Source organism: Sturnira hondurensis, unplaced genomic scaffold, assembly GCF_014824575.4.
Source record: "Sturnira hondurensis isolate 20B ecotype Veracruz unplaced genomic scaffold, ASM1482457v3 Scaffold0004152, whole genome shotgun sequence".
NCBI classification, from domain to species: domain Eukaryota; kingdom Metazoa; phylum Chordata; class Mammalia; order Chiroptera; family Phyllostomidae; genus Sturnira; species Sturnira hondurensis.
This window is the reverse complement of record NW_028076783.1, coordinates 1,732,085-2,308,800: the sequence shown is the minus strand read 5'-3', so window position 1 is coordinate 2,308,800 and position 576,716 is coordinate 1,732,085. Positions and strand designations below refer to the sequence as shown.

The window sequence follows — 576,716 nt, the reverse complement described above, 5'->3', positions numbered from 1 at the left end:
TATATTTCTGTTGGACAGCTTCAACTCAGTTAATGTCTTCCAAGTACCTAATTTCCTGCAGAAAGTGCAGTCAAAACGCCCTTCAACCAGTTGATACATATCCTTTTCAAAGTTAGAAATCCTGTAGCTCTGCTTTTTTCCTTCTGCGGTCACCCCAAATATGTCAGGACATAGCCCTCTCTGAGACAGAAGATGATCTTGGTAGGTTTTGATTAGCAAAAGTGTGGAAGGAAAATGGTATAACCTCCATTTTCCAGAGAGGAGGGGTCTCACTTGGTGTAAACACAACTGTTTGTATCAGTTAGTTATTCCTGGGTGATCGTCGCTGAGTGACTATACTGTCTTGCTCAGGTGTTTTGAGCTCTGTCCTGGTAGCTCTTGCTGGACTCTGGCAACTGACATGTTTTGTTCTTGCCACAGTCATACCTCAGTAACTTCTCAAAGGAATGGATACAGTCAAGTGAGTCAAACCCTACTATTTTTTTCTGGCAAAAGCAGGACATCAGTTCCCTTACCAACAGGACTGTGGATGGGAACTGAGTCTTCTCTGTGGACCTAGGTTCGACATAGCTCTTTTAAAACTGCATTTGCATTTTCTTTTACTGTCCCTGCAAAGGAAAGTAATTAGAAACTCAGTCTTTAGGCAAATAAGTAAAGGACACCACTGTGTTCTTTAATGATCCGAACGCTCCTTGTTCTGCTCCTATGGATCCGAATTTTTTATTTCCTTATGCTTCATGGCATCTTTGTGTTGAATACACCAAAGGCAGACTAGTGGATGACCTTGACCTTGTCTTGGCTGATGTTTTCAGCGGCCACCTCAAAGGAGAGGCCTTTGTGCGTCTGGAGGCCCAGGCTGCACCTACGGCCATGTGAACGTGTTTCTGAGCTAAGCCCCATGCCTCAGCATTTTCTTAGCTCCTTGGAGTGAGTCCAGTGTACAGTCAAGTAGGAGAAACACCACTTCTCAGATTATCCAGCCTCATTGTTTCAAACACTTGGGAAACAGCGAAACACGTTTTCCACGTGAAGTGTTACGTGCAACTTCAGTAAAAGCTGTGCTGCTCTCTAAAGCAAGGCTGGATCTGAGCCACCCATTGGCCTGCCCCTGAGAGGCCCTTGTGGGGCTTCTCTGAAATCACAGCGCTCCTTGAAGCACCGACAGGAAGCCACTGCGCCGATCTCAAGTCCTCACTTGCTAGGCTCACACCTGTTCAGTGACTTGCCTAAGGACACTTTCTTTTGCCTCCTTATTCTCCCTCTTCCGCCTCCACACTGGTTTTTTTGCCTCAGAATTGTAGCTAGTTTAGGTGCAGATATGTCTTGAATTGGAGTGGTTTGCCTCTCCTCACCTTTTTCCCCATAGATCCCACACCCCTTCCAAAGCCCTTGGAGGCAGCGAGAACACAGAACTCCCTAAGCACCAAGTATTGTTGGGGACTGAATAAATAATGTCTGACAAATATGTATGTGCTGCTGTTTTTCATATGCACGCAGATGCCACTGTGATTAATGGGAAATAAATTCAATTCAATGTGGATAATGTATACATACCAGCTTTTTGTCTTTATGCATTTTATCAATCAATACCAGCAATAGTAGCAGCCCTTACTGAGCATTTACTAGGTACCAGATGCTGCATTTAGTGCTTTATGTGAGTGTTTTATTCAAGTGTCATAAGCACTCTAAGACGCAAGGATCATTAATCATCTCCATGTGAGAAATAGAGAAGCAAAAGTGTTAAGTAACTGGGTTGTTTTTACATAACTAAGGCCGTTCTGGGTCTAAAACTTTACCCTTAACCACCCCACATGGCTGCCTCTCAACAGATAACTGACAGAAATATTTCTTTCCAACAATCACGTTTTCTTTGTTAAGGGATCTTCATTTCACGAGGGCTGAACGTCACCGCTCTGCAACGTGCTGCTCCTTAATGCTGTTCCCTGCTTAGCCCGTGAGCTCTGGGCTCAGTGCAGCCCTCCTGTTAGTGCAGGAGTTACAGATCCAGTGTCTGCAAGGACAGGAGGTTGTGGGGAGAGGTGCGACGCTAAGGAGTGAAATGGCTCAGTTTGCACTGTCAGCGTTAGTGGAAGATCTGTATCATCATCTTATCTTTCTGATACCAGCCTGTCAACCTCCAGCCCTTTTAGTAGAAATGCAGCTACCAGAGCCCTTCCCTACTATGTAAACACAGCAAAAGAAAGATCCCAAGAGCAAGGTATTAAGTGGTCACAGGTCATAGACATCAGACATCATTGTCAGCGGGACTGTAGGGAGCGGTGGGGTCTGGGGTAGCCTGAGGTTTACACATTTCCTCTAAATGGGGCGGCCAGTAATTCAGCTCCCAAAGATCTTGGTGGTCCTGTGTTTCTAGACTTTTACTGTTTCCCAGGAGAATCTATAAAACTGGATTTTTATGTGAAATATTTTGATTTTTCCAAGTTGACTTAAATGATAGGAAAACACTGCCGAGGCCAAATTATGTTTTCAATCTAGTTCTGGCTTGGGGCCTCCCAGTCACAACCTTTGGGAGAAACAAACAAAAACAAAATTGTGGGGGTCAGGACAAACCTTAGTAATGTTGTAAGCGAGGACTCGAACCAAAGGCACACAGGTTTTATTCAGGAATAATTGCTCTAATTTCCAGTGTATCAGCTTGTCGGTTGTTCTGTGTCAGTGACAACAGGTAGTGATGGAGCCAGGTAGCTCTAGTTCATTTTTGAAAACTGGCTTGTGCTCTCCTGCCATTGACCAGGAGAGCTGAGGTAGCAGCGGACTTCCTGCCACGGCTCAGTTTCCCATGAACTTGAACTGGATGAGCACTTCAGTATGCAGAGAGAGGTTCACCGTAGAGACAGCACATCTCCCAGATAAGAGGAACGGAGGCTGTGGGTAATATTTTTGCTTCATATGGTGGGAAAGCCTTCCAAGGAGCTATCAAAAAAATTAGTTGGCCTGCCAAAATTCCATCTGAATGGCCAAATTCAAACTGATCTTTTCTACATTTACCAGGATATTTCCTCTTTCTAGCGATTTCAAGTGACTTTTAGCACTGACTTTAACAGACTCCAGAAGAGATCTTAAAGATACTTGTAATGCAACTCTTTTGCAGGAGAGAAAATTTGCAAAGGAACAGTGCAAAGTTAGCCAGAGGAGAACTGAGTCTTCCTTATTCATATTCATTTTCTAGCAATTCCCACATATGTCTGTGCAACAGAATATCGTGAGTAGCATTAGATTTCCATGTCTGGCTGTGCAGCTCACCCAGGCCTACTGAATTAGATTCTGGGGAAGAGGACGAGGAATGTGTAATTTTTCAGGCCCCCAGATCACTCCAACGTGATATTTCCAAGGACAAGTAGTTGGGAGTCACTGACTTCTACCTGTGAGTCCACACCCAGGGGGACCACTGAATTCTAATGTAGACATTCTTAGGAAAATTCCTGTCATATTTCTCGGTAATATTTGATTCGAAGGCAAAATGGCTTACTTTGGCCTTGGAGACAAACTCAAGAAAGTAGAAGTTGTTACACTCTGGGTAGAAATGGTGTGTTGTCATGGCTCCCTGATGCTTGAAAAATTTTAGATAAAGCGTGCTCAAGGATTCATTGCACTTGAGATTCCAAACGCTTATGTGAGTAGTATTCCCAGGATCTCTCTCTAAGGCAAGCAGGATATGAGCTATCCAGACTCACTGGAAAGCTGGGTTTTGATAAGATGCTGAACTGGAGCCGCTGAGATATTCAGTGTTTTCTCTGGCCAGGAATGAATGGCTGTTGTCAACATAGTGTAAGGGAGAAAAACCTCTCTCTCTTCTCCCTTCCAGGATCTTGGGTTTGCCTCATAATGAAACTGACATGAAATGCATTAATAGAAAAACAAACGTAATTTCATATATATGGGAGCCTGTTAAAATGTTAGAATCAAAAAGTAGTGACCAAAGCAGGCAGATTTTATACCTTTTATACCTTTTAGGCAAAGACATTTTAAATTTGTGAAAAATGAACAATACAAAGCCATTTGGGATGGTAAGTTAGTAAAGAAATAACCAAGTTTGTTTATACAGCCTTTTCAGCCCTAAAGTCCTTTTCTCTTGTAATAAAGATGTCTCCTTGCCTCCTGATGTAGGGAGGGAACCTGTCACATGCAAGACTTATGTCTTGGTGTCTGGGGCACAGAGGAGGTCACAGTGTCCTTCTTGTACAGGCTGTTTCTTAGCTAATTTAATCCAAAAGCATCAAAGTGGCATATTTTGATGTGGCGTATTCTGTTCCCCTTCAACAGTAGTAATCAAATAGTCAGTATGATTCAACAAGTCCTGAGTGAATCATATGGACTAAATGCTTTTACAAATATTATCTCTTAGTTCCACATGTACTATGGGGTGTCAGTATTGTTTTCGCCATTTTATAGATAAGAAGACTAAGACTTGGATGATAAAATTTGCCCTGTGAAACACGGGTCAGAATAAGCAGAGCCAGGAGTGAAAGTCGAAAGCAGGCGCCTCAGTCTTATGCATAGGTCTGGTGGGTCGCTGGCCCATTCAGCTTCCTCTAAAAAGACCTTCAATCTCAGCTGCTTGGAAGCTCCATCTATCCCTATTCCCTCACCTTTACTTGGCCCTGGACTCTGAAAGCACTAGAATACAGGGTTTGGTCAGGGGAAAACATTGTCCCACGTGTACACGATCAGAAAGACAAACTGCTGTGTCTTCTCTCCGGGGAGCGGAGCGTTGCTCCACAGCTTGGTTTCACCAGCATAGCCCTAACGCTGATTGTTCACACTGCAACACAGTAGATTTTGAAAATGGGACTTTTTATTAAGGATATATTAAAAGGAGCTGACTTAGTATTGCCTCGATATACCAGTTAAATGCTTTGATGGGTTTGGTTGTGTAACCTCCTATTTGATGGAAATTTGAATGTGGGGATCTTAAAACAATGTAAAGTCAAAGCATTCACTTCATGAATATATATTCAAATTTTAAAATGATGTGAATCACCAAAATTAATATTCTTCAAGAAATGGATAATTTCAAAGTTGGTTATTCAAATGAACAGGGACCTGGGGTATTATTTCTGCATCATGGTGTTGGTTTAACCGGTAACCCCCTCCCCCCCCAAAAAAAGTCTTGTCATTATTTGTGAAGGTTGGCATTTAGTCATTTGAATTTGATTACTTGCATGTTCCAGGTGGGCATTTTTCTTTGAGCACTTCATTCTATATAGAACCTCTGAGTTGATTTAGGTCAACTATACATTGGGTACTAGAGTCTCAGACACTAAAACTACTGTGTTTTACTGAGTTACACGCTAGCCCGCCACTTTCACATATGTAGAACACGGGTGTTGTATTTTTATTGGGTACTCTCTGTCAGTATTCCTTTCTCTGTCTACCCACAAATCCCCACAGATACTGGATAGTGTTTGCGCATGCCCCATTTGGGTAAGAATGACATTTTTTTTTCCTGTAGAGAAAATTGGCCAGAGAAAGAAGATTCCTTATATTTTTCATATTTCCAATCAGGACACAGAAGGAAGCTACAACTGCTTCCAGTCTGAAGGAGCAAGGGGAGGGAGCCAGGGGAATCAGTAACTTACCCCCTCTCCTCCAGGCCCCCTGATCTCCTGCTGTGGCCCTTACTGACCAAATCTATCCAGTAGCTTTGGGGACCAGGGAGTGCATGGAAGAAGCCCATGCAGACCAGTTCCCTTGGGCACCAGACCCAGTAGAGAAGGCAAGAGTCCATCTCCAAAGGCAAACGGAATAAATTTGTTATTCTATGTACTTAACATAAATTTATTTAGCAGGCACTTGGAATCAGGAATCTGGAGGGCATTGCACAAACCTAGCCTTAGAACATTGTCAAAATCACACAGCATGGAATGATGAGAAGGACTGGAGTCGAGGTCTCCTAGCTTAATCTGCACGGCAGCAGCTGCTGCTGGACTTCCCATCATCTTTATTAAATGCGTGGATATGGGGGACGCATTAGCCATTCTTCAACGCGGAATACTTCTCATTAGCATTTCCAGAATGAGCATGCCGTCTCAGAAAGGGAGGGGGGTTGGGAGGTTCCATCCCGGTTCTGCAGTTTCTATTGGCTCATGAGACGAGCGCTCTGAGCCTCTTTCCCGCCGTCGCAGAACGGCGCCGTCAGTCCTCCTGGTTCACCAGATTATTTGGAAGATCAAATGAAATCATCAAAGAGCTATATTAGACATCGTGCACTACAAAAATTTACGGTTGTTAATCATCAGAATAGAGTCCTTAGTAAAGAATAAAAAAATCCTCTCTGTTAAAGAATAAAATATGTACATTTCACTCATTTTTGATGCTTTAAATACCTATTCAGTACTTGAGTTATTTAAACTTTAAATTTAAAAAAGATGATCAATTTTTAATGCCCAATTCTTTTAGATTAGATTTCAGGCAAAAAAAAAAAAAAAACCAAAAAACTAGCCACAAACAATTAGAATCCCAACCACTATGTATGCTTCTGTTAATTTCAGATGAAATGAACATTAAATAAATAAAATTTATAAAGTACATAGAGTATAGAAAGGAAAGTAGAAGTCACTAGTAATCTCCAAATTCCAGGAAGAATCACTCTGTGTGGTTAATTATGAACAGAAATGTTTTTCTTAAACAAATGGAAATCCATTGTTGTAACATTCTCGCATAATATACTATAAACATATTTTCCATGTCATTAAATATTTAAATATTTGTAATGAGTATATGAGAATAACTTAATTTCACACAAGTTTTATATTGCTAAATATGTAAAGTTCAAAAAGTGTTTTTGATTAGCAAAACAGGGGCATTTTTTCTTTATTAAGTATCATGGAAGACTGGAGTTTGGGAGACAATAGGAAATTGTATTTTTTTGACAAAGAAATGTATTCTTTATCAAATGAATCTTCAGTAAATATTTGAATCAGTGTGATTCATTGCATTAAATCAGTTTACACATTTTTAAATCATTAAGTCCAATTTCTCACCATTACTTCAAAATAAGGTACAACAATTACATAATGTGTAAACCTACCTCAAAAAAGGAAATGAATCAGTAACTCAAATAAGCTAAATTTTTTAAAAATGGCAAGATAATAAAATCTCTTTTTAACTAGTGTTGTATTGATGTTCAGATAAAGATTATTCCTGTATCCATCTTCCATCTTCTAACTTGAAATTCTTAAATAATTGATCTATTATTTTTAGTTAGAAAAGCTTTTCCTCTGGTTTTCATTTCTGTCAACATCTTGATGAACAATAAGGTAAAAATGTCATAGAATTACATTTATTTGACAATGTTCTTTATGGTCTCAAAGATGTTTGTATAATAATCATATAAATCAACAACCATAACAAATCGAATTACTGTTGCCTTCAGTTCATACAAGAGGCTCTCTCCTGACTCTGTGTACTTTCTTTAACTCCATTTTCTGAGATGATACACTTTAATTAACATCCTTGGGGAGAAATACATGAGCATTCTTGGTTCCGTCATTTAGGGTTAAGTAGCAGGTATGTCCTTCGCCTTACTTTATACCAACACTGAACTTGATTTAAGGTTATTATTTCTTTGCCTTGTCTCCATTTGTACCCATCCTCATAGAACACATAATGTCTCACCATCTGTGAGATGGTGGGGGGGAGCCCCACCCCCACACTTGCTAGTGTCTAAATCTGCCCTTCCATCGGTCTCTCCTAGTCTTCCTTCTTCCCTCCGTTTCTTCTCTGAGGCCAGAGGTCAGCAAACTTTTCCCTACAGAGCCAGAGGGTAAATATTTTGGACTTTGTGTGGACCATAAGCTTTCTTTGCACGTGAGAGAACAGCCACGGGAAATATGTGCACCAATGGGTGGGGCTGTGTTCCAATAAAACTTTATTTGCAAAGACAGAAAGCCCATTGGATTTACCCATGGTCTTTGCCTTAGATGTTGGCAAAATACATTTCTTCAACATGTGTACTTTTATTTAGGAATATTTATGTCTTTCTTTCCAGATGAATATTTTTGAAACTACAGGGAATCAATGATCAAACATGTCAAAAATTGGAGTTTCTATTTTATCTTGAAAACATCCTCCTGAGTATTTCACCACAGGGAAGATTGAAAAGCGCATAAGAAGGCTAGAGAATGATACAAACTTGATTTTTGCTTCTAATTCTCTAATGAATATCCGCCTGTGTATCACTGAGAGTTGTTCTTTTTGATAAGTTAGTTGGTGGATTTCTCAAATTCCACTCAACCAACACCTTGATAATAATGATAGCACACTTTCATTAAGTGTTTACTGTTTTCCAGACACAGTGGTAGGAAGGGTAAGTTTGCACTCCGGCAATCTCGGAGGCATGGCTTCTGTCTTTGTTTTATGGGTCAGGAGACTGAGCGATCACTCAGTTGCCGAGGGCATAAAGCTGATGAATTGAAGAAATGATACTGAGACACGATATCTTTGACACAAACCCATGCTATTCTACGTTCCCTTGTTAGGCATGCAGGGATTATTCTTCCCACGGTATTGGACCTCAAGGCATGAGTGACGCGGAAGAGGCAGGGAAGCCCCCTTTATACGTGTGTAGCAGACAGGAATACTTCCTTCTTTTCCTTTTTCCTCAATGCTTTTTAATTTTGAATCACAACTGTGAGTTTCAAGCCCTTAGGCAAAGGATTTTTTCATGAAGTTTGAATTTTTTGGATGTTTCTGAATATAGCAACTATTTAATTCATAAGCTGTAAAGTCAGAAGCAGGGAGCTGTGACTCGTAAAAATTATTATTTCAGTCTAGTACTGCTTGCTAAATTCTGTCAATCTCCCCATTTGTTGTTAATTTCAGGTTAAGTTTAGTGTTTTCCCCTTTCTTTTATTCCTCCCTGGAATTAGTTTTAAGTGCCTGATGCTTTTGTCTACATCCTCCAGGAAATGTTCGTGATTAGCCCAGTAGGTGGTCCCAGGGTGGTAAGAGTGAGGGGAAAAGAAAAGTGAGCCAAGGAGGGAGGTAATCGAATAAAAGTTGGCAGAGTACAGAAGTGGGTGCAATCTGGCAAATACACACAGATGGCTCCCTCCTCGTACCACAGGTCTGTCCGTCCTCCTGTGTGTTGTCAGATAGCCCCTCTGGGCAACTCCAGGGAAGCTACAGTCACGTCCAATGAGCAGCGTTTCACTGGAAGCAGAGCCTCTGTGGTCTGATGGCATTAGGCCTGAGAGGCAGGGAGGTGGAGCTGCCTTTGATGGGGATGTGATGGAGGCTGGGCTTTGGTCTTGCCTCCTGGGGGGGGCGGAGGGGTGGGAGTCAGCAGAGGAGCTGTGAAGCCAATGGCTGCAGCAGGGCTCCACGGAGCAAATGGCCAAGGACCAGGGACGCAGGTGGGGCTGAATACACCTTATCAGGAGCATACATCAAGTCCAACAGATAGGACTTTCAATATATCTTAGCATTTGCAGGGAAGTGGCCAGACTGTTTCTGAAGTTGACTCTTTTTAAATTCTGGTTCCTGCTGAGATGTACCATCATCCTCTCAAGTCCTGCCGGTGGTCTCTGAAGAATTGCCCATGACCCATTTCCATTCTCTCTGCATTTTGAGGACCACATGGCCCTGCAGCTCATTCTCTTAGCCAATGCTCTCTCCCTGCTGAGGGGATGGGATGGGATGGGATGATGCCCTCACTCTTCCTCTAGCTGCCCTGGGTCTCTGGGATGTGATTCAAATGCACACCAAAACACTGGCTTGGGCAGATCTAAGCCATTCTGCCTGCCGAATTCCGCGAAGAGTGTGGACCAGTTGCTTTCTACTCTGAAATCCTTAAAACTAAATTTGGTTCTCTAAGCTCCACACACAGAGTCTGGGGGGAGGAGGCAAGGCAGTTTGTCATCTCATCAGCATCTGATTGTCTTAGACTTTTCTCAAACTTCCCTCCTCTCCTCAGGAAAGTTCCCCCTTCTAGGTTTGGACGGTGGGGTTTGGGGCGAGAATGTAACTAAGCCTCTCCATATGGTTTTTCTGCCATAAGGTAGATTTTAGAGACTTTTAAACTTAGCCCATCATTTTAATGCCCTTTTTCTCCCTCTGATTGTGCTTGCTCCCCCTCACCTGGAAAATGCTGGGTTCCACTTTCCTGAATGAAAGTCCTGAGGAAGTGCTAAGTGCTAAGGAAGTGCTATTAGTTCAGGGAGCTAATAGATGGTTAGGATCATCGTGTCATCCCCCCACCTGTGTACGTGAATTGCGTGGTGAGGTAAGTGGGAGTGGAAGGCACTCCTCTGGAGAATCAAGTCTTGAGGAGCCAGGCCGGGGCTGCTGCTCTTCTCAGGATCCCTGTCAGACCTCCATGACCGTGGCAGTGTCCTTGACTTCCTCTTTCTCAAAGACCATAACGGACACTCTCATTAACCGCAACGACTGTCTCCAAAGGGAGCTGTGTTCACTCGTCACTGGCACTCACTGTGCTTTCTCCACCCAGCGCACAAGGTCTGTCGGGTCTGAGGCACCATACGGTTTCAGTGTAAAGGCTTTTTTTCCTCCTTATCTTACCTCAGGTCCTACTTGCTATTGGCTCCTTGTGCTGAAATTACTTCTTTCACATCACTCAACAAGCTCTCCGAAGTCAGCAGGAACTGATTTCCGAGTTGGGAATCTACCCATGCAGTTATCAAAAGAAATCATTTACATTTTCTGCACGTATGAACATTTTCTGCCTCGGAGAAAGGCAAGGAAGGAAAGCTAATAGAATTTGATAAAATAGGTAAAAATGAGTCTATTTAAAGTCCTGCTGCTTTTAGAGCTGAGATTTAAATATAGCCACACTGTCACCCATAAATGTAAATGTATGTGTATTTGAGCAGAGAATGGGGGCTGAGAGTTGTTTTTGGACTTGAGGTTCAATTTTCCTGTTGGAGTAAATATTGGAGCTCAGACTGACTGTCTTGAGAATTCTTTCCGCTGTTGGACTGGCTTCTTACTCTCCTTCCGTTGGATTTTTAATCCACAGGATGTGAATGTCTGGGATAGTTTTCCCTCTGCCTTTTCAGTGTCGTCCCCCACTCCTGCCCTTGCAGCTTCCTCCTAGAAACGGTGCCGAACCCCAGTGTCCGTGGCACCGTTTCACTGGGGAGGTGGAGGGGCGGGGGCTGCTGTTCTGGGGGGTCCCCACCCTGCTCGTGCTGGAAATACCAAAAGACGGGCAGGCACGGAAATGCCTCCCATTTATATTCACTTGCTATTTGGTTCCAGTGCCGAATATAAATGGGTCTTGAATTTTATTTCCAAGTCAATATTGAACTCAAATGTCATTTATAGGGGGTACATTTTTAAGCAAGCATTCCCTTCCTGGTCTTTTCAATATCAAACCGGAACACATTGGCGTATGCCAGAACGAGTGTGTGTTGTGTACAGACAGTGGCTAGGCTTTCTGAGCGACGCACACCCCCCTGGGCCCCAGCTCTCCAAGTTCTCATAAACTATTCTCATAAACTAAAGACAACTTGTACAGTTGTCTTTACAAGTGCATAAAAATCTCAAAGATCGGAATGACTGATAAATTCCTTTCCTCAGTTTTGTTCTCTGGAAAATAGACATGATAATGTTTTCTGTTAGAGTTGCTGTGTTAAGCAAATGAATTAGAATAGGTAAGGATATTTTGTCATATAGTAATTGCTCAATATATTTTATGTGTGTGTTATATATGTGCTTGTGTACATGTATATACACATACATGTATAAAATGTTTTATGATGGTAAAATGTAAATTTATAATTTGTATAATTATAATGTGTGCATAGCTCTGTGTGTTAACATATATGTTTATTTATTTTATTTTATTTACTTTTAGAGAGAGGAGAAAAGAGAGGGAAAGAGTGGGAAAGAAACATCAGTGTGAGAGACAAACATCAATTGGTTGCCTCTCACCAAATGGCACCATGTGCCAAATGTGCCCCGATTGGGGCACACATGCCCCAATCGGGAACCAAACCTGCAGCCCAGGCCTGTGCCCTGACCGGGAATCGAACCGGTGACCTTTCGCTTTGCGGGAATCACACACACCCATCTGAGCCACAGCAATCAGGGCTACACAGATGTGTTTAATTCAAGAGACCTCGCTAGACAGGATATGCTAGACAGGATATGCTGACGAGTGAAACTGTAATGATTGCAAGAGGTTCAGGAGTTCATGAGCACAGGAGTCTTGAAGGCTCAACTTTTTCCGTGTTCATGGTGGCAACAGGAATTGAGCTGGGCCATCGAGAATGATTGTAATGAGGGGCAGAAGACACACTTGCCTCGGACTTCCTAAGTGGTACTGCAGCGTCCCTTCGGATCACCTCTGCCCTTCGTTCTCGTTTTCAACATGGTGTGAAACAAAAACTCTTTGAAAAGAAAAGGACTAAGATGGAATCTTTTTCAGAGGTACCTGTGTTAGCAAAGAAACTGTTCAGCCTAGATCCTTCAAGAAAGGTAGAGGAATCTGATTAGTGTAACACTCCGTTTAAATGTTAGGATGCTATTTTTCGTGTCGCCGCATGTGCACGTAGATGGAGATGTGCGCCAGGTGCCTCTCTGGCATGCTGCCTGGAGGCCTGCTGGCCTCTCTGGCCGGACACTCAAGCTCTGGGCGAACACCCTTTTAAGAGCCCCCTGAACCTGGGGGACAGTGACAGCTGCCCTTGGCTTATGTGCCGGTTTAGATGCCTCTCCCGTACTGGTCCCCGAGTGTAAATGCTTCCAACTGGAAGCTGCAGATAGGCTTCTTTAGGGGGTGCCATTATTTTGTCTGGTTTACATGCTGTTTTTGTCATAAGTATCTCATGACTGTGAACATTTAGAAACAGACATTTTTAATTTTTAGACTTTTAAAAATTGTATTCTTTCCATGACCATTTATCCCCCCTATAACATCTTCCACCTTCTCCAGCCCCCCGCCCCCCGCAGTCACCACACTGTTGTCCGTGTCCATGAGTTCAATCCCCGCTTCTTCCGCCCAGTCTCTCCCTGAGTGGTCAGTCTGCTCTCATCCAAGCCAGTCAGAGAAAGACAAGTACCTATGATTTCACTCATGTGGAATCCAGTGAACAAACCCAACTAACAAGAGAAACATTGAAAAGAAGCAAAAAGTAAAAAATATTCGCTGTCTGAAGAATTTTAGACCAGTGCACCTTGCAACGATTTTCTAGAAGATTTTAGGAAATAATCAAACATTTTTGAGAGAGATGCTTAAAGTATGACAAGACAGTGTTTTGTTCCTCTTGGACTTAGTTTTGTGTGAAATACATTTCCCTAGCAATGTACCCTCAGCAGTTTCTGACTTTCTGAGATTCTAACTTCTTTCTCTTTCTGTGTGTGTTGTTTCTGTTGCCTTTTTGGGATTATCAGAGGGCTTTTGAGTTTAATTGGTGTTTTCTTATTACATGCCCTTAGTTTCCATTACTATGTCAGTGCAGTGTATCACCTTCATGTTCCATTAAGAATAATGCTAACATTGCTTTATAGGGACACAACTTAAACCATTCAGGAGAGACCTCAGTGCCTGTAGCTTCCAGGGTGTGGTGATGAGCCTGTGTTCACCCAAGGCCAAGTTACAGCAGAGCTCTGTCACACTCACCTGAGTGGGCCAAGGACCAGTGTGGCTCCTGAGGCAGGACGCAAGGCCTCGGTGAAGTTTCGGGGAGGAATTTTTGGACAACTTTGGATTCTCTCTGCACTTAATGCTGCCGTAATCCTTTCCACTGAATCCTTTCCACCTTGCTCAAATCCTTTGCATTGAAAAGCAAACTCAGCCAGACCCACACAACAGCGTTCTTCCTTGTCGTGGCACCTGTCTTCCTGACAAGTGAGCTTTTCTCACACCTGCACGATGAAGACAACCACGCCCCACAGTGATGCAGCAGTGTTTAAGATTTTCTTTAGCAGTCTCTCTCTCTCTGTCTCTCTGTCTCTCTGTCTCTCTCTCTGTCATTCTCAGGCCCAGTTCTTTCTCCCACTCAGCATCTCTGTAGACACATGGCTCTAACCAAACACACAGTCTTTGCCCCAATGGTCCAGCCGCCCTCACTGCTTCGTTTTCTCTGTGTTCTCACCGCAGATCCATCTCAGAGGACCCTCCCTGATGTCCTCTCCCCAGCTGACCACCTGTCTTTGCTCCCCTGCCTCTCTCTGTGGTGTTCAGTATACTTCCTTCCCTGTAGGCTTCCTCCTTCCCATGACTTACAGTAATTTTAATTCTGTGCATATTTGTTTGATTACTTGTTTAATGTTATTCTTCTACACTGGACTTCAAGCTCCATGATGGCAGAACTGTCCATTTTCTCCTTGTCGTATCCCCAGCAACTGCACTTCTCTGTGGCAGGTGCTCGTGAACCTTTGTGGACTTCGTGGAGAGACTGATGCATGGACGGATGGGCGGCTGCGTGGATGGGTAGGTGTGGGTAGTGCGTGTTGGTTGCTGTCAGGGAGGCAGTGTGGTGGCGTGCTTGTCACAGTGTGGGGGCTTCATTACCAGCTCCATTTCCTACCTGTGTGACCTGGAGCAAGCGGCTTCGGCACTGTCTCAGAAAACTGGAGGAAACATACCTGATGGGGTGACTTCTGAGGAACAAGTGAGATCATCCATATAAAGCATTTAACCAAGTGCATTGCACAAAGTAAAGTATCAGATAGTAACTCGGGTAAAATAAAACCATTGATATGTCCTGATGATCTGGTTAGAACAAGTGAATACTCCTACCTATTAGACTACCGCAGGGCAACTTTGTTATTCCATTTTCAATATAATGGGGGGGAGCTTAGATTGAGCAAATTAGAATATTTATTAATTCCCTCCTTCATTAAGCTTTGCCACCCTGAATGAATAACGCAGCTCCCGTTCCGCCCTGAACTTTTCCCTCACTACAACTGCATCCCGTGGCGTGTGCGGTGCCGCCATACCTCCTACAGGGCCCACAACACACTTGTGTCACTGTTTAAAGTTAAAACCAATACATGCCGTCTGTGTGCTAAGAAAAAAATCCGCTTGATTTTATTTGTTCAACCTAATGATCCCGGTAGGGAGCTTCAGTCTCCCCATTTGACAGCTAAGAAAACCAGGCCTGGGCTAATTAAATGAACTGCCAATTGACTACAACAAATGCATGGAACACTTGCTCTGTGCCAGGTGCCCTGGGAGCTAAGAAGAAAAGCAAGGGGATGGGCTCTCACATAGTCGGGTTCAGCAGGAAGAAAGCAATACAGACGAGCCAAGCCCCCAGCAGGCACGGGGAGCCTTTCCCACCAGCTTCTGCAGTTCCAGAGGTTGATGGAGGAAGTGAGGCTAGGACTTCTGTCCTCGTAAGTAGGAATCGAAACAGCTGACCAGAGAGACACCTGACCTCGAGGCCCAATAAAGATCTTCCCACGCCTGACAGTGTTCCTGAAATGCCGAGGCTTTCCCACTTGTTCACTGTCACAAGAGGAAAACTAATTGCCCCCAGGCTCCTTGATTATCTGCAGCCCAGCTACCACTTCGACCACTTGAAAAATGAACAGGCCTCCTCACAGGAGGTTTGTTTGCAGGAATCGGTGGAATTATTGCCACGTAGCTGCCGGCCAACTGCCTGCACTGGGCTGTCCTCTCCTGGGCCCCTGGTGCTGTGGGGTCGTAGGTATTGCTACTGATCTTCTTGTCTCATTTCCTCCTTTATGTAACCACCATACACTTTGTGTACTTTTGTTCTTCGTTCGGGTAGAAAGGCAACACTTCTCATTATTTAAGCTTCTGCAGATCAAATTCACTGAACTTAATTTCTTCATCTGCAAAACAGAAGTGAAAGCCATCTTAAAACCTACCTTAAAGGGTTGTTAGCAATTAGTTGAAAATGGGGAACTGCTTAATTTTTTCTCTCTCAATTTATATTGTAATTGGAGGGGGACAAACTATACACAAGCAAATAACTATAAAATGTCAGGTGGCAGAAAGAGCTGTGGAGAGAAACAAAGCACAGGCTGGCAAGAACAGGAGTGGGGAGCTAGCTCCCGAAAACAGAAGGCTGCCTGACATAGCAAGCAGTCAGCATGTGAGTTCCGGAGGGAGATGTGCAATGTGGACTCAATGGCATGAGACCTGTGCAAAGGCCCTGAGGCCGGACCACGTTTGGCTTGTTGGAAGAGTAAAAAGGAACCCAATGACCAAAAGGGAGCTGAGTGAGCAAAGGGGAGTTGGTGCATTAGTCATCAAGGGAGGTCAGGAGGGTGGTGGTGTTTCCGACCTTATAGAGGCTTCTGGCCACAGCAAGAACTGTGGGATTTCTTCTGAGTGAAGTGGACAGCCACAGAGGCCTGTGGGCAGCAGTGCGGCATTGTGATCTGATTGATGCTCTGGAAGAAGCTCTCTGCCTGCTGAGGGGCAAGCATGCTGAGAGGAGGCAGAGCAGAATCACAGAATCGGGAGAGTGGTTGGGAGCTGTGGGTCTGAGCAGTGGTGGGCATGCTGCTTCTGAGATGCTAGACTGTGAGGGCTGGTGGGATCTGGAGTTCCCAAGGGTCTCAGAGAGCCGAGGTGGACACAGGGATTGGCTAGTAAGCTCCCCCAAGGTGGATGGTCAGGACATCCCCCCACTGCCCCCGCCCAGGGCAGCTAATGCAAATGAGGACCTAAAGGAGGTGGAGTTGCTCAGGAGAGGTCACCAGGCCCTAAGCCTGTGAGTGAGCCATCCGTGCATTGACCCTGTCACAGACACTGGGGGTCCAAGGAGACCCCGAAAGCTGGCAGCCTCCTCTTGGCCATGATATCAAGTAAGGGTTTCTTTCGGGGCCAGTGCACAAGTAAGGAAAGTCACTGAAGTATGGTATAATTGCTTGCAGAAAATGAAGTCAAGTCTCAGACTGGAAGAGAGACGAACTTCTCTCACAAAATAAAGATATTATACCGTTCTTGGGGATGGGGACTGAATCCAGGATCATAGAAAATCAAGACTAGAATTTTCTTTTGCCCGCCTGAGCTGTAGTGGGTACACGTCGACCCTGGCACACATCACAAGCCTTCGGCAGTGTTCATAATGCAGTAAGGACTCGGTAAGCGTCACCACATGGGTTCACGGTGCAGGAGTGACAGAATGGGATGGCAGCGAGACAGCACCACTTCTCAGCACTTCCCCCCACAGCCAGGTCTCTGTCGGAGTCAGAACTTCCAGAATTAGGCCTCATCAGTGTCCTCTCTCTGACAGGTGGGGCCAGGAAGCCTGTTCAGAAGCCTCCTTGCTCGTCTGCAGCTACAACGCTGTGCCGGGTAAAACAAATTAGGAGGAGGGGCGCTGGAACATCAGTCACACCAGGACAGTCATTCGTTAAGACGGACAGGACCATCACCTCGTCATCCTCCTGGCCTGGCTGAGCTCCAGGCTGTAATCACACTCCATCGCCCCATAAATCCCCACGTGGCTTTTTCAGAAGAAACTGCTGCTTTCCCATAGTTCTCCACAATAGCTTTTTCTTTGCCGTGCTTGGAATTAGTGTGGGAAGGAAGTGGACATTTGTAAGATGTTGCCAGACATCATCTATTAGGTGTGCTCTTAGGTCGTTTCCAAGCTGGGGAATAACCTTCTACTTCTCTGTGAATGAGAGGCGTGTCTTAGGACCTGTCTGATTTCTGCTGGCAGGACTTTTTTCCCAACTTGAAGGTTATGTGTTTGTGGCTTGGTCATCAGGGACAGAAATGTGTAATTCTCCAAGGTGGAAAATAGGAAAGCCAAAGCATGTTAATCCAAGGTGCCCATATCTGCTGTTTCTCGCTTGTTCCTTCAGGATTTAACTTAGAAACAGACAGAGCATAACGCCTGTGCCTTGCTGAGTGGGTCCGCGAAGAACTGCAGGGGTTTCGGTCTCCATGGCTGCTGGGCTGGTGGGTGCCAGGCTGTGGCACCGACTGTAATGTGCAAAGTGGATCCGTCTAACGTGTACTCTGCTCACTTGCCAGGCCCTTGATTCTGATGAATAGATCTACACAGTACATTCTTAATCGGATTAAGAGAAGGTGTAATTTAAGGCCCAGGATGTACTAAATACAGTGTGGTATCCTGAACTGAATAATGGAAAAGAGGAAGGATGATAGTAGGTACATTGAGGAAATCCAAATAAATTCTGTACTTAATGGTAACATTCCAAATAAGAAGTATTGTGCCAATGTTAATTTCGTAGTTTTATGGATTGTCATAGGGTCATGTAAGATGTATTAGAAAAAGCTGTGTGACAGGTATAGAGAACACACTCTATTATCTACACAACTCTACCATAAATATAAAATTATTTCAAAATAAAAAGTTAAATGAAAGCCTGCTTACTGTAGAGGGAGATGATCTGTGGGGGTTTCCTGAGCCTTTGCGATCCTTCCCTGGAGGCACTGACCCAGCATGCACAGGAGTGCAGCTCAGTGAGGAACATCTACGGGAGGCCAAGGCTGAGGCCGCTGTCCGAGCGGTGAGCGGTCAGTAGCCCATGAGGTGGGTGCAGGATGGCCTGCACCATGCGAGTGAGGACACAAAGGCCCAGCATGGGGAGAGAACTGCTCCAACATCAGTGGTTAGCCACAGTGCACTCAGAACGCCTTCCCTCATCCAGGGAGCGGGGCTCATTGCTTTCAGTCCAGGCAGGCTGTTCGGTTGCTCTGATCTCAGAACATTTCCTATGCTTCCCTGGTTCCCTGGTTCTCTGCTTTCTCGTTTATACAATAAGAAGAAAGTTGGATTTTATGGATTTGTGACCCTTGAGGCTTCTTCCAGTTCCAAAATTCTCTGACTTGCTGCCCTACCTATGAAGTACTTTTCAAAAAATTGTTGTTCAAGTACAGTTTTCTGCCCTTTACCCCAGCCCAGCCCACACCTGCAGCCCTCCCCACCTCCCTCCCGTCTCAGCCTCCACCCCTTGTTACTGTCCACGTGTCCTTTATACTAGTTCCTTCAAACCCTTCCCTGCTTCCCCTGAAATGCCCTCTCCTCTCCCCTCTGGTCACTGTCAGTTTATTCTCAATTTCAGTGTCTTTGGTTATATTTTGCTTGTTTTATTGATTAGATTCATGTTAAAGGTGAGATCATATAAATAACATATAAAGTACTTTTTAATTCAGCCCTGGCTGGTGTAGCTCAGTGGATTGAGCGTGGGCCTATGGACCAGACGATCGCGGTTTGATTCCCAGTCGGGGCACATGCCTGGGTTGCAGGCCAGTTCCAGGCAGGGGACACACCAGAGGCAACCATACATTGATATTTCTCTCCCTCTCTCCTTCCCTTCCCCTCTAAAGATAAATAAATAAAATATTTTTTAAAAAAGTATTTTTTAATTCAAATGTTACCATTTACTTTCTCTATCTGGTGGAATCCTTCCAAGACTTATGGAAATAACCTTTTGATTTTGGGCTTACATGATGTTTGAGTTCTCATCCCAATTCATTTCTTGTCCTGAATAATCCTGCCAATTCCTTGTTTCTGGTGCAACATTTACCAATTCCACAAAGTATGAGTGGTAGTAAGAGAAATTCTATTATAAACAATTTATTATATATTTCTCAGCAGTGAGTTTAGCATGTATTTATATATATTTATTTATAAATTTTCATCCTGGTAGTATAGGAATGAAGAGAGATCGACAAAGACAAGCTCTTGTAGAAGTTGTTACACATCATTGGTTTGTAAGTGAAAAATGGTATCTTACCAAATTTTCTGTAATCATCAGAAAAAAACCTTTCTAATTCATGGATGAACATGAATTTGATTCAGTTAAAGTTCAAGTATCACTATGATGCCTAACTAGCTATTTTTAAAACCTGTGACAGGAAAACATTAGAAAGCTAAATAAAATAGAGGAAAATATATTAGCACACAAAATAGAATAGACTAGTGATAAAAATTGAAATTTATGAATCCTGAAAGAAATTGAGCTAACATGAATAGATTCTTAAAATGTTGATGCTGTTTGATTATAACCCACTTTATTATATAAAACCAAATAAAGGACAAAAAGAGAATGGGACACTTGCCAAAAAGATCATTTCCTGGTATGGGGTCTAAAACTATTTTTAAGTGGTTTTTGCCAAACTTCTTTACAAGGTCTTGATGATAGCTATAGTGTGTCCATGCATTGGTGCATACACACAAATATCCAAATACCCAAATTAATGCCGCTTCGTTCTAGACAAAAATAAACCAGAGAGGCAAATGAGCAGTTATTTGAATATTTTTATTCCTTTCAGCAGCAGCTGAAGAGAATAAAATTGAAAGGGAAGATAATTGTCAGTGCTGTTATATCCAGAAAAAAGAGGGTGCGTCTACTCAGTAAATACATAGGCATTTGCCTTTGTTTCAGCAAACAGATTAAATTGATGTCTTTATACATTATTGCCTTCATGCATAGAATCAGTTTGGTTTCCCCCATTCCAATGCCCTTTTAACTAATCTCGAGCTGAAAAATCTTAGTGAAATCCTAAAATTCCCCAAAGTATATTAAATATCTGAATTCATTTCCTTTTCTTTAAAATAATGAAGCAATAACTTTGTTTAGAGATAACTTGACCTCTCATTGTTATTCCTTTGATAGTAAATTAAAAACAACACTAGTTTTTTACTGATGATCAATCATACAAAAAATTAAGTTCATTTTATTGCACCTGCTATCACTAGTTATGTGACTTTACAAGGCCAGGAGCCTTGCAAGTCCCAGTTTTCTCATGCATAAAAGGAGCCTAATTACTCATGTTGAATTTACATCCGGGGTGTAATTGAGTGCTTACTGTAAGCAGGGCACTGCATTCACAGTGCCACTGTGAGCAAGGCCAAAAAAAAAAGGTACCTATAGCCAGAGGTCAAAATTCTAATTATGGGAGACAACCAGTGGGAAATCAATAACATACTTGCAAATAGAGATCCAAATTATAAAGTAAATCGTAGAGGGTAGCGGGTTGACAGAGGTGAGGCTCGCTTCAGATGAGTGTTACAGAAAGCCCCTGAGAAGATAACCTTTGAGTTAAGAGCTGGTGGTCAGGGAATGTGAGGAAAGGGCATTCCAGTGGAGGGACCAGCTGAGGCGGAGGAACCAGCAGGAGGTCAGTGCACCTGGACCCCGGTGAGCTATGGGGAAGAGGGACCCAAGACACAGCAGGGGCCGTACTGTATTTCCTCTATTTTGACCGGGCCATTTATGCCATGTTCTTCCGGAGTCCTGGGTAAACTTTGTGATTGTTTTAAGAATTAAAGGTATTCCTTACAAGTTTCCAAGAGCCAAGTACAGAGGCAGCTGGCGCTCTTGGTTTGTTCAAGAATTATTCTTATTATAACACCGTCTTTCACAACAACCCCAAAGTTAGAGAATCTGAAGATGAAAGCAGAATATTGCAAGATAAACATTTGTTCTCTTCCTAGGTTCCTCCTTCATAACTCATCGTCATTCGATGGTCTCAATCATTACTTCTACCTCCTAAATAGCTCTTTTGTCTATTCCATTGTCTTTCTTCCTTCTGCCAGTATTGTGGTTCAGGACATCATCATTTATCTTTTGGACTAGGAGAGAAAACTCCATTGTTGCCCTGTGAAATCTGTCTTCCAAACAGCTTCTGAAAGTGCTTGGTTCTGGAGTCAAATCCGATCCTACTTTTGCCTTCCTTTTCATCCATGTCCACCCCAGCCCCAGCTGCGTGGAACCCTTCTGTGTTTTCCCCTCACTCATCAACGTCCAAATGTCTTTGCGGGGGGGGGGCATGAGACACTCCCCTTTTTTCATCTTAGCTCTCATCACCACCCAGGCGTTCCTCGTGGGATCTCTCTGTGTGCTTCACTAAGCTTCCCCTGCCCCCACTGCACCTCTGCAAGGTCTCTTCTAGCTCTAGCACATAGCGGCTTTGGGAGGGTGACTGCTTACCTCTCCACACTCGGCTCCTCTGTGCGTCCATAACATCAGCCATCTCATGTGACAGAAGTCAAAATACTGTCATTATTGGGTTGAATTTCATGTTGCCAACTAACACCATAAACCTCTCAAGGTCAGGGACTATGTCCTACCACTCTCTATAGCTGCAGTACCTGCACCATGCTGTCATGGAACAGGCTATTTAAAAATGCTTGGCAATGCCTTGCAGACCATGCTAGTACGTCTTTGGCTCTGGCTAGGCTGTAGAACTAAATTTTAAAAGCATGCAAGCACCTGTTCTGTACACCCCTTTCTGTTTTATGACCCATTCTGCTTTTGTCTTCTTACCTTTAAAGGGAAAGCATTACCTCCCATAGTGTTTGCCTGTATAAACAACTGACTAGTAACATGTATTAAAAACAAGACTCACAGTGCCTAATGTAAACAAAGTGGTCATTAAAGAAATGGTGAAAGTGTTGTTACTAACAACACTAAAATATAATTATTAGGAGGAAGAACAAAAAACTGAAGATGCAGTGTGTGCCCTTAAAATTTTGACTCTAACTGGCAAAGCAAGAGCTGTACACAAAAATTAACCAGCAGCCCCCTAATTTTAGAAATGGATATCAGGACATTTTGAAATTTTGACGTATCACAGCAATTCATAGAAGTAAAGTGGCAACAGCAACAACAGCACTCAGGGACGGGGAGGGGAGCAACAGTGCTGGTGACAGTGGGTGATGCGTATGAACTCATATTCTGTGCCAGGCTGAGTGCTCAGCTTGTCACATGGACCATCTCCTTGAATGCCTAGAGTGATCCTATGGGTCGAGTGCTTCTTGGGACCCTCTTTTGTAGATGAAGCTCGGAAGCTCAGAGAGGTTCAATAATCTGCCCAACACCACAGTGTAGGATGGAGGGGAGCCAAGTTTGGAACTCAGGCATCTGGCGGCACAATCCCAGTTTATCACCTTTTTGATACTTTCGTTGCTTTTGGGAAAGTTAAGGTTAACTCAGAGGAAGTTAAGGTTTAACAAAGGCCATGAGAAGATGTAAGAACAAAGTTCATTCAATAAACCACCCCAAAAAAGCTGGAAAGGCTTTCCACGTAGGTAGGGGAACCAATAAAGGTAGGTGACTGGGCTGGCAGCATCGGAGATCAATCTGAGTTGGGAAAAGCAATAAAGAAATAATGAAAACAAGAGTATTGAACACTGTCGCCCAGAACCTTCCCACACTCCACCTAGATTCCTCTAGTAGTCTGGCTTTTCATTAAACCCAGAAAGCTCAATTTTCCAGTGATATCCTTCTCAAAATATTGAAGTCTTGCAAAAACCCAAAACAAAACAAAACCCAAAACCTAAAGCCTATTGCCACAATGGTTTTCTCCTGCCTTTCTCATCAAGTCACAGGCTTTACTCCATGATTGGACTGTAGTGCCTATTTGATCCACCCATATTTTGCTATTGGTTTTGTTAGGCATGACATTTGTGACAATTTAGGCATGAGATACAAACAGACATAGAATGCAAAGTCTGAAATTTCTGAATTTCTAGAGTATTTTTAGTTTCGGAGAGCCATACAGTATAGCTTATGGTGCATAACGTGGGGGGCGGGGCATGGGAAGAGCAGGATCACATCAGTGTTTGGAAGGACCCACCAAGGGCACTCTGTAATACAAGCCTGAGTAGTTGGGAGAAAATGTGGAAAACCTCATGGTTCCTCCTCTGAAGTTCCAAGAAGGACATGGATAAGGGTGGAGGCTGTAAGACCAGAATTGCTTTCATAGAGCGTGAATGTAGACAGAGGGTGAGTCGTGGCAGAAAATCGACTCAGGAGATGCCTATTGTCAGGGGTTTGGAGTAAGGCTCTGGAAGGTGAAAAAGTGTTGCGGTGAGCAAGAACAATAAACCTGCTGGGAAGGATAAATTAGTGAAGGAAAAGAATCAGGTTTAGTTATGAGAGGACGTACAATTCAACGTGAAGCAACAGTATAAAACCAGTTTAAGAGGCTAGTACCTTTCCGTAATGTTAACGTGATCGGTAGCTTACAAGAACTTCTGGGGGTGAGCAGAAGAAAGACACTGTGAAAATAACTAAGAATCCTTAAGGTAAACTGTAATTAGGTCTAATGACTAAGTGTTTATTAGGCATATAATCCTGAATTTCCCTAAACTATAGGCACACTTTTATGGATTTGCTATGCATGTCAGTCACTGTCGAATGTGGAGAAAAACAGTAATACGGTAAGTACATAGTATAAAATCAACCGAAGAACAGAAGAATTACAAATGCATATAGCCTTTACTTTTCAAGGGCTTTCAATTCAGAAAAAATTTCCTGTGCATATTAATGTCTACCAAATCATCAACTCGATTTTTACCTCCAAGACAGTCCCGTTTCTGTCCTCCACACAGAGCCAGCGCTCAGTCATCTCCCTGTCCCCCTGCACAGATGGCCCAGAGACGGAAGAAGTAACCTGGGAAGATGCATCATTTCAGGGGAGTGTGACTCGGGGGAATGTAGGATGCAACAAGGAGTTTCTGGTTTTAATTTATCTTTCAAAAAAATTAAAAGGGAGTCAAGTAACTACTTGCGCATGGAAGAAAAATGAAAATATGCTCCAAATAAATTCACTAGGAAGTCATGGGCTCAGAAAGATACGCCATTATTTAGGCTTCCTGTGAGGATCAATTAATATAATTTTAATGGTATTTTAATGGTCACTAATCAATAACGAAGGAGGTAAATTATGTTATAGTTTAAGGATACAAAATTACTGTGCTTGCATTTGGAAGAGTAAAATATACTTTAAGTATATGAAATTACTGTGCTGTCAGTCGAAACTGTAAAGATTTGTGCTCATCTCAAATGAACACATTCTTACCTAAACAAGCATTTTGTGGCTATTTTTCAGTGGATCATTTGTGTTATTTTTGAAGTAAAAGAACTTACTTGACTAGAATCAAATAAATAGAATTACTGGCACACGCCAAATTAACCACTTAGAGAAAGTTGGTTGCAGACTTTGATTTCTCTTGGTTTTACTTAGAGGGATGGACTGTGGAATTCATTGGAATTCAGTTAATAGCATTCCTTTTGGAGGCAGCACGGCCAAATGTACTGAATTTACAGATGTGGAATGTCACCGTGCACACTCCTGTTTTATTACCTCCGACTAGTACTTCTATTTTAATATGCTAGAGTCAGTGCCAAGGAAAAAGCACACAGTTACTTACATAGAGGCTTTGTTCAAGTAGCAATATATATACTATAGATATGAGGAAGAGAGAGAAACACAGGTTAGGGACATTTCTAAGGGAACCTTACGCCATTTTTTTCATATGCCAGGAGACAGAATCTTAAAGAAAATGTATGTATTTTTTCCCAGTCCATGTCAACCTGTGCTCCACTTTGAAATCTTAAATTCAATCGAGGCCTAGTGTTTTAGTCATTTGTGAGTACTTTTTAAAGGTATTATGTGTTCTATTCTGTTCCCTTTGTGGGAGAGGTGAAGTGCTCCAGGTTGATTATTCTCTGAGACTCAGGACAACTTACCTACAATGTGAAGTCATGATTATTCTGACTGATGCACAGGCCTGTAGGAGCCTGAGGGCTGGCTTTATCCTGTGTGAGAGGCCACGAAACATTCTAGCAACATCTTTCCTAATTTTATGTGACAAAATATGTTAAGTGTGGTTTTTTTTTTCAGTCTAAATATGTCAGCCTCCAGAAAACACTTTCTCCTTCAATACTTACTCCCTTTTTTCTTTATTTGCCTTTAGCTTGGCATAATTATAAGGTGATAAATAGTCAATGATGAGGCTTAAAACAAAAGACACTGGAACTCCTTGTATTTTCTCTACACAATGGTATATACATACAACAAGCAGATGTTCGAATGCCAGCTCAAAAACAAGCCAAAACGAGTAAATTCTAGATAATCTTTTGTAAATGCAGGAGGTGTTTAAAATGGAATACACCTTGAGAGTTTGGAAAGGGGCTTTTGGGTCTGTCTTCCTGGGCCAGAGAAATTGTACTTCTCAGCTTCAGAAACCACGGAAAGAGAGTTACTGCTTGGTCATTGAACTCCCCTGACGATGTGATACACCAGTTATGGAGGGAGTTTATTTCATCACCTTTGTTAAGTACAGGTTAGGTACAATACCCTGCTTCCCTTTCAGTGTGTAAATTCAGTTTTCACAGGTGTATACATGCACGAAATTCCCACCACCACCAGCAAGAGAAGGAATGTTTCCATCACCCGGGAAAGAACCCTTTGGCAGTCCAACTCCCCTCCCCTACACCCCTCTAGTCGGGTCGCCTTTTTGTCAGAGCCGTCTTTGAAATGCACAATATTTGTTCAGTGCCGGACACTGGCAACTTTGACAAGAGACAGAGAAAAGCTATGGCTTTAAGGGTGAGGAGGGCTTAATGTGAATTATATTCCTTTCTCTAAATAGCAGCTACAGCAAATGCTATTTTGATAATGCTTCCAGGACCAACATGGAGAGAGAAGACTTGGAATGGAGTACTATAATGTGAGTTCACCACTGGCATGTCAAAAGCATACTTCTTTGAGTATACTTTCAAAACAATGCACAAATTGAAGGCAGTCTCAGCAACCTCCTTTTACAAATTAGAGAGGTTGTGTCTCTTTATACATACGCATTTCAGGTTAACGTTCTTGTACTTGCTATATACATACCACAAATGCTATCAGTGAATTTATTAGTGTACTTTTATCTGTTTGGTAAGTAGTTGATGTTGCCCATCAGAATTTTAGTTTTCCTCTCGTACAGAATGCTGGGGACAGTTGATATGTCCAAATGGTTATCGAATGTCATGACCGCGACAGTTTGGTGATGTAACGGAAGTCAGAGTCCACACTTACTTGTTGAATGTGTTAACAATTGTCAGTATATGTTCGAGTTTTTATCAGTGTGTAAAAATTTAAAACTACTAACATTTTCCCAAGGGTCCAATGCCCAATCACTGTTTTTAAAAAAGGGAAAAGGACTCATGGACATGGATGACAGTGTGGTGATTTCTTGGAGGTGAGGGGTGTAAGGGGACTAAATAGGAATGGAAAAAATGCAGTAAAGATTAAATAAAAAATGAATACTTTAATCAAGGGCAAAGCTCAACCTTAGGCTAATAAAGGATAATTTTAAAATCAAAGTAGAAAGTCTGTTAAAGTGAATGACAATATTGTTTCTTCCTATCACCATCATTTCCTGTTGGTGCTATTTTTAACACATGTATAATAAGCATGTACTATAGTCATCGCAGTTTATTAGCAGTTAACTCCTAACATTTTATATGTTTTTTTACACTTTAAATGTACCTGTATATACAAATAGATTTTTAACAAAAATTATTTTATACCATATGTAGAGTCTTGTATTTAATATACTAATGCCATATTTAGAGATAAATATGGTAGTTGTATTTATTCATTCCTCTATTGTTAGGTATTTGAATTATTTCTATTGATTATAACCAGTGCAATAAAGCAATAGTGCAAAATAGAAAACATAAGAATTACAAAAAAATGCATTTGTCACTAATCATAGGATGATTATAGATATTAAAAATAAAAAGTAACCCATAGCCCTGGCTGGTATAGCTCAGTGGATTGAGCGTGGACCTGCGAACCACACGATTGTGGTTCGATTCCCAGTCAGGGCACATGCCTGGGTTGCAGGCCAGTTCCCGGCAGGGGACTCACGAGAGGCAACCATACATTGATGTTTCTCTCCTTCTTTCCTTCCCTTCCCCTCTAAAAGATAAATAAATAAAATCTTTTTTAAAAAAGTAACCTATAGACCAATTCTTATAATTAATAAATGATTTTAGGCTACTAGATTCCTGATCAATATATACTTTAACCATAAACATTTACAAAATGAATTTTTAAAAGTGCCATTTACAGTAGTATCAGAAAACATCTCCTAATTAGGAATGCACCTAAGGAAAGAGGTGTGCTCTCAAAGTGGAAATGTGCCCAACATTGCTGGGGAATAAAGGAGGACTTAAACAGGAAGGCTATACCATGTTCATGGACTAGAAAACTTGATGTTCTAGGGATACTAATTCTCCTCAGTGCAACCCACAGGTTCGTCAAGAGAAAACAAATCCATGTTTAGGCAAGGAGAGACTTTATTCAAAGACTTTATTAAATAAGGAAAGGAAACAATTGCAATAGGGCAAGAGGTACTATTGCAATGGGGGGTGTCACCTCAAACAGACCATCTGTAAGCAGCTCAAAGCTCAGACAGAAAGGCTTTTTTTTGTAGTGAGGAGTAAAGGAGAGAAGAAAGGCCCGGATGTCAGGGAGGAGGCCAGGCCACTAATGTAAACAAAGGTCAGGTAGTTGTTCTGGCAGTGTGTTTCAGTGAGGTCAGTTGAATCTTGGGAGGGCTTCTTTGTTTTACATTTAAGTGTTTGCTTAAGCTTAGGGGCAAAACAAAGTTCAGGAGCCCCAAGGGGAGGGAGGAGTGCAGAGATACCAGGTAGGGAATAGGAGGGTGTGTGTCTGGATTCATCCTAGGTAAACAGGGTAGGGTTCAGTTCTCTGCCCTCAACTCTTCCCTGGAACACAAAAGGATGGGGAGATTGCTGCTTTCCAGTAGCACAGTGCTCAGGTCAAGTTCAACATTGCCAGTTCATTGCAATCCCAACTAAAATCCCAACAGATATTTCTTGTGGAAATTGACAAACTGATTCTAAAATTTATATGGGAATGCAAAAAGCCAAAAATATTGAAGGTAATCATGAACAACAACAAACTGGAAGATTTAATGTTACAGAATATCAAGACCAATAGGCTTTGTTCAATAATAATATAATATAGAACTAAGATAGTAGAATATTGGCACAAGAGTAGAACAAATGGAACAAGCTAAGAGAATCCAGAAGCAGATCCATTCATTCTCATATATGGTAACATGATTATTGACTGTGGTGAACTAATTAAATGAAGGTTGCTGATTCTTCATCCCTTCCTATATCTGTACCTATCTGCAATGTGACTTGGCAGTTTCTTCTCCCATAGGTTAGAGTGTATTTCCTTGTACCTTGGTTTTGGGTTTGGCTATATGACTTGCCTTAGTCAATAAGATGTTAATAAATGTAATATATGCACAGACTAGAAGAATCTCTTGCATGAGGCTGCTTCTGCTTTTTTCTCTGAGCCAGTGCAGTGAGGACATATCCAGGCCAGTCTGTGGAAGGCAGGTGGGGCAGGTGGAGCATGTGGCCTTAATCCTGTTGTCCCAGCTGAGGCCGTCCTCCTGGAGGTGGAGAACTGAAGTGTCTGGAAAGAGCCCAGTTTCAGAAAAGGGAAATATCTGAAGAATAAAAGAGGCAATTAAGGCCAGGAAAAAAAGAAGACTTGAAATAGGATGAAATTGCAGTAACTCTTGCCTTAGCGGTGATCCGTGTTTAGAGGCACGAGAGTGATTCTGAAAAGCATGTGTGGGTTTCATTAAAATTGTGATGAAGCTGCATCAGGAGGAGGAGGAAGTAGGAGTGGGGGCGGGGACTATTAGCGTTAAACCCTCATCTTCTGTAGTAGCGACTCACTGGTGGTTGACCAGCTATAAAAAAATCAATACCTGTGCTGTAATCAAGTTAATTAGAAACATGAAGGTGAATTCTAACAGAAACAAGTAAAAGAGTCGAAAGTACTGTCTCTGGCATCTGAGGAGCTGGGAGGCTGATGAGGGGACCTATGTCTTTCATTTTAAGGCATCTGGCTAGTTGTTTGATTTTTAAATGATATACAAATAGTACTTTGATAAAATATTCCTTCTGAAGTTTGGATGCAAAGCTAGTTCAGTCTACCCTCCCCTGGAGCCCCTGGAAATTACCGTGTACCCCTCACATTGTTACTGGTTTCCCTTGCCCTCCCCCACCTAAAGTTTATGGGGTTTTCCCAAACACCCCAAATGTGAAGTGTCTTGTTAGTGAGGCTCGGATTGGTTCAATTCAAGTAAAAAGAAGATCGCACCCCCTCACCTAATTTCTTGAGTCCTCCTACCCCTGCTGATTTACTACAGCGGAGCATTCATTTGTGATGTCTGCAAGCAGAGGACAGGGACCACCAGCAAGGACAAAGCTGATGGAGGGCCACTGGCACATACTGGGGCCACTTGTGCCCAACACAGCAGTGATCTGGAGCTGCCTCAGTTGCTCGGAGGCTGAGACGAGGCTCTAAATCTTTTTTTTTTCCAGAAAGACTAATTATAAAAATAAATTTGCAAAGTAAACTGGGTTTCAGATGAATGTTCCAGTATTTTTATGTCCTATTATAAACCTTCAAACACCTATTCAAGAAACAACTATTCCTCATGGATACCCACTTTTTTGTATCTTATTTCAAAAAATGATTCTGAATTTACTCAATTGTAAAATAATTGAACTCTAAGTCTCTGGGTTTAAGATGCTTCTGTAGGAGCAGTTTTCAGATAGTAAAATGATCTTCCTTTCACGCAGTCTTCAGCTCCGTATTCCCATTTTTCAAAAAATTATGCATTGATCTTCTTTTTTGCCCTTGATCAAAAATGAAGGCCTGCAGTTGTCTGATATGTGCAAATTAACTTGAAGTTAAGGATAACCCAGCATCTGAATTTCCCCAAGGAAAACTTGCCAGAAAGAGTGATTCATTTTTTATTCAATAACAAATTCACAAAGGCCCTCTCTGGCAGGACCTCAACAAATGTCACCTCTTTTGTGAGTCTTTTAAGAGCTTGGTGGACTATGATTTTTACAAACCAAAGTAAAACAGCCGTATTTCCCATGTACTTTTTTTTATTGCGTTCATTATACTATGTTCCAGAACTCACTCAGGACTTGGGATGTTTTGATCTGCACCCAGTATCTGTGATTAGACAGGGAATAATGAGCTATGATAGCAACACCCGCTTCTAAAGTCTTCTAATTGGCCACTCTGTTGAGTACGAGGGTTGGAAGGTTTTCCTGGCAAAAATATCCATTTCCAGATTTGTGAGATTTACTCTACTTTTTTCATTCATTTACAAATACTTACTGAGCACTTCCTATGCCAGGCCTTGATCTGAGGAGTGGATCGGAACCAAGGGGAACGTTCTGGTGCGGGGTGGGGAAGGGAAGATACATACATGGGTAACCGAGAGTTCTAAGGTATCGGGATCATGGCTGCTGGGGGGTGAAAATGGACTGCTCATGATGGGTCCGTGCTGATACATGCATGATGCCCCTGAGGCCATGTGGTCTGTTGTCCATTCAGGACACTGCTGGGCCACACTTGATCCCATCAGTTGCAGTACAGCTTTCTCTTAGCTCTTCCCAAAGTGCTTTGGGGCGTGTGAGACCATCCTGCAGCTCAAATGCAGTATTCATCTGAGAAAGCAGCCGCGCTACTCTTTACCATGCTCTCTGGCTTTCTGTCATTTGGGGGCAAATTGGTGGTTTGTTGCCCCGGAGTCATTCTCTGACTGGCTGCGTAATGCCTTCTCTGCCTGCATTTTTTTTCTCCAGCCACCAGTTTTTCTTCAGAGTTCTCCTGCTTTCTTGTGGTCTAGCCTGGGATTGTTATACACCTACTCTCATCTCTCCCGTGTCTCCCAGAACTAACATGCATTTGTCACGTCCGCATATGTTGCACGGCTCCCCCTTTACATGAAACTAAAATCTCTATTCACTCCTTGTCTCCCCTCTGGTCCTCATCCCAGTTGGGGATTTTTATCCAACTTGGTATAAATTGGAATTGATAGGCGGAATGGGGAGTTAACCAGATATCTTTGACCTTCAATCATTTGAAGTTTTCCCAAACCAAACAGCCTTTGTCCATGAGTAATCTCTGTTGTCTCCTAGGACGATGTGCTAGACTTTTGAAACTCAAAAGCTAAAAATTAACTTCTTTTTTTCTCCTCAGAAGCAATGAGTATAGAATGGCATGGCGAGGCCAGTGCCTTAATGAGGGAAAGGGACAATGGGTAAAAGGAAGTAAGGCTTAATAAGGGTTAGTATTTCAAAATATGCAATCAGACCTGCTTAGTTCTCCACCCAAACCTAATGTAGACAGAGCCCTAGAGACACCAAGTTAAATGAACCCAAGAGAGGGCAGGGCGCCTCACAGTGGGGTGTTTGAAGAAGGCTTCATGGGAGGTAGAACTCTGCTTGGACACTGAAGCGTGAGTGTGATTTCAGTAGGAAGGTTTTTGCTAGAGAAGTGACTGGAAAAGGTTTCTCAGTAAAGAGAATAGCCAATTAAAGGGCAAGGAGAAACCTGGGAGGATCTGGGACTTGGATGGAAACAGTTTCCTTTTTGCTAGTGTTACCGAACAGAAGTCCAAGGTTGGGGGGCAATATTTGGCCCACCCAGGGATGCCAAAAACTGCTACAGAACAACAGAGCCTCTCCCAAGGACGGTATACTAGTATCTACTGGGCTCGTCTGTCTGCTGCTAGTTGGAAAGACATCTCTCAATGCCAGAGATTTGTGAAAAGGAAAGGAAATGTTTATTTAATGCTATTCAGGCCTAACGCCTCCATTAAAATATCAAAGTCCTTTAGGGTATACACCTACACACACACACACACACACACACACACACACACACATATATATATATAATAGGCATTTCATATATATATATATATATATATATATACATACACACACAGCGCTCCCTTCTCCCCCTGTTCTATCTCTGGATACTGTAAATCAGGAAAGGAGCACACGTCTGTTTTTCCAGGCTGCTGGCACCGTCAGCTGTGTTGACCGTCCAGACAGGATCTCCAGTTAATCCAAAGTCATGCGGCACCTTACACTGGCAAGAGTTCTTTGTACCAAGTTCCAGTCAAATTCTCTCCTGCTTTCCAGGCCACACGTCCAAAGGGAGCACCCCAAAGCCATGTGGGCCTCTTCTACCAAAGCTGCAGGGGTCCGCACTCCACCAAAAGCACGTGGCTTTCTTCTTCACCTGGCTGCAGGGGTTCCCACTCTGCTGAAACCGCGTGGCTCTCTCTTTCTGGCTGCAGGGTTCTGCACTCTTCCAAAACAGTGTGGCTCTCTTCTCCCTAATGGCTGCCGTGTCTGGGTTTAAATCTCTGTGCTGGTCTTCTTCTGTACCCCTATTTCCGACTCCTCCCACGATCGGTTACACCTGCCAGTATTTCTGTATTATTACAAGTTTACTGGGCTGCCATCCTTAGTCTGGGCAGGTATGGACCCATGGTGGGGAGCCAGTCAATGCCAAGCTCTCACGCAGGCACTATAACTTGGGGGACCTGCCCCCTAGTTAGTCTTGGGGGACCTGCCCCCTAGTTAGTCTTGGGTAGAAGCCACTCCCTTCTCCCTGGCTCAAAGTATGGCCACAGCTATTTAATATATCTATGAAACCAGTTAAAGGTTGTAGATATGTTAAATGACCATTCCAGAAGTTAGCTGCAAAGCTCTTGCTATGCAAAACAACTCTCAATGGCCCTGCTCCATTTGTCCCTACCCCCAACTGACACCTGGGGTGGGGGGAGGACATCTTAATATTTCCTGGACACCCTGAGCTCTGGACCCCATCCTAAATCCTTTTCTGCCCCCCCTCTTTGCTGCACCCTGTTACACTAGCAAGTTGAGAGCATTCTGTTTAGAGCATAAGCTGTGTTGGTTCGAATCCCGAGTCTGCCCTTTACTTGCTGTGTGATTGTAGACGAAACACGGAACCTGTGCCAGTCTCCTGGTTTGTAAATGGAATTAATGAAGGTGCCTGTCACATGGCGATGAAGGGCAATTAGGTGTGTTTCACACAGTGAGTTTGTTTGAGCAGTGCCTGGAGCATAGAAAGCAATGTGTATATGAAATATAATAGTGACCATTAGAATTTTGTTAGGGAAGAGAGGGGAACGATAAGTTCTAGAAAGGCCAGGAAGGGACTTAAATGAGATGAAGAAGGAACTGTCCAGAGATGGAAAAATTCATCTTGGCAATGCTACTGAATTCAAAGCAATGCTTCTCAAATAAACCTGTGCGTTGTAATGACCAAGTAGCTCATTAGAAACAGAATTCCCAGGCCACTACCCACCTGCCTGCCCCAGTAACCATGCTTCAGTAGGTTATAGGGTGTGATGAGAAACCTGTATTTTTAACAATGATGACACTCAGAGCTGGGGTTGGGATGGGCAGAGGAGGTGCCCAGGGTGCACAGTTTAAGGAGGCCTTCTCCCCTCCTTGTGGATGTTCTAGTGCTGTGTTGCCCCTGAGAGTCGGTGCCTCCTTAAACTGTCCATCCTAGTTTCCTGACTTCACCCTGACCTGCCCCCTGAGATTCTGATGCTAGCAGAGGCAGAAATCATTCATCCCTTCATTAGACATAGTTGGTGGGCACCTGCCCCGTGTCCGGAATTATTCTGGATGCTTGGCATACATCAGTGAACACAACAGATGAGGATTCCTGCCCTTGTGAAGCTTCCATTTAGCAGAAGAGACAAAAATGAGAAACAGAAGAACCAAGTTGTAGATTGTGTTAGAATGCGGCATGTTCCATAAAGCAGGGTACAGGGCATCGACCACACATGTAGATGGTCTGTGTTAAAGTGGGAGCCAGGCTAGTTCTCAGGTTCCATTTCCAGGACCCTGCTCAGAGCTGTCAGAAGAAGTTTCCAGAACCTCCGCTTGGTAAAAGGATTCTGCAAGAAGCGTGTTCTCCGAGCCACTGACACTGTCTGCCATGGAGTCAGGCAGGGAGAGGGGCCGTCGTTTCCACCATTTGCCTCCTTTAAGACACAACGCACCAAAAGCTTGGGCTCTTTCAGCGCCTGCCATTAAGGTGGTTATGCCGTGAACTTGCCAGCGACACAGATGTTCCGTTTGGGGGACTGAAAAACCTTCAGTCCTTGGAAACAATTCTATGAGGAAGATCTAAAGACAAATTGACTGTAAAATGCCACTGAAATGAACAAGCAGGCTGTGATGCTAAAAAATTTAGAGCAGAGTGATGAGTTCTATGATCCTCTTAGTGTTCGCCATTGCACAAGCGTCACAGAATTTAGGCACTGGAAGGGGACCTAGGGGATCATCTAGTAAAGCAGAGGTGAAATGGGGAGTTTGGAAATGAGCGCAAAGATCATTTAATGAAGAACATCTCCTTTGTAAAAAGAGTGATGAAGGGAGAGAGCCTCTATTGCTTAATACAGGAGACCACGACCAAGGGCTTATCCACCAGAACACATGGCAGTTAGATCTTTGAGGACAAAACAGATGAGACTAAGAGCAGAAAGGACAAAAATAAATCAGAAAAGTAAGTGAGCCCCTGCCCCCAAAACACGAAGCACTGAAGTTTGAAAATGTGTTGGATTCCATTTTATGCCATTGCCCAATGTACAAACAGGAGAGCGTGGTATTGGGTGCCGGGTTTCTTAAAGCTCCTTACGGCAGCAATTTCTTTGAACACTACCTTAAGTGAATGGGCTGTAAGTAAAGGCCGCAGAGTCTGTGGTCAGGAGCTTTGGGGAAAAGCAGTAGAAGAGGGTTCTCATTCGTTCCATGGTTATTCATTGGGCAGCAGCTAGGTTTCCTTTGAAAGACAAAGTAACAAACTATAGAACCATCTCTGCACTCTGGGTTAGGTCCAGGGAGAGTTGGTTTCACTCTGGTTGTTACGAGAGACCTGCATGCGGGCATTTCGCTGCACTCCCTCACCAGGAGTGGAACTGGGCTTGGGCAGCATTATGTGGTCTGACTAATTATCTTATCCAGATGGTCTTGTGGATCTGGGAGGTTTTGTTTGATTACGTAAATCTGTTCCGTCAGTAGCAGCAGCCCATGATTCTGTAGTTAGACCCAGGCAGAGATGCCATCAAGGAAATCATCTAGAAGTGCGCTTAGCACATAATAGATGCTTAATAAATATTTGACAAATAATTAAAGAACTAGTGATCCATATAGTATGTATTTCAGAAAGATCCGCCCCCCCCCCCAATAGTCTGCCTGGAAATAACTTTTTAAAAGGAAATAGGATTATGGGGGCCTTGAATGAAGGGGAATGTTCATGTGTTGCCTTATGTAACTTATTGGTATATCTACTTGGGATAGATAAAAATTGTCCAGATCAATAATATCTGCCGTTATACCTGTTTTATGCCTGGCGTTATTCTAGGGACTTGGCTTATCAGTGAACACAGTTGGTATCTACCCTTGTGCAGCTTAACAGAAAGAGCAAAGATAATAAACATAACTGCTAGGTAAATTGTATATGTCAGAAGGCGATGTGCATTGTGTGGGGAAAGGTAGCACAGGGTAAAGGTGGTAGTTCACACTTCCCTGTTTTAAAGGAGGAGCCGGCCAGCTCTAAGAATTTACTGACTCAAATTCATCAGGTGTTATCGAGTCATGAAAGGTGAGTTAATAGGAGTGACAACTCATTAGTTCATAATATGAATCTGTATCTGCAGTTTCCAAAATGTATGTATTTAGAATCCTGGACATCTTCTTCCTGTGATTCTAAGTTGTAATGCACAATATGTTACATATGTTATTGGGTTGGGTCTAACGCTCGAAGTTTGCAGGCCATTAATTTCCTTTGCTGAGAGTTTTGTTTGGCATGTCTAGTTCCCTCCTTGTTGCCAGGAGTTCCCTTGCTCCTTGTACTTATTTCTTTGAGGGAACACAGAAGAAACGCAACTTGGAGATGTGGCTGATGGCTCTTTCTCTTCCACTCTAAAGTCTATACAGGTGCGTTACTAAAGGCAAGAAATCAAAGGCAGCTCAAAGACAGAGGCCATGAAGCTGTCCGTCAGGACCCCGCTCAGTGGGAAGCAACCAGTGGGTCTTGGGGCTCGATGGGAACCAGCCGGTCACTGTCACAGCTCAGCAGTGGGAGAGCCTGGGTGGCTCTGTGCAGCCAACAGGCGTCTAGGGTTTCCTGGCTGAGTCTCATCTGTCTCTCTCTGAGGAAACTGGAAGTGGACAACATGATAGACTTGAATCCAATTGAAAAGTGAAACACAATGATTGAGGAAGTTGTCAGATTACATAAACTATAGAAAGTGACTTGTAAGATCCAAGGAGGAGAGTAACCATTCCCTTTTCCTTTGTTTCCAGTGAGTTTCTATCATGTTAGAAAGTGGAACATAAGAGAGACAGTAAGGGTCTGTACTTGATCACTTTGGGGCTGTTCTTGCAAAGCAGAATGACCTTATAATCCATTGGTGACACATTTGTATGCTGAGCAGAAGTCCCAGCAGTGTTATATTTGTGGAAATCTATATTTGTGTTATTTATTTATTAGGAAGTCTATTTATTGGAATTTAAGCTGAACCACAGATGAAGTAACAAAAATGAACCACAGATGAAGTAACTCCAATGACAAATCATTGGAATTCAAAATAATATATTACCTTGAAATGGTTAATATCCTAATAGATTTAAATGTGTTAGTACTATAACACCTTAAACTGATTAATATTAAATATTATAGTAATGTATTACCTTGAAGAAATTAAGCTCATCTGGACTCCTGGCTTTGTTTTTATTACCTGCATGATCTTGGGAAAGATAGTGAAAACCATCTGTGGCTCTACTCCCTGATTTCAAAAACGAAAATGGCGGCACGCAGTGTCATTTTCATTGAGGCTACTCACAGTGCTGCTGTGAGGAGTAGAATCAGGAACCGCACAGCACACAGCGAGTGTATAGTAAGTGCTCAATAAGCAGTAGCTGTGGGGGAGGGGGAGTAATACCAAGTACTGCAATCACCAGGTCACAGGGGAAACTGAGCCGCGCTGCCGAGGGAGCCTGAGATAGCGTCCATGAACTTGAATGGTCTGCGGGGAATGCTTCTTTCTAGAATAATTATGTTACCTTATTTTCATTGTAAATAGTGCTGCCAGAATTATTAACCAGTTGATTAATACTTGGTTTTCATCTAGTAACCTCATGTACACTCCGTGCTAGCCTATTTCAAAAATACCATTACCATGTTTAAACAGAGAAAACTATTCATTAGTCTTACCATTCGCTTCCATATGCTTAGCATTAATCATTGTTTAGCTGGGTAAACAGGAGCTTGCATTTCATTCCTGATGCCATTAGGGAAATTAGTCTAAATGAGAAATGTCATTCTAAAAAGCCCCCACATGTATCAGACACTTCATATCCAAATGTTACATGGTAACAAACACTGAATGATCTTTAAGGGTTATCAGAAGTCAGCTTTCTTGTATAATTTTAGAACCTTGTTATGACTTATTTTTTGTAGTAGAATTAGAAAATAAAGCATCAAGACAATTAAATCATTCATAATTTTTTTACTTTCTCATAACTACTTTTAACATGTTGATATATATATTTTTCTGTGAAAGTACATGCATGTATGTGTATGCAATGTATGTGGGTATATGAGCTGAGGTAACAAAGGATTGAAGGTGCAGTTATCAAAAATTGTCTCTCTCTCTGTAGATATATAGCTTTTAATATGCTAGTCTCACCCAACCCCCAAACCTGCTCTTCTGCGCCTGCTTTGCGAAGCCGTGGCTGGGACTGGGCAAGCCATACTCATTCTTGGGTTCCCTGGGAGGTCTTGCCAACTGAGAGAGGAAAGGAAAACTGGGAAATGGCAGGCTGGCAAAGGGAATCGGTGGATCATCTTTTCTTGTCTCGCCCAAGGCTCTGGTAGCAGAGGCAGTGGTGGATTCCTGTCTGTTGGTGTCAGAGCCCGTGTTCTTCCCACACTCCCAGGAAGAAATTCACATACCCTCTCCTGAGGGCTGTGAGTTTCAGCTCCGTGGACTCTAAGTCCAGATCCCTGGGGCATCCTGGGAGCATCTCCATTCTGAAAATTACAGTTTCACTTCTTTGCTACCCCAGCCCCAAGGGCCGCAGCTGCTTGGTGTAGTCGTTAGCATTGTAATGACGGGATGCTGCTTTCAGTCTCTCTGGTGCTCCCTGAATTTCCAAACTAGTTCCATATATTAAATTCTGTCTGTTCAAAACACTGATGGACACTGACTGGTGTGCTCAATGTAGACATGATTCTGTGCTTTCTCCTTCAACTTGAGCTGTCTGTGTGAAGGGACATCATTCACAAGTCCCCACACCGCCTCTCACACAGCAGGTGCAGACTGGGTGTCTGTGCTGAAGCACGGGCCATTGAGTCCGTGGTTTCAGGACGCTGCCTGCCAGCCCTCCAGTCAGCTCACCAGGGTTGCAGTCTTTATAGATTACGTACTTTTATAGATACCTGTTCTTCATTTTATAAAAAAGTAGGAAAGAAGGAAAGGTAAAAGTGTGAATGTTGACCATACACCTTGTTGATTATGAATTTAATACAACTTGGGAGAAAACTTGAAGCTCTGAAAAATTTAAGGAGATGTATTAATATATTCACCACTGACGGATGTTCAGCCCTAAGCCAGTCGATGCTTGTGTTATATTAGGAGGGAAAATAACAAGTATTAGTAATGTGTCCCAAATGCCAAAAATACACTTTAAAAGATTTTGTCGGAAGGACTAGATAGAGTTAGAAATGGAATATGTCCTGGCTGGTGTAGCTCAGTGGATTGAGCTCAGTCCTGTGAACCACACAATCACTGTTCGATTTCCAGTCAGGGCACATTCCTGGGTTGCAGGCCAGTTTCCAGCAGGGGACTCACGAGAGGCAACCATACATTGATGTTTCTCTCCTTCTCTCCTTCCCTTCCTCTCTAAAGATTAATAAATAAATTTTTAAAAAGTGTATTAAAAAAAGAAATGGAATATGTATTTCAGCTCTCTGGGAATAAAACCTGCCTTAGCACACCTAACTGTGGCCGTACCGGGCTCTCATGCTAAGACTTACATACATGTTGCACTTATCAAAGAAGGAGCCTTCCACAGCGTTTTCGTTAAAAGACCATGTGGACTGTGCGGTGCTTCATAATCTGCCCATTAACCACTCTCCTAATAAACGGTCCTCAGGAATAATCTTTCTTTGTCAGATATTTATTTATGTTGTTTCTAATTTTCCAATATAAAAATAAAAGCCTTTCAAACCTTCTTGTAGATAAATAATTGCATAAATTCTTTATGATTCCACTAGTAAAGTTTACCCTAAAAGATGAATTGAGGGGCCAAAGGGTAGAGACCTTTGCCAAGCCCTGGGTCCACTCAGCACAGTTGCCCTCAGAGACGGGGGCGGGGTGGGGGGGGCTGACATTCACTCCGGCAACAGTGAGGGGCTGTACCTCACAGGCCACACCGGGTAGCTTGTCACCGCAACATAAAGGGTTTAAAACATTTTATCACCTAATTTATAGCACTAGCTGGGCTAATATTTTTTAATCATCTGTTGAATTACTGTTTGTTCCCACATTAAAAATTCTATTCATTATTTAGAATCAAGCGAAGTCATTTTCACTTCCTTTTTTTTTTTTTTTTTGTAAATTGCTTGGCTGTTGGCTGTGGTAGGGTTGAAGGAGAGCCGAAGGAATACGAGTGATGTGATTGATCAGAAAGGGAAAGTAGAAAATAAGGGCCGAGTGAAGCATGAAGTACCATATCGTTCAATGAATTTTAAGACAACAGCTATGAGAAGTTGTGGCTTATATTTTTTTCCATTGCTTGCAAATGTTAATTATGTACATTTTTTGTGTCCATTTACTTGTGCATGTTGATTATCATCTCTCTTGGGTTCTCTTTCTCTTTGATTCATTCCGAAATAGTCGTCCTAGATTTCCCCCAGCCTCAGTCAAGAACGAAGAAGGAGGGGGTGTCATAGTCCCAGTCCATTTAAACTGCCATAGTAAGTTACCATAGGCTGAGTAGCTTATAAACAACAAAAATTTATACCTCACATTTCTGGAAGCTGGAAGTCCAAGATCAGGGCACCAGCATGGTTGTGTTCTCCGGTGAGAGCCCTCTCCCTGGTCCATAGCCAGATGATTTTCAACCAAGGTACCCAGGCTACACAATGGGGAAGGGCAGTCTGTTCAACATATGGTGCTGGGGTAATTGGGGGCCTGTGTGCAGAAAAATGAAACTGGGCCCTTACCTTATACCGTATACAAATATTAAGTCAAGTGTATTCAAGGCCTAGGCATAACATTTAAAACTATAAACTCCTAGAAGAAGACCTAGGAAACATTTTTATGACATTGGATTTGGCAGTGATTTCCTGGAGATGATGTCAAAAGCACTGGCAACAAAAGCAAAAATAAACAAATGGAACTGCACGAAACTTAAAACTTTGGTGCATCAAAGGAAATATCGGGAGAGTCAAGGCAACCTGTATAGTGCGATAAAATTGGCAAATTACATATCTCATAAGATTTAACATCCATAATATATAAACAGCATCTACAACTCAAGAACAAAAAATGCTGATTAAAAAATGGGCAAATAGACTTAAATAGAAACTTCTCCAAAGAAATACATAAATGACCCAAAAGCATGTTAAAAGTTGTTCAATGTATCTAATCATAAGAAACATGAAAATCGAAAGCACAGTGAGATAGGACCTCACAGCCATTAGGATGTTCACACTTGAGACCGGAAAATGAGGATGCACAGGTAATGAGGTATACTGTGCACTGTGGGTAGGGGTGTCGAATGGTGCAGTCATTGAAAACAGGATGAAGTGTCCTCAAAATCTAAACATAGAAGTACCATATGATCTAGCAATGTCACGTCTGGGGGTGTGTGTGTCTGTATCTAGAAGAATCCAAAGTAGGGTCTTGAAGAGATATTTGCACAATTATTTTCATTGAAGCACTGTTCATAGTAGCTTCAAGGTGGGAACAACTCAATAGTATATATGTATGTATGTACATATGGAAGATTTATGCAAAAGGAAACCATGATATATACATACAAAAAATAGTTTGCAGTCTTTAAAAAGAAGGAAATTCTGTCACATTCTACAACAGACATGAATGTCAAGGACAATATGCCAAGTGAAATAAGGCAGTCACAAAAGGCCAAATACTGTGTTAGTCCATTCAGATGACATATCTGAAGTCACCAAAGTTATAGAAACAAAAAGTAAAAGGTGGTTGCCAAGGGCTGGGCATGGCAGGAGAGATAATTAGTGATGAATGGGAGTAGATCAAGTTTTTCGAGATTAAAATGTTACAGAGATCTGTCGAATAACAATGTGAATACGCTATATTACTGAGTCATGCACGAAAGTGTTTTTGTTAAGATAGTAGATGTGATGTTGTGGGTTTTTTTACCACAATGGAAGAGCGATATGATGGAGCATGGCACACAGGTACAGTAGATTTCAGCTGTTAACAGTTATTTTTGAAGTGGCAGGTTTGAAAACCTGGAAAACCCAAAGTGTCATCTTGGTGCTGGCCATAGCCCGGATCGTGGTTTCAGTAAACATGGTGGTACGCCTTCTCTCACCGTGGCAATGGGCAGGGCTAGGAAACAATGCACAATGCCAAGGTGCCTCACGTTGACCTTGCAGAATAAGCACAGGAGGTCTGGGTTGGAGGGCTACTGTTTACCAAGGAAGCTGCTGACTATTGGCCTGTTTGCCAACATCATGGGGCCACGGTGATTACAAATGAGTCCAGTTTGGGAGGTAATGCAATGAGCGTTTTCTAAGTGGAAAATCATCAAAATCCCGTAAATGCCTTGTGCTCCAGGAGGGAGAAGGATAAACCCGTAATTCCCCATTTTTTTTTTTTCTCTAATGCCTGCTTTATCACTTCCGTTTTCTTAGCTCAAGCCCGGGCTGTTTGGGAGTTATGATGAGATTTGAAAGAATGTGGAGTTTTTGATCTTGGCAGTGCTGAAAGCGCTTGATAAATGTCAGAGTTGGCGTGTGGGAATCTAGGCCACCGCTCCAGTGTGTGCCTTGTGAGAGTCCGCTAATAAGGCCACAGGAGAGCAGCCCTCTGAGCCAGTCCTGGAGTGGTCCTGACTTGGCAGACAGCCCTTGGGGTTTGCTCAGGGAAAGAATTTCACATCCGTGCACTGTTGTTGTCTTGCAAACAAGTATCCAGGTTGAAATTTAATTCATCCTGAGCACCACCCATTTACGACCTTAAACACATGGCTGGTACTCTGCCACCTCCTGGTGTCAGGGAAGGCATCTCATAGAGCTTTTTTGACCCTTACCTTTCAAATCACCTCTTGATCCAGTGTGGCTGCACTCCATATTGATCTCCTTCTCCGGAGTTTCCTTGTACTGGATGATGTATGATTCTGTGACTCCCTGGAACTTAGTGCTACTGTTCTCACTTTAATTCCCAGCACAAAGTAGGGTTAAAACAAACACTGGCTCAGTGGACGAATGAAAGCCAAACTGGCTTGCAGTTTGAAGTTACCACAATTATTCGCTTGTTTATATGCCATCTGATTTTTGAATGCCTCTGAGCTTTATTGTGGCCCTTGAGTTAGTTGAAAGAGGCGCAAGGGTAATGATAAACTGTTGCAGTTGTAGTTTGTCTTTGGTGTTGAGACCCCTTGGCCCTCGATGACCACACTAAGACCACAGAGAAGCATTCAAATCGGAAGAGTCCTTCAAAGTCTCTTCTAAAGCATTTCATTGAGAGGAGAGGCTTGTGATTCCAAATAGCGAGGTCACAGCTCCCAGGTTTTGAAGATGCTGATCCCCTGGCTGCTTCCCGAAGGGTGTCTTGGGGTGTCGGGATAGAGTCTCGGTGGGGAGCACTGATGCATCCATGGCTACTTCAGTGGGACAGCAGGGCTTCTGTTGCTTGTTGTGTCAAGTGTGGGAACAAACCGAGAGTGAGGTTCTCATCCTAGCTTTTTTTTGCAGGCGAGCTCAGTGAACAAGGGCATGTGTTTAAACTTCTTTGGACATCTGTCTCCTCATTTGTTCTGGGAAGGTGACCTGTCCTGCCCTATTTTCTTGAGTTTTTGTGGGTCTCACAAAAGGCCATGCATGAAACTTCCTCAAACACCATAAAGACCTGTGTATGTGTGTGTATATACACGTGTGTAGATACAGTGCCAGACAGAGAGTATAATGATAAGGTAATTATGATAAATGTTTTAGAATTTCTCAGTGTGGTTGACTTATCTTAGAACATTTAATCACGTGACTCAGAAACTACAGAATGTGCTATGTTATTCAAATACTTAATTCCATTTTTTAACCAGAGTAAAACAACAGAACAGTAGCAACAAAACATCTGCCATTCAGTTAGTGCTCACAACCTGTGAGATGTGTGGTGATTTGTATTTTCAAATTAAATTATGCCTTCTATGACAGAAATGATGTGTGCGTACTTTTTGTCTGAAACGTCTTATTTTAGAGTAATTTTAGGTGTACAGAATTTTGAAGATAGTACAGAGGATTTCCACATACCCCACATCCAGTTTTTCTCAAACCAAGTCTGTGAGGCGGGTATTGTGATCTTGTTAAAGATATATACTAAGTGAAGTGGAAGATATTTTTGCAGTTCTTTTTGTCTTTCGAATCTTTTTCACCAAGAGAGTTACTGTGTTATCAATTTGGTACAGCATTCAGTTTCTTTCCTCTTTGTCTTTTGTATTAAGTTTGGCTTTTTATTCTTTTTAATTTAACTTTTGGAAAATATAAAATATTTATATGTTTGAAATTAAAACTATCAAAAGTTGACTCAGAAAAATCTGAATTTCATCTTTATTTTTCTACCTTGAACCTAAATTCCCATAGGTAACCATTTTATTATTTTCTGATTTACCAGTCATGTTGATTTTAAAACACACATGCTATATATAAACACACATCATGTACAGGTATTTCTGTACATATATACACATAAATACCTACCTATATGTATGTACATTAATTTGTATATTTACCCTTATATTTTACTCAGATGATAGACATGGTAGATATTCTTTCACACCTTAATATTTTCACACCTTAGTATTTCTTGGAAATCACTCTATATTTGTTTATAAAGATTTTACTTTGTATAGCTGTATAGTACTTCACTGTGTGTAGGTATTACAGTGTATTCAATTACTCTTCTATGGCTAGACATTTCCATTTTCCTAATACTTCGCTGTCACAATTAACATGAACATTGCACAAACTGTTGTGTATATGTTGCTGAACTCTTGTGGAAGTATATTCTTCAGATACGTTTCTAGACTGTGGGGTCAGAAGGTGAATGAATTCACATGCAGTCTGTTAGACATTCAAAAACTCCTCTCCACAGAGGCTTCGTCGCTGTGCACTCTGACAGTGCGTGAGACCACCGGTGTCCCTGTAGCCTCGGCAACATAGTTTTGGGGTAGGCTCTTAAATGTAGCCAGTCTGATACATAAGAAATATAAAGTGTGTTTTTAATGAATACAAGGTGAGGGTGGCCAAACGGTTTTATGCAGCATTGTAGAAATTAAGTTTTGCCGAGCCAAATTCAGGACGACTTTGCATTTCACCAGAAGACCCTAATAGTTACTGTGTGCTGCAGCTTTGAAAATGTAAAATACTGTTCACTACAAGAAAGACTTTTCCTCTGCATCTCACTTTTTTCTCTTAGAGTACTGGTGCAGCGGGTAGCATGTAGATAGATGTCCACAGAGAGCAAGTAATTTTTTATACGAAAATGCATCGTGGTGTTCAGAGGCAACTCCCCAGGCTCTTGAAAAGACTAATATCTTTTCCACACACTCTGCCACACATTTACAGGCTCCATTATCAGGTTGATTGAATGATAAGACCTAAACTGAAATATCAAAATATTTTAATAAAATACACTTTTCTTGGTGAACATATCCCCTGGAGCTTGCCAGCTGTGTTTCACTTGACATATTTTTAGAAAGGAAGATTTAGATCAGAACAGCACCTGCCTGCGGATGTCCCTGGGGGGATTTAGTTCCCACTGTTTTGATAAAGGCAGAAACCCACTCGGTGGGTGGGTGGGTGTGAGCCCTTGCTCTTCATCAGAGGTCGTTGCACCCATACTCCGGCGTTTTAGATGCCTGTGACTCAGTCCATACGTATGCATTTTAACATGTATTTTATATATGTTATGGCAACACATTCTAATAGGACAAAAGACCTATTGAGGTAACACATTCTAACAGGACAAAAGTCAGTAAAATAGCAAGGAGGGTGCGTGATTTTTGGTTCTAGCACTGTTTTTAACAACCAAAAGCAAATCATTTAATATTTCTGGATCTCAGTTTTTCCCACTTCCAATTGTGAGCTGTTTGGACAAGTTGCTCTTTAATGTATTATATTTTTTAAAAATGTCTTCTTGAGAAACTTCCAGTCCAGATGTCAGCACAGGTAAACATGACTCACCTCCTTGCACAGGCACATCAAAATTACAACTAAATTATGGAACAACCGTCACTTAGAACCATCAGAAAGCAAGTTGCATGGAAGTCTGGCTGCTATGGAATTAGAGAAACCACACCCATCCTGACCGGTAGGAGGGGCTGTGAAACAGGCTAGTCCTGTGTCCACATGTGCTCCATAAAAACTTGGGAGGGGTGCCTCGGGAGCGGGGAGTCCCAGCCACACACAGGGAGTGGGAGGGGCTGGGTGGAGGGGGCACAGGAGGACAAACTGGGACAACTTAATGCATAATAAAACATGTTTGAAAAAATAAACATAAAAATGTNACCACACCCATCCTGACCGGTAGGAGGGGCTGTGAAACAGGCTAGTCCTGTGTCCACATGTGCTCCATAAAAACTTGGGAGGGGTGCCTCGGGAGCGGGGAGTCCCAGCCACACACAGGGAGTGGGAGGGACTGGGTGGAGGGGGCACAGGAGGACAAACTGGGACAACTTAATGCATAATAAAACATGTTTGAAAAAATAAACATAAAAATGTCTTTTGATTCTACTTGTCATTAATCTTTCCTGTCTAAATTTATCCCATGGCACTTCCATAGGAAACATATAGATCTATGTTAATGGGGTTATTCTTGAGCTTTTTAAATCTTTCCTACAATTTTATTTTAATCCCAATTGCTTATACAAGACCTCAGTGTCATTGATAGGTTTTACAACTTTAAGTGAAACAATGGATAATGAAATCAACTTAATCATAGGCTAATTGATATGAGTCAAGTTCCTACAGTATATTATCAACAGTATAATGGAAGGATGTATCTTTTTTAAAAAAAGATTTTATTCACTTATTTTTAGAGAGAGGGGAAGGGAGGGAGAAAGAGAGGGAGAGAAACATCAGTATGTGGCTGCCTCTCATGCACCCCCTACTGGGGACCTGTTCCACAACCCAGGCATGTGCCCTGCCTGGGAATCAAACCAGTAACCCTGTGGTTTGCAGGCTGGCACTCAACCCACTGAGCTACACCAGCCAGGGAAAATGAAACGATGTTGCACAAAACGTTACTTGAGGACCTATTGATTTTTAGGTACTATAGAAGATTGAGAATTGTGAGTCAGAGAGGTGACCATTTACCTAAAATTACAGACAGAAACCAGATATAGGGACAGAAAAAAAACTGTGTATTGATCTATTTGCATTTGTGGTTGTGCTTATCACTATAGCAGTTGGTCACCTTGATAGACTTGTTTTGTCCATTAGAAAAGTCAAAAAGTGAGGTGAGAGGCAGAAGTAACTGGGGGGTTTATGCTTATATATATATATATATATATATATATATATATATACACACACACACACACATATATATGTATGGTTTTATATATTAAAGCATTATTTTGAGAATGCTGTATGTAAGACCATGTTTTTAGATATTAAAAATTAGACACAAGTCTTGACAATATCAATAAGCATGGATTTAACGTGGCAGAAATACAATATAAATACATGACAGAAATTACCAGCACAAATTCTAAAAATATGTGCTATCGTTACTGTGTAAGAGAATATTTAGAATTGATGGAATTCACCTAAGAAGGCTTCTTGCGTGAGAACAGCTTTGTTGCGAGAGTTGAGGAGAATCAGTCTGCTTTGCCCTGCAGACTGAAGCTCTTTCCTCTCTTTGAGATTCTGCCTATAATAGAAAGGAAGTGCCATACACCTCAGGCCTGTTCTAGATTTTTGTTATTATATGTGGACAAGATACTCAAAATAAGGTCATCTGTGGTAGGTGACTCGCAGGCCCTGTAATTTTCTGTTTTTGGCATTCAGGAGTTGATTGACAGACATCGATCACTCTGGCTAGTTTCTGGAGTGATTAGGACTTACATTTCAGAACCTTGGAAAGCTACCAGGGGATGTAGGCTTATCTCTCACTCCTTCACAGGATTCGGGGCAGCTTAGTTTCATTGACATGTTCCCCCCACCCAGAAATCTGTTTTGGAAAGTTAAAACATCTTTTATTGTTTATGCTATTACAGTTGTCCCAATATTCCCCCTTTGTCCTTCTTCCCATGCCCTGCCCTTCATTCCCATGGTCAATATCCACACTGTTGTTCATGTCCATGGGTTAAGCACATAAGTTCTTTGTTCAATGCCTTCACTTCTTTCAACCAGTCCACACCTAACTCCTTTCCTACAACAGCTGTCCGTCTGTTCCACATTTTTGTGCCTCTGGTTCTATTTTGTTCATTAGTTAATTTTGTTCATTACATTCCAATTATAAGTGAGATTGTATGGTGTTTATCTTTCATTGACTGGCTTATTTCACTTAGCACAGTAGTCTCCAGTTCCATCCATGCTGTCTGAAAAAGTAAGAATTCCTTCTTTTTTACTGCTGCATAGTATTCCACTGTGTAAATGTACCACAGCTTTTTTATCCACCCATTTACTTAGGCTGTTTCCAAATCTTGGTTAATATAAATAATGCCATTGTGAGCAACGGAGTGCATATATTCTTTTGAATTAGTGTTTCAGGATTCCTTGGATATATTCCCAGAAGTGGAATCACTGGGTCAGAAAGGAGTTCCATTTTTCATTTTTCAGGAAACTCCGTATTGTTTTCCAGAGTGGTTGCACCAATCTGCATTCCCACCCACAGTGTACTAGGGTTGACTAGACTATTTAAGAGGGCAGTCTTTTTTGACTCTTCCCAACAGCTATAGGTGTGCCTTAAAATATCTACCTTCTCTCCATTGATAAATATGCTGATTCCTTGGGCTCTTACAATTACAGTGCTAGTCATTTTTGTAAAAACAGTCTTCTGTCCTGATGCTTGTACTTTTATATAGATAAACTTCTAAGTCTGAAATACTGGATTAGTTTGTTTATGTAAGCCTTTTTACAAAAGAAAGGTAATAGTTAATTTATTCCCAGCTGTCTCCTGTGCCACCACCCATGAGTCCCCTGTGTCATATGTAGCACCTCTGAAATGTAATATGAGCTTTTTCGAAAGATGGTGGAGGCATGGATTTAATAGACTTTTGTAATTTGTATTCTGTTTTACTAATCTAGGCATCTTACAAACATTTTGTCTTGGAGATGAGGTGAAAACATTTTGAGTAATTTTAGGAAGAAATACTTCAGTAGCATTTGTTTTGAAAAATACTGGAGTATAAGAAAATGAACAAAATATATTAATATTAAGGGTTCTGTGGCCAAAAAAGTAATAGCATGTTTGGAAACATGTTGCATGGCTCTTTAAACAATGGCACATATGAAAATAGCATGCTGCTGTAGGTGTACTTCTGTTAAGTGACTTGATGTCAGCCTTTACCCAATCACAAAAAATGTAATTTGATTCTCAACACTGGTGGGAAGCATATTTTGGTTTTAAGGATTACCTTAAAATCAAATTTTAATAATTTAAAAACCATAATACTACTATAACATTNACTGGAGTATAAGAAAATGAACAAAATATATTAATATTAAGGGTTCTGTGGCCAAAAAAGTAATAGCATGTTTGGAAACATGTTGCATGGCTCTTTAAACAATGGCACATATGAAAATAGCATGCTGCTGTAGGTATACTTCTGTTAAGTGACTTGATGTCAGCCTTTACCCAATCACAAAAAATGTAATTTGATTCTCAACACTGGTGTGAAGCATATTTTGGTTTTAAGGATTACCTTAAAATCAAATTTTAATAATTTAAAAACCATAATACTACTATAACATTTTCCAGGATAGATCATAGGGTAAACGACAAAACAAACCTCAATATATTTAAGAAGTTTGAAATTATAACAAGTATCTTCTCAGACTATAAAGGTATCAAACTGGTAATCAATCTCAAAAAGGGAAACCGGATGAATCACGAATATGTAAAGACTAAAAAAAACCATGCTACTCAGCAGCCAATGTGTTGACAAGGAAATCAAGGGGTGAAATCAAAACGCATCTCAAGATGATGAAAACACAGTTATAACATTCCGAGGTCTGTGGGATGAAGCAGACACTGTTAGGAAGGTCATAGTGATACAGGACTGTCTAGAGAGACAAGAAAAATCTCAAATAAATAATTTAACATTGCTCCTGAAAGAAGTAGAGAAGGAACAAGCAATGCCCAGAGATAGCGAAAGAAAGGAAATAATAAAGATTGAGACTGAAAAACAATGGAATCTTTGATCAATGAAACCAAGAGTTGGTTCTTTGAAAAGATAAGCAAAATTGAAAACCTTTCAGCTACATTTGCCAAGGAAAAAAAGAGGTCTCCACAAATAAAATCAGGGATAAAAGAGAACTTAAAACTGATATTACTGAAATACAGACAATTGTAAAGACTGCTACTGCACCCTAACACATTGAGCAGCCTACAGAAAATGGTTAAATTCCTAGAAACACACGATCTTCTGAGAATGAACCGTGATGAACAAAGTAATGATAAATGTCAATAGTCCAATTACTATGAAGCAAAATCAATCAGTAATGCAAAAAGTGCACCCAGCAAACAAAAGCCCAGTACCACATGGCTTCATGGGGGGATTCTACCAAACATTCACAGAAAATTTAATATCTGTCTTTCTCAAACTCTTCCAAAAACCTGAAAAACAGAATTTTCCAAACTCATTTTACAAGGCCAGAATTACCCTTATGCCAGAACCAGACAAGGATAGCACAGCACAAGAAAATTATACAGGCCAATGTAGCTGATGAACATAGATGCAAACACCCTGAAAAAGATTAGCAAACCAAACTCAACAATACGTTAAAAGATCATACATCATAATTAAATGGGATTTATTTCAGAACTGCAAGAATGGTTCAGCATTCACAAGTCAGTCCATGCAATGACCACATTAGCAGAATGAATGATAAAAATCATATTTTCTTCTCATAGATGCAGAAAAAGTAACTTCTTATGATTAGAAACACTCAACAAAGAGTATATGGAGGGAACAGTTCTTAACAAAGGTCATATGTGACAAACCCTCAGCTAACATGATCTAAAAGTAGGGAAATGCGGGAAGCTTTACATCTAAGATCTGGAAAAAGGTGACCATGCCCACTCTCCCCCTTGTGATTCACCATAGTGTTGGAAGTCCTAGCCAGAGCAACTGGGGAAGAAAATGAAACCAAAGGCATCCACATTGGGAGGGAAGAAGTAAAACTATCACTGTTTGCTGATGATATAAGGATATGAAAAACCCTGAAGATACTATAAAATGTTGGGACTCATAAGTAAATTTAGTTTAAAAACTCCATATTTTACCCATATTGCCTATACTAGTTGGTCATTTAAAAAAAAGAGGTCTTGCTATTTGCAACAGCATGACTTCATGAGGGTATTATGCTAAGTGAAATAAATCACATGGAAAAAGACAACCTCTGGATGCAGAAAACAGAGAACCACCGGGAGGAAGGGGCTTGGGGGAGGGCGAAAGCACTGAAGGGGATCAGTTGTGTGGTGAGGAATGGTAACTAGACTTCACGCAGCGACAGCTGGGGAGGGTACACAAATACCGAGTTACGTTACCTCTCAGTACATCTGAGATGTATGTAACCTCGTGTACCAGTTTTAACACAATGAAATAAAGGGATTCTAGATAAAAACTAAGGCAATGTGAATAAAGTGTGGGCTTTAAATAATAAAAATAAAGTATAATGTTACCATACTTCCACAGATCAGCAAGGAGTAATGCTAGCCAGGGGGTTTCTAAGCTAACATGAAATCTTTTTTTTCTTCATTTTTTCTTTTGGCTTTCTTATACTATTGAATTTAAATATAAATTATATTATTTTTACACAGAGATTAGTTTTTAGTTTTCTTTTTGCTTAGGTAAACAGCTTAGATAAACAGCTCAGAGAGCTGTTAAACAATCATTAACCCAGAGATCCTTGACCTGCTGCACTCTAAAAAATTTTTTAACAGGCTCAAATTTGTTTTTAATGAGGCAGGACATAAATCAATTCAAAAGTAAAGGTGTTAATTTTTTGACCCATATGTATTAAGCCCCAGAGAGAATAGTAGCTACCTTAAGAAAGGAAGAATAATTGAGTGTATATCTCTGTGTATATGTTAGAATTTTAATTAATTATTTAAATATTTTATTAATTTGATTTATTCATCATAAAAATAATGCCTGAAATCTTAATTACTAGCTAAGTGAAAGAAAGGACCTGTTTAATAGAGGTTAGCATTAATAATATCACAGTTTTAAAATGATGTTTTGATATTGTTTTTGAAGCCAAATGAAAGATATTACATAAATCACCCCTTCAAACATAGAGACAAGATGATTCACATTTAGTTAAAGATTGGTCACAAAGAAAATCGTCATAGATTTGCTAGCAACTGATTATTTTATAAGAAGGTAACAGCTTATAGAATTAACCCATCAACCTTAATGTAACCAACTGCAATTCCCTAAATTTGGGTTTTGCTGGCATGGCTGTTGTTTCCTGAACCCTTCCCTGAGGCCTTGGGGAGGTCGGTCTGAATGAATCCTTTGTGAGCAAGGCCAGTCATGGGTTGGATCCCGGTCTTACTGTATTTCTTGGTCATTTTTGTACAGCCACCCACAACCATTTCTTTGCAATCCTTAAAACTCTGTCTACTAACAGAGGGGGCGAAAAGGCTTAATTTCTCTTTGCTGTATGTGTGGTTGTGTGCCTGCATCCTGACTATACAAATAGTAAGTGCAGCGGCATAGTTTACATGGTTTTCATTGTATCTGTCAGTAAATTTCCCCCCAAATAGAACTATGCCCTGTTTTTCTCCAGCTCTGTCAAGACTTAATGGACACATAACATTGTATGAATTTAAGGTGCACAACATGTTGATTGAAATCAGCATGTGTTTGCAACATATATTGCAAAAAAATGACCACCACAATGTTAGCTTATGCTATAGTCACATCGCATCTTCTCATTTGTGGTAGGAACCATGAAGATCTATTCTTCCAGAAACTTTTCAGGGAGATAATAGAGTATTATTAAGTACAACCACCCTGCTGCACATTAGATCCCCCGAAGTCATTTATCTGCACTGAGAGCTGATACCCTTTGACCGATATCCCCGACTTGCCCATCTCCTGGTCCCTGGTACCTGGCAATCTACTCCGTTTTATGAATTCAGCCTGTTTTAGCTTTTACATAGAAATGATATGATACTTTGTCTTTCTCTGACTTATTTCACCTAGCATAGTGCCCTTAAGGAATTTACATCCATGTCGCCACAAATGCTATGCATTCTTTATGTTTACCTGTCTCCGATTTCCATCCTCATTCCACAGAACCTAGCAGATGTTTTGCATGTGGCCAGTCAGTCTATCCATGCACTGGTACACTTTCTCACTGCCCTACCCTGAGATTTAGCCTAATGGTGGATGTTGCATCAAAACGGACGAGCAGGTCATAAGGAAAAAATGTATTTTAATCATGTAAGTTTTCCAGAGTACTATTTGACTCTATTTTTTGTAGCACTATGTAGTTGAGATTTCCAAAGCCAAAGGTCAAGAGACCTGCATTTTCCCTTCATAAACTCATGAAATTCATTGGTCCTTATTTTCCTCAGTTTCTCCATCTTTCCTATCATTTCTCCACAATAATCCTCATACACGTTTAATTTTTCCTATAAGAGCATTGTAAGGATAAAATTAGGAAAAAGTTGTGAAATAATGGGAAAAAAGGATTTTTATAAATGTGTATTTAATTTGATATAATTTAAAAAACACATTGATCATTGACATATAACACAATTATACATGTGTATGTGTTTGTGTATATGTGTGTGTATATTCATAGCAATGCATGCAGCATGTTTTAATTAAAAATTGTTCATTCTTGCAAGTTATATTAATTCACTGTGTTACAAAAGTATTTGAAGTATTTTTTTATATAACTTCAGCGTTAAGAAAAAAATATTTTCACTTTAAGATGCTAAGTCTGTTAAAATGAAACCTTGTGATTTGCATAGCTCAACCTTCACTGAGAAGTTGCTGTAATTCTGTAATACTTTATTGAGGTCAGACTAAAAATAGAAGCCAAAATCTTATTTATATTGTTATCTCCTAGTGACGTAGCTACTAGGAACTGTTTCTGCCGTCTAGGCCCTGGTTCATTGAGTGACACCAGAGGCCAGCCATAAGATGTAGTGGTGGTGGAAGTAGCTGATAATCTGGTCTGCATCTGTAGCTTCCAAAGTTTTAACCCTATGCGGGAGAAGTGTTTTAGATTAAAGCATACAGAGGTACAATTCACAGAAGCACCAAGGCAACAAATGCACGTTTTGCAGTGGTGGCAACAGTGCCAATTTAGAATGTGATTTGTGTATTCAAATTCCCAGGGGTAAGCTTACCATGTCTGAGGTCTTAGACTGGTTCAGCCTCTCTCTAGATTTTCATAAATGCTGGAGGCAGAATATAGGGGAAATAAATGTGCGCGTATTGCTACTCTCAGTTAAAATCTAGTATCGTTTTTGTCAGTATTTGAGAATTCACACATACTGAAGCTGTCATGGTGATTCAAGATAGGGGGAAGAAACATTTCCAGTTTTATTTGTTATTTGCTTTGCAAAGCTCGGTCTTTATGAGCACACACTTCTGGAGTTTTATTGCTATAGAACTGCTACTCCTTGGGTTTTCAATTCACACTTCAGAGTCCTGGTAAGGTATGGGGGTTGTTGCATTTTGATATTGTGTGTGCATGCCTGCACTTAAATCTGAACATGTCCTGATGCTATGAAGAATTCACTCGTGTATCCAGCAGTCAATTAAGTAGACCAGTGTTTTCTAACTTTTACCCTTTTAAATCAACAGCTTCAGGCACAGGCATGAAATACCTATTGAAAATAATGAGAAAACAGAATTTTATCTTCAAGGAAAGCACTAATAAGTGCTGGTGTGCGTGGCAGTTAGGAATGCACCAGTCGTGTCCATGAGCACTGACAGTTAGTGTAGAGAGTTAGCATAACCATCACCATGATGATGGTAATCTCACCATGTTCATTATCTCTTTCTTACTTTGGAAGATTTGTCAGATTATTGGGAATGGCATCCCTAGAGATAATGGTAAAACACATCTATTGTGGTAACAGGAAATCTTTTAAAAAATTTTTATGTGAACTTTCAGCAATTTACGTACAGTATCTACTGATCCTTAAAACAAAATTGTGAATTAATCAGCATTATTCACATGTGAAAAGTTAAGTTTCATAGAGGTTATGCAGCTTGCCCAAGGACCTGCAGCCTGGTGCAGGGCACAGCAGGCACTGTGCACTAGATCAGTCTGACTCCCAAGCTCAGGGGTTTAACTCCCCTCAGTGGTCTAAAAAGAATGGTCAGAACGACTGGCAGCCTAGGAATGGAAGACTTGGAAGTCTGTGCCAACAGGAAAAATTTGAGTACCTATCTCATTGAAATGGTTAAGCTTTTTCCATGTGGCTCCATCAGTCATAAGTAGGACCAGTTTGTAGATGTTGCAACCAGGAAACTTTCAGTTCTACTCTTTTTATTAAAAAAAAAAATCAGAAGCTTTTTCTAGAAGGAATGAGCTTCCTGTCTCAAGACCACAGATGAAAGTCAAAGAGAAAAGGTGCTCATGAGGGTTCAGATATTGGGCTAGAGGACTGCTAAATTTTTATCCACTGCTAAGATTCCATAGGTTAGATTTCAGTTATTTTGCAAGTGTTGATTGGGGGAGGCAAAGTGGAAATCCCTAATAATTCCTACCATTTGGGATTCTTACATATGGAAATTCCACTTTATGCCAGTTACTGTATTGAATTTGTTAATATTTTCTTTTGGAGGGAGGGTAGGGCAAGTATTGACAAATTCCTATACTCAACATCTTCCATGAGTTCTTATTGGACATTGCAATGTGGTTAAAGAGGTTCATTTGCTCTTTTTGGTGATGAAAAATTTTAGATAAAAGTTAATATTTTAAAGAGCCCTTGAGTGCAGTAAAGTAGTTAACTTTTGGGATGGAATTCATTCTAGACTTGTTCTTCTGAAAGTTTTACAAGTCCCACATCTTCTTGGGGAGTGTAAAAGTTGAATGCTCTCCTTTTACATTATTTGAAATTTCAAAGTAAATAACATATTTTAAAATACATACTAAAATCAAGAAGTAGATATAGATCTTTTACTTTTAAGGATGTGTAATTTTTAAAAATTTTAGATCATTGGAAATTGTTAGGTCCATCTTGTTGCCTAAAATATTTTTTCTACATAGAATGAATAGTGTGAAAGATGAAGTGCCATTCAGGTTATGTTTCTTATGAATCATATTTTACTCTTTTTAATGGGCTTCCTCCACCTTGATGACTCTAATATGTCTCCCTGGTCTACACCCCTCCCCCCATACACTGCTGTTGAGTTTCACTGCTTTCGATGTAAATAATCAAATAATTATGATACATACAAACATAGACCTTACATTTGGAAGAATGTAAAGGAGAGTGAGTGGTTGGCAATGGGCAGTTTCTCCCCTACCTTGATTGTATTAACTTATCAGATAAGGGAGAAAGAGTTGATACATTTCATAATAAGGAACTGTGACTCTTTGAATGAATTGAAAGTAATAGAATTCATGGTACAGGATTGTGAACACTCAGTTGAGTAGATTGACTAAAGAACTTGAAATCTCTCAAATGATCAGTGGAGAGACTGATGGGTAGTCAGAGTGACTTTGAGAGTATCTAGACACTAGGTGCTGTGATAGACCTATGATATAGTGTAGAAAACACCCTCTTTAAATTAAAAAAAAAACCTTCTATGATATAAGCAAACCGAGCAATGCCTGGCATGACAAGGAAGCATGGCACAGAGAATTCCCAAATGAGACTGTTAAGGGACATGAGTGCACGTTTTCTATTGCTGGTGGTTTGGGTCGGAAGTGATTGGGGTGGGATTCTAGGAATTGGACATGATATGTGACGTGCTGATTTCTTAAGAAAACAATGGGCACAAATGAGGTAGAATGATAGGAAGTAGGCCAGAATGATCTTGGATGTGTGCTGACAAGGGCTGGAATGCCATTTACAGGAATGGAGAGCCTGGGGCTGGCGTTGGGGGTGCCGTTGAAGAGTAAAGAGTAAGCAGCAGGATGTGGTGACAGATTGAATGCAGAGGGGAAACCTGAATGACATGACTGGCTTGTGGCTAATGTGACAACAAAACAGCAGGATGTGGATTGTGTGACAATTGCTTTCTGTTCAAAGACAACCAAAAATGGAACAGCAGTTGCAACCAGGCGTGTCTCTCTAAATAAATCAGTATGTGTGATAGATAAGGTATGCATCTGATGATGGTAAAATTAAAATTGTCCCCTAAATTAAGGAATCCAATTGTGATCTCGATCTTCTCTTACTTATGCATAGCTTTTGCAGCAAACATTAGCATAAAGAAATTCTGGATTTGTGTTAATAGGTCTAATTGATTGATGGCTCATTTACTGCCTAACAGGCACTGTGGTGTTTCATATGCATAATTTTATCCACCATACTGGTCCAGTTCTCACCGCCTGGTGTATAGGTGGTGACATTGAGGTCTGTAAAGGCGGGGACCCTTGCCCCCAGGCTCATGAGCACAAGTGGTAGACCAGGACTCAGTCTTCGTCTCTCAGACCCAGGCCCATTCTCTTCAGAGTCCAGCAGCCAACCTCATAGTCAACTTTCCGATCATGAAAAGTTTACTTAGCCAACTGTAAAGGCAAAAGCATTGTTCCTCAGTTAGCCTTTTTTAAAAAATTGATTATGCTATTATGATTGTCCCATTTCCTCTCCTTAGTTCCCCTCCACCCTGCACACCCTCTCCCACCCACATTCCCCCCCTTTAGTTCATGTCCATGTGTCATAAGTTCTTTAGCTTCTACATTTCCCATACTATTCTTGCCCTCCCCCTGTCTATTTTCTACCTACCATCTATGCTACTTATTCTCTGTACCTTCTCCCCCTCTCTCCTCCTCCCACTCCCCTGTTGCTAACCCTCCATGTGATCTCCATTTCTGTGGTTCTGTTCCCGTTCTAGTTGTTTGCTTAGTTTGTTTCTGTTTTAAGTGTGGTTGGTAGTAATTGTGAGTTTGCTGTCATTTTACTATGCATGTTTTTTATCTTCTTTTTCTTAGATAAGTCCCTTTAACATTTCATATAGTAAGGGCTTGGTGATGATGAACTCCTTGAACTTGACCTTATCGGGGAAGCACATTATCTGCCCTTCTCTTCTAAATGAAAGCTTTGGTGGATAGAGTAATCTTGGATGTATGTCCTTGCCTTTCATGACTTGGAATACTTCTTTCCAGGCTCTTCTTGCCTGTAAGGTCTCTTTTAAGAAATCAGCTGACAGTCTGATGGGAACTCCTTTGTAGGTAACTGCCTCCTTATCTCTTATGGCTTCTAGGATTCTCTCCTTCATTTTAATCTTGGGTAATGTAATCATGATGTGCATTGGTGTGTTCCTCCTTGGGTCCAACTTCTTTGGGACTCTGAGCTTCCTGAACTTCCTGGAAGTCTATTTCCTTTGCCAGATTGGGAAAATTCTCCTTTATTGTTTGTTCAAATAAGTTCTCCACTTGTTGTTCTTCCTCTTTCCTTTCTGGTACCCCTATAACTTGGATGTTGGAATGTTTAAAGACATCTTGGAGGTTCCTAAGCCTCTCCTCATTTTTGGAATTCTTGCTTCTTCATTCTTTTCTATTTGGTTGTTTCTTTCTTCCTTCTGGTTCACTCAATTGATTTGAGTCCCAGTTTTCTTCCCATCACCATTGGTTCCCTGTGCATTTTCCTTCATTTCACTTAGTGTAGCCTTCATTTTTTCATCTAATTTGCGACCAAATTCAACCAGTCCTGTGAGCATCCTGATCACCAGTGCTTTGAACTGTGCATCTGATAGGTTGGCTATCTGTTTATCGCTTAGTTGTATTTGCTGTGAAGCTTTGACCTGTTCTTCTGTTTGGGTCATTTTTGTCTTGTCATGTATGAGGGGTGGAGCCTTAGGTGTTCACCAGGGTGGGGCAAACCAGTCTGTGTTGTGAGGCTGTATGTGGGGGCAGGGTCCAAGAGGGAACAGTGGCACTTGGTCCACTCTCTGTCGGATTTCAGTCCCTTACGCCACTTCCTCCAAGCAAACTGGGCCCTTCTGGTGCTGGTTCCCATGTGGGTGGGATTGTGTACATTCTAGAACCCTGTGGGTCTCTCCAGTGAACTCTCTCATGAGGCTTGGAGTCTCTCCTTGTGCCTCAACCCCCACAGGTGTTTTCAATCAGTGTTTTAAGGCTTTATTCCCTATCTCTGGGGCCCAGAGTTACTCCATCTGTCTCACACCCCAGTTTTGCTTGGTTTATCTGTGTGCAAATGTGGGGCCACTTGCTCAGCTGCCTTGCGTTCAGTGCCTCACTTCACAGTCGACGCCTCACTGGGTCTGCCCATTGCCACCCTGTGCCTGGGGTCTGCCAGCCGCCACCTGTGGGCCCAGGGTCCACCTGCTGCTGTCTTGCATAACCAGGGTGCTTTTTATGCTGCGGCCCCTCTCTTTCCAGCTGTCTGACTCCACCCCACTTACCGGTCTGGATGAATGTGTCTATTTTATCTCCTTGGTTGTCTGACTTCCATACAGTTCAATTTTCTGTCAGTTCTGGCTGTTATTTTGTTTCTAAATTTTTGTTGTCCTTATTTTACTTGTGCCAGGAGGCACAGTGTGTCTACCTATGCCTCCATCTTGTCTGGAAGTCCCTCAGTTAACCTTTGAAGTGGGCCAAGCATGAAGTGGGATAGACCAGCTAAAAGGGGAAGGATGTTTGAACCTAAAACCAAGCATACAGACAAAGAAAAAAATAGTGTTTTGTGTGTCCAACCTAGCATCATCATAGTCACTATTAATAACCATCGTATTCCAATGAGATTTATTTGCAAATTATGTTTTAGTTCTGATTGGCTACACTTTCATTTTATGGAATGGCAGTTTTATAAGAACCAGGAGGTCATGATGTAATTAGTCCGTCTCCCATGAACCAGAGAACTCTGGGGAAATGGTTATGAAGGAAACACAATATGAAAAGCAAAATAGCATCCTTACTCCAGCCCTTTGCAGAAATCTCTTAATGAATTATCACTCATCGAAGAACAGAAGGATAGTAAGAATCAGGTATATTTTGTGTTAAATGTTTTCATTTATTATGGGAGAGGCACCTCATCTCTTTGCACCCATGTTACCATCTCTGAGTTAGGAACTAAACGTTTTCATCACTGGCCACCTTTGGAGAACCTCCAATGCAAGCCTATTAAAGCCACCAGCAACCAGGGCATCCTACCCAGGTGAAAGGAGGGCCTTTAGTGGGAAAATTTTCTTTTTTCCCTTGGTGTTTCAGAGTTCACAGTTAGTAAAACTTCAGTATCCATTACAAGACCTGCTTCTTAAATACAACCTTTCCTTGGTGATAAAAAAAAAAAAATCTAGCTTTTGAGCTACCTTGCTATATTAATTTCTTAATGTACATAAAAACAATTGGTGTGCTGTGAAGATTAATAGGATATTTGCCAGACATATGAAACTACTTACAGAGAATCTTTTATGAGAACAATCTGTTGAAAAGACTGATTATTATTTTTATTATTATTATTATAACTCTAATCATTTATCCCAGTGAGATATGAAAGAATGCACACTGCCATTTGAAGAATATGCAGTACGATGAAATGACATTTTGTGTCTTCCTCAATTCTGTCTTTAGGACATTTATTCACCATCCTAAGTACTCACTGCTGTTGCTAGTTCAGAAACAAACAACTGTTAAGAGAATGAATGCCATATCTGTCTGTGATCGTAGAGCCACAATTTGACTTTTGACCCTTACAACAGTATCCTTAAAATGTCTAGTGAATGAAGGGGTTGAGTGTAATCAGTATTTACAGAAGTAGTTATTGGAATTGACAGAAGAGAATTTTTTATTTAGGCTCAAAAACAGGAAGATAAGCACATGGGACATAAGGAAAGCCACAAGGCTGGGAGAGCCCCCCCCCCCCAACCCTCATTGTTTTACTCAGGAGTTTGCCCCAGTTTTGCAGAAGAGCAACAGCGTTTATACCAAATAATGATTTACACGGTTGCGTGATTTCTGTCTTTATGAGAGAAAGAAATGAAAAGCTGTTGAACATACAGAACTTGTATTTGAAGTCATTTTGTGTACAAGTACTGGAATCAGAATATAAGCAATAACATTCACTTTTTTTTTTACCTCCACTGCCTTGCACAGTTCTGTGCATACATTGTGTGCTTAGTAAATGTTTATTGGTCACACAAATGAGTTCTGTAAGCCCAGCACAAATATCGTCACCTGTATCATCAGTGTTCCTAATGACCATACAAGATATTTGGATATGCAAGCGTACACTAAAGTGTATGTGTCATCTTCTCAGTATCTATTACAGAAAAATAATCAGTTGTGTACAGTTTTTCCCATCTCAACAAGGGATAAGAAAAACAAAAGTTAAGCTAAATTTGAGTTTGAGTGGGATTGAAATAAGAGGGTTGTTTTAATAAGGAAAGAAAGCATAATTAAAAATTAAGAGAAAGAAGGAAGATACATTTGCTGTGGGGCATACAGGATTTGAGATGCTACCATGATATCCAAAGAGAAGGTGGTTGTCGATGGTCATAATTAGCAATAGCTTCTGTATCCTGGTGTCCTTCCATGGCAACGCCCTCACATGCCTTGCTGAAAGGTGGGTCCTGGCAACCTGTTGTTATAGTTGAACACAAGGTAACCCTGGAAAAGTTTACTGAACCAGAGCATTTACTCTATGACCCAAGGAAAGCCTCTCAGGTTATCTTGATAATTTAGACTAAGAGTTAAAAACTGGAGCCATAGGATAGAATACTGGGATTATAGATTGATAGAATTAGGGAGAAGGTTGGTACCATGATAACACAAACTAGAGGCTGACTTCTGTTGGGTGGGAACAGGATTCCTATAGCATGTAGAGGTGCCAGTCAGAAGGATGGAAATGTGGCTTTAGAAGTTGACTCTTCTCCTCTTCCCAGTTCCAGTTCTCGTGAATTCCCTGCCTCATGCCCTGCCCCCCACACCTCCATCCAACACACATGCATCCTGAAGTTTCTGTCCTTGTGGTCCCTGAGGTATTCCTGTCCTTTCTTGACACAGATTGATTGAGACAGTGTGAGGTATAACTTCAGTAAGGCTCCTCAGAGGCACTATTGGGAGCTTTAAGAATGTTCCTGAGAGGCAATATCAGTAGCCATTAGAGCATTAGATTGGGTAATGGGAAAAGTAAGTCCCCCAATCTTGGCTAATAAAAATGGGCTAAGTAATTCAAGAGATTCTATCAAGGAGAATAAAAACCACCAATGGAGACAATGCAGTCTACATCTAAAGTAGTTGGATGTGCCCAGAAATCTCCTTTAAAACCCCCATAAGCTTCCATTTAACCCACTCTTGCCTTTGCCACAGTTAGCCTAAGTGTTTATGACATTTTAAAGTGAATAGTAACATGGGTTGGAACTCTCTTGGAAAAAACACCCATCTAATGAGTGAAAAACTTCACTTAGACACTTCTAATACCTGCTTCTAACATCTATTTTACCCTCGGTGCCAACTGTTGTACAGCCGCCTAATACTGAGGCAAAACCCATTGTTGTGAAAATACCCAGGGGTTCTTTCTCCCTGTCTCGGGGCCACAGTCAGTCTAAAAGCTCATTTTGTATTGGTGAGACTGGTGAACCTTTCACATTGCATCTTATGATGTAATGCCATTAACTCTGCTTCCCTGAGAAATTAGTGGCAACAGACTATTTCTTGAATTTACACAAGCTGTGTTATGCCTGACATATACAACATGTATCATTAATACTCTCCTTACTTCCAACTTGCAGTGATTTGGCCAACCACAGAGTCTCAGTGGAACTGTGGCCCCTCCTGAGTGCGTTAGCATGCCTATTACTATGCCCTGTGATGAACACATCACCTCTCCTTTCAGGCAGGTTAGGACTCTGCATACCCTTAACCACCATGCGCTCCACATATATTCCCTGAGCAGTATTGTCTGGAATCCATCCTGTACATTCCCCTTGCTCTCCAGTGTTTTCCCTCCCATTAAAAGGACCATTTATCCCATCAGAAAAGAACGCAGACAAAGCTACAGAAATTCTGTTTTTATAGAAACAAAACAAGTGCCTTTTAACTCATCTCAGATGCGTGGTTGCTGGAGATAAAGATCAGATGTGGGGTTGGCTGAAAGGACTTTTCGATGTCTAGTTTTCCCTCTTTGGAGGATAATATGTCTATTTTCTTGACAAGAGGAAACCGGAGAAAGCTTGTTAAATTACAATTTATTTTACCTATCCTAATAGAACCATGATAAAATGTGTAGCAAATAGAAAAATACAACATGAGAGAAATGAATATAAGCTCTACCTGCTGCCTGTGTGAAATGCCAGCTTTTCTCCAGAGAAAGGCAGTGCCTTTGCAGTGAAGTGTAATAAAACTGAGTCATAACTGTGCTGTTTGAAAGCTCCTGTACCTTCCTGTAATTAAACATCACGATGGAGAGGCCTGCCTCTCTGTTATTCTGCACGTGGACTTCCACTCACTCGGGCTAGGCCAGTTGATGGCCAAAGTTGTCTTCTAGAGGCAATCACAGACACGGCATCTCAGTCTGTGGGAAGACTGAGATGAGTCTGCCTTGGTGAGTGGCCCCTGAGGAACACTGCCTCAGTGAGTGGCCCCCAGATGGGTATATGGTGAGTCACAGACAATCACGAGATTCTTGCTAGAGAACTGATAAGAACTCGCACTTTGCTGCTGCATTTAGATCTGGGCAAATACTACTGTGGTGCTTCTGGAAGCCACGATGCTATCACGTGGAACTGGAGCATCATGCCATTTGGAAAGAAACAATGTGCAGAGGTGGAGGAACAGGTAGGGCTATCATTATATGATCCCCTTGGGTCAACACCTGTCCCTGGGCTTTATGTCACTTGCAACCAAGAGAGCCCTTAGACCCTAGTAGATGGGTATGTTCTGCCTGTGTGTAATTCATCTCTGGTAAAGGAGATTTACGCATCTGGAGAGATTTTCCTATAATGCCAGTGAAAATTATTTGTAAATCGAAGCGTATAACCTGGTAACATAGGGCCTTTCCCCTTCCTTCCCTCTCCCTGTTGGGATTTACTTAGAGAAGAAAACACAGTGACAGTGAGGAAGAGGAGCTATCAACAGCAATGATGAAAGCATGCGGCATGGACAAATAATGTAGGCCCGTTACTGCAGGTCAGATTTGGGTAACCTTGAGTGGCCTCGTTGACCTGGGCTTTATCATTACGTTTGGTGCTCAGCTCCGTGCTCGGGTGGGTGATCAGTCACTGCACCACAGGACTTTTATAAATTGGATAATTTATATCCGAACAACAAAAACAAAAATGAACAAGCACTGGCTGGCGTAGCTCAGTGGATTGAGCGCGGGCCTGCGAACCAGACGATTGCGGTTCGATTCCCAGTCAGGGCACATGTCTGGGTTGCAAACCGGTTCCTTGCAGGCTAACTACCAGCAGGGGATGCACAAAAGGCAACCATACATTGATGTTTCTCTCCCTCTCTCCTTCCCCTCTAAAAATAAATAAATAAAATCTTAAAAAAAAAATGAACAAGCAAGGGAACTTTCTTGTCCATCCTTAGAAAATGTGTTTTAGCCCTTTGGTTTGACTGGTCGCCTCTACGGGCTACTTGCCAGCAGGATAGTCAGGAAATGGGATCAGGGAAATATGCAGACCTCAGTGAGTTTGCAGAGGCCAAGGGTAAACGTGCATCTGCCGAGCGCAAATGTAGCTCAGAGCCTTGTCAGAGACAGGATTGTTCTTCTATTGATTATGAATTAACTTCCTTTCTTAATGAAAAAGGCAGCTCTTTTCTTCTTGTTTCCTCCAAGGGGCAATTTAGGTTCAAAACACAACATGGTCCGTCTTCTAGTTAAAACCACTATAATTAAATAATTTAGTCTTAAGGATTTTGGTTAACATGAATCTATTAAGTAAAAGTTCATTAGAAAGCTGGATGACTTCAAATAACAAGGTTGTAATTGAATACTATTTTATTTTATGTGAGGTATTTTGTTTTCCTATTTTTCCCCTCAAAATGCACTAGGGAATGAGACAAGATTGCAGTGAGTCCACTATTGTACCCTGAAGACAAACTTTATGTAGTTTGTAGTACCATCCCCTTTGGGTTCAGTGAAGGCACAGGAATTGGACCTCTAGTGAGTTTTCAGTCTGCGGCTCTTAGCTTGGGTACCACCTAAAGTTAGTAAGATCGGCTGATTATTTCACACACACTTCAATTTCAAGTGTGTATTGCAAATTTTACATGCATTTGTTTTTAATGCTCCCAGTTTCAACACCAGAAAGACAAGGGCAGAACCAGTAGGGCCATGCAAACCTATGCCAGAATTTTAAACACAAATGTTTCTTTTTAATAAAATCTGGACATTTTCTCTCTAAAGGGAGCACCTGAACTGTTAGAGCAAGTGTCAGACATACGAGGTCTATACAGAAAGTATCCAGCCAGATACTATGAAAAGGAGAGACACTTATTGAAGAAGATACAAGAAACATTCTACACAGGACAATGTTGCCTCAGTCCCTTCAAAGTAGACACCATGGGACCTCACATAGTTTACCAATTGCCTTCACCTGCCCCATCATATTTTCTTGAATCTCATCTATGGTCTGAAATCTCTTCCCTTTCAAAGGTGATTTTAGTTTGGGGGGAAAAAAGAAGCCAAAGGGTACAAAATCTGGGCTGTTAGGGAGTGCTGAGTCACCTGAGTGATTTGATGTTTTGCCAAAAAATTCTGCACTAGATGTGATCGGTTAGTGGGTGTGTTGTGATAAAGCTGCAGGCCACCCGTTGTCCATGGCTGCGACCTTCTGAGTCATCCAAATAGTTTCAAGCTTGATGCAAAATTTGGTGCAGGTTCGTCACTCACTCAGTCATTTTGAATGCAATGGCCACACAGTGCACATGCTCACTTAATGGCGTCTGCCATCCCCACTGACTAGTACAATGTAGTTGTCATTGTTCACACATGCGCATTCCAGTCCATTCTCATTGGCTGCCAGGTTACATAGATGTCATGAAACCTGTTCTTGTTATATTAATAATGGCTGGACTTTTTTTTTGGACGGGTCTTGTATGTGTATGCTGAAGGAGCTCACTGAAGTAGCTATTAAAGTCACTTAACCATTTTTTATTTTTCCCCTGGTACCTTGACTATATATATGTCCTTTAAGCTAGAGTGACCATATCACTTATAAAACAAATTGGGACACTTTTGAAAGGAAGAGAGAATTCTATTAATATGTTAGAGCAACTGGCATAAACTAGAATAAAGGTGGCAAAACAGGATCTTTGTTCACCTAAATTATAACACTTAAAAGTAATTGTTACAGTCAACACTCATTTCATACTCACTGAACACCTAGTAAGTGCCAGACAGTAGAGATGCAATGTACAAAAAGAGTCATAGCTTTGGCCAGGTGGCTCACTTGGTTGGAGCATCGTCCCATGCACCAGAAAGCTATTGATTTGATTCCCAGTCAAGGCACCTACCTAGGTTGCAAGTCAAGGTGCAACTAATGTTTCTCTCTCTTTCTCTTCCTCCCTCCTCCTTTGTCTCTCTAAAATCAGTAAACATGTCCTTGGTGAGAATTTTTTTTAAAAGTCCTAGCTTAGGCAGGTGAGAACCAATTGACTTCTCAAAGGTACAAGGAAAGGCTAATAAAGAATAAGATGAATGGTTTTATCTGGTCAATTTTGGATTTGTCATTTGAGTTTTTGTTGGGTTATTTGGTGAGGTAATACAACCCACAGCCTTCTGAAGTGGATAGTACTGAAGCCTACATTCTCTTCATCAGTTGGCCATCCATCTCCCAGCCATGCCAGCAATTCCTGGCTCACGGCTGCCCCAGGCTCTGCACAGCTATCTTTGACCCTTGGGCTTGCACCCTACCTCCCCTGGGGTTACATACAGCTGGCTTCTGCGACTCAGGCCCTCTTCTGTGCGTCAGGCCAAGCTAGACTTCATGGGATATTACCTGGCAGCTACTGAGTGTTTACAATGCGGCTTGGAATTGAATTTTGTAAACTTACCTAATTTTAATCAATTTAAACTTAAATAGCCACATGTGGCTACTGTATTGAACGGCACACTTCTATCTTTAAAAAAGAAAAATTGTGTTTGTGTAGAGCTAGCTGTCTCCTCAGCTAGAATGACCTTCCGGGTCACAGAAAGCCAACAGCCCTCCCGTGGGTTTGCTCGTCTGTGCGTTGTGATCCCAGGGCACAGTGTCCTACAGTCTGTTCTGAAGGGTCATTAAAGGGAGTTTGGACTTGCTTCTTTTGCTATGACTTCAGGCTTACGGACGAATTGCTAGTCAGTCTTCTCCTGGCGCTTCTGAGGGAGGTACTGGAGTTCGGCTTGTAAGGAAGCTGACGTTTGTCCAGCTTCTGAATGGTCTAGAAATGAAAATGTGAGGCCTCCATTCCTGGAACCATTTCAGTTTGGGTCTTGGCTCATTGGAGCATCTTTGATTTGGAAATAAAGGGTCAGGTTTGGTCAGTGCAGAGGGGGACAGCACAGAACAAACCAGTACATGAGGAAAACATAAAAAGACTCCATTAATGTGAACCTTAAAAAAAAAACTCTCCTATCAAAAATGCACTGTGAAGTGTAAGCAAAGGCATATGAAAACATATTTTTTCATGAAAGAAAATAAATGTTGGTTTTCATTGTCTTGTGTGTAGGAAATGCTTAGGAAAGAAGCCCATTGAAACTAGTGGGTGGGTGTGCCGTGTCCTGTTGCAGAGGGTTGCCGGCTTTGAATCTGGACTCTACTGCTTACTTCAGGTGGAGTCTGAAGAAAGTTATCCTGTGAGCCTCAGTTTTCTCGCCTATAAATGGGAATTCTGAGATTTACATGGGGTAACAAAATGTCTTGGCTCTAGCCTTGGTGGGGAGCCTCAGCTGGTTAGAGCATTGTCTTGTACACCAAAAGTTTGAAGGTTTGATTCCCTGCCGGGGCTCATATGGGAGGAAACTGAAACTGCTGGATGTTTCTCTCTTAGGTTGATGTCTCTGTCTGTCTTTCTCGCTCCTTTTCTTTCTTTCTCTCTCCCACTTCCCTCTTCCTCCCTCCTCCCTCCCTCCCTCCCTCCCTCCCTCCCTTCCTCTCTAAAAAAAAAATAATCGATAAACATTCCTTAAGTGAGGATTTAAAAAAATGTTTTGGACCTGTACATTGTTAGAGAAACATAGGCATACGCTCCTGTGATAGTGTGTTGGGCTCCTTTGTCTTCTCTGGGGTTTATTGACCTTGATTATGTCAATCTAGATTAGTGCTTGTAATTTTCAAAGTCTAAATGTTCCAAGCAGGTAATTTAAACCGCAAATCAACTAGATAAAGACTGTGGGGAACTGAGAGCTCACCTATCTGGAGGGGCAGCCCTACTCAGTGCTGTGCTATTGCTGCACGTAAACGTGGGCCCGGCGTTGCTACTTTTGTAAAATAAGTGAAAGGCGGACTTTTAATAGAGTCTGTGGAACAAACAAATCTCATTTGTTGTCCGCATCCAGCCTGCAGGCCGCTCGTTTGCAACTTACATCTCCTTCCCAAAAGGATGTAAAATGAATTATGTTCAAATATAGTATTGAGTAGGGGAGAAAAACAGGAAAGAATGAAAGGAATAGAAGAAGCTGTTTTCTGTTGATCAATAAGAATTTATTATACTCTGTCAGGCTGAATGCTGTAGGAAATGCTAACAAAATAGAAAACACTCTTACCTCCAAGAGCATGGAAGATCCCTAGAGAGAGGTACAAATGTATGGAGTCTTAGGGAACGAGGAAGAGTCAAGACATAATTTGCGTGAGATCAGTGTAGATCAGTGCCCCTCAGAGTGTAGTCTATCCGCAGGCCGGTACCTCGGGCTGCACTGCTTGTCAGTCATCTGTGATGTGCTAAGGACCGAAATTGACGGTTCATGCTTAGGAACTTCCAGACCAGTTGGACAGAGTGCTTTTGTTTGTTTCAATGTACTGAAAAATTGAGGCTCCTATTGTATAGGTCTTTATTTTGTCTTACCTTGAAATTTTTATTTTTTTAATCATGTATATTTATTATTTCTTACAAAATATTAATCAGCAGCAGGTTGGCTAAACAAAAACCAAACAAACAATAAATCACTCTTTCTTCGCCACAGATACGTTGAGAAGCACTGGAAAAGTTGGCGAGCAAATAATTTGCTATTAGATGCTGGTTATTAGCTCTGGATTACTTAACTCTGTGATTGATTCTATAAAAACCGTCAGGAAGATCATCTTAAAATGAGTTTATGACAGTTCACCAAAGCTGTTTTCATTTTTTAGTTGAATTTACTGGGGTGACACTGGTTCACAAAATCATACAGATCTGAAGTGGGCAAGTCAATAAAACATCATCCGTGCTCTGCATCGTGTGCCCTTGTCCCAGGCAAAGCTGTTTCGTTGTGAGAAGCAAGGCAGATGCGGGGTGGGGCAAAGTAGGTTTACACTTGTTCATGTGGAACATCACACAATCATTAATCAATAATAATGTAAGGATGAACTCCATTTTGTATACTCACAACTATAAACTTACTTTGGCCCCACCCTGTATAGAGAAGACAGGCAACTGTATTTAAGGGAAAACTTAACCAATTACTTATAAAGTATTGGGAAATTGAGATTGGCTGAAATTTGGAAATTGGAAACATGAAAACTTGACATTCAGCTCAGCCACTCTGATAATTCACAACTAACTGACCCTTGCAGATTCAGAGTGAAATCAGAGCATTGCAGAGGTGGGGGGAGTCCTTAATTATTTAGCTAATAGATTGATTGAAAAGTTAATCACTCAGCAACGTGATATCCACTGATTCGACTTCATTCCAGGACTGAAGAAAACTTTGTTGAGGAGGTAAGGTGGGTAGGTCACATGTTTCTCTCCTTACCGTGTTGGCAGGAAGGGTAGACAACTATGAGCTAAGAGGGCTCGCATAGGCATAGAACGTGAGGCAGACAGAGGGGAAGCAGTACTTGGGGTAGAACCATGGGTTGGGTCCCTGTTGCTGGCCATTCCAACCTTTTCTTCTTTGAGGACTTTGCTAATATTTTCTTCTGTCCCTTTCTCTTTCATGGCATCATTTTTTCCTCTAAGGACTTACCACTCATCAGTGACTAAATTAATAAGTATCATCTTTGTCTGTGGAGGAAGCAAATTCTCAAATGTGCCTTTCCTCTTCCACACACGTTCACTAAGTGATTTGGTGCCAGTCACTGTACTAGTAGATGCTGGAGATCTGTTCTCTGAAGTCATCTTCCAGGGGTGTCCATCCCACAGGTCGCATGAGGCCCGGGATGGTTAAGAATACGGCCCAACACAAAGTCACAAATTTACTTAAAAACTTTTTTTGGCTCATGAGTTCTCATTAGTGTTTGTGTGTTTAATGTGTGGTCCCAAACAACTAACACTTTTTCTTCCAGTGTGGCCCAGGGATGCCAGGAGTTCGGGCACCCCTACAGGTGCCTCATTCAAAATAATTGAGGTCCACACATTGCATTTAGTTGGTGTATGACTTAGTTATAATTTAATCTATAACATTTTCCTCCTTTTTTTTCTATTAAAAATTAGTATTGTGTTTTAGAGGGTCTCACCTCTTGAATTTTTATGGTTTGCATTCCCATTGTGTTTCTTAATGTGCTCAGTTATCTTCTTTATTTCCTATAAACTGTCGTTTAAACTAAAGGCTTTATCAGATTGAGGTTCAGGATTTTGGCTTATTTTGAAGGTGACTCATGTATTTCTTATTGTTCTACATTAGAGAATGCATCATGTCTGGTGACTGTCTTTTTGTTAAGATTGATCATCATACTTTTATGTTATCAGTTCATCCATTATAAAATGCCCCACAAGGTTTTCTTACCTCATGGTATTATAAGCACTTGATTATTGTTGCCTGGATCCATTCGTCCAATAGAGGATGCACAATGGTGTTATTCATGCTCTTATCATTCTTCATTCATTTATTAGCTGGGGTTATTTTTCCTAAAGAATAGCTTTCCCTAAACAACTATTTGATTACCCCAAGGTGCTATTCAAACAGGAAAGAATACATGTTTGACTTTCCCTTTATGTATCATTACCAAAAATTTTAAAGGTAAGAGGATGATAGGAAAATTGTTTAGATTGATGAAAATACACAAGAGGAAGCCAATGTCAGAAGTAAATGAAGTAAATGTCAGAGGACTGTGAGAGGCTGCTCAATGTCTTTGTTAATGCAGTCCTTATTATCTCACTAGCTAGTAAGACATATCCCTCCCACTGTCCCCACCCCTGATGTCAGCAACTGGCTGTCATTCTCTGTGGGGATATAGTAGTGAACCAAATGTGTATTTCCCATCAGTCTTTAAGAAAAGAGTTCCTACACGTATTCTCTAAGTTAAATGTTTAGAGGTTTTGTTAATATGAGACAAAATGGATATTGATCCATTGGGTTTGGGGAAAAATGCAAACCACGGTGACAGGATTCAGAATTATGTTATGTTATGTTATGTTATATTATCAATCTGATATTTAAATTATGGCTGACTTTCCAACATGCCTAATTTCTACATTTTTATTCTGAACTGTGGTTTATTTCTGTTGCCTGTAAGAGCACTGGAGATTATTAGCTCCTTGCTGTTACATAGATAATCCACCCTCTAAACATAATTTATGCCTATCACCAAAGTTGCTCTTAATGTCCCCGCAATCTAAATACTTTATGTTTATGTTTGTTTGCTTTACTTCTGTGCAACACTCTCTAGTCAGCTTGTATTCAATCAACACCTTTTCATCCCTGCCACACAGATCATGGCAAGAGACTGATGTTTTAGAGTGAAAACAACTCTTAAGACAGTTTAAAAAACCCATAGTTTGTCTTCTGTTTGGAAACAATAGAATTATAGATGCCCCCAACACACAATATTGATGAGTTCCATTTAAAGCCCACGAGAAATTTAATTTTTAATGAAGTTGTTCTTTCACATATGCTGAGCAGATTGATTTAGTAAGTTGTTATTCATACCACTTGAAGGCAAATGTAGAAACTGCTTCATAGACACAAAGATAAATAGTGATGAGAAGGGACTTGACTTCCTAGGGTGGTGAACACACAGTACAGTGTACAGATGCTGTGTTGTGAAACTGTATACCTGAAACCTGTATAATTTTGTTAACTAGCATTACACCAGTACATTCAATAAAATGCTTTACATAAATAATAAGGATGTGTTAAAGCTAAAGGGAGTTTCTCAAACCCACGGGCAAAGGATGGAGTTTCACTGTATTCCAATACATTGAAATACATACAAATAAATTTAAAAGAGTTTTATTTTAAAAATGTCCTTTTTATTGCTCCGTTTAAACCAGTAGGTAGCGAATCACCACAATTTGATTTCCAATTTGATTTGATCACCCATCTTTCTATAAATGGCTTTGCACGTTCCAAGAGTCTTATCATGCCAGACCCCAGAAACACTAATAATAGCGTGCAATCCATGGATATCGTCTGCTCACATCTTCATAATGACCATTTTAGGCCTAAAACATATAATTAAGCTCCCAGCACTGAGCATTTCAATGAAGAATATTGCTAAGTAACCAGTCTCCAACCTACTTAATTAGCATAAGCAAAAACCACCACTTAGACTTGCCATCCCGGGCACCAGTGGGCCCTTTACATTCCAAGTGTCCGGTGAGGGATTTTGAAAAGAGGAAGAGATAATGAAGATTATGACCCTGTTGCCCTGTTAGCCACACTTACCGTTAGGACTGGAAAGAGTAAGATATGAGAGGATCACATTAGGCTTCTTTCATAAGAATTCTCCAAGTCCTGAATTGTGAAGTAGGTTTTATTCAAGCTGTCATAAACATTCTGTGGGGACCTAATCATTAGAAAACATTTCTTGTCTGCTCCTTGTGTTTTCTCTGGTTCGGAAGTTCAGGGAAAAAGGAGGCCCCGACTTTATTCAACAAGTCAGCTCTCCAAAATGTTTCTGAAAGAGGGCTTTGGCAAAATAGCCTGCAGTCACCGTGCCTTCAGTAATTGCACAACGGCTTTAGCCCTGTCTGCGTGCCTGGTGTGGTGGGGTCTGCACAGCCCTTGCTGCCTTCGCATAGTTCTCATCCTCGTCCGTCAGAGCTGGGAAGAATTAATCAGATGCTGCCCCGTGATCATGAGGAATAAAACGGTGACGCGCTGGAGAGTAATGGTGTCAAAAGAGATTTTTTAAAATAGTAAAGCTTTTTAATCAGGGAATTGATTTGATGTACTCATTTTCCATAATCATTCTAACTTCTGAGTGAAGAAATCATTTTAGGAGAACAAAGAGGGGAAAGGGGAAAGACTAAAGGTCATTGCAATCATCCCAGCAAAACATGTAGTACCTTAGAGTGGGCGATTTCAGTGATGCTAGAAAGGAGGAACCCTGAGTGGGGACTGGAGATCAGTGCAGCAGCATCAGCTCGCACAGAGAAAGAGAGAAATTGCAATGATTTTTAGGCTTCTGACATAGACAACTGGTAGATACAATACTATTAGTGTGATAAAAATACCCAAAGGGAGGTTAGTTATTTAAAATTATAGTTTTGGAAGCAGTTAACCTTTTCATTTTTAGCGCTGTATTTTCTTTCACGTTCTTGTATTGGGTAACTTTTTAAAGCAGAAGTTGATTCATTCATTTATATTTATGAGTACTTACTATATGCCATGTGCTTCAGCAGGCCCTGGGGATCCAGCCCCTGGTTCATGAAGGGAATGGATATTAAACAAATAGCCACACTAATGAAACTGTAATTATGAACTGAAGTAAGTTTCTGGTAGTAGAAAACCAGTGAACCCGCCAGAGGCAGGGATGGGATGGGGGTGTTGGAAAACGTTTCCCTGAACGCTCTCTTGAGATCAGTTTTAAAGTGTAAGAGTTAAGGAGAATCAAGTGTGTGTAGTTTGTGTGTGTGTGCATGTAGAGAGAAGGAAGTTTGGAGGGAGAGAGGGAGGAGAGAGAGTTATCAAAACAAAGAGGAAGGGAGGGAGAAAGAAAATGAATTTGAGTGAATGTGATGGGAAGGAATGGGATATTCCAAGAAGAGGGAACAGAATCTGCTAAAACCCTTTGGCCAAAAGGAAGGAAGCCTGGCTTCTAGAAATCAAAACCCAGGTCAGTGGAATGCAGAGAGCAAGAGGAGAGAAGTACAAGAGAAACTTCAACAGGCAAATAGAAGCTAGCTCATGCTGAGCTTTGTAATACGAGAATAAGGATTTGGGACCTAAGATAAGAAGAGCAAGCCACTGGAGTCTGAAGAACTGACTGATGGAGGTGTGGGGAGTGATTGGGGATGTTGTTGAAAGATCAGTTAGGAGGCAACAGAAGTCCCTGAGCAAGAGATAGGATAGATGAGGATGGCAGCAGGGAGGAGAGCAGCTATTTTTGATGGTGGTTGGTGTGGATAGGATTTTAGGGCTGGGGGCTTGGCAAGCTGGCCTTCAAAGTGATTCCGGGATTCTGTGTAACCGAGTGGGGTGCAGTTGCTGCTTACCAAATTTGTTAAGCCTGGAAAGAGATTGGTTTTGGAGAGATAGTGGTATGTTTTGAGACATCCTGAACTTCGGGGTATCTTTGAGACATGAAATTGAAGATTTAAAGGTGCCTTTGAATCTGTATGTTCGAGTCTAAGAGCTCCTGGATGTTGACAGACAGAAGTCAAAGTTTCAGGTGTGAGCGGTCAAGTATGGAGTGGCAGGCGGTACTAGGACTCAGCCTCAAGGGGCCTTAACAATCAGGACTTGATGAAGAAATGGGAACTGAATGGGAGTGAGATGTCAGGGAGCAGGGAGCAGGGAGATGGGTGTTTCAATGAGCAGAGGAGGCGGGTGTAAAAGAGAGGACTACTGAGAGGTCAGGTCAGGTGAGGACTGAAAGATATGTTAGACTAGCAACAAATAAGTGGCCGTTTTGATAGGAGCAGATGCCAAGTTGGAGTGCAATACTAATCCCACTGAATTTTGTAGTCAGCATTGTGCAACTTTCTAGAACCTTCGATCTTTGAATGTTCTGAGACAAGCTCCAAGATAAGGAAATGATACCAGGCAAAAAGCTTTGGACCTGAGATTAGAAGACTTAAATTCAAGTCCTGGTGTCTCTGCTAATCAGTCGTGTGATCTTACACAAGTCATTACCCCATCTCAGCCTCAATTCTGCAGTTCTGCAGGAATTCAGTGAGGTTCCTGTGACTAATGAAGGAATGTATGTGTATTACCCAATTATCTGTGCCTGGAACATACAAAGAACACATCTCAATTGTGTGTGTTGTTACATATGTATACACATACATACATATATACTCCATTTTCCCAAACTTTGTAAAAAGCATATTCTTCTTCTTTAGAGAATAGCCAAAATCATAAACTATTTTAAATAAGGAAATGTTTAAAAATATATCTTTGAAAGTGTATTTGGTAAGAAAAATCCCCTAGCCCAGTGCTCATGCAGGTTTTAAACTACATGTCTGTAGATCTTACATATTAAAAAAATGATAAGATTAAGAATTGTTTTGTGTGATGTGGCTGTCTCCAGGCTCTCCTAGAATTTTATAACTGTAATGAATGTTGAAACTTTGATGCATTCTCCTCGTGGGATATTCTTCCTTGTCCATGAAAATCAACACTGTCAATTTTGATTTCCTCCTTTTTGGCATTTACTATAAAGTCAGACATAATTTATAAAGAAACACTGGGCTGCCCTTGTCACCGCTGCCATTTCCCAGAGATAGTGAGGTGCCTTTATAAAACTGAAATTTGATGTTCATACAAAGGAGAAGTGGTAGTTACTCTTCACACGGTTAATTCGGGAAAGGGGTGAGACCCACAAGGACCTCTGAGAAAATTAACGAGGCTTAAGCTTACAAATGTCAGAAGCCAACATGTAAAATACCAAATAATTTTCTTTACCTGGAGGCAGGGGAGCGTAGAAAGAACATTCTAGATTGGGAATTGGTGGCAAGATCTTGCCCTACCTCTCAGGGTGCTGTGAGACCCTGAGCTAGGCTCTTGGTTTCCTCTGCAAATGGAGAGATAAATAAGGTAAATGAAAAAGAAGAAGAAAGAGGTTAAACCAGTGTTCATTTTGTCTGTGAAATCCACCAACTCTACGATTCTCCAGCAGAATGCGGAAATCCCTCCAGGGAAGACTGGGGTGGTATGTTTTAGTGTTTGTTTGAAGATTATTTACTGTTTGACACAAAATCAGAGGTTGGGAGTTAGTGAGCAGAGGACATTAAAACTTTTCTTTGGAGTCAGTGCCAATAGAAAATGATTCCAGAATGAAAATAAAGCATATCTGAAATTACCAAGTAAATCAACAAGAAAGGAATGGTAATAAAGAGACAACTAAATATCTTGTTGGTCTTTTTATAGAAATTTAACCAGGAGCTTGAAAACAGTCATTGCTCTGGAGACAGTTTAATGATATCTTTTCCTTTAGTTTATTGAATTTAGCTCAGTTTTATGGTTTACCAAATTACTTTTATCTTAGGAAACTTAGGCTAAAACATTATTAAAATATAAGCATATTTTACACTAATAAACTTTTAGTGGAAATTGGAAAATCAAATCATTAAAGGATCTATTCATGTTTGTAAAAAGCAACCAAATAATCACATCTTTTTTGTGTGTGTGTTTTCACTTGTGCGTTATAGGTAGCGACACTAGAGATTTCTCTCTCTCCTTCCCCTCCTCCCTCCCTCCCTCTCTGTCTCTCGAGTACCCCAAGCAGATTGCAAACACTGTGACTGAACGAGATTTGCTTTTAGAAGGAAAAATCATGTTTGCATGCAAAAGAATGTGAATACAATGTTAAAAGATCCTCTGATTTTCCCCTTGACAAGTTCTCTCAACGATAAGTGTTCTTACTAGTTTGCAGTGGGTCTTTCCAGACCTTTTGCTGTGGATTTAACACTCATGAGTAAATACTTGTGGAAACTGTATAGAATCAGTTAGTGTTTTGTGTGTATTTGTTTTGAAATTGATTTTGCACGACTTACACTGTGACTTTATTTCTCGATTTTTAAACTCGGTGCTATGTATAGGACCTATACCATTAACATTTACCTTATTTTATTAAACCATAGTTATTTGACCTCCTGTGTAAGTAAAATCTTCATTGGAAAATGCCTTCAAGTTTTGATATAAAATTAATGACTTTGTTTTTCGACTTCAAAATTCTAGTTTGAATGGTTTAGATCCATTAGTGTTATATTCATTTTGATGTTAATATCTTCGACCCAGTAATATGGGAAATGGGAGTGGACCAAATAATGCTGGACTTTGCCCAGAAGCTACCATGGACTTCCAGATAATTTGTCTTTTTTCTTTAATGATAATGGGAAGAAAATGAGAGGTTTAATTGTGTAGATGATCAGAGACTACATTATACATGCTGGCAAATGGAATTAATTGTTCTTCGGGCTGCTCTGACGCTTGGTGTTATGGTGCATGTGCATTGTTCAAACTGGTCTTCTCAAGAACCCCTGGTGGCTGGGCAAAGCAGTGGGGGACCCCAGGAGGCTCCAACTTAGCCTCAAGCAGTCTGCCAACAAGCAGGAAACTTCTTTGAAGTCTGATATTTTTATCTTAAATATTCATGCAAAGTCTTACTTTAATTTTTTAAGCACTTTACATTACATAATACCTAGTAAATCTGAATTGCAGGAAGACGTGGCATGTCTCTCCCGTGTCTTCGCCCGCCCTCTGGTGTGCTGGTGGACATCCTTGGAGTCCCCAGGGCCCTAGGCAGACAAAGACACAAAAGATGGCCTTGCAAGGTGCTGCTGTTGGGAAGTATCCATCGAAGTCAATGATCTTTAAAATAGAGTATGTCTTTAATGCATCGAGACCTTGATTGTTCTACCTGTGTCTTTGTCAGACTCTGTGCTTTAAAGGCCCATACCACTACTTGAATTGCTAATGCTGCGTGTGCTGCGATGAGGGTGTCTGTTCTGTGGAGACAAGGGTTGGCGTCATGTGGCACAAAAAGCTGAAGCTGGGACCAGGAAAGGGGACAGGGCCCAGATGACTGGGTTCTTTGTCCCTCTGGGCCTGATTCCTCTCTTCTCCTGACTCTCCAGTGAGCACATGAGCCATGCTTCGTAGCCCATGACCCTCCTGGTGGGGCTGCCCCGCAGTGCTGGCAGGAACGTACTGTCTGCTCCAATGATGCAAGAGACAAACTAGCACTTTTCACTTCCAACTCCATATTCTCAAGAAAGGGACTGTGTGCTCCAGGCAGTCCCCCAACTGGATATTCTTTAGTTGGGATGAGAATTTAAGACTAAGGAAGAAAATCATCAAGATGAGAAGTGTATTAGGGGCATATTCCTGTTTTCTTGCCATTGATCCCCTTGCCTTTAAGTTGTCAGGAGGGGCTTTGAGTTGCTGTATGACTTTCACTCAAAACACTTATTTTGAGCACCTTATAATGTATGTCACCTGGTAAATCAGTTCATCAAAAATATGCCTGGTCTGTGTGCTATTTACTCAAGTACCTCAGGTAACAAGAACTAAAGTTAAAGTCAGGTAACCTCAGTGAAAGAAGGGACAATGGCATAATTTAACTGTCCTCTAGTTGAAAGTCAGGTTCAGGGTGGTGCACTAAACACAGTTCTGCAATAATTTCCATTTCCACTTGAACAGCTTACTTCAGGGAGACGAGCAATGGTTTCCCTAACTGCAAGAGAATCTAGATTTGTTTTGAATGGTCAATCTGAGTATAGCAGTATCAGTGAAGTCACAGTGAGGAAAATAATAAGCCATCTCACTGAACTCTTCTGTCATTTTTATCGTGTTGTTTATGTGGTTCGGGGATGAGAGGTCTGCGTAAACTATTATATCATCTGCAAATAATGCCAGCTTTAATGTTCCTTTTCTTTCTCTCATATCTGCTTCTATTGTGATGGTACAACATTGTTTCGTTGAGATATAATCAACCTACAGTAAAATGCACAAACCTTAAACATTCCATTTATTAAGGCTTGAAAATTGTATATACCCAAAATGAGATGTAGAACGTTTCCCCCCCCCAGAAATCTCCCTTCAGGCCCTTTCCAGTCCCCAGACACTGTGGTTTCTACCTCATAGACCAATTTTCCCTGTATTCACATTTTATGCGAATGAAACCAGGCAGCAGATTTTCATTTGTGTGTTGCTTCTCTCACATAACGCAGTGTTTTAGACAAAAACATCCCATCGTTAGGTCGATCAGCTCCTTTCTCTCCATTGTTTAATATTATTCATTTCTAAAGAGATACAATTTGTTTCTCCTCTTTTGTTGATAGATATTTGGTATGTTTACAGTTCTGAGTGAGTTTGAATGAGGTGATATAAACTTCCTTGACAGTATTTTGGTCAACATACATTTTCATTTCTTTTGTGTAGATATGTAGGAATGAAGTGACTGGGTCGTAGGGTAAGATATATGTTTAAATTTTAAACAGTGGTTCTCAGAATGTGGTCCATGGACCCGTGGGGACCATAAGACCATTGTAGGGGTTTCACAAGGTCAAAACCAATTTCATCATAATATGAATTCGGTATTTCCCTTTTCACTGAGTTGACATTTACAGTAATGGTGCAGAAGCAATGTTGGGTAAAAGAATGAATGAGGCCTTACGAGCAGTGATGGTATTACTATATTGTTCACCACCACACACCTCCACTGCACTGCGTTAAATGCAGAGTGTCCCGGATGAAATCAGTAGCAATTATTAATTCTGTGAAATATTGACTCTTGAGTACTCATTTTTCCTATGATCCATATGGAGAGAGGGGAGGTACACACAGCACTTCGGCCGCACACGGAAGCATGCTGCTTGCCCCCAAGAAAAGCCGGTGTGCAATTCTGTGAGTTACAAGCTGAACTAGCTGATCTTTTGCACGGGGCACCAGTCTTTATTGACAGGCAGAGTGATTTTTCAGACTTGTGTGTTTCCCAGACACTTTCTTGTAAGTAAACAAAGTGAGCCTGTCACTTCCAGGGACATGACTCACGTTATCCATTGTCAGTGATCAAATTTGAACTTTGAAGCAGAAGTTAGAATTTCAGCAAACATGCATTAGCTACGATGAGCTCAACAGCTTTTCAGCGTTGATGCTCTTTTCTGCTGAGATGGTTGATGATATCAGCAAAGGTGATAGCAATTATTATGTCATGAAATGGGCCGCTGTTTGGATGACGCACATAAGTCAGAGAACCAGTACTTTTGAGAATCTACCACTGAGTTTTGGTTCAGTGTCAACAAAAGTACCCATAATTACCAGGAAAAGGCAAGATTTTCTTCATCTGCTTCAATGTAAACAATATTAAGAGTGAATGCAGAGAAAGATGTAAGAATCCAGCTGTCTTTTTTAAAGCCCGATTTTAAAGGGATTTATAATAATGACTCTTCGTTTTGGCAAATGTTTCTCATTACAATATTATAGTGTCATTTTATAGTGTATTATGGAAATATTTAAAATTTTCTCAATTTCAACCTCAAGTATGTTAAATATTGATAGATAATAACCATATAGACAAAAGCTTCTCAGGTTCCTTAATAAGTAAAAGAATTAAAGGTGTTCATTTGAGAACCACTGTTTTATAAGAAATTGCCAAATAAATCTTCAGTGGAATTATAGCATTTTGCATTCTTACCAGCCATCTGTAAGCGTTTCAGTTTCTCTATACTTTCTCCAACATTTGCTGTTTTTTAATTTTTTTTTAATGTAACCATTCTAGTGGTATGAGGTCATAGCTAATTGTAGTTTCAGTTTTCTTTTCTCAAATAGCTAACGATGCTGAATATCTTTTCAGGCCTCTAATGGCCATTCCTATACCTTTTGTGATTTGTGTGCTTGAGTTTGTGCCCTTGTTTTATTGGATTATTTATTATTTTATTGGTTTATAGAGTTCTGTGTCTATTCTGTATACAAATTTTTGTTATATAGATATCCTACAATTTTTTCCTACTCTGGAGCTTGTCTACTTATTTTCTTAATGTTTCTTGTGTGATGAGAAAATTTAAATTGGAATGAAAATTTAAATTAGAATGAAAAGTCTACTTTATCATTCTTTTGCTTTTTGGTGCATTTGTTTGCCTAGACATTGTAAAGGTATTCTTTCTTATGTTTCCTAAAAGCTTTATTGTTCTGAATTTTAACTTTGTATTTCAATATCAAATTAATTTGGGGGTATGGAATAAAAAAGGATTATTTTTTATATGGCTGTACAGTTCTAGTAAAAGATTTAGAAAATACAACTTTTCTCACTGGATTGACAGCAGTTCCTGTGGCGTACCTCCGTTTTCCGTTTTTATGTGCATCTCGTGTCTCTAATGCTTTCAGTAGACTCTGTTTCATTGTTTGCGTTTCTGTGCTTACATTTCTCCTCTCTTCAGATATTCATCTTTTTCATTATACCTTTTGATGATTTTAACATAGTAATTTTAAAGTTCCTGTTTGATAATTTCAACATCTTGGGCCTGAAGGAAAACATCTTTAAAACTACCAGAGAGAAAAGACAGACTGCATGGGAATTAAACTGTGGGTTAACTTCAGCACATTCTCTGGAAAGCATAGAAATTGCCTTTGCTGGGGGGAATATCAACAAAGTTTTCAGAGCAGTCTTGGAATACAGCTATCATTTTTTCAAAGTCCTTGGAATTAGGCCCCTGGGTTTAAATTCCAGTGTTGTCTCTCCCTATCTGCTGAGACCTTGAACGAGTTATTCTCTGTTGTAAGCATTCCCTTTTTTCTCTTTGGAAAAAATAGGCAAATTAATAGTGTCCTGCTCAGAGTTTCTGTGAGATTTACTAGATAAGATGTAAAAAGTATAACGTGTCAACTGGGAATCGTTGAAATGCTTCCACTACAGAGACTAAGCCTTGGAGACCACAGGACCAAGCAGTTATTCAAGCTCAGAGAGCAGCCCAGGCTTCTGAACTCCATAAGGCAGGGAATTTTGTTAGTTTTGTTCATTATTTCCCCCTGCACTTAGAATAGTGCCTGGAATACAATAGATATCAAGTAAACATTTGGTGAATGAATGAATATATTCTGTATGTGAGCCTGCAGTTGGAGAGCTGGAGGGGAACAGAGAACATTAGAATGGAGATTACTTGCTGTTAGTGTCTGATCGCCACCGTTGTTTGGGGGATTAGACAGTGGGGAGAAGTGAGCAACTCAATAACAGCCACAGAGCTAGAGAACCCAAAGAGGATTAGAACCCAAGTGTTTTCAGGCTTGGTTGACAAACTTTATACTTTATCACAGAAGGCAAATAGATTAAAAAAAAAAACTTTGCACCAATCTGCAAATTCCAGCCTCAGCCCTCATTCATTGTAATGACTGGCATTTCTTTACTTCTTTTAAATATATGGGTTAATCTGTTTCTAAAGCTTATACTCCAAATAGCTGAGCTAGACTCTTAGTCTTCGTGGAGGACAAACAACAATAAAAAGGTCCCCGAATGAAATCAGTGCATAGTATCAGTGATGGGTATGAAGAAGTCGTAAGCAATTTTGCTTCCTAATCACTGAATGAGGAAGGGTAGATGTGTGGATTTTTGAGAAGCTGACTACGTTAAGTGTGATCCATCCTGTTCACATGTTCTGCCAGAAACATGCAAACGGTTTATGTAGGCCAGAAATGTAAAGTGTGCGATTGCTTCTTTAGGTCGTCAGCTGACTCTTTGAACCAAAATAAACTGGTATTTGAGCTCAATCCCTAATGAAAAAAATTCTAGACAGTTAAATATATTTCTTTCTCCCTTTCATTAAAGTTAAGAAATTGCTTATTGCTTATTACGTATTTCTCAAAAACAGTGTAGGTGACCTTCATGTTTTTATCCCAGCGTTTTTTCCTTTCCTTCACAAATCACTGACCGCGCAGGCACAGTGGTTTCAGAAGTACACGGTAGAGCAGGATAAGGGATCCAAAAGATTACGTCTTGACAATAGCGAAATCTTGGGTTGTCCAAAGATAACTGCTTGCAATCCTCTCATAAATCAGCTAGTACATAAAAGCAAACCCTCAGGCATTTATCTATGAACCAATGAGTATCATTGATAGGTACAATTATCCAGGAGTAGAATTGACCAAGACTCCCTAGTGTGAGATAACATTTAGATCTACAAAATTTTCACCCAGGAAAACTGTATTTGAGAGAAACATTGGAAATCAAAAGAAAACTCAAAGTTAATGTTTGCTGTGGTCAAAATGTTTAATAAACTCCTTCATGAAGTTTACACACAAAAGGCTGGATCCCAATGAAAATATGTTTGACAGCAAGAAAAGAAATTACAAAAATAACTTTTATAGTGTTGGGTAGAATATTGCTTGACAAATTAAATTGGCCTAATGTAGTTCTCTCCAAAACATTTTCTCAATAGAATATCCATTGATGTTGGTATGATGCTAATGGTATTTTCATAAGTGCAGAGTTGCAACATCCTCAGAACCAAATGGCAGGGCCCAAATAGGGGGGTCACGTTGTCCTGGACTTGTGTGGAATGTTCTAATAGGCAACACGAACTGTAAAATTACGTTGTCATGAAACACTGCATACCATGTCTCTCTGACATTTTAAAATGTTATTGGAAGTATTAATCCTCTTTGGGTGCCCGCTCTGTTCCTTTCGGTGCAACTTTTGCAAATCAGTCATGGACTCTCTCAAGCTCCATCTCCTCCTGAGTAAGATGAGAACATCAAATCTCACTGATTTATTGTGCAGAGCGAGTTTGGTCGCAGGTAACTTGGCACTTTTGTCACTTAATAAGTGATTATTTCCTTAATAACGGTAACTTCGTCCCATGTAAGCCTTCCTGTTATTGAGGTGGTGGCATTCTTACGGTTCTTCCATTTCATACCATCTCTTAAAAATCCCTTCATCACTTGATTTTATCCCTTATCATATGTTTCAAAATTGTTTCTCTACATCTTTCATCCCTATCCTAATTATCTGAAGGAACATATAAAGTTACTCCCAGAAATGGGCAAACCAAGACAACAACTCACTACCAGATGGATTGACCCCTGTGCTGAATACTTCTTACCCACCCTGTTGCCAGGTTTTCCAGCAGGTTGGCAGAGGCTGTTGGAGGCAATGCCCTGGTTCCCCTCCCTGGGCACAAAGAGGGGCACCTGCACAGTGAGCCTGGGCGATTCCATACCTCTTCCCCCCACCTTCTCCAGCCCCATTGAGACCACCAGCTGCAGACATTACACCTGATACAAACCTGTGCAAGAATGAAACTAAGGTTTGGGTCCACTGACAGATACCGTCTTTACCCAATAGATTGAGAAACCCTAATGACAAGTGATAAAATTTAGATCTGAAAAATTTGACCAATGCAAATTTGAAAGTCAGATTAGCATTCCATCCTTAATCTGTCTTTTCTTTGTTGGTGGTTTTTACTTGTGAATTATTGAAATAGACAATAATATGAAAAGAAAGCTAAGGCAATAGTGCTATTAAGGTAATCAAAGTTATATTTATGAGTTAGCTGATAAGTACAGTTAGGTTGTCTACTCCCAACTTTTTTAATTTATTTTTTTTAATTTAAGCATAGTTGGTATATAGTCNACCCAATAGATTGAGAAACCCTAATGACAAGTGATAAAATTTAGATCTGAAAAATTTGACCAATGCAAATTTGAAAGTCAGATTAGCATTCCATCCTTAATCTGTCTTTTCTTTGTTGGTGGTTTTTACTTGTGAATTATTGAAATAGACAATAATATGAAAAGAAAGCTAAGGCAATAGTGCTATTAAGGTAATCAAAGTTATATTTATGATTTAGCTGATAAGTACAGTTAGGTTGTCTACTCCCAACTTTTTTAATTTATTTTTTTTAATTTAAGCATAGTTGGTATATAGCCTTGTATTGGTTATATTTATTTCAGGTGTACAATACAGTGATTTGACGCGTTTGTACCTTACAATGTGATTACCCCACTAATCTTGGTAATCATTCATCTTTGTGTGAATTTATCACAGTATTACTATATTCTTCTTCCCAATTTTGTCTACCTCTTCACCCCCTCCCTTCTGGTAACCATTGCTTTGATCTCTGTTTCTTTGACTGTTTTTGTTTTGTTTGTTTGTTTGTTGAGATTCCACATATAAGCGAAACCACATAATATTTGTCTTTCTCTGACTTATTTCACTTAGCACAATACCCTCTAGATCCATCTGTATTGTTACAGATGCCCAGGGTGCATTCTTTAGTTATTCTGTTCTGTGTTCTGTTCAACTTTTAATTTAAGAGTTGAACCTCCCCAAATTGAGGGACCTCTCCATGGCTACTCAGTATTATGGCCAGGGAGATGGAGTCAGGGTGTGACTTCGAAAGCCCTGGCCCACGGGGCTGGCCTTCCCAGGGTGGGAAAAGGGCCTGCAGGCTGCCTCCTGCCTGGAGGGATCCTGGAGCTTCTGGGAAAAAGTGGATTGGCCTAGACCTTGGCCCTGTTCTTGCCTGAGGCTAGGCAAACCCCTAATTCCTCTGAGGTAGGAGTTTCTAATCCTGGACTGTAGGATTAGGCCTGTGTGTATATTTGTGTGTATATGGGGGAGGGAGGTATTTTAAGCTCTTCAAAATTATATATAAACATGTACGTATTTGTTTTTTACTAACATAGCATATAGGTTTCATCAAATACTCGAAGTAATCCCAGATCCCCAGATGTTAAAGACTATTACTTTGGAGTATCTTTTAGCTGAAGAATAAAAGAGGGGAATGTGTGGCTTTTCTTTTGCCAAGGAGAGCAGTCCTTAGAAGCTATTTCTGTAGAGAGACGTGATCCACGGGTCATGTCCCAGAGAACATCGTGGACTCCTCTCCCCCTTTGCTCACAGTCTAAAGTTAGCTTGCTAAGCACTGCAGTTGCCCAGGCAAATTTTCCAACAGGTGCAGTGAGTAAGCCCACGAGTTGCAGTTTTTTTCCAGACGGCTGATGCCTAGCAAGAACACCATCACTGTGGTAACGGAGCACAACATCTGGCAACTTTTGACTTGAAGCTTCTGTCTCAAAGAGGAAGGATGAAGTCCAGTGGAAGAGGCTTGCTTTCCTTTCTGCGCAGGCGCAGAACTCCACTTGTCTTTGAATTTTCCGTTCAGTCAGAGTCCCATGGAGATCCGAAGATAAATTCCCAGTATAACAACCTCTGTAAGAAAAGCACATGCAGTGTCATTCCAAAGCTTAGGGACGCATGTTGTTCTTGCCGAGGAATAAGCCTTCTTGCTTTCTGCTAAAGACTGTCTGTTTCTGTTTATTGGCAGTAGGGTGCTTTCTTGTTTGCTTGCTTGTTTGTTTTCAATGTTCAAGAGTCAAGGGAGATTTCATGACAGTTACCATTCAGAACATGGGAAGGCCAGCCGTGGCTCACGGTTTTTATACAGTTTTGTTTTGTTTTAAGCCCAGCCACACTCCTTTGTTCACGTATCTAGGGTCTCTGGCTGCTTTTGATTGCTGCGTAGCAAACTTCAGTAGTTGCAAAGAGATGATATGGCCTGCAAAGCCCAATTTTAACATGTGACCCTTTAGAGAAAAAGGTCTGCTGGCCTCTGCTTTTCAGAGGGTGAAAATTGCCCTAGAGAAATTTGACACTTTCTTTCTTTACACTTCTTCTAGGATGAGTTTCTCCACCTAGAAGAGGGAAAGAGTAGAGCTGGGATCAGTGAGGAGGGTGGGGGTGGGGTTGGGGCAGGAAGCCAGGGAGGACAGCAAGACACATTGAGGATAATTCCCTTCTTTCTACCCGCATGCCGTCATCCAGGGTGACAAGTCCCAGACTTCCTTCTTTTCTCAGAATTCCCTTGCAAGAAGCAAATCCAAAATAATTGCTATGCTTGTATTTATTTATAGTATGTCTTTTCTCACATACAGAGGAAAAAAACTGAAGCCCCAACGGGCTGATTTGAACTCATTTTTCTTGCAAGTCAATGGGAAGCAATGCCAAGAGGAGCAAAAGGGAAAGGTTTTGACAACAGGGGAATCTCGCTCACAGCGCACTGTCAGCCCTGAGCTGCCTTCGGATTGAGAGAGCAGTCCTGCCGCCAACACAGCACTTTCGCTGGCTCTGGTCTCACTCGATGGGGTCTCTCCGCGCTACTGCCTGTGCTAACTCCATTTATCCTCTGACCTTTCAAAGACTTGAACTTTTTAGTGCCCTGTCTGCCATGGGAGAAGAGGAGTCATGGTTATATGCCATGTAGGATACTTGGAAAACTTGGCTTTGGAGTGTTTTAAAAATGGGGAAGTAGTCACAGCTGATGAATAGAGATGTGTCCCTTGGGGGTTATCACTGGGTCTCGGAAAAGTGAGAGAAATTGACGAAAACTTTTGAAAAATACCCAAAGGTCCCTGCAGTTATAATTAGTAGCTTGAACGCTGCTGCTGCTGCTGCGTTTGTAAGGTGGTCATGTTCTTGTTGGGAGCACAGAAAAATGAGGAGACCCAGTTCTGTCTGCAGGGCAGGTGGAACTGAATTCCAAGGTGACCGATGACAGGGCCCAGTCCTGTCATGCTGCCCTTCCTGGGAGATTTCAAGGGCCTGGGCGTGGGCTGAAGCTGCGGGCTGGCCTTGGGTGAAATGGAAAACCCAGCCTCAGCCCTGGGCCCCCTAACATGAGCAGGAGGTGTGGTCCCAGGGCCAGGCTAGGGCTGCAGGCAGGGCATGAGGCGCTCGATGCAGGCACACCATTTCAGGGAATGCCAAAAACCTCAGCAATCCAAATACATCCTCTTTTAATGCTGTTTTTTAAAATCAAAATTAATGCAAAAACTATGATTAAGCAGTATATCACCATTTTAAGTAATTACAGGTTGCTGCTGTTTGATTTTGTGTCACAGGGGGAGCAGTCCTTCTACAGTCCTCAGCCTGGGTGGCCGTCATCCCCCAACACACAGGTGCACCAACGGTTGTCACAAGGTCAGGCAGCACCAGATTTTACATGCAGTCATGCTGTTTGCTTCTTTTGGATTAGAGAGCATTTATTAACTTTTTGCACGTGGATCAAAACATGCTAGGTTAGCAGTTTAGAGAGTTGTTCATGTTGCCAGTTGGGTTCTTGGTCAGAGCACAGGCCTGGGTTGTGGGTTTGAGGGCACGTGCAGGAGGCAACCAGTCAATGTCTCCCTCTCTCTCTCCCTCCCTACTTTCTCCCTCCATCCCTCTCTTCCATCCTTTCTCTCTCTCCAAAAATCAGTGGAAACATGTCCTAAGGTGAGAATTTCACACACACACACACACACACACACACACAAATGAATGGATGAGTGAATGAATGAATGAATGACAGGGTTTGTCCAGAAAGTATCCAGCCATGCATTATGAAAAATAGAGGCATTTATTGAAGAAGTACAAGATGCAAGAAACATTCAATGTAGGACAATGATGCCTCGGTCCCCTTCAAAGTAGGCACCTTAGGACCTCATACTTTCCTGAATGTCATACTTTCCTGAATCTTATCGACAGTCTGAAGTCTCTTCTCTTTCAAAGGTGATTTTAGTGTTGGGAAAAGCCAGAAGTTGCAGGGCACCAAATCTGCACTGTAGTTGTAGTGGGAAGGAAGGTTGAGTCATCTGGGTGATTTGGTGTTTCCCCAAGAAACTGCACCAGATGTGATGCATGAGCAGGTACCTCGTTGTGATGAAGTTGCCAATCACCTGTTGCCCATAGCTGCAACCTTCTGAATCATTCCAATAGTTTCCATGGAGGAATGTTCAAGCTTAATGCAAAATTTGATGCAGATTCATTTGATGCTCTACTCAATAATTTTGAAAGCAGCATCCTTAGAGTAAACATGCTCACTCAACGGCATCTAGGGCCCCCACTGACTCGTACAGTGAAGTCACCATTCTTCATGCATGTGCATTCCAGTCCACTCTCCTTGGTTGCCAGGTTACATTGATGTTGCACAAACCGCTCTCATTATATTAATAATGGCTCAACTTTTCCTGGACAGACCTCATTAAATTGGTAAGTGCTTAGAGGAATGCACAATTGCTTCTGAGTACTTACTGTATACTGCTATTCTAACAAACTGGTCTTGCTCTTAGTTGGACAAAGACAAACATTCGATTTAAAAAATTCAAATAATCTTTTCTTGTGAGTTTCAGTGGGAGAGTAAAATTTACAGAAATTGCACTGTTGGTGACCCAGGATAGCTTCTACGCTCTTCAGCTCCGTTGTGTGTCTGCTGCTTCAGCGCACTCGGGGTCTTGGTGGTCCAGGGATTGCTCCCATTAGAAACTCACCCATCCAGTTTTCTTGTGTCCCTGGGGCCCTGCAGTCTAGGAGGCATTGAAAACTCAAATAGCCCCAGAGTTAGAGCTGGTTTTGCAAAAGAGAGAAGCAAGTTTGGGAAGGACCGTTTGTAAGGATAGTGTATGATTGCCTCTAAGGCTCAACAAAGTGGAAGTGGACATAGGGACCTGGTATTTTTGAACTTGTTAAACCATTTAGGCAGAAGAAATGTCCTGAGTAGAATGTTGACACTAAAGCGAACAAACAGAAAAAACTTAAGCCAAATAAAAACACGGAAGGGCAGACTTGACATCTTGTTCTAACCCCTTGCTCCCCTAGCTCAGGCCCCCACTGGTTAGGCAAGGATGGGGAAAGAGAGATGCTCTTTGTCGAGGGTGGAAGAAGACCTCAGAGAGGACGACACCAAACAGTGTTCATTACCGTGGGACTCTCAGGTCCCAGGATATGCACAAGACACCGTTGTTACAAAAAAAAAACACAAGCAAACAAAAAGCCAGGCTTTGTGTTTGATTCTTCTTCTCATCCCTTTAAAGTGTCTACTTTAAAAGCCTGCAGTGGACATATGATATTATTACAGAGCCCATGTGTATAATGAGCACATATCCATGCAGCAGAGACACAGGCTTAAAACACCTTTCAGAGCGATGCACATAAAACCAGTGCAGAGAGTGGTAAACGTGAAGGAAGTCAGGTCTTCACAGTGCCTGCCCGTGCCTGCTGCCCACACCCTCCGCGCCCATCAGGATGCTTTCAAGGTGTCTGTCTCCCTTTCTCCACGGGCACCGTTACCAGAGGCCCTGTTCTGTTGTTCTAGGTTCAGCACGTGCCAAGTTCCAGGGTGGAAAGGAGATGAGGATTAGGAGGTACAAAATACTCGATCCTAGGTGGCATGCTTTGAATTACTTTTCAAAGTAATTCAATGAATTACTGGAATGAGAACCAGTGTGTAAGAATCATGCCAGCCCTCACTCGTGTTGGCCCTTCTGTGTGAACTGTGTCATTACTGAGGTCCCGTGTTGCTTTGGTAGATGGCTTGAAAATGTAACAATACTAGGTGAACCCTCAGAATATAAAAGTCCTTATGTAAACCTCAGAGAAAACCACATAACTATCATTTGTTCGGCATCAGCCATGTGCTGGCTGTCCTAGATTCCTTATGCAGATAGTCATTTCTTAAAATGATTTTGTGTCAGTTTGAGGTATTATGCCCATTCTTTAAGGTGGTGGCACTGAGCCTCAGAAGGAATAAGTGATTTGCCCAAGGTCCTTGTGTTCCGGCAAGTGGTTTCAATCCATGTTGATCAGAATGTCAAGCCTACTCTCAGAACCATTTCATTCTGGAATCTTCTATGTCCCAACCCCAGCCCAGAGCACCGAGCATACTCACATACTTCCCCTCTCCCTCCCTCTCTCCCTCTCTCCCTCACCACGCTCCTCCCGCAAGTTAACATGGAGTCTTTCTGTTTATAGGACGCTCAACACCTACTAAATGTGTCCATTTTATTCCAAAACATATTGTGTTGTCATTACCAGGAAACAAACAGCTCACTCAGATGCAAGTCAAAATTATGAAAGGATACTATGACAATATTTACTTGATTTTATAAAAGGCTTTGAATATCAAAACTTCCTCCAAGGGTTTTGGCTTTCCATCAGGCTAAATCAGCATCTGCTTTGAAGGATGTGGTAGGTTGGCACTTGGCATCAATCCCCCCTTTCTAGTACGCCCAACAGTGCCGCAGGGGTGGGGGAGTTAAAAATTGTGGGTCCCGGATCCTCATGTACAACACATGCCCTGTATTTTTTGAAGCAAATAAGAGCAGTTTTTAAGTTGTCTCTGTGTTTGTTCATGTGCATGTACTGTACTTTGTGAATAGTGACCAACTTTGTGCATTCAACAAACATTTGTCATGTAACTATTATGCGCCCCATGTCGTTTGGGGTACAAGGTCTCTGCCTCATGGGCTTACATTTTGGCATTGAAAATAGAAGATAAGTCCACTTGAAATGTATAATAGATATGTATAAATAATAATAAAATGTATGCAATGTCAGGAAGCAATCATTGATGTGTAAAATTAATCATAGTGAGGTAGTATCGTTCCAGGGGCTAACTTGCCAAAAATCCACAGGGCATTCCTCTGTGGTAAGCATTTAGATTGTTTCCAGATTTTATTACTAATCCATAAAGCTGCATATCCTTACGGATGCCTCTCTTCCCCCATTTGCAACTACTTTGTTGTAGAAGAACTTGGTAAAATTGCAGAATAATGGGTTATATTATTTTAAAGAAGTAAACCCGTTACAGCTCTTTGGCCTAAAGAAATGTACGGCCCTGCCCGGCTGTGAGAATTCTCTAATTCTAAGAGTTACTGTGTTGAAGGTTTTCAGAGGGTAAGGGGATGGAGAGCGAGGCAGGTCCTGGTGCTGGGCGGGCCAGGTAACCTTACCTGACCAGCTCCCCCAGGACAGCGTTTTGACTGGGTTCCAAGGAGCATCTGTTCCCTCCTGACACCCTTCCCTGACCCTCCCTCACTCCCTCTTCCTGCTGTTATTAATGGCAAGCTGGCTGCAGTACAAGCAGTGCTATTGTTACCTCAGTTGGCCCTTGTCGTATTTTATTCCAAGCCTGAGGTTTTGCCAATTGTCAGCAGCTAACAGGTATAAAAATAGCCCACTTGTTGTAATGAAGGACATAAAAATGCAAAGAGGGTCGTGGAAGCCTCTCTGAGCAGGCCTGTTTACCTTTGCAGGATTGCTGCTGAGTATTGATTGACCACAGCATAATAAAACTTTGGTGAGTAACTGGAGGACAGGAGAGAATACTTGGGTGACAAATGACAGATCAGTTTCACCCTTTGAAGAGGCGGGGGATACCCTGAGTGGTTTTGCAATCAAGCCCTCCTTTATTCCCCTGCCTCTTCCTTGAGAAATAGCATGCTGGATTTTTTTTTCTTTTCTTTTGGGTAATTAGGTTGCTTCACCCTCAACGAGGGATGTTTAGATTTCTTGGCAAGCCAGCTTTTTCTATTGTGCTGAAGAGATGTGAGGACGACTGCGGAGCCATTGATCATTCATATCCCCAGTCCTCTGCTTCTCACCTGGGCTGTGGGAGGGGCACTGTGCTGTCAGCAGACACAAGCAAGACCCATGTGTCCCCCGCCCCATGGGACTTAGAGTCAGAGCTGAGAACTAGACATTATGTGTGTGGTTGTTTAAGCAGTAGATGAAGCACTGGACTGGGATATGTGACCTGAAGGAAGATCGCAGATTGGTGTAAGAGAGTTGAAAGAAAGCGAGGAAATATCAGATTAAAATATCAGGGGCGGTGATGTTGGAGCTGAAACTTGAAGATGAGCAACTAGTCATGCGAAGAGTAGACATGAAAATGTTTGGCAGAGGGGAAAAGCATATGTCCCGGGCCTGAGATGGGAGAGGAACTTAAAGAAGTTCCGAGGCTTAGTGAGCAAGGAACGAATGTGGTAGGAAATAACACAGCTGGGTGAGGTGGGTAACTCATTCTGTAGGGTCTTGGACCTGAAGTGAGAGCCGTGGGCTCATTCAGAAGCACTGGGGTGTTCCAGAGGAGTTTTAGGCAGGGACAGGCCCACCGTGGCTGAAACAAAATGGTTTCAAGGCTGCTCTTGCTTGTGTTGACCGGGATGGGACGAAGGGCAGGCATGAGGAAGCCACTTGGGAAGCCCCACCACATGCTGGATGGCCAGGGATCAGTGTGGTAGGGTGCTGAAGGGCGTGGAACACCAACGGTCAACATAAGTTCCAACATAAGAATGAACTTTTGCATACTCACAACTGTAAACCTGTTTTTCCCCAGCCCTGAATAAATAAAAATTACATCTAGGAAATCAAATATAGAGTTGTAGACTCTATTAATGAAAATGTAAATATTCAATGGATAGCTTCTGTTTCAAAATTAGGTCATGTTTTTAGCAGACCTAATGGTTAGAGCGTGTACACAACGTATTTCTTCAAGCTTCTCCCAAGTTAAATCTCTGCTTCTTCCATACTTATTAACAGGACATAACAGATACTTTCCCAAATAACTCAATGATTAAATGGACAAAATATATAGACAGTTCGTAAAAGAAGAAATGAAAAAACCAACACCATGAAAAATTTATTCAAGAGCTTTAATAATACATGCAAAATCAACCAGTTTTGCATATCAAATTTACCTACATTTTTTTTTATAAAAACGAAAGTATCTGGGGAGTTGTGCAGGATACTGAGGGGGTTGCTTCTCAGAACCACCAGAATTCATCCATCTTTGTTTGAAGAACAGTGGTTGTGGAAAGTGTTGGAAAAGCACAAGTATCCTCAAGCTTTTTCATGAAGAAAGACTATTCCACATTATTTCAATTCATCCTCTTACTGGGAAGAAACAGAGACAGAGTGGTAAGGGTGGAGAGGGACCCTTCCTGTATTACTTCCCCTACAGGTGGAGATCTCCAAGAAGTTGCAAAGAGGAGGGTGTGGCTACACATTTGGGCAAAAAGGATGTCCCTGGATGTGACTAAGTCATCATGGCCATTCCAGGAATGATCCACATAGGAACCCCCTGCCCTGTGACATGGTTGGAGCCTGGGTTACATTCTAACGAGCACTATTGAATAGCGTGCGTAAGAAGGATTTCTTCTTCTTAAAAAAAATATTTTAGTGCTGGAGTATTCTCTAATGCATCATTTAGTCTTTCCTATCTCCCAGAAACCATGAAATGCCACACTGACCAGTATGTACCAACATCAGCATTATGCATTTTTGTTCCTGCTTTTAATGAGAAAGGGAGGGGAAGCACATTGGCTAACAACTGGCGACAGCGTTGTGCCCCCAGTTTGTGATTCTGAGAACTGCTCTTCTAGCAGATTGGTTTTCCCACAGCATTGTATTAATAGGCATCTGATGCCATTATCGTGGAAACCCACAGAGTGTGTTTGATTTGGGAATGAGAGCACACGCATAGCAATGTGCAATTAGAATAGAAACTCTTACAACATTCATTTGCAGGCTCAAGCTGGAAAGTCCTAGGCAGTTTCAGGAGTTCTTCCTGAGCTGCAGGGATTTCTGAATATTTTATATTTCAGAAGACCTCATAATGGCATTTTTTTTGTTTCCTGGTTTTCGAGTTGACATTTATTCGATCTAATGGGAAGCCGGATTTGGGGAACCGGCCCTTCTCTCTGGGTTGTGCAGTTTCGTAGGGCAGAGAAGAGACAGTTGTAATGCTCCACCGGATATTTACAGTTGGGTGATATTTTTCTTGTTCGGAGGCTGAATATGCCCTGGTGTGCTGTTTTAAAAATCAATCACAGATACATTTACATAGTTAGTACAAGCGCAGGCAATCCACAGAGGGGGCACACTCTACCGCTGGGGAAGATGAATTAAGAATGCAGTTGCTGCCAGTCGCGTTTTGGACACCATCTGCTCCACCCTTTTTTCCTTTAACGCAGAGAAATTTTTACAGTGAACGGTTCCCGGCTGCATTGTATTAATTGAAATCAAGCGTCATTATTAGAGCAAACCCACAGAGCGAGGTTGTTTAATTAGGAGGCAGTGCCCAGAATTAAAGACATGGGCGTTAGTGAAAAACTCAATATAGTGTTACAAAGTGAAATTTTAACCAATTAAGTTACGTCTACTCAACATTCAGCGGAAAGATGGTGCGTACGTACAGAAGACAGTCTGTCCGGACGTGAGGAGCTGCTGATGGCAGTACAACTGCCGGGGGAAGGAGAGTAGCTGACATGTTGGTATTTTGGAGAGTGCTACCTCAAGACAGAAATGTTGAGGTCTGATTCCAGCACATCCATTTAGGGAATGGTTTGTTTTTTCATTTATTTTTAAAATTTATTTTTCAATTACAGTTGGTGTTCAATATTATGTTAATTTTGGGTATACAGCATAGTGTATAGTGACCTGATAATTCTAGTGCCCACCTGGCTCCATATATAATTGTTACAATTATTGATCACATTGTCTATGCTGCACTTCACATCCCTGTGACTATTTCGTATCTACCATTTTGTAATTAACCCCTTCAACTTTTTCACCCAGCCCTCCAGTCCCCTCCCATCTGGAAACCCCCAGTTTGTTCTCTGTATCTGTAAGTCTGTTTCTATTTTGTTCGTTCATTTATTTTGTTCCTTATATTTCATATATAAGTAAAATCACATAGTATTTGTCTTTGTCTGACTTATTTCAGTTAGGATAATAGCCTTAAATCCATCCATGTTGTCACAGATGGTTAAGACATCATTCTTTTTCATGGCTGAGTAATATTCCAGTGAATACATGTACCACTTCTTTTTCAATTACTCATCTATTGATGGCACTTGGGTTGCTCCCATAGCATGGCTACTGTAAATAATGCTGTAGTGGACATAGGATGCATATATCTTTTTTTAAAATAGTTTTTATTTATTTATCTTTAGAAGGGAAGGGAAGGAGAGAAGGAGAGAAATATCAATGTATGGTTGCCTCTCGTGAGTCCCCTGCTGGGAACTGGCCTGCAACCCAGGCATGTGCCCTAGCTGGGAATCGAACCTCGATCATGTGGTTCGCAGGCCCATGCTCAATCCACTGAGCTACACCAGCCAGGACAAATGCATATATCTTTTTAAGTAAATGTTCTAGATTTCTTTGACTATATACCCCAAAGTGGAATTGCTGGGTCATGAGGTAATTCTGTTTTTTTTTTTAATTTTTTGAGGAGCCTTCATAGTGTTTTCCATAGTGGCTGCACCAATTTGCAGTCCCACCAACAGTGCACATCCTGGTCCACACTTCTTTGTTGATTTATTGATGACAGCCATTCTGAGAGGTGTGAGGTGATATCTTATTATGGTTTTAATTTGCAGTTCTCTGAGGATTAGCGACATTGAGCATCTTTTCATATGTCTATTGGCCATTTGTATGTCTTTTTTGGAGAAGTGTCTTTTCAGGTCCTCTGCCCATTTTTTAATTACACTGAATTTTTCTTATGTAATTATATGAGTTCTTTATAAATTTTGGATATCAACCCCTTATCAGATGTCTCATTGACCAATATCTTCTTCTGGGAATTGGTTTTATTGTAACTATAATAAACCTGTTTTTTCTGATATTATGCCCCCCCCAAATCTGGCAACTTTTCATATCTCTTTGTGATTATTAAGGTCAAGAAAAATGTGAAAATTTTATACATGAGTGCCAGGAAGGATGACCCTGGGATGGTTCAGGGCACTGTCGCAGGGTCAGAGAGTGTGAACCCGCATGCGAAGGGGGTGGTGACAGCAGTGAGTGGTGACAGCAGTGGGTGGGGGGGAACCAAGTGGCTCCCACTTACTCTCTGAGAAGTAAGTACTGAGTGACTGCATGTGTTAGCTCCTGTTCTCCATACAGAGATGAGAGAGTGAGCAACACAGACCTTCCCTGGAGAGTAAAAGATCTCCATGGACTCATATTCTGTGGGCGTGGAGGAGAAGGGTCCCAACAGGAAATACATATGTAAAGCAGGTACACAGATAAAAAGACAGTAAGGCAGGAAGAATGATTTGGAATGTGTATATGTACCTTCTAATTTAAAGCTTGAGGTTAGTTCTAGATTCAGGCATGGCTAGATCCAAGAAAATGATCAAGTGACGTCATCCACACTTCCGACTTTTCTGTCTCATACTTGATTTCTTCCTTCTCCCATAGACTCTCTCACCATGGTAACTCCAAGGGGTCCGAGCTTGCATCTTCAAAAAACTAGCAACTTTGGCAGATAAAGCTTGTTTCTCAGTACTTCTAATAAGAATTCTACACATATGCCTTATTAGCACGGTTCAGGTCAGATCCCCAATATGAACCAGTCTTTTAGGAAGAGAATGGGCTGATAGACTCCCGGGATCATGTGACCATTTCTGGAACTAAGGGGTGGAGTCAGCCCCAAGTAAATTGGAAACACAGAAGGGCTGGGTCTGCAAGCACAATGAAGGATTCAAGGAATGCTTGGAAGGCAAAAGCAACAGGCATCCACTTTGACTTTCCTGTCATGACTTTGCTTTCTGAACAATGCAAAACACAGCTGTGGTGGTGTTTGTACTGTCTGTGGGGGAAGGGCTGCGCATGTTCTTGTGGCAGTTTGTATCCCTCCTTGTCCCTGGGTAGAGTGGGGACTCAAAACTTTTGCTAAGTGAACAACTGAAAAAGTGAATGGCTTAGATACATGGTTATGGCTGCCCTAGTTAAGTAAAATTCTCTACCACTGCGAGCACAAGGAAAATTGTAAAGCTGTTGTGTGTATTTAAGTGCCTCAATAGAATGAGCAAAGAAAAGTGACTCAATTAGTTGTAATATGGTTGGGTACTATTAGCTAAGTAATTGAATAATTACTGGCTTGGGCCAAGGGATGTTTTTATCCTTTGCTATAGTCCTCTATGTCTGGTTTGTATGCACTCTTTAAAAATCCCCTTCTCCCTGGCTGGTGTAGCTCAGTGGATTGAGCACGGGCCTGTGAACCAGAGTATTACGGTTCAATTCCCAGCCAGGGCACATGCCTGGGTTGCAGGCTGGTTCCCAGCAGGGGACGCACTAGAGGCAACCATACATTGATATTTCTCTCCCTCTCTCCTTCCCTTTGCCTCTTATCTTATCTTGTCTTATTAAAGATAAATAAGTAAAAATCCCCTTCTTTTGAAGAGGGAAATAGGTACACTTTGTATCTGTCCACCCAGAGACACTCAGTTGAATATTTACAATTAAAAATACATACTGTTAATAAAAGGATAGTATCCAACTGGTAAATATCTTAAGGGAAATAGATTATTTTTGAAGATTTCTGTATAGGATATTATTGTCTGAAATTCCTAGCCCACTCAGTGCACTTTAAAGATTATTCTGGGTGATTAAATTAATGTTGCTAGAAAGATTAAAAAGGAGCACTTTACATTATGCCCACAACAGACTCTGCGGACTTATGTTCCTTAAGTTATTCCCAAGAGAACATTGTCTATAACAGGGATATTGTACTAATTAGCATATTCACACGTGGCGGCTGCAGGGGGCGGGGGCAGGCACTGTGTGTCCTTGACGATATGACCCATTGGAGAGAAGGCGGACAGTATTGCTCCTGAGGAAAGAGCCACACAAGCATTTTATTCCTAAATGGTATTTGGAACTGAGAAACTGAGTCCTATTTCTTGGCCCCAAATTGTCCTCTACTCTGGCGCAGCATAATGGACAGATCAGTCTCAGCTTCTCCATGCTTCCCCTGTGTTCCTCTTTAACATGTGTTGATACTCTCTTGTTCTGTTATCCATTCTTCCTGGTTTATTTTTCCATTGCTGTTAGAGAGAAAGGGAGAGAGAGAAACCTCGATCTGTTGCCTCCCATCCGTGCTGGCCCCTGAGATTGTTCACACCCAGACCAGGGGTCAAGCACGCAGCCTAGGTGTTTGCCCTGACTGGGAATCAAGCCCACAGCTTTTGGTTATGAGGTGATGCTCCAACTCACTGGGCCACCCAGCCAGGGCCCTCGTGGGATTTTTTTTTAAGCACTTACCATGACACAGAAATTGTCCAAGCGTTTTAGTACATCATGTCCTACTACCGTGATATCTGCCAGTCCTGTGAAGTTCTTTTCTTGTGCTGATTATTAATAACAATTGCTTGGTGCATTTTTCCTTAGAAGTGACTTTTCCATTTTAGCAGTGGTTTATTGTCCTAGCTTAGTGATTCTCAAACTTGAACATGCACCAGAATCGTGTGGAGGGCTGGTTAAAACGAGTTGTGTGTCCCTCCCTAGAGTTTCTGACTCTGTAGGTCCAGGGTCCTGTCCAAATATTTAGATTCCTAACACATTTCTGAAGTGATGCTGCTGATGGAGAACCACACTGGAAAAATACAGCTGAGCCTCAAAGGACTTAGTTATAGTGAAAATCTGTTTGGTGTTGTGAGGACAGAGTTAGATGTGGAATGAATTCCACCCCAGTTCTCTCACTTAGGGGAGAGATTGTTCATTTAACTATTATGAGCTTTGGTTTCCTGAATTGCTAATTTGTGTGTATGCGTGCGTAACTTCTTAGGGCGTTTTGCAAGGATGAAAGTCAAGAAAGGGTGTGAAATACTTTTGAGCTGATAGTATTTCAGTTCAAAGGACTGAATGAGCATTAGGTTGGTGACCAGACCAGCCAGTGGGTGTCAGTTGGGCGAGGTGAAACATAGAATGCTCCTCTGTCTTTGATTTATTCATTCAACACATAGTTACTGATCTCTCAATAGGTGCTAGTGGAGAGAGACAGCAGTGAAAAAAAAAGGTAAAATCCAGGCTTTTGTGGAGTTTGCATTCTAGAAGGAAAATATAGCAGAGAAAGTAAACACAGCACACTCTGTGAGATAAAAAAGAAACATAAGATAGGAGGGGTGTGTGTGGTCATAGGTATATGAAGAAAAGCAATTTTAATTTCTATATAGTATTTTGGCTTTTATAGCAACCATAGTAGCAGTTTTAGAACTTTGCTGTGCAAAACAGTCTTTTGGGGAGCTTGATCAAAATACAGATTTTACACTTCACCCCAGATACTCCTGCTCCTCAGGCTGGGCTGGAGTCCACACATCCCCAATGTGACCGGAAGGGGGTTCTAATGCAAATGAACATCCGGGTCTCACTAAGAATCAGTGAACTAGAGGGCAGTAAGAAGGTTCAGACATATTGCTGGGAGTTAGAAAGGAGTGTGGGAAAGGGCTGACAGACATAGAAATGGAGGAAGGTGAAGAGGTAGAGAAAAGCTGAGGCACACTGGCGGGTGGGAAGACTGTAGGTGATGGGGCCCAGGGTTCCTGGGTGTGATTGCGAATTGTGTTTTTCTTACCAGCGAGGTGACCTTGAGCATGTTATTTAGCTTCTTGGGCCCTTGGTTGCGCATTTGGATAATGAATGTACACACCAGCGAAGAGGGTCTGTGTACGTGTGCGTGTGCGTGTGCATCCTCTTTGGTGGTATTCTTTTAAAGGGTAAAGGTTATGTATGCTAAGCTCCAAGCACTGTGTGCCCCTGGACCATATGTGGTGTTGGTGGTCTTGATTTGCAGGCCTATGACATTCAGTTAGAATACATTCTCAAAACATCACATGAGGATTAAGAAAACCCAAAAGCGTAAAGTCTATGCAAGGTGCATCTTGACACTCCGTTGTGTGCCTCAGAACGTCTTTCCAACACAGACATATGGCAGGGAAGTTGGCACAACAGGAGACAGTTTGGGCACAGTCAGTGGGTTAGAGCTCCGGGGAGTTTTGACCCCTCGGTTCCCTTTCTTTAAGTTTTCTGAGTAGCTGTCAAAGACCTAAGGAAACCAATGGCTCTGAGTCCATTACTCGGCACATAAAATATCTAACACAGTGGAACTGAAAGTTTTTACAGGGTTCCATTTCTACCATCAGGTTTGCTTTCTGTTCCCAACCGAATCCCAGGACATTAAGGAACCATTTCTTTGCCTGCCTGAAATTAACTTCACTCGGCAGCCTCACTGCTTTCTGTTGCCTATTCTGAGTGTTTATTTTTCACAGGAAGTGGTATGTGGTACCCTGAAGGGTGTTGTCGTGTTCTCCTTTGTCCAAAGGAGGACCAACAAGGCCTGCTATTCCCCAGCCTCACTGCATCTCCAATGTAGTGAAAGACAGAGAACAGTCATCTCCGTGTGCTAGTGATTTCGTGGGACTGAGGAGCAAGAGAAGCGCTCTTCACTTTCCCACAGATAAGGGAAGATACATTTGGGTTTGAAAATAAACATGTCTTTAGCCTCCTTTTTTTTTCTTGGCATTTTTCAGATATCTAGCATTTGCTTGGATTCTAACTATAAGAATGTCACTCCCTGATTAAGTCTGTTAAATCTAGAAACTAGCCCCTTGGATTCCACTTTCTGATCATACACTGTATTTCCTTTACATGTAGGTTCCTATTCTTTTTCTCCTGTATTGGAAGCCTTGCAGGAAGGCATGGCCAACTAGCACAGGATTGGACGCATGATAGGTGTTAGGTAATTACTTCATTAGATTGCACAAATTAAAGCAAGGAGTTAGAGTTCTCATTAACTCACCTTATTTCCTCTGCAGTAGAGATTTCCACAATATGTTTTATAGAACATTAGTCCTATGCAATGATCTGTTATGAAAGAGTCTATGACCGTAGAGGCTTAGGAAATGCTATGTTTGGTAGTCCCATTTTGGAGATTTGCAATGCACATTGGATATGAATCAGAAAAATCCAGCACTGAGGGTCCTACTTAACACCTCAGACTTACTTAGCTTCAGAAAAGATTTTGACTAAGGACCCCCTTCCTGTTGCATCATTCTTTTTGCTGTGAGAACTCTTTGGCAAACCCAACTCCACTACTCCTTCAAAGAGTCTTTGCCTGCATTCAAACTTTTCAACATCAGCTCACACAAATGATTGAAGAACACGAGCCCTGGCTGGTGTAGCTCAGTGAATTGAGCGCGGGCCTGCGAACCAAACAACCGCGGTTCAATTCCCAGTCAGGGCACATGCCTGGGTTGCAGGCCAGTTCCCAGCAGGGAACGTACAAAAGGCAACCATACATTGATATTTCTCTCCCTCTCTCCTTCTCTATCCCTCTAAAAATAAATAAATAAATAAATCTTATAAGAAGAACACTGGCCTAATTCCACTGTTGGACTCAGCAGTTTGTTAGAACCAGCTCGTACTCAGCAACACATCTCTTCTCATCTCTGTGGTGGCTTCGCACACAAAGCACCGCCCCCTTCTTCCCAGCCACTCAATCAACGTGTGGCTGCAAATGGATGTCACGTTTCAGTACCGTGTCACAGCTGGCTAAGGGCATGGTTCAGAGCCCAGATCTCTGAACTCTGATTCAGGGTGTCTTCCTCCAGCTTTATTGACGCATCATTGACAGTGAATTTTGTATCTCTTTCACATGTACAACATGATGATTGGATATGCCTTTGCCCAGAGGTTTTGCTGGGGCATCCGGTGTTATAGGCAGATAAAGGAAGTTTGTATTTGTTGCACCCCTATGCACCAAAGGCACTCATGTAGGGTAAATACATTTATGGTGGGAAAGACCTGAAAATTCCATCCATATTTTTCAGATGTAGACACAGGAGTCAGCAAGCGTTTGCTTGTGCAAAAACTTTCATTTAGAACCTGCAGAGTTCCCAGATAAAGAGAGAGAGCCAGCTCTGTCCCTTTGACCACATCAACATTTTCCAGCCCTGTGACCTTGAACAAGTCACTTCTTTAAATACAAATTTCCTCGCTGATATACTTAGAAGATAATCCTAAACTACGATGCAGAGATGATGCGGAGTTCTAGTGAAACGTGTGCATGAATGCATTTTATAAATTACAAAGTGCTATTAAATTACATTAGTCTATTACTCATATAAAATATTAAATTGTGACACCACTCTAATTTCATATTCATTAATAGGAATGAGAAGCAGTTTAGCATAGCAATTAAGGACAGTCTTCATCATTAGGCAGGCCTGAGTTAATCCTATCCACTACGTGATTTGGGGGAGTTACTAAACTTATCTGTACCTCAGTTTCCCCATTTCTAGAATGGAGGCAGTTCCAGCACCTAACTCGTAGAGATCCTCCTGAAGATAACCATAGTTTTCAGCAATCTTTTCAGGCAGGGGAAGTGCACCTTATAGCACTTCCCCCCCAAATTTGGGAGGAATAATGGTTGTTAATGCTGCTGTTGAGTTCTGTTTACATGTACATTGGTGAAATACTATGTTATTTATATCATTAAATATTTTACCACATTTTTGCTTTAAAATCTTTTTTTTTATTTTCCTCCTCTAAAACCTAGGTGCATCTTATGGTCTGAAAAATGCGGGTACATTATGTAGGACAAACACTTGACAAACTACCAAGTGAAGATTTAACTCTTAACGAAATTAACTGAGATCGTCATTATCTTATTCAGCTCCACTGGTCCTGTAAGAGAAATGTCTGAGCTCCCCTTTGCCACAGACTCTGGTTAGAGGGCTGCTCTTTTATTGTCTAACCCACTTCAAGCTTGATTACTTTTTTTGTTAAGTAGAGGTATAATTGACGTAACATTTCATTAGTTTCAGGTATACAATGGAACAGTTTGATATTTGTATATCAAAATAAGTCTAAATTACCCCCTGAAATTACCACCACAATAAGTGTAGTTAACATCCATTACCATACATAGTTACAAAATTTTCTTTCCCAAGCTTTACAAGGTGAGCTACTATTGAAAGCCCCTGGTAGCGCCTCTCTCCCAGCCCAGACTGTTTGCATATTTCTGACTTCCTTTTTCCTCTCACCTCGTCAAAGCAGCGTGTTCCCGATCCCCCACCCCCATGTAGCTAAGTTTGCCAGTGGTGGCTGAGGCATCTTTTTCCTCTTCTCCTCCTCCTTCACTTGTCCTCTTTTTCTTGCCTCTGATTTCATACCCATTTAACAAATAATGATTAATTATTGATCTCTGATGCTTGAAGTTTCTGATTAAAATAAAACCATAGCTTTTATTATGAAAGCTGTAAATACATTGCTCTTAAATTTTTAAAGACCCAAAATTAAAAGTGAATTTTAAAATGGAACATAATTTAGAGTTGACTTCTCACGTCTTTTCTTCTTTATTTCCCCTCTCTTTCTCTAGAAGTAGACTTCAACGTTTTCTTGAGCTTTTAACCAATAAAAAAAAAGTTGTTTACAATTCTAGAATATATAAATTAAATCTATAGTAGTCAGGAAACTAACTTGGTTTTATTGTAAGGACTGATGAGCAAATGCAAGCATGATTTACTGGTTCTGACTTGCCAGAACCACTTCTGTTCCAGATGAGCTCCACTGAAGACAATAGTCTTCGGCTGATTTCATCACTCGAAGAAGAAGCGTCTCAACTCACTTGCCAGTCACTTGAAGAGCTTGGCTAGAGGAAGAGTTTAGCCTTTGTGTTGCATATACACCATGACACAGACCAGAGAGGTGCAGGAATCGAAAGGAGAAGGGCCTTCGAGTTAGAATCATCTCTGTGTGTGCTTCTCACTGGTAGCTCTGTCTCTCTCAGCATCAGTTTCCAGCCCTGAAGCTTTTAGATAGCACAGAGCTTGGCAACCCGTGTCTCCCTGGGCCAAATCTGGCCCACCACCTGTTTTTACAAGGTTCATGAGCTAAGAATGGGTTTTATGTTTTTAAATAATCCAAAGAAAAGTCACGTTTCAGGACATACAAAAAATGTATGAAATTGAAATACCCGTGTTCATAAAAAGATGAACTGGAATGAGACACGCCCATTCATTTCTTCGTTGTCTGTGGCTCCTTTCACGCTGTCACCGCAGAGCTGAGAAAGTACAACACGGAGGGCAAAGCCTGACATATTCACCATCTGGCCCTTTACGGGAAAGGTCTGCCTACCCCTGAGACTGTACTGATCACGCAGGGTCTCTGTGCTGTGAAGAGAGAAACTAATTAAAGCACCTGGCACATGGTAGGCATTCAATGAATTAGCATATTATATTTAAATATTATGTTAATAAAAGAGCCTGTGCATCTTCTCCAATCCTAGTTACAAAACATACTGTCTAGTAAGGTCAAATTTTCTGAAATAAGTCCAAGTACCTCGGAACGGCTGTGAGAAATCAGGTTTGAGTTAGAGAAGCTGAGTCTTTGAGGCCAGTGGGTGTTGTTATTTAAATAGTTGATACAATCTTGAAATCTTAGTTGAAGAGTTCCTGAAACGCTTTGGAAACTGCAGTTGTATAAGCATTGAATTGATGATGAGATGTCTCAAGTTCCTGATAATTGGGTACAACCAAGGGCTCTTAGGAGAAAATCCAGTTTAGTGAAAACTAGGAAAATTAAACATAAACAATAGGCTACATCTAGAGAAGGATCACTGTGTTGGTGAGGAGTTTATTCCAGCTGGACTTCAAGGATGTGGCGTTCAAGGTGTTCATTAATGTAGCAGTTTAAACGTGTTTGTTCTGTGCTTTGAAACTTAGTCTATAAAGACTGCGTCGGAGAATAAAGTTTAGATGGAACTTGCACCGGGTCAGTAAGCACTTTAGGTGTACAGGCCGAGCACAGAGTAAATCAGCATTTTAAGATTAACCTTTATGAATAAAAACTAGCTACATTATAACTATCATTTGGTATTAAGCTCTCCAATCTGTCAGGACTCTTTCTACCACGCCACCTCTCTGGGCACAGTTTTCAGCTCCTCCCTTTTACCTCCCTTTTTCCTTCATCCAACAATTACTGTAGCGTCTCCTCCAGCCCAGACAGTGTGGTGGCGGCCATGGTGACAACTGATGAACAAGACAGCTATAATACACGTCCTCATGAGCTGACAATCTAGTTGAAGCTTTAGATAATTAACTGGACAGTAACAATAAATAAATGGCAGATAGTATGACAGGAAGAATTCAAGGAATTTTGCGGGACATATAACTGAGGACTTAAGATATGGTTGGTTGTAGGGGGAGGAGGAGAAGAGGAAGGGCTTCCTACAAGAAGTGACCTGTCAGCTGTTGTTTACTGAACGTCACCCGGGAGGTGCAAGGTCCAGGTCATCCAGTGCCTTGTAATCTATGATAGGACATTCACACTGTATCCTAAGAGAAACAAGAAGCTTTGAACTGTTGGTGCTAAGAGTGAGACTAGCAATGTCTACTAAACATTAAAGAATGCATTGGAAAGGGCTAATGAATGCGAGAGACTGAAGACCACGGCCAACGCTCAGATGAGTGATGTTGGAGGTCTGGGTCCAGTGGCACTAAGGGAGGATCTGTGGATGAATTGGTATTGGATACTGTCTTCCTGATAAGTAAAATAGTTATGCTTTGTATAGTTAGAACAGTAAGCTTACACCTGAAAAGGTACCTGCTAAATCATGATCAAATGAAATTATAATAATTAAGTCACTAGGAAATCAGCCAAAATAATGTTAGACTGGTTCACTTTGAAGGCAGTCTTTTGCTACCAAAGCATACCTATGTTTTGAACATATTTAAATATCAAATAATGAAGTGGTTCAAAAAATCCTGTAGAATGTATCCATATCTGCTCATGTAAGAGCACCGTAAGCACTCAATTCATGTTAGTTATTGCTGTGTATGTTAAAGCCACTTTCACTGGGATTATTTTGTTAAGTCCTTGTGTAGTTTTGTGAGGTAGCTGCTATTATTCCCACTGCACACACAAGGGCTCAAGGATTAGAGAGTTTAAGTAATTTACCATCTTTTCCTGGCTAAGAGATAACAGCACCAGGATGATAACTGAAGTCTGTCTAATTCTATCCCCAGAGCAAAGAAATTCTAACTCCTGCAAATCACAAGCATGACAGCAGGTATGAAAATTTCCCCTCGTTCACTTTCACATACCTGTTCACTTTCACATACGTAAAGAATACTTTCGGGTTCATGGCATTAAAATTAAAAGGCTCTTATTTCAAAATCAAGTGAAGTACTCATGTCAAGTCTTGAAATGCCAATTTAAAATCTTTCCAGAACTCCAAATACATTTATTCAATGTGGAAATATTTTATATTTTGACTTAAGGTCCTAAAAAGTGGAGATTTTATTATACTAATTATTTCACTGCAAACGCAAGTTTTACTTCACCCTTTACACTGAGCTATTGCTGTAGTTCATCTAATAATAGAATCTTTAAGTGTTTCTTTAAAATAAAATATTGATATATGGTAATATCTTAGTGAGAGAGAATTAAATGAAGTGGCTCAGCTCCCAAGATCTCTTATAAATTTGTTAAATGAAGTGGTTAAAGAATTGACCCATTTCTCTAGCTATAAACCCTTGCCAATTCATTATTCTACATCCTCAGCCTGGAAATTGATGGATATTGTAGTGATTATTTATGGGCCAGTCTCTTTCCATGGAGTCATCACAGAGTGTCTTTCTTCACTTCAGTCTCAGAAAGCTGATTCTATCAGTTCAATAGCGTTTCACTCTCCATGGCGGACTCACACCAACCAACCTCATAAGGTTGATATCTATGTTAGCAATATTAGTTTTTTTTATTTACAATGAAAAATAAGTGTTGCATGGACAGAGATAGCTGCATCTTCTCTCTCTCTAGAAAGATCTACATAAGAAGAAGGTACATAATATGAAAGATAATTCATGTACTTGAAATTAAAGCAAAAGGACTTAAAGGCCTGTCCAACCTTCAGGTGCCTCTGGGCCACACTGGAAGAAGAAAAGCTGTGTTGGGCTACACATTAAATACATTACGGCATGTAATCACACATACAAAAATCTCAGGTTTTGAGTAAATTACGATTTTTAGTGGGGCTGCATTCACAGCCATCCTGGGCTGGATGTGGCCCGTGGGCTGTGGGTTGGACACCCCTGAAAGGATCCCTTAGTTATCGTTAAGGTAGCACGCTAAGTCAGCCCCCCAGGGACAATCTTGTAGGTGGTCACAAAGGACACTTGAAGTCATCCCAACAAAGACCATAAACACCTTAAGGCTAAGGACCCCATCTGTCCTATATGTAGCAAATTTCCAGTGCCTGGCATAGAACAGCTTGCTACTCATTAAGTAGGCATGTAGAGCTCTTTGGCTAAGGCTCTACTTCAGTGCTTGAATGAGTTTTGCCTACTCTTTCCCTTTTGTGGTTCTTCTTTCTTCTACACCTCCGTGGATGATCGTTGAAAGCCACACTCTTTCATTAGCTATGCCGGCATAGTATAGTCAGAGGTCAATCTGCTGGTCAGGTAGCCGGTCTGTCTTTTTTATGCTGATTTTGCATTTCTGTTCTCATCCTGTTGGTGTCTGTGCTTATTCCTGCAACCTGCTCTTGGGAGAGGAGCAAGGTATGTCACTGTGGCCACTTAGTACCTTTTACAAGAAGTTTATTTCTGTGAGCCGGTATGACATCACTCCATGCTCTTCTCTAAGATGGGATAGTAATGCCGTTCGGCCATATTGGGCCAGTCTGTTGCTTCTAATAGTTTCCGCAATTTATGAGATGTGGCTCAGGATATTAAAGGATTGTTGACATTCGTAAAGATGGAAGCCTTGAGGAAAATCACCTTGCCATTGAACCCTGCAGTTCACTCAAGTTTCAGAAGTGTCTTATTTTCATCCATTCCACAAGAAATTTAATAAGCCCTCCCTTTTTTTGATAGTATGTTTTTGTATATGTAAATACAACTGATTTTGTATATCGAGTTAGTACACTGCAATTGTGCTGAATTACTAGCTCTAAAAATTTTTGTTGGAATTCTTTGTGTTCATAAGATCATGTCTTTTTTACACAGACAACTTGTTTCTTTTCAGTTTGGCTGTGCTTTATTCCACTTTCTTAATTAATTACTCCAGCTAGGGCTTTCAGTAGTATGTTAAATCATGTTTAATAGGAGTAGGTATGTAGTAGGAGGCAGCATCCTTGTCTTGTTCCTGATCCTTGTTCCTGTTCCTTGTTGAGTGTGATGCTGGCTGTGGGCTTGTCATATACAACCTTTATCATGTGGCGGCATGTTTCTTTTGTGTGTGATTTGTTGAGAATTTTTATTATGAAAACATGTTAAATTTTTATCAAATGCTTTTCCTACATCTATTGAGATGATCACATGAGTTATGAGATACTCACATAAACTCATATGATATACTAGATTTATTTTGTTAATGTAGTATTTCACATTCATTTTTTTGTGTGTATTGAACCATCCTTGAATCTCAGGGGTGAATTCCATTTGATTATAGTGCATGATATTTTTAGATACTATTTTGTTGAGGATTTTTGCATATGTGTTTATCAGGGATATTGGCCTGTAAATTTCTTTTCTTTTTATGCCTTACCTGTCTTTTGTATGAGGGTAATGTTGGCATTGTAAATGAGCTTGTAAGTGTTTCCTCTTCTTCAATGTTTTTGGAAAAGCTTGAAAAGAATTGTCATTAATTCTTCTTTAAATGTTTGGTTCACCTGCGATGCCACCTGGTCCTGGGCTTTTTTGTTGTTGATGGTTTTTGATTGCTGCTTCAGTCTCCTTACTAGCAGTTACTCTGCTCAGATTGTCTCTTTCTTCAAGCTTCAGTCTTGGTAGGTTATACAAGTTTCTTGGTAGAAACTTACCTGTTTCTTCTAGATTGTCCAATTTGTTGGTGCCTAATTGTTCATAATAGTATCTTATATTCCTTCATGTTTCTGTACAACTGATGTAGTTGTAATGTTTTCTCTTTCATTTATAGTTTTATTCAAGTCCTCTCTATTTTGTTTGTCAGTCTAACTAAAGGTTTGTTTGTTTTTATTAACATTTTCAAAAAACGAAGCCTTAGTTTTGTTCTTTTGTATTGTTTCTCTGGTCTCTTATTTCTGTTCTAATCTTCATTGTTCCTTCCTTCTGCTAAGTTTGGGCTTAGTTTGTTCTCTTATCTAGTCTCTTGAGATGTAAAGTAAGGTTGTTTATTTGAGGTGTTTTTTCTTCTAATATAAACATTTGTCACTATAAACTTCCCTTTTGAAACTGCTTTGCTCCACCTTCTAAGTTTCAGTGTGCCCTGTTGCCATTTTTGTTTGTCTCAAGATACTTTTTGGTTTCCCTTTTGATTTCTTCTTTGACCTGTTGGTTCAGGAGCGTACTGTTCAAAAAAGTCACATTTGTGACCTTTTTAGCGTTTCTCCTATTATTGATTTCTAGTTTAATGCCCTTATGGCCAGAAAAGATACTTGGTATGATTTCATTTTCTTAAGTTTGTTAAGATTTGTCTGTGGCCCAGCATATGGTCTGTCCTGAGAATGTTCTGTGTGCGCTTGAATGTTGAACTTGAAGAGAATGTTTATTCTGCTGCCGTTGGATGGAAAGCTCCGTATACTTCTGTCAGGTCCGTTTTGTCTATCATGTTTTTCAAAACTGCTGTTTCCTTATTGATTTTCTGTCTGAATGATTTATCCAGTGTTGAAGGTGAGGTATTGAAGTCCCCTATCATTATTGTATTGCTGTCTTCTTCTCCTTTTGGTTCTGTTAATACTAGCTTTATGTTTTAGGTGCTTCAGTATTGGGTGCATATGTATTTACCACTGTTATATCTGGTTGAAGAACAGACCTGTTTTTCATTATATATCAACCTACTTTGTCTCCTGTGACAGATTTCGACTGAAAGTCTATTTTGTCTGATATGAGTATAGCTACTCCTTCTGTCTTTGGCTATTTTTACATGAAATATCTTTCACCATCTCTTCCTCTCTAGCCAGAGTGTGTCCTTAAGACTATAATGAGTTTCTTATATGCAACGTATTGTTGAATCTTCTTTTCTGTTTAATCACTGTGTGCCTTCTGATTGGAATATTTAATTCATGGGCTTTTCAAGGGACTTCTGATAGGTAATGACTTACTATTACCTTTTTCTTCATTGTTTTCTGTTTATAGTTTTTATGTTATTTTCTTTCTTTTTTATGATCTGTTGGTTTTTGAGGGTAGTATCATGCTTTGATTTTTTTCTCTTCATCTTTTGCATGTGTACTGGAGGTTTTTTCCTGTTATCATAAAACCTACATTAAATATTTTATAACAGTCTGTTTTAAGCTGATACCTACTCAACTTTAATTACATACAAAATCACTCTACATTTTTACTTTGTCACTCCTATTGTATGCTTTTGATGTCACTGTACACTGTATTATCCATTGTTTGTTAACAAATTCTTGTAGTTCTAGTTGTTTGTTTTTAGTTTTTTCTTTTTTTAAATATTTTATTTATTTATCTTTAGAGGGGAAGTGAAGGAGAGAGGAAGGAAACATCAATGTATGGTTGCTTCTTGTGCATTCCCTGCAGGGAACTGGCCCCTGTGGGGAACTGGCCCCTGTGGGGAATTGGCCTGCAACCCAGGCATGTGCCCTGACTGGGAATCGAACCGCAATCGTCTGGTTCGCAGGCCCGTGCTCAATCCATTGAGCAATGGTTTTTTCTTGAATTTATTGAACAAATGGTGATGGAAGGAGATTTGACTTAGGGTAATTGTAGTTCAATAGTTGATCTTTAATTTTGAAACTACAGTTAAAAGGTATTTACATACCACCATTATAATATTAGAGTATTCTGAATTTGAGTATATATTTACTTTACCAATGGTATTTTTTATGCTTTTGTATTTCATGTCATTACTTAGTATCCTTTTGTTTGAACTTGAATCACTCTGTCATTTGTTCTAAGGCAGATCTGGTGGTGATAATTTCCTTCAGCTTTTGTTTGGCAGTGTCAGAATATTTTTATTACTAGCAATTTTTATTAAACACTAGACATTTATTAAGCAACTATTCTGTGTCAGACACCGTGCTAGTTGTGGATTTGCTCAACTATATTTCTGTCAAATATATAAATGAATTATATGTCAAGATCAAATAATTTAAAATGTATAACATTAAATGTTCTCTCCTTGGCAGCTTTTGCTATTTTTCGGTCTATGAGTGCTGGGTGTGGGTGCGGAATGGGCAGCACTGGCCTTGGTTTCCAGCAGCGCTCCTCACACAGGGGCTTAAATTGTCTGAGAATCCCCGCACCCAACAGTCTGATTTCATACCACTGAGCACTGAGTGGTGCTGTCGCATTCAAATCCAGGTCTCGTTTATTTCCACCTGGCGTGGAGTCCCTGTAGTGGAGTCTGGCCCATTTTTATTGATCAATAAATTTTATTTCCAAATAAAAATGTGATATTTCAGGAGTTTTACCTTCAGCGAGATCCAATACAATAAGAAATTATGGACAGAAAAAATTTTAAAAGAAGTGTTTTACGCTGAAAAGAAAAAAAGAATGCATGTAACCATCTATGTAACTGTACCAGTGTTTGCTTTACATGGTTTAATGAATTTTTTATAAAAGATATATTTGCAGTGTATTTCGTTACTAGTCACACTGATGATCAAATGTATCAGTTCTTTCTCAAAATCATGACTTGTTTGACAACCCTTCATTGGCATCATGCATGTATGTGAATTTCCAAAACAGAAAGTGACTCCAGCCTAGACACTGTGTTTGGCCAGTGGAGATACTCTCAAAACTAGGAGTCATTGATTTATCATTGAGCCAACTTCCTGGTCCAGATTTCCTCCAAAAAAAAAAGTCTTTTCAAAGTCAAGCAGATAATTTTGCCCTTGGCCATTGAAAAGTAGGCTTGGATTTGCTCCGTCTGTTTGGAAGAGCCAGAGCGGGGCAAGTGTCATTTCCCATCAGGTATTATTTGTGAGATGAACCCGTAAATGAAAGGCTGGCAATATGTTACTGTTCTGAGTATCTGCTGTTAGTTTAACTCCAACTCAACTCTTCTGGCCATGTATATGGTAAACCCTCTTTCTATCATTTGATTATATATCCCTGTAATATCCCTTACTGAGCCTTCCCTGGGCAGAATCAGGAGTGTGTCCTGAGGGCCCTGTCATCCGTGGCTCTGTGGGAGCTCTGTCTGCCCATGATTTCTCAGTCCCTTCATCAGCCTAGTCAGTTGTGTGGTGCAGGTGGCGCTGGTTGTCTCTTCAGTCTCCAGGGCTGTCATACAAGCCACATATGGCCAATGCAGGGTCCCATTCCCTCATCATAGAAATCTGTTAAGGAATAATCATGTGGCTCAATCGGGCAATCCAGAGTCCTTCCCAGAAAAGATTCTTTAGTTTCCCTGTGACAGTGAGTTTGGGAACACCTATGGGTGCCTCGCTACCCAACAGATAGAGAACCATGGAGGATGAAGCCCAGGGAAACCTAGAGAAGAAGGAGGTTGAGCCTTGATTGTGTTTTAACTGCTACGGTACATCTCACCTTAAAACCCACCACTTGCATTCGAGCTGTATGACTTAGACCTCCACTCCCTCCCTTTCCTTTTCCTTAGGCTAACTTGAATGCATTCCAATTGCCATGACCAAAAGGGTCATGACAAACGCCTTTTTTCAAGTTGGTGCCATAAATACTTTGGCCCCCATGTGACCCCACAGTATTGTCTCAGCTTAGCCTGCCCACCCAGGTGAGTGGTACACCAAACATCCTTCTCTAGAACCTACCTACCTCATGTCTCAGGCCTTGAGCACTTTGCCCAGTACCTGACTTGGTCATTTTGCACCAAGTTGCTTAGATAAACATGTAAAATGGTTTACTGGTTTTTGAGAATATTTACAACTTATAAGAGAACTCAATGTCTTACATAATACCATATTTTAACATGCAAGAAAGATTAAATAATCTCAAAATAAAGAAAGTGGGGTTATTGGTATGTTCCTATAAGTAGGTTTAAAAAGATGAGAAAAAGTACATTCACTCACTTAAAAATACCTAATGTTGCTTCCTTTGAACCAGACAAGGAGTGAGTATACAATAGCAAGCAGGCCTGATTTCTGTCCTCAAGGAAAATATTCCTTTTCTATCAGGCAAGAGCGATAGGAGTCAAATAAAACTACAATTAAACATAGAGTGAGGACGAAGACAACTCTTCACCCTCACTCTAGGAAGAAGAGAATTCTTTCCAGAAGGAGAGGACGGCCTTTTTGAAAGTTCTCAAGTGGACAGATACATGATGTCTTTGAAGGACTGGACAGAAGTAGTATGGCAGCAGATGAGACTGGAGAGGTAGATGAGGGACCAGATCAGCCAGGCCTTTGAAGTCACAGCGAGGGTGATTACGTTTATGTTCTAAAGGGCCCAGTTATCACTGTGACTTGGCCATTCTTAGGTCCGGCTCCTGTTACCACGAATCACTGAGGCAGTGGGTCTGAACACAAGATGGGGTTCTCTGGCTCCTACTCGGGTCCAGCGGAGTCATAACCGCTGGGGTCGGCCCTGGCTCCGATCATCTTTCAAGTGCCCTCCAGGATCTAACAGAAAGCTAGGCCTGAGAACCCCAGATGTGAACCATGAATGAGATGCACCTTAATAAGATCACCTGTGACATAGCTGCTGGAGCTGGCTTCCCTGTGGGAGTCAAGGTCACTGCCCCCAAGGCCAGTATTATCAAGAACCACATGAATAGAAGCAAGCGGCCTGCAGGATAGAGGGAGGTGTTCCGCTGCCCCCGAGTCAGACCCTGCACACCTGAAGAGTCTGTTCACCTCTCAGCACCAAGTTTTATGAGGAAGTTTGCCGGACTGAAACATTCCTAGAAGAAAGCAAAGCAGATGACAAAAGGAGTCTGAGCCATAATGAGAAGAAATGACCCAATAGAACCAGACATGTTTAAACTGTAAGACAAAATAATTTTTAAACAGAATGCGTTAGACCCCCGTTTTTAAGTAAGTCAAAAGCTGTTATTTATTGAAATGGTAAATATGAAGGCCAACTGCGTACCAGTCCTAAACAGTGGGAATATGGCAGGAGATGAGGCAGACAAAAATCCTTGTCCTCATGGAGTTTTGTTCTAGTTTTGAATGATATTTTGTCATCCACGTGCCCCTTAACGTCAGAAATTTTCATTGAACTTTATGCTTAGCAGCTATAGAGTCTGTTTGTGTTACAGGGAGATCTATTTCAGGGATTAATTTTAGAACATTAAATGTAGAAATCTCTGAAAAGCAAAGTTAGCATCTGTGGAAAAATTCCAGTAGGAGTGGTCACCACAGAGGATGCTCAGAATCCAGGGGCAGGAACTGAAAGTCATGGTAGGAAAGAGACCAATGAGTGATCCAGCCCAGTGAGCTCCAGAGGCCTTTGCAGAAATGCACCCCAGATGCTAGAGTATTAAATAATGGAAGCATTTCCATAGTTTCAGCATTTGCTATGTGCTGTACACTTCGCTAAGTGCTTTATGATGCATTATGTCACATAAGGCTTCTAACACTTAACACCCAGATGTGGACAATGAAACTGGATCCAGCCACAATTTTTGGAAATTAAAAACACTACTCCTACAAATATGAACTAAAATACATCAAAGATTTGATTTGATGCATCCATTGATGAGGGAGTAACTATGATGGTGAGGCTGGTGCCTGTATCGTTTGAGGGGCTCGTTGTTTTAGGTGCGTCAGTAAATGACTGTTAGCATAGACTGCTAGATTAGATACGAAACTGGTTAGTGCCTCACAGTGCAATACACCATCACATGTGGCATTGTTTTTTTTCTGCTGGAGAGAAATAATTTGAATCTTTAACAGACAGAAGTCTCCAAGGTAACATGTAGCTTTACTAACTTTGGGATCTTTATTCAGTGGTAAATTGAATTTTACTTTGAACAAAAGCACATTTCCCTTAAGTAATGCTTGAAATGGACTGTTAAACCATGGCCTGGGGTGCCTTTGAATGAACATGAGAACCCTTTGGTATTATTTTCAAGTTTTGGATAATTTTTCTGAACATTAGAAGAGGTAAGTAACTTTGGGGGATTTTCCAGCTAGTCAGTCATATTGAAGCTGAATCTCAAGCTGGGTCTCAAACACCCACACTGAATGAGCCACGTAGCAAGTATTTGGGGAGCTGCCGGGGCAGTGTCTGATGGACTACCTCACCATTGTTCTGCCCTTCGGTAAGCCTGGGCTGAGTTTTTCCAGTTGTATGTTTGCTTGTTTTAATTGATCACAGAGATCATTCTGTAAACCATTCAAAACTAATCATCCTCTTTGGTTTTCCGCAAAGTAGCCGGGCACACCAAACATGATTAAGAAGAAGTGAGTGGTTCTTTAAGCACTTGCTGGTTTCAACTCTGAGACGAAGGCTCTGGAATCTGGAACTCCAGATGGAAATGTGATTCGTTAGAATTGGTAGCAGCTACCTCCTCAGTAAGATTTCTTCCTCAGCTTACAGGAGATTGCATTGTTGTTGTTGTTCGTGTAGGACGTTGCAATGACCAAATGCAGGCATTGCAATTGTTAATGGCCTCCAATTGTTAGAATGGTGACCTTGAGCTCCTAGGGTTTGGAGACAGAGTCCAGTTCTCTGCAAGTGGCCCTTTGTTCTGCCTCCTGCCCTGGACTGCAAGCCAGATATACTCTTTTCTCTCCCTGTGAGTTAGTCTTGAGGAAAAGCTTCAGTGTTAGATTTAGGGAATGAATGAGAAGTGTAGCTGTGTGGTCAGCTCCATGTTCCCCTGAGGCATTAGGACTCATGCGTGTGTCTAAGGTGATAGGCCCCTGTTATGTTAAGGTGGCAGAAAACCAGCCAATTCAATCGTTTATTCTAGAAGCTCAAACTAGGTATAAGAGGACAGCTTAGCTTTTAGGTAAGAGAAAGGGTCTGTTTTTTTGCTCCATTAAAAGGAAACTAAACTGAAATTTATTTATAGGCACTGTAGTAACTGCTTTATATGGATTATTTCTCCATATCCGTAACAATTCCTTGAGTTAGATCCTATTATTGTCCCCATTTTGCAGACAAAGATACTAAGTCCAGAAGGCTAAGCAAGCCGCCCAGAATTCACAGACAAAGCTAAAATTCAACCTAGGCCGACTAATTATAAGCCTGCTCTCGTGAAGGTGACATGATACCTCCTCTCCCAAATGCTTTCAGGATAATGAAAGCACATCAAAAATTAGCCCCAGTCCCGTGTTCTGGCCTCAGCTCTGCCAGTAACTGTCTTTGCAACCCCGGACGAGCCCTCGAATCTGGCAGGGCCTCCATTTCCCTCTGTAACATGAGGGTAGAAACAATTTGGGTTGGACGCTCTCTGGGGTTCCTTCCAGCTCTAAAGTTCTTTGAGTCTGTAATTGCATTCTGACCTTAGAGTTGTACAGGGTCTCTCTCCACCACACCCACACACCCCCACCCCCCACCCCCACACCCACACCCACCCCACCCCTACACACAGTTTGTGGCAAAGTTTCCCAAGGCAAAGATCTAATCTGCTGCAAGTGCCCATTGCAACTGGATGCTAAACTCAAAGCCCCACCAAANCACCGACAACCACCCCCCACCCCCACACCCACACCCACCCCACCCCACCCCTACACACAGTTTGTGGCAAAGTTTCCCAAGGCAAAGATCTAATCTGCTGCAAGTGCCCATTGCAACTGGATGCTAAACTCAAAGCCCCACCAAAACCTATTAACTCCAACAGCCCCTCAGGAACACACAGCACTGTGACGATCCAGCAAGCCAGTCCTTTAAAATAAATTGCTAATGGGGTATAATACTAGGAAGTAAAATGTTAATACCAAAAAAAACCCCTCAAAACAGAGGAGGCTCTCTCTTTAAATCATCTCTTTTCTACAGTGTTACCTTGACAACTTAGCTTTGGCTCTTAAGGTGCTGGGTTTCGGTGTGGGAAAAGGAGAAGAGGGTGTCCTCTTCGTATCTTTATAGATTTGCTCTTGTTCCATGGAAAAGAGAAATGTCGAAGGTAGACCACAAAACCCAGCCGAATGTACACGGGACATCTGATGGAATGTCATCCAGAAATAATCACAGGTGCATTGAATGAGGGCGCGTGCTGATTAAAGGCGCATCCGTCTCGCCTTTCTGTTCCCTATAACCATAACACGCACGGCCAGAGCCTGTCAAATGTTCCGTGGTTGGACCCGCACAGCTATGGAGCGGAGAGCCGCAAAAGTGCCTAAGAGGTAATTGCACAGGACGAAGGCACAGCTCTGAAGTATTGAACCAGTCTGGAAATGCTAAAAATATTGTTCCCCCTCCAGCAGCTGGGATGTGGAGTGAAGACTGAGGCAAGGCAGGTAAGGAGATCAAATTAGGATTCACGTCTCTCAGCTGTAATGGGCTTGTTATCAGGGCAGGGGAGAGCTGGGCTGGGGGGCTCCCAGGGGTCAGCCAGGAATGTGAATAGGAGCAGCAAGTTAAAAGGGGGCAATCTTGAGCAGAAGAAAGAGAAAGCGTATCTCCAGCATCTAGCACGACAGCGCAGAGCCCGTGTGGAGAGTGGCTGCGAAATCCGAATTGGTTCTAGAGGCCGTTTCCTTTGTGGTCGTGAATGGGAGCCCAGCAGGCGCCGTGGGTGCTGTGGCCGGGGAGCGGGTCCGCACTCGCACATGTGTTTCCCATTGATAGCTGGAGACAGCCCAGTAGCTCCGAGCTGGCCTGACAAAGCCGTATTGAAGCACAGACAGAGTACGGTTTCAAAGCAGTCAGAAAAAGAACGGGAATGCTGTTCAGGAAATTCTTCAGGCATGGGCAGGGACTTGGCTGCAGTTCCACTTTTGGAAAATCTGACTGGGGCGGCTTCTGAGCACAGGCTGGGCCTGCTCCTGCTCCGCGGGCCCCGAGGCCGCCTCCTTCCCAGCCTCTCAGCACACTCCCAGGACAGAGGGCGATTTTCATCAGCTGCTTGGGGAAGCAGACGAGAGAGGTAGGGGACTGTGGCGTTCTTCTGTTTCCACACTTCTCTTCACTTTCTAAGCCTGCTGTTTGCTTGCATGAACTCTGAGTGTCCAGGGTGTGTGTGTGTGTATAAGTCAGAACTCCATCACTTAAACATTTGGTGTATACTTGTAATCTCTCTGTCTCCCACTCCCTTCAAGATCTGACTTTCAGCAGTGCAGAGACACTTTGGAAAGCTAGGATTTAGCTGGCAGCACAATGTGAAAAAAGTAGACAAATTCATGCGTTGTCACCCAGTTCCAACCTTCTGGAACTTTTCTGTGAGGAAGGACAATTCATTGGCAGGAAAGATCACTTTAAGTGAAACTGTCTGTGTTCTTTGCTTCAGGAGAGTTTTGAGAGGAGTGTTTGCAGCAGAAAATGGCTCTCATTTCGGGAGAGAATTAGTTCGAAGTTTCTAGTCTGGATTGCACTTTCTACATGTAGGAGCAGATGTGTGTGTGTGCCAGTTCCTGGCACCTTTTATTATTCTATGATATTATGGTGGTCCTTAAAGGAGCCCAGTGATATATTTGCATAGAAATATGCTGGATCAACATTTGTAATTCAGTTTCTGTAATAATTAAAAGTTTTTCTGAGTTGAAGAAATAACGGGCAGCTATACTCTCAAAAATATGAAATATAGAGGACTAAATAGTAACAGAAAACAGTAATTTACTCAAAGTCACCGTTAAAAGATAGAGACATAATGGCGTGAATTTTATTTGATTGATTGATTGATTTGACTTTACACCTTACTGAAGAGTGCATTTTTCAAAAACGCAAATTTTAAATAATCTTTCTCACACATATCAGCTGTAATGCAACATAGATTTTTCCTCCCCATAGGAGAGCTATACCTTTTTCTCTGCTTAGTGATTATAAAATACACAAAATATTGCGGTTACATTTAAGAAACTGGGGTAGCTCAGAAAGGGGTAAACTAAATATCACTGCAACTTTGTGGTTTCTGGCAGAGCAACCGGTGATGGTAATGGTGTTTTCCAAGGGGGGTTGGCCAGGAGTCCAGTTGAGGAAATAGATGAATGAATAGATTCTTGGATGCTTCTTGAATAGCAGCAGAGTGGTAGCTAGTCCTCTTAGGGTGGACTGCTATAAACACAGGTGTGTTTACTTTGGTTCTAAACTCTCTCAACAAGTAGCTGATAGTGGAGAGTAAGATTAATGGATGAATGAAGTGTGGGGGGCTGTAATTTCCCCATCTTTGTCTGTGTACCAGCTGGGATGAGTGGACAGACACCATGTCCTACTGGTGGAATTTGGTTTCTAGCCAGTGGTTTTATGTTGTCCACAGTTTTGTACTCAGAGGAGGGAATGAGGCAACAGGATTTCTTGCTCCTCGTCAACCTCCCACTTGTGGTGTTGGGTAGGGGCGGGGAGGCTCTGAACCTGGGACGCAGAACAAGGAGGGGTGCGGTGGGAAGTCGGGGCAGACAGTGACTGCACTATGTTTCTCTGAAGTGCCTCCTGAGTGAGCAAAATGCCAAGACAGATTAGGAGGCGACACGCACCGTGGCCCAGCCCACTGCCGGTGAAAAAGGAGCCTCCAGTGAGCTCTAATGTCATCCTCTTCTAAATTTAGTCCGCGTCAAGGGCTGAGCAGAACAGGCGTGAAATAGCAACTCCGGGCTGCAGGATTACGAGCAGCAGTGCCTGAAACTTGGAAGAAGCTCTGTAGCTTCCCTCTACTAGAAGTATAAGAGGGAAGGAAATGAAGCTCCCCTGACCTCTGGAAAGAAATTAATAGGGCAGAGGGCAGAGAAGAAATCCAGGGCAGAGGTGCAGGCACAAGGAGAGAGGAGTGACCACAGCCTGGCCTTGGTCACAAGGCAGGCGGAGGACGTCTGTGCCCAGGGACCAAACACGTTCTGGAAACGGCGAGAAGCCGCAGGCACTGATTTGCTTGACTTGAAGTGTGTGAATCAGCCACGGCCTCCGTGGGGAAAATTGTTTTACCCTCTTCACAACAGGAGACCCCATGGGCAGTCTGCCCTGCCGTGCCTTCTGGAATCAATCAGAGAGCACGATTTGTAAGACTGGCATCGTCCGAGGGCTCAGATTTCCTAAGCAGGGCGGGGCCAGGCTCCCCAGGCCTTGCTTTTAACCCATGTGTGTTCCATCAGTGATATCCCTGCTGGGGTGTCAAGTGAAGGGACCAGCTGGAGGCAGGTGAACGGCTGCAGTGGTCAGAGCTTGCTCAGGGCACCGCTCATGGGGATGTTAGTGTCCAGGCTGACTCCTGAGAGGAAATGCAGAAGGTTGTATGTGCCTTATTGTGGGGGTGACTTTGCCCTCAAGTCCCCCCGTCCACCATGGATGAAAGTAAACACTACCAAGACATGATCTGCATGGGGAGGAGAGGTGGCCAGTTTTCTCAGGGGAAAAAGGCCTTGAGCCCCTTCCTCCAGGGGCTTTTATTGGGTTGTAATACACAGGAATACAGGGCGGCAAGGATCAAACAGTAAATAACATTTCAAAGAAATCAGAGGGCTTAGTCTGAGTCAGAGTCTGTCAGGAAGGGGGTTTGCAGAAACTTTGGGAGACATACTCATTTCCTCTCAGACCCTTAACATATGAGTGAAAGCACTCTTAGCAAAGCACAGGATTTTTAGGAATTCGTTCTTATGCCTGATCACCCCGGTTCCCGCTCTAGCTGCCAAGGAGCTGCACTGCCTCCCCCATCACAGGTTTTCAGGCTTAAGGGGATTAGAGCCAGGAAGCACTTCTCCCAGAGGACATGGGGACTCGGGTTATGTCACATAGTGGGGGGGGGGCAAGGGTCCATCACTTCTTCTTTGTCGCAGCCCCCCAAGTCCTTCCATCATGGCCTCCCAAGTGATGGCGTCTGGCTTAGGTTGCCCCTCGCTGTGAGGAGTCTTACCTGTCATGGACATCAACCATGCTTTGGGGGTAGGGGAGGAAGCTGAGGCAGCGTTTGCTACCAGAGACAAGCTTTTGTCTCCTGTGGCTTGCATTCCAGAGGTTGCTCACTCATCCTTAGCTGTGGTGGGCAGTTACAATTCCTGAAACCAGGCAGGGCAGTTCCTAACACCTTATTTTCAATACAGTTCTTTAAATTTAATTTCATTTGAAAAACCACCTCAAAGGGCCTGTACAACACTGTTTGTGAAAGTGTATTTGTTTCATCAGATAAGGAAGTTCCTGGAGTCATGGATTTCACCATCGGGAAGGGGTTTGGCTACTATGTGGTTCAGAATTTCTTGAATTTGAGTGATAGAGCAACCCCTTATCACAGGACAAGAAAAAAGATCTCTTCCTCCATTGTTGATTTAATTATTTTCATGATACTGTTATTTAAGTATGTACAAACCCCAAATATCCACCTGGATATTATCTCTCAATGTAGAAATATGTACCTGTTTTAATCATTGTTGAACACATATGTGAAAAAAATTTATGAATTAAATACAGAGAAAGCTATGCATGTAATATTCAGATTATCAAAATGGGTGCTTTTCCTAGAGAATTTTACCAAAATTTAATGAGGCTGGCATCACAAGCAGGAAACCAGCAGCTGTCTAGAGACTGTTTAGATTTCAGTGCATTCAGGCTCCTTCATTCTGGGTAGACTCTTGATTCCTCCGTAACTTTTTCTCTTCACATCTCCTTTCACATGCACACCCTGGTGGCCTTTGACCTGCTCCTGCAGGGAGCGTCCCATGTGGTGTCCCATCACACTCGGCGCCTCCCTCGTCGTTCACGGCAGCATGGACCTGCTCGTCGCCAACATGATCCTACAGCGAATACAAACTCAGACACCAAACCTGTGCAGTGGGAGCCACTGGCCGTGAATCAGATCGACATCTTCTAGATCAGAATTTGCATAAACAAAAGAAGCAGGTAAAAAGCAAAGAAAAACAGACCCAAGAACAAATGTGGTCGAGAGCTCTCAGATACCTGAGGAGATCTGAAGATCCCCGGTGACTAGAGGTCTCAACCTTGAACAATGCTGATCGTGGCCAGTTGGCTCCATGGATGGACCCCTGCAGGGATGTAGAGAGAAACAGCCCTGGAAACACCCGATCTGTGTTTCCGATGTAACCCAGCCACTTCGTTTGTTTCCTGCTTTGGGGTTTTGCGAAAGACTTCATCTGAAAGAGTTTCGATGCTGTGTGAGTGAAGTTTACATTGGACTGCAAGTAACAGAAAGCTCGCCCCCTGTAGCCCGCGTGCAAAGGGCTTACTTTGTGCGCATGTAGACACGGGACACTGCCAGACACTCCAGGGTAGGAGCCGGAGTTAAGCAGTTTCTCCAAGGACTGGAACTTTCTTTCTGCTCCACCATCGACGCTTCACGCTCATCTCTATGTGCCACATTTAAGTCAGGACAATGGTGGCAGGACATGAAGGTGATAAGTATTTCTCCTCGTGAGCTTTTCCTCATTTAGTCACAGAGGGATCACCACCCCATCCCTGCCGTAGACTTTGCGTAGAGTCTCAGAACGCACAGCCCAAATTGGTCGCAGGCCTGCTGGCCCCCTGGAATGATGTTACCATGATAGTACAAAGGGGGTTTTGCCCTCTAGGTGTGAGCAGGAGCCCACACATTGAGATCAAGGGCTTTCGGCCTCATAAGGAGCACAGCAGTGACCAGCAGGAGGATGTCTGTGGATAGGCAGGATAGCTTTGGGCACAGATGCTTAATGAAAAAAATGCATAAGCAAATCCATTTTCTCCTTTATGTTTTTCAGCTTTGTTAGGTATTATTGATATATTGTGGAATTCACCCATAAGCATATAATGCTTTTTTAGTGCATTTGTACAGTGGTGCAGTGGGCAGTTTTAGAACACTTTCGTCAGCTCAGCAAGTTTCCTTGTGCCCACGGAGTCAGCTCTTGTTCACACTCCCAGCCTCAGATAACCGCTGATCTGCCTTCTGACTCCATAGTGTTTCCCATTCTAGCAATTGTATGAAGGCGACATCACAAGTCCAGAATGTCGTTTGTCGTTGCAACGGTTCTGAGTGCTCTGGAAAACAGTATGTTTCTCCCATTTTCAAGTGGACTCTGGTCCTAACTGGTGTGGCTCAGTGGGTTGACCATTGTCCTGCAAACCAAAAGGTTGCTGGTTCAATTCCCATTTAGGGCACATGCTTGGGTTGCAGGCCGGGTCCCCGGTTGGGGGGCAGGCAAAAGGCAACCGATCAGTGTTTCCCTAGTACATTGATGTTCCCATCCTCTCTCTCTTCCTCCGTTCCCTTATCTCTAAAAAGAATTAAATAAAATATTTTTTAAAATCACTAAAAAACAGAGTGAACACTGAGAGCAGAAAAGACGTGTTACCCTCCTGAGAATCACAGGTGGTCTGAGGCAGCATTGCCTCCCATTCCTCGCCTCCAGATCTGCTGTGGACTACACGCCCCACGTGTCGGCTCAGTGCTGGCTGAAGCCACGCTAGAGAAAGTAACGTGGCAGTGGAATCTTACTGACAGGAGGTCCCTCAGAAGTTACCTGGTTCCATGGTTTCTCAAAACCTCCTGAGTCGGACTTTCTGAGATCGGAGTTGGGGAATCCCTATCTTCTTAAGAGCTGCTGAGAGATTCTTTTGAAGCCAGCCAGCCAGGGGTCCACAGAATGGAGTTTGTTTAACACCATCCCGGCTAAATCATCATTCACTGCAGGGACGCCACGGGTAGCACTGCTAACAGATGCCAGCCAGATGGGATTACGGAGACCCTCCCTACACTGTGAGGCAGCCTGGGGCCTTGCTTCTGAAACCAGGCCTCCTTGGGTGGAGGCAAATGTGCATCTCTGTGCTTTCCCTGTAACCCATAGCCATTGTCCTAGTCTCTTCAGCCACACGTGGGGGTGGTAGTGGTCTCTGGTGCAGAATTGGGGTGAAGAGAAGGGAGTCAAGTTAGAGGTCAGAAGCATTGGGCTGGGTCCTGATTCCACACAAAGCTGGACCTCAGTTTTCTCATCTGTGAAATGGGGTCACGTGCTTCTAATGTATTTTCTGTTTCTCACAATGTATGGTTTTTGTAATGCTAAAACTCTTTCATTTCTCTGTCTTAGTCACCCATTCCCGAGGCTGGGCATCTTGAATTATTTTATCCACTCTCATCTTTTTTTGCACTTTCCTCTTCTCTGAACGCATTCCAGTTAACCTCTTCCTGAGAAAGAAGTAGTTCTCTGAACTCAGTTTCCGTCATCTGACAAGCACATATTCCATGAGGAAGACGCCGTACATCTGTTAACCTAAGGCGAAGGGGGTGATCGTGAGGGAGAGAACAGAGCGAAAACGAAGAACAGAGTGCTCTTGTCGCAGAGGGCACGGGGTTCCACTGTGAGCTGAGCCTGGGCACTGAGGCCGTGATCCTGGCCACGTGGCCTTGGGCAAGTCCCTTCCTCTCCATGCGCCGCAGCCACATCTTCCTAAAAACGGACATGGCAGTGTGTGCCCCCGAGGGCGTTGTGAGAGAGTGTGTGCAACACTCATCGCACGGTGCCCTGCGCACAGCAAGCACTTAAGGAGTTCAGCTTTCCGTACTTAAATATTAACAGGGATGGCATGAGGCAAACCGGCAAAGAATGAAATAGGCAGATAAGATCAAAGGAAGAGCTGAGACAATCAGCGGAGGAGAGGAGGTTTAATATGGCATCACCAGGGCTGCTGCTGCTTTCTGTGCTGCCTGGATTTCTCCGCAGCTTCCCTTCTTCTCTTCCTGTCACCTTTGCTGCTACACAGAAAGGTGATGCTCTTCATTATTGCTTCAGATTCCTGTGGCCAAGTGTGAGCCGCCTGATATAAAGGAAGCCATGTAAGTGGCGGCCCCTGGCCTGCCTGTCAGACAGGTCTGCAGGACCGGGGGAGGAATGTGTCACCACGGTTCACTAAGTGTATAAATCCTGGGAGATTGGTTTGCTTGGAAATCTTCTCTGCTGGCTGTCCTAATGGAGCTCCGGGTGTGTGGGTGGATGTGGAGGCGATGGCTTTATTCTTGTTTTTAACCTATCATGCAATGGCACCTATTAAAGCAAGCACAGTTTCCTGATAAGAGACTATATTGTCAGGGATTAGAAACTCTCCCCTTGTTCGAACCACTTTCCCTGGCCAGGGTGATAGGATCAGACTGTTTTGCAAGGACCCTGGCTTCCAAATAATACATTTCTGAATTCTTGGAAACCCTGCAGTCACTTGCTGGGGTCAAAGTATTCAGCCACTGCAATTGCTCTCATTGAGCTCGAGCAAATAAATATCAGGGTTAGCCCCTTCTACAGGCACACGGCTCAGAAGCATTCCATTCCCCCTGCTCAGACTGGGCTCGCAGTCCTGGGTGTGGCCTGGGCAATGAGGGCCAGCTGCTTAAAGCCTACAGACAGGCAAGGAGCGACGAACAGCCCACTGCATTCCTTCCTTTCTTGCCTCCTATCATCCCTCTCGTTCTATACTCTTTCTAGCTCTCCTCCTTTTATTTATTTTCTATTCTGCTCTCGCTTCCTGTTGCCAGCTTTTCTCTCTGGTGTTTGTTTGGTAAGTGTGTACAGCAGGTGTCTGCTTGTCTCAGTGATCAGGAGTGTTGGTCACAGACCTGAGTCTGGACTTTGTAACTTTTGCTATGTAATGACAAACATTTGCCCCTAAAGTCGGCTGTGACTGTCAAAGGTTCATGGCCTCACTTCTGTCTCTGAGGAAGCCGTTCCTGGTGTTTCACAGGCTGAGAAGCCCACAGCCAGTCACAAACTATCAATCCGGGGACCGGCCTCTTTGTGTTTATAATGTGTCTTTTTATGGGACTTAGTTGCAAAGCATTTAAACTTGCTGAGATATTATGTTCAAATCTAGCTTATGTAGAAAAAGCCGAGGACAAGCATCCCTGGTCCGATTTCTGGCGGCGCACAGTCGATGGGAATGGGCAGCTCCTTTCCCTTTGAGAGTTGTATCCACGGCACTGACGCCCACCTTCCCTGTCTGTGGGCGTTTACCTTAGTGAGCTCACAGTGGGCTCACTTGTCTGAACCACAGAATGTGCAACGTGATCTCCATGACTGGTTTTCCATTCCTCCGAGGGCGGTGCGTATAGCACCACTGTCCACGCGTGAGAGAGAAGGCAGGCCATCATGGCCCGGTCCTCTCAGAGGGCCCTGCCGAGGTGAGCCGAGTGTCTGTCAAGAGGAGACACAGTAGGGCCGCATGGCAGCCAAGAGTGCAGGTGCCGGAGTTAGGTACTTATTGCAACAATCCCATCGTACAATTGTACGCACAGTCCAAAAATTTAAATGTGATAGAATCCAGAAGAGTCACTGCCTCTGGGGGAGGGGATCGATTGGGATGGGGCATGAGGGAACTTCCTGGGGTGATGGAAATGCACCCTGTCTTGACTGGGTATTGCTCACTCAGGTGTACCCCTTTGGAAACCTCCCGCAGGATGGTTTGTGTCTGTGTATGTCACAGGAAGTTCTACCTAGGTAGGTACAATACGTGTGTGTGTGTGTGTGTACATATACACGTGCACATATGTATGTGTATAACTACAGATGTATGTGAAGGCATACTAGGTGCTCAGCAGAGTGCATCCTAACTTTTAGGAATCATGATTATCATGCTTGTTTCCAGACACTTTCATTTAAAGAAAAAACCAAATAACGTGACGAAAAATGAGATGAAGAACACTTCCTTTCTGCCTGCGGATTTCTTTGCAAGTATTTGAGAGCTTAGATAATAGCTAAAGATCCTTACCAAACATAGTTGTCACAGGAGAATCTAGGGATCGATGCTAATTTTATGGAACTATTGAGTCCGTATAAAAGGATGTGTCTAATTTGTTGTAGCCATTTTTCATGATGTTGTAAAAGCTTATGGGTTTTAGAGACACATCAGGGGTAGTTTATTGTGTGGGGGAAATTGGCTGTGGAGTGCCATGCACCCTGGCTGGAATTCAGTGGTTGCTCAGTCAGTGTTTGATGAATCTACTGAAAATGAATACTCATGGTGAGAAATTTTAGCTAACAGCGTTACAAAAACATGTTGAAATTAGCAATCGTACTGTTCTGACCAAGTACACACATACATCTATATCTGGAAGCGTTGAACAGGAGAATTGAGAGAACGGATTCTCTAGCTAAGCACTCTGGACTCAACTGCGTTATCGGGCTGAGTTCGTTCAGGCAGGTTACTTAATCTCTCTGTTCCTCAGTTCCCTCCCCTGTAAAACGCGGGTAGTGGTAATACCCAGCTCATCACTGTATGTCGGTGAAGGCTAATAGACAAGTTCAGTGAAGCGTTTAGACCAGTGTCTGGCACACAGCAGCCCTTACCCAAGTGTTTGTCGTCGGTTTCACACGCTGTCTTTGTTTTAGGAAACGGATGGTTTTGTTGTGCTTTGCCGTTGGGTATTGTTCATCTGTGTGGCGGTGGATGGCGGCAATGTCTAATAGGAGTAGGAGTTGAAGTTGGAAAGATGGCAGCCTGGGGTTTGTGGGGAACGGGCTGGTTTTCAGTTGAGCTGACGTTGGTCTTGTCGCTGATGGACTAGGTGACTTTGATTGTCACTTCACCTTCCTGAACCTGGCTTTCTCAACTGTTAAATAATGTTTAACAGTTGAAAATGGATTTGAACTTCGTATTGTCCATGCTTCCTTCAAGCTGCGGGTCTCATTCCCTGATCATAAGTGTTTGAGTCATGCTTGTTATTATTTTATTACCCAGCTTGGTCCCCAGATCGCAGAAGGGCTGTGGTGGCTTGTCTGTGATTTTCATTACCTGCTCCTGGACAGGATCATTTGTGGGGATGAAAGAAGCTCGGGCCTTGACAACACAGGGTAGCCAGTTAGTTGAAAGGATCCGTCACTCCTGTTCGGAAAGCTGACCGTCGACGAGGCCACGATGGGTGGACGTGGTGTCCTTTGCATGTGAAAATGACACTGTTAACTTTGCAGTTGGGTGTTGGGATTTTTACTTCCTTTTCAGGGGTGTTTAGCGTATACATTCTCTTCTGGTCCTCAACTTGCAACATCAAGCCTATGTTTAGAATGATGTCTGAGTTTTATGCACAGTGTAATCTTCAACAACTCTAAGATTCCTTCAAGTCTTGGCTCAAAAATTACTGTCTCTGTGAGCTCAGTCTTTCTCATGCTTTTAAATTTTGATCCTGCTCTGCTCCTTAACCCACCACACTACTCTGCCTATTTACTCCCCTCCCTCCCTCCCTCCCTCCCTCTCTCCCTCCCGTTTTTGCTTTTTTCCCCACAGCACTCATTCTCTGTAACCTAAGTTCCAAGCATGGTTTTCTTTTTCTTCGTCTGTCTCTGCCATCCCTGCCTCCACCACTGCCAATGGACTGGGAGTCTGGGTTTTTCTCATTGATACCTCCCAAATGCCCAGGACAGAGCCACAGGTGGGCCTGAAGGAAAATGAGGATTTGTCAGGTGGGGGCAATGTTCACACGTTCCACACTAAATACACATCTAGATGGTAATTCTGTGTACCCAGTGTCTTATCTGGGGGAGTCCAAACAGTTGCCTCATTCTGAGTTCAGACCCTAACCAACTTACTGGTTCGGAGTCCTTCAGAACATTCTTTCATTTTTGAGGACCTCAGTATCTTAATTGATGAAATAATATTAATCATATTCATCTCCTAGAATGTTGTCAGAATGTATGAGCTCATATATCTGATAATTTCTAGTACAAATATGTATCTGTGTTTCATACTGCATTTCTATCTGAAACTACTTCAGCTGACACCCCAAAGATCTAAATCTCTAGAACAGTAAGAATTAATGGTCATAATTATACCAAAACAGCTTCTAATTCACCCAAGATAAATATTATAAATTTAAGTGGAAGGGATATTGTACTTTGGAAAGGAATCCTGACAATAGCACCTATAACATAGTATATGTGCACACCACACACACACACATCTGGCTAGCAGTTCTCTTTCTCAGGGCATCTCTGAGGTTTACATGGACATTTGTGAAAGACGCATGTTCCATCCCTGTGGCTCCAAGTGATACTACATAGGAGACCTAGGCATTTAACTTTGGAGCCCAGTCTTTCCCCTGAATTCCAGATGCATTTGGAAGTGGCTCTGTGACACTACCCCTTTCAAAGTTAATGTGTAGAAACCCAGCTCTTTGTCTTCCCTGTGCACACTCTGTTTGCTTCCTTCCCCGAGAGTCCGCTGTTCTAATGTTCCCCATCCTGATGAAGGGCCCCATCCTCATGGCAGAGCCTTAGCATTCTCCTTGACTCCTTTCCTTCACACCCATGCTATGTCAGAAAGCAGCAATGCCTGTTAGCTCTGCCTTCCAGATAGATTTCAAATACAGCCGCTTGACACCTTACTCACCTCTAATCAGGTCTGGGCTATGCTCTCTGGGCAAGAGTAGTACCCACAGGTGCCTGGGTTCTCCACATGCCTTCTTGTCTGTGCCTCTCAGAGCAGTTGGAGTGGTCCCAGAGTGGAGATCCAGGCATCTCACTCCTGCGCCCAAGTCCTGGGAATGTCACTGTCACAGTCAGTGCCATGCCCAAGGTTCTTACTGCAGCTTATGAGATCAAATGTGCAGCCCTCCTGCCTGTGCTTCCCAGCCTATTTCCATGCACGGCCCCCCTGTTCACTCCAATCTGGCCACAATGTCCTTTAAAGTTGCCCTTGAACCCCCACCTCAGGGCCTTTGCACTTGCTAGTACTGTTTCTTCCAACTGGCCTGCTCTCTCTGGATGTCCTGCTTTTCTCTCTTGCCTGTTTATGTTTTGTTCTGTTTTTCCTCAAATCTCTCGACTGCAGAGAGACCTCCCTGACAGCCCTATGGGCGGGAGCCTCTCAGGCACTCACTGTCTGTCTCTCTTTCTGGCTTTACTTTTTTTTTTCATAAAAGTTACTCCTGCACATAACTATGAAAAGTTACACATGTTCTTGTTTATCTGGTTTTCATTTCCTCCGCTTGAATATAAGGTCCAAGAGTTTTTTAATGCTGCCTTTTCTTACTGTCTTTCATCTTCTAACTGCTGAACACCAAGTGCCAGCACATGGTGAAACCCTGTAAGTATCGATTTGTTTGGCTGAACATTGGCAACAGAAAATGACTGGAAACAAATCAATATGCATCACTAAGGAGTTGGTTAAGTTGTATATTGTGGATCCACACAATTTCAAACCAACTTAAAAATATATCTCTGTATATTTTTATGGGATTACCACTGAACTATGTTATTGAGGGAACCGAGTGTGTATGAATTAAGTGTATATATTGAATAAAGCCTGTATATGTATTCAACTTTCTCTAAGAATAAGAAAAAATGTGGCAATAGTTCCCTGCAAGGAGGAAGGCTGGACATATGAATGGAAAAGAAACGTTCTTAACTGTGTGTTCTTTGGTTCTTTTAAATACATGCACTGTCTAATTATTTTTTAGTAAAACTGCTCAATGCCTGTAACAAGTCCTAGGAAACTAAAACATGGAATACCTAACTTTTAAATTTAAATATTTGTGTAGATAGAACATGCCATTTCTGGATTATTTCACATAAACTGGCATTTATTTTTCTGTATGACTTTTACAAGAAAAAAAAGGTTGATTATCATATCTCAGCTGAAAGTGATGAGTCTGTTGCAATTGTATAAATTGGGCCAAACATTAGCGATCCACGACTAACGGCTTATATGGGCGGCTAAAGGAAAACAGCCCTTGAAAGCAGATCCTTTTGAATCAAGGACCTCACAGTTAACATGGCTAGTGGAAAACTATTTACATGCCGGGATCTTCCAAAATGACTCAGATTCCACAACCCACTCTAGAAACTGTAATGAGCCAGCGAGGGAACTTAGGCTTGCTGTTTATGCGAACTGGTGACAGTCCTAAGCAGTGACCTAAGTCATGTTTACTCTTCGATGCACTGGAAATTGTAACATACAGCATCGTCATCAACAAACCCTAGCTTACTTGATTGGCATCGCGTGTCTTGTTTCTAAATAAAATCATGTAATTATTAGTCTGGCTGCACTAATTCTTTACTCCGTACCGTAACCTACACGGTTGAGTTTGACTGGTGTGGAGCCTGTCTCTGCAGACCCATCCCCTCCCCTTTCCTCTGAGCTCATTCAAAGTCAGCTCCACCAGCCATTCTGCTTCACCTGCGCGTGTCTGTGAGGCCAGATGCTCGCTGTGCCTGTCCTCTGCTGGGAAGCTTCTTCCACCTCCAGGCCTCACCTTAATTGTCACTTGGTCAGAATGGCCTTCCGTGAGCAGAGTGGGTCACCCTCCATTCTCTGTCACAGAGCTTTGATTCTTTCCTCCCGGACACCTAACTTTAGTTCTGATAGTTTCCTCCATTTATGTATTTGTGTTCATGTCCCCGTAAAGCACGGGCTTGAGGAAAGTAGAAACATCACATTCATCCACGAGAAGACTGGTATATCTCCAGGACTTACTCTGGTCCCTGCACATGGCAGATGTCAAAAATACCTTCTTTCTGTTGAAAAAAATAGACTGGAAATTTCCTTGAAGGGCAGGCCTGGGCTCAGCCATATTTCTTTCCTCACAATATGTAACTGTACATAGAATTACACTCATTGGCACTCCCATTAATTTCTCTTAAGGAATAAAATTATGGTGCCTAGTGGGTAGCAGAGTCCAGCAAGCATTAGAGAAATGCCCGTCAATGCTTCCTTATTCTCCACTCCACCCTATTAGAAGAGCAGACCATGGCCCCTAAAATTTTACAGGCCCCAAAGAAAAATCATCCGGAAACTTAAGGGCATTCTTGTGTCCTTAGAAGTTTACTGGCTGTTTTTTAATTATCCCTCAAAACATAATGCATTCTTACAGAGCAGGCTGGTAAAGTGGGAATGGTACGGTTTTCCAGGTATCTCTTATTTAGGAGGAAGGAAAGGAAAGCAGTAGTTCTTCTCCTGGAGAAGAACCCTGCTGAAGGTAACACTGCATGAAGCCCTGGCTTCTAACACGACTATTCCAGCATGTGTGCCCGGCCCCACAGTCTGCCAGCTGCCTCCGTTTCTGGCCCAAGACCTTCCCTCATTCCCTCATTCCATCATTCTGGTACTAGCTGATGAAACGTAGGAAATAAAACAAGACAAGATTTTCTAGTAGCTATTTGGCACTGACCAGATTTAGGAAGGGAAGTCAACACGGTATAAAAATCGACTCTTGCTTGAGTATGACCAGGGCAGTTTCTGCGTGAAGATTTCAAAGGCTCATCAGAGGAGTGGTACTGGTCGCTTTGGAGCTCCATGTAGGTGAGCTTCCAGCTAGACATGTGGTGCAGTTTCCTGAATCAGACCAGCAGCAGTCCCAGGGTCGAGGAACCACTTAGGCTGTCCTGACCCGAAGATTCTTGTGATGACATGATCATGAGATTTGTGTGGGTCCCTCCTGTGGCTCCTGTGACTGATGTGGGGCATTTGTGCAAACACTGGGAAAACCTGCCCTAGCATCGGAGAGTCACTGGGGGCTTGGCGGTGGCTGCAGGGGTAGAAGTGAAACAAAGTCACACAGCCTAAGAGGAGGTTCTTCATAAGTCCACTGCTTAAAATGGATCTTTTCTTTCAGACTGTCACATTAAATCAGCATTAGGCCTTGACTCCGTAATGTGATCACAGGAATAAATGTTTGAATGAGTTTACAACTCTCAAAATCATGTTTTAGTAACATGCAACCCCAGAATGGCTTCCTTTGGAAACCCCATGTCTATTCTATTGGACGTTATTTAATTAGCCCATTGTTACGAGTGGTTATTATATCATGACATTGCCTTGACTGTTGATAGTTCCTCACTACCTAAGGGCAAAGCAACAGGAAGTTTCACTACCTTATTGCAGTGTGTGTGTGAGAAACAGATTATCTTGATGTCACCCTTATTTGTTTCTAAACAGGTGAATACTGAAAATAGCCTCATGAAAGTGTAGAGTAATGCTTTGAATTTAAGGCTACTTAACATCATTACAATTGCAATGTGCCTTTGCAATTCCAGTGCAATTGGAATGTGCCTTTGTGTTAGTTTGCATTCTTTGTCTCTGATTTTACAGCTGTTGACTTGTTGCTGGAGTATATGCATTGCTATTTCGCATTGGCTTGATTTTTATTCATTCATTGGACAAATGTATGCTTAGGTAGGTAGGTAGGTAGATAGAAAAATAGATAGATAGATAGATAGATAGATAGATAGATAGATAGAAAGAAAGAAAGGAGGGAAGGAAGGAAGGAGGGATTACATCAACTACAAATGTGTATACATCATTGTTTAGGTGCTCCTGGAGTTTGGACAAGTTTTAAAAACTTAGACGTTTGAATATATCCAGGGAGCTTCCTATATGACTATAAAACATGTTGTGTAACAATGTAAAATTGTTCCCAAAGTCTGATAGAACACACTTCTCTCCTATAATTCTCAAGAAGAGGGTATATTTAGATAGAAGGGCTCCTTTGGAGAATTCACATGTCTGGTGTACTCCCACAGATACATGTAAGCCTCCTAGAAGGACACGCTGTAGTGGTTGAGGTTGACTTTGCCGAAGTTCTCAACTTTTGAGAGTGTTTTGATGTATGATTGGTGTAGAGGAAGGGGAAAAAGTTTGTTAAGCACCATGATTCACATGGAAGTGTCTGCAAACCAGATCTAATAAATACATACCACCACATCCAAACTATGAACTTCCAATTTAACTTCTGGTAGACAGACCTCCAAAATGCATGTAATTCCTCGAAAGCCACCCAACTTAAAGGGACATTGAATAAGACAGGACCTTAGCTAGTTGCAATGAAAACGTCTTTCTTAAGCCAATCTTATAAAAATGGATGATGCTGGTAATGCATTGCTGTGGTCCCTCCCAGGGCCAAGGGGTGGGCTTGGGCAAGGGAGGACCTGCAACTTCAACTTCATTCCCTGGACAACAAATTTCGTTTGGGAAGAATCAAAGAGAAACACAGATTGGAGATTGTCTTTCCTCTTTTGTTTTTATAATTCCAACATGTTTTGATGTTTTACTAGAAACATTAATGGACTCAGCATTATCTAAATTTTCCCTTTCCAGGCAGGGTTATTGACCACAGATGTATCCATCCCACTACGTCTGGCTGACAAGCCTTCCTATTTCAGTCATCTGGAGAAAATGGCTCACTCTCTTCTCTGTTCCTTACTTATCATCTATGGATCAGTCTGTTGATCTATCAATCTACCTTTCTTTATGACCATGTTTCAGATTCAAGTATGCTGTTTCCTGTGGCTCATGACATTAGGTGGGGACATAGGAACCCTCATGACATATAGAAAAGGCCACTACACCAAGCATCTGGGCTCTGATCCCTGCTCAGCTTCTAATTTACTGTGTGCCTTGAAAGGGAGCTATTCTCCCTTCTGGGCTTTGAGTAACTCCCTCAGGTAGTTAGTACACGGGTCGGGCCGAGTCGGTGCTTTCTAGGAGTCCACGGGTTCTGCAGAGGTGCCGTAGGAGTGGTTAACCCCTCATTCTTGCTTTGAGCAGAGGACCGCTGCTTTCTTGCTGTATTATATGCTACATTAGAGTTTGTTTCAGGGTTGTTGTCTTGGAATGGTTATACTGTGAAAAAAAATGAAGGCAATTTTTAAATAAAAGTTGTCCCAAATCTTGTGGAATATTTTGCGATGACCTGGGAATTTTTTTAATAGTTCTGTTGCGTTGGCCAAAAAGTTCATTACTTTTTTTTCCCGTGAGAAGGCTCTAATAGTGCTTAGTTGTCTTTAACTCCATTCAAAACAATTTTGCTGGATCCTGTTGTGACAGCTGTCATACTAGCATGCATTTAAAAAAACATCAAAATTGGTGAATTTGAGGGTAACCGTTATAATATTGAAATGGAAGAAAATATGCAGCATTTTTGGTATATGTGTGACTATATCAAGGAAGGTAAAAACATAGTAAAAAAAGATTTGGGCAATGTGTGCAGAAGGCACTGTAACTGATGAAAATTGTCAGAAGTGGTTTGTGAAGTTCGTGGTGTTAAAGATTTCTTGCTGGATGATGTTCCACAGTTGGGTAGAACGGTTTAAATCAATAGCATTGAAATGGAGACCTGAATTGAGAACAATCAATGTTCTGCCACACGGGAGGTAGCCGACATATTCAAAATATCCAAATCAATAAAGATATTGGCAAAAATGAAAAAAATATGTCTTATTTTATGGAAAAAACCTAAACAGACTTTTTGGCCACCCAATAATTTCATCACAGAGCTCAGAATTTGAATTTGTATTTGTTCAAAGTTTGTTTTGAATTTGCTGTGTTGGGAGACATTATTCTACACCAGTGGTATGCAACCTTGTCTATACTTTAAGGTCATCTGGGGAACTTTAAAAATGCTGACGCCTGGGTGCTAGCCTTGTGACTGTTATTTCAGGAACCTGAGTGGAGGTGTTTTGCATAGCTCCACAGGTGCCTCTGAGGGCGTCAGGGTTGAGAACACCCAGCAGAAGTAATCACTGAATTCTGGCAAGTTCTAACAATCTGTGTAGGAAAACAAATCACACACGTGATACCCATCTCCCCGGTCCCATGGTGATGTTGATTGGACCTGGCGTTTCTGTTTTACAGCTGAGTAATTGTAAGTCTCCCATTAGTCGGGATGACATCGTAGGAAAGACAGTTGGTGTGACAGCCTTATCTGTAGCTTCCACGCACTCACGTGGGAGGAATTCCCTGTGGTTTGACCTACCTGCAAGAGCCAAAGACTGTTATGCTTGTCCTTACCCTGCAGCCACACACAAAGGGTCAAGTTCACTCATCTTAAATCAGGTCATTCATAAAATTAGTTGGTTGGAATCAAAGAACATTTCAGATATGATTATAAGACTCTGGGATCATTTCCTTATTTTAGAGAATATGATTTAATAGAAAATTAAGGCCTAATTTCCTTCAGATTTATAAGGCATTTTTCCCTTCTGATTAATCTTTGTAAAAAGGCCAGTGAGCAATGACTTTGTAATGTTCCCATGTTGTTACAGCTCTGACCTACAGAATTATAAGGAGCTGAGTAATAAAATAGAGATTTTCTTATACCATAAACCTCACCGCTTCGTTGAGGACCCAGTGCTTTGGAAGCCTCAAAAGGAAATTTGCAAAGATTCAAATAGAACTTGCCATGGTGTTTGGCTTGAACTTTTGTACATCTCCAGACAGCAGCTGATTTCATAGTGGATGGGGAACTATTCATCCATTCATCACTTAACTTACACATGCATTTCTTCACTTACTCATTCCATACACATGTATTGAAACATACACTAGGGCCTGGTTTCAGGGCCAGGGTTGTGTTCAAGATGAGACAGATGTTGTGGAGGCCTCTTCCTGAGCATTTCTGTTGACGACAACTAACAGTTCACTTGGTTTCTCAAGTGGAATTTCACTGATGCCTAAAGGCAATGAGCTCTCTGGGGAGATCTTTAGAGTTTAGGCATACATTTTAACGATTACCTAAAAACCATAAAATAATATTCTGAGCTATCTGGAAGACAACCCAATAGTCAAGGATGTGATTTTGGGGCCCACATTTTTTTCTCACCCTGGTCACTTTGGCACCACATGCCACCGATTTGCTTGCTATTGAATAAAATGAGAACAAACAGAAGCAGGTGTTATTCTCAGGGAATGACGTGTGCCTCTGTGAGGACCACATGGAGGAGAAAGCCTCACAGAAAGGTCGTGCAGCACTTTGAATGGAGAAAAGCAGTCGGGGCCCTGTTGCCTTGTGGCCTGTGGCAGAATAGGGATGACATACACAGCAGAGGCTGTGCCAAAGCCCTTGCTACCACGGCATGCAGTTTAGTTTTAGCAGGTCATCTCCCTTCGTACTTAGTCAGTGACTCCCCATTTTGAATGATTCGTGTGGGTAGCTTTGTTTGCATTTAATTTTTACATTTGGCATGGTTTTATAATTTTCTGGAAGTGGTAAGTTTACTTACCTTTGTGTTGGTACCTAATTAGTAGTGCTGTTATAAAGATAATTTGTGTCAACAGGGGGGATTTGGGAAAGCAGTCTTACTTTAAAGGGCAGAGGCATATTAGTGAACATTGACAAACATTTTTCTGACATATCTTACTCTACGAAATCACTGTTTAACTACCTCACTCCTCCCCTTAGCCTGCAAGCCCCTGAAAGGCCTGTGTGTACCCTACTTGACTTTGGGGCTCCTTTATGTTTATTAAATAGATGAGCTGACTGATACCAATCAGAATTGTCTGATACATAAGGAATAACTTTAAGGGTAGTGACTTCTCTGTCGAGGGAACCATATAAGCACAGTCTGTGTGCCATCAGCTCCCCCTGTGAACTTGGGAATAGAGAGAAGATCAAAATTGTTACTTTTGCCACTAAACTTTCTAGAAATTAAGAATGATTGCACTTGAGGTCATTATCCCTCCCTCCCCCCCAAAAATTGTCTGAATAGTATTACAACACCAGTGAACTATCGGGCTGATTTTATTTTCCCCGACGAATTCCACATTTTACCCTCAGGACTTTGACAGATTGAGAGTGCCTCCCTCACACAGGTGTGGGGGTCTGCAAGACATTTGGAAAGTGGCCTCCTAGGCATCCCATGACGTGTGTGTATGTGGCTGTCCCGACACACGTGATGAGACATGGCCGTGTAAACAGAGAGGACTAAAGCAGGCATCCAGAGGGGCCCCTTTGTCCAGAGGAAACAGGTTTTCAGAGGCTTCAGGAGGGTGGGAACGTGCAGACGGCAGCCGGCCATGTCTCTCCATCAGCCGAATTGTTTCCTTCCTTTCTTCCCGCCCCCTCTCAGCAGTTTTATGTGAGCGCCTCTCTCTCACCTCATGTATTTCAGATGCCCCAGGAACAGTACGCTCACCACCGGAGCGCCATGCCCGGCTCCGAGGGGCCGCAGGTGTACAAAGTGGGGATTTATGGCTGGCGGAAAAGATGTCTGTATTTCTTTGTCCTGCTCCTGATGATTTTAATCCTGGTGAACTTGGCCATGACCATCTGGATTCTCAAAGTCATGAACTTCACAATTGTAAGTAAAACCACCCAACTTTCTGTAGCTCTCCTTGGGGGAAGGAGATGTGTGGAAAGACCACTGCGAAAAGGAATATAGAAAAGCCATGGTCGTGAGATTCAAAATATCCTGCAATCTGGTGTTCTGGTTAAAAAAATTCTGCTCACATTACACATGAGGATGGACTTCTATCTGATCTCAATTCCTCAGAGGCTGGTTACCCAGTTTAGAGCCAATTTCTCCCTACACTATCTCATGCATGCGTCCCCTCCATCGTGACAATAGTGGTCTGTATCCTGTAGTTTGCAAGCACTTCGGGTAAATAATGCAGGAGGAAATAGGGGAGAAATCAAAGTATTGAGTGTTCCCAAATTTTAGTAGTGATTATGAAAGGTTTTGTGAAATGTTGGGAATTATCTAAGAATTTTAATTGTCTACTTGTACCTGGTAGCCCTTTGCCATGATTAATGGGCGTCTCCATGATTAGGGTGCAGGCGCTGTCTTTGCCATCATGACCTGGGTGAGATGCAAGTAAGGGGTGTGGGGCCGTGCTTCTTTATTAAAGAATTTGTGTTTGTGCGGCTTTGACAAAATTTTTGCTATTGGTGCCACTATACTGTTTGAATATTTACTTATTGAAGTTCAAATGAAAAGAAAATCTTGAGAAAATTATTTCTGGAGTTACTCTGAGGTTTGTCCGCACCCCCCGCCCTGAGATTTCTAGCAATTTTAGCAAGATAAGTGATTTTAGCTATTAGTGAGTTCATAGAGGGTACTGATCAGCTGCCCTTGGAATGCAGTGTGTTCTTGGGATGTCAAAAGTAAGTAGTTACAATGTCAGAAGTAACTAGTTACATTATCAAAAATACATCTTGTTTGATAAAGAAAAGTGACCATGACACAATGAACAGAAAGGTTTTCTTGTGACACTCCCAAACAGGGTACGGATATTTACCTTTTCTGAATTATAACATTCATTTCTTATCCTTAACACTCTCTGCATCATCTCACCCCCTTGCCGGGGTAGTATCATCTACTTCGTCTGCCCTGCCTGGCAGAAACTCTCCTGATACACCTTTAGCTCCTTTTGTGTAGCGCTTATGATGCATATCTCTCCCGGCAATAGTTTTTACACGTGCTTCCCAGGCAGACAGGACTGAGCAAGGGCTGCGTCTTTTCTCTGTGCACCTTCATTTGTCACTGATGGGAGGAGCTACTGGTGCTTCATTAGGACTTAACCTGGACTCCGAAGCCCAGGTTAGCCCATCCGTAGCCCATCGCCTACGGCAATGGCGTCAGAATGGCTCATTTGTTGATGCTTCTAGTTAGAGGTAGGGAACTAATCCAAAAATAACCTTAATTTTACAGATTTTTTTTCTTGAGGAGAAAAAATAGTTCCATTCTTAGGAAAATATAGACAGTCTTTGGAATTACAACATTAAGTTTGGAAGAGGATGCAGGTCGATCTCCAGGGGAGTGTAGGGGTTCAAGGTGAAATGCTCTCTCCCCACCAGTGACTTTCAACCTCTTTTATCTTGTGGCACGCACAAGCTAATTGCTGAAATTCTGCAACTTACCAAAGAATATATTTTTATGGATATAGTAAAAAATATACTTCTTACTGATATGATGACAAATATAATTTTGATTCATTCACAACAGACAGATACTGTTGTGTTGCCTATTGTCATTATTTTTACTTGACAGTCTAAGGGGAAAGAGGTTAGTGCCCCTGACTAAATAGTCAGGTACTGCATGTTTTAAAAAGTTCTTGCAACACACAGGTTGGAAATTGTTACTCTAAACTAGTAGAACACATTAGCTTATTTCTGAGTTAGACTCAGTAGACACTTTTTGGACTTTGGACTTCTTTTTTTACAGACAGACTTCAGGGAAGTGTTTGAAGCAGGCGAGAGAGATGTAATCACGTTTGTGGTCTAAATGCTTGCTCAGGTGAGGATGCAGTATAAAGGGAAAACTTTCTCAGCGTTTAGGGCTCTAATGGGTATCCTGAGTCCAAGTGCCCCCAGTCGCCATTTGTTAATGTCCATGTTCTGTGATGTTTTTATTCTGTGTTTTACAAACTTGGAAAGTGGAAAACTTCTGCACTGCAATATTTAATAAGGGAAGACTGAGGTGGGGTGATAGAATAGAGAATAAAGATTCAAAAGACTTTCAAAAGATGGAATAGGCACATCTAACCACCTACTGGTTGGAGGTGGCAGCTGAGGTGTTAGAAGACACCCTGGAGCTCTGGTGCCCAGGTTCTGGATGGCGAGATGGTTGGAGCATGGGGCCCAGGAAGCAAGACAGAATTTCTTATCTTCCTACTGGAGCTGCACCAAAACTCCTGTATTCCCCTGAACCCCCTGTTTGGGGCATTTTTGTTGCTTTTACCTAGTTTGGGATGAAGTTAATGTATAGAACCTGAAAGATTTATGAGTGTGATGAATATGAACTCAAACATTGACAACTGTGATATAATACAAAGGCGGCTTCCGGAGTGTGTTTAATCTGGCACTTAATATTGCGAGGTATATTTAAATGTATACTGAGTGACAATTCATTCTGAGTGTGTGTAGTTTAGGGAGCAACACAGCATTAAAGTAATAATCTATGTGAAATAGGCTATTTCCCATTGTTAACTCAATTGATTGCCAAAGTTGAAAGTCCTTAAGGCTTTACCGAACCAAGCACTTACTGAGGTGAGAATAATGCCATTATTAGCCATAATTGGTGCTTTAGAACAGTAAATGCATTTGAGCAAATAGGGCTGAAGCGTCAGAAAATTGGTCTTTCCCTGTAAGTTCAGAGCATATTTTTCCATCAGTCACAGTGTAAAACATATTCTTTTAGAATTATAATTCTCTTCCACAAAAAAATAACTTACAGTGAAGATCTTGAAAGTGAGTGTGGTATTAACCAGCCTTTTATTGGAGAAAGTTGGGATGAAAGTGCAAAGGAAATCAACGAGATGACAGTTGAGCATTTTCCGCAAGGATTCAGAAAGACTGCCAGCAGGAAAGAGGGGTTATTTTGTACCCCTGGAATATTCAATAATTTTGGCATTGGGAAAGCTCACACTATAATCCAACCCTCTGAGTAATCACCAACCAAGAGAACGACGTCGTCGAGGGTGTTTCTGAGGACTTGGCGGTTTATCCAAGAGTCGATATCCAGCATCTGCAGTCGTCGGCTTGCGTTCTGTGCCCTCCCCAGGGATGGTTGCTGGAAGAGCACGTCCATTACAACTGTCTGCGCAAACGTCCAACCAAGTTTTCTGTGTCCCAGATGTAAATCAGAAGAAAAATGACTTTGTTCTCCTGCGCTCTTACCAGAATATTCATGTGTTCATGACTAGGCAGGGCAGCAAGTTCCCACCTCTCCCCGCAGCTTCCCCCTGAGTGGAGGAGTGTGTGGTTTATTATACTGCAAAGACCCATGAGTCAACCTGCCCTAGATTATTGCTCACAGTGCTGTGCAAAGCAACTAATATTCATCACACATCTGTTGTGTGCTAGTCCCAGTGCTAGGCACTTAAAACATCTCACTTAATTTTTAAAACAACTCTACTGTATTTTAGATAAAGAAAACCCAAGGATCAGAGAAGTGGAGTGACTTCCTGAAAGATGCACAGCTAGTATGTAAAACAGTGCTTACCTCCTAAGCCCAATGCCTTCCACTACACCGTGCCTCCTCCCCGAATTGCCACAATGATCCAGCTCTTCAATAAAACTCCGAAGCTGGCAAAACAGTGCCTTGGCTTTGTTGCTCACCTGAATCATCCTGTCACAAATTTCTCTCCCACCTGAGGTGTCCACTGACATTGTCTGCCTAGAGCACTTTCCTGGTGGTGCTGAATGCTCAGCCCTCGTCCATAGCTGATGGCTCTGCCCCTCCACGCTCCCCACCCTGTGTTTTAGCTCCTTGTTGTGTTCATGGAAACATTAAATGTAAACTTATTGATAATATCTGTGTCATAGGCTGGTGTGAAAACTCAGCATGTTAATTGATGTTAAGCATTTGCAGCGGTGTCCAATCCATACAAAGACTCGATCTTGGCCATGGAAAGTCACAAGTGACCCCACACCGCAGTGTAGAAGTTAAGGGCTCAGACTCCGGAGATGGTGGCTCTAGGGACAGATTTGCGTTTTGTTACTTACTTTGGCAAAGTTTCTCAGTCTCTCTGTGCTGCAGTTTCCTGGGAGTAACAGTGATACCCACCTACTCACAGGGTGGTTGTGAAGAGCAAATGAGGTGATAAGTGTAAGGTGCTGAGAATGGAGCTTGGTGGATAGTAGGTGCTTCATGTGAGTGTTTGCAACCACCATTATCGTCATTCATTGGGTTCATTTTGTGCCAGACACTCTGCTGTTGTGATTAGTGTTACCTAACTGAACCCTTCAGCCGGTCGGTGCTGTGATGATAGCAGCTTCACAAGGGAGGAGGCAGGCTCAGTACCTTGATCTCATGGCTCTACCGCGGGAGAGCAGAACTGGAATCCAGGCGGTCTGACTATGCAGCCTGGTCTGTTAGCTGGTTCGATGCCATGTGGGCAGAGCAGAAAGCCCCAGCATAAGGGTCAGGGGACTGGATGCCTAGCCAGCCAGGGACTGTGTCACCTTGTTCCTGGGGCTCAGCCTAGAGGTGAATGTGCTGATGTAGGTGTCCCTGAAGTCTGTAGGGTACCATCCTATTTAGACACTTGGGTTTTGTCTTCCAGGCTTCACCTTGACTGGGTGAGACCTCGCTCTGTAAAGGGTTTCTGCTTCTGCCAATGCATTCTAGGAGCCAGTCTAAAGAACTTGGCCTCAGAGACCTCCCAAAATACTTTAGTATTGATCATCTACATGACCATTTAGCACAGGTGGTTAAGAAGTGGCAAAACTTAGAAGGCATGGGAATTATCAATAGTTGGCCTGATCTTTTAGCCTGCTGTGACTGTGAAATCATTCATTGTTAGATGAAATAGGGACTTGAAAGTCACCTCATTGGATGTGCTCATTTGGCCAATGATTGAACCAAAGTAGACAGCAAGGCTGCCTGACACAGCCTCAGTGCCCCAACCATGCTGGAACTTCTCAGAGGCAGGGTTTGTGTTCTCTTCACGTGCGGCCTCTATCTAGTATACAGTTGGCTTTCAATATGTGTGTGTTCATGGTCAGCTGCTTTGATGCATACCACTGACAAAATAACGGGCGTCAAGTTCATGGTCAGTGTTGGGCACATGGTAGCTCCTCAATGAAGTATAACTTTCTCTACCTGTGTTTAGTAGATCTCCTAACTTCTATTTTTCTTCCTATCATCAAAATTACATAATTCAAACCATTGAATTTGGGATTGTGTAAGAAATGAATGTCCCCCCATTTAATAAAAACTTCTACAGAACTTACTTTATAATTTCCCCAGAGAATCCTCATAAAAACCCTACAAGGCAGGCACTCCGGTGACCCACATTTTACAGGTGGGGAAGCAGAGGCTCAGAGAAGTGCAGTTGCTTACACAAGGCTGCGCTGTCAGTGAGCGCAAAGGTGGAATCCAGTCAACAGGAGTCTGACTCGTGAGCCCAGGTCCTCGATCGGGACACTGTGCTGCCCACTTTCCAAGTGCTGCTTTTTATGAAGACAAATTGAATTTGTTCAGTGCAGTGTCTACAGCATGGTTGATTTGCCCTACAGTGAGATAAAGGCCCACAGAGGGTCAGAGGAAGGCTTTCTAATGCTTGTGAATTGGACGCCTTGCAACACAGTAAAAGCCAGAGAGAATGTCCGGTGTGTTCCATCTCTCAGGACACTGACACACCATCTGTTTGGGGGAGATTCTGGGAATTGTGACCCAGTCCCACTAACTCAGGTGGAGAGGAGTGAGGGCACCCATGCCATGGACAGGGAGAGGGGTCCCTTGGGACCCTGAGGGCACAGAAGCATGGGCGAGCCCCACAGCAGTGGGACCTGGAGCATGTCAGCAACCAAGGCTCCTCTGGGGATGACCATCCTCTGGCTTTCCTGGACCACATGGCATTAATCTTGTCCTGGAACATTCTCTTGTCTTTGCTGGCCTGGTCCCTATACCCTTGCTGTGCTACTGATTAGCTCCCTGTGTTTGTCTGGGTCTTCTTCCTCTCAGCCTGAGTGTGACTGTCTCTGCCTTTGACCTTCCCTGTACCATGGCCTCTCTATTTCAGCTCTCCCCTCTGCCAGCCCCAGTGTCTTATTACCCAGGTGAAAGCCTGGAGAGGGAACTGCCTTGGCTCAGCAGACTTTCCACATCACACTGGCACTCCCTTGCTGGCCCGCAGACCCAGTGAGATGTCCTGGCAGCTGTGGCCATGGCCATGGCCATGGCTGGGAGGACATAGCTGCGCACTCTCAGAGGCCAGCTCCTTGAGTGGCCAGGCCAGGTTCTCCCTCCCATTAACGAGGTCAGGATTCATACACAAATAGCATCCACATTTCATCTTCTTTGTTCTTAAGCTTTTCTCCTTTATTCTCCAAAGTCCTCCAATTTAGCTCACATTTTGTGTTTCATGGGCGGGGGTGGCAGGGGAGAGAAGGGGCATGGGCAGCCAGTACTTAGTATTTTCCTGGCTGCTTCTAGTCAGCTGTGAGCTCCAGAAGACACTAACCTTATATTACTCATCTCTGTATCTATAGCTTTAAGCACCTTGCTTATTAGCACATATCAGATACTTAGAATGTTTACTGAATAAATGAGTGACAAAAATACGAATAGGCAATCAGTTTAAATTAAAATATATGAAGATGTGTTAATAGAGCCTTATATTGCTTTTAAAATGAAGTATTAGTAGATTTATTAAGGAAAGACAGGTTATAAATGAGATGAGTGCTTGAATTTAATTATGAAAAGGTATTTTCTTTTTAAAAAAATATTTATTTATCTTTAGAGGGGAAGGGAAGGAGAGAAGGAGAGAAATATCAATGTGTGGTTGCCTCTCATGAGTCCCCTGCTGGGAACTGGCCTGCAACCCAGGCATGTGCCCTGACTGGGAATCAAACCTCAATCGTGTGGTTCTCAGGCCCATGCTCAATCCACTGAGCTACACCAGCCAGGGCTGAAAAGGTATTTTCAATATAGACACTCCCTCCTCTGTATCAGCTACCAGCTACATTTTAATTACATGGGAAGAAAAAAGTAATAATAGAGTGTGAAACAGCATGGAAGCGGGAGACATCATCCTAATTAACCCAGATTTGCTTAGCCAATGAGAGAAAGTGATATGACTGACTGGCTGTAGGGTACTTTCCCTTCCATGCTGTTCATGAATGGATCGCATGTGAGAGTAGCGCCCCCTTCAGTGCAGATGCCAGCTTCACTTGGGGGCTTGGAAAGGCTTCCACATGGAGAACGTCACGCTTCCATCCCTCCCTGCTTAGACTCCTGTGGTCTCTTCCAACCCATTAGCTCTACTACATCAACCTGAACAATGGCCACGGTGTTATTTTTCGAGGCAGCATGAAAATTGCAGGAAAACAAAAAACAAAAATTGATTCTGACCCATGAGCAATCCTGGGATATGGCTCCGCCATGTCCTGTTTTGTTTGAGGCTCCCTGTATTTTATACCTTTGCATAAAAGCAAATCATGTGGGTCATTATAATTGCTGCAAAATGCTATAAACCAAGCTTGCTACAGATGTATACAATTTATTCGGCAAATTGGTTTCAGTTCAGTCAGTAGTTCTCAAGCACACTATTTGTGCAGGACACTGTTCTGTGTGGACACGAAAGATTATAATCAAGAAAATCTTGTACTTTAATAGATCATAACTACTGGGAAGAAAAACGTGTAAATTTAATGCATTCCAAAAAGTGACATATATTTTAAGGGAGTATGGAGAAGAAATCAGCTAAAGCTAGACGGCCCTGGAAGACTCCTTCAGTGTGGAAGGGTGGTGAGGCCTTTTGCCTGCTGTTCAGTGCAGAGGAAGCACCATGATTGTGGCCTAAAAGTGGGATTCAAACTTGGTCGTGAAGCCTCAGCTGCTGTGCTTCCAGGATCGAGAGCTCAGGGCTCTGGGGAGAACATGAGGGGGCGGAGGGGAGGGTGACACCAGTCAAGTCCAACAGGATGCAGATTATACTCTGGAGAGGTCACACTGAGAAGCTGAAGAGCCAATTATAAATGAATTGCTGTGCAACACTAGCCTGTTATTTGGATCCTATCTGTGACCCCTGCCACTGTTAAAGTTTTCATACACCCAAAATTTGTCTTTATGCATCTAGAACTGAAAAAAATAAAGTCAGAAAATCTCCCTGGAAATACTGCTGTCTTCAGGGTATCACACATAGCCACTCACATGTGGAATTGTTAGGTATACTCAGCGACATGGCTGTGAACTCTGAATAACTCTCAAGAAGTGGATGTTGTGACCATGTCTAGTGAATCTCATCCCTCTTACTGAGGCATTAAGCAATTGTAGGAGAGAATGTCCAAATTTCCAGGGTTGTGTTACCATGAGGGTCAGTTTTTCCACAGCAGATGGGATTTCTTCAGGCTGTAAAAAGAAACCCAGTAACTATGAGGAGACTTCAGGCCAGTTGGGTTGCTTGCGAGTCATTAGTTAGGATTTCTACACCAAGGTGGCTCTGCATGAGCACCCAAATACATAAAGAAAATCTTAGAGGACTTCAAGAAAGATATTGATGGCAATACAATTATAGTAGGGGATTTTAACACCCCACTGTCAAAAATGGACAGATCTTCCAAACAAAATATCAACAAAGATATTGCAGCATTGAACAAAGCCCTAGATGAAATGGACTTTACTGATATATATAGAGCTCTTCATCCCAAAGAAGCTAAATACACATTCTTTTCAAATGTGCATGGAACATTTTCAAAGATAGACCACATGATAGGACACAAAACAAGCCTCAACAAATTCAAGAAAATGAGAATCATATCAAGCATTTTCTCTGATCACAAGGGACTGAAACTAGAAACCAACTCCAAGGAAGAAAAAACTCGAAACACTCAAAATCATGGAGATTGAATAGCATACTATTCAACAATGAATGGGTCAAGAATGAGAATAGGGAAGAAATCAAGAAGTTTCTGGAAACAAAAGAAAATGACCCCACAACAGTCCAAAACTTATGGGACACAGCAAAGGCAGTCCTGAGAGGGAAGTTCATGGTGATACAGGCCTACCTAAAAAGGATAGAAATATTTCAAATAAACAACCTAACCCTACACCTACAAGAACTCGAGGAACAACAACAAAGAAAACCCAAAGCAAGTACAAAGAAGGAAATGGCCAAGATCAGAGCAGAATTAAATGACACAGAGATGAAAAGCACAATTCTAAGGATCAATAAATTCAGGGCTGGCTCTTTGAAAAGATAAACAAAATCAACAAGCCTTTAAGCAGGCTCATCAAGGAAAAAAGAGAGAGGACCCAAATAAACACAATCAGAAATGAAAGAGGAGAGATTACACCTGACACCACAGAAATAGAAGGGATTGTTAGAAATTACTATGAAAAACTGTATGCCAATAAATTTCAAAACCTAGGTGAAATGGACAAATTTCTAGAAAAATATAATCTTCCAAAACTCAATGAAGAAGAGCAGAAAGCCTGAACAGACCAATAACAGCAGATGAAACTGAAGCAGTAATCAAAAAATTCCTGACACACAGAAGCCCTGGACCAAATGCTTTCACAGGAGAATTCTACAAAGCATTTAAGGAAGAGCTAACCCCTGTCCTTCTCAGACTATTCCAAAAAATCCAAAATGATGGAAGACTCCCAAACTCTTTTTATAAAGCCAGGGTCATCCTAATCCCAAAACCAGATAAAGATAAAACAACAAAAAAAGAAAACTTTCAGGCCAATGTCACTGATGAGCATAGATGCTAAAATCCTCAAAAAATACTGGCAAATCACATCCAACAATACATTAAAAAGATCATGCACCATGACCAAGTGGGATTCATCCCAGGGATGCAAGGATGGTTCAGTATTCGCAAATCAGTAAACGTAATACATCACATAAACAAAAGCAAAGACAAAAAGCACATGATCATTCAGTAGATGCAGAAAAAGCATTTGATAAGGTACAGCACCCATTTATGATAAAAACACTCAGCAAAGTGGTAATAGTTGGAGCATTCCTCAACATAATAAAGGCCGTATATGAGAGACCTACAGCCAACATCATACTCAATGGGCAAAAACTAAAATCTTTTCCACTAAGATCAAGAACAAGACAAGGCTGTCCACTTTCACCACTTCTATTCAATATAGTATTGGAAGTTTTAGCCATAGTGATCAGAAAAGAAAAGGAAATAAAAGGCATCCAAATTGGAAAGGAGGAAGCAAAACTGTCATTGTTTGCAGATGACATGATATTGTACATGGAAAATCCTATAGGCTCTACCAAAAAACTGCTCGAACCAATAAATAAATTTGGCAAAAAAAGTCAGTATCCAGGAATCAAAGGCATTTTTGTATACCAACAATGAAACAGCAGAAGCAGAAATCAAGAAAAAAAATCCTATTTGATATAGCAAAAAAAAAAAAGAAAATACCTAGGAATAAACCTAACCAAAGAGGTAAAAGACCTGTATGCAAAAAAGTATACAACACTGAAGAAATAAATCAAGAAAGACACAAACAAATGGAAACATATACCGTATTCATGGATTAGAAGAATTAACATCATCAAAATGTCCATACTACCCAAAGCAATTTACAGATTCAATGCAATACCTATTAAAGTACCAAGGGTATATTTCACAGACATAGAACAAACACTTCAAAAATTTATACAGAACCATAAGTGACCCCGAATAGCAGCCACAATTTTGAGAAAGAAGAACAAAGTAGGAGGGATCACAATACCTGATATCAAACTGTATTATAAGGCCACTGTAGTCAAAACAGCCTGGTACGGGCATAAAAACAAGCACATGGACCAGTGGAACAGAACAGAAAGCCCAGAAATAAACCCAACTCTCTACAGTCAATTAATATTTGACAAAGGGGGCAACAACATAAAATGGAGTAAAGATAGCCTCTTCAACAAATGGTGTTAGGAGAAGTGGACAACTACATGCAAAAAAGTGAAACTCTAGCACCAACTTACACCATACACCGAAATAATTTAAGGTGGATAAAAGACTTAAATATAAGCCATGACACCATTAAAGTCCTAGAGGAGAACATAGGCAGGAGAATCTCAGATATTTTATACAGCAATATTTTTAATGATATGTCCCCTAGAGCAAGGAATATAAAGGAAAGAATAAACAAATGGCATCTCATCAAAATAAAAAGCTCTGCAAATCTAAAGAAAACAGTATTAAAATAGAAAGAGAACCAACCATATGGGAAAACGTATTTGCCAATGATACCTCACACAAGGGGTTAATTTCCAAAATATATAAAGAACTCACACGACTTCACTCTAAGAAGACAACTAACCCAATTAGAAAATGGGAAAAGGACTTGAACAGACACTTCTCCAAGGAGGACATTACAGAGGATCCAGAGACACATGGAAAGATGCTCAGTATCGGTAGCTATCAGAGAAATGCAAATTAAAACTACAATGAGATACGATTTCACACCACTCAGAATGGCCATCATAAAGCAACAAACAACAAGTGTTGGAGAGGTTGTGGGAAAAAGGGGACTCTGGTCCACTGTTGGTGGGATTGCAGACTGATACAACCATTATGGAAAACAGTATGGAATTTTCTCAGAAATCTAAAAATGGATCTGCCTTTTGACCCAGCAATTCAACTGTTAGGAGCATATCCTAAGAACCCTGAAACACCAATCCAAAAGAATTTATGCACCCTAATGTTCATAGCAGCACAATTTACAATAGCCAAGTGTTGAAGGCAACCTAGGTGCCCATTAGTAAATGAATGGATCCAAAAACTATAGTACATTTTCACAATGGAATTCTATGCAGCAGAAAGAAAGGAGCTCCTACCTTTCGCAACAGCATGGATGGAACTAGAAAGTGTTATGCTGAGTGAAATAAGCCAGGCGGTGAAAGACAAATACCATATGATCTCACCTTTAACAGAAAGCTAAACAACAAAACAAACAAGCAAGCAAAATATAACCAAAGACACTGAAATAGAGAACAGGTTGACACGGACCAGAGGGGAGAGGGAAAAGAACTTCAGGGGAAAAGGGGGAAGGGTTTACAGGAACAAGTATAAAGGACACATGGACAAAAACTAGAGGGAGTGGAAATGGGAGGGAGGTGAGGAGAGCTGGGTGGGTGGGCTGGGATGGGAGTAAAAGACAGAAACTGTACTTGAACAACAATTAAAATAAAAAAATAAAAATAAGGTGGCTTTGCTTATCATTGGCCTAGAACTGTGCTGTCCAGTGTGGGGATGAAAGTAAATAAGACAAAGACACAGCACCTCAGTGGTATCCACTGCACCACCAACATTCAACAGCCCCTGGTGTTACTAGTATCATTAATGGCAGAGCAGATATAAAATATTTCCATTACTGCAGAGAGTTCTTGGTTATAAAACAGGTCTGCAGTTGACTGGCCTGTCTCTTAGAGAGGCCTTGAAGGGTGAGCTAAAACCTTGAACAAGGAAGTTTTCCATTCCTCTCCTTATAACAGTGTTTGCCTTTCCTCTGTCTGCCCTAGGCAGTGTGTAAGACCTGGAGCCATGGAAATGAGGTAGGAAAGAAAAGATGCAAAAGAACTCAATTTAACAGAAAGAGGAGAAAGTCTCTCATAATCTGGTGAACATTTGGCCCAAAATAACTGTGTGAGACTGGGAAAGATTTTTCATCTTGCCTGTGAGGAGGAAGGCAGAACTTTGTTGGGTGAGGACCTGTGTGGAGGGGGAGACTCAGGGGCCATTTCTGAGTCTTACTCTCCAAATATGTAAAATACGCGGTTGGGAACAGGTGGTGCATGATGTCCTCCATAGCTCAAATAGTTTCTGTGTCGACTTGTTGTGCCCTTCCATCACTCTGACGCCCACTGAGAGAAATCAAATCACTTTTTCATTTAGAATTGTGTTTGTTTGCTTGCACTATATTTAGTTAGACAATCCAAGATGGTAAATGCCAGGAAATACATCTCATGTGCCTTTCTTAATTTTTAATTTTAATCTATTCAATTATTTAATGAATCATTGGTCTCATTATCTATTGCTACACAACAAACCACCCCAGAAGTTAGTGGCTTAGTAGAAAAGTGATGCTTTCTTTGTCTTGCTCAGGAATCTCCAGTTGGGGCAGAGCTCAGTGGGAATAGCTTCTCTGAGCTCCCTAATATCCATCAAGCACTTGAGCTGGGGAGGCTCCAAGGCTGAGGTTGCCTCACCAGCTGGAGCTGGAGTCATCTGGAGGCCTGTTTACTTACCTGCATGGGTGGTTGGTGGTGGCTGTGAGCTGGGACCTCAGCCAGCCAGAACACCTGCACACGGCCCCTCCTCCGTGGGCCAATTGGGGCTTCCTGTCCACATGGGAGCCGGGTTCAAGAATGTGTTCCTCTTAAATGGTGGGAGCATATCACCCTATTAGGGACCAGACTCCAAAGTCAGGTAGCCCCCCTTCCTCTTTACTCTGCCAGTCTAGGCAGACCCAGGATCCTGTCAAGATTCACAGGGATGACACATAGACTCCCTCTGAACAGGGGACATTGCAATAGTGGGTTGAATGGTAGCTGCCCTCTGCCCCAAAAGAAGATAAGTCCTTGGCTTAATCCCTGGGACCTATGAAAATTAACCTTATATACATTAAGGATCTTGAAGTGAAGAGATCATCCTGGATTATCTTGTCGTGACTCCAGTGGCCACTGTTTTTATGAGTCAGGTGCAGGAAGATATGACAAGGTGGGGAGCAGGCAGTATGACTGTAGAGGCAGAAGTTGGAGAAGTGCCACCCCGAGGACTGCCGGCTGCCCCGGAAGGCAGGAGGCAGAGAGTGGACTCTCCTCTAGAGTCTGCCAAGGAGGCGTGGCTCCGCTGACACCTTCAGTTTGGACCTCTGGCTTCCAGAACTGGGAGAGAATGAGATCTGTTGTCTCAAGCTATCAGCTTTGTAGTGATTTGTTATGGAAGCCACAGGGAACTAAGACAGAGACAGTGTTAGTGATCTTTGGAAAGTACAATCTACCCCAACAATCCAACAGCTGCTATGAACCATACAAATGCCACACCTTATGTTGAGCACAGTGCCACGTCCCTACCTGTGTTTGCTCTCTTGTCCCTCACAATGGCACTGTGAGGGGCAGGCTGTCATTGCCCCTTTATCTATGAGGAGACTAAAGCACAGAGAATGTACTCAACCTCCCCCACTTCTTCAGCTAGTAAGTGAAGGAATCAGTAGATCCAGAAATGTCTAACTTGAACGTTCATGCTTTTAATGGAAATGCTTACTCTCAAAATATGTCGTAACCAGTAATAGGTTTATTGCGTAACATTCAATGGCAGTGATTGGCAGGCTGCAGCTAGGAGTCATAAGGAATGGGCATTTTATTTTATTTTTTTAATTTATTTATTTAACTTTTGTTCAAGTACAGTTTTCTTTCTTGTATTCCCAGCCCTGCACCCCCCCAGTACTCCCCACCCCCCTCCCATCTCCGCCCCCCATCTTAGTTATTGTCCATGTGTCCTTCATACTTATTCATGTGAGTCCATCCCCTTTTACTCTGTGCTTCTCTCCCCTCTACCCTCTGGACCCTGTCAGCACGTTCTGTATTTCAGTGTCTTTGGTTACATTTTGCTTGCTTGTTTGTTTTGTTGTTTACATTCCTGTTAAAGGTGATATCATATGGTATTTGTCTTTCACTGCCTGGCTTATTTCGCTCAGCATAATGCTTTCCAGCTCCATCCATGATGTTGCAAAGGGTAGGAGCTCCTTCTTCCTTTCTGCAGCATAGAATTCCATTGTGTAAATGTACCATAGTTTTTTGATCCAGTCATCGACCGATGGGCATTTAGGTTGCTTCCAACTCTTGGCTATTGTAAATTGTGCTGCTATGAACATCGGGGTGCATAGGTTCTTTTGGATTGGTGTTTCAGGGTTCTTAGGATATACTCCTAGCAGTGGAATGGGCATTTTAAAACGACTTCAGTACTGGGGACCCTCGAGCAGTTTCAGCCTTATGAACAGTCTAAGGAGCCATGCTAACTAAATGACTGGCACCCGTGTTATCAAAGTCAGGCTTTGGTTGCCTTTTGAATTTCTTTTCTGCCTCTTCCAAGCCGTGGTGAATGGTCTACTTATTGCTTTGATAGGTGAGTTAAAGAATAGGAAGAAATTCCTAGGCAGAAGCTTAGCCTTCCTATTCAGGGAGATATCTCCTAACTATAATGCTTGTGTAGATGAAATTATGGATTTTGGTCAGCTTTTAGTTATCAACCAAATTTATTACGTGGGGGAACTTAGCATCTCTGAAAACTTTATTTACTCACAGTAGATGCTTTGTAAGTAAGTGCTTGTTCATAAAGAATGAATAAGAAAGAGCACAGGTCGACCGGAGCCTCTCTAGTAGGAAATAATCCTGTGCCATGGAACCCGGCTCACTTCGTACCACCTGTCAGCTACCTGGAACCGCAGGACGCCACGCTGCGGCCCTGAAGGGCGATTCCCTCCTCGAACACTAACAGTGAGAAGCTCCACAAAATCATTATCACCATGTTGACATAATCACTACATATGGTATTTTTAGGTGCCTGCCATATTCCAAGAAACACGCTTAAAAAACAAACAAACCTCCATTCTACCCTCCTAAAACATCCTTACATTTGCAATGGTTCTTCACACCTTAGAAAGCCCGTTCACATCTATTGCGTTATGTGACTCTTCACAAACATCCCAGCAGCAGACATAAGACAGGGATAATTTAATTTCACCCTTTTGATTGAAGGAGCCACTGAGGCTCAGAGATCAACTTCAGGTCTCCTGCCTAGTAAGTACCACTGTTGACCTCCCAACTCTAGGATAAACAAGAGTGCATAACAAGCAGTAGATCTTTGAAACAATTGCGTTTTGCAGACTCAAGCAAGTTAGGAAGCCAGCGTGTATCATGTATAGGGTGACCTCAGTACATTCTTGTCCCTTACTTGGCCACCAAATCTGAGTGGACCAGTATCAGGGAGTTTTGACCATAAATACACAAGACTGTTCAGCCAGGTTAATAAGCAAGCATCTTTTCTCTCTTTGAAAAATCTTGTAATTCCAAGATAAGAAAGGAAATACTATATCTAAATCCCAAAGATAGAGAAAAATGATCATTTGGGACATTCATTCTCTGACTGAATTAAACCATCTTCACGCTATACATAGTTAGTTGCTGTTTTAGAAATGAGAAATGTCTGATACTGCTCACTAAAGCCTGCCCTGCATTTCTTGGTGAAGAGGTTGCACGAGAGAGGGGATAACATGTGCCTTGCTCTTCCCTGGTGGACACCTTGTGCTTCTTTCTGACTTTTGTGGTTTTCTTTGATAAATAATTTTCTGGTCCCAAGTAGGTGGAGAGTTCCTATGTGGAAGTCTCAACTCATCAAATCTTCCATTACCCTCTTACTATCTGGTGGCAACCTAGTGAATGAATTTGTTGTTGGCTCAACAGATGTTTGTCTCGCTCTCCCTGTGAGCCAAGTGCTGCTAGGTACTGGAGGCACAGTGGTGAGCAAAATGCACTCCCAGCCTGGTGGAGCTTGCTGTACAGGTGGGAGGCAGAAGATATTCACACGATGAAACTGATAAATGTACAATTGCCACTAGAACAAGTGGAGGCTGTAAGAGTGTATGAAGGGGCGATTTGGCACAATCAGAATGGAGACGCGCAAGACAAAATGATTGCGTAGATACAGAAAGTGAAACTGAACAGAGGAAGACACAGGAAAAAGAGATAATAGCAGTCTAGAAAACACTGTATATGAATTCCCAGAAACTCTGGTAATGATTTCCTCTGGGGGTGCAGTTAGATGTTCTGGGAGTGAGGCTGGGGAGGCAAGTGGAGGGTGGCTTCCCCTTGTTACCATGTTCTAGAGACCATTTTGTGACGAGAATGTACTTATGCAATACTCGTGGGACTCAAAAATTAAAAATCAAAAAGGTAAAAGGAAAAAGAGAAGGAAAATCACAGGCAGAAAAGAAGTAAGGATGTGTCATGATAGTTGGACCATTTAGCTACCTGTGGCTAAGGGACTCCACCTATATTAAGTACAAATTATAATTCCCCACACTTAATGAAATACTTTCTGCATTAGAAAAAGGAAGCTTGTTCAAAGTAAGCCTTTTGCATTCTTCATTGGCATGAAACAGTACGTGGCCACTTTCAGGTACATTAACCGCGGGATTTTCAAGATTGTCATTAGTAGGATGATAAGTATTGAGAGCTTATTCTGTGCCGGGCATGGTACTGAGCACCTAACATCAGGTATGGTATTTAATCCCTATAACCGCCCTCGGGGATGGGTCCTGTAATTATCCCCTTTTTCCAAATGAGGAAATTGAGGCTTAGAAGAGAAGTTGAGTCCCTTTCCCAGGGCTGCAGTCCGTGACGGAGCTGGGACCGGACGCCTATTTGAACCCAGAACTTTTAACAAGTGCACCATCATCCTCCCATGATACTCTGCAGGCTGAAACGTCACTGTCTGTATTCCTGAGAGCCCCTGATCCTCGTGCTTATGACATTGTTGGGATGGTTCCAATAGTCGACAGCGGGGATCACGGAGAATGCTGAGAGTCTGTAGTATCCCTACAATGTGGTGATTTCCAGAACTTTTGAAATGCCCACGTATTAGGATGAATACTTCTCAACCCCAGCTGGTGGTATGCCTCCCACACAACTTATTGAGAAATTGTCTTTGTATTTTCTAATGGCCCTTATTGATTCTCTTATAGAGGGCAAAATACTTATTGAACTTAGAGAGGTTAAGAGAACGCACAACCAGCAGACTTAATTATGTTGGAGCAGATCCTCTCAGTCCAGGCTTTCCAGCTTCTTGGCTCATTTTTCATCACACTCTCATTGTCTGGAGTTGTTTTGTAGCCGTGATTCAACTGATGCTTTGGAAGGATTCTGATGTGTGAGAGAACGTGATGCTAGAGGGGGGCAGGGTGCTCTAATGGGCTTTGTAGATAACAGAACGGGTTCAGACCTCAGCTCTGCTTGTGATGAGCCAGACCACGCTGGCAAAGTAGCTTAACTTTCCTGAGCCTTGCTTACTCATTTGTAATAAAGGGATTCGTAATACCTGCTTTGCTGAGCCATGATGGAGATTGGAGATAACCAGAAAGTACAGCGTGGCAGACACCCAGTAAATGCCTGTGATTATTATTGTCAACTTGAGCACTTGGAGAGTTGCCTTACAAAGAAGGGAAGATGATTTACTTGCTGAAATTCAGCATGAAGTCATAAGCTCACTTTTAAAGAATGACTAATGGAGACTTTATCATGTGGGTGTGGCTGAAAAATCGTCATTGCTCCCAGGAGTACACTCACTGGTGTACTCCATTACACATGTTATTGCTGATTCAACTTAAAACAGTGTGAAACAGAGGAAACCATGTATAACTATTCTGGTGAAAGAGATGGCCCATACAGACACAAACTACCAAATAAACAAATAATTCTGTACTATTTCGTGTCCTCTGAAGGAAATAGTGACATGGCAATGGCTTGCTTTAGACGTAGATCAGCATGTGCATCACTGGAGAGGCAAATTTTAGTAGAAGCTAGAAGAACGAGACAGAGAGAACCAAGCGAAGAGCGGAAGGAGATTCCAGCAGAGGGAGAAACAAGTTCGAAGGCCCCAATGGGGAAAAGCATGGAGTAGGCAGCCTCTGTAGAGTGGGAAGAAGAGGGGCTTGCCATTCAGTCCTCGCTGTGGAAAGGCACACCCCTGCTAAGAGGGAGTGAAGGAACAACACGCTTGCACTGGGTCCCTGATGTGTACTGCGTCCTTTATGAGAGGCTATTTGACCTCTGATGGCATGTTCCTGATTTGTGTCATGTGATGCTTACATAGGTTTTTAGAATATCTTACCTTCTTGGAAGCCCTGTGCCTGTAGCTGGTCTAGTCAAAGTCGTCAATATCGCTATCTGTCGAGGGAGATTGATTGTCTAAACGTCCTAGATGTAGTGGTGATGGTGTGATGGCTGCTAATCTCGTGGCTGGCCTCTGAGATGGCACCGTTGTGAAAGCTTTCAGGAATGAATACATTGCAGACAAGTTCGTGAATAGGTGCTCCTTTGGGTTTTTCAGAGTCCACAGCAGCCCGAAGTATTATAAATGGACTCCACTATCTAATCAGGGAATTTTAGCAATTTATTAATTGCTATTCCTGATTATTTCCATTTAATTAAGGGACACTCTTGAGAAAATGAAGGACAGCATAACCCCCAAATATGGCTTTACATCTTGGATAATTGACTATCATTTCTTTCTTTGCAGTCTTCTTAAACTGTTTATCTCTCTAGATGGTTCTTGAAAGCTATGACTTTACCTCTTTCCTTTCAGCGGGTGAGCAGGGTTTTCTCACAAAAGCATGTACGGTTTAGTTTTCTAAACTAAATTAAAGCTTAATTAGTCCAAAATCCAGATCTGTGCTATGTTTATAAACTTTATACAGCATAATTAATTTTAGTTAATTGCATACATAGCTTTTTCATGCAAATGGTAATCTTTTCTCTGATGACCTCTAAACATCATACTTTAGGTTATCTCCATTTCTAGCTCTCCCTGGCAATGCTAAATCAACTCACACAATTCTACAAGTATTACTCTTTCCTTTGATTTATGACTTTTATCATGGAAGTCAGTGATTACCTTGGCAACCCATGTTTCATGTTTTGAAAATGCAATGAAAAAGTATACTAGAATAGCATTGCTTTTGTTTTGATGGAAGCCAACGAAAAAATAGAAATATGATTTTGATATATTCTCCTAAGCCCACTACTTCTCATAAAGTTACCTAGAGTTTTTTAGTCGATTTGAATGACAGTTCAAATTACATTGATCAGCTAAATGTCAAAAAGAATAGCTATTATTTTTTAAACCTCCTGATAGTTCTAGGATTTCTCTTCCTGAGAAGAATGATAACTTTGCCATACGCTGAGCCCAATTCACATGCTGTGGGAGCTGATTCCTTTGCAGAAGTCTTTAGAACACCATATTTAATCCTAAGAAATTGTTCTCCAAAAACCTGCCGCCTTGCTTGATTGGCAATTCAACTTTATTATTAGTTCCCTCATCATTTCTCTAATAAGTCTTGCATATAAAATAAGGGTGGTGAAATCTTCCCTTTTTCTCTCCTCCTTGTTCATTTTCTGGAAGGAGGTGAGTGTTGCTTTTCCCAAGAGCACCCAGCAAAAGTCACCACCTGTCTTGCTGACCTGAAGGGTGAGTCATGACCATCTGTGGACCAGTCAGTGTGGCCAGGAGTGAGGTTATGAACTTTGGCCTGGGCATGAGTCACAAGTGCCCCCCTGGTACTCAAGACCCATGGGCTTTGTGGGGGTGGGGGTATGGGAGCAGAATGAAAATGAGGGTCATCCTAAGGGAAGCGATGGGGATGCTGGGGAGACCATCACAGGTGCATCACACAGAGCTAATGTGCTGTGCTTTCCCAGGGTTGTAATAGCTGGCGCCTCTTGACTTTACAGTGACTTCTGCTCAAGATGGTCAGCGTATGCGAATTTTGAATCTGGAAAGTGCTCTTCCTTGTTATATTTCTCCAAGGTTCATTAACAACCAGTATTATAGAATCAATTCAAAAGGAATGTGTTTTCAGTGCCTATCTTTTAGCTTCGGGGCTACATTTTTCAAAATGCATAATGAAATCCATGGAATATTTAGAAAGAATCTGGCACTTTGCAAAATTGGCTCTGGGGGCTGTGCATGGCTTGTATTTGAAAAGAAAAGTTTCTGGCCATTGCAGGAATTGAAAAACCTTTGGTCCATCTCTCGGTTGCAGTTAGCCGTAAGCAGTTGAAAAAAAGAGAAATCGGGTATGTGCATGACTTTCAAAGACTCTGTAGAGGTTCACTACCTTTTTAGTCTTGCACACACACGATAGGAAGGTCGTTTTTCCCTGTGTATATGAAGTCAGCCTCCCCGCTCTTGTGGGGTTTTCACTCATTTCAGAAGATAGGAAATTGGAACTGACTATTGTTAGTGACAGGACAGTGCTTCCAGAATAATGAGAGTGACTCCTCCTCTCTCCCTGGATTGGCAAAGTAAAACTGCACACAGACTTGGTAGCTTTTTCTAAACAGCCCTCATTACCATTTTCTCTCCAGGACCACATGGAGTCCTACCATCATTTAAGTCAGGACACTGAGTTATGGGCTGGGCTTTGTCCCGAGCTCTGGGACCTGGGACGCACCGCTTGTCCCCTCTGGACACCATGGTTCATGTTGATAAACGGAGAGTCAGAGGCATGAAGAACCGAGTTATATCTCTGGCGGCCTTTATCTCTCAAGCTGTAAACACCTGGGACAAGGAGATGTGAGAAAGGGACTCTGCGCTTTAAAATGGCATCTTACTTACCTTCTCTTCCCATCTACTGAAATGTCTAAGGTACACAAAGAACGAGGAGTTATTTCATTATCAAAAACTGGGATGGAAGTCAGTCTCTAAGCAAACTCTTGGGGGAATTTTCATAGACTTTCAAGGTTTGTGAAATTGCATTGAAGGACACAATTAAAGCTACTACACACTATGGCATTGGAGATAGAGAATTCCTCCCCTTACCAGTAGTTCCCTAAGTGGTACTTTATCTTTGGGCCCATATTTATGCACTAGATGCAAAATCCAGCATCAGTAGCAACTGGGAAGACAAACGTGTCCATTTCTTTTTTTCTTCATGGGATCTGTTTTTGAGTCAATCTGCTCTTCAATTCACACATGCGTATATATACAGACACACAAATGTACACATGTGCACAAATTAACACATTTATAGACATACGCACAGAAATACACACACATATACACATATGCCTATATGTGCCAACACACATGCATGCCCACACACTCATGTGCATGCATCCACATGCACATAAATGTGTGTCCATATGTACATGTACACAAACTAGTGAGGGGCTCCAATCCCCAAAATACAATAGCCAGAGATAGAACAGAGCCGAGAAATGTTGTATCTTGGTAGATGCAGATCCTTATGCAAGAGAAGCTACAGGGGACCTGAGTAGCCATGCAAACTGGAAGATGTGACCCTTCGTAATTTCCTGTGCAGACCGGGAGAAACAAGAGCCTCTTGACACCTGGAGGAAGCCTGGAGCCACAGGCACGAGAAGGGGCTCCAGCCAGAGCCCGGGGGACAGGCTGTGCACCTGAGAGCAGGTAGGTCTTTCTCCTCGTGGGAATGGGGGCAGCACAGAGCCTCTGAACAAAACTACAAGGAACAGGGACGTCATCCTGAAGATGTGGAGGAAAAGCACGCAGCGGACATGATTTAATGTACAAACCAGCAGGAAGATTTAGAAAACTTCAGAGCACACAGGGGCAGAAAAGGGAACGGCCATTACGGTTTCTCCCTGGAGGAAGAGCAGAACCTCATAGGGACAGTACGGGCAGAGACAGGAAGGCCGTAGGGTCAGGGGAGGTGACACGGGAAGCATTGTAAGGCACTAAAAAGGCAGCAGCAGAATGAAAAACTGACTTTGGTGTTAGCAGAGAATCCATACTGAGGAAAAGTAAGTCAGCTAAGTGGAGAATTAAAATGAAGCACTTTTTCGAGAATGCATAACAGAGAAAATCAGAAAGCAGAAGAACTGAGACCATCTCTTCAAAGACACCACTGAACATTTTTCTGAGCTGGACACACACATTATAAGGTTTTGTTGAGAAAGCACCAGACGAAAGAGATGGCAACCCCACCCAGATATCTCCAAACACAATGAATGTCGCCATGTAAAAACAGCAAAGTCGTACAAAAGTGGTGCCCATCCGAGGGCCCTTCTTCAGAGGAGAGCAGTAAACGGTGGGAGTCTAGACGCTTCTGGAGAGAGCAACGCGCCCCAGGGATGTTGCTGTTGGAGAAGTTGTTCACCTTGTAAGACAGAAACTGAGATGCTTTTCGTGTATCCCAAACCTCACAAAGCCCACGTTCCCTGTTTGCTTCAGCCAAGTGAAAACTAAATACAAATTAAAAGTCCCAACATGAGAGGGTTGTGATATAAAATGGCTGGTGGGTAAACTTTGGAACCATTTATGTATGAAAGATTTTTAAACCTCTTCTGAAAGTTATGAAATGCAATTATAAATGTGTGAAAAAAGATGTAATATGTAAAATATTCTGAACTATGAAGCCCCGGGAGGGGTCTAGAGGGGATGCAGGGAGGGAAGCGTGAAGACGTAAAGTCGTGCAAAAGTCTATGTGTGCCCCAGGAGCCATTTAAAAACTGCAGTTCTGTCTTCACTTTCGTAGTTAGTGAAATGTGAACTAGAGAACTGAAAACATTAAGACCCTATTTCTTCAAGTCCTGGGGGCGGGGAGGAAGAAATTGTGATTCAAAGGCAGCAGAGAGAAAGCACTACACAGACATGTAAGAGGGGCATTCAGATTCATTTCAAAGACTCAATCTAATTATTTGCTGACTCTAACATGGAAACAATCATGTAGCCCCATGGCATCTCTGAAGATGCACAACCCCCTTTAGTCATCGGTCTTTGAGGAGGAAGAGATACTAAGACATCTCTCACTGCTCCCTCATAGCATTGGTGCAGAAGGTCTCCACCGGACTGGGCTCCCCGGCAGCTGTGGTGACTGGTCCTAACCACAGCCAAGCAGGGCGCCGAGGGGCAGGCTCTGCTGGGGTGGAGCCACCCTGGCGTTTTCCCCTCCACTGGGGTTGCTGCTGTAAACAAAACAGCTTCTGGTGGTGCCATCTGGGCTCAGTGACGCAGCAGGAATGTTGTGCCGGGATAAATAGCACGACTTATTGAAGCTAAGTTTGACCTTCAGAAATGGTGTGGAATCTGTATCCTTCTGTGAAAACCATTGTTCATAGTTCTTTGGCACTTCAGACACTTTCTTCCCCCTCAAGCGAGTAGCTTCCCGAGAAGCAGGAAGACCCGTTTCAGCTTCTGCTGACCAGAAACTGGGACTTCTCTTCGATGCGTTTAGCGTGGATGCAGTCTGTACTGCATCCTTCGGCACATCATTATCTTATTATTATTTCATCTTACAATACAAAATGTCTCCTCCAAAGAAAACCTTTATTCTAAAAAGCCAGAAGACAGGCTTCTTTGCTACATAGTGAATTTATTTTTTAAATGCTTCATTTTTTTTAAGTGGCAGTAACATTTTATCTGCCTGCAGGTGGTGGAGTAGACCAGATGACTGCCTGAGATTCCTTCCCAGTCAGAGATCTTTATGTGTTTGTGGGTGACTGTGTATGAGAGAGGGTTTAGGTCTGACAGAAGCAGTAACAGAGTATTAACTTCTTCAGGAGAAGTGCTGCCAATAGATGATTTCTTTACCTGCCACAGCACTTAGAACTCAGCTCTGAACGTAGTTGATACGCCGTGGAGACTTGGGTTTATGGTGCTACATTTCCTCATGTCACCAGAGGATACAGGAGTAAGTTTAAAAGGAAGTTGGGAGTTTTGGATTATATGCCAAGTAATCCCACTGGCAGATCTGCACCTAACAGGGCCTGAGATAATCCACTTAGAGTTCTCTAGGTTAAATTTCCATTTCTGAAATGAAAGGTTTGGATTTGATGGGGAATTATGGACTAGTAGTTGGCCAAAACTGGCTGGCAGAGTGTGTCATTGGGCCTTCAGGGTGTTGACAATTTTTACTGCAGTTGTTAATATGGAAAACCTTTAGAGGAAATGCATGTGCCCTGCCTTTTACCACAGTCCTTACCACTCTCTATTGCCTACTCTATCCATACCACTCATTTATGTTTACCTCATTAGCTTTTATCAGCATGTAATAGAAATCTAAGAAAGGGAAGGAAATTAGGTTGTCAGTTTCGAACATTAGCTTTTCTGCTCTGCAAACTCTGGACCGTCAATGTGCACAGCTATTTTTAAAAAGACTTTGGAGGTTAAAAAGTATTTGACTAATTAGAATGAATTGATGTGGAAAAAAATGTCAACCTAGGAAGACACACCAGAGAAATTCCAAATGGGTTTGAAAATGGCAATAGAAGAGCCGAATCAGTCTGCTTGTTTTCAGGTGCCTGCTTTTCGCAGTCATTAGTTTGGTCTGAACTACACCCAAATGGTCCTCCTGGCCCCGGTCACACAAGCTATTACAGGTTGTCTAACTTGGTTAAGTTCTTTTCTGCTTTAGATTGTTAACGATTCAGCCTTTCACAGCTTGAGTCAGGTGTTCTCGGAGGGTGCCTTCCTCAAAGGTCAGTCCCTCTCCAGAAATCATCCAAGATTAAGACTGCAGATTCTGCTCAGTGACCTTGGGAACAATCGTTAGACCAGAACTTTGGAGGCACAGCTGTACAGCAGCAGAGCCCTGCTTGGCGACAAGGAGCCAAGCAGCTGGTGAGACCAAGAGCTCCGGGAGGGTGGGGTCTGTGGGGCTGAGGGTAGCTCTCTCACAGGGAGGTGCATGTGGCTAAGGACGGGGGTGGGGCATTTTTTCTGAGTCAAAGACAGTAAGAGCTTCATGTTCCTTACCTCATTCCAGCCTCACAAGAGCCTCAGGAAGGCAACACAATTATTACAAGGTAACAGATGAGGAAACTGAGGCTTGGAGAGGTGAGGTCACCTGCCTGTGTAAGGGTGCTTTCAGAGTTAGTACAATATTTCACAAAGGGCATATAACTCTGCACTTCAGTGCCTGGTGAATAATGTATGCATTTTATTCACTTACAGTGATGTTATTGTGTCTGAAAATAAGTTTCCAGTAAATAAATGTCAACATGTGAACCCCTCTGTCACCTGATGGGATTGTCACTGTGAAATCTATTGTACAAGGCTGCTGCGTACGTATTTTCAAAACAGTGCAGATGAACGCATGGTACTTTGGGGGAGATTTTTTTGAAGGGAGATGGTTTTATGATATTAGTTGAAACTAAAAAAAGGGGGGCAGGAATGACGTTGTGAGCCAACAGAACAAAAGTGATGAGAAGTGGAATATTAATGTAGTCAGCAAAGCAGTATGCATTTAAAAATAACTGGACCCTAATTACTAACATTCTGTGGGAGGCCAGTAGAGGGTTTATTGTATTTCTCCCCCCACTTGCTAAACAGCAAGTAGATGATTCATGCACTGGAGGAGGAGGGAAGAAAAAAGAAAAACAGTGATTTTTTTAATCATATGCAGTTGCCAGCTTAGGTTTCTATTTTTACCCTACCCTACTCCCTGAGCGTGTTTTTCCCTTATTTAGGAAACCTGCAACTACAAATATGTTAATTCACTTTTTTTTACCTTTCTGCTTAACACAGAGAACATCGCCTGTATGGCCATGCCTGGAGATTATTTTCAGCAGGGTTGAGAGCAAGTCAGGCAGGCAGTCCTCTGCTGTTAGCATCATGCAAAAACAGATTTTTTTCCTTGCCCTTGAAGGTGTTTATTTTTAGGAGTAATTGTTTATATTGTAAATTGAGGGGGAAGTAATCTTTAGGATTATTCATACTGAGACCAATAGTTTTAGGATTGAGGCAGGGAACACTGCTAATTCTTTCAGAATACTATAAGGAGTGCAATACAAGGAGGAAAGAACATGAAGGACATGAGTTTAGGTTTCCTCTTGGAGGCCATGTGTAAACGGGATGAGAGTCACAGACAGGAGAGAGGAGGTGGGTGGCATTCCTGACGCTGGAATTGTTCCTTCAGAGAAGTAGGGAGAGAATCCTGGGTCCAAAATGCGAGTCTCCTCCTCGGTCTCTCTCACAAGCGGCCAGGCAAACCCAAGGTTTGCGTCTCCGACTGTGAGTTAGCATTTTGTCTCTCAGAGCCCCAGGTAAATTCAGCTCCTTGTGAATGTTTCCTGGTCCTCCTTGCCTTCCTCTTCCACGTTCACAGCCTGCTTTATCTCATCTCACTCCTCCTGGCTGCTGCAGGCCTGGCCCCGCTATCTGTCACTTCCATCCTCAAAGTGGTCATCAGCTCCCAGTTGCCCTCACTGTGAAGACAGAATTCCTCTCACTTAGAAGTGCCCTGAGTCAGGCAACCCCGCTGACTGTCCACTGGACTTTTTGTATGCTTTTCAGGGAATGTCCTCCCATTGTGCTTTGGTGATGGGTTCACTGCCCCATGAATGTGCTCCCTTGATCTCCGTGCCTTTGGGACTCCTACTCATAGTACAGTTTTGAACATTACACATGTAAACATTACAGTACATATACAGGACATGCCAACTACACTCACTGGCTTTTTATAGGTTGAATTTTAACTTTTGTGTGGCATCTAACATTTCCAGCTGGACATGGCTGCCACTTCCATGTCCCCATCAATCAGTGTAAAAATACACCAAGTTTTCCTCAATTCTCTTAACATTTAGAAATTGTTGAACATTAGAAAACATTAGAAAACAGAAAACATTATTTAATAATAAAGAAACAAATCAGAAGACATTATTAATAATGCAGAGTAGAGGTCCTCAAGACAGTTGAGGCAAAACTGGTCATGTTTAGGGGGNTCCATGTCCCCATCAATCAGTGTAAAAATACACCAAGTTTTCCTCAATTCTCTTAACATTTAGAAATTGTTGAACATTAGAAAACATTAGAAAACAGAAAACATTATTTAATAATAAAGAAACAAATCAGAAGATATTATTAATAATGCAGAGTAGAGATCCTCAAGACAGTTGAGGCAAAACTGGTCATGTTTAGGGGGGACTGACACTGGTGAATTTGTAATCTCACCTGGGGCTCCTTTGAACAGATGCTCTCTGTGAAATTATAACAGGAAAGAGCAAAATTAAAGAATGTGGTGAAATGTAGGAAAGGTATCACTGAACACTGTTCAAAAGGTATAGCATAATGGGATTTATGTTTTGTAGTATCTTCCTCCTGTGTCACTCTATTACTTTAATTGCATGATTTACTTTGGCATACCTTTCAACAGATATGTGATGCTATAAGAAGAGATGGTTGAAGTGTCAACAATGAATAGCTTCCACTTTTGTTCTCACCTCTAATCTCTCAGCTCCCTTCCCTTCAACCAGGCTCATTTCATTTACCTTCCCCAAGAGGTGATCTTCGATTGCATTCATTCATTCATTCATTCATTCATTTGCTTTATTAAATTTCTTGGTGGGAATGCACCGATAAATTAGTACAGCCACTATGGAAAACAATATGGAGGTTCCTCAAAAAATTAGGACTAGAGCTACCATTATGACCCAGCAACCCCTCTTCTAAGTACCCCCAAATTTGAAAACAACTATTCATAAATACATGTTACCCCTGTGTTCATTGCAGCATTATTCACAAAAGCCAAGGCATAGAAACCACCTAAGAGTTATTTTTTAAAAATGTATTGTTGTTCAAGTACAGTTGTCTACACTTACGCCCCACCTCTGCCCCCAACACCAGCCATCCCCACCTCCCTTCCCTGCTTCCACCCTCCTTGGTTTTGTCCATGTGTCCTTTAGAGTTGTTACTGAAAACCCTTCGTCCCTTCCCCCCACCCCATTGTCCCCTCCCACCTTCCTTCTGGTTACTGTCAGATTATTCTTAATTTCAGTGTCTCTGGTTATATTTTGCTTGATTGTTTGCTTTGTTGATTAGGTTCCACTCATAGGTGAGATCATATGGTATTTGTCTTTCACTGCCTGGCTTATTTCACTTAGCATAATGCTCTCCAGTTCCATCCTTGCTGTCACAAAAGGTAAGAGCTCCTTTTTTTTTTTTTTTCCTTCTGCTGCCTAGTATTCTATTGTGTAAATGTACCACAGTCTTTTGATCCACTCATTTACTGATGGGCCCTCAACCTAAGTATTCTTTGACAGATGATTAAATAAAGAAGATGTGGTACATACATACAATAGAATACATTTAATGGCTTTTAGATTTCACTACCTTCTCTCTTTGGGCTGCTCATAAGTTAAAAAAATATACATCACCACAATTAATCTTCATTTGTAGACTATGTTGTATATATTTCTTGGCAACCATGTATACACATCAACCAGTATATGATTCCTTGAAGGCAAGAGTGACAGTTTCCCAGGAAAAGATGCGTGCTTTGAGGGAACAAGGCTATTTTAGCTAGTTCCCTTAGAACTGTGGGGCTTAACTTTCCCTCCTACGAATTATATATTTTGAAGCTTTTAAAACAGTGTTCCGTGTTTTGTCAGGGTACTGAATACCTGCAGTTTACTACCCATTGGATATTAAAATTTACTTTCTTCCTTCTAAATGCATCTCTTTTGAGTGTAAAGAGCTTTGAATGGGAATTTTGCATTTCCCTATTCTATTGTCTTTCTAGAATTCAATCATGTATCACTCTTCTGCCCTTGTATTTTTAGCCTGAGATACCCTAGTCCTAATAAAGGTGGCATTTTTTAAAATGCAGAGAAATGTAGTGATTTGCATCTCCTTTTGTGCCATCCCACAGGGATGAAATAGAGGCTCTTGATCATTTGATGTATTTGGTGTTTAAATACACAGTAAACAGTCATAATTAGCTGTCCAGATCTTAGAGAAGGTCTCATTTACGTTGGTGTTAGTGTTCATATCCTTTAGATAATTTAACAGAGAAGAGTATAATTTCCTCTAAAAGATATCTGTAAGGGAAGACACTTGCCAATCCAATTACATTTCCAGTTTTTTATTCCTTTTTCTTTAATCTTCAATAATTTTGCTGGAACTTTAAAGAAAACTTGATCTCATATCTTTTTAATATCTATCCTCCATCAGTGCTGATTTTAGTATATCTTCTATTGATTTGGTAGAAATAATCTTTAATCACTTAAAAAGTAAGTAATGCATTAAGACTGCCCAAGGCTAGCCTATATTTAGAAAATTCACTCCATTTAAGAATTAATTTAACAAGAGCCTATTATACATTTTACTTTGGAAATTCACCAGGATTCTTTCCATCTCTGTGAAAGCATTTATTATCCAAAAGAAATTAGGCCTAATTTTAGAGAATGCCACAGTGAGCAAAACTTAAATTTCTAGAAATTGCCATGACTCCGACTATAACGATAATGTTTAATCTCCACTGAATTTTAGCAGCACATGAAATTGAATGAATAGCACTTATAATTGGAATACTTTCGCCTTCAGATATCTTAAAGCCATTTACACAGTAAAATGAGGCATAGTAGTGGGGGTGCTATTGTTAACTCAGACTGAAAGGTGTTGTCATCTGTTTGTGAGTGTTTTCGTTGGGATTTGTGTGATGCTTGTGGGTGGCAGGAGCAGCATGCTGCCCGCTGTTCATCATGGGAGGATGGTTGTTGGAAGCATGGTCAGCCTGTGTTGTATCAGTAAAGGGGTAGCAACCAAGACCTTCCCATCTCTTGGAAGACAGTTTGCTGAGAAGGGGACTAGAGAAATTGAATAGAAGCTGGAGAGGAAGGTGTGGCAGGGATGGACATTTTATTTTTATTTTTGAGAGGCATTAACTACAGGGAAAATAGGCAGAGATTTGGACCATGTGGAAAGAGAGAGAGAGCCATGATGCAAGAGAAAGTGGGAACAAATACCAGAGGTGGGAGGAAAGTGTGCAATCTGTGTCCTTGGTATTCAGATTATTCATTTAACAACCTAGCCTAAAATGTGTTCTTGACCCCAAGAGGCTTCCTTACCAGAAACTGCATCACCGATGTCTGTTTAAAAGTCCATCCATGCCTGCCCTGATGGCAGGATCTGGCATTTGGGGATCTTCAGGGTTACGGAGAAAGGAACAAACGACCAACTACAGCGCAACACAAAAATAGTCGATGGGTAATTACTGCCAGTCAGGTTGACTTGGTGGCAAAATAGCAGTAGTTTTCCTGATCAGCAGCTGCTGAGTTTGCAGTTATTCTCCTCCAAGAACATACCAGACCTGAAGCTCAAAGGTGTTTAACCAAAATTAACCAGTTATTTACATTTCACTTTATTTGCTTATCATTCTCCCCTTTCTTCTCCTCTCCTCTCTCCCTTTTAACTTCTTCCTCCTTCTCTCTCTTTTCTTTTCCCTCTGTCTCTGTAGCCCCATATGTGCTTTTATTTTAAGAAAATTTTTGAGAGTTTTTTTTAGAGATATTACACCTTTCAGCTTTTAAGTACTTTAGTATACATTTTCTAAGAAAAATGATATCCTCTTCCATAAGTATAGTAAAATAAACATCAGAACACTTACATTTCCTATAATTTTATTATCCAATCCACAGTCTGTGTTCAAACTTCACCCATTGTCCCAGTAATATCCTTCATATTTTTTAGCACTTCTTAAAACATTGGTAATGTTACCTGTGGTCCCTGAGTCTGGCTTCTTGTGAAGTTGCAGAAACACTGAGCGAGAGCAGGTGGCCGTTCTTCTATAATAGTCATCGCCATCCTCGTGGCGTACTGTGCCAGTATCCTCCAACGTGTGTTCCATACGGTGCTCATTCCCGCACGTGCTATGGACAATGAGGGTTTTGAGTTTAAATGGGGAAAAGCTTAAACGGTACTCAGCCCACACCCATCTTGTTCACTCCCTGGAGACTTACAGCATGCATTGGCTTATACGAGGCTCTGAGTACTTACATATTCATACTATCAGGAGACCTCATTGTTTGTGCAACCCAGAATTTCTCCAACTTAGTCACGGTAGACCATCCAACTTTCTACATAGTTCAGTTTGGAAAACGCTGTTTCTATATTTTCACAATATCGATTTCACTCTAAAAATTCACTCCTCTTTTGCTTTTTTTAGTTGTAAGCAATCGGTCTCCTTTTGAACACTGAGAAGGACTATAGTATTTTATAACAAAAAGGATAATATCTGTGTCTGAAATACCCCTGGTTTCCCCTGTGTATGCAGTGATAGTTATCAGGTCCGTGACCTCACGGAAGCGCCTTACCGTGTGAGGTGAAATCTAGAGTCCCTGCCTGGTAAACCCTGTATCACTGTCTCAACAGAGTGTTTGTTTCTCACTCAGCTGGAATCCAGGGGTGAGCTGTTTTCCTTGCAGTCATTCAAGACCCCAGGCTATAGGAGGTTTTGCTATTTTTATTGTACTGGCTCCCTGAGTCACCTTGGGTGTCACCATCCAGCCAGCAAAAGAGGAGCAAGAGAACACAGAGAAGTTGAGGGACATGGGTATGGGCCTGGCCTCTTCCATCTCCATGCACATCCACTCTGTCGGCAACAGTTCGGCCCCACAGCCATGACTGGTGGGAGAGGGCTGAGGCCTGCTGTTTATGTGGGCAGCTGCTTCTAAGAAGTAAGTTCAAAATATGAAAGGTGAACATAAATCTCTGGTGAGCAGCCAGCTGTCTCTAGAAGTCTGTATTTGTGCATATGTAATATACAGGTTTGATTTCATCTTTTATTAATTAGACTTTTATTTGATTCTAGCATGGCCACTGTTGGGGTCAGAACGGCAGGCGGGCAGGCCCCCTTTTACCAGTAGAGCAACTGAGTCCCCACTGACGGGACTGGAATTGTATTAAATGGCTTATGTCAGATTTGTTCTGGGTGGTTTCTGATTTAATATTTTTGTATTTTGACCCCCAATTATACTTTGTAGGAGAAATGAATACTTTTAGAAAAGAGGTTCTTGAACTTACTTCTCTATCCTCTGATTTACTGAGGAATTATCATCAAAGGTGCCCCAAGGGGCTCTTGGTTGAAATAGTTGAATAAAAAAAATAGAAGTTTATTTTTTTAATGTTTAAATAATTTCCATGTGTTGTCAGAGGATGGTGAAAGTAGAAAATGTGTGGCCTTTGAATCTCCAGTTTCAATTCGGCTACTTGTTGACCAGGCAACAGATGAGCACCAAAGCCCAGAAACGAAGGACCGAGGGATGAAAAGGCGGGGCTGGCCTCTCCAGCAGTTTCTCAGAAGATACACATACCTTTCAGCCATCGAAATAGAAAATAAAACATTACAGAAGGAAATAATTATGTGTAAAATCTCAAACTAGTCTTTTTACACCTCAAGCTGTAAAAAATAAATCAGTGGGGTAGGGATAATGAACTTAATACCTACTAATTAATTAAACTTTAAACTAATTAGTCTAAATAATTCATCTGATGAGCATCTGAATATTGCCAATGCTATTCTGAATCTTTGGAGTATGGTTTTGAAATTTGAAGAGAGTAATCTAATAAGGCTCAAATTGGTTGTTTACACTGCAAAACAAATTTGATATTTTAATGGGTGCCTAATTCCTGTTTACACTCTGAAACATCCTGATTCTTGCGGAGGGCTCCTCGGCCCCGCCTCCTGGGGGCGGGCCTCTTCAGTGTTCTCCCAGCCCCTGGGTTTCCTCACAGTTACAAAGAAATGATTTATCCTGATGTGTGCACTACGTTTCTATCTTCGCTAAGAGATGGCAAGCTCCGTGAAAGTAAGCATTATTTCCGTCTTGGTCACTGTCCCCCAAGTCCAGAGCACAGGTGGCAAACCCAAGGCCCGCAAGCCGAATCCGGCCCTCCACCTGGTTTTATCCAGCCCGGCACCTTGTTTCTACCTGGCGGCAGTGCCGAGCTCTGGCTTAACTGTTAGTACATTTACGCAGTCCTAAAATTACATTTCGCCCTTTGAAGGAAACCGTGAGGTTGATGTGACCCCCGGTGAAAATGAGTTTGACACCCCTGATCTACAGCATGGAAGGTATTCAGGAAACAATGGGATACGTGAATGGATATTCTCACTGAAAATAAAGCCAGAAATAGATTTTGGGATGGGAATGGTGTATATTGGTGTGTTCTTGTGTTCAAGCCAAGTAAAGTGTGGGCTTAAGCACCAGTTCTCTACCGAATGATCATGTGTTTTAGGTGCCTTCACTTATTATAAACATTAGTTTGAATTACCATATGATCCAGCAAGTTCAGCTGTGGGTATATACCCAGAAGAAGTGCATTATTCACAATAGCCGAAAGGTGGAAGGAGCCCGAGTGTCCGTCCTCAGATAAACAGATTGACAGAATGTTGTCCGCACATATCCCTGTGTACAGTGGGATATTACTCAGCCTTCGAAGGGAGGAAATTCTGGCCCATGCTGAAACATGGATGAGCCTTGAAGACATTACATAATGAGTGAAAAAAGTTGGTTGCAAAAAGACAAATATGTGTGTCGCTACTTTAATACAAGATACCTAGTGTGGTCGAACTTAAGAAGGCAAGCGGAACGGTGGTGGCGGGGGAAGTAGGGTACCGGGAGTTAGTGTTTCCTGGGGACAGAGTCTCAGTTCTGCGTGGGGAAGAGGAGAACTGCAGAGGGAGGTGGTGGTGACGATCTCACAGCGGTGTGATGTGCTCGGTCCAACCGGACTGTCCCCGTAGAGAGATTAGGGTGGTGCGTTTCATGTCATGTGTGTTTCTACCCCTTTTAAGTTTTTTTTCGGTTTTATGCGCGGCATATATAAATCCAACCCCTCCAGCCTTATCACCGTCAGTGAGCTCCTAGTGTGCAGAATGCCTGATAGAAGCCTACCTTTGTTTTCTTAAAAAAGAAAGACTTTTTCTTTTAGTTTTCTATCACTTTGCACGAACGAAAGACTCGATCGCATCTTGCTTTTTCCATCTTCATCACTTCCTACCTGTGAGCTCCTGGATAATCAGTTTATTTTCTCTTTACCTTAGTTCCTCACATGTAAAAAGGGAATATAATCTTATTTAGTGCACCACCCGGGGGACAAAATAAGATGTGGTATGTGGGAAAAGTTTTTAAACTAAAGGTCTATACAGGTGGTAAAATAATTTTAAAACTTTTATCTCATATATACATGATAAAATATTGATAAGCCTAAAAAATAAAGTGAAATCATCTATGATGGCACTCGCCCTGATAAGTACCATTTTATGATTCACTTTTTTTTCCATAAAACCACTGTCAACTTTGTGCCAAGTATGTGTATCTACTTTTGTGCCCACGAACCTATACATTATTTTATTCAGTTATTCTTTTAATAATTAATCATGAAGAGTACCTATAATGTGCCAGGCACTACTTTAGGTTCTGAAGATGAAAAAAAAAGTACCCCCAAAGCCAGCCCTAAATAATTTAATGTGGAATCTGACATTAAGCAAGATAAAAACAAGTGCATAGTACTTTAGATACTGGTAATTGCTAAGAAGGAAAAACAACTCATAAATGGAGGTTAGGCACTCTCATTGGAGGGATGGAGTTAAAAGTTTAGATAGTTCAGGAAAAGCCTTATTTGGATGACTTTGAGCGAAGACCTGTAAGAAGTAGAGGAATTGTACATGCAGACGTCTGGACAAACAGTGTTACGTCAGAAGGACCAGCACGTGCCAAGGCCCTGAGGTGGAGCGTGGCTAGCATGTGTAAGAAACAGAAAAGAGTGTCTCTCTGTGTGGCCGAAGCAGTGTGATCTCAGATGGAACAGTGTGGACGAGATCAGAGGGTTAGCAGGGGCCAAATCTTGAAAATCAAAACAAGCTCTGAACTTTTCTCCTGAGTGACAAAGAAAGCCACTCCTTAAGCAAGAGAGAAGTGACCAGGATTCTTTTTTAATTTAAATGTAGTTTATTGATTATGCTATTACAGTCGTCCGATTTCCCCCCTTCACTCCCCTCCTCCCTGCACACCCCTTCCCACCTACATTCCCCCCCTTTTGTTCATGTCCATGTGTCTCATAAGTTCTTTAGCTTCTACATTTCCCATACCATTCTTGCCCTCCCCCTGTCTATTTTCTACCTACCACCTATGCTGCTTATTCTCAGGCTTTTTATTTACAAGCACAGCTGAGGCTGTGGTGATGAGAGTGAACTGCAAGAGGGCAGGAAAGAAACTGATGAAGCAGGAGGCTAGTACAGTAGTCCACGTGTGAGTGGGCAGTGCCGTGGACCAGGGTGAGGGCAGCGTAGGGCGAGAGAGGTGTTTTTTAGGTGGAGTTGGCAGGGTTTGCTGCTGGATAGTGTGCTGGTGGTGAGAAAAAAGAGCAATGCAGAATGACACATTATTTTTTTACTTTGATGGTTTCTTCAGAATAGTTGAGAGCATTCTCTTAGGTTCAAGATAAAGGCTGAGGGTGATGACGAAGGGCCCACTGTAAGAGCTTGTTTGAGATGTGCTGTACGTGTTTAATATGGCTTCCCTGTGTCTGGACAAAAGCAAAGGGCCCTGAAGGCAGGGCTCTCCCGGGTCTAGAGCCCGTTTTAGGTACCAAATTTGTGGCCACATGGTTGCTGAAGCTCTTGGTTCCTGGGCGGTGAACTCTTCCCTTTAATTTTCCATTCTCCATGGAAAGCCCCAGGGCAAACATCTGCTTTAGACTGTGTTCCTAGGGCCCTATGGGCTCATCAGCGCTCCCTCTGGCTCTCCCAGAGGGTTTCTGAGATAATAAAGAGGTTGGTGCACTGCGTAAACTTCAGACATCATATCTAGACATCAAAAGTGCTATCCTGCTTACCCGAATCTTAGAGAACTCTAAATTGATCAGTGCATACTTTGTATTTTATATTTATTTTTCTTACTAAAAACATATTACATGGCTTTAGCCAGGTCGTTCAGTTGGTTGGAGCATCATCCAGGTTTGATCCCCGATTTATGCCTGGTCAGGGCACGTGCAGGAGGCAACCAATGAATGCATAAGAAGATGGAACAATAAAGTGATCTCTCTCTCTCTCTTCCTCCCCCTCTCCCCCTACCTTCTTTCTCCCTCCCCACCCCTCCCTCTCTTCCCTTTCTCTGCCTCTCTCAGATCAATACAGTTTTTAAAACATGTGGCACAACCTTCTTCTTTCGGCCTACAGCAGAAGGGGTTGACCAGGCTGTGTTAACAACAGCTGGAAGAGCGTGGTTTTCAGCCATCCAGTCATTCTTTCAGAGAAAAATCTTACCAAGCAACTTCTCTGAAATACTGTGAATTTTAAGACTAGAAGGTTAAATTGTTTTTTTAAATTTGTGTTTAGCAGTGGTGATACCCGAGGAGCAGACTTTTGGAATGTGGCTTAGAGATTAAGATTGATGTGGGTTCAACACTCATTCCGTTTTTCATAGCCATGCAAATTTTTAAAAAGTGTCTCAACTTCTCTGAACTTCAGTTTCCTCAACTGTAAAATGGCAATAGTAACACTAATGTCCCAAGACTTTTGTGCAAAGCAAAGGGATCAATTATTATGAAGAAAGCACGTAGTACAGCTCCTGGAGTTGTCTGTAGACAGGTTTTGGTTTTTGTTCCCATCTTAAATTCTGAGCAAGCCCCTGAGGGCAAAGCGAAGGGAAGTCTCGTTTTTCCGGAGTCACTGCAGGAGCTCCGGCATCGCAGGAGCTGGTGATAGCGTGTTAAGCAGCTTAGGGAACAGAATACATTGAGAGTAAATAATAACATTCTGCAGTCTCTCTGCTTCCTCTCCCGTGACATCAGCTGAAAAATCATGGCAATTGAGAAATCACAGACCCAGACATCTCAGGAAGAATTGAGGGGGAGATACCCAAAAGGCGGGTGGCTGGGGGGGCGGAGGCCAGGGGAGTCAGGTTTGCAAATTGCCTGCAGCTTGGCAGCAGGTCTGAGGGTCTCTGCAGAAAAGCTGCAAAGCAGAGCTGGCTTGAGTACGCCTCCTCCTTAAGTGGCTCCAAAAAGAAGGTGAAGAAAAGTGCACACACACGCCCCCGCAAGGATAAAAAGAAACTTAAGTCGCCTGGTCAAGATGGAGTCTCATTTTTCATGTGTGAGGCAAGGAAATAAAATCTGTTTTTAGCTTTCACACAGAATGCAAGTATCCATCTCTACCCTGGGGTGGTAGTTTGAGGGGCTGGGCACTGGGACGTGGCACAAATGTTTTATTACAACTTACCCACAAGCATCAGGTTCCGATGGGAGTGTAGTTCCTTGCTCAGACTGGTGGGTATACCTTCTTGTAAACATGTATGTATACATTTATGATCACTGCACATGTTTAACATACTGTACTGCTATATGTTGCAACTGGTGAAGTCACCGGTGTCTGTGTCCAAAGCGTGCCTTTGGACACAGAAGTCGGACAGTCGCAGCATTTTGCAAATGAAGAGAATCTGTGAAGAGTTTGGTGCTGAACAGCGAGAACATGCAGTGAGCCGTTTTGATTGTGGCTCTAGAACCCGTCTGCTCAGGAGGGCATCCCAGCGGCTGCATCGAAGCCTCTGTGGCCTTGGCTAAGTCACCAGCATCCTCCAAGCCTCAGTTTTCTCATCGATCAAGTAGGATAACAAGAGGTCATAAACATTTTTTTTACATTGTCTCCTTTAGCTCTCACAACTGGCTAAAGTGTCCACCTTTTTTATCCTTACCGCACAACTGCTAACCAGAAGGCTCAGAGATGTGAAAGTTTGTAAGTAAGTAGCAGTGCAGGCGGGAGTCAAGCCCAGATTCCAGAACCTATGCTCTTCAGCTGCCCAGTGCTCATCTGTGGGTGTTTAAATCAGTGCTTCTTAGGTGTTCATCTGGCACACATCCACGCCCTTCTCTGTCCTCAACTTTCTCTGCCAAAAGAAACTGGCAAAACGGCTTTGCAGGCTTTGGAGGCTCCTGGGAGCTCACTCGTGTTGCTATACGTCAGAAACAAAGTAAAAACCTCTCCAGGTATGCAGACCTGAGAACTGAGAAAATGCTGAGGACCCGGTTGCATGCGGTGATGGAAGGATCACTTTGGGGCCCTAATTCACTTGCACATCAAGGCTAAATTTGACTAGGTGTTTCTATCTCATTTTCACTCAAATGCCAGTAGGTTGTTGCTCGGAACCTAAAAACTGTGGGTTTTCAGAGCTGCAGTTGGGCTTTAAAACAAAAAAAGTAGTGAAAACCAGGAACACCAGTTTGACGTGTAACACCGTCATCGGAGGAGTAGAGCGTTTTCTAAACCCCACTGAGGTTGTATTGGCCTTTAGCTTGTCAGTCTTCTGAATTCGGTTTGCTGAAACATGTCAGCCAAGCAAATTTCTCTCCTCTAATTTGAGGTTGCCAGACTGGTGATTCACATAAGAAAATTTATGGACTTTCAAAGGTTCTAGTACAGTCTTAGGAGGAAAAAACGTCTATTAGATTTTAATCTAGTTGATAAGGACCTTCAGTAACTAAAACTGAGGAATTGCATTCTTGGCAAGCAGCTATCTTGAGGATAATGGATTGTATTCTTAGTGATGACCAAGCTCATTGCTGTTAGTGAGAAGCCCCCGGCCATTTTTATTAGGGTTGTTACAGGATAAGCATCCTGAGTGACACCTGGCTCGAAGGTGATGCCGCCGTAAAAGGAAGACATGCAGTCTGCGAGACTGAAAGGTTGGCTGCAATAGGACCTCAAAACCTGAACCGGGACTTGGAGAGAGGAGCACTGTCGGGAGGGGCAGGATTCCCGAGCCACCGCCTCTGCCCCGCTGTGGCACTCGGGCAAGTCCCTGATCCTCTGGGCAACCTCAGTTCTCTAGTCTCGGAAAGGGGGACTTTCACTGGAGTCTGAAGTGGAGTTAACCCGGGGCCCATGAAGCAAAACACGGATGTGCTCACAATGGCCCTTTGATTATCCCTTCACATTGGAGACTTTCATGTCGCTTCTCCGAAGCCTGAAACACCTGGTTCACTTCCCCAGTACTGGGACAGATCACGGCTTATTGGATTAAGCATCAGATGCCAGCCAGAGTCAGTAACTGGCTTACATTTGGGGGTGATCATATAAAAAAAATAAAATGTATCATTAAATGCCAGTGTTGTACAAATGCAGCAAGAGACTCTGTGTCAGAAAGGTATGGGACCGTGATCAAATCTCCTGTCTCGTGTTCATTCCACAGTGTGTGCCATTGGGAGCATGCGTGGGTAGACAGTTATATGCCTGTCTATGTGTACATATTTGGTGCTGAGGTTGTGTTATTTGGGTCACATACAGACACCTCAGAAAGAGGCAAAGAAGAGGGACCAAAGGAGTGGAGTAGGTGCTTCCAGTACCCAAAAGGGCTGTGCTCTTCCTTCCCTCCAAGCCTTTGAGCATGTGTTCTGTCTTCTGGGAACACTGGCCAACTTGACTCTTTACTTCCTTTGCTCTTATTCTTCCACTAGCTCTTAGCATGGGAGTCCCTTCTTCCAGGAAGCCTTCCTTGACTTCTTAAGTTTAAGTTAGCTGTCCCTCCTAAATGCTTCTATATCATCATAGAGGTTTCCTGTCCTGGCTGTTCTCACATTCTAGTGTAATTCCTCTGGGAATTGGTCCTTTGCCACTAGGATAGGAATTCCTTGAGAATAAGAAACGTATCTGTCTTGTTTATGAAGCTTTTCTTATGGTGCCAGATGCTGGTCTGGGCAGTGAGGATGGAATGGTAAATGTTTGTTTAGTAACCATGCAAATAGATTTTTTAAAGTTAAATGCCAAGAGACAATGAAATCTTCCCAGTTTTATTTACAGAGAACACTTACAGGGATTGTTTAATAAAGGCAATTTTTAAAACATCACCTCCTGAAAAATTGTCCAGGGTTTTTGTTTGCTCTTATGGCCAGTGGCATTCAACGCACTTTGGGGAGAAGAATCTAAGAATTCTAGATTTGAGGCGAAAGTTCTCTAATATAAGACTATAAAGATAAGTTGTCCTGTGTTGATGTGCCAACCATGATAGCCTCGGGTAACTAGAGAAGGGACCTGGCCTGGACAACAAGTCAGCCTGGACTAGACAAGCGTGTAGGTGTTGCGATCCAGTGCCCCAGGGGTGGAGCTGGGGTCACCCGGTGAGGGAGGAGGGGGACTCGGCGTTTGACTCCAGGCGGAGGAGAACCAGGTCAGGGTGGCTGGGAGGGAAAGCGCACCGTGACCCTGGGGTCAGCAGAGTGCTTTTGGCTGTATGTGGGGGGATGTGGAATCCAGCCAGAAGTGCAGCCTGTTGAGGGACTGGGAGCCCGCTCCACAGTCCGGGTCACCAGGGATCGGCACTCAGGCAGTGATGTGCAGTGGAAAAAGCAGTAGCCCAGGAATTTGAGGACAGTGTTCTAGCTCCACCATGGTGAGTTTCCTGTCTCGTGACCCTTGGCGAGTTACCACTCCTTTCTAGTTCCCGCTCTTCACCTGTGAAATAAAGGGATTGGACCTCTTGGTCAGTGTAAAGTCTTGATTTCTGTCTGGGCAACAGGCAGTGGGAGTCTCTGGGAGCTTCTTGGTCAGTGGAGGCTTTGAAGGAGGGGTTCCCTGCATACCCAGTTTTTGCTTACCCTCCATGTCAGTCTCAAGTGGGGGGAGTGTGAGCCTAGGAAAGGGGGGACACACCAAAGGGAGTGGGTCGGGGAAAGGGGTGACTGTACAGTAACGGTTCCTCAGAGGGGTGTGCCATTCTGAAGTCAAAACTAAAACCAAGTGAGAGGAAAGGCTACTGTACATTGAACAATCGCTATCGCTGTTTCCTTTTGACAATATATTTGGGCCAGGACCTGGGAGGGTGTTCCGAAAGCAAGTGGGAATATTAGTGAGAGAAAGGGCCCGACTCGGCTGTCTGAGGACCGTCTCCAGGGGAGGTCAGGTCTTACCTGGTCTGCACAGATAGGGACTTTGACCAGTCAGGTGGGAATGCAGGTGGACTGGGTCTCCCTGCCTGAGGGCACATCTTGAGCAAAGAATCCGAGTGATGGGTTTAAATGAACCTTTGAACTTAAGAATTAGAGATATTCCCGTGTGTTGAGCACCTGACAGTTGCCAGGCACTGCGCTGAGTGGTTTGTGCATATGATCTGACACCGTTGTCCAAACTGACCTCCAGGTCTTCTCTTTTACTGCCTGCCTTGCATGGATGAGGGGAAATGGAGATTTGGGGAGGATAAATGGTTTTCCCAAGAGCATGTAGCTAATTTCAGTCAAGAGTGTGAGCTCTGAATCCTTAAATTCAGTCGGTGAGGGTGACTAAAATGTTTCCTACTCCATTAGGTATAAAATTGGTTGCAGAGCTCTCTGACCCATTTTAGTGATACTACAGTGACTTGGCCCTCCTCAGGTTACACATTCTTGAGTATTCCTGAAGCACTAAAGGCCCCAAGTGACATCCGGGCATCTGGGGGGTTCTGCACTGTGTTGTGGTAAAGAGGGCGGGCTCTGCTGCCCGGCTGGTGGGGGCCTAGCTCCTGGCTTCTGACTGTGTGCCTCAGGGGAGAGTGCTCTATCCTTTTGTGTCTAGATGTTCCCATCCATAACCTGGAGTGGTGGGGATTTAAATGAGTTAATGTGTTTAAAATTTGAATAGAGATGTTACACAGAACATAGTGAAAATACAATACACGTGACCAATTGTCATAATCATTAACCACGTTGTCCTATTGGCAGACTTAAGTCTACATCTCTGAGTTTGTCTCAACTTTCTAAATGTGCATTGTTTAAAAGGTCAGATGAAGTTCAGGAAATGAAGGGTCCTATCTATAAATGAGGGGTCATTGTAACCCCTTCCAATGTTGTCATGTGCCTAAATGAAATGAAGAATGTGGAAATGTTTTCTGAAACACAAAGTCGACCCAGTGCTAGTGGTATGTCGCTGATAATAAACTGCTGAAGACACCTTCACTGTCCATAACCTGAGGGTTCTCCGGACAGTGGAGGGAGGGGGTGTGCTCCGTGTTGGGTGGACATTACTTTGGGATCAGCCAAAACACCTCAGGGCTTCCTAGTATTTAAAAAAATTTATTACTCCCCAAAAGTATTCCAAAGTGGTTGACCAAGTTAAATGTATGTGTTTATCCATGGTGGTTTCTTTCTCTTTTTTTTATTAAGATTTTATTTATTTTTAGAGAGAGGGAAGGGAGAGAGAAAGAGGGAGAAAGAAACATCAGTGTGTGAGAGAAACATTTATTGGTTGCCTCTCACACCCACCCCAGCTGAGTACTGGGCCCACAACGCAGGCGTGTGTCCTCACCAGGAATAGGACCAGTGACCTTTTGCTTTGCGGGATGATGCCCAACCAACTGAGCCACGCCAGTCAGGGCCATTGTTTCTTATTTTGTTATGTTGGTCTAGAAAAGTACACAGCAGTTAAAAGTTCAAAGAATGCTATTTATAAGCAATCATAAGAGGAATGAACATTCCAGAATGTCTGATTCTGGGATCTTATAGCCGTGGAGAACTGTCTATGGTAGACTTTCAACTCAAGCAGGACTTTGGGAATGAGCTTGCCTCTCCCTTTCCCCTTGTGCCTGCTCGGTAGTGAATGGTCTTCTTGTGTAAGTGAGAAAGCACATGAGCCTCATGCCTTTGGGGATGTGACAACTCCAAGTGGTGGTGTTTAAAAAAAGAGCATGGTGTGTAAGCCTAATCGGTGGGTGGTGACATGTTGAGGTTGTGGGAATTCCAGTTCCATTTCTGTGTTCCTTATTAAACACTGGGCACAGAAACAACCGCGGTCTCCATTGGACTCCACCCTGCCAGATGATCAATGTGCTTCTGGCTTTAGTCGTTGGGAGGGGTGGCACCTCGGGGAATGCTAAACATATTTTTAATTGCTATATAAATATGTCATTTCCTTGCTAACCCAAGTTATGCATGGGAGGTTATATAATAGCCAGAGGGCCTCCAGGTATGATGTATTGTCCCTCTGAGCTGCGTTGAAGGACTAACAGGGCCCAGCAGAAGATAAAATATTCCTTGCTAGTTCTGTCTTACAAGGTGAAGAATTAATGTTGAAGCATGACATTGCTTTGTAAAAGCAGAATTATTGTTTGGCATCAAGGACGGTCTCTAAATAACTTTCTGAGATGTTGGAAAGAAAATGCATTTTTGATAAGAAAAAAGTCCACCAAAACAATCCCGAGAAAATGTTCCTTATTTAGGAGAATGGATTCTGAAGTAGAAATGAATATTGTCTTTGGCATGAAGCAAAATATACACGATGGTGGAGGACATTAGTTCCCCGTTGCCGATTCACATCTGAAACTGACCTCATCAATTTTGATATCTCCGAAAGCAAAGATTCCTTTAACTCCAGTTCTTGTGCTCAGCCCTTTCCATTCTAACTCTTCCTCTTACAAGAGAGAGGGAGACGGCAGAGAGATTCTAAGACTCAGTGGGTACGAGCTCATGTTAAATCATCACTGCAGGATCAGTGGATACCGATGGGTTGTCTACCTGAGGGGCTGTGCAAGTTGGATTTCTCATTCTGAGTCTGCAGAGAAGTCATATGGAAATTTTGCAGTGAATGTATTTATTTTCTTGGTTGACAGCACCACCAATCTGTGATTCTGAATTGCCATCAGAAACAATTGTGCCATAGAAGGGTGAGGTGGCTCTTGAGAAATTCAAGATGTGAATACAGGCACTGTTGGCTCTTTGAAAAGGCCCCCTGGCATTTCCTTGCACCTCCGTGTGTGCCATGAACCCTCGCTCATCAACAAAAATACAATCACCGTATTAAATTTGGAAGGCAGATGTGTTCACTGGCCAGGGGCCAAGCAAATGGCAGTCTTTGGCACACCCAGTAGTCCAATGTGGACAGCGATCAGCTTGCTCTCCGATATGCCCAATCATGGATCGTTTTTGTATTTGCCAAGTCCCGGAGGTGTCCTTGAATTTAAAGCTGAATGGAACCAGAAATCAGTTAGTGACTGATTGCTGTTTCTCCCACAAATTGATTCTGGATCTGGCAGCCTGAAGAAGACCTGTCGTTCCAGAACCCACTCATGGGCTGCCTCAAAGTACAGCTGGGCACTCGGGTCGGGTAATCAGATTGGTTCCTCCAACTTCTTCAGAACAGCTCTATTTTTTTCCTTAACAAAATAAGTTTAACTTCTAAATTTTCCTTCCTCCCACTCTTGCTAAACTTCCATGATTGTAGTAACCTATACTTTTTAGCATCTGGAAAGGAAGAATGAGAACTTATTTGTATTTGAAATAATGTCTTAAACACTTCTGGAGGTGAAAAGCTAATACAGATATTATTTTGAAATAGAAAATATAGAAGCCCAGAGGTCCTCATGCCAGTCTCCTAAAAGTCAGCTATCCCTACAGTCTACAAAAATCTCATCCCTCATACATACCTGGTGTTGATTTGACTTTGTAATGGGCATAGGAGAGGAAAGGAGATGATCTTCTTATCTAGAAGGTGATAAGATCCGTCCGTACCTGGACCAAACGAGTCACAGTACTTTTAAGTTTTCTCCATCACTCTCCCATAGGTGCATGTATACAAACACTCAAATATTGGAAGATGCACACATTTATGAAGTTTTCTCTGCCCAAGCTTCTTTGAAGATGAGCTTCCCTGTGTCTTATTTCCTAGGCCCTTCTGTTGGTGTCTCAACTGAGCAAGCGACGAGAGGCTTAGCAGATTCTTCCTCCTGCAAGACCCATCTGCATTTGAAATGATACCCTGAAGGGCTTGCCCCGAGGTGGGCAGGTGGTAGGAATTCCTGGTCCTGTGCCATTGATTAGGAGAGAGGTCCATACGTCCCCAAACTAGGCTGGTCCTCATCTCCTCCAGAGATGGGATGCCTACCCCAAAGATCTCCTACAAAGAGTAAAACTTTGCTGTGACAGCTCAGACCAACTCTAGAGGAACAAAGCTCTGGGCACATTCTGGACATTGTTTTTGTCACCTGAGTGTAGAATAAGGATTAAGACCAGACTCTGGAAGCAGACTGCCATTACTTTCTGTGTGTCCCTGGGCAAGTTATTTAATGTCCTTATGCCTCAGTTTCCTCGTGACAAGAGCAGTCTACACAGCAGAGGGTTGATGGAGGACTGAATTGATGAACAGAGCCCAGCAGACAACAGCACTGAATATACCCTTACCACTATTACCATAGTTCTGAAATTGCACAGGGCAAAAAATACCCAAGTTTATGATGTTCTCTCTTGTTGACACTTTCTTAGATTATGAATAAGAACGAGGTGGTGCTTCATGCAATACTTCTGTATCAGATTACTAGGTTACTGGCCAAGTTGCCTTTCAACTCATAGCTAATGGCTAGCACTTTGTAGAAACTGTTGGAAAAAGTGTGGCAGCCGGCCCCACTGGCAGCCTTGTGGTCACAGCGCACATCTGCCACTCGCGTTCTCAGGCACTTCTCACGCGCCAGCAATGTTAGGTCACCTGAGCAGAAACTCCCCCTCTTCTGGTTCCTGTTTCAAACCCTTTGTCATTTGACATCTCTCTTGCAGAATAAAAGTAATAGAGTGGCAACAAGACACTCGTATATTTACTCCATCTACTTGTTCAAGAAACATTTATTGAGGTCCTGACACCAGGGATGCAGCAATGAGGAATAGACAGGGTCTTACACTGGGCACAGCCTGTGGTCTGGCGAGACAGGTGGGGCCTGAGCACAGACGGCGAAAGGGACACACATCGTAGAGAAGCACAGGACACGCAAAGCCCACCGGTGCCTTCCCTGTGGTGTTGATCTCAACCCTCAAGTGTCATGAGCGTTTCTTTCCCCGACATCCTGTAAGCTACATGCAAGCAAGCTCTGTGCTCTCTGAGATGACTTGTGCTGGATCGCGAGAGCTGATGGCTAAGTTTTCAGGAATTTTTCCAATTGAGTCAGTTACTAAGCACACTTTATTATGAAAATTAAAATTCATATATATGTGCGGTTGATTTTATTCAATTAAAATAAAAGTAACAAGGTCTAAAAAATCATCACTTTTTATTTTACTACATTTCATGGTTATTTATGACCTTGAGGTTATTTAGACTATGGCATCTGGGTGGTGGAAATAATAATACATACTGGGGCGGCCTGTGTGTCATTTCCCACCTCTGTGTTCAATAAGTCATGTTCATAGCCGATAGCTTGAAATTGGCTGTGGTGGGATTATTTACATCACAGCAGTTGGCAAACTCTCTAACTTGGGGGTGGGGGGTGTTTTCTGTTTTCTCTTGGAAATCCTGTAGTGAAGTCTCCACTAGCCCTGCATCATTTTACCGCGATGCTTGACACCCAGAGCATCTGCCTGCCTCCCTGGTCCAGCTGGCTACTATTAGAAAGATGCTGTGCAATGAGTTAGAAGGAGGCAAAACCAGAAGCCTGGGGAGTTAACTTCTGGCACCAACTTTGCTGCTGGTGAGATTTGCATTCTGGGCAGGTCACCGAATAAAGGTCAGTTCTTGGCACTGCAAAAAAAAAGATGGATAAGATCTGATTCCTGCCCTCAGAGAGGCTGCATTCCAAGAGAGACATATCTAACTAATTACCGTCAACTCACATTGGGTGGTGCTTTAAGAGTAAGATGTGGGAACAGCCCCGCATCTTACTCTTGGGAGGAGTTCATTGAGAGTGTGGTGTGTAAAGCAGCTCCTGAGCAGAGCGCAGTGGCTCCTGGAAGGTGGAGGAGTGCCAGGAGGCGTGATGTATCTGCCTGGACTGGGGGTGGGGCACTTCAGGGGAGAGGTGTGATGTATCTGCCCTGACTGGGGGTGGGGCACTTCAGAGGAGAGGTGTGATGTGGTCTGCCCGGACTGGGATGGGGAACTTCAGGGGTGGCAGTGGTGAGTGAGGCAAGGTTATAAGTTAGGATCAGACAGTGATCCTACTAGTAGTAGGTGCCAACCAAGCTTCTAAATGATTTTTTGATGGGTTGGCTCATGATGTCTTCTATATTTTGAACATACCATCTCTGGTAACTACAGAAGGGTTGAACTGAAAACAAGGAGAAGAGCCTTTGAGAATTACCAGAACGTAGAAGAAAGAGTGCGGGTGGGCTGCAAGCCTAAATTAGATAAGAGATGGTGGCCATTACTTTACTCACCCACAAGAAAGACAGATATGATTTCCTTGGATAAGGGCCATACTATAACTTCAAGAGACCCTTTTGTGGTCTACTCCTCTGCAAAAATTATCAACATTAAATTTTGTAACTGTGTAGATTTAAGAACCAATATGCTATTAGTATACACAAATTATTTTCCTCAATGGAAAAGTTTACTTCTTTTTCTTCTGATTTAAAAAAAAAATTCAATAAGTTTTTGGGCCCCTAAACGTGTCATGAGCTCTTGGCTTCACACCTACTGTATTTAATAGAGAAGTCAGCTCGGCCTCTGCCCTGTTCATAAAGTTGATGAGAAAATGAGGGAACCATTGGGTGAGCTCTTAGAAGATCAAACACCATACAAAATTAGTGCTTTTAGAATTGTTGGTGGCTAAAACAAGCTTGAGTACTTATGCCGTGGTGATTACTTCCCTTCTTTTATCAGTGGATTGGAAATTTATAGCATTGGCTTTCAAGAGGTGTGTCTGTTCTGTATTCGCTGTACGACACCGTGTGTGTGAGTGCAGGCTCGGTGTGCGCTGTGGAGGGAGGCCACCCAAGGGGGAGCGAGCAAAGGCCTCTGAGTCAGAGCATGCTACAGCGAGAGTCAGCCGCCACCACAACTTGCGTTTGGGCTGAGACTCCGCATCAGGCAGAAAAGTAGGAGAGCTCTATAGTGGGACAGGGGCAGGGGTGGGGGAAGCTTCAGGCACACCCTGAACAGGGGCTCTCGGCTTAGGGAGGTTGTAGACAGGCTAACTAGGAGCAGAGCATTGCATCGGCATGATCGGTTAGAGAGCATATTTGCTTGTTAGTGAGAGTCGGGGACATATTTAGGGAAGCTGTCAGTTAACCATCCAAGTTCTGGCCATTTGAGGCTGATCATTACAGAGGCTATTGTTTAGCCTGCTGGATTGTCACTGGAAATAGCAATTCGGACTTGCTGCAAATCTGGCAGAGCCAGCTGGCTTTCTGATTTGTTTATTGTAAATAAGAGGCTGGTTTCCTGAGTAGCTTTCTGCAGATTGTGGGTCCAAGTTGCAATTTTATACGGAGTGGCGACTGTCTGCCCATTTGTATATCCGCCCTCTCTTTACGCACCAAGCCGTGTGCTCCGCTGTATCTCTGATCCTCCTAAGAACTCTGTGGAGAGGGTATGCTGGCATTTGTGGAGAGGAGCTGGGTCATGGAGAGGTTAGGTGATTTGTTCCAAGAGACAGAGTATGCATGTCTGTGCGTCTCCAAAGCCTGTGGGTTTACAGGTTCCTCACTTACAAAATTTAGGAGTGTCGGATAATTTCTGGAATCTCTTCTAGGTCAAATTTTCAGATTCAAACATTGATCACAAGAGTCTCTCTTCTTAGCCATGACCTTAGTTGGTCCCCCAAAGCAACCATTTCCTCCTGTCAACCCCATGGCACCATGAGTTTCATTTAGGTGTATCCACAGGACCTGGGTAGGGTCAGACTCTTCACCTAGAATTTGGGAAACTCAGAAGAACTGAGGCCAACTGAACCCTTTCCACAAGGCAGGAGCGAGCACTGGAGGAAGTGGGCTCCCATACCTTCCCTACCACAGCAAGCCACGCTCCCCCAGAACGATTTAATTTCATGCACAGAGAGAGCTTCAGCGTGGGCGAAGAGAATGCTCTGTCGTGTCATTCAGTCTCGTCTGCGATTTCTCAGCTGCTCCCCAGTGCTGAAGAAATGACTAATTCCTTGGGAAGGAAGCCAAGAAAATCATAAAAAGTAGCAGAAATATTTCGACTGCAATGGTAGAGCACATAAACTTGTCACTGGAGTGATGAGAAAACTGCTGGGTTGCCTCTCATTAGCAGCCAAATATTTTATTTATATATGTGGTTTTGTGTGCATTTTTATTATTACAGTGCAAGATGGTATTTGGAGGGCTTTGGGAGTAGGTAAGAAGGGTTTGAGGAGAGATTCCGGGAAAACAGTTCGTGCCTTTGCTGGGCTTCTCAGCTCAGGAATGCTGAGCCCTTTGCCAGCAGTATTGATTGGTTACTGTGAGTGTCCGCGGGCTGGAGTGTGGCGGAGTACTTTACAATGACGACGATGGTGACACGGCCACCATCGTCGACTTTTGGATGGTATTGTTGAAGCTTTTCCGAGAGGCAGGCACGTGTGAGAGACAGAAAAAGAGCGTGTTCTCACAATAATAATGATAGCTCCCACTAATTGATCTCTTAGCGTGTTGCCAGGCCTTCTGCCAAATGCTGTCCCTGTGTCATTCCATTTAACCTTTGCTGCAGCCCTAGGACTAGGTTACTATTATGATTTCTACTTTTTGATAATTGAGGTTTAGAGAGGTTAAGTAATATATCAGCACCAAAAGTAGGAAGATAAAAAAACTAGGACTTGGCCTAAATACTCCTGACTCCCAAACTTAAGCAAGCACTAACCACAAAGATTTATTGCCTCTCCAAAACAAATGTCAGGGCCAAAAAGAAAAAAAAAAGCTCTACTGATCAGTTTGTCCGAGGCTTTCAAACTGCACTACAGGAGCCTGGGCAGGCTCTCCCCCCAGGAAAGGGGCTCGGCAGTTCCCGCCCCCGCGTCTGCTGCCCCCCCTCCTCAGCCGGAACAGCTGGGCACTTGAGTTGTACATTCACTCCCTGGACTCTGCGTTCTGTACAGAGATGGTTCCATCTGAGCGTGAGGAAAGATTGAAGTTTAAAAGAAGAAAAATATATTTTCTAGTTTATTGTCTTCATTTCAGAGCAGAAGTTGGCAAACTTTTTCTCTGAAGGGCCAATAAAATGTTCAGGCTCTGAGGCCCACACATAGTTTTAGTTGCAGATTCTTCTTTTTTTTTTTTTGATGCCTTTAAAAATATTTTTTAAAAAACCATTCTTGGCTCATAAACTGTACAAAAACAGACCACAAACTGGATTTGGCCTACAGACAGTAGTTGGTCGAACTCTATTTTAGATGTTAACTCCGAAGTTCAGAGAGGGAAAGTGATTTGCCTAAGGCCACACAGCCAGGACGGGAACTCTGGCTGTGTAGCATAACTTTATGGGCCCCGCGGACCAGACTGAGCAGGCGTGTGTCCACTGTGTGATGTGGCTTACCAGGCACAGTGTTTAGGAGATTCACGTATGTAGAACGAGGCCCTTGCTTTTCCTAGAAGCATGGAGTCTATGGAGAGGCAAGACTCAAATGCACAGTGAGTTAACCAGCAATACGGGACCCTCCCCAGAGCAGTGCAGGAGTCCTGGCCAGGAAAGAGAGCGACGCCGTAATGCAGCAGGGCAAAGCGATTGCCCAGGGCTCCTCACCAAAGGCAGGCGCCCCGCTGAAGAGTTTCTGCACAGAAGGATCTGGTATTCTCCCTCCCTCCTGCCTTTTGCGAAATGGTTCTGAATCTCTCCTGAGGCTGGCCAAGGAAGGGTCTATTAATAAAGGGCCCTGTGCTTTAGGGTGCCCATCCAGACCTGTTTAACCCCCTTTTATGGGTGTTCCAGGAAGCTTTCGGGCTGGCCCTGCTGATTGGATAAGCCTCTCTCCAGTGCCCAGCCTGACATTCCCCATGGCCGTTCCTTCTGCTTGGGCACTGAATTCCTTAGTTCAGTGTGCAGCTGAGTCACCTGGAGCCTGGACAGTACCCAGGGACGGGATTGTGGGGGTTCTGCTTCCTGGGCAAGTGTTGATCAGATGAGGGCCGTCATCCAGGCTGGTTCTGAGAGACCATGCAGTTGAGTCTGACTTGAAGGGAAGGGAACATAGAAAACCTGGCATGCAGAGTGTGATGTGGACAGCAGACCTCCTGCCTGTCACAGAGAATGTTCTAGGATGGACCGCCTGGACACCTGACGGACAACTGAATGAAATGATCTATTAGTTTGTCTCTAACTCTAATATTCAGCGGCTGGGGTTGGTAGGAGAGGAGCAGATAGTAGAGGGTCCTAGAGATTCTTTCCTCATAGTCACTGTGTGGTAGAGACAGCTGGCTGGCCTATTGGACAACAGAAATAGAGAACTTTTCCTTTGTCGCATTAAGTTCTGTTGGGTAGTTGTCCTCTGTCATTGCTGAGCTTTTGTATATGTCAGCATTTACTCTTCTAACAGTGAGCCCACTCTTGCTAATGCACGAGTCCAGACAAGATTGATGGATGGTTTGCCAACTTATAAAAAGCAAATATCTGAAGTGCCTACTGTGTGTCATGCACCGTTCCATAGTCTAGGAATATATCATTCAGCCTAAAAGACAGAATGCCCTGCCGTAGAGGAGACCATTGTCGTAGGGGGGTATGACTTGGCTGTAGATCTCTCTAGGCACAAGTGCAGCCTTTGGTTGTCTCTGTAGCAGCAACATCACTCTCTGTCACCAGTTTCCTGAACCTCAGCTACATGCCAGGCAGCAGGCCTGCCTTTGGAAGTTCAGGAGATCTGATGGGGAAGAGCCACCAGAGAAAACAGACCTATGTGTGAGTGAGTGTGGCCCCTTCACTGGTCAGCAGTCTCAGTCTGTTCCGGCTGCTGTAACAAAGCACCGCAGAGAGAGCAGCTGATGAGCAACAGACATTTACTTCTCACAGTTCCAGAGGCTGGCAAGCCCAAGATCAAGGTGCTGGCAGATTTAGCATCTGGTAAAGGCCTTCTCCCAGGGTGCAGACTGGGACTTCTCACTGTGTCCTCACATGGCAGAAGGGACAAGGGATCTCTGTGTGCTGCGATCTTAGTGACCTTTCATAAGTCACTAAGTCCACTCATGAGGGTTTCACGCCTCCTGACTACAGTACCACCCCCAAATCCCACATACTAATATCATCACTTTTGTGGGTTAGGATTGTAACATATGAATGGCGGTGGGGTGGACACATTCAAACCACATCACCAGGCTTCTTGGCAACCTTATCCTAATAAAAGCCCTTGTCCTTGGGACTTCCTAAAAATGCAACCGGGAAAAGTAATCAGATTCTATCTGCTAGAGGCAGGTGCTTGAGTCACCTTGGCCAAAGCTCTGAAGATAAGGATGAGAATGGCTTGCAAAGCAAACTCGTGACCCGAGCAACGTTGAATTGTCCAGAGTTCCTTCCAGGTGCCCTCATACCTGCCTATACTGTGTGCACTGCATTCCTTCCATTTTCCACATGTGCCCTGTTCATCTGTCCTGCTACTAGGTATGTCTTACTCCCTACTGGGTGTCCTGGACAGGAGGGGATTATGTCTGCGGGCTCTAGCATAGTATTTCCGGGGTCTGACACCAGTGCAATGCAATCAATATTTGTTCTTGTCATTAGATGTTGCCAATGGTGCAATGAATGCACTTTGCTTTGTCATCATTGACGCAGTGCTATTTCTCATATGTATCTCATCAACCACCAAGTCCATGGACGTCAACAGAGGTTACATAAAAGGGGGTGTGGAGGCAAATGCATTTGAATAACGCTGCTTCAGATGAGCCTGCTTCATTACCGCAAGCCTTCTCACACCATAAACATGCCAGCACAGTGGTTCTCAGACATTACTAAGCAACAGGCTCACCTCAAGGGCTGTTAGACCACAGATCACTGGGCTCCACACCCAGAGTGTCTGACTCAGGAGGCCCGACAATCTGCATCTTGAACAAATTCTACGTCCCGCCGATGTGACTGGTCCAGTGGCCCCACTCTGCAAACCACCGCAGAGGTGTGTTTTGGGCTCTCAGAGAAAAGACATCATTTTTGCCATTTCCCAAAAGTGTTTAACTAAAGATCTCAAAGAGTTCTGTCATCTTTAGGGGATGCTGACCTCATTCACACCAGAGCGTCAGTGAATTATAAATTAATGCCTCCACATTGTAAAAGGGACACCTGGGCAGAGAATCATTTGAAGCACAAATAACGTGTTGTTACTGGGAGAATTCAGACTTCATTCTAAGATAATACGGACAAAATTTTGCGGTGGAGTATCACAAAAACAATCACCAACTCCTCCTAGTTATAAAACGGGGTTGATCAAAACCTGCGTTGCCTGGGAAAGAACTGTTTATAACTCAAATCACTGACATTGTTATTGTTTAAAGTTGCCGATACGCTATAGCTGCAGCTGTTCTAGTTTAAACACACATTGCTTGGCCCTGACAACATGCAGCTTTTTGCCTCTCGGACTCTCCTGTGGTTTGCAATGTGCTATTCATCAGTCTGCTGAATTCCAAGTGTCTGAGAGAACAGATGTGGACCTGAAGGAATAATCAACTCTCACTGATACTGCTTCCAACGGAAGCATATTTGCATGTATTCCTACTTAGATATTTTGGCACATCTGAAGGAAACGCCGCATTTGGGTCTTTTGGGCTGAGACACCGGAGTGGCAGCCTGGGCCCCGGGAGAGCCTCGCACTATCTGTGCTTACCGGGTTTTAACCACGCAGCACAGCACCGGCTCATCTCCTAGACGCCGTAGGTGACGTGAAAAGCGTAGGGGACACATTTCTTGCCCTCCCGGAACTTATAATCTAGGAAGCAAGTCATACTCGTAAAATGCCTAGAGCAGAAGTTTCCAAACTTATTCGCACAGCAGCTCGAGCAAACAAGCAAACAAATGTTCAGGTTCCCAGGGCCTGTCCTAGACCGATTGCTGAGACAGCAAGAGGATGACGCCTGAGAATATGTATTTTTAACAAGTCCCCTAGTTGAAGCTGGTAAGCAGGCAAAACTGGACTCCACTGGATATCTTTAAAATTCTTAAATATGAAGAGATGCCCTGTGGCACACTACTGTGGTAAGTTCTCAGTCCAGGCAACATGGTCTGTGTTCATTGAGTGATGCAGAGTCTGTACTGTCCAATCTTGTTCTTTTATTATTGTCGATAGGGCTGGACTGTGGGAGAGCTGGGCAGGGCTGTTCTGGGCCCAGCCTCAGGGGGCTGCCCTAGCTGAGGAGGGCCGTCCGCAGATGGCCAGGACATGGACCGAAGCGTCTTTTAGAGGCAAGGCCCTGAGACGAAGGAAGTCCTGGGTGCTGTCACTCCACACCAGTGGGCCAGGGTGGCTTCCACTTATCAAAACAATAGAACTTCCTGTGTGGTGGGCATTGTGCAGGACACTGGGGACACGGAGAGTAAGCAAATCACGTGGCCACTGCCTTCGGAAGCCTGCGTCTAGTGGAGGTTCACAGAGGGAATAAGCTGTCGGGGTCTTTATTTCTCCTTTAAACAATGGGATACAGCATGCCTCACATAAAGTTTGCTGTTTTAGCCATTTCCAAGTATATGGTTCAGTGGCATTGAGTAAATTCACCATCATCACCACCCGTCTCTAAAACTTTTCATCGTCTCAAACTGAAACGCTGCACCTTATTAAATAACAACTCCCTGCTGCCCCTCCCCCCAGCCCCGGACACCCAGCATGCTGCTGCTGTCTCAGTAAATGTGACAACCCTCAGAACCTCATGGAAGTGAGATCATATAGTATTTACCCTTTTGTGTCTGGTTTATTTCACATAGCATAGCGTCTTCAACGTTCATTCATGGTGTAGCATATCAGAGTTTTATCCGTTTCTAAGGCTGAATAATACTCCATTGGGTGGCCCTGGCTGGTGTGGCTCAGTGGGCTGAGCACAGGCCTGTAAACCAAAGGGTCGTTGGTTCCATTCCCAGTCAGGGCGCATGGCTGGGTTGCAGGCCAGGTCCCCAGTAGGGCGGGGTGCGAGAGGCAACCACAATTGATGTTTTTCTTTGTCTCTTTCTCCCTTTCTTCCCCTCTCTAAACACCGAATAAGTGAAATCTTTAAAAAGAAAAACTCCATTGTGTGTATATATCACATTTTGCTTATCCATTCATCCACCAGTGAGCCCTGGGATTACTCCACCTTTTTCATTATTGCACAGAAGGCCACTATGAACATTTGTGTAAAATACCTGCTCGAACCCTCTTTTCCATTCTTTTGAGTATATCTCTAGATGTGGAATCATAAGGTGATTCTGTGTTTAATTGAGGAAATTTGCCCCCCTTTCCCCAGCCCATTGCCCATTGACCCCAGTGAAGAAAAGCTGCAGGACCACACCTCAGCTTTCAGAATAAGAAGCGGAGGCAAGAGGCTGTGGGTCTGGGGTCAGGCGGCCTCTAAATGCGTCCCTTCAGACCACAGTTCGCCCATCCCTGGTACAGTGTTCTGCAATCCTGCTGCCATGACGCAGAGGAAAAGCTGCTGGTTTGAGAGAGCTGCTCAGGGTGAGCAAAAGCCTGGGGCATGGGCTCGGGGGAGTTCTGTTCTCAGCTCTGCCCCGTAGTGTGCGCTAGCTGCAGGCAGGTCCGTTAGCCTCCACAAGTCCCCCTGTTTTCTGACTCACTGAGTTGACCGTGATGACCTCAGTTGGGAGCTAGATGTTTGCAAAGCCCTTTGTTGGATATTCATGCAGCTGTGAAAGGGGGGCCTTCTTGCTCCCCTGTCTTTGAGTCCAGATCCAGAATTGCAGTCCCCCAATGCATCGTCCTCCGCTGAATTCCTTACTGCTTCCTTGAGCTTGATCGAGCCCTTGATGTTCACTACAGCCCTTGTGCTTACCTAGGCTTGGACGGTTTTTTCTTCCAGATCTTTGGGGAGCAGATGGAAGGGCACCTGGAAGAGAAGGGCTTAAGGTTTCCTGCCACTTCTTATTTTCCCAGAATATTCAAAACGAAAGCACAAATAGTTTTGACCGCGTCACTTCTGTTCTCTCCAACTTACCTGTGTGTGTGTGTGCAGTTTGCTGCCTTGAGGTGCATTCTCCCTCTGTTTGTCCCACTCCATCTTTGGTGCAGCCCTTAGCACTCCGTGCTTTGTCAGTGGGATTGCACAACACAGAGAGCGTTAGAGGGGAATGTAGGTCCTGCCGAAGGTTTCACAGGGGAGCCAGAGCAAGGAGCATCTTCTGGAGCAAAGACAATGACATTTTCGTCAGCTGCATCTTGCCTCCTAAGTCCGTTCAGCCCTCCAAATCACATCGGGGCTTCCCTCCCCCTCTGCCTCTCTCCCCGGGTGCTTCTGGGATCTCTCTTCTAATTTCCTCCCTCCTGCATTTCATCTCTCTAATCTCAAACCCCACCTTGGCCCCAGTTTCCATAGGACATGGAGCAGCTCAGTCATGCCCGCTCCTGTCTCAGAAGGCTTTCCACCTATATCCTCTCAAACAGGTGGTCCTTTGGGTTTTACTTGCATTTAAAAAAAAAAAAAAACATTTTATACACCAACTGGAATGATTGCTCTGTGTGCAAGAATTTTTAGTGATATCCTCTATAACATCTGATAGAAATTTGTTGCTTCCTTGAGAAGAAATATATGGAGACAAATCTAAGACCACCCCTAAGATCCTCTCCCCTCTGGTGTGCCTGCCTTATGTGATTTTCTCCCTTTCAGGGTGTCGGGTGGGACTAGTAAATATGATGAGATAGCATCCCTGTGACTGTGGCATATTACGTTCTATGACCTAAGGGAAATTGCAGGTGTAATTCAGGTTAGTAAGTGGTTAGCTCCGAGTTCATCAAAAGGGGGTTGATTTGGGTGGGCCTGACCTAACCACACAGGGCCTTTAAAGCAGGAGCAAAAGTCAAGACTGAGGAAGGCAGAGACTGGGAGGCTGAAAGGGCATTGGAGGGGTTGCCTTGAAAAGGAACAGGGGGAGCTTTCCGGGGCCTGAGAGTGACCCCCAGCCAACGAGAGTGCAGGAGCCTCAACCCTACAGCTGCAAAGGCCTGAATTCTGCCCACAACGGCTCAAGCTTGAAAATGATCTATCTGAGTTCCAGCAAAGGAAGCCACCCAACTGAAACTTGGACTTCACCCTGGGCAGTAAACCCAATTGTAGACCTGGATTTCTGACCTCCACAAACCGTGACAATAAATAGGTACTGATACAAGCCACTAAATGTGCGGGAATCCACCACTCGGCCCCGAGAAGTGCGGCGTGCACATCTGTCATTCTGGGCTCATTTCTCTTCATCATGCGTGTCACAATGGTGGTGCTTTTTGGAAAGGATGGTACTTCGTAGAGGATATGTTTTTCTACTTTTAATAAAATGGTCTTGCTTTGGAAAAACAGAAAATTTGCAAATCCATGCCAGCTCTCACTGCCATATGTAGTTTGTTTGGGAATTTTAGTAAACAATGAAATTGTCAAGTCTAGAAATCAGAGATTGAAAATGACCCGTCTCCCCTCACCTCAAGGCAACTTCTTCACAAGGGCTTCTAGGTATTTCCTGCCCCTGAGGAATCTCCTTCCTCTTAACAGTGACTTCTTAAAACCTATGCCTGAGTAACAACTTTGATTTTATTGCCAGGGTGGTTTTACGTCCCTGTCGACCAACGCTCCTCACTTTTTGTCTCGTCTCCCCAGCTAGAGGCCTGGAGGCAGGGTCTGGCTTCTGTGCCCCCACTGAGCCCAGCCGGGTGTGTGGAGCCCACTGGCTGCTCCCACGTGATTTTGTACTTGCTGATTGCACAAGTCAGACACTGACACTCCCTACTAAGTCAAGTCCATCAGCTCGCCTTTTGATTCTTCATCCACATTTGTGTTCAGATATCACCTGCTGTGTTTGGGGCACCATCTTTACTTCTGCAGGGAAAAAGGAAAGAAAAGAAAGACTTCTGGGCATAAATCCCTCTTCAGAAATAGAAATAATTTGAGCAGCAGCTGGTCCGTGGCATTAAAGATTGAAAGACTGTGATGTGTTCAGACCATGGTCAGCTTGTTAAGAGTTCTGTGTACGGCAGGAAAGAAGCTGAGTGCTGGAGACCTGGCAGACAGTGGGGAAGAGGATCGACAGGGCCGTGTCCTTCCTCGAGGTGTCCTGTTATGATTCCTGGCTTATTAGCACAGACAGCCTTCAGTGGCTTCTCACAGAGCACAGGAAAGGATGAGACCCACTATGGCACACTGGGACCTCCGCCCCCTGCAGCCTCACCCCTGCCACGTCCCCCTGTGCAGGCTTCTGATCTCACCCACTTCTGTACTCACCCACTCGCACGTCTGGCCCCATGGTTCTCCCCTCCTTCAAGTTCAGTGTATGACGTTGCCTGTTCTGGAGTGAATGTTCCTAAAGCCTATTTGTCCCATGATTTGTACACTTACGCTTCAAAACTTCACTCGAATATCACCTGCAAACAGTCTTCCCTGACTACCCAGGCAGCGGACTCTTTCACAGATGTTTATTGGCTACTCTCCCTGTGCTGAGCCCTCTCCCTGCATTCATGACACCTAGTGCTCGCAGCAGCAGGAGGAGGTGGTTGTTATCCCTGTTTCTACAGAGGATGCAGCCAAGGTTTAGGGGGGTTAAGTTACCTGCCCAAGTTTTTATAGCTGTTGAGCCAGGACTTGAGCTTGGGACTGTTTTACCCCAAAGCCCATACTCACAATGTTGAGAACCTTCTCTTCGTCTCCGTGCTCTGCTGCTGCTGCCTGGCCCCTGTCCTGACGCATGCTCCGTGGCCGCTCTCCTTCCTTCTCACCACCGCTGCTCAAGTCTGTCTCCCTCGTTGGTCTGCAAACCTCAGTTGGATAAAGACCGTGGTCTCTTCATCTTAACACGCATCCCCACCACTTCATAAAACGTTTGACGCGCCTGAACTTATTAAATGAGCAATAAAATGAAAATAGCAAAGGGAGACAAGGATCAAAGGAAAGAAACATCTAAGGGAAATTCTAATCTTCTCAGAATTAAATTAAGTGTGGTAAAGCCAGGGATGGCCTCTCTCCAGAGGCCTGTCTTTGGCTTTTGTTCATTCACGGGAGGAGGAGAATGGCAAGAAGGAAAAAAAGAGAGAAGGAAAGAAGTGAGGAGGGAGAAGAGCAAGCTGCAAGTTCATTTCCTTCTTAGTCATAAGGTTTTCTTGTATCACTGATGTTGAATTCCACTTGCAGAATGAAGGACAGATGAAGACTGCCATGTGCTATTGGTCAGAGGAATGGTTTTAGGATGTTCCATTCCCAAAGTTCATTTCACACACTTTGCACCTTGAGGCATTGTATCTAACACATGTGCAGGACAGAGAGACCTTTTCCTCGAAGCCAAGAATGACGGCCTTTAACGCTTGGTTTGGGGAATATGCTTGTCCACCATGGGAACGGTAGTGCAGGGCAAGCGGTCTGTGCGAGGTGGTATTCACACATCCACTTTATGTTACCATGGCCTCTGTAGGGTGAGACTGTGAAGTCACACCACAACCTGATGTAAATTCATCACTGCCCCTTAATATCCTTTCATCTTTGCATGTGAACGTTTCTCGGTGACTTTAGCATCGTACAAGGCATAAGAGGCACCCACTGGGAAAACGAAAGGCTGCAGCCAGCCCTGTGCTCTCCGGCCTTGTCTGTGCGGGACTTAGTGGAAGCATCTGGGAAGCTGCTTCCCTCCTCCGCATCCTGGTCAGGAGTCCTTGCTGGTTTTCATTTGTTCAACCTCCTCTTGGCTCCCTCTCTTCCTCCATCATCCCTGTCTCTTGACATCCTCAGAACACCTCTCTGTTTTTATTTAGTCTCTCCCTCCTTCTCCATTCCAGAGGAGGGTGAGCCCTTCCTTTCTGAGGCCAACAGCTCTGCGTCAGGGAAGAAGCACAGCGTGAAAATTGAGAGCCCTGGAGTCAGGTTCACTACCTGCAAATGGTGATTTCAAGCGAGTCCCTGTGCCTGTGCTTCTCTAGTCCCAGTGTCCGCATCCATGGAAAAGAGACAGTGGCCTCTCTGTTGCTTACATCTCCAGTCTCTGCAGTTGCATGTGTTTTCCCAACAAACGGAATTTGTGTCCTCTTGGCAGTGGGAAGACAGACACTAAACAGCACCATAATAACAAAGTACCTACAAAATATATGTAAGATTTCTTTGTCCTTTAGAAAGAAATGGACTCTTTGACACTGTGTTCTAAAGCCATGCTCACTTTATCTTTCTTCTCCGTCTACATGGCTACAGAGCACCCTTGTTCTCTGTCTCCACTGCCTCACCACCTTCTTGATTCACCCCTGAACCAATTTCAAACTCCCTTCATTCTACTTCTTTCCGAATCCCTCTCTTGAGGGTAACCAATGACCCACTATCCAAATCCAATAGCCTTTGTTTACTTTTTCTTCTCATTGATGTCTTGATAGTATTTTGCACTTCAGTGCTTAAATTCTTCTCTTTTGAAGCAACTCAAAACCTTTTTCTTCCTGTCCTGTTCAGTTGAGGGTCTCCTCCCTGCTTTTATTAGGGATAACACACTTCTTCTGGTCTCCCAAGCTTCAGACCATGGCAGAAACTTTGAGTCGGTGAGTTTTTATCTGCTCACTCCCAACCAGTCACCAGGCCCTGGCTGAGTCTTCATCTGCAGTGTTTTCCTGGCCTCACCCTCCTTCTTTCCCTCTTCTTCGGCAGATAGATCAGTTGTGTTGGTCTTATGCCTGGCTCTTAATAGTCTTGTGAACTTTGACAAACGACTGAACTCATCTAAGCCTTGGTTTATCTCTCATCAATCCCACGCCACTCTAACCTCAGGTTAGGCTTTGTTTGTTTAACTGGAACAAGAGGGAGTCATCTCATTTTTTCTGCTATTGGTAAGCCTTCCTCCAGCTTTCCTCCATCTTCCCTCCATCTAATACTCTAGAGCCCAACCACACACAGTAGACCAGTGTTACTCTTGTGCAGTTGTGAAGGTTTGGGGAGCAATGTGTTAGGACAAAAGCATAGGCTTTCGAGTTGGCAGAACTTAGCTTGAATGCTTATTCTGCTACTTATTAGCTGGGTAACTTTGGTCTGACTTCTAAACCTCTCTTGAGTTTCAGTTGCTTCAATTTAAAAGTCAAACTAGTCATAGCTATCATTCAGGCCTGGAGCAGGAGTTAAAAATGTCAAGCTCCTAGCATGGTACCTAATGCAGAGTTCAGACTCACTAAGGGTAACAGCACCCTGTGCTACTTAACCCAAAGAATGGACCCCCTACGTGCTTTGATGGACAGTCAACCTCATCCACAGTTTAGTTCCATCCCCCTTCCAGCTGCCATTGCTGCCTTACTCCCTGAAGTCCCCTCCCCTTCGTAAGCTTTTTGACCCACGTAAGGGGCTCGTTTTCCTTAGCCTCTGTCCTGTTGTTTTTCCAACTCCTCCTTTCTGAAATCCCATTTTTCTCTCTCTCCATCTTTACCAAACCCTCTTGTTCTCCCAGTACCACATCAAGTCTGACTTCATGAAAGAAAAATGTAGGGATTTTCAGATTGCTATGCATCTAGGATCTTACTAAGCCAGTCTTTAATGGGAGTTCTGTCACATTCACTGTATAGACACATCCCATTAGCAAATGATGTTACAGTCTTTAGCATTATTTTTAAATGCTGTTTTGAGTGTGTATTTTTTTTCCCCTGGGGAGATGGCTTCTTTACTGCCCATGCTTCTTTTCTGATGCTGAGACGGGATGGGTTTTGAGTAGTTACACAATCAGAGCTCAATAAACTCTCACCGATGACCTTCTATGTTCATTTTCATGGAATCTACAGCTCATGTACCCTCTGATCCTTAGATGGCACTCTATTTCTTGGCCCCTGTCCAGAATCTTTTTTTCCAAAAAGTTCCATCTGCTTTTAAGAAATTTGCTCATGAGTCATTTCCTTCCCCACCCACCTTATAAACTGCAAATGCAGAACGGCAGCCCCTCCGGGGAGAGGGGAAGTAGGGGTCACATGGAAGGAACACCAGGGAGTTGAAAGTAGGTTTGAGGCTGTCAAACCCTAGTTCAGGTTATTATTCTCCAAGGCAGGTTCTTCAGTGGAAAGAACAAGGTGCTTTGGGGCCGGAGGTGACAGGGCTCAGGTCCTGGCTCTGCCTATTGTGTGTTTTGAGACCCGTGGCAAGTCAGTTCACCTCTCCCAATCTTTTCTTCATCCACATCATGGGATTTACAGCACATGCCAGCCAGGGCCATTGCAAGATCAGAGAGACTGGTCTGTATGAACAGATGGTCTGAACCCCTAGCCCAGTTCCTGGCACAGAGTTGACATTTAATTTGGTCACCCTGCTGCCCCAGAGGTGGCTGGATATCTTTCAGAGGGGACACTGCAGAAATTATTGATGCATGCACCAGAAAATATGCAAATCACTTCTCATCCAAACTCAGGCCTGTTGTAAAATCCTTCTTTAAAGGTGATTATTTGCTCTTCTTGCTTAAGAGGAGGAAACCATGATAAAATACACCTGTGAGTTCGGGCTGTTGTTATTACATAGCTGACAGCCAGCAAGAAAAGTCTGAAAATTACCTTTCTCCCTTTCCTTTGAATTTTCAAGCTCTGATCAATTTTTATGTTTCCTAAAGAGGAGAATTCAGTAAGGCAGTGTGGCATTTGGCTAATGTTTTTTAGTCATTCATTCAAGGGTAGACCTTGGTCAAATGTTTATTTCACCTTTGAGTTTTGCGTGACTTAGGAAATCAGAACGTTGAGCAGTTGGACTGGATGGGATCAGTAGCTGGCAACTTGGCGACACCTTACCTGGGTGAGACACACCTGTGTGGAAGCCTTTTGTTTCCACTCAGAATGATTGGTGGGACCCTTAGTTGACCAAATTTACAAGAATTCCTTAAGTATAAGATTGGTCTAGGTATTCCCTAACTGGTGTGGCTTTGTTGGTTGGAGCGTTGTCCTGTTCACCAAGGGGTTGTGGGTTCGATCCTCGATCAGGGCACATATGAAGGCAACCAATCGATGCTCCTGTCTCCCACCAATGTCTCTCTTTCTCTTCCCTTCCTCTCTCTCAAAAATCAATAAATGTTTTTCAATTTTTTTAAAAATTAGTATAGGTATATAAAAGTATTTTTAAAAAACTATACTTGTCCATGAATACAAACAATATGATAGCTATTTTTTCTACCCATCTTTATAAGCTGGGAAATAACACAATACTGGAATAGGAGCTGAGGACAGACATACAACATTTGGGCAACCATTTAAGGATTTCCTTTGAGTGTTTGGAAACAGTTTAATACTGAGGATTACTTTAAGTATTTTAAATACTCTCCTGGAAGATCCTGGGAGCAGAGACAAGCACGTCTTGGTAGAATCTGTGACTAAAACCAGTAGGTGCTGATTCAGAGACTGAAGGGTTGGGGAGGCCCGTCTTAGAATGGGCGGGTCTAGGAAGGCTTTTTGGAAGAAGGGACAGTTAAACAGAGACCCAAGAGATGAGAAGCAGATAGATCGACACATCCGTGACACCTCAGCTTAGCTATTGGTTAGGGACACAGAACAGGGGAGACCAAACCTAACACATTACTTTAGACTAAGAAGGCATTTCATACATGAAACCCAACAAGGCATGCGGGGCACCAGGCAGAGGGGTGGAGGCAGCGAGTTCTTTCTCGCAGCTGAAACCTTGAACTTCTTACAGCAGCTGCTCAGTCACATTGCTCTCATTTACCTCCTTCTTGAGCCTTCTCAGCAGGTAAAGCAAACTCTATTAGCTGGAACATTCAAAAGGATTTCTTATCCGTTAGCCTTCTAGAATGAAGGGTAGAATATTGGGGGACAAAAGGATATTCTTCAGATGACACTGGCAGAGAATAAAGCTTATACAGGAGGGGTTGGCATACTTTTTCTGTGAAGGACCAGAGAGTAAATACTTTAGTTTTTGCAAGCCATATGGTTTCTGTCACAACTCCCATCTGTCCTGTTTTGGTGTGAAAGCAGCCCCAGACAATGCATGAACAAATGAGTGTGGCCGTGTCCCAACGCAGTATTTGTTTACAGAAGCAGGCGGTGGTGCCCCAGGCTGAAGTTTGCAGACCTTCTTATAAACTATGTGGAGTATGTTATGCAACAGTTAAATATTTAGAAGGATGTACATCAAACTGTTTAGTGCTGATTGTATTTTAGGAATGGAATAATGGAGTGTTTTTACTAACGTTTATATAGTACAATACACAGTGATCGCCTTATTATCAGTGAAAACAATGAAGATACTTCCATTTTAAAGACAAAAAAATTAGACTTTGAACTAATTCTGGTGTCTTAGTCCAAATAAATAATGTTTAGCTATTTTTACTAGTTGCTGGTATTATATTCTTTAGAGGATGCAACCAGAAGTATAGCATCAAACTGACTTAATTTACACAAGGACAGAGTATAAGCACTCTCCTGACGAGCTCCTAGACAGAAGGTGGAGGTCTGGCTTTAGTCACTCTGACCTCACATGCTAGCAGAAGCTGAACCTTGATGTAAACCCTTAGTGAATGCCAATTTAAAAACTTACTGAAACCCCAGGACTGGAACATGAATTTTATGTTATCAGAGCTTGGCCTTCTTTTGCATGATGTTACCCTAGATTAGAAGGTGCCCTTCCTTTTTTTCCCCCCCTTTGGCATTAATCAACACAACCGAAAGGAGAAAGTGGTGGTCTGAATGTGGATTCCGCATGGTTCTCTCTCCTGCCTGCTGCTCGTGCCGAAGGCACGGTTAGCCCATGGCATCAGTGGTTGGAACACAGACTGGGGCTCTCTACGATCCTGACATTGTCTGATTTCAGGATTCGGCTATTGATCAGACCGAGAGCTTCATACGCTTTAAATGCTTGACTGGCCTTAAGATGAAATGAATGAACATAATCCACATTTGAGACTCATTGTCCAGGTTCAGTTGATGGATCAAGAAAATTAATGTGTAGCCCAGGTCAAGCTTATTTTAATGAAAATGAGAGCAGAAACATCTACTCAACTACCAAGCCAAGCACTTTTCTCACCTCATAATATTTCTGTACTAGTGAAGTCTGCTGTCAGTGGATTTCAAAAAGCAGTTAGATGAAGTGAAGTTATGGTTTCTAACTTACTCCTAACTGGAGAAAAGTCTCTTTAAGTTTCAATTAAAATAGGCTTTGCATTTTCAAGTACAGAGTCATGGGTTGGCAAATATATATTTAGTGAGCATATGTCCAGTGGTTCATCAGGTTGCTAGGAAAAATTGATGAAACCATTTTCCTATTTTGGAGAAATTAGAATTATTCCATTGTGTCTTCACAGTTAGGATGAACACCCCAGTAAACATCACTGGGCATGCCGCCCTGGCTGGTGTAGCTCAGTGGACTGAGCGCGGGCCTGCGAACCACATGATCGCGGTTCGATTCCCAGTCACGGCACATGCCTGGGTTGCAGGCCAGTTCCCGGTTCCCGGCAGGGGATGCACGAGAGGCAACCATACATTGATATTTCTCTCTCTCTCTCTTTCCCTTCCCCTCTAAGATAAATAAATAAAATCTAAAAAAAAAGAAAGAAAGGAAACTACTTTAAAAAAACATGCAAATGTTTCCTCCTCTTAACTAATCTGGAGAAATGTCTAGGAGGGAAATAATGTACTTTAGCACCTACATTAACTTATTTGTTTATTCACACATTTAATAGCATCCCACAATATGGTAAGCCATGTGCTATGTGCTAGGAATATAGGAGTCGCCAACTTGTTGTGTGATCTTGGGCAAGCTCCTTCATGTCTCTGGTCTCCCTTGTCCAGTTCACCTCATGAGAAATCACTTAAAGGACATTCTCAGCCTCTGGCCGGTCCTGGAAATCCGTATCGTCAAGTTGCTTTCCAAAAGCCTTAAGCCAATTTGCAATGCTCTCTGCAGTCTGCAAGTGCGCTGATGGCATCACTGTCTCACCAGCCAGGGCTTCAGGTCCCTTTTAAAATTTTAGTCATTTCCGTGAGTTTAAAAAAAAAAAAGCACGCGGTTGTTTTATTTACTTATTTTTCTTCTTTATAGTACCAGTGAGTTTGAAGAATGCACAGTTTTGGCTCTAAGTCAAATGCACTTTCAATTCCATCTCATGTNTTTGCAATGCTCTCTGCAGTCTGCAAGTGCGCTGATGGCATCACTGTCTCACCAGCCAGGGCTTCAGGTCCCTTTTAAAATTTTAGTCATTTCCGTGAGTTTAAAAAAAAAAAAAAAGCACGTGGTGGTTTTATTTACTTATTTTTCTTCTTTATAGTACCAGTGAGTTTGAAGAATGCACAGTTTTGGCTCTAAGTCAAATGCACTTTCAATTCCATCTCATGTTCTCAGATTTTCTTTGCTAAGGAAACTATTTTGTAGTGGCAGGAAGTAGAAGAAAGGGCAGGAGAGGACGATGCTTTTTTAACAACTCATTTTAGGGAAGAAAACTATTTGAGAAAACTGCTTCTACAACACATTGCACATTGATATGCAGCAACACTCGAAATGTCTCAATTGAGTTACTGCCTCTCGTTCCCCAAGGAGAACCCTCAATTTCTCTGTTTTTACCCTTGTTCCAAATGGCCCGTGTTTACTTCCATCCCTGTTTCACTCTTGGAGCTATTATGCCAAGCCACAAGTCTCTAACATGCCTCTTCTAGAGTCGTTAGTAAATGATCATAAGCACTTCAAAATGCAGAACACTATATAAATACATTGGGATAATGATGACAAGAATACCTCACAGAGAAATGGGGAAAGTCAATGAGTTATTTGAAGTTTGCTTAATATTGCAAACAATTTTCAGAGAATGCCTAGAGTGTTGTTTGGGTGAAACAACAGAAATTTATTTTCCCATACTTCTGGAAGCTGGAAGTCCAAGATCAAGGTCCAGCAGGATTTGGTTTCTTGTGAGGACTCAGTTCCTGGCTTATAGACGGCAGGCAGCCTTTTCACTTTCTCCTCACATCCTGGGGGGAGGGGCAGAGAGCCCTGGTCCCTTTTTTAACTTCTCCCTGTGGGTACCAGTTTATAGGATCATAGCTCCCTGCTTATGACCTCATACAATCTTCGTCACCTCCTTCAATACCCTCTCTCCAATGCAGTCACACGGCAGCGGTGGGTGGGTGGGAGGGGGGGCTACAGCACATAAATTTGGGAGGGACACAATTCGTTTCATGGCAGTGTGTACTCAGAAACTGGATGATTGCTGGTCCAGGGCTCCCTTGTTGATTTCACAATAGGCTTACTTGCTCTCACCTTTTGTCGCAGTTGTTTCACAAGCATCAGAAGTGCTACTGGCTTTTTTCCCTCTGCGAAGCATGGGATGGAAGGAAAAATTCAAGCCAGGCATTGGGAGACTTCCTTCTATTGACCCGTCAACATAGAACTCAGTTGTGAGGGTCAAATAAGATGGTAGACTTGCCCATCTCAGAAACCAGCCAGACCAAACCTTAAATCCGGGTTTTCAGGTGGAGAAACTCAGATTCAAACAGATGAAAATTGCCGCCATAGTTGTTCTGATAATCAGTCACTGGCGGGACCCTGGAGGTTTTCTGACACCCATCATGGTACTCAGTGTGGTAGTGGATGTGATTGTACCTTCAAATGAGTTGTAGCTTCATGGGATAAGTCTGTTCCAGTTAGGATATTTGTGGTTGCCAAATATATAAATTTGACTCTGATCCTAATCAAAAGAATATCAGGTGTTCACAGGATCAGCGAGGGTGTCGGAATTGGTTTGGTGACTAGACAGGGTCCTACATGACATTAACAGCCACAGAGTGGGAAGTCCCCCTGGGGTCGTTTACAGGACACTGTCACAGCTGCTGGGGCATGGCCTCTCCCACCATCACCTGGAGTGAATTAAAACAAGTGTATTGTCTGTAGGGACTGCATAACAAATCAGAGTGCCAGGAGGGAGGTTCCCAGTTATCCTGCTATAGACCACGCCCTTGTGCCTTTCCTGCCTGGGACTGAAAAGGCAGGCTCTGGCCCCCACATCTTCCATAAGGGGAACATGAGCCCTACCTCTACATATAGAATACATGGGAGAGACTCTAAAATAAACAGTGCTTAGGTGCAGGGTAGTCAAAAAAAAAAAAAAAAAAAAAACAAAGCAAAGCAAAAATTGCTGTCTGCCGCAGTCTGGAGCCCAAGAGTTCANGAATATCAGGTGTTCACAGGATCAGCGAGGGTGTCGGAATTGGTTTGGTGACTGGACAGGGTCCTACATGACATTAACAGCCACAGAGTGGGAAGTCCCCCTGGGGTCGTTTACAGGACACTGTCACTGCTGCTGGGGCATGGCCTCTCCCACCATCACCTGGAGTGAATTAAAACAAGTGTATTGTCTGTAGGGACTGCATAACAAATCAGGGTGCCAGGAGGGAGGTTCCCAGTTATCCTGCTATAGACCATGCCCTTGTGCCTTTCCTGCCTGGGACTGAAAAGGCAGGCTCTGGCCCCCACATCTTCCATAAGGGAAACATGAACCCTACCTCTACATATAGAATACATGGGAGAGAGTCCAAAATAAAAAGTGCTTAGGTGCAGGGTAGTCAAAAAAAAAAAAAAACAAAGCAAAGCAAAAATTGCTGTCTGCCCCAGTCTGGAGCCCAAGAGTTCCTACCATTGAACACGGTGTGTGCTCAGGGGGTTCATGTTTCAGCTTTCCGGGGACCCCTCCGGTCTACTGCTACAATAACGTGTGTTTGGCACTGCCATTTAGGTTGCATTCGTTTCCATTCAGAATGAAACCTAGTGCTGAATTCTCATCTTTTCTGTAGGTTAATGTCAGCTTTCTGTTTTCATTGTGGTTGCAGAGATGCATAGCAACTCGGGTGTCTCTGTGAACTTCATCTTCCTACTTCATTAGCTTCCTACAGGAAAGAGGCCTAGCTCAGCGCATTCTCGGGAGTGTTTCCCAACCGTCTACAGAACTGCAGCCAATGTATCATGCAGGATCTGACTGCCAAGAAATGACGAACCCATCTGAGTATTTGACCACTTTGGTTCACTTGTGCATTTGACTAAAATGGAAGTAACAGTCTCAGTTACTTGCCACTTCAACAGCAAGAGATGTATTTATCATGATAAAACGAATGGGGGTTTATTAACAGCAACATTATAGTCCCAGATTGTGTGTCTGCAGAAAATTCGCAGTGTCGCTCCTCTGCTGTGTAGCCTACGGCCATCGTCGTCCCCCAGAGCGTGGCCACAAAGGGAGGTTCAGCAACTGATGTTTTCTGTTGGTTAGAAAACATGTGGCTCTTTATTGAGTCCTTGACACCAGCTCCTCCGTCTCTTTCTTCTTTTAGGATCAGAAATATCATTTTTGTGAAACAGCAATGCTGCCACTCAGAATGGCATCTGACCGCTATCCATGCATAAGTCTGTGATAAAAACTCCCCTTTGAAGTCACTGGCAAGCACTAAGGGCGATGTACGGGTGGTCAGCACCTGGCTGGTCCTCAACAAGCAAGGGGAGGTGGGGGCTGGTGGCCGTTGTTTGTAATATTTGTTCATTTTATAAGAGGACAAGAGAAAACAGAGGACTGTTGTGATCCATGCTCTTGATATTTTACCGAAACATCGAACATCTTTCTGGAAAACACCTAGGCCCATGGGCACACACAGAATAATCTTCCCATGTCTGTACAAAGTCTGCCCAGAAGGTATCCAGCCATATAATGTGAAAAATAAAGATATTTATTGAAGAAGTTACATGTTCATAAGACAATGATGCCTCAGCCCCCTTCAAAGTAGGCACCTTGGGACCTCACACAGTTCTCCCAGTTGCCATCAGCTGCCCTGTCATATTTTCCTGAATCTCATCAGTGCTCTGAATCTCTTCCCTTTCAAAGGTGATTTTAGTTTTGGAAAAAGGCAGAAATCACAAGGCACCAAATCTAGACTCTAGAGGGGGACTGAGTCACCTGGGTGATTTGATGTTTTGCAAAAAAACTCTGCACAAGACATAATGCATGAGCAGGTGTGTTGTTCTGATGAAGCTGCCAACCACCAGTTGCCCGTAGCCGTGGCCATTTTCATCAGATAACATCTCCATACAGAGGGATGTTCAAGCTTCACATAAAGTTTGATGCAGATTTGTCACTCTACTCAGTCATTTCAAATGCAATGGCCACACAGTGCACATGCTTACTCAATGGCATCTACCACCCCCACTGACAAGGGCAGTGAAGTCATCGTTGTTCACACATGCTCATTCTGGTCCACCCTCCTTGGTTGCCAGGTTGCATTGATGTGACATAAACTGTTCTCATTGTTTTAACAATGGCTCGACTTTTTCCAGACAGACCTTGTAAATGATAGTTACGCAGGCTAGTGTACATTTGTGAGTGTGCACTAAGCAATGACAATAAACTTGTATGTTAATATGGTGAGATATTTTTCTTTATTCTTGCCCAGGACAACTTGGTACCAGTAGAGAGCAGAACTCTGGGTTCTATCAAGATAGTAGAACTCTTATGACTTGTCTTTACCCCAGTTCCCCACCTCACTCTACACCTACCAAAAACTTGCCTAGGGCCCATTGGCCCTGGTGTATCTTGCTTTGGCTTTCTCAACCTCTTCCCACGGTAACATTGCAAAAATACTTACTTTGACTTTGCCCTCAACTTTACCATCTTTGTTCTTCATAACACCCATGTCTGCCTTCTATAAGTGTTCTTATATACTATTTCAGTTTGAGTCCAGGGTACTAATGGACCAATCATTATGGTTTGAAAACAGTCTGATTAAAAATGCCTATTTGATTCATACTGTGTGATTTTGCACATGAAAATGCTTTAGTGTGTCATGAATGCAATGGAAACTGTTTCAAGGATAAAGCATGTAATACATATGCACAAAGCATGAGGGAATTACCAAATGAAATTTTTCCTGGGCATTTTCACTAAGCTCATACTGTTAGAAACTTAGAGAACATTGGGAGAATGCTCTATAATGTACCAAAGAACTCAAGTTACTATGAATTTCTTGGCCTGATATTTCTCTACAATTTACATAAAAATCCATCAACACTGAAACCAGATTCTAATTTTTAATTTCTTACAAAGAAATGTATCCTGCCTCTTCTCACCATGTTCAGGTTTTTTCAGAGATAGGAGATCAGTGTGGTATTTTCATCATGGCTTTTTACAAAGGCATTCTTTGCTGTGTAATTGCCAAGACAATTAGCCTCAAGCTACAGTAACTCTCTCTTAGAGACGACTGCTCCTTCCCAAGTAAGAATGATGTCACTCCTCAGTAGTGTTGACAAGATGAAGAGCCATTTTGGATGGTATGATTTCGAAGTGGCCATCTGTTGGGGATCCGTGCCTCAAAGTGGCTATGCTCCAATGCTAGTCAACTGACATTTGCGGCTTTTTAGAATCTGGACGGAGGCTTTCAATTCAGCTCAATCAGGTGTCGGTAAACAAGCATCTGTTATATTTCAGTTTCCAGACGTCTTTCTTTCAAACCTGTTGTTCCCCTAAATCAAATGCTTAGTTCAGCAGAGCCCCTCCAAAAAAGGGGGGGAAAAGCCTTAACTCTAAATGGTCCCAATGGGACACATAACAGAAAACTTATAAAAAGGCACAAAGACAGTACATACACAGGGGAAGGGGGTCACAAGGGACATGGCCTAACTTCTCTTATGCCTTCTAAACTGTTACTAATAAAGAGGGTACTCACGCAGAGTAGATTGCATGGCTTATTCAAGAAATGTCTACTGGATCCGCTCATGAAAGCGTCCTACCAATCAGGTTGCAGATCTTTTGGTGATTTGGCAGAAAGGGCAGCACTATGACAGCGTGGATCTGCATCCCGACTCCGGAACTATAAATTCTGTGACATGGCTACGTTGCTGATCTCATATTAGCATTGTAGTTTATTTATTTATTTTGGGGCTCTATAAATTGGGGGCAGTGCTGTTAGATTAAGGAAGGTTTTCATCTCCTTTTACTGAGCCTCCGCTTTGTGTCTGACACTGCATTAATCATTGGGGATTCAGGTGAAAAAACAAAACGACAAAATCAGGCCATGTCCTGGCCCCAGTGAAGTGTATATTCTGATAAGACTTAACCGTGGTCTGATATTATTGTGTCCCAGGTGTCTGCTGAGGCCAACTGCTGTTTAACTCATTTATATAAGTTAAGTAAATGTAAACCTCTTAGGACATATTCATGGAGTAATTCAGCATTTCTCTTGGTATCTTCAGGAATTTCAGAGGAAAGAGACTTACTTTATTTTTTTTCCACTTCTGGCTCTGAATTCTAGCTTTTGCCATATTAGTGCAATTTATAGATCTTCTTTCTCACTAATAAACCTGCCCAGTCCCTGTTCTGTATATTAGACACATTTCAAACCATCAGTCCCCAAGTGTTTACCAACACAAGGCTGTGGGTTGAGCGAACCATTTTGGGTGACTTGGGATAGCAGAAGTAGCTTACAGCATGAATTATTTAAAATTTAGACAGCTCTCTTTTTTCTTGTGAGAAGCCCTTTGGCTGTAGCCCACCAGAAATTTCTGTCTGGCTTTCTTTCTCTGCAGGGTCTGCCTGTTGTTTCTCTGTAGGGTCAGCCCATGTTGTTAAGCCCTTCTCTCTCTCAGGGCTAGTGCAGGGGGCCTTACCGACCACCCCCAGCAGCCTGCCAAGCGTGTATTACAGCCATCCGTCTTGTTTAGAGGAATTCTGGTACCTGTTGTTAAAGTAACATTTCACTCCCTTCCCCGTTTATTGCTCTGGGTGTCTGGCCCTCCGGACAATTGAGTTATCTTTGTTCTGTGCCACCAGCGCTGACAGCTTTCTTCACAGCAGCCGGTGCACTTCACCGACGCAAGCCAGCAGGACGGTCCCTGCAACAAAGGAAACTCGGCTGCACGTGTAGTCCCTTCGCATCATCTTCCCACCTCCACAATAGCCTCTTAAGGGTAGAGGTAGTAGAAGAGACGGAACTTGAGAGGGGAGAGTGGGTGAGGACACGAGCAGGCAGGTAGGTCACGTCTGGATAGCCATCGAGTTTGAATTGCTGCAGCGGCGCTGACGTAAATGAGAGCCTTCGGTAGTCCTCGAGCTTCTCAGCTGTGGCCTGAAGAGACCCCTCGCAGAATCACAGACGCTGTTCATAAAGCCTCGGAAACTGCTTTACCTACTCCTTTCGGCCTTTGGGAAGTTTCCTGGTTAGGCCCTGATTTCAGGGTAACTCCCAGTGCCCAATAAGTGAGCCTTCACAGGCCCAGCACTCGGGGTAAATGTGAAATGATAGCGTGCGCCCTCTGGAAATGAAAGAGAGAACTGCAGCCTCGTATGATGCTGGGCCCGGGAGTCCACAAAGGGCTTTTGGAAACACCCACCTTCCACCCTCCAGCTCAAAGTGTTTTATTAGCACTTCACCAGTGTGGTTTCTGATGAAGGTCAGAAAGTTAAACTTACCAGCCGGTGGCCGGGCTTGATAGTTCATCTCTTGATCAAATCACTCAGCCTGTTTTGCCCATTCTGAATGCTCTTCCAGGACTTAGAACTGCTCGCTTGAGGGGACACTTTGCAGGGAGAAGGAACCCAAGTCAGCGTAAAAATCAAGCCATGGAAGGCAGACATAAACGTTCCAGAACAACATCGCAGTTTGCCCCCCAAGTGTGGAACCAGACCCATGGGTCGGAACAACGTGATGCAACAACAAAGCTGCTATTTTTTTCCTTCTGTCTTTGATTCCTCTCTCTTGGGCATTAAAGAAAAGCCTGTTTTTGAATGAGCCTCTGCCAAGCACATTCTCTTTTGCTTTTCCCACCTCCAACTCAAATGTAACTGATGACAACAGTCTTCTAGAGGACTCTACACTTGAAATAGAAAGGGGGTCACTGAGTGAACATGCAGCCTGATCCTCCATACGCATGAGCACAACCACCTGATAACATTCTCAGCTCCCCAAATGCACCAATACCATAGTACATAATGTCTTCAATTTTCTTGTGCAGAAAGCAGGGTGTGTCAATAGCAGTGTTCCTGACACTTAGGGCTGGGTAATTCTTTGCTGCAGGGACTGACCTGGGCCTTGTAGGATGTGAGCAGCACCCTGAGCTTCCACCCAGTTTAAAGTCAGGAACACACTACCTACCCAACTCCGGTAACCAAAATTATCTTCAGACTCTGCCAGATGTCCCCAAATAACACACTCCTCCCTCACCCAACTTGAGAGCAAGTCATGCAAAGTGAGGCTTATATGTGCCTCTGTAGGTTGCTGGGAGGATTAAAGAAGATTGTATGCAAGGTGAGACCAAGAAACCTGCAGGCTGTGAGTGTTGGGAGGCCGGCAGTGTTTACTCACAACCTGATTGATTTATTCAGACACCAAGCTCACAATGTGGGATTAGTCTTAACAGAAGTACACAGATCCATTTCACAAGGGTCCTTAGAAACAGTTGAACCAGGAAGTATTAAATTGGTAAAGAGCACAGGTTTGTTAGAGTCCCAGGCACCTTGAATGTGAAATTATACATAGTCTTACATCATTTTTTAATGTAACAATTTGGATTATGATAATTTTATCTCTGTCTTTCTGGAATAATGCCTGGCACTTAGTATATGCTAAAAAAAAATGTTACTAGGAGGGAAATGGAGGAAGGACAATCTCTCAAAAATAGCTCCAAACCCAGCGGTCACATAGGCGCAGGCTACCTCTCAGCATCCTTCTATGAACTCCTCGGCTCTGCTCCAGGCTTGGTGCATGTCTACCAGCTGCATAGCATGGCGAGTTGCTTTACTGTTCTGGGCCTCAGCTTCCTCATCTGTCAAAGGCGGTCATGAACAGTACATGCCTCATAGAACTTTGTTGAGGAATAAATATTATATGAGAAATAGGTACGTGGTACCTGATGCTCAGTTACTGTCAGTTAATAGGATTGTAGCTGTCATCCTTATCACTGTCATTACAGATACAGTGTGAAATGGGTGTATTTTTGATCCCAAGTTGAGGTCATCATGCTCTTCTGGTCACGTCACATTTTTATTTAGAATTGTGGCAAGGTACTGCTCTTCAGCTTCTACGTATAGTGCTGCTTCTCCTCATACGCCACATTCGTTATGGGAGGTCATTCCAGTGCAGTCTAATATATTTATTTTTGCATGTGTTCTTATGTAATGCATATTGTTTTGTATGCACTGATAATTTCTATGAGTGATATTGCGCTGTAGTGTGTGATTTTTTCTTGCTCTTATTCACTCAGCCTATCTCTGCTCCTTCCTGTCCTGCTTTGCAGGCATGCGATAGTGATTGATACACATCAACACATTCCCCCTTCATACACTCACAGCAATGAGAACCCAGTGACCTCCACATCTCCATAATAACACAGCCATGACTGTCCTTAAGATGTGTGAGGATACACTGGGGACATACGCTGTTCACACGTTTCTGTCAGATGGAAGCAGAATAGGAGAGGGCTCCAGACTTCAGTCTTGCTCCATGGGCATCACTGCAGCCTGTGGTTTCAGTCACAGCAATGACGTCAACGTAAGAAGAGGATACAGTGATTAAAGATGCATCTGTTCATCACACGGTTTTCATGCCTTAGACACTACACTAGATGTTTTATGTGGTGGTGTCCCCAGGACCACCCCCAGGTTTGGTAGGAGACCTCACGGGACTCAGCATGTCCTCACACTCACAGCTGTTTTACCTCCGCAAAAGGCTGAGTGCAATCAGCAGAGGAGAATATGCAAGGGGGCCATGTCCAGAGGGAACCAGAGCAAGCAAGTGCCCAGGCTCCTTCTTCTCTGTGCCGTGGGACCAAGCACACTCCCTTCTCCCAGCAGTGAGCTGTGATTCCTGCCTGCTGTTGCCAAGCAGGGACACTCATTAGAGGTTCCGGGTCCAGGGCTTTTACTGGGGCTGGTCATGAGGGCAGCCTGTGTGCCTGGGGTGACCCACAACTGCAGGAAGAAAGCAGGCATTCAGCATAAGCCACAATGTCTGTGCAAACAGGGAAGAAGCAGTGTGCCGTGGGAATCGTTGGGGACCCTGCCCATATTCGGGTCTCCAGATGCCATCCAAGGGCCACCTTATCAGCTGTCCTTTCAGAGGGCAGCAGTCGGGACCACAGTGTTCCTTCTTTCCTGCATGTTCGTTTTCATTGTCTCAGAGCACACAGTGGCAGGAAAGTGTACATTACTATCCTGTCTTTACAATGAGGAAATGGAGGCTTAGAGAAGTTAAGGAGTTTGCCCAGGTCACAGAACTCGAAGGAGTAAGAGCCAGGACGTACCCCAGGCTTCCTAGAAAGCGGTTTCTTTCTTAAAAGCACCTTCTAAAATTGACATTCTCTCTGTTGTCAATTTAGGCTCCCCCCCCCAATATTAGCCACACAAAATTTAATTGTCGTCTCTTTCTTTGCTGAAAATAATCTGACCTGTTACTTTCTTATTTGGAAGCATTTTCTGGAAATAACCTTGGGTAATTAAACTCACATAAATAGAAGGTGTAGCCATGGCTACCATCCTGAACAAGTGACATAGTTTCTTAAACTGCTCTGGTGATAGGCAATTCAAAGCACAGAGAGGAAAAGCTAAAATTTTTCTGACAATGAATATCGAGTTGGGTTAATTCCTACATTGCAGTCAGTTTAGAAAATAAATGATGTCTCTTTTCTGATGTTTTTCTCTGGTTGAGAAAGAAGACCTACTCACAATGTGCTAAGTACTCTGCATGCGTTATTCACACTAACATTGCAGATGTTAGGCTTGCCAAATGTCACGTGACTAGTGAATGGCGGAACCAGGATTTGAACCGAGCAGGTGCCAGAGCCATAGCTCTTCCATGAGTTCTGCTCCCGTTCCCCAAAACACTATTCTAAGGGTGACCCAGGGAGAACCAGGTTCTGGAAACAAGTTACCACGGACCAGACAGGAGAACGAAGGGTCTGGTTGGTGGACCAAGGCCAGCACTGGCATGGTGAGCCTTTGCAAACTCCATCTCTTTCAGCCTCAGCCCCTTTGATTCTGAAGTGAAGCTCACGATTTTTGCCCTACCCACTTCGGCAGTATTATTGCGGAGGTCATATAGGCTTGCAAATGTAAGTATTTTCAATAGTTAATGAGGCTTACGTAAAATACTGCTCCTTTAGTTGCATGTGCCTTTGATATAATAGGTCTTTTATCAAGGCATAGACCTGAGAACTCCAGGATCAGTCTGTTAACGTAGGCAGCTGGATGAGAAGCCCGAAACAATGTCACCACCACTTGCGTTCTCCCTGGCCAGGTTCCAGACTCCATCTTCCTTGTAAGCCCCTTTCTCATTGGGTCCCCTCTTGTGGACATAAAATGGCTGCCTTGACCTTGCTGTCCCTGAGTGTCACACATGTCAGGAAAGACAGGGGCAGCGTTTTACCTAGCTCAAATTAAGAGTCCCAGGATCGAGTCTTGTTGCCTGGGATGGGCCTCAGTTAGGTAACATGCCTGTTACAAACATGCCTATCACAAACCAACCGCTGTTACTAGGAGGCACCCGATGTTCATTGGCTATGCCCAGACTACACGCCCCACATGTAGGTGACAGTGGGACCACTACCATCTGAACCACTTAGACAGGCGGTAATCACCTCCAAGTGGCTCACACCGGAAGAAGGGTGATAACATCGGTAATGAAAATTCAGTGGCATCCTCTCAACGCTGCATGTGCATGAAGTAATCTCCTTAAAACATCGTAGATCTTGCCCTGGCTGGTGTAGCTCGGTAGATTGAGCGCGGGCCTGTGAACCACATGATTGCTGTACGATTCCCAGTCAGGGCACATGCCTGGGTTGCAGGCCAGTTCCCAGCAGGGGACTCACGAGAGGCAACTGTACATTGATATTTCTCTCCTTCCTTTCCACTCTAAAGATTAATAAATAAAATCTTTAAAAAAAAAAAACCATCGTAGATCTGAGGAAGCAGTGTGTTCCACCACCTGGCTGGTGTGTAACAGGTGGAACTGGTTCAGACCTCTCTCTGCATTGCGTTTCGTGGGGAGGGACAGCTCCCCACAGACTCACTCCGTTTACTGAACATTAAGACGAGAGTGCAGTTCAGCAATGCAGGCACTGCCCCCCTCTCCAACCCCAGCTAGAGCTTTGTTTTTCAGCTCTTGTCACACTGGTTCGCTTAGGGAAAGGTAACTATAGAAGGTAGTTACACAGATAACATTTAATTGGTTTTGGTTTCAAATCAAGGCATTTGCTGCAAGTCGGGCCAGCAGTGCTGATGGACACTAATGAATGGAAACCCTGTGATTAAAACATCTGTCACTGTCAAGCAGGGTCGACTCCAGGCGGGGATTGGCTCATCACTGGGAACGTGGTGATGGCCACAGAAAGCCAAATTAGCCAGACTTAATGTTCCCCTAATCATTAGGCGATTGAGCTGACAGTGATTGGTCGCACACACACGCCGATGAGCGGTAATGAAGTTGCTACACTGATCGGTTCAGCATAGGTTTTTCAGGCTAATTAGCTAGACAAAAATGTTAATTTAATCAAAGAAACATGTATTCATTAAAGGTGTGTAAGAGAGTTGGAGAAGAAAATTGGCTCCGTCATTGAGGAGGTAAAATTGTAGCTGCCAAGCAAGTCATCGCCGCTCAATTTACTGTATCTCTTAGAAAATGGTCCGGTTGCACTTAAGCATGTCACGTGGTCCTTTTTCTTCAGATCTGATTATTGTAAAGGAGAGATCATCTGCAGAGCAATGTTGAATAAAAGCAAAAGCTTATCTCCTTTTATCCCCAGAGGATTAATTAATTCCTCTAGAAGTGTTCTTTTACTTTGATGCATGGCCTGCCAGAGAAGAATCAGTTCTCAGGGATTATCTAAGGCTTGCTATTCTGTTTACAAGAAGAAAAACGAGGCACAGAGAGGCTTTGTCACTTGGTCAAGTCTACACAGCTTAGCTGTGTGCCTTCGACACACGACTCCCTGAGCAGTCAGCAGAGCGTAACTTATGAAGAATTGTAACAGATATTTCCCGCTTGTGTCCCTAAGCTAAGGACACTTTCAGACTTCTTTTTCACAGAGAAACATTTATCTGGAGAGATTATGATCAGCCATACTTGGAACTGTGAAGAAAATGAAAAATCCATATGATGAACAAACACAATTTGACTGTTTATTTCTTGCGTGAGATGGTACATGTGAGAGTGCGGGAAGTGAGGGGGCCATTTAGTTATCAGCTCTTGCTCCATCAAGTACTAAAACTATTTTCTGTGGAGATACAGGCATTCCTTTGCAAGTTGTGAATCTTGTTATCGGCATCTGTCACCCAAGTCCAAGTATGCTAACATCCATGGGCTATTCAACACTTAATAAATTAATTTATCCTTTCAGCCACCCAAATCTATTAACCCTGCAAATCCTTCTGCAGAGGAGTCTGAAGTGGGAAACATTGTTCGGTGTAGGGTCTTGGAGAATTCTCTCGGGCTTGGGAGGGAGACTTGACTCCCAACATTAGCCTGAGCAGTTTTCCATCCGAAATGCCTTTCCTCCACATCTCAAGCTGGTAGAATTCTCATCTTCCAGTGCTTGTTTGAATATTCTCTTCTCTAAATAGCCATCCCTGCCTTCCACAGCTACCAAGGACCCATTCTGTGTGCTCACCCCAGCTCCGTCAGCCGACATTCTCATGGCACCTGTCACGTGCATGCAAAATAGCCAGCTTGATAACCTGCCTCTCTCATTCTGTCTCCCAAAACGAGATCCAGGGGCTGCAACCTGAAGTCATCGGCACCAACATTAAAATCACCTGGCTGTTTATTAAAATTTCAAATTTGTTGACCGTTCCCAGACTTACGTGAGGGGAAGACATGTAAAGTGAATTTTATGAATTTCACAGGTGATTTTTATATGCTGTGAAGTCTGGAAACATTCTTTTATCATCTCAGCTCCCTGAAGGGTGGACAAGCACACGGAGCAGTCAGTAGGCACTTTTGGAATGGATGAGTGCATGAGTAAATGAATTCTAGTTGTGAGAGATAAGTACTAAGACCATGTAGCAAGAACGTTCCTAAAGACCCTGACTTACTGCTTTGCTGGGACAGGATTCCATTTCCCATCTCTGGTGCTGCAGAGGTTTAAAGAAACGTTGGAGGTCAGAAGGGTCCTCGTGGCTGAGATGGCCAAACCTAAAGAGACGTGCCTGAGTCACAGGCACATTAATGGCAGAGACTGAATCGGAACCCACGCATCCACACAAGCCTTCGCCTTTCTATTCCACTGGGCCCCCACTGCTGCAGTGTACCCGGTAGAGGACAGAAGCCATTCTTGCTGTAGAACCTCTTAAGGAAAGGTCCAAAGTCTCTCCTATTTTATTGAGCAAAGAGGAAAAAGGGCTCATGGACATGGACAACAGTGTAGGGATTGTGGCGGGGGTGTGGGGAAGGGGGCATAAGGGGACTAAATAGTAATGGGAAAAATACAATAAAAATAAAGTAAAAAAAAGAATTAGAAATGAATCTAATTTTTGATAGTTTCTGGATAATTACAGTCCACCCCTCCTAGACATCCCCCCCTGTACCTGAGCAACTCAGCCAGGCCTAACTCATGGAGAGGTTCTCACCAAAGTGTCAGGATGCTGATGACTTCAGGTTGCAGCGAGCAATGAAGATGTCCAGCCTCAAAGAGTCAGAACACCTCATGGCTTGAGAGACCCTCCTACCAGGTGGTCTACTGTGTTTCGTCTTTTAGTCACCTGCATTCAGTCCTCAAGATTTCTGCTATATTAAAATCCTAAACATTGTCCATCCGATGAACTTTAAAAAAAAAACTCTGATTCATCTTGAAGAGTAGTGACATGGAATCTTGGGTCTGATGCATCACTTGTTTTCTGATATATTGAAAATATTGTTTTAAATGCCGTTCTCGTACCATTAAGTTGTCTTATATACAAAGTCTGGTCAGAAGGTATCCAGCCATGTAATGTGAAAAATAGAGACATTTATTGAAGAAGGTACAAGATACAAGAAACATCATACATAGGATAATGATGCCTCGGTCCACTTCAAGGTAGTCACCTTGGGACCTCAGCCAGGTCTCCCAATTGTCATCAGCTGTCCCATCATATTTTCTTGAATTTCATCCATGGTCTGAAATCTCCCTTTCACAGGTGACTTTAGTTTGGGGAAAAGCCAGAAATAACAGAGCATCAAATCTGTGCTGTAAGGGGACTAAGTTCCCTGGGTGAGCTGATGGTTTGGTACAAAACTCTGCATGAGTGGGCTCATTGTTGCGATGAAGCTGCCAATCACCATTTGCCCATGGCTGCGGCCTCCCGAATCATCTGCATAGTTTTTGTGGAGGAATGTTCAAGCTTAATGCAAAATTTGATGCAGATTCCTTGCTCTACTTGATCAGTCATTTTGAATGCAACAGACTCACAGTACACATGCTCACTCAATGGTGTCTACTGCTTCCACTGACTAGGACAGTGAAGTCGTCATTGTTCACCCATGCTCATTCCAGTCCATTCTCCTTGGCTGTCAGGTTATATCAACGCCACACAAACTGTTCTAATTATATTAACAATGGCTAAATGTTTTCCAGACAGACCTCCTTTAATCAGTGCTATGTACATCATGGTGTGAGTTACAACTTCCTCATTATTTTAGTTAGATTCTATGGTCTTCCCATTCATTACACCCCAAAGGAGGGTATTCATAAACTTTTGAAAAAAAATGTGTTTATGTTCTAATTGGAATGAAAATGACAATTCTATCATAGCATTCTCTTAATTCCTCTACAGCAGGGGTCCCCAAACCCTGGGGCCATGGACCAATACTGGTCGTGGCCTGTTAGGGACCAAGACACACAGCAGGAGGTGAGCAGTGGGCTAGCTAGAGAAGCTTTGCTGAGATTACCACTGGAGCTCCACCTCCTATCTCCCTGTCTTCCTTCCCTACCCTTCCACTCTGGCCCCCACCCCCCACCCCCCACCCCACTGCCCCTCCAGCCGTGGAAAAGTTGTCTTTCAGAAAATCAGTCCCTGGGGCCAAAAATGTTGGGGATGACTGCTCCACAGTATTGTCTCTGGTAAGGCACTTTGGATCATCTTCTATAGTAATATGTCCAGAGCTATTTAGTTATTTTTAGGAAATTAAGATGTCATAAAGATTACTAAGGCAGAAATTAAATTCCTTTGTATGTCTGGAAAGTTTTATAGCGTATAAGGGCTGATTCATTGCTGTGATTAAACAATGAAAACGGTGTTGCATTAGCATCTGAATTTGACATAATTTTCAAGAAAACAGCATCCTGGTAACACATGGAAATTATTGGTATTTATCTAACAACCAAAGAGAATCCCAAATTGACTGTTTTTATTTAAATCTGGACCAGAGAGGGAGATGCCAATTCAGGGGAAAAAAAGAGGAGATAGGTAGCAAATGTTACTCTTTTGGAAATATACATATATCTTTTATTTTTAATCTTCACCCAAGGATGTGTTTATTGATTTTAGAGAGGAGTGGAGAGAGAAAGGGAGGGAGATGCCAGATAGAAACATTGATTGGTTGCCTCCTGCATAAGCCCTGATCAGGGATCAAACCGATGAACATAACCTAGGTATGTGCCCTGACTGGGAATTGAACCCATGACCTTTCAGGGCACGAATGACGCTCAGGGCTATCTTTCTTTAACTTTTGGAAATTATACGCAAGTTCAAGCTTTGGAATTACCACTTTGGACTAGTTGCAAGGCGGTGTTTGAATGAGCACTGAAGCACAGAAGCTACGAGAATACTGGCAGCCTAAGGAAAATTACATTTAGAGGGACGGAAGGCTTACACGTGAGCTTGCTACCCAGAGAATGCTTTGCAAAGGCTGGATGTGCAACCTCAAAATGGCACCACACTCGACTGGGAGTTTAAGGATCTCCTGACAGGGGTTTTAAATTAGGAAAGCATATTTGTCAGATTTAGGGACAGTGGGAAATCGAGCATTTTTGGAAAACGGTAAATGAGTTAATGTAGTGTTCAGGACAAGCTGTGAATTGGCCTCTCAAAGGAGGTTCGTTGTAATAACCTGCTGTAAAAATTACCATGGCCTTTCCGGCAGTTTTCACCATATGCTCCCGCTCGGAGAGCTGGCATTTCCTGGCAGTCACTGCAGCTCAAGGACCTGTTGTTCTGCGAGGTGGACTCTGGCTTCGTTTTCTATGCCCTTTCAGGTGGGCAATTTGCTGCAAGAAAGGAAGCCTGTGGGAAGCGAAGTAAAGATGGAAAGATCTTATTCAGAAGATTGTTTCCCATGCAGCAGCACGGAGACCACAGCTCGAGAGAGGCATTTATGTTCTAAATGACAGGAAGGAGCGTTCACCTCAACCCCACCTCCCCCAGGAAGCCGGTTTCTGTGATGGTGAAGGGCCTACAATCTCCACTGTAGTGCTTAGCAATTAGTCATCTCCACCATCTCTTTTCTTCCCTGTTTCCCAGTCCGCACGGTGTTCTGTCTTCTACGTCGTTAGAAAACTTCTGTACCCTTTTTAACCCCTGGTTTAATGATGACAGCCAGAGAGGCTAATGATAGCTGCAGTAGTAATTATGTTAAGAACACCAGTCATAACAACGTACATTTATTCGATGTGTTTTAGGTGGTGCACACTGTTTAACTTTTCCAGTAATGGACTCCCTGTTTAATCTCTGAACAACCCTAACAGGGTTACTTTCATTTCCCTCATCCGAGGGGCACTGAAGACGGAAACGTTAAATTAAGTTGCCCAAAGTGGGAGAGATTACTCAGGCCATCTGTGTGCACAGCACTCCCCCACTTCTTACCCTTGGGTCGTCTGTCCTCAGATAGTGGAAAGTAGGAAATAGCAGCTAGCCTTGACTGAGAGGTTGAACTGCCCCAGACAGTGTACCTGAAGGTTAGTCTCTTTGAATGTGGGACCCTAATTGGGGGGCGAGTGCTCTTTCAAGCCTCGTTGTCCATTCGAGGAAACCCAGGTTCACAGAGATTACTGGTTGTTTAACGTGTAGCTGGGGATGCTGTTTTCTTAATCACCGTCAACACTTTGCCTGCAGGACATACTTGATACCTGCCTGGGTGGTAAACAAATATTACTCACTCGAGGGTCCCTCCTTGGGGAAACTTTACTTGTTCCTCAAGAGAAATTGATGTTCCTTATTTCCTTATTTCTCTAATGAAGTGTTTCTCAGTTTTATTCATGGCCACTCCCCTACAGAGCCTGTTTGGTATGTTTCTTTATAATCACCCCCCAACACGCCCCAGGAAGTGTTGAGGCCACAGGTATATACTATATCTGTTTATGTGCGATATGTCCACCTTTGCTTTATGCAGGAAAAAAGGAAATTTTAGCTGCCAAGAACCAGTTTTCATCCTGTTGGGGGTGATATTCAATACTGCCCCAATGAGAATACATGGGTGAGTCTTTCTAGGCCCCCATTTTTCAGCTGTTTGGCATGAGCTCTGAAAAAGCAATGCAGAGTAAAAGTTTGATTAAAGCAAGAGCTCCCTGTGCAGGACGCGCAGCTCATTGAGCTAGGGATCCTTGCTGCTTGCGCCCTCACTGAACGCACTGCCAGGTTGTGTCAGATGGTTCCGAAAGGAGTGGAAGTGAGCAAGATGCAACTTCTTGCCTTCTGGGCGATCTTTTGAGGCCCAGAATCATAGGCGACCCATCCTACAGGTCAGTTGCTTCTTTCAGAAGACAAAATTCATGGAATCTAAAATAGCCCTGTTCAAGGGAACAGTTCAGTGGCATTTGGTATGTTCAAAATGTCGTGCAGCCGTCCTCTCTGTCTAGTTCCAAAACATTTCATCACCCTCAAAGGAAGCCCTGCACCCGTTAAATGACCACTCCCCATTCCCTTGGAAACACCGACCTGCATACACCATTTCTATGGACTTATTTACCTTTTATAAATAGTCCATATAAATGGAATCATACAGTAAGTAGCCTTTTGTATCTGCCTTTTAGTGTAGCATGATGTTTGATCTGTGTGGAAGGACGTAGCAATATTGTTTTTTTGCAGCTAGATAACATTACTTCCCATGGCTCATGCCACATTTCATCTTTTAATTGGCTGATGGATGTATGGGTTGTTTCCAGTTTTGGGCTATTAGATAGAATGCAGTTATGAATGATTTGTTTACAAATTTTTCTGTGGCCATATGCTTTCGGTTCTCTTGGGTAATGGGTGGAATTGCTAGATCATCTGGTCATTTTAGGTTTAACATTTTGGGGAACTGCCAAATTCTCATCCACAGAGGCTGTGCCGTTTTGGTTCCCCACCAGTAGTGTGAGCAGGTTAGAGTTTTCCCACAACCTCACCAACACTCATCATTCATCCTTTTTATTATTGTCATCCTTCCAGGTATGAAGTGATACTTCACGGTAGTTTTTATTTCCATTTACCTCCTGACTAATGATACTGAGCAGCATTTCATGTGCTTATTGGCCATTTGATGATCTTCTTCAGAGAAATGTCTGTTTGAATCTCACCACCCCAACCCCCACCATCCCCCTTTTAAAAATGATGTTATTTGTATTTTTATTATCATAGAGCTCTTTAAATACTCTGACAGTAACAGTTGATACTGTTATCAACTATATTATTTACAAGTATTTTCTCTCATTCTGTTAGTTGCCGTTTCACCTTCTTGACAGTGTGCTTTGATGCACAGTAACTTTTCATGTTGCTCAAATCCAAATCATTGGTTTTTTGGTGGTGGTTGCTTGCACTTTTGGTTTTATATCTAAGATGCATTGGTGTTTTCATGGATTTCTCCCAATTATGAAACCCTTATGTAAAGCATTGCACCTTTAATCTCGTGGCTCCAGGCCCTGTGGCAGGATGGGTCAGAAATAGCTTCGGTAGGAATCGCCCGCAGCAGCATCTTCAGGCTGACCTAGCAGCCACCCACTCGGAAGATTGCGAAGCCACTCTGAGCACACAGAAGGTGAATGTCCCCAAGCAAGAGCATGTTGGTCTAGGGAATGGCTTTGGGGGCACAGAGGCCTGAATTTGAATGCACTACTTACTGGCTAGCTGTGTCCCTGAGCAAATCGGTGAACCCTCTCTTACTTTTCTTATTCTGAAAAGGGAGGCCGATCATTCTCCTTCATGAGAACGTTTTATAAATAGCTTAATCCAGTATGTGGTACACACACAGTACATGCTTGATAAACTTTATCATTAACTATATTAGTAACAATTATTACTTTAGTTTTTACTAATCACTACATGTGGTACAAATGATCCTTTCCACATTCAGTGGTTCTGTATTATCTATGCAACAGTTCTTCTCTTAGTGTGACTAACAGAGAGATGACTGCGCAGATAAACCTTTTTTTTTTGCATTTGCAGTCAAAATGGGCCATTGCCATGTAGCTCAGTTGTGTCTTTTCCCCAGGGGTTTAAACATGAAAGGCCTAGTAGTCAGTGTATAAGTGCAAGGAGTCCAGCCGAGGTGGTTTCCTCTCCTCAGCTCCCTGCAGTTTACCTATGATGTCATCAGACCGGGGGGGGGGAGGGGGGCGCTAGTTTCCTGCAGTTCCTGAGTGTTCCACGTGGGTAAACAGCTCACAGTCACTCCCGGTAGAAGTGGCTGATTTGGGTGGAAAGAGTGAATGACTCGTGACTCTGTGCACTGTCATAAGAGTGCTCTGCTCACTGGAATTTCTTATCCAGGGACGAAGGGGAGCAGGTTGTGTTTGAGAGTTGGAAGCTTTTAATGCTGACATTCCACATTGGCCCCAAATAGTGGTGCACTTTCTTGGGTCACAGGAACAACCAAACAGGATTCAGTGGGAGGAGACAATGAATTTAGCTCTGAAAGCAGCACCTGGGTGGTTTTTGTGGGGGTAGGGAGTGGTTGCGTGTAGTTCTGCTACGAAGTTGTGCCTTGTTTTTGTCTGTCGTCTGAGCTAAGGAAATACATCCAGATTGGCTGAGGGTGTTGAGTAGATGTGGCTGAGTTAAGAAGTTAGGACTTTAAAGATACTGGTCACCCCAGGAGTCAGGTCCACAGAGCAGAAAGCATGGAAATGGAACCAGGAAACCCCCACTGTACTGCTCCCCACCTCTGGGCCTTTCAGTTGCCCCCTTGTTTCTGGAAATCAGTTGATTTTATTGACTACAGTGGGAAGATTGGAGTGAAAAAAATATGCTGGTGGTTAAATTATTTTACTATTCAAAAGCAGTGAATATATACCCCAGGATAATATTCAAAGCTACAAGAGCGTATTTCAACCACAGTATGCGGGCAGTTTTGTAACCTGCTGCTTTCTCTTCCTCTGAGATTCAGTTCATCAGCTTTGAAAATGAGGGGATGACTTGGCATCCAGTGGCGTCTAAATTTCATCCCCCGTGCCAGCAATGGTGTGGTGCACTGGGTTGGGGCCTGGTGACAAAGAATGCCATAGCTGACTATTTCTGCCATGGGCAAGGGAGAGGGGAAGGTGTGTCACCCTTCACTTGTATTTGTTAACCCTGAATTATATTATCTTTCCACTTCTTCATCTAGCTGCAAAGTTCTCCTGCCGCTCTAAGAGGAATTTCAGTTAATTGAGATTTTCTGCATTCTAAAGATCAGTCTGAACAAAGCAGGTACTTGCTCATATTGGACTTCCCACCAGGTTTTCAAAATGTTTTGTTTGTGCCTGGCTGGTGTGGCTCAGTGGATTGAGCGCGGGCTCACGAACCACACAATCGTGGTTCGATTCCCAGTCAGGGCACATGCCTGGGTTGCAGGCCAGTTCCCAGCAGGGGACTCACAAGAGGCAACCATACATTGATATTTCTCTCCTTCTCTCCTTCCCTTCCTCTCCAAAGATAAATAAAATCTTAAAAAAAATGTTTTGTTTGTGTGTGTACACACATGTGAGTGTGTGCTTCCTTCCAGCTGTCAACTAATTGCCATTAAAGGTAGCACTTTTAAAGGTAACTGTCAGCCCCTCAAGAGCTTGGGAACCCCACTCAGAGAATAACATTTCTGTCCTTTGGGACAGATAGGCTTCGTCTGCTGAAATGCTTCGCTTAGAAGCTGGTCAGGCTTACGGCTATGTCTGCACGCAGGAGACAGTTTGCACTTTGAAAGCTGAGCCTCCAGCAAGGCCAGCTGAAGTGCGCAGAGCCTTGCTTCCTCCCTCCTGACAGATTGAGTTGAAAAGGATGGCTGTCCTGAGCACAGGAGCCTCTCTGTGCCTCCCTCCCCTCATCCACTCTCCCCTCCCAACATTCCTGCCACCCAAATGCTTCTGTTACAGGAGGGAAATGGTCCTCGTCTTCAGCTATCACGAACCCCTTTTCGTTTCTGCAGATTGTGGCTAATTTCATTACAGTATATAATGGATGAAGAACATGCGGCACAAGAATGTATCCATCCCCTGCAATTACAGCAACTTTTTTAAGGTTAAAAGAGTGTTACAGAAAGAGCTCATTTTGCATCTATAACTAAGAATGCTCCATGTGTTTTTATAAGAAGATAATAAAGACATAAATGGGATAGATGGGGCTAAGTAGTTTTACAGATGGTGGTTGTATATTAAAGATTAAATTGCTGTCTATAAATAAAACCACTTTTATAGTAACTAGGTTACTGCTTTATCTTAATTTAGGTGTAATTGAGAGCATTAGCATTCTTTACAAAAGCCCGATGAATGCTCCTGCAGACCGTAAGCAGGGCTCCGTGGAATGCCACCGGTTGGGTTTCCCGTGCCTCCGACAGGTCTGAACAGGTTGCCATAGAATGTCTGATGGTGCCCAGGCCCTGCCCTGGATTTCTTGGATCCAGAGGGTTGGGGGAAGACCCTGTGGGGCTCCAAAGAGAGGCGGCAGACACCTCCATTTCGTTGTGTAAAGTGGATGTGTACTATGCACAGATCGGATGTATTTGAATCTCCAATGTAGTCGTTTCTTTTGTGTTTTTATCAGCGTCACTGTATTTGGCCCAAATTGCACATGTATAGATCTTGACCTTCCATCTTGCCAGTAAAAGAAGAACCATAAAGTCAAAATGATTACAAAATAGGGATTTTTTGGAAGTGTACTTGGTCAAGTTGAGGGTGAGAAAACTATGTAAAATATAAAACGCCACCTTTCAGACAGGAATGCAGAAGTAGACTTGTAATGCCCCACCTCTCCAGTATTGCCACGGCCCTCCGGCCAGTGTCTTGGGCTGAGAAGGAGACAGTGTCGCAGCACACTTTGAATGTGGTCTAAGGAGCTGGGCTGCAGGGTTCAACCCTCTCTCTCCTGTCCGCTGCTCCTGTGACCTTGAGCAAGCCCGTTAATCTCTCTGTGTTTTGGTTTCCTTCTCCGCAAACTGGTATCACCACAGTATCAATCACACAGGATTGCTGTAAGGGGTAAATGAATTTATCCATGTGAAACTGTGGGAGCAAGGATTGATAACTCAATAATGTCACATATGTATGCACACACACACACACACACACACACACATTGTTTTTATCATTGCATGCTCTTGAGATCACTTTATTCATTTATTCCTTAACCAAATTTTGGGGGGGTGAGTTAGGTACTGTGTGCCATTATGCCATCTCTAAGGATGGAAAAATGTAAAACCACAGTCTTCAGTCTCTAGAAGTTCTTCTACTGATGAAAGTTCCCAAAAGCCCTGTCATTCTATCTCAGTATCCCTAGTGCCTGTCACATGGTTGGTGCTGAAAGAGAGACTTACTGAATGGAAGAACTGGGTCCGCCAGGGCCCTGAGCTGCAGCCCCGGGGCCCCAGGAAACACAGAAGCAGGAGACATTCTCCACAGACAGACAGAAAAGGCAGAATAGGTGCTTGCATGCAAAAATCAATGTCCTCTACAGACACAGGAAGAGTTAAAAGGTCTGGGAATGGTTGCTGTCTTAGGACAGTCGCAAAGGCAGTAGCTATGGGGTGGGGGCCGGGAAAACTTGCGGAAGGGAAACTGCTGGTGGACCTTAAGGTGTGGGGAGCAATTTGGTGGCCGAAGACAACTGGGACAGGGCAATTATTATCATAAAGTGAGAAATAAGGAAAAGCCCCAACATTTCACCAATCAGGATTGTAGAAGAAAACAAATCTTGTTCAAGAGTCCCTTTTATTTTCTGGTATTGCCATGAATTTGTGATTTCTCCCAACAGGGTTACTTTCCTAATTAAATCTATCTTAGGCCACCATTCAGAAACACAGCCTGTAGTAGAAAGGGACAGATGGCCAGCATTCTACCTCCTTCCCTCGGTCCGAAGAGCTGGCCCAGGAAAAAGCTGGCTGGGTAGGAATAATTGTGGTGCAGATTAGCCCTTGGTCAAATTCCTGGAATGGACTGATTTTGTGAGGGCGAGGCAATGTGGGAAAGAATGTGAATTTAGGGCTGCTCACGCTTGGAGCCCTGCTATAGAATCATGGAATTCTTGAGTTGGGAAAGATTGAGAAAACTGCCAGCCCTACTCTTTTATTTTATACATGGGGAAACTGAGGCCTGGGTCAAGTAAGCGCGCGCCCTAAGGTCACACATCAAATAGTGGCAGACCTGGGGTTTCAGCCCAGGTGTCCCCATCTGCAAGGCAGAGACCCTGTGTGCTGTGCCCAGAATTGGGCCCAGAACACGAGAGGGGGCCGAACAGGTATCGATAGCAGTCTTGAGCTGGCATCAGTAGCTTTGTAAAAAGTCCACAGAGAATTTCACGTTTCCTTGGGAATCCTGTGGAATTACAGAGATAAATACAGAGATTAGTGAGGTTCGTGTATACTGCTTCTACCCATCACCAAATCTTTCCTTAAGACCCAGGGTGGGAAGGTATGATTTGGGTGTCCTGTCCCCAGGTAGATACGACCACATAAAACCATCAGTATCTGACTGTTTTGGACACACTGCAGTGGAAATTTCCGTAACGTTCAACCTAATGCAATGTAACGAACAAATGAGCACTTATTTAATCTTCTGAGAACACAGCCATGTGGCCCGGAATAATTCGCGCTTCCTGATTTCCCTAACCAAATTTGCCAGTCCTGCTGTGGTCAGGTTGCCTTAACTGAAATTCATCTTTCCTATAATCTTGGCATGCCCCTTAGAATGCAGGTACCCTACCGGGCAACCTAGATGTTATAAAAAAAAATAAACATATTTTAAATTTCAAGTCATATAGAATCTGTATTTATTACCGAATACTTACCGTATGTCAGTTACCATGCAGAATGCTTGATCTACACTGTTCTATTTAATTTGCATTAATGCCCTAGTAGGTGTAAATATTGATTTTTTTAAGACTTGATTTGTTCAGAGACATTTAAGGTTAACTGCAAAAATGAGGAGAAGGCACAGATATTTCACATTAACTCCCTGCCTCCACTCATGAATAGCCTTCCCCACTATCAACACCCGTCACCTGGTGTATTTGTAATGATTGATGAACCCACATCGATACACGCAATCACCTGCAGCCCCTAGTTCTCTTGGGTTCATTCTTGCTGTACTGCAATTCTGTGGGTTTGGATGAACATATAATACGTCGGTCCGTAACTGTGGTATCTGACAAAGTATTCTCACTGCCCTAAAAATCCCCTGTGTTCCTCTTATTGATCCCTGCCCTCTTTCCACCCCCAAACCCTAGCAACCATACTTTTACTGTCTTCTTAGTTTTGTCCTTTCCAAAATATCATATAGGTTGGAATCATACCTTATACAGCATTTTCTGCTGAGGCTCCTTCACTTAGCAATATACATGTAAGGTTCCTCCATGTTTTTCTCAGTTGATTGCCAGTTTTGACAATTATGAATACAGCTGCTCTAAACGTCCATGAGCAGGGTTGTGTGTGTGTGTACACATAAAGTTGCCACTCCTTTGGGTAAATACTGTGAATCCCCATTGCTGGATCATACAGTAAGAGTATGTTTAGATTTGTAAGAAACCGCCAAGCTGTTTTCCAAAGTGGCTGTACCGGTGCATGCCCACCAGCAGTAACCGAGAGTTCCTTTTACTCCACATCCTCACCAGCATTTGGAGTTGTCAGTGTTCTGGGTGTCGGCCATTCTCGTAGGTGCGCAGTAGCATCTCCTTGTTTTAATTGCATTTCCCTGAGGACATATGATGTGGACCGTCTTTTCATATGCGTATGTACCATCTGTATATCTCTTTGGGGAGGTGTCTGTTAAGGTCTTTGGTTCATTTTTAAATCTGGTGGTTTTCTTAGACCCGGTTTTTAATCTCCATTTTGGCAGAAAGGAAAATGAGAGTCAGTGAGATTAGGAAATTTTGCTCAAGGTCAAACCAGATTTCAAACCCAGGAGCTAGAATCCAAACCCAGGTCTGTCTGAATGAAAGTGCGTGCTTCCGACTTCCACTCTATTCTACTTTTGTAAAATCCCAACCGGCAGCATCTTCAGTGTTAGTCCCCTTCCCCTGTTACAAGTCCCCCCGACGACTGGAACTCAGGACCTTCTGTAGCACAGCTGTCATTGACTGGTTCCAGCTGTTCAAAAGTGGGCCCTAATTTCGTACCTGCAAGTGCTTCTCATGCACGTTCCATCTCTGTGTGTTGACTAAGCCCAGGGCTGTGCTTGTCACACAGCCATCAGCTTCAGTTTGACCACCTGCCTGAGTTTGTACAAAGGGAAATGAGATCATGTTAATTATAGTGCTCTATCGGGGATGAATTATATTGATCTCTCAATCAGAGCATGACGGCAGAAAGCGGTTATTTAATTTTTTTATTAGTGTGGTCTACAGCACAACACTAAAGAGCAGCAAGCTCTCCATGGGACACCGTTGGCAAGCCCTTCTCTTCAGAGGGTTCAGCAGTGTGAGCTGGAAGGACAGCCTTAAAATAGCCTCGCAGTGCCTGGGAAGTAGTTTTCAGGACATTTCTGCACAAACACGAAGTCTGTCTTGGTAGTTGCCCATTCTGGGACAAGCAACTGCCCCTGGCAGTGTGATTGGGTGAGAACAGGCTCCTTTGCAGGAATGCGTGGAGGGTGCAGAAGGGTGTCAAGTCCTTAAGGCCCCACTTGGCTTTTCTGTAAGAACCTTATCAAAACACTCAAAATACCTGTGTGTCCCTTATTCACGATCGTCCTCACTTCCTAATAGTATGTCCAAAAGATCAGTGCAATAATATTGAGTAGGTCGTACTCTAAAAACAGCTCTGTGATTAGATAAGTCTATTTTCTAAATGAAACTGGTTGCTCTATTTCTTCTCAGTTTCTGATTCGTTTTTTCAGATCATTTGGATCATGTTTACTTCACACTAGACCATAGGCTTCGTAAGGGCAGAACTAAGACTGAACCTCCTCACCACTGAGTCTCCAGTCACTAGTATAACGCCTGGCACATTCAATTTAAGTTTGAAAATAGAAGGAGGGAAGGAAGGAGGGAAGGAAGGAAGGAGGGAAGGAGGGAAGGGAGGGAGGGAGGGAGGAAGGAGGAAAAGAAGGGAGACTTAAGCAAGAAAAGTCAAAGGAAATGGCCTGAGAATTCACCAAGAAGAGGGAAATAGATGAAGGGAATAAAGAAACATGACTAACTTCAGAACTCCTCCAAAGATGGACCTGCTCTGAACCCTATGTGCAAGGCTGGGGTTGTTTAGATTTGGCAATTTGGATGGTTATATTTATTTTTAGGTTCTGAAAGCATGTGTCCTCCAGACGAGGGGGAAGGATGAGAGCACCTGGAACAAATGTACAGGGAGCACCTCTTTCCACACCCCTGCACACCCTGGCAGCTGGTCGGATGAGCCCCATTAACAGTTGCTGTTGTATTTCAGCATTGATCTGTCTTCTTCCTCCTCTCTGCTTCTGTGGGCTGCAAGTTGGGTTACCATTTTTCCTGGGGCTTGGATTTTCCACCTTTGCTGGCAGCTTGCTGCTATGACCGCCCAATGGAGTCCATTTTTCATGTCCACACCGTCAGTGGGAGCCAGGTGCAGAGCCAGGAGGTGTGGACAGGTGTTCAAAGCCTGCCAGGCTTTTGCACACCACTCTCTGAACACTGGGTAGGAAGCCTTGACAGGAATACAGTGCTGGAGGCAGGACACTTCATTCAGAAAGAGAGTTCTTAAACCAGTGTTGAAAAGTCACCCAGAACCCACTCCATTTTTCTTGCAAATATACATAAGTCATGCAGTAAGGATAATATACAGAAGCCAGACATTGACCAAAAGATGACTTGGATTAACCGGGAATCTTCTTTGGAAAGAATTCTTGTATTCCAGATTAAGAGATTAGTAAAAATCAGTATACTATTTTCTATTATTATTTGAGGAGATAAGGGAATCCCCCTGTTCACAAAGCACTGGTATTTGTTTTCAAATCATATAATTTTAATACTGTATAGAATTTCAATTACCTTTTAAATTAAAGCTAATTAAGAGAAGTGTAGCTGGAACTGAAATCAATGGTAGAAACTAATTAATGCTATCTATTTAGGATTCAGAGGGAACCCTCCTTTCCTGCTATTAAGGTAACAAAAAAATATTGTAGAAAAGTATGATGAGCAAAAGCTAAATAAATAAAAAATTACTCAGAATTCCACTCATGCAATTAACCTTTTATTTTACATCTTCCCAGACATAGGCAGTTTGATATAATCTACTTTCTTTCTCCTTTTTTTTCTTTATTTAAATTCAGTTTTTTTTTAAGTGTGATCATACTATTCCCCAATACATTTTTTCAGCTGAGAATTGATGGGTTTGGTTAGTTGTACATCAGCTTAATGCCATAGACGGTTCCAGTCTAGGCTCAGTGAGGCATGTGACAAAGCTTCTTATACAGACTTGTGGACAAGATGGAGAAATATGGCCTGGCTGTCGGGGCAATTAGGTGAGTTCACAGCTGGCTGAACAGTTCCTTCTGCCCAGAGGACTTTGATTAATGCATAGATGTCAACAAGCAGGGAGATAGGTCCCGGTGGTGTTAGGACAAGTATGCTTAGTGGATATTATGTTCAGAGACTACCTGGGAATATACCTTATTAAGGAATTTTTTTTTAAGAACTGCTGATCTGTAGCCCTGGCTGGTGTAGCTCAGTGGATTGAGCACAAGCCTGCGAACCAGAGGATCACGGTTTGATTCCCAGTCAGGGCACATGCCTGGGTTGCAGGCCAGTTCCCTGCAGGCCATTTCCAAGTAGGGGACACACAAAAGGCAACCATACATTGATGTTTCTCTCCCCCTCCCCTTCCCCTTTAAAGATAATTAAATAAATAAAATATTTTTTAAAAATGAAAAAAAAAAGAACTGCTGATCTGCTTACTCCAAATACCAAAGTCTTGACAGCAGTTTTTAATCAGAGTCCATTAGCCAATGATGGAGTGATCTTCTAAGAATGGAATCATAGAAGTGGAGCCAGTGGGCTGGAAACTGCTGGGGATGTAATCACAGCCACAATTGCCGGGGCGGGGGGTGGGGGGGTGCTGTGATTTGGCACAAAATGTGAAAGGGTTTTTATCACTAAAGATTTTATCAAGAAGACAAGCAATGGAAAAATTGGCTGAATTCCTTCTGAATGAACTACCAAGTTAACTAAATAGTTAACCTGACAGTAAACTTGAAATATATCAAACTGCAACATGGAACATGGTGATTATCTGTATCCCATTTTATCTGCACAGAGCAGTCATTGACACATGCAGCTAGGTGTGGCTAATGGGGATGTCCCTCCCTAGTTACTTGGTGGGTAATAAAACAGTTGACCTTTATTGAGCTTTTAATCTGTACCAGGCGCTGCTAAAGGCTTTATGTGACTTACTTATTCTTCTCTCGACCTCATGGTGTAGTTATTCTGGACTTAGAGAATAATAAAGTAAGCAGAGAAAGGCTACTTACCTTGCCAGAGGTCACACAGCTGGCACAAGGTGTGGCAGGGATTTGAAACCAGGCAGTGTGACTTCAGAATGCCTTTCCTTAACCGCCGTACCCTGCCTTACCCACTGTTGTTCACCGGGTTTCCAGGGCTGGAGTCTAGTCTCGTGATCCTGTGAGTTCCGTATCTGCTTCTTTCTATCAGTGTTTCATCCTCCCAGCTGAAAGCACATGCCTCCTGCAGGTCTTCCCAAGTCACACTGTAGGTACAGTCAGTCTCTCATCCAGTTTTTCTGGGAAGCTTTGTGCTCCCCCAGTGCAGGCTGTCTGCAAAGCACAAGTTGCCGCTCCGAGCTCTTCTTTCTCTGACCACACTCTCCACTCACCTTCTGCCTGTTGCTCAGGTTGTGCTATCATGGTTAGCATGGTTTTCGGGCCACTAAATTTTGGGCAGGAAGAAACAAAGTTACTTCTTTGGGTTTTAGGTGGAAAAAAGCTCCCCAATTCTGAAAGTTCTGTGGTACTTCCTAGTTGACCCTGATAACAGCTTTTTTCTACAGCTGGTGGCATTTTTAGAAAACATGCCAGGCCATCAAAAGCCAGCAGGGCCTTTGGCTTTTCGTCTTCAGCATTCAGTTCTACACATACGTAAGTGTTAGAAAGTATTCGAAATAAATCTCTGGGTTGCCGCAAAGCTAAGGCATTGCACTGAATGGCAATCAAGAGCCAAGTGAGCTCTGGCTTGTTGAAATGTTGGTTCCTATCATCAGGTGACAGTAACAGAGACATGTGAAATCTTACACTTGTGCTGAGTCCAAAATAGTTGCACAAGAATAGGGAAAGAGGGACCCTAATTAACAGCAGTTTATGTGAAAAAGATTGAAGATAGACTGACTTAACCATAAGAGACTATGAACCAATTCAATCCTAATCTACATGCAATAGAATGGTTTTGATTCATGGCTATGAAAATGTATCTTTTCATTTGTACTAGTAAGTAGTGTTCAGAGCTCTTTAAAAGTAATAATATATTATATATAAATTACCTGTTTCATTTTAAATGTATTGGTTTGAGAGAGAAAGAAAGAGAGCAAAACACTGATTTATTGTTCCACCTGTTGTTGACTCTTGTATGTGCCCTGACCGGAGATCAAACCCACAGCCTTGGTGCGTCTGGATGACACTCTAACCAACTGGGCTACCCAGCCAGGGTATATTTGGGGCTTTTCATTCCATTTTGAATATCCCACTCTGGAAGTATCATCGCCAAATGGAGGTGTGACCTGGAGAAGGCAAGCAGAATGGCATAGTTGTAAACCCTCTAGAGCGTGATGGGGAGCTGAGGAGACTGAACCATTATCGCAGAGGGGAGGCATCAGAGAAATGAGGCAGTCTGATACTTGAGCACTGCCACTCAGAAGAGGAACCTGTGGCGCAAATGGATGGACTCCCCCTTCCTGCAGAGAACGTGACGGGAGCCACATAGCAGTGTCCGGTCACAGAACTCGTTGTTTTGCAAAGTAGTGAGCACCCCATCATCAAAATTGTTCAGAGACTGGAAAATTGGATATCATGGATGCCATAAAAGGAAATTAAGTCTTGAACAGAAAATGTTCACAATAGCTTCGTTCAGTGTAGCTGAAAACTGCCAGCATCCCAAATGTCCATCAGCGAGTGGTCCTCAAGCAGAGGTAGTTTTGCTCTTCAGCGAGCATTTGGCAATGTCTGGAGAAATGTTTTTGTTTGTCACAATGGGGAGAGGAAGTGCTCTGGGCATCCACTGGTTTGAGACTAGGGATGCTGCTAAACATCCTATGGTCCAGAGGCCCAGACGGCAGTAGCGCCAGGGGTGAGAACTCCTGGGATAAACAAACGGTGGTCCTACCACACAACAGTGTTTCTCGGTGATGCAAAGTAACGAACTGCTGGTGCCCGTATGCAGCAACATGGATGAGTCTCAGAACTATTACACTGGGTGAGAGAAGACAGACACACGATAATACATTTGCACTATTCCATTCCCACAAAATCCTAGAAAATGAAAACTAATCTACAGTGACTAGAAGCAGATCGGTGGTTGCCTGGGACCCAGGGTGACGGGAGGGAATGGACTGCAAAGGGTCACAAAAAATGTGTTGAGGACAGAGCTGTCCAGTGTCTTGACTATGGTTTCTTCCAGAGATTCAGCTCAGTCTCAGAGGGAGCCTGGCCCTGCAGACCCTGAGTGTGGATTTCTGGACTCCAGAGCTGTGAAAATAAACCTCTGTTGTTTCGAACCACCTGGCTCGTATTAGTTTCCGCCCTAGGAAACTACCGTAATAAGTGTTGCCATAACTAATATCTGTATCAGTTGTATCTGTATCAGTTGTCAAAACTCATTGCATTGCATTTTTTTAAAAGTGCACCTGACTGTATATAAGTTATACCTCAATAAAATGGTTTTTAAAATGGGACATATCACCTTGAGAGCAACTGCACTCAAGATGATCTACTTCGCTTCCAAACTCCCAAATGCTATGGTTTTATTCTTTAGGCCCCTCAAATTGCCAATCTAATGGATGGTATGGAAGCTTGTCATATCAGTATGGATCCAGTTATGTGATGGGGACCACACAGGAAGGTGAAAAGGGGAAGTTTAAGGTAGAATTTTAAAATTCTGATGGAAACTCTGGCTGCTGTGGCTCAGTTGGTTGGAGCATTGTCCCATAAGCCAAAAGGATGAGGGTTCAATTCTGATTAGGGCACATTCCTAGGTTGTGGGTTCGATTCCAGTCAGGGCCCTTATAAGAGGCAACCAATTGACGTCTGTCTATCTGTATCTCTCTTCCTTCCTCTCTCTCTCTCTCTAAAATCAATAAACATATTTTTAAAAAATAAAATAAATTCTGATGGGAGAGTAACTCTAAGACATGGAAACTCTGTATCGTGACACCAGGGTTGAGGGTTGAGGGAGAGACCCAGGAAGGCCAGGTTGGGAAGGGGACCCTGTCCCCAAAGTTATGGTCCAGACATGGTCAGAGAAGGTGTGGTCCAGCCCACTGGATAGCGGAGAAGTCTGCTTGGGGGTCCAGACCAGAGCTGGTCTGCAGTAACTGCCCAGAGGCCAGTGACCTTTTTGGGCACAGAGTGTGGCAGATGAGCAGCTGGTGGTGTGGGTATGCAGGGAGAGGGAGTTCCAGACAAGGTACCTGTAGGCCATGCCTGTGCGTGCGAAGGGAGTGAGGACAAGATCAGGGACCTCCCTAGTGGCAAGAGAGCTGAGTGTGGGCCTACAGAGAGAATCAGGCTCCGTGAGGGCAGGTGGTTTGAAGCATATGGTGTCCCTGTCTGGAGAGCTGCTGCTGGTGGGTCATTGTCAGGCCAGGCAGGGGCCGCAGAGTGGCCAAGGGACGAGGCACTGTGGGCGCGTGGCTGGCTCATAGCTGCCCTGGAAATCTTCCACCCACTGTGGTAGCTCCTACTCAGGGGGCAGAAAGGACAGAGGGTCCTCCTCCTGCCGTGTCCCTCCAGGGAAAAACGCAGCAGCATCTTCACTGTGATGGAGGGATGCTTAAAGAAATTCCAGCCATTATTAAAGAGCATGTATTGAAGGCTGAATACGGAGTTGAGACACTATTAATTGATAGTTGACACACTTGTTGTTATGGATTTAATGGTGCACAGCCTCCGCCCACAAAGGTATGTTGAACTCCTAACCACTGGTACCGGTGGCTGGAACCTTGTTTGGAAATTGGGTCTTTGTGGATATAATGAAACTCAGATGAGGTCATGAGGGTGGGCCCTAATCCAATTTGACTAGTGTCCTTATAAGAAGCAGAAACTGCTGCATGAGGACAGACATGCAGGAAGGACAGCATGTGGCAACAGAGGCAGAGGTTGGACAGAGGCACATGCAGACCAAGGAGCACCAAGGAGCACCAAGGAGCGCCCAGGACCGAGGCCACACTGGAGGCCGGGGAGGGTTCTGTTAGGAGCTCAAGGGGAGCCCGGCCCTGCTGGCACGTCCATTTTCAATTCCGGTCTCCAGGACTGTGAAAATAAACTGTTGTTTTGAACCACCCAGTTCACATGCATTTGTTGCGGCCGCCCTAGGAAAGGACTAAATGCTGCTGAAACAAATATCTTAAACTGCGGAAGTGGCTTTGGAATTGGGAAGTGGATAGGAGGTGGGAAGGGTTTTGAGAAAAAGCCTAGACTGGTTCGAAGAAACTGTTGGTAGGACCAGGAACGTTGTACGTGACTCCCGCGAGGGCCCAGAAAGGAGGGAGAAGAGCTGTAGAGAATGTTCCAGTTGTCTTAGGGAGTGGCTACAGTGTCCCGAGCAGGGTGCTGCTAGGCCTGTGAGCGTTAAAGGGGCTTCCAGTGAGGGACAGAAATAAGGGACATGTTGCTAGACATTGGAGGAAAGAATACCCCTGTTAAAAAGTGGTAGAGAACTTGACGGAATTACATTCTGCCGTTGGCGGGAAAGTGGGACCTAAAAGCAATGAACTTGAATACATATTAGGTGAAAAAATTTCCAAGCAAAGCGTGGAAGGAGCAGCCAGGCTCCTCTTTGCTGCTTAGTGTAAAATGCAAAAGGAACTAAACTGTGGAAAGAATTACTAAAAAAGAGAAAGCTGCTGGGCGAGCTGGAAGCTGGAAGAGGCAAGAGAGGATTCTCTCCCAGAGGGTGCAGAGGGAAGTGGTCCTGCTGACACCTTGCTCTTGGACTTGAAGCCTCCACAACGGTGAGATAATGCCTTTCTCTTGTTTTAAGGCTCCCTGTGTGCGGTTCCTTTGCTACGGCAGCCCTGGGAAACGAATATGCTTGGCAAGTTTTGTTCATTAATTCAAATTTTGAATTGGAACACATTTAGTAATTACATTTGCTTTGGTGGTTAGGATATATATATAGACACAATTTTGTGTTATGTATTATAACGAAAATTACACTAATGCAGAAGTAATTGGGTCTCAGCGAACGTGTCTTTATTGGAGTCTCTGCCTGCGGAAATAGCTTCAATTTCTGGGTTCCTACGTTGTTCGGCCCTCCGTGTTTAACTGGAGCACAGAGCACAATCACATCTGTTCTGTGTTCCTGTTTGCTTCCCTGTGCGTGAAAATCTGTGTTTAACCGTTGTGCCCCCTTCAGAAGTGGTATCGATTCAAAATAGTCAAGATTATAATATGAACACCTCGTGTTTCCTTAATCACACAAGGGTTTTGAAAACAGCCCTTTTTTTAACCTGCTTTGTCCTTTCAAGCTGGTCGCTGTGGCTGTTGGTACCTTTGGTTCCCTGATGTGAGTTCAGTGTCCGCAAAGGCTGGCTTGATGTTCACTGATTAAATTTGTAGCAATTGTTCACAGGAATTTTAATTTCTTTTACTACTTTAACAAATTTAAAAGAAATCATTTACATAAAAACACAAAACAGTAAATATTTGACATAGTCATCCCAAAATACATCAAATACATCACATTGCTGAAAGGGGCTGCACGTATTCTTGGGTGTTCAGCAAGGCACCAAATTTACACCCTTGTTTTGGCTTCTACTAAGGGAAACACAGTGGCAAAATATTTTTTTTAACCTCAATCCGTCCGTCATGTCAAAGCCCCCTGCCTAGTGGCTTCTGGGCCTGGAGCCCACATAGTTGTCTCAGAAGGTGTCAGAGCAGAACCCTCTCCCTGGGACTCCTACTTTAGGACAGAGAGGGGTGCGTGGCCCGTGTGCCCTGCTTCATGGCTGCTTGGGAGGCTTGTATTCCCCGTTTGGGAGCTGGAAGGCCGTTGGCTGCCTTCAGCCTGTTTTCTCCTTCAGAGAACGTGTGCAAGTGATGGAGTGGGACCTGGGGTCCAGGTCGGGCTGCTCCACAGCCTGGCTGGGTGACCTTTGGTGCCTTGAATAGGTATCCGGATACCCATTTTACAGTTTAAAGTGGTTGTAAAAATGTTTCTATACCTATGTACAAGCAAAAATATACAGCTTGGACAAAGGTAGGTTTACCATTGTGAATATGTGAAAAAGTGTGTTCTCGTACTATTGTTAATTACTGCCTAATTTCCCATGTGAACAACTGTAAACCAACCTGTGCCCCACCCTGTATTCTGCATATGTGATTTGTATAGTAGGAACGGTGCTCATTTCACCTCCGGGGAGTGTTATGAGTATCCCGTGGTCAAGCCTTTGTGGAGAGTTTCACCCTATGAGTGGTATGTCAATAAATTTTCGTTTCTTCCTCTCCCTCAAAAATTGAAACTGTTTAGGATGAGGCTAAAGAGAGTGGGATGTTTTTAAAGATATTAAACCTGAATAATGAAGAATAGAGTAACTTCAAAAATATTGAGATTACCTTATTTTTCATTCAAAAGACAGCATATGATAGTGAGGGACCCCGGGGGAAAAAACCAAACCCTAAGACCTTGTATGAAATACTCTGCTTTGTCCTTTCTTTCACTCTCCTGTCTTCCCTCCTGCCACTTTATAAGCATATAATTGTGCGTACAGGACATGGCTCACACTGTTCTGAATGGTTAGACCTCCAGTCATAAGACAGGTTCCCTGCACTCAAGTGTTCCACTCATTGAACTTCCTTAAAATAATGCTTCTCAAACATTGGTGTGCATGAGGGTCCCCTGGAGGACTTGTTTAAAAAGACAGTCTCTTGCCCTGGCTGGTGTAGCTCAGTGGATTGGGCTTGGGCCTGCGAACCACACAATCGCGGTTCGATTCCCAGTCAGGGCACATGCCTGGGTTGCAGGCCAGTTCCCAGCAGGGGACCCGTGAGACACAACCATAAATTGGTATTTCTCTCCTTCTCTCCTTCCCTTCCCCTCTAAAAGATAAATAAATTTAAAAAAAAAGAGAGAATCTAAAAAAATAAAATAAAAATAAAAATACAGTCTCTTAATTTAGGAAACATTAGACTAAGGGAGTCAAGAGAGGGGGCAGCTGTTTCTTCTCCTCTGTGTGGCCTTGGAGGAATGGTCTTGCTTCTCTGGGCCTTGGGAACCCTCCGCTCGATGGCCTGATTTTACGTGGGAAGAAACTAAAAGCCCGTAGTACATCATGTCTTCTTTCAGTGGTATCTGTTCTAATCCACCATTAGTAAATATTCACTGGCCCTTTGATGAGTACCTGGTGATTTAAAGAAGCAGGCACAATGCATTAATACTCTGTCACTGCATTGGAAAATGTAGAAGGCCAGTTCACATCTTGACAGTTTTCTCAGTGAGGCAGTTTCTAAGGATTAACTAAACTGACTGGGAAAGGCCTAGCTTCAATTGGACCACATTCATTTACCTACTTCTGTTTCCCTTTGTAACTCAGCTTGGATTTCCTGTGTTCCCAGGAGGTTTGAAGTCAAGCATGAAAAAAGTATTGGCCTGCAAGTTTCTCTGCTCTTTTATAGGGAAAACTTTTCGGAGCTCCCCTCACCCCAGACTTCTGAAATGTTCTCTTTATTGCGAGTGGCACCATTACAATGACACCTAACGTGCCACTAATGGATTGATGATCATCCGTAACGCTTCTTGCTTGGCTGAGGTCTTTCCTTTGAACCCCAAGCTGGAGGTCAAGCGAGAACAATGGTGGAAGGCGGTTAGTTTCCTGTTTATAAATACAGGCTAGGAAATGCAGTATCGATCACTACATTCCAGGGAGGGGACAGCCGCTCTCCGTGCAGGGCGTCCTGGATGACGTAACGTGTAAGGCCAGAGGCGTTGCTGCCTGTTTCAAGTGAACACTGATTTACGGGACAAAGACTGCATTGGGTCTGCGAGCCTAAAATAGAGAAAATATTGCAATCCCTGCTTTTTAAGAGCTTAGAAATTTTAGGCATCAAGTCAAGACCTAGAAATAGGAGAAGATTTAGAAAGCATTGTCGTCATTGTGCACAGGACATGGCTGTGTTAAATGCTTTTGGAGTTCAAAGAAGGGACCGAGCCACTTGATCATAGGCATTGCCGTGGAATTCATGAGCAAATGAGATTCGATCTGGACTCTGAAGAACGGGAAAGCTAAGGGGAGTCTTGACAGAGTGTGTGGCGACAGTGCTGCTGAGTGTGTGAGTGGCGGGCAGCTGTTCTGAGCCTCACGACTGGGTGTGAGCCTAGTCACTCCGTAGCCCAAAACGGTTGAGCTAAGGCCAGGGTGTTGGACCTTTTGGTGCCTCTGGGCCACACTAGAAAAAGAAAAGTTGTCTTGGGCCACACATTAAATACATTGCAACACTGAATCACACACACAAAAAAGATCATAATATTTTAAGTAAATTTACATTTGTGTGTTAGGCCACATTCATTGCCATCCTGGGCTGTAGGCAGCCCTCAGGCTGCAGGTTGGACACCCCTGAAGGGGTTGCTCAGTCTAGGGCATTATAACCTGGATTTCCAAATTGTGAGGTCTGTCCTAGCACCATTTTCCGTGGTATGCTCTGTAGGATAATGAAAGACAGTTCATTAGAAGAAGTTCTGCCCTGGCTGGTGTATCTCAGTGGACTGAGCGTGGGCCTGTGGACCACACGATCGTGGTATGATTCCCAGTCAGGGCACATGCCTGGGTTGCAGGCCAGTTCCCGGCAGGGGACTCACGAGAGGCAACGATACATTGATATTTCTCTCCCTCTCTCCTTCCCTTCCCCTCTAAAGATAAATAAATAAAATCTTTTTTTAAAAAAGAGAGAAAGCTAATAAAAAAAAAGAAGGAGTTCTGTACACAAGTTAGTTGCAAAACACTGGGATGAATGAAGTTAACCAGGTCACACTTTTATAGCAGGCTTCTCAGAATGCTGAGCAGACTGCTATACATGGTCGTTCTTTAAGAAGTCAATAGAGTATATAGCATTTCCCAAGATTATTTGGGCCAATAAAAAATAATTATAGTTAAATGCATATACTGAAAGGTTAGATATATTAGATAGATAGATAGATACTTTATTTTTCTAAGGCCTTTTAAAGAGGAAATATTTCCAGGACATACTTTGGGAAGTGCTCACAAAAACAAACAAAAACAAAATACAGGTTTTTTCTCCTAGGCTTTTACCTAAAATCTTACAAGTACCTTTCAGTGTGAGATTCTACTTATGTCCAGATTATTCATTGCTTATAATAACTCTTCCCCTTTGTAATGTCAATGCTAGGAAGCCTGGGCAAATGTCAGAATATGTGGCATAAGATACACATTGCATTCTCAAAAATGTATTTTTTCCCAATGGTAAAGAAAATTATATTGTTAAACAACCCGATGCATCTGATCTTTCTAGTTAACCCAACAAATGTCAAAATAAACATCCTGTTCTCGTGTTTTCTGTATCGGCACAGCATTACCGGAAATGTTGGAAGAAAGAGTGAAGAGAAATTTCTATTACTATTAAATGAGAGTAAACTTTAATATGACAACAGTTGGCCAAAATAAAACAATTTTAATTCTTCACTTAAGGCAGCTATACTAAAATCCAGCTTTCTCTGGGGAAAAAAAGCCTCCATCTTTACAAATTACATAAGATAGTGCTAGGAAATTCATGGTTTCCATGATTTTTCACTTCTTTTTTTCTTGGTCTTTTGCCCTCTTATTTCCTAGAAAAGATAGGGATTCTACTCTGCAGTTAATTTTCACAATCTCATTTTAAATAATTAAATCTGAAGGTACCTTTATTATAATATGCTCAAGCAGCAATAAACCTTTGGGTTTCAATTAAGAGGGAGGTAGTTTCAGAGTGAGACTCCCACACTCCCTCATTGAAATTTCTTCTCCTTAATATCCTTTGTGATTGACCGAGTAAGTGCATTCTTATGTCCTTCCTTCCCAGACAAATCAGTTTCACATCGTCCTTCGAGCTCTGTATTAACTCAAGAGAGTTTGGGTCCTAATCATACCTGAGACTTTTTGAGCTTCCCGCCCATTTCGTTCTTAAAAATATTATGTACTCAGGCCATACTTAGAACTTTGAGTGAAGTGAAAAATAGGTGAAAAGCAGCCTATAGTAAAATAGCATCATGATGAATTTTTATAGTCAAGTTTCAGCTCTATAAAGGCAACACAGAAGAAGGGTCAGGGGTGAGAAGAGGGAAGTGAGCAGGTACGCCGCGTTCTTCCTGCTGTTCAGATGAGACCCAGGCCTTTGTAGCCCCACGGACCAGAAATCTACAGCCAAAATGCAAGTGTGGTGCACATTTGAAAAAGCTCATTCTGAACATTCATGTGTGAAGAATCTAGCTCTTAACTTGAAAGGGCAATTTAAGAAAATTTCAGAGTTAACTTAGAGTGTATGTGTGTGTACATTTCATTTTCACCTTATCTGCTCACTTCCAATGCCTATTTCTTAAGGTACCCTCTCCTGAAATCTCCAGGATTGCTGGCTATGACTTTACAACTAAGGAAAACCAAAGAGATTGTTTAACCATCCTTATGTACTGTTAAGAAAACACAGACTCAAAGCCAGGAAATGATTGAGCACATTTACTGAATTTGGGGAGGGTAGGTAGAATTTTTGTCTCCTCAGTTCTAATGCAGTGTCTTTTCCATTGTGTTTAGAAAGCAGATACCAAGCTTGTTAGATTTTTGTGTCGAGTTGGACTCAGTGAGCTTGGGGTGACTGGGAGTACAGGTGACAGCAGAGACAGTGATGAAGAATGTGTTCTCTTATAAATAAAACACAGGGGTTTAGAATATAAACATGTTTCCTTATTTTCACAGCAATATCCTAAAGAGAAGAAGGTTCTAATGTAACTTTTTGCTTATGAGCTTATTCAGGAAAGTGAAGAATAGACAGTTATGATTAATAAAAATTCATATTAGTTATATTTTGACCCACTGAGTTTATCATTTTTTTTGAAAAGAGTGATCCCAGAAGTGAGCCCATCTCTCTTCTTTCAAATGCATCCTGGTCACTGGAAAGATTGTCATGACACTTTGGAAGGAAGTGACCAGCCCTGGGGAGCATCTGGGTAAAACATGTACTAATAGCAGCAAAGAAAAGGCGTCAACTTTTCCCCAAAAATACCTTCTTTAGGGAGCAGATGTACAGTTCTTGGTTTCTCAAGCAAAGGATGAATTTGTAGCAGAGTTCCATGGCAGTAAGTCTTGGAGGCACCACTGTAGCCTGCACTGGGCATGCATTTGGATGAGTGCTTGGAGATGCCGTGGTGTGCACTGCCATCCTTGTGGGAACAAAACCGAAGAAATGAGCAGGTTTTTCTTTTCCACATCCCAAAAGCATTTGGCTTTGCATGAGTCACTGAAATTCTATGTGTTTTACTTTTTCCACTCAAAAGAAGGGTAATAAAACTGTCTAGATAATGATAGACAGGCAGACAGATAGATAAATTTTAACTCCAGTTACTATGTGCCAGGTACTGTACTAAACACTTTATATGCACTATTTTATTTAAAACTTCCAATAATCTATGAAATAGCTACCACAGCGATACTCACTTTACAGATAAGGAAACAGGCTAAGAAAATTTATATCATTTGCCCCCACATCATAGCACGAGTAAGTGGAAGAACCAGATTCGAATCTGTGCTCTTAACCACTGTGTTATATATGAAAGCATTTTGAGCACAGACGTACAGAAATCCTGGAAATTTTTCTCTTTCTTTATAGTACTCTTAAGTACTCCTACTAAAGTCAGAGCAGTGGCCAGAAAAGTGTGCTTGATTTACCAGATTTCTTTTTTGGAAGCTGACTGGAAATAATGCTTTAACTTCCTCCTCCAGCTATGTTTTCCCCGCTGAGCAAATAGGGCTTGTCCAACACACCACAGTTACATGAATGTTCCATATTATGTTTGTCAAATAATGTAATGACATTTAAGAGTGGGCAGAGTGTAGCAGAAGTGTTTTGGCCCCCAAATAATTGAAAGGCTTTTGGAGAACTATTGATTTTTTTTTAAGTCAAAACTCCAGTTCTCAGGCACTAACATTAATTACAGCATTGTTCTGCAGCTGAACTGAAATGCTACATAGAATAAGGTCATTCTGCACATTTTAGATTTGTTGAGGACCATGTTTGACGAGAAGTCCCCAGTGTCGCAGCTGCCACTCGCCCTAGCTGCCCATGGAGGAGTATGCGTACCTGAGGCTGCCAGGTACACATGCTCCTCCAGGATCTCCTTCTGGAAGTGGCCCACCTACCTCTTAGGAGGTCAGTGCTTCAAGTGTGTCCTCAGACAGTGTCCCCGAAACTATTCTGTGTATCAGCCACTTGCGAGCCAGTGACAATGCAGATTGAAACTCAGTAGGCCCAGGGCAGGGGCAGAGCCGGGGATGCCGATGCTGCTGGCCTACCCACTGTGTTTTGAGGACCGAGGCAGTAGAGGACACTTCTGAGCCCTGGTGGAAAGAAATGATGCAGCATGTCAACTTAGGGAAGAGAAAACTCTTGGACAACTTGCTATAATTCTTTGTAGTAAGGTTCATGGGAACACTGTGAAATTAGCAAAGTGTATGTTTAGATATCTCCTTAAATGCAAACGTGGAACGCATTGTCATCTTTTCTTTTGTAACTCATACTTCCTGCATCAGTTACAAAAGAATCATTACTTAATGATTCTTAATGATTAAGTACTTAATCATTACTTAATGATTCAGACCAGTTCAGACTGGTCACCCCACCACCACCACCCCTGCCCCAGAGACCTCTGAGAACATCTTTCTGCCTTCCCACGTGGCCCCATGTCTCCAAGAAGACTTCTACCTCTTTTCTCTCTCTCTTAACCCCCAACAAAAGTTAACTGTGGTCTGCTTCATGCTCTCATGACCTTACCCTAGAGATGATGCCAGTCTAATTAAGGGAAAGCCTTGATGCAAAAGCAAATGATTCCGGGCAGTTGGATGGAGAAATTTGGGAGCAGAGGTGATGCCACACGGACGCTGGTTACAGTTTGCGGCTCAGCGTCTGGGAGCAGTTGCGCACTCTGCTTGGCAGACCACCCCTTGTCCCTGCTGCTCTGGACCCCCAGGCTCCCATGCCAACCAACATTGGCTTTTTTTCTCAGAAGTTCTTAGTTGGTATGTGTTTATAAAGAACAAGAAAGCAATACACTTATTCTTTCCCCTTCAGGACAATATCTTCCAAATGCCTCATTTCTGTGCAACCTCCTGAGCTTTCTCTCCAGCCATCAGTGTCCTGATGTAGATAACACCAAAAGGCAGCTCAAATGATTTTCAATGTACCGTGAGAGTGACAACGCCAAGTCATACATTTTAGCGAATAGATGCCACTGTAAAAATTCACTATTTCCTTAACTGGGGAACTGTAGGAAAGGACTAGGTGACAAGAAGTAATTTTACCTCCACTCTTGGTAAAGACTCTAGGGAGAAAAACCATCCTAAGAAATGAATATGTTTAACCCTTGTCTGCAACTATTTATTTCCAAAACCACTTCACAAACACTAACGAAGCTGACTATTAGCTTTAAGAATAATGAGGAGCAAAATGCACTCGGTTAGCCTGAGTGCTGTAATGGAAGGGTTTTCCTTCGGTTTCTGCTGGATCCTGAGTCATTACTGACTCTCCCCACAGTCACATCAGCATGGGGCAAGGCAGGCAGTTCATGTTCAGGGTCAAATGGGACCGAGTCTAACTTCTTACAGCTGCTGGGCTTGCACAAAGGACTTCCAATGTCCCGACTTGGTTTCCTGACCTCTGTGATGGGGGCTGCTGACAAGTCCCACAGCCTCTACGAGGACATAGGCCCGGCTGACTGGTGGGTACAGAGCTCACAATACTTTTGGAGCACCAAAACAAAAAAACAACTTTTAATTTCATTTAAAATTTGATTAAAAAATGAGCTTTAAAGTCAAAGAAAATGTTTTAGTATGTAATACATCTATGTTTATACAAATGTAATCATAAAGTTTTAAATAATTGATCATGGAGAAAGAGGGCACAAAGGCAAAAGTGCCTAAGACCACCCAAAAGTAGTGGTGGGTCCTGCATGTGTACAGATCACTTATGACGACCGGCACATCCCAACTGCAAAGGGCCAGACTGGAAGCATTTCAGCCTCCGTTAGGCCAGATGGTCCCAGTTGTGTTGTGACTGCTCAGCTCTGCCGTGGTAGCTGAAGCACCCAAAGATAAAATGTAAACAAATGGACATGGCTATGTTCTAATAAAACTTTATTTACAACAACAGACAGCAGGCTGGATTTCGTTCACAGACCTTAGTTTGCTGACTCCTGACTTACACTAGTGCTTTTATTATTGATACTAATGAAAAGAGTTATAATCTTTTCATCCAGTTATCTACGAGATATCCCCAGGCAAATGCAAGCCGGTGGGGGAAGATGAGTGATCTATTGGGAGTATTCAAGATCGCCAGATGAAAGGACCCCACAAAGGTCTCAGTTATTCAAGCTTCAACAAGGCATCGCAGTTTTCTTCACTGCACTAAAGGAAGAAGTCGAGCATGAGAGAGCAAAGCAGTGTGGCCATGCCACAATGTCCCAGAGACCCCTTTGTGTGGAAAACTGAAACACTCGTACAAGCAGACAGTCTCTGGTAAGGAGTTGCGTGCGCATTTACACACGTGTGGTAACAGCACCTGCTCCTGCCAGCAGACCTGGGTGGGCTCTGCTGCTCTGCTTTGCAGTTTAGAGCAGGTGGGAGTTTTCTCTGTGCATTGCTTTGGCAGACGAGACAGTTTCTATGAGAGAGGGAATATTTAATAATTATGTAGGAGGGACAGGAAGAGCTTCCCGAAGATTAAGCCTCAGCTTATAACAAGGAACTCTGAACCCCTAGAGAGGTGAGCATGAACCCGTGCATGGAAGGGGTGGCCCTGGCTGGAGAGGGAAGGCCCCTGTGCACCTGAAGCCTGCACTTCAGTTCTCATCGGTTTTGGCCTAGGAAAATAAGGCTCAGTTGGTTGAGAGTGCATATAAAATAGTCATAGCTGTAAGAAATAGAAGGAAAGGAAAAGTCCATAGCCTTTCAGAGCAAATTTAGACTCAAATCGAGGTCTGCCACTACTTGCTCACTTTATGGTGTGACATGGGTTTAATTTATGTCTCAGTTTTGTGACGATCAAGTGGGGTCAAAAAAACTTATGTATCCATCATACATGGCAACCAAGAGGATTAAATACCATTTTACATGTAGAGGCCCTATATCATTGGTGAACACGAAGTAAGTGCCCAGTAAACGGCTGCATTTTAACTCCTATTAAGAGGTAGGAGTGATTACTGCTGGGAAAAACAAGAGAGAAGGGAGGACCTGAAAGGTGTTAGGGTTGTTGTAGCTGCGCACGTTTCTGATCTTGAGTCACCACATCTGGAAAATGGGTACAAGTGGGTATAAGTTGAACATGACTCATGAGGCAGTTGGGAATATTAAATATGAAAATGCATCTAAAGCCTGGCATAGTCCCTGCAGTGGTAAAAATGCAGTGTGCTGTAACGGCTTATGGCCCTCCCTCATCCTCGTGATCATTGCTTAGTGTGAGGCATGAGGTTTGGGGGGCCTCTTAGGGACACATGAATTCTCTTAAAACTGTGTATCTGAGAGATTTTTAAAAATTTTATCCATATGTGCATTTTTCTGGAGTAAAGGCTCATGGCTTTCAGCCAGGTCTCAGATCTACAGCCCAAAAGGCTATACAGAGCAACTCACAGGACAAACAGTACACAGACTTTCAGGGCGCCTGTTGTAGCCTGTGTTATGATTGCTTTTGTTGGTAATCCAAGCTGTCGAGAACTTGTTCCCTTAAATTAGTAACCATATTTAACGAGAGACCCAAGGATGTATAGTAATATATTTTAGTGAGATTTCCAGATATTGAACAACCAATTTTCATGTAAAGGATTAAATTAATCTAAAGGTATGAATTTCAGTGCTTTGGAAAATCAATATAAGTGAGCCAACTCATTTCTTAATGATTCTGGGAAATGATTACCATGGTTTAAAAAAAGTAAAATGAAATAGCTAATATACTTGACCATTTTTCAGGTACTTTTCTAAAGAGTAATTTGCATGTATTATGGCACTTAATCCTTACCATAACCCCAGGATAATTTACAATTATGCCTGGTTTCCTGACTGAAATCATTCTTGCATGGGTTGGTATCAAGTGACACTTAGACCTCCATTTGAAGGGAACTGAACGCAGCTGCAAAAAAAAAAGGAGTGATTTTGAGGAGCGATAATGTGAGGGCCATAGCTGTGAAAATGCACACGCAGAGAATCCCAGATGTGGCAGGTCAAGCAGAAGACTGTGATGCTGCTAGTTCCAGAGTCTCCCAAGTTCATATTGGTTTAACAAGTTCATACACTATGGTGGTCATCGAGAGAGGCACATTTTCTGAAGCAATTAGCTTCTACCAGGCAGTTACCTAGAAATTACCCAGAATTCTTCCAAACCACACTAGGAGCCAAGAGCCTTGGGGGAAGAAGCTGGCTTCTGTGGCAAAGTAGCCTCTTTCTGGAGGTGAACACACTACACTCTCTCCAAATTCAAATTCATTTGCTTCTTGAGTACATTGGAAGAAAGAGAAAATATGAAAATACTTTCTCAGCTCGCTCCTGGGATATTATCGCAAAAGAATATTAAAAGAATTATTACATAGGTTGTGCTTCTAATTAACAGTAAATGATTACTATACAAGTCACGAAGTGGCTGATGTTTTGAAATTTTTCTCTATCATTTATTTTGCTCTGAATTTTCTCAAAAAGGCATGTTTGGCAAGTTCAAAATTTGTACCATATCAAAACATGTCAACATGAATCAACACAGTATCTCAAAACTAATTGTAGTAAGAATTAATTTGATTTGAATTGTTCATCTGTAATACTGTTAAATGCTGCTGCATAATAGTTTCTGGGTCATAAGTAACAGTTTCCCTTGTTTAAGAAAGGATATTGGGTAACTCACTAAATTAAAGGAAAAGCTTAACAAGCACAGTCTAGAGAAATATAGGAGCTAGAGCATTGCAGGGAGCTTAGCCAAAAGCCATGTGTTGTTGGAACTGAATCTGAAGAGTTCAACTCCTCAAATTTAAATTCCTAAAATAAGGAATTAATTGGGCGCTATTAACTGCATAACAAGTCACCCATTGCTAATGAATGAGTATTAGTGTGCTAAACAAACAACAGTTCCTGCACAGGATCCAGGAGAGGTGATTCTTTGAGGAGAAATTTAAAAATATGTAATTAAATAGACAGATATAACATAGTCATGGACTGGAAATCTCAATATTATTGTAATGTCATTTCTTCATGTCTCCTCAAATTGATCTATAGTTTTAATATAATCACAAAAAATTGTAAAGGAGTAAGAATATCCAGGATAATCTTGAGAATGAAAAAGGTTGAAGAGCTTATACTACCAAATTTAGTCTGAAGTTACTGAATCAGGTAGTGTGATATTGACAAATGAATTGACACATTGAATGATGGAACGGAATAGAGTGTCCAGAAATTGACTCAGCATATATATGCATAGTCAATGCTTATATAGTCAACTGACTTTTTATAAGAGCACCAAGGCAATTGGGAAAGAGAGTATCTTTTTACAAATGGTGCTGGAAAAAAGCAAATAAATGTATTTTTTAAAGAGAGGAACTTTCAACGCCTACCTCACAGTACTCAACAAAATTAATTTGAAATAGATCACAGGCTAAACTGAAGAGCTAAAATAATTAAACTTTTTTTTAGATTTTTTTTATTTATTTATCTTTAGAGGGGGAAATAAGGAGAGAAATATCAATGTATGGTTGCCTCTCGTGCATCCCCTGCTGGGAACTGGCCTGCAACCCAGGCATGTGCCCTGACTGGGAATCAAACCATGATTGTGTGGTTCACAGGCCCATGCTCAATCCACTGAGCTACACCAGCCAGGGCTAAAACTATTAAACTTCTATCAGAAAATGTATAAGATTATCTTCATGAGTTTGGGATAGAGAAAGATTTCTTAGAACATAGGAAGCACTGAGCATAAAAGAATAAATGATTGACTGGATTTCATCAAAATACAAACTTCTACCTGTCAAAAAGCACCATCAAGAAAATGAAAGGGCAAGCAAGAAACTTAAAATTTGTAATATATTTATTTGACAAGAGACTTACATCAGTAATATATAAGAAGTTCCTACAATCAACAATTTAAAAAGTAGGCAAAAGACTTAAGCAATACACAAAAGGTTTATGAGTGGCCAATAAGCATATGAAAAAGTCCTCAAAAGTCACTAGGGATTTCCAGGTTAAAATACCAATGACGCCCTGGGTGGCATACCTCAGTGGATTGAGTGTGGGCTCAATGTGTGGACCAAAGTGTCACCAGTTCGATTCCCAGTCAGGGCACATGCCTAGATTGCAGGCCAGGTCTCCAGTAGGGGGCACATGACAGACAACCACACATTGATGTTTCTCTCTCTCTTTCTCTCTCCCTTCCCTTCTCTCTAAAAATAAATAAATAAAACCAAAAAAAAAAAACCAAAACAATGAGACAGTATTCCACATGTCCTAGAATGATTCAAAATAGAACACTGACTAGACCAAATATTAAGGATGTGGAGTAACGGGAACTCACCTACGATGCTGCTGAGAATATAAGCATTACAAGCACATAGCAGAATTGCTTTGTATTTATTTTCCTATAAAGTTTAGCACACTTTCTGACCCAGCAATTTTACTCCTAACTAGCTAAGAGAAACAAAAATATATGCCCAGGAGGAGACTTTCTAAAAGATGTTTATAGAAGCCCTTTCATAATCACTAAAAAAATGGAAATAATCAAATATTCATCAGCAGTAGGGGTGGGTAAGTTCAAGTATATTTATACTCAGCTATAAAAAATACAGAACTACTAACACAGGACAATGCAGATGAACCTAAAAAAGATACTATGTTGAATGACAGAAACCAGACACAAAACAGTACATACTGTGTGATTCCATTTATATGAGTTTTTTTTTAAAGGCAAGACTAATTTATGTGATAGAAATCAAACAGTGTTTATCTGTGGAATGCAGAAACTGACTTAAAGGGCAACTAGGGGACTGTGGAGAGTGAGAGTATTAATTGAGATGACGGCTTCATGAGTGGCCTGTTCATCGAAATGCATTAAATCACAAACTCATAATGTGTGCAATTGATGGTATATAAATGTTCTGGTAAGAAAAAAACAAACAGTAAAATGCCTGGTAGGATTCAAACAAAGTCATCTAACCTTATGTACTCTGCTTACCCAGTGCCTAAATTAGATAATTCCAACTAGGAAGGTCCCACTAAAGTCTCCTGGAAGATTTGGCTGTGAGCGTTTCACCCATTTCCTGTCCTTTTGGCAACTTTGCAGCTGTTACCGCCTTAATGTAAAGATGTGAGATTTTTCACATCCTTAAAATTGTTGACTGTGCCTTCAGAAAACTGTGAGCTCCTCGGAAGCACCATCTACGTCAGTGGCTCTCAAACTGCACTATGCACAGGACGTGCCCAGGGAGCTTCTCAAAGTCCAGATTTTCAGGCTTCTGCCTGCAGATCTAACAGTTGCTTAGCTTTGCCCTTGGGCCAAGCAATCTGTGTTTCTAAGGTGGATTCCAGGTGATTCCCTACTGCCCACCTTTTAGGAAACACCAACCTACATCATATTTGAATCATTTCTGTATACCCACAAGGCCATATGCCAAGAAAGAAACCCCTTTCGCAATAGACTAGATGTGTGTGAATTACTCAGGTACCAGTTTTCTCTGTGTATGATGCTGTTAGAAACCTCAAAACTGTTCCAGGAAGGGGTCCTAAATGCAAAGATCGTTTTTCTCAGCCCCTTTGTTTTGTGGACATAGAAACAGGCCCAGAGAACAACAGGGGCTTTCCCAAGATCCTGGAGCTGGAGAGAGTTGTGCGGAGCCTGGAACGCCTGTCTTCTGACTCCTAACCTAACCCGGTTCTTCCTATCACCCCACGGCTTTATCAAGATGGGAAGGTGCCGGGGGTTCTCAAATGAGGGTGATTTTGCCCCTCAAGGGACATTGAGCAACATTTGAAGATATTTCTGGGCACCACTCAGAGAGGCCAAGCAGCCTCTGTATATAGGGCACACACAGGCTGACCCTCACAGTAGAGAAAGCTCATTCCCTGACCATCAGCAGCACCAGGTGGAGAAACCGTGGGGTCGTCATGGTGGAAATCAGTGAGCCCAGGTCCTCTTCGCAAGGGTTCAGCCTCGAGTAAGCAGCATGTGTCAGGAGCTCCCTAAACACTCGGGTGGCTACATTGTGAGTGTGTGCACTCCCATTCTGACTCTAAGCCCCGGGCCCGGCTGTACTGGTCCCATTTCTTCAATGCTGCAGCTGCCAGTAGTGGGCCAGTGAACCCAAGCAGGGGCCACCCAGCCTTGCTGCCAGCACTCCTTGGTGAGGTGGGAGAGGCTCCAGCTGGTGACGGGAAGAGCAGCCAGCTGGGTCTGAAGGGAAGCAGGTATCATTTGGGTTCTGACTGAAGCATAAACCAGTTGAGAGATGCGCTGTCTCTGATTTGGGATTTTTAAAAGGGTAATTGGGGTAACACAGAGAAAGGAAACCTCGTAAGTCAGAATAGAAGGTAGGATGGATGCTCCGTGTGTGCCCAGGGTCCGTTTGGCCTAGTTTTGCTGTGCTGTTAAGGGTGACACTGACTTGATGCATATGCTTTGGGTCTCAGTGGCTCAGCGATTTGGCTGTGTAATCTCAGGAATTTAACAAAGTGCTCTCAGCCTTAGTTTCCCTGATGAAAATGGTGATAATTTCAGTTTCACAAAATGGTGGTAATTATGCCAATGCTACAGTGTTGTTATAAAAATTAAAATAACTAATGCATGTAAAGAGAGATTGTAGTGTAGTGATTGGCGTACAGTAAGTGCTAAATAAATGATAGCTCTTAGCTATTATTTTCATGCACCATTAACCTGTGAAATATGCCAGGCTGTAAAATATGCCAGGCTCCACCAACCTCTGATGATACAGTAAGCCCTCTCTGCTATAATTACTGCAAGTTAGCTTCTCTCCCAGGTATCCCCATCCATTATTTTGGCCATCCGCCAAGGGGTCCCTCTCTACTCCAATAAGTCCATCTTTCGGCTGTGGTTACCCTTGCCCCCAGCTCCATTCCTTCTCACCTGCACTGGCTTCCCCAACCCCTCTCTGCCATGGAATGTCTTCTGAAAGGCCAAGTTCGTGGTGGTGGTTTAGGCTGCAGGTTCTCCTGTGAGCGGTGGGATTGGGAGAGGTCAGAGCACATCATCCATGCAGAAAAAGAAGAAAAATCTTGCATTTTGAGCCTTTTTGTCTTGTGGGCCACACAGCAAGCCCATCTCGTATTTAGGAACCTGTGCTGACTAGTCCTATCAGCTTCTGTCTCCCCAGAGGGACTTCAATCCACCCAGAGTGTAGGAGAAGACAAGATCATCTATGACTCCCATTTCTTTCCAGTTCCTCCCTCGAGCCAACACTTTTAGCAAGTCCCACTGCGACAAGGCAGACACTCCCAAACACAGCACAGCTGCGTGTAACTCCTGGGGGGCCCTGCGGAAGTGTGTGTTTCTCCGGCAGCCTCAGGCATCCAACTGAGCCTGCTACAGTTATGAGGAAGCCTGTTAGAGCCCTGGGGGGTTGGGGCAGGGCCCCAGAAAGAGGAGCAGTGAAGTCACTGGAGGGAGTGGCCAAACCTGAGGAGGGGCAGGAAGAAGGAGGAAAGAAAGACAAGCAAGAGAGGCAGCACAATTTTTTTTCTTTTTTTGGTAATAAGATGCATGGGGGCTTGACAGTGAAGTTTTCCAGGGCTCCAGAGCGAGGAATCAGAGAGGGGAAACCCATCTGCATGTGAGTCACCCTGGCTGAAGGCCACGGTCAGCTGTCACCTCGTCCTCATCACTAAAGCCCCAGCAGGCCTGGTTGGCCCAGGCCTCCATGTGCCTTATCAGCAAACCAAGCCAAGAACTTGGTGACTTTTGAGTAGTCCCCTATGTGGCTGCTACTTGAACTTGGGGTGTGAGGGGATGGCATGGGGATTTGCAGGATCTTCAGACCTGTCTGGTGGTGCCTTTCAGTTCAAGTCCAGGGGCTTGCATTTCAACCCAGCAAAGAAAGAAAGTTGTGTTTTCAGTTCATCTTTGAAATGCTAATAAAAATCCTTAGGTAAGTAAAAAAGAAAGCATTCCAGATACAAATTGGGTGTGCAGAGGTGGGAGTGGCCACAGTGGGGGCAAAATTAATTTGATAGATGAGCTGAGGAAAAGAATGGATTAGAGGAGATGAAAAGGGAAAAAAACAAAAAACATCAGTCATCATTTTTCACCCCTAACATCCATCCAGAAAGACCAGATTCTAGTACAATTGTTGTATTAAAACACAGCCATAAACAGACTTAAAAATTTAAAACTTTTAAAGGGAGGCATTGGGAGTTAATTTTGAGATCAGGACACAGAAGAGCCATATCTGAAACTGCAGGGGGGGAAGGACACCTGCAAGAAAATAGGGCTCAGGGTAATGCTTCTGTAGCTGAATGATTCCTGAGGAATCAGCTCGCCGAGGATGGTAAGTCCCAAACTTCCTTAGCAGGATCGCGGTCGAAGAAAATGACCACCTGTGGGAGGAACCCACCCAGGCTGCTCTAGTCACAAATGTGACTGTCAGAATCCTAATCAAGGAAACTGAATCCTTAGCTTTTGAAAATACATTCAGATGGGTAACCCGCTGGTGTCACCCATCTGAGTAACAGGTTTGTCCCCAAATAGATCTCAGCAGGGATTTTTTTTTTAAAGAAAGATATTTTATGGACCTGCAAGAAGCTTTGTTGGAACTCACAATATCCTTGAACTGCAAGCAACAGCGATTTTAGACGTGTTAATGCAGTGAACTTAAATAGGAAAAAAAAACATACAATTGTCAGTGCTAAATGAACTAAGAAGTAGTTTGAAAGAACACTTTAGTCTCAATTCTTTCTATATTCTGTTTTTACTTTTGGAATCCTTTAGTATTGTTGAGCCCCATTGAGTACAATGGCACCAGCATAATAAGGCATTTGCGTAGTATGTATGTGTTTTTATACAATACTGCGGTGGAACCGGTACACTGAGCAAGTGAGACTTGTAAGATGCGTTCAGACAACAAGGTCGTTCTCCCAAACACAGTGGAACCCATTAGCACCCATTCCGTGCACCTCACATCTCCCGGTTCTTGGATGAACGTGCAGCAGACCCCATGACTTCTCCGGTCACTCCCAGATGACGAAGGGTCATCTGCACAGTCAGAGTCGGGGAAACCGCTCATTTCAGTGGTTCCAGGGAGAAGTGGAAAAGGGGCAGAGATGCCTTCCTTGACTGGTGTCGTTATCGCTGGTGCCAGCGTTCTCTGCACTCGCCCTCTGTTAAGGGGACATGCTCCCATGAGAGCTTTGTGGGGCTCTCCCGGCACTGATGCTGCATCTGGGGAATTGCTGTGGTTTTTAGGGGTGTATTTTTATAGATTTTGTACTTGTCTATTTGACATGCATTTATCATAGGACCAGTTGCATTATAATTATATGTTCTTATTTTCTCTAGTCTTTTTATTTTTTCAATTACTGTTTACATTTAGTGTTATTCTATATTAGTTTCAGATGTACAGCATAATGGTTAGAAAATCATGCATGTTAGATACCCCCCACCCCCCACCTCACTATGTTTCAGATACCCGCCTGGCCCCATTCACAGTCATTATGACTCTATTGACTGTATCCCCTGTGCTGTAGTCCACTTCTGTGTGACAAATCTGTAACCACCAATGTGTGCTTCTCAGTACCCTCACCTTTTCACCCCGCCACCCCCCCCAACATCCCTCCACTCTGTCAGCTGCCTGTCTGCTCTCCTTACCTGGGAGTCTGTTTCTGTTCTGCTTGTTGGTTCATTTTATTTAGACTCCATGTATAAGTGAAATCATATGGTGCTTGCCTGGCTTATTTCACTTAGCATATTACCCTCTAGGTCCATCCATGCTGTTATAAAAAGTGAGATTTCACTTGAAAAAAAATATTTTATTTGTTTATTTTTAGAGAGAGGGGACAGGAAGGAGAAAGAGAGGGAGAGAAATATCAATGTGTGGTTGCCTCTAATGTGTCCCCTATTGGGGACCTGGCCTGCAACCCAGGCATGTGCCCTGACTGGGAATTGAACCGGTGACCCTTTGCTTCACCGGCCCGTGCTCAATCCACTGAGCTACACTAGCCAGGGCAGATTTCACTTTTTAATGGCCAAATAATATTCCAGTGTATGAATGTACCACACCTTTTTTAACCACTTGTGTTTTGCTGGGCTGGGCTGCCTTCATATCTTGGCTTTTGTAAGTAATGCTGCAGTGAACATAGTGGGGTGCATATATTCTCTCAAATCAGTGTTTCAGGTTTCTTCGGATACATGCCCAGAAGTGAAAGCACTGGATGAAAAGGCAGTTCCACTTTTAATTTTTTGAGGAACCTGCACACTGTTTTCCACAGTGGCCGCATCAGTCCGCATTCCCACCAACAGCGCACACGAGTTCCCTTTTCTCCGCATCCTCGCCCGCTCATGTTGTGTGTTACTTTCTCTGTTCCTGATGCGCTGGCATGTGGAGGCGCTACAGACCTGGAGAGACTGCGCCTTCTAATTTTAAAAGATAATAACAACTTGCCTAGTGCACCCTTCATACGCAGATCAATCCCTGTCAGGTCTAAAGTCTCCACAGTCTCCTTTACTAACCCCACATCTACCCCTCGCTACCCCTTCCCACGCTACCCCTCCCCTGGCCTTACATCATCCCAAGACTGCGTACCAGACAACTGGAGACTAGGCTATGGCCCAAAGTGCACCAGAATCGTTCAAACCAGCCAATCCTAAACTGTTTACTCTGCCTGACCTTGCCTTTCCTGGGAGAACCCAATAATCACTGCTCTAAGCGCCCCCTTACCCCCTCTGCATGGCCAAACCCAGTACTTCTCCACCTGGCCCTGTCTTCTGTTGGGAAAAGTAAATAATAATTTCTTCTTTCAATGGCATTGGCCTCTCCACATCACCACTCTGTCGTCTCTATAAATTAAACCCCCCTTGGCACACATTTCAGAACCTATGGCAGCTCACAATTTGAAAAGCATTTGCTAGAAAGTGTCTCTGATTATACAGTAACTGGCCCCAGAATCTCACAGCCAACAGCTTAAAATTATTTAAGGCCAACCAAAAAATGTGTTATCCCAGCTGTAGACACTTTATCTAAATTTTGTTCTAATGAACTAAACTAACAGTAACGGAGGTAAAATGGGCAGTAAAAATTTACCTTTAAATCACTTATTTTCTATGTCATTAGGTGCATAATGCAGCATTTCTCTCAGTACATTCTCTGGAATACTCAACCCATAGACAGCGAACAGATAGTAGGGAAAAGAGAGTATTTTATTCTGATACTTCTAGAATATGGTAACAAAATTCTAAAAGTTGATATCAAAATACCAGCACCATCCAGGTAAAAATAATAAAAGGTAGGAACAAAGGAGGAGCTACAGGAAGAATACTTGAAGAGGCAACACGGATCCCTGGGGACTTGAGACTAGAACCCAGAGTTCAAGTTCAAATGTTGTCTTTTACCAGCTCTCTGAACTTTGAGTGTTGTGTAGCTTCTGATTCTTACCCCATCTGTCAAGTGGAAATAACAGTTCCCACTGCAACCGTGATGACTGCTCCACAGCAGGCCATATGTCCTTGCTTTCCTTATTTAGCAGTCTTTAATTTCTGGGGTAGATGAGGAGCCAGCATCAGGAATTTGAGTGGGTTCCCTTCCCCACGCCGGGAGACAGCCTGGGCCTGAGACTGCGATGGTGGTCACGGGCAATGCCAGCCCCCTCCCAGCAAGGTCCTTTTGAGAGTCAGTAGCTATGGGGGCAGCTCTGGTCCCTCCCGGCCTCTCTCAGCCACGGGAATCTTTGTGGATGCCGCTGAGACCACTGAGTGCCCTTCCAGCCCGGACAGGAATCTGTGTAGCCCTCACTGTGGGAAGCTCTGTGCCCAGAGGTGCCTTGTTCAAACTTCGCAGGGAGCCACAGCCTTCCCTCGCCTTCCTCCGCCTTCCCCTGCCTTCCCCTGCCTTCCCCTGCCTTCCCCATCCCCCTCAGTCACTCTCCACTCACAATACTGGGAGCCAAAAAGCTACTACCTCTTACTCCTTGAGGTAAGTCAGACAGACCCCTCTATTGTCTTTATCCTCAGCCAAGTCCACCCACTCAAGTGTTTCATTTGATCTTCTCAGGGTGGACAGGAAAAAACTGAAGTTTTAAAATTAAGGCAATTTTACATTTAAAAAAAAAACAGATTTCAATGTTTTGTCAGAAATATTTGGCTGGAGCTGAGCAGCCACATCCTACCAGGGCCTGCACTCTGCAGGCCTCTCCCTGGGTGTCCACTTCACTCATTAATGTCACCAATTCGGCCTCTGTGGGCTCAAGTATGCAACTCTTGCCTTAAATCTCTGAGACCTGAGGAGGATCCTTCCTTTTGCTCATACCCACTGTGCGGTTTTCCCATGCTCACAACTCCAGGAACACCCGCAGCTCCCTTTTCACCCCAATACAATGTCGCAAGAGTAGAGAAGGTAGAAAAGGGTGACACTGACACAAGCCACCCACTCCTAGGTCACTCACTAAAGTGGCAAGTGCCAGAATCTGGTCTCCAGATTTTGTCTCAACACTTTCCATGAAGAAGTAACCTGCTTTGACCCAAATATATGAAGTTGCACAGTTTTGAACGAAAGCAGACACCGCTAGTAGTGGTGGAGGAGCCCCTTCCACCCAGGAGGAGCCCCCATGGGTGGAGTCTTGCCTCACACTGTCCTCCACCCGCAGTGGGATGGCTCAAGCTGTAGCAAGACAAGGGGCTAGCACAAATACTCTAGGAGCCAAGTAGGCAAGCACATTGGTGAGCATGCTGCCTTGTCCTGAGGGTTGTCTGACAATCATTCTTTTGGACTTACCTGTGGAGTGCTGAACCTAAGGGCTGTGCCTGCGTTAGAGAGAATGTATTTGGCTTCCTCAAATGGTTTTATTCAGGATAGCAAAATGGCAGCAGCTGCTCCAGGCATCACATTTGTATCCCAGAGCATACCCTGAGCATGAAAGAACTTCCCTCCACCTTGCATATAATCCTTGGCCTTCACTCTGATTAGACCAACTAATTTCTCATGCTCAGCCCAAGGCACTCACTTATGTGAGGGGAATCAGATTACCCCAGGTGCTCTGTGTCATTCAAGGTCTTCCATGGGAACTAGGAGAGGAGTCAGTTCTATCCAAATTCTGTGGCTGGACCATACGTGGTAGGTGGGCAAGCTGTTCTAATGGTTGGGTTAGTTAACCAGATTTGGACGAGAGTGGGGAGGGGTCCACATTTTCTGATACCCTGTTCTCCCCCAGGAATAATGTTGGATACCCTCCTTACCTTGCAGTTTCCACTACTGAAAACCAGTTGTGCTTTTTAGAAAATTGTGAAAGCTATTTAACTCTCAGGAGATTGAAGAACTTGATCAAGTTTTTAAGAGGCCCATTAAGTATTAACACTTAGACTTTATTGCTTTCAAAAGCCATACCTACAGAACACTGTATATGTAAAAGAGCATAATATTCCCTGAGAACTGGATGAGAGGAACACCATAATGTAACCCAAAGATGACTCAGGAAGCTATTTGCAGCCCATCCGCTAACAGTTTTCCTCGAGCACGGTTTGAACACATCTCTAAATCTCTCCAATCATTGGTTTTGTCACCTGACAAATCAAGAACATAATAATAGGGTGGATTCTATAACGTTGGCAGAAGCTTAGGATAATACATATGGCATGGAAGCATAGAAAAGTTCCATAAAAAAATACAAGTAGTTTTCTCTTGCCTAGACTGTTGGTGTTTGAAATTCCACCGTGGACCTGTAGCCTACAGTTTCCTCCATTTAGAGTATTTACGTATCTTTACAGTCTAATACATTCAGCTAAGGCTTTCAACTCAGAAACCTCTGAGGACTAGCCAGTAGCAGATGCAGAAAGAGAAACGGAGAGAGAGGCTATTGGGGGTAGGAGGGCTGTGGTGCTCTGGACCCTGAGTCCCTGACCACGGACAGGGACGTGGCTACTCGGTCCGAGCCGAGTTTAATCATGTGAGAATTTAGGCCTCTTGCTAAGTCTTAGGATATTTTAAGAGAAATCCCCCATTCAAATATCTTAGTTTTGTTTCATTTTTTTAATTTAAAACACTAAGTCCATCCACCCCCTCCCACCAAAAAAAAACAAAACACCCCACATCTGCTGGCCCCAAAGAGCCCACAGGCACCTAGTTTGAACCTTCTGCCAGGGTGTCTCTTCATCTCCACAAGCCTGGGGTTTTCTTGTCCAAATCTGCCAGGAAAGGGAAGCGGTAATAGTACCTGCCCCCAAAGGAATGTGAGGAAGAAGGAAAAAGTGGGAATGTTTCTATCCCAAGTTTCACATTCAATTCAAAGGCAACTTATAAAAAGAAAATGTTGAAGAGGTGTGTTTCATAAAAACCCCTGAGGCAAGGAGCATATCTCCCAGGGAACAGAAGCAATGTTGGGGGATGCAAGATCAGCTTTCTCTCCTCTCCTTGGCCTCTACCAGAGAGTCTGAGAAGAGGCCTAGGCTTCCTTTTGCCTCATTAATCCTGATTGATCCCACACTACCTGCTGGGGCCACTGGAACCAGCACAAACCACAGAGAGGCCAACTACTGCCAAACCCCTCCAAGGAGAAATTCATCCTCTCCCTTCCCGCTTCCATGCCTCACATGGCTGCCTCAGTCTGACTATTGAGGTTTTAAAGAGATGTTGGGTTGGTGGAATAAAGGCAGCAGCTGGGACTCAAATAGCAGTCCTTGAGCCAAGGCCAAGGCCAAATCCAAGGGATCAAGTGTGAGATTCCATTGCCATCAGGTGAAGGAGACTGTGCAGGTCACTGCAGCCTGGATGATCAAAGTGTTTGGGGATCTTGCTGGAAGTTTTCAAAAATTTAAATTCTGGGGAAAAAGGACAAAGTGTATAAAAGGCTTAAATCTGTGCTGTTCCAATATGGTAGCCAGAGGCCACATGTAAAGCAGTAGAGAGCTTAAAATGTGGCTTGTCTAAGATGTGCTGTAAATGTGGAATATATTTCCTTTCCTTTTAATGTCTACCATAAGCCTTTTATTTACACTGTTCACCCACTTACCCTTCAGTCCATCCAACAAAAACTTATTAAGCTGTCCACTCTAGGTCAGGCCATGGGCAAGTTCACCCAGTTCTTTGAGCCCCACATTATACACTGGCTTGGAGAATTGCATTGGACCTAGGTGTGTTTTACGTGTTGGATAAAAAATAGAATTGTTCTTTAGGTGTTACAGAGAAAATGGCATCACCTCTAGAGTGTTTTTCCTAGACGCTAGATGCCCTTGGCTTCCATGGTATCATTTTTTTCCCTAGAAGGTCCATTTGGTTTGGTTAGAATGAAAGGGAAATTTTTCAAAGCATCTCCATAACTCATATACCCAGACAGCTGTATATAATAGTGCAGAAGTAATGTGATTTGATTGATGGGTCTCCACTTTAACCAGCTGTATGGTCCTGGGAAAGTAACCTCTCGGAATTCCGTTTCATCATCTGGAGTAACATTAGGGAGTTGTATTTAATGATTGCTAAAGGTTCTTCTGGCTCTAAAATAAATTCTAAAGAATTGACGGAATGTTGCTAGTTTTGTGTATCTGGGACATTATTCTTGATGCCTTAAAGTTTTTGGATTCTACAAACAGCTCTGAAGTAAGGTCAGGGCCCTGTTTTAATTCATCGCCTGACATACTGCCTGACGTTTTTGATTGTCCTGTTCCATGGTCACTTTCAGAAGATTTGACTGATTGGGGCATCATTCAGTAGGAACAAGAGGTAGAGTGGAGAGAACCCTGGGTGAGTCAGGAGACTGAAATCTGTCTTCAGTCCTGCTACTGTTTCCCTGTGTGGCTGTGAGCAAGTCACCCCAGAGCCCTGAAGCCCAGTTTCTTTTCTGTTAAATGGCAAGATTGGATTACACGGTCTCCAAGGTGTCTTCTTGCTCTAAAATTCTTTAGCATTATATCTACATACACATTCAGTTAATTCTGGTCTCATCTGTCTTCATGAAGCAGAACCACAGATGATAAATTGCTGCCATGAGTGGATCTCCTGCATTTAGTATGGATCTGATAAAATATAAGTAAATGTGATTAGGGAGACTGTTGTTTTATTGAATGGGATTGCCAGTTCCCAGACCCACCCAGGGCTGAATCCATTGTCATTTCCAACCACACATTGGTAAATGAGTCGCATCAGCTTCTTTCTTTCCCCTCCAACGAAATGCCCCTCCCATTGCTTTCAGGCCTTGGGCTGGCCATGCTCTTAGGTACAGAAATTCCTGTCTCTCTCAAGGGCCTTATATCCATTGTCATTTAACAGAGTGGATTCAAGACTCATGTATGACCTGTAGTTGATGAGTATTTGATTAATCATAACACTTCTGTTGATTTTTTTGACCAGTGATTCAGCTTGGGCCTCTGGACTGGAGCCAATACAGATACTTTCCGGAGTGCCTGGTTTGGGAGTTACCTGGTCTGTTACCATATCTAGTGTTTTGTCTTAATTCCCAGCTTCCTGAGTCAGAACTGCACACTCGGCCCCATTTCCTTTCCTTTTACATCTCTGCTGAGACATCTTATTTACACCCTCCATCCATTTATCCATCTACCATTCATGGAGAATTTACTGTGTTTACTTTAAATCAGGCCTAAAGACAAATAAAATAAAATATGATTACTACTTTCAAGCAGTTCACCCACTCTTTGTCAAGTTTATAAATCAAAGCGAAGCTTCAGAATCCATTGCTACCTGACACTCTGATAGAAGAGCTAGTTAACAAGAAAGCAATTACTAATTGTGAATTTTAAGGTTTATCAAGAAGTTTTTCAAAGCAGTTTAATTTCCAAGCCAACTTTAAGGATGTTAGATATCATTTCAATTTATTGATGAGAAAAAAAAATGACTTGGCTTTAGTGATTTATCAAAGATAATGCGTTTATTTTCAAATATTAGGTATTGACCTCCTGCTAGAAGTCAGGCACTGTTCCAGCAACAAACAGAGCAACGTTCCTCTTTCCATGGAGGCACGTTCCGCTGGGGTACCGGCCACCCTCAAGTACATGACAGTGGGGTGTTCCACAGTGAGCAGTGCACCAGCGTAGATGGAGAGAGGGTGCTGCCTCAAACAGTGGGGTCAGAGGAAGGCTTCATGCAGGAGATACTGTTTGAGCAAAGACTTGAATGAAGTGACAAAACCAGCTGTGCAGAGAGCTTGGGGAAGAGCACTCCAGCCAGAGGAAGCAGCAAAGGCGAAGGCCCGGAGGCTGGACCTGCTTGGTGCGCTCGGAGGACCAAGGAGAAGGCCAGAGTGGCTGGAATGGAGTTATGCTCTCCCTCTGAGCCCCCTCCATCACCGACTTGGCTTAGACAGAAACTTTCCTTTTCTTATGCACATGCTTGATATTTAACAGGAGTCAGACTGACATTTTGAGAAGACAACAAATATTAGATGTCTGACTCTGAGGGAAGGCGTTCACCCTGAGGTCGAAGAAAAGAGAATTGATACAGATTGCAGCTGACATAGTGTATTGCCTTAAATGCCTTCTGACTCCGGCTGCACTCGCCGTTTTTCACCCGTTACCTGTTTTTAGTCTTTGTTCATGGACAACCAAAAGGAGAAGGAAGGCTGGGGTCACCCAGCTCCCTTTGTGGGTGGAGTCACCCTCGGGGGAAATTCAGGTTCCTCCTTTCCCTCCTGTCCCGTAACCCCTCACTGAGGGCAGTAGCTGCCCAGCTCATCTGGTGTCTAGGCCATGCCATGTGAGAGCAAAGGATGTGTTGTGACCCTTAAAATGAGCTGTATGCCACCGTATCCATCTACCTTTTTATTTTTATTTTTTAAATCCTCACCCAAGAATATGTTTATTGATTTGAGAGAGATTGAGAGAGAGAGAGACATTGATTGGTTGCGCACCTGACCAGGGATCCAACCCTCAACATTTTGTTGTGTGAGACGAGGCTCCAACCCACTGAGCCATCCAGCCTGGGCACTCTTGTCTACCTGCCAGGCCAGCCAGTTCGTTTAAAATGTCTGGTTTTGATGTGACTTTTGTTTTGTGAATAGTTGGCACAGCAAGCACATTTCTAGGTATTGAATTCCAATAAAACCCTGCTACTCATTATAGTTTCCCTTTTTCAAGTTTGCAAAGTTGGCATCATCCAGGAGATTAGAGACAGCTTTGAGGCGTCTCTACTAACAGTCTTAATGTGGGGGCAGAGCTTAGGGGGAGTCTCATTGCCCTGGAACCTAGACTTGGGAGCTAAATCTCCGTGAGAGAGGGAGTCAGTAGTAGCCTGATGCCGGTTAGAATGGGTTTCTCAGCCTGGATGTGATGTGTTTCCAGACTTGAAGTTTAAATTTACAGCAACAGAAAGAAACTTTGTGACTGCTCGCACTACTCTGAAGTTGGCATCCCAGCAACTTGGCCTTTCCAATATACAGAAATGAACTCGGGTGAGTCCCTGGTGTCAGGCCTGGACCTCAGGGAAATAACTTCGTGGGCTTCAGTCAGGATCCACTGAGGAACTCGTTCTCTAGTACCTGACGAGAGTAATCCTGAAGTCATCCTAGCCTCAAGGATCTCTGCCTTTAGCAGAAGCCTCCCCGCTCCCCACTCAAATGACAGGACAGGTTAAGGCTAAATCTCTTTATACTTTTAACTGAAAAAAAAAGAAAATATATAGTACCCACAGCTCTCCACTTTCTGTGTTAGGTGGCCGACATGTTAAATACCCCCATCCACCTAGATAGACTGTTTTATAGAAGAGGAAACAGGTGCAAAATATCGTGTGACTTGCCCAAAGTCACACAGGGAATAAGGAAAAAACGGACATAGGAGAAGGGGTCTTTTGATCATCAAGCTGCTATTTCACTGCTCTGTATTTTTAAAAAAGTTTTAAATCTGAAAGTATTGAGTTATTCCCTAAGCTAATGTCTTCATTGTATAATCACTTGTTAAGCTGTGCAGTTTTTAAAGCTATTCCTACTCCCCTCTTACTCAGTTGCTCTGCAATGGCTTTTTTGTGTTTCCCAGACCTGGTCTCGTTCTCGCACGTATATCAGTTATGGCGACATGCGGTTCTTTTTACAGCTTGCCCTTTACAAAGCATTGTGTGATGAGAAAGGCGGCTTAGATGATAAAAAATGCTTGGACACTTTTCCCAGCACACTCTGGATGGAGTGAATAACACGTGGCCATTTATGTTAAAGAGTTTCCTTTTACCTGAGCTTGGTAATTTCCCAGGGTCATCCTGGTTAAATTAGATTTTAATTCTGAAATATTGTAGCTGGAAATGTTCCCACTGGCCAATTCATATCTCCTGAATAACAGGATTTGAACCCAAATTGAAAGTGCTAGGAAAGTAAATGAGGGAGACTTGCCGTGCAACCTTTGGGGATGCGTTTGTCTTGTTTTTAATACAAAGAGTTTTACAAGTGTGAGAAGTTGTTACCGTGACGCGTATATCCGGCATTCCTGAAGGGCAGAGGCGCTCCTCGGATGAACATTTTCTCATTAACTTGACGTCTCCTTGGCCATACCTCTTAGTGCACTGCCTGAGGGACTGTATTCTCTCTTCTCCTTTTAGGTGCCTCTTTCTCTTACATCTTTTCATCCCAAGAGAGGAAACTTGCTTGTTTGTTTACCTCTTTGACGTACGTGTGTCGTAGAGAAGGTAGCAGGAAGGGAATCTTAATCACTAGATCTTCCTTATACACAAATTATACAGGGAGAGCCATTAATAAAATAAAGGTAAAGCTTCAAAACCCTTCTATGGCACATGGAATACACGCCTCACAAGAAGAAGCACCCTACCTCCAAGTTGCCTTGCTTACCCAATCACCCAACAAGTTCACTTGTATTAAGCAGTTAATTTCTTAGTAGCTGTGGTAGCCTCTCTTCCCAGCAAGGTCAAGGTGACCCTAAGCTCTTAGTCGTCATGACATAGCTCATTCTTACATGGTCCCACTGTAGACTTAAGCCTGACGTCCTATTCTGGCAGAAACCCAAGGAGAAGTTCTAACTCAGGGCTTGAGAACCCCTGATACTGTCCCGTAATGGGGTTTCTGTCGTGGGAAGAAGTGACTGACAGGTTATGACAGTGGTGGCCACGGTTCTAACACAAAAGCTGAGGAAATCTTACGTCCTCTCCCGAAGAATGGTTGGTTCACATCTTTAAGGGGTGAGTTGTGGTTGTGATTGTATAACATGGGTACATCCTTTATGAAGGTTTCTTTTCATTCAAAGTCAGGCTCTCTTGCTTTTTTGATATATATCTCTTCCTATAAACTGAATGTGGGAATAAACTACCACAGTGGTAGAGATGACCACTGTATCAGTCCATGTCTCCCGAGAAAGAGAACCAGCAGGATGTCACACACAGGTGTGTGTGTGCATGCAGACACATTTATCACAAGGCATTGGCTCACATGGTTGTGGGGGCTGACCAGTCTCCAGATCTACCGTGTCAGCAAGGCAGAGACTTGGGAGAGCTGGCGATGTAGTTCTAGTCCCAGTGCTAGGGCTTGGGAACCAAGAGCACTGATGTTTAAGTTGTAGTACAAAGGCCAGTGGGCTGGCAAATCAGAAAGAGCCAATGTTTCGGTTTGAATCTGGAAAAATCCCTCTCACTCAAGAGGGTCAGCCTTTTAATGCTGGTCAGGCCTTCAGCTGATTGGACGAGGTCCGCCCACATTATGGAGGGCTTCTGCTATACCGGGTCCAGCAGCTTAAATGTCAGTCTTATCCAGAAACTCTCACCAACACACCCAGAATAATGTTTGTCCAAATTGGGTCGCTGCACGGCCCAGTCATATGGACACATAAAAGTAACCAGTTACGATCTCAGGGTTCAAAAAATGGTCATGATTCAACTTGGTTTGCTATGTATTCTTAATCTCCTATTCTGTCTGACCTCCTCGCTCAGAGAATTACTCAGTTCTGGGTCCCTTAAACTGTTCAGACTGTTCAAGATTCCCTTTTTAACTGAGTTTTATTTATTGATTTTAGAGAGAAAAAAGGAAAGGAGAGATACAGACAGATATGTTGTTCCACTTAGTTACACACTCACCAGTTGGCTCTTGAATGCGCCCTGTCCAGGGAGCAAACCCAAACCTTGGCAAGTCAGGCCAATGCCCCAACCAACTGGGCTACTGGGCCAGGGCAAGATTCCCTTCTTAAGGGGTGCGTAGAGGGGTGTGGGTACTCTCTGGCGCAGTAATGGAACATGCATAAAAAGTCGATGGAATCCCGTTAACCAGTTTCAGTCTCTTAATAGTTGATGATTTGATTCTATGCAATTTAAAATAAATTACTCTCTTGTCCAGAGAGGAAGACGGCCTCGACTTTGGCAAACCCTAAAACAGCCCTTCTCCTTCCCTGTCTTCCTGAATTGCAAGCTTTTAGACATTGAGTGAGTCCTCATCCCTTCACTTTCTCTTAGAAACTATCTGAGACAAATTTAGTGGCAAACTCCTTTCTGCTCCTTCATACCTGCCTCTTATCTCCCTCCTCCATCCTCTTGTCATCAGCAGCTTTGTTATCGACCCTCTTCTCCTTCCTCTTACTCGGGCCTCTCAGAGCACCTCAAATCAAGTAAGTGCCAGACTGAGTGTGGCAGAGTGTGACTGCCGTAGAGGAGAGAAGGTAATCATAAAGGGATGGAAGAAGGCGATGGGTGTGGGAGCTGGGGGGGCGAGTGACGGATGGTTTGGTAAAGGGTGCTGTTGGGTATGTATGTGTGCCAGGCACCCTGCTAAGCAGGTCAAGTGTGCCCACGACTGACACTCATGCACTCCTCAAAGAAGGACATCACAATCCCTGTTTGCCAGATTAGAAGGTTCAAGGAAGGTTCAATGACTAATAAGTGAGGGGACCTGGACCCCCAAGTGGGTCTTTCTGATTTCACAACTCATGGGCCTGATCATTGTTCTCTATGAGTTTGGCTGGGCAAAGGACATGGGGAACATAGTCCAACACATTATTTAAGTTGAAAAAAACTGTAGAAGCTATTATCAGCAACTTTTTACTAGAAAATTACTTTTGGAATTAATTCTAAGGTAGTTTGTTTATCAGAGTTTTGTTCAGTACGTCTATGGAAGTCTTGCTGGAATTTATCTAAATTAAATGTAAACCAGTTCTGATCATTCCATCCTTAGCATGTTCCATTAGTGTTGATCACATGTGGAATACAAATCCAGCCTCTGCCACGCCATCTTCTCCAGGATGCTCTGTTGACCTGGTCCTTTCCAATCTGAACTCATCTCCCATTCTCTGTCTTAACTTAGGGGTAAGTGTGGCTTCACTGTAGTCACAGGGGTCTTCTCGGTGTTCCTCAAATTCGCCAGACTTGTTCCCCCTTTCCCCGGATCTTCCCATGGCCGACTCCTCCCTTCTTTGGGGTTTCTGCCCAGAGATACCTTCTTGGACCTTGGAGTGTACCCTGCCCTCCTTCCTCATGCCTGCCCCTCTGGCACTGCCTCATTCTCCTTCACCGTGCTCCATAGCTTTGGCTGTGTGATGCTGCATTAAGAAGACAGTGCATGCCTGTGTGCACCAAGCAGAGGAGTTGACAATCCTCTGTGCTGCATCCCACTGCTTCAAGAACATGCGCGTGTAACCTGGGACGAATGTTAGGCCTCAGGGATATAGGCCAGGGAAGCAGCGGTAGATACCACCCATGGACCACTGCTTCTTCTTGTTTCTTTAAGGTTAAAGGTAATTGTGGAAACTGACCCACATCTGTAGGACTGAGACATAACCGATGCCAACCTGGGGCAGGCCAATTTGGATATCAAAACTTGAGCAGAAGGGCCAGATTAATATCGGAGACGGCTCTGCTGCCAGGAGTCCACATGCTAGCCTTCCTGCTTCTGAGCTGATCCCTCAAAATGTTTCTTGCCAGCACCAAAAAGGCCCTTTGACGCTATAACTTCAAGTCTCATAAAAGATGCTGTCACGCACAACTGACAACTTTTCCTAATGAAAATAGAAGACAGGACAGGTAGCTCCTCGGGGTGTATATCCCGGAGAAAGAATATATTTGGGGGGGAGTAGACTTTCACAGCATGCATTTTTAATATCACTGAGGCCAGCGTGTTAATCAGGCTTTGTACTGGTAAAAAAATGCTCACCAAGCAACAGAATGGCACCATAGGAATTTAATCTGAACACTTGGCGGAGGCCTAATCGTATTTCAGTTATTTTCTTTTGTGTCGGCTTAGTATAAACGAGTCCCCACCTTTATCAGCAATAGCTCAGTATTCATACAATTACATTTTTCACCTGGGACAGGGGACACAACCAGTTGCACTTGGTTACCCATCTCTCCCACGATCAATACAGACTCCGCTGATGTCTCTCTTTAAAGGTTGCTTGCAAGTTTCTCTTTCAGAACAAGGTGCTGCAGCTTTTATACCTAAATCCTCCCTGAATCTGCATGTACATTTGCAGTGGTTTTCAGAGTTGGTGTGTTTTGTTTGTTGGGTTGGCTGGTTGGTCAGGGTTTTTTTGCTTTTGTGGTTTTTTTTTGTCTCTTGTTTGCTTTGCAAAACTGCCTCAATGCAGTGTTTCTGCTCTGTGGGCACCGGCACCCCATGGCAGCCGTGATTTGTTGCTGTCCAGAGGCCGTCCCATTCCTGTGCATCACAGGACCTTATTTGAGTGGAAAAACCTCTAATGTTTATACTGTGCAACTGCACCGTGGGGTGAGAGGAAGCAGACACAGAGCAGCTGGGCTTGTCCAGCCTTGCCCTGAGAGCTGGTGGAAGACTCAAGGCTGCCACTGAGTGCCACACTTTTCTCATGATTCCTGGAATGTGCTCACATTTCCTCACGAATGTTCTCTAAAGATAATCCTTCACTGATGTCTAGAGGGGCACATCCATCCCCAGGTCCATCTGACTGTTTTTCCAAATGGCCAGCAAGCATAGTGCTCGTTTGGGTAAGTGATACCCAGGGAGTGCTGCCTTTCAGGCAGACTCGGCTGCCTTCGGGCGCTGCACTCTCGGCTCTTTGTGGCTGACAGAAGACTTTTCAGGCAGGCAGTCAAAATTTACTGTCTGTCCACCCTGTGTCAGGGATTATGAGAGGTGATCGGGATAAAAAGACGTGGAAAATATCGCCCTTGTCTGTAGAAGCTTTCAATTTAGACAGGGAGAGAGAGAGAGGCGAGCGTGGTCCAGCACAGCCGGGCTTTTACAGCATCTGCTCCGAACTGATTTATGCTCCCATTTCACGAGCCGCAGCATACTCATGCCAGAGTCTTCGTAAGTGGGTGGGGAAGTACATCCTGCTCGTCCCCCAAAGACAGAGAGAGAAGCAAAGAGTTCAAGGTGGTGGCTGCTCTGCCATGCTGCAGGCCGACCTCACTGTTAAACCTCCATACACATGAGCTTGAGTGAGAACTAAATCCTTCTTGTTGGAGGCCATTCGGAATTTTCTTGTTGTCACTGTGGTGTATAATAACTAACCTCTTTTGACTGATACACACGGATTTTCTAATTTATTCCTTTAACGTATCTCCCTTTTGAACATCCGATTACCATACAACATGTCTGTCTGTATCTCTCCTTCCCTTTACTTTAAGGTAAAGCTAGATAGTCAACAAGTGGTGGCACCAGCATTTAGCCCCTGCAGTCTGACTTCAGAACTCTTATTCTCAGCCAATATCCCAGAATGCTCTGCGAGTGCGTGCGCCAGGTTCCGAAGCACTGAGCGGCATCAAGGAAGGCTTTCCAAAGAAGCTGGGAGGTGGCCCTGAAGGACAAGGAGGAATGAAGCAATTTGAAAATAAAGAGAAGTAGGCTTATTGCCTGTTTGTGTGTGGGGGTGGGGGGAGGAATCCCTCCTCTTTGGCCAATTGGCTCACCCCCAGGAAAAGTATAGAGCAAGGAATGCCCACCCATATATCACTACTGGCAACGAGGAAGTACAGAAAGCTTCCAGTCCCGTGGCCTTGGGCCTATAAATCATTAAAAGCAACTTTATGAGATGTTATAAAACCTAAGTGAGAAATCACGAGGCTGACTTACTGAGGCATCAAAGCAATTGGACAATAATCTATGTCTTACATCCACACCCCCACATAACCACTCCCTTACACACACAGTCCTAACCAGTGTCTGAACTTTAGCTTCATGGTAACTGGGAATACGGAGAAAGAAATGTGATAAATTGGCCTCAGCAGTAAAAGAAAGAAAATACAAATGAGGTTGAGATTATGTAACAAGTGGCCCAGAGCATCAGAGGCCCGGACACTGAGGACTCACGTGGTCATCTCTCCTGCTGTGTGTTCGTCATCAGCACTGGTGGCCCCACGTGTAACGCTCCCTGCAAAGGAAGATCACCAGCTGTCTTTGCAGACTGTCCCACACTTGAACTGCCTTGACCACAGAACACTGTGTAACCGAGCTCTTTCTCCCATTCACCCTCCTCCTCCTTCCCCACGCCTGGTCCTAGATGGGAACAGAACGCCGGCCAGCACGTTCCTTTAATAACTCCTCACCAGGTTCGGGCAAGCAGTAGAATTCTGCCACCAGCCCCTCGGTAACCTGCTACCTCTCCCACCGCTCCCCCTTCCAGCCCACATCTCTGAACTGGTTCTCTGTACTGATTTAGGGAGCTCCGAGGATGTGTCCCCGGAACTGGATTCCTCTTTTCTATAAACTTCACCCCATGTCTGTTACTCTTTTTTTTAAGCAACCTTGTTCAAGTTAAATTTACATACTATGAGCTTTATCCTTCCAAATGTAGATTATGTCAGTGGTTTTTAGAAATTTATCAAGCTAGGCAACTATCACCACAATCCAATGTCACCTCAGTGAAATGCCTTCAGCCACTTAACGGTCCCCTTTCTCCGTGCAGGACAGCCACTGCTTGGCTTTCGGTCTATATAAATTGGCCTCACAGGACATTATACGTAAACCAAATCACACCACGTGTAGTTTCCCATGTCTGGATTCTTCCACTTAGTAGAATGTTTTTGAGGTCTGTCTATGTTGTAGCATGTGTCAGCACTTCATCTTCTTTTTATTCTTAGTGGTATTCCATTGCACAGATACAGACTGTTTTAGATAATCTGTTGTTGAGGGAAGTTTGGGTTGTTTCTACATTTTTATTGAAGTATAATTGACATACAATGTTATATTTGTTTCAGGTGTAGAACGCAGTGTTCAACATGTGTAAATGTTGCTTAACGGTTACCAAAATAAGTTTTACTTCCTGTCACCACACAGAGTTAACACACTTTATTAACCACATTCTCTATGTCATAAGTTATATTCCCATGACTTGCTAATTTTACATCTAGAAGTTGGTACCTCTGGTTCCCTTTTATTCTGGCAACCATCGATCTGTTCTCTGCATCTTTGAGTCTTGTTTGTTTTGTTTGTTAGATTTGGCACAGAAGCGAATTTATGTGGCACCTGTCTTTCTCTGACTTATTTCACTTAGCACAGTATTGTCCAGATCTGTCCATATATTCCAAACCACAAGATGTCCTTCTTTTCTATGGCTGGGTAGTACACCCTCATACATGGACCACGTGTTGTTTGTCCGTTCATCCATTGAGAGACAGGTGCCATTTCTTAGTTATTTGAAATAATGCTGTAATGGACATAGGGGTGCATATATCCTTTTGATTTGTGTTTTCATTTTCTTTGGACATCCAGAAGTAGGGTTGCTGGATCATGTGGTGGTTTTATTTTTAATTTTTGTAATGAATCTCCATACTGTTTTCCATAGTGGCTATACCAATTTACATTCCCACCCACAGTTCCTTTTCTGTGTATCCTTGCCAACACTTATTATTTCTTGTCTTTTTTCCTAATAGCCATTCTGATGGATGTGAGGCGATATCTTATTGCGGTTTTGATTTACATTTCCATGATGATTAGTGATGTTGAGCCCTTTTTCACGTAGTTGTTGACCATGGGTGTGTCTTCTTTGGAAAAGTGTCTATTCAGACCCTCTGCTCATATTTCAATTGAATTTTTTGTTTTGCTATTGAATTCTGTGGCTCCTTTATATATTTGGATAGTAACACCTTATCAGCTATATGATTTGCAGATATCTTCTCCCATTCAAAATGTTGTGATTTTATTTTGTTGGTGGTTTCCTTTGCTGTACAGAAGCTTTTTAGTTGGACATAGTCCTGTTTGCTAATTTTTGCTTTTGTTGCCTTTACCTTTGGAGTCAAGTCCAAGAAAACGTTGCTAAGACCAATATCAAGGAGCTTACTGCCCTTAATAAAATATGTTTTATTTTAGGAGTTTTATGGTTTCGGGCCTTTCATTCATGTCCTCAATCCATTTGTGTGTCACATGAGATAGTGCTCCTGTTTCATTATTTTAACACGTAGCTTTCCAGTTTCTCAAGCCCCATTTATTGAAGAGACTGCCCTCTCCCCATTGTATGTCTTTTGATCCTTTGTTATACATTAATCGACCATATATGTGTGGGTTACTTTCCAGGATCTCTATCCCATTCCATTGATCCATGTGTCTTTGTACCAATACCACACTTTGGATTACTACCTCCTTGTAGTATATTTTGAAATCAGAGAGAACAATACATCCATTTTGTTTTTCTTTCTCAAGATTGCTTTGGCTCTTTGTGGTCTTGTGGTTCCACACAAATTTGGAAATTATTTGCTCTGCTTCTCTGAAAAATGCCGTGTAAATTTTGATGGGGATTGCGTCGAATCTGTAGCAGCTCTTTCCTCTGAGATCCCTACCCCGTGTTACCCAACTGGGGGGTGGGGGCAGGGCATTTTTGGTGAGAACATGTCCCTGTCTCTCCTCCCCATCTCAAAGCATTCCTTTTATCTTTCAGCATGAAGGAGAAGTGCATCTAGTTTTCAGAACTTTTTTCAGTGGGAAACAATTTGTAGGTGGCCATAGATTCTGTGTGTCTGTGGGAGCAGGTGAGTCCAGGGTCTCCCCCAGGGGTGTCCAACATTTTGGCGTCTCTGGGCCACACCGGACAAAGAAGAGTTGTCTTGAGCCACACATTAAATACACACACACTAACAAAAACTGATGAGCAAAAAAAGGTTTTAAGTAAATTTACAGTTTTGCGTTGGACCTCATTTATAGCCATCCTGGGCCACGTGCATCTGTGGGCCATGGGTTGAACACCCCTGCACCTACGCCATCTTGAGCTGCCCCCCATTTCCACTTTCTGGCTGCTGTGAACTTTATTGCTATGGACATTTATGTTGAAGACTTTATGTAAATATATGTTTTTATTTCTCTCGAACAGATAGCGAAACGTGAACTGCTAGGTTATGGGAATTTGGGGGAAAGAGTTTGTGACAGATAGGTATTACATCTTCTTTGAATGTTTGGTATTTAAATTTTAACAAACCTTTTACCAAAGTGCCTGTGCCATATTGAATACCCACATGTTACATAGCCACCCATGTTGTGCCATGCTGTACACCTACATGTTGTATGCCCCTGTTATACTACATTGTGCACCCACATGTTGCATGCCCACCCATGTTGTGTACCCATATGTTGTATACCCACATACTGTACCATGGTGAATACCCACATGTTGCATAACCACCCATGTTGTGCCATGTTTTACACCCACATGTTTCATGCCCATGTATGTTGTGTACCCATATGTTGTATACCCAACATGCTGTGCCATATTGAATACCCACATGTTACATAGCCATCCATGTTGTGCCATGTTTTACACCCACATGTTGCATGCCCACCTATGTTGTGTACCCATATGTTATATACCCTACATGTTGTACCATGGTGAATACCCACATGTTGCATAACTACCCATGTTGTGCCGTGTTGTACACCCACCCACGAGGAGGTTCCTATGTCTTCACTTTCTGGGCATCATGGGTATTTCCCATGTTCTGTTTCCTTTAGACTAGCACCTCCTATAAGGTAGGGACTCTGTCTTCAGGCCGCCTCATTTAGCGCTCCTCACAGGGCTGGGCACACAGTCAGAACTTAACTGTGCAGCATAGGTGGTGGCAATGAAAAACTTTGGTTTTGGAGTTAGAGTCTCAGGGTGTCCAAGCATCAGGTTTTTTTTTCCAGTATGAAATGGAGCTAACAGCACCTACCCTCTCTATATAATGAAAATTAATGAGGGTAATGTTGATAAAGTGCTCTCTTAATGCATGTGGAAACGGTAGCTTTGATTATTATTGTTTCAAATTTGCATTGATGTGCACTTTCTGAACAATCTCTAGTTTAGCTTATTCCCTTTTTTGCTCTTACAGTCACAAATTTAGGCATGGAGACAGGGTGCTGGGTCCAAAGGTTGAATAATGGGTGACACGGTAGCTTTCATTTCCAGGAATTTGAAGCGTGATGAGGAAGGGTGTAGCTGTAAATGGATCATCACAGTGCCGTGTGACAAGTGCTGTGTATAACGATATACACAGACTACGAGGGAACCTCAGAATAGGACCCCAGAGACAGAAAAGAATGTACCGATAACCAGAACCAAAGGACTGGAGAGAGGAGTATGAGGGTTGGGGAGAGCATCACTGGCTGAAGGAGAGACATTTACAAAGACCTGAAAAGACAAAACATTTGGGGGAAATTGCGAGCATACTTTGTGACGGAGTGAAGGGAGACTGATGAGAGACAAGGCCGGGACACAGGCAGGGGCCAGGTGAAGAAGGCGATAAGCACTGCACTGCGGAGTTTGCGATCTCCCTGTGCTGCTGCCGTTCCATTTCGTGAGCTGAGGAGCTACAGACGTGGCTCAGCTCGTGACTAGAAGAACTGACCACTTATTTATGCATTAAAGGGAGGAAAGTTGGAGCCGGGTCAGAATCTCTAACACTCGGATGCCAAGTTTTTCAACTTTTTAAAGTTATTGCCTCCCCCTCTCCTGGGAGCATTTTGAAAACATTTTTATCATCATCGTTCCATCTTCTGACATTTTAATGCTATCGATATACTTTCTGTGTGCTCTCTACATGAGTACACTTGTACTTCAGACATCACATGAGTACAGGTGTTGGGTTTTCCCCATCCCCCGTCACCAGTGTGTGCCTATGGGGGCCGTGTCACACTTGTTGAGAACGAATGTTCTGCTATTTGGAATCTGCCTGAGAGAAGGGCCTAGGTTGTATCATTTCTATAATCCTCACAACACCTTTCAAATTGCAGTCACTCAGAATGCAGTTCTGTCACTTAAACCAGCATCTGCTGTGTGCACAGCACGAGCCAAGCAATGTTTCAGGAAGTGGAACGACAGCAAACACAACCCGTCGTGAAGCCTGCCTTCTACAGCAACCTGTGTGCAGACAGAATCGCTTCCCTCTTTAATCGGAACTGAGTAATGCCTGCCATTAAAACTCTCCAATAGGAGAGAGCTCACTAAAATAGGACTTGGCACTCCCTCGAGCTTGCAAATGTGCTGATGGAATTAAAAAACCTGTTTCGTGCTGATGCGGCAGGAAAATCAGAGGAGCGAGAAATAATGCTTTCTTTGAATCCGTGTGAAACTAACTCCCCGCCCGCAGCCCCCAGGCCCAGCAGGGCATTCCACAACCCTTGGGGTTTCAGGATGTCCCAAAGTTTTGCCCAGGACCAGTGGGAAGGCTCCTGGGGACACCAGTCACGCCTTCCATTGGCAGTGGCTGAGAGTCCGTGTGGTTCCAATGTCTGGGAAGAGACCTCTCTGCCGTTCCTGGACAAGGGAAACATTTCCCTCTGAGGTCCTAACCCTTCCTGGGGACACTGGTGGGGCGGCGGTCCCTAGAACTCATGGGTATCACAGATCCCTTGTCCAACCCTCGGTTGGAAAATGCCTCCTCTTCTCTCTCTTGCCTCCCTTCCCAGCACACCTGGCACAATCCATGCAATGAGAGTTACCTTTACTATAAGAAAGAACCCCCCTATTTTCAGGCTCCTTCTGCTTCTTTGTTCTTGAAAGCTCTAAGCCACATAATTATAAAGCCTAGGAAGCTGTTTGAAATGGTATGAAAAGAGCCAGGAGCTGGCATGAGTGATACGAAGAAGGGGAACAATATTTCAGTCTGTTGTCCTGCCACTCTGGAATCACTTCATTTATTCTAGACTCGCCTTATAGAAAACTGTCTGTGAAACAGACAGCCCACCTGAACAAAGCAAAGAATAAAGAGCAAATGTTGTAATTCCTGGTCTAGACCGGAAAGAGAGTCTCCACTTTTTACTCTTCTGCCCTTGCTCCCTAGCCCCATCTCCCCCAAAAGATGTTACAGGGGGCCACCCTAAATTGGACTGGGAAAATAGTGTGAGCTGCCCATGTATTTGTGAGAACTCCACATGCCAGGCATGGGGGCAGGCACTGGTGACACTACAATGTACAGGACAGCAGAGTCCCTACCCTCACTGATGGCAGTGGGACCCTGGCCTCTCACTTCTGTTGCAAGTGCCCTTTATAGACTCGGGGGCCATTCACAGGCCAGTGCTGGCCGAATCCGCGTCCGACTCTCCAGCTGCTGGAACTGCCATGCCTGCCTTTGACACTGTTGAAGTTTTAGCATCAGTAGAAGGGGAAATGGCCTGTTTTTTTTTCAAATTACCTTAGAAATAGCTGTGAACCTTCTAAATGCATCTTATGAGGAGGGAAGTTTTGCTTCAAAACTGACCTAAAGCCCCTACCTCAGTGATACCCATCACTTCTTGTGCAGTTAAAGGTCAAATGGTTTAAATGAGGCTGTTCTCAAGCTGTTTTGATGCATATCAAATCCAGTCTGCCTGTTATAAATACACAAAAGGAGACTCTGTAGCGTGGGAACGTGTCCCTTAACTTCTCCAATTTGCTCTGTATTATATTTTGGAAATGGAGGCCCTTGAAGAAAATTCACAGTGATGGGCCTTTTCCCCCGCACATCTCTGGGCAAAATGAAGGACTGGGGAGGAGACTGGAAAAAACAAGGTGGCGATGCCCGAGAGAAGGAAGGAAGTACAGATGGAAGAAATGACAGAGCTTTCCCAGGAGTGCGGTGACTTTTCTAACCAATCCGGGTAAGCAAAGGTTAAGATCCTACTGTGAAGGAGTTAACTGACTGTGGAATTAGGCGAGCGTTTCTTGAACGTTAACTGTTCTGATGCCCCCTTCCCTGTTCTTCGTTGGCTATGTGCTGCCTGTGATAGAAGCTTTCTCAGTGGGCAGACCTGAGGGGGACTTTCTGTTTCTGTGACTCCGTGGCTCACAGCACACCCTGCTAGTCAGCCCTCCACATCCTCAGGTCCTGCCCTGCAGGCCCGACAACCCGTGAGTTGAAAATATGCGCAAAAAATGTTATGCTGTTGCCGACATGTACTATGTAGTTAGGCTTGCCATGTTTACATCCGACTGAGCATGTGCAGACTTTTTCTTGTCATTATTCCCAGAGCGATAGATTACAACAACTATTTACATGGCATTTATGTTGTATCAGTCACCGTAAGAAATCTAGAGGTGATTGAAAGTACACGGGAGGATGAGCGTGGGTTGTATGCAAATACTACATTTTATATAAGGAACTTGGGCATGGTTTTGGTATCTGTGGGGCGCTGGGGCCTGTGACCAACTCCCCACAGATACCAAGGCACAGAATAGGCTTCCCAGAAACAGCAGAGGATCCTTCTGCTCACATTCCTGGGCGTGGGAGGCACTGGTTTGCTTTAAGGAGCCTCTACCAAGGGTGGCCAAACTGGGTGTGCACAGCCCACACAGTGGTGGGTGCATTCAAGTGAGAGACTTGGAGCTGAGCGAGTGAGACGGGCTGGGTGGAGGCTGTGGTGGCCCGGGGGGCAGGGTTCAGGCAGCGTGGCTGCCGCGTGCCTCCTGCTGAGGGTGGAAGGCCGGCTCAGGCCTGCCAGGGATTCCCGTCTTCCCGAGAAGCTGAAAACCTGGTGCTTTTATCCAAATCATTCAATTTCCTAATAGTATTGGGGAAATGGAGGAGTAGTTTTTTAAAAGCGTATATGTGATTTATTTTCTTAGGATGAATCTCCAGACTGCTGTCTGCGGACCTTGGGGCTTGTCAGCCTTCGTAATTGCATAAGCCAATCAGCCAATCCCAGGAAATAAATGAGAGAGAGAGAGAGAGAGAGCGAGAGCGAGCGCGCACGCGCGCGCACGCGCGCGCACGCGTGTACACCCATACACACACATCCATCCTATCAGTGCGTCTTCTCCAGAGAACCAGGATACAGAGAAGAGATGTGTGTGGGGACAAGCAAAGATGCTAGACTTCTTTGGATGTATTCTGTTTTGTAGACTTGACTTTGCTGCTGTATAAATAATTTAGAACTCCATAAAGCCAAACTAGGTTTTTAAAAAGCAGTCATGAAAAATTGGAAGGGGAGGAATAGAAAAAAATGAGCGTCCCTGGGCGTCAGGCTGATGGGATGCTGCACGGGGCAGAGCTCTCGCCAGTGACTCCGAGACCCAGGGTTTGGACGCGTCTTCCCCAGTAGAATGCACTTTAAGTATTTTAAAAGACAAATTGTAAATTATTTGTCTTAATCTCAGTGTTGCTATGGTGGTGGAGTTTGTGTTCCGAAACTGTTCTGAGCGTGTCACGGGCTAAATTGAGCGAGTGATTGTGGTGGGGTTACCAAGAACATGGATTGTCAGTGTGAAACCCGTGGATTTTCAGTGTGAAACCCGTGGAAATAATGGCACTGTGAGATCCACGAGGCTCCCAGCTTCAAGTGCTGAGTCCGACCTGAAGTTTCGTGTGAATTCATGGTCTTTCTATCTGAAAACATAACTCATTTTCTAGCTCTGTCCACTGAAACAGGGGCCGATTCCATAGCAGTGAACACCCACAGCTCCCAGCTTGCCATCTCTAAACACCAGTCCCACCAAAATGAATCAGCGTTTTTTACCAGAAATGTCTGCTTCTGGCCTCGGACTCCTCACCGTGCCTGCAGCTGTGGTCTGCTGAGGACTGCGGGGCACATGGAAGGGCTTAGTCAACTCGAAGAGACCCCGCACTGAGCAAGGACAGGACGGCAAGACCATTGACAGGGATAAAAACTGTCCTGGAGTGAAACAAATCAAAATGTTCAGAGTGATATTTATTTACGTGTCTGTGTGTTTTTTATAAGCGAAAGTTTACTTAGAAAGTCCCAGAGGTAGAAGGAGCAAGTTCCAGAAGCAAAAGAAGGACCCTTGGAGCTTAGGAGAAAGAAAATGAAAATCACAGTGATGTTCAAACATCACTGTGTGAGATTAAAACAGAAATCTCATCCTGGCTGTATAGCTCAGTTGGTTAGAACATCATCCCAGTATGCCAAGGTTGTGGGTTCGAGCTCCAGGCAAGACACATACAAGGATCACCCAGTGAGTGTATCAATAAGTGGAACAAGAAATCGATGTCCGTCAGCCTGTCTCTCTCTCTCTCTCTCATCAATAATAAATAAAATAAAAATATCATTAGTCGTCTTTGGAAGATGTTAAGAAACCAGGCCAATATTTTGAAGATCAAAAATTAAATGAGGAAAAATCAAGCAACTATCAAGTTACTATCTAAATTATAATTTAGGGTAAACATGTAGCTGATGACATGCAATTTCTCTTGATAGAAATCCCAGCTAACAAATTCAGAAGAAATGGTAGAATTATTTTATCACCAATTTTAACTCTCTAAGTGAAGTAATGGGTCCTCTAGGCAAAGATCACGGATGACTGATGACAATATGACAAAAGACACTGTGCCTCCGAGGAGAGCAGTGCCACCTGTGGCAGGCAGAAAAATGCCTTCCACTTTGATGACGTCAGCGTTCTAATCTCAGATCCCATGGATATGGTGCATAACCTGCCAAGGCGGGACTTAGTTACAGGTGAAATTGTTTGCTCATCAGGCGATCTTGAAACAGGAAGATCATGCTGGATTATCCAGGTGTGGATGAGAGAGGCAGGAGATGACTCATCAGAGTGACTGGACGTGAGAAAGAGCCAGCTGATGCCAACTTTGAAGGTAGAGGGGCCACAAGCCCAAGGGTATGGGCAGGCTTGAGAAGCTAGAAAACGTCCAGAAATGAAGGCTCCTTGGAGCCTCCAGAGAGAAATGCCGCAGCCGACGCCTCAATGTTAGTCTTCTGAGGCTGGGTCAGGCTTCTGACTGACACACAGGACTGTAAGGTGGTACTTTGGCGTTGTCTCAAGCCACTGAGATGGCGGTGATTTGTCATGGCAGCGATAGAAAACTGATACATTCCATTTCCTAGGGTATGTTCTTTCCAGAAAACTGAGTCGGAACCTGATCAAGCCTCTTACTTCAACTGCTAATTTACAGGAAATTTGGGACACAAAGGAACACATTAGATCAAATTATGGCAGTGTTCAGCAATATCTAATAATTTGGGGCAATGCGGTTAGAAAAATGGCATGTTTTGTGTATCAAATCAAGTGTGCATTTCTGTGTGTGTTTATTTATGAGAGAGAAACTGACTAACTTATGGGATTTCAGGAAATGACCTAGTAGGTTATGTATCAACCAATTGTAGTGTAGAACTTGATTCAAATAAATAACGAGATAAATGTTAATGAAATCCGAACAGTGACGCTGGGTATTTGAGGCTAGTGAGGAGTTATTCTTTCCTTCAGCGTGGCAGTCGGGTTATGGTTAACTTCAAACAAAGGAGGGGCAGTGTGGTGGGTGGAATAGATGACGGTAGACATAAATGGATACTTGTTGAAGATTAAATAACAGGCGCACAAATGTTTGCTTCTTATTCTCTCTACTTTTGTATAGACTTTAATATTTCTATAATAAGCTGTCAGTAAAAGTGTTAGCAGTTCCTTTGGCTTCTTAAATATGTTGTGAGCCAAACACACCGTGTCCCAGTGTCCCAAGGCTTGTCCAACAGACTGCCGGTTTGGGAAAAAAAGACCTGTCACTTTAACCTGGGGAGTCACGCTTTTCTCTGTGTCTGCCCACCTCCTGCCTCCTCTCTCTGTGAAAGGGCCTCCTCCTCCTGGGCAAGTGAACGACTGGGGGTCATTACAGATGGCTTGGAATAGAATTTTCTTAGAATAAGTGAGCAAGAGGGCGGTACACATAATTGCACTGAACAGTGCCTCCTGGTATTTCACGCATTTGTTTGAACCCATACCCCCTTATTCTACTCTGTGAAAAAAAGGAGGTCAGTATTTTCATTTCAGCATTTGAAAACCTGTTTTGAAATTTCGACTAATTGCATTTTTCGTGCTATTTCTATGCCTCTGTTTCAGGATGGAATGGGAAACCTGAGAATCACAGAAAAAGGTCTAAAGCTAGAAGGAGACTCAGAATTCTTGCAACCTCTCTACGCCAAAGAAATCCAGTCCCGGCCGGTAAGTCTCTGCTAAGAGAAGGAATGATTGCCCCCCTGGAATCTGAATTGGGGGAAATCTGTCTTGCCATCCGCTGAGTTTAAAGGTGTGGGAGGAACTCTGCCAGCAGAATCGTCCTGTCTGCTGCAGATGGTAAATAAGTTGTCCCAGGCACAATCTTGCTGTTCCAGCAGGAAAGGGCAGGGCAATTCATTCTAGTGGAGAACGCCCCAAGCCCTTCTCCCAAATGGCTTTCATTGGGAGTGGTGTGTGTAGGTGTACACAGCATACGTGCATAGCTCATCAATCAATATCAAAAGGCTATAGTCATACAAAAACAGGTATTATCTATGGATAACAATAGAAGGAACACAGAGATCTGTCATAGTTGAGGGTCTGTGAGTCGTGCTGATGCCAGAGGGTCTTTAAGACGTGTTTCATGAGGTAAGGAGTTTACTCCTTATGCTTGAACTTAAACATCCGGTTTATATCACCAGGGCTGTGCCAAACAAAGCAGAGCAAGCTTCAAAGGATACGATGTATTTATCAGCGCTGATTCCCAGGGAGCCCTCGCTGTTAGAGTCAGGTCATGTCTGCCACCTGCATTACCTGGTTTTCCAGGGGGACTTACTAGCCCCTTTCAGGGCTTGTTCTTGTTCTTGTTCTTGTTCTTGTTCAGGGCTTGTTCGGAAACCACACAGTGGTCCCCAACATAAAGGAGGGAGGGCATAGGGGTGATAGTACAGATACTGAGATGCATTCAGACCTGAAGTCTTGAGTGTAACTCCAGCTCCATTAAGCAATGGAGGCTCAGAGAGGAAGTGTGGGCAGAGCCACATGGTTACAGAGTAGCAGGGCCAGGGTTTGCCCTCAGAAATGTAACTTTGGAGCTTTTCTGTTAACCACAGCCTCGTTCCTAAGCTTTTTCTCTCATTCCTTCTCTTTGCCATGATTGTGATTCCTAGATACCTTGCTTTTAGTAACCAATATTATGAAAATTAATTATTGTTTATAAGGGAGTTTTTGTTTCTTCAGTTTTTATTTTTTGCTTTTTGGTGGGCCGTGGACTTTGCTGGTTGGAGGGGGTTATTAATACATTTGCTTTGCCTGGGCTGATTTGTGTCCACCCGGAAGCAAAGAGCTACAGGAAACTTCCCAAAGTGGCATTTGCATCGTGCACGTTGATTAGGGTAATGAATGAAATTCAGCAACTCAATGCGGTGGGTAATTTAAACTGAATACTGTCTAAACTACTGAGTTCTATAAAACTGAGTGCAACTGCTGAATTGCCAACAAGTGTATTTCCCTGTGTGCCTAGTAAAAGAGAGGAAGCCATGGTGTTAACCTCATCAAAAAGTGCAAATCAGTGTGTTTGCACAATGATGATAAAGTCCAACTGAAAATCATAGCATTCTGGCTTGTGCCCTTAAAGTACCAAGAGTATTGTAAATGTGACTGTTGTCTTTGAGGAAGCTATATCCTGGAAGGAGGAATGGGCTGAAACTGTAACATGGAGGTTTGGGTGATGATTCTGCCTTGGACTGAGTGGAGGCTGTTGATTTTAAGTGTTTCGGAAATCCCGGTGGTATGCATTGCTCTTTGTTGATATTGTTGAGTTTTAATTTTTTAAATACTTTTTCTTGCCCTGGCTGGTGTAGCTCAGTGGATTGATTGTGGGCCTGTGAAACAGAGGACCACAGTTCGATTCCCAGTCAGGGCACGTGCCTGGGTTGCAGGCCAGTTCCCCGCAGGGGACGCACAAGAGGCAGCTGTACATTGATATTTCTCTCCCTCTCTCCTTCCCTTCCCCTCTAAAGAGAAATAAATAAAATCTTTAAAAATAATAAATAAATACTGTTTCTTGTTATTCTATCACAGTTGTCCCTATTTTTCTCCCTCTGCCCTCCTCCACCCACCCCACCCCTCACTCCCCCAGTCCCCACACTGTCGTCCATGTCTGTGGGTCATTCATGAATGTTCTTTAGTCCCTTCCCCTTCTTTCCACCATTATTCCCCTCCCCACCCAGGTCACAGTCAGTCTGTTCCATGTTTCCATGCGTGTGGTTCTGTTTTGATCATTAGTTAGTTTTGTTCATGAGCTTCCTCTTATAGGTGAGATCTATGGTGTTTGTCTTTCACCACCTGGCTTACTTCACTTAGCCTACTATTCTCCAGCTCCATCCACGCTGTCACAAAAGGCAGAAGTTCCTTCTTTCTGCTTTACAGTGCTCCATTATGTAAATGTACCACTGCTTTTTGGTCCATTCATTTAGTGATGGGCACTTAGGCTATTTCCAGCACTTGGCTATTGTAAATGGTGCTGCTGTGAACATGGGGGTGCATGGGTTCTTTCAAATTAGTGATTGGGGATTCTTAGGATATATTCCCAGTGGCAAAATCTCTGGGTCACAAGACAGTTCCAGTTTTAATTTTCTGAGGAAATTTCATACTGTTTTCCATAGTGGCTACACCAGTCTGCATTCCCACCAACAGTACACTAGTTTTTCCCTTTTCTCCACATCCTCACCAGCACTTGTTTATAAATTTAGTAATGATGGCCATTCTGACCAGTGTGAGGTGGTATCTCATTGTGGTTTTAATTTGCATCTCTCTGGTGATCAGTGATGTTGAGCATCTTTTCATAAGTCTGTGGGCCCTCTGTATGTTCTCCTTGGATGAGTGTCTATTCAGGTCTTTTGCCCATTTTTAATTGGATTGTTTGTCTTCCTGGTGTTGAGTTACATGAGTACTTCATATATTTGGGGGCATCAAACTGTTGTCTGATGTGTATTGACAAATATGTTCGCCACACAGTCAGTTTCCTTTTCACGTTGATGATGGTTTCTTTAGCCATGCAGAAGCCATTTAATTTGATGTAGGACCATTTGTTTATTTGTTCCTTTATTTCCCTTGCCCTGGGAGATATATCGGCACAACTATTGCTACATGGGATATCCGAAATTTTACTGCCTATGTTTTCCTCTTCACCTTTTATGGTGTCGCGACTTATATTTAAGTCTGTTACCCATTTTAGTTCCTTCTGGTGTGTGGTAGGAGTTGATGGTCTAGCTCTTGATCTGTCTTTGCTCCTCCCATGCTGGCAAGCTGGTTAGTGAAATCATTGGTGCGAGTTATGAGTTGCACTTTAGATGAACACTTTTATCTGTATGAAACTTGTTTAACTCACTAGTTTGAACTGGCCATTTTTCCCTAATGGTGTTAGCCAGAAGTACATACTTTAGGTTTTTTCCCCTGTTTTCCAACTCTGTAAAAATGGGGAAAAAAAAATGTGTTGTCTCATGAGATACAAAAGCAGGCTGCAAACTGTAGTTCACCAACCTCACTGGCCTGTACTGGTGACGTTCCTGTGTAAGTGGTCTGGCTGGGTCGCAGGTGTGCACACTAGCAGATTCTAAGATCACAGGTAGAATAGTTGATATGCGTTAAGTAAAATATCCTCAAATAAGTTCTCTTGGCATAGAATTAGATTCCTATAAAGAGATCAGGAAACGTGTTTTGGAAGACTTGCGAAAGGGCAAGTTGTATCTCAGACTCACACAGGACTTGAACTTGCAGCAGGTATTTCAGCCAGCCCTTCAGAAAGTGGAGAGTCATTTGAGCGCAACTCAAAGATACACTTGATTAGAAGATTAAAAAGTAATGATAATTTCAAAAACATCCCCTTCGTGTTGAAAAATCAGTGAGTTAAATTCAGTGCTTTCAAGTAACCATTTAAAGAAAATACGGTGTTAAAATTCACTGTTCTATCTTTCTTAGGAATTTTTCATTTTGAAAATGTAGTAAATAAATACAGCTTTGTAGCCTTATATCTTTCTTATAACAACAAAATCTCCCAATGGAAGAAAATGCTAAATTTGTATACAGAAATTCACGTACAGTGAAATCTATCAGTAAGTTACATGAGCTCTACCTGGACACACTCTCTGTTCTACGCCACTCCCCGTCCGAGCCACCGTCTCTCCCCTGGTAACACCGGGTATCAGTGTGAGAGCCTCCTCCCTCTGCTGCCTTTCTCTCTCAGCATCGCAATCCAAAGTGCAGCAAAGCAGCCTTTGCCAGAGGGAATGCAAAGTCGTTCCACCCCTTTGCAAAGGGCCTTCCATTGGCTTCCCATTGCACCTGGCACGAGAGGGAAGGCTCCCACTAGAGAATGTCGTGCAAGGCACCTTCTGTCAGCCTGGTCTCAGTCCAGATATCGCCATTGTAGAAAGACCCCCTCAATCAACCCGCTGAACAGAGCAGCTATGTATAAAACACTTCCCTGGCCCCCCCCCCCCCCCCCCCGTCGTCGTTGTCACCATTCGCCATTCTTGTTTGCTTAACAATGCATTTGGAAGAGCAGGAGATTTTCTGGATTTTCCTGACTGCATTCCCGAGCCCTGTTGCTAAGTCTTTACACACAGTATGTGCTCAGTACATATCTGTGAAATTGAGTCATGAATTATTAAAAACAAAAGTGCCCCTTAAATTTATCTTGCAGTTGCAAACACTGCTAACAGTTTATTGTACTTTTCCAGCCATCTACCTTGAGTGTATTTTTCAACAAAACCAGACTTTGCATTCTATTCTGTACTTATTTTCCTCCAAATAATATATTAGCAGTAAATTTTTACATCTATTTAAACGTTTAGGAGTTTTTTGAGGTATAACTGATATAGACTAAGCTGCACATATTTAAAGCTTGTGATTTTACAAGCATCTACATACACACACGCTTGTGACACCATCACCAGAATCGCGGTAATGAATGCATCATCGCTAAGAGTCCCTCCACGCCTTCACCTGCAGTGCCCACCCTGTTTCTCTGACCCTGTTCCCAAGCAACCACTGCCCTGCTTCCTGTCCTGTATGTTTTCTTGCATTTCTTAGAGCTTCATGAAAGTGGAATCAGACAATTTGCTCATCCAAATAATTTTAAAAATAAACTGAATGTCATTTTATTGAGATCTTTTTTTAACTATCTATTTAATATCCAACTTAAAGAAGAATAAGACTGTTTTTGCTGCAGTCAGGCTGTGTCTTGGTTTGGCTGGTGAGGGATATTACTGGTAGAAGCGGCTCAGGGCACAGCCCTTGACTCTGTGTCTTTGGGATGACATCAGGCCACAGAGAAAGGAATGTGGAATAGCGTGTTAGGCATGACAACTGTCAGGTTGGAGTCATTCAAGACACCAGATGGATGAAGCAAGCTAAGGAGCACGGTTTATTAGTGGGGAATAAGAGGAAAAGTGGAGCCAATCTAGGGAAGTTAAGACTCCCTCGGTTGTTCTTAGGGCAGGGTTTTTAGGCGCAACCCTGTGAAGTGTAACTGGTTGGGGTGTCAGAGTCTGATTGGCTAGAGCCGGTTGCTGGGTGCCGTTTCTGCTGACCGTTGTTCTTGATACACCTTGTCAGGCTCAAGTTAAAGCTGCACCCTGTTATGCGGGATACACCGACTCCAGACCCCAGTCTCAGCCGGGCGTCTGTTTGTCCTGGGCAGGGGCGGCAGGCAGTTTCCCAGCATTTTCCCAGGCTGCAGTTTCCCCAGTTCAGTTTTCCCACCTGGTGATTTTGCATCCCTCCTGGGCCTGCCTAGGTCTGTCAACAACCTAGTCTCTCTTCAAACTGTCACAGAAAGTGAAAATGTATGTTGGATCAAAAAGGCAGAAGAACAACAGTAGGGGCCGGTGACACAGTACTTAGGGCTCCCCTTCCCTCCAGCACAGCGATAATTGCCATCTGGACAAAACCTGGGCTCTGGTGGCAAAGAAGGTCTTAGGAGTGACCGTTGGACAGGCAGCTGCTATCGCCACCCTTCCTGGTCAAACCTCACGTGATGCTCGTGTGAGCTTCCCATGTAGCGACTTTCCATCCCCCACCTGGCATCTTCAGCTTAGTGGTTTTTTCTGATGCACCTGACCATGGCTTACAGAATGCCCCTGGAAGACCTTGCTCTGTAGAATTATCTGCAGTGTCATTTCTCCAGAGGTCCTGGCCACTTCTGTTTGATGGGACAGCTCCCGGTTTTCCCAGTGTCTGGCTGAGCAAGATTACTCAGCCCTCTAAGTGAGGGTGACTAATGATGCAGGACCTGACTTCATTTTGGTTTGTGTTTCATTGATCGGAGAGGAACTGAGGTTGGGTAAGCAGTACACACAATGTTCGATACTGTATCCAGTTTCATTTTGGAGGTTGCAACCCTGGTAAAGTCACTACAAATTGATTAGTGTGATAGTAATCACTTGGGAAGATAAATTGGTAAGAAAATGCTCATCTCTATAAAAACTTCCTTCTGGGACTAGGAAGAGGAGAAAGGCCCCCAGGACTTTCTGGCTTTAGCCACGTGGATGCACAGCTTTTAAGTGGTAAAATGTCATGCTGCTCAGAAAATAGATTGAAAAAGACACACAACATTAACTATTCTGTCCCCTAATCTGAAGAACAGCCTGCCCCTAGGACTACCTCCTGAATGCCTTAGTACAGAAATTTGTAAAGGTGAGGGATTGATGCCAAAAAACTACACGTTTAAATCCCCATTTCAGTGTGGTAGGCACTTTTTAATTGCCACATACAACCACCCATTTTTGGCAGGAGCTTCTGGCAGATATATGAAACAAAGGAATACTAAGGAGAACTTCAATCACAAACTATTGTTTAGGGCAAAAGTGGCAGACTCCTGCTTATTCGGGGAGGCTTCTTCCCTTGCTTCCCACCGTGCTGGAACTAGACGGTGCTTTTGCCTGACTTGGTGGAAAGTGACAAAGGAAAGGAAAGGAGCATTTATTGCATGTCGTGTGCTGGGCCCCACAGCCGTGGAGAAGTTGCACAGTGGCTTTGCATCCGCGCTCATTGCCCACTGTACTGGGGGTGAGCACAGGGTCCCGGCCCAGTGTTATGTTGAATCTAGAACTTCAGGAGAGGGGAGGGCAGAGAAAGAAGTTGGAGGAGCGATTTAAAAATTAATTTGCGAAGAAAAGTGGAAAATTATTATCAAGGGCTTAAGGGTATTTATATCATCAAAAGTTTTTACCCTGTACACCCTCACGTATTTTAAGAATTTCTAGCTACCAAAAGCTGTTTGTAGAATTAGGAAATTATGTCAGAATGGGCTTCTGAGAAGTTGCCTCTACCCAGGGTCCCTCTGCGAGTCCCTGGTGAGCTCGTGTGCTGAGCTGCTGCTTTAGGGAAGGGGGGGCGGGGAACAGTGCTGCTTGGAGACAGACGGGTGATCTCTGAGCTGTTTGGCCACGTGGCACTGCCTTGTTTGTGTACCCAGGCAGTTGAGGTGATAGTAATGCCTGCATCGTGGGTGGTGGTAAAGCAGGAAGATAATGTCCGTTGAGTGCTTCCTACAGAACTCGAGATGAAGTGAGTGCTCCAGAAATGCTAACTCCCGCTGTCAGCCCCTTCTGATGATGGGGGTAATGGTGATGCTGATGCTGCTGCTGCTGCTGATGATGATGATGTCAGCATCACCGGCATCATGTATTACGAACCCCATCTGATGTTTGAACTTCCGGAGAACCAAGAGGCCTTGCCTCCTCTTCTCAATGTCGTCTTTATCGCTAACTCAGGGCCCACAAAGGAAACCCACTTCATACTCATAGCTTTTAGTTTTTCATTTTTCTTTCACTGAATTACACTCTTTCAATGTTTCCCTCACTGTTTTCTCATTTTTCTGCATAAAAATATTTGCTGGCTCTGGCACTTACAGATTATTGGCACAGTTTACCTGAAAAACAGACAAACAAACAGCTTTATGGTATATGCCAAGTGCCTTAAAAAAATCTTTATATACTTTGGTCCAGCTATGACATTTCCACTTATTTTATGGTATAGAAAAAGCAAAATATATGATATAATTAAAGATTAAAACAAGCACCCATGACACTGCTTGATAAAAAACCAGTCTGAATGTTGGTTCCTATAGGAGTTGAATTCCATATATAAAGTGGGATTTGAGCTCTGGCTGGTGTAGCTCAATGGATTGAGCACCAGCCAATGAACCAAAAGGTCTCTGGTTCAGTTCCCAGTCAGGGCACATGCCTGGGTTGCAGGCCTGGTCCCCAGTTGCAGACTTGTGAAAAATAATAAATGTTTCTCTCACACATTGGTATTTCTCCCCTTATCCTTCTCCCTCCCTTCCCCTCTCTAAAAATAAATAAATAAAATCTGTAAAAATGTATTTTTAAGAAAATGGAGTTTGAGGGCATCCCAGTTTTTCCATATTTAAGAAAGCCAGAGAACCACATGCCCCTCGAAACTCTGAGTAGGTCATCCTCGCCGTGAAGTTTTAGGTTTGGGTCTGTTACCTCTCTGTTTTATGTGAAAGGCTGAGTTTTCTAATTCCATTTCAATTCTGGTATGCTGTGAGCGGAGACTTATTCCATCAGCCTGAATCACCAAGACATATCCAGGATGGAGTGGAAAGCCCCTAAGAATTCAGTTAGAGCCGTCACTTCGTTTACCACGTGGGGCCCAATGGCCCAGGAGGCAGGTAGGACTTCCGGAAGTTATACCCACAAAAGTCAGAACTAAAACCGGGTTTCAGTGCTTCTCCACATCAACACCCCAGTCACGTGGTGATTAAATGGCTCGCGACGCTGCAGTTAGTACAGGAAGTTGAGTTATGGCACATGACGTTTTCCTCTCATGAGGAGAGCATGTTAGTTCTCTGAAAGAATTCAGAAGCACTAAGAAAAGAAAACTGGAAACAGCAATGGATAATACATGGCTGAGCTTAACAGTGTCTGATTTAGTCACAGACATGATTCTCTACTTCACAAGTGTATCGAGATGGGTAAATGAGTAATTTAAGTGACCCCCCTTGTATACTATTAAGTGACCTATTAATATGAAGGCTTATAGCTGAAGTTACAAGTTGAATCCACTTGGCATGTATAATTTATTCCCACAGTGTTCTCCTTTAAATATGAATCTGTTTCTGATATTTAAGTACCTGCAGATTTGACATTTTTAAAAATCTACACTTTTTGAGTCTCATGACAAACCAGAAAATCTTGGGAAGTGGTTCGATATTGCTAAGGACCAGAGTTGAGTCACAGCTGCCTGCTTTGGCTGGGCGTTTGCCTGCTGTTTGCCACAGTCTCCACCCATCCCTGTTGCCTCTCACCCAACCTCTTCACATGTTTCTGCAATGAGGCCCTGACATTCCTTGAGGAGGCAACTCCTGGTTTATGAACATGAGAATGTATGTATGTGTATCTCATTGTGCAGAGGTCCAGAAACTAGCTCGGCTTCTTAGGATTCTAGTCGCTCACGACAACCTGTTCCTCCCTTCTTGCTGCTCTCTCCTTCGCCTTAGTTTCAGCCAGGGGTCTGGCGGCTGTGGGTTCAAAAGAAGTATGCAAGCTCAGTGCCAAGGGGTGGCAGTCCCAGAGCTTTTGAAGGCTGAGGCCCTGGCCCTCCACAGCCACTCCCTACCCCGAGCCCCCGAGAACACACCTGGTTTGGCCTTTATTCTTCTCACCACAATAGACCACAAATGGGGAGGAGGCCGACGAGGAGAAGAAAGATGAAAATTTGGACTTGGCACACTCTGCCTGAGGCAAAGAAGAAAGAGTAATGGATGGCAGACACACACTGCCTTTGTCTGAAGAGGCTCCGCCAACATGGCTTAGCCACGGTGAGAAGAGCCATGTCTCGGGTTAGTTTTGGAACCAAGAGAAGACTACGGCGGCTCCTCCTCGGTGAGCAAAACATCTTCAACTCCCCGCTGAACATATTGCGCACAAAACAGTATTTTCCGTGCCACTTGCATGGAACACGAGCATCTTGCTGTCTTTAATTAAGAAGTTAACTGGACCATGAAGTATTGCCCGAGTAAATCAAAGTGATTTGTACTAAGTCAGAGGAGAGGGGTGCATTAGGCATCTTTTCCTTTCTTTGCTCACACATAAATTATGGAGATTATTAAAAATTGGAAGGGCCATCTATAAGCCCATCTGTACTGTGAAGCTGATTGCCATTCCCGAAAATGTATCTCTCTTTTCACTTGTTGTAATTTATGGTGGACAGTAGCGTGAACCAGCTGCTTATTCTTCCTTTGTAAACAGATCCACCAAGTTCGAACAGATTGATGCAACACCAAGGTCGGTTGGTTTGTTTATTCTGGGGAACAGAAACAGTTACTCGGAGACTTTTGGTTGCAGTAGAATTAAAGTTGGCTGGTGGAGATTTTGTTCTTTCTTGAATTTGGAAGAAACAGACTGGGTATGCTTTTCTTAAATGAAGGTCATGCTGGAGACGTGCGGGTTACCAAGGGCTCCCGTCAGGTCTCAGTGACAACTGCAGCACCCAGAGTCCCCGAAGCAGGAGGTGGTCCAAACTGCAGATGAGGCTGAGAATGTTTCCTGGTGTGGTGTGGGGGCCCATGGACAGGAGACGACCCCAAAGTCATTCTTGCTGCCAGTCATGTCATCGAAGGTTCATTATCAGTATCTCATTTATTTGAAGATGCAGAAATGTGCATTCCTGCCAAACCCACACGATGAGTGTTCCTTTTCCCATGCAACACACACATTTACACAAACGATCCAAAGTCACTTACAAGGGATTTGTGCAGCAAGGTAATAGGGAGAGTTATATTGGGTCAAGATAAGGAAAACTATACATTTGAATAAGAGGCAGGGGCAGGGCGGTTTAATAGAAACAAGGGACCAGACAGCGTGTGTGTGTTTGCTCTTGCTGAGCCTGGAGTTGGGGTGATGCTTCCAAACGCAGAAACAGTTTCTGAGATGAAACCATCTCCCGATACCCTCTGAAAATGAGTGCAGCGTCCTGGACAGGGAGGAGAGCTGAGGCTGGCGGACTGGTGGTCCAGAAAGCGCACTGGGTTCAGACTTAGGGGGTCTGGGTTCTCTTCTGTTATCAGTGCTGGTACGGTCAGTAGTGAGCCCTGAGCAGATCGTGGCTCTCCTCTCTCTGTTTCTTTAAAGAGGTGGGATGTGACCAGTGCTTTTCTACAATGTGTGTTTTTAAAGACTTAGAATCTTTTTTTTTTGTTAAGTCAAATTTTACTTGGACCCCCAAACCAGGACCAGATGGAAGCTGAGCTGCTGAGGTTGGGGACGGGGACACTTTGGCCTGAGGCCCTGCCCACCCCAGCTCCCTGTCAGCAGCCACAACTGCTAGGGCCCCCAGGTCCCACCTACCACAGTCTGAGAGCTGCCAGGGTGTGTGAAGGCCTGGCCTTGCTTCATCTAGGTTCTGTTCAAATGCAGTTCCTCATGGGAACCTCCCCTGACCACCCATCAAAAATATATCCCGTAGTAGCTTTCGTTTTTGTATTGATATTATATCATACATGAATTACTCAGTTATATTAATTTCTATCTCTATATTGTATGTATGCATAGAGTATACAATTAAATACTGACATACGTATCTGTTTTGCTTATGCCATTACCATCTAATCTCTGATGGTAATGTCAGAGACAGAGAAAGACACTTACTGACTGATTGCAGGCTCTGGAACGTCAATTTTCTGATGACATCCTGGCTCCACCACTTACCAGCTGAGTTACCTCCAACAAATTCCTCGACCTTTTCTGTGCCTGGCTTTCCTGAGCCTTACTTCTCTGATCTGGCAAATGGGCATCATGATAGCACTACCTCATAAATGTATTACAGGATCATAATAGTTCATTTATTTTATATAATTATATAAATATAATTATATACATTATGAAATGTATTATGCAAATGTTACTTTTTAAATTATATTTTATTGATTATGCTATTACAGTTGTTCCATATTTTTCTCCCTTCTATTCTTCTCCGCCCTGCACCCCCCTCCCACCACCATTCCCGCACCCTTAGTTCATGTCCATGGGTCATACATGTAAGCTCTTTGGCTTCTCCATTTCCTATACTATTCTTAACCTCTCCTGTCTATTTCATACCTACCATTTATACTTCTATTACCTGTACCTTTTCCGTCATTCTCCCTTCTCTCCGTCCCCACTGATAACCCTCCATGTGATCTCCATTTTTGTTATTCTCTTCCAGTTCTAGTTATTTGCTTAGTCTGTTTTGTTTTTGTTTTAAGTTCAGTTGTTGATAGTTGTAAGTTTGTTGTCATTTTACTCTTCATAGTTTTGATCATTTTCTTTTTCTTAGATAAGTCCCTTTAACATTTTATATAATAAGGGCTTGGTGATGATGAACTCCTTGAACTTGACCTTATCTGAGAAGCACTTTATCTGCCCTTCCATTCTAAATGAAAGCTTTGCTGGATAGAGCAATCTTGGATGGAGGTCCTTGCCTTTCATGACTTGGAATACTTCTTTCCAGCCCCTTCTTGCCTGTAAGGTATCTTTTGAGAAATCAGCTGAGAGTCTTATGAAAACTGCTTTATAGGTAAATTTTACTTTTTCTAGAGCAGTGTTTTGAGTACAAAGCACTATATAAAATTCCAATGTAATAATTTGTTACTATTAACATTTGTTGTATTGTTTTACGGCTATATCCCCAGCTCCTAGACCAGTGCCTGTCATAGGGAAGAAAAGTATTATTTTTAATGAATGGATAAATGTTCTCTTAGGGATCCTTCTTACACAGAGATTCTCTCAGAGCTTCTTAAGGCAGGGAGATAAATTTCTCTCGTATTGATGTTTACAGATTGATTTCTGTATCAGCCATATATTAAGTGTTCTACTGTGTGACCGATAGCTTGAGCAGCTGTGTGATATGAGGCTATTGGAATAGGCCAGACCAGGTCGAAGAGATGGAAGCGGTGCTGAAGGCACTAAATGCCCCTCTCTCCCCACTTTGCACTTTGGCCCTGTGGTAAAGCCTAGATTCACGCCATCCGCAGGCTAATGGAAGCTCTCTGGAGAAGGTCTGTGTGTTCCAGGCAGGAAAGTTTAAGAGAACAGAATTGGCATGTAACCCTTCAACTCTTTGAGCTTCTCTTCCTCATCCCTGCAGTTCATCAGCATCACCTATAACTCTTTTCATTTCCGGAACATCCCAGACATCCGTAATGACTACTTGGTATAAAACTGCTTCTCGCCCTGGCTGGCGTAGCTCAGTGGAATGAGCGTGGGCCTGTGAACCAGGAGATTTCGGTTCGATTCCCAGTCAGGGCACATGCCTGGGTTGCAGGCAGGTTCCCTGCAGGCCAACTCCCAGCAGGGGACCCACGAAAGGCAACCATACATTGATGTTTCTCTCCATCTCCTTCCCCTCTAAAGATAAATAAATAAAATCTTAAAAAATAAAAGTAAAAATAAAATAAAACTGCTTCTCACTTATTTCATAGATAACATTTAAGAGAGGAAAGCACACACTAAAGTCTACTGTCATTTGGTTTTTATTCTTTTGATGGTAGGAATAGCCCTGCTTTTAGGGGGCATCTCACAGCCAATAATACCTGTTGAGTATTTGGGGAGAAAAATTGAGAGAGATGTGAGCTTTATAAAAAAAAGGATGTTTTAGTACATGCTTAAAAGTTTTGTTGTTCTTCACTCCCAATGTGTTGGCAAAAAAAAAAAAGTCACTTAAAAATTATTTTCTTAGTGCTGCAATCAAAACAGAGTCCTCTGCAGGCAACTCTCGTCATGCCCGCCCTTTATAATTGCTGTGGGTGTGCACACTGTTAGCCTTTAGTTTTAAAAACTGTTCCTTGTCAATAGCACTGATAATGTTTCAGGAGATGTCATTTCAGAGGCTGAGGAAACACACCCCTTTGCCATCTGAAATTATAAGCGAATACTTAACGCTTACTTTGATGTGGGGGCCTCCAGCGGCAGTCAGAGGAGTGTCCTGTTCTGACGCAAGCGCAGTCGATCATCGCCGGTGTGCTGCTTTAAATGGCATTTCCGAGATGCTGAGGGTGGGCCTTTCTCTCCCTGAAGGATCCCGTTGTTATCAGCAACGATTCTCCCTCTGGGCAAATACAAAGTCAACAAAGCTTTTAAGACTGATAAATATTTTGCAGCTGCATTTGTTGCATTTTGGAGGGAGTGAGAGGGAGGCTGTGGTAAAAATTGCCGCGTTGAAAGACGAAGATGAGCAGACTTCCCTGGTTTTTTTCCTTGCTTGGTGTACTAGGGTAGATTTCTCCATCCAGGGAGCCACAGCTACCATGTGTAGCATCAGAGTCCTGGAAATAAAAAGTGTCATCTCCCTACAGTAAAAGATAAGTACAGATGGTACGATAATTGCAGTTTTCCACTATCAAGCTGTGTATATTGGTTTTAGGCCTCAGTTAAGGCTCAGGCAGTTATATTAAGAAAATGTTAGAGGAATGTAATGGAAAATGAATTATTCCCAGGTCATAACTCATTAACAGATGAGAAATGGAGCTGGCTTTATTTTTAAATTATTAATGCATGAGCATTCACGTCCCTGGATGGATGTATGGTTCCCATACTTGTTCTGATTTCAGTTGTCAACAGACTCTGTTTTTCATTTACTTTGTAGCATTTCTGATAAATATCCGATTGGTCTGACCATGTCAGTTTCTGAGATGTGGAATTCGCCCCCGCACTTTCTGTAGCTGCCCCGGGAGTCCACTAAGTCACGGGCTCTCTTGCATCCTCTCTGCACAGCCATCTGGTTAGGAAGGTACAGGAAGAAGTTTAGCAAAACGAAAGCAGGGTTTGACAACGTAACAACAGAGTTAGTATGGAAGTATAGCCAACACGGACACTGTCGTGGATTGTGCAAGATAATTGCCCATGCTCACTGGGGAGCAGGGGGCGGGAACCGGGCTCACGAACCTGCAGGATTCAACAACTTTGTATGATAAAGGTACCTGATTTCAATATTTCTTTCTAGTTGTTCCATTTGGCCAAAAGTGCTACTACCTTTTTAAAAGTTACTCTTGAAAAGTCTTACATCACCGCAAACTACAGTATCCGTGGCTCTGTGTGCACGACCTTGTAGAGTAAGTCTAATGGCTGGGGAGCTGCTGAGCTCAGTGGAGAAGCAGGAGGCTCCGCAGGTGCCTGGGCCCTGTGTTCTTGGGGCAGCTAACAGGTCACTACCAGGAAATGGGGGATGTTCAGAAATTTTTAAAGTGTTGCCATACGCCTACAGGGTTCTTGCTGCTCTTGTTTTAATGTTAAATATCTATGACTTTAATACATATTGAACGACTTACTATTATGAAGATTAAGTGAACTAATTCTAAGTGCAAAGTCACCTGGTGAAGAGCTGGCCCACAGTAATCCCTCGCAAGTGTTTGTCAAATGTGAATGTAAATAATGTGTGAGGAGGCTCTCGTGTTGCCATAGCTAACAGCCCCGGTACTAATGTGAAGTCATCTCACTATTCCTCATCGTGACCCCGGGAAGGATCTCTCATTCTGATCTTTCATCAGAGGCTTCGAAAGGTTTGGGAAGAACCCACACCTAATTTCCCCAGACCCTGCTGACCCTAACACAGTGGGGTTAACTGAAGTTATCTTGGGATAGTATGCAATAGTCAGATGTTGGCCTGTGCTGTGGGCCTCACTTACTTTCCCAAGGCAGCCTGCTGATGTCGGGTTCACAACCGTGGGAGCATCGTATTTCCTTCCCCTGCCGGTCGCTGTTTCTCTGGCCACTTCCTTCTGATGGCCTCTGCCCTATAGTTTTCCCTTACACGGTCACCTTTGGTGGTCCATTCAGACCACAGATCTCCGGAATTGTGCCATCTGCTATTACACTGTTACTTCTCTCGGGTCGCTCCTGTGAGAATTGTGTTACAGCGTCTCTTTGGAAACAATCAAGGACCCATGTGCTAAGTGAATCTGACTTAGGAAGAGTGCCTTGATATTCTAGAGATCTTGGGTTCTCTAGAAATGATACATGGACAATATTTAAGGGGGGGGGCAGAAATAGGAGGGAGGTGGGGAGCACGGGGGGGCAGGGCTGGGAATATAAAACAGAAAATTGTACTTGAATAAGAATTAAATTAAAAAAAAAGAAATTATATTGCCCAGAATGCCAGACTACAAGTTACTGGTTTTTGTCATCCTGATCTCATCAAAATGAAACAAATATGAAATTATAAAAACCTGTAGAAATTCCAAATTTTTAAGGACCTGACCTTTCTTAACTCTGGATCTTAATTTGAAACTACAGAACACACACAACACCAAAAAAATATATGAATGACTGTTTCCTCGAGTCTTCTGATTCCCCAAAGATCTCGTGCCATCCTGGATTCACAGGAGAGTTCATTCATTTTGTATAATGGATGCTTTCGGGCACTCGGGCTTAATTACTCCTGGGAACCCCGCTAGAGAAAGGGTTCTTTCTTCTTCATTCTAAATTCAGCTTCTCTTACAAGTTCTTCAAATATATAAGTACAATACCGCACTACCACCCTTATTTCTTGAACTGCTCCTTCGTTTTCTATCAACCCCAACTGACCTACTTGCTATGTGGCTCAATGGACCGTACCTCCACAGTGCAGTACATGTTCCTACATCAATTTTTCTCCCATCTTTTTTAGATCTTATGGAGTATATTACCTCTCTTATAGAGGAATGCATGTCAGTTAGTGTAATACAATAACTTTGTACACTTTCTTGGCTCAGTCATCATTCATGGCAGTGCAGGGAATAACTGAATGTTTTCCTGATTGGTTGTACAATTTGTAACTGAATGCAGACACTGCATTTGGACACCAGCTCTGTGCCCGTTAGCCTGGTATTTTGGGGTGAAGGTTGACAGGGTGAACTGTGTGGTCCCGCGCCCCCCCAAGGCCATCAGATGAGCCCCACACTGTACAGCCAGCAGCACATAGAGCGGAACTGGAACCCCTCCACGTGTCCACACGGCCATAGTCTCCCACCACTCTCCCTAGCCCATCCTCCACTCCATTCTCTGGCCTCTTCTCAGCCTCCCTCACTTCTCCACCATCCTTCTGCTTGCTGCCTTGCCCTAAGCTGGCTTGTTACACTCAGCTCTGCTTCCCCAACTGTGAAGTGTGCTTCCTGCCTCGACTGTGGGATGAGTTCTCCCTGTTTGACTCTGTGGCCTTCAGCCATTTTCGGTGATCAGCTCACCTGTGGAAACACCATCCCTGGATACCTCCACTGCTGTGGGAGGATGTGCAATGGGGCGATTGTGGAGGCAGTATAGCACAGGAGCAAAGAACACGTCGTTTAAAGACAGACTGAAACTGGGTTCGAAGATCAGCTTTGCTACAAGCTTTGTAACTAGGGCCATATTACTTGACATCTCAAACTTTAGTTTCTCTTTCTGTGATATGAGGTCACTGATAGCATCATAGAGTCATTTGAACATTAAATGAGAAAAAGTAGCAGGATGCCTAGACAGGTCCCTGGCACTGAGCCCCACAAATGGCCACTATGGCAATGAAGGGGTTCTCAGTAGAAGAAAACCTGGATCGGTGATCAGTGATAGTTTGAAACCTCAGGGTCATTGAAAATATAAATAAGGTTCCTTATATTGATCTGAATGTATTAACTCCACTTACATTGGTCAGTTGGCTGATTTTGAATTCTACCAACACTGCACCTTCCGAGGTGAGGCAAATGGCAAGAGAAGCCCCTTTTTCCCAGAAGCTGAAAGAAATTTCCCGCGAGGTGTCTGTTCATCCCTCACAGGCAGATCCTGCTGTGATGGCTTCTTCATAGGTTGTTCAGAGCATCATCCACCAGTCTTGGCCTTAAAGAGTGATGCTGGGGAGGTTGCCTCTTGGTTCACAGGGTGAACCCACGAGGAGACTAGAAACAAAAGCAAAGGTAGGGAGCCCCACTTGGCACAGTTGATTGACTTTAATAGGTCCTGATTATGCTGCTCAGATTGCATGAAATTAAAAAGCTTACAAATGTTATGAGCCATTACCCTTCCATTTAAGGGAGCTTATGACATGTTAGCAACATTTAATGAAATTCTTTTCAAAATGCCATCGGCAGGCTCAGTGAGATTCCATGTTGAAATTCAACTTAACGAATGGGCTGAGAAAGTTTGTTCTCCTCCTGCCTACCTTTGGAATGTGTGGAGGCCACCTCAAGGCCAAAAGCAGTTTCTCATCCGTTGGAGGTGATTTGCAGGTATCAGTAAGTGTTTCTGCTGTGACGGAGAGAGCGTTTTCCAGTTTAGGAAGAGGCTACAGAGAGTCCATGTTTGTGTTTGTGGTTAGAGCGAGAGCTCAGGATAGCCTACCTTTATTTCATTGACGTGTTTGACAACCTCAGCCCTTCTTACCGAGGTCTGTCTACATTTGCTGAAGATATAAAACATTCTAGCAAATACTCCAAAATGTTATTGCTTGTCCTGAATTCGGTGAGCTCTTAGAGTTTGGAAGATAAGATTTTGTGCAAAATGACAAAGCATAGGAAATGAGATGATTAAATCCTAGATTCTTTTGTACTGATTTTTTATATAATAAAAACTGAAGAAATAAAAATAATCACAGTCAGTTAGGAAGGAATTTTTAAGCAACATAAGCTATTTAGGAAGAACTCCGTTGACTTTTTGTTTTTACTTTTATGGTGGAGATATTTAATGGTATCCATTTATTTTGTCTGTCTGATTCTGAAAGATTGTGGGCCACATCATTCTCTTATTGAGGACATCCCTTACTATTTGGAATTTCATTGGTCATTAAGTATACTGTGTCCTTTCTATATGTTTTCCTTAATTCCTTGTGATAGTCTTAAAGATAGATTAGATTATTTCCATTTCATAAGGAGAACTAAAGTGCACGATAGTTAGGTAATTTTCTCCATCTGATGCATGGAGCAGCTGAAGTTCAAATCTAGGTGTGAATCACCCCAAAGCATGTGCTTTCTGTCTTGATGTCAGTCTGCTTTGGCAGCCCCCCTCCTGACCCACGGCCCCGTGAGCTCCTTGCAGGCAGGAGTTCTGCTGCTGGACACACTCACCATTGCATTCACTTGTCCATCACAGTGCTTGACACTCAGCAAATATGTGTTGAATAAATATGTAATTTGTGTGTTAAATAAGCACAACTCACAATATAATTAAAATGAAATTTTGTTTTTTTCTTTGCTGTTTCTTGGAAATTTGAGTTAGTGGTGGTCTTTCCCTGTACCACCCTCCTGAAAACATACATAGTTCCTGGTGGGATTTCTGCCAGTTAGAAGTTGTAAACAGTGTGATGCTATTTTAAGGAACAGAATATAAGATCAGTTTTTAGAAATGCTACCTGCCCCAGCTAAGATATGTATTGATTCAAACCTCATTCAGAGTTGGGTTTTTTTCTTTTCGTTGGAGACAGCCTTTCATTGGTGACTTCCTTTTGGAGGAGTAAGGTTCATTTCAGCTGTCTGTACTTCCATCTTCTCCTGGTTTGCTAGCTGCTGGCTATAGTTTTAGACCCTACCAGGGTGGCGGTGGTGGTGGTAGAGAGTGGGACAGTCGTTACTTGCCTGGGTGACTTTGTGCCCCCGTGACCAGTAGCTGACTTACTCCCTCAAGAAGCATTTTCTGGATTCTTCAGAGATTCCCAGCTGTGAGAGAGTGAGACATCTCCTGCACCTCCAGTGGGAAAAGCAGGAAAGCATGCCATCCCTGCGCAGGACACCTCATCCCTCCTTTCATTCTACATGAGAACTTCTTGTCTCCCAAGTGGTCCCCCTTGGGAGGACTTCTGATGACTCCGGGACAGCTTTCTCTCCTCTCAGTCTGTGTCTGACTTGTGAAAACAAGCGTGCATCCTTTCCCTGTCAAATTCTGAGAGCACACGCTCCTTCTGAATCGGCAGCCCTTTCCTGCCTCGAGTGCCCTCCAGATGTTCTGGTGAAAAGGGTGAAGGGATTAAGAAACAAAAAACTTTCATAGACACAGACACAACAGGATGGTGATTAACAGAAGAAAAGGTGGTGGGAACAGCTAGATGAGGGTAAAGGGGGAGCGAATGGTGATGGTGAAGGAAAGAGACTTGACTTTGGGTGGTAAACAACCAATACAATATACAGATGATGTATTGTAGAATTGTGCACTTGAGGCCTATAAAATGTTATTAACCATTTTGACCCCAATACACTCAATAAAATAAAAAGAAGTCTGATGACTTCAGTGACAGGGAACAAATGGCAAGATCTCAGATTAGATTCAGCGAAGGTTTCTTTTCATTAGGCTTGAGAATAGAAAGTGCATCCTCCCCATGCAATGTATATGCACAAATCCCTTTCCTGCCATGTCCTTTGACCCTTGCAACATCTCAAAACCAGCGAGGATGTTCTCGGGTATTTCCTTTGTCAGTTCTGTGTGTCTTACTTTGGACTTTCACATCAATTACATCTTGGTGCCTGATTGAAACCTTATTTTTAATATTCTTCTAAATATTTTCTGTGGTGGGCTGACATTCAGGGTAAAAGGGTTAGGGTACCACTTTAATGCTGCCCAATCTTGTATATAAGGTTCTTGACACTGTGATGGAAGGAGGAAAATGTGGGTACCTACTCAGGATGCCCAAGGGAATTAGAAAAAAAATCAAAGATGCCAGTGGCTGGACAAGAGATGTTTCTGCTTTCATGAGTTTGCTGACTGCCTCTCTACTCTAAGCCAGGAGAAGCACATTGACTTTTCCTCTTGTAAGAGCTGAGCAACAGAAAGATGCTGTAGTTTTCTTGGCTGCTGAGCCACTCAGGGCCTATGCTGGTGTGCCTTCAGAAGGTACCTTGGTTAATGAATCTCTTTCTTGGCTTTCTCAGAGCCCCTGGGATCTTTAGAATACTACATTTGGTAAAAACTTCTGTTGAGTAAGGTAAATTAAGTGGCTGGCTGAAGCTGGTTCCATTGGGTGCTATGGTTGTGTCATTTGGAGCAATTTATTTTTAAAAGGAAGAAAGCAAGTATTTGAAGATCGGATGAGAAGACTGCAGTAAAAGGATGTTGTTTGTTTCCAATGGAAATGACCAGAATGTGGAGTAAATACGTTCTGCTTTTGTGTTTGTTGCTTTCTCTGGGTATCTTCATTGGCTGACTCTGTAATCTCGGAGTTTCCAAAGAGTGAGGGGCCAGAAGGACTTTGACTTCCCGTACCTGGAGACTTCCCTTTCGTAACTGACTGGAGACTCCATATGTGAGTTTGCTGCCATTTCAACTTCTCCTCTCTGTTCCCAGGGCATTATGATCGCTCTGCTCCCCGTGTCTTATACAGAGCAGGCCCTTAGAGAGTGTGTGTGGACATACTATGAAGTAAACCACCTTCATTTCTTCCTGCCTTACGTTGCCCGCTGTGTAGTGCTTTAAGAAAACATCTCTGTGCTGCTTTTCTTTCTGTTTAGCATTGTGTTACGTGTTTGGATACATATTAATGACCCAAAGAAGGTGTTCCATGAATTTTTAGGGAGCCAGTGGAATGAGGGAAGGAGAGAGGGAGAGAAGGATGGAGTGAGGAGAGCAAAGGAAGGAACTTAGGGAGAGAGGCATGCCCTGTAGTGAGACATGTTGCCCATTTTTTTGAGGTTCACAATCTCTTTGTCTTTTCAAATTCCTCTGTTCTATTCTTAATTCTTCTCTAAAGAACTCCTAACTGAAATTTAATTGTAATCAAACCATAAATAACAGCTGACAGTTTCATATAGAAACCCAGCAAATGAGTACATTGTGGCAAAAGACTACAGGGAACACAAACATCAAAAGAGTACTTTTCGCCTTTGATGGATGGAGCCTTTGGGGATACCTGGGGGAGTGCCTTGTGGTCCTCCTAAACCATGGAGAGGACACCTCTTACTCCGCCTGTGTCTGCATCTGACCTCAGCATATCTGCATCTGACCTCGGCGTATCTGCATCTGACCTCGGCGTGGAGTGCTGCTTCTGAGAGCCATAGGGAGATGAGGAGCGTGCCTGCCTCACTGGGCGCACTGGCATCTCTTTACATGAGTTCCAGTTCTGACACATTTCCAAAGGTGGATTTCACCTGAAAGGCAACAAGGGATGTTGGAGAAACCACAGTCTTTGCAACCACATAGGTCCAGACAAATTGCTGCACTTCTGTGAAGCTTTATTTTCTTCAGTTGTGCAAGTAAAGGTGCATATGAGCTCATGGAGTCAGGAAACTTATAAGCACTAGGCAGAGCATTAGGTGAATAATGCATTTTCTCTTTTATATAAACTCGCCCTTTCAGAATATGAATGGTTGCCAATTTTATCTTTAGAGAAGGAAATAGGTTCTGAGAGGTTTTTAATTTGTCCCAAGCTTTACAGGCTGTTAGGTCTTTAAGCCAAGACTTTCTGACTCCAGAGTCCATATTCTTGACCGAGATGTCATGTGACAGCTAATTATCCTGAAGTTGGTGTGGCTGGGAATAAGGTTGGAATGATGTATGTAAAACGCTTAGCAGAATGTCTAGTGCATGATAGGAATTCATGTGGTAGGAAGCTATTATTATTCCTTATTTATTTCACTTGTGATTTTTCTCTGTATTTAATAGGGAGTTACTTAAAAGAGAAGTGAGAATTACAATGTTCTCTCTGGTATTGCAGATTGTTTTGTTTTTCCGTGCTGATAACTGAGGCAGTGCTTGGGTCTCTTCCAGGAGATGTCTTCCCTTTCGTATGCCTAACTGTAGCCATACCACATCATTTAAATGGACATTTCCCTCCTATTCCTCTGTGAATATTTACATGAGAATCCTGGACCTCAATACTTTGGTGCCTCGGTGGACCTTAAACTCATGATTAATTTAACAATTGTGATTGAGTCTTACTTTGCATCACCATTGGCTGTTTTGTCTTGCCACCTACCAAAGAGCTGATCAAATACGGATGGGCCGTTTTCTCCATGGTAGAAGCAGTGTGGTAGCCACCCAGTTGCCCAATTTTGATGGCAGTCAGTTGTCCACATTTTCCACAAAGATGTATGACTTGCCCCCTGGTGCTGGGCAGGAGGCTATGACCCAAAGATACAGCTTATCAGTAGGTAAACATTTACCTGCTACCATGGAGTTAATAATCTAGTGAGAGAAATAAAGAACAATAAACAGGTAACTGTCCATTGTTTTAAGAGCTATGAGAAGAAAAATGTGATAAGATGCTGACAGAGTACAGAGAAGGCTCTGTTTGGGGTATTGTGGTTACAGCAGGTATTTCTGTGACCTGAAGAAACTAGCCATGGCGAGAGCAGAGGGGGAGGGTGCTTCAGACTAAAGGAAGGTGAAAGCAAAGGCTCTGAGGCTAGAAGCTTGATATGCGCAAAGAGCAGAAAAACAGGCTTCCTAGGTGGTGGAAGACTCAGGAAAAGGCTGTCCGAGCTCAGAGCTCAGTGTAACTCACTTGGACTTGAGTGCCATTGGCTGAGTACATGCAATTACTACAAGCCAGGCTGTGCAGGTGGTGTTGATGGCCTGCAGCTTCATCCTAGATGAGCTAGGAAGTCGGGGAAAGATTTTAAGCTGAGAAAAGATCAATATTGTTTCTTGGTGACTGATGTATTAAAAAATGGGCTGTAGGAGGGGAAACCGTGGGAGCAGGAAAATTAGGGAGGGACCTGCCCAGTGATTCTGGTGAGAGATGATGAAAACTCCAAATGGAATGGGGCAGGGAAGACGGGGAGCTGAGATTTGGTAAATATATTGGTGGTGCAGGTGACAGGAGCTGCTGAGGCCCCACCAGGAGCAGGGACAGGAAGAGAAAGAGGGAGACCAGTTGTGCTCTTGTGTTTCTGTTTGAATGCTTTTTTGAAAAAAATGTGTTCCTCTTACCAGGATCATAAAGTAAGCTGTTAGCGTGGGGGGGGGGAACCAGGGAGGGTGGCATTGTGAGAAGGAAAGAGGCAGGAGATCTGACATTTCGGGGGCCCTTAAGGGTGTCAGGAGCTCTGCTAAGCTTGCAGGTGCTATTTAGTCTTCTACTTTATAGCAATCCTATCAAGTAAAAACTATCACCTACACATTTTACATACAAAGAAGTGAAGCCTTGGAGAAGTTAAATAACTTGCCAAAGGTCATAGAGTTGGCAAATAAGGGAACCAGAGATTGAAACCAGAGCTATCTGTTTCTAAAGTCTCATTTCTTTCTACAATATTGTGCTATTTCCGAAGACTGAGATAATGCCATGTAGCTTGATATTTCATTCCTTGAAAAGTGACTAGCATTATGCTAGGCATCTGTTGAATATTCATTATATACCAGCTAAGGAATAGATTTTAATCATCAGTGCAAACATTTGCCTTTATCAAAATGTCAAAGGTTTCCAAGGCTAGTGAGCCTAAAAAATAGTGTATTTCAAGATGGGTTGATCAGAACAGTAGAGAGAATATTAATGGCAAAGTGAGAAAAAAAAACAGGTTCATTTGTATGCCTGCTGTGTGCAAGCACCTCCCTCCACTTCCCCAAAACGTGCAGCTGGATTGGTGATATAAAACATACATTCTCCTGATCCCCCAAATGTCTAAAACTTTAAATGCAAAACATATTAAAGAGTGCTAACAGAAGTCCAGGTTGATTGCCAAATAGTTGGTGTTGGAAGAGTTGTCAGAAAGGGAGAGAATTCACTGTCTACCAAGCTGGTCGGAGGATTACATCTTGTGTTCAGCAAGATGACTTCTGTTAAACTTGGCTTTGTATATGTTTGTCTGTAACACGCACTTGGTTGGGGTCAGACTACTCTGGACCTATCCACTTGGACTTAGAGTGTCCTTACCTTAGGCAAATGACTTCGTGTAGTATATGGGGAACAGAGGACAGACACCTCTATAGACTCAACTTTATTAAAACTCAGGGGAGGAGTTTGCAAATTATGAGACAACAGGTCCAGTTTCAGGGGCATGAGTGTCTGTGTTTAGAGGGAACAGAGGATATTAATGCTCTGTGATGCCTTTGGGCAAGGCGCCCCTCCCAGCCTGACACAGCCCCCACCACTGCGTTCTGTGTTAATCCACGCATTGTACCTATTCACAGTAATTGTCTTGCCTTTCAAGGTAGTTGGGTTTGCCATGGACATATTACACACCGTCATCTTTGAATTCTGTGTCTAAAGGCAAGGATTTATCAGAATGATTCATCTGCATTCTCTGAGTGCAACCTGACTTTCTGGAACCAGCTCATATGAGTGCAACCAGCTTTCTGGAAAAAAATTAAGTTATGCAGTCTTTCATATACTGTCAGGTAATATGCATTACACATATTAATTCATGCGATGCTCCTAGCAACCCAGTGAAGTAGGTCTTATTATTTATTATCCCTACAGTACATGCAAGAAAACAGAAAAGTGAGCCTCGGAGAGATGGAGTAACTTGTCTTGAGCTAAGAAGCCACACAATCAGCGTTCCCACGTAGCCTCTCACCTTTGCTTTCTCCCCTTAACAATGATCGACCTCATGACTTCTGCTTGGCTGCTTTGTAGCACACTGGCCCCAATAAAGAATTGTCCAGAGTATCACAGCAAATGAGGGATGACTACAGAGTGAGAATTCTGAAAAGGAGATCCCGCTACTAGTCCCAGTCTTTTGAGATTGGAACCTGCAGAGCACATAACCAGGCATGTGAATTTAAGAAGATAGAGGTAGATATCTAAGGCATAGACAAAAGACTAAAATCCAGATGAAGTCAGGGTTAGGTCATGCATCTAGAAACCAAGGCAGATTCTGATTCTAAGAAAATCGTCCAGGCGGAAGCTTCTGTATGATCTATACCAGGGACTTTCAACCTTTCCGCCACAAGAATTTTTAAAACGTGCAATACCTGACTATTCAGTCGGGACACTGATCTCTTTTCCCTTAGGTTGTCAAATAAAAAATGACAACAACCAACCCAACAATAGCTGTCCAGTGTGAGTGAATTGAAATTATACCTATTTTTGTCAGATCAGCAAAAAATAACATTTTTAATGCGCCACTGAATTTTAGCGATCAATTTTTATGGGCCATGAGATGGAAAAGATTGCAATCACTGGTCTATAAATGTCAGCAGGACCTCGGCTGGCTTCGTCTAGACTGGGTTTCTCACCCTCGGCACTGCTGACATTTTGGGCTGAAAAATTCTTTACTGTACGAGGCTGTCCAATGCCCTGTAAGATCACGGGCCTTTGCTCAGTAGATGTGAGTAGCAGCCCACATGCTCACCAGTCGTGACAGTCAGAGAACATCGCCCAGTGCCTCCCTCGAGCTCCACTGATCTGGACGAAGAACAATGCAAGAGGACCCAGTTAGTCGTTGCTGAGTAACGACTAACTCAGCAAGGTGGTCCTTGCTGAGCACTGCTCAGTGTCCGTGTCATGGGACAACAGGTCCTTTCTGTGAAGAAGTTCAGTATTCAGAACTCTGGGAGTGCAGGGCTGGTCTGGCGACTTCAGCAATATGGCCCTGTTGTGGGCAGGTTCTCTGGGTTTGTGCCTGCACCCAGAGCAAGTCACTCACTCTTTTTGAGCTACCGTGTCCCTCCCTGCAAACCAGAGGTAATGACAATACCTAAAACCCGGGCTTACTGTGAGGATTAAATGGGATAAAAAACTAAGAGGCTGGGTCAAGTGCCAGACACAGGAAGTGCTCAAGGGGACCCTCTAGATGGTGGCTAGCCTATCCAGGGGGGATCAGGGGTATTTCTGGTACCCCGAGCCAGCAGTTGCTATATCCATTTCTATGGCTTTACTTTCAGGACAAGTGTCCAGTAAGGGGCCAGTGAAGTGGTTGTGCTCCTGTGAGTTTAGGGTAACTTCCACAGACCCTGGTAGACCCTGTGGAGTCAGTGCCAAAGGTGGGCTGGCTCTGTTTCCAAGCAATTTTCTGATTAATGCGTCTCTTCAAGAGGCAACTTGGAAAGCCCAGCTGGGTGTATTCCAGTGGAGAGGGATTTTCTGAATTAAATCTCCTCTCTGAGGAGCAAGATGCATGTGTGTAGAAGTCAGGGGGGAACCTCAGTGTCAAGTTAACAACGAGTTGGCTGCTTAGTCTGAGTGATATCCCCTGGGCTAGCTGATATTAGTGAGAACACCAAAGAAGGGCCACAGGCAAGCTGCACCATGCTCTCTCCTTTCCCTGGACGGGGGAGAAACCCCGAATATCCTGCAGTAAAGAGCTAGATAGCTAGGAAAGACCTGCCTTCTCATCTTCAGCTCTGTGAGTAATTTCCTGTGGGAACCTGGGTGCTCACTCAACTCCCTGGACATTCGTTATCTCATGATTACATGAGAATTCTTTGAGACCTGCCAGATTGTGAAATGTGAGAATTGCTGAGTCAGAAAATCTAAAACGTGTAACTTTGCCAAGTTCAGAAAGTGCTGCGGGGCTCAGCAGCCCAGCACCCAGCCCAATAGCAGCCCTGCGTCTGCACGTGGGAAACCCCGTGCCTGGATGGAAATGAATTACTGAGTAGTAATGCGCATACATCACAGAGTGATGGACTGGGGAAGCACCCAGCCATAAGAACCAGTTTGGGTCAAGGTTACAAATTCCCCGGGACTTCAGTTTTCCAAGAGACATCCTCCAGGCAGTGTACATGCTTCTGGTTCCACCCCCATCTGCTGCTTTCCCGACAAGTCGGGGGCAGCTGGACACGGAGGGCAGTCTCCCTCCAACCCATGTTTCTCAGGCTGCACTTTTCAAATAATCTGACGTGAGGGCTTCCCAGGGTTCCAGAGCAAGGCATGGGCTGGGGATGACCCAGGGGGACATTTTCATCATTTTCTGAGTTATAACCACCCAGGACAGACTGGGGACAGGACAGTATTGTAGTAACAGTTGTGCAGGGACTGGAGCCGGCACCTAGCAGGGCATCCGGAAAAAGGGAAGGGACCTTTGTAAAGGTGGAAAAGGAAGATGACTTGTGCCGCATTGCTGAGCGTCTGAAGTTCAGCCCCTGCAGGAGGCCCTCGTGTGCATGTGTTTGCCATCCCGGTGCCTTCATACTGGAGCTGGAAGGTTTGGGGGGCTACGTGAACACTCCCACTCATCCTAGGCATCACTGTTCACCCAAGTTCCACCCACAAAGACTTTTGAATGAAGTTTGACGTAAACACAGTGCTGGCGGACCACCAGCAGCCAATGGACTCGCAAAACAAAGACAAACGTCTGGATGGGTTTACTCTTGGCCAACAAGGTAAAAGGTGCGTTTTTCAAAAATCTGAAGGAGAAGTCGCTGTGCTACACAAGGACAGCCTTCCCCCCATAAGTTTGGGCATTGGGTGTTTTATCAGGAGGTAATGGTGGTAACGATCATTGTTGACACCATTCTGAATGAGGAACTTCAATGTGCGCAGATGTAAGGGGGATCATGGCAGCGCTAACACTAACAACCACTACTGTCATCGGCCACGTTAACCTGCCTTTATTGTGTCTCCCTTGGTCTTCACGCTCGGAGCCAGGTGTGAATGAGAGCCAGGCGTGAATGAGAGCCAGGTGTTTACAGCCTCCCTTTTCAAGCAGGGAAGCAGCATGTTAGGAAGGTTAAGGCATTTGCCTAAGGCAGCGATTTTTAACCTTTTTCATCTCCCGGTGCACGAAAACTGATCACGGAAATCCTGCGGCCCACGAAATAGTGTATTTTCTGCCAGTGTGACAGAAATACAGGTATACTTTTTATTCATTCACTCCAGACGGCTATTGTTGTGTTGGCTGTTGTCATTTTTTATTTGACACTCTAAGGGAAAAGAGGTCAGTGTCCCTGACTGAACAGTCAGGTATTGCCTGTTTTAGAAATTCTCGTGGTGCATGGGTTGAAAACCTCTGGCCTGAGGCCACACGGCAGGTAAAGGGGCGGGGGTTGGGAGTGCTAAGCGGTCTTCTAACTGGGAGACCTGATCAGATGGTGGCTCCGCCGACTGTGTAAGTTCTGTTTCCTTTTATTGTATCAGCTATTTGTGAAAGAAAGAGGTTAGTCCAGATAGTTCTTCAGATCTTTTCTTGCTTTAATATCCCAGTATTCCAGGTCATAAGTTTTTTTTAAGTCTGTATTGCATGAAATGAAGTAATAATATAATGAGTCCTCTTGTGTGTTTTAATTTAATGCCATGGGGCAGTGCATTCTGCCTTCCTATGCCCAAACTTGACCAAAGTCACTTCTGTAGCTGCAGTGGAAAGAAAGCGAAGCCTGCCGAGAGCAGCGGGTTAACGTGGAGTCAGGAGCCTCTGGTGTCTAGTGCCAGCGTGGCCACAGCACCAAGGCTGTGACCCAGACACCAAGCCTCTCTGAGGCCTCATTCTGTCATGTAGCGAAGGGGAATCACACACACCCAGCTCATCCCTCAGTTCGACACTGAAGGATGCTGAAAAAACGTTGGGGTTGTAAAATAAATGGAATGTGGAAGGAGGCCACAGCGGGAAACCAGCTCCTGGTTCTGTAACTGATTGGTCCTGTGTTATATGGGTGTCAGCTTCTTCATTTGGAAAATGGAAGGTTTGGTCCAGATCAGCATTTCTAAAACTATTTGTCAAGGATGAATATCCTTCAAAAGTGTCTGAGAGATACACATTTGGGAAACATCCGTGACCCCTCTTAGATAGTAGTATTAGCATATTCTGAAATGCTCTGCAGGAAAGAAACATGCTTAATTTTTTGAACTTCTTTGCCAAGGTACAGGAAGTTGGCCATGGCACTTTTCTCTGGAATACTTTTTAGTATTTTTTAAATTAACTGTCAGTTATTTTTTAATTTATTTTATTTTATTGATTGATATTAGAGAGGGAGGGTGGGAAGAGAGAGAGATACCACTTTGTTGTTGACCAGGGATCCAACCGGCAACCTTGGCATATTGTTCTAACCAACCGAGCTACCCTGCCAGGGCCCTGGACTCACTGTTAACAACCCATGAAATACAATTGGGAAATTCAGGACTAGATAGTGTAGTTCTCTGAGAAATTATAATCTCTTTTATTTAGATTACATCTACAAATGGTATGGATAATTTTTCTTTCTTCTCTTTTTCCTCTGTCACATAAAACTAACTTTGCCTTTTTAGTTGGAGGTCCAGCAGGCATGTGTTGGCTTGTGTGTGCGTATATTTCATTAGCAAGTGTTTGGAACCTTTGAGTCTGCCTCTGTGGTAGATCCTATGGGCAATGGAAGAACAATATAAAATACTGTTTCTTAACTTCCATTATGGACTTTACTCTCTATGAAAGTTGTACTAATGTTGAGTGATTCCCAGATTAGTTTAGTTCATTGAAAGCTGTGGCAGTAAATGCCATAGAAGGCAGAGAGAGACAGAGAAAAGGAGGGAGAGAGGAAGGGAGGGATTATCATGGGCTGGAGTGGGTAGAGAAAGCTTTACAGAATAAATGAAATTTTGTCTAGACCTTGAAAACTTCTGAAATATGGTGTTGGCAGATAGGAACAGAGCCAGGATTTGAAGGGCAGGAAATGGATTTGGACCTGTTACCATGGAGCCAAGCAGCCAACCTAAGTCATCGGGCAGTGAAACAGCAGAAGGGGAAGGAGTTTTAGTGGGGAGAGATTTGGGAGGTGAGATCAGCTGGAAGCCTCTGGTGCGGTCCAAGCACAGGGGACTGCACATAGAAGGCGCTGTTCATACAGGAAGAAATAATTGGGTTTCAAAGAGGAAAAAGTGCATTTGTGTGTCAACTCTTAGCTAAAAAGCCCCTACCTTTATAAATGTGATCAGTTTAAAGATTTATTTTAAAGTTTTTGCATTCGTTTTTGGTGCCTTTTTGCTTCAGCTGCCCACTCCCCTCTACAGAGGCAACTGTGCCTGGTGCGTGTGTCCAGAACACGTTCTCCACCTCAGCACCATTGACACTGGGGGTGGACAAGGCACTGTTATGGCATCCTAGCTTCTGCCCACTGGATTCCAGTAGCAACCCCTCTTCCTCATTTGTGACTACCAAAAAATAAGACCTGACAATGACATGTGTCCCTTTGGGGGGCAGAATCGCCCCAGCTGAGCACCACTGCTCTGCAGAGGTTTCATAAAGAGGACTCTCTGTACTAGAAGATGGCGGCAGTGGGGTAGTCTGCATGAACACAAGCCTGGGCAGACTGGGCAAACCACATTGACTATTAGTTGGTTTATGAAAACGCCCATAGGAAGAATTTGCCAAGCAAGCAAAAGAGAAAAAAGTATGGAGGGCCAAAGACCAAAGTCCTGGGTGAAAATGGATGTTGGTAATTCAGTTAATGATTTGAGAGCTTTGGTCTGGGTTGTAAACAGAGGTGATGCTGCCTCCTGCTGGGTGTGTGGTTTTGGCCAAGTCACTGTTCCTCTGCTGTGTTTTGTTTATAAGGTTTGGAGAATAAGACCTTCCTCTTCACAGTGGTGGGAAGATTGAGTGAGACAGTGCACACAGAATGCTAAACCAAGTGATGGGTGTTAGCAAACCTAAGTGAAGTCACTGGGAGGTTGGGCGAGGTGACCGTGACTGGAAGAGTGAATAGAGTAGGCAAAGGCGTGTGAAGAGAGGCTGGCGGAAGAGCAGAACAATGCTTGGGACCCGGCAGAGGGGACAAGGACTGCTCCACGCCTCTTGAGGGAACTTTGAGTTATGGTCTGAAATACCCCATCTCTGGGTGAGCATCCCAGTGCATCACAGTTCAGCTCAGCCCAGAGCTGTTTAAGGTCCTGTCCAGTTACAAAATCTGTCAACTCAAACAGGAAGTTGTCTAGACCCTTCCTCCCTTCGCAATACCTCATTCCCTTCTCTGTATCAAAAGACAAAATTATTTAAACCTCAAAAAAAAAAAAAACCTCAGCCTACATCTGGGAAATATATTTATTGTTTTTAGGAATCTTTAATATTCTACAAGCAGTTAAATGTGATATTATCTTGCCTGAGGTACAATATCATCTTTGATTACAGATTGGTTCTACAGGAAAACATCTGTTCCATGGTGTTGTGTGCTTTTTCCCCAATAAAACAGAATGTAGAATCCATCCATCATCGTAGCAGGAGACACCCAGTTGTCAGCCTAGTTGCAAACATGGTGGTAGTTTGTAGCCCTGGATTTATAAACCTACTAACAGAATTCTGTTGTTTAACAGACTTGGCTACAAATACTCATCTATTGTATCACAGATTGTCAAAGGCATGCACTTGGCTTGGGGCCTATACAGAGATTCCTAGCTGAGGTAGAGGACAGAGACCTAGGAAGACAGCATTTCCTAGGCATACATTCTGCTCAAGTGAATGAGGTAGAGATAAGATGCCAAATAGAAATGTGTTATTTTGTCTGCCCCATGTAGCCACCTCGTTGCACTGGGCCGTGTTGACTGTGCCTGCTGTTAATGGGGCCTTCGGTTTTCCTTGGCTTACATGATCTTTCAGTGCTTTGTTCAATCTGGAACATGTGTTAAAAGCCTCTCAAACTCTTGGCTTTCTATGCCATTGCCTAAACTCAGAGCTAACAGGTAGTTGAACTGAAACCCTGATGTCTGATTCCGTGATGCCCAAATGCTTTTTGCTAGATAACTGTAATTCAGAGATGGCCAAGAAGCAATCACTGCCAGCAAGAAACTTACTGTCCCACAGGCAAGTGAAAACTGAGCACAGGTAACCGTCATCGTCATCGTCGTCGTAGTCGTCGTCATCATCACCGTCATGATCATCAAAAGTCCTCCCTTAGCCAACAGAAATGGAAAAACTGGGGCACAGAACTCTGGGGGGGGGGGCATTGAAGGGGTTGGGAATTAGCAGGCTGCATGAAGATCTTAGTTGGCCTTTCCCCATCTTTCTGCATTCATAGGTCCTTTTCTTTTAAGGAAATCGTTGTGAAATAAAGAGGCAATTTTCAAGAGAGCTGTCTCACGTGGTACACATGTGAAGTGACCATCTTGCCTCTACAGTGTTCCTGCTTGGACTCCGCTGCTGGTNAGAACTCTGGGGGGGGGGGCATTGAAGGGGTTGGGAATTAGCAGGCTGCATGAAGATCTTTGTTGGCCTTTCCCCATCTTTCTGCATTCATAGGTCCTTTTCTTTTAAGGAAATCGGTGAAATAAAGAGGCAATTTTCAAGAGAGCTGTCTCACGTGGTACACATGTGAAGTGACCATCTTGCCTCTACAGTGTTCCTGCTTGGACTCCGCTGCTGGTGTGCTCCCTATACCTAAACACAATCCTTCCCCAGGTCTTCTCTGACCTTGACCCCACACTCATCTCATCAGTCCTTAACCCTCACCTCTCCAGTAACACAAGCTTCCCCCACCTCAGCACCTCTGTGCTTGCCTTCCATGCTGCCTGGGAAGTTTTCAGCTGTCTCATCCCCTCTTTCCAGTGGAGTGTCCTTCTGAGGAAAATTTCGCCATTCCCAACATTAGCCTTGTGTTTTCTTCTTAGCACTTCCCACTACTAGACATATTAATTGTTCGTTTTCCTTCTGTCAGTCTCACCACAGTCCTTTCCTGTATGTGGACACTTCCACACACACACGTGGACACACATGCACACACCCTAGATCTCTGACCTGCTGCACTGCTGCCTTCACAGTGCCACAGGCGAGTCTTCCCATTCTTGCTCTGCTCCTCAGATGTGCGTGTCCATGGTGGAGACCACGGGGACTTTCCTGTTTGGTGTCCTGTGTCCTTAGTGCCTAGAACAGCGCCTGACACCTGTTAGTTGTTGAATGAGTGGAAGTGTGAAGTGGAAAGGGAGAGATGGAGGAAGGAAAGGAAGGAAGAGAGGGGGAGAAACAAAGATGGTCCATGATTTTCGGTTTTCATGTTTGCCAGTTCAGTCCTGTCTCAGTGATCTCATCCTGAGAGGTGCCTCCCAGGCCCAGCGACCTGGCCATCCGCACTTGCTCATGGCTCCATGCCGCCCTCGACAACAGAGACCACATTTCCTCACTGTCCCATCCATGCCTTCTCACAGTTCCTATACTGTGTTTCTCTATGGTTTCTACAAATTTTCCCCATTCTTCACAGGCTTGACAAAATGTCATGTTGCCATGAAGCCTTTCCTGACTAATAGGAGTGAATGTGACTCTTCATTTCTCCCTTCACTGGAACTGACCATTCCCACTGGGACATCTGATTTGGCCTGTTTATTCTGACAGTTGGCATCAATGATGCCCTGCCCCGGCCTTTGTTCACAGCGTGGACATCTATAAGCAGGTCTTTCCCTCTATGGACTTGCCGTACAAATGTTGAGAGTAAACTAGAACTCATGCCACAGACACACGAGCGAGTTTTCTCCAACACTCCCCTCTCCGTTTTTCCCTGATGACATCAGGGTGGGAACCTATAGAACAAATGTGCAAATGTGTTTCCTTTGGTTACCACCTCCAGTGGCTTGGCTCTGGCTGCCTGGAGTGCTGTGCTGAGAGCAACTGCGAAACTGAAGCCGAGCCCAGTGGAGGAAGTGGGCAGTTATCGGTCAGCGGTGCCTCCCATGGACAGCAGTGCGGGGACCTGGCAGTGCCACAGTTCCATATTTGCCATCCTGACCCAGGGAGGACGTGCCGCTTTGTATGGTGTGTCTGATTAACTCAAGGGAAGTGTGCTTCTATTGATGATTCAGCTTTTATCAGAACCAAGTTCAAATCGGAGACTTTTCTATTTATCCACTGTATGTATGGTTTGAGTACAAATGGATTTGGAGGCCCTGTGAATGGGGGGAACAGCTCCTAACCTACTTAAAAATAAGGATTGGCTCATTAGAAAATAAGAATTTTCTCCTGAAGTCAGTCTGGAGTGTTTCCATCTCGTATTCCTCTCAGATAAAGCAATAATATTACTAATGCTAATGACAGCAATACGCTGTGGGGCATTTTACACAGAGCACTGTGCCCTCTGTCATCAGCCTGCGATACTTACAGATGTTTTTCCAGAATCCCCTTTCACCTGTTAGTGCCACTAAGCCCTTACCAAACCTAATTTCTCACTTAGCTCATCCTACCTTAAAGGATACCAAGCTATATGAATTTATTTCTTCTTTTAGAGGCCCTAAAATCACTTGCTAGTACACTTTGAACAAGGTCCCCTATTTCATCCATTTAAGGACCAGCCCATGATCACCTCATTCATACTTTCATAATCCTGCTTTTTGTACCAATATAATTAACATAACATGATATTCCAGTTAAAAGTCCACATGCCAGTGTTTTTTAGTATATACCCTGAATTGTTAACTATCACCACTATCTAATTCCAGAACATTTCGACACCGCCCCAAAAATCCCATACCCATGAGCACTCACTCCGTTCTCTCCTCTCCCATCCCTTGGCCACCGCGAGTCTGCTTTCTGTCTTTACAGATGTGCCTGATCTGGACATTTCATATATGTGGGATCAGACAATATATGGCTTTCTGTGTGTGGCTTCTTACACTTAGCATGATGTTTTCAAGATTCACTCATGTTGTAGCATGTGTCAGTACCTCACTCCTTTTTGTGGCTGAATTAAATATTACACTGTTTGAGTGGATCTCATTTTGTTTGTATACTCACAGTTGGTGGACGTGAGACTTGTTTCCACTTTTTGGTTATGAATAATATTCTGAATATTCATGTATGAGTTTTTGTGTGAACATATGTTTTCAGTTCTACTGGGGTTCATGCCTAGGAGTGGAACTCTTGGGTCATTTTTATATTTGACTTATTAAGGGACCACCTGCCAAACTGTTTTTGACCATTTTATGTTCCACCAGCAATGCATGAGGTTTCCAATGACTCCTCATCCTCAATGCCACTTAGTGTTTTCTGGGTTTGGTTTTCAGTCCAGCCCCCCCCCCCCCCCGATAAGTAGGAAGTATCTCACTGGAGTTTTTATGTGCATGTCCCTAATGACTAATGATGTTGTGCATCTTTTCATGTACTTACTAGCTATTTGCCTACCTTGTTTGGAGAAATGTGTATTCAAGTCCTTTGTCCCTTTTTTAATTGGATTACTTGTCATTTTATTGTCCAGTTGTAAAAGTTTTATACATATTCTGGATGTAGACCCTTTTAAGATGTGACTTGCAAACATTTAATCTCATTCGGCGACTTATCATCTCACTTTCTTGATCGTGTCCTATGGCACAAAAAAAGTTTTTTATTTTTGATGAAGTCCAATGTATCTGTTTTTTCTTGCTTTTGGGGGGAGGGGGTGCCATATCTAAGAAGCTTAATCCTAAATCATTCCTATTTACACCTACATTTTTGTTACAGTTTATAATTTTAACTCTTACATAGGTCTTTAACCCATTTTTGTGTTCATTTTCATACATGGAATGAGGCAGGGGTTGGCAAATCCAATCGTCTGCATGTGGATATCCAGTTGTCCAGGCACCATGCGTTTGGGGCACCCTCGCTGAAAGTCAGCCATGGATGTCTGGGTTTATTTCTGGGCTCCTTGGTTTCTGTGTTTGTTCTTATACCAGCATCATACTTGTTACTTGAATACACATTTGAAATCAGGAAGTAAGAGGCCTCTAGATTTGTTGTTCTTTTTAAAAACTGTTTTGGCTGGTTGGCATCCTTGCTTTTCCAGGCGCATTTTCAGATCAACATATCTGTTTCTGATTTTTTGTTTAAAGAGGTTAAAATTCCAATAAGAATTACATTGGAGCTGCAAATCAGTTTGGGAAGCTCTGTCATGTTCCTCGTATCACATGTTCCAATCCACAAACATGAAAATGTTTTCCTTAGACTTTAATTTTGTTTAGCAGTGTTTATAGCTTCCATTGATATATCTCGCACTTCTTTGGTTAAATTTATTCCTAAGGGTTTTTTTTTAGTTCTATTATCATTGGAATTGTTTTCCATAATCTCATAAATTTTAGCTATTCGTGTGCTTGAAGATCCTTCTTTTTTGCCTGAAAATTACTATTTCTGAAGCCAATCATCACATCTCACATGTTTGCTTAATTGTCCAGACAGAGAATTAACCGTCTGATATCTAAAACCCTTTCTAATATAAATGATGCACGGGAAATGCTGGGAATGAGCCCAGAGTCAGGCTCCATAAACTCAGTTGCTCCCTCCAAATAAACTAATCCCTGTCAAGCCTTCTCTGCTCTCTAACAGAGCAGAGAACACCTTAAGAAGATTAAATTACTTATGGTTATTTGTTGCCTAAAAGCTTCCATATCATTGTCAACGCTGCCTCTCCTTCAGAAGGCCCTTCTCTGAAATGTATCCTTTCCTGTGGTCCTCCTGACTTCTGCTACCCCAGCATGTGATGCGGGGCTACCTTTTCTTGCTGCTCATTTGCTGCCATGGCCCCGAGTTTTCCTTCCTTCATTGCATCCCTGTGTTGAGTGTAGATACCCAGAGCTAATCTGTGCACACCAGGGAAATTACCCATGGTTAGCAGTGGCTTGTAATGGCTTCTAGCTGATGCTAAGGTCTTCATGGGTGGTAACTTTAGTTACTTTTTACATCCCTACATCTCTGTTCTGTTGGATTGTGTGCTAAATAAGTAAATATTTGTGAAATAAACAAGACAAGAATAATGTAGAGTCAAATTATGTATATTTTATTCTTGGCTTGCCTGATAAATATGTTAGACTTTTTAAAAATGTTTTTTGTTGTTGCTGATGGACAGCTATATTAATCACATCATGTGAGAGTTTTTTGCCGACTCAGAGGAAATACCTGCTTTTCTAGGCTGGGGTTACAGATTATACACCAGTAGGTCATATTTATGAATGTCGAGTCATGTGATTTACTACAAGATAATGGCTGTATTTTAGATAGCTAAGGCCACAGGGCCTAGGATCCGGAGGACATTGTGAGTGGTGATGTGGTCTGGGTGTGTCTACTTTTAATCATCAGGGCTTTCCCAGTTTTAATGATTTTTCTGGCTGTGAAAGACGAGCACCTTTGATTTCTCTCTCTTTTTTTTTTCACGAGCAGGTACTCTTTATTTGAGAAAATCAACCAGGCTCTCAGTTTCCCATCTGCAGAGTATTTCTGTCTTTTAAATATTTTCCCAGGAAGCCATCAGTCGGTTGATCATTTTCAGCCTGCAACCGGCACAGTTACATCTGCAGTTGGGGAGGATGTTGAAGGCTCCGTAGCAACACCATCTGTTACTCACAGAATGTTTTCTCTCAGAGAAAGTTGGGCGGTGTTAGTCATAATTAAGCAGGTTGCACGCTGGGATCTGAAGCTGATTGATGTAGCAGGATTTCTGCACCAGTAAGAACTGCTGGCCATGTGGGTATTCATGAATTCAAGGGAAGTAAAAACTAACAGAGCTATTGTGCGTTCCAGTTTTTCCGGTCAGAACAGGAGTCAGCAAACCACAGACCACAGGCCAGATCCAGCCCATGCCCTGTTTTATAAATAAAGTTGTATTGGCACACACCCGCGCCCATTCATTTATGTGTTATCGGTGACTACTTTCAGTATATAACAGGTTTAAATAAATAGTTGAGCTAGAGACCGTATGGCTGGCAGAGCCTAGAATACGTGCTGTGTGACTGTTGACAGACAAAGTTTTCCTCGAAGATTATCAAAAGACTTGTCACCAGATCTGTGTGACCTTCAGGTGAGGCTCAATTAATTTCACATTTGGAACTGAAAACAGCAGAGTATCACCACCTCCGTGACACTCCCCCTGTGCTTTTCTGATATCAGGCTAGATATCACGCTCTTTCCCTGCCCTCTGACACTGTGAGTAGATTTCAACTACTGCATATATTGTATTAATTTATTGTAAATAAATAATGTTTGTGTCTACTGTTTCCTCCAAGCCTGTGAAAACTCTCATATTATGTCCTGGTTTAGATAGTTGTCCATCCGAAAAAGGATACAGTACTATTCTCGGGGAAGGACTTTGCCTTGGTTATACTCTAAGCACCTTAGTACCTAGGGCAAAGAGGTACTAAGACTAGTACCTCTAGACTAGAGGTAGACTAAACTATTAGACTAGACTAATAGACTAGTCTAATAGACTAGACTATTCACTCACAGACTTTTGAGGGAGTGAATAAATAGGCTGAGTGAATTATGAATAGAGAAAAAAGAGAACAGGTAGCTCTCTTTTCAAGGCTGTTCGAGATGGCGGGTAAATGCGTGGTCTCTGGCCTCTTAATTTCTCGACATGAAACTCCATTTCCACTCCGTAAGAGCTCCAAGTCTTTGGTGAGGTTCCTACTCTCTCCCACTTCAGCCTCCTCCCCTCTAAGGTGGAGATGGCAACATCCTCTCCCTCCCACATCCTTGCAGGGGCCAAAGTTGCTCACATGAAGTGTCAGCACCACCCCTGACACATACTAAGCATCCTGCTGTCCAATACCAGTGACTCTCACTGTTACTTTAATCCCAAGTCAACTCCCTGTCTTGTCACTGCAAGTTTTGTCACACTTCTGAGTCACTGCTCACGAGTACATGCGAAGATATCCAACATACGAACAACCAGTTTTCCCCTCTCACTCTGGGTCAGACACTGCACCAATCCGTGGGGCCTGAAAGAGGACCCGATGTCATTGAGATCCTTGAGTACTTACTTCGCTGTCTAGTATGCTGAGCCTAAGTGTGCCACCGAGGCGAGGATGTGTACAGCTCAGGCACAAGGCGGGGTCAGAGACCAACAGTCACTGAGGATGGGGAGAGGACAGCCCCCTAGGTGAATGCACCGATGCTGTGTCTAAGGGCTTCCAGACATCAGCCAAGGAGTCTAGTTTTACAAGCAAAAAAGACCCCTGGAGACACTGTTTCTGTTTGCACTTGCAGTTGGCCTTTTAAAAAACAAAGACAACCCCCAAAACAAAATGAAATGAAACCTCTTGGGTGTTCTGACCTGAGCAAAGGTTCCGTAGTCAGTGGTCTTCAGCCCGGTGAGGGACTGATGGTACTAGAGAAGGCAGAGGTGGGCGGGCGTTTGGTGGATGCATTACCAGTGCCATTTGTTAGACAAAGAACGGAGGGAGCTAAGAACTTCAGATCTGGAATCGGACAGAAACGGTTTCAATCCAGTTCTGCTGCTCACCAGCTGGGTGGCCACAGGCAGCCCCTGCCCACCTCAGTTTCACTCTCTGCAAAATGCGGGCAGTCATATCATCAGCTTCCTCAAGTGGTCACGGGATTAAGTGAGGTAACACGAAGTGTTTAATAGTGCCCGGTGTACAGGAAGAACTCAGCACGCATTAAGTTTGAAGTGGGGGTAGAAGTTACGTGTGGAGGAGGGCAGAGGCCGTCTAGTTTGTTCAGTCACCCCGAGTGGGAGCCCGGTAAGGTGGGCCTGTTTCTAGTGGAAGGATCATGAGGGTTGGTCTTGGTTTGAGCCACTGATGTATTTTCAAAAATGCTGCTGAATCTGTCAAACCAGGTTTCCACTGTGCACTCTGAGCTGGGATGCACCCCCACTCCCACCTGGCACCCTCCCCCTCCTCCTTCCTGGGGTCCTCTCTGCGTGGCTGCTTTCAGCTGAGCGATGAGAATAGTGTGGGCAGGTCAGGCAGCGATGTCTCATTGGTACTATTTTGTTAAGCTTGCAAAGTGGAACTTGGGTTTAGTATGTGTTGGATCATTCAAAACAAAAAATATGTGCTGTCTAGATAGATACTGAAGCTACTGCTGCATAATAAAAATCTATGACGGCCCAGAGATTTCCACAAAAGGCAGAAGAGAACAATAATTAAAACTACAGACTCAAGAATAAGCTTCGGATCTGCCACTTTCTGGCTGTGAAACGTGGAGCAAGTTAGCTAGCTTTTCCTCCGTGCCCTCATCTGTGAGGTGGGAAAAATGATGCCCATCTCAGGGGGCTCTATATAGTTGTCAGCAACGGTGGTCTTTTGCAAGACAAAAGACCCGAGTCCCCATAGGAGACACACACAGGTGCTCTCTGATCTACAGTCTGTTGGAGACCTGCGCCTGTCTGAGGGAATCACCTTCTCAAACAGGTCACAAGAAGACTTGGCCCTAGATTCTGAAGGTAGTGAGAACTCTGCATTGTGATAAAGTTGCGTCGTTTTCTATCTAATGGTATTTGTCTACGCTAGGGCACAAACATTATGGCTCCCCTTATATTTTCCCCTCCAATGGGAGAATAAAAAGTCAAGATCAGAAGTTTTCATAAGAATACTTCAGTGGTGATAGGGGGTCAGAGGTTAGAAATATAAATATGCATCCATGGCAATGGAGTTGGGATTCTATTTTGAGCTTGTTTTATTTAAAGTTATTTTTATCAGTTTCCTTTCATCACCTTGGTTTTTTCCTCAAACTACACAACAATTAAAGAATCTGGCAAGTAAGTAGACCCAGTTGTAACAGTTTTCTTTTTACATCTCTTAATAGAAGGAGACATGTAGGAATGCGATTTTTCTTCCCTCAGCCAGAAGTGTGCCCTCCCCCGGTTTCTCAGCTTCGGAGTATTAGCAAAACCTCTTTGGGGGAAAAAATGCTTATTTTCAATGGAAAGTAAGTATATTTAAATGATGTTGCATCAGCCAGTTCAAGAGGGAAATCAGGAGAGAAGTCCTCTGGTTTTTCCAAGTCCCGTGGCCCCACCCAGAAACCCTGCTATGCGATGAGACAGTTTCCCTGGGGGGGGGGGGGCAGCATTGATGCAGGTGTGGACTATTTAGGCCATGATGAGTGAGGTTCGTGGAACCTGCAAAACTGTAATAGAAAACAAAGTTTAAAATCCAGAGACAGGAGGAATTTACAATCCATTAGTAAGTTAATACCAGAAAATTGTCGGTTTTATATAATACTTCGTGTTTCCCCCCTCATCCTCTGTGTTTTAGACAAATGAAATGAATGAAAGATAAGTTACAAACAACAGGGTGTAATAAAGTGATTGTGAACACTGGCTTTGCAGTTACACAAACTCCTGACCAGTTCAAATCTGTCTTCGGGATAAACTTAGATGAGTCTGTTTACATCCTTGATCTTTAGTTTTCTCATCTGAAAAAAAATATGAGGGATAATAGTGTTTACAATTAATGAGGCTGTTATTAGGTTGAAATGATCCGACACATATAAAGCTCTTGACTCTGGCACATAGTATGTACTCAGTAATAATTGCTCCCGTCGCAATTATTTTTTAGCCATTGAGTTTCAGGAACAGCCTCATTAATTAGAATTTACTCCAGTGGGGAGAGAGAAACACACAGGGAAGGCCAGTCTTAATGAAGGGTAAGACTAAATTCAAGAAAATGTGGAGAGTCATTCCGCTTCGTAACTCCCTCCTCCCACCCGCATCCAGAACTCGAAGTCCTTCTGTGGACAAGGTGAGATTCTTCCACATTCTGGTTCTTTGTGGAAGTCATTGGCGAGCTCTTGCCCTCATCTTCCCCTGTGAAGACTGAGAAGTTACAGTGAATAGCTGCTGAGGACCCTTCTGAGATAGACTTCTGGACAAGATAGACTTCTGGAGATTCTCCCAGGATTAGTTCAGGCCATTTTTTTGCAGCCATTGTAGAAACATTTATCCCTGTCTTAATATGTATTAAAAATAAAGAATGGTTCTTCATTTGAATGGAACTAACCATAACAGTAGCAAGAGACTAGCTGAAAGTTAGGCAGCCTTATGTTAATCCAATAAACAAAGCTCTTAGGAAGGTTTCCTGACTCCTCAGGCTTGGATTACTTAATTTTGATGAGCACGAAGCATAGATCAGAGCTCTTCCGATTAGGTAGGAGTCAGATGCATCTGTTTCTCTGAAGGTAGAAACCATCCATCTACTGGTACTGAATGGACTTAAGTAGTGTCCGAGCAGGTTCCTCATGTCATTCCTTCCAGCTGGGGTGCAATCTGCAAGTGGACCGATTTGTACATATAACGTACTTGTTTCTTTCTTTTTTTTTCTGACAGTGGTGGAAAGTTTCTTTCTTGTTTTAAGATTTTATTTAATTTTAGAAAGAGAGGAAGGGCAGGGGAGAAAAAGGAGGAGAGGAATCAATATGTGATTGACTCTTATGTGTCCCCCTACTGGGGACCTGGCCCACAAGCCAGGCATGAGCCCTGACTGGGAACCGAACCAGCGACTCTTTGTATCACAGTCCAGCATTCAATCCACTGAGCTACACCAGCCAGGGCATGGCATACTTTTTTCCATCGGCGTATTTCCATTGGTCTTTACGGAAATTTAAGGTCAAGAACTTAGGTCTAAATCCCAGCTCCCATGAACATGATCTTGGATAAATTACTTAAATTATTTCATTGAATTTCAACTACTTTCTCTTTAAAATAGAGGTAATATTGTTCATATAAAAGGATCGACATGAAGGTTAAATAAAAGAACTCACACAGAGCTCCAAGCCTGTGTATCAGACATGGCAGGCATTCAGTGGGCAGATAGTGGGTAGATGCTCGTGCATCTCCTCTCTCATTCAGCAAGTGTCCACTGAGCATTTACTATGTGCCAGGCTCTGTTTTAGTTACTTGGGGTGTAGTAGAGACCAAAACATACCAAGATCCTCTGCCTATAGAGCTTAATTTCTAGAAGGGGTAGGGCAAGAAACAATAAACAAGCCCAGTAAATTAAAGAAATTATGTACTATGAGAAGGTGACAATGACTGTGGGGAGGAAAGACGAACATAGCACAGGACAGAGGCTATGAAGGGCCCGAGTGAGTGAGATGGGAGAAGGCACAGTGGTGGAATTAAGCAGGGCATTCAGGGGGGTCCTCTCAAGAAGTTGCCATCTGAGCAGTGACGTGAGGGAGTCGCCATGAGACTGTCCACTGGAAGAAGGTCCCTGGCTGAGGTACAGAGGCCCTGAGGCAGGGCAATGCTTGTCATGTTGTAGAACGACAAGGAGGCCAGTGTGGCTGAAGCATTGTAATCAGAGGAACAGCAAGAGTGGATGAGGTCAGACAGGCAGTAGGGACCAAACCCATGAAGAGGCCATTGTAAAGGTGGAGGCATTGAAAGATTCTGAGCAAAGGAAGCACATTATCTGACTTAACAGTTTCAGAAGAACCACTCAGATCGCCGTTTTGGTGGTACAGGGAGTGGGGAGACCAGACAGAGGCTGTTCAGACCTCCAGGTCGGAGGTGATAGTGATCACACCATGGGGTGTGAGAGTGATCAGTTCCCGCATATTCTGGAAAGGTCTCTCTTTCGCCTCACCTTTAATTTCTTGAATTGTAATAACAATATTCACCTAATTAACTTGGTAGAGTTATTAACAAAAAGGAGATGGCGATTATAGACAGTTATTAACACTTACTCTGAAATAGTCTCTGTGCAAAGGACCCATCAGCCCTGCGAGGTAGGCTTAATTATTAACACTTTTTGGCAGATGAATCTGAGGCATAGGGAGCTCCAGCTACGTACCCAGGGGCTCATGTCTCCTGAGCGTGCAGCGGAGGGGTGGGGGTGGGCAGAGCAGGGCCGTCTGACTCTGGAGCCTCCCGTGAGGATGGCCTGTGCAGAGTGAAGAGTTTTCCAAAGGCCGCTATCTCCTCAGTCCCTCAAGTTTTCCAGACTCAGCAAAAGAGCGATTTGCCACATGCAGTATCTTTTCTGTCTGGAATCATTATCAGAAAGTGAGGAAGTCAAATATGATGCTAAATGGTAGAAGAAATTTGTCCTTTAACATGCTGGTTTGTTGGTTGGCTAGAGAATTAATTCATTGAAAAGAAAAAGTAAGGAGCAAGGGATTATATGAAAACGTCTTTCTTGTACTCCCTAAAGGTCACAGTGCATTTTTTAAAACTTTGATTGTAGTGAAATAGGTATAAAGCATTTCCAAGTGCACAGCTCGGGGGCATTAAGAGCACTCACGTTGTCAGGCAGCCACGTCCCACGTCCAGCTCCCTTCAGTCTGCAGAGCAGAAACCCTGTCGCCACTAACGCCAGCTCCCCATCCTCACTCCCCCCGCCCCAGCACCCCCTGTTCTGTCAATTCTGTCCCTGTGAATTTGACTTCTCTTAGGTATCTAAGTGGAATCCATGGTGTTTTTCCCTGTATGACCAACCGGCTTATTTCGTTTACCATGATGTCCTCAAGGCTCATCCCTTTTGTAGCCCATGTCAGGATTTATTTTCTTTTGACGGTGAAATGATATTTCATTGTTTATACATACACCACATTTCATTTAGCCATTCATCCTATTGAATCAGAACACATTTTAAAAATCTCATAGCACATTGACTTAATTGCTTGAATTTTAGAAATGGTATATCATTTTAAAAACAAGCAGCAGCTTAAAAGTAAAAAGTTTCTTTCATGCTCCTAGACTATAAAACGAGAGATTAGAATGTTCCGTGACTCCGAAGCTGGTTTGTGTGAATTAATAAAGCAGTCTTTCAATGTCCAGAACTGAAAGTTCTGTTGACTTCTCTTCCTCAGAGTCACACATGTGGAGTGTTTGTGCATTTTTACCTCATTTGTTATGTCTCACTTGTCCTACGTTACTCCTTTTGTTTGCACAACCATTCACTTTTAGGGTTGCCTTTAGGTCTTGTGAAAATTTTACTTTCCACAGTAAGTAATAGACTTGTTCAAATATTAATCTAGGGAAATGCAATTTGACAGTTCTTCAAAGAATGTGTAAAATTAATTGTAAGTGGAAGTCATTTCCATTTCAGGAATTTTTTTAAAAACCTGCCAGCCTTGAATTACTCTTTCATCTCGTATCATACACATGTCGCCCACCGTTGTGGTCCCACGCTCGCCCATTGACCAAATGACCTAGATCAAAGCATCATTTTTGGCTACTTTATTCAGACTTCATCTTAAAATAAAATATGTATAAACTCAGTTTTAAAAAGCAGATCAATTCCTACTGAAATAAAGATATTCCAAGTTCACAGCTGAAACTTACTTACATGGCTAGTTTGACCTGTTTTAGATGTGTGATACTTTATTTGAATAGGGTCATTAAAAACATGTATCTTAAAACATATCTAGTCCCCACACACAGTCTGGGTTGAATCTACTTGTGGTCTGCGGTCTTCTAACTTCGCCAGAATATTCTCTGCCCTGTATTACTCATACTTCAGTCACACCCCCTGTTGTAATTGGGGGTGTAACTGTGTGCCCTCCTTACTAGTTTTACTTAATATTTTTCTCCTGTAGAACTCCTATTTTGCATCGATGCAAAAGAGAAATTTAATGTGACTCTAAGTGACAACCAGAATGATACCCATGAATAGAAGGCAGGTGTAAAAATAACTATAAACAGCAGGAAGGTAAGTTTGATGCCAACTCTGTCTTTGATAAAAATGGAGGTGTCAAAGTGCTGCAGAAGTAGTAAATGTGGGGCCCAAAGAGACGTTATTTTTAACATCATGAAAGAAAGAAGAGAGTTGAAAGGCAGTGACTCTGCTGTGTCATACAGAGCTCTGTGACACCTGAAATCATCTCACACACCACTGAGTCCCAGACTCTGAGAGAGAATACCTGTTTCCCTCGTTTCATCCTTATGATCAGCTTGCCTGTTAGAAGGCTCTCCTTTCATTAAGAGGACAGTTCTGTGTATCCATGGTTCACGCACAAATTATCCCACTCTTCAGAGCCACCCAGTCCAACTCAGTCCATGCTCCCCAGAACAGACCTTTGGATATTTGAAGGTAGCTCTTCCAGCTAAGCTGGCCTTCTCTTCCTCTTCTCCTCCTTGTCCTTGTCCTTCTCCTCCTTCTCTCCCTCCTTTTCCTTCTCTTCTCTTCCCTTCTNTATGATCAGCTTGCCTGTTAGAAGGCTCTCCTTTCATTAAGAGGACAGTTCTGTGTATCCATGGTTCACGCACAAATTATCCCACTCTTCAGAGCCACCCAGTCCAACTCAGTCCATGCTCCCCAGAACAGACCTTTGGATATTTGAAGGTAGCTCTTCCAGCTAAGCTGCCCTTCTCTTCCTCTTCTCCTCCTTGTCCTTGTCCTTCTCCTCCTTCTCTCCCTCCTTTTCCTTCTTTTCTCTTCTCTTCTCTTCTCTTCTCTTCTCTTCTCTTCTCTTCTCTTCTCTTCTCTTGGCTGGGTTCCCTCAGTTCTTCCTATCTTTTTCCTCAGATGTAATAATTCTCATCTGTTCCTCAGATGCAATAGTATTTACCCACTTCCTACTGTTTTACTGTTCTTACTGCCAGTGTTAGAGTTTTCCAAAGAAATAGAACCAGTCTAGGATGTATGTGTATGTGTAGATAGATAGATAGATCGATCGATCGATCAACTGACCACTAAATAGATAATTTTAAAGAATTTGGGTCAAGAGATTACAGAGGTTGGCAAATTCAAGACATGGAGCATGGGCTGGCAAGCTGGAGGCCTCAGAAAGAGCCACCATGCCACTCAAGTCCAAGGGTCACTTGCCATAGAATTGACTCTGGCTCAAGGAAGGCCAGCCTTCTGTTCTATTCAAGGTTTCAGCTGGCTGAATGAGGCCCACACTATAAGGGGCAATATGCTTTACTCAAAATCTACCGATTTAAATGTAAATCTCATTCAAAAACACCCTCTGAGTTAATACATAAAACTAACCATCACACTGCCATTGTTATAACATCATGCAGTAAGTTTTATAATTAACAAAATAAGCTCAGAATAGGTAAGCAAGTTGTCCAAAGTATGATTGATGTACAGATTATTGGAATATGTAAACCTCTGCACATGAAATATTCGATCTTTTCCTGAAAATTTGAACTAATTAGCCAAGGGATGGTGATCAGTCATTGATAAGTGTTGGATGAGGATAATGATATCATAGATATTAGCCATGTCAAAACAATAGCTAGTATGGATTTGGAGTATGCTGTCTTGTTGCATTTCTGATATTATCTAATCCTCATAATAACTTATAAGGTAGGATCACTTCTATTTCTATTGTGTGGATGCAAAAGTTGAGCAAGAGAGGAGTTAAGTAATGTGTTCAGGTTTATGTGGACCTTCTAAGAAGTAGGGGATAGAATTTAAACTCAGGCCATCTGATCCCAGAGTTTATATCAGAACCACTGTGTGGCCCAAATCCCTACTCTTCCCCCAATGAACCATTGAAAAGCATTGCAGAACCTATAGGGTGACCATGAAGTCTGGAAACATAGGGGACTGATTGGCACTTTTGGACATGTAAGTAACCAATGAGCTCCCATACTTGACTGGAGAATGGGGTGCACTGAGTGGTCGCAGCAGGATGGGCCACCCCTCCACACCAGAGTGGTCAGGGACTGCGTGGTCGATCACCCCTCAACCTGAATTGGATGTGTGAACACGTGCAATGGGCTCCCTGTGTGCAGAGTTGAACCCTTCTGACTTACAGCACACGTAGGTTTCTTCAGTCAAAACCAGAGACGTGAATCCTCTGAGGCAGTACAGCACAGATACAAGGGCAGAAAATTGTCGGTTTTATATAATACTTTGTGTTTCCCAAAGTGTTTTCCCTCACCAGAGCTCAGGAAAAATATGTTCATACCCTATGTTTATTGCAGTTTTTCAGTTTATTGGACTCCGAGTTGCTCATGAGGAGCAACTAATCGTACATGTCAGTCACATAAAGTCATTAAGCACATTATGTATTGTAATGTAATACCCTGAAGCCATCTTTACATGGGTCACCACCATGTAGACAGATGACTTTATGGTTGTGTTGGTTGTTCACCTTTGTCTCCTTTAAAGTATAGGGTTTGGAGCTGAGCTCGGTATTTCAGATGTGCTCTGACTGCATGTGGCAAAGGGGGACCACCTCCCTGTTCTTCGTCATTTGGGTACTGCAGTCTCTTCAAAGACAATCAGTTAGCTCAGTGCACTCATGTTGACTTTGATAGTCATTCATTTGACAAATATTTTTCTGACCTACCTTATACAAACATAGTTTTAGACACTGGGGACACAGTCGTGAACAAAACAATGGAGAAAGAGAAAGCTTCTCTCCTCTTTCTCCAAAAGGTAAAGAGTGAAGAGGTTACTGTGTCAGCCAGGCGGACATCTGAGGGGATGTCGTTCCAGGCGCCAGGAATGGGAAGTGCAAGTGTCCTAGGGAAAGGAAGGCACCTGCTTTGTTTGAAGGACAGAAGGAAGTCAATGTCCCTGGAATAGAAATAACACGGGGTCGGTGGGGAGAACCTGATAGGGAATGTGCTTGAAGAGTTAGTAGCAGACCCGGTCATGTAGTCTTGCAGTAAGGAGTTTGAATTTGAGCCTGGTGGTAATAAAAAAGCCAGTGGAAAAATTTTGTTTTCCGTGGGAGTGACATAGTCTGTTCTAAATTTGAAAAGCATTACTCTGCCTATTCCCAGAATAATAGGCTTTAGGAGAGGGCGTGCGTGGGGGCAGGAAAATCAATGTGGACCACAGCAGCTATTTTTAAATGTCCAAGATAGGTTGGTTTTTAATTATCTGTTTTATTTGATTTATCATTTAATTGTACTGTGTTCAGAAACTGTGCTCTCTTTGACCCTGGTTGTTTGAAATTACTTTGTGAACTAGCATGATGTCAATTTTTGCAAATGCTTTTGTGTATTTGAAAATAACACAGATCCTCAATGTGCTGGGTGCAGAGTTCTACAGATCCATTAGTTCAGACTAGTTAAATATTGTTATTCAGATTATTCACATGCTTGCTATTATTTAGCCAGCAGAGTCTATAATTTTCTAGTATATTTTGGTTAAAAATCTCACACTAGGGTTTTCCAAGTTTGCCTCATGTTTCTGACTTTTTTTCCCCTCACCCAGGGACATATTTTTTCATTGCTTTTAGAAAGAGAGGGACGAAGAGAGAGAAACATCGATGTGAGAGAGAAGTGTCCGTTGGTCACTTCCCATACTCACCTAGACTGGGGATCATAAGTGCCCAGACCAGGGATCAACCCCCACACTAGGCATGTGCCCTGACCGGGAACCAAACATCCAACCTTTCTGTTAGGGGCTGAGGCTCCAACCAACCAAGCCACACCAACCAGGGCCCGACAGCTTTTAATGTTTTAAAGCTACATTGATAGGTAGGTATCCAACTGTGATTTGTATAACTTCTTGTTAGATTTTTAATGTTATATGTAGTCTTACTCACGTATTAGTGCTTTTTTGCCATAGATACTTTTTTTCCTGATATTAATATCGATACACCAGCTCTTTCATTTGTGTAGGGTGAGAAATTCCACATAATTTTTGTGGAGTACCTTTATGCCATATCATTATTTTCAGCCTTTTCATATGGTTTTGTTTTAAATATTTCTTTTTCACACAGCACTCACCTTGATTTTTTAAACATATCTTATTAATATATTTTTCCTTCTACCATCTTGGTTTGTGTTTCTTTTCTTCTCTACTTCTCCTCTTTTATTTTTAAATACTATTTGTTCTTTCCTTCTGATGGATTAATTTTTTTTTCTACCCCTTCTCTCTTCTGCTCTCAGGACTGCAGATTGTATTTCAATTAGTTTAATGAGCACACTTGAATTTTTAATATGTGTACTCAGTAATTATCCCTTCCCCCTTAACTGGGACAGGGGCATCAATCGCTCTACCCACTAACACACTCCCCTGCCCGAACGCCCAGACTTCTCAGCGGGGAGTTTGGCTCTGCCGACCCATCTCACGGGGAAATGGTGAGGTTCCCTCTGCTTTGCCTGAGCTCAGTACCCAGTCACCATGGTCTGCTTCTCAACCTTTGAGCCAACAGGCCGGTGGCTGAGGTCACAGTCCACTTAGTGTCTCTGCTTCTGGTTGTAAAGATGGTCATGCAGTTTTTTCATATCATGGTCGGATACATGTAACAGAATTTACCATTTCAGCCTATTTAAAGCATACAATTCAGTGGCAATAAGTATATTTGCAATGCTGTGCAATGTTCGGAACTGTGTCCTTCCACGACTTTTTTATCACTCCAGGTAGGAGCGAAAGGAGACAAGAGAAACCCCATCTCCCTAAAGCAGCCACCGCCCCGCCCCTCTCCTCCAAGCCCCTGGCAGCCAGTAATCAGCCTTAAGTTTCTATGGGTTTGCCTTAAGTTTCTGAATATTCTGTATAGGTGGAATCATACAATATATGGCCTTTTGTGCCTGGCCTTTTTCATGCAGCATACTATTTTCAGAGTTCACCCATGCTGTAGCATGCGTCAGCCTTTCCTTTTGAAGGCTGATTAATATTTTTCTGTACGAACACGACACATTTTTCTTCCTCTGTGAATCTATCCACAGACTAGATTTTGGTTGTTTCCACCCTTTGGTTATCTGGGATAGTGCCACCAGGAATAGTAGTGTCCAAGTTTTTCTTTGCAATCTTGTCTTCAGTCCTTTGGGATGTGGACCTGAGAGCAGGATTCCTGGGTCAAACAGTGGTTCTGGCTCGACTTTCTGGGTAACTGTTTTCAGCAGTGGCTGCAGCACTGTTTGAGGATCCCAGTTTCTCTGCATCCTCACCAGCAATGGTTATTTTCTGAGGAAGAGGAGGAGAAGGAAGAGGATTGTTATTATTGCCATTCTAATAGATCTAAAGAGTGAGCCGATTTTTGAGTCCAGCTCTGACTTGCTGGTTTCCCATTTGTCATTGCTGTTGTGGTTATGACTTTATTTGAGGCTGTGATTTATAATAAGAGACATGTATTTGATCTTCACCACAGTTTCTGGCACAGAGCTCCTAAAACCCTTAGGATTTCCTAAGTAAAGAAAGTCACAAAGGTGTCCCTTGTTATGTGCACAGGGTGACTTTGGACCTCTCCTAAGGAGGGGAGCTGATTGCCAGGAGAACAAACCATACGATTAGAGGGCTGGAGCTTTCGGTCCCACCCTCAGACCTCTCTGGGGAGGGGAGAGGGGCCAAAGATTTAATCAATCACGACTGTGCAGTGAAGCCTCCATAAAACCTGAAAGGACAGGGTTTGGAGACCCTCTGAGTCAGGGGAACCCATGGAGGTGCCGGGCAAGTGGGGCCCTTGAGAAGGATGTGGGACCTCACCCTGTGCACCCCTTTCTTCCCTCTGGCTGATCCTGAGTTGTATGCCTTTATAATAAATTGGTGATCTAGTAAGTAAGAGGGTTTCCTGAGTTCTGTGAGCTGCCCTAGCAAAGGGGGTCGAGGGAACCTCTGGGTCATAGCCTCAAGGCCGGCGTACAGGTAAGTCTGGAACTACAACTTGTGTCTGAAGTTCGGTGAGGGCTCATGAGAACCTCCAGTCTGTAGAGGGTTGGCAAGAAGCACAGGTAACAACCCATGCTTGTAACTGGTGTCTGAAGTGTGTGTGTGGCAGGGAGGGGGACAGCCTTGTAGAACCGAACCCTCAACCTATGGCGCCTGATGCTCTATCCAGGCAGTGAGTGTGAGAATTGAGCCAAATTCTCAGACACGCTGCTGGTGTAGAGAGCTGTCTGCCCCACACAGACCACCACAGGACTCTCCTGTGGCTGCAGGCTTGGCGCACAGGGTGCACCAAAGCATGACCTGACCCCGGCATTGTGACTGGGGCCTCACATCCATCTGGGCCACATTTTTTAAGTGGACAATTGGATTAAGCCCCCGAAGTACCTGACCACGTGATATTATTACTGTTCTACAGAATGAGGTCGGAGATATCTCTGTGGGCCAGTATAGACTTACACCAATTTAATGAAAGCTTACTTTGCCTGGCTTCCTCCCGGGACAGCCCTCTTTTTCAATCAAACGAACATAATGCGCACATTGTTTAGTTAAATGAGGGGAGTAGAGAACATGTACTTTTTCTACAAGAAGTGAGCTTTCTTTCCAGAGGATTGATGACAACTACAACATTATTCCTCTTCTCTCCCTTTTGACCTGCCCAAGAAATTATAGCTTTTCAACCTGCCAAGAAGGAAATTAGGAACACACAAAAATAATTAAGAAATGTGCACATTGCCTGTATTTTTTCATACTTTTAATATATAATATGTCATGTTCTTCTGAATATATTTTTCATTTTAGATTCAGGATATTCATGGTTATGAACATATTGCATATGCAGGATTTTTATGGTTGTGAAAATGACGCATGCTCATCGTTTTAGCAAGAAAATTAAAAGCACACATTTCTGCAAGTTCCTAGGAGCTGTAAGGACTCATGGCATGAAGGTCCTAGTGATATATTTGCATTTGAGCCTGGGTTTGAGGTCAGATTCCGTGTGACCTAGGGAATATTACCACTTAATTTTTCTATAAATCTGATCATCGCGTGGACAGACAGTGAAGACACTGTGCCTTGAGCATGAAGTGTTTTGTTTAAATGCGCCCTTTTGTGAATTTACCCTTTGAGAATTCGCTGCCCAGGTGGACCTGTCCTTAGGACCCAGCAGAAATTAGTGTTTTGCGCCCTCACTTTAAATCAACAGTTACATACCCGGTTTCCTTTTGTCTGCAAGCCAGGTTTTCACGGCTGCTGGCAAGGAAGGCTTCCATGTAAGGAGCAGCCTTGACCGTGAATCTTCCGATACCTCCTAATCACACCAGCGGGCCGCCTGCTGTGCCTAGATACAAACGCTATGCAGGACACTCTCCTTGCTCTTTGATATCAGTGACAGTTGTTCCGTGTTGAATTCTTATCCCTCACTAGGCACTAGGCTGTATGTCTTGCATATAGGATTTTTCTACTCATAGCAACCTGTGAGGTGGGCGCTCTTCTACCCCCGCTTTACAGGGGAGGAGACCGAGACACAGGTTAGGGGACCCACCTGCATTCACACCGATAGCATGTGGAAGAGCCAGGTTCCAGGCCCAGCTCAGTCTGCCTGAATCAGGCCCTTAATCGCCAGGGACAACGCAGAACCATTTCACATCCTGGTCTCTCTCAGCCAGTTTGTTGGGGCTGAAGGAGCTCATCAGCATCAGTGCTCTAATGCTCTTTTAAAGTACATACATTTAAAGGTGCAAACACGATGCTGAATTCCTTACTTGTACCATTTTAGTTCATCCTGTTAGCTCTGTAGGGAGACACGGTTAGCATCCCCATTTTGCACATTACTATGCTCGCTTTCCAGTTGAGGAAAGTGGGGCCGTGTGATCTCGGGATTCCGGCTCAGAAATGGCATCGCTGCAGCCTCAGCTGAGGGCTGGGTGCCCCAAGGCCCAGAATAGCCGTGACAGCGCATAACGAAGAAAGGCTCGAGACACCCTGCGGTCAGTAGTTTGGGGCGGTATCACTCAGATGATTCTTTTCAGAGGAAAGCCTCTGTCAAATGAGTCAGCATTAGGCATCTACCTTCAAGAACAAATCACATTGCGCCTCTCCCATGACATAAGCCAACCCTGTGTAGCAACTGTCTTTGTCTCCATGTTCGCAATTCCAGCCTCCACTTGGCCCTGCTTCTGTTCGAAAGGCTCCCCTCACTTTTACCCAGACAGCTCTGAGAGGTGTTGCTCTCCCCCAGCATGCCACGCTCCATTCTGTCAGAGGTCGAGATCCAGCAAAGGCCCCCGCTGATGAGGGGAGGAAAACATCTGCAAATGGAGCTGCAGAATGTGTGGGTGCACCACAAAGGCCTGGCTTGTGCTCTCAGCTCCGGGGGTGCTCTTGGGCCACTGGAAGGACACCAAGCATTCAATAGCCCTATTGCTACATGTGGCCAAAAGCCAGACAAATCTGCCCTACAGAGTTTCTATAGCAAAGAACAGGGTGGAACTCTGTTGTGTGCATTGCTTTCTGTATTAGGGATGGATGGGAAATCCTCCATGACAAGAGCCTATCTTGATCTTGCTATCTGGTGAGTTTACATGCTGTGATACTACAACCAGCCCAATGCAGGGGGAGGGACTGTGCTGCCTCCTTGCACTCCAAATTCTCTGTTCACTGGCTTTCTTGGAAACCTGGTCATGCCTGTAAAGATGTCTCTACCTGTGATGACCCGTACCAAAGGCTTTCTTTCATTGTAGCTCTTAGACTTACCACCTAGAGTATACAGTCCATAGTGGTGGAGCCGAAGGTAAGGACTCAAGTGCAGATTCCTGAGTTCTCTCTGCGCAACTCACCAGCATGTGAGTCTGGGCGAGTCATGCCCCACCATCAGGCCTCAGTTTTCTCACCTACACAGTGGCAATAACACCTCACTAGGATAGCAGACATTAGCCAGTCCAGTAGGTGTTTTTGAGAGCCCAGCATGTCAGATTCTCTGTGAAGCCCTTTCGTGATTTTTAGAGATGCAGAGATATCTTAGTCGTAACGTCCGTATTTAGAGCAATTGGTCAACTTTTGGCACACAGAACTAACCAAACTGTGTTGATATAGGACTTCTCAGAGCTGATAATACACTACCAGGCACTGTGCCCCTGGGATGGTCAGGAATGTACATTGAGTTTCCTGAACTTTTTGCCCACCAAATCTTTGGGGAGACACATTTTTATTTTTTATTTTTTAAGAACAGCTATTTACATATAGAAATATTTTCTATGGAATGCGGGGAAGTACAGTAAGAGGCTCAGGCAGCTACAGGAGCTGGTATCATTTTATAGGCTGTGACAATGACATGGTCACTTGAGACAATGTGTAGGAGAGTGCACTGGCATGGTCACGTGCTACTTTCTGCATCTGTCTCTGACTCATATTGGTTTTGAACTGTTACTTGAATGCTAATGTTTTCTTTCCATATGCAGCAACTCTAGACTAGCTCTTACACAGCTGTTACCATGCCTCACTCTGCCTGGGCCCCTGAAAGGGCGACCCGAGGAGCCCTGGCCTTGGCTTCCTCAGGCAGGCGAGGCTCACGCAACTCTTCACACATCTTAGAAACAATCTCTGCCCTAGCTGTACGCCTTCAGAACTGAGTCCAGATTACAATCTGTCACTTTGGGCTTCGGGCTTGGGATGCGGAGAAGTCATTCCTAGCCAAGTTGTCTCATCTAACCCTCCAGTCTGCCCTTGTCCACAAAGAAAAACATACCAGCATTTTCTTTTCTCCTAGGGAGTAAGCTGCATCTCGGGAACACTGACCGGCAAATTAAAATTAATTTGTAATGTTATAGGCTGACTTCCTTCTTGGGTATGCAAGCAGAACCCCTCCCCTCCACCAGCCTTTGGAGATGCCCGTGCACACCGGAGGAATCACTGATTTTTGTACTCCCTGAGAAGTCTCTTTCAATTATTTGTAACCTTGAAACCATGGGAAATCCAACTTGAGATGTTACCTTTAAGTTAACAATGGTTAACAATGGCGTTTTAATATATCTGCTCTCTCACAAGTCCCCCTGATGAATTCTTGGGAAAGCAGAAAGCAACATGTAAGCTGCCAGGAAGAAGCAGCATGGAAATGCAGATTGTTGTATAACAGTTGTCAGTTGAGCTGTTTAACTGTGAACTTTTTTCTAAAGGGGCTTTTCATGTTTATTGTGGAACCAAAAAGATAGGATGTAGGATTGAAAGAAATGCCCACTCTGTACCCCGATATGTCAGACTCTGGGGAAATTGACACTTCACATTTCCCAAGCTGCATTGTTAAGTCCCCATCCTCCCACCTGTCAAACTCTCCCCCTCAAGGGTCTCTCTTTCACCCCCTACTGTCTGTCTCAATCAATAGCCCACTACTTCCTCAGCTGCCAAGAATCCTGGGTCCTTGACTCTGCCCCTTCCTGGTTCCCAAGGCCAATCACTTTTCAGACCCCATCGGTTCTAACACACACACACACACACACACACACACACACGCGCGCGCGCGTATCCCCTGACCTCACCCCATCTCAAGTGGCCATCATTCCTCACCTGGATGACCACAGTAGTGTCCCACCCGGAGTTTTACATCAAATGTTTCCTCTTTCCTAACAGTCCGCACCAGGTAGTCAGAGTGATTCTGTTTAAATGAAAGTCAGCTCACATCCCTCCCCTGCTGAAAACCTTTCAATGACTAACCAGTTTTGGTGAAAGTTCAATATCATTTAAATGGCCTACAAGAGCAAAGAGGGTGGGCAGATCTCCCAGATATGTAGACATGCTGCAAACCACAGCAGTAAAACAGCATGGTGTTGATGCAAGAACAGAGACTGGAGCAGACTAGAAGGCTCTGAGACAGACCCATGTCTATTGGGGATTAATATGTGTGATAAAGGTGGCACCCATGTCACCACCATCACTTTGGGAAGTGACAGTCTTTCGGTAGATAACATTGAGGACAATGGCTTCTATTTGGATTCCCACCTAAAGTATATGCAACAGTTGAATCCAGGAGCAATAAAGACTGAGTGTGAGAAGTAAAATTCAAATGTTAACAGAAGAAAATATAAAGTATGAACTAAGACAAGGAAGGATTTCATTATGAAACTCCAAGAAACTATCTGTAAAAAGAACCAAACGAGTTTTCTCACACCAAAATCAAATGTTTCCATTCATTACGGGACAGCGTAGGCAGTGTTGGCAAAGCTGATAGCAAGATGGGGGCGGGGGTGGTTGCTTCCCTGTGTCTCTTGATTAACCAGCTCCAACTGTTGGCCTCTCCCTCTGTGCCTGAAACATATGAAGCTCCCTCCTGCCTTGGGGCCAGTACAGGTGTCTGCTGCTCTATCTGGAAAGCCATTTCTCCCCTGGTTCAGCTAAGCCCCACTCATCCTCCCTGTCCCTGAGAGAGGCCTTCCCTCTCTCCCCAAATTAAGGCGGGTTTCCCTGCATGCGTTCTTCCTGCACCTTCTACTTTGCATTCACTGAACTCATTGCAATCATAGACTCATTTAGGGAACTCCATCTAGTGTCCACCTCCCGTACTAGGCATCCGCTCCAGAGGGGCAGAGGCCACCTGCCCGGGACCTGGCACGCTGCTTTCTGCTTGGAAAGTAACTTTAAGGTGTTGGCGGAATGCACTGATCAGGGGCAATTGGAGGAAGGCATATTCCATACTACCTGCCAGGTAGGTGCCACAGCCCAGGGAAGTTTCCAGGGCATAATTTCGCCTGAGCGTCAGGAAGAATTCGGGGTAACGGTTTGTGCTCCTGCCTCTCCTGTCATCTCTGCAGACTCAACATCTAAGCTCCCACTGAAGCTCTCACCTACATTCCCTGCACTCCGTTCACATTACACAAATGTCTGTGGGTTTGGTACCCCTGCAGCCTCCTGCCACCACACTCAGCGTTTGTTTAGATGATTCCACCAGCCATCCTTAGTGGCTCGCCTTCTGAAAGCTCTTTTTGACAGGGTACGTCAACCTTCATTTAATTACTTCTTTTCTTGACAGCTCTCTCTGTTGACTCTTAATGTGATCTGAGCATTTAGTTATTCAGCAAATATTTATCGAAAGCCAAGTGGGTGCCAGGAAGGTGCCAGAAACTAGCAAAGCTGGCAGTCCCCTTCCAGTGTTGACAGGCGAACACGACAACTCTAATGGATCATTAAACAGAGCAGCTCGACGTAGTTAAATATTGAGAGGGACCTAAATGCACCCAAATTTGGGCACAGCGCAGGCTCGCTGAACAGGAATGCTGTGATGGAAAGGCTGGACCCGCTCCCAGCTTATTCTGGGCAAGTGCTTCCCAGTGCGCTTCCTTCTTTGGGGCTGGGAAACCTTCTCAAAAAACACCAGTCCCCCCACGCATCGTGCTGTGAAGATACCCCAAAGGAAAACAGAAATAACCATTCTATGTCTTTATGTACCTGTTACGGTTTTGAAAAAGGTCAGTTCAAAGGCAAAGAAAGCATCCTATTCTACTAAATGATAGTGATTCTAACAGACAGATTTGATGCTTGCTGAAGATAAACTTACAAACTACCCTTCAGGATGATTTCAATAATAAATCTAAGTTTGCATCAGTTATTTTTTTCTGTTATATCAAGAGTTAGTGTCATTTAGTGAACAATGGTCACCGTAGCCAGTGCATCACGGCACCCACTGCAGAGAAGCTGGTGACGGCTGACGACCGTGTTCTGGGAGCTGATCGGGAAGAATGACAGTGCGTAATGATCCCTGGGTGGCCTCTGCTCTGTTGTCTATCTCAGTTTTCCTAAAGGCAAAGCCCCAGGGAAGTAGGGAAAATTTAAGGGAAAATGTTCTGATACCAAAGGCGCAGTCACATGTCCACGATGTGTTACGCTTCCTGACTGTCATAGACGCATGTCCTTCCACTGTCTCTTCCCAGAGTTCTAGGTCTTAAAATTTGGCAGCCTAATGTAGCTCTCTAAAAAAAAAAATCTTTTAAAATTTTCATATGTATAGAAAAGTTGTAAAGATAGTGCAGTGTTCTTACATACCTCACCCCCAATCTCCCCTATCACGAATCTCTAACATTAGCATGATATCATACCTTTTTTGCCACAACCAAAATGTACATGATTACTGACAAAAGTCCATCCTTTCTGTATTCAGACTTCCTCAGTTTTTACCCAGTGTCCTTTATATGTCCAAAAATCTCATTCAGGATACTACATTATATGCAACGGTCGTGTTTGGGGGGGGGGGGTTAGGTTCTTTTTGGTTGTGACAGTGTCTCAGATTTCCCTTAGTTTTGATGACCTGACCAACTTTGAGGAGTCTTGGTTAGGTATTTTGCAAAATGGCCCTCAATGAGACTTGCATAATATTTTTGTATGATTAGAAAGGGGCCCTGGGTCTTGCAGAGGAGGGCCACAGAGGTCAGGTGTCGGTTTCTGCACATATATCAAGGGTGCAGATGGTTAACGTGACTCACCACTGTTGACGTCAGCCTTGATCACCTGGCTGAGCCGGTGTTTGTCAGATTCCTCCAAGGTGAAATCGCTGCACCGCCCCCCACACCCCATTCCAGGCTGGACTCCTGGAAGGAAGTCACTGTGTACAACCGACCTTTAAGGAGTAGGGAGTTAAATGTGAGAAGTGTTTGGAATTCTTCTCCATGGGAGATGTATTTATTTTTATCAGTAGAGGTTCATGGATATTTATTTAATGATTTGGGTTATAATTCAGAGCTGCATTACTTATTTTGGCCTTCAAATTGTTCCAGCTTGGGGAGTTCTTTCAGTTGTCTCCTGTGTCCCTTTGACATCCCCCCCCCAATCATGGGATGTGTTTCTGTTTATTTGTTTTCTAAGTACTTTCTTTCTTTCTGACACTAAAAGATGCTCCAGTCTCATCTTCTCTTCTTTTCCGTATCTTGCCCCAGTCTTAGAATTAGCTACTTTCCAAGGAGTCCTCCGAGTGTGTTTTACTAGTTTTTTGTTAGAGTTTATGAAGTATCAGTGTTTTGGTAGCCCCCCACTCCCCCACCCCGTGACTGGCACTTGACACAGTGCTTTGTTCAGTCCTCATAGCAATACCATAGATCGCAACCGAAGGATGTCACATTGTTGTTATGGTAATTTTGTGTTGACTCAGTCTCCCCCTGGGCAAGGAGCTTCTCAGAGATGAAGGTCTCATCTTTTCCATTCTGTACAGCCCAGGATAGCATGTAGCAGTTCCAGGTACTCAGCGAGTGTATACAAAATGCTTAGCAGAAGCTCTTGGGTTCTGGGCCGGAAACTCCCCATTCTTACCGTCTTAGCCTGCTGTCCTCTTAAGAAGGCAGTATGAAGTTGCTCTAGAGGCAGAAAGACTGATCACACTGAGAAATGATAGGTCCCTGCTCCATTAAAAACCCCTGACAAAGGCAGAAAATAGAGAGCAAAATTGAAAAGAAATAAATTTGCTTGGTCATAGAGAAAGGGAGAGAAAGTGATGGAGAGAAAATGATGGGAAGTGGGGAGACAACAACCAGATGTCCCTGTTGGACTGAAAGCCACTGTATGTAGTGAATAGACCAGAGTCACTTATCCATGAGACATTTTAGGTAAAGTGCCCAGGGCCCGCAAAAGTCATAATGCAACCTGGCATGGGACTGAGAAAGAGGACATGGAAAATCCGCATAAAGACCAGTTAGACTTTCGTTCTATCCTCCAGTGACACAAATAAGCAAGTACCTCTTCTCGGCCTAGCAGAAAACAGGAAGATGTTTTCAAGAAGGTTTGACTTGAAGACCTCTGGGCTCTCGATGTTAGACACAGATGAAGTTAGAAATGAGTCAGTGCAACAGGTTTAACTGAGAGTCTGTCCCTGAACAGCAAAAGGCCCAGTCCCCTTCCCCTCTGACCCTCAGAAGTCTTCTATCTAAAGTTGCACCCACCGCCTTCTGTCTGGAGTTAGAGAATGCCTCTTTGATGAAACCCACCGACAGGGACTGGCTGCCTGCAGATTTGGGGGTTCTCCATTAAATTAGCCAAATCCCTACCACTGTACACTTTGGTAAGCTTTACCGCTCTAGAAATATGGAGCTTACAGCCAGCTTTTTCATTCCTGTTAAAGAGAGGACAGTGCATCAGTCAACCAAGGAAGGGATAGTATAGAAAGAAACATTCAAAGAAGAAGAAGAAGCTCTTGAAAATTAAAAGTATGATAGTGGAAGTTAAAAGAAAATTCACAGAGAGATTGGAACTTAAAGTTGAGAGTGTTTCCCAGAAAGTAGAACCTAAAGAAACAGGATTGAATATTAGAACAACAAAAACACCTAGGGAATAAAAGCATTTTTTAAAATGAAACATTTGTTGACTTTAGGAACAGAAAAAACATTCAGGAAAGAAAAGGGACGTGCAAAGAAGGCCACGTGACCCAGCTGGGGACGGTGTAATGGTCAGAGTCTGGTAGATTCCAAATATGGACTTAACCAAAGTTGCAAGGAGGAGTCCATGCCCTGGCAGAAACTCCGTGGACAATGTCCAGAGTTGACAAGAGAGCCCAGAGAAGGAGTTTCCTTGGTGTTGACGTAAGAAACGTGCAAACCTGTGGAGAATTTTTAGAAGAGTTTGAGCCAAAAGTGATGACATTTCTGGGAAGCAAGATCCCCAGTCCTCCAGAGAATGACGGTTTTGCAGCTTCTTTATACCTTTGGTGTTAAGGAGGGAATGAAAGATCACAGGAAGAGGGGAGAAAGCAGGGCCCAGGATAGTTAGCAAGATTCCTGCTCTCTGGAGGGTGATTATGCCCTAGAGGGGTATGGAAAAGAGGATTACCTCTGGTGTTTCAAGGTGTGTTGACCTAGATGTACAAGGTCAATGGACAGAGCTTGCTTAAACCTTCTATTGAGGTCACAGACCTGGGGCCTGACCACCCACTATGACCCGCCTGGTTAGGAATCAATGATCAGATGGCCCTGTGAGGTTACTTTTGGTTAGACTTATCACAGCGCCCCCTTCTGGTCCACACTAGCAAGCTGAAAGGTCTTACAGTGGGAGAGGTAGGAACTGCTGCCCTTTGATAGAAGTTTTGTAGTATTTGACGCTTGCAAGTACTGTTTTGTTATAAGAGTAAAAACACATTTTAAAAAACTCAGATGTAATAATTTTAAAATGTGGGTAAGACAGAGCCATTTAGTATTCAAATCACCACACGCATACAGTTGAGATGCCCCCAGAGGGCACGGTGGGGCAAACAACATCTACTTCAGCGAATGCTCTAGAGAACAGCGCAGCAGCCCGCAACCTTTCTGGCACCAGGGACCAGTTTCCTGGAAGATGATTTTTCCACGGACTGAGGGTGGAGAGTGGGGCAGGGCGGGGTTCAGGATGATTCAAGCTCACCTCCTGCTGAGTGGCCCAGGTTCCTAATAGGCCCCCACCAGAACCAGTCCGTGACCTGGAGGTTGGGGGCCCCTGGTCTAGAGTCATCATGAAAAGGTTTGACTATTCCGCCTTAGAGAAACAGATGTGATGGGGATTCTTCTCCACCCAGACACTGTGTGCTGTGGCTGTTTGGGGAGAGTGTGGACGTGGACCATTCCTCTGTGGGAGAGATGGTACAATGCCTCTGTTCTGAGCCCCTTGGGCAGCCTCCCCCAAGGCCCAGGAGAATTGAGGGCCGGCTCTGATCTTCCTCACCAGCCGCAGGTCTGCCAGAGTTCTTTCTGCCAGGCAGCTCCCCTCAAGCCCCCTGTCTGTGGTTGCTCGAGGTGAGAAGTGAAAGTTACCGACCACAGAGGAGGGTGTCCTGCAGCAGAAATTAGCCCCCAGACCCAGAGGCTGCCCTGGTGAGCCGGAAGGGCCCAGGGAAAGGGGAGGAAGCTGAGAGGGTAGATTCAGCTTCTGCGAAGACAGGGGAAGGGGTGTGTCCTCAACTTCTTCTGGTACTGGAGACCCCAGGGATGCTCGGCTTGGCTTGGCTTTCCTGGTCTTGTCCCAGTCAGCAGAACTGGAGAGCCCAACAGAGTCGTGCTGCCTGGATGCCGTGTGGGACTCTTCACATTTGTTCCCTGGTTGAGCCTTGTATCCCTGGTCACCTTCCTGTTATCCGGTATTTTAGAGGCTTACAGTGCTGTGTCCAGGCCTGGCACAAGGTTCTTTCTTTAAACCCTGATGAAGCACAGACTCTTTCCCAGGAAGTTAGTCTATCAGAACAATTAATGCTGAATTATATTTGACATGATAATCCAAAGGAGTGGTGGCTTTTTTTTATGTCTTTTGGTGTAAAACTTGATCAGAGATGTTAGTTTGGTTTTGTCTTTTTTCCACAGTAGAATCATTTGAATAATATTAAGTGATTGTAATCAGGGCATTTGAATATATTGGGATTTGAAAAATAGTGGTGGGGCAGCCACATGTAGGGAGAGCCTTTGAAATAGAAACAGAGAGTGCTGGAAATGGAAGAAGCCCCTGACTCTCCACACAGATGGGTTGTGAGGGTAGATAGTGTGAAGGAAGGTCTTCCTCATTTCTCCCACTCTGTCCTTCCCCTCCCCCGATCTCTGTCTCCCCCTTTCCTCCTGTCCCCTTACCATCACACCTTCAGAGGACTTACCATGTGCCTGGAACTCACTGAACCATGGGCATTATTATACATAGAACTTAATAATTGCAATCATATGTGTATTTTGGTAATTTAATAATAATTACTGTTTGCACCATTCTACATATCAAGAAACCGAAGCTTGGCACGATTAAGTAACATGCCCAAAGTTACCCAGCTGGGAAGTGGTAGCGACTGGAGATGGGCTGGGCGGAGTCCAGGTTTCTCCTGCACACGTGGGACACAGTGTGTGGTCAACTACATAAGCCGCTGATTCCAGGTTGCTCTTCTCTCTGCGGCATCAGCTTGCCGAATCAGCAAAGAGACATGTTAGAACCTTCACTACTAGAAACATATAACCTCCTTGGAACCTCCAGGTTCCAAGCCCTGAATTCTCACATTTCTTCAGTTGTTTTTGAGTTGTAAGTACATCTGTTAAGCACGGCCAGAAGCAATGCCAGAGGAACGATATCTGGCTCACTTTTGTTTCCTAATGGACAGAACAAAACCTAACTCAATCTTAGATTTAATGCATTTTTTCTTCTATGTCCCAATTTAAAAAAAGAACTGTTTGCATCAGGAAGAATGTCCCCTTGAAGCCGTCGTGGGGGATTAGTGAAGCCGTGAATTAGTGGATATGTTACCCATGTGGCCGAGGTCATCATCTCCCCGCAGCACTGGGTCAGCAGCACTCACCCAAGGTCAGCTGGTGATTCAGAGCCTGAGTGCATCTCAGGCATTGGTTATATCACAACCATTGGTTGGTTTGTAGCAGTCGACCTTGGGTGAGAGAGATCATAACTCCAGACCATTTGCCTATGGAAAATGCCTTGGCACGGGCCACCCATCCCCTCACTCACCAGTGGACACCACCCCGGGCTGTGGCATTGTCTGCCTGTCCCCACAGCCCCGCCACATGCAGGCACAAGGCTGGGCTCACTAGTCTGGTCCTACACCTGCCAGTTCTAGAAGGAAAAGATGTTAGACAGCCCACAGCTACCCTATCTCCACAATCTCCTTTTTTCACTGCATCCCGATAAAGCCTTATCTGTGTTGTTTTCAAAGTTTGGCTCAAGTGTTAACATCTCCTTTGCCTCGCACCCCACAGCTCCATGCTGGGAACTATCACGCTGTTCAGGGAAGACCCACACATTGTTTCTGTAGCTCTCTAATTACCCTGCCATTTCCTGCCTGGTGATTTTGTGGGTTTTTTTTGGTTATATACGTATTTTTTAATATATTGATTATGCCATTACAGTGGTCCTATTTCCCCCCCTTCATTCCCCTCCACCCTGCACACCCCCTCCCTCACCATTCCCCCAACCTTTAGTTTCTGTCCACATGTCTCAAGTTCTTTAGAGTCTATATTTCCCATACTATTCTTGCCCTCACCCCTATTTTCTACCTACCATCTATGCTGCTTATTCTCTGTACCTTCTCCCCCCTTCTCCTCCTCCCACTCCCCTGTTGCTAACCCTCCATGTGATCTTCATTTCTATGGTTCCGCTCCTGATCTAGCTGTCCTTTTGGTTTGCTTTTGTTTTAGGTGTGGTTGTTAATAACTGTGAGTTTGCTGTCCTTTCACTATTCATATTTTTCATCTTCTTTTTCTTAGATAAGTCCCTTTAGCATTTCATATAATAAGGGCTTGGTGATGATGAACTCCTTGAATTTGACCTTATCTGAGAAGCACTTTATCTGCCCTTCCATTCTAAATGAAAGCTTTGCTGGATAGAGCAATCTTGGATGGAAGTCTTTGGATTTCATGACTTGGAATACTTCTTTCCAGCCCCTTCTTGCCTGTAAGGTCTCTTTTGAGAAATCTGCTGACAGTCTGATGGGAACTCGTTTGTAGGTGACTGTCCCCTAATCTCTTGCTGCTTCTAAGATTCCCTCCTTCATTTTAATCTTGGCTAATGTAATTACGATGTGCCTTGGTGTGTTCTTTTTTGGGTCCAACTTCTTTGGGACTCTCTGAGCTTCCTGGATTTCCTGGAAGTCTATTTTCTTTGCCAGACTGGGGAAGTTCTCCTTTATTATTTGTTCAAATAAGTTTTCCACTCGTGGCTATTCCTCTTCTCCTTCTGGTACCCTTATAATTCGAATGTTGGAACATTTAAAGATGTCCTGGAGCTTCCTAAGCCTCTGCTCATTTTTTTTGAATTCTTGTTTCCTCCTTCTTTTCTGTTTGGTTGTTTCTTTCTTCCTTCTGGTCCACCCCCTTGATTTGAGTCCGTTTCCTTTCCATCACTATTAGTTTCCTGTGCATTTCCTTTCATTTCAATCAGTTTAGCCTTTGTATGTTCCTCTAATTTGTGACTAAAATCAAACAATTCTGTGAGCATCCTGATCACCAGTATTTTGAACTGTGCATCTGATAGGTTGGCTATTTCTTGGTCACTTAGAGTTATTGGCTCTGGGGCTTTGAGTTGTTCTTGAGCCATAATGTTTTGGTCTATTTGCACCTGTTACGTGTGAGGGGCGGAGACTTAGGTATTCACCAGGGTGGAATGACCCAGTTGCTGGGTTGTGATGCTGTATGTGGGGGTGGGGTCAAAGAGGGGCAATGGTGGTCCTCTCTGCTGCTTCCTGCAGCTGGGGCCTGTGCAGTCTGTCTCATTGCTCACTCCTTCACCTAGTTTATCTGCACATGAATGTATAACCGTGGTCAGCCTGCCACCTTACGTGCTCACTGGGTCTGCCCGTTGCCACCCCATTCCTGGGATCCTACAACCACCGCCTGTGCTCCTGGGTCAGTCCAGCCAAGTTTTCCTGAACCACCCCACTCCGCCAGCCACTGGCTCCATCCCTCTTACCGGTCTGGCTGAACGGTTCATTGTTGTCAGACGTCTGTACAGTTCACTTTTCTGTGTTTTGGTTTCGTTTTTGTTACTAAAAACTTTGTTGTCTTTAAACTTGGTTGTGCGAGGAGGCACAGTGTTTCCACCTACACCTCCATCTTGGCCAGAAGTCCTCCTCCCGCCTGGTGTTAAGTGTGCCCCTCGCATTGTCCTCATCGGGACATGAGACTTCACAAGTAAAGATGAGTCTTAGGATGCTTACTGGCTCTTCTGTGTTTGGGGCTCAGTGAATACAGGGTTACTGAATCTTCAGGCAGACGTGTGCCATGGGGCGACAAAGGTTTGGGGAGATGGGAATGACTGCCCACGTTCCTGTTGCTCATCCTTTAGCTTTTGGCTTTCGTGTACTCAGGAAAGGGAGAACTCTAAGCCGGAGGGTGGCGGACTACGCCCTGTGGGTTCATGCCAGCCCTCTGTCCATTCTCATGTGGAATCATTTTTACAATTTGAAATGACTGGGGTGGGGGGAGAATATTTTATGACATGGAAGAGTACATTAAATTTAAGTTTTTAGTGTCCTTGTTTAGGAATAAAGTGTCATGGGAATGCAGCCATACTTGTTTGTCTGTGCACTGTCTGTGGCTGTTTTGCACCAAAACAGCCATCAGCAACTGAGTAGTTACCACGGAGACTGCACCTCCCACAGAGCCCAAACTGCTTACTGTGGGACCCAGTGCAAAAGTATGCCAGCCCCTGCTCTGAGTCCTCCTCAGAAAGGGCTGTCACCGTAGGAAGAAGGGATCGGATGGTCTTTTTGATAAAGGGGATGTGGGGTGAAGGTACAGAATACCTGAAGGAAAAGAGATCTGGAAACCAGAACAGGGAGGAAGGGGAGGCAGAAGCTTGTGGGAAGATGCCAGGTCTTCCGGGCGTCGTCCACCTGGGGGTGCGAACAGCTGTACCAAGAGAGTCCCGTCTCACTCAGGGGCACTGGGCCCTCGCAGGACATGCCACAGGGGCAGGCATTGGCTACCTTACACAAGCTTTCTGCCTTCTGTCAAGGGCTCTGGGTGGTTGGATAAATTATAAACCAGGAAAGATGAGAGTAGTAGATTATCCGTCATGCCTGATCATTTCACGCAATGTATGAAAGTATTAAAGGGCTCTGTGTAGCCCAGTTGTCTCTGATTCAGCTGTGTGTGTGTGTGGGGGGGGGGGGTGAGAGAGAGAGAGAGAGAGAGAGAGAGGGAAATCTGTGTATCTGTGTATTTCTTTGGAGGAAATCCATTTTGGATGAATGCCAATTAATTATCCTATATGTGGGGACCATGAATTACTTGCAGTTTTTAAATAAAGACATCAATTAAGACTGGCCTAACATTAGTTTTTCATTTCCAAATCTGCTGTCATTTTCATGTGTCTCTCTTATTTTCTTGTTACAGGGTAATGCCCTGTACTTCAAATCAGCCAGAAACGTGACCGTGAACATTCTCAATGACCAGACTAAAGTGCTAACTCAGCTCATAACAGGTAAGAGAAAAAAAAACTGAGCAGTGCCTGGTCCATGCTTAAGCATCCAGAAAATGTAGAACCAAAACTTGAATATAACACCACATGAACTAAAGAAAGAAATGTCTGCTAGCACATTTTACAATGGGGAGAAGGAGAAGGAAGCCGAATTTCACGACCCCGCCCAAGTGCAGAGTGTTTTCATAGACACACATTTAACTTATGCAAACCCGGTGATATTTGTTTAAGGGGGAATAAACTATTTTTCATGCAGCACTGCCCCTAAACACAAGCCAGCTGCTTCTGCTGGTGCTCGGCCCCAGAGAAGCTCTCTGCTCCGAGGCTGGAGGAAAAGCTGACTGTGTTGGATTAACCAAGAGAGAGCACAATGCCCACAAAACCACACGCACCACACTTTGTGGGTGTAAAGGGGGTTTTTAACGGTAGTGTGAATCCAGCCGTGTTTGCATACATGCCAACTTCGAGCCTAACTCAACTGCAAGATGCGGATGTACCCCCACTGAATATGTTTGCGTGGTTCCTTTTAATACAGCAGGTTGGCTCCTGGCAGCGGTGGAAAGCACCAACTGGGTTTCAAGCTGCATATTCCTGAAATTTAAACAAGGGTTGGCTGGTCGTGGCGATGCTTATTACAATGATAAACAAGGGCCTTGTGGCTGTGGTACGACTGGCGCCCCTTCTGTTTGTTACGAGCGCCAGTAAACAGGAGCCAGCCTGCACCCCACAGTGGAAAGGACAGGGGTATGTGTCCAATGGTACTGCTATACTTCCAGACAGAAAAAGCCATTTGTTTGGCTTCTGGGCTGAGAGGAAAGTATGCAGATGGATATTTTGAGAAGCCAGTTGCCCAAATGCCCTGAAACGTTACTGTGACTGAAACATCTGCAGCTCCACTAATGCGCACGTGGTGGGGAAACAGGTGCCTTGGTGCCCAGACCTGCTGTCCACCCCGCAGGAGCCCTGCATGTGGGTGTCTGGGGGCCCGTGGCCCCTGGGTAACTTGGACCATTTACCACCAGTGCAGAGTTCAGGGCCGGGAGGAGCAGCCATGAACTTGTTGCTCTGGCATGAGCACCAGTGCATTATCAGCGGTGCTTACAGAACATCTGGCCCGCAGTCGCCATGCTAAATAATTAAATAAGCAGCTTCAGTAAGCAGTGATTTAAGTGGCATGTGTGAAAACTGCCTCCAGGAGGGGAATAAATCCAACCTCCAGCTCCCCGAGTTCCACATTCAGAAGGAATTTATTTAGCCTGTTGATCATTTGCCATTTATTCGCAGTGGGAGATTTGGTTTACTTGAGAGATCTTGTTTTGATAAAGCTGGAACTGTCCAGACGACTGTTCTTCAGCAAGGAGTCAGTCTCTCCCCATCCCTCTCCCACTCCCCAGTCTTCCTGTTTCCCCACCCACCATGACCCCTTTCTCTCTCCTTCCCCTTCTCCCCTTCTTCCCTTTCTCTCCTTCTTCTCTTTCTCTCCTTCCCTTTCTCTTCCCTCTCCTCTTTCTCTCTGTCCACCATTTTTTATTTTTAAATCCTTACCCAAGGATATATTTATTGATATCAGAGAGAGAAGAAAAAGAGGCATTGATTGGTTGCCTCCTATACATTCCCTGACTGGGGATTGAACCCACAACCTAGGGATGTACCCTGACAGGAGGATTGAACCTGTAACATTTTGGTACATGGGCTGGTGCTCTAACCAACTCAACCACCTGGCCAGGGCTCTCTGCCCCTTCTTTCTCCTAATCTCCCCATTCTTTCTCTTTCCCCTCTCTCTCTTCCCTCTTTCCCTGTCTTCTGTTTTGCTGTCTCCTCTGGCCAAGTCAGACCCTCTCAGGAACTGAGAAACCTATACATAACTCTTAAGGCAAGGCACAAGATAGCAAATATTAACCCGAGATGAGCAAAAAGCCATTCTGACACTAGCCCGTGAGAGCCTTTCAAGATGATTTCTAAAGAGGAGAGCAGATGTGTTCAAAATATAACTCTAAGCGTTTTCCTGCACACACACACAAGCGTCCCCTAAAGTCTTTCTTCAGGGTGCTCTATGTCCGTGCATGCGCATGAGGGACGCACAGAGCAGTTCCAGGAGACAGTTTCTTGCAAGTGAACTTACTCGTGAGCAAATGACTCCCGTTATCCCAGAGGCCAGGTGTACTGAGGTGATCCAGAGGATTCGAGAACTCCCTGTTTACCTACAGAACGTCTCCAAAGGCCAGAAGAAATTCCAACATTAGCAACCCAGGTGACCTTGTCACATGAAACAGCATTTGAAATGGCAGCTAAGCTCCCAGACTAGACCACAGGTGCACATTTGACTCAGACTGCTGCCGATTCAGTATCAGCCCCAGAGTGGGTCCAACAGGAAACCTTCTGCCCTGCAACAATGAAATATTAGCGGAATCTTCCAGAGCATCCTGCCAGAGTGAGGAAGGCACCTAGCATCCAAGGAGCTAGGGAAGGAATGAGGCTGGGTCCGTGGCAGGGTCTTGACCACCAAGCCTCCAGTTGGGTTCCAGGATCTCCCTGTTGAGCACATTAATGGATGAGGTGCTTCATGCACAAACTACGCGGCACAGAGGGGGATTAACTAGAGAGTACAGGGTGCAAGTAGGGATTTCTGGTTTTCTCTCCCAGAGAAGGAATAATGGGTTCACCGAGGAACCTCCTGGGCAGTCCCGAGTTCCATTTATATTTCTCTCTAGAATCATTTTGTGTTTGTTGTGTGTGTGTTTTTTTAAGATCTCACCATATGCTCAAAAGTTGGGCAGCCCCAGGTCAAACTGACAAAAACACAAGCCCGTCTGCACCACGAAGCCAACAGCCTCTAGCTGGGGGGTTGGCTAAAACTCCCAATTAATGAGTTGTATATACCCAATTGTTCTAGCCCTTGGTGAATTCCACTCTGTATTCTGAGCTGCCCCAGAAAGCAAGGGAAGTTCATTGTGTTTAGTGTTCTCCAATGACTATCGTCTGTTCAGTACACTCTCCTGTATGTCTCTCCCACCCCCGTTCATGAGTCCAGAGTAATTAAACAGGGTTTACACAGAGGCAGGCACTCTGACTCTTCAGGGTCCTGTCTCATGTTACCACCTCAGTTTGGGAAGGCAAAGTTCAAGAATTTGGGTTCCCCAGTCATGTTACCACTTTGTTGCCTGACCGGATCCAAAGTGGGCAGACTGTGCTCACCTGTTCCCATTCCAAGGTCATTCATTCATTCATTCAGTAGCCCTGCTTTACCTCCTGATCCAGAATCACCACCCTGAACAAAAGGCAACAACCCCAAAGCATTGACAGGTAATACAGATTCCCCAGGAGGCTGGGTGTCACCAGGAAGACAGCCACATCTTAGCCCTTCCCAGACAACTAACCCCAAGTTCGCATCCACATCTCTGTCCTCCCAGGATCTCTCTCTTGTCCTTCTCTCCAGCTTTCCACTGCCCTTCACCTTCCCCAGAGCTCCTCCTGTGGACCCCAGCCCCATTCTCCTTCCTAGAAAAATACACATCGCTTTGCTTCTGTGGAACAATTAGGAAAGCTCAGCTCCAGACCCAGATCTGCCATTAGCTCACCTGAGGACCAGACCGGGAGGGAGCTCTCGACCTTTGCCACGTGCTCTTCTCACCTACAGTGTGAAGGCAGTGGGGAAAGATAATGCCTAGTCCCGTGCCACCGGGAAATTCCGTGCTACATCTGCTGTTTCTACTGCCCACCCATGAAGAAGCCTTTCCCATGCCCTTCATTTTATCAGAGGGCTGGTGCGGACATTCTGGTGAGAGATCAGGGCTCCAAGTTGATGTGATTTTGTGAGGGAGGCAAGTGCCCTGAAAGGTTCTCATCGTTAATTCTTTTCACGGAGTTTCAAAGGTCAATAGGTGTTTCTCACATCGATGTCTGTCTGCCTGTCTCTCTCAAATTAATACACATATCCTCAGGTAAGGATTAAAAAGAAAAGAAGAAGAAGAAAGATCAAATGACTTGCACAGAGACACATTACCAGAAAATGAGTTGGGATGCGATTCTTGGTCTCTGATGCTTAGACTGACGGCCATAACGAAAGGGAAAGCAGCCCCAGACACCCAGGGGCTGGCTGGGGACTGCCGGCCAAGCCTTGGAGTTCTCCTGTTGGACCATAAATAATCTCACAGAACATCAATGCCGGACAAGGCCACTTGGTGGCCATGAAGGGCAAAGACAAAACAAAACAAAAACAGCTCAGACAGAATGAAAACATTTATCCAAACCACAAAAATGACCAAACAGTCCTCTATCCTAGCTAATAGTATTTGTTTCTTTATTCATTACAGTTTTAACATTGTTCTGGCCTTCGCTCCTTCTAGAAAAAGATTTATTAAGGTACCAAGCATAAAATTACTTCCACTTCCTGAAAGCATCTAATCCAAATCTAAGTCTTACTTCCTTAAATCCTGCCCAAAATAACCTAATATAAGGCAGAAATATACTGTCAGAAATCCTTCCTTAATACCAAGATGCCTCTCATGGCTCCCTGTGGTGTGTCCCCTCTCCTAGCAATGACTACTAAACCCAGCTTGTCCAATTGCAGGGGTGTTCCTGGTCATTTCTGCCTGGAAGACAGGAGGACTCTTTTATTACTACTTTTTATTAATAACTAGAAGGAAATGAAAGCTCTATATCAGAATCTTATAAAATTTCTGCACCCTAACCCCAAAGTTTCTTCTATATGAATCTCCAGACCAAAAGATAAACCCCTTTGCATCTGAGCTGGGTCCTTTGCAGGGGGCTGATGCTCCCGGGCTGTTCTGATGAATGTCCTGCTTTCGGCTGGCTCCAGCGCAGACAGACTGACCTGTCTCCTTTCTTTTTTTAGGAATTCTAACACATTAACCTGATTTATTTTTTCCAGTGTGCCCCAAACTTTCTGCAGTTATGTATTTATTTATACATGTTCACACTCACATCCGTCTGTCTCCATCAGAAGACAGTGCTATGGGGTCAGGGGCCCCATTACGTAGTAATGAAGTCCCACCTTGTAGTCCCACCTTCAAGAGTGGTATCTGTTGTCATGTGACAAATGCTGTAAAATTTATTTTTTTATGAAATGAAATTCTAGCATAAAAAAGTCATCGACTTTCTTAGGCAAGTAATTGCAAGATGCTATAACCTTTCCTGCCCAGAAATGATCTCTGTACGAAGGAAATACAACTTGTCTGGTGTCAAGAGCAGCTGGTGGGTCAAGGATACAGAACGAGACAGATCCTGGATCAATTTAAAGGCCCCCTGTGCAACAGTTGGGGGCTGGGCTAAAGTATGCTGCTTACTTAAATGGGTGGTGAGCCTTCCATGCCTTGATATATTCAAGCCAAAATCTGCAAGCGTCTGATGGTAGTTTTGGTGGTTAGCTCAAATGTCACATTAGGGAATGCCATTTAAGCATTAGTTCAGAGGAAGGATATGACAGTCTTCAAAATCCTAGCCCAAGAGCATATGACAAGAGGTAACTGACAAGACATGGCTCAAGTCCTGAGACTGATTTTCATGGTTGGCCTTTGAAAGCCAATCCACTTACATTGAAGTCCAGTACAATCTTGTCAGATACCTATGCTCTATGACAAGCTCTTAGTAATTGAATGCAATGAGACTAATGTACACTCCCTCTCTTTCTTCCAGGTCCAAAAGCTGTAGAAGCTTACGGCCAAAAGTTTGAAGTAAAGACAGTTTCTGGGAAGTTGCTCTTCTCTGCCGACAACAACGAGGTGGTAGTTGGAGCCGAGCGATTACGAGTCTTAGGTAAGGAGACTTTAATGGCCTGATGCTACTGTGTCCCTTTGAGAGGAAGAGTGGAATGGTGTCTAGAAAAGTGATTTAGGCCAATTACCTGGATTCTCTTAAATCAAGGTAGTTGAGCCACCCACCTTGGAGCCTGGTCCCTGGTGACAATGTCTCATCTCGATGTCTTTGTGGCACATCTGCCAACACTGAGCTTTGGATCGGCCATTCGCTCAAGCTGAGAAGTACAATAGAGGCTGTCTTGTCCTCACAGCTGGTGGTCTTGGCAGAAGCAGTCCAGACCTGTGTATGTGTCAAGCAATCATCGAACCTGGTCGTAACTTAGGAATCCCCTTTGTTTGTGTCACGTAACAGGTGACTCCACTGAAAATCTGCACAAGCTGGGTTTAGCTGATTAGCTCGGTTGGCTTTTATGAAACTTTTATCTGTATAGAGTGTGTGTTTGACTTGCTTTTACCTGTTAGGGTTTGGGGTTTCCTTTTTTCCCCACTCAGTAGTGAAGTAAAATTCTACTAAAGAGAAGAGGTTTGGGTTAAGGCTCAGTGGATTGGTTTGGGTTTGGTTTCTCACAGTCGGGCTTTCTGAACACTTGAGATGTTAGGAGACAAATCCCAAGCATGGAGCCTTTCAATTCTGAAATCTTTATGAAAAGCCTCTTACTTGAACCCACACTGATGTACTCTCATTACCTCTTTTCTAAAAGTTCAGGAAGAATGTATTACCCATTCAGACTTTTCATATTGAAGGGGGATCATTTGCCTACCTTATAATAACATAACTCCATGCTTATTTTTAACACTAGATTTTTAAAATTGGATCCTATAAATAACAATAAAGAATGAGCCACTTTTTCTGGACACCCTATAGTTTTGTAGTTCTTAGTCTGAACTTACAATTTTTTATTTCTCACTTTTGGAAAAAAAACTATAACCCACCATAGGCAGACTATACAGTGAGTGGGGGCAGCTGTCCCACAGTCTTTGGGGAGTGTTACCGGAGTCCCCACCTTCACCGTCTTCCTCCTGAGTTACTTGGAGGTGGTGCCTTTCTTTTGAACCTTCTGGCTGGAGTGTTGGTGGAAGAATATACTATAAAAGGGGCCATCTCTGCTCTGTATTTATTTACACATCTCTAGACTTCTTTTTCCATCCCACCTCTTTGCCTCTAGGATGTACTGCATGTCATCATTGTATTCATATATTAGAAATCTACAAGTTTTGTTTTGCACTTCTTATACTGTTGGATATATTTATAATCAAAACTTTACCAGGCCCATGGATAAATTTAGTCTTATTAGAAGTTTTAAAAAAATAATCACCTAGGGGACTTCTGAAGAGTTTAGGTTTCTAGATCCAGCCATGACTTGCTGAGTTAGAAGCTCTGATGGAGGAGCCCAAGAACTTTCTGTGGTCCCACTGTTAGAGCCATTGAATCTGAGAACACAGGAAATTAGTGCTTTGCAGCTGTACACTATTACACTCCAGAACAGTGGATTTATTAAGAGCTCTGGTGCCAGAGCTGACCTGGATCTTAATCTCTGCTCTGTCATTTGTCAGTTGTATGACTTTGGGCAAGTTACCAATATCTGACCCTGTTTTCTTTCCTGTTCACATGGACCAAGAACATCTACCATCTCAAGTTGCCCCTCCAGTTAAACGAGATCGTCTCATATGTACTTATCACAGTGCCTGGCACAAAGCAGTACTCAGTCAGTGGTAGCTGTTGGCTGCTGTTAATACTCACACTACTGCTTCTACACTAGTACGAATACTGCTTTTCCTTCTATTGGTCCCTAAGTGTACCCACTTTGACTTCAACCCGTCTTCCTCTATGAGCTATGTGCCCTTAAGCAAGTTATCCAACCTCTCAGTGCCTGTGTCTGATCATCTATAAAGTGTGGGGAGAAGGGGTGGTTAGAAATAGAAGTATCTACCTTCTAAAGTTCTTGGAAGAATCGAATGAAATAATCTATGTAAACTGACTAGCAAGTAACTGTTCACCAAGTGCTGGTTGGAAATTGCTATTTGTTCCCTGTATTATTAGTTTCACAAAACATCCTGTTTCTTCATTACTGCTGTTCTCTTCAGGTCATTGCCTCTGCCCTCAGCCAGTTGGCTTGTCTGGTCAGTCTGTCTCCTCCTCTCCTTCCCCTTCCCTACCAATCACCCTACCCTTCACTTTCTACCTGTACTTGACCCTGACTTCGCTATCACTGATACTGGCCCCATCGTGCTCCCCTGTCAGTCTCAAAACTTTGGCACCCTCCTGAGCAGTACCAGGCTCAGCAGAGTTCTAAAGCAGAAGTAACCAGCTTGAGGGAGCTCCATGGAAGTGAGAAGTCAGGGTGCAGAGGCAGTGGGCAGGGGACAACCAATGCCTGGTCAGGTGCCCCGTGGCATGAACAGGAATGACACCCTTTGCCATCTTGTCATTTCCTATGTATATCATGAGAGTTGTTTAGAGCAGAAGTCTGCAAATTCTTTTTCATTCAGCCACAAAAACTTAAAAAAATAAAATATTATACCAAACCCCCATAAATAAAATACATGTATATAAAACACCAGGACTACCCTGGATTATAACCACTCATTATGACCCAAGCACATGCTTTCTGTGCATTCTTACATTTACACCTCCCCACACCAGGTGAAGGAGGTAGGCACTGTGATAAATATCATCCCCACTTTGCCGATGACAGGGCTGGGCCACACCTGGTAAAGGGAGAGAGCCAGAACTCCCAGCCAGGTATCTTGAATGCAGACTGCTTTACTTTAAAGCACTATACTTCATTGCCTCCTCAAATGTTTCCCATTTTTAGATAAAGGCTTAAAACTAAGGCTTAAAAAAGCTAGGAAACTTACCCCAGGTCAAGTTCAAATCCTTGCCTATGGACTCCAGCATCAGTGCATTTAACTGCATGCAAATATGTTACTTATAAGACCCATTTCCAACTCTCACAATTAATATTTTTCCCTATTATTTGTAGAAGCAGTGCTTTCCGTGTTCTCAGTTTGGGGGAGGTTAATGGAATACACACACACACACACACACACACTTCAGGCCATTCTCTTGTTCAAGGCTGCCTTGCTATACCAGCTCTAAAATAATTACCCAGGGGAAAATGTAATGCTATCTCATGCCAAGATCCTTTGTACAAATGGTGTTTGGCACTTCCCATTAGTTTCTTAGTGCTTCATGAATCAACTGGATGCTTTAAAATCTGACTTTGCAAAGATACAGGGTAATTTTAGATGTCCAAACACTTTGGTTGAATCTTATACAAAACTCTATAATGGCATCATCTAAGAACTTTCCTCCACCCTACCCTAGCCCACCCCTATGCAGACTAAAGGCAGAGAGATTATTATAGTCTTGGGTCACTTCAAGGCAGGTGGACGTTTTTGTTCTTGTTGCTTATGCTTGCAATGTGTCTCTTAGAGATGACTTAGCATAAAATCATTACACACATTTGCTTTTTATGTAAAAGTATAGAAAGAAAGCATCATGATAAAGACCGAGGCTGCTTACAGTGCTGAGAAGATTAGGAAATGACCACCCTACAAATCTCGCATCAGCCCACTCGGTGAAATGAGCCTAGTGCGTTGCAGAAATGAGCTTCCTGTCAGCTGGGATTCAGCCATATGGTGTAGAAGCAGAAACTTAGGCAATTTCATTTTCAGCTTAATGAGAAATTTGTCTTTTGGAGTAGTCAGACTGCACAGGCTCTTGGGAGTTTTGAATCAGGATGTGTATTTCACAGCAGAGTCCATCCCACCTGGGCTGACCCCTTGCTCTGCAATCTAGGATGGAAGTGACCCTATCCAAGTCCGTTTTTAATCTCTGAGCTTTAGTTCCTACAAGTATCAAACAAAGAGAGGTGAACAAAATAAAGGATGGAAGTAAGGATGAACTAATAGAATAATAAGGAAATGTAAATAAATCAATTATTTTAGTTGAGTAGGAAGAGTCAGTAGACCATAAGGAAAAACCCTAAGAAGATAATACCCCTTGGGTTTAGTAGCTTACCTCTTGAGCTCAGAGTAATTACTTAAGTTCTTCCCTGGGTAATCCTACCCACTTATTATCCTGAGCACACTCAAAGGACCTAGAATAGCATGGTCCTTGAATAGCACGATGAAAGGACTGGGAGTCATGCCTCATGAAGAATGGTTCAGTTATCTGGAAACTTTATCCTGGAAAAGAGATGGAGGAATCAGTGTAGGCAGACTGTAGTCATGGATCCCCCAAATATGCATGGTTTTCCTGGAGAAAGGAAAGCACTTGGGAGCCATATAGCTGAGTGGTTCCGAGCACAGGTCTAACGTAGTCTCTGTCATTGGTCAGCTGGTACCCGAGGTCGTCTCACTTCACCTTTCTAAGTAGCCTTGTACTCTGTGACATAGTGTGATAATGCCTGGCTCTCATAGTAATGAGGACAACTGGGTGGTACAACATAAGCAGAGTGAATAGCACAGAGTGTGGTACCCAGGGAGCACTTCGCACATGGTACCCGTTGTGTTGCTGATGGTTTCTGTTGGTGCACTTGGGCTTCGTGGGGCTCATCAGTCCTAAAATCTTATGCAGCCCTTCTGTCTTCATGAAAGAAGGTCCTCGTAGAGAAACCAGCTTAGGACCTGCAGGAGTATTCACATGTCAGCTAAGTCTGGACAAGGGGACTTCCCAGATACTGCCAGGGCCAGAACAGAACACACCCACACAGGCTAAGAAGTACTACCTTGCCCCCTTCACCCTGCTGCACATAATACTGGTCTTCCTAACATGTGTGTTCTCAAGTTGGACTCAGGTAATACAGGTGTTGGAGGATTGGGCTGAATTCTCAAAACTGTAGGTCCCTCCCTGCACTCACAGAGAGAGCGGTTCTCAAAGTGTGGATCAGTGAGTCAGCATGACGGTTTTCTCACTATTTGTGCAGACTCAAGCCCCACCCAGACCTACTCAGTCAGAAATTCGGGGTGTGGCCCAGCCCACTGTGGGTGCACAAGTCCCTGGGTGCCTCTGATGTGTGCTCCGGTTTGTGGCCCCTGAACTAGGGCAGTCACGACTTGGCCACAGTGTTGCTGGTGGCTTTCCGTTGAGTTCAGGCCAAGCTTTTACAGCTGTGTTCAAGAAAAGCTACAAAACAAGTCTGGCTGACATATGTTGAGGACTTAACTCTGTGCAAGGTTCCAAACTGACCTTGTAAAAGGGCCCTGGCTTATCACCTTGACCTACAGAGGAGCACACGGAAGCACAACTTGCTCTGCATACCACAGGAAGAAACCAGTGGAGTTGGGCCCTGGATCCAGGCTGTCTTGCCCACTCAGTGGCCTCTTTGACAGTAACCTTCAGCTTCTCCCAATTCCACAGCACGTTGGCATCACAGCGAGAGGGAAAGAACTGGGCAATGGTTGTCTAGCTATTCTCCTTTCTGCCTTCTGCATCCTCTGCTGTCCCTACAGTTCCCCCACATCGGACAGTTTCTCTGCTTCCTTCATGGACCCTTCTTCCACTGAATAAATGGCATGGGATTCACACTTGGCCTCCCACGATGTTTGGTCCGCATTTCCCCTCTTTTCCCATTTCTATGGGAAACCCCACAGTTACACAGAGTTTCAACATTTGCTGTTTTCAGGTGCCCCCCCAAATCTGTATTTGCCTTGAGCTGCCTTCTCCATTCTCGTGTTCCAAATTCCCAAATATCCTGGACCTTTCTGCATTGCTATCTTTCCCTCACTTCCTAAACCTGTGTCTCCCCATCCACACCCTGCCTCTCCAGAACCCACTTCCCTAATCCTCCAGTGGGGCCCCCATTCCACCAGTCTTCGGGGCCTCGCTTTCACTCAGGTCGCAGACCCTGTCTCCCTCCACATGGGTGGGAATGTCTGCTCCAGCTGTGGGTTGTCCACCCCACAGTGACATCACTCAGGTCTGACACGAGAAAATGCAGGTTTGCAGTCAGGCCCATCCAGTTAATTACCAAAAGAGGTACAAAATCAATGTGCAGGATGAGTTGTGATTCAGTTTAGCTTTAATTCCAAACAAAATTATTAAACACTGTACAAGAATGGTCTTTTACAAAGCAGCAAGAAAATAGGCAACACGGATGCCCATGCGTCTAAGAGGCATCGCGCTGGAGACAGCAGGGGAAACATAATTTTTGATTTTCATGAATGGCCAATTGGATTGCACAATGAATCAAACATTCATAGCATTTGTAAACAAAGTATAATTATTAGGTGTTATTCTGATTGTTAATTAGGTCTATTTATGCTCTAGATTCATTTTTTAAATATGTGCTCTAGGTGCCACTTGGTGCTAATTATCCGAGTTACATTATTACCAACTGGAAAACATTTTTAATTAAGTCTAAAGCTTTTTAAATTAGCATAAGATTTGTAGAAATTTAAATGTGGTCTGATGCTATATTTTGTTTTGTGTTGTGTTTTGTGTAGAAAGACATCAGGTGGTTCATTTAGCCTTTTGAATTAGTTTTTCGTGAAACATTCCACTGCAACCTGGCAACTGATGGTTATGATGGGTGTTCTTAGCAGTGTTCATTAACTGAGTAATTTTTACATGTGTGTGTAATATATATTATGTATACCATGTATAACATATGACTCTATATGTATATAATATGTATATATTACACACATGTATATCATATCTCTCCAAATCACTACAGCTGGCAGCACAGACATGCGGAGGTGACGGTCACTGCCCCGCCAGGGAGCTGTCTGTCTGATCAGGAAGGTGACCAACACCACTATCTGAGAGCCCGAGCAGAAAGGCCGTGCAGCAGGATAAAACAAAGTGAGTGTAGAATCACAGAATCCAGCTGTGGTGCAGGCGCGTTCGAGAGAGAGTTTAGAAGCTTCTTAAACGAAGGCTGCATTTGAACTAGGTTTGAGCATGGATTAGGGGAAAAACAGAGACAGCGCCTGCTTGGTGAATAAAATCACTCATGTTTATCTGTCAGGGTTCAGTTGATTTAAATGCTGTGAGTCCAACTAAGCCACAGGAGGAGAGATTGATTGTCTTGTGTGATAGAAAAATTCTGCAGGCTTCAAGCTAGATTCAGCCGCTCAGATAACGTGACCAAAATTCAGTCTCTCTCTCTCGCACCATCTCTCAGCTCTGTTTTCCAGTGTTGCTGCTGAGCAGATAGAGTGCTTTTCTTCCCAAAGTAAATCCAACAAAGTCCTGGGCTTTCCGCTGACTGGACTGACCTGGGCCACATGCCCACCTCTGAACAAGTCGGGACGAGGACTGTGGAACATGGTCATCAGCAAGGTGACCAGGGTCATATCCCCACTGCCAGAGCCTGAAACATCACTGGGGGTGAAAGTGACAAAACTGAAGCTGTCCTCCTTCGGGCGCATCATGAGAAGGCAGGTTCTTCGGGAAAGACCTTAGTGCTGGGAAAACAGAGGGCAGCAGGAAGAGAGGGCAACCAAATGGGACGGGTGACTTCATAAAAGAAGCCCTCGGCCCGAGTCTATAGGAGCTGAGCAGGGCTGCTGAGGACAGGGCAGGGGGGACACCACTCACTCACAGGGTCTTTGGGACTCAGAGCCGACTCCATGGCATGTAACACACACGGAGCCAGGGCGGGAAAGAACTGACAGTGAGATAGAAGGATGATTTTCCAAAGGAAGATTGGGGTGTTCTTACCAGCAGAGGGAATGGGTGCTGGGCAAAGACACATAGAAAGTATACGTTATGTTAATCCAGGTTAAGGTCCTGGAAAATCATGACCACATACACGAGACGGTGGAACCCACGATGGCAAAGGCTGTTGGTGGAAGACACTTTCTGAGTTCCCTCCTCCTTGCTTGCTCAGCTCCAGATACCCTGGCCCTTTTCCTTCATCACCAAGTGGGTTTCACTCCCAGCATTTTCTACTTAGTCTCCCCTCTACATAGAATCCTCTTTTGTAGTCAGTGCATAAAAGATCTCCTTCCTTATGGCTCCAATGTCACTTCATCGAAGAGACCGTTGACTGCCTTATAAAGAGAGTGTGTTCCCACTAGCAATGTCTATACAGAATCGGCAAGCCATGGCCTGTGGGCCAGATCAGGCCAAGGCCACTCACTGCCTGGTTTGTCAGTAACACGGCCGTGCTCACTGGCACCTCCTGTGGTTGCTTCCACACACTGCAGTGGCAGAGTTGCGGAGCTGAGACAATCCCATGGCCCACACACCTGACACATTTGTTATTTGGCACCTTACAGGAGAAGTCTGTTGCATCGTGGTCTGTGCCTTCACTCCTCTTCAGAGCAGTCACCACAACATGACACAGTGTGTGTACATACATATGTTTATTTTCACCCTCTCCTCATAGAAGGGAAGCTTCACGACAATAGTGACTTACGTTTTTCAGAGTCTAGAATAGTGTCTGGTGCACAGCAAGTGCTCAGTGATAGTTGTTGAGTGAGAGGATTGAACGACTTTAGACACTGGAATGTTTATAGCTGATCTGATGGTATAGAGAAAAGGAGGGCGGGAGAGCAGGCACCTGACTTAAGAAAACAGGAGAACACCTTTGCTGAGGACTCATCAGGACCTAAACGAGGCTGGAGGAGAAGAGAAAACATATGGAGAAGATCGTCTTGAAGCAGAACTCACGGGACCTGGGGATTCACCGGGGACGTGGAGGGAAGTGGGGGTGTCACTGGTGTTGTATGCCTTGTCGTGTGCCCATGGGTAGAAATTTCTAGGGGCAGTGGTGGGTTTGGAGTTGGAGAGAAATAGTCCAGCTTGAGATGCCCTGGTCTGCCCATCTGGTCTTCCCATCTCCAAGGGAACGGCTGAGGGTCCAGTGGGCAACTCTGGCAGAAAAGCCGGTAAGAGATGCCCGACTGAGCAGAGGGGGCCGAGAGGCACCCATGCAGAGTGAGTAGTCGGACTCCAGAGAGGAGACCCATGGAGGGGTGGCTGGAGAACTTAAAGGAGCCCAGCCAGCCGAGCGTCACCAGCAGCCTCCAGCCCATCTCTGTCTCAGAAGGAGGCTCCCGGGAAGCCTTGCCATGACCGTGACCACCCTCCAGGACGCACCCTCAGAAGTGGAAGCTCTACCCCCTGCTCTCATGCTTTTCCTCATCCACTCTACCTTTCACCAGAGGGGAACTCAGAGGCTTTAGAATGTGACAAAAATGAGTTCTGTCATCCTACCAGCCACGTGATGTGGGCCGTGTTACTCACATCACTTAGGCAGCATGCCTAGGTTCTAAATAAACAACTCCTCCCCCTCTCCTTTCTCCTTGCCTTCACCTTCTTCTCTTCTTTCTCTTCCTTTGTTTTTGTAATCCTCACCCGAGGATATGTTTACTGAGGTTAGAAAGAGAAGAGGGCCAGTGGGGATGGGAGGGAGAGACATCGATTGGCTGCCTCGCATACGTGCCCTGACTGGGGATTGAAGCTGCAACCTTTTGGTGTAAGAGCCGATGCCCCAACCAACTGAGCCACCCAGCTAGGGCTCTCTTTCTTTCCCTAGTACCTCATCAGTGAGTAGCAGAGAGCACATGAGAGGCTGAAGGATGATAGTACGAGGTGGAACACAGCACCTCTTACGTGGTGGCAAAAACTGAATACTTGAGCCATTGATCCTTGGGGGCTGGGAGCCTGCTGATCTAATAGCAACATTTGGGAAAGAAGTCAGAGGAGCCCAAACGGGGCCAGGGACCCCCTCCTGCTCTGTTATCACCAGGAGAGGAAATCTGCTGGGAATTCAACTATTTAAAAAGAACTGCTGGTTGTGGAGTTCTTGTCTGGCACCTCATTCCCAAGTTGGTTAATTATTTACCGGAACAACACATTAGATCATAAAGATGCATTTCCCATAAATAATGTAGCAAGAAAACCAAATGTAAGAGTCTCAGATTAACAACCCAACCTTAACAAACCAGCGATGTGTGATGAGGAAAAGCACAACTCCACAACAGAGACATAATAATGGGGTTTTATCTGAAGTGTTTTCGGGAGTACAACTCCCATAATTCTCCAAATAAATAAATAAATAAATAAATAAAGGCGAGCCAGTCCAAAAGCATAGGTGATTCCACTGCCTAGTCTTATCCCTCATCCACCCATGCGCACTGAGGCTGCTGCGGCTGACTCCTGATGCAGGAGGAAAAGGCAGTTGCTGGGCCCCACACACTTTTCCCTTTGGCAAGAGGGAGATGTGATTGAAGATCAGCGTGACGGATTCATCCGTCTGTGTAAACATCCCCAGCTGTCCCCGCAGCCTTACCTTAGCAGACCTCTCGGTTGCTGAGCCCTCGGCTCCCCCGGTCACGGGTTGGGGAGAGGGGGAAGAAAAGTCCGCCGGGGACACCTGTCAGCTTCCTTGATCGATTAAAGAGTTGATGGGGTTCACGATTTGGCTGCTTTGAAGAGAACCAATTCCAGCACTTACCAAGGAAGGGGTATGGTTTTTTTTCTTTGTTTGCGGAACCAACAGGACTTTAATTTCTCTATCGAGCTCCAGCTAATGTGCTATCTGGCATCTGTTGGTTTGTTTTTTATCACCAGAGTTTTCTTCTTGCCAGTCAGTACCAAGAACAGAGTATTTTCAGATGTGGAGATAAACTTCTGCCAAGCCATCTTCAATGTCAAGAGGCTACACTGTTTCCTTTCTCCTTAATTATTTTCACTGTTGCAAAATACTCTTAGGGAAGGAAAAAGTCACCTGAGTTGATTCTTTTTTTCTTTCTTCTCAGCAGAGGCCGAGGGGAGCGTTGCTATTCCACAGTGACACTAGGGATTTAATGAGATGACAACATGAATAAGAAACTCTTAGTGTGCAGACTAGGGAAGGAAATTAACTTTATTCTCCTTTATTGGAGAGAATAGAATTTAATTCTGCTTAGTTGAGTGGGAGAAAAGAGCCCTAAAAAGACTTTCTTTGGCTCTGTGTACGTTCCCTCCCACCTTGCTCTGTGCTCTGCCATGCCCTTCACTTCTAATCTTCCATCCTCTGCACCCCAGCTTCCCTAGGAATAGTGGGGGAGGTGGGGAGTGCGCATCCAAACAGAAGACTTGGGGAGAAGTCAGGTCACAGGACAGGAGCAAATGCCCATGCATCTCGCTGCTGGGACCCTCATGGAGGACGGGGTGGTCCCCTGGGTCTGGAGCTTGGAGGCAGACCACCTGGGCTCCACTCCCGGCCCTGGTGGCACAGCCTCGGTGTGTTTCTAAGTCACCGAGAACCTGTAGATGGGGGCGACAAGAGAGTGTATATTTCAGGTCCTTGGCACCAACTAAGCACATAGTAAGGGCTCAGTGTATTGAGACCCATTGCTGTTGTCCCTTCTCTCAACGCCGGCTGAGAGCCACTGTGTGGCTGTCCCCAACTGAAGTTCAGTGCCCAGATGGAAGGACACAGCATAAGAGCCTCCTTGTTCTCAAATAGGTATTAGGGTGTCCAGTAGGTTCTCAAATAGGTATTAGGGTGTCCAGTGTGTTGTTGTGCTGGAAGGATAAATAGGAGTCCATGAAGGAAGAGGGAGCTAGAGGAGCCAGGTGTGGGACTTGCAAACGGGGTCCTGGGCCAGCATGATCTTTTGGAACGTCGTGGAGTCCGACACAGCCGCGGCGTGCAGGTCAAGGAGCTGAGCGCCCAGACATGGAAAGAGACAGGCTGCAATTATAGTGGTTGACATTCATGAAACACTTATTCTACACTGGGTACTATTCAGATCTCTTTACATGTGTTAATTCAATTCTCACAGCAGCCCGCTGAGATAGGTTTTATTGTTATGCTCCTTTTCCATCTGAGCAAACTGACAAGTGGAGAGCCGAGTTCCCCAAAGTCCCCAAAGTTCCCAGAGTTCCCCAAAGTTGTTTTGCAAGGCAAACAGTGGAAGTGAGATGCCCCGATAATGAGACTCTAGAGCCTGTGTTTTGTTTCTTTCTATAACACCTTTGTTGAGATATAACTCACATATCAAATGGCTTACCCAAGTTTGAAATTCAGTCTTTTAGTATAAAAAGCCTATGCTCTCATCATATACACATAGCTGCTAATACACACCTGGCTATGAATATACATATACACAGGCATAGCTACTACTGTACATTCACAGTTCTATAGTATACATTTCAGATATAAGGGTAGTGTATTTGTTCTCTATGTATACATATGTGTATGCTATACTACACCTATCACATGTTATGCAGATATGTAGGTTATATATATACACACACACATGCATCATTATGGAGGTGTGTGTACACGGATCTATTGTAAAATCATATTGCAGTGGGCACCGTGCACCATATTAATGTGTTTGGACTTAAGGGTAACATGGAGACACGGAAGGGTGTCAGACTCGGGGGTGACAAGATCTGATCAGTGAGGAGGATCAGCCAGGGAGTCAGTTGGACAAAGTCACTAATCACAGGACCAAATGCGCCCACGGGGCTATGCTTGGGGGCTTACTTTGAAAAGACGTTCCAAAAGGAAAGCTGGGCAGCTGCCCTACAAGCTTGGCAGTGCTCACAGGCAGCTGCCATTGACCTCCGGTGGTCTCAGCCCAGAGCAGCAGGCTGAGCCCACGAGGAAGGGCAGATTGTCCAGGTCGGCCGGTGAGTTCCAAACGCAGGGCACCATTCTTCCCACCAGGGGAGCCGATCAGATGTCAAAGCACATTTAAAGCGCTGGTATCATAGGCTTGGGAGGCAAGAGGTTGCACTGAACCAAACACAGGAGAGAGCTGATATGAAATCAATATGCGGGTGCTTGTGAGCTGTGAGGGAAGGGCATGTGCTTCTCTTCTTTGGCTGTTAAATGAACCTCAGCTGCCAAGGAAAATGACTTCCCCTCTCTGCCTCCAGTCTGTCCGGCTGACTGGGCACTGGGGAGTGCGCACGCTCTGTTGCGCAGCTGTGTGTTTAATGAGGGCATCCCTGCAGGAGGGCCTCGGTGAGTTCCTCTGGCCTAGTTCTCCCTCCCAGGACTCCGCAAATATGTCTCTCCTCGGCAAACTCCAATCAGGGACTTTTGGAGGAACAAGGGAAGGGGCCGAGGCCTTACAAGGAGTGGTCTCCCTCTGCCTTTGGCAATGGAAGCTGGAGTATGAAGTATGAGAAACGTGCAGGAGGAACTCATATGCAGGGCTGTGCACCCTAAAAGAGGCTCAGAGCTTGGGGGCCACAGTGGAAGGGTTTCACTGGGTGAGGACAGGAAAGCCGTCCCTTTGGAAGGAGCTCACCTTGAAAACCACTGTAACTGTTGCGCTTTCATCTGGTCTCTGAACTTCAACTTAAAACCTTAGTCCTGTCAGGTGAGCAGTTGAAGGGGGAAAAGTCAATTACGGGATCAGAGTGGAACTGACTGGTTCTTAAAATGATCGCTTTCCTCTTTCCCTCCCTGTCTCCCTCTTGCCTCCTTTCCTCCTTGTCTTCCATGGTTCTAAGGCTGAACCACCCTAAACGTGAGGAGGTTTGGGGGAGGTCTATGCTCCTCCAAACCACAAGTGGGCTACTGAACAGGAGCAGATGAAATCCTAGGAAATGGTGTGTCATCACCTTCTGCACAGTAGCATTTAATTAGCTCCGAATACTTGCACATTTCATTGCCATCATCTTATTTGATTCTCAAAATCATCCTTAAAGGCACTCAGGATGGGGAGAGAAAACAGGAAACAAGTGTCCCAGCTCCATCTTAGAGATGAGGAGGCTGAAGGTAGAACAGCTCGCACAGCTGGTGTGTGCTTCTGCCTCTCGTCCTGCCCGGATGCACCCCCACCCCCACCCCACTAACAGTGGTCAGGCCCCTGCTGTGAGTGTGCTCCACCCCCACCCAAGGACCGCTGGGAATGATGCAGACAGGTCTAAGGGAGTGGCTGTGACCTCTGACCGCTTGCCTGGCATGTATGCAGGTGGTCGATCTAAAGCAGGGTTCTCCTTTTTTCTGCCATGGGCCCTTTTATCAGGCTGATGAAGACTGGGGACCCCTCCTCAGAATTATGTTTTAACCCATTATACAAAGTGCCCAAGATTACCAAAGAAAACCAATGACACACAGTTATCAATATATTTTAAAAAACAACTTTGTGATATAATGTCTTTCTCTGTTATGGACATTTAAGCATATCTAGCTGTGGTTGAGTGTGAACGATATTTGAGATGTGTGCAACAACTCAGCTCTGATAGGAAGTCGTCTAGGACTTCCTTGAGTGACAGAGTCCCAGGTGGCAATTACTGCAGGTCACGTTCTACGTCTAATCAGAGGACATACTAGATTTCAGAAGGTGAGTGAAAACCCACGGAATTCTCTCCATGAAGCCCTGGTGTCTATCGTCCCCCAGTGAGGTGCCCTGTCCTAATAGAAACGATCAGGGAGCACTTACTATGTGCAGTCTCTGTGATAACCTGCAGATTTGTATAGAATATCACAAGAACAGAAAACAAATCCAAACCCTGACATATGTCTACATAACTTCATGTTTAATACCACGGGTAACGTAAAAGGACCTCGTGTTTCATATGCAGCTCTAGCAACGAGTTCTGAGGGCAGGGCTGGTCTGGAGCTGCTGGGGGGAGGATATAGCACAGCAGAACCAGACGATGATTCTCAACACGGGCAGTTTTGTGTCTCAGGGGATACTTGACAACGTCTAAGGATCTCTTCGATTGTCGCAAACTAGGAGGAACGGGGTTGCTTGTGGCATCTGCTAGGTCGAGGCCAGGGACACTGCTCAACATCCTACAATGCACAAGACCGCCCTCACAGCAAAGAATTATTTGGCCCCAAATGTTAATAATACTGAGTTTGAGAAGCCCTGGACCAGAGGGAAGGTGTACAGAACACTTACTGAAATGCCACAGTAGAGAAACTCGTCTGTGCCTAGTTCTCTGCCTTCCATCCACTGGGAAGCCTGCGTGTCTTTCCTGATTTCTTCAGGTTGAAGATTACATTCTTCCCTGCCCCCTGGTGCCCAATGGCAGACCATATACATAGCAGGTACATAATTAATTGCAGCCACTGGTAAGGGGTGACCCTGCTATTTTTCTAGCTTGGGACTTGGCCCCAAAGTACTGACAGGAGCAAAGAACTCAGGACAGGAGCTCTGCAGGAGACAGCTGTTTGGAATGGGGCAAACAGAAGGGACTCAGGTACAGGTTCGAACCTCATCTCCCATTCAGAGAAGTTTGATGGCCCACTTTTGTCTGCACCGTAAACACTGTAAGCATCCTGGGCGAGACATTCCTAATGGGCAGTTCCCTTCCTTGGTACAGCAAAGGTTACGCCTGCCATATAGGTTGGCTGTGTATTCCCTTGTTTATGTAATCCTGCCATTGAAGTAACCCTTAAAGGGCATCAATGACATTGCTGACATTTGTTCAACACCTAATATGTCTGTAGCTCTGCTTTGTACCCTTCACTTTATTACATGGTTGGTTTTCCATGTTTCCCCCAGGCTCCCTTCCACTGGGAATATACATCGCTTCCTCAGTTACAAAAGCCTCCTCTTACTGGGGCGAAGCGTAGGCTGCCCCTGGTATCCCAGGCGTTGAAATGGCAGGTGCGAGATGTGTGTTGGGGTCGGAAGCACTTCTTGTAGAACCCCCACAGCCACCCAGGGGTAACCTCACAGTTGGATGTGTTTCTTTAAAATTCTGAGTTCTGCCCACATCAGTGGCATTCCCTTTACCTCCTTGAAGGCTGATTCGGCCCAGTCCTGAAGTGATTCCTCAAGTTGTGATCACTGACCCAGTGACAGCCTGGTTTCCATGGGGTCCCTGGGTCTCTGAAAGTCCTCCCCTCAAGTGGATTTGGGTGGGGGGAGGGGTGTCAGCTTCCATCAAGTGAGTGGGCCTTCTCCTTGAGCTGTTTCTGTTTGTCATGAAAAGCTGGAAGGAATTGATCCAGCACCCAAGTAAAAGACTCGGACCAAAATGAAACTGGGTTTATCGGTTAATGAGTGTCCAGTGTTCCTAAACACGGACCTTGGAGTGGGAGTTCTGGGGTGCCATGAGAATGTGCATGGGAACGGGTTAGCAGACCTGGATGGAAGTCTTGCCTTTACTTTTAATAATATTTAGTTTATCAACCTGTCTTTAAAGGGACCTGCTTCTAAAAGGGACAGTTCTTAAAGAAACAGGCCTTCTTTATTTGATCCAGGGAGATTTCCAGAGCAGCACCATTGGTCACCAGCATTTGCATGTTGCTATGCAGGTTAAAAGGCTCCTTCACCTCTCATTGGGACTTCACGATAAACCTGAGCTGTAATGTTGGCCAGTGGATTGAGCCCATTTTATAGACAGAGAAACTAAGCCCAGAACAGGTAGTTTGGTGGGAAGTCCAAGATGAGAGCCCCAATGTTCGAACATATTAACGATATTAATGTATTCTACAGTGTGTAATGGGAAAAACTAGGCAATGAGGGGAAAGACCCAGGTTCTAGCAGGTACAGTACTGAAAATTGAAGCTGTGCCACTGCTTGGTAAAGTGCAGAACCAAAATTTGCACTGTGTGTTTCATCGCCTACACAGATAAAGTGGCAAGAGTCACAGGTGGCTTGTTCAGTTAACAGAATGCAGGGTATGGAGGTACTTTACAAGTCTAAGGTGAAGGGTATCTCTTGGGAATGTCTTTAGCCAACTTCAGCAACCCATTGTAACTTCTCATTTAGAGTAGCTGTCCCCAGCATTTTTGGCACCAGGGACTGGTTTTGTGGAAGACAGTTTTCCCAGGGACCAGGGCTGGGGGCTGGTTTCGGGATGATTCAAGTGCATTGCATTCAAACTCACCTCCTGCTGTACGGCCTGGTTCCTAACAGGCCCAGGCTGGTACCAGTATGCAACCCGGAGGTTGGGGACCCCTGATTTAGAGAATAAATTTCTTCATGTGTAGGAGTTCCAACAGTATCTCTCATGACCAATTACAACTGGGACTAGAGTTCATTTTACAAATAAGAGATAGGAAAGAAACAGTTGGGATCAAGCATCCTTGAGCGCTTTTCGCTGATCACTTTGAGCAGAAGGCATCATCATGATGGCCTTGTCTTTTCCTTGCACTGTTCTAGTCATCAAACCACAGAGCAGAGACAACTGGAGTGTTCCCGAGTGGCTTACGTACTCAGTGAGGAAGCTGCATTCAGACGCCACCTGGATTCACGGGGAGACAGAGGGGGAGGTAGATGTCCTTGGGCAAGAACCACAGGACAGGCTTCAGTGGGAATCGCCTTCTACACCTCAGGATGCAGGACCAAGGCCTGGTGTCCCCGCATACTTGGGACGGGGTCATGAGCAAGGCAGCTGTCTTGCTGAGCCGTTGGTGCCCATGGGGGGTGAGGAGCCAGAGCTCTGCTTCCTGGGTAGTCGCCGTGGGAATTAAGTGAGACGGCCCACACAAAACTTACCACAGTTCCTGAGATATACTCAATCCTCAATAAATTAACTGTTAGCATTTAAAAGATTAGTTACGTCTCGTAGAACCTCGGCTTTCTCATCTGCACACAGAGATGCTAACAGTGTCTGACTGGTACATCACTACACTGACTAACTAATGTGATGCAGGAAGGTGCCTATAGTGAGGTTAGAGTTGATCTTGGATCTTGATGGAATCTTGAACATCCCTATAAGCCAACAGTTCCAGGCATTTTTATTTAAAATTGTCATGCCAATAATATTTTAAAAAGAAAAAAATCTTCACTGCCCATACAGGCAAACCATCACCTTCCATTTCTAAAATTCCAAGGGGTTAGATGAGGTAGAACAGCTAAGAGAACACAAAGCTGTAACCATCCAGGCCAGGGCTCTTTTTTGGGTACAGAGCCAGAGAGTAAGTGGTTTGGGTTTGTGGACCACAGAATCTCTGTCACAACTGTCAACTCTGCCATTGTAGTGTGAAAGCAGCCATAGACACTATGTCATTAGACTCTGTGGCTGTGTTCTAATAAAACTTTATTTACAAAAACAGGTGGGGGGATAGATTTGCCATACAGGCTGTACTGTGCCAATCCCTGGTCTGGGCTATGGTTCTGCTACTTTTTCATCACCTGGTCTGTGAAGTCTGGTGCCAAATACAGGTTCCAAAGACTGAAAATCTTTCCCCAGACTGTGAGAAGTATGAAGGCCCTGGGCTTGGTCCATACTGAATCTTTAGCATCTTTTGTAGTGCCCAACCAACAAGTGATAGATGGGTGGGAAATGCCCGGATCGGTGGATGGACCCACACATGGATGGACAGAAAGATTGACAGTGGATTATGTCTGTTTCTAAACAAAACTGTCCTCATCACAGGTGACATTTAATGCACTCTTTCTGTGTGCCAGGCTCCGTCCTGAGTGCCTGTGTTCACTCACTGAAGCTTCACAACTTGGGAGACAGACACCATCATAGCCCATTGGGTGTGGCATGTAGGGCATAATCCTGCACCTGTTAGGTTGCTCAACCTTGAATAAGTCACCTGTGTGCTTCTTCCCTGCACCCTTCATATAGGTACATATGAGAATTAAAAAGTATGAGAATTAAAAGTAGGAACAACCACACAAACTGGAAAGTAATGTTCAAAGATTTTCGTTGTTCCTTCAACCCGGCTCTGTGTATACGAGCAGGCTGAGAGGGTCTAGGATGGGAAGGTTTGGCCCCAGGTGTGTATTGGCCCAGGCAGCTGTGGACCAATTGGAAAATATTAAGGCAAATTGTGGGTCTTCTGATGTTACACTGTTGTTCACCATCATATCTGTGGTACCTAGAGCACTTTCTAATGCATAGCAGGCACTAAAGAAATATTGACTGAAGGGGAAAAAAAGTATAAACAATCTAACAAACAAGAAAACATCAACAAAAAATTCACCTGCCCCAGCCCAGGAATGGCAGTATGTTTGTAAGATATTCTGAGCATTAACTTAATAGGTCCCCCCAGAGAGTGAGATATGGATCAAATGTTAAATAATGGAAAATGGTTGATCTACTCACTACTACCTTGAAAGCTGCAACATTTTTGTAATGGATTAGGAAGACATTTTTCAGGACAACCTGGTAATTCATCTTTATTTCCTTGTATACACAGTGTATTCCATTTAAAAAAGAGAGATGCTAATGCATTTATATTAAAGCCTGTGGATTTACAGCCTTGGATAAAATATATTCATAGCTAGTATACCTTAATCCTGTTTAGGGAAAGGGAAGAATCAACTGGCATCAAATTAGTATCGATTAACTGTCACTCAGATTGACAAAGCAGAGTCCAATACACTTAGCAAATACCCAAATCGAGCTATAAAGCTTGGCAGATTTGGGTTTTGACAGTTGCCTTTTTTTTCTTTAAAATATGATCAGTTCAATATCTAAGAACATATTCCTTGGCCCTGAGTAATTCAGACCTCATAGCCACTGTTTCTCCTTAGTGGGTGACTTTGGAAGTCACCAGGTATAGGAAGAAGCTAGAAAAAGCTCCCAAACTGCGCTTGGCCCTGGCTTGTTAAATAGGGGAGAGGGGTGTTGAGAGAGAGAGAGAGAGATGCTAAATGCCCTCAAAGGCGTCTTACAAATATTCAGACCAGAAGGACCCTTCTGAGCATACTTGCTCTTACCACTCTTTGGAGGTAGTGAAACTGACTGACTCTGTTGCCTTGCAGATTCCTCTTTTGTATCAAACCTGCTGTCTTCAGTAGAGTTGCATAGGTATGACAGTCTCTCTCAAAAGACAGACTTGTTTGTGGGCTTCAGAGAACAGTTCTCCTTGCTTTAGAGATATGGAGCGTCAGACAGTCATGAGATAGACTCCTCTAGCCCACAAGGAAAATAATGCATCATTCAGAGTGCTTCCCACTGTAAGTGACAGAAAGCAAAATTAATCCAGCTAAGGGAAAAAAATGTAAAGATGGGAACTTGGTCACTCATTTAATTGAAAATTCCAGATCTGGCAAACTCTGGTGCTTTTAACACCTCTGCCCCAACACAGGTTTCCTTCAGGCAGGTCCTTAGTGGACATTATCTCAGAAGGAGAGAGACAGGGTCACCCTTGTCCAAACAGCCATAGCAGTCCTTGAAAAGACCTGATTGGCTGCACTTAGGTCACATGCTCTTGGAGCAAACAGTTTCTGGGGAACTAGATATTCTGATTGGCCAGCTGGAGTCACCTTCCCTGCTGTATGTTTGTGGGGTGTCGGGTATGGGGTTCTCAGCCCCAGTGGGTTTCCCCAGAGCAAGCAGTGGGTCTAGTGTGGAAAAGAATGTTAGACAGGCAAAGACGTTGCCGCTGTTCAGCCTTCTTCCCTTTGCCCCCTGTGTAGCTGTGACATCTCATTTTGAAGTTCTTTCTTCAGACTTTGTTTCTCGTGGAGTCTCAAAGATTTACAATGATGAAGAGAACAACTGAAAATAAACCTTCTTTTGGTCTTGTCTTTTCTCAGTAGCTAGAGTCTCTAACCCTAGTTGAGTATCAAGCCAGGGTTTGATGCCTGTTAGGAAATGTCAGAGGCCGAGGACAGCGGGAGGTCAGGACTATGACAGTCACCACAGCTCGGGCTGAACGTAGCGAAGTAAGGGGACTTAAAAGCCTCTTTCTCACCCTGGCTGGTGTAGCTCAGTGAACTGAGTGCGGGCCTGTGAACCAAACAACTCTGGTTCGATTCCCAGTCAGGGCACATGCCTGGGTTGCAGGCCAGTTCCCAGCAAGGGAGGCACAAGAAGCAACCACACATTGATATTTCTCTCCCTCTCCTTCTCTTCCCCTCTCTAAAAATGAATAAATAAAATCTTTTTTTAAAAAAGCCTCCCTCTCCATGCACAAGAGCCTGCCCACCAAGTCGTCTCTCTTCAAAGCAACCAAGCTCACGGAGGCTGTTAATCTGCATGCAGCCTGGCATGGTGGGATCTGCAGAGAGAAACTCCTAGAACACGGGCCCTTTCCCTTTGCTGCTCAGGGGTCACGTGACCTCTTTTTTTCTCTACCTTTTCTCATTGAGGTGCTACTTCAATTTGACTGCCACCCAGACCCGTGTTTGTGGTTGAAGGTTAAAGCTGTGAGCTGGGAAACTGCTTTGTCTGGGTTCTTATCCCAGGTCTGTGACCAGCAAGCTTTGTAAGAGCAGTTATTTCTTCTCCTGTCCAAGCCTCATATTTCTCACCTGACAGGGTTTTCGTGAAGAGGAAGCGACTGGGTCTGTGGAAGCACTGAGCGTGATTCTCATTCCTGTCGCTCATCGCACTGCCCTCTGTGCCGCATAGTTTCAATTCTCAAGTTAGAGTTGGGCTGTCCAGGTGGCGCTTGACGCAGTCCGCGCAGCTGGCCCTTGGCGGAGAAGCCGCTGCAGGTAGCACATGCACAGCCCAACATTAGTGCTCCTGGGGTCTTCTCCTGGAGGGGGAGGTCCTCTGACGTAGCTCCTGCTCCTCGACTCGTGGTGGAAGGAACAGCACATTGCTCAGCAGACGGTTAGGAGCCTGGGCTCTGTGGCCAGATTGGCCTGGGTTCAGATCCTGGCTCCGACACGCACTCTCTGTGAAAGCTTTCTGGGCTTCAGTTTTGTCATTTAAAAACTGGGAGATAATCTTGTATACCCTACAGAGGTGTGGTATACAGAATTAAATGAGTTAGTCCATTTGAAATGCTTAGAAAAATGCCTGACAAGTAGTAAACAGTTAATAGAAGTCTACTATTCATATGAATTTCATTCCCCAAATGTGATCTGAGGGGCCACATTAGTCCAGCAGGGGATTCTGTCTCCATCATCAGCAGATTGCTTAAGAATCAAGGAAGCATTTGTGCTGTCAGGATAATGTGGGCAGGGCTGAGGTCCTTGTCCATAAGGATCACTTCCTTGACCTCCATTTCCCGGCCTGTGTGGTTGTTAAGGTACGTTGACTCTCAAACTCCATGTTACAGAGAGGACCTTGGAATATTTGCCATGGTTGGGGGCCCCTGTGACAAGGGTCCTGCCTTCTAGGGCACGACACAGCTGTGTCCTCTGTGAGTGCGACACTTCCTAGGGAGGGCTCTGGTCCTCAAAGGACCTTAGCTCTCTCAATTCTGCTAAGTCAGGGACAAAAGTCTGCCCCTCTCCTGGGCTTCCTTCCAAGGCACGCTGCTCTCTCCCGCCCCTGGAGGAGAGCCAGCACACTCTCCACTAGGGTTAGGGCTTTACAGAGGGCAGCGACAGCTGTTGACTTCGGGCCGCTCTGCGTCTGATCCACTGGAAACCTTCCATCGTGAAACTCAGGTGCATGTTGCCCAGTGAAAGAAACAAAACCCAGAGCTCTGCACTGATGGACTCCGTTCATATGGCCTTCTAGGAAAGGCAACACTGCAGACAGGGCCTGGAACAGTGGGAGCCGGGGCTTGGAGGACAGAAGGACTACTCGGAATTTTCAGGGCAATAAAATTATGCTGTTTGTTCATGGTGGTAGATGCATGACTCTATGTATTTGCCAAAACCCATAAAATTATACTCCACAAAGAATGTGTGTTACTTTATGGAAATAAAAAAAATGTCAAGAATATGCAAAGGGCCTGTCTTTTGGCTTGAAATGGAGGAGAGACAAAAATAGGGAGGGATGGAGGGAACAAAGATAAATCAATACTGTAAAAAATGATCAAGGCTGGAGAGCTGGGTTAAGCCTGATCATATCATGTTAAAAACTTGGGCTTTCTGTGGTAGGCAACAGAATTCACCGAAGTTTGTAAACCAGACGAGAACCCGCTCCCACATGAGCTCCGGGGTGTTCTGCTGACTGTGGTAAATTGGAGAGGTTATTGGAGAGCTTGCAGTTAGTAGGCTGTCCTGCTAAGACCACAGCCCACAGCGCTATAGCTGAACCATTGCTGTCCTGGACAAAGCAATTATACGGCTATCACAGTGTAGTGCAGCTGATGCTGACCAGCTCATACCTCTCCCCTCCAGAAGCTTCTTTTTCATTCTGAAGCTTTTCCTGCTTATGCAAAATTAAATTGAAAACATCTAAGTCTGAATCTAGCCCCTCATCTAGAAGAGCACAAAAATGCCCACAATGCGGCCCTTAATTTGATGAAGAAGGGGGAACATGATGGAGAAGGGGGAACACACTCAGTGACCACCTCACAGGACAAGGAAATGAGTGCTTGTCCAGGGGAGCAGTTAAGTGTCTCAGAAGCACACAGGAAGCAGTGGTTAGGGATGCCCGAGAGGAGGCCTCACTGTGCAGGTGGCGTTTGAGCTGGGCCTTCGAGGATTTGAGGCACTAGAAAGGGAAGAAACGAACTTTCTGACTGAGAGCATCATGAGTCAAGTCCAAGAAGCAGGAAACCCAACCCTACTCAGCAACCAATAAAAAGACACTTTGGTAAAGTGCAAAGGGACAGGAAGAGTGGTTTTCAACTTGCAGTCATTTGGCATATGGTAGAGAAGTTCTAGGTGACGGGTATGACCCTCTTAAAGAGCCCACGTGCTCCTTTCTTCTGGGTCTTGGGGAGAATGGTAGAGAATCTTAGTCCTAGGAACAAAACTACCACAAGCCTGGTTTAAGCAAATTATCTGTAGGAACTTGTTTGCCTCCCATAAGCAGTCACTTGAAAGACAGTTGCTAGAGGCTTAGTGGTGTACGGTTAGCGTACCTGAAATTTTCTTGGCCTTTGTCTCATGGTCAGTAGATGGCCGCTACAGCTCCGTGTACTAGGTGGACACTCAGGCAGGAAGAAAGAAGAGGCGTGGACCAGTCACATGTGCACCTTCCTATTAGGATGTAAAAGCTTGCCCAGTGCCCCTCCCCGTAGACTTCTACCTGCATCTCATTAGACACAATTGTGTAATATGGTCACCCCAAGCTTCCATAGAGTCTGGGAAAGTGACTGTCATTGGCTACTGGGCTCTCATGAACAATACTGGGGTTTGTTGGCAGGGAAAATGAATGTTGATAAGTAACTTACTGGCCATACCAGGGATAGGATAACGTCAGTGGATGAGGTAAAAGTCATGCCATCGAAAGGACCCATTCAGTCACCTGTGAAGCATTCATTTTGAGGCTTGCTTCCATAATAAGGTTGTATTCTGAAATTAAACGATTTAAATGTTTTAATGCTTTGAGACATTCAGCACTTTTATTAAGATTTCCACTTGCTGGCTATCACCGTTCAAGTCATCGTCACCTACGTCTCCTGTAAATGACTCTGTAAGTGCCTCCAATTATTTTTTAGACAGTGCTTCTCCATGGTCCTCAATTAATGTTTCAATTTCCTTCTCCATAGAAAGACATCACCCCCCACCTGCTTAGCCACGGGAACAAAGTGTTCTCCTTTTTCAATGACCAGAAACCCTGAAAATCACGCACGTGTTGTCTGCGGTCTCACCCGCATAGTCCACGGGCTCTCTGAGTCTGGATTGCTCTCACGCTGAGAGAGACCCTCGAGAGCTGAGATCCTGGCTAAGGAAGTGGCATGCTCAGGGCTCCCATGTAGCCCTCGCTCCCTCGTGGAAGGCCAGGCAGAACCCGTGCTCTCCTTAACCTGCCTTCATTTTCTGTGTTCACTCCCTCCCTGGGCTGTTTGATTCTGGCCCCCTGTTTGTTCCCCAGAGACCTGGTCATGGGCGAAGGGCCAGTTTCATCTCATTCATGGGACACGCTGTGCCTTCGTCATCTTTGAGAACCAAGGAGTCTCCCTGGTGTGCAGGTCAGCTGTGGAGGTCAAGCAGCCTTCTCGGCTTGTTGCTGATGCTCATATTAGGATGGTTGTTCATAGACCATCCTAACTCCACTCCGCCTTATCTCATTCATGTTATATGTGACCAATGAGCTGAAATTATTTGTGTTACTGTGTGTTTTTATTTACTATCAGAAATAATGTAGTCATAAGAAACTGAAATGAGGTTGCTTGCTGCTTGGTTGATTCTTTTTATTTCTTCCTGTTTGGGCTTAATGATACACCGAGCATGAGTTCTGGTCTATTGGTTTCTGGAGTAGAGTTTGTTTAATTAAACTACTTGTTTCTTCATGTCTTGCCAGAATATTCTTATACGTGAATCTTAAATTGCTCTACGATTTCACATGCTACACAAGTATTTAAAATGTGCACCTTGATGGTATGGCTATCTCAGCTAAATTAAAAGGAAGCACATCTTATTTTATTTTTCTTTGTTGTTAACATTCAGATATTCAATGGTATTCTTTTGTCTTTCTGGCCTTCTATCATTATAATCAACACCATCGATTGAATTATAATAAATAATATCTATCATTTGTTGAGTAGTTTTATGTACCAAGCACACATGTTACTACATATATGTATACCCACACACATATACTACATATATATACGCATACATATATAATATAAATTCTCTAATCCTCACAATAGCTTTATGAGAGAAGTGTTACTCTCATTCCACAAAGCTGGAAACTAAGTCTAGAAGACCATAAATAACTTGTCCAATATTTCACACTCTTTTTTGAAAAGATTTCATTGATTTATTTTTAGAGAGAGGGAAGAGAGGGAAAGAAACATTGACATGCAAGAGAAACAATCAGTTGCCTCTCATGCCCCCTACTGGGGACCTGGCCCACAACCCAGGCATGTGCCCTGACTGGGAATCAAACCAGCAACCTTTTGGTTCGAAGGCCAGCACTCAGTCCACTGAGCCATACCAGCAGGGCTCACATTCTTTTTTAATTACTGCCCTCCAGTGAAATTTTGGTATCACAGAGATATGCATGTCTGTTTATGTATTATCTTTGTATCTGTGCTTTAGATATTAATAGAGCAAGATTTCTTTTGCTGCCTCCTCAAAAACCAATTTTGTAGCTTTAGCCACACCACCCCCATCGAGAATGCATACTTTGTAATAATTGTCATTAAAAATCCATTGAAACGTGTTCTCTAAATCAGTCTGGCTATGGTAAAACTCGCTAAGGGCACAGATCAGCCCTTCACACTGAATACCAGCATAGCACAGCACTGTAGCACATGAGAGGTAATTGTGAAATATTTACAGACAAAGAATGTTACAATATTTGAAGCTGCTACAGACTTTGTAAATTGTTCAATCTTTTAATGAACTTATGATCTTATAAAGAGGAAAGTCCCGTTTTCCCCAAAAACCTGTTTATGGAGTCGGCCCTCCCTAAGTATTTGTCGAATGAGTTACTTTACTTTTAGGTTAGGAGAATCTGTCCTAATTCCTAAAGAGAAAATATTTGGTACGTATCCTGGAAACAACTTGTAGTGACTAAAAATGTTTTGCATTAGCAAATTGTTAAGTACCACCAGCAGGCACAGAGACAGAATGAGATTAAACGACTTCACGAGAACTTTTCCACTGGACGTTGCTGGCTCGCGTCTGTCTGCTGGTTAGGTTCTGGGAAGCTTTTCGTGGGCTGACAGTGCTTCATCCTGGGATGGGTGGAAACTCCGCAACTGTACCACTACTCGAGTCATTTCAAATCCTTGGCTAAACATAACCCAACTTACATCCTTAAAAAGAAACTTTTTACTGCATGTTACTATTAGGAGAAAGTCAGAAGTTCATGTTAGAACTAAATATAAAAATCCCTCTTTCTGAGGAATTTCCTCTGATCAGGTCTTCCACAGTTCACTCTTTTGTACCTACCATGGAGAGCAAGCTGCAGAGGAGACTGGCTTTCAGGAGAATAATCTTAGACATTAAATAACATTTAAATATCAAAATGTAACCCTGTTCTCTAGCCGGGATTCACAGAGGAAAAACAATATCTCATGTTTCTTAGAAATATTTTTAAACAATGGGAGATAGATGAACGTGTACTTAGCTAAATCTTGGGAGTAACCAGAAAATTATCTTGCACAGAAATTATGTTTATTATTCAAGGGATTACTACATTATTCATAGTTTTAAATATATATATTGCTTATATATACTACAGAAGACTTAATTTAAATGCACTTGGTCATGTCGCCTGCACCTTCATAAGAAAAATGTAGGTGGCTTCGGAGCAGCTTCTTTTATTAAGGGCAATTTCAATTGCAAGTAAAATACCAAATATCAAAAAAATAAATAAAGCAAGATTTTCCTGAAGTATAAGGTTGCCATGGGCACAGCTGGCTTTGAGCCCTAATCATTTGGCTTTGACACCAGTTACAGCTCTTCCCTTGGGCCCTGTGGTCATCCTTTAGTCTCCCTCTTGCCCAGCACATCACTGGGCCCCATTGGTGGTCCTCTTAAATATTTTCTAAACCCACCACTCTTCCCCATCCTCACTGCCAGTGCTCTCGTACAACCCATCACCATCTGCCCCCCACCACACCTCATTTACCCACACTCTCCATTTTCTTTTCCACGCCACAGCATCTCAGCTCAGGCTGCTGTTACGGTATACCATTCTCTGGGTGGTTTAAACACCGGAAATTTATTTCTCACATTCAGGAGCCTGGAAGCAGGGTGCCAGCATGCTTGGGTTCTGTAGAAGGTTAGAGTTTCAACATATGAGTTTTAAGGGGACACACACATGCATACCATAACATGCAACACCAGTGATCTTTGAAAAATGCCAATTCACTTTTGTCAGATCCCTGCTTAAAACCTGTGCCATGGCCTACAAGCCTTTGTATTATCTGGGCCAACTTCATCACTACGGTTCCATTAGCTAGCTCTCTGCCCGGTAACTTGATTCCACACAGTCAATCAGAAATTTATAAAGCCTGTGATAGGATCTATCTAAATTGTCTCACCATGCTGCTTGCCTTTGGAAAACGTGCTCTGGCCGCCGGGATCTCTATTAACTTTAGCTTCCCAACCCTTTCACCTCGGCCCTGTTTTCTCCGGCTGCTCCCTGCTCTGGCTCCTGTGTTCCTTAATTACGGAACAAGCCGCAGCGACATTTCGCTTTTTCCGGGAAACTTACCGGCCAGACCAGGTTACAGCCCCAAGTTTGATACTTTCAAAGACATCTTTGATTTTCCTTTCAAGTTTTAATCACCATTTGTGGCTAATGGATATTTTTCCTTGTGAGATTATTACTCATTATTTAAACTGGTTGTGTACACTTTCTGAGTGTACTACAGTGTGCTGGATTGGGAGCTCCATATCCCTCGGGCTCCCCTCTAGAGCCCCCTGCTGGACACATGTTTGTTACGGAAATTAGATGCTGGCTTTAACAATCCTACCCTGATCCTCTGCTGGCCACCCGGGCCAGGTCCTGTGCAACAGCAGGGCTGGAGGCCTTACAGAGTATCTGGTTCCCACCCTGACTTTGTATGAAGAGTGGAGAAGTGGGCATAGAAGGCAAAGTCACATAATGAGCTTACACAAAATCAGCACTAAAAACCGGACCTTTGGTTTCTCAGTTCCATGGTATTTCAGGAAATCAAATCACTCCCTCTCCCATTTTCTTATTACCATGTTTTAGATTGACATCTTTTCTCTATCTATAATTTAATATTGGTATAGAAATACATGCTTATCTTACTAAATAAAACGTGGTTCTTATTGAGGGTCATCATGCAGGTTGCATCTACCCAACCAACATGAATTAGAAAACTTCAGACATTTTGACTTCAAACATTGGTCCTCAGATATTTTAACTCTGCACTCGAAGCCTGTCGAACATTTTGGCCCCACCACTGAAACACACAGATGATTTTTAGTCTGTGTTCATTCATACAAAAGCATTGACCTTAATTATGCCAATATTAATGAATGTACATCAAGAAAGAATTTACCAGAGAAAACTCCATTAAGCTAGTTTAACCCTTTAACTTTCTAAACAGCACACTGAAAATCATTTCTGAACTTTTTAGAAGTTTGTCTTCAAATTATTGTTCTTCTGCAAGTCCAGCAAAGGTTTGATTCATTATAAATTTTTTTGTCTCCAGTTTTTACTGATTATAACTTCTACCATTGTAACTTTTTCTTGTGTGTCCAATTTCTCTGAAGTCCAATTTTCCTATACCAAACTCTGCAGATGTAAATTTTTCTTTCAGTATTTAGTTCATGGCTATTTTTAACACATACAAGTTCAGGCACGTCAGTGTTTACTATTTATTATGAAATTGAATTTCCCACGTCAGTCTTTGAAGTTTTGAAGAGTTACGAACAACGTTTGGGGGGTTCTTGTTTTTATAGTTAGTTTCATCTACACGAGATTTTGCTCTCTGTCCTTATATCTCCTATGAAGTTTATTTTCTGGTGACGATGCCCACCAATTAAGTGAAGTTCAAAGCGGGCCAAGACCTGTTTGCTTTTACTTCTTCCTAAAACACTGGGAAAGTTCTTAGTGATCTCCTTTGATATTCCCAGGTTCCTCTGGTAGGGAATGGAGATGGCTAAAGACAGTCATCTGTTTCGATTAGATTGTTACCTTGTGACATTTTACATCTGGGATAAAAAGCAACGTAGCTCTGATACCTCCCATCCCAACCATCATTTTATACAAAATCGGGGAAATGAAGGGCCAGAGAGGTTATCCGACACGCCAAGCACCACAGAGAAAAGTGGCTTTCAGGTCCCCTGGCATCCAGGACACTTTGAGGGGCAAGCATGACCAGACTGAGCTTCACACTTGAGTACACTTTCCAGAGAGGAGAGGCTGGCTTTTGTATTACTGTGGCAGTGAAGTGCATTTAAGATTTTTTTGTTTTTTTTAGAGTTTACCCCCTGCCTGTGCGACCAGGGGAAGCGAAGCCGCTGAACTGATCTTGGTGGTGATTCAAAACACTCCAGATAGATCCTGTCACGGGCTTTATAAGTTCCTGATTGATTGTGTGGAATTAAGTTATTGGGCAGAGAACTAGCTAATGGAAACACATTGATGAAATCACTTTTGAGGGACATTAAATGGAACTTAAAATAAAACTGAAATGGCTTTATGGATTTTTCACTCAAACTGTTTATGAACATTTATTGCTAGTAAATTATATTGTGTCAAAAGAAGGAATCAGTAGGTATGGCTTTGATAGAAACCTTTTGAAATAATAAAATTGAGAATAATTTATTATCCAGGAATGGCCAGAAGATGGGATGGGGGAATTCATTCTGATGGATAGTTGTTAACTCCGCAGCTTCTGGGAAAGTGAAAAATGGTGTAAAAATCGGGAACCAGATAGCACTTGGAAAGAAATGGGCTCTTGGAAAAGTATCATTAACTCATCTCATTGTACATGGAGATTGTTTTTAGAAGAGCAGTGATGGGAGGTGTAGCAAGTATTACTGGAGGGCATAAACATTTTGGTATGTGTCCGCATCTCATAAAGAGACGAGCAAGTAGAGAGTAACTTAATCTGCTGAAAAAGACAGTGTGGCAAAGTGGTGGAGGGCACCCATTCCAGAGCTGAAATGTTAGAGTTCAAGTCCTGGATTCCCCCTCTTTGCTGTGTGACCACAGGAAAATTTCCTGACTGCTCTGAGTCTCAGACTCCACATCCATAATAACAGATATTGACAGCCCCTATCTTATTGGGTTATTCCAATGATCAAATGAAAACAGGTTCAGTACTTCCCACTTCATAGTAAGTGCTTTAAAAATGTCATTTTTTAAAGAGTTGTAGGGGACCTGGAAAAAGAAGGAATGATTAGCATTCATAAACATTTTGGTACTTGTAATATTATTTTATTAACTTACCATCTGTTATTGCTACATGCCAGAGACCTCATTCCGGACCCCTAGAGATGGGGGTCCTATCACTCTCTCTTGTTTTAGTGAAGGACACTGAGCATCAGAGAGATTGGGTTTCATGCTCAGGGTCACTTGGCTCCTGAGAGATTCTGCCATCTTTCCCTGAGAAGTCATCCATGGACCTGACCTTCAGTATATATGGGACATGCCTTCCCCTGTCCAGAGTCCAGCAAAGACAAGATCGAAGGGCAAGGGGTTGGATGATGGGCACTACGACTGCGTGAGCCTCTCACCCTCCATTTCCATTTCATATCCAGAGCCTGTCAATCACCCACCTCCTCTACCTGTCGGGACCCTGTCCCTCTGGTTTCTGCTGGTTGGCCATTTAGCAAGTGCCTCAGTGGCCTGGAATTGAGAAAGCAAGGCACCAGGGCTCAGTGGCTAACAGTGGGTTCATCAGCTGGATGTGACTTTCGGCTGTAGCACTCACTGGCCTTGCGACCAGGGGCCCCACATGATTTTAGCCCCAATTCTTCTCACTATAAGATAAGCAGGTTCTTTGGTCTAAGGAAGAGACCATAAGCCTTTTGATGGAATTCTACTTTAGAGAGATAAGTATTTAGCCCCATAGCATTTTTTTATTAGCATGCTCTTTTATTTTAAAGATACAGTTAAAACATGTTAGATTGTGATTTTGGACATGTATTTAAAATGTAATGCATTTATTTATTTATTTATAACAGTAACTTAGTACTCCCATAGAAATGGTAGTAACAACTGGAAATGAGTCCAGTAGAAGCCTTGAGAACCTGCAATTGAATCTGACTGTATTCTACCTTGACCTTGTCCCTGGCTGCTCAGAGCTTAAGATCTAGTTGAAGAGGTTAAATGAGTGTCTGCAAGGAAAATAAAAGTTCCAGGTAGTGTATTTTCAGCACCAAATGAGTTGTGTGGTCACTTTACAGACATCTGTTGAGTGCTACCCTGGGCTGGACAATGGGGACATGACAGAGAACAGGGCACATTCTCAGTTGGGAGCACAGTAGGCGTGGCCACAGAAAGCTGGGCACCCAAGGCTGGTTGTTCAGAGGAGACCATGCTCTTTCCACAGACATGGAATGAACAGTTGTAATGTGCCGGGCTGCTTTATTGTATATTTTTTCTCTTCTTGGCATTGCTTCCGAGGGGTGGCATTTCTTCCAAGGGGTGGCATTGCTTCTGAGAGGTGGCAGAGCTGAGGGCCCCCAGCTGCAATGGAGCCACTCTTTCAGGGGTGTGGTACGGCCCGCTGTAAGAAGGAAGGTCACAGATGAGGCTTGGTCATCAAATCTGACAAATGTAGAAACACGCTGGGCACAAAGTCAGGGTTGGATAAAGAAAACGCCTCAGGCTTTTGAGATTCATTTCACATAAGAACATGTCATCCCTCATTTTTGGATAATTGGTCAGAATAAATGTAATATGTATTCCATGGCATGCATATACTTGGCCTAGTCAAGAGTTGCCAAATAAGGATTTTTCAGCCACAAAGGCCCTGTGAAAGGATGATAGGGTGGGGACGAGACAGGTGAAACATTAAGCCTGACAGCATTCCAGTAACAGTTTAAATAACAAAGGTGTCCCTGGACGGGACCGATTGCCACACGGGTAAGTCAGACCATCGTGGCCGCTTTGACAAGTGGCAATGCTCTTTATAGGGATATTTTCATAGAATTCTGGGTAGAGCGTGGGGAGATTTGAGTTGGGACTAAAGAGGACAGACAATACAAATTAACAGAAATAACTGTCCTTGCCTTAGTGAGATAGATAATTGCTCCTTTTAATTATATTTTTAAAATAGGGTTCAGATGACTAACAACCAAGTGTCTCCAAGGATGTCAAAGGGAAAGCCATCTGGTCTTTGTGACAGTGGGCTGCAGTCGCAGATTGAAGTTGGGACTGAGGGGTGGCTGAGGGTGTGCCCTTGGGTGCCACACAGCCTAGAGCCACCTCCCAGTGTGTCACTCATTGTCCCATGACCTCTATAGGCCCCTTCTCCCCCACGGGGCAGCCGCCGCAGTGCCTTTGGCCTCGGGTGGTTCAAAGGATCACAAAAACGTAGGCAATGGGGAATATATACTATGCACACCCAAGTTCCGCGCACACGTAACAAAAACTACCCTATCATCTATAGTGCAGCCGTTCTTACTCAGTAATTATATTAGTTGGGGTTCTCCAGAGGAACAGAACTAATGAGATCTATACAGAGGAAGAATTAGTGCGAGAAGTTGGCTCCCATAGTTACCGAGGTTGAGAGACCCCATGGTCTGCTGCCTGTAGTCGGAGAGCTAGAAGGGTTCCTTGGCATAGTGAAGGCTGGGTCCAAATGCCTGAGAACCGGGAAGCTGCTCATGGGGAGTCCAGCCCAGGCCTGGGGCCTGAGACCCAGGAGTGGGGAGAGCAGAAGGCAGATGTCCCAGCTCCAGCAGTCACGCGGGAAGGGCCAAACTCTTCCTTCCTGCACCTTTTCGTTCCATTCCATCCGCCAACAGGGAGGATGGTGCCGCTCACACTGAAGAGTCGAACAGCTTTGCGGGGTCAAGCTGTTCCGACACTAATCCCTTCTGGAAACCGGAAGTCGCGGTCGGCGGAAAATCTGGGCAGCCTCTGGTGCAGTCGAGTAGACTCATAAGATGATCTGTCACATTATAAAGAACAGTGAAGTTCAAACCACAAGAGCAAAATAAAACTGTGTATGCGTAATAAAACAATGAACATCCTAAACACCTTACCTAAAAAGGTTATATTTTAATGGGGCTATGGGTACATTCAGATATGTTTGAGATGCTGTGGTTTGGGACCCTGAAAAGTAGAACGGCCTGCAAGTAGAGAAAGTTCTCCAAGGTCCTCTCCCTAAATGTCTCTGTACCTCCTGCAACTGTCAATATTATGGGGCACCAAAGGGAACCAAATGAGCTGCTGTGTCTGAAATATATATTATGCTGTCTAGCGTGTAGTAGTCATACAAAATGTTCGCTTAGAATAACAGCTATTGTTCACCAGGATATTCTTTCAATGATTGTATGTAATGTTAAATCAAGGCATCATTTTTTATTTTACTTGCAATAATCTTTGACTCATATCAGAAAGATTAGATATTTCTACAGATGCTACAAAAGTAAAGAAACCAATTCATCTTCCTAGACTCATCAGTATGTCAGAATAAATCTAGATTTAGAATAACAGTGATTAATGGAGGACATTTTTAGACATTATAACCATGCAAGAAGATTTTAGAAATTCACCCACGAATGCAAGGTGTTATTATTCTGCCCCCTCTCACAGCATCAAAGAACGGTACCCAATGTATAAAAAGAAACACCTTTACATCAAAGTATGGGATATTGCCCAGCTAAGTTTAATTGAAAAGCTAATATCCAGTGCAATTGTCTGTGATAAACTGAGGCTTAAATGAATTGAAAACACGTTGGGAGCAGACAAATCAAATAATCACAATCTTTATGGTGAGAAAGGTTTAGCTGGAGTGGACAAGTTGTGAAGATAAAAGCTTAGAGCAAAGTCAACCGCTAAATGTCTGGACTGGGTTGAATCAATGCTAATACTCAAAGTGTAAAAGCACTGAACTTCAAATGATCTCGCACACTGTTGTGTTTAACTTTCCAAGGAAATAGTGTCAAACTTTATTTACTTCTGCTCAGTTGTCACTAGACACAGAGCTTCCAGCCCTAATAGCATTTTCTACCATCTACCTTTTCCACCTCTGCCTACATGTCCAGATGTTACTGAATGGGAGCCGCCCCCCGATGCAGGCAGAGGGCTCAGCTGCTGTGTCTTCAGACATTTCCAGTTGGGAGACTGTGACGAGTTTAGGAGAAACCAGAGTCATTTCTAGGCATCTTTTTTTTTTTAAGCCAACATGGAATTTGCCTCCTGGACTCACTCTGATCTCAGCAGGAACACTTTCAAAAGAAGTTCCTTGTTTTTTCAAAGGCTGTTTGCATGAGTTGATTCAATGCTTTCCTATTATGGAGCCCTAGAGCCAGTGACAAAACATGTGTGGACTGGTTTGCATAAAGGATTCGCTGCATTTAGCTGATTGTGCCCCTGGGTGACACATCCAACAGTCTCCAACCTCTGTTTGCTTCTTTCTTCCGTTTACAGGAGCAGAGGGCACCGTGTTCCCTAAATCCATAGAGACCCCTAACGTCAGGGCAGACCCCTTCAAGGAGCTAAGGTAAGCCTTTGACTCCATGTTAACTAGTGGCTGTTGGTTTTTTTCTGTGCAGCTGACTGATGATCCATTCTGAATCCATGTAATGAACATACATGAATACGTAAATGGGGAGAGGTTAGAAAGGATATGAAGATAAGCTGCAGTCAACAAAAAATTTCTCTGAGGACTTAAAATTGAGGGTTTGGAGCAAGAGGTTGTCTGCTTTGGAACTGCGAGATTTAGGCTTTGTGGTGTTGCAGTGTTTATTTCTTGCTGTGTTTTGTGGTACCAAAAACCTCTTCAGTTAGAGAACTAGTCAGCAATTGGAGTTGGTCAGCCCCAAGAAAACTGGTGTCTAAGAGTAATGGTTTTATTTTGCAGATTTATTTTTTCCTATGTAACAAGCTCCCCCGTTACCTGGGATGACATGGAGTTCAAACTCCCTTGGGAGGTATTCTGCGTGCTGGTAGTAATCTTCAGATCCCCATATGTGTGCTGCCTAATTTAGCAGGAAAGGGCTGAGATTCTGTGCACTCACCACCAGCAGCTGTAGAGAACAAAAAAGAACAGAGACAGGCAGACAGATAGACAAAGACAGAGATAAGGCCTAAAAACCAATCCTGCCACCAAAGGACCATCCCCAGCCCCCAGGAAGAGCCATAAAAAATGGTATGATGATACCAATATAACTCTTACTGTTGACCATGCACATGTAGTCATGAAGAATTCAGTGAATACTGGCTTTCCTTATTTCTCGTAGTTCTTTTGGCTAACACCAATCGCAGATCATCATAACTAGCATGGAATAAGCACTGTGTAAAGATGTCAACCATGAGCAAATGTACTTGTATTACACAGTCATACCTGCTCTTTCACAATGTCATCCTAAGAACTCTGTTATCTTAAAGCAGCGATGGCCACATGGGAGCTTGTGTTTCCTTAAACAAAAGCACATTCTCACCTCATTACAAAACCCAGAGCATTCTTGCAAAGCCTGTCAGTCTTTATGAAAACAGAGAAATAAATCGGGCCAAAGGAAGAAGCTAATTGGTGGGGAATGAAAACCTGTTCTTAGTGAAATCCCAGGCAAGTAGGCTGTGTCTTTAAGATTATACACCATCCTGCGAGGTTTTACATTCTACTGGAATAACTGTTTTGGTCAGTGCTTCCAGATGTGCAGAAGGCACTCACATACCCGTGTCAATGGGGTGCAATGTTTCTTATCAAGCACTAAAAGTGGAATCTTCCCAGCAAATCCACCCAAGGGGACCCCCGTTTCAGGGCTCAGAATTTGCTCTCAGGGAGCACGGTGACTCCTTGTGCCTCTGATACCAGAGCTCTTCCCAGACAAGTCATGGTGGATTGTGTCCCTGGCTTTCCACAGTCTTCCTTAGGCGCACCATTATTTTATTTTTACAGAACTAGTCAGTAATTAGTGCTGGTCAGCCCAAAGATGAGGGCTGACTAAAAGAAGCTGAATTCTAAATATAAAACAGAATCTTTTTGCGGGGAGAGGAAGCTCTCCATTAACTGGAAGACTTGAGAAATATAAGCGTAATGGATGTAGGCTAACTTGACTTTAAACAGAAAACTTAATTTTCTGTAGTGGAAAACAAACCCAGCCCACATCAAACACAGAGAAACTCTTCAAGGAACAGCCCACTTTAGAGCCCCAGACTCGGAAGGACACAGAGCAGAGTCCTTGCCCACACAGCACCGTAGACACTCCATCACCCTCTGCCTGCAACCTGTGAAACCCAGTCACAGGTAAATCTTCTCAGTCAGTGCAAAAAAGTGAGGGCTTCAGGCAGTTGCTACATTTTTCAGTGCTTACTCTAAAACTGCATAGAAATAAAATGTTCTGCCAGGAAGTGTAAAAAGATTTTAATATGTAACGTTAAAACTGGCCTTTTGTTTGCACCCATCCGAATCGTAGTGACTCTCCAGAACCTGAACTGAGTCAGGAGCCTAGAACGTGATCATCAGCCCCTTCATCCTTTTGGAGTTTTTCTTAATGGGAGAATCTCTGACCAGATAAAAGGGTAATGAAATGTGGTTGGTTGATTGGTCTAGATTGGCACGTCTGTGAATGTTTCACATCTGTCCTTTCATGATACCACACCGTACTCTCTGCTATTGATTGGAATTGGCCTTGGCTATTGAGTAAATCAGTAATGAACTTGGTGACTGACTCTTGTGGCCTCTGGCTTTACACTGGATCAGTTTTACTAACCCAGGTCATTCATGTTCGGTGTGTCTTCTGGTCTTAGGAAAGTAGAATTTCCCAAGGGAGGTTCCTGGAGTTGTACCAGCAGGCAGCACTGAGGGAACTGTCCAGGTGAAGTGGAGGCAGGTGCTCCTCGGTGGCAGCGGGTGGAGGGGAGGGGCACTGAGCTGCGTGTCAGGGACCCACTGCAAACCCACCCTGTGGCCTTGAGCTCGCCTGGAGCCTGACATCTGTAAACAACCAGGTCACCTCCAGTTCCAAACAGCCAATTCCTTTATATTAGTTCACTATTCATTTTTAAATAAATTTAGATTTAAAGAAGAGATATTCTTTAAATACCTCTTATGAAGAGGTGTATTTTGGGAACAAAATTCATAAAGATTATTTCCATGCACCCTTTGATTGGTATTCTCTGTTAATATCTTACACATCTATGATATGTTGATAAAACTAAGAAATTAATGTCAAAGTCCTAAAAGGTATTATTATATATAAGATTTGTCTAAAAGGATGCACTCACCTGAATGTCTTATTGATTAAAAAAATGTACAAAAAGGAGATGAACAGAAAAGTCATTTATTGAGATGTGAATTAATGGATCTTTAAAGCTCCCAATGCAGTTGAGTTAGAATGTTTTTAATGTTTTAGTGAGATTTTCTTGATCTCGCTTATTAATGAGAAACAAATTGAATTAACAGACCACAGCTTATGTATACATAGGCTGTCTTCTAAAATAAACAAGCAAAACTTAAATATTTGATACGTCCCTCACTCACCCCAGTCAGTCCAACGTGAAAAAATAGTGTCCATTTCAGAGACCTTTGTGGGGGTGACTTTTGTTTCCTCAAGCCTCTATCTTGGCCGCTGGAGGGATTTTTATTGTTGTTGTTTGCTTGTTTGTTAATGAGAAGCAAATTTTAAGCACCTGGTATTTCTTCCTAAAAGATCTCAGCTCTTGGGGAATAAACTCAAGTTTTGTTTTACTGCCATTATTTTCCGAGTTACTGTACTTATCTCATCTGCCGTGTATATAAATAATGCAGGGTTGAGCTGAAAATCACAAAGGATGGCTGCTTCCCTTCAGACAAACAGAGTGTGAGTGAGGTCTGTGCCCAGCAGCCGTCCAGGACAGCGTGTGTTGACCGTTCGGCCAGGCTATTCTGAACCAAGGACGTGTCATGCTGGAGGCACTACACCTAACCATATACTGGCCACTATGCCTGTACTTTGCAGGGGAGAAACTCATTTTAAATAGAAATGAGATTTTAATAAATTCATGATTTTAAAATGTGAATATTTTAAATGTTCTCTTGTTCACTATTTTCCTTCCTGGAGTCTATAAAAAGACAGATGAAAAACTCCCTGATCGCGGGCTGTGCAAGATCTGAGACAGGAAATGGGCCGTTCAGTTCTGCATGTGTATTTTCTGTAAGAACAGAGGCTACTTTTGAATGCCTACCTTGTGGTAAAGATTCTTTTCAAGAATGAGGTTTCCTTGTAGGATTCTGTTCCTAAAGAAACAGGAAATAGATTGTGGAATCCTGTTTCCCGGACACATGCTGGGGCAAACGTAAAGAAAGAGAGGATGGCATAGACCATTGTCCCTGTAGCACCACCCCTGTTCCTCTAACCATAACTGATAGCTTGGGAAAAACTGCAACAGGGCAAGAAGCCAGAGGTCTTTATAAAAGAATGCGTCATCAGCCAACGTGACGATGTGTTCTTACGCTGTGTACACTGTGTACACAGGGGTGTCGACCAGACTTTACGTTCAGTGTTAGAGCAGCTACTGTTTACCAAGCACTTTTTGATGCGTATAAGGAGTCAAGGCATCTGCTAAATACTTGGGATATAGAGATAAGTGAGTACTCGGCTAATTTATAGTTAAGGAGAGTAAGGCAGAAGTGAACCTCATGGCATAAGGAAATCTGATAAGGACTGGGATAGATGCATGAACCAAGTCAGGGGAACACAGAAAATGGCAGAATCTGCCTCAGAGATTTAAGTGAGGCCACCCAAAGGAAGTGGCATTTCAGTTGCAAGAACAAAGAAAAGACAAAACCCAAGAAGTAAGCTTCAGAATTCACAAGGCATGGTTCTGCGGAGCCATTTCATGTAGGGGTGAGTACCCTGAAATAATCCTGTAGCTGCCAAGAATGTTACTGTGTTATTTACAAACTCATTTCCTTATGACAGTTGAATTCTTGAATAGATTGTGTGGAGGCAATTTCAAATATGGTCACAAAAGACTCTAAAGAGTGTGACAAGTTTTACAATGTGATACATAACATAATTAAGGGCTGAAAGGTTCACAGAGATCAAACCCATTCTATGGCCCCAAATAAATAAGGCATTTCTTTGCTGATGTTTACTTTTTCTCTACACTATTACCAAGGTTTTAATAAGACTGACGAATTCTAAGCTATATCTGTTACTCTCAGTAGGCACTTGGATATTCTGTAGGATGTTTTTCAATGGATAGAAACTAAATCTGAATTCCTTAGGGAATGTATGAGATTTAATCTACGTATATCACAGGGAAATAAAGATTAGACAAGGTTCCCACAAGCTGACAAAAGTGAATTTCTTCCCTTAATTTTATTTTAAAATGTATGTAACCAAGTAAATATTTATTGACCCCCTGTGTTTGCTAGTTTATGTGACCAGAACAATCTGTCAACCCTTTGGGGCACAGCAAATGAGAGGCTTGGTAACACTGCTCCTCCTGCTTGGCCTCCTGGAACTCGCGATCCTGAAACTACTGGATCACCTGTCTGATCCAAAAAAAAAAAATTCACACACACACAAATGCACACACCACACACACATAGGGCAAAAGAGCAAGAGACACAGACAAAGAGAAACACACTCGGAGAGAGAGAGAGAGAGAGAAATGGGGAAGAGAAGCTATGTGTTGAGCTTCTTACATGGCGTGTAGGCCAATACAACTGTGGAAGAAATTTTTGAATTTTCCCCCTTTTAAACATTTTGCAGACATGTTCTGCTCTGTCATTTTCTTGATCTCCTCTTTCCTCCCTCACACCCCCCACCATAAAGCATTTAGACTAAGTGTTTTAGTTTCGTGTTGTATGTATAGGATTCAGAATTATTAGATCACATGGCATGAATATGGGAGCAATTCAAAGGACAAATGGAAATATATAGTGAGCTAAAGAATAGCATAGTTACTTAAGGGAATCACCAAGTAGAAGAGTTGCTTTGAAGGTGTCCTGCGCTGGGTTTGAACTTGGCCCCAGTGCCTATCTGCTTTGTGAACTTGGGCACATCTCTCAGTTGTCCTAGCCCTGGTGTCCAGAACATGGAAGAAGCCCAGTGAGTAGTAATTCCACAAATGTCAGCTTTTGGAAGGAGGGGCCAGCTGCTCTTCCTGGGGACTCGAAGGCTCAGACAGGGGTTTTCAGAATTGTTTTTCAACCCATAAAAAATTCCCATAGAATAATGGAAACTAACAATTGTTTTTCAATTAAAGACAAAAAATAAACGGTTATGTACTTTCATCTACTAGCATTGTGCATGAAAGAAAATATATTTCAACTAACAGAGTAGAGGAGATGTAACCTTAGAATAAACACAGCCCATAAATTAAATACACTTAACTACATTAACTTATCATCTTGCCTCCATTTTTCCAAAGATGCTAGCTAGCAACTGCAGCACTCGACCCCACACTCTGTGATGCCTGCGGGGAAAAGAAAAACAGAGCTGAAAGCTGTGGGCCAGGGCCTAAGGAGGCCCACTGCATTTGAAGCTTGTCCTGTTGGACAGCCCATTTTCCAAGAGCAGTCATATATATGCCCCTATTCTTCTTCTTTCCCTTCCTCCTGTATTCCAAAATGCCATCACTCTTCCTTTTTTTTCCTGTTAGTTAGTATCTGCACTGTGGTTAGAATTTGTCTTCATATTTTCTTTTCCTTTATCTCCAAACTTTCCCTAGGGCGCCCTTTTCCATGGTTCTTATTCTTCGTAATAGATACATGGTATTCCCACCTTGCCCTTTGCTTTATTGATCAATGTTTTTGGAAATGTGGTAGAGATTGTATTTTTAAATATTAAACTTGCATGTTCTGTGTGCACGTTCTCTCCATGTTATAGTTCTGCTGTTAGAGGACTGGGAAGGAGCGACAGGAGATAGCAGATGGAGGATAGGAGGCTAGGATGCAGGGAAGTCCCATTCAGACAGGAAGAGGACATTGAAAACCCAACCGCGTGCTCTCTAGTGAACTGTGGGAAGAAGAATATGGGAAATACAGGAAAGCAGGTTGTGAAATATATCCTAATGACCTTTTTATGGGGGAAAGAAATGAATTAGATAGGTTTTAAGGAAAGTCGAAAGCAAGGAGTCATCATGCATCTTCATTGGGGACTCCAGGAAGCCAGCCTGTAGGGCGGGCCCACAACCCCCTGGGTTGTCATGCGGCTGCAGAGAGAGAAGGACCTAGGTCAGCACACTTGCATCTCCTTCAAGTCCTGGAGGATGGTGGGGAGGGAGGGGTTTGAGAAGCATCTCGTGGTGTTGTGTTGAACAACTTATGTGCAGATGGGCAGGTTCCTGGGCAGGTTCCCTGCAGCGGGCTGAGGGCCCCACTACAGACAGTGCTGTTGGGGATGGAGTGGGGGACGTGCCCAGAGCTCGGTGCCCAGAGCCCCATGCCCACCAACACCTCTGAGACCTGACTCAGTGGTGCCGGGTAAGCACAGAGAGAACCAACCAGAACTCACTCCCCTAGGACTTGTGCATGGGTTGCTAGCTGGATGCCCACTTGAACAGCATTTATGGAATTGGACTTTCTTTGTTTTTTTCACCACAAAGTCACAGAAGTCCCCTTCCTCCATGTCCAGAATGATATCCTAAAGAGGGAAAGGAAAATGGAGACTCATTATCCTAGAAGTAGCTGAAACTTCAGTCACAGAGAAGATAGGAGACTAGAATAAATTTAATTTTCCCCAACAATCCATAAGGATAAGTTTGAGAGAAAAACTAAATCACGTAATAACCATAAGAAAGCCATTTGTTTTCATGGATGAGTACAGATTATACATTGGCCAGCCTGCAAAACAGGGGAGAGTCCCAGTCACAAAGTATCTCGGTGACTTTGCCAAGCTTCCAAGGCTATGAGCCTTTGTCTCTGTGTCTCGTAAGGACCACTGAGTACGATCAAAGGGAAAAGGCACTTTCAGAATCCATCATCTGATCAGAATCCAGCACCTGGTGTTAGCGATGTTCATTTCTCGTTACGTCTTGGGCCAGCCCTGGTTGGAGCACAGTCCAGATCAGATGCTCAAGAAATACTCCCCCAAAGTGGTTCTGAATTTCTAATCTTTCAAGGCAGTGAGGTGCTGGGGGAAATGCCTGAGTAACCAAAACACTCCACAAGCCTCCCTCAAAAACATATACTAGATTTCAAAACTTGGTAGGAAAAACTATAAATTATTTTCTTAGCTTTTATATTGATCATAGGTTGTGATCCTATTTGAGATATATTGGGATAAATGAAATATTATTAAAATTTAAAAAATCATGCCTACACTCTCTGTGGAAGCTACTACAGGCACCAGCATGGGCAGGAGACACCTGACCGTCGCCTAACGGCCAACCATTTCCATCTGCATTTGAGAGGGGCCACAGGACAAGTATCGTTGTTATCTGAGACAAGTAGCTTTTCTTCAAAAATTAAAATTCTATCCTTTAGATGAAGTCTTTGACAGAAGGGTCTAAAATGTGAAAGAAGCCATTCAAGAGACTAAGCCATCGAGGGGTGTGATGGTAATAACACTGCACCTTTACTCATGTTGTCAGAGCAGACGTGACATCAGAAATAAGTGCTAACCTCCCAGCCATTCAGAGCAGAAGGGACAAGAGTGCCTATTTGTTGAAATTCCTGAGTCGGGTCTACCTTCTGCCTCAAAATAGAGCACTGTAACTTTATTATTGTCTCTGTCTTTATTAAAATGTCAGCAGCTGCCATTTATTATGTAAAATGTGTGTCCTATTATTCTTGAAAAAACACACAATTGCTTTTAAATCTCCTCCCCCCCCCACCTCAGTGAGATGGCCCTGCTGGCAGTCTAGATGGAAAATCTTCCTTAATTACAGCCTTCACGATCCTGGCTCCAAGCCAGACTTGTTTAATTCCAATTATAACCTTTTCAAAACAAAGAGTAATGGGAGTTTATAGAGGAACAAGACGACAGTGGTTTTTACCTGAAATAAGTCGAGAACCAGAAGTGATCCCTTTTTAAAAATCAGCTACTGGGTATCTTTTTCTCCTTGACCCAGAATTCTCCACGGTTTGTTGGAATATAATAAATGAGAGTTGAGACCATCAGACTTCAGAGAGAACTAAGTGGCCTTCCCTGACTTCCTGTCCAAGTTGTACTGTCACTCCCTGTTTGCTGTTCTTCAGTGGCTCCCACTGGCTTAAAGATGAAACTTCCAAACAAAAGCACTCGCCCGGAACCTACAAGCAGCCATCTGGTTCTGCCTGGTGGCCCCAGCCTCCCATCGCCCATTACCCTTTCCACCCCTTCCGACCTTTCCTTGTTTTTGTTTCTCTCCGTGCTCTCCTCTCTATTTTCCATTCCTTCCATTAAACTTTGAATTCCTACTCTCATATTTCAATGTCCGAATGTTCTTTATTCTGTGGCGCTTCCCTTCGCTAATGCCCTGGATTAAGTTCACGGATGTACTATCCTCTCTTTACTTTTTGATCCTTTCAGGCTGCTTCTGTTCTCTACTTTTCTTTAAATTCAGAGCGCAGGCTTTTTAACTGGGACCTTTTCACACGGTTGGTGACTCAAGGAGGTCTAGTTCACTTTTAAGAGCTGAGCACTAAGCATCTCTTGGCAAGTTTTGTTCACATGAATGTAGTTTGTTGGGGAGTGGGCTTCCAGGTGGGATGAGCAGGATGGGATTTTTAGGTGGGTGGCCCAAATGTCTGAATCTGTAGGTCTCTTTTCTTGGGATGGTCAGTTTCCCCAGAAAGGAGTCCTGACCCCTTATTCGGGAAGAATTTTTGTAGCTAGTACGTCCTGGTGGGGCCTAGGAGTTCTCACTCTCAATATGCAGGTTTTCATTTAATTCCCCGTTTTCAGTATAGTACTGCTGATCTCAGCTGTCCTATCACAAAGCCTGAAGTTCAAGTCTTCCATAGTGTACCTTAGTCTATTTGAGCTTCTGTAATGGCATACCATAGACTAGGTGGCTTATATATGATAAGAATTTCTTTTTCTCAGTTCTGGAGGCTGGGAACCCTAAGGTACTGGCAGATCCAGTGTCTGGTGAGCGCATACTTCCTGGTTCATTGGCAGCTTTCTCACTGTGACCTGGTGTGATAGAAGGAGCAAGGGCGTTCTCTGGGGTCTCTTTGATAAGGGCACTAATGCCATTCATGGGCGTCCCACCCCTGTGAACTAATCATCTCTTAAAGGTCTGCTTTCTAATACCACCACTTCAGTAATTAGGATCTCAATATATTAATCGGGTGGCACAGTTTTAGTTTGTATCCGTGAGGGTGGCGATCGCCTGGGGATATACAGTGAAGAAACCGTCTAGGGGTCCAACAATGTCTCATGGAAATCTCAATCAATCTTCTTAGTTTCAGCCCCACCAGACTCTCCCAGCCACATGCGTGCCTGGCCCCACTCCTGTATTGGGCCAGGATTCTGCAGCTTGAATTAACTTTTGGCTTGATGTCCACCAAACCCATAGGCTCTTAGCATTCAGTTTTATGTCATCTGCTAATGAAGTTACTTTTTGTTGTCTTTTTTTAATTTCCAAAGCTCTGTCCACATCTTTCTTCTACTCTTGCTGCCCCTCTTTTTCTTTATTCTTGTGGGTTTGTGTCCTGTCTTGTTCATTTAGTGTCATTATGTTAGAGCTTCAGAAGGGAGCAGAGGTGGGTGTGTGTGTGGAGTTCGCTGTTGAATCAGAAGTCCTCTCTCCTCAATTGGGAGGCTTCAGCCCTCCTATCTTTTCTTTGCTTCCTCTAAAATGCCTTAGAGTTTTCACTTAGATCCTTGCCTTGAAACATTCTTCTCTGCTCTCTTTCTGGATAACCCTGTTTATTTTCACCTCTCAGCTTGAACTTTACTTCCTAAGAAAATCCTTTTTGGCATATCCCTAGGCTCATTATGGTCTGCCTGCTTCAAACACACATGACACCATACACATCATTTTTGGATTCACTGGCTAGATGTTTTCTACATTTAGCATTGCCCACAGAGGGGTTGGGGTTAGACAGATCATTACAAATTCCATTCCCCCCAAAAGTGAGGGGAAGAAGATAAGTAACTACCTTCTTCACATTTGTTTGTAAAGGAGAGCTATCAAAGTCTCCTGGGTCCCTAATTTTGTCTAAGCACTTATTAATCTCATGTCTTTTATTTTGTAGCCATACTAAGTCATTTGCAAAAAGAGAATCATTCAGTATTCTTTCTTTTACAAGCAATCTCAGAACCTTAGGTTTCTGTCTCCTTCATCCGTGAGTATACACTAATACTCTTCAGCAGAACTGTGCCTGACTTGGAACCTCTAGCCTGTGGTCCCCATTCATTTTCTCCACCACGGTAATCCACAGATGAATGCCAAGTTCCCTTTCCCCTATTACACAGTTCATCACCATATCCTACTCATAAGTGAAAATGAGTTTTCAGTTTTTTTGGATTTCTTTCAAAAACACCCCCTGACTCATTAATGCCAATTTTCTTTGCTTGGTATGGGGGCTCCAGCCACTCAGTCTGGAATAACAGAGACCAGCGGAATCTGAACCCTTTAACAACCAAGTACCATGTCCCTAACCTTGAATAGAAAATAGATGCTAATAAGTTCAAGGTCTTAAAAATATGAATTATAGCCATTTCACACTTAGTGGCAGCTTCATGCTGAAGAAATAGCTTAAAACTTAATTACAATGCTTGTCCCTTCATTAAGTACAGATGACATTCCTTCAATAGATTTTTGCAATGACATTTGAGGAGAGGTGTTGAGAAACTCATTCATTTTTCCTGATGGGGAATATCGACTGTGTACTGATTCAAGAAAAATGTTGACACCCTTTTTAACGTGATGCATCCGTCTATTAGTTTATGGTTCTCCCTCTGGTCCTCATGGAAAGCACTTTGGGAAATGAAGAAAATGCCTTTGAGTCTTTGAAGGCAGATGCATTGTAGAAAGCATTCGTGCTGAGTGGGGTGAAAATGGAGATCAGGAGGCCCTGGACTTGTGATCACCTGCCCCTGTCAATGGCTGGGCTGCACTTTGAGGCTGCACTGGTAAGACACACAACCATGATGGGTTGGACACGCCCCCTCTCTGTGCCTCTGTCCTATTACAATAGGACACTTCAGTAGCTCTTTCTAAAGCTAGATGTCAGTTCTTAGGGAATGACATATGGAGGATTTTGCTTCAGTGCCACATTGCAATTCCATAGCTTGAGTTACGCGGTGACTAAGTTAAGTGAACGTGTAAACGTACAACACCCTCTCTCTGTGCAAGTTGTGATATTCTTACAAAAGGAGAATTTCTCTCTTTATTCTCCTTTGCCTTTATCCTCTTTGCCTGGAATGGCAAAGGAGTGAGGGTGGAGAACCAAAAGTGAGATAGTGTGACATAAGAGAGCTGTTTCTAATAGCTGGAAGTGGTGAATTATTGCCCTGGACAGTCATGAGCTTCCTGTCACTGAAACTCATCGTAAAGGGCAATGTCATTTCATAACTATTGTAGAAGTGTGCCAAGCATCAGAAAGAGGAAAGGTTTTAACAAAATGACTTTCAGATTTGCTCTAGCATGAAGATTCTGAGCTCAGACTTCAAAGGACTACTCACAGATATAGTCCTAGCTGGGACCCCTCATTAAGTTTAAATTCCTTGAGAAAGCTCTATTCACTGAGTAGTTGAAGAACAGATCTGTGACCAGCATTGAATGATTCTTTTTCATTTTTCTTTGTACTGTGGTATTAGGGGAATCATTCAAATTCTTAGAGTGCTTTATAGATTTCAAAGCTTTTTTACCAACACTCCCTCAAAACTCCCTCAGGTGGGATGAGAGGGTTTGACTTCGTTGCCATGTACAGATGGGGAGACTGAGGGCTGCTATGGGACACCTCCCCATGTGGCTGAAAGAAAAGACCCTCTCCTTGCGGAAAGCTCAGTAAGATCCTGAGGTTTTGGTACGTGGGGCAGAGTCTCTGACCTTGGCTGCAGTCAGAGTGAAGTGTAGAAGCAGAGCTCTTGTTCTGACTGCCAGACCCGGGATCCACGTTTCACCACCTGCTAGGGTGCGACTCAGGCAAGGTTTTGAAAAACCTCTTTATGTCTCCCTTTCTCATTTGCGAACAGGGTGGTAAGAATAGTACTGGTCTCAAAAGGACTTGTGAGAACTAAAGGAAGTGATGTATAGGAACTGTTACACCTCAAACGTAACCTAGAACTTAGGGCTTCCACGTTCATTCAAGGGCTTTGCTGTTGAAGCAGCAGGTTATTACTCATTCTTGATTATGACCAAAGATCCTGTCCTGGTGACTGGGTAGTCCTGCTGTATCATGGGTCCCATAGGCAGTGGTCAGCAATAGGTTAATGGCCTATTTTGCACAAGTCAGTATAATCAAGACAAAACAATGTGAACCAATGAATTGGTCCAATATTAAAAGTGAGCTTTAACCCAGCTTTCAAGATGTTCTTACAGCAAAGGCCTTGGCCACCTATAGGAAGGCACAAGAGAGTCATGGCTTGTTCTAAGGGGAGGAAAACAGAGACTTCAACACTACAGAGAAAAGATGAAGCAGTGATCATTGTGGTTATGAATGAGAAGATTCGTGTTTTACATGCTCCTGCCGTAAAGAGCTTTTGAACTTTTTCTGAATTGCAATATCGTGAGGGATTAAGGTGGAAGTTTTGTTTAAAAAAGGAAAGGTATAGCGTGTAAGTATTAAATGCTTAAAACCCCACTAGTTTTAACATTATACTGACCAAAATAGTCTCCCTCCCGGCTCTTTCCGCCATTCATAGGAAGGAGGCGGGGGCTCCATGAGCCTTCCGGGAAACTCCCAGACTCAGCAGAAAACCCGGAAACTGGAAGTCTTGTCTGGGTACCTTACATCCCAGTTGCTGGCTGCTGCAGAGAGTCCATGGATTTCTCTCCATTCTTGCAGGAAAATGGAGTCCTACTTTAAACTCAGATGAGGCTATATTTTAAAATATTTCACACTGGCGTTTTGTGTCTCATCCTAGAGATGCCTCCCCTGCTTTTTTTCACATGTGTCTACCAAGTTTCTGATCTTCCGTTAGAGGCGCCCTTATGAGTTTTGGTGCTTCCTTCCCCCCTGAAGGCCACAGTGGGTACCTGTTTTTCACGTGGCATGGAGTGATTTTTATCTGATAACCATGGGTCGCTGCCCTTAAACCCTGGCTTCCTGCCTGAAGCCTATAGCTGGGCCAAATTAACCTGCATGATGTAGTGGCTACTGTGGCTTTTCTAGTACAATTAATCACCTTTGGTAAAAACAGGTAGTTAGATACCCCTAGGGCCCTGAGGAAGCAAACGCCAGCAGGATTTTTTAAAGGGCTGATGTCACTGGACCTGGCACCACTAAGCAGGTCTAGTGGATGGGTAGCACACAGGTCAAAACACTGTTTCCATGGGTTCTCCAGGAAGCAGGTAAAACAGGTTGATGGCTTCAGCCTGGGACCTCGAGACAAGCTAAGCAGTGCTGACCTTCTGGTTTCCTAACATTCCCATGCTCCAGCTAAAAAATGTAAGATCTAAGAATACTGCCTATAAGGTAGAACAATGCAAGGCAGCCTTGGAGCACCGCTTCGCAAGTTGAGCCCCTCCGGAAGTCTTTGGGATGACATTTGCCACCAGCATCTGGATATTTCAGCCGACTAGGGTTCTAGTTGGACCTTCCAGGCTAGACAGAGAAGTATAAACCAAATTAATCCATTCCTTCCACAGATATTTGCATGCCTGCTATGTGTCTGACGTATGTGCTGGGGACACAATGACGAACAGGTCAGATGTCACCCTTCCCCTCATGGAGTTCCTTTTCTGGCAGAGAGACTTGGGCTCCTCAGGCAGACTGACCAGATTTCGGGAGCACACACCTGTACCTGGCATCAGCCTCCCAGCTCTGTGTGCATCATCTCATTCACTCCCCACATCAGGAGCAGCCCCCACAGGAGAAAGCCCAGAATCATTCCCATTTTGCAGATGAGGAACCAGAAACTCCGGGAGATTCAAGGACTTGCACAGAGATGGGGAAGGAGCCAGAGGGAAAACTCACTTTGCCTAACTTCAGTTTATAGTCTTCCAGCTAACCCATCCTGCCACGCATAAGGAACCATCCCACCCCCTCTCATCTGGAGGAGGAAAGGAATTTCCTTGTTCATATCCTATTTCCTATCCTGTTGCATTGATTTAGAAAGGCTTTCAGGGTTTCTGCTCTGGAAAAGTAACTTGAGGACATAGCAAGAACAGCCCGAAGTTCAGATCTCTGGCCACAGCCTCACTGAAAATCTGCCACAAGGGAAATGTTGCTACAAACACAGCCACACCTTGGGAAAAATGCAGGGAAACACAGATCAGTGAAATTTACTTTTCCATCACAGCCTACTAATCCTTAGACCATATCTCAGAAAAAGGATTTGTTAGAGTTACCCAAAAAGTGTGAAACACCAGTCTTCATGGCCTTTTGTATCAAGTAATTACTATTCATTCATTTACTTGTTTATTGTTTATCTCCCTTACGGGGTTGTAAACTCCAAGCCAGTGACTCTTAACCTGAGGAGTTTAGAAATAATCTCATTCCCTGTCCTCATCCCAGAACAATTAAATCAGATTCTCCAGAGGTGTGACCTAGGCATTGGTATTGTTTAAACTCTTTAGAGCATGCGTGGTGACTCCAGGGGGCAGCCAAGGTGGAAAACAGGGTTCTTAGAATAACTTTTATTAGATAATTGTTTACAGTCGACCTTATATAACCTGCAGTGCCGCACCCAAACAAAGAGGCACCAGAGGTTGCAGATAGGCATGTGAAAGCGTAAACAGTGAGCTGCGGGGTGCTCCGTCCTCTAGAAGTGGAACTGACTTTGCCTTCCTTGATGCCAAGCCAAACCTCAGCCTCGGCACCCACCCGCCACTACAGTGCCAACCACCCGCCACTACAGTGCGGGCAGCCAGTCTCTCTGAGGGAGTGGCTCATGGTGAATGGGTTTGTCTGAAGGAAGCAAAGGAGACAAAGGGGAAACTACAGTGCGTGTGGGGTGACGTGATTGCTTGTAAACCAAGGGGTACAAGGGAAGTGCATGCAGGCGATTGGAAGTCTGTCCCTGTCCTCCCAGTGCCAAAGACGCACAGAGCGAGTGCTGTGTGCCCTGCTCACACTGGGGTTGGGGGAGGCGGCGAGAACAACGCTGGGGTATCTTCCACAGCCGGGCAACTCACACGCTCCTTGTTGCAGCACTGATGACATCCCTAGAGAACTCTGTGGCATGTCAGTGCTACGGTGGGCACCCCGATTTTTATTCTGGCTCCTACTCACGTGCACGTTCAAGCAGGTGCGTATTTTAGGGAGCAGTGGAGAGACAGCAGAGAAAGTAGCATGGTGTGGATTTCTGTTGATGTATCTGGTACTGCTCTGTCAATGTGTTACTTGGATGTCAGCTGAGATTATGCTGTCCCCTGATACCTTCCTGAGCATGATGGGTGCAAAGCTGGTTTTGGCAGATGGAGCACAGTGTAATATCCTCATATCCTCCTTCTAGTTTCATGATCACCTCTGATTTGGGGCATCTGTTTATGTTCACTGTGAGCCTGAGCACCACCACCAGACTGTATAGCACTTTGGTGCACATCTCATATATGGAATCTGGTGAACAAAATAAACTGACAAAAAACAGAGAGAGAGACATGGATACATGAAACAGCCAGGCAGCTGTCAGAGGGGAGGAGGGTTGGGGGCTGGGTGGAAGAAGGTGAGGGGATTAAGGAAAATTTTGTGTGTGTGTGTGTGTGCATGCCACAGACAACAGTGTGGTAATAGCCAGAGGGAAAGAGGTGCAGGTAGATGGAGGTAGGCAAAGGGGGGATAAATGGACACAGAGAGAGACTTTGCTTGGGGCGATGGGCACACCATGCAGGGTGCAGATCTTTTATTGAGTNGCTGTCAAGGGGGAGGAGGGTTGGGAGCTGGGTGGAAGAAGGTGAGAGGATTAAGGAAAAAATAGTGTGTGTGTGTGTGTGTGTGTGTGTGTGTGCGCGCGCGCGCGCGTGCGTGCTCGCGCGCCACAGACAACAGCGTGGTAATGCCAGAGGGAAAGAGGTGCAGGTAGATGGAGGTAGGCAAAGGGGGGATAAATGGACACAGAGAGAGACTTTGCTTGGGGCGATGGGCACACCCTGCAGGGTGCAGATGTTTTATTGAGTTGCCCCCTTGAAACCTGTGTGGTCTTGCAAACCAATGTCACTCCAATAAATTCAATTACAAAGAAAAAGACTTCCCTTCCTCAGGTTGCTTAACTTCCATTTATCAGGAAATTGTCATCCTATGATGATATTTTTAGAGCAACGAACAGGAGAATTATTGCTACGAACAGGAGAATTATAAATGCACAAATCCATGATGCCTAGGATTTGAATCACCCCCCACACACACACACACACACGCTCTCGAGTGCATGCACACGTCACTCCTGAGCAAGCCATGAGCTCTCCGTGCACAGCATCCTGCTCTCCCCTCTGTGTAAGGGCACAGTGGTTACAGTTTGGATCTCATACAGCGGACGGCTCACACTAGGCTCTGAAAAGATTTTACTATGGTTGTGAGAAAGAAAAGCAGGCTCTAATTCAACAACAAATGTTTTTGTTTCAGTAAATCTCCAGGCCATGTTACCCAGTCCTTCTGTCTGCTCTCCCAGTCTTTCCATCTCTCTTCTCTCTTCACTTTCTACTCCTGACCCTCAGATATCTGGGTTATTTCTAAGGCATTTTAGTTTCATTATCTTCTTAGTAACTGAGGTTCCTGCAGACCCATGCGTGCCCATGGGGTTTTCTCTTTCCCTGGGGCTACATATCAAAGTATTTTCCTAAACAAAGAGAACGCCTTTCCAAAGATAAATTCTGGAGCAAGAATTAAGAGTTTTTCTTTAGATCTTGCTATAAATATTTAAACTGGCTTTAGGAACTGTTCAGTCTGGCAGCTGGTTTCTGTCCAGTAAACATTCTGTAGGCTGCACAGAGGGAGCAGCCGTTAGGGGAGGGGCGTTCATCAGCTGTGAAGATGCTAGTGGTCCCTGGACATGACCTGGTCCAGTCCCGTCATGTTGTAACAGGGGACTCCAGGCCCAGAAAGAAAGAGTGACCGGCCTCAAGTCACACAGCTTGGTAAGGTGGTCAGCACTTTGACTCCTGATTCCCAGGCCTGTGATCTTTCTGATACTAGATGGCCCCGTACAACATTTAATTAATCATTTCTATCCCATTCACATGCCAGCCTGGTATCATGACTATGAGCAGCTTGACATGAGAGTCAGACAGTTCAGTCCTCATTCTGCCCCTTAGTGCCATGGACTTAACCTCCTCTGCCTTTTTGGTCTTTAAATCGCAAAATGGGGAGGCTAATCCTGCTTTAAAAATCAGGGTTGAAATATATTTTCTGGGTTCCACGAGGCTTCTAGTGGTTTAGTGTCTTGTTCTTTATGCACTCAACTAGGAAGCGTATCTTTGGAAAGCTGAGATAGTTGAACCCAGGGATAAGTAAATCCTGCTCCCCACCTCAGTGAATACCTCACCTAGTAGGCATAGGGCAGGCCTGGGTAGAAGGTACTGAGGCAACACGGTTGAAAAGGTGTGTGCTGGCGGCACTGGCATGGTGTGAATATGTGTGCGTGATGGGTTAGACGTGTGATGACAATGTCGTGCCCTGTCTCTTGTTGCAAAATGTAACCATCAGCTTCCTCAAGATGAAATAAAAACTGTGATGCTAGTGCCCACAGAGCCTTTTGGGACAGAGAGCAAGAGGGGAGCATGCTGGGGAAGTGTGCTAAGGGTGGATGGCGGAGAGCCTTGAATGCCATGCCAGTGAACAGGGATTTTCACCTGTATGGTGGGGAGAGCAAACACAAAGTACAAGAAATACTATCGCATTGATCGTCATGGTGATTTTTTAAAATTGGTTTCCCAGTTATCCATGTTCTTGATATATTCTCAATTTGGTGTTACTGATGAAAAATATTCTGGTTCTAAGCTGTCCACCTGAAAATGGATTGCCTCAAATAAAGGAGCCAAGGCTAATGCTGTCATGAAGGTGAAAATATAATCCCAGCAGGCTTCTATTTAATTGACGGCTTACATAACGAAGGAGTTCACTGTAGCTAAAATAACATGTTCCCTGCCACTGGATTTAGTGAAAACCTGCTTAAAGTATATATAAAAAGAGTGAAAAGCTAAGTGCATTTTCTATCTGGTACATTTCCCAGGACTTTAGTTACGGGGGATTAAATATGACACATGTTGCTGACTCATTCAAAGATACATAATTTTAAAAAGAGAAAAGGTAACGTAGAATATCAACTTGACTTTAAAAAAGGATAGATAACATGGTGCCATGGCCATACTGGCATAAAAACAAGAGTAGTAAGTCGGTTGAGTCCCTCTCGTAGGATGTGACAGGCGCTTGGAAATTTCTAAAATAAATAAAATACATATTAGAAGGCCTCAGAAGTGTATATGTCAAATAGATTCTAACATGGGCAGGTGTCAAGAAAGAGATTCTTTAGAAAACATTTCTGCTTAAATAGTAAAAAATGAACAAACAGAATCATTGGCTCTTGCTTTACCCCTCTCAAATCAAGTTGCATATGTGCAAAAATCTTTTTGGCTTCTGCAAAAAAGGACAGCATCTTCAGGCTATCCCACAGCTAACTTAGAATTTAATACAATGACCACAGTAAAGACAAACAGAGCAGTATGGACAAGAAATATTAAAGCACTGGGCAGAGAACAAATTGGAAATGTGGAAAGAAATGCACATGTCTAACTGCAAAGAGAGACGGGGGACATCCTGTGGTCAGCAGGGACTGGGTTCTCTGTGGCTCCAAGGTATTAGGGGTCAGGACCAGGGGGAGCTTAATTTTATACTTAAAAGCCCTTGGAAATGACTTTAGGCACAGTATCAGCGCTGAGGATCTCTATATACACACCCAGTGTACACACACACACACACACACACACACACACACGGCAGATGAATGGGGTATTTAACAAAGCGGATGTCAGCCTTTCCCTTCCCCATAGGTCTTCCTTCCAGCACACATTTCCATGGGAAGTTTAACTCAGAATTCCCAAGAAGGCAAAAGATATTAAAACAACACATTTCAGTGCAGAAGGCATGTGCTGAAGCCTGAGTTAAAATGTGGAAGGGAAAGGCATGTGTCTCTGGCAACAGCGAGTGGGGATAGCTGAGTGACAGCCAGGGGCACATTTTAAAGGAACTGATGTTCAGCTCCAAAGAGGGACCTGCACTAGGTTGTGGAAATAGCTGAGTGTGGGATCGTTCATTCTGCAAGGCTGCATTGAGTTGATAAGCTAGGTGAGCCTGTGAAACACAGACCTTTCCATCAAAGGCTTCATAGGTTCCCTCCCCTTTGCCTAATTAAACTCTAGACTGAGCTGAAGCGTCATTTCCTCAGGCCCTACCCTGTGCCCTAAGCTCGTCCAGTCCCCACATTTCTCTTCTATAGCATGTACTTCCATTTTCCATTGTACATTCACTTTTAGGCATATTTTATTCAGGTTTGTATCCCCAGTGAGCCAAAAGCATCATAAAGGTAATGCAACTTTTTTAGCCTCAGTGACTAACAGTGCATAACACATAGTAGTTATTCAATACATACTTGTTGACTGGCAGGGAAACTGCAAATGAATCAGCCAGCTGGCATGGTTAACCCTAAGGGAGGAGATGGGTAACCCTGTACACACAATTATATTTTGCTGGATTGTAGAACTTCTTATCCTTCATTGTGCCTGGTATAGGTCTAAATGTCTTCATTCAACAACAACAACAACAACCAATTCCCTGAGAATTTTGATAACAAGAATGGCAAGCCAGCGCTGTGAACCACCTGAGCAGCTACACAGTACCCTGATCTTTGGACTCACAGAGACCTGAGTTAAGAGGCTCTGCCTCTCCTAGTCATGTGGTCTTCAACAAATCACCTAACTTCTTGGTGCTCACCTGCCTTATCTGCAAAAGAAAAATCATAATAGATTCATCTCATAAGGTCTCTAACAAGTTTGGTAAACCCAAGTGCCAATGCAAAGAGACATTTAACGTCATAAAATAATTATTCTAATTCAAGGAGAACTTTGAAGAGCTTATGACTGATTATGAGACCAAACAGAAAGAGGAGACTAAACTACAAAAACAGCAACACAACAAATTGTAACTCACTTGTTTACTAGTTTATTGTTTCCTGTAAGAAACTGTAAGATTCATAACCCAGGGACAAAGTCTGTTTTGTTTACTTCCATGTGCTACTAAGCACAAGGCATGCAGTGGGTCATTAATACACATTGGAGAGATGGATGGATGAGTAACCTCCCAGGTAAAGCATTGTGAATTGCCAAGCTATGGACTACTTTAGAGTTCTTTATGGGCTACGCTAGAGTTCAGACCATAATAGGTTAGCACACAAAAAAGGGATGATGGCATTTTGTGAGGAAAGACGGGTAAGGATGATGAAGTAAGAATGTGATAATAAGGAAATAAGCCTAACACTGTGGACCTCCATGTGGTCATGGTCATAGACACTGTTGATGGGGACTAAATAGTCTTTTATGCCCTGACCTCTGTCTTGCTCTCCTGCACTATGGACTCCAGGTATGGTGAATTCCAGACTCTCAGAGTCTTTCTTTCCCCACTTGACCTTTGAATAGTCCTCTGGCTGGAACATTTCTGTAACCTTTTGACACAACTGCTCCTCATTTGGGGGGTCTCAGTTTAGACATCATTTCCTCCTGTAGAGTGCCTCTAAATCCTCAAACTGGTTTCAGTCTTCAACACAGTCATAGCAATTACGCCTCTGTATTGTGTTTCTGTGCTTCGATGTGCCTTTCCCCGAGGAGTTGGGGGAGAAGGGACCATGCATGCCCCATTCACACTTAGTAGCCTCTAGCAGTCAGTCAGTATTTATTGAGTGGATTACATCACTTTAAGACGTAAAGAATCATAGGAATGTGGCTAGAGAAACAGGAAGGTTAGGGCTTAAAGCTGAATAATTTCAGCTGTTTGTTTTCTTTGAAGTAACAGAGAGCAGATGAATAAAAGTACCCAGTTAAGCAATAGAACAGGAGCGTGGGGCTGCAGTGGGTGACATCTTCAGAGACAAGCGAAGAACAAAGAGCAAAAAGACATCCATTTAGGGACTAGAAGGAAGAAAAGGAGCTGACAAAGGAGTTAAGTTACAAAAGCCAAGAGGGAGAAAAAAAACATTTCTCAGTGGAGTAGACATGGCCAACCCTGACAAGTGGGATTTTAAAGAGCCATTGTATCAGAGGGTGGATGCTGAAGGAAACGAGCGATAGAACGGAGGCGATGGCTCTAGCATGTCAGAGTGGAGGGAGTTGGCTGAACAGGAACTCAAACGGGCCGCTTGGCCAAGGGCAACTCTTACCAGAACAGGTTAGACTCACACCTGTGAAGGGCCATGAAAATGGAGAGATGGAAGACAGTAGGGAAAAAATGAGACAGATGGTTATGAGTTGGAAAGTTATTGTTGTTACTCAGTTTTGTCCCAGAATCCTCTTTGTTCCTTATGCTTTTCTCCTGGAGGGAACTGGAATTAGGCATATTGTCAGAGAGAACGCCTTAGCAGTTTCCCAGACGTCTGAGGAAGCATGTGTGGAATGGTGGGAGGCGAGTGGGGAGGGCTTCAGTACTCCTCACGAACAGCTAAAAAGCTTTATAGCTCCTAGGAATTTGGGTATTTCGGCATCCACAGAGCCTCCAGCTTGCTTCTGCTCTGCCTTGGAACCCTTCCTAAGTTTTCTTCATGCACTCCTATCTTGTCAAGAAGTTTATTGTACAGTTGGGAAGACAATGGGGATATTGTCATTTACTGTAGTGTCTTGGCAGAAAGCAGTTCCCACAGAAGCTACTTAACAAACATTTATTGAAGTGAAGTCACGCTGGGCTGATGTTCTTTTATGCCATGAGGCGTGACTTTCATGCTGTGTCTTCTACGTGGCTAAAAAATACTTTAGGAAGAATATTACTCTTCCACGTATTACTAAAAGTAGTGGCTATTATGTACTGAGCACTGTGCAAAATACTTTACATACACTTAATCTTCAGTACAATCCTGTGAGGTAGGTACTATTTTTATCCCTATTTCATTGATAAGGAAGCCAAGGCCTGGAGAGGTTAAGAAATGTATTAATCCAAGGTCATGCTACAAGTCAATGACTCAGCTGCTGTTTAAACGTAGATTTGTCTAAGTCTGAAGACCTCTAGGCTAGACTGCCCTTCATAGGGTCAGTTCTTCTCTCAGAATCTCCATAAGGCATGTACCCCGAGAGTGTCTGGACCGTGGTAATCTGTAAGGCACTGTTCTCCTGCCTCTTTCCCCAGTTGCCCTCCAGTCCCAATAGAAGCCAAGGTTGCTGTGTAATTAGCACAGACACTGCCTCGTTTAGCAGTGGAAACCTGATGGATAGTCTCTCTAGGAAGGTTAGTATCTTATACATCACAGGCCCCCACCTGTCTTCATCCTACAGCAGGGTCTCTGCAGAGCACGGGACAGCCACAGCTCTTGGTACAAGGCTCACCTAGCTGCTAACAGGTTTATAAGTGTCCAAGGAACAAAGCTGTGGCTGATTATTACATTCGTTTTAGGACCATCAAGTGATTTGATCTCAATGCTTTCGGGTAACCAGTTTGAGTAACTCCTTTGAGCAATTGGGCATGTTTTGCTTGAATCGCTGATTCACACTGCTCTAGGGAATTCTATGATCAAAGCCAAGGCCACTGGAGAATTGGATCTTGAGGACTTCCCAGACCACTTTTTAAGTCTGACCATGTCTTCTTCTCATTGTGAGCCTCGGTCAGGATTTAACAGCCATGACTGTGATTTATTAATGTGTCTGATCCCCTCTGGGGCAGTCTATTTTTCAAAGATAGCCCATTCTCCAAATAGCTCACTGCACAGAAACTGTCCATCAGAGGCACCTGGGTTGCAATCAGCAGCTCCAGATACACCCAGGCCTCAGCAGACAATGCGCGTTGCCGGGAACCTGCCTGGCACGCAGAAAAGGAATGGATTTAGAGGAATACACCACTGTGACAAAGTGAGAAAGATGGACAGAAAAGGCAGGGCAGGCCAGAGACTGAGGAACACAGAGACCAAACACAGAGACTGAGGAACACAGAGACCAAATTCAAGGGCAGTAAGCACTTGACAAAACTCTCGCCCCTTGACGTGCCCCTCCCACCCAGCAGGAGGGGTCTGGAGCACCACGACAGGGTCTCAGATCTGGACTGAAGCTATCTGTTAATCAGCAGAATTTAAAAGACACGCTTTCCAGAGGAACACACTTTCCTTGTTCCCCATCTTTTCCTTCCATGTTTTCTTTTCCTCTTCAAAAACCACTTAGCAAGAATCATGAAACAGAACAAAGAGAAAGGAGGAGGTGAGCTGTTTATTGGCTGTAGAAAACCCGACTCATGCTCACATTATGTCGCGGCACTAAATAGCTATGGGAGACTCTTTTTCTCAACTGTGAATGGCCCCCAAATGTCACTGTTACCAAAGCTGCTCATCGAAGAAGACAGCCGGTAATGTGCCTGGTGAAACAGGCAGCCGCGGCCAGGAAAATGTGTCACACGGCCATTCACTGATCCCCACTTTCCCCCATCATCAACTTGTGTCATAAATTGGTATTGCTGACAAGTTGTGTGGACAGGAACTCCAGGCCGATGGCAGCACCAGAGAGATGTGCCGTCCACTCAGCGTTGATGACTGCTGGCCCTGCTCACCCCACGCTGATTACCAGGTTGCTGGCTGGTGGAGGGAGAAGAGATGATGACCACCATCATTACAGGGCCACATGGGCCACATATGCCCTGCAGCACATTAGTGACCAAAAGAGAGAGATTTAAGCACTACAGGGAGCAGGAGAAATTCTGCTGACTCTCCTCCAAGCCCTTCCCAGTTCTTCCAACACACACCCATGCACACACATGCATGCACACACACACAAAGATACCCACCACCATCTCTTTGCAGAACATTTCGACCTTGAATTAATTGCCTTGGTAATTGTTTTGAAATACTTGCTATTTTTAGCATTGTGGCTGGTGCATATAAATATTTGGGATTTAAATCATTGTTGAATTATAAGAGTGGCGTAATGGATTTAGCCTAAGTGGATTTATCAACTAGGACATTCATGGTAGTTACTGTTTATAATGGATTTTCATAGATATCAGTTTATTTGATCTTTACATCAAAAGCAGCAGCTACTCTAACTGTCCTCGTACTTAGGGTTCTTTGATAGTGAACAGTAGAAGCACATTCGGACTTAATTACCTAAAAGAAGATTTTCCTTAAAAGGATGTCGGGAAGCTTCCAAAACAATAGGAAGCTGGAACATGAGGCATGGAGACAAAAACTAAGATGGCTTCAGAAATCCAGGAAATAAAAATGCTGGGAGCCAGAAGAATGTGACTGGGAACCCACCGCTGGGATGGACCCCCGGGTTCCATCTCCTTGCCCTTCTGCTCATGAGTCGGACTCCAGGAAGAGGGACCAGGTTGCCCTAGCCTGGCTTCCAAACCCTTGACTCAGAGGTGGTAGGCCCCAGGTTACAGCTCCATTGGGCTGTACTTAGTGGAAACCCCCAGGAGGAAACTGGGGTGCTTGTGAGGACAGGGAAGTGGATGCTAGGCAGCCAAACCACCCACCAGGGTCTGCCATATCTCCTTTATGGACAGAAACACTAAAGCTCAGAGTCTGCCTTTTCCCAAAATCACCCCCATGGTGCTTCAACAAGTGACTCGAACTTGTATTTTCTATTTCCAAATTCCACATGCTTTCTTTATAGCATGTTCATGTAGCATGTTCATTTAGACCTCAAAATAAGCCACTAAATGCAACGTATACTGGATCCTGAATTAAAAAAGAATACAGGGAGGAATTGGTGAAATCCAAATAAAATCCTTGTTTAGTTCATTATATTGTCCCAACGTTAATTTCTTAGTCTTGACAGATGTACCATGATCATGTGAGATGCGGCTATTAGGGAAGCTGGGTGAAAAATATACAGCCGTTTCTGCTATCTCTGTTTTTCCTATAAATCTAAATTACTACAAGTATAAAATGTTTTTAAAATGTCAGCTGGATAGCTCTCCTTCAACTTCCTTGGGACAGAGTGACACACATTTATCGATGGCCTTCTAGGTGCAAAGCATTACGGAATCCCCAAAACTCTTGAAGTTTCAGCCTCTGTACTAAAGGAAGAAATTGTCTGGAAAGAGCTGTAACCATACCAGAAAGAAATACAGACAAAGAACACACTCCAAAAGCTCAGAAGAGGCCAGGACATGTGAGCACAAGGTTGCAGGAAAGGTGGGGTTGAGCTGGTCATGAACAATGATGACATTGGGATCTCCAAGGAGAGGGCGGTGTGAAGCAGCATTACTGGGTCATAGAGACAAGCGTGACCTTGGAATGGTGCATGAGTCAGGCACGCGTAGGCCCCACCATCCAGACCTGAAAAGTGGGATTTACTCCTCCTCTCTGTGGTCAGTTGGTAGAGTTCTCAGAACTGTTTTTGGAAAGGATACTCTCTCGTGATGCATAGGGGAGATTCTGGACAGAAAAGCAGGAGGCAGGGACTATGGTGGGAAGATGATTCAAAATTTAAGATTAGAGATAATTCAAGCCAATTCTGTGTCTTAGGTGTCAGAAATAGTCGCCAGTGAAAGTTGTGGTTTGTCTAAATACCCAGAACTATTCCACAGGGGCACCAAACACTGGCTATTATTGATGAGAACCCGGAGAAGCAAGCTGCACATGGGATTTGGCTCCTTGTTCGGAATTCTTCGTGACACTTAATATAAGGTTATCATCCCTTTTCTTGTGCGTAGCAGCTGTTACCATGTTCAAAATGTAATTTTTATGTTTATGGAAAGACAGTTTTGACTAAACACATATTAAAAACTTACTGTCTTAACTGTCTTACACATTTCTATTCATTTAATCCTCACCTTGTGCCCTCTGGGGTGAGGACTATGTTGGATGAGGGAACGAGGAACCGGGAGGTTCGGTGACTTGACTAAGGCCCCGGTGACTTGACTAAAGCTGAGACTCAAACCCTGGTGGCCTGGCTTGAGTGCTCTCTCTTAATCAGCCCACTGTTTTGTGTAGTGTTATTATTTAAAAGTTTTCATTAAAACAGATAGTGGGACTAAAAGAGCAGAGGGACTAGAGGCAGGAGGAGGGATGCATGAGAAGGACTGTGCATGAGAGTAGGGAACAGGGCAACCCCATGAATGCAGCTGCAGATAAAGGAGGGAAAACTAAAAGGTAACACCAAGCATAGGAGCCTCGAAACTCAAACTTTTTCAAGAAAATTAAGACAAAAAAGATTACTCAGTGGCAAAGATGAGCTTGAGGTTACGTGCAGGCAAGTCGTTTCAATGGAGACGCAGAGCAAGCAGTTAAAGTCGGGGAATGTGGCTCAGATACCAAAGCCATCTGCTTAGTTGTGACAGTTGGTGCACAAGAGTAAATGTGATTGTCAGGAAAACAAGTACAAATAGAAAACATAGCCAAGTGATGAGTAAAGGCCTAGAGTTCAGAGAAAGAAGAGCTTGCAAAAAAGAGAGATGGCAAGAAATCTCAGAAGCACAGGAAGGAGAAATTGTGGGTTTAATGTGGAAGAAATACCAGGAAAAGTATCTGAAAGAGTAACTTCAGGTTACTGCACTTGGTACCCTGAAGTTCAGCTGTAGGGGAAAAACAAGACGAATGACAAGGTCAGAAGGTGAAGGAGGTGGCAGGGTGAGGTAGTCTCTGAAGGTCAAAATGGGGCCCAAATGGCTGTTATAGACAGACAGAGACTATACTGCCCACTGGGCACATGTGCCTATTTAAACTCAGATTAATGCAAATTAAATAAAAGTAGAGATTCAGTTCCCCATCACACTAGGTTCATTCCAAGTGCTCAGTAGCTGCACATAGCTGGCATTCTGTAGAGCCACACAGACACAGAGTTTAGAGTCGAACTGAAATGAGGGTCAGGACAGTTTTTCTGTAAATGGTCAGACAGAAAATATTTTAGACTCTCGGCCACACGACCTCTGTCCCAGTTACTCAACTCTGCCGTTGGGGCTTGAAAACAGCCAGAGAAAACACGTGAATGAATGGGTGTGGCTGTGTACCAATAAAGCTTTATTTTTTGACAGTGCTATCAAAATGTGTAACTTTTGCATGTCACAGAATATGCAAAGGTTATTTGCGTATTTCATTTTAATCATTTTCAAATGTAAAACTTGTTCTTAGCTTGTGTGCCACATCCACGCTGACCTCAGGCCAGACCTAACCTGCGGGCCACAGTCTCCCGAACCCTAGCCCAGAACTCTGTGGATCTCCACAGCGGAAGCCGCGTGGCATCGGCACCTCTGTGCGCTACGTTGGCTGAATAAGGGAAAAGGATCAAATGAACAGATAGCAGCATTGCGTTTCCTCTGCTCTTCCTTATCCAAGTAGATAATGCAGGTCAGATAAAAATACACATCAAAATACACATCAAAATACACATCAAAAATACACACACAAAAAATACACATCAAAGACATGAGCTGTCTTAGAATGTAAAAAGGGGAGCTGTTAATATGTAATGATGAAAAGGAAATTTTTATGTGTGGATTTGATATGACTAGTTAACTAGGTGTGTTGCCATATAGAAATCTAATTAGATCTTTGCTGTAAAAAAAAAAGTTCCCGTATTCAGCCCAATGTCCTGAAATCCCATCTGCCGTCTTAAACACTCATCATCCCAAGACACCACAAGGTCCTCAGAGAGGACGTAGTTAAGGACCATAATGGACTTCCCTGTCTATAAGGCACGGAAGGGAAAATTTTCCTCTCATCTACCACTGGCTGCCAGTGGCTGCCTGGAGCCCTGGGTGAGGAATGTCGCCACTGACTGTGAGCGTCTGCCACGGCCCTCCCTGTGTGAGCAGCGTGGTACTTTGTTCTGGAAAATTTTAAACATATATGGAAGAGAGAATGGGCTCATGAGCCCCAGATTCAACAATGATCACTGAATGGTGAACCTTCACTTCACCTTTTCACCCCTGTGGTATTTAGAAGCAACTCGCAGATATCAGAGCCTTCGGGAGCTATTTTTTAACCAGTTTCTCACCCTGCCTAGCAGGGTTCCATTGTTATACAATAAATGCTTTGAAACTATTCAGTGTTTTCCAGTGGGAAACATTAAGGCAAAATCAGACTTCCTTAGAAACCGTCTCATAAGCCTATGTGTGATATTTGTAGGGATGAGTTTAAAGATGTGATTTATGACGTGCACCCTCGGGTGCACCTCACAATGACCACATGCTGACCACGTGAAATGCCACGCTCAGCATGGCCACCTCCTCTCATCCAGAGCCTGTGAGGCGTGTCATCCTGGGCAGGCTGAGGCACCAGGGTGCGAAGGGATGGATCTGAAACCAGTCAGACAGGCAGTAGGGAAGGCAATAAAGGAAATGATTTACCTTTTTGACGAATATGGCTTCCAATTCGCCCCAAGCTTCCTTTACCTTACTCCGCATAACTCTGATGTTCCCTCTGGCTGATTTTACTTGTTCAACTAAGTTGTCTTTGAAACCCGAGTCCCGTTGCTCCTCGAAGTTCAGGTATGTCTCACAAGAAGCCATGAAGAGAGAAAAAACAAGTGAGTTTAGAGCCAGTATGTATGCCCATGAAAATAAGGAAGGCAAGAACTTTTATTACATGCTCAGACTGCCCAGAGAAGGAGACCAGCGCATCTCACATCCCCAGACTTCAGAAAAGAACGGTCAGATCTGACCTCAAAACTGCTGTTAGGCTCTTGTGCAGTGGTTTAATGTCTACCTGGGGGGGATGGTGGTGAAGAGGGAAATGAGAATGAGAAAATATTCTCAACATGAGGAATGTTTAGGGACAATGACACATTTATGTGGATAAACAAAATGCTAAGGACCAGCGGTGGATCTGCCGGCCCGGTGCAATAAGGAAAAAGACACAGTTTACAGGCAGGAGGACTTCACTGGTTGGTTGCCCCTGCCTAGTGACTTCTTTCTGGTCTTGTTTCTTCATCAGTAAAACCAGAAGGGCAGACTCAGAAATTTTCGTTGTCAGCCCATTGATTAGCATATGGGTTGTATGTGTGTGCTTTTTTAAAAGTTTGAATTAGCTCCCGATGTTCAAAAACGGAGACAGTTCTCATCTTTTCTGGACCTTTACTATTACATGGCAAGACTTGGGAATCTCCAAATAGAGCTATTGCCTTCAGAAAGAATGGATGGATGTTCCCTTGTGCTCCTGGCTCTTCTTCGTGTCTCCCTGACAAGGAGTCTGAGGGCCTGTTGTCGTTTGTCACTTTATTTGCAGTGACTTCTGACATATATTACGGTTATATTCCCTGCCCAATCCCTGGAGACATTTGCAATTACAACCTGGACTTTGTGAACTCGAAGGTCTCAGAGGTTCTGTGGTTGTCCGGTAAAATATAACATCTCCCCTGGCTGAGGTTGCAATATGTTGTCTAATTAAAGTGTTTCAGCAGCAGGAGCCTCGGAGTCCCAACCACAGGGCTCACCCTTTCACCCGGGTCACTGTAATTTTCGGGGGAACTGCTGAGTCCACGATCTGGGAGTGGAGGTGAGCATGTTGGATTCCTGCATTCAGTTTAATTACATCTCCCCCGCCTTTGCTCTCCCTTGATATCCCTTGGTAAATCCTTCACTAAGGATTTTTTTTTAAACCTTTGGGTGATGATATTCAAATCTGAAATATAGCCAGCTAGATTATTTTGGCCACTTGCTTTATTATCTTCTATTTGCAAGTTTTTCATAATTTTCAAAATCATCTCCTGAGCCCTGACCTACGTGTCTCTGTTTATTGAAGCATCGTGCTGTAGACCGAAAGTTTGCAGATTTGATTCCTTGCCCAGGCACATGCCTAGGTTGCAGGTTTGGTCCCCAGTTAGGACACGTACAAGGGACAACCAATCAGTGTTTCTCTCTCACATCCATCTTTCTCTCCCACATTCATCTTTCTCTCCCTCACTCTTTCCTCCCTTCCCGCTCTCTCTAAAATCAATCAGCATATCCTTGAGTGAGGATAAAAAAATTCCTAAATACCATTTGCTTTTCACACCAACCCTCTGAGAGAGATGTGGCGTGTATGTGTGCCGTTATACCTACTTTTCAAAAGGAAAATAGGATGTTATTAACAAAGGTTTTTACATTGCAGCCTTGTCCCTTGAAATCAGATACTTTGTTTTTAAAGCTGTTTCTGAAAAACAAAAATGAAAATGTGTTTATTTAATTAAAACATCATTCTCCAAGGCTTTAAGACTTCCAGACTGCATTATTCTCCCTCCCCACTGAGGCATAATTGAAGATTGATATGATACATTTTATTAATTAGGCCCGTCTGGTGTTCCCACAGAGAAAAAAGGAATGTGTCATCTTTTACGCCAGCTCATTTAAATAAAAATTCACTTGAATTTGGCCTTTTCATGCTGGAGCTTCACCAAAATGATCGGGATGGAAAATGCGAAATATTTACCTTTATTTTATTCTCTGGGAGAAAATGTGAATTGTAGAAAAATGTGTTCTTTCCTGGAGCACTGCAGAATTGAGTATCATGCAAGATGTGTGTATTCTGATTGACTGATTTGACTACAAACCAATCAAAATGAGTTGAGTGGAATCTTTTGAAGGAAAACAGTGGGGAGAGTGACCTGTCCCTGGTTTCATAGGACATTGGGGGGGGAGGGGGCAGTGTGCATTAGTGTGTTTGTGTATCCTAAAACTATTAAGCCTCTAAACCAGAAGTTATGCAACATTTTCTATCAAGAGCAAGAGGGTAAATATTTTAAGTTCCACTGGCCCCCATTATCTCTGTTGCTGCTATTCAGCTCAGCTGTCACAGCTTAAAGGCAGCCATATACCAGGTGAAAACAAATGGCCATAGCTGTGTCCCAATAAAACTTTATTTATAAAAGCAAGCGATGAGTCAGATTTGGAGACCTCTGCTCTACACAACAAAGGTGTTGTGTAACATAGTCGCCGTAACAGTCATTGGTTGACAGATCAAATATTGCACATTTGCCATATGTCCACGCATTTTATAGCAGGTAATGTGTACACATGTCAACCACAACTCAAATGTACAAGAGGTAGAATCCTTATTTTTCTTTTGCAACTTAATGCCTAACTATAGGTTTTATTCCACTATTATAACACATTAGAAACTACCAGTTGGAACACACAGAATAACTTCCCCAGGGCTTGTCTTGTACAAAGGAGCATGCCCATGTAAGTCTTGAAATATCTTCTGTCCCTGCTGATTTGCAGTGAGATGTTCGTTGTCTCCTCTGGTTCCTAGTCATCACAGGTGGCCACTGAGCTGCCACTAGACCTTGGCTTCCTGGGCTCTTCACATCCAAAGAGCCTCTGTGCTCTTGGAATGGCCCCCATTCGATAATTTTTCTGCTCTGGCATCACACAGGGGCACAGAAAACTGCTTCAGACAGTGTGTAGCCTTCCTGCCTGAATACTCAAATGAGTCAGTCTTACCCAGGCTCTCGCCTCTCCTGTGCTCTTTGCAATATTAGGATAAATTCAACACTATAAACTTCTTTTTCTAGTTTTTCCCCTTCTCCAGGCTCAGCCAGTGGAGCAGGCACCTGGCCAGCGCCTGTTGTTACCCCCGCCTCTATCTTTCTCCCCCCTCCCAAAGTGCAGTCAGCATTTTCTGGTCCAGGAGGGAGGAAGCCTCTCGCTTACTCAACATGTCATGTGTCACTTCCAATCCCCTCATCTGCTAAGCCTTTCAAACCCCAAAGGCACCAAAGACTCCAGTTTTCTCTGCTTTCATTCACCGTATTTCTTCCTAGAGACAGTGAGCCAAACATGCCTGGCCCTTCGATGGGAGGAATGGCCAAAGTGAAAAAGGAAATACCATTCCAATGCCTGTCTGAGGAAGTGGGTGGAAGCCCCTTGGAGGTGTTCTTTTCTCTCAGCCCTGTGCTTGGTTGTCTCCCTCATTTATTTCCTGTGCACACTATGAAACTCCCCTTGCTCCTCGTCCCACCCCCTGGCCTCTGCCAAATCTCATACATATGTACTCAGCCTAGAGAATTCCAACTCATCCTTTGGGAGACTGTTCAGACGTGACCCATTTCCATGAAGTTTTCCTTGACCAACCACATGTGAGTTCACAGCCCCCATTATGAGCTCAGACTATGTCATGAAATTTCCCTACCACCCCCTGTTTTACACTCTATCATAATCACAGATTCCTCCCCATCAATCACAGTCATCACAGTCATCACACTCCACTCGTATAGCCCCAGGGCCCAGCACAGTGCCTGGAAGACAGTACAGGGCGGGACGGCGGACAGATAGATGGGTGGGTGGGTGGGTGGAGGGGTGGATAGATGGATGGATGTACTTTCATTGTGTAAAAACTGATGGATCCCTGCCTGGTAGCTCAGTTGGTTGGAATATCACCCCGTACACCAAAAAGGTTGCTGGTTTGATTCCCGGTCAGGGCACCTACCTAGGCTGCAGATTTGATCCCCAGTCGGGGAGCATATGGAAGGCAACCTATCAATGTTTTTTTTCTCTCTCTCCCTGGCCCCCTTCCTCTCTCTCTAAAATCAATAAAACGTATCCTTGGGTGAGGATAAAAAAATGATGGGAGCTACAAAGAACTAATGTTTCCACCTAAGTCAGGAGGAACAAAGAGGCGAGGATGTTACCATTGAGACCGGTCATCTGCTTTTCAGAATCCTAATTTTTTGACTGGGGTGTAAGGAAGGCTTTCTCTGGGGATAGTGGCTCATCTTACAGTTGCTATTATAATTGACCCAGCCGTGCTGTCCCGCTGTTCTCCCTGCTTGTTTATAAATTAGAGAACATCTTTCAGCCTGGTGGGGGGCTGTATTCTCATACAGCAACAGTAAGATGGAAGTAGGCGTAGGACAATTCAGAGACATCACTGCAGCTCGAATGGGGGGGCCCACACTTTCAAGGCGTGAAATCATTCGCCAGGACGAGACCAAGTAGAATACGAGTTTATCTGCAGGGCTGACCATTTTTAGTAGGCTAGGAGCAGGGAGAACATGCTGAAACGTGAAGAATTCCCTGTGTGACCACTTCTTTTCCTTCCATCTGTGCCCTCCCTAATGGCTCCCACTGTGGCCTAATGTGGCCACCAACTCAGTGTCCCAGAGCTCAGCTTTAAAAATCTGCTACCTCTGTACCAAAATGGAACAATCAGTTGGGAGATGCCCCGGAGGCCACCTGGTCCAACCTGCTCCTGATGTAGAAGTCCCCACCACAGTGTTCTGAACAGATGGTGTTCGGCTTGCTCTCTGTGCGTTTCTAGGGACAATCACTCATGACCGCAGGAGACAAATGATTTCCCTGTTGGAGAATAGTATGGAAAGTTTGCTTCAGAGGAACAGAGTCTGAAAGTGCCCAGGTCTGGAAATACACCAGTCCTGGAGTCGTGGCTCTGCTCCTGACCGGCTGGGTGCCCTTGGGCAAGTTACTTATCCTCTGAGCTACACCTGGCCTATTATATCATGAGTGTTAAATGAAAAAATACCATATGCAGAGCATTCAGTGTGTTGCCTGGCACATAGGAAATATGCAATAAGTAGTAGCTTTAACATCAAACTAACAAAACATTCTTAAAAGGTTCTAAGACTGATATTTGCATATCAAGGTCAGGAATAGAATGATCTATAGCCACCATGGCCATCAAAGTCATGCCAGTATTCCACTATAACATATATGTATGGCACCCCATGATGCTGCCTGGATTTGAAATGATGGACTCTGAGCTTCTTCTGTGGAATGAGTCGATACTTGTCTAGATACAGAGAGTGGGGTGTGCGTGAGAGAGAGAGACAGACAGAATCATGACACAGACTGGGCTATTCCACTTTCCTCAGGAATAAAAGTGGGGCAGAAGAAGGTGGAAATGCCTTGAGGGTCCTGTCTGTGCCCCTTGGTCATTTTGCTGTGCCAAGTTCTCTGTTCCTACTGCACCAGTGAGTGGAAACCATGCAACAACACAAACTCAGACAAATCAATTAGGTTGGAAGGAAAAGCTATTTCTTTTCTATCAGTACCTGCATGTGGAGTCTGATGACTCCAATTGTGATTTCGGTTCATTTTTTTTTCTATTTCTAAAACTTGAAATTACCAAGCTCATCAAGGTGCTAATTGGAATGTCTGTCTGATCTCTAAAAGTAATTGGCTGCTGCTTCTCCAATGAAAGACCATTGTCCCTGATTTTTCTGAGCTACCTTGTATTATAAGCAGTAGGTATCCTCACAAGTAAGAGAGCTGTGATTTAGGGCCTAGGTCTTCAGTTCAGCCAACCAAGAAAGGAGTAAGGTTTTGATGACTCCCCAAGTTCTGTAATTACCTACTCTCACTTCTTGAAAGATCAGTCAGCACCAGAACCAGTTTCTTCAAAGTGGCCATATGGGATGGCCAAAGAGTCACAGGGAACAGAGCTCTTGAGAAACATATGAGAGTACTTTTCTGGTGGCTGAGGACTTTTCAGCATTGCCCACCATGGCACCAACCCACATCTCAGTCAGAGTCACCTGCCTAATTCAAAGCACATCTTGTACATGTATGTGGGCTGAACATAAGATTGATGTGAAAAGGGCTTCCCACTAACCAAGCATGAGGGCCCCAGAGTTCCTTCAGGACCATGAGGTTATTGCTTTCTGGTCATGAACTTTCATCTTGTTACACCACTGCCTGCAAATGCCTAGCACCGTTAGGGCTGATTCTCCTGAGTGAAGTCGTCTTTAAGCTCAGGAAGAACACAGGGAAGCCCAGGTTTAATTCTTTCAGTAAATTTGGCCAATTCCTAGAGAAGTTGTCATGACTGATTTTTTTGTCCTTAACCCTGTGCTTTGGAACCTACTATTCCCTCACCTGGCATCCCTATAGTCACACTCTGTGGTTCTCTGTATCGGGACCATTCCTGGACTTCTCCCAGCATCTCAGTGTCTGTATCTTTGTAAGTAGCCTGCACCGTCCTCTTATAATTTACCTGCTCGCTCATGTGTCCCCAGGAGACTGTGTTCCACCTTTGTATTTTCAAATTCATGGCACATGTAAGTTCCCAGTGATCATTTTACTGAGTACCTATGACAGAAAGCAAACTACTCTGATTGAGGTATTCATTTTTTCATTCAACACATATTTATTGAGTTATTATACATAAGGCATAGCAAATTATAAGAGAGTGAGGTTTCAAAGTCAGCAGGACCAAGAGAACAAGTTATAGTAAAAAGAATTACCTTTGGCAATCTCTGAAATTGTTCCTATAGTGCATGGTTTTTAAGGTTCAACCCTGTTCCATAATTCTAATGCACTTGAAGGTTTCATAGTCACTGAGTTAAGAGAAGGGACAAAGGCCGTCTGTATGCACATATCTGGGCAGCCAAATTATTCTGCAGCAAAATAACTATTAAATTTCTTAATGTGAATCAGGCAGTGGCTGTGCTGTTCCTGTTCACCTGGGGGTTTCTTTTAAGATTAAGTCCCTATAGCCTGAGCATATATAAAGATATTTGCTTTCAGAATTAAATGAGATAGTAATTATAAAAACACATAGAATAGGTCCTAGCACCTCATGCATGTTCAATAAATGTCTGCTTCATTGAAGTTTAAGTTTTACTTGATTGGAACTATATACACATTTGTCTTTGAAATTTCTAGAAAAGAAACTAGCCACTGGTTCGGCTGTTCTTTCTTTGTTATTTTAAAGGTTTTATTTATTTTTAGAGACAGGGGAAGGGAAGGTGAAAGAAATACCAATGTGTGGTTGCCTCTTTCACGCCCCCTACTGGGGACCTAGTCCACCACCCAGGCATGTGCCCTGACAGGGAATCAAACCTGCGACACTTTGATTCACAGGCTGGCCCTCAGTCCACTGAACCACACCAGCCGGGGCTTCTTGGCTGTTCTCGCCAGCTTCACAGACTGGCTGCTACTGTGGGTCCTAGGCCTTGGCTTCCTGGAGCCCAAGAAGCAAAGATTAGTTCTAATGATTAGTGTTGGCACTGGATACATGTCATGTAGTTTCTCCATGTGTGACCTTGTTCCACCAGCCACAGAGGCAAGACGAGTAGATGAGACAGACGTGTGTCTAGCCTTGGGGACTCCCGGTCATGCATGAAAGGCACAGACTGAATAAATAATGACTAAGGGCTGTGTGCTGTGGAAGAGGGCAGTCAGAGTGGCCAAGAAGCCCATTAGAGTCTAGCCTGTGAGTCAGTGAAGCCTTCCCGGAGGAAGTGGTATTTCAGACAAGCAGTAATTAGGGAAATGAACACTGTTTACGGGGGGAACATAGGAAGATCCAGAGTGAAGAGAGACGATGAAGGAGTAAGTCCAGTTGGATGGAATGTGGAGGGTGGACTTGACTACTGTCCCCCTATCCCCTCAGGTGTGCCTGACTGAGCCCCATCCTTGCCTCATTTAATTCTCTACCTTCTTTCTTCTCCAAGGCAGTACATATTGGCCACACAAAAAATATGAACAGTCCCGTTAACCAGTCTCTCTCAGGTCATGAGCCCTAAACTGAAGTGGGTTGTAAGTTCAGTGCAGAAAGCGTCCTCCGCGCCTTCCCTGTCGTTGTCCCCTGGAGAGTCACTTCCTGCGTCTCCTTTGTCTTCAGACCTTCAGTGCCCCCCTCGCTATGCCCTTCTCTCTTCTCATAGCTTTGTTTCCTTTTTTCATGGCGGGGAATGTTACAATGAAAACAGAACTTCTACACATTCCCAACCTTTGCCTATGTTTTTACCCTCCCCGCCCCCAGCCTTCCTCCAGTCACCAGGATAAATGTCCCTGCTTCTCTCTAGAGCATCCTCTCCCTGCTCCCGGGCAGTGGACCTTGTTCCCTTGCACCTGTTCAAGGACATTAGTCCAACAGTTGACCACCATCCTCTCACCTATATCTTCAACTGTTCCTTCTGGATCATTCCAATCAGTAGTCATATACATTCTCATCTCCCAGCAACAAAAGAAAAAGAAAAAGAAACAACCTTCCCTTAACCTCTATACTTCTCCTAGCCCCGCCCCCACGTAGATGATCCTGAGTAAAGAAGTGATGCGATCTAACTTGGGCTGAAAAACAGAAAATATCAACAGTCAGTTGAGGAAGCAGAGAGAGTTCATGGCAGAGGGGTACGGGAGCCGTGCTTACAACGATGAGAGGCGGTCAGAAGCTGGGCATTGTTTTTAAGATAGAAGCAACAGGGTTTTCTGACATATTGGATGTACAACGTGAAAGGTTTTTTTTCTTTTTCTGACAAACAGGAAGAATAAAATTTCCACTTGGTGAGACAGGTAAAACTATAAGCAGTCGAGCTTGGAAAAAACCAGGAGTTCGAAGCTAGTATTCAAGACACTTATTAGACATCGAACAGGGGCAGTAGTAACTACTTACACATGTGGAGTTCAAGGGGAAAGTCCTGAGCCAGAGGTAAATAATTAAGAGTCATAAGCATAGAGATGGTATTTAAAATCATGAGACTGGACAAAATTAGCAAGGGACTGAGTGCGGAGAAGGCCCCTGGGTGGAGTTCTGGGTCTTCACAATGATTTGGGTCAGGGAGGTGGGGAAAACCAGCCAGGGAAGCAGGCTGGTTCATATTTTTTTGTACGAACCAGGTAGGGAAGCGGAAGCAGGTGTACCCAGAGGAGGCTAAATGGTAAAAGGCTCCTAAGTGCTCTTAAGGAGTTGGGCCATCATCCTTGGTGAAGAGGGAAGCCTTTGCAAAAATTTTAAAGGAGACTTACCCACATTTTCATTTTAAAATAATGTTTTCATAATTGACTGAGACCTGAAAGAAGAGTCACAGGATTTCTGGGACTCTCTAGAATTCGACAACTTGGAGATGTGGAATAACCAACATTGTCGTTTACATTTACAAAGAAAGCAAGAAATGACAGTGTCTGCATGCACTTAGTAGGTCTGTTAGGTTTTTTTAAATTAAGGCATTAGATTCCATCTTCTCCAATTCTTCCTACTTTTTCAAAAAAGGTAAAATTTTGAAAAAATCAGATAGGTACACAGAAAACCCATAGAACCAATTCAGCCTTATTCTTGTTGGGATTGTGTTAGAGTTGATTCTGTGATTTAAATCTGCAAGACTTAAGTGATTTTGCTCTCTTTAGTTGCTATGTATGAACGAGGCATGAGCAGGTAAACTTGCCAGTCAGTTGGAGTTACCTGATCCTTCCGTGGCTCTAGGTGCATTTGTGCTGGGTGTTTCAGGAGGCCGTTAGAAATAAAATGTTGACTTGGCACTCAAGTGTTTGTTTGAAACAGTGTTTAAGGACCATTGGACTCAAACTTGCTTCATTCATGCCACTGTGCTTCTGGTTAATTTTCTACTCCTGAAGGTACAGACCTGCAATTCCAGCTCTCTCAAAAACTAAGTTCTCAGCTCCACATCCTTCTCATCATGAACTCTTTTACCCTTTTATCGTAAATTGTACCTGAGCATCAAGTTAATGGTCCAGCAAAAAAGTGGGAATTTTTCCTCCCTAAGTCATCTCCAAAGAAACTCAGGGGAAAATGTATCAAAACCCAACCTAGTGAAACTAAAGGCAGAAGAATCTAACTCTCTTGGGAAAATAATTCTCAAAATTAAAAAAAAAAACAACACACAATATGGGTGTTGCTTTTTATTCAGAAAGCTCCAAAATCAAAGTGACGTTATATAGCTTTTTTTTCCAATATGGTAGGAGCTCTGGTTAAGGGGAAATTACATACCCAAAATTTAATCAAGTCAGATTTGACTATTTTAATTTAGGTTTTCTGTCAGTTAGTGGGAGGCTGTTTGCACAGGTCTCTTGTGTTTCTGACTGTCTGGTAAGTGAGGCACTAGGCTGTCTTTTGTTCCAAACTCTAGCCTCAAGGATGATTACATGGTGAACTGCCTTAGGAGAGATAGTGTCTCCCTCCAGCAGGCAGCTGGGCTCCCTGTCTGGAATAATAACAGAATCTCTTTCCAGAGCAATTTACCCCAAAGGAGATTAGACTGCCCTGCCTGTGTCAGGAATCATGTGATCGGCTGTGACCAGTGAAGTGTGACAAGTGCCCCTTCTGAGCAGAAACTTTGAGATCCCTCGGTTCTGCCACTTTCTCTTCTACCATGACATTAGCAAACTGTTTTTTGTAAGCTACTAAAAGTCTGGGTCCTTGTTACTGCTTCACAACTGAGCCTAAACTGACTGATACAAATCCAAATACAAATCCAAAGGTTTAAAAGGATCTTGTAGCAGCTTAAATGTGATTACCCTTTTGATCCAGAAACAGAGAGCCTTGTTAGTCCCTCCCACCTGAAGGTCAGAGGGATAAAGCCTGTAGTAATTACGAACAACTCCATACGTGGGGTATTGGCAATGAGCTGTGGGTGACTAGCTTGCATCGATTCTGCCTAGACATTGCATAGCTCTCAGAAAACAATGGGTTTCTTTGTTGTGACTCTGTGATCACAGGTATCGAAGAGTCCTTCGTTACTTTAATTTACACTACTCTAATATTTGATTTTGTATCTTGGACAGTCCTCTCGTACTGATGTGACTTAGATCTTGCCCTCCACCATTATTTTATATTTCTCATTTTTATTCACAGTGAGTTCAGATACATTTACTAAAACACTCCAGTCAACCTGGTGCATGCATATTAATTTTGTCAGAAATTCTAAAGTAGAGGTCACTTCGATGATATATTTAAGATCCTCTTTTCTTCCATTTCTGTGAAGGACACAGTAGTATGGTGTATTATCTCTCTTCTGGGTGCATAATCTCAATTTCTATGTACAGCAGGTACAATTCCCAAACTGGAGTAAAAGAAACAAATGAACTTATTTTCACTTATGTAAAGCACCTACTTTTCTAGATGACATAAATCTCTAATTTAGGGTGTCCCCACACCCCACCACCCTCAGTCAGGTCATGTGTCTATTGTGGCGAGAGTACTGCTATCAGGACAATACTTCTCAGTAGTGGCCATTGGATCCTTGCCACTTTTCACCCTTATTTCTGCTGGACTCTTGGTCTTGGGTTGCGTGCGGCAGAACATCACTGCATCCCCCTAATCCTGACAGTGAGACCCTGCACTCCACGCAGTCTCTGCCACCTCCCTAATGCCCCTCGGTGGCGGGAGACCTTTTGCTCCTCCCTGTGCCGTGTTCAGGGGTGCAGTGAAATGCCCTCGGTCTGTCCATTGGACTCCTTGGGTAACCGCTTGGTCTCGGACTCTTGGCACGTTGCCAGCCTTTCCTGGGAAAGGTATGAGGTACATGTTCTCTCTGCTCTAAGATCCCCCAGACTTACCTAAGGTTTCAAACATCTGCCCCTCCCTGCACTGGAACTTCTTTGCGGCATAAAATAGGCACTTGAGCTTATTTTTAGGAATTCCTCATTGTCTCAACTTTCTTCTTTTGTGACTTACCCCTTTCTTCCTTCAGCCAGGAGATTGTTGATTCAGTCTGGTGACATACTATTGCTTTGAGTCTTCAACTGGACTTTAAGAATTCATTGTTTATACCCTGACCCAGCCCTTTTAAGATCCAGAAGCCAAGAACTTGACAGTCTATGGCCTGCGTACTGCTGTGGCATTTCTTACTGGAAGTGGTTTCTAAAGACTACAATACCTATTGCCCGAATAGGAAGAAGGGTTACTGAGTAACAGGAAGTAGTATGTGTGCAGAAAAGCATAATCATATTATTTCAAGATATTCCATCACACATACATATGTAAAAACATACATGTAGTCACAGCTTAAACAAAACACAGACTTTTGAGTTCTGAGTATGGCATCTTTTGGTCACATTTGTATGTGAAAATTAATACTTGTTTTTCACTGGTCTTTTCATTTATTCCCGTCTGCAGACCAGGGCAGTATTTAAGAGTGTATTAGAAATCTGTGCCAACCACCATGTCATAGGACACGCTGCCTGGTTTCATGCCTATTCTGTTCAATAAAATTACTTCTCTGGACTCTATCCTCTTTGGTTATTACACTTATTACTCTCAGGAAGAGAGTGCTTCAGTGTCCTCAAATTATGCACACTTTGGTGCAGTATTAGATCTTACAACAAGGCCCTGTCTTCTTGCTTTCAACAAGAAGAGCTTCGCGGTTGTTCTAGAGGACAGGCTCTTGAACTCACACCGGAGCACAACCACCCAAAAGAACACCATCAAATGGAGGCCCCAAAAGAACACAGCCAATTAAGTGGGACTTGTTGGCTTGTTCCATATTTATGAGTATTGGCTTGTGTTTATCATTTACAATAAACCACTATGCCTTTCCTCGTAGAGATAATCTTAACACGAGAGGACTCCCGTGCGAGATTATTACCACACAGGCGGTTAGTGACGTAACTGGATCGATAACGGTAAACAGTCAGGACGGGAGACTAGAAGGTACTCTTTAAATGTCATCTTCTTTTCTTCCAAATTAGAATTGTCGCATACTTGAAAAAGCACTTAGTTAAGGGACTAAAAAGTATCCTTCGTTTGGCTGTGTCATTGATAAGCAGTTCACTTCATTTCTCTGAGCTGTATTTTCTGTAACATAGAAGAAGGGGTATTGGACTATGTCCACAGTTCCCGAAGTGGAGAAATGCTGCCCCTGGTGTCACCAGAGACAATTACAGGCAGCATTGCAACAGATCTGTTCCCTGTCACTCTGCCATCCTGGTTAAGGCAAGGACACGGTCTTGTCCATGCTAGCTTGGTGTTACTTCAGTGTTACTTCTGCTTCTTAAACCAACATTGACCTTGAATTCAGAGCTTTTCTGTATGTAATAGTTTCAGAGTAAAACTGTTGTATTATATTAATTCTTTGGTTATCTTCTTGGAGTCAAGAAATGCTGCCTTTTCCATCAAGACAGTAGAACGGAGTTGCCTCTTAAAATATAAGAAAAATACTGATTATAAAAGATAGAAAATTTTAGGGCAGGTGGGAAGTTCATGACTGAGTTGTTGACAGCACTGGATACCCAGGATGTGACCTAAAAGGACTTTCAGAGAGTCCAGTTTAATGTGTTGTTTTGTGCTGGTTTTGGTCAAGGTGAAAGACAGTGTCGTGTAGCTGGGTTCTCGACTTCTGGCTGATGACGCACAGTACAGAGTAGTTAAATAAGCTTCAGGATATAAACAGGACATGGCTCGGGGCATCGACTTTGTTTGATTTCAGCAGCTGGGTATACACACATGCACACAAATGCCAAATATATACATAAATGTGTTCAGGAACGGCTGCCAGATTTGCATGGACTTACAGGATAAAGCACTGATCTTCAACACAGTTATTGCCTGGTTTTGAATGGGTGGAACTGAGCAGACTGGGAAGTCAGGAGAATGGGTTAGTAGATACAGAATCCAGGATGTCCCTGAATCCAGGACCGTATGTGGAGCCCACCAAGACTATGCGGTGACAAAAACAATAGGCAATGTTTGACACGGCAGAGTACTTCCACAGTGAGCACAGAAGTGAGCTGACCACAAATACACTTCGAAACTTGATCAGAAGGAACAGGGGGTTTCAGTGAGGCTGCGTTCTTCCTACCTCCCCGGTTCGCCTGGTAATGGACATCCTCTCCATGAGAACAGCATTGGGTAGAAGATCTCCATGCACACGAACTATGTACCGATTACAGTCAGAGTGGCTTGAAGCCTCGCCAGGTCCACCTGGGGGGAAATCTGGAAAAGAACAGGGAGGAAGGAATTTATGTTGGGGGAAAGGATTGAGAAGACTGAGGTCCTGGGGCAAGAATTCAGCAAAGATCGAAATGATCCTATACATCCGAGAGCTTCAGGGGGGGCTTCTTCTCCCAAGTCACAGATTGGACAAACAATAAATTAGGACCTTTCACACCTATTGTACCTCCCCCTTTTTTGTTTAACTCGTCAGCAGCCATGCCAGGCGAGAAGCTCTGGGTTTGGAAAGAGCCAAAATTCCCTTGGTGAACTGTGGAACGGGTGTGGGATGAAGCAATTAAACCTCTGGCTGCTTATATGAGTTTCTGCCTCCTGTGGGGAGTTGGGGAGGTAGCCAACATGAAAAGCACGCTACACAGCCGGACTCCAACTTTGCAGTCTCCCGACGCCGGGATCTTCGATAGAAGAGTTTGAGAAGCAGGAGAAGGGATCTGGACTTTGCAGCGGTAAAGCCCTGGAGTAGCGTCATGGCTGTGGGATTCCATTTTCTTATGGGTCTTGTCCACAGAGCATTAGAAAAGGTGGCCTAGGCCTGATGGATGAGAAGTGCATGGGATACGGACAGCCTTCTCCCAAGCTCTCTCTCACTGACTGCGAGGGTAGTGACAAACAGAGCCAGGAGAATTTTTTTTAATTTTCAAAAGATGTGCATGGTTCTATGTAAACCAAGTCCTGATGGCGAATGCAGGCTCTGTAAAAACTCAATGAACGATGGGCTACTGTTCCCAATTTGAACACTCTTAGAAAAAGAAGCCTGCTATGCCTCTGAGAAAACTATTTTTGGCCTGGGAGCAATATCACTTGGGCTACACCACGCACTTCAAAAGGGACCTGCAATATCGAGACCCAGAGCAATATTCCGGGATGCTTCACAGAGTGTGTCCCATAGGACTCTTAGTTCTGGAATGTCCTACTTTCATAAAGGCAGCGGAGACCATAGAGATGGCTTCCTGCCAAGTTAACGTTAAGTTCCTACAAATGTATCTTTTAATATCTCCCTCACAGAGCAGTGAGAGATGAGAGGGAAAAGGTCTCTGGGGGAGTAGGGGGCAGATAACTTTCTGATGCAAGCAGCTCTCGCCTCCGTGCGCACATCAGCATAAGTGCTTTTTAATCCGTGGTGTTTTGCCAGAGGTTGACCCTCCCTGTTAGGAGTGGTAATTGCTGTACTTTGCTTCTTGCTGTGATTCCAGGCAAAGGTTGTCCCCAGGCCCTGACTTGGCTTTACTTAGAGAGAGATCCCTGGGAGCTACTATTTTAGCTTTAATCCAGTACATGCATTTTTTTTAAATCAGGTTTTATATTTTAATGACTTCCTTGAAACTCCCCAAAGTGAAATACATCATAAATATAAATCTCTGCAGAGGTGTGGTAGCTTAATAATCTGGTCGGTTGTTGCCGAAGAGGGTCACGGCCACAGGCTCCACAGAGCTTTAAGAAATATTTAAAACAAGCTGTTGGTATGCAAGAGGGTTATGGGAGTTAGATAAGATAGCCATTATTTTAGCAACTTGTATCGGATACATTGTTATTTTTCCCAGGCAAAATAATGTCCCCACTTACCTATTTCAAGCAACTTTGCCATTAAGTAGAAAGCATTGGATGCAATTATTAGAGACTATACAGACCGAGGTTAAAGAAAAAATTTTTTAAATTGAAAATTATATATACATACCATATTTTGCTATGTATAATGCACACCCACGTTTTTGGCCCAAACTTTCAGGAAAGAGGTCTTTCATTTTAATTTTTTAACTCGATTTTTTACTTATTTATATTTAGATACTTGTTTTTTGTATTATAAAGGGATTTTAGCACTTATTTTTTAACATATGGTACAAGAAAATTTATGTAACAAATAATTCTAGAGTTACACTTTTAATGCATAAGCATAAGTAAATAATTAAAAACATTTATGTAAGTATGAAATCAGTACTACCCATGTATAAAGCTCATCCTTATTTTTCCCTAGAAAATTTGGGCAAACAAAGCACGCATTATACACAGCAAAAGTGTGTGTGTGTGTGTGTGTGTATGAAATATTAGGCTAGTGGGTTTCTCATAGAACCCATGGAGCAGCACCCAGTTTCTGAGGAAGCGCCAGAGCCGCGATCTGGCCTCTGCTCCAACACTCTCCCTGCCTGCGGTTCACCTGGCAGAATGAGCCCGTGTGCACAATGCCCACCTTTGCTCTCCTCTGGGCTTCTGCGCATGCTCGCCCCTTGGGCTGCCATGCCCTCTCACAGACTTCATAGGAGATGTCTTCCCTGCTCTTTCTCCAAGACAGCTTCGTTTTCTACTCAGGTGCTCTCTGTCCCCTTACCAATTCCTTTGACCTCCTTGAAATAATAGGTAACTATCTGTGATAGTTCACAGATAGTTATGATCGTTCACCAGACCTGAATGTGAATTTCATGAGGAGCGTATTTACCTCCAAATTCCTATCACCTGCATGTGGCCCCACACACTCAGTAAATGTTAACTGAGTGAATCTGTGAGTGCAGATTAAGCGTGTCCAGGCAGTTCTAGGGGACCATTGTGAGCTAGGAGATACTCCCCAGAATGTCTGCTTCCAACTGGCTACCTTAATCAAGTTCTAGGATTTTCTCCACGAAATAGGGGGGTGTGTATCACACCTGACCCTGCCTCCGGGTGGCTCGATCCTGACCAGTCCACCAATCTAACAGTGGCTCATGGAGCTAACTAGTTGTACCACACCACCAAGGGGCAGGGCATGGTCCACGGTCATATCCAGTCAGCGCTCTAGGTGCCCACCTGCTCACTCCGGCACAGACAAGAGGAACCTCCAGCTGAAAGCTTGGGATGAACATGTGCAGTCATTTCTCATCCTTCACAGAGTCCCGCCCCTATGAACACGCCTACCCGCTAACATGGATCTCATGGTCACCTGTGGGCTTGGGCAGAGTGGCGAAAAATTCAAGGCACTCAGAGCTTGTGGTAAACAAGGCTGATGGGGGACAAGGTGACTCCACCTCACTGTTTCAGTTCATGCTATAAACCAGCATCCTTTTTGTGGTCCATCTACCACCGCATTTTTTCTTTTCTTTACTTTTTAATGATTTTGCTCTTTAAAACAGCCCCTGAGCCTAGTGCCGGAGTGCTGTCTAGTGTTTGTAAGCATAAGAAGGTGGTCATGTGCTTTGCAGAGAAAATATGTGTATTGGGTAAGCCTTATCAGATGGGAGTTACAGCGCCGTATGCAAGTTCCCTGTTTGTGAATCAATGGCCTGTTAACGATGGCGTCTGTAAACACAAAACAAGGTTAGGCATTGATCCACTGACAAAAGTGTTATGACCAGAGGCTTTCTGAAACCGAGCCTGCCCCTCCCCTGGGAGCGGCAGCTCAGTGTTTGCTAGTTCAGTGACCACGGTGACTTTATAGAACGTAACTATCATGAATAATGCGAATCGACTGCAAGTATAAATCTAGTGAGACTTACTTAAGGGATTTTCATACCTGTTTTTATCGATATCAAGTAGACCTTCCGGGTGTTTCCTTAAAGCATATGCTTATTTTTCAAAACAAACTGTTCAGATCACAAATACTTGAAGAATATGCATTCTTTCAGTAAATCATTTTTTCCTTCACCATTTGTTTAAATTCATCGCAGCTCCTTGGTGTCAGGCTTGTGAGAACTACAGACCCATCCATGAGTGGCTGGGGCTGCCTCTGCTGTTCAACCGCTGACTCGAGAGACTGCGTTTCTCACAGGCCACTGTCACCAGGCCTGGGAAAGGGCTCACTGAGCTGTGACAGCTGGCATTTGCTCCACAGCCGCTGAACCTGCACGGCAGTGATGCCTCAGGAAAGCATGTTACAGTCTTCGTAATGTGTCTGGTTAGTCATCGTACTGCCTGTCACTTGTCTTGGACTTAAAAATTAATTAAGAATTAATCATTGGAATAGGGAGGTAGGGACTAGATAAGATGAATAATGGAGATTAAATTCAGTGCAACTATTAATAAATTGACTGACCTGAGAGTAAATGGAAAGGACAGGAGATTACAGCCTTTAAGGCTGGTAGAAGTAAAGGGCGATTTGCTGGGTGGAGTTGAACTTGAAACTCCATGAGGATTTTGCAGGGCACAGCGGAAAAGAGAGGTGGGCTTGTCACACTCGCACCTTTAGGGTTTGCAGATTGTCTCTTTTGGGTACAAAAGTTGGTTCACTCATCACGCTGGCTTTCCCTGAACCTGAGTGGCTAATCCACGCTGGGCCATCATCACCATCATCAGTCTGGCCTTATTCAACAAGCAGTCACCGGAGTAGCTACTCGAGCCAGGCGAGGTCAGACTTGGGGGGTGCTATAGCTCTGTGTTTGGACTAGGGTGCAAGAGTACGTGGTTTGAATCCAGCTCTGCCGCTTATGAACTCTGTCTGTGATGCCAGTTGAACCCGTCAGGATCTCCACTGTAAGGATAGATAACACGGGTGCCCACCTCAAGGGGCTGTTGTGAGGATCGAGTGAGACACTTGTGTATTGGTGCTCAGCACAGCGCCTGGTCGGGACTGAGTCCTTGTCTGAGACACAGAAGGGGGCCCATGTGCCAAGATGTCTTTAGCAAAGAATCATACAAGAGGAGGTCGGCCAATCGCTCCAGGGCCTCATGGGTAGCCACAGTCAGGATTATAAAACTGATTCTAAAGTGCATTTAGGAAACCAATGCATGGTTTTAAGCAGGGCACTGACAATCCCACGTAGAAGAAAACAATGTTTGTTGTAAACAATTTCTGCAATATACTTTTTTTTTTACTGGAAAAAAATTGCAACTCGCCTCAATGCTTTCATTCCCTTTCATTCTGATTGGCCTCTGAGCGATCCCACAGTGCTCCTGCGTGCCCTGACCTAAAGTTCTGCTGAGACCCATTCATCCGAGGTGGATGATGGCGGCACCGGTAACAGAAGTATTTGCAACAAAGGCCATCTTGGGTGCGCTCACCTGTGTCGGGATTATGTGCATTGTTATTCAAACCTCACGACTGCCTTTCAGGGTCTTAGTATCTGCTTTTAATGGACGAGGACCTGGCACTTGAAACCTCATAGCCAGGATCCAAATGCAGGTGTTCTGCTCCAGGGCTCACTGGCTTCTTAGTGTGGGTCCCAGAGGGACCTTGAATATGATGGAGAGAGGACCCTGGAGTCAGACAGGCTGCCTTAGCCCTGCCTGTCTCCTCTGTGCCTCTGTTTCCCTACTTGAAAAGTGGGGATAATACCTATTTCACAGAGTGGTTGTGAGGAATGGTTGCTGTATCAATGCAAAGTGTTGGACATAGAGTAAGCACGCCACACCCATTCCACTGTTACCTTCATTGTCCTGTGTGGCCGGTCTGCCAGTGTGTTCTCTGCATCTTGTACTCTGAGGTCGAATGTTAGTTGTTTTCTTAAAAGGCTGCTCCTTGCCATTAACCTGCTCCCTATGGTCTCTGTGTCATGCGTGAGGGAAGCACCCCCGCCCCCTTCCCATTGTTCTTGCATCTGCTTTCTCCAGCCTCTCAGCGGGAGGAGGAGCAGAGGGGCCCTGTGCGCGCACGTTCAGGAAGCCGAGCCCCGGTTCCCCCTAAACTAGAGTTCTCCAAGTGATGCTTCCTAATTAAAGCTTGCAAGGTTTAATTAGGAAACAACATGAATCATCTTTGTTTCTGAAAACGTTTTTGTGGTTTGTCTAATTAGGTAGTGAGATTTAATAATATGATTTTTCCTCACGCATGAAATTAATACATTAAATGTTTTTTAAAAGGAAAACATCTAAAGCATTTTACCTCGGCATCAAGTGGAGAGCAAATAGTTCAAAGGAGGTCCACCCACGGCAGTGCTTGGGAAAGCGGGCTGGTTTGCGGCGGGTCGCTGAGTGTGGGGTGCCTCAGAGACACACACGCTGATGGCCCGTGCAGCCAGTGTGCAGCCTCTGTGGAGCCTCTTCACTTGGAGACAAAATCCCGGTCCCTCACCCAGGCCCTGTGCTCCAGTTCCAACTTCTGTCCCATCTTGGGTGTGCTGCTCTCCAGCTATATCGAGCTTCATCATGCCCCCAGACCTCTAGGTCTGTTGTGCCTCAGTGGCTGTGTACATGAGGTGGACCTCCCCACACTGATTTGTCCTGTCTCTTCTGAACATATCCCTCCACATCGCCATTAACCTTGTCTGCACCATTCTGTGTCCTGATGCTTGGACACTGGAGAGCCTGGCAGGGAGGGCTCACCGTGCCCAGAGTTAGCCACCTCCAAAAGGTAGCACACGGCTCACCTGCTTGCAAGCACACCTGTTCCTGAGTCCCTGCACTCACTTCACACCACCTCTATCAGGCCCTCACAGTCTGGATCCCTATTTCCCTGTTCTAATCACCCAGAGACAATGGGAAACAGGCCCTGCCACCCAGAGCCTGCTGAAATTCGTCATGCTAGCCAGTGGCCTGCTCATTCCTTCCTGTGGAAACCAAGTAAAGGGTCTTGTCCATGTTTTCCCCTCCTTCCACCTGACCCACCCTTGTGCATCCTCGTGTGGCCTCCCTGCATGGCATGTCACACCTGTTTCTAGGGAGCTGAGTGCAACAAAATCCTCGTTCACGGCCGTCACTTCCATGCCTCTTGGTCTTGCCACACCTGATGAAGACAGATTGCACGCACAGGTAAAACATCTTTCAAAGTGCAGGTGCTCAAAGGCAGTTCCTTTGTCGTGCCTTCCCCTGCAAAGGTGGTTTCTGTCTGTGCAGGTTGTGACAGCCACCTGTGTCCCCTTCCTTAGACTGAGCTCTTAGACTGAGCTCTTCTAGAGTCTGCGTCACGTTCGTCTCTGAAGTCCCAACACTCATCCCAGTGCATTTGTGTCTGTGGCAGACGTGAGAAATAAGTGGGTGAATTGAAAATTGCTCAACCTTCCAATCTGAGTCCATTAGTAGCACATGAGTCAGAAAACAGTATAGGGTGGGTGTTGGCCTAATTCTCCAGAATCTGAAGGGGGCACTGTAGCTTGCTGGCTGCTAGCACAGGCATGGAGTCCAGTGTCAGTCCCCCAACCCCAGCTCTGACACATTGTGGCTTTGGACAAGGCACTTCACCTAAAATGTGCTCTGGTTTCTCATCTATAAAATAGGGATAATAGTAGTAGTTCTCTCCAAGTGCTATAAAGATTAAAAGGCATCCAGTCTTTTCAGACTGTTTCCTCTGCTCGTGATGTTCTTTTCTACTTCTCCTTACAACTCAGGGGCTACTCCTTTCAGGAAGCCATGTGTGGCTTCCCCAATTAGGGCAAATCTCCCTGATTCAGACCCTGGAACCCCATGTCTTTCTCCTTAGTAGCATTTACTGTTGTGATTTCGCATGGATGGTTCTGAGTCGTGTGTATCTTTTCACTAAACTGTATGAGTTGGGTTTTTCAGAGACATAGAACAGAATGTAGATACAGAGAAATTTATTTTTAGGTTTGGTTCACACAGTTGTGGAGATATGGCCATTCCAGTCTAAAGGCCACCTGTTGGCAGAATCTGTTCCTCCAGGGACATTGGTCTTTTTCTACCAAGGCCTTTGACTGATTGATTGGATGACGTCCACCCATGTTAGACGGGTCACCTACTTTACTTACAGTCTACTGGTAAGTTAACCTCATCTAAATAACACCTTTATAGGAAAGCAAAGTCGTGTTTGACCACATATTTGGGTGCCATGGCCTAACCTAGTTGACACACAAAATTAATCAGCAGGGACTGTGTCCTGTATGAGGGCAAGATTCAGTCTAAGATTAGTAGCATCTAGCACATTGTATTCCCACTAGTAATTAATTATAAGGGAACAGAGAACACCACAGAGGGTAGTACCCAAATGCACAATCAGTGGCGGATGATACTTTCTTTACAAGAAAGTGTTAAGGAGGCCCTTTATTATAGGCTGTAGGCACAGAGGACAAAGGGCAGTCAAAGGAACATTTATTAGTTCACTGTAAAACTTGTTTCCAGTCCCCTTAGGTGTTAATACGGAGACGTGGATGATTGTTGTGTCACAAAGGTCCTTTACTGGCCTGTGAAGTAGGAGGTTCCAGGTTGTACCTTTTCTCCACAGTCCTGCCCGGAGGAAAAAAAACCCTCCTGGGATGGTAAGAGGAGGAAGATGTGTTAATGCTGCAGCCAAAGTCATTGCAAATGCCTGAGTTCCTCTTCTGAGGGTACCGGGGGAGAAAGGACAGAGGGAGAAGGGAGTGTACGGAGCAGCAAGAGTGTGGGGGGAGAGAGAGGAATAGGAAGGAAGGAAAGAGTGAAAGTGAGAAGAGAAAGCAGAGCAAAAAAGGGGAGAAGAAAAGAGAAAGGAAGGAGACAGGGAAAATTTGGAGGGAAAGAGAAGAGAGTAAATGAAATTAGAGACAGCTGTGGCTGGTATGGCTCAGTAGATTGCGCACGGGCCTGCAAACCAAAGGGTCACTAGTTCAACTCCTAGTCAGGACACATGCCTGGGTTGTGGGCCAGGTCTTCAGTGGGGGCCATATGAGAGGCAACCACACAAGGATGTTTCCCTCACTTTCTCCCTCCCTTCCCCTCTCTAAAAATAAATATCTTTAAAAAATTAAAAGAAATTAGAGACAGAAAACAAAGGGAGCCTAAAAGAGAAAGCAGAATGAGAGACAGGAAGGAGACAATAATAGAGGGAGGAAGAGAAACAAGGAGTGGTTGGAAGGAAAGAGAAGTGAGTTAAAAACTCAGAGACAGGAGGGAGAGAAAGTAGGGAGAGAAAGGACCAAGAGGCAGAATAAGGAAGGAGATAAGAATGGGGCGGGGGGAGAGACTAGAGAAAAGAAAAGAAATCGGAGATAAAGAGGAGAGTGAAAAGGGAAGTAAGGGGGAGAGAAAGGAATCTGTAGAGAGTGAGCAAAATCAGACAGAAAGGATAGGGACAGGAGAGAAAAGATGGAAACAGAGATCAAGAGAGAGAGGGAGGGGTGAGAAAAAAGGAGAGTGGGTATAAAGACACAGGAGGGAAAGGAATAGAAAACAGAAGGAGAGAGAAGTGGTAGAGACAGAAGAGGGGGCATGGAGAAACAGAAAAAAAGGAAGGAAGGAAGGAAGGAGGGAGGTGAAATGAGAGCAAAAGGACAAACAGAAGGGAGACTTTACCTTGCTGTACGTCTCCAAGCCTAGCTCTACAGCCCCTGCCTAGGGTTCCGACTTTAAAACCGGACCTTTGCGGCTACAATCCCACTTTTTCTACTGCCTAAGTTCATAAACATGTCCATGTTCCCTGTCTTTTCTCTCTGGGTCAGTTTCCCCCTAGGCAGAACAGGGATGGTCATCCCTTCTTACATCCCCAGCGCTGACTGCAATGCCTACTAAAGAGCTGCCCTTCAGTAAAGCTCTGTACGAGGCACAATCAGTATTCAATACTTCATTCATACAGGTGAGGGCAGATGTGATAATACACATAAATCGCGAGTATTTTCTCGGCGATTCTTTAAAACAATGCAGTAATACCCAAGTTCATACAGTGCTTCAAAAGGTTATTGAACTCTCAACAGAAGTTGACCAGACAAGGGCCTAAGTCAATATTTATAGGTCCGTGCTACAAAATCGAATCAATCACATTGCAAAAAATACAAACTATTGAGTTATATCTAGGAGTGAATCTTATCTCTGCTACTTACTTGTCAGTTGCATAAGATAAATTCAAATCCTTTTCTCCCCTCCCAGTTTCTCTCTATATAAACTGAGAGTAATATGACTATTATGTTTTTTGTATAAATTATCCATCACACTGGCAAACAGAGAAGGTAATCAATGTATTTCCCTTGGTAAATTACCTTTTGTCTTTTACAGAAGTTTCCTTTCAATGTAAAATATATAAAAAGTAGTTTGAGGAGAAAAGAACACTTAAAAACTTTCTCTTTATCTCATGAAAATTACATTTCTTGACTCATCACTGATAATGTAGCCAACATCTTGGAACTTTCAAAATGTGCCAAGTACAGCCTTACATTCAGCATCTTATTTAATCTTCCCCCAATTCAATGAGGTCAGTACCACTATTAACCTCATATAGCACTTGAGTAAATCAAAGCTTGGTGAGGTTTTTAGAGACCAAAACAGAAAGAAGGAAGACCACTTCATGGCAAATACCACATTCTTCTCTGAAACTCGTGGTGGCCCGGTAGCATAGAATGGGGAAGAAAGTGGTCTCAATGCCAAGGTCAATAGATTTTTCTATATTCAGAAACCATAGTGATAGTCCCTCTGTCTCCCCTCCCAATTCCTTACTAAAATCCTATCCCACTCAGGGCCAACTTTTTCCGGGAAGTGACAGCCTACTAGTATTCCGTGAATAGACTCCGGTAAGGCCCTGTGACACAGTGCTTGACAATTTCCTGTTGTGGTTACTCACCGGCTAGCCAACAGGTAGCCCACCAGTTGCTTAAGGGCATTATTTTTTAACTACAATGTGTACAATAAACTGACTTTTCCCTCAGTTACCCCAGGATTCAGCCACCTTGATAAATAGGCTCTGATGTCAGCTGGCTTGCAGAAACTTCCCTTTCACAACAGATTTGCACTGTAACTGTTGGAAATTACCTGGTGATTAATGTCACCTGACCCAGAGAACAATATTGCGTGAGATTCAGGATTTATCTATAAATAGGATCATAATCCTCTATCTTGTTTATATCAGTAATTAATGTGGTTCAGGAGGGAGCCCTTGAAACCTTGTGTAAACCAGATTTATCCCCACTGGAATAGATTACAGCCATCTGTCACCATTCAAAAGGTAATTGGTACATTCCATTAGAGAGTAATTGAGAAACAGATTTATTTTAATGCCTTGTAATAAATAATCTTGATAAACACTATTGTTAGCAGAGATAGCTGTGCCATGTAAACAATTTGCTTTACATCAAAATGAAGTATATACCATCTATCATTCTTGGATGTTTCTGACAGGTTTTTACTTACCTTGCTGTGACTATGAGTAGAGATTAGCACATCACTGTATATACGCTGATCATTCCTTTGAGAGCAAGTCCTTTTCCTTGTGGCTTTACCGTTTCCACGGTTTGCTTTGCTACAAGGCCCAGGTTCATTCCCTGTCACTCAGATGCAACTCCCCCACATGTATGAACAGAAATATTTCTAACAGTGGGTTGGAGCCAAGGCCGCAGGGACAGTGAGACTGAGCGGTCGGGTCTGTCACTTTTGGCTGAATGGAGCTGATGACCGCACATACCTCTGAGGACCACAGCAAGCACTAACTGGGATGGTACATGAACACTTCAGGCAAACTCTTGTAATGCAGGAAGAAGTCAATGAATATTATAAATAGTACTATTATCATTATCATTATCACCTCTGTCTTTCTAACCTGATTTTTTAAGGAGACATTCTAAGTCCTAGGGTGAGCTTTTTTATTTACATCCCATTGGAAAAGCAGGGGTAGTATCTATAAGCATTTTTTCCTTCCTTTTCCACTTGCTATATGATAAAATTAACAAATATCAAAAACAGAAATGAGCAATATTCTCAACACCAGTCATAGGCATGTCTCAAATGGACCACCCATCCCCGAAAGGATTTGAAGTAAAAGCAGAATAACAATTATTTTCAGAGTCTGGTGACTTTGTGAGCTGCAGTAGATAATAAAACTATTCTACTTTGTTCTGCAAACTGAGAAGAAGAATCAAATATTCCAAAAGGCTGTCTACAGATTGAAACGAAGTCAGGCTTTTAACAGGGACCATTAATCAAAACAACAACAGCAGCAAAGAAGTGAGTCAGATGACTTTTTTCTACGTCTCTAAAATCAAGCCATGTTTGAGAGCTTGTCTCCTCCTCCATTCCAGACTCTACTGTGATAGAGTAGCCCAGGCCTGGTCGGAGCATCACACAGACATAGCTTTATAAGGCAACTATTAGAAGCATCATCGCCTTTGTTTTGTAGATGAGGGAGTTAAGGCTCAGACAAGGTGAGCACCTGCGATCACACAGCTGCCGAGTGGGACTTTGGACCCCAGATTCTGTGCTCACTTGCTCTGCCTTATGCCAGCGCTGCCTCTTGAGTGAGGAAACATGAGACCAGAGGACAATCTTGACGCATCTTCCTGGAGAAGATACTTGCCTACAGACCTTAAGGTAGAAATCAAATAATTAAGCCAATGGTAATCACTATTTTTCCATTAAATAGGGAACACTCAAGCACATAACTTTAAGCTGAGTGCAGGAAACTCCGAACACACACTGGCATCTCAATGGGCCCTTTGTTCTTCCTCTATGGTAGTTGGTGATCCAGTGAGAAGTTTTGAGGGGGCCATGTGGAAGCCAGACAGTCCCAGTCACCTGTGTCCCAGCCCTGTGAGTCAGTGACTGGGTGGCCTTGGGCACTCACTCCACCTTACTGAGCCGCATCTATTCAGTACGGGTTCTGCCACACTCTGTGGGAGCTACGTAATGATTCCCTGGGTCATGTGACTGTCCAAAAACATAGGTGCTTGGTACATAGTGGTTATTATCGGTTACGATTCACAAATCACTCTCAAGACATGCCCTCCGCTTAACAGACTGAGCCCAAGACGAACCCTGGGCCTCTCTCCACATTGCTTTCAATACTCCTTCAGCCTTCCTGGGTTATTCTTTAAACTGAGAGGACCTGGAAATGGGTGGTGAAAAATGCAAAATATGTACTAACCAAATTACTTACAAAATAGGCATTGGCTGATTATTTATGTCATAGCTAGACAAAAAAAAAGTCCCTGGCTGGTATAGCTCAGTGGACTGAGGGTGGGCCTGTAAACAAAAGGGTTGCTGGTTCGATTCCCAGTCATGGCCCATGCCTGGGTTGCAGGCCAGGTCCCAGCAGGGGACATGTGAGAGGCAATCACCCATTGATGTTTCTCTCCCTCTCTTCCTCTGTCTTTAAGAGCAAATACAAATCTGAAAACAAATGTTTAATTAATATCAAACAGAAACCATTTACATTCTTTTTACATAGATACATTCACCTTATCCAAAATGTCTTTCAACACAAGGTACTCCCTGAATTTTTTAAAATAATTTACTCTTCCCCTAGAACCCTAAACCTTTGTCGTGTGACCCTAACATTTGCTCTTGCTCAGTAAATGGAGGCAGGTTGCGGGCAGCCTTTCAAAGTGTGGGTCCTGGTGCTAGAGCTGTGGCCGGAACAGGCACTGGGAGGCTCCCCCCAGCTGTGTGAGCTCAGGCGTAGCACCCCCAAGCCCCACTTCCCCTGCTTGTCAAATGGAGATCATTAACAGTGAGGCTGAGAAGAGTGTAATGATTAGAATTGTTTTACCAGCACAGTGCCTAGTAAAGTATGCAATGGCTTTTAATAGCTTTTATAAAATTAAACTTGAATGAAGTATAATTATTCACATCCACGATAATTAGTTTCCACTTTTCAGTCTCCTTAGAGCTACGGAGCTCACCTGTTTTGGTCGCCACAGACAGGGGTTCCTGTACAACATATGAACTTACGGCGGGCAGTACATGGACTGGCTATTCATCTTCCAAAATCTGTAATGAAGTCTCTTTCGGGGTTGGGAGAGGCACCCTTTCAACTGCCACTCCACCCCCTCACTGACTAGAGGAGAGTGCGTTCCCAAGGCCGCGTGACAACAAGGTGGCAAAACTGGTGAGGAAAATCCACTCCTCCTCGGTGCTCCTTCCTCTACCATGTGCTGTCCCAGGGGGCTGAACTGACTTCCAATCCAGATCAAAGCCAGTGATTTCCTTTTGAGGAAAAAAAAGTCTAAATAACATGTGTGCATTTCTTAATTTAAAATAACGGACAGCCTCGCGCGCTGTTACACGTGGAGTCGGATTTGCTGCAGGGTCATTAAACATCCAAGAGCATTAGATCTCACCGGGAAGACGTGAGAGTTATTACTGTCATTAGTGAGTGCCGGGAGTGTGGAAATGCACATCCTCTCTGTGATATTCAAATCAATTATTGAGCTCCTTTCTCACTTGAGAAAGAACCTCTCAGTGTAAAGAATGCCATGGTCTGGAGACGATAGGGTACGGGACGGGCTGGAGAGGGAGTTCCGCTGGAAACTGCAGTTAGCATACCTGTAGTTTCGTAGCCGGTCACCTGGGAAACCTCGAGTTCTGAAAAACACAATTTGCTACAAAATCCAAGTTTCTGGTCACTGTTCAGAAGCCCATTAGACTCCAAAGGCACAATAGCTGTGATCAGTGTTAACGCTTAGTGGAGAGAGACTATGTTGGGATTGTCCCCTCTCAAAGTCACGGATATTTTAGTAAATCTTGTAACAGTCAACACACACTTTTTTCTGGAGGAGGAATGGACTTCTTTGGCCACCAACTAGCATTTGAACATGTTGGGATGAAATTACTCTTGGCATTCCAGCTCTTTGCAAAGTCTGTCACGCGGCCAGTAGATTAACCAGCATGCCTCTTGTGGGTGATAAAATGTTGAGGGAATTAGAGATCAGGGGAAAAGAACTCATTCCATCTAACCCCAGTTGGAGAGGCGGGATGAACAGGTGTGACAGCTTCTATCTGGATGAATACAGTCATAAAATTGTCACTTGCCCCCACTGTTTGTGGCCTCCACATCCCAGCTTCTGTACAGTCCTGTAAGGGAGTCGGTCTTGTTGTCCCTACAGAACATGACAAACAGCTGAGCCTCAGAGAGGCGTGTCCACTTTTCCAAGGTCAAACATCCAGCAGACAGAAGTGCCTGAACTCAAAATCCTGACTCTTAAGTTTTAAATCACTCTCCTGTATCTCCTCCAAAAAACTGAAGATTAAAATTTTTAGGCCAGGGGCAGGGGAGGTGGGCAGTGGGGGGTGGCGAGGAGGGGGCAGGCCCTAGCAGCAGAAATATAGAATGAGGCAATTACTAGCAAAATGGGTCCCATAATGAGGAACCTATTTTACCATTTTGTTCTAAACTCAATATGAAATAACACTAATGTGACTGCCAATTCTAATGTAATTAGACTACAATAATAAATTGTCCAGAATCCTACCCAGAAGGTAAGAGGAGGTGGGGAAGAGTATTTCACAGCCCCAGACTGTACGCAGAAGAGACCGAGGACGCTGTTTTCCGTGCTGGGTAGCAGAACTCAGCAGCACTTGGATCAACAAACACTCAGTGATTAGCCAGGCAACATCCTTACTGTTGGGCACAAATCTAATGGGATTCCTGCCCTCGCAGACCTTGTTTGAGACAAAGGAAGAGATTATAACAAGTAAACCCAAATGATTACAGACTGTGTTCAGTGGCCTGAAGGAATGTTGCTGAGCGATAGAAGGGGTGGCCAGGGACGGCGTCTCTGAAGAAGTAGCATTTAAGTGACACTTGAAGGGTGAGGAGGGGACAGACAGAATGGGGACCTCCCATTTGTTGGAACTAGATGACCGCGGAGGTCACTCAAGTTGTCTCACTGAAGGCTCTGTTGCAGATCCTCTGTCCCCTGGATGAGAGAAACTTCAGGGTAACCAAACCGCCTGCTAAAACAAATGCTTGTCTTTGTAAACACGAAGTGCTGACCTCTGGCAGTTGTGGTTGCCATAGCACAACGAGATTTCCACCCAACATGCTGAACTACTTTTCAACCATCAGAACCAGGGAATATGATAAAACATACTAGCTAGGAATTAGGGGGCCGTGGTTTGATCTATACTCTCTAGGCACATGGTCTGCACCGTGACATTTAACCTCTCAAAACCTCCACTGCCGTGCCTCACAAATGGGGCTGGTGGTGAATGTCAGATGGGACCGGACACATGAAAAGCACCTGCCGTGCACAGCATATCACATAAACTCACTGATGAGATGTGAAGCTAAATCTGCCACTGGAACTTGACACAGCACTTCTGCTCAACTCCTCTGAGGTTCCTTTGAATCAGACCACGTGAAAGCCGAACTCAGAAATACAGGATGAGTCACAGAAGTGGCAAGAACACGTGGTCAGAGGGAGCACTGTGAATTTGGAGACTGAAGACTAAACTGCCACAGTGTTTGGCATGGTGACACCCAGTACCACGTCTGAAAGCCGTCTGGCATCGAAACCTTCCCCCAACTTCAAAGTAGCCCACGGCACTGAAGCAGACCGGCTTCTTCAATGGTAGACACTGATGTTGGCTCATCAGTGTTTATCAGAGAGCACAATTAGACGATGGTCTTAGAGCTCTTGAAGATTCTATGAGAGCCGATGAACTTCAGATCAACGAAGAAACTGAGAAATAAACACAATGAGTCAAGTCCTGCTGATAGGCTAAGGGGTTGTATACACAGTATCGAAAGATCGGCAACCCAAAATGCAAGCGGTCCGGGGAGTAGAGTGAACCTACAGGGCAGGCAGAGCAGGTCTCTGTTTGATCAACTACATTAACCCGGCTCCTCAGGCGACAGCTGGGGTTACTCTTTCTCCAGCAACAGCGGCATAACCACCCTGTCCCCACAGTGGGATGGCAGGGCTCTGCGTATCTGCAACACACCTGGATCCACCAAGTCAGCCTAAGTCAGTGCTTATCGACGACCATCATCACCATATAGACAAGTTTTTAAAAATCCAGATGCCCTGGAATGCTGATTTAATTGGTATGGGGGGTGACCCAAGCTTTGAAAGCGCCCCAGGTGGTTCTGACCGAAGGGACGTTTCCCGGGCACGCAGGGGCCTCAGCCAAGCCAAGGGCTCCCCCAGAGTGACTGCATCAGCAAACCCCCCCACCAGGGGTTTTTCCTAAATGGTTCCCCTCTCAATCATAACTTTACCTAATTAATTACTGTTCCTCAAACGTAGAACACACACAATAATCCGAGTGTTGGTGTCTTTCCTAGGGAAGATGGGCTAAGCTCTGCTGTTTCGGTTACCACATGTATTGCTTGTTTTCTATAGTGTTTTGAAGGTCGCTCCCCAAAGTAATAAAAGCCATTGTCTCCATTCTCTGAGGATGGGAGCAAAATATGATCTAAAAGCTTGTCTAGGTTTGGAAGTGATTAATGTAGATTCATATGATGAAGGAAATGAAAATGAGAAATCTGGGTAAGTAATCCCTGTTTCAACAAAAACAATTTCAGCAAAAAATGAGCTTGAAACAGAGAGAACAAACTGATAGTACAGACAGCAAGTAAATTATTCTCTGGGTTTTAGAGACAGGCCTTGTGATCGCATTTGAGGGTTTGTCGGTTTGTTGGATTTATGACCCTTCCGAGAGCAGCCGAGGAGGGAAGGGACACACCGTGGCCGCCCCCCGTTTCGTGGGTGCGTGAAACATGGCGGTTTGAGGAGAGACGCGGAGATTCCGAAGGGACGCAGAAAGGGCAGGACATGATGGTGCCACAGGGGAAACAGCTGCCCAGGGCGTCCTATAAACCTGGAGACGCAAGGACATTCTCCTTGTCGTGGTCCCTGAGCCACACAGGTGCCGTGAAACCCCTTCGGGGCGTGACAGAGTCAGGGCACTTTGGCATCTGGTCAGGATTTTGCTGTCTGTAGCTGGAGAGAGAGAACATTTCAAAGGAACATTTCAAGAGCCACCTATTTGGGGACTTGGCTAAGACAACCATTTCTCAGAGCGTCTTCCTCGTCTCTGCAGCCCAGCGAGGCAGCTGACACTCCAGACTCTGTTTTCAAAGAGTTTTGGGGGGCTGCATACCCGCACTGTCATTCACGCAGCCGTAGGGGACTCTGCTGCAAGCCACAGTCAGACACTCCTCCCGCTGTCTGTCTCCAGCCCTGCGTACCCGCATTTCTCCTTGACGTTCCAAACACCTCCAATTCAACATACCTGAAACTCCACTCACAATTTTCTACCCTTCCACTCTGAGAGTATTCCACGCACACTCTCCCTGTCTCAGTGGCTGGCCCCCACAGTGCCCCAGTTATAAAACTCAAAGCACTGGAAACTGTTTCTGACTAATCCCATCACCGTCTGACTAATTCCAGGACACCCTCTTCTCCCACGTGCATAACCACAGACTGCTAGCTCCTCTCTAGCAATCCTATGTTTGTCCCCTCTTTTCCACTCTCTACTCTGTACCCAGACACATAGGTATATAAGGTTAATTGTATACCCACACACATACATGCATCCTGTTGGTTTTGTGTATCTGGAGAACCCTAATACCATACACACATGGGGGCGGGGCGGGGTGGTAATTTATCATGAAGAATTTGGTTCACCCGATGATGGAGGCTGAAAAGTCCTCACATCTGCACTCAGCAAGCCAGGGACCCAGGACAGCTGGTGGTGTAAGTTCCAGTCCGAGAGTGGAAGGCGACCAGTGTCCCAGCTCGGCAGGCAGGCGAAGTTCCCTCCTACTCAGCCCTTTGCTGTAGGCGGGTCTTCAGCTGGCGGGATGGGGCTACCCTCATTAGGGAGGGCAATCTGCTTTACGGCATCCACAGATGTAAATGTTTCTCTCACCCAGAGCCACTCACAGGGACACGCAGGGTGATATTTGACCACGTGCCTGGGCACCCTGTGTCCCATCGCACTGATGCATAGAAGTAACTATCACAGTCACCTTTGCCACACAGACATCAGATAGGCTGTCCATTGTCTTTTTATGTCCCTATTCCCCGACTCCATTTAAAACCTTTCATTGTCTCTCCATATTCTGCAAGGCCAGGCCTAACTTACTTCTGACCCCCTCTTATTAATACCACAGTTGCTTTGGACCTTCTTTCCATTTTTTTTAAGCCACGAAACGATTTTTCTTCTACATGTCTTCATCTGTGCCACTCCATCTAATTGGAATGGTTTCCTCTCATGAGGCTAACTCCCTTTTACCTCCAGGTGTCACCGTAAGCCTTCCCAGACCCAGCTCCTTTCAGAAGCCAGTCCGCAGCTATTCCTCATCGCTGTAAGCCAGCAGCTGCCTACTATGCCCCATGCACAAGAGCACATTCACTCAGTAGGGCAGGGAGGAGGTCTACACTGTTGACAACTATAACCCCAGCATTTTGCATATAATAGGAATTCAATAAATGTCCAAAGAAATGAGCCACTTCCTAATGACTCTTCCACACTGGCACAGAGGCCACTTTTCTGTCCCCTAAGGTCTAGTATAATACATGTTTATGAAATAAACCAAGAAGCTCAACACCGGGAAGGAAGGGCCGATTCAGAGGAGTGTTCTGTGATGGCCCGGCTTGCCTGCCATCAAAGCAGACTTCAAAGTGGCTTTGCTCCGGAGGACAGAGCATCACTGCACCCTGAATGCAATAGCCTCTGAGTGCCAATAACCAGCCCCGTGCTTAAATCTTTAGAGCAGAACCTTAGAGTGCTCTGCTTAGATTTTCAACTCAGTGTTTAAAGACAGACCTTTCTGCAGTTCCATTTATGAAATTTAAATAGCTATCACATTTGAGGAGCATGAGTTTCAAAGTAACTTTTGCTTGACTTAAAAGCAGATCCCATATAATCAGGAAAGCCCACTTCTCTTTACTTTTTGTAGGTGCTTACTTTCTTTTAATCAGTTTCTATATTGGAAGCTGAACTTTATTCCACTGAGTGCAGTGTGTTTGCGCCAAAGCAGCCATTTGAAGCAGGATGGCACAGTGGTGTGGGTTTGCATTGGATCCACTTAGCTAGGCTGGCACCGCATTCCCTGGAACCCCCTTCTCTGAGTTAGCGTCGCTGCCTGGGGGTGAGACAGCGGGAGTGAAACCACAGCCATTTTCCTTTCACACTGAAAGGTGGGTACAGGGCACCAGGCACTGTTAAAGTCACCTGCCAACTCACCTTGTCAGTGTGGGGCAGGCCCTGCCTTTAGGTCCTCCAGCTCCCCTTGGACCCTTCTTCAGCTTCCCCAGAGCCTGGGCTGGAAGCATCCTCAGTTCCATGAGGAAGGGCAGCAGTTGTCCCTCCACAGAATCAGGGACCTGGAAGTGGTAAGAGACAGGAGCCAGCTCATCATGGAGTGGGTGTTCCATCCCGCTCTTCCCACTGCACATCCACCTTCCCTGCCTGAGCGCCTGTCTGGCTGACTTCAGGCTCCGGCATCAGACGCAAAGACGACATTCTTTGTAGGCTTTGTACCTGGCCCCCACTCTGGAGGAGGTTAAATTCCTGTCATGTGCCTCTATACACGTTACTCATACAGGTTCTTTCTCACACTGTACCCTGATGGATAAACTTCCAGACAGTTTTCAATGGCTTATTGGCAGCCCTGAAGCCAGATCTGGGTCTCAGAAAGTTGTTAACATCCTTGGTTTAAAATAATAATAACAATGTTGCCCACCTTTAAATGTGAATTGATTTTACTATACAATTTCAAAATCAATTTTTTGAAAAATCAGAAACGTAGGCCTCTAGTTCAGTAATATGGTAGGCTAAATACCCCAACCAGTTGTTTTAGTTGAAACTAACTATTATTATTGGGTAAAAATATCTTTAAAGCATTTTCAGGGGGACCATTCCGAGTCCAAACCCTGAAATAGCATGGACACCCAGAGAAGCAATCTGGGCATTGAGGTCAGCTGTAACTGAACGGATTTTGCTAAACTGATGCAATTCGGCTTCGGTGTCCAGAGCCTCGCTGCAGGGGTGTCCACCTGCAGCTCACAGGCCATGCGTGCTTCAGGGTGGCCATGAATACGGCCCAACACAAAACCATAAATTTACTTAAAATATTATGAGATTTCTTTGTGATTGTGTCACAATGTATTTAATGTGTGGCCCAGTGGTGCCAAAAGATTGGACATCCTTGAAGAGGGTCATGGGAATAAAGCCAAACCCCAGGACCCACTTGAAGCAGATGGTCCGATGAAAATGGGACCCCAATGTACCAAACCATCAGTGTTGGGAGGAAATACAATGCAGTGACCTAGTCTTCCCCACCCCCGACCTTTCCACCCAGAGGGCTGCAAGGGAAATTGCCTGTCTTGGACCTCAGTGCTGAATGGAAGATAAAGCAAAATATTTTTCCAAGGCTTGGTGTCTCCAAACTGGCTGTCCCTCTGGTTTGTAGCCTGAATTCATATAACCTGGGTGGTCCTGAAGCCTCAAGCAATTAGTTTGCAGTTTAAGCTGAAAGTGGCACCAGAGATTAATGGAAATGAATGCAAATCTTCTAGAGAAAAATCACCTTAAATGCACACAAGCCTGCATTTATCTCTAAATATGTGTCTGCAGATAAAGATTAAAGAAACACTAGCCCACAATCAAGAAGTACGAAGCACACTCAGAAACAAGGCACCAGGAACAGGAGCACAAAGAGAGACAAGGCAGCCGGTTGGCACCCACAGAGGCTTCAGATGTGGGCTTCAGCAGAGAAATACATGAAGGAAGGAAACCAAAGAAGGAATTTAAAGAGTAAAAAACAAAAATGGCTCACAAATTCAAAAATAAGCCAAACAGAATTTCTACAAATGAAAATGCTATCTCAAAAAGTAAAACCTCAGTGTATGTGGTAAGAAATAGATAAAAAGAAAAATACATGAACATGAAAATATATCTAAAGAATCATGCAGCCAGCAGAAAGTCAGGATAATAGTGGTGTTACTGTAATGAGGAGAGAGAGAGAATAAAGCCAAAACAATTTTCAAAGACCTCTGAGGTGAGTGTTGCCCAGAAGTGATGAAAGACACAAAACTACACATTTAGAGAGAGAAAAAAACCCAAGTAATAAAATTAAATCCAGATCTAGGCATATAAACAACACTGCAAAATACCAAAGATAAAACGCAGCAGGAGAGGAAAGAACCAAATACAAGTTCCAGAACTGAAGTTAAACTGACAGTTCACTTCTGAACCAGAACAGTAAGAACCAGAATATGGAGGTATAATATCTTCAGTTCCTCAGACACAGTAACTGTCAGCATAGTTGTGCTTCCAGCCATGATCCCTCCCACCAGGAAGGGACATTAAAGATTTATTCCAGGAAAACAAAACTCAGAATTTTCCCCAGCAAACCTCACCAAAAGGAAATATCAACTTCATTTTCTTGGTGTGAAAAGGAAGGTTAGTTTAAGATAACAGAAGGAATAAGTAAAGAAAGGGGAAAATACATGAATATATGTAAATTAACATTGATTATATAGTAATCTTGCTTGATTAAAGAGTACCAAAATATATATAACAACAGTAGCTCATATATCAAGAATTGTGAATTTGCGATCTTCCGGCCAAGATGGAGACATAGGTGGAAACACTGTGCCCCCTCTCACAACTAAATTTAAAGACAGCTAAGTTTGAGAAACAAAAACACAGCCAAAACAATGAAAATTGAACTGTACGGAAATCCGACAACAACAAACCACTCAGCCAGACTGCATCACAACCCAGCGACCAGGTGGCCCAGCCCTGGTGAACACCTAAGCCTCCACCCCTCAAAAATAACAGGTGCGAACAGATAAAACATTATGACTCAAGAACAGCTCAAAGCCCCAGAGCCTATAATTCTAAGTGACCAAGAAATAGCCAGCCTTTCAGATGCACAGTTCAAAATACTGGTGATCAGGATGCTCACAGAATTGATTGATTTTAGCCACAAATTAGAGGAACATATGAAGGCTAAACTAATTGAAATGAAGGGAAATGCACAGGAAACCAATAGTGATGGAAAGGAAACTGGGACTCAAATCAAGGACGTGGACCAGAAGGAAGAAAGAAACAACCAAACAGAAAAGAAGGAAGAAACAAGAATTCAAAAAAATGAGGAGAGGCTTAGGAACCTCCAGGACATTTTTAAACATTCCAACATCCGAATTATAGGGGTACCAGAAGGAGAAGAGGAACAGCCACAAGTGGAAAACTTATTTGAACAAATAATAAAGGAGAACTTCCCCAGTCTGGCAAAGGAAATCCAGGAAGCTCAGAGAGGTCCCAAAGAAGTTGGACCCAAGAAGGAACATTATAGGCACATTATAATTACATTAGCCAAGATTAAAATGAAGGGGAGAATCCTAGAAGCAGCAAGGGATAAGGGGACAGTCACTTACAAAGGAGCTCCCATCAGACTGTCAGCTGATTTCTCAAAAGAGACTTTACAGGCAAGAAGGGGCTAGAAAGAAGTATTCCAAGTCATGAAATCCAAAGACCTACAGCCAAGATTGCTCTATCCAACAAAGCTTTCATTTAGAATGGAAGGGCAGATAAAGTGCTGCTCAGATAAGGTCAAATTCTAAAAGTTCATCATCACCAAGCCCTTATTATATGAAATGTTAAAGGGACTTCTAAGAAAAAGAAGATAAAAAAATGTGAACAGTGAAAGGACAGCAAACTCACAGTTATTAACCACCACACCTAAAACAAAAGCAAACTAAGAGGACAACTAGAGGGAGTGGAACCATAGAAATGGAGATCACATGGAGGGTTAGCAACAGGGGAGTGGGAGGAGGAGAAGGGGGAGAAGGTGCAGAGAACAAGTAGCATAGATGGTAGGTAGAAAATAGGGGGGAGGGCAAGAATAGTATGGGAAATACAGAATCTAAAGAACTTGTGACACATGGACATAAACGAAAGGGGGGAATGGTGGGGGAGGCCTGTGCAGGGTGGAGGGGAGTGAAGGGGGGAATGGGTCAACTATAATGGCATAATCAATGAAATATATTTTTAAAATAATAAATAAAAATAAATAATTTTTAAAAAAGAATTGTGAATTTGGACTGTTAGATTTTTTTAAAAATCCATTGAAGATTCAATATTGTTAGGATGTCTACTCTTCCCTAAATGTATCTAAAGGTCCAATAAAAATCCCAACAGGCTTTGAAGAGAGACATGGGAAAGGATCTTGAGTAACCAAAACAATCTGTTTTCTCTTTGCAAAAGTTAAAGGATGGAAATCTATAGAGTTTTCTTTCTATGTATGTATAAAATAATTTTACTACAAATATATAGAAAATCAATACCAAAAACACAAACAACTAAATTGCAGAAAGTTGGGCAGAACATTTAAGCCTGTTTCTCCCAAAAGAACATCTTTGAATACCCAGTAAGAACATGAAACTTTGCTCATTATCTTTAGCCATGATTAAAATGAATGTTGCTTTCTCCTCACAGTAGCTTTTAGACTTAAGTAAGGGTTGCAGTTTCACCATGAGGCTGGACAAATAGACAGAACAGACAGAAACAGACAGAAACAGACCTGCACACGTGTGGCTACTTTGTCCTCAACAAAAGCCGCAGTGCTCTTTGATAGGGAAAGGATTTTTTTTCTTCCACAAATTATGCTGCAAGAACTGGATAGACTTATTGGGGAGAAAAATTAACCTTCACGCTGTTCTTCAAAGCCAATTGAACACGGATCATAAATCTAAGCCTAAGAGCTAAAACTCTAAAGCTTCTAGAAGAAAACACAGGAGACCATTTTTCTGACCTTGGTGCAGACACTGTTTTTTAGAGGAGGCACAAAAGCACTAAACATAAAATGTGGGACAAACTAAAATCTATCACGATAGGTTGTTAAAAAATAAAACGGCAAGTCATGGAATAGAGGCGAAATACTGGATGTACATAAATAGTTGATGGGTAAATTGATAAAGCAAATCAATAACAAAAACACAAACAACAGAACTGCAAAAAAGTTGGACATTAGATTCAAGCAGCTATCTGCCCCCCCAAAAAACCTTTGAATAGGCAATAAGCACATGAAAATCTGCTCAATATCATTAATCATCAAGGAAATGAAAACCATAATAAAAAACTATTTTGTGGCCACTAGAATGGCTTTCATTACACCAGTATTGGTGGTAGGGAAGTAAACTTGCACAATTATCTTGGAAAATAGTTTGGCAGTTTCTTATTATATTAATCTATTGACTCACATATTCTCCTAAAACTTAGCAGCCTAAAACAATGGATGGTCACTACCTCCCAGTGGGTCAGAAGCCTGGGTGCAGCTCAGTGACGGGTGCCTCTGCCTCAGAGCAGTGCTGGGCTTTGGAGTTCAGCTGTCAGGCAGGGCTGCGGTCCCTTCGAATGCTTGGTTTGGGGAGGGGCTGTGGGCTCCCTCAGTTCTGAGATGCCTCTGCGGGGCAGCTGTCAATGTGGCATTTGACTTCCTTCAGGGTGAGGGGATGAAAGCAAAACCCAAGAGGGAAGCCACAGTCTCTATGTACCCCAGTCTTCTAAGTGACACCCCATCACTTTTTCCATGTTCTCCTCATGCAGAAGCGAGGCCCCACCTCCAGCCCACATGAAGGGCAGAGAGCCACGTGAGGGCATGGGTCCCAGGAGGCAAGAACCACTGGGGACCATGTCCCATGCTGCCTACCCACACTTTTTAAAGAGACACCTATTCTATAACCTAGAAATTTCCTTCATGGCCACTTAGTCAAGAGAAATGAAAACTCTGTCCTCAAAAAGGCTTGTGTAAGAATGTTCACAACAGCTGTTTTGTATGAAACAGCCCCTAACTGGAAACCACCAAATGTCTCCTACAAGGATACTGAGTAGAAGACATAGATCCCAGTTATATGAGAAATGCGTTCTATAGCCGAGTGACTGTAGTTAACAATGATATATTATGCTGGGAGTAGATATTAAGTTTTCTTACCATGCTTGTGGGGTGGGGGGAATGGGTGAAGTGATGGACAGGTTAACTAGCTTAACTGGAAGGATGACCTCACAATGTACATGTGCATCAACACATGGCGTGGTCAGCAGAATGTCATGGAGGAGGGGAGGGAATAGAAGGGACAAATGGGGATGGAGACACCTGACGTTGGGTGATGAACACACAATACAGTGCACAGGCGGGGAGTCGTACAACTGTGAACCCGAAACCCGTGTCGTTTTGTGAATCTGTGTTGCCCCCCAAAGTTCAATAGTGAAAAAATGCAAAAAATGTTGTTATATACCTTAAACATATACAATATGTATTTGTCAGTAAAATAAAAATATCTGTGCATTTCACTGTCTATAAATTTTACCTCCATATAAGGTCATCTGAACTAAAAGTCCAGTTATATGAGACATCTAAAACATAACACACAGAATGGTTATATTTAAAACTATGGAAAAAATGTCTCCAAGGAAAGTAGCAACAGAAACAGAGTGAGAACAACTACAGTAAGAGGCAAAATGGGTTTTAAGAACAAACCATTATAAAAAATGAGGAGGATCACTGTAGATAGATGAGTAAGATGGAATAGCTCTAAGCCAGTACGCACTTAACATACCCCTTGTAGTAACTGATAGATCAACAGATAACACAGAGATATGTATTTGAAAGAACAATTAAATAATTTCAATAGATGTATATAGAATATAGCACCTACTGCAAAACATTCTTTTCAAAAGGGCATGGATATTTATAAAAATGGAAGCATACTGGCTCCAAAAGATAGTTTTGATTTTTAAAGAATTGATTTTATACAGAAAACAGTCTCTCATTATAAGATTATCAATTCAAAATCAATGTTCAAAAGTTTAAAATCACTGAAGAAAATATATACCAGAAATATGTCCTAGAAAATCTCAAATATTTAGAAACTGAGAAAACACCATCTATAAAACTCACAGACCCCAGGAGAATCCATACTAATATTAGAAAATATTTATACCTACATTAGAAATACTCCTTAGGATGCTTCCAAAGGAAAATGCATAACTTTAAAGGCACAGATTAAAAATTAGGAAAGGCAAAAATTAACTAAGAAGGCAACACATTGTAGAATGGCAGACAACTGGAATGTTTCTAATTTATCTAGAAGAAAAAGATGAGGAAAAATTCAAGAACCAGAAGTACGTATAATGTTATGGAACAGGGGTCCAAGGGGGGCAATACTTGGCCCACCAAGGGAGGCCAGAAAACTGCTACAGAAAACAGGTGCCCCTCCCAAGGACGGTATACTAATACCTACTGGGCTTGTCTGTCCGCCACCAGAGGAAAGACATCTCTCAATGCCAGAGATTTGTGAAAAGGAAAGGAAAGGTTTGTTTAATGCTATTCAGGCCTAATGCCTTCATTAAAATATTAAAGTCTTTAAGGGTATACACCTACACCTACACACACACACACATACACACAGTGCTCCCTTCTCCCCACTGTCCCAACTCCAGGTATGTAAATCAGGAAAAGGGCACATGTCCGTTTTTTCAGGTCGCTGGCACTGTGGGCTGTGTCGACCGTCCAGGCAGGATCTCCAGTTAATCCAAAGTCATGTGGCACCTTCCACTGGCAAGAGTTCTTTGTACCAAGTGTCAGTCAGTCTCTCCTGCTTTCCAGGCCACATGGCCAAAGGGAGCATCCCAAAGCTGCGTGGGCCTCTTCTACCAAAGCTGCAGGGGTCCGCACTCCACCAAGAGCACGTGTCTTTCTTCTTCACCAAGTCGCAGGGATCTCCATTCTGGCAAAGCTGCATGGTCTTCCCTTTCACCTGGGAAAGAGGGGGTCTGCACTCTGCTAAAGCCACATGGCTCTCTCTTTTTCATGACTGCAAGAGGGGGTCCTAACTCTGCTGAAACCGCATGGCTCTCCCTCTTTCACCTGGGCAAGAGGAGGTCTTAACTCTGTTGAAACCACATGGCTCTCTCTCTAATGGCTGCTGCATCTGGGTTTAAATCCCCACGCCAGTCTTCCTCTGTACCCCTATTTCTGACTCCTCCCACGATCAGTTACATCTGCCAGTATCTCTGTATTATTACAAGTTTACTGGGCTGCCATCATGAGTCTGGGCAGGTATGGCCCCATGTCCTAGAGCCAATCTTCTCCAAGTTCCCACGCAGGCGCTGTAACTCAGGGGACCTGGCCCCCAGTTACATCTTGGGGGGTGGGGGAGTGACTTCATTCCCCTAGGTCCAAGCCTGGCCACAGCCATTTAACATATCCAAGTGACCCACCAAAAGCTATAGATATGTTAAATGACCATGCCATGGATTAGCTGCAAGGCTGTGGCTGTACAAAAGAGCCCTGCATGTTCCTGGTCTGTGTCCCTTCCCTCAACTCACACTTGTGGGGAAGGGGTAAGGACATCTTATATGTCTCTCCAATATTTCTATACACCTTGAGTTCTGGACACCATTCCAAATCTTTTTTGGGGTCCCCCCACCTTGGCTGCACCCTGTATCAATATCACAGATAAGATCAACAAAACAGAAAGCCAGCCCTTTGAAAGGAGCTCAGTCAGTGGTACGGCTCAGAGGGAAAGACATCACTACCAACACAGGAGCATTTGAAAAATGGAGATATTATGAGAAGGTTTGCCAAAAAATCTACACCTTCACATGAAATTGGACGATTCCAACAAAAAGATAACTTATCAAAACCAATCTGAGAAGAAACACAAAAACTGTACAGTCCTGTAATTGCTTCAAAAATGGAAACACGATGTTTTCCCATGCACAGAGGGTTTATCAATGAGTTTAAACATGTAAGAGACAAAAAATTCTAACCTTGCACATAAAATTCTAGAATATAGAAAAGTAATAAAACATGGCAAAGATCTCACAAGAAAGAGAAATCACAGGATAAACTAACTTATGAACACAGGTGCAGAAATCCCTTAAAAATTAACATAGTTTCAGAAACATGGAAAAGATCATACATAATGACTGCGGGTTAATGCCAAAAACACAGGAGTGGATTAGTATTGGTAAATTAATGTAGCTCACCCATAGAGAACTATATGAAGAAAAAATAGTTCTTGATAAAATTTATGTTAATGAATGATGGAATCTTTTAGCAAAATAAGAATAAAAGGTAACTCTCTTATACTAATAAAAGTATTTGAGGAAAGCACCTTAAACCAAAAAAATCATTCTTATGGTACATCGCTCAGTGTTTTCTCTTTAAAGTCAGGAAACAGCATGAGGTCCACTTTCTTACTTCTGGTCAGCACAGTATTGGACAGTCAGCCCTAAGCAATACCGTGTAGAAAGAAAAATAAACAAAAGGTATAAGAAATGAAAAGATATAAAATTGTCATAAATTAATTAATGCCTACACACAACACTGAAAATAACTTTTAAACCCATTATGAAAAATAAGATAATTTACCTAGATGTCAAGTAAAAGATCAACATACAAAATAATTGGACATCAATACAAAAGGAGAAAGAGGGGTAAGAGACATATTTTTTAAAGAAAAATACCATTTCCAATAGCCACAAAAGATATACTGAATCCATAGAGAGAAAATTGTTAAAGCTGTACCAAAATACATCAAAGGGAACACAACTAATTAGAGACAGATGGAATGAACATAAATCAAAATGCCAAAAGGGTGTTTTGCTAAAACTTAGGTTCATTCTGAAATGCATGTGGGAGAGACCAAGGCGAGCTAGAACAAGGTAGCGGGGAGGTGCCTTGTGAAATAGAAATTATTTTTAGATTGTAATAAATAAGCTAAAATAATTAACTGATGTCACAGGGATAGACAAATAGGGTAATGAAACAGACTAGGACTCCCCGAGAGAAACTCACAGGTGTATGGTTACATCATTTGAGACAGAGCTACATGTGAGCTTTTCACTACGTGTTGTCAGGATCATGCATCTGCATCTATTCTTACCCTGACTCTTCTGACCAGACACAAAAATTAATACCTGGTGAATTCAAGACTTACTTGAAAAAGAAAAAATAAAAAGTTTTAAAGTAGTGTAGAAGAACTCGATGACCTCATTGTAGGGAAGGATTTTTTAGACAGGACACATAATGCACAAACTCTAGAAGAAAAGACTGTACATTTGTGGACACTGTAATGTAAAACTTCATTCCTTCAAAGATGCTAAGCATAAAGTGAAAAGAGAAATCACAGACTAAAAAGATACTGTCAATCCAGAGAACTACTAAATAATTACTTTTCAGAATACAGTATTGCTGTAATTTACACGCACAGAATAACAACAAAAGCAATTAAAGCAGACAAAAGACATTTCACTGAAGAACCCCAAATGGCTTGCAAACAAATGAAGAGATGCTAAACTCCATTGCTAATCTGGAAATGCACATTTAAAAGACAACAGCGTCCCATTTCACACTCATCTCATATTTAAAAATATCAAAAGTGAGCAAGAAAGTAGAAGCAGCAGAACCCTTTATATTTCTAGTGGGGAAGTACTTAATAAAGCTGTAGATATGCATATCCTAGAAGCGAGAGACCCCACTCCTCACACATGTGTCCTAAAGGGAATTTACAAACATGCACCAGGATCTGTGCACAAGATGCAGTTTGCCGAAACAGAAACCTGGAACCGACCCGATTGTCCAGCAGAAGGACGGACAGATACCTCACAATGGAAGACAGCACCGGGGAAAACTATACGCATGGGAGCATCTCAGGAACAGAATGTTGACAGGGAAAAACGTGTATGTCACTAAAGAACACCTGAGTGGAACTATTCTGTGTGTAAAATCAAAAACACACAATACAGCAGACAATGTAGTGTTCAGGAGGCAAACGCAGTGTAGTCATCTTCTAAAGAAAGGCAAGGGAACAGTAACCTCAGGCCCACTGTGGCAGTCATCCCCGAGAGAAGGAAATGGGTGGGGTTGGGAAGAGGGGCTCAGCGCATTCCCAGAGGTGACAAACTTCTCTTTCTTAAGAAGGATGGTGCCTCTACAAAGCTCATTGCACTGTCGGTCTCTACACCATATTAATATTTTTAGAAATCTTGATTTTTGCATCAATTCTAAAAATGGAATGATTTAGAATAAAATTTGTAAAAGATATTTAACCGGAAGTTCTGGCAGCAGTGGGACAGATTAGGGCAGCAGCCACTCCTGCAGACAGCGCCTCCATCACTGGCCCTGCGTTACAGTCCGGAGACTGTGGTCCTCCTCACAGCTCTCTCAGGGCTTTAGTCGTGTCACCTGCCTAACCCTAGTGTGTGCCAGAGAGCAGGACAGCTGCTTTAGAGCAGGAGCTCTCCAAGGGTGGTCCCCAAACCAGCAGCAGCTTCAGCATCTCCTGGGAACCTGTCACAAGTGCCAGCGTTCAGGCACCGCCCTAGCCCCAGGGCATCAGAGCTGGGGCCCAAGCCCAGCAATCTGCTTCAGCAAGCCCTCCAGGGGATTCTGATGCATCTGAGAACTATGGTTCCTGAGGCCCAGCCCAGGGAACCTCCCTGGCTGCCCCTTATCCCATTCGGAGTCGCCTCAGCCCTCCCTCAGGAGAGCTGCACCTTCTCCTAAGGGAAGCAGTGCTCTTCCCAGAGCCAGCAGGAGGAAGCTGCCTTCCATTATTCCTTGCTCCATGCTAATGCCAAGTAAGGTACTGTGTTGTGTGCCTGGTAATTGGTCGGAAATTGATTGGCCGCTCCGGGAGTGCTTTGTCTGCTCTCTGCTGACCTCACGGGGCTCCAGCAAGACCTTTGTCACAAAGAAATGATTAGCATGTGAGTCACCTGTCAACGATGCCTGACAGCAAAGGAAGTTAAGATGGGCTGTGAATCGGAAAGCCAGTTACCTTTGGTCTCTGCTTCCTCAAAATAGTCATGTCTACCTTTTTGTAGCCTTTTACTGTAGGAGACAGTTTCGGAGTAGCTGCCTGGCTCAGCACCCTCGCACTCCCAGGGCTGAGAGGGGGCAAAGGTAGGGTTTGGTTGGCATCCGCTCTGGCCTTGGGGGGGGGGGTCTCCTGCTGACCTCCGAGCTCACAGGCATTGAACAAGAGTGAAGGGAATTCCAGGGCCCGTTTGAAATGCCAACACCACCTGATAAACTTCTCCAAGCTGCAGATTTTTTTCCTATCAAGTTCTTTCTCCCCACCGCAACTGTTTTATATTATGTATGAATGAGTCATTCGCTTTGAATACTGCCTACCAAATGTGAGCAAACCCACCATATTCTGAATTTGATATCATTGCCGCCAACTGTTTAAATAAGTTACGGGAAATGTGGCGCCTGGGGAAGCGTGTGTCCCTGAGCCACGTGTGTGGAGTTGCATACAGAGACTGATTTGGGACTACAAGGGCTAATGCCTTGAAGAAAGAGGTGCCGTTAATGACAAAGAACAGTTCAGTTCTTTTGGAAGTGGTATGGTAGTGTGGTCAGTGCACTGGCTTTGCTGTCCACTAAACTTGAACTTGAGTCTGGGCTCTGCCCTTTTACTAGACATTTAACTCTGAGTAAGTTGCTTACCATGGTTTCCTTGCTTGTACAGTTGGGATCCCAGGAACAGCGAAGTCATAGGATTTGTGACAGGATTAAATGATATAACACAGTTGGCACCGGATCCATTACCTAGTATGTTCTCAGTAAAACAGAGCTGATGTTTGTGGCAAGAAATAAAACTAACAAAATATATCAGACCAAGTTCTCAATGGCTAAGTCAACTCAGAAGGTCAGACCTTTTCTGAGGAAGTTGTGGAGGTTTTGGTAAGAAAAGTGACGTGCTCAAAACTCACTTTCGGAAGACATACTTGTGTGTGAAGTACAGTAGAGAAGAGGAAAAGTGAGAGAATGAACTTGTGAGGCTGTTAGAACAGCCCAGGTCAGAGATGAATCGGTCTACTGACTGTGGAGAAGTTGTGAGTTAACAGATCAGATGAGAAAGTGTGAAGGGGTCGAAAATGGCATGGGGCCTGTCGCCTGTACGAGGTGGGCGGCAGCCATACTATTGAGCAGAGTGTGGACACAGCTGGTGGTGAGCAGGCAATATTACCAGAAGGGAAAATTAGGCCAGAGGGGAAAACCTTAGTGAAAACAAGACATTAGAAAAGGTAGGATACACTGGGTTCAACCAGTCAGACCTTATACAACAGAAAACACCAAGGTGCAAAACCATCTTCTAATTTCAAAAGTGAGAGCAGTCAAGAGCACAGGAGGAGCTCGGGTGAGCGGGACTCAGTGGATGGGCAAGGCTGCCCTGCACAGCGGCACTCCCTGTTGCTCGGGCAACGAGACCCCTCCTGGTACTGATGTTGCACTGGGAAAAACCACGCGCAGATGAGGTGAACCCTAATTCCAAGCAGAGCCACACCTGAACCAGCACCACCTGCTGGAGTAGAAGGAAGGGCTTGAGGGATTTTTGCTGCACACAAAAGGGGGCGGCAGAAGGGAAAGAACGAGCTATAGAGAATATAAGCCCGCCTGTCTTCAAGTTCTAGACCTGTGGTTCCTCTCTCTGATTCCGGCTGAGGCACCGTAGGGCAAACACAGAAATCGGGGGAGGAGCCTGCTGCCCGGAAGCAAACCTCAGGAGCCCAGGCCTAGCAGTGTGGAGGAGCCCTCTCGCGGCACCCGTGGCAGGTGGTGTCAATCTCAGTGGTGACGTCCCACTGGTCAGCTTGCTCCCTCTGCCACCTGTGACGCCCAAGGGGGTTTGTCTGAGGCATAGGGCAGGTGGGAGGCAGGGAAGGGAGTCAGCAGCTGGCAGGCAGGGTGATGTTCCTTTTTAACACGTTCAGAGTGTCTGAAAGTGCCCTGGCCAGTGGCTCAGCTGCTTGGAACATCGTCCTGTCCACCAAAAGGTTGTGGGTTCAACTGGGGTGTGAACAGGAGACAACCAGTCAATATTTTTCTCTCACATCAATGTTTCTCTCTCTCTCTCTCTCTCTCTCTCTCTCTCAAATAAATAATATCCTCAGTGAGAATTTTTTTAAGTGTCTGAAAATTAGGAACACTGGAATTGGTCTGAATCAGAGCAGCCAGAGAGCCATGCTGAGGCCCTTGCTTCCTTAGCTGGGACACTCTCTCTCTGCGAAGAGAGGGGGACCTGCATTCATTCGTATTTGGTAACGACCTCAAACGGAGGACCGTTCAGTGGATGGGTAACATTTTCCCATGAAGTGAGTTAGGCAAAAATCTTTCTAAGGAGTATTAGCCCCTGTTTTTAATTTAACACACAGTAATTAACTAACATACTCTGAGGATATTAGCCTCTGTTTTGTGAGAATAATTAACATGATAATTAAGTCACACGCAATAAAATTCATGCACCCGTTTGGAGCTATAGCTATGTGAGTGCCCACAAACTCGGAGACATGCAACCCCCACTGCGGTCAAGGAGCAAAGCAGCTGTGCAACTGGGTCCCATCTCCTGGTGCTGTCGCTTTGCAGTGAGCTCAGCCCCCCTCTCCAAACCCCTCCAGCCACTGAGCTGCCCCAAATTTCCTTCTGACAAACCTATTTGAGCAAGGCCTGAAACTGCTTTGTGATTTGATGGTATTATAACAATATTAACAGCAGCGAACATCAGTTAATACGTATTATGCATTCCAACATGCCAGCCACTGTTTGAAGTACTTTACAGGTGAGGAAACGGAGGCTTTGAGAGCTTTTGGAAAAGAGGAAAAACAAGGCTTGCCCAAGGTCGGGTAAGGCAGCCCCATGGCTTGAGTCCATGTATGTCTCTCTCTGCCTCCATGGAAGACAGAAAGTAGGACAGAGTACAAGGAACACCTACCAGGTCTAGGAAACTCAATTTAGGCCTGGAGTTGCCTTAGTCTAAAAATAAAGTAAACTTACGTAGGAACTTGGTTAGTTTTGCCGATGAAGCAGTGACTGACTGAGGGTAAGATAAGAGGAAGTCAGGACCCTGGAACTCCCTCCGCACAACCTTTGTGATACTCACCGAAGGTAAAGCCCAGAGTTGTTCTCCCTCATCTACTTCACCAGGCTTGTTCATCAAAGCCGGAAACATTTGCTGATCAAACACTGAAGTGCTGCTTCAGTGCTCTGGACATCAAACTTCCTCTTAAATTTTACAAAGAGCCGAAATGGGATCTTTAATCTTAGCCTTGTATATGTTTCAGGTTGGAGTCCCCAACCCGCTCTCTGGTGATGGAGGCCCCAAAGGGAGTAGAAATAAATGCAGAAGCCGGCAACATGGAAGCCACCTGCAGAACAGAGCTGAGACTGGAGTCCAAAGATGGAGAGGTAGGGGAGAGGAGGGTGGGGCCCCAGAGAGACTCGGCTACAACGAGCCAGCCTTGCCCGAGACTGCGTTGTTCTCCCTTCACTGCTGCAGTTGGCCCTACCCCGCACCAACAGAAGGGGCCCACCAGAAGGTTCTGTTCTGAAACAGATATGTCAGGAAGGACCATGATAAGCCAAACCCAAAACATGTAAAAATTATGAGTCACTATTTGTAAGATGCTGAGAAAACAGCATGTATTGCAAGTACAGGATAATACATATGGCTGTAAAGATGATTGCTATTTCCAAATTCTGTCTCCTGTCACCTTAAAATAAGATTTAGGTAGCTAGCAAATTACGGTCTATCTCATACACACATCTGGCTAAAGAAGAACTTAATGTACTTGTAGTCATTTGTAAAGTTTATGTTGCATGTCTCTACTTTCACTGAGCATGGAGAGTCAGATCCTACAGCTACCCCAACTCAGAGAAGCCTCAAGTTCAACAGACTAGGCGACAGGAGGGTGACAGATGGCGAACATTCACTCTCTTACCCTGACACGACCCCACTTTGATGAGCAGAATGGCCGCTTGTGTTTTCACAGGCAACGTCAAGAAAACATGATTCAGCCGCAGACTTTTTAAATGCCTTCATTGTGTTCATAAGCAAAGTTTTCTCTTGAAGAATCTTAAGAAGAGAAAAAAAATGTGTTTTCCTTTTTTAAAGCAAAACTTGATTCTACTTTCCACAGCTACTGAGAGTTGATCAGCTTCGAGCTGCCTCTGTACGCCAAGCCCATCTTTTCATGGGTTCGACATCCACTGCAAAGAGCTGGTCAGACTGAGCATTTAGTTATCAAACTGTCTCTTCAAACAGCCACAAACTCCAAGCCACACACATTTAACACAGTGACTACGTCAGGTACAGTTAAAGCTATCAGGGTCCAGATTCTGCAGGAATCAGTCGTCTCGTAACAGTCACTTACATCCAGAAAGTGTAGTATATTCTTGAAGACTAGCCATGCACACCGACGTACTTAGGGCCTGAGAAAGCCCCCAATAAAGGAAATTGCTGAGCTGGCATTTCCAACCTTGTTTCACTCTGGGACTCTGCTCACCTTCCACGTGATATACTCTTGCAAAATGCCAATCTATACGACGTTGTCATTGCAGTGTTGTCTTGCTCCAATAGAAGCTTCGGTGAGGGTAGAGACTTTTGGTCTTGTTCATCTCCACATACCCAGGGCCCACAATACTCAATGCATAGCATGTGCTCATGCGATTTAAGTTGGATTGAACATTCATCCACTATGAACGTCAGGAAAATACCTGCCAGCCTCTAACTCTCCCTTCCTATTTACTCTCTCCAGATTAAGTTAGATGCTGCGAAAATCAAACTACCTAGACTGCCTCACGGATCCTACACGCCCACAGGAGCGAGGCAGAAGGTCTTCGAGATCTGCGTCTGCGCCAACGGGAGATTATTCCTGTCCCAGGCAGGGACGGGTTCCACTTGTCAGATAAACACAAGTGTCTGCCTTTGAGAGACTCTCCATAGAGACACTGTTGGCAGCGGAAGGCCTTTCTCTGGCTTTAGATGCTGGCTGCCGGCTATTTTTACTAGAACACAGAAAGCCTATCAAAGACCTTGTGCGTGCGTGTGCGTGCGTGCGTTTACGCGTGAGCGTGTCTGCGTGTGTGGGTGGATATAAATATATATAAATATATATAAATAAATATATATATCCTCTGTATAAAATGAGGTTTCAGTACAAAAGGAACCACGGGTGACCCTGGATATCTGGTCATTTCCATCCCCACCCCACCACCTACATGACAAAAATCAAAACACTAATTCAGGCTCAGCATCCCCCGGACCCTTCAAAAAAATCACTCAGTGTCTTGGACACTTACCAAATATTCATCTACGCCTTTGAGTAACAGCATGTCTTCTCCCTTAGTGTCATCACAGGGCAGTGATGGCGGGAATCTCCCAGTCAGGCTCCAGTGCTGCAACCTGGGAATTAAAAATGGACCATTTGGTTTCCTCTCGTAGCTTTAGTGAGGCCGGCCCCCTTCTCCCTCTGCACCCTAGGGACGGGGCAGTTCAGCCGCACGCGCTCGAACTGGCTGTGCTTCCTCGCAGTCAGATGTTCGGGGGCTTTTGTAGCTGGGCGAGTGAAGAGGGTGAATTTTAGCAAAGTGTGAACTGCTCACCCAGTTCCTGCTATCTGCCTTCCTTCCAACTCACCTGTTATCCCTCCGTCAAAACCGGAGTTATAAATCAGCACAAAGTAGGATACCGGCTGCTCCCCTGGCGGCCAGAAGCTACTCCGTGGGCTTCCAGGCAAAGAGTAAATGGGTAATATATCTCTGTTTAAAGGGGAGAAAGGCTCAAAATCTGTTCTGTCCTCACTTCTGATTTATTCAATAGACTCCAACTCAGAAAATAATTGGATCAATGAAAATTAACAAGAGGGGGACCCCTACCCCAAGAGGAGCTATTTGGAGACGAAAGTCTAAGAGTAGCATCGGGAACCTGATTACTTTTACATGTTCCTTGGGATTGGTAGGTAATTTAGAGACATGCGTTGTGTGTTTAAAGGCATGCGCAGACTGACTCGATCTTTTATATATTAGGGATATTCATATTCCTAAATCCACCATTGTTTTCTGCAAGAAAAAGAGATCTAAAGTACTACGTGTCTCCCCCAGACACGCTCACTGAAATGTAATGTAAACTGAGTCAAGCATCTTTATCAGACTGTGTCCCCTAGGCCCCGCAGCACCCACCCCACCCCACCCCCCATGTGTGGACGCAACTCTCTAATTCCCGCCATCAGCTACCACCCATCACTCCATCTTCATCGTCATGCTCCAGGGTCACCCTGGCCAGCTCTTGTGCTGGGACAGGGGATTACACCATCTCTGTTCAAAGAGGGGGAAATGTGCCTATGCCTTAAGTCAATGCACTCAGCAAGGAGAAGCACATCCTATTTATCATGTTGTTTCCTGTAGTTTGTTTTGGGCGACTGGAGGGGAACAGCTCAGTAAGGGCTGGGCGTCTCAACAGCAGGTTGACAAGCCAAGGGGCTGAGAGATGTGGAGTCCAAGGAGCGTGGACTGGAGATACGCCTGGCGAAGACAGTCCCGGATGCCACTCGGCCAGGGTGGGCCCCACGATCCGAAATGAAGTAGTATTTATAGCCCTGAATGGCTTTTGTTTCTTGTTTTTATTTTTTCCTTCAACAAGGTTCTAATTTGTTCTTACTTCACAAGCAGGGTAAGATTTGTCATAGGAGATTAAAAAAGAAGAGGTTGCATATCTAGGAGCTGCCACTCAAGCTCTGGGCTACGGTTTGTACACATGGGTATAAAAGCAAGCGGTGTGTGCGCAGTCCCTCGGAAGTACGGGGAGGAAGGGTGGCGCTGGTCAGACCATGGCCCTGCCGGCTTCCAGACCCCAGGCTCCCTCTAGTCCCCTCCTGCTCAGCATCCCATAGAGAAGAGTTGGGTTGTTCAAGAGCAAGATCATGAGATTGCTTAGTTTATAGCAGTAGGATCTAAACAAGAAAACTCCAAAAAGCTATCAGAGGTTGCTGTGGATCAATATTCCGTATATCCTGTAGGGTCCCGCGGCCAGAATCTGCATTTATCACACATAGGGTTCTACCGAGCCAGAAAAGGCCCTCCCTGGCAAATGCAAGCGTTTCCCTGACGTCATTCAGATAAACAGGAGTAACTGCAAGGTCCTTTGTGGCTGAATACCCTAATACAAAGTTTTTGCAAGCAGACACACCGCCCTTCTACACAACCAACACAATCCACAGGTGACAAGGACACAAAAGCTTTCTGAACCTTTTTCCTCTGATGTTGGCCTGATCATTACCTGGAAGCTGGAGATCAGCACCTTGGGAATTTTATACCAGTAAAAAGACTGGTGTGACCCCACTTAGAAAAGTTTATCCTAAAGGTATTCAGATCACAAACGAAACATAAATAATAGCAGCCAAGAATAGAAATTAAGCACTTATGGGGGACAGACATGATAAAAAACCCCAATTTTGATTTGTGCTAAGTGGACACAATATACTAGGTAATGAATGAGCAGGAAGTCTGGCACGGATTAAATTATGTATTTTGGTTTAGACTTTAGAATTTGATAAAGTGCATTCTAAGTTCTTCAATGTATATTTTTTTCTCCTTACTTCCTTCAACTAGAATATGTATCCATGGTCACAAGAGACAGTTTTACCTGAATTCTGGGGGGGGGAAATATATCTTTTACATTAAAATCTGAGAACCTTTAATTTTAAAAAATGAGATTCTAATTTTTATAATGTATTCCAGACAATCATACTTGTCAGTGCAGTGAGTGGCATACGAAACAAATCAAATGAAGTTTTAATATTCTTGAAGTTCTTGTAGGTTCCTATTCTTCAGAAGAGTTTTAAAAAATGAAAAGTTGATTTCCAGATAGGTTTAGCGCTGTGTCTATTTAGCGCCAAGTCATAAAGGCCCAGTCTTGGGAAACTGGGAGTGTGTGACCAAGGTTTTCCAACTCCCTGTGGTGGCATCTGTACAGATGGCAACCTAATGGGAGGTGTTTTAATTTTGTCAGCCAAGGAATAGACCTTACCAACTTGAATTGGTTTTCCTTTCTTTTACATTAGTCTTCCTCTAGCTCGTTTTCGTTGCCTGTCCAGCAACTGCAGACCAAAGATTGCTTGAGGTTTGATTCCGGAGCAGGGGTCAGCAAACTGTGGCCCCTCAACCAAATCTGGCTCATCAGCTGTTTTTGTCAATAAAGTTTTATTGTAACACAGCCACATCCATCGATTCCCATGTTGTCTGTGGCCAACTTCCTACTGTGACAGCAGGGTTGAGTAGTTGTGCCAGCGATCTCAAGGCCCACGACACATGAAACAGTTACTAATTGGCCTTTACAGAAAAAGTTTGCTGACCCCAGATGTAGAGGTCATTTATGGTATGTGTTGGACACGGAAGCAAAGGGAGCAGACTTCAGGACAGCCTGGAGTAAGCCTGCATGTCCACATGGGCTTGGGAACATAAACACTTGGCTGTAGACAAAAGGTTAGCCTTATATTGTGTAAAAAAAAAGGGGGGGGATCCATTTGTCTGAGAAATGCAGGTTCACAGGGAGGCTGGGATTAGAGGAAGATGGAAAAGGAAAGCTGCGATCCTCTAAGAGTTTCTTTCCTCGGACCCTTTATAAATAGGAGGCACCTCCCATCTGTAGCTCGTGTGGCAAGAAGTGAAGCGGGGTCCTGTGATTGAAACTTAGAATCTCCCCCTAAGGAGACTGTTTCTGCAATCACTACCAAGAGGCTTCGCCTCAGCTCCCCATATTCCCAACAGATGCCCCTTCCCTGGTTCCAGGGAATGGTTTTGACTTGGCATCACCACCTCAGTTACTCACCTCCGGCCTGCTTACTCCCCTCTGACCACCCCGGGCCCGTAGGACTGGTGAGGCCAATCAATAACTAGAAATATTGAAAGAGGCATCTTAGAATACATAGGAAGGAAAAAATGGAGTGCAATTCTTTCATGAAGCTGTTGCTGGGGAGTAATTCCAGTTTGATTTTTGTGTCCAAGGACCTGGGCCTTTGTGCTTTGGTGTAGCAGGAGCACAAAAGAGACCATTCTGAACTCCGCATCGGGGCCTGTGCGGTGAGGCAGCTCCCACCAGGGGCTTGTCCCTTCTGTTAACACCCCGGCTGCTAACTCAGGGTTTACGGTCCTATCCAATGTTGTTGGAATAGCATCGCGATGATGAGCCTCTGTAAACTGAGTACCGTGCCAGAGAGGAAAGTTTTTTTTTTCCCTCAGTGAAAACCACCACCGTTTACCAGACCTTAATCAATGGCACTTAAGGGCTCCCTGAGCATTTTATCTGGATTAAAGCAAAAGAGAATTCAGTTGGAAGCCCTGCCTGTCACAGGAGGAACTAGTCAAGAATGTCTTGCTTTTGTGTATTTTAGGTAAAAGGTAGCCTGATACTTGGACAAAAGAGATAAATATATTCACGTGAGCACCTGAACCTTATTCTCAAGGCCCTGTGAAAGGTGAAAATGTGATTTGAGTAAGTTGTAAACAAGACCCACTTTCTGGCCGTCCCCTGCACCAGGAAACCTGAGGCACAAAATGAATAACAAAGCAGTTCCTGCAATGACACATTTGCATGGTGCCCCAGTAGCAGGTTGGGGGGTGCCGGGGGGAGTTAAAAGAAACGACCTTAGAAAACAGGCCTTTTATCTCCAGTATAAAATGTCTCTCTCTCGGTCTTTCATCACTTTCTCTTCGGTGGAAGGTTCCCCCATTTCCAGCATATTTCCATTAAAATAGTCAAAGCTACTGCATTGGGATGTCAGATGCATTTCTTTCTTTGTGGTAATCGGACTTTAAAATTATACAGTTGCCTCTGAATTTCTCATTCACAAAGAGAAACCGCTGATAAGAGAGAAAGCAGTCTGAAGCCTGCTGCTTCAGCCAGCACAGCCCACCACCCGCACGAGCACTTTCAAAAGCAATGCGATTTCTATGGTTCTTAGAAGCTGTCTTCATAATGGAGTCCTTGAAATTTCTCGAGGCAGATCTGAATGGCAAAGGGAAAATAATCATTAGTGGGAGGTCCTCGTTTTGCGTATTGTCAGAGCACAAGTGTAAAAGAAAAAAGCCCATTTGGGGTGACCCCTGCTCACATACACTATTTTCTTTTGTTTTTACCTCGCTTCCCTTTATAGATACTGACAGGGTAGGAAATTAGCATCTTCCTTTGAGAAAAGAAAGCGACTCCAGAATACTGTGAGCCCTTGCTGCCACAGGAAGCCTGATGTCTTAATGTATTAGTGATGTTATCAAATCCATCCAAAAAGTCTCAAACACACTGGCGACAATGCTAATCCAACTCCAACCCAGAAGGTAGTGATACCAGTCCCACTTGCATGGGGTTTGCAGGTGGAATAGAACAAAGGTTGTGTAGGCAAGGACTATGTACGGAGTCCAAATGCACCCCTTATGATAGGAAGCCAGAGAGGTGTCCCCAAAATGCCTCCTCATCAGCCACATAGCCAGCCAGCCAGCCTCACTGGAGAGGGAGGGGATTGCGTGTCTGCTCAGAGCACCAGCTGAAGTCGGGTAGACGAGACAAACATGAGGATGCCCGCTTTGGGAGAAGAGGAAAGGAACCATCTGTCTTCCCTAAACTCGATTCTGCATTCCTACTCCTCAACTTGTCTCATTGTCCCTCTTCTTCCAATGTCCTCGCAGCCTAGTTCTGCATTTAGGTCATTTTGGTAAAACGAGCAAGGACCGATTTCACAGCGTGAGGAATTCCGAGGGGATCACTGAGGTTACATAAGAGCAGAATCGCAAAGCACTGTCTTGGGGCAGGAAGATGGTATTTGTTGGCAAGGAAGCTGTTGGTGTTTCTTTGGTCCCCATTTTGTCGGATCCACAGGGTTCTGGCATTTTGAGGGTCGTCCATTCTTGAGAATCAGAGCAAAGTTCTGCACCTCCTCCCCAAGGAAAATCATGCTCTGGGAGTTCTGCAGAAAGTCAAATAGGTCTTCTTGGACCCAAGGCCAAATCTAAGATATGACAAGAGTTGGATTCTACCCTCCAATTACAATACTAATTTTTATTAATGTTCATTGAGCACTTACCGAGTGTTTTACATGCATTCACTATTTCATTCTCAAAACAATCCTTTGAGGTAGGGTCTACTATCGTTCCGATATACAGAGATGGAAACTGAGGCTTAGGGGGGCTAAGTAATTTGCCCAAAGCCACTAACTAGAAAATGGCAGAACTGGAAATGTGAACCTGACTCCAGACCACTATGCCATGAAGTCACCAACATGTCCAGCTATTTTTCAGACCATTGAAAAATGTCTCCTACCCGTTTTTAGACCAGGCCATTTTGGGGTAGATGAAGCTATACATCTTATGTCTCCCACCTTTCTGTAATTTCTCACCCATGACAGCATCTGGTACAGAGGCCTAGATGTGTGAGGTGAAAATATAGAAGATCAGTCTGAATGGAATAGGGAACCAAAAAAAAAAATTAGTTTGCTCTGTATGTGGTCCTTGTTAAGTCAAGCTTCTTATCCTTAGGAACTGGGAGACCCCTGGTTGTCAGCTTTACATCTAACAGAAAATTTTAATGCTTCATGATTTATGGGTGTGGCTAACCAAGTCAGCATTTCCTCACGCGTACATCATCTTCCCCAGTTCCTCAGCTCAAAAGACCAGTGTCTTATTTTAGGCGAGGCCTTTGACACCACTTCGTTATCATGCTTCTCTACTTTTACTTGTAGCAAAACTCAAAAAAGAGAATCAAATAGAAGGGAGCTCAGTCTCTACTATTGTGCCTGTGTCTCTGCAAGAACATAGGACTAGCAAGGAGCAGCAGCCATTCAGTACCCAACCCGGCTACCTTGGCTCTGCCAATGGCTTTCACCCCATACCTCGTCAGTCCTCGCGAACAGGCCGTGCCCCTCCCCACCTGCAGGAACTTCTCACCAAAGCACTCAGGCTGTCACTTCTCATTGATCTGGGTTGGAAAAGGGACCATTTGTCAATCCTTGTTTACACGGTGGCACCTTTTGACCCTGAACCTGTGCACTGTACATGGGATGCCATGAATTCAGCAATGCACTTGAGGGCATTCCAACTACTAAAGGAGATGAGTATATCTGAAGTTCTTTATGACTTGATGGCTTTGGGCCACTTTCAACTTCTAAGCAAAAAGATTGGGGTTTGATGTGTAAGAATTAAAAGACCCGAAAGCATTAGGAAGCATTAACCCAGCCAGCGACCATCCAAATAGGTTATCAACCAGCTTGCCCGTGGTGAGGTCCAGCTGTGGACCTGCCCTCACCCAGAGCTGATAGACCAAACGGGAAAGAGATTGGGGCTCATCCTGCTTCTCTGTGCTTTTTCAACAGCACATGTCTGGCCTACTGGGCGGTGTGAACAGAGCTTGTAACTGCTTCTGACAGACCTAGTCCCAGTGCCAGCCAGGGGCCTGTAGAACCCACTTGGCTCAATCGCCTCATAAAACCTCAGTAAAGGGACGAGCACAAAAACATCAGAGACCCTGTTTTAGGGTAAGTCATTCAGGGGTTTCCTTTTAATGGTGTGCACATCCCCATGGCCTATCGGGAATGGGTACCTCTAAGGGGTCTCCGGGAACTACCACCCCCAAAGCCAGAGATCAGGTTCCTTGGTAGAGATGGCACCTGGCAAAGCAGAGGAAACAATCCACAAACCTAAAAGAACCTCATTTGTGTCCAGTGTTTGGCTGAGGGGGTAACAGAGTTTGCCTTGTTAACTCCCTCCCCGGTCAACAGTCCCTTTCTCTAAGGCCACAAAGAAGCAGACTCGGGCCTCTCGAGGTGGTCAGACTGCAGAAGGAAAGGTAGAGGCCGCGCACCATGGTTCGGGTCAGGTGCACTCCTGGAGAAGGCAGATTCTGGTGCTTTCGCCAGAGAAGATGAGGTCCGAGAAGGCCAAGTTGCTTGGAGATTTTGAAAGAGGCACCCCATTCCCATGATGCAATTAAGTTCAGCCTTCAGGTTATTTTTGGTTTGTTTTTTCCTCTGGATTTGGGTGTGGTGTAAGAAAGAGCTTAGTTTTGTTTTTATTTTGAATAACATCAATCCTTGCACACTCTATGCAAAAATTTTGTAAGCATTGCAATAATGCTATGAATTACAAGGAACTATTTTAACTTTATTACACTTTCTGTATAAAAGAATTTGTATTTAATATTATTTCAATGGCAGTCTTGTAAAATATATTAATAAAAAGAATGATTGGTAAGAAGGAAAGCACCCTTGTCCACTTCTTCAGGGAATCCCCCTTTGAGAGTGGAGAAACCAGTCCCTCCTGCTTGAATTGACCTCAGAATTTATGTTCAGAGTTGCTTCCCCTCTGCACCTCTTTGATCTGTGGCCTGACACAGTGGTTAAGCCATTCTGACTCCCAGGAAGAGACTCACACAGGCCACCTCACAGACGTGTCACATAATCTAGACTTGGGAGTCCCCAGGACTGGAACAACAGGTCAAGGGCACAGCCACGCTCTCCTGCTCTCCTAGTGACCAAATAGGCTCTCTTTGCCACAGTTCACCACACCCTCCTAAATCAGGGGGGAAGCCAGTGTAGTCCCTAGTGTGTGAAACCATTTTTATCAGCCTACCTTAGCATTCTTGGTCAACCAATGGACAAGCTACTTTCGAGCTGGGTGTCCATCCCTGGTTCAGTCCATTTTCATCCACTTCCAAAGAATACCCTAACGCTGCTCTCTGAGATGGGGCCAAGGGTGAAATCACTTACGACGGACATCGTCATGCAGAACCACTCTGATCCACCCACCACAACCAGCCCTCCACTTTGAGCATCTCCCCTCTCCCGGCCTTCAGCTACGCTGAGGGTTTGCACATACTCTTCCACCCGCCCAGAATGCCCGTTTGCCCAGCTCCACCTCACCCCAAGGCATCATCTTATCTCTGTGGCCTTCATCACTCTTCCTTGATTCCCCTGTTCATTTTTTCTAATTTCTCTCATAATTCTACATTGCGCTATGACTTACCGATTTGCCTACCAATCTAGAACCCTACAACCCTTATATTCGTTCTGAAAAGAGTAATGAATGCCCTACCTAAATTGGTCCTCATCATATGCTGTAAGGAAGTCAGGCTTTTCCTCATCTAGAAATTCTGAGGCAAATTTTACGTATTTGAGGCGTGAGAGGACTAGTGCCCGTTGCCAACCGCATTGCACTGCAGGCTACATCTCGTCACATTGGCCTCCTGACGACAAACGACTCTGGAGCAATATTACGTAATCCTTGAGGTCAAAGGCTATAATAATAATTTGATTCCCAACCAGGGTGTAATTTATCTCCAAAGATGGGGTGATTTGACTACCTGGTCTCTTTAGGAGTGGGAGGTTTACAAAAGAAATCTGAATCAAATTTAAGAGAGGTGATTAATTGATGGAAAATGTTGAAAGGTAGCTAAAATAATAAGTACTAAGGAGAGGAGAGGGCTGTTACTGATGAGTCATACTAACTGACGTAATTGTGGATACAAATTTAGAGAACAGATGAATTAGGAGGCAGCTAAAAATAGCTCTATGCCTTTTCTTCAATAGAAGGGAAAAGTTTAAGTGGAAAATATGTATGAATCAGCAACTTTTCTATTTCTTCTGGTCTTGAACCTTTCAAAAACAGATGTAAGATTCTGTAGTCCATTTAATAATCCAGCCTCACTTTATCTGAAGAAAAGAACCTAGGATAGGAAGGTGAGGAATGGGAATCAGAGAGCAGAGAAATAAATGCATTTCAGAAAAACTTGTGAGCAACGTGGATGAATTAGCTTCTCCAGTAAAGGCCAATGTCAGATTAATACTATTTTGTGAATGCCAAATTTCAGGTGCCCTCGAGAACCCCAAACCCCTTCCCCAAGGATCAGTGTCAGGCCCTCAGGGAAGGCCCTTGTGACAATGGACAGAGAGCAGAGCAGCTTCTGAGTCTCCCTGCCACAAATAATTAACAGGACAGAATCCTTGTGGGCTGTTTCAAGGTAACTCCTATTAAAATTTAGAATGGGTTTATATAATGTGAGAACCAAATCTTCTACATTATAGCACATTTTAATAGGAAGTAAGCATTTAGAAAAGGCAATATTTAGGATATTAGATGTTATATCGAAGGTAAAGACTATTACACTAAAACATCTATGTTAATTAAGAGACTGAGAGTTTCATTTAAACACATGTTGGGCAAAAGTTAACCTATGAAATTTAAGCAAAGGGAAAATCAATATTTTAAACTAGACTTTATGGTAAAAATTATTAGGAATGATTCAAATTAAACATATAATGATAAAATCCTCATCTTATTGATTGTACAAGATTAAACTATTATACTGAGCATTCAAGTAATAAACACCAAAAACCCAAAACTTGAAAAGAAATTTTCAGAGATAAATATGAGAGACCAACTCACTTGTACAGACAAAAATTAATAAAGATCTTCTTGTTTTCCTTCAAATCAATTTGCTCATATTACAAAATGCCAATAAAAGTCTCAAAAGGAATTTCAAGGGAAATAAACAAGATAATTCTATAATTTACCAGGCAAAATACAACAGAAAAAAAGAAAGTAAGGTATATTCTCTGCCAAAATACACTACCGTGACCTAAACCTCACAAACTCTCCAGAAGCACCACATAGCAGTCATGGAGATGGTCGTGTTCCGGGAATATGAACCCTGATCAAGTGCCTTTGATAGCACTTCCCCACCAGGCAAGCGCCCTTCTCCTTTCTCCGTCTGGCTGACCCCACTCACCCTCTAAGACTTGGCTCAGACAGCTCTCCTCCAGGAAGCATTCTGACTTGCCCCCTTGACGGAGGCAGCAGACCTTTCTCTGTACTCTCAGGGAACCCTGGCAGACCTTGTCACGGCTCATGTCACAAAAACAACCTGTGGTATTCACTCTGCTGCTGGCCCCACCAGAACAGCGGTGCGAGACTGTGGGCACTGCTTTCATTTTTATCATCCAGTCTAGCAGAGTGCCGGGTGCCTAAAAGAACAGGCCAGGAGACCAAGAAACAGGCCCACATGAATTGAAGAATTCACCTTGTGTTGAGTGATCAGTTCATTCCACCATCTATGCTTCAGCAGTCTCAAACAGAGAACAAGTTGTGATGTCTGCTCACAGGCAGCCAATGAAACAAGTAGCCAGAGACATGAAAATAGCAGCAATGGGGTGTCCACGGTGCCCGGGCAGCAGGTCGCGGGAACGCCATCACTAACCAATGGCAGTGGTACTGATGATTTGATGGTTATTAGGAAAATTAATCAGTCACTTTTTGGTGAGAGTAGGAAGGAGGAGCTTCAGAGACTCACCTTAAATTGCCTCCAATGGCCCTGGCTGCTGTGGCTCAGTGGACTGAGTGCTGGCCTGCAAACCAAGAGGTCACTGATTTGATTCCCGGTCAGGGCACATGCCTGGGTTGCGGGCTGTGTGAGGACGTGTGAGAGGTAACTGTTTCACTCTTGGGCAACAATGTTTCTCTCCCTCTGTCTCCTTCTCTTCCTTTCTCTCTAAAAATAAGTAAATAATTTTTTTAAATGACCTCCAGTGGACCAGATTTAAATATATCTGTTCATTTAGCATCTACTGAATGCTTGCTGCCCTGTAATTAAATAACACCCACTCCTTGCCCTTGAATCTCTGAGTCCAGAGGGGTGGGCAGAGACTTAAAAAAGGTCAATTCCAACATCGTTTGGAAAAACTGTGAAAATGCTAAGAAAAAAATAACAGGAAATCAAGTAATAGCCAACCTATGATCTATGGAGGAATGATAAAAGAAATCGCAAGGAGAAAAAACTGGCAGATTTAATAAGCACATTCAGTTCAGTAAGTTCTTGCTTATCCCACCTCACATATAGGCCATTTTTTTAGAATAAAATAATAGCAGTAAGTAGGAGAAACTAATGCTCTTTTCAGAGTTCATGCAAAGTAATAAGAAAATCCATCAAGACATCACTAAATAAATAAACAAAAGAGATAATAAGCACGTAATTCACACGAGCAAAAATGCACATTTTTCCCCACTCTAAGGCACTGGAAGATGGAACAAAGAATAACAACTTTTCAAGGAAAACAAAGGAATGCTACCACAGTAAACATCTCCCTGAACTTTATCATGCAATCTGATTCCAGAAATGCTAAAAAGTATGACTTAGAATCTACTAAATAAAACATGGTTAATCTATCAAGTAAATGTGATAAAACATGTTCCTACAAACCTGCAAAGAAATCTGACTGAAATCAATGAGTTTTTTTAAAACAACCAGATTGGTTCACTAAATAGTGACTGTACTGAGGCCCTGTGATAAGGCTCTATTTCATACTACACTTGATCCTGAAAAGAATCTCATTAAGAGGTAGGTATAATTATCCCCATTTTACAGAAACAATGTTCAAAAAAGTTAAGGAATCGCTAGGGTAATTCTCCTAGCAAATGGAGGAGCTGAGTGTTCATGTCAATGACCTTTTCCCGTTTTATGAGGTTGCCTGCCTTTCCTTGCCCTCACATTTCTGAGTCTTATGCAGTTCAAGGGCAAGGACAATGGGTGAGAGGAATACACATCTGAACACTAGTGTAGCAGACACTGGTGTATGATTTCAGAAGGTAAATATGGCCAGGGGTTGGGTTTTTTGGTTTTGTTTTGTTTTTTAAGATTTTATTTTTAGAGAGAAGGGAAGGGAGGGAGAAAGAGAGGAAGAGAAACGGCAATGTGTGGTTGCCTCTCGTGCGCCCCTTACCGGGCACCAGGTCTGCAACCAGGGACGTGCTTTAATTGGGAATCCAACTGGTGACCCTTCTGTTCACAGGCCGGAACTCAATCCACTGAGCCAACCAGCCAGGGGGTTGGCCAGTATTTTTAAAGAGTCATAGGAAGGTTCATTCCCTTTGGCCCTAGTAATCCCACTTTCACAACTCATCCAAGCAATAATATTCAAACAGGAAAAGTTGTTAGAATTCAAGGATGGGAGAAATTAGCAAGGTTACCTCACCAGATGGAAGGGAAGGCTATCCCTGTGATGGTTACTTCAACTTTATGGACTACCACGCTGTCTTTCCAAAGGGCTGGGAGGATTTTGTTTCAGTATGGCAAAATATAATGTTAAATATGTAAAAATGATGTATACATATGAATCAAGACTTCTAGGGAAACTAAAAATGAAGCAAGCCTATCTATTCGAATGGTGGTGCTGTAGGTATATTTTTCTTATCATTCCTGTGTTTCTAATATTTATATAATAAACTTTTTAGAAAAAACTATCTGCTTTTTCTATAACACAGAATTCTGACACATACTTTGATCCCACAAATAACCTTCAAGAAGGAAAATTTGTAGACTCAAAATTCTTTACTGCAGTTTTATTTATAAAGAAAAAAATACCTGAACTGTGCCTTTTCCCCAACAACAGAGTAAACAGGTAAATAAATTATGGCCCATCCAATCAATGGAGTATTGTCGGTATCAAAATAATTTTAGAAGCCAACAGAATGGTGTCACATGTTTAAAGTAAGTTAAAAAGACCTAGAATTACATGAAAGCTAATTGCAGCTATATGGTTGGAAAAAAAGTATTGGTTGGAATGAAAAGGGACCACTGATCATTTTAAGTCACAATGTTAAGGTAATATGAATATGGCTGTTTATTTCTATTTTCCTAAGCTTTCTTAAGGGTAGTTACTTTATAGCCAGTAATTTTATACAATGGCTGAACAAAAATCACTTTAAAGCTCAGTCAAGCCCTGGCTGGTGTAGCTCAGTGGATTGAGCACGGGCCTGCGAACTGAGGGATCACAGTTCAATTCCCAGTCAGGGCACATGCCTGGGTTGCAGGCCAGTTCCCAGCAGGGGATGCAAGAGAGACAACTATACACTGATATTTCTCTCCCTCTCTCCTTCCCTTCCCCTCTAAAGATAAATTAATAAAATCTTAAAAAATAAAAGCTCAGTCAAAAAAAGTATTTAATTTTCAACTTTCAGTCCATTTATCAAGTGTACCCCTGGGTCAAATCAGAAGAGACCTCTGATCATAGAGGATACGTGGGGGTTCAATGTGACCTCTCCTTCCATTTCACAGAAGAATGAACTCTGAAAATGTTCTCTTGATCCCTGGGATGGTTACAAAGCTCCACTGCAGATTTGACATCAGAGGACAAGCCACACGTCTAAGCTATATTTGAGCACTAAGGTTGTAGGAATGTGGCTTCCCTCCTGGAGTTCAAGCAGCCACCAAGTGGGAAGGGCCCAACCCTTTCCTGCAGAAGGAGAACCAAAGGAAACTTTGACCACAGCTGGCAATGGACAGCTGCCACAAATGTGACAGCAATCGGGCATGTAGTCAGGTCTCAGACATCCTCCCCGAACACTGCTGTCTTCACTCACTCTCACCCCCCAGACTCCACAGCTCCCTCCTGCCTGCGCAGTCCAGGTTTGTGTTGTCCACTAGACCTCATGTTCTCATTTCAATTGGTGTCGCACAGATTTGGTACATCTTAAATCCACCCCGCCCTTGATTTCTGGGCTTCATGACCTACTCCCTTAGCTCACGCGATACTGCAATTCCTGAGTCCCCTCCAACATCTGACTAATCCCTATCCTCTCTACAAAGGACTGCATGACAGATAATGCACCCAGGCCCCCAGAATCCAGTGATGAACCCCTTTCTCCAGTGCTAGAGGTAGTTACCACCAGGGTTCCTCTCTACTTTTTAACAGGTAAGTATCTGTGAACCTAATCTGGCCCTACTCAGTTGTCTCACTTAATCCTTCCCCCTCCAACAGAATTGTGTGTTTCTTAACAGGAAAAGATTTAACACAGAGTCATGGGGACAGACATTCTAGAAGGGCATTGGTTTTGGTGTCAACTGGACCTGTGTCTATGCCAAACAAGTGTCTAAGACCAGGTTCCCTCACAAAGAATGCTGGTAAATTCTGGCAATCTGAGTTCCCGAAACCTTCAACCGTGCCTACGCAATTCTTGTCTGTAGTCTTCCTTAGCACTATCTCTGTAGTTACTCTCTTCCTGGAAGAAGTATTCCTTCTCTTGAGGCTCTTCTTTTTTTATTTCTCAAATCCTTCTGTATTTTGCCTACCAACGCAGTCCATACACAGGCCCAAAAGTGTTCTCTCAACCCTGCCCACTATAAAAATTACCTCCCAAATTCTTAAAAAGTCTATTTCCACTTCACTGTTCACCCTTATAAATATCCTTCAATCTACTTTTTGTCCTTATCTCTACTATGAGACTACTCTCTACACAAAGTTCACCACTGACCTCCTAATGGTCAAATCAGAAGGTTTTCCCGAGGTTCTCCGTTTTGACCCAATCCAGCCCTGAGCCCATCCTGGGGAAGACAGCGGCGGGGGCCTACTCGGTGTCCACACACTAGTCCCCTTTCCTTCCGGGCTTCCATTTGAGTCAGGCATGCTCCCTGCCCCCATGACACCAGGAAACATGAAAGGTTATCCATGAATAATAGATTAATTAAAGCAAAGCACTCAGAATGCCTTACTTTTTGTTTTCCATTTTGGTGAAAATCTGGTGATTTTCAGACAGCTCTGACATATGTTTTAAAGTGGGCATTACTGGTTTCAATCCCTGGACAGCTCTGTCGTGATTCTGATGGTTACAATAGTATTCCACAAAGAAACAGAAAGGGGCCCGCTCCCGACTCCTTCCGCCATGATGATACGGTTATGACACCAGCGTTTTCTCATTCTTTCTCCGTGCCTTTAACTTTTCCTTTAGGGCACTGCCTCCCACTCCCCAGGCCACCAGTCTTTCTTTGCCCAGTAAGTACAGTTGGCACAAAGGGAGTGAGTGACTTTCCTTTTATGTCTCCCTTTTTCTTCCTCTGTCAGTAGGGTCTTTCTTGGATGGCCAAAGAACCCTTTAAAATTATTCCACTTAGTTCTCACAGTACCTTATAAAATCACAGTAAGACACATCACCTTGCAAATGGGGAGACAGGGTCCTAGAGACTCAGTGACTCTCCCGGTTTGCGTGTGTAAAAGCAGCAGAGGCAGATCTTGAATCTGTCCAGTGTGTCTTCATCTACTGAGCACCAGCCATGAGTCAGGAAGTCCAGCCCAGGTGTTAGCATTTCCCTCAAAGTCTGCTGATGTAGTGGGGACAAGAGAAAGTCAACTTGGTTTCCTGTCTGGCCACTAATTATTTGACTGTGAGAAGCCTTGAGCCTCAGCTCCTTTCTTTGTAAACTAATGGTGTCTGATGAATGATGTCCACCAGCTCTCACACGTGTTGATTTCCCATAGTGCTCTGTGATCTGCTGATCATCAGTGACCAGTCCTGAATCATAGGCAGTCATGAATCATGACCAAGTACTTAATAAACATGTACTAAGTGTTGGCCATGCTTCTGAGTGTCAAGGGATTATAAGAAACAATAAGTCAAGCATAGCCTCCACCATCATGGAATTTACAATCTACACATACACAACTATATGAAAAAGCCAAGATAATTTCCAGGCACCAAAAAGGGTGCAATTAAAGGGCTCCCTAAGGAGGGGACTCCTGAGTGGAGACTGATGTAAAGAAATCAGGCACATAAAAAGCTAGAAGAAGAGAGTTCCAAGAAAGGAAACACAGCACTGAGAGAAGCGTGGCAAGTCATTGGTTTCATTACCTAGAAAGACTGAACATACCACTGTTTTTCTCTTCTTCATTTTCTTTTGTGAATTAGGCATATGGAATGTAATCATTGCCTTTCACCTGCTGGGAGAGTATGAATATTAATCTGTCCTCCAGGAAATGAGAACACTTTTCTTAGGTACTAAGGATGGCTTCTTTAATTGACCATCAAGGACTATAATGAAAGAACCAAAAGATACGGAGAATGCCTTTGAGGCTAACAAGAAGGGAGAGTACAGAGATCCTTTGAGGTTAATAAGAGGAGGACAGAAGTCAGAAGTCACTAGTAGAAGACACTTCACTCTGTACCATACCAGGGAGGGGCTGAAATTTCAGAAGCCCCTCTATGGGTTTGTCCTGTCCATGATTCAGGACTGGTCACTGATGACAAGGGGGTGGGTGGACAAAGGTAATTCACTGAAGAGGAAACTATAATGACCAGTGCATGTGGGGCAAAAAGCTCCATCACACCTGTAATATCACTCACAAGGAAAAGGCAAGTTCAACCCACAAACAAATAGCACCATATACTCCTCACATTGGCAAAAAAATAGAAAATCTGATAATGATGAGTGTGAACAAGGAGGAAGGAAAGCAGCAGCTCCAATACAAGAGCAGTAGGAGTTGTGTGGGCAATCACTTGGGGAAGCAATCACTGTAGGTAGCAAGGTTGCACCTCAACATGGCAAATCCACTTCTGGGTGGCACCCACGAGAGAACTACACACACAATGAGAGGCACCCAAAGGTAGTTATCAAACATTGGTTTGTTATAGGAAAACAAAAAAGAGGGAAATTAGCCCTGGCTGGTGCAGCTTAGTGAATTGAGCACTGGCCTGCAAACCAAAAGGTCAATGGTTCGATTCCCAGTCAGGGCACATGCCTGAGTTGTGGGCCAGGTCCCTAGTGGGGGCCATGTGAGATGAAACCACACACTTGTGTTTCTTTCCCTGTCCTATTCCCTCCCTTTCCTTCTCTCTAAAAATAAATTATTTTTTTTAAAAAAGGAGGAAATCAAACGCGCAGTTGTTAACAACCATACCTAAAAAAAAGGCAAACTAAGCAAACAACCAGAACAGGAACAGAACCACCAAAATGGAGATCACATGGAGGGTTAGCAACAGGGGAGTGGGAGGAGGAGAGAGGGAAAGAAGGTACAGAGAATAAGTAGCATAAATGGTGGGGAGAAAATAGGCAAGGGGAGGGCAAGAGTAGTGTGGGAAATGTAGAAGCTAAAGAACTTATGACCCATGGACATGAACTAATGGGGGGGGATGTGCATGGGAGGAGGTGTGCAGGGTGGAGGGGAATGAAGGGGGGGAAATGGGACAACTGCAATGGCATAATTAATAAAATATATTAAAAATAAAAAGAGAGAGAGAGAAAAGAAGACAATGAGTAAATAATGTAGCATCATTATACAATGAGGATATTACACAGCACTTTAAATGACAGACCCTCAGTTAAACATCACAAAACATGCTGTTGAGTAAAAAAATAAGGATCATATATACAACATGACAATACTGAAATAAAAAATTGAAACACATGGGAGTGCTCTTTATCATTTTTAAATATCTGTGTACTTATGCAGATATGAATGGCTGGGTAGGAAGGACTGTCCCCACTTCTGGGATGGGGGTTCCAGAAATGAGAGGTCCATCTGTGCTTGTGTGGCTGGGTTTCTTACACAAAGAAACCAAGCAGCTAAAAGAAATACAATAAAATGTTAAGGTTTGGCAAATCTCGGTGTATTTTTGCTACATAAACCTCTGTCCTCCAAGAGGAAAGTTTGAAATGTTTCCTAATAATTTTTTGAACATTCCCCTGCATCAGGAATACCTCAGACCTCAAGCACCCCCATTCCTGTTGGCATTGAGGAGCCCGGCCTCAGACTTGGAACTAGAATGGCATGAACAACATTTTTAAAGTATTCCTTACAGAATGGCATTATTGACGCTGTGCCTTGTAAACACGCATATCACTGAAGTGAGAGAAAACACAGTACCTTACAGAGAGAATGCACCAGAGCGAGTCCTAAAGATGTTCATGGCAGCTTCTCATTGAGAAAACACGAGAAACCACATCACGGTTCAACATCAGGGAAATGATAAATTACCGCGATGTAATCATGCTACAGTTTTCTAAACAGTAATTAAAAATGTTTTCTAAAAATATAAATGACATTGAATGGCAGCAGATCCTGCAATCTTATTATGTATAAAATTAACTGAGCACATATGATGCAAAAGGAAAGCCGTGGCCTACTTTGAGCCCTGTGAACGCCTTATCAGGGGAAAATAAAAAGGCCTGGGAAGCTCTCTCCAGCTCTAGCTCTTCCTGTTTTCTCCTAATGCTCGGTGATAGACTCTCCCAAACTTTTTAAATGCTCATTTATTCCTTTTATACTTAAAAATAAACCCATTCAAGGCACGTTAAAATGGAGTAGGGCAATATACCTCTTCTCTAAGGTAAAAGCATTTATCGTTTACCAAAGGCACTTTCACTGAGGCTTAGACATTATCTGGTATTTTCGCTTCTGTTTTGACATACGCTGCGTCTGCTTAAAGTTTTAATCTTGATCAAAAATACGATACACTGCTTATTTAGACACTAGAATGCCTGGCCGGTGGAATTATTCTCTATCCGTTACAGAGAACCACTCTCTTGTCTGATCTCCATGGAATCTCTTACCGATCTTCCCAGCTAGACTCTTGAATCCTAGCAGGAGTAGACTTCAGTGTTCAGAAACTGGGCACTTAGAAATGTTAGGATGTTATTCTTTAAAAAGAAGAAAAAGCATGCCCTGGCTGGTGTAGTTCAGTGGATTGAGTACCGGCCTGTGAAGCAGAAGGTTGCCGGTTCGATTCCCAGTCAGGGCACATGCCTGGGTTGCAGGCCAGGTCCCCAGTAGGGGACACATGAGAGGCAACCACACATTAACGTTTCTCTCCCACTCTCCTTCCCTTCCCCTCTCTCTAAAAATAAGTAAATAAAAATATTTAAAAGAAGAAATTAAAAAAGGAAATTAGAAGAAGAAACTGCAGGATCTAATTAGGTACGAGATCTAATTAAGAGCTGTGCTCCCTCTCCTCAGCTGTTCTCTTAGAGATGTATGGGAAAAGAGAAAGGTGTGGAAGTGGGGACGGAGGGCAGACCGGCTCAACTATCAACATTCAAATGCTCTCCAAAGCCACTGGTTACATCTGCAATGTAGAGGCTGCAGCAGACACTTTGTTTACAATGAGTAAGAGAATGGGGGCATCACACAGCGATTAAGAAATAGGTTGGAAGTCAGTTCAGACTGGGGTGCTTGTGACCAGGGGTCTCAGTCAATATCCTTGGTCTGTTTCTTCACATGTAAAATGGAATTATCATAATCTCAAAGTAAACATCAGTTGCTTTTGGTCTGCCCAGCATTGGTGCCTGGGGGAGCTATCTCTTCCCTAGTCTCTATAGGTCTGGAAGGGCTGCCATCCCCTGGAGTCTGCATGGGAAGAAGCTTTGCTACTATCAGTACCATCCCCTGGCCACCGTGATCCACCTGGAGTTATACCCATAAACCAAGTTTGGCAAACCAGAGCCCTTGCGCGGGACTATCCAATTTGAAACTGCAGTTAAAGATGAGGTCTTGCCTTTGGATCAATCACATGGCTAGAAATAAGGTGCCATTTTCCTAGCACAGAGAAGAATACCAGGTGCAGTAGGAAAGAATGAAGACAATATACATCCAAAAGGGGAATAACTGAGAGAGACTGTAAATGAGAACCCGAGGCAGGGGTTCTCATGGGGTCAGATCAAGAGTCTTAGGCAAGAATCAAAGAGACAAGGACAACAGGAAGTAAAACATCTAATAGCAGTGGGATAAACAGAGAGCAAGATGAACAGAAAAAGCTGGAACAAGAGAAAGGCGTGCAAAAATATGAGAGATAGAGAAGAGAGAGAATGAAAATGAACGCTAAGGACCACAAAGAGGACAAGAGATTATGAGCCAAAGAATGAGAGAGATGATAAGATTAGATTAAGGGAAAAGGAGGGATCAGATAGAGAAGGTGTTGTAGGTAGTGGGGAGAAAGGGAAGAAAGGAGAGAGAATAAGAAACAGGCAGATAACCTAAGAGACAGAGGGAGAAAGGCTGGGGAGACAGAAAGTAGACTGAACTCGAAAACCTCCTGTGCACTCACTGCCTGCAGAATAAACTCTGGAATTCTTTTCGGACATTCCAGCACCCAATGCTTGATCTGAATCCAATGCTCTAGCCTCATTTCTCACTATTCATATCAGCCCCTGGGCCTACTTGACTTTGGGGGACACATTCTGACCCTTCCCACCTCTGTGCCATTGGCTCATGGTATTTCCTCAGTCAAAAACAGTCCCCCATTCCCATCCCCTTTCAACACGTTAGTCTTGTTTCAGTGCAAAGTGCAAACACACCTCCTCTCCGAAGCCTTCAGAGATATGCTATTTGGAATTCATTCTCTCTCTCAAAACCACCCAATATTATTACTTCGGTATGGCACTTGCATTGTATGACTCCATTAGTTTGTGTGCATTTAAAGGACAAGAGGTGTCCTTTAAAGGGGCTCAGATGATTGCACTGAGTGCTTTACACATAGAAAGTTCCCAAGAGCTGCTGGTTGTTTTCACCCAAACTCCAGTTTATAACCCAATAGCTGCTGACACACACAAAAATCATCTAAACAACCTGATAAGAAAAAATTGAGTTTCTTCTCACTGTAGGAAAGGAGAGCACTACCTTGAAAGAGCCCCTGGAATCTCACAAATGGAGAAGGGCAAAGTGGAGACACTCATGAGATTTGAAGTCTACTCTTAAGTAGGTCTCTCAATGCGAGAAGCTTGGTTAGCGTGAGAATGACATAGAAATCTGGGATTGGTGGACACAGTGTAGCAAGAATTTTGAAGACATATTCAAAGGCTCTTAGGGCATAGTTGTTTTTTTTTTTATTGGAGAGTTAATGGGGCTCCAGAATGAACAGTGAGATTATTTGCAATATTTACCTTCTTGGGAAAGCATTTTCTGAAAGAGCAGTTATACTGATGAAGACAATATAATAGTAGAGTCATATTAACGTGTACAGGTGGAATATTTCTTTCTTAACATCAGTAAGAATTTGTCAAGCATCTGATGATGACATTGTAAGAATGGGTGTTAGAAAAATGTGAGAAGAAAACCAGAAGTGAAATACTCCCAAAGCTTGTTTATTGTCGCATCATCCTGTCTTTTCTGTTAGTCAATTGCTTCTTTCTTTAAAATAAAACCCTCCCTCCAAAAAATGAAAGAAGCAGTAGCCTGTAATTCTAACATACAGGCCCTACAAGGAAATTTAAATTCACATATTTTTAAAACTTTTAAGATGCCCCTAAACTCCTGAATGTTGCAGGAGAACAAGAGAGAATAGTTAAACATTGAGACTTTTGAATCATCATGTAGTTCCTAGAGGGCTCTTTAGAAAAAATTCCGAGGCCATGTCTGGGCTTAACAGAACTAGCAAATTGATTGATTAGTAATGTCTGCCATGAGCCCACCCAGGGCCGTGATGGTCTTCAGACGCTACTATACCTTTGCCATTTCTGGGTTACAGAGTTGAGGAAAGACTACACCCATTGTCCCACCCCACTCAGACTTTCTCATTTGGTTTTGCTTTGATTTTTGCTTCTCATTCTTCCTGGTGGAACCACACTGACCCCAGATAGCCACTTTGTCTTTATTGCCAAAATATTTGGGTGAAGACTCTGGAAGGGTCCATGGAAATATCAGTATCATTTCTGAGGAATAACCTAGTAAAGAATCATTCTTAAGTGACAGCCAGAATAGACTTAATGGACCAGAATCTTGAGAGAATGAGGTAAATGTCTAGAATAAAGAAACAGAACTAAAAACAAAAGGTACATCTTTGAGTTCCCTGACCACCAATTGGCCTCCAGATGAAAATGTGACCCAAACTGGCTAAGAAAATCTTCTATAGGATTTTGCCACATGATGCTAGGGAAATGAAAACTGCCCCCCTCATTTCTGGGCCCGCTGAGTTCGGTGGTAACAGCCTGAACCTGTTGCAGCATGCCGCGGCCCTGTACCGTGTCCTACACCTGATATCTGGGGGAATCTAACCCGAAGAGAAAACACTCTAGCTCTGGCTAGCTCAGTAGAGACACATGTGCAAGAGCGACAGAAACTAGATGACACTATGTCAACTCCCAGACATTTCAGTTATGTGGGCCAATAAATTCTTTTTGCTGAAGACAGTGTCAGAGTTTGAGTTACTTCAAACTTGAAAATTCCTGATTAAGGCTTATTAAGCCCACATCACATGATCAGTCTTAAATTCTGGAAACACGCATAGTTGTGTGCTTCGTCAAGAACACGTGTCTCTCGTGCAGCCCCTACCCATATGCCACAGATTTCGTATGCTGGAGACAAAGTTTGCCACTTGGCTTGGTAAGCACAGATTTCATACCGAGCCCTGCATGGAGCCCGGATTAAAATCCACAGATGAGAAATGAGAAATGAAAGATGAGAAATAGGAAAAAAATTTCACATGTTCCCTATCAACCTCTTTCAAACTCTGAAAAGGATCTGAGGCCATATCATAATGAAAATAATAAAATTCAAGAACTATCAAATCTTTCTGAAAATAGTTAATTTTGCAAAATGAACAACAAAAGGAAAAGCAACTTCTCTCAGTGGTAGTGGTACTTCTTTTGGCCTCTGGAGGTCACGTCTTGCCAATACAATCTACCTCCAATGATGCGGCTCTCCTTGGCCCCTGTAGACAAGGGTTTTACAAACTCTGCTTCCTGGAGCCCATGGGACTGTGGTCAGATGCACCAAGGTGACAAGACACTGGAATAGCATCCCGCATCAACCAGAATATGCCTTCTTAAAAATCATCTTTTATGTATTGGGCTCCCAAGGAACACTAAATTGAAAAAAGGTTTTGAAAAAATTAAAAGCTGTTTTATCTCCATAACTGTTTTTTTAAAACTGCTTTAACTCTATAAACCGCATTAATCCAGGTATTGACTTCTTAGATATCTCAGGTATTGGGAGTGTAAAATATTAGAAGGAGGTCCCAATGGCTTCATGTAAATCGAGGGAACCTCTGGAACTGAAAATTGTGTGCAATGTATTGATCGAAAAAGATCACCCTTCTCAGTCAAGATTTATTACAAGTTTCTGCTTATTTTACTCTCTGGAGCACAAACCAACAGCTGAGCATTTATCAGGAAGAGGAACAAGGGTGGCGGCCAAGGCATCAGGGCTGGCTCCGGAAGTTAATCACGTGGGCTTATCATAGTCTCGATGTGAAATTCTACCAGTTAAGATCGGAAGCTCGTTATGCAAACAAACCTCTATGGGTCCAACTCAGAGACCCCCATACCTAAGTAACACTTATTTAACCATTCCCCTTACATGTGATCAACCAGGCAAAAACACCTGTAAGAGCACTCCTTGGAGCAAAGGACAGAGGCTATTAGGAAGCAAGCCTACAGATGCATTATGGTGTTGCAGAACTATTCCCCAGCACATCAGAAACTCAAGTTATTATGGCCCTGTTAATTTTACAACTCTGTCCTTTTCCTTACCAGAAAAAAATGCCTTAAAAGAGAGAGATGAATCTCTAATTTCTTATCCTACTCTCCATCATCAAAGCAGGCTCTCTTTTCTCCCTAATTTTTAGATTTCATTCTTCTGCTTGAGGTAGTAAATACAGGGAATTTTCAGAAAGACAAAAGCTATGCAAAAGAATATAAATGTCAAACACATGTAAATGTCTCCCGCTCCATTTTTCCTGAGTTAGGAACGTCTTTTGTTTTCTCTTGGTAGATGTCAGCAGGCTGAGCTGACGTCGCAGGTCCAGGAGCAATCATCTGGCCGGCGTCCATACAATGCAATGACAATCAGTTACCAAAAATGTGCAGGCACTGATAACGGGATCCAGGAGGGTCGGGAACAAGAGGAAAAAAATAGCCCTTTCAAACATGCTGCTGCTACTGCTGACCTTGGCTGAAGACGGCATCTGAAGACATTTATTAATGTTTTGTTGTGAAATACAGAAAAGCCAAGCGAAACCCTGATAAAGGATCAGTCTGGAAAGAGGGGAGGCACACATTACTGTTTACATAGTATGCTAGCAGTTAAATTAATTTTTTTTTTTCAGAAACATCCTTCCTCCCACCTGGGTCAGTTCAGCCACGATGGAGGAGGTGCTCTGAAGGATCCAAAACCTAACTGCAGATTTATGCCTTCTTGGAGGAGGACTCCATCGTTTTTATGGAATTGGATAACTAACCAGGTACATGGAAAGAACAGGGGCACAAAGGATTTCAGCGCACCTGTAACAACAACATGAAGAATTCATCCCCAATATACACCCTCTCAAGGAGATAGCAAGTATGGAAATAGGAAAGTCACTGTGGCAGCCAACTTATTGAGTGACTACTATACACCAAGGGCTCTTTTCATTCAGAAGGACTCTGCCCATTGGGTCATATCCTCAGCCTTGCCGAGGTGACAAGTTAGAGGCTCAAATAAATTGACTTGCTCATGGGCAAGCAATTAATAGAAAAGAGATCTAGGATTTAAGAGTAACCTTTTCTGATGCTGAAATCGGGAGTCATAATCTTTGTGCTCTCCATTTAAAGGACAAACTGGGCATCCAGAACGGTGGCGGGGGAGGGGGTCAGGAGATGATGTCACATGAACTGGTGGATTTTAGCCATTTAATCTGGAGAAAAGAGACTCGACAAGTTTTACAGGGAGCCGTGGGACAGGGTCACAAAGGTCACCATATGGATGATTAACATGTCGCTCCATATGTTTTGTTAAAAACAAACAGGAATTGGTGGATTCTACTTTTAGCTGTGACAGAAAAGCTTAGACTAATTGTCCCATCAATGACAACTAGAAAAGCTAATTGTAGTGGTACACAAAATGTAAGGGGGAAAATGGTTCTTTATTTTCATGAAAGGTCAGTTAAGTAGGATTCAGTGCCAGGATTCGTTAAGCAGTGCCAGGATTCAGTAGGTCAAGTTCCTGAAGGAAAATATGTTGAGAAATATGTGTTTGTCATTTTTTTCCCTCCATGGTACCAATGCCAGTTTTTAGAGGAAAGAATGTGGTGGGGGCGGGGCGATCAAGAGGTTTTGTCAATCTCACGAGATTTGGAAAATAAAGTATTTTAGGGATCCCAAGGAAGCCAGGACTGAAGAAAAAATAAAAATGTTTCTAGATAATCCCCTCCAGAAGTGAGATCATTTGCTACCAGCAAGGTGGCATTAAAGAAATACCGAAGGAAGGTCTTGAGGCAGAAGAAAGATGATCCCTGGTAGGGAAACATTAATGCAGAAACAAGTCAAGAGCTCCAGAAAGGGTAAGTATGTGGATAAATCTGAATACATATTAACAATTTAATAAAACATATTGTGGGAATATATTTTTTATATATACATGTGCTGCATATGACAATATATTTTATACATGATTTTAACATGGGACAATAATACACAAAAGGTGGGAGAATGGAGAACAGAGTACAGGTTTTTAAGGTTTAATGTACCCTACAATTGGCCAAAGTAAAATCTAAGTTAGAATAAGTCAAAAATTTATTGTGTGATTTTTACGATAAAATTCTAAAATAAAATGAAAAAATGTGCAGTTAATAAGACAATAGAGGGAAAAGATAATAGCATAAACATATCAATTCAAAAGACAAAAACAGCAGGAAATAATAGGTATGACAAATAGAAAACCCAGTAAAATAATATATTCAAACCTGAATACATTACAATTACATTAAATGTAAGTGGACTAAATATTCTGTAAAAACATAAGCATGGCCAAATTAGGAAATAAACACAAAACTCTATCACATGTTGCTTCCAAGAGACACACCTAAAATGGAAAACCAGAATGAGTGCAAATAAAAAGATGTGTATCTTGCAAATGCTAGTGAAAACAAAGCTGGTATAGGCATATTAACATAAAACTAAGAAGAGTTCAAGACTTCAGGTATTATTAGTGAGCAAGAGTCATGTGTTCTCTGCCCCTAATAGACTTAAACCAGAAATCAATGATAAAGACTGCTAGAAAATCTCCAGTTTTAAAAATTAAATATTTCTAAAGAACCCACAAGTTAAAGAAGTAATATTTAAAATTTAAAAATAATTTGAAGGAGAAACAATGAAAATTCAGCATATCCATTTTTTGGAATAGAACTAAATCAGAAGTTAGAGGAAATTTTATAGTTTTAAATGCATATGTTAGAAACATATTTAAAATCAATTATTTAAGCTTCTTCCTCTCATGAAGTTAAGGGGCGGGGAAAGGAAGGTGGAAATAAAAAGCAAAATCAACACAGAAAAAAACTGGTTCTTTGAAAAGATTATTAAAATTGATAACACTCTTACAAGACTGATCAAGAAAATACAAACTACAATTATCAGGAATGAAAAAGGAGCACCAACCACTACAGATATTAAAACATTGCAAGAGAATGTCATGAACAGCTTTATACCAGTAAATTTGTCCAGTTAGGTGAATTTAAAGATGAAACTATAAAGTTCTAGAATAAAACTTTTCTGAATGTCTTAATTTTACTGAAGTAAGCAAAATTTCTTAAACAAGACCCAAAGAACAAAATGATAAAATTGGCCTAATTAAAGTTAAAATTTGCTGTTGAAGGTGTCAAAAGACACCTTTAACAAAGTGGAAAGGCCAGCCACAGACTAGGAAAAAATATTTATTCATGTGTGAGAGCACACTCATATCTCCAGTGTGCAAACAATTCTTATAAATCAATAAGAAAAAAAGTGAATAGTCCAATTTTTTTAAATGAGCAAATGACTTGAAAAGTTGCCCTCTATGAGAAGATATTCATTAGGCCAATAGCTCATGAAAGGATTCTCAACTGTGTAACTCAGGAAGGAAATGCAAATGGACACATTACACATCATTAGCAAGGCCAAAATTTAAAAGGTTGACAAAACCAAACACTGGAGGGAGTGTGGAGCAGCTGGAAGCACAGTATATGACTGGTCCAGTGAAAAATGTTCAACCACTTTTAACAGCTGCACTAGCTTCTCATAATGTGACATGTACACCTTCTCTATGACCACCGATTCCATGCCTAGATCGGTATTAAAGGCTAAAAGTGCATTTGTCTACAAAAACACTTATATGAGAATGTTCATAGAAACCTCATTCATAATAGCTTAAGACAAGAAACTATCTGTCCATCCACAGTAAAAGATGGATAGAATACTATAGAATACCATAAAGCAATCCAAAATAAACTGTTTCGAACATAACAGCACAGATGAATCTCAAAAACACTCCAATCAGCAAAAGGAGCCAAACACAGAATACATACAATGTGGTTCTGTTGGTGTGAAGTCCAAGAGCAGGTACAACTAATCTATCATGGTATTTGCCAGAACAGTGGTTGCCTTGGGTGGAGGGGTGCGGATGATCCCTGGGAAGGAGTAGGAGGGAACTCTTGGGGGTGATCTGCACCTTTATCTGGGTGATTTATAAAAACTCAGATGCACACTGAAGACTTGCTCATTTTACTTTACGTAAGTTCTATTCAATTTCAAAAGAGATGAGAGAATATTATGAACTTTATGCCAATATATTTGAAAATCTAGTGGAAGTAGGGTAAATCCCTTAAAATCACATTTAATAGATAGAAGATGTATCATCATAGATGCAGTCTTGTAGCCATTAAAGACATTTAATCCAGTCAAATCTCTTCTGACAAACAGAACTCCAAGCCACTGGCTTCACCAACAGTTTTCTCCTCAGTGATTAAAGAATAACAAACATATCACACGAATAGCCCCAGAAAATGAAAAAAGAGGAGAGAGGAATACTTTTTAACTGGTTTTATAAAGTCAGCAAAACTTTGATGGTAAAACGTGATAAGGACATTACTAGAAAGCAAAACGTGAGGCCTATCTCTCTGATGTTTAGGATTGCAGGCACAGAAATGTTAAAATATTAGCCAAATCAAAACTACCAAAAAATATATAGAAGAAAGTACACCAAAACTAAGTTGGATTTATTCCAAGAACACAAAGCTGGCTTAACTTTTGAAGACCCGTTGTTGGCATTTGCCACATTAACAGAAAAAGTGTCTGATCAACTTAATAGATGGGCAAAAGCCTTTGATATAATATAAGACCCATTTATCATTTTTAAAAATCTTTAGCAAACTAGAAATAAAAGGAAATTCCCTTGACCTGACATTACATCTAGTAACTTGATTACTGACAAAATTCTGAAAGATGCCCCCTGCTGTCTAGAAAGACACAAGGATGCCAGTGATCAGCACTTCTTTCAACTTCCTGCAGGGGGCGCTGGCGAATAAAGTAAGGCATGAAAAAGAAATTAACAGTGTCGGATTGGGAAGAACTAAAATTATGCCAAATATCATAATTATGTATACAGAAATTTTTAAAAGAATCCATAAACTAATAGAATTAATAAATGAATTTAGCAAGATCACTGACTACAAGGTCAATATACAAAATTCAGTTGCATTTTCCACATGAGCAAAAAACAAGATGAAATGTAAATATATATGCATACATACTGTTTATAACATCCCAAACATCATTATCAATAGAAAAATTTTTAAACCATCATTATCTAGGACTAAATTTTAAGAGATATGCAAGCCTTCTACACAGAAAGCCATAAAGATCAATAAGAGAAATTAAAGAAGAAATACATAAATGAGAGGATATAGCATGTTCACGGACTGGAAACTTAAATGTTATAATGATGTCACTTCATCCTAAATTCAGCTAAGATTCAGTGCATCACTACCAAAACACCAGTGAGTTTTGGAGGAAATTGACAAACTAAATCTAATATACATATATACATAGCGTATATATATAAAATTTCAAAAGATTCCCCCTACTGTCTAAAAAGATATGTATATGTAGTATTGAAATATATATAATCTTTATATATATCTTTATATATATTTATCTTTTTATAGATGGATATATGAAAAGGCAAAGGGCCGAGATAACCTCAGAGAAAAAGAACAAAATTGGAGGATTTACACTACTAGATACCAAGATTTTTTTGTAAAATTTTAGTAACTAAGACAATGTGGAATTGCAGGATTGCCACAATATACACATAGAACAGAGGAAACAAAGAATCCTTAATCACACCCACACGTGTGTTGGGCACTTGATTCATGACAAAGAACAAAGGTATTACTTGCAATCAGTAAAAAAGGATGGTCCTTTACTAAAGTGTGCTAGATTAAATGGGTATTTGTGGAAATAAAACTTGCTGGTTGATATTCTTTTTTTCACTTTTTTTTTTTTAATTCTCACTTGAGGATATACTTTTAATTTGAGAGAGAGAGGAAGGGGAGGAAGAGAGAAAGAGAGAGAGAAACATCAATGTGAGAGAGAACACCACCAATGAGTTGTTTCCATCCAGGGGAACCTGCTCAAACCCAGGCATGTGTCCTGACTGGGGATCAAACCCGCAACCTTTCAGTTATGGGATGATGCTCCAGCCAACTGAGCCACCCAGCCAGGGTTCTTTCCACCGTTTTACAGAGAAGGACACTTGAACTCCAAGAGCTAAAGATGGAACTGAGATCACATAGCTGATAAACCAGAGCTTCCTAAGATGCTGCTTGTCCTGGTTATGGGCCAAGCACTTTGCACACATTATTTCATTTCATTAGCCTTGTCTTAAACTTTTGTACATAGAAAACAAACTCCTGGACATTAAATAACTTTCTTAACTCTACCTCTGTTGAGGAGAATAGTGACACCCCCTTCTCCCACTCCCCCACCAAAACAATGTGCATGTTCTCCCCGAGAACTTTCAGATGTATTATCTTACATGACTAAAAGGATTTTGCAGATGTGTTAAGAGTCTTGAGATAGGGAGATGACCCTGGATTATCTGGATGGGCCAAATGCCATCCAATGGTCCTTTTATAAAGGGATGTAGAAGGGTCAGAATCAAAGAGGCCATTTGACCATGCAAAAAAGAGGGAAGAGATTGATTTGAAGATGCTACCTTGCTGCCTTTGAAGAAGGAAGAAGGGACCCCCAGCCAAGGAGTACGGAGGACCTGTAGAAGCTGGAAAAGGCTAGGAAATGTGTTTTTCCCTGGAGCCTCTGGAAGTAGCACAGCCTGCCAAGGCCTTGATGTCAGCTCACCGCAAGCCACTCACACTCCTGCCCCCCGGAACTGTAATGCGGTAAAACTGCTGATTTAAGTCATTAAATTTGTCGTGGCTTATTACAGCAAAAATAGAAAACTAATACACACACCTAACTAGGATTTGCTTCCAGGTTTTTCTGTCTCCACAGTTTTACTGTCTCCTTGCATTTAATCAGTCATAAGGTAGGCATAGTTACCAGAATTGGAAAGCAAAGCTAAAGCATTTATCAGAATGGTTTGCCCTGCAGAGATCCTTGGTATTGCTTAATTGATTATGGTGTCTCTAAAATTGAACTAGACAGGCAAACTACTAAAGCCTTATTTGATTTGCGTAAGCATTACAGACATCCTTAGCAACTGACAGAATCCTCAAAGTGAGAGCTCCCTGAATAATCTTGAACTTTTCTTTCAAATCTCTCTATATAAATATACAGACATACATGTACATATATACATATAAACTTAGCTACATGTTTGTGAATATCTATATGGATACACAATCAGATATATGTGTATATATGAATATATTTGCATGCATATTCATGAAATACCCTTGAAAGAACACATAAGCTCTTTAGAAAGGTTGCTTCCAAGAAGAGGAACTGAGTTACTAGGGGATAAGGAGAGCAGAATCTTAATTTTAAAATTAGATATCCTTTTGTACCTATTAAATGTTGATCCACATAAGTATTTTGCCTGTTAAAAATATATACATAAAAATTATAAATTAAGAGAATTCTCCTATTTACATCTCCACCAGCAAGAGTCAAAAGTGATTCCATGTGGGGGTTTTTTTCCCCCAGGATCTTCAACTATTTCTTATACCCAACACTCACTGCCTTCTCTTCCTCTCTGCCTTGACTCCAGAGGTATCCTCTTACTGTGCCCTTGGTCCCTGTTTACCAGAGGAAGCCCAGGCCCTCCAGGTCAGCCCCAGCCCTCAGCTACTCATTCCTATAGCTCTCTGCCTAAGTGGGTTGCTCTTCCTGCGCTCCCCACCTCCCTTCCCTGCTTCACTCCCCTGAGCATTTATCACTGTCTGGTGCACTTTTTGTGCTACTTCCTTATCTTGGTCATTGCCTGTCTCCCTGCACTGGGAAGGAGCTTCATTAGGGCGGGAATCCTGTCTGCCTTGTTCATTCCTGTGGTCCACCACATATAAGAGTACCTGAACCTAGTGAGCTCCCAGGGAATAATCAACAAGGGAAAAGAGAGAGAAAGAGAAGGAGGAAAGGAAAGAGTGAGGGATCTTTTCGGAGCATGCTGGGAACCCCAGTTTGCCAGCACCAGTGAAGAAGTGGATGAGTGAGAGAGGTCTGATCCTTGCAGCCACCTACCCACAGGTCTGGCAAGGCCAGGTGGAAAGAAGACATTGATATTGAGTATCACTCACTTTTGCCCACAGCACCTGCAGTAGCAGGACCTCAGTGAGAGGAATGCTAACAGCTGACTCACAGGACCAGGGGCTGGTTGCAGGGTGAGGGGCCCCATGGCTGGGAAACCACACTGATATGAGAAAGAGAACCCAAGGACAGTCACACTTGCCACAGGTGGCCTGGCGCAAACAGCCTGCTATTGAAATTTTACCATTTCCTAAAGGAAGGGAAAAAATATATAGAAAGAATAACTAATGACTACTTGGTTTGTGTGAATCATAGAAAGTGTTCAAGGGGGTGAGGTCCTAACCTTTTCTATATACATATAGATCCCGAAAATACCTTTGTTTACGGGACTATGATCATTAGTTACAATAAATATTTACTGAGCTCACATCTATGCACAGGGCACTGTGCTAATCCAAGGAGCCCAAAGAATCCTGGTCAGGAGAGGAAACATTCAAGGTTTAGTTCAGAGATCACAGCTTGTTAATCTGGAAGGCCCACAGCTAGCTCTCAGATTTTTGTCTTGAGTTGAGCCAACTTCCATTCCAGATGGAGGCATAGGAAAACAGGCTTCGTCTCCTTGCACAACCACAGAATTACAACTAGATTTCGAAACAAATAACACCCAGAATTGTCAAAAAATTAAACTGTAGGACTTCTGGCCAAGATGGAGGTGTAGGTGGAAACACTGTGCCTCCTCGCACAACCAAATTTAAAAACAACAAAGACTTAGCCCTGGCTGGTATAGCTCAGTGGATTGAGCGTGGGCCTGCGAACCACATGTTCGTGGTTCGATTCCCAGTCAGGGCACATGACTGGGTTGTAGGCCAGTTCCCGGCAGGGGACACACCAGAGGCAACCATACATTGATATTTCTCTCTCTCTCCTTCCTTTCCCCTCTAAATATAAATAAATAAAATCTAGAAAAAAAGATTTAAAAACAAAACACAACCAGAGCAGACAGTAAATTGAACTGTATGGAAGTCCAACAATGAACCGTTCATCCAGACCGGTAAGAGAGGCAGAGTTGGCAGCCAGTGGAGAGGGGTCCTGGCAGGAGAAGGTGGTCATTGGCAGACCCAGGTGAGGGGAGGAAATGAACAAACCCAGTGAGACATGCAAGGTAGTTGACTGACCATGGACACACATTCATGTGCAGATAAACCAGGCAAAAGTGAGCAATGAGACAGACTGTGCAACCCAGGGCCCCAGTGATGAGAAATAAAGCCTAAAAGCACTGATTAAAAACACCTGTGGGGATTGAGCTGCCAGGAGAGACTCCCAGCCTCAAAGGAGAGTTCTTGTTGGAGAGCCCCACAGGGGTCTCCAACAAATGATAAAGTGGGCATGTAGAATGTACACAAGCCCACCCACTCAGGAACCAGCACCAGAAGGGCCCAATTTGCTTGTGGGAAGTGGCAGAGGGGACTGAAATCTGAGAGAGAGCAGAGAAAGCATCATTGTTCCCTCTCTGACTGCACCCCCATATAGTGTCACAACCCAGCAACTGGGCTGCCCCACCCTGGTGAACACCTAAGGCTCTGCCCCTCATACATAATAGGCACAACCAGACCAAAAAATTATGGCTCAAATGGAGGAACAGATCAAAGTCCCAGAGCCAACACAGCTAGGCAACCAAGAGATAGCCAACCTATCAGATGCACAGTTCAAAACACTGGTAATCAGGATGCTCACAAAACTGGTTGATTTTGGTTGCAAATTAGATGAAAAGATGAAGGCTACACTAAGGGAAATAAAGGAAAATGCACAGAAAACCAATACTGATGAGAAGGAGACGGGGACTCTAATCAATGGAGTGGACCAAAAGGAAGGAAGAAACAAGAATTCAAAAAAAAAATGAGGAGAGGCTTAGGAACATCCAGGACATCTTTAAACGTTCCAACATCCGAATTATAGAGGTACCAGAAGGGGAAGAAGAACAGCCACAAGTGGAAAACTTATCTGAACAAATGATAAAGGAGAACTTCCCCAGTCTGGCAAAGGAAATAGACTTCCAGGAAGTCCAGGAAGCTCAGAGAGTCCCAAAGCAGGTGGACCCAAGACGGAACACACCAAGGCACATCATAATTACATTAGCCAAGATTAAAATGAAGGAGAGAATTCTAGAAGGAGCAAGAGATAAAGGGACAGTCATCTACAAAGGAGTTCCCATCAGACTGTCAGCAGATTTCTCAAAGGAGACTTTATAGGCAAGAAGGTGCTGGAAAGTATTCCAAGTCACAAAAGGCAAGGACCTACATCCAAGATTGCTCTATCTAGCAAAGCTTTCATTTAGAATGGAAGGGCAGATAAAATGCTTCTCAGATAAGGTCAAGTTGAAGGAGTTCATCATCACCAAGCCTTTATTATATGAAATATTAAAGGGACTTACCTAAGAAAAAGAAGATAAAAAATATGAACAGTAAAAAGACAGAAAATTCACAGTTATTAACAACCACACCTAAAAACAAAAGTAAACTAAGCAAACAACTAGAACAGGAACAGAACCACAGAAATGGAGAGCACATGGAGGGTTAGCAACAGGGGAGTAGAAGAGGGAGAGAGCGAGAAAAGGTACAGAGAATAAGTAGCATAGACGGTAGGTAGAAAATAGAGGGGAGGGCAAGAATAGTATGGGAAATGTATGGAAAATGAGCCCTCCCCTGACACAGAGCCACAAAGCAGTGAAATGAGTTGCTCCACCCTGGAGATTGCCTCAGGCTCCACCACACAACTTACGGGTGACTTTTCTACGATAGGCCACACTACTAAGACAGGGAATCAAAGCAGCTCTACTTAATATACATAAACCAACATAGGGAGGCTGCCAAGTTGAAGAAACAAAGAAATGTGGCCCAAATGAAAGAAGAAAACAAAACCCCAGAAAAAGAGCTAAATGGAATGGAAATAACCAACCTATCAGATGCAGAGTTCAAAACACTGGTGAGGATGTTCAAAGAACTCATTTAGTACAGCAACAACATAAAGGAATAAATGAAGTTTACATGAAGTGAAATAAAGAAAAATCTATAAGGAACCATCGATGGTGAGATGGGAGCTGGGATTCAAATCAATTATTTGGAACACAAGGAAGAAATAAGCATTCAACCAGAACAGCAAGAAGAAAACAGAATTCAAAAAAACAAGGATAGTATAAGAGTCCTCTGGGACATCTCCAAACATACCAACATCCAAATTATAAGGGTGCAAGAAAGAGAAGAGGAAGAGCAAAAAATCAAAAACTTATTTGAAAAAAAATAATGAAAGAAAACTCCCATAATTTGGTGAAAGAAATAGACATATAAGCCCAGGCAGCACAAAGAATCCCAAACAAGTTAGACCCAAAGAGGGCCACACCAAGACACATCATAATTAAAATGCCAAAGGCTAAACATGAAGAGAGAATCTTAAAAGCAGCAAGAGAAAAGCAGAGAGTTACCTACAAAGGAGTTCCCATAAGACTATCAGCTGAGGACCTACAACCTAGGTTTTTCTATCCAGCAAAACTATCATGTACAATGAAAGGGCAGATGAAGTGCTTCCCAGATAAGGTAAAGCTAAAGGAGTTCATCATCACCAAGCTACTATTACATGAAATGTTAAAGGGGCTTATTTAAGAAAAAGAAGATCAGAACTATAAACATTAAAATGGCAACAAATTCACAACTATCAACAACTAAATCTAAAAAACCAAACTAAGCAAACAACCAGAAGAGGAACAGAATCCTACATATGGAGGGTTACCAGCTGGGAGGGGAGAAGGGGAGAATGAGGGAAAAGATACAGGGATTAAGAATCATAATGGGTAGGTACAAAATCAACAGGAGGGGATGTTAAGAATAGTATAGGAAACAGAGAACCCAAAGAACTTCTATGAGCAACCCATGGATATGGACTAAGGCAGGGGGATTGCTGGGAGAATGGAGGTCCCAGGTGGAGGGGGCAAAGGGGGAATAACTGGAGCAACTATAATAGCATAATCAGTAATAAGGTTTGAGCCAGCTCATATAAATGAGAAGAATTCACGTAAAAATCCACATTTGACATTTTTCTTAGAAACACTGAGAAGGCACCTGTGCTAGGACCCCATCACCTTGCGAGCAGGTAGCACAGCTGCCCCTCATCCATTCCTCAGCACTTCCCTAGGTGGAGCCAGGGCCTTCACCATGCTTTTCTGGTCACGTTGTTGTTTAAAAACAAGATATTTTCTCGGTATTAACATCGGGGAAACAAGAAGTACACCAAGTGGACTGATCAAGAAAAGTGGGAAATAGCATCTTTCTGTCGAGAGGAGAGAATCACTTCTTATTTAGGCCAAGGTGAGCCCACCTGACTCTTTTTATCAACCTGGCCCAAAGGACAGTTACATTTGGGACAGTTTGGGAACCATGTGCAGCGGGAGGCTGAGGGGGGGGGATTCGTCCTGAATGGGGATCAGCTCTCCCTTCTCCATGATTCAGAATGTCTCCCTGTGACGTAAGCTGACTTGGACAGAAGAGCAAAGATTTTGTATTCCAACAAAGCCAAAAAACCTCTCACAAGACAACCCTATTTGAGTCCTGCTATGGTAAGAAAAGACAATACTGACACCCAGTGGTCCATTAACCAGCACTCAACTGATGTCCTGAAATCCCTGTGCTTAAAAAAATAACTTCTTTTTTATGAAGTTGTGGACACGTCAGAGACAAAAAATGCCAGCAAAAGCTAATAGTGATATAAATAAATAAATAAATAAATAAATAAATAAATAAATTATAGCGATGATAGCAAAGCAAGCAGTGGTTTGTTTTCTAAACCTTTCTAATCTGGCTAAATCTTGGTTTGGCTTAAATGTACCAATTATATCAAAAGAATTTGTATTCAAATTGTTATTCCATTACATAATGGAAAAAATACAGGGTATGCTTTGGAAAATGTAAGATTTATTTTTCCAAAGGTAAAAACCCAGACAATCCAAAACTATCACGATTTTTTTGGTTTATTAATTAGTCTTTGAAGCCCTAAGAAGTAAATAATAAATATCTGTGTTTGTGAAGACAACCACAGGGACACTGACTAGCTTGTGACCCCCACAGCACAGCCTCAAACCCTGCAATTTGAAGTAATAACGAGGTCACTGCAGGGGTGAGGGCCAGGGCAGAACGTTCAGGAGAAACACTCAGATGAGAGACTCTTTCACTTCCCACTGGCTAGTAATTACTAGAGTTTTAAAATCAGCAAGATCAAAAATGTAACTCTTTGATGACATTTAGTCTGACTGCTGGATGAAAGAAAATAAGCGAGAAATGTATTTCAACAATTATTATTTCACAGCTAGAGGCTCTGATTCTGATAGAAAGGACTGGCGACCTGGCCTTGCAATCATAATGTAAGCTGACATCTCAATGTAATTCACAAAATTAGACTCCTGTGTAATACCCTTGATGAGAACCGTGGGAGACCTAATGCTAGTTACAAACCCATCGGAGGATCTCGCCTTTTCTATTATTGGAAAAACTGCCAGTTGGCATCATCGCATCACCGACAGAATCCGGATGCACTTTCAGGTACAGCTAGAGTGGACTGATTCATGGACCTCTCCTCCTCTCGTAAACAACAAAATCAAGAAGAATAAACATTTAGAAAACCCCAGCAACAACCAAAAAGAGGAGATCAAATGCCATAATTTCCAAAAGGTAGAAGGAAGAAGACCCAGCTCTGATTTCCAGAAGGTACTAACGATCCTGAGAGGGTCCCTCAACACTCTCAAACTGGACAAGAAATGCAAAAATAGTATTCTTTTTTAAAAAAATATTGTTTATCCTCACCCAAGGACATTTTTTTATTGCTTTTTAGAGAGAAAGGAAGGGAAAAGGAAAGGGAGAGACAAAATCATCGATGTGAGAAAGAAACGACATGAAAGACAAATATCAACGTGAGAGGGAAACATCACCTGGTTGGCTCCTGTATGTGCCCAGACCAGGAGTCAAACCCACAATATAGGTGTGTGTGTATGTCCTGACTTTCAGTTACAGAATGATGCTCCAACTGTCACAGGTGGACACGGGTAACCAGGTTCTTAGTGATCGGGACAAAGAATTGAACCGAACACCCAGAGTCTATAGCCGAGAACATGGGAGCAGGCCAATTCCAAGCAGAGATTGACCTCATGGGCTAGAGGGACTCTGTTCTTATAGGGCGGATCCTTCCTGGCTAGTTCTGGCGGGATTTTACTGTGCATGCACAAGTAGTTGTATTACGTTAAACCTACTGCACAGGTGGTCTCCCATGGTTTTCCCAGACTGACTGCCAGGGAAGGGGGTCCCACAATGTTACCTATTTGACCCCCCACTTCTCCCGGAGTCCCTCTGTACTAGGTTCGCCTTTCCCTTCACCAGAGAATTATAGCTCTTCATGTTAGAGATTGGTGAAAGGGAAAGGAATTATTTATTCAAGTTATACAGACTTAAGAGTCATGACTTAATGTCCTCATCAAGAATCCCAAAGTCCCTTAAAACACCCACAAACACACCCAGTCCTTCTTTCCCCCTTTGCCCAGACCAGGGTACCCTATCTCAGGAGAAGAAATATAAAGCCATGCAGTGGTTCTCTGCTAAAGCCACATGGTGATTCTCTCTCACATGGCTGTGGAAGTCCCCACTGTGGCCAAAAGCACATGGTGCTCTCTTCAATAGCTGCCACATCTGCATTTAAATCCCCATGCCAATCTTCCTCTGCAACTCCATTTGCAACTCCTCCCACAATCAGCTACACCTGCCAGGACTCCCATATCCTCCCAGCTTTACTGGGCTGCCACAGCGAGTCTGGGCAGGCGTGGCCCCATGGTGTGGAGCCAATCTTCTCCAAGTTTTCACACAGGCACTGTAACGGGGTCTGAGAGTTGCCTCCCAGTTACATCTTGAGTGGAAGTCACTCCCTTCTCCCTGGCTCAAAGCATGGCCACAGCTATTTAATGTATCTCTGAAACCAGTTAAAGGTTATAGATATGTTAAATGACCATTCTAGAGGTTGTCTTCGAATCTGTTGTTATGCAAAACAACTCAATGGCCCTGCTCCAGGTATCCCATCCCCCCAGCTCAGACGTGTGGGGATGAGGACATCCCATATTTTTAATGTTTCCTGGACACCCTGAGTCCTGGACCCCACTGCAAATTCTTCTTTTGGGGGCCGCCTGGCTGCACCCTCCTACAGAGCTATTCTCCAATCACCCTCAACTAACACTCTACTTTCTCACTCTAGGATTTCACAGTTGTGGCTATTTTCTGTAATAGAATTATACAGTCAGTTGCTTTTGATGACTAAAGCCCTTTCACTTAGCAGAGTCTTGCTTTCAAGACTCGTGGGTAAGTCTTCATGTCTCTTTTGACCTCAAGGAAGGACTTAGAAATGGCCTGGGTTGGGGGGAAATAAAGAGGGAAGTGGATGGTCACTTCGATCCACTTGCGCAGAAGCCTAGGCTGCTGAAACCTACGCTGAATGGAGGGGACCACCAAGAAGACACGACCCCATGTTTCAGGAGCAATCCCAGGCACAGGACAGGGAGCAAAATAGTTTTTCCAAGAACAATGGCACCCAACCCCAGGGGAACTCCCCTTCCAGACTAAAGAGAGGGGAATGGAGCCCAGAACCTGAGCCTTCTGGCTAAGCTGGAGGATGAGACAGTCTCAGGTCCCCGCAGACAGTCAGCAGGGAGAATTCTCTCACACTGTCAGGGGAGGCAGGGAGTCTACAGCACAGCTCTTTTAAGCAGGAGTAATGCAGAAAGGAGGAAGGGGCTAACCTGAAAATGCCCAAGAAAGCACAGCATAAACTTGGGCACAGCCCCATTCACCTCAAGCCTCAACAACAGCAACAACCCACCAGCCTACAATTCTCAGCCCCTTTTGGTTCCACTTGCCACACAGGGTCTGGGATTCTCATGGGAACTAGGAAAAAACTGGCATTCCACTCCCTATTCAAACACTCAATACAAATTGCAGCAAATATGTGAAACAAACACTCAGCCTTACTGGCAACCAAAATAAATATAGAAAATAACAGTTTTTACCCCTTAACCCTTGAAAGTTAAAGAGATTGGCACCTGTTGCCAAAGGTGTAAGGAGATGGGCACATAGGCATTGCTCTGGGGATGTGAATTCATACAAATACTGTGGAGAACGGTTAGCAAGGAGTACTAGCATCCTTAAAAAGGTGCACGCCCTTTCCCAGTAATGCCATTAGAACTGATTATATCATAGCAACAAGAGTCACATTGGTCCACGTGAACTGCTTAGTGAATGTTGGATTACTGATCCAGCCACAAATGTGGCTGTGATGTTCTGGAGTGGAAAGAAGGAAGGTGCCAACAATGGTCTCAAGTTATTCTGGGGAGGAGGTGGGTATAAGTCATAGAGGATAGAATAACTGTGCCAAGATGACCAAGAAGAGATTCCTGGAAAGGGTCATACAGCCTTTTTATGGGAAATATTCAACTAGGAAAAAATATATCCATTTCCATTGGAAATTGACAGAGGGGAAGACATGAGGTACTGGATTTCTTTGTCCCTTTCACGTACAGGGTTCTGTGATTCATTAACAATTGTAAATAAAACAATTTAAAGTTTATAAAAATAGAAATAATCAGACCTGAGTCTCAACAAGTACAACATATAAATGACAATCATATCATAATCCAAAACTGAAAACTATGTATCAATTGTTAGTTGATTTATTTTTAAAAACTATGGGATATATATATATATATTAGAAATATAGTCCAACCAATAAAGATAACATAGTTATACATTTATTGACATGGAAAAGTGTCAATATAAGTGAATATTTATATAGACATATATTCATACATATATGCATATATAAAGTGAAAACCATAGGCAATGAAAAACCGTGTGTAATAGGGGCCCATTTTTATAAACGTCAGAGACCCAAGTATATTCCATAGCCCAATCTTGCCACCTGTCTTAACTAAATAACAAAAAAAAAAGAAAGGAAAAGCTGAAATCAAAGAAACCGTGCCCAAACTAGGAGTCAGCTCCTACCTGGACCAAGGGGCATCCCGTGTATCCCGTCAAACATCACTCCTCAGGCTGTTTCCCCCTTTTCTCTGTGGGCTTTATCTCACAACCTGATGGCATGCGGAGCCCTTCATCTCCCCTTGTTAATCACTCTCTACTACCTACAAAAATATTCCTGGGCTCTGTAATACTGTGATTTATAATTTTTTATTCTTAGCCCCAATTCTGGGGCAGCTCCTAAAACCCTTGGAATTTCCCAAGTGATGAGAGGAGCAATGTGTCTTTTGTTAAGTTAATCAGTGATTTTAGAGCCCAACTCAGGATGGGGGCTGATTGCCAGAAGAACCAACCAAGTGAGATTAGAGTGTGGGAACTTCCAGTGCCATCCATTGACCTCCAGGCAAGGTATGGAGGGTTGGGGGGACAGGGCTCATAGCAGTTCCCTACTTAACTGTCCTCCCTCCATCTCCTCTTGGCAACCCTTCAACCCCACTTCTCCCAGAAAGACCTCACCACAGTCCAGCAAGACTCACCTTCTCCTGAAGTCCCAACCCCATTTGTATCCCACTTATCCTCANAACTATTGTATATATATATATATATTAGAAATATAGTCCAACCAATAAAGATAACATAGTTATACATTTATTGACATGGAAAAGTGTCAATATAAGTGAATATTTATATAGACATATATTCATACATATATGCATATATAAAGTGAAAACCATAGGCAATGAAAAACCGTGTGTAATAGGGGCCCATTTTTATAAACGTCAGAGACCCAAGTATATTCCATAGCCCAATCTTGCCACCTGTCTTAACTAAATAACAAAAAAAAAAGAAAGGAAAAGCTGAAATCAAAGAAACCGTGCCCAAACTAGGAGTCAGCTCCTACCTGGACCAAGGGGCATCCCGTGTATCCCGTCAAACATCACTCCTCAGGCTGTTTCCCCCTTTTCTCTGCGGGCTTTATCTCACAACCTGATGGCATGCAGAGCCCTTCATCCCCCCTTGTTAATCACTCTCTACTACCTACAAAAATATTCCTGGGCTCTGTAATACTGTGATTTCTAATTTTTTATTCTTAGCCCCAATTCTGGGGCAGCTCCTAAAACCCTTGGAATTTCCCAAGTGATGAGAGGAGCAATGTGTCTTTTGTTAAGTTAATTGGTGATTTTAGAGCCCACCTCAGGATGGGGGCTGATTGCCAGAAGAACAAACCAAGTGAGATTAGAGTGTGGGAACTTCCAGTCCCATCCATTGACCTCCAGGCAAGGTATGGGGGTTTGTGGGGACAGGGCTCATAGCAGTTCCCTACTTAACTGTCCCCCCTCCATCTCCTCTTGGCAACCCTTCAACCCCACTTCTCCCAGAAAGACCTCACCACAGTCCAGGAAGACTCACCTTCTCCTGAAGTCCCAACCCCATTTGTATCCCATTTATCCTCAGTGTCCAGGCTCTTGGCACATCTTATAAGGTTGCCTTTCATCCTCCCAAAGACCACCTCCAGCCGTGATGCTTGCCCCACCCTCCTGCAGGCCACACTCAGCTCTCACCTGGAGGATCCCAATAGCCTCCAGCTGGCCTCCTTATTCCATTGCTGCCTCCTTCCCTCCAATTTCTAGCACAGATGCCAGAATCATCTTTTTAAAAATGTAAGTCCATCCCTGGACAGGTAGCTCAGTTGGTTAGAGCATCAACCAGATGCACCAAGGTTGCAGGTTCAGTCCCTGGTCAGGGTACGCACAAGTATGAACCAATGAATGCATCAATAAGTGGAACAACAAATCAATGTTTCTTTCTCTCTCTTCCCTGCCTTCCTCTCTCTCTCTCAAGTCAGTACGTAAGAAAAGTTTTTTTAATGTAAGTTGGATCATGTTATCCCCCTGCTCAAACCCTCCAGAAGGTTTCCTAAAATATTAGAATAAAATCCAACACCTTTTCTTGCTTGGCCTGCTAGTCTACCTGTGATCTAGACCCTGTTGGCTCCTTTGAACTCAATTTTTACCCCTTTCCACTCTTTGCTCTAGCCATGCTGGACTTCTTCTGGTCCTGGACTATGCTAGCCTTAAGACATTTGCACTTGCTGTTCCCTCTGCCCGGAATAATCTCCCCAGTCTACCCACAGCTGGCTCCCTGATCACTAAGAAACCTTTACTCAAATGTATCACCCCAGAGAAGCCTGCCCTGACCATCTAAAACAAACACCCCAACATCCCTCTCTAAACTGTACACTTTGTTTTTCTTCATAGCAAGCACTTCTCCCCCCTGAGCTTAAGCCCATTTTCTTTGTCCTGTTTATGAGAGGCCTCACCACTAACATGTCAGCTCAGCAGGACAGGAGCTGTGTTTGTTCACACCTGTATCTCCAGCATCTGCCACAGCACTGGGCAGGTAGTAGATACTCAAACTTGTCCAGTGTGTGGGCAATCTGTGTACCTGCTTCATTGTTACCAGTAGCTGGATTTGCACAATCCCAAACCACATTCAGTGTTTTCTCCAACTCAGCCTCTTCCTCCCTGCAATCCACCACCCATGCTCTGTACCTATTACGAAGTTCAAAACACCCAACTACGGGTACAGGGAATGAACATTTCAGTTTCTGGTTTTATGTTAAGCCTGTCAGGAACCTCTTACTTAATCTGCAATCTTACTTAATCTAATAAAAATCACTCTTCAGCACATTGGTTAACTGCTAGGAAATAATTCTGATGCTAATAATTAAATTGTTTTAGCTTTCTTTTTCTATTTCATTAGAAAAAGTAAAGTTACTCTGAACCCTTCTTGCAAAGAGGTATAAATACATTTTAAAAGTAGAAAAGATGAAATAAAATTTAAAACCTAAATCAGTAGAAACAATAAGGGTATGCTATTTCAAAAATAGAACTGCTGGTAACCATGAGCCTCTGCATATAAATGTTAGTTAGGTACTCTTCCTATTTATTTTCGCTCTCTACCATTCAGCTCAATAACCACTGAAGTCTACGTCCCCTAGTTTCTTAAGAATACCTTCCAAAGTTAGCCTCACTCCAGAAGCAAATGTCGTGGAACTGTGTCCACGATTAAAGTTCTGATGACTAAGACCTTCAGCGGCAATACTCCTTCAGAGAGAATTGTTGAAACCATCTCCTCCCTTCAATACACATTTGCTAGTGAAAGCAGCCAATCTCAAAAGGCTGCACACACTGTAGGATTCCAACTGTCTGGCATTCTACAAAAGGCAAAAGTATAGAGACAGCAAAAAGTAAATGTCATTAGGCACCTACATTGTACTTAAAGACAATTAAGCTGTTAAGTTTTAGGTTATATATAATTTTCTAAAAGGAAAAATAGATCAGTGGTTGCCAAAGGTTCAGTAGAAGAGGCAGGGAGGAGCAAATAGGTGAATCTCAAGGTATTTTTAGGGCAGTGGGTGTATTCTAGATGATGCTGTAACAGTGGGTACATGTCATTGCATGTTTGTCAAAACCCAAAGAACGTACAACCTCAAGAGCAAACCCTAATACAGACTATGGACTTTAGTTAATAGTAATGAATCAATCTTGGCTCATCGATTGTAAAAAACATACCCTACTAATGCAGGATGTTGATAGCAGAGGAGATGGATGGGAGGCGAGAAAGGGGTTAATGGAAACTCTATGTACTTTCTGCTCAATTTTCTGTACACCTAAAGCCACTCTGAAAAAAAGTCTATCAACTTTTCTAAAAGTTTTTTTCTGGTTATTGGTATCTACTCAAATAGAAGTTTGTTTAAAATTATAGATTTAGGTTCACATTACCTTGAGGGCATGTTCCTATTTCTTCTCAGTTACTGAGTGAGTTTTCTGTTTAATATGTATTCTTAAATATCAAACACCTCCTTTGGGCAGGTATTTCTTAAGTGCCTACTGCTTACAAGGCTCTGCAATAGACACTCATATCCTTTTAACTAAATAAACCCAACTATTTATGCAAAGTTACCCTAGAGGAAGGAAGAGAAAGATTTCCCTGGGATTCCCACAGCCAGAAGACAGCCCTCTATGGACCAGCAAGCAGGCTCTCACCCAACACTGGAAAGGCTTGTGCCATCGTCTTGGACTTCCCAGTCCCCAGAATAGTCTCTAGTCACCACAACCACCATGGAGACAAAAGGCGCATGGTTGCACTAGCGATCCCACAACCAGCAACCAGCAGTCCCATGTGGTCTCTTCCATACGCCATACAGCATGTGGAACACAACCCGGAAGGAGTGAAAGAAATCATGCGTGTGCCAGTGTGTGAGTTCACAACTGCTGCAAAGCTTGCAGACACATGCTTTGTAGCTGTCCCCAAAGAGCTGCATGCCGACCACGGCAAAAATGAGGGTGTTCACGGCCAACAGCAAGACCCATAGCTCTCTGTGAAGACAAGGGAAAACCCCACAACTTCAAGGATCTCCACCCAAATGTGAACTTTGAAAGCGGTGAGGGAAATTCTAAACAGACTTCACAACCATGTCCGAGATGAATGATCTTTACAGTAAGTTACCTAGGACCCTGCCTTCCATAACTACCTACAACCTCTGTTATTTGATAGTAAATCACACAAAATTAGAGCTAACTCAAAGTCACTGCACAAGAAAACACATCAAACTTTAAAAAAAAAGGAAGAAAAAGTTTTTCTGGGTGCACAGGTCACCTTGCTCCTTAGTCATTCTGCCCGGCAGTTCCAAAGAACTGGACTGTCTCTATTTTCTCGCACATTTTTATGGATTCCTCAGCTCCTCTCAACAGAAAGAAGATAATTTCTCAGAGCCAAGGGCCACATTGATATTCATGGGATAAACGGTTTGTAACTGAGCAGCAACACCCCGCTAATGCAAATTTCATACACAGCTTCCAAAAGGTTAAACAATGCCACTCAGCTTTACTGTGCCCGGAAAGCAAATGAAAGCCGGAGCCTCAGCCTTGGCGGCAGGTTGCATCCCCACGCAGGCGGTTCGCTCAGGAGCAAGGTCTTCCTCCTGTCTGCCTGGGAGAGGTGTTCAACCCCTTTCATCAGCAGAGTCCCCTGGAAACCAACGGCTCAGCGCATACACAGACAAGCACCTCCACTTCCTCAGCCCACACGGGAAACAGCACAGGTGAAGGATGGAAGAAGAGCAAAGACGGAATGATTTTTGAGTTTGCTCTATGAATATGTATTTTCAACCAACTTTCCCAAATCTGCTGAATGAATATTATTATCCTCTCCCACTGGTCCTTAACTTCACACTCTGACTCCATCCTCTCTCACCCAATCAATGTTTGTTGAGTGCCTACTCTGTGCCAAACACCCTTTCAGATGCTGGAGGCATAACAATGAGGAATTCAGACAAATTCTTTGCCCCAAGGAGATTACATTCTGGAAGAAGCAAACAGTAAACAAGCTAATCTCACAGTGTGTTAAATGCTATGGAAGCACACATAACTGGGTGACGCTAAAATAAGGAGAGAGATGCTGGGGGCGTTTGGTGTGTGAACATTAGATATGCCACTCATCAAAGACCTCCCAAAAGAAGTGGCACTTAAACTGAGAATAAGGAGATGAGGTGGCTCAGCAGATTGAGTGCCAGACTACAAACCAAAAGGTCGCCAGTTCGATTCCCAGTCAGGGCACATGCCTGGGCTGTGGGCCAGTTCCCAGTACTGGGTGTGCGATAGGCAACCACACATCGATGTTTCTCTCTCTCTTTGTCCTTCCATTCCCCTCTCTACAAATAAGTAAATAAAATACTTTTTTTAAAAAAAGAAGATGAAAAGAGCCAACCATGTAAAGATGGGTGAAGGCCCCCAGGCAGAGGTAACTTTGCATGTTTAAGAGGAGAAAAGAGGCCTGGTGCCTGGAGCAGACTGATGGTGGAAAAACAAGGTGGTTGGGGGTTGGGTCATGGAGAGCCTGGGACCATTCTGGTGTCATTTACATATGACAGGAAGGAGGTGAGGATTCTAATTAGGAACACAAATTATCTGATACATGTTTTGAAAAGATTGATTTTCCCATGGTGTCTAGAATGGATTGCAGAAGACAAGACTGGAAACAGGGAGATGCATTGAAAAAGGACTGAAGTAGACCAGAGGGGAGGGAGTGCTGGCCTGGACTGCAGACTCCACTACAGTGTGTCCAACCCAAGGGACAAATAGGGGGGCAAAATCTAGCCTTCACCCACTTTCCCAAGCCCTGTGACCCAGCTGGGTAAGGGCTGATTCCCCTGCAAAGGGGAGGCATTGGGTGATTTGTCCACTCCAAGGGGACACCTCTTTCCCTGTCCATGAAGTTGATTTAACTGCCTAGGACCAGAATAGCCTCAGCAAAGAGAAGAACCTCCATGGAGGAAACACCATAGAAGTGACCTGAATAGGATTCGCTGATAGGTTCTACTGGGGATGAGTAGAAGGAGGACTATGGACAATACCTGAATTTTTGGCTTGAGTATCATGGTGGGTGGTCTCATCTCCCAAGCTGGGGGAGACTGGAGAGGAAGGACTTTGTGTGCTGGAAAACCTGCACAGACGTTAATGGAACTGTCTGCTGTACATCACATGGGCAAGCAGGGAGGGAGGGGGTTTGGAAAGAGGTGGTGAGAGGAGAGACTGGACCATATTGGGCAGGGGCAACAGTTAGAGGGCAGGCAGAGAAGGAGACAGCAAATTCCACACTTGACTCATTAAGTGCTAGCATACACTCACACAACGAAACAGGACATGATGACCATTTGTTCCAGAACAGCTGCCTGGTGGGTGGTGGCTGGGTGGTGCTCACTCAACATGTGTTTTATAGCTCGTTTTCAATCAAGGGCTCCTATGTACATCCCAACAGTAGATCATCTACAAATTTAATTGACTCTATTTGTGCAGAATCTCAATTTGACCATAAAAACTTAATGCTTAATATACTTTAAGGTTCAGTGGCCTTCCTTCGAAAAAGGAGACAGATGAAATGGCCACAAATTAATTTTTCCGGTCATCCCCAGTATATCAGATTTATGAAGACAACTAGAAGAGTGGATATTTTAAGTCTGAATATGGGATAAAATGTAGGATTTAAATACCTTCTCCCAAGATCTTCTTAAACAAGAATTATTTTCTCTAATTAACTAACTGTTGGCTCTGAGTGACATCTCACTAGTGTCTCCTAAGGTGGAAAGTACCTCACTTCTAGGCAGAACAACCACATCACCTTCCAATATATGCTTTGTGTTAGGGTACAGACAGGTACTGTGTGCATTTGCCAATAATAATGAAAACAAAACACCCTGCAATAATTTTGGCTAGATCCATAAATATTTATAAGGCCTCAGGTGAATTCATTCACATCTTTAGGCGTAATTTGAGAAGGGTTGTTACAAAGAGCACTACACCTGGATTTCAGTCTTGGCTCTGTCACTTTTTATTGACTTTAGAGAGGGAGAGGAATGGAAAGAAAGAGATTGATTGATTTGTTGTTCTACTTTTCCATGCATTCATTAGTTGTTTCTTGTATGTGCCTTGACTGAGGATCCAATCCACAACCTTGATGTATCAGGATGACACTTTAAGCAACTGAGTTATGGCACACTTTAAATTCTGAAGGTGAAGACTATGAGATAAGCATCTGCATACACTACTGGATGCCAGATACACACAAAATCTGTACAACTAGCACTAAACATTCATTGACTATAAGAAGGAAACCAACAGGGAAAGGAAAGATTGTAGATAGAAAGAGTAAGCTGGGTATGAGGGAGTAATTTGTATTTGTTAGGCATCAAATGGGCAGGTCAAGTTGACTATTGTTAAGACCAGCCTACAGTACAGAAGAAAAGACTGGGCTGGGAATGTAAGTTTGGAGTTGTCAACATGTGGATAGTAACTAGGGCTTTGGATGAGAAGCAAGGAAATGAATATACACAGAGAAAAAGAGAGGTCTAAGAACTTGGGCCTGGGGTGCATCAACATTTAGAAGTGGAAGAAACAGGGAGAAACAAGCAAACGAAAATGAGAACTAACCCTTTCTCTGTTTCCAGAAAGCAGAGAAAAATCATATTTCAGATACCAAAGGAAGGATTTCAAGAAGGTAGTGGTGATCAGTTGTGTCAAATGCTGCTAATAGGTAGAAAACAGGGATTCAGAAGTGAACGTTTGATTTAGCAAGGGAAGTCATCAGTCACTGGTCACTCTTCCAGCAGAATGTCACAGGCAAAAGCTTGATTGGAACAAGCTCAGAAAAGAACAAAAGGAGGAGAATGGAGATAGCAAGTGTTATCCTGCTGCCTGGGATTCTTCTAGGGAATTTACTATAAAGGGGAGCAAATAAGAACTGTAGCTGACAGGGAAATTGGGGGACAGGGAGCATCAAGAAAAAGATGTGAGAAAAAATAGACTGTTCCACTGCAAATAGAAATGACCCAGTAGAGGGGCAAAAATTCAATGAAGCAGGTAAAGGGAATAATGGCAGCAATATCCTTGATTTAGGCGGGAGGTGATCAGGTGTAATGTAGAAGTGAAAGAACTGAGGGTCGACGGGAGCATGGACAAGTCATCCTCATTCGCAGTGGGGAAGGCCGAGTATATGGATGTCAATGCTGGCAAGTGGGTAGATGTAATGGAGGGATGAGTGGAAGATCTTTTCAACATTTTCCAATGGAAGAGGAACATCATCATCATCATCATTGAGAATGAGGATGAAAGAGGAGGTATTAGAGTTTTTAAAGATGAAAGTGAGATATAAAATGATTATTTAGAAATGAGGGGCCTGGCCAGATAGCTCAGTTGATTAGAGTATGATCCAGATATGCCAAGGTGGTGGGTTCAATCCCAAGTCATGGCACATACAAGAATCAACCAATGAATGCAAAAATAAGTGGAATAACAAATCAGTGTCTGTCTGTCTTTCTCTCTCTAAAATCAATAACTTTTAAAAAGAGAGAGAGAGAAATGAGATGGGGAATGAGCTAAGATCCTCCATTCCTAATGCTTGCCTGGTGGCATCAGGAATCCCCTGGAGATTTATGGTGATGAATTTAAAGTGAGACCAAGTCAGACCAAGGAAATATTTTATTCCTATCATGTGTCGCTGCACAGATGCAAGCACGAAGTAATAAAAGTGAGCCAAGGATAGATGAAGGTAACGATTAGAATGACTGGTCCTGGAATTTAGTAAGGAAAGTGAGGTCATTATGGAGATAAGGCATAGCAAAAAGGCAACAAAATTAATAAAGTGAATGCCCAAGTGGATCTGAAGGACTTCTGGAGTTGAGAGAGAGACGGAGTAAGAAGAAAGATGGAGGTGTTGGTCAAAGACTGAGTTATAGAAAATTCCAATTATGAAAGTAGCACAGCCAGAGTAAGACCTAGTAAGTGGCTGGTAAACAGAGAAGAAGGAAGCCTGGTGACTAGGACAGAGATCACGCCTCTGCTGTGTCTTCTATTGCCATTACCAAGGCTGAGGGCGAACCTCTGTTCTTGGAATAACACGTAGCTTCTCCATAAGTCGATCATTAAGGTCAAGATGAGTGTGCACACTCAGCATTTACCCTTCCCCCAGCAGGTTTAAGAGGGAACCAATGCATAAGGATTAAGACCACCTTAGATCATCTACCCCTATTCTAAAGATTAAGAGGAAGCTCCAAACCCTCCAATACACACAGACTTGCCATATGCTTTGAATTTGTCAAGTTGAATCTCACTGTGCTGTTTAGTGAATCATCACTACACAGAGCCTCAGCTTATTAACCCCATCTCCACATGGCTCTCCACATGCTTTTTTTTGTCCTCAATGTCCCATTTACCGAATCACTCTATCATGAGATTATGTCTCCTAAGGACACAGAGTCCCTTGCAGACCTCTCAAATGATGACTCTTTTTTTCCTTCCACATCTCTTTGCTTCTCATTGCAGCTTCCAGATAATTTCCCTTCCCCCTTAGCTTAAAAAATAAAAAAGAACCAATGAGGGTTTTTTTTAAGATTTTACTTACTTTTTTTTAGCAAGAGGGGAAGGGAAGAAGAAAGGGAAACGTTGATGTGAGAGAGAAACATCAATCAGTTGCCTCTCACATGTGCCCCAAACAAGGACAGAACCCACACCCCTGGCACATGCCCTGACTGGGAATCAAGCCGACAACTCTTCACTTTGCAGAACGATGCCCAACCAGCTGATCCACACTGGTCAGGGCAGGACAACAGATGACTTCTAGCCTCATGTCACCATAAATGATCTCTTCTTGACGCTGTCATCAGCCAAACCCTAGGTCACTCCCTAAATGCTCTAAAATTTTCCACTCCTGGCCCATGTCACTTTCTTCATTACCATTCCTACTGTGGTTCTTGCAATTTTAATATAAATGTGAATGAATTATACAGCACACTGTCTCCTTAGTTTTATGGTCTACTCCTCTCCATCTCTTACATCCATCTCCCTGCTTTAGACACTCACTCCCATGAGTACACCTATGTCTGGTCATTACCTCCATTAGATGAGAGAAGTCAAGTCTATAAAGGTTCTTAATCAGTATGCTCTACTGCCTTCCCCTTGACATTCATGAAGGAGATGTAGACCTAGGTGAATCTGACTCAAGTTCTGACTTGGACTCCACTACTTACTAGCTATCTCACCTCAAGCAAGCTCCTTAAACTTTGCTTCAATTTCTTCATTGGAGAGGAGAAAATAATACCGCCCACCTCCTAGGGTGGTTGTGTAAGGATTAAATGAGATTATGTGTGGTAAAGCACAGTATCATACCTGATACTGTCCTGAAATAGGACAGTTAAAATAGGACTTAAAATAGGATACTTAAAGTATGACTTTTTGCTACCTTCTCTACTGAAGATACGATATAGTATATTGGCTAAGAATATAGTTCTGCAGGTTGACTTCCAGGGTTCAAATCCCTATTCCACTATTTTAGTCATGTGATCTTGAGCCAGTGTGTTAGCTGTTCTGTGCCCCAGAATCCATACCTGTAAAATAGGGATAATAATAATAATATGTGTCTTGTTAAGTTGTTACAAGAATTAAATAAAAGTATATATATGCCAAGGGGTGACAAACCACAGCCCACAGGTTAAATTGCCCACTGCCTGTTTTTGTAAATAAAGTTTTATTGGAACACAGTCACACCCATTTGTTTAAGCATTGTTTACTACTTTCCCCATTATAATTAGAGAGTTGAATAGCTATTGAATGTTATTCAACCACATGGAATGCTGATCTTCAAATATTATCTGGCCCTTTATAGGAAAGGTTTGTAGACCACTGGTGTATGCAATCATCTAAAACAGAACTGGGTACAGTGCAAGCTCTCAATAGAAATAATATATTCTTCTCTCTATAAAAGCCTACTTGAACTTGCTCAAGATAGTATGGGAAGAAGCTGGGTGTGAGAGGGTGGGTGGAAATAGGTCACTTGGATTGTGCAGTCCAATAGCAAAATTCTATAGCATGTAGCCCTCCACAGAAGCTCAGATTTCCCTGGGGGTGGTGGCAGAGTTCTGACATGGGGCGTGGGGCAGAGTTGGGCTTTTACTGGATTTTCATTTCACTGCTGATGCTGTGACGAGTATGTCTCACCTATGGATTACACTTCCAAGGCTATCCCCATGGGACTGCCTACTGAATCCAAGGTTCTCACAGTGAGGCACCGGGGAAAAGCCTGCCAGTGAAGCTAAGAAGTTTGCACAGAATAGATCAATAAAACTGGAGTTTTATGTTATTATACATCTACAGTGGCTTTAGAAACTGAGAGTAATAGGTTAGAAGAATGATAAAGAATGTCTAGAAGCCATTGGCATCTTATACGTTATTGGGTAAAATATATAAAAATAGACTTTTGTCACATGTTCAGTGGAAGAGGGAAATAAAAGCACCTAATAAAAATGTGCTCACACACCACACATCGAAACACTAAAAATAGATCAGCCTTTACTATCCCTCTAATTGCTTCAATGCTTCTATCCTGGTGCTGGTTGTAACGCACGCAGAAACTAGTGCTGTTCACACAAAATGTATTCCCATATTATGTGAACTGTCCATTCATGGTGAATGTCCAAAGGATCTTTAACCAACCAAAGTTGGAAAACTGGAATTCTGTGTTAACTGTAGAGATATAATGGTGTCCGCCAGCCAGGCTCATCAAAACAGCTCTGACTTACACCTGGAGTTTGCCACCTACTTGCCTAGAAGGATAACAAGGTTACTTCGGTATTGTCGCCCCCCATCTGTGGAGCAGTCATGAGGATGCAAAGAAATGATCTAAAGAATCATCTAAAGAATTAAAGCACATATCAGAGTGCCTGACGCAGAGCAGATCCTCAGAGTTAGCTGGGAATCATACAGAGTAGCTGACTCTTAGTCTGTTTTAACTGGGAATGACTTCATTTCTACCAAGGCTGAGGAGTTGAAAATTCATAGGGTTAGTCCAATAGCTGTATTGTTTGATAAACTGGAAAATAAAAGGATGCCTAATGGGTCTTGGCATTCCTAAACAAGTGGTTTTACATCAAAGTTTAGTTGTTTTATGTTGAAGTTTATTTAGTAAAAAAGTTTTTAATCTATTTATAGACATTTCTCCAAAAAAGATGTACACCCCTGGCAGGTGTGGCTGTTGGTTAGAGTGTCATCCCTAACTGAAGGGTGGCAGGTTCCACGCCCAGTCAGGGCACAGGCCTCGGTTGTGGTTTTGGTCCCTAGTCTGGGCGCCTATGCTCCTCAGTCCACACGTGTACAAGAGGCAGCCGACTGGTATCTCTCTCTGACATCAATATTTCTCTCTCCCTTCCTCTCTAACAGCAATGAAAAAATATGTTCTTGACAGAGGATTAAAAAATAAAAGATGTGCAGATAACCAACAGACACATGAAAAGCAGTTCAACACCGCTAATCATCAGGGAAATGTAAATCAAAAGCCACAGTGAGATATCACCTCACACCCTCTGAAGAGCTATTATCAAAAAGGCAACAAAGAATGTGTTGGTGCCCTGGCTGGCGTGGCTCAGTAGATTGAGTGCTGGCCTGTGAACCAAAAGGTCACCAGTTCGATTCCCAGTCAGGGCACATGTCTGGACTGCAGGCCAGGTCTCCTGTTGGGGGTGAGGGAGTGGCAATTAATTGATATTTCTCTCACACATTGATGTTTCTCTTCCTCTCCTCCCTCCCTTCCCCTCTGTCTAAAAATAAATAAATAAAATCTTTTTAAAAAATGAAATCTTGCCATTTGCAACAACATGCATGGGTCCAGAGGGTGTTATGCTAAGTGAAATAAGACAGAGAAGGACAAATACCATATGATTTCACTTCTATGTAGAATTTGCCAAAAGTCCACAAACAAAATGGAAATAGACTCATAGATGCAGAGATACACTGTAGATTGCCAGATGGAAGGGGGTTGGAAAGGAAGGGGACTAAGTATAAACTTTCAGTCATAAAATGAATCACAAGGGTATAATGTACAGCCTAGGAAATACAGTCAATAATGTAATAGCTATGGATGGTGCCAGATGGTTACTAGACTTATCATGGTGATACTTCGTAGGACATAGAAATGTCTAATCACTATATTTTATAGCTGAAAAAAGGCAGGAGGGGGCAAAAGTCAGTTTACAGTGGTTCATATGGAAAAAGGCATGCAGGCCATGATTATTACAACAGTTTTATTAACCGTGTTGTACGTACTCACAGTTGTACACTTGCTTTTGCCCCCTCTCTCTCACCCCATATATATAATAGTGTGTGTACGACTGTAAAGAATCTGATGAATACTAATCGGGGTTGGCACCACCCCTTTCATTTGTTCCAAGTTACCAGCACTTTCATACCATTACTTTTGCAGGACCACTACAAATGTCAAGCACTGTAGAAAATAACACCTTGGTGTTATGAAAACCTCAGATATCCGCCAGGAGTTACAAGTTTTCATTATCAAACAGATTTAAAATGTTAATTTCTGCCTTAAAATACAACTGCATTTCCCTGGTACTATATGTATAAATTTTACTGGTGTTACTTTTTTTTAATTGTTGTTCAAGTACAATTTTCTGCCTCTTACGCCCATCCCAGCCCACCCCCTCAACCCTCCCTTTCTCCTACTTCCACCCCCTCCCCTTGTTTTTGCCCATGTGTCCTTTATAATTATTCTTGTAAACCCTCCCCCTTTTCCCCCTGAAATTCCCTCACCTCTTTCCTCTAGTCACTGTCAGCATGTTCTCTATTTCAGCATCTTTGGTTATATTTTGCTTGTTTTGTTTTGTTGATTAGGTTACTTTTTATACATTCATGGAGGTAGTGTTTCCAAGTGTTTTTAAGATTACTGTAAATTCCTCAGAAAGGTAGCAAGTCTTGACAACCAACATTTAAACAGAACTAAAATGCATGCCTTTGGTTGTTTTGTCTTAATTTGTTAGTGAACATTTTTGTTTTATTTGGCTTTGCTAATTTTTTAAAATGTAATTAATTGTTCCTGTGATGTCCCTAAATTACATCCATTACTAGATATATTAAATAGTTACATAGATTATCACCTACTTGCAGATTTTAAGGTAGATGGTCCAATGCAGAGCATGGCTTGAGGGAGTTATAAATGGAAGAAATAAACTTGGTTTGAGGTGATGGCAAAATAAAATTATTAAAGGAAATAGAGACATTTGTATTTTTAAATTACAGATATTATTGCCCAAAGGGATGAATATATAAATAGATCACTTATATTGCCTTCACGTCTAAAATGTAATTTGATAAGAGGAAAAAGAGAAAGGATTATGATTAAGAACACAAGGGACAGAAGGGGTAATATGATCGGATAAAAGAGGAGATAAATTAGAGCTGATTAAAAGTGGAGACAGACTGAGACATTATTAATAACAGACACATGTTTAGAAGGGAATATGTAGAGGAGACCATCATTCAACAGATCGTCTCACTGCAGCCTGAGGGAGCCTTTGCTCTCACCTTCTTCGCTGGGCACGAGCCATGCTGCACCTAAGGGTCTTAAAGGCGAGGTTAGGGTCTTTGAAGACTGGCCACTGCAAAATTGAACTGAGTATACTGCTCTTCAGGGCCTGCAGGGCACCCTTTCAGACCGAATGAGTCTGCTGTGGGGAAGTTACTTACCAACTTGGCGGGAATGAGCATTCACTCTGTCATTTCTCCTGTGAAAATACTAATTACCAGGCAGGAAGTAAGGAAATTTCCTCTCTTCTCTTTGGGGCACAGAGGGAGAAAAGAAGAAAGGAACAGTGGGGTGTGATTTTGGCCTTGACTCTGAATTACAGAGTTGCGGGCAGGGGGCGGGGGTGGGGGAGCGCGGGGGGGGGGGGGGGGGGGGCCCGCATTTTAATCATGGGAAAGAAACAGGTCCTGGCCACATGGACGCGAGCCAGCAGCAACTGAAGGAGCCAAACTGCCTGAAGCCTGTGTCACCTCAGAGTGTTTTCCAAAGCCCTTCAGTGGAAACTTGCCTCAGCTCTGTGGAGAGGTGGGGTGGGGTGGGATGCCAGCAGGGTCTACGCCACCCTCTCCAACTCCCCACCCCGCTAAGTTGGAAGAGTAGTAGTCCCTCTCTTGGGCCTGAGTAGCAGGTGGAGGCAAGTAGACCCAGTGGAACTGCAATGCCTTGAGGGTCACCTGCAGCATAGCCAGTAATATGGCTGCTGGGAGAGAAGGCCAGCATGGCAGAACCTAAAGATGTATTCCTGAGCAAACAAACAAACAAACAAAAACAGAGGCTTTTTAAGGAGAACTTAGTTTTAGCAACAAAGCAAGAGGGGATCATGTCACCTATGAGCTCTTAGCTTCCCTGATAGCTCCAAGGTCAGGTTATAAGACTACCTTGGGCTGAGTTTTGATGTTTGGGTTTCTTGCATATTATCTTTTCAAAAATATTTTTATTGATTGATTTGAGAGAGAGAGAGATCACTTTGTCATTTGCACTCATTTTTGTAGTCATTGGTTGTTTCTTGTACAAGTGTGTGCTCTGACCAGGGATTAAAGCCAGCAAAGCTGGTGTATTTGGGATGATGCTCTAACCACCTGAGCCACCCAGCCAGGGCCCTTGCAAATTATCTTTTAATTGAGGTCTTAGAACCTTTCCTATAGAATCAGGAAAGGATGCCAGAAAGTCCAGTCATTCGCTCCTTACAAAAACACCTCCCACTGCTTAGTTCCCCAGTCTGTGCCTCCGCAGAACCGCTGGAGGGGTGCCTCCCTTTCAGAGCTCGCCCTCGTCCTCTTCTACTGGTTCTACCGAGACAGCATCCATTTAGCCCAGCATGGTAACGCACAGCCTTGTGTGGAGTGGTAACTTTATTTATTTCTCCGACTTTGAAACTAGTTAACATCGCTTATCAGCAAATAAAAGCCTCCCACCGCAGACAAGTGAAGTGACCGAGAAACCTATTAAAAGCCAGAGAAAGAACGCTGGCTTTTAAAAGGACCTTTTAAAAGGTCCTTTTTTTAAAAGGACTTTCGGCTCTAGGTCTCCATCGATCTCCACGGTAAACATAAAACATAAACTGACGAGTTTATCGGCCTCCTTCTGATTATAAGGCGCCATGACCACACTGCTCTCACATCTGTGTGTGCCTTCTTAGTCCGGCCTTTCCAGTAAAACAGTCACAACGGGCATTTTTAAAGATGAAAAGACAACCATCCAGACTCCAAACTTGCAAAGTTGTGGGTTTTAATTTCAAGGGCTCACTTGGACTGATACCATAAACGTAAAAAAAAGAGAGCCCTAAAAACCACGCTTTGGTCTTCATAAATTATGTATTTCAATTTTGTTCAGGAAATAGGCATGTCTAAATCAAGAAAATGAGGCTAAATAGAATGCTCTCTCAGGAGATAACAGTCAAGATAAATGTAAGTACAGCTAATGAAATAAACGCAAAGGCTCATTCCTGTATCACCATGCATTACAGTGCATTTCTAGTCCTAGCAGCCACGGAAGGTTGAAATGATGAAGTAATTTTCTGGGGGCAAAAAAGAGAACACTTCTAAGCACAATTTTTAATCATCAAATACTTTAAAACCCCCTAGCTAGAAAAACAGATACAAATACATATATTTGTTGTATGTATCCCCAAAGGTCTAAATTCAGGTGCTATCAGAGAGAACTACCTTGTCTAAGGAAAAGTGAGAACATTATTTCTAAAAAATAAAAGAAAAAAACGTGTTTCCAATGTTGGAATGGGTTATAATGAGAGTTAGTGAGCTTCCTATCACTGGAGGTATTCAAATATAAGCCACTGAAATATTCCAGTGGTTCCTCAAACACAGACCTTTAATTATTTTAAAGGTATTTTAAAGCTTATTGGGATGTCTTAGCAAGAGAAGCTTTAATGAAAATGAAATTTTGGTTGCTAGGTTTCCCACATACATGATGGCAACTACAGAAGTCAGAATCCTGTCACCCATCCTCTGAAAGACATTCTAATAACGAGCACAAATATTGGGTTGGCCAAAAATTCCATTATGTTTTTTTCTGTAAAAGTCACACTTTTTATTTTCATCAATAACTTTATTGATTTGGATATTGTGAGTGTGTTGGCTATCTCCCATTATTGGCTTCTAGTGGGTAGAGGCCATGACTGGGGCTAAACATCTTCCAATGCATAAGACAGCCCCACAGCAAAGAATCATTTGGCAAACATGTCAATAGTACCAAGAAACTTCACAAAGTACTTTTGACACATTTGATCAATCACAGCACTTTCTCCATACACAACACAAAACTTTTTTTTTGCATTTCAATTGCATTTTTTCATTTCTTGAAATAAAAAAGCATAATGTGCTAAAATGTTGCATTGTTTCTTCCATCTTCAATATTAAAATGGCTGCACTAAAATTTGACAATTTTGGTAAATGTTTTAAAAATGCATGATGAGTCCTGACTGGTGTGGCTCAGTAGATTGAGTGCTGGCCTGCAAACCAAAAGGTCGCTGGCTTGATTCCCACTGAGGGCACATGCCTGGGTTGTGGGCTATGTCCCTATTTGAAGACAAGCAAGAGGCAACCAACTGATATATCTCTCATATACCAATGTTTCTCTCCCTCCCTTCATTTCTCTCTAAAAATAACAAATCTTTTTTAAAAAAACTTATCAAAAAACTGCATACTGATATGACAGTTGTCACAATACAATCTAACAAAATATTTTTGAGTGAAGTTAAAGGTAACTAAGCCCTATTAGAGCCATTGTTCAGAAAAAGTGCAATGTATTTTTGGCTAACCCAATAAATATCTGGGCTCTTTTTACTAGGAAACAGGTAATGCTTAAAACTCCAAAATCTGTGTATATAGGGAAATAAACATGGTGAAGCCAGTAGGACCAAGTCAAAGCCTATGTCAGAGCTGAGTGGAAAACAAGAGCACAGCAGGTACAAACACTGGCAGGACACAGACAAAATTGCCTCTGTAGAAAGAGGGTCTCACCCTGAGTGGCAAAGCTCATAAAATAGGTGCATCACAGCACTGGCTATGGAGGAGTAGAAAGGAAGGGGTCTGAAACCACTCAGAACCACAGGTGGCTGGTCTGGAAGCAGATGCTTGTGGTGGTGGCTGGTGTGGGGGTGGGAGGCAGGTAAGCAGGGAGTGGAGGTGACTTGGTGGGTAAGGAAAGACTAAAAAGAATTTGAGACTTCCAGTCAAGATGGAAGTGTAGCTAGACATGCTGTGCCTCCTCGCACAACCAAAATTAAGGACAACAAAAATTTAGAAATAAAAAAGCACCCAGAACTGACAGAAGATTGAACTGTATGGAATTCCAACAACCATTCAACCAGACCAGTTAGAGGGGAGGAGTCGGCAGTTGGTGGAGAGGGGCCACAGCAGGAAAAAGCAGTGGCTGGTGGACACAGGCACACAGGAGTTGCTTGGCAGGCTGCGGGCACAGGGTAGCAACAAGCAGACCCAGTGAGTCACACAAGGGAGCTGGCTGACCGCAGTCACACATTTGTGCACAGATAAATCAGGTGAAAACAGGCAGTGAGACAGACTGCGCAACCCAGGGCCCCAGTACCAGGAAATAAAGCCTAAAAGCACTGATTGAAAACACTTGCAGGGGTTGAGGTGCCAGGAGAGACTCCCAGCCTCACAGGAGAGTTCATTGAAGAGACCCCTGAAGTCCTAGATCTTACACAAACCCACCCACCCAGGAACCAGCACTAGAAAAGCCCAGTTTGCTTGTGGGAAGCAGCAGAAGGGACTAAAATCCAAGAGAGAGCGGAGCAAGTGCCATTGTTCCCTCTCTGACCCCTCCCCCACATATAGTGTCACAGCCCAGTGACTGGGTTGCCCTGCCGTGGTGAACACCTAAGGCTCCACTACTCATATATAACAAGCACAACCAGACCACCCCCCAAAAAATGGCTCAAATGGAAGAACAGATCAAAGCCCCAGAGCCAATACTATCTAAGCGACCAAGAGATAGCTTACCTATCAGATGCATAGTTCAAAGCATTGGTGATCAGGGTGCTCACAGAATTGGTTGATTTTGGTCACAAATTAGATGAAAAAAATGAAGGCTACACTAAGTGAAATGAAGGGAAATGTACAGGGAACCAATAATGATGGGAAGAAAACTGGGACTCATATCAATGGAGTGGACCAGAAGGAAGAAAGAAACAACCAGACAAAAAAGAATGAAGAAACAAGAATTCAAAAAAATAAGGAGAGGCTTAGGAACCTCTAGCACATCTCTAAACATTCCAACATCTAGATTATAGGAGGAAGGGGAAGAGCAACAAGTGGAAAACTTATTTGAACAAATAATAAAGGAGAACTTCCCCAGTCTGGCAAAGGAAATAGACTTCCAGGAAATCCAGAAAGCTCAGAGAGTCCCAAAGAAGGTGGACCCAAGAAGGAACACACCAAGGTACATCATCATTACATTAGGCAAGATTAAAATGAAGGAGAGAATCCTAGAAGCAGCAAGAGATAAGGGGACAGTCACCTACAAAGGAGTTCCCATCAGACTGTTAGCTGATTTCTCGAAAGAGACTTTACAGGCAAGAAGGAGCTGGAAAGAAGTATTCCAGCAAGAATACTAGAAAAGTCCTACATCCAAGATTGCTCTATCCAGCAAAACTTTCATTTAGAATGAAGGGCAGATAAAGTGCTTCTCAGATAAGGTCAAGTTCAAGGAGTTCATCATCACCAAGTCCTTATTACATGAAATATTAAAGGGACTTACCTAAGAAAAAGAAGATAAAAAATATGAACAGTAAAAAGACAGCAAACTCACAGTTATTAACAACTATACCTAAAACAAAAGCAAACTAAAAGGACAGCTAGATCAGGAGTGGAACCATAGAAATGGAGATCACAAGGAGGGTTAGCAACAGGGGAGTGGGAGGAGGAAAAGTGGGGAGAAGAGTACAGAGAACAAGTAGCATAGATGGTAGGTAGAAAATAGACGGGGGGGAGGGGGGGCAAGAATAGTAGGGGAAATATAGAATCTAAAGAACTTGTGACACATGGACATGAACAAAAGGGGGGGAATGGTGGGGGAGGGCTGTGCAGGGTGGAGGGGAATGAAAGGGGGAAATGGGATAACTGTAATGGTATAATCAATAAAATATATTTAAAAAAATAAAAATAAAATAAAAGCAGTGGGACAACATGAATTATTCAATGAATGGTGGTGGGACAACTGGCCAGGCACTGGTGCAGGAGGGCAGGGGAGGGGTGTGGGCAGAGGGATGCAGAGATACAGAGCTATCGTCACCACTTACAGCAAAACAGATCCCAGTGGATCTAAAGGTGAAAAAGTAAACTTGTTAATGTTGTCAAAGAAAACACTGCAATTTGATTGGAACAGGGAAAGGTAAATCAAGATATATGACCCAAAAGCCTTAAAAAAAAGATTATTATCTGTGGCTATGTAAAACTTTCAAAACAGTAAACAGACAAATATGGTAGGAAAATGCAACATGATACAACAGGTAAACCCCTCAAATTATAAAAACTTCTGGTATCGGTGTCAGAACAAACCCTCTCACACCCAAAAAGTACAAATAATAGACCAAGACACTTGGCACGAAAAAAATGCAAATGCTTTTAAAAGTATGTGCAAATGCACATTCAAAGTTAAAGAGATTTAATTTAAAACCATGAAATAACATTTTATCATATTAACAAATGCAAAAATATTTGAGAACAAAGTGTTGGTGCGAGTGTCAGAAACAGGCTCTCCTACGCAGTTCTCAGTAGAGTGTAAAGAATCCATTTGGAGGACAATTTGGCTATGTCTATAACATTTTAAAATTCACATTCTCCTTGACTTAGTCATTATATTCCGGGCACTATTTCCCAATAGATATGTTCTCATACCTGGGTAAAGCAAATAGCAAAGGCTGCAGTAAAAATTTGGAAACAACTTCAACATCCCCTGGTGAGGAACGAGCTAAGTAAAGGACATCACAATCATACATTGTAATACTGTGCAGCTATTAAAAAGATTGAGGTTGACTTCTATGGGCTGATAAGAAAGGACTTCCAAGATATAATGGTAAATATAAAAGCGGGACAAAGGTATTATAGATATTATATGTACATAGCCACGCACACGAGAAAAATATACTAGCAAGGACCAACCCTGGAAAACATCTATCCTACCCAACGTGGCTAAAACTGTCTGGCTTTATGAGCCCCTGGTCATTGCCAGAGGAGCGAAGAGAGGACTCAAACCGAGATCTGTCAGGCTCCCGAGCTCATGCTGTTCATCATGATGCTGTATGCCATTTGATGGTGCTGAAAGGACAAGAGCAGCAAGAAAACAAATGGCCAGATATTTCCTACTTTCTATTTCCAAACAACCAGGTGTAAAAATGAGCAGACCCATAATAGAGGAAATAATGGAATTTTACAAAAGAAAGGCATATTCATCTTTTAGTCCTTGAAAGGAAAAGCCTGCTACTGTAGAAGAATATTTAGCCCTGCCTCTCTTTCTCAGGGATAATCCAAAAAGACAACCAGCATCCGTCAACATTAAGAATGTTTTGTCACTCGTATGAGTTTGAGGTGCAAAGCCCATCAGACTGGAATGCTTATCATCTGGCCATCCATGAAATTTGGTGCTTTCCTTACTGGCTTTGACGAGAATCTTTCCAATTTAAAGATTAGACAAACCCTCAGCTTATTTGACAGCATTGTGTGTCAAATAAACCTACTTGTCTGTACCTAGACATATCAGCACCCTTGCAATATCCGGCCAGCTCCTTGGGAAGGGGCGAGAATTCCCAGGTGAGTTCTGACATTCACGGCCCTACGACCTGGCAAATCTGTATCCTGTTACTCATATTAAAGTTTTCTATGCCAAAACCAATCATGATAGCTGCCCAACCCTCAAGAATTCTTTTTTCTTTGGGAACAAAGTCTAATACTCAGGGATAGGCCAGAGCCCAAAGGCCACCTCTATGTCCATGATCCTGTCACCCAGTTGAGTCAAAGTGAACCCAGGAAACCAGAATCCTTGTCTGGGCCAATCAAATTCTCTCCCCTAGAAATTGGAAGTTTAGATCCGAGTGGCGAGGAGCCTGTTTGATTCCTGAGTGGGACGCATGGCAGTGCCCTAGAGAGAAAGTCCGTGGATTTCTGCTGCTAACGTTCCTAGAGCTCCCCTGGTGCTCACCCTTCTCTGGCTTCCACAGTGATTCTTCCACAGTGATCTTTACACAGTGATCCTTCCACTGTGAGGCGCAGCCTCTACCCTCAGGCTGTCCAGAGACAGAGTCTGTTTTCAGCAACAGAACAATATGATCTGTTTTCAGCAACAGAACAATATGAATGAATAAAAAGCAACATTGTTCAAAACTTAAAACCATGCTTGAGCCCCCAAACATCATTTATCAGTCAAAAAAAGAGCTGAGCCAGCTACCCAGTAAGGTATATGATCCTAGGCCCACGATCCTGGTGGACCTAGGAGAGTAATGTGAACAGAAGACCATCCCACAAGGCAGAGCAGTGGGCCAGGAAGATCAATTTCCGGTGGAAATAGTCTCAGGGGAAGAATGGAAGGCTCACAAAGGAATAAGCTAGAAGGTCCTGACGCTGTGAGCCCGGGGGCATCAGAATTGCTCCACACCAGTGACTACTGGAGGTGCCCCAACCCCCCATTCTAAGGGGGTATGGTTATTACCGTCATCCTGACGCTGACTCATTCATCCTTGTCTACTTCAGGCTTAAATAAAAAGAAAGTGTTTGTTTTTTTAAAGAAAGTCACCACAACAGAATCAAGCATGATAATCTTCAGTTTCCAGCAGTATCACAGGTAGACTCTGAAAGGCCCACCCCCTCAAAACGACTCAGTCCCACACAAGGCAGGCAGGCATGTTGTCATTTCATTGCCAGGCTCACAGGAAGCAAGGGAAAGTCACAAAAAGAGAACACCTGTGGACCCACGGAACGAGAGCTGTGAACAGGAAGCCCATGGGAACAGTAGGGTCACACAGAGGTGGAAGCATCTCACATACACAGCGTTTCCATTGTAAGACTGGACCTCAAGCTAAGGCAAGCCAGGAGTGAGGGCTAAATCTAAACGGCGCCAAACAAATGCAGGGATGCTAGAGTGAACTAAAGTGACCCCAACATGGGCAGCACTCCATTTCACAGCAGAAGCAAAACAGCGGTAAGTCCTTTATGCGAGAGACCATCCTTAGTTTAAAATCACCCCGCATGTGCTCTTACAACCACTGATCACTATGCATGCAGATCACTATGCATGCAAGAAAAGGGACCACCAGGAGGGGGAGTCAGCAGGAAGAGGGACAGAGTTAGATTCCTCTTCCTCTCCAGGGACGGGAGATACTGCATCAGACTGACACTTAAAAATGACAGTGTATGCCCTGGCTGGTGTAGCTCAGTGGATTGAGTGCACACCTGAAAACCAAAGGATCATGGTTTGATTCCCAGTCAGGACCCATGCCTGGGTTGCAGGCCAGTTCCCAGCAGGGGATGCATGAGAGGCAACCATACATTGATATTTCTATCCTCTCCTTCCCTTCCCCTCTAAAGATAAATAAAATAAAATATTTACAAAATCATAGTGTATGAAATGTTTAAAATAAGATATAAGATCAGAAGATCATCAAAGAGGAACTGATAGGTCCCTAACCTGTGTGGTTCAGTTGGTTGGGCATCATGCTGAAAAGTGTTAGGTTTCCGGTTCGATCCCTGGTCAGGGCATGTGCCTGGACAGTGGTGTTTGATCCCCAGTTGGGACATGCACAAGAGGCAACTGACCAGTATTTCCCTCTCATATTGATGTTTTTCTCCCTTTCTTCCCCTCTCTCTAAAACAAATAAATAAATAAAATCTTTTTAAAAAATGAACTGGTAGTTTTAAAAATGGACCAAATAATTTAGAAGTAGAAGTATTTACTTCCAGTCAAGCTGGAGGCATAGGTGGAAGTACTGTGCCTCCTCACACAACCAAGTTCAAAGACAACAAAGTTGTAGTAATAAAAACGCAACCAACACACAGAAAATTGAACCGTACCAAAGTCCGACAACAACAAACCATTCATCCAGACCTGTAAGAGGGGTGGAGTCAGCAGCTGGCCGAGTGGGTTCGGGCAAGAAAAATTGGCCAGATCAACCCAGGAGCGCAGGCGGCTATTTGCAAATCCCAGGCATGGGGTGGCACAGGCAGACCCAGGGAGGGCACAAGGCGGCTGGCTGACCTCGGTCACACATTCACTTGCAGATAAACCAGGCAAAGGAGTGAGCAGTAAGACAGACCACACAGGCTAGGGCCCCAGCAATGGGAATTAAAGCCTAAAAGCACCAATTGGAAAAACTTTCAGGGTCGAGGTGCTGGGAGAAGCTCCCAGGCTCACAGACAGTTTGTTGGAGAGACCCACAGGGTCCTGGAGGGTGCACAGGCCCACACACCTGGGAGCCAGTACCAGGGGGGCCTGGTTTGCTCACGGGAAGCAGCAGAGGGGACCTAAATCTGAGAGAGAGCAGAACAAACACCACTGCCCCTCTCTGACCCCTCCCCCACATACGGCATCAAACCTAGCAACTGGGTCGTTCCACCCTGGTGAACAGCTAAGGCTCTGCCCCTCACACGTAACAGGTGCAAATAGACCAAAACATTATGGCTCAAGAACAGCTCAAAGCCCCAGAGCCAATAATTCTAAATGACCAAGAGATAGCCAGCCTTTCAGATGCACAGTTCAAAATACTGGTGATCAGGATGCTCATGGAATTGGTTGATTTTAGTCACAAATTAGAGGAACATATGAAGGCTAAACTAATTGAAATGAAAGGAAGTGCACAAGAAAACAATAGTGATGGAAAGGAAGCTGGGACTCAAATCAAGGAAGTAGACCAGAAGGAAGAAAAAAATAGCCAAACAGAAAAGAAGAAACAAGAATTAAAATAAATGAGAAGAGGCTTAGGAACCTCCAGGACATCTTTAAACATTCCAACATCCGAATTATAGGGGTACCAGAATGGGAAGAGGAACAGTCACAGTGGAAAACTTATTTGAATAAATAATAAAGGAGAACTTCCCCAATCTGGCAAAGGCAATAGACTTCCAGAAAGTCCAGGAAGCTCAGAGAGTCCCATAGCAGGTGGACCCAAGAAGGAACACACCAAGGCACACCATAATTACATTAGCCAAGATTAAAATGAAGGAGAGAATCCTAGAAGCAGCAAGAGATAAGGGGACAGTCACCTACAAAGGAGTTCCCATCAGACTGTCAGCTGATTTCCCAAAAGAGACCTTACAGGCAAGAAGGGGCTGGAAAGAAGTATTCCAAGTCATGAAAGGCAAGGACCTCCATCCAAGATTGCTCTATCCAGCAAAGCTTTCATTTAGAATGGGAGGGCAGATAAAGTGCTTCTCAGATAAGGTCAAATTCAAGGAGTTTATCATCACCAAGCCCTTATTATATGAAATGTTAAAGGGACTTATCTAAGAAAAAGAAGATAAGAAATATGAACAGTGAAAGGACAATAAACTCACAGTTATTAACAACCACACCTAAAACAAAAGCAAAATAAGAGGACAGCTAGATCAGGAGTGGAACCATAGAAATGGAGATCACATGGCAGGTTAGCAACAGGGGAGTGGGAGGAGGAAAAGGGGGGAGAAGGTACAGAGAATAAGTAGCATAGACAGTAGGTAGAAAATAGACAGGGGCAAGGCAAGAATAGTATGGGAAATACAAAACCTAAAGAACTTGAGACACGTGGTCATAAACTAAAGGGGGGAATGGTAGGGGAGGGGGTGTGCAGGGTGGAGGGGAATGCGACAACTGTAATGTCATAATCAATAAAATATATTATTTAAAAAAGGAAAAAATAAGTACAAGTATTTTCATCCTTATATATTATATGTATTACACATGATAGTAAATATTTCCTATATAGTATTACCAATGTCTGGGACAAGTAAAGAGGTTAAACATATTTAATGAGAAAATCTGTGAGCTGAAATATAGAGCTGAAGAAATTATTCAAAATGTAGCATGGGAAAAAATCAAATTCCTAAACCAGGGATTTCAGGATAAAATTTTTAAAAGGACACAAAAATCCTAAATAAAATATCAGCAAGGCAATTTTATCCAGCAGTCAACCATGCCTACATGCATACAAGAGTTATTTAATAGAGCAATGGAAGGAAAAAATAAACACCTACAGAAGAAATTGATAAAAACATTTATGATAAAACAATCAGCAAAATAGAAACACAAATTTCTTTATCTGATTAAAAACACATCCAAAACTAACAAATAGTACACTTAGTAGTGAAATGATAGAGGCACTCATTCTAAAGTTAAGAATAAAAATTTATCGCTGCTTCTGTTCTCTATTGAACTGGGAATTCTAGCTGGAATAGAGAACCAGAATCAGAGTCCACTCTGTCCACTGAAAGGGTTAAAACCCACCAACTTCCAGCCTGCATTTGGCCTCCCGACACTCAGATGTTGGTCTCCCACACCCTTCTCCACTGAAAGAAACCAGGGCTCCTCAGAGAAATGACTAACCCTCGAGTTTGGGCAAGGTCTAGAATATCCTAGAATATGCCAGGAAGTAGGGAGCAGCTCAGGAATGAAGAGGGCCTATCCCAAAGACACCGGAGCCAGCTTTGGACACTAAAATAATTGAGGACAGGAATGAATGATAAACCACTGGGAGGAAATACGGGGATTGGTGAGTTCATTCCAATAAAAAGTAGGTAGGTAAATAAAGTAAAATAATTATAGTAAAATGCCAAGGGCTGACTAATGAATATGGAAGGTATGGTGGAGTTAGAAAATTAGTATTTTACAAACACCTTAATAAAGACTGTGTCAAGCAGAAAGTATCAAAGAACGTTAAGTCAATAGGGAAATTGTGAGAGGAAGCAGGCTCTTTTCATGGTCTTGCTGATCAGGTGCAAGGGAGAACTGTAATTAATTGTACCGTGGAAAAAACAGACTACACCTTCACTGGGTGACCAAAATGAGTATCACCAAGAAAAGACATGAATATCAGGTGCTCCCAGATGTGAGGCCCCAAGAATGACATTTTGCTGGTGCAGGGTTCTGGCCAAGCATGAGTAACCCAAACGCAATCACGAGAAACCACCGGGCAAACCTAACCTGAGAAGCACTGTATGATGAAGGACACAGGTGAACAGCCACGTGAAGAGATAAGACAAGGCCCAGAAGGGTCCCAACTACAGGAGCATCTGTCCCTGTGGAGTTCAGTGTGTCACCCTTCCGGCATCTGGACGGTCCACCACCCCAGAAAGTCCCCGAACCTCACACTATTGAAATTTTATAGCTGCTCCATCGTAGAAGTATGATCAATTATTAACGCCATTCCCAGTTATTCCCCCTCCCTGGAGAATGGGGGATGGGGCTGGTCTTTCTGGTGACCAGCCCCCATCCAGAAGCCCATCAAGAGTCACAGATTCACAGAGAACAGAGTGACAGCTGTCACAGGGGAGCAGGGTGGGGAGGTGGGTGAAAAAGTTGAAGGGAGTAAACATACAAAACAACAAAAAAAAACCCATCGACACAGACAACAGTGTGGTAATGACCAGAGGGAAAGGGGGTTGGGGGGAGGTAGAAGGTAAGGGGGGGCGGGGATAAATGGTGTTCAGGTAGTGAACACACAATATGATGTACAGATGATGTACTATAGGACTGTACCCCTGAAACCCATGTCATTTTACTAGCCAATGTCACCCCAATACATTGAATAAAAATTATATCACCGCATTAGAACAAAGGCATTGCCATCGCCCCAGAAATCCCAAGGGTTTCAGGAGCCCTGTGTCCAGAAACAGGCGAAGTGTCAGACTAAATGTAGGAACAAAGATTCTCTTGGCACCCTGCACACAAGGGTTTAGGGAGCTCCGTGTCAGGAACCCAGGGCGGAGACCAACACACATGTCTGCTTACTTCCCTGTCCCACATTGCTAATGTGTCCATTCGTGCCAATCAGCTTTGATAAATACTGGGACTCCTCGGCTTCCCTCAAATGTAGCTTCATCAGGGATGTCAACAACCCAAGGTGACTGATGGTCACACAATTAAGGGAGGAGCAGCGACGTGACCAGGGAAGACTTGGAGGGAAAAATGATGAAGCCAGCCAGTCAGATGGAAACTAGACAGCCCAGAGCTGTGGAGCATCGCCTGGCCAGAGGTGCCTGGTGTGATGGATCGGCCCCTTCCAGACTGCCTGTGATTGAATCCACGTTGTCAAAAACAGACAGCAGACCAGGGCAGAGAAGCATGAAGTTAGATGGTGCTGTCAGCTTGCCAGGGGGTATGCATCAGAGAACTGGACTTGCACGAAGACTGAGGAGAAAAAAGTCGAGGAGGCAGTGAGTGGGTTTCTGAAACAGCCTCCAAGGACACGAGTGAGGAAACCTGGGGCTGCTGATGTCATGCCCGTGATGAGAGGAGGATCTCATCACGTTCCAGGAGATGAGGCCCAGGTCTGCCAGCTGAGGGGAGCCGGCTGAGGGTCCCCACCTCCTAGCAAATCTCTGAAACTAAAGGAAGACAAGGACATCTAGAAGACAAGGAACACCTGGCACTGTCTCGCATTAGGTGTTGATGACGACCAACAGTGAGTGAGCCAGAGGTGTGGGCCACCTTTCCCGTTCCCCCTGGAAGCCTGCAGGGCCCTTAGCAAGGCCCAGCTGGTTCCATTCTGGGGCCATTACTGGTCACTCCTGGTAACTCAGCTGGGGAAGCTGCCTCACTGATTTCATCTTCAAGTTTATTATAGGAGGAAAACCCTATTAGTCCGCAGCAGACCAAGGAATTCAACCCCGCCCCCCAAGGAAAGGTCCTGAAAGTCCAGTGTGTTCGCACTGAGCTCTACGGATTCCTCGGGGACCTGTGAAAATGTCCCAGGGACACAACTGGTGAGCAGTGAGGAGACACAGCAAGCAGGGCTCCCAACAGCAGCCCTCCTCCCATGGGTGTCAGGCTGGAGCTAACATTTACCAGGGACTGCCGGTATGCCGGGCGCTGTGCTAAGTATTTCCTGTGTTCTCTCACTTAGGTCTCATGACAGTCAAATGAGGTGATGCTATTAATATTTCTATTACACAGGTGAGGAAACTGAAGCATAGAGAGGTTAAGAAACTGGCCCAGAGTCACACAGTCAATAACTGGCGGTGGTGGGATTTGAACCCAGCTCTTTGCCACTGGGTTGTACTGGGGTCCTCACTAACATTTCCTGTGATGAAGGGATTTTTGTCCCCCAACCCAGGAGAGGATTTATCTAAGGTGCCTCATAGGCAGCAACTTAAGACTGATAGCCAAGGGCTTATCTACACCCCTGGTGGAAGCTTCTGGGTAGTGAGGGGCACAGCTGCCCTGCAGCTTCGGCTGCCCTCTGTTACAATGAGGAGAATATTAAATATTGACCTCCTGTGGCTCAGGCAGGCTGTGTGGGTTTTAAGGATTTTAATATCTAAAAGTGTCCTGATGCAGGCACCTTGGGAACATCACCATGCCCAGCCGGCAGACATCCCTTTTCCTCTTCCTCAGTCCCAGAGCTAATGAAGGCGTCGGGGCCAGTCTGAGAGCTCTGCCCAGACAACCACCACGTAGGTAGGCATCAGAAAAAGACAAGGGGGTGAGTAGCAAAACGGAAAAGAGAGCAGGTGGTGATGGACAGAGTGCTGATGAAGTAAGGGAGACGGGCAAACGCACGTTATCTTTTCTCATGGCAGGAGGAAACGGTTGATCCTCTGAGGGACTGCTGTGTGTTCACGAGACCGTGAACGACAGCCGAGCTGTTGCTCCCATCACCGAGGATGACTCGGTTACACATTATGCTCCGTGTTTGTCTATTTCCATAGCTTGGATTTCCAGTGCCAGCTTCTCCCTGACGATAAAACTGAAAACTATCGGAAAGGAGTTAACTGCGCATTGTTATGACCTGGCTTCCTACTCTTTTTGGAGAGTGGGCAGAAGATGACTTCTAAATTACCATGCTGTGCATGGCCCAGGAAACGTGTGCTCAAAGATGACGTGGTCCTTTCTCACCCAGGCTGTTTTGAGAAACGACTCCCACTCCAGGAAACAAAGTCTGAGAAAAAAATAAATTGCCGTTTAAAAAATGTTTTATTTAATTCATAAATGTTTTTAAAATGTTTACTTAAGCTGTTTATACTATCGAAAGAATCTAAAATAAAAATAGGACCATTCACATGTGGGTGGGAGGCACACAGTTGTCGGTCTCTGTGCTTTCAAAATATATCACACTTTTTAAAATAAACTCAACTTGCTGAGAGAGACCAGCTGGTACAAGAATTAGAAGCCCTGGATGGCCTGATTTTTGTGATGTATACAGCTCATATTTCATATATGAAGTCAGGTAAGATTAAGGAATGAAACCCAATCTCCAGTCTTCTGATTGCTCAAACATTCAAGGACATTTATAGAACGCCACTGCATACCTGGCACTTTGCCAGGCCTTCAGGACTAAGGGTGAGTGGAGTAGGGGTGGGGCGTACCTTCCCCTGAGCTTTCAGTCCAGTGGAAGAAACCCACCAGAAGCAAACAAACAAATGAGTCAGGAACGACACACGTGGTGGTGCTCTGAACATCAGAACAAAAACAAACAAACAAACATAGTGCTGAGATGGAAAACACGGTTGAGGGGGCTCGGCCCACATCAGACAGGGTGATTACAGGTGGCCTCTGTGAGGAAGTTCTGTTTAGCTAAACTGAAGGAAAAGGAACAAGGGAAGAGCAGCCCATGGTGAGGTCACGGGATGCGTTCGGCCCTGCGGCAGCACAGAGCTGTGGGAGTCCCAAGGAGAAGATGTCCAGATCAGCTGGTTCAACACCTTCGAGGAGGACAAGGAGTTGAGAGGAGGTTCAGAACCAGTCAGGGGCCAGAGCAGGCATGGCTTTGGACACGTGTGGCAAAGAGTTGGCTCTTTGTCCAAAACAAATACGGCCACCATCGCTTAGCTGCAAGGGGGTAACATGTCCTAAATAAACCTTGAAAATGATCACTCTGGCAACTGGGTAAAGAATTGGCTTACCAATTCTTGGTATTGCATCAGAGTGGACACAGGAGATGAGTGAGAACAGGATCAGCCAACTGCAGCCTGTGAGCCAAATACATGGCACCATTTGTTTTGCAAATAAAGTTTTATTGCAACACTGTACATTTCCCATTTTGTTCAGGTCCTACATCCTCCATCAAGTTTTCCTCACTTACTTACACCTTACTCTGCATTTCTGAACTCCAGATGTATCTTCTGTGCTAAATACTTTGGCTTTGATCGGACTGGGTATTTAGGGTTGGGGATGACCAAAGCATTTTACCCCATGGTTGTGAAAACAGCCTTCCCCACCTTTTCCCCTAAGCTCTGTCTAAGCTCTAGCTCTGAAGCGCCAATCAAGCCTCTCACCCAATGGGAGAACCCTGGACCGAAGGCTAATGCAGTTGGTTCAGGGTTAGAATATGACAACTTTCTATTCCCTCAGGGACATCTGCTGGAACCAGTGAGAATGACTGTCTCTTGCCTTTGCCAATGGTACTAGAAGGCTCTAAGTCTGGGATTGCCAGCGCCCCCTCAAATGTCATTCAGAGGCACAGAGCCAGCCTTCAGGAAGGTGAGAAACCAGGGAGAGAGACGTGAACACAGCCCTACCTCTCACACCTCCTCTCATCCTTACTAATTACAGAAGACAATGAACCAGCTTAAGCTGATTGAGTTTCTGCCCTTTACAACAGGAATTCTGACTCATAACAACCTTCATCAGCTGGGCAGCTACCCCCGCCAAAAGAAGGCCACGTTGGAGCTATATGGTATCTCTACAGAGAGTTTGAAGTTGCTGGCACACTAGACTCCGGCTGGTTGGTGGGCACCTAGGCCCATTATCCTCTGATCTGGGCTTTGGGGCTTTACCTACAATTAGACTTTGCCTAAAAGAAACACAGGCAGGGTCTGCAGCAAAACCAAAATCCCCACCTTCCGCTGCCCGTGGGGCCGGCTTGGCCACAGGTTTGCTGTGTGATGGAGACAAGCCCTTCCCCACTATTCCCTTAAGTCACTGTAAAATGAGGAAATGGGCCTTTCTGAGGGAGCTTCTCCCTTCTCTGATTCCCACATTTAGGTCTGTCCAGTTTCTTGAGGAAAATGAGCGTGTTAGCCCATCACGCTGGGGCCAACATGACAATTTTCACAGAGCGTTACTGGATTTTACTCTGAAAAGTGCAATCTCCGAGCCACGCATGGGCAGTAGTCTGCTACTCACACTGGGCTTCTTGGTCCACCAGCGTGGGCTGTCTGCACGCACCGGGCAGGCGTGGGCTACAGGGAACGAGGGCGCTGTTTTACTGTGATTGCATCCATCTCATAAAATATTTCAGGTGCTTCTTGAAAAACATAAGGAAACAGGAAAAGAAGATTTACAAATGTCGCGGAGGCCAGTGTGACCTAGGAGGCATCCTAAGGCTGGCTGAAAATGTTACTTTCTTGTTTTCTGTACAAGCACCTTCAAAAAAAACAGATCAAGAAGTTCTCTGGCAACACCTCCTCAGTAACTCTGTGTCCCACCTGAGCCCCGTTCCTCATGAGCTCCGTAATTCAGAGATGATCCCTACGGGTCAAAATAATCATGGTGTTTTTTAGCTGAGGCACTATCAGCATTTTAAGTGAGATGATTTTTCTTTGTGTTTCAATGCCCTTTGCCTTGCAAGACATTTAACAGCTAAACATCAGCCCTCCGCCATTATTATGACAAAAAGAAAAAAATACCTAAGGTTCCGCAAGCTTTCTTCTGAGTATCTACTTACACAATGTGAAAAGAGTTATTCACAAAGATATATATACTCCTATGTTCCCTGCAGCATTATTGACAATAGCCGAGACGTGACAACAACCAGTACAGGTGATTGGATAAAGAGGTGGGGTGAACACAATGGAATACTACTCAGCCACAAAAAGGATGATATACTGTCATTTGCAACATATGGATGAATCTTGAGAGTATTAAGCTAAGTGAAATAAGTAGGAAAAGAACAAGAACTGCATGATGTCTCTCATATGTGGGATTATAAAACAAATAAAACAAAAAAAACCCCAAACTCATAAATATGAGGGGTAGAGGAAGACAGAGAGTAGAGGGGGTCAAATATATGGTGATGGAAGGATACTAGGCTCTGGGTGGTGGTAGGGCAAACAATAGAGTACACAGCTGTTGTGTTAAAAAATTGTACACCTGAAACTTACATGATCTTATTAACTAAGATTATCCCACTAAATTTAAATTTTGTATCTGTACCCAAGGATATATTTTATTGATTTTTTTAGAGAGAGGTATAGGGAGAGGGAGAGAGGGAGACATCAATATGAGAGAGACAGACAGACAGACAGACATTGATATGAGAAAGAAATATCGATCAGTTGCCTCTCCTACATACTCTGACTGGGGATCGAACCTGCAACTTTTTGGTGTAGAGGATGATGCTCTAACCAACTGAGCTACCTGGCCAGGGCTAAATTTAAATTTTAAAAAATCATCCCACAAAAAAAACAAACAAAAAAAAAACCCTTATGTATTTCTAATAACCAAAGAAGGGCCAGCACTACTTCCTATCACACTGTCATTTCACAATGGGTCCAGGGATATGATGTAATTCCCCACACAAATAAGATGGGGCTACAGGTTGGATTTAAAGTATTAAATTTTGACATTTAATCCGAATAATCTTTAGACTCTCTTAACCCATCTCTGATAGCTGTGAGTTTCGATCCCACAACTGATGTGGTTACAAAACTTAGACCCAAATTTTAATGCTAATACCAATACCAGCCACTACCTCCCAACTGTACTTTGCACTTGATACACTCGTACACTGTAGTTAGCGTGCTTTATTAACATTCATTTCATCACTACCATAAGTAGCACATCATATTTGCATTTGTCAGTGATCCAGGGGTAACCTATCAGAATCCAAAACCAGCATTCTAACTCCTGTCCACTGGCTTCAGAGAGCAGAGGAGAGCTGTGGGGAGGAAACCCAGAGGCAGAGATCAAAGATACTCAGCAACTCAGAAATCTACCTTGTCCACAACCCTGGCATTTCAGACTTCAGGAGCCAGTCTGGTCAACTTTATGTCATCTGGAGTCTCTCCCACTGAGCAACTCTGGAATACTTAGAGGGGGGACAGGTCTAAGTTTCCAACAGGAAGAAGATATTGTGGAGAAATCTACTCACAACCTGACTGAGACAGCTCCCCAAATCCCATCCCATTACTAACTTCTGGAGAAGGAGATGAGCAGACAGGAAAAAACAGTGCTGCATTAGTTAGTGGCATTTGGACCACACTGGCCTGCTACAGTGGAGTCACTGGCAACCTGGACAGAAAAATCTGCCTGCGCATCACCTGTCTGGGACCCCTCTCCACTCTCTCATACACCTGGTCCATCAATATCGTATAAGGTGACAAAGGACAGGGCCTTCAGGACTCTGTGTTCTCATGGTATTTTCAGAGCAGCTCATGAGCCTCTCTGAACGCACCTGCCTCCTGCGAGATGTGCTTCAGACAAGCCCCCACAATCAATAATCAAGAGATGCTGGGTCACTTTTTCAGAGTGTTTGTAGACAAGCAGGTGCAGAGTCGCTTTTTAATAGCAACGCTCTCTTCTACTCCAGGGACTTTTGTCCTGAGCAAGAGTTGCGAAGACAAAGAAAACAGATTGATTCGAAGTTGAACACAATGTGAAAAGAACAAAATTAAGATGCCATGTTTGGGTGCTTTTTCAGGGCAAAAGCATTTCAACAGTAAACACAATTTTGCAAAGATGCCAATTTATAGCTAATCGCCATTAGGGGAAATGAAACTAAATACATCTATAATACACATAGGTATCATATGCATAGGCATGTGCCTGACACAAAGAAAAATGTCATCGTGGCAGAGTTTTCTTTTCCACCTTTTTAGCAGTGTTATCAGGAACTCACGAGGAGTGAATTACCATCTAATTTCTCTGAGATATCCAATCATGGCTTTGCTATCCAGGGGTGTAGTTTTTCTAAATGTTTCTTCATACGATATAAGCCATATAAAACTAAAATGTTGCCCCTTTTTCCCCACACCAGAACAGGGTCAGTTTTGAGCCACAAGTTCCAATAGCCCCTTTTCTTTTTGTGCCAATAATCTTCCAGGGGAACCAGGGAGACTAGCCCAACTCTATAAAAATGCTGGTGGCTAAGCACAATGATGCCCTCTTAATCTCCCCTCCTTTTGTAAGGCTGAGAGCTCGTGTTTATCCAAATNTTTTTCCCCACACCAGAACAGGGTCAGTTTTGAGCCACAAGTTCCAATAGCCCCTTTTCTTTTTGTGCCAATAATCTTCCAGGGGAACCAGGGAGACTAGCCCAACTCTATAAAAATGCTGGTGGCTAAGCACAATGATGCCCTCTTAATCTCCCCTCCTTTTGTAAGGCTGGGAGCTCGTGTTTATCCGAATCTATTCTTCAACAAATATTTGTCACAAACAAGGAAAAGGCCTACAGAAATGTACTGTTAGCACGGATAGTAAAAAAACAAAAATCATTTGTGAAAGAGACAAAAAAGACACTAAAAATGCAATTATCTGGCATGCCTTGAAGCTCGTGCTATTTTAAATTACTTTGCATATAAATATCAGCTATCCCAATGGGCAAAATGTAAAACCCAAAGAGAAATGCCTAGAAATGACTGGGTTATAAATCCAGTATGATAGTTGCTAGAGTTATGCAGAAAGAAATGCCTAAGTCCTTTCCCCTTGCCCCCAACTTTTCTTCAGTTCTTTCTCATGAAGCATATTGGCAAAGTAAAACTTTGTGGCAGTAAAAATAAAAAAACAACAAAACAAAACTTGGAAGTGAATCAAAATAACTGCATCCGACAAAAATCAATAAGACTGGTCTTCAACTCACTTATCTCCCCTCTGAGCGCAGGGCACTCTCATGGTGAGGAGTTTGTACACACGCAGTGGGTGGGCTTGGTCTCCTTGAACGCAGAGTCGCCTCTCAGTCCACGCCGCTGTTTCCTTCTTCTTCCCCCAAGGCCCCACCTCCACCCTCCAGAGGCAATAACCAGCAAATTACCAGGAGGAAGGTTGTTCTTTGGCTATAAACTGCAGACGGTAAAGGTGCAGGTAATCGCATTTGGAAACGCTTTCCAGAATATGGACAGAAGCGCTTTCCAAGCATAATTGAATAAACTCCAGTGTAACTCCAATATTCTTTGGCTAATAAAAGAGAATTTCAAGTCCTTGCCCCCAAATCAAAACCCTCAAGGGTAGAAAATCTTTTCTGTGTTTCCTCGAGGCCAATGCGAACGCGTTACGAGGCCCACACAAAACACGCCTTGTGCCCTGGGACACCCCGCAATTTTTTGAGACAAGCACAGCCATCGTTTGAATAGCAAGGGCAGAACAGAAGCTCTTCGGGACGAGCAGTCATCAGAGAACCCTAACCAAGACTCTCCCCTACTCACCCTGCAGTCAGGCCTCCCTAAGCCCTTCCCATTCTTGGGCCTGGTTTTCTAGGGGAAGAACCTTGCTAAGTTAGTATCTGATCATCTTCCATATCTAATCAAATTCCTAATTTCTACCATCCCCAAGGTACCATCAGATCATCCTGGCCTGCCTTGAGCCAACAATCTTGTTAAGTTGATTTATCCAGCAATTGCCCTTTATCCCTGATGTTTTCTGGTGAGTCATTCCCCACTCACTGACCACCCTACTCTTCCATGTTGCACTTGAAATGGAGCCCAGTTCCACTCCGAGCTCTCTATCCCCCTATTGCAACAGTTCCTGAGTGAATGTTTTTATCACCTTCACGGCTGTCTAGCTTTGGTTTGCTTTGAAAAAAATAAGTAAAATCACCTACATGCAGCCAATAAGAAAAGGTGTTCACAGAAGCGTGTTCCTTGGGTAGATTGCATGTATGTGAGCACCTCCTTTTATTTTGTTTTAAAATATTAGCTCAACAATTGTTTTGCTTCTAACTTTCTTCCACGGAAGTGTGCGATAGCCACAGGAATTCAGGGTTCCCTACGGCTCCCACGAACCGTGCCTTAAAGGTGGCTGCTCTGTGTCTACAGAGGGGGCCACATTGCAAGACAATGTGAATCCGTGTGGCCAGGTCGCCTGGAGCCTAATCGCTTCATCTCTTCCCAACTCTGAGTCTTCTGCAATGATCCGTGAGGTTCAGGATATTGTTCTCATCACATTTCCTTGGTCATCTTAGCAAGTGCTGAGAGAGTAGAAAGAAGCATTTGGACAGATTTTTAACAACAAAATCCAGAAGAGATATATGTGAGGAAGGAAGAAAATTCTAATGATATGAGAAATGCGATGGACCCAGAAAGGCCAATCCCCATACATTCTGGTTTACTAAAGTTGTGGATCGTGTTTTTGAAATTGTCTGGCAGCGTGAAAAGCAGGGGAATAAACCAGAAAGGCAGTGATGGGGATCTGGATGCTGGCCTCTGTTCCGACCATTCTGGAAGAGTAGTGACACTCATGGGAAATGGTAAGAGCTATGCCTGAAAAGAAAGGGGCGGGGTGTAGGATTGATGTACAGCCCACAGAACCTATTAAACGTCCAGGGAAGGAATAGTGATGGCATCTCCTGGGCAAGAGGAGCCATCAAAGCTTGCGGAGAAAGTGAGGGCCTTGATTGCATCTGTGATTTAGAAAGTTCCCTGGAAGCACTCCTTGACAGTTCAATGGGGGAAAAAAACCATGGGCAGAGAAGCCAGCTGGGGGGCGAGTGTGATAGTACAGACAGGAGATAATGAGGTTCCGAAGCAGACAAGGCAGGAAGATGTGAGATGATGGATACAAGGCTCTGTTTGGAACACGCCGGCTTCCGGGAATGGCATTTGGAAGCAAGCTGAATGGAACAGCAAGACATGCGAGCGAAAATGGGTAACAATTTCGGAACTGCAGAGATTCAGAACCAGCTAAAACACAGAGCCCCTGCCAGGCTCCAAGCCCTGTTAGCTACATACGAGGTGTTGAAACAGAGCAAATTCATCCACATAAGCAAACATATGCAACCTGCTGCAAAACAAACTGAAAGGCACAGATGGCCCTTCAGAGCAACCCTGCTCAGTTGGCCAGTTCTGGAAAAGGCTGTACCTAATTCTCAGCCTCCCTCACTTAGCAAACTCTTCCACCTTGTACTTGGGTTGCCTGGTGACAGTGTCTGGCCGGTTGCTAGGTGAATCAGCAACCTCCAACCTCTCTCCCTGGTGAAGGTATCCTTAGCTCATGGATGCTCTTGCTGAGCCAGGGGTGAGTTCTTGCTGCCCCCAAGGACATCTGTGTTCTGCTGCTCCCACCCCTTCAGTCCTGCTCTGAGGACTCTGGTACTAGTGACATTTTGGCCAAATAATTCTTTGCTGTGGGGCTGTCTTGTGCATTGGAAGATGTTTAGCAGCGCCCTGGCCTCTACCCACTGGAAGCCAATAGTGGGAGATAGCCAACATACTCAAAATACCCAAATCAATAAAGTTATTGGTGAAAATGAAAAACATGTGTTTTATTTTAAGGAAAAATAAACCATAATGGACCTTTTGGCCAGCCCATTACAAGAAACACCCTGAAAAGCCCACCAATAGGTGATGGGCTAATAAATTATAGATTCTTCATACAATCAACACCATTCACCACATAAAAATTAGCACAGCTCATGTCCTAATACTGAGATGGAGCCATCTCTACACTCTAAGACACAGGTGGCAAACACAAGGCCCTGGGGCTGAATCCGACCCTCCACCTTGTTTCCACCCGGCAGCAGCACCGAGCTCCTTGCCCCTAGTTAAGGAGTACTTAATTTATACAGTCCTAAAGTTACATTTAGCCCTTTGAAGGCAACCACAAGGCTGATGTGGCCCCCAGTGAAAATGAGTTTGACATTCCTGCTCTAAGGGAAGAAGAAAAATGCCAACTAGTGTGCACAGCCACTGTATGAGCCAGCAAAGAGGCTCTTAACACCAGTATTTGTACCAACAGCTCTGGGTGGACACTCAATTACAAGCAGTTGGTCTCAGAGCCCACGGGTGTGCCTCCCATGGGCATTAGTCAGGGGGGATGGAACTTATAATGAAATTATTCTAGTCACTACTTCTGTCCCATGGAAATTGATGCAAACTAGTTTTCTGCTAATGTCTTGTTACCAGGATACCACTTTTCCAATTACAAGGAGCAGAGATTATTAACCCTGTGATTTTACTCCAGTGGGACTATTCAGAACCGCACTGTCTGCCATCCACACGGGACAAGTAATGAATATGAATGGCACCATGACCATGAAATTCTCAAAATGAACCTCTGTTAGCTCCAAATAAGTTTTCTTGGTGGGGGGAGGGGGCCAAAGAGCGGTATTAATAGTAAGAAGGTCTGATGTACTCAACTGGATTTATGGATCAGTGAGGAAGCCCCTAGACCCTCTGACAATTTCCCCTACTTCCTTTCCACAAACAGCAGCAAGACAGTGTCTGGGAGATATTAGAATTAAATGTGAGAAGAACCAATAGCAACGGTGCATTCTGCCAAATATCCTTACCTGGAGCCTCTTCAGAATTTCCACCAAAATGAGACTTGTTACCAAACTCTGACGCAGAGAACTTCCTCTGTGCAGAAAGGGAATCACACTGGAAATGGCTGCCTGGGCTCATTCTCCTTATCAAGTGTTCACGGGGACCCGTGAGGCCCTGACCCAAGTGTGTCCACCAGGTGCAGATCATTGAGAGGCAGAAGGTGGTGCAGACAATCCTAGGAGTCGTGGAAGGCTGGGCTCTGGCTGCAGCACCCCACGCACCTGTCAGCTGTGTGAAACCTATAGCGGCACCTGGGGGAAGGGGGCAGAAATGCAGAATCACAGGCCCAGATCCTCAGACACTCCATCTCAACAGTACTCCCAGGCAATTCATACATGTGTGCGATTTGGATAACAGGAATGCTGAGTCATGCTAATGAGAAATGTTGGCTGTTGAATACAAAGAAGCAGAAGAGAGGAGCCCCTGCCTTTTCAGCCTAGCACTGCAAAACGTTCACAACTTCACATTTTCTGAAATCTTGGTCCGACACTGAGGCTTTGGGAAGACACTCCTGAGGAGAAGCGTGCCCTGCCCAGCTCGCCCTGCACCAGGTGGAGGGAGGCTGTGCTGAGGGCTCTGTTCCATGTCAGGCATGTGCTCTGCCCTCTCCAAGTCACCCTTCCCCACGTGGGACGTGAAGACTTTAGACATAGACTATCTCCTAAGTCCCCTTCTGGACAGGGACAGCCTACAGTCCTATCACTGAGAACAGTAGCGGCTAAGAAGCTTCCAGATCACCGATAAAAATGCCCCAGAACTTCTCCCCTTCGTTGACCTCTGGATTAGACAAGGCCCTCTTGTCCGGGTCTCTTTGACCTTTGGGGCTTTCATTGTTTTGTTGCCGGTCCTGGCTGTGCTGGGGGACTTCACACTTACCTAGAGGCCGCTGGTCCGCATTTCCTGACTCCGCCTCAGGAAGTCCTCCTGGTTAACTCTAAAGCCATTGGTGTCTGGGAGCCTAAGCTTCCCTCAGGAGACCCAGCTTCTTCCCAGAGAGAAGGACAAAACGCACACACAGAGACTCAATGAAGAAGAACAGCTTGGCTTCCTTGCTATTTATGGTTCAGTGAAAACCACCTTAGTGTTCCACAAGCCACGTGGCTCTGAGCACAGCTGATTACTCTTAGAACATGGACTCCGAGGGTAAGAATCTCCTTAAAGATCATTACCCCTAATTACATTTAAATATTGCCTTTGCAATAATACCCTGAAACATATACTTTTAGGCTCTGAGTATCCCTATTATCAAGAAAACCAGTGGCAGTTCTCACCATTCCACCTGCTCAGTTTATGGAGCACAGACCTGCCTTCCAGTAACTTAGCTGCCGGAACTGGTTCTTCCCTGTAAAGTCCCCGCCATCTTCCGGGCAGCCTTCCAGCTGTCCCCAGTTCCGCCTAAGAGATCAGCTGAGACCTCATTAGCACGGTCACGTCTCTTTAAGGGGCAGTACCCGGACTGGAAATCAGCACAAACCTTGGACCTGCAAGAAAGCAGGACTTGATCACGGCCGTTTTGCTGGTTCTCTTCTTCGTCAAGGGTGGGAAAGGAAAGCATTGGGGGGCAGGATGATTTACTGAGATATCAGCTGTGTTTTCTCCTTCCTGCGTGTCTCACCATGCTGCCCAGACCAAGCAGTGAGACTTTTGTGCCCCATACTTCTGAGAGGTTTGTGTTGCAAATGTAAGAGCAGAAGTTGTCCTCAGGACACTCAGGACATCCTTGACTTTTGTTTTCTAGGCTCTTGTACTCCCTGGCAAACTTGGGGGCTGGGGGCAGGGGCAGGAGAGTAACAAGAAGCACAGAGAGTGGGAGGCAGAAAGGTGGATGCAAGAGGGAAAAGAGGAGATGCCACAAGAATTAGTGGGGGACCTTTGCCTGTGTGGTACCCAAGACATGTGGCCAGATATTGGAGAGGAGACTGGCTACCTGGGAGCTTAGGGGGCCTAGACTCTAGTCATTGGGGATTACACCCAAGTAAATAAACATCCCTGGGCCCAAGCTTGGCACAAAAGCAACTGAGATCTTTGTCTTCAAGTAACCCCCCACTGCCCACCTCAGGCTTGCTCATGGAGATTCAGTGGAGGCCGTGAAGAACTGTAAATGAAGGAATCCTTCCCTGCTTTCGGACAACAACCCACGTCTCCAAACCTGGGATGTGACCCCTGGGAAGGGGAGGGGAGCCTCCAAATGCGACTGGAAGTCACTTTCCGTCCAGCCCACCAGGTTCTAGGTTTAGAGTCTGATTTATAGACAATGAAATACTTTACTTTTGCATTTGTACTTACTTCTTTTTTTTTTTTTTTAGATTTTATTTATTTACCTTTAGAGGGGAAGGGAAGGAGAGAGGGAGAGAAATGTTACTGTATGGGTGCCTGTCATGCGCCCTCTGCTGGGAACTGGCCTGCAACCCAGGCGTGAGCCCTGACTGGGAATCGAACTGCGATCCTGTGGTTCGCAGGCCTGTGCTCAATCCACTGAGCTACACCAGCCAGGGCTGTACTTACTTCTTAAATTGTGTTTCCAGTAGAGCTGTGTGAAGTATTGTGAAGGGACTCAAAAGGCAGATTTCTCGCCTCAAATGAAAGTGCTCTCTAATCTAGAGAGAATACTTTGATTTTTTTTGTAATGAAATTGTAGCCCAACATAAAGCGACGTGACCCCTGATCACGTTATTTTATCTGTGGCCTACTTCCCTCCTCTGATAACTGGGGTGATAACGCACAACTTCACGAAGATTACTGGTAGAATTCTAGATTCCCATGTGGATGGCCATATTAAATTTTATTTTATATATGCACCTTAGGACATGTTTTCATTGTTTTTGAGAGAGGCAGAGGGAGTGAGAGAGAGAAACATCAGTGTGGGATGGAAACATCAATTGGCTGCCCGCTCGTATGTGCCCGGATCAGGGATCAAACCTGCAACCTGGTATGTGCCGTGACCGGGAATCGAACCCACAACCTTTGGTCTACACTACAGAACCATGCTCTGACCGATTGAGCCATATACCTCCAGGGCCGTATGAAATTTTTAATAACCATAGGATTTGTAGCAACGGTTTAGGGCATGAGTTAGAAGCTTGGGCTCTGGGGTTAGGACATCTGGGTTTAAAACCTGGCTCTGGGTGGCTCTGGGGAAGCGAGTTTTGACACCTCAGCTTCTTCATCTACAAAATGGCGATAAAATAGTAGAGTTTGTAGGGTTTGGTGAGAATTAAATAACGTAACCCACGTAATGTTCTCAGAACACCATGTGTGACATGCTAAACACTAATTCACTACTATCCATTGAGGAAATGGAGCTGAAAACACGTAACAAAATTAAATTGAACACGTCTTACAAATGTAAGGCATCATAACTCAGTGCTTGGTATTTCCATTGATTTGAAAAGAAATTTTCCCATTTTTAAAAATACACTAAGTATCTGTACCTAAACCAAACATAATGATAACAATGAAAGGAGAGAAAATGTTTACATCCAAAGATGTGGATTGTTACTTATTTGGACCTAAAAATAACCGGGACTGTGGTATAACTCAGCTTCAGTTTCCACAAATATTCATGAAGTGATTAAATGATGGAGTGTTAAACATAGTACCCACAACCTCTTTTTGCATGTGTGTCTGAATACGAACATCTTTAAAATTAAACGGCTTTTTTTTATCTGTGAGGCAGACGATACCAAGGTCTAACCAATCATTCATCCTGGCAAAGAAACTCATTACTCAGCCAAGGCTCTGATGAAAATCTGTCAGGAAGCCTTGTTTTGACTAAACAAGACAACTTAATTTAATGCAAAGTGAATAATCTAACTTTCTATAAATCACTCTTCCCAGGAGCCAACATCACAGACTTCTCTATTAAACATTCATCCCACGTAGGAACTACAGAGCCTGGCCCTGAGGGATGATCAACCCAGTGATTCTGGAGTCTCTTTGAAGCTACCAAGTCCAGTGGGCAGAAGAAAAGCAAAGAATAGTTTTGGAGAAGCCAAAGTTTAGAGTTGGAAGTCCTCCGAGCCAGGCTTTCACGTAACCTAGGTACCCCCTTCAGATCTGTGCTGAAGGCTGGCCATTCTCTTCTGTGTGACTGGTACTGTGAGTGGGGAGTTGATTACCTGTTTCGGTTCCATTGCAGATGACAGAACACCCAACTCAAAGTAGCTTAAATAAAATGGGAATTCATTTCTTCATACCACAGAGCATGAAATCTAGGATCATCCCTGATGATCACCAGGGCTGTTTTTTTTTTATTCCCATATCTGAGGTCCACTCTCTCTCAAACACATGACCCTCATGGGGCACAATAGGGTCTACAGCCTCCAGCGTCCTGGATAATTCAAAAGTCTTGGGATGGCGTCTTTTTGCTAATTGGCCTAACTTGGATTTTGTGCCCATCCCGGACTCACGGGGTGGGGTGTGGGGGGCGGGTGAGACAGTGTGCTCTGATTCCACAGGTTCAGTTTTCATGCCATCGCTAAAGGGGCTAGGAGTCAGCAGCAAGGGCTGAAGAGAGGTATGAGAGAAATCAGTCCAAACAGAAAAGCAGAACAAATGCATGCTGCGTGATCAAAATTTTACTCCCCAGCCCCGGCCAGGTGGCTTCGTGGGTGAGAGCATCAACCGTACACCAAAAGGTGGCAGGTTCAGTTCCTGGTCAGGACACACACAGAAGGCAACCGATCAATGCCCCCCTCTCTCTTTTCTCCTTTCTCTCTCTCTAAAATCAATAAAAACACATCCTCCAGTGAGGATTAAAAAACCAATGTTATTCTCCAAAATATGAACCACCAATGAGCATTCTGTTATTCTAACAAAGCATTTCTTCAGGTAGATAGAAATTAATTTTTGGCATTTCCATTCCCAGTCCTCAATTTGCCTTCTGGAATCACGTAAAATAAAACGACTGCTCTTGCTAACAGCGGTCCTTCAGCTCTGCAGACAGACATCAAACCTCCCTGGGTCTACGCTCTTCCAGGTTGAATGTATCAACGTAAAAGGAAGTCAACTTTTCGAATGGAAATAAATCAATGCTACAAAGCAGCCACCAGCGTCTTTCTGTAAAACTAAATGTTACTTTATGATCATCTTTGTTTCAAAGAAAATGCTTTTGTGATTCCATTTGATCATGATTAACCACTATGGTTTGAGATTCCTCCTCAAGTTAGAGGGGAAAGTGTCAAAGTCTAGAACCCACCAAAGTTAGGAACTTTGCTTAGGCAGACTTTGGTAGGAAAAGTGGAAGCCGCGATGAACTGGAAATGAAGGAATCCTTCCCCACTTTCTGCAGTATGACCCCTGGGAAGTGTGGGGTGGGGGGCTCTAAACATGACTGCAAGTCACTTTCCTTACAGCTCAAGAGGTTCTAAGTTTGGAGTCTGATTTGGAGACAATGAAATACTTTGATTATATTTGACCTTGAACTTATTGCTTAAATTTTATTTCTAATATAACTGTACAAAGTATTGTGAAGGGCTCCGGCTGGTGTGGCTCCGTGGATTGCGTGCCAGCCTGCAAATCAAAGGGTTGCTGGTTCGATTCCTAGTCAGGGCACAAGCCTGGGTTGTGGGCCAAGTCCCCAGTAGGGGGCGTGCGAGAGGCAACCACACATTGATGTTTCACTCTCTTTCTCTCACCCGGTCCCTCTGTCTAAAAATAAATAAATAAAATCTTTTAAAAAAATAAAGCATTGTGAAGGGACTCGAAAGACAGAGTTCTTGCCTCAAATGAAAGTGCTCTCTAATCTAGAGATAATACTTTGCTTTCTCTTGGTAATGAAAGAAATTGTACCCAACATAAAGCAATGTGACCCCTGCTCACATTATTTTTATCTGCGTCTTGCTGTTATTGGAGAACCATCTCACTCATGAGCGAACTGTAGAGGAAACTACCTGGTCACTGGCTCAGACTTTAGAAAAACTTAGAAACACTTTGCCTTTGTGTTCTGAGTTGGTCAAAGGAATGAGCACAAACTGATCATCGGTCAGTTACCGAGCAGAAAGCACTGTGTGAAGTCTGCTGGAGATGCAATTGTTAAAGGTGCTTTTTCAGCAAAGAAATCTGACCCCACGAGATGGAATAGGTCACACAACTATTTTCCTCTCACTTCCTCATGGTGGTTTTCTCACTCCTGTGTCATGTCTGCGTGTCTGGCAAATGACTTTGGGTTGTCTGGAGGTTTTAGAAATGTCCTGTTTACTAACAGGAGGTAATTAAAGAAAAACCTAATTAAGGGAAGCTGCTCACACACATATCTAGTGGTTCTGCTAGGGAAAAAAGCACCTTATCCTTCACACTAACACGTCGTGATAGATACTTTATTGTAGCAATGAGATCCCAAAGTCTTCCTATCAGGTAGCACTTAAATACTGGCTGCAGGGTTTATTGAATCTGGGACAACTGAGAAGGTACTGGGCCTTGATTCAGTTCGGTGGCTGGGGGAGAACGTGGTCTTTGGAGCACCCCTGCGGCGCCATCTTTGCCCCAGGGGAATGCTCACGCTGTCCTGGTCCGCTGTTCCTGCGACAGCTGCTGCAGCTCCTGCTTCTCAAGTTGCCACCAGCTCCGGGGAGTCTTTTCCCAGCTGCAGCGCCGGACCGGCTGCACTAACCCCTGGTGGGACTCCGGGCTCTCCCTGCGTGCACAGTTGGCTCAACTGAGAGGCGCGCAGCTCTGCTGCCGCCTGCAAGGCCCGGGCCCTCCACCTCAGCTCCCTTTCTTCCCTCTTGCTGACGCCTGGCTCACCCAGGCGCTTCTCCAACAATGACATTTCCTGGAGGTACCGGGCCTGGGCCTTTGCGGCTGTCTCAGCCCGGGCTTTCTTTAGCGCCTCCTGTAAGGCGTGCAATTCCTGCAGTTCCCTGAGCTGTTTCTCCTTTGCCTGTGAAATGTCCCTCCCCGCCTCCAGCTGCTGCTCCAAATCCAGCCTGCCATTCTCCAAGAGCAGTGATGTGCTAAACTCTGAAGTTTTCTTCCCATATTGGGAGGCGAATTCTGATTCTGGCCTCGTTGGTGGGATCTCACCACTTTCCTGTGCGTCGCTGCTGCACTCATTTCCGATTTCCCTTATACACTCCTCAGCTTTCATGGTCAGGTTTACCAGCATGACCTTGGTCTCAGCCTGGACAGGTAACTTGTCATTGAGTAGCAGCTCCATCTCCTCCATGACCACCTTTTGCTGGATTTGAGTTTCTTTTATTTGGTGGTCCAGCTTCATCATTTCCATGGTCTTTTCTATAAGCCCCACCACTGCCTTCGCTGGCTTCTCCGGCTTCAGAAAATTACTTATTAGATGAAAATACGATATAGGGGAACCACTAGTGTCCTCCCCTGTGGCAGGTGTTTCTGGTTCCTGGGGGTCTGAGCTCAGCCCTGGACTCCACTGTCCTGAACCTCCGTAGGTCTCGTTCCACTGGGTAGTGGACCCCGTGGCCTTAAATGGTAAGGGTCTGAGTGACGCTTCAGAACTCCATGGCCCTGGGGGCCTGGGGGCTTTGGTTTTCTCTCTGGGGGTACTGTAATTGAACTGCATGGCCTGTCCCCTGTGGCAGGAGTCCTGCCCCAGTGTTCTCAAGTCCCCAGGCTGTCCCAGGAATTGGGCCTGGAGCCCCCAGGTCCGTTTCCTTCACGCTTTCCTAAGCGTGCCCTCCTCCGGCCATTGGCAGCCCTGTTCCTAGCCCTGCCAGATTCCCACCATCTTCTCCCAGGGGGGCTCCCGGGGGGGCTCCCGAGCGAGGTCAGAGCCAGGTGGGCACAGGAAGACACTCCGGCAACCCCTCACTCTTCCCTGGTCACCTGGTAGCAAGCGCCGTAGAGCCGGTGCTACTTTCTTTCATGGCTTGCAATGCAGACCTGTGGACCTTGGAACCTAGCCAAGTCTCCATGGCAACGCAGTGGCGAGGGCGGAGCCAGCTGAGCTCATAAAGGGTGCTTCCACCCCAGCATGACTGTTGGTTTTCAGAACATTTTTCTTAAAACAAAAAAGTACTTTGAAGTTCCCGTAGTGGGCTGAGAGGATAAATCATAAGATGGCTCGGCCAGGCCACTTCTAGAAATGAGCAAAATGTAATAAAACAAAAAATTATCAAATATGTATGGAACCACAAAAAAAAAGACCCCAAATAGCCAAACAAATCCTGGTGGAAGGTAGGGGGAAGCCAGAGGTATCATACTGCCTCACTTCAAATTATACTACAAACCTACCATGATCAAAACAGCATTGTTTCGGAAAAAAACACACCAACGGACCACAAATGGAGGGCCCAGAAATAAACTCACATGCATATGGGCAACTAGTTTTCAACAAAGGGGCAAAAATCATACAATGTTGAAAAGAACATCTTTTCAATAATGATGCCAGAAAAGTTGGAAAGGCACAGAAAGAAAAACAGAAAGAAATTAGAGTGTTATGTGACCCCATATGCAAACTCAAGTCAAAATGGATGAAAGGCTTAACTATAAGACTTGAAATCATAAAATACAAAGAAGAAAACACAGGTAAAAGTGGTAAAACTAAGTAAATGGTGAGTGCATACAACAACAACAATGTCACATTGAATTAATAACATTACATGTAGTTAAATATATGATAATAGCATATGTGGGAAGAGGATTAAAGGGGTATAGTTTTAAGGTCTTGGAAGGTCCAGGAGGAAAATAACAATATTGACAAATCTTGAAAGGATAAAAACGCATGTTTAGGGTTTCTGTAGGAAACACTAAAATTGGAATTAGTGTATGATTTTCAACCTAATAGAGAAAAAAATGAGTTTAAAAGAAAAAAAGTCCAAAAGAAATCAAAAAGAAAAACAGAGCATGCAGAAATAGAAAGCTCAAGATAAGACTAGCTTTAAACTGAAATCATATCAGTAATTCACTTAAATGTAAATAAATTGCTCTAGTTAGAATTTAAAGGTTGTTGGGCTGGACAACAAATCTAATTAAATGTTATTTACAAGGCAAACAGGCATTTTCATAATAAAATTAATGGAAGTGTAAATTGAGAAAACACTTTGGAGGGGGCTTTGACAATAGCTGACCTACCAAGATTTTATAACTTCAGTTCTTCTTTTTTTAGATTTTATTTATTTATCTTTAGAGGGGAAGGGAAGGAGAGAGGGAGAGAAATATCAATGTATGGTTGCTTCTTGTGCGTCCCCTGCTGGGAACTGGCCTGCAACCCAGGCATGTGCCCTGACTGGGAATCGAACCGCGATCCTTTGGTTCACAGGCCTGTGCTCAATCCACTGAGCTAGACCAGCGAGGGTAATCTACCAAGATCTTAATTAAACACAGCAATTGAAGCAGTGATCCACCTTAGAGGAACTGACTATGCAGTTCTGTTTCCGTTCATGCACAGAGACACACACATACGGCTGCTCACTGCATGCAGTCTTCAACAGCAGGGGACTGGCTGGCCGCAGCCTGACTCTTCACCAACAAGAGCCTGGTTAAACAACGATGACCCATTCATAATAATCTTTAGTAGGGTCTGCAACAACTAGAAATAAATAGCTTTTTCTGCGCTGACAGGGAAAGGTATCCACTAGATATTATGAAGTAGAAAAGAGGGTGCCAAGCAGTTGTACATACCATCCTTTTGCATAATAGATTACCTGTGAATCTGTGCATTATGCTGGCTCACGAATAACATGTTTGGGAAAAATGTACACACACACACAAAACAGGCAATGGTGAGTTTCCCCAGGTAAACAGACTGGCAATGGCAGGAGGAAGGGAAAGAGATAAAATATTTAAATTGCATGTACAGTTTTTATCTGATAAAATAACTAGAGCAAAAATAATTTAAATTTTTTTCTTTGGGCGTAGTAAGAAGTTTTGTAATTCAGAGCTTTCTGTTGGGCGAGAGCATTGCCTTTCCCCTCTCAAGTTCCCTGTCTGCCCACAACACACACACACACACACACACACACACAGATCATCCACAGAAGTCCTCCTTCTCCGGGTAGCATCAGAACCCTCTCCTGTAGCATTCACACGCAAAACAATATGCGGGCCAGCAGTGCAGGCCAGGGAAATTTTAATTACCACCAGCTCAGTATGAAGAAATGGGGTGAGATATTGCTATTCAGAAAATGAGCGTGGCCTTAGGTTGCCCTGTAGAAAAATGTGATGGCCTCTTTCTGTTGTATGGTGTTCGGACCCCGGCATTCATTTCAAGCAGCCCTATTTTTAACTGCTCTCCTGAGATGTAAGTTACATGCCATAAATTCACCTATTTTAAGTGTATAATTCAAGGGCTTTTAGTATATTTGCAGAGTTGTGCAACCCTAACTATCATCTAACTTGAGAATATGTTCTATACCCCCAAAAGTAACCTTGTGCCTATCGGTAGTCATGCCTTATCCCTAAGTAACCTGTACCCACAGTCCAAAGTAACCACTAATCCTTTTTTGTCCCCATAAATTAACAAGTCCACACATTTCATGTAAGTGCAATCATACACTACAAGCAAGGACCTAAAAAGAACCGGAATTATCTTCTGGAGGGCGAGCCCCTTGTGGTACAGGCTTCCCCCCGCCAGGTGTGTGGTCTAGGAACCCATCTGTATCAGTGCACCAGCTGGCGTTGTGAGAGGTTGCATTTGCCTTCAGTGAACTTTTTTGAAGACTCTTTCAATGCCTTTGCCCATTTGTTGATGGGTCATTTACGAGCACATCTGCCCACACCACACTGAGTGTTCAGCAGTTTTTGACCAAAAATGTCATGACCCTGGTGCCCTACCCTTGCTATTCACCTATCTCAGCCACAGACAACACTTTTTGTTTTCCCAGATGACAAAGTCCTCAAAGAGAAACATTTTGCTGAGCTGGAAGACATGAAACAAAAAACAGCAAAAGCATTAAAAGGCATCAAAATCTACAAGCTCAAAACTTGTTTTGAGCAGTGGAAAAAAATCTCAATAAATGTATCGCATCAAATTTCTTCTTCATCACTGAGTAAGTGTGGAAAGACAATAAACCAAGATCTAATGAGATAGATTTAAAATTGAAATAAGAAAATAATTCAGCATATGTCTTAGGAGCAATAACCATTCAGTGCATTGTCTATACCCCAGAGCCCTGGTGTTTTTCAATCATGATTCAAGTTCAAAATGGTACCCTTGCCATCTTCCAAAATCTATCACACTGGGAGTCCAGAGGGTGGCCATAATCAATGGCATAAATGAGAGGCAGAAAGGGATGGCCAATGACAGCTGTAACAGGTGTACAGAAGCTCCAGGTGTGCCGGTGTCACCTTGGAAGAATTCAGGATGGAATGCAGAATTAAGCCAGAGCCAAATCTCAGGCAGGTAAGAGTGTTCGCGGCAATGAACTACGACCCAGGAGCAGCAGCTGTAAGAACCAGAGATGATCCTGGCGGGCCAAGAAAGAGCAAAACCAGAGCTGAGTACAGGTTCCAGAGACAAAGGTGAAGTGGTCAGAGTTCAGAAAGGCCGGCAAGGCAGAGTGGCTAGGGACTTGGAAGGCTAACCCAAGCACTGTCTGGATGTGAGCCGATGAGCCACTCTCTCAGACTGCAGAATTGCACAGGGCGAGGATGTGACCATGCAAGGAGTAGGCCCCAGTCCCAGACTTGCTGAGTCAGCTCTATACAGTATAACGGGTCCAACAGGTCCCATGATGAGTCTTACACTCTCCTAAGATGAGAGCAGATCAAGGGATATAGATGCAGCTTTGGAGACAGACCAGAAGCCCTCAGGTTCATGGTTCCAAGTGCACTGGAGGCATCCTCACTAGAGGATACACCAGACCTGCCCACAGGTTTCAGTAAACATGTACTTCCAACACCAAGCTTGCTGGGGCTAGAGAGTGAGTTAACAACAGTGCCTACCAGTCACGGAGCACCTACCTGTGCCAAGCACTGTGCCAACTGTGCTTTACTGTCATTGCTGTATTTAACGCTTGTTTAAGAGAAGGGTCCAGTTATTATTCCCAACTTCTAGATGATGAAGCAGAGACTAAGAGAAGCTAAGCAACTTGTCCTGGGCCACCGAGCCAGGCAAGAGCAGCTTCAGGTTCTGGGCCAACCTGATTCCAAGGCCTGTGCTCTTTCCATATGCCATGTTGCAAAAATTTTTAGCAATGGTTAAAAAAAGGCAGGGCTGAGGGGAGGCTGTAGCATTTCTTGATGGTGAGTCTTTCATTAATTATAAAATGTTTTCGCCACTGCATGCCCAGGGTATTAAGGTGCAGCTAGATTGCTTGTCTTCTCTAATCTTCCTGATCCTGAGCCAGAAGGCATTGTCAGGTTCATCTCTTCCTGACCTTCTGTTTTTCTCTTTTGTCTTAGTCAAGAAGAGTCTGAGATTAAGTCTGGGAAGAGATTGCAATCCAAAACTCAGAGGAACAGATTAAAATGATGCAGAGCCATTCTGAACCAGGAGGAAAAAGTGATAGGACTTAGTGGATGGAGCAGCTGAAGGGAGATAAGACCCCGTGGGGCTCTCGGAGGGACCTGAGAGGGGGAGGAAGGAACAGATGGAAGGGAACAGAGACATCTCAGAGGGAACGGAGGTGAGGGGCAGCATGAGGGCAAAGCCAGGGAGGGCGGAGGCAGGACAGGGTTCTCTGCAGGAGATGGGGCCCAGCCCACTTCTTTTCGCTTTGGTTTTTTTCAAGTCTCTCAAGGTATGTTCTAAAAGAGGAGAGGAAGCCAAATTTGTGATATACTTTAAATAGTTGACGCTGATCGTTCAATCTCGGTGCCTGAATATATGGCCTCAATAGCTACTAGATTTACCTAAACTTGCGGGTCTTCAAGGATGTGAAACCCAGGCCGAGAGTCTCTTCTGGCTTCATGTCCTTCCCAATCCCCCACCTCTGTCCAGCTTTGTCATATTCAGACAGACAGGGGACAGAGAATGCCTAAACTCCCAGTCGACTAAGTCTTTTCCACCTACACAGGAGTCTGATCATAAAGTGGTCCTTGGAGAGGCCAGAGTGTTGAATCCACCAACCATGAGAACAAATGTCAGAGACTTTCAGGGTTCCAAAGATGTTACTTTATCAGCCAAGTTTAACCTGCGCAGGGGTGAACTCTCAAAGTGTCCAGCGACACAATGCCCACAAGGGCTGCAAACGAGAGTCACACACAGCGCTTACAGCTAAGTCCTTATATAGAGGCAAGCAAGCAAGCATCGCACAGATGATGTGGCAGTTAGCTATTGGCTTACAGAGCCCGCGTGCGGGAACAGGGTGGGGTCTGTCTCAACTGAAAGGAAAATTTTGAAACTGAACAGATTGCAATCAACTTACAGGATGTTTGCTAGGGACACAGGCTCCTTGGGCCTGAGACTATTTTTCTTGTTCCCAACACAGAGCACAGGGGTTACGAACCACCCAAGGTCTGGAAACTGCTCCAGGGTTTGGATCCCAGCTCCACGGCAGACAAACTACTTTATCCCCAAAAGCTTGCATTTCAAATAATGCAGGTGAGGTGCTTAGGGTAGTACTTGGGGGCACAGTAGTGCTCAAATCATATTAGTGATGACTACCAGCCCTGTTACTAGGTCCAAGTGCAAAGCCAGGTGTGTACGGCGGGCGCGCCGTAAAGATGACATTGACCCATGGGGTTGAGGAGGAGTCGGGACACTTAATTCCAGTCTGCCTCCCTCCCTCTGGCGGGAACCAGGATGGCCACCTTCCCCCTTTTTGTTTGTGTTTTTCTCCCCAATAACATGGAGATAGGCCCTCCCTGCAACATAGAGTACTATGTGTTTGAAAACAGCTTAGAAAAGTATGAAACGGCGTAGAAATGTTGAAATGGCTATTTCCATTACTCTAACATTGCCCTCTTACCAAGCTGACCACTTTCTCGCCAACCTTCTACAGTTTCGCGGCAGCGAAGGGTTTTTGCTATCATTTGCCTTCACCTCCCAGGGCTGTTTCTGCCTCGTTCTTCCACTGACTCCTGACACGTGCATCAAAGGTGCCATTTCCCAGCTGCAAGAGCGTGTGTGTGTGGAATTTCTATGCGTTTATCTTTTTTATCCCTTCATTCTTTTGGCTTCTCAGATACGTTAGAAACCATCCAAATATTTGGAATTGTGAAGTGCATAATAGAGATAGGAATGGCTTTGCAGTCCATGAGCTGCCCGGGAACAGGGGTTGGGCTGACTCGTCCACAGCTATCCCTCAGCTCACAGCAGGGCCCTTGGGCACTGAGGAGGCACGGAGCTTTTGATACAGGGTGCAGCCAAGGGGGGGCCCAGAAAAGATTTGGAATGGTGTCCAGAACTCAAAGTGTACAGGAATATTGGAGGAAATATTAAGATATCCTCACCCCCCTCCCAGGTGTCAGTTGGGGGAAGGGACGAATGGAGCAGGGCCACTGAGAGCTGTTTTGCATAGCAACAGTTTTGCAGCTAACCTCTGGAATGGTCATTTAACATATCTATAACCTTTAACCGGTTTCATAGATATGTTAAAGAGCTGTGACCAAGTTTTGGGCCAGGGAGAAGTGAGTGGCGGCTACCCAGGCTGGAATTGGGGGCTGCTTCTCTGAGAGAGTGCCTGCGAGAGAGGCATGTGGCTTTAGCAGAGTGAAGACCCCCTCTTGGCCAGGTGAGGGGGAGAGCCACGCTGTTTTGGAAAGATGTAGACCCCTGTAGCCATTAGGAGGGAGAGCCATGCGGTTTCAGCAGAGTGCAGACCCCCTCTTGGCCAGGTGAAAGGGAAAACCATGCAGCTTTCCCAGAATGGAGATCCCTGCGGCCAGGTGAAGAAGAAGAAAGACACGCGCTTTTGGTGGAGTGCGGCTTTGGTAGAAGAGGCCCACGCAGCTTTGGGGTGCTCCCTTTGGCTGAGTGGCCTGGAAACCAGGAGAGACTTTGACTAGGACTTGGTACAAAGAACTCTTGCCAGTGAAAGGTGCCACATGACTTTGGATTAATTGGAGATCCTGCCTGGACAGGCGACACAGCTCACGTGCCAGCGACCTGAAAATGGACGTGTGCTCTTTTCCTGATTTACGGTACCCGGAGTTGGGACAATGGGAGAAGGGAGCGCTGTGTGTGTGTGTGTGTGTGTGTGTGTGTGTGTGTGTGTAGGTGTATACCCTTAAAGACTTAACTATTTTAATGAAGGCATTAGGCCTGAATAGCATTAAATAAACATTTTGTTTCCTTTTCACAAATCTCTGGCATTGAGAGATGTGTTTCCAATTGGTGGCGGACAGAAGAGCCCTATAGATATTAGTGTATCGTCCTTGGGAGGGGCCCCTGTTTTCTGTAGCAGTTTTTGGCATCCCTCGATGGGCCAAGTATTGCCCCCCCTCGGACCCTTTGTTCGGTAACACTTTTGTGGGATGAGTGAATGTGGAAGATACCCATGTTGTCTACCCAACATCCATTCCCGCTTTCTCCCAGGCTGACTGGTTCTACAGTTTGACTACATGGCAGTGTACACAGCCTGGGAGCTGAGTAATGATGGCTCTTAGACATTAGTCCTAGAAATCTCCTTTCCCTCTGCCAAAGGTAGTCATGTGACCCAGTGATGTCTGTGGCCAGTGAAATACATGGGCCGCACCTCTGGTAACTTCCATGAAAGATTTTCTGTTTGGATAAGGGGTTAGAACCCCATGAGGGCGAAGTCCCATTTCTGTCCTCTTCTGTCCTGCTTGGGATGCTCTTGTGGAGGGCATAGTAATGCTGTGGCAGCCCTTTTTCAACCGTGACAGATGAGCCAAGAAAGTCACAGAGTTCTACCTCAGCAAAGCTGCTGAGCCAACCCTGAAATAGACTAAGTCCAGATTCCTAATTATGAGAAATAATTCTTCAATTAGGTCACCACTTCTTAGCATTCTCTTCCTTGCAGCTGAACACAACCTCACCAAGACAAGGAACAACCGTGCTCTGAGGAGGGTCTCACTGTATTTAGGTATAAGAGAGCAGATAGTTGCCTTTCTACCAAATTCCTTCTTATTCAACAAAGCTTTCCACTTTATTTTCTTATTTCCTCTTCAAAGACCACTTACCACAGTTCTACTCTAACACGGAATCCTCCATGTGTCTTTTAAACTCTGGGCACCACCTCCGCATCCCTCTGAGGTCTCTCAACAGACTCACAGTGCCACCTTGCCCCCTAGACATGTCTATCTTTTTTTAAAATAAATATTTTATTTATTTTCAGAGAGGGGAAGGGAGGGAGAAAGAGAGGGAAAGAAACATCAGTGTGAGGTTACCTCTTGTGCATCCCCAACTGGGGACCTAGCCAGCAACCCAGGCATGTGCCTTGACTGGGAATCGAACCTGTGACCTTTTGGTTCGCAGGCCAGCTCTCAACCCACTGAGCCACACCAGGCAGGACTATCTTTTCTTTCTTCTCATTATCACTTTCTGCAGATGAAATCCTGGCACACCTTGGAGATATTGCAGACCGTGTTCTAGATCACCACGATAAAGCAACTGTCAAAATAAACCAAGTCATAATCTTTTTGCTGGTGGAAGGTCTTGCCTTCAATGTGTAAAAAAAAAAAACCAGATCTGCGAAGCACAATACAGTGAGAGGCAATAAAACAAGGTATGCCAGCTCTTGATTTTAATTATTTCAATGAGCCTTGTCCATAGTAATGGGGACATTGAGAGCATTACCTAGTGTCCTCAGATCTTCTTAAGTAAATATATTGATCATTTCTTTGAGCAAAATCACGTGGGGCTACTAGACCCACATAAACTTGTACCTTAGGCCACGAGGTATCCTGATTAATCACTGACAGTTCTTCCCGCTGCAAAGCTACCCTGCCTTGAGAAGGGGTCTACAACCACTACTGTATATTAGAGTTACCTGAGGTGCCTTTAAAATGCCTGATGCCTAGGTCTCCCCCCACCCACTAAATCAGACCCTCAGAGGGGAGTCGAGCGTGTGTTCTCAGTTGCCCACTGTGCACCCGGGACTCCGCTGTGCACACTGTGCCCACTGTGCACCCGGTTTACAGACCAATGCTTTAGACCAGTGCTTCTCAGTCTTTCATATGCATGTGGATCCCAGAGCGGCCTTGTCCAAACACAGGTGCTGGGGGTTCAGGGTGGGGACTGACCTGCATTTCTAACAGGCTCCCCCTCGATGACAATATTGCGGGGTGGAGCCCCACTCTGAGAACAGCCAGGTGACTAGAACCTAGATTCAATATAGTCTCTTCTGAAGCCGGGTCTGAACAAACTGACCTCAGCTGGAGTCTGGTTGCAAACAAAGCCACAGCCGTGGAATCCAGAGCTGGGGCTGTGAATAAAAGAGCTCACAGGGGGTCGCTGCTTTCAATGGAGGTTAGTTATGGATTTACTGGACCCACCACCCTCCCAGAACTGAGGAAGTTCCCAGAGCATGGGAGGGACTTGGAGTTTTAAAACTCATCCCACTGGTCACCCTAGTTATGGTGGTGTTTTTCTTTCTCTTTCTATAACAGGGCACAGCCAGGAGGGGGCCCCCCCAAAACGGGATTTGGAATGGAGTCCAGAACTCAAGTTGTCCAGGAAATATTAAGATATCCTCACCCCCCCCACACACAGGTGTCAGTTGGGGAATGGACAAATGGAACAAGGCCATTGAGAGCTGTTTTGCACAGCAACAGTTTCACAGCTAACCTCTGGAATGGTCATTTAACATATCTATAACCTTTAACTGTTTTCATAGATATGTTAAATAGCTGTGGCCGAGTTTGGAGCCAGGGAGAAGGGAGCAGCTTCTATCCAGGATGTAACTGGGCGCTGATCCTCTGAGAAGAGGCCTTCGAGAGAGCCATGTGGTGTTAGCAGAGTGAGGACCCCCTCTTGGCCAGGTGAGAGGGAAGACCACGCAGCTTTGCCAGAATGGAGATCCCTGCGGCCAGGTAAAGAAGAAAGACACACGCTTTTGGCAGAGTGCGGACCCCTGCAGCTTTGGTAGAAGAGGCCCACGTGGCTTTGGGGTGCTCTCTTTGGCCGAGTGGCCTGGAAAGCAGGAGAGACTTTGACTGGAACTTGGTACAAAGAACTCTTGCCAGTGGAAAGTGCCTCATGACTTTGGATTAATTGAAGATCCTGCCTGGACAGGCAACACAGCCCACAGTGCCATTGACCTGAAAAACAGACGTGTGCTTTTCCTGGTTTACGGTACCCGGAGTTGGGACAGTGGGAGAAGGAGCGCTGTGTGTGTGTGTGTGTGTGTGTGTAGGTGTATACCCTAAAGGACTTTGATATTTTAATGAAGGCATTAGGTCCGAATAGCATTAAATAAACATTTTGTTTCCTTTTCACAAATCACTGGCATTGAGAGATGTCTTTCCAATTGGCGTTGGACAGAAGAGCCCAGTAGATATTAGTATACTGTCCTTGGGAGGGGCCCCTGTTTTCTGTAACAGTTTTTGGCATCCCTCGGTGGGCCAAATATTGGCCCCCCTTGGACCTCTGTTCTGCAACATTTCTTTTCTTTCTTTCTTTCTTTCTTTCTCTCTCTCTCTCTTTCTTTCTCTCTCTCTCTCTCTCTCTTTCTTTCTTTCTTTCTTTCTTTCTTTTTCTTTCTTTCTTTCTTTCTTTAAGCTTTACTTATTTTTAGAGAGGGGAAGGAGAGAGCAAGAAACATCAATGTGTGCTTGCCTCATGCACGCCCCCCACTGGGGACCTGACTTGGCCAGCAACCCAGGCATGTGCCCTGACTGGGAATCCAATGGGCGGCCTTAGGTTTGCAGGCCAGCACTCAATCCACTGAGCCACACCAGCCAGGGCAGTGGTGTCTTTTTAAACAGCAACAGAACAGCCAAAGTTTGCACTTCCTTGTTCTAGTTCCTCTTCTTGGGAGTGACAGTCCACCCTGGGGTCATAGATGTGCTGGAAAAGACAACTCATGGGGGAAAAATGTTGGGTTGCATGCACCCACGAGAACCTACTGGATGTGACTTCAGGAGAGTAACCAGGCATGACCAGGAGAACATGGAAACATTCACCCGGCCGCAGGGCTCAGTCTAAGGCAGGAGGATTGGGTCTCTGCTCTGGCAATGGTTTCCTGTGTAGCCTGGGCTACCTCCTTCCCCTGTCTGGGCCTGAGATTAATCAGCTAAAAAAAAAAAAGGAAAGAGTTGAATCAAAGGACGTGAAGGGGTCTTTCCTACTCCTCCCTCCATATGCAATGCAGATAAGGCCTACAACCGCAGAACACCATTTTTCCAGCTGGGCTGGAAAGTGAACCCACCCGGTTTTGTGAGCAGGCATCCCCAGGGCTCCCCTCGACCCGCTGCTCCCTAACAGCATTAGCATTCATCCAACCCAGGATCAGGTCCCTTCCCGGTCCTCTGATGCTCTGGGAGATGAGAACTCACAGCGTTTCTTTTTCCCCCCTTTTATTAAGGCTGTAACTTGTTTACAAATCTAACTGAAACTCTGTTTCAGACCCAGTCTTTCGGTTACAAGTGGCTTCCTCCTCCTGCCTGAATGGGGAGCCCACTTCTCAACTTTTTGTTTTCTTTAGAGAGACAAAGAGCCTCCCCAGCCGCCCATTGCCGCGTTCCTGTTAACCTTTCATTAAGCCTGCTGACAGCTGGCTTCGGCTCTCCGTGAGTCAGTTCAACACTTTCGCATTTCAATGTGTCCCACCTGGCTTCATTAAGGCTCCTGCCAGGTTCTCCACTTGCTGCTTCCTCCGCAAATGCAAATACGATTCTGAGTAAATAATTTGCAGATGAGGGAAGATTGAACTCTAAAGGGGCGGGGATGGAAAACCATGAAAACACTCAGCCTGCTGAGCACCTGGGTGAACTAAAATCCAGGTGGGACCAATGCAGGTCCAGCCTGCTCATCTGCAGGCGTTGAAGTCTTTCACTGGGCCCTTTCACCAGAGTGTGGGGTCCTTCCTGCTCTGTCACAGGGGGATGGACTTATGTGACCCCAAGTTCCTTCATCTATCTCTGCTTCTGTTTTCTCAGTTCTGAAAGCAGGAATATGCCTGGTCCACTGGGCTGATGTGTGGATTCAATGAGAAATTGCCTTGAAACACGTACCCAGAACATAGGGCTTGCTCCTTGAGGATTGGATGTTAACTTTCATTTAGCCTAGAAAGGTTAAGGTCAAGGTTGTAGAATCAGGTTGATGTAAATCCTCAAGGTGTGTGGGCCTACCATGTAAACAGGAGCTCTTCAAGCCATGTCTCCATTCGGTTGCATTTCCCAAGTGTGTTTGGTCTCAGTTAGATGTTTAAACTCCTTAAGCAAAGCAAGTCTTTCTCCTGGGACCTCTCCCCTCTTCACTGCCCCACACACTAGATCCTGAAAGCTGTTTGTAGAGGGGCTACCAATTCACCCCGAAAGCACAGAGGGAAGGGGGAGCAACTGCATCGACCACCTCCGCTGACCAAGGGGTCTAGTTATAAGAATTAGATATTCATTAATTCATCACTTAATCCCACCCCCTAGACCTTGAGCCTCAGGCTGGTTGCCTTGTCCTAGACCACGTGGTGCTTGCCTAGGACGTTATTTTAACTATGAACAGTAATGCCAGTAATGAACAGAAGTGGACACACATTCCACTTGGTCATCGGCCACACTGCTTCCCATCACCTGGCTCTGTATCAGCTGCCTGGCCCCTGAGGTCATCGGCATTGGACACCCCGGCCTGCTTTCGAGGTGCTTCTCTGCCCCCGAGGTGGAAGTCAGGAGACAGGAACCTCAGATCTGAGTTTAGGAAAGAGGCCTGGGCCACAGTGCGGAGAGCCAGGTGGCGAGGGAAAGGAGCGAGGTGGGTCAGCACAGTCAGGAAGCTGGCTGCGGGAGTCCCCGCAGGCAGGACGGCCAGCATGCTCCCCCGGGCCCTGCTGGCTGCTGCAGGACACACGCCCACCCAGGTGGCCAGCCAACTCCCCTGGTGAGGGAGACCCTTCCTGAAACCTCCCTCCCCACGAGGGATTGGTGCACTGCAGCAGTCCTCTAACTTGAACGTGCAGCGGTCACCTGGAGGGCTTGTTAAAACACAGAGCACTGGGCTCCCCAACCCCCAAGAGTTTCCGACTCAGCAGGTCTGGGGTAGGGACAAGGATTGGTCTGTCTAACAAGTTCCAGGCAATGTGGAGCCTGCCGGTCTGAAGTGCATAGTTTGATAACCACTGAGCCAGACAGAGCCAGGGTCCCCAGCCCTGGCTGTACTGCAAAACCTCTTGGGGCATTTTTTAAAAAATTCAGATGCTCAGGCCATATCCCAGACCATTGCAAAAGAACTTCTTAAAGAAGGGGACTCCGGAATTGACATTTTAAAAACTGTCCAGTTAATTGCAATGTTCAGCTAAGACTGATACATACTAGGTGAGAGTCCCCTGGAGGGCATTGCCAGTTCTAAAACACCATGACTACCCACTGCCAAAACAGAAAGACACTTAGGGAGCTTAAACGTTCTGTTTGGGAAGTATGTGCCGTCTTTTTCCAGTGAGACCTGAGACGATGGCAGTGTTGGCTGTGGTGGCTGTTTTCAAAGGTGACTAGGGAGCATGAGCTAAGTTAGCATGGGCTGTATTGTTGAGGGCAAAGGGGAACTAGCCAGAACATAGCTGTAAGGAAGCAAAAGGTGTTTTACTAACTAACCCAAAGAGGCTCCGGGACACGCCCGAAGAGCAGGGTGTGTTCCAGGATGTGGTTTAAGAGCAAAGGTTAGTCAGGCAGATAGCCATCTGGACAGTCACTGGGGAGGGAAATTTTGCCCCTGTGCACGAGCTCAACTGACCAATCAGGTAAAGGAGCACAAGCCAGTGCACGAGTTAACTCACCAATAATCAGTAACCCTATTATGCCCCTGAGCCAACCGCTAACCGCCACATCTGCTTCTGTATCCAGCTTGCTTGCGAGCCTCCATAAAACCCTAAACCTGTAAGCGTTTGGCGCGACTCTCATTTGCAGCCCTTGCGGGCACCGTGTCTCCGGACACTTTGGAGAGTTCGCCCCTGCGCAGGTTAAACTTGGCCAATAAAGTAACATCTTCGGAACCCCGAAAGTCTCCGACATTTGTTCTCGCGGTTGGTGAATGCAACATGTATCAGACTCACAAAATATTAAAACCTGACAGGGTCATCTAGACTCCCCCCAATTTCCAGATGGGGAAACTGAGGCTGTGAGCCTGACTCTAGATCCGCCTCCCCTCTCAGCTGCTAAATGTGAGTCATTTCCAGTATCTCAGGTTAACAGAGAGGAGAGCAAGTCCAGCCCAGGAAAAGAAGCTACCCGCATGCTGCCAGTTGCTTCCTTCACTTTATGCCAAGTCTGACACTCGACTAAGCACCGACAGAATGAGCCAGAAGGCACACT

The 576,716-nt window shown here is 43.6% G+C and overlaps 1 protein-coding gene across 1 annotated transcript; it reads left to right on the top strand.

Moving 5' to 3' along the window:
* Positions 1-118,407: 118,407 nt before the first annotated feature.
* SGCD (sarcoglycan delta) lies at positions 118,408-477,739 on the top strand. The gene is made up of 8 exons (XM_037044827.1): positions 118,408-118,740; positions 138,581-138,769; positions 285,214-285,315; positions 352,890-352,977; positions 358,630-358,749; positions 393,424-393,496; positions 471,390-471,513; positions 472,863-477,739. Exons 2-8 carry the CDS (start codon positions 138,581-138,583, stop codon positions 473,034-473,036), a joined length of 870 nt encoding a protein of 289 aa, XP_036900722.1. The 5' UTR covers positions 118,408-118,740; the 3' UTR covers positions 473,037-477,739.
* The last annotated feature ends 98,977 nt before the right edge of the window (positions 477,740-576,716 follow it).

What these genes read in the sequence shown, in the direction of transcription:
- SGCD (XM_037044827.1), top strand. Translation starts at nt 138,581, where the DNA reads ATGCCCCAGGAACAGTACGCTCACCACCGGAGCGCCATGCCCGGCTCC. An exon ending in AAGAAATCCAGTCCCGGCCG is followed by an intron (nt 285,316 to 352,889) that starts GTAAGTCTCTGC and finishes TTCTTGTTACAG; the next exon opens with GGTAATGCCCTGTACTTCAA. An exon ending in GACCCCTTCAAGGAGCTAAG is followed by an intron (nt 393,497 to 471,389) that starts GTAAGCCTTTGA and finishes TATATGTTTCAG; the next exon opens with GTTGGAGTCCCCAACCCGCT.